The sequence below is a fragment of the Semicossyphus pulcher genome, unplaced genomic scaffold, assembly GCF_022749685.1.
Source record: "Semicossyphus pulcher isolate SPU_LCO1_2020_fin unplaced genomic scaffold, fSemPul1.0.p SCAF_9, whole genome shotgun sequence".
Lineage (NCBI taxonomy): Eukaryota > Metazoa > Chordata > Actinopteri > Labriformes > Labridae > Semicossyphus > Semicossyphus pulcher.
The window spans coordinates 28,049,488-28,626,203 of NW_027211770.1; the positions used below are offsets into that span (position 1 = coordinate 28,049,488).

A 576,716-nucleotide genomic window follows, 5' to 3' on the forward strand; every position below is an offset into this window, starting at 1 on the left:
AACTAGATCAACATGTACGGCACATCTCCGTCCCTGCACATTTAGTGTACTCTGATGTATTGTAGACCCACTGGGCACATTTAGGTTCACGAGGAGAGCGCTGTAATTAGAGCTTGTGAGACCGAAAAGCAGTCAGGATTTCAACGTCTCAGAAGAGTTTAAAATCCTGCACTCAAGTGGATTTTTAGTTTAACTCAAATACAGAGTTTTACTGAAGGAAATGGGACTACTGGGGTTCAATTACGGAAATAAAAATGTACAAAGTAGGCCAAAATGTACTTGTAGGTAAGTACTTAAAATTATTTAGACCTTTTATTCAACAGGAGCACGAACAGTCAGACAATGACGCTCAAATAACTTCAAACTTTGAAAGACAACAAACATTATTTTCAGGTCGGACAAACAAATTCAACTTTCATCTACTGTTTTCATTCTGCACACACACACACGTCTCAAACCGAGGCAAGGTTTAACCTACGAAACCCAAAGGGAATATTATCACTTTTTAGTTAACAAAGACTCAAATCTTTCACTTACTTTAACCAAGGTTGATGAGTTTCCATTAAACATAGTAATGATGCTGTAGTTAGCTGTAGATCCTTCCATCCATTATCGCTTCTCCTGGAAGCGGTATAGTCGCGGGGGGCTGGAGCCTATCCCAGCTGTCATTGGGCGAGAGGCGGGGGGCACCCTGGACTGAACACACAGAGACAGATAACCTTTCACCCTCACATTCACACCTACAGGCAATTTAGAGTCACCAATGAACCTAACGAGCATGTCTTTGGACTGTGGGAGGAAGTGGAGTACCCGGAGGGAACCCACGCATGCACGGGGAGAACATGCGCACTCTATACAGAAAGGCACTTTATGTCAAAACCAGGATTTGAACCAGGAACCTTCCAGAGACCAAACTACATTCATTTTTTTAAGATAGGATAAGATAAGGATAGTGGGTATAGACATGTAATGTGGGGAGAGAGAGTGGGGACAACATGCACCAAGGGGCGAAAGTCAGGGTTTAAAATTCCATTTTTCTGACACCTGGAGACCTGTTCTCAAGTGTGGATGAGTCCAAAACTCTCATTTAACTTTTAATCACCAAGGGGTGTAGACCTTAATACCCCTGGACACAACAACCAATCAGGGCAATGAAACACGTGATGTAGCGGTAGGCTGCTAGGCTAGGTAGCTAGCCCCAACATCTTATTAATGGCTTCTAGCTTGATCTAAAACACACACGGTTGGCATGATGTGATTTAGTAGCAGATGGCAGATTGAGAGTGTTCTACATCAGCAGCAGCCACATTGCTTGTTGTGAAAATGCCTTCACAGCTCTCCTCTGAACAGTAAGTGACAAGTCAACTCACCCATAATAGCTAACCAGTTCTAACCGGCTGGACCTGAATCAAGTCAGATCGAACAGTGTCTGAATGAAGGGGAGCTCGTTGAACTCCAACCAACACAGCGGTTTTCCCGGAGATGAAATTACTTTCTCATCTGCAAGGCGAGGCGGGCCAGAGACGGACAACAACACGGGCCAGCATCGGAACAACATCTTCACAAACAATATTTTCTGTGAAAGTTAAACTGAGAAAATGTGATGTAAATAATAAGCTGGTAGCAGTTTAATATGTACAGTAATCGCTACATTATCACAGTGAAATGATGACTTATTTACTGCCTGTTCACACTCATTACTTTCCTTTCTGCATCACTTCACCAGTTATTTACAGTCTCTGCAGCGGCTCTGTTTATGATTATTTATTTGTGTTGCTGGAGAAATATTTGGTCCAGTCAGTCAGCTCGATGCCCTCTGAATGTAAAGCCGCTCTGATGCACGGAAAGCAAGCGACGCCACGCCAGAAACCTGGACTGTCAATGCCCCGAGTCAAGGCCCCAAGGACGGAGCAGCGAGACACATAAAGCCAGGAGCATTAATTATTCACAGAGGAGACGGTTGTCTGAGGCAGATAAACGTGTTTTACAATTCTACTCTTGCTTTACCCTGCAATTTAGGCTGCAGGGAGGATCAAACGGAGCGCAAATGTCCATTAATATGCACTTCATACCTTCAGATGAACAAACAGCCCAAAACAAATGAAACTCAGTTAGCTGAACGGCAACGAAAGCACAGAGGAGAGCGAGGGAGGGCTTTAAAAGGCTGCGTTAGCTTGTGTGTGAACACTTTCAGGAGAAAACCTTCTAACCCTTACTTTCAGGCTGATTTTCATTATGGCTCAGTTAAACTCAGAGGTGCTCAAGCTTGTGATGAGACTCCAAAACTGGTGAGACACAAAGTTACCCAAAGATCTGGTGAAGCTTTATGAACAAAAATAATATAATTATGATTTAGATTGTGGCATTACATTACAATATAGTTTATATAGTTTGAGTTAATCAAGTATATTACTTTTACTTTTCTTGTTTTATTTTGAAATCGGTCATTTCAGTTCTGCCCCCTCGTGCGTCCCGGTCTCCTGATTACCAGCACCTGTACTCATTACACACCTGCCCCTGATTATGTCATTAGCCACACGGTTCATCTACACCTTTGTTTGCTCTCCTCATTTGACAGATTGTCTTTGTTCATCCCTTATTCATAGTTTTGTTTAACTACAGTTTCCGACTGCCTGTTTTTTGGACTTTTTGCCGATATGTTTCGGACCCACTTTTGTGCATGTAAAGCCTTTTGGAAAGACCCTTTGTGTCCTGTCTCAAAGTTGTCTTGTACCATTACAAACTATTGTGTTTAAATGTGCTACAAATTATATGTCTGAAATTAAGTTTTTCATTCAGGAATATTCTGTCCTTCGGTCTCGATGTCTGTCCCTCTGTCTCGTGAACGCGATATCGCAGCAACGCTGGGAGGGAATCTAATTAATTCTAGTTTATTTTTTTATTTAAATGCGTCTTTGAGAATCACTCCGTCCCCGATCGATAGATGGACAGTGTCTCCTTGCTCTACCCTTCATGTATCTGTTTGTTCTGCTGTCACCTGCTCTGCAGAGAAACACAGGCAGACGTTTGCTCGTGTAAATGTGCAACCTCCCTGTTTGTTGTCGGCCTACTTATGGATCTTTTTTTAAGGGTAATTTATTGTTTGAAACAGTTTCATAATATCCCCCCTGTCGGATGAAAACTGAAACTTGACTGGTTACTTGAGGCCGACAAGCAGACAGCAGTAACTTCATTTTGGTATTAATCTAAAAGAATAAAAGTGACACTAAGAAACTAGTATTATTATATTTGATTAAAGGGGGATTCCTGTGCGTTTAGGGTCTCTAGCAAAGTCATTATTCCAGGTAAGAAACACGACCAACGTGGGTAATTTCAGTGGTTGCATTACAGTAATCATTGGGTGTCGGTTGACATCATTTCAGAAGCAGAATCAGAATTGTGGTTTGATGCTAAGTAGAGTTACACATACAAGGAATTTGACTTGGTGTTGGTGCTTGTTGTCGGCTCTGGCTGCGAGTGTATTTTCGGTATGTTGTTGTACAATATGCCGTTCGCCATAACTCATAGTCTCATGTGGTTTTGTTCTTCGCGCTAGGAGATCTCGTGGCTAAATCTCAAGTTCAACAAGTTGAAGCCCAGTTCGTTAAATCAAACACTGAACCAGATGTTCAGACTCTAAATTTGAAACTGGAAAAAAACATTCATAAGCTGTCTAATTCATAACATTGTTAATATTGTGTTGACTGCTGTGTGTTTGTCGTGTTAAATACAAGGTACATGACGTAAATTCTTATTGTAAGCATGAAACATGTTGAGGTTAGACGTGCACTGATGTTGTTACTGAAACACCCCAGAATGGAAACAGTAGATGAAAGTTGAGTTTGTTTGTCTGACCTGGAAATAATGTTTGTCATTGTCTGACTGTTCATGCTCCTGTTGAATGAAAGGTCCAAACAATACATTTTTATCGCTTCATAAAACCTTTAATTTAGCTTTAAAAGTACTTAATTACCTATAAGTACATTTTTATTTCCTTCACTGAACCCCAGTAGTATCATTTCCTTCTGTAAAAATCTGTATTTGAGTTAAACTAAAAATCACAATTGGTATCAAATCTAATCGAATCGGGACCTTGTGAATTGGAATCTCATTGACTTGAGAAATCCTCATCGATACCCAGCCCTAAAAGAATACGCCATCTTGGATCGAGTTGTCTGTCTCTGTTCTCTCTCCTGTGAGTTTAGTGCAGAACATTTGAGCTCAGAACATGTCCGTGCTGATCCTGTTGAAGAAACCAAAATTAAGGCAGTGTTTATTTGATTTCAGAAAATATTCTGGAGATACAAGGTTTCTCCGTGACAGCAGTGATGTGTCAATTATGCAAGTGTGCTTTTGAATATGTATACGAGCATGTGTATGCCTGTGAGTGTCTGAATGTGTGTGTGAGCTGCCTCGGTTCCTGCGTGGGCATCGAGATCTCGGCATCGCTGTGACAAAATGCTCCACCTAAACGCCTCCACTACTTATCTCCCTCTCGGGGATTACAAAGCATTGCAAATAAATGCCGAGCAGCGTAAGTGACAACAGTCACATTATTGTGGCACGGCTGGCGATAAGGCGCCGCGTGCACCGCTGGGAGGTGTGTGTGTGTGTGTGTGTGTGGCCCGCTCTGCAGCTGTCTCAAAGTGGAACACACACAGATTTCAGGGGGTTTGTGGGAGAATTGTTGCTGTGTGGAATCTCTGTGATCTGAATGTTTCAGAATGAACTCACAGAGAGTTTCTCTGCCAGGAAATCACTGGACCTCCTCAAACAAACAAACAGGCTTCTTTGCTTGAAGGATGTACGACGACGCAAGCTCGACATGCCCTCTGTTAACCCAGGCTTTCTTCTTCTTAGTGGATGCATATAACGCTTCTTTAATGCAAAATAGTGTGCCGTCTTCTTCAGTCAGGCCGTTAAATTGAACAGCACCGATGAATATAAAAAAAGGTATCATATAAAGTAAAAAGTAATATATTTGTACTCTAAGTGCCTCCTGTTTAATTCTACAGTATCTTTAAACATGACACAAATGATGTCAAAGTCAAGATCTGCTTCCAGGTCTGAGGGGGGTCAGATGTCCTGCATCACTGAAGCTTCTTTCACACGGGAAACATTTCCGGACTTGCCTTTCACACACGTCCCACGCAGCGGGAGACTGTCAGTGGATGCACTCTCGCAGAATCCTCTGTTTGGTTCCGGTAATAGGGACTGCTTCTGGGTTAACATCGCTGCCACATGTACAAGGACATTTTCCCAATACAAACAAAAGAGTAGAAAACACAATATTGACAACTGAGGCGAGCGGTGAAGAGTATAAAGCTGGGAAACATCGCTCTCTTGCTCAAGGTGAAAGTTCCAGACTATTAACTGCTGCGTTCACACATCAGCTCATCCCAGCTTCATGCAAACCTCTTAATACAGGGCTGCCAGCAAGACGTCTGCTTAAAGTCACCACATTTACCCTGCACAATGTCGGGACACAGGATTGTCGTGTATGTGTGCAAGGGGTTTTACTGAGTGCATGTAGGTCCCCGAGATGTGATGCAGAGAGTTTGTTCTGTTGTCAGTGCACGGCTTCGCGTTACTAACAAAACGTTACAGTTCCCCAGGTTTCCATGTACAGATTCCTTCCACTGAGAACCTGTATCGCTTAAAAGAGATCATGAGGAAGAGAAACAGCTGAATTTACTCCAAAACTCAGGCTAGGGGTGCAGCATCATTTCCTGTGGGGATCTAACCTGGTTTAAAGAGATCCAGCTCAGTGACATTAAAAACTAAGAGTTTAGACTCAACATATCTGGCTCGACTATTAATCTCACTTCGTAGTATACTCCTCTGATGCTCCTCTTGTCACGTGATACAATGCCCTCACATTTCTTCTTTTTAATTTCACCACAGAAACACAGAATCACCCCCTCTATTCCCTTTATTGCACAGGAACAACTCCACCTCCGGCCAGGATGACGGAGGACGTCCTTACTACAGGCTGTTACGTCACGTTTTCTCTGTCCAGACAAGCCTTACAGGCTCTGGTCCGCAGCAGCAGGGAGTGTATTCACAGAGGATTTTACATGAGCTTAGATGTAATACTTGGGCATGTGCTTGTGTGATAATTAACATTTCCGCACAGCCGAGGGCACTTTATTCTCTCTGTGGGAGGCTTCTTTTTAAGAAGCAAATCTTTGACCTCCTCTCTTTGTCCAGAGCACTTTCAAGTCATATAAAATAACTTTACGAGACGGGTTTAACTTCCAGGACAGCCCAGTAAAAGCAAACTCCAGCGGGTGATGTATGTGGCCTTTTGGCTTCCCCAAAGCGATCTTCAACGGCTCTTAGCTGAAAACTCAGCTGCTTTAAGGAGTCCTTATGTCTGCTGAGTTACCTTACACGGCCGCTGCTGTTGCCGTGGAGAGAGGCAAATAACAGCCAGCTGCTCCAGAGGTGGAGCTGGGCCGCTTCCAGCTGAGAATGTGTGCGATCACATGAATGTGAAGCTGGAAAACAACATGCTCGCTCAGCAAAAGCCTTGGCTGGGTGAGTTAAGGTTGATGAAACCTTGCAGCTTCCCGGAGCAAAGTCATGAAGGAAAGCATGTTCCGTGCTGACGGTTTCTACCAATTATATCAGATTATACGCCTTTGATTTACTGCCCCCAATGTCGGTAAATTGCCTCGGAGCAGTTACAATGCAGTCCTAGTTATCTCAATACAACTCTTAGATGTGATTTTTCTTCTTATTTCATTTCAGCCGATGCATTTGTCATAAAAAAGGGGCCAAACGCGGACAAAAGGTTCACCGAAAGGCTAATTTTATTTGTCAGTGTTTTAAACCCAAAGGGAGAAGTCAGCACTCCTGCTCTCCTTCAGCGGGCAAAGTGGGAGAAACACAGCTGGAGTTTGGTGAGAACAGCAGCAGTCAGGGTTGAAGTTGCTCCCCTCAGCACTTCAAATCTCACAAGACATTATTGGAATTGCTCACAACTGTGAAAGAAATGTCCCCCTTGTTTGATTGAAATGGATTTTCTTCTTTTTTTTTTGCTGTATTATTTCCGCTCAAGTACAGATCTGCTGATGGTTTGTTTTCTTGCTGTGACGCCCGTTCTGACACGAGGGCACAGAGAGACATGAGCTGGCTGAGGACGTGACAGAGCAAGAGCTGAGTGGGAGAAACTTCCAAAGAGAAAATGTGTTTGTGTAAGTCTGGAAACAATCTCAAACTGGAACAATCTCATTGACAAGATGTTAGAATAACGAGGATTTGATTATCCTTGTGTGTGCGTGCGTGTAGATGAGTGTGTTTTAAATATGTGGCTGCTGTCCCCTGCAGGGTGAGCGCAGCACTGCAGCCCACCCTCACCGTGTCCCCGTTTGTTTTCCTCCACCCAGCGAGAGTCAACATCATTAAAAATACATGTGGCTGAAATAGAGCAAACATCTCCTCTGCTGTCATGAATTATGTTTGCATGGATTTCTCTCCGTGAATAACATCCAATGGCTTGTCAATTACAAGTCAGCAAAATCCAGCTGGAAGACGCTGACAGCGGAGAACAGGAAGCGCAGCTTCAGGCCTCGATTAAACGACACATAGGAGCAGAAACAGAGATTCTGATCAATCTGTATGATGGAAAATAAGAAATAAAATCCACATGGAAGATAAAAAGAGTTATATTTGGCTTGCAGCTGCTCCACAGTTGTTTAATGTAGCAGCTCCAGCATTTAAATATGTGTAACTGACTGGAGCAGACAGCTGCTTCTGCTGCTGCTGATGAAACCCGTCTGAATCCACCGTCCTGACAGAAACAAGTTCAAGTTTGACTGTGAATTCAAAACAAAACATTGTTTAATATGCTGATAATATTGCTTTAACTTGAGTGTCAGACAGCAGCACTGCGGCGCTTTGATTGCACCTGATTTTATCACAAATGTTTTATTAAAAGTTTTATTCCAAACTTTTTTATCATGATTCAAAACAACTTCAGAGCGCCTGAATATGAAGCAGATTATGAACTACATCTTATCATCTTTGCCCCCAATTAAAACATGTTTTGATGATGAAATAATTCTCTGCTTTTGAAATGTTGACTGAATGAGTGAAAGGTTTCATTCCTGCCGTCCAAAATTCATCAAACACGTTTATTCAGACGATCTGCCGTTTCATTACGCAGATAAGCCGAATAATTAGCATGTAAAGCCACACAGAGACCTGCTTTTCACTTCTTTTCTTCATTCGTCGTCTCCTTTCAACAACTGATACCAATTATGTTGGAGTTCAAAAGGGGATTCTGATCATGTTGTTGGACTTCAAAGGCTGACGTCAATCTCTCCTCCAGGGATTAATGTGCAAACCCAGCAGCTTCCAGAGATGAATAAACAAACACTTCCCACTTTCTCTCCTGCCAAACATCTTGCTCGGCTACAGAAATAACATCACTTTCAAAGATGCTGAAACAGCTTCTGCTCACCTTCCAGGGCCAGAATGAGCCACAGTGGACCCTGAACAGGGTTTGAATACAAACCCTGAAATATAAAACAGCATCTCCCAAGTTTTGTTACTACATAAAAGATGTTTCCGGGCCTCCTCATCCCACATATTGTTAAAGGACCCAGATCTGCAATTTGTTAGCATTTACTATGAGTCATCCCCAGTTCTCTAAATCTGCAACAGATTACACAGTTATGACTCAAAATCTTTACTAATTCATATCCAAACATATCACAAAAATACTTCAATGTACTACAACTCTTATCAAATATTTGTATACCAGCCAAAATCTCTACTCTTGGTAAGAGAAAAAATTTAAAAAAAAGTTGTTGTTTCCCAAAATTGTATTTTACAATAAGCCTAGAACTGCACCCCCCAGTCTAAAGCTGGGTTTAAAAAATAGATTTTTCCAATTCGAATCGATTCACATTTGAATGACGCAATATCAATTCATAAATCCCAAGATCGATCTTCAAAAATATGTAAAAACGTGTCTGATCACTCACGTTTCTGAACACAGCATGACTCAGCGCATCCCCTCGAAACACGGCAGTGAGGGAGACATGCCCGGACTTGTTTACTGCAGCTACTACGGAGACATCAGTGATCTCCACAGACTCTTTTTATCGTGTGTGCGTCCATGAATATGTAAGTTAGTTTTGCACTGATGTTTATGTTGCTCTCTGTTAGCGTCGGCTTTGACCGCGAGTGTATTTTCAGCATGTTATACAGTATGCCTTTCCCTGTAACTCTTATGTGGCTTTGTTCTATATGCAATGAGATCTTGTGGCCAAATCTCGCGCAAGTTGACGCCCAGTTTGTTTAATCAAAACCACGAGCCAGATGTTCAGACTAAAAATCTGAAACTGGCAAAAAATGTTCATAAGCTGCTTAATTCATGAAATTGTTAATATTGTGTTGACTGCCGTGTGTTTGTCATGTTAAATAAAAAGCACATGATGTAACTTCTTTAGGGTCAATTCTTATTGTAAACATTAAACATGTTGATAATGCACCAGGTTAGAGGAGCACTGATACTGTGACTGAAACACCCCTAACAAAAATCTAATCGGATCGGAAATTGAATCAAATCGGGACCTTGTGAATCGGAATCTTATCGAATTGAGAAATCCTTATCGATACCCAGCCCTATTAATGTGTATTGTAAAAAAAAACTGGTAACAAATCCCCCCAAATTATATACCCCCATTTTTCACAAGCATCTCACAATTGGTTTAAAGTTCGGTATAGAACCCAAAAGTGATTTGTATCACTTAATTTGTTGGAGCGCCCCCCAAACCAAAAATTTGGTCCACAACATGGACGTGATGATCAGATAATGTTACAACAGCAACAACAAACCACAATGATTGCTGAAACCCAAAAGTGATGATGATACTTCAAAACGTACTTGATGATCCGGTCTAGCATTCCCAGATGCTTTCAGACTTTGATGGTAAGGTGCTGTGATGGTAACCACACACTTCACAATGAATGAAACAATACAGGCGTACATTTCTCTGCATCTGTTTGCCAAACAGGTTCAAAGTCTGAGTCTGGGACAATAAACAATGTAGACGACACTAGTTGATAAAACTTACAACATTAATCAATCAAATTTGATTTGTATAGCGTCAAATCATACCCAAAGTTATTTCGAGACACTTTACAAAAAGAGCAGGTCTACACCGTGCTCTTTATGTTATTTAAAGAGAGGCCCAGCATGAATCACCGTGAGTAGCACTCAGCAATATCCGGCACATTGGCAGAAAAACTTCCTTTAAACAGGCAGAAACCTCGAGCAGAACCAGACTCATGTTGAACAGCCGTCCGCCTCGAATGGATGGGCTGAAAAGTGGGATAGAAGGAGATGCAGGACAGAGACAGGCAAAGAGAGCAACAACAACAACACATGTCCTTGCTACATCAACAACAGGTAATACATACTTCTGGTTACAATGCCAATAATAGTGGAATACAAGTGTAAAGATTAGCAAGAACAGCATAGTCCTGATGAAAGGCTGATAATAATAAATAAGCAAGAGAAGCAAAGTAATGATAACAGGCTTATAATAATGACCATATACTTAATCAAGTCTAGGGCTGCAGCTGACAACTATTTGGACAGTCAACGAGTCATCGATTATTGAGACGATTAATCGAATAATGAATGACACATGACTTTATGGCTCTTATTTAGCTATCGGCTAAATTTAGTTGGAGGTCCTGCAACGGGTCGCTTTCTGAAAGCATCTTTCCAGTGCCCCAGAAATTGTTTTATAATTTGAAACAGCCTCCTGAAACCTCAAGGTTTTATTGTTATTCTTATATCTTGAAATGTGGTCCAGCCCTCACCAAACATGTTAGTTATAATCCCATAATTATAGAGCTTCTTCATACTTTCTTTCCAGATAAGACTTTGGGGATTTTTAATCCCGTCATAAAGAGAACACAGGAACTCAAAACAAGTTCACGTTTTCAGCCGGTGTGGGGCCGCCTGCAGGCTGAGGGTTTTATTTAAAGCTATTTGACCATCTGACAAGGAGCTCTGACCGAGTGTGCTGGCCTCTTCAGCAGCCACTTAATTTCTTCTGCCTCAGTAGGACTCTGTCATCTACAGATTATCACAGTTTGTTTAGTGGTGATAAGTCTCCATTACTGTCCGGAGGTCAGAAGCTTAACACGGGGAGAGAAAACAAACTGTAACAGGAACATAAACTATATCGCTGTGACCTGACTTTTCATCACTAAATTCCTCTTACCCTGTTTCCTCACAGTCCCCCTCCTGCCACATTTATCTTCCATTACATGTCCTGTATGTATACAGCAGTGTGTTGCTGGGGACAGCACAGAGATGAACAGCACGGAGGGAATGCAAACAAACCATTAATCTCCTCCTGCCGAGCAGAAAAACATCCCACACCGAGAGCATTTCCTAAATACTTTCTCCTGCTTATTTAGACGACGATGTTAAGGCTCTGAGGATGATGTGAACGATAAGGCCGCAGTGTATTTGCTTTAAAAAGGAGCCGCAAACAAAACAGTTTATTAATATTTTACTGAGGGAAGCAGAGAGAGAGGATGTCTGGAGTTACTGTCTGGATGTTAAGTGGTTTAAAACCTGTGTGTTTGTGTGGAGTATGAATAAATAAGTAGAAATAGCAGCAGCGCTCTGTCTCGCTCTCCCTCTAAATTACGCTCACAGTTTCAGCTTTTATTATTGGCCTGTAAAAACACCTACACCGCCAAACTGTGCATAGGTAAAATAATAAAAAACATGTGCTAGTAAAAGTCAAAAATAAGATTGTGCAAAAAGAAAATGTACAAGTGCTGCGCAACAAGGCACAATGTCTGCGTTTAGTTTGTTCTTTCTCTGAGTCATGGAGGAGAAATGAGGCTCCCACACAGCCATCGAGCTCAGGAACACTCTGGAAACTGACCAACACACACATGATGAGCAATCAGATGTGATTGTGTTGGTAATTGGAGAGGAGTTTAGCGTGGCTCCGTGGTAAAACATGGTTGATTATGTTTGAATAGAAGCTGATTGATTGTAACGCTGCTGTGCACGCCGTCGGTCCTCTAAGGAAAAAGAAACAGAACACACGCACTGAAAATTGTTCTCCAGAAAAAGAGTTATACTCCGGCAGTGACCGACCGCAGAGTTTAAATGACTCTATTGAAGAGTCATTGTAAGAAATACATTTCAAGGGCGGACTTTGTAAGAAAATATGAGCGAGCTGCACGAGGGAAAGCCTCACGCTGTATCAGAAATGACAGAACAAGTCAGTGGAAGTTAACAAATCTGCCTATTAGAGCACCTTTAATAAAGTGAACCAATTGAGTATTTAAAGGCCTATGCCACCATTAGAGCGCTTTTCCATCTATAAAAGCCAAGACACTGGTGTGTTTTTTGGACAGAGAGGAGACCTCTCTCCAGATAACTTAACGGATGAGACCTGGAGCGGGATTCCTGCGGAGCTGACAGGACAGGACACTGGGCTGAGTCACATTTTGGGACCGACCGGGAGGAAAACATGCCGCAGAGAAGTGGAGTGTGTCAAGGAAGCAGTTTAATGACAGCTGAAGAGCAGTTTTAAAGTCTGCTAGAGAGACTGCATAATGGTAAAATCAGATGGGTGAGAGTCGTTGGAACAGCAGACGCTGATCCTTAGCACAGGAAATATGCATGAAGATGTTAAGAGCAAGTATATGAAAAGTTTTCTTTATGGAACTTTTACGAAGCTTTTAAATCCCGTCAGTGGACGGGGTGACGCTATGCGTATCATTATGTGTAACCTATGGCAACCACTTCGGCGATGCGCGAGGCCAGCTGTAACCGCCATCGCAATTTTTGCAAACTCACTACTGACTGCTAACGTTAACGTTACTACTGCTAATTACTACATTTCACGCTAGCTAAGTTTCAACAAGTTTCCACTAAACGACGGCAGAGACGTGTTTTGTTTTCACGACGGAGGGGGCGGTGGCCTCTGCAGATTCAGGAATTTTTAATGAGTGAGGAGGAGGAGATGTCTTGGGAGGATTTTTACAAGGTAATTAAACAGATTTTGCTGAAAAAACACATCAGATACAATTTATTATTTCAAGCAGAGCATTTAATACGTCTTCAAACATGACTGGAGCTGCTCCTTAAAGAAAAACGAATCTTTAAGGCTGGATAGAAGACTAAATTACTGTGAAACGACGGATAATTTTGCAGGACAGGGTCACTGGTTTAAGAGCAACACCCGGCTGCTCCAGTAAAGGTGCTGACTGACCACCAATGCTGGAGAACTCTCAGTGTTGGTTGTGTGTTGGGTTAAAATGAGGCTGCTGATGAAAAAACAGCATGCACGCTCCATAAAAACCTCCTCCCTGGATGCATTAAGGTGAAGAAACACAGAAAACGCATCATTTATTCTGCTAACTGAGCTGCAGGGAGGGTAGGAAAAGTTAAAAACCATATGTGCAAGTTGTGATAATGGAACTCAAACCCCTTAATACCAATAAAGACAGTATTTGCTCATTTCTAGCTGCAATAATGTCTTCAGCTCTGACTCACAGCGAGTTGGATTGAGGCCAGCTCCACTTGAAATGCGAGTTTCACATGATTGACCCTGAAATAGAACAAGACAGACATAAAGAGCTCTCTTATGATAAAGTCTGTTTCACTGGAAAAAGCCTCCAATTTTAGATTTCAGTGTTTTATTCTGAAGGGAAAAAACATCATTTAAGTCACTTCGGGGCCCAGAAATGTCACATGTAGGGATAAAAAGTGAAACAGGCAGCTTTGACAGTGTGAAAGCCAGACGAGGCTTCATTTTTTAACCCCGAGCAAATTACATTTTTCCCCGATATACAGTTTTCATGCTCCTTGCCTCGGCCATTACCTAAGAAGTGTAACCTCTCTTCTCACCCAGCCAAAATCCACTTTCATACCAACTTATAGCCGATTTTAAGGACTCAATACTATCAAAGAAAAGCTATAAAAGTCCTTTAAGACCGAATACCTCTCTGTGACATTTCAGGAGGGCGATTACACCTGGTAAAACAATTTAAAGCCTTGAAGGATCATTGAGCATCAAACGATTCTAGGCCAGGAGTTCATTTTTCCACGCTGAAGGGACTATAAGGGAAGATTTTACGCAGCTCGTCCTCCCCATGCTTCGCTGCAGAGCCCGTCCCTCTTTGAATAGAAAGATGATGGGTTTGAGTGACCTTGGCGTGCGCTGGTTTGTCTCGTCACAGGCCGGCAGTCTAAATCAATGTCTCCCAGTGCTGCCGTCTCTAAGCGGGAGAGGGAAAACAAGACCCAGAGGAATCCACACACCAGCAACTACCCCGGTCACGCCTTCATCACTCCAACGCCGTGACATTAAGGTGACAGCAGCACCAACATGGTGAAAAACTACACAGAGAGATGAGGAACATGAGAAAGGAAAGTCTGGTAATGAGCACAGGTCTCACAGCTCCACCTTGTGTCCGAAGGAGGGAAGTGACACAAACACAGACATCTGAAACAGTGTTCAGGTGGTAAATACACAGCAACACAGATGTGCCATTTCAAAGACTGAGCAGGCTTAAAGAAGCACTCATTCAAACACACAAACTGAAACGTGCTCATTTTATTTTCTCTTTTTATGCAAGTTAGATTTTTGAAAAGTTATTTCATTGTTATTCTTTCTTCCAGTAAAGCATAGTGATTTAAAGTGAGTGTAATTGTAATGTATTTTCACTCTATTAACTCATATTTTTTAGCAGTGCTTGCATTGTAGGTCCATAAGGGCCTGTGTCCACTAACGGCGTTTTTTGCGCTGGCAGTGCCGATTTTCAATACAAGACCAATGCAGGGCAGCGTCCTCAGCGCAAAAATGCTAAGCTCACAGCGCTATCAGCTGAAAAAAGTTCAGTGTCACTTCTCCCTCACCGAACAATCACAATCAAGAAGGGGCGGGACTTCAGATATCAACTTTGTCAACAACAGCGGACAAGAAGCTAATCCTTAAATAAATTTTCTGCTAATGCCACGACACGATTCCTTTCCATTGTTATCATGTTTTCTTTGTAAAATTCCTTTGAATAAAAGCAAATATTCAGCATGCAGAGCGATTTAAAACAGACTTGTTCACTATGGAGGGAAGCGGAAATGCCACCAGACGACTTTTAGTAACCTAGCAACAGCAGGTGCGGGTGGGAAGTGCTTTGAAATTGAGGTCGTGGGCGTTGCCAGCGCAAAAGGCGACACTAGTGGACACAGGCCCTGATGCTAAAAGAAGGCAAATTGCTTGGCCCATCACTTTGATGCAGAGTGAAACATCTCATCAACCACTGGATAAATTGCCATGAAATCTTACAGAGCCATTATCCATCATCTCTTCCTCTGGCACCACCATCAGGTTTAAATTAAAAATAGCGTAAGGTACATTTTGTTTTTAGTGCTAGTTTCCAAATAATATGTTACAAAGCTAATCTAAGCTAAAAATGTACCTGCCTGACATCACCACACATGCACTCTTTTAAGATCGTAAGACTCTTTTATGTACATAAGTTTAAAAAAGGCTCAAAACCTGGCACCTGCATTACCCACAATGCATCTTAACAGATGACTGTTTGGTTGAAGACTTAGGTGCATTTGGTAGGTAGGTAGGTAGGTCAGTGGGTCGGTAGATAAGTGACATCACATGAGGTGATGTATCAGACTTCTCCCAGCTCCCTCTGGAGCCAGAAAAGGTCTGATGTGCCATTGATGGTGTATTGGGAAAGTGTTAGCATGCTAACATTAGCATCTTGGTCAAAGTGTACAGCCTCCCAGAGCTGCTAACATGTCTGTATACACTTACTCTTGTTTTCTCCCCCCTGCTTCTAAAGCAGATCATGTTGTCAGTTTTGAAACGTGCCATTAAACAGTAAACACTGTGTTTAACTGATCACAGCCTGCACACTGCTGAGCAGAGCAGCAGTGACATCATGGTGAATCAGCAGCACAGCAGAACAGATGAATCATGCTTCTGGCGTGAAAAACACAACAGTCAGCCAGCTGACGTGAAACAGATTATCTTTTACATGAATAGTGAAGATGTATGGAGTGTGTACAGCGTTATATATCTGGTTTCTACGCTGATTTTTACGCTTCCTGTGAGCATTACACAGGCTGAGCTCAGAGTAGACTGGGGCGAGATGGTATTTAAGTTTCCCATGCCAGGGGAATGAAGTGCTGGGTGGTCCCAGAACCTTCTTTTTCTGTGCCACTGGAGGACAGTATGAGCCTGATTTTCGCCTGTTGTGCTCCTAAGTGAGTCATCGTGGCACCAAAAGGATCACATTTGATCTAAAATTACAAGCTTGTTTTTTATGTTGGACTCATTTCAGCACATGAATCGATCGCTCATGCACGTTATGACAGATGGATTTCAGTCTCTGTGGGTTTCTCCCTTCCACCCCCTGCAACATCTGTGTCAAATCTAAATAACACAATGTCACCCCACTCAAGCATACTTAACACTTATCCATCCAATCTGCAGGCAGGTCTGACAACAAGGATCTGCCACGGGGACTCACAGCCCATTGCTTCTGGATTGGAGCAGGGGGACCGGGGGGGTACTCGCGAACACGGAGGACCAGGTTTTGAATTGTTCTAGGGGTTAAACTTTATCCACAGGATTTCCATCACAAAAGCCTCCTCAGCAGCGAGCAGACGTGACCTTGGGGCCTGCCAGGGACAAACTGAGGAAGTGAATTCACTGAAGCGTCCCCCATTCACGTGCAGGCCTTTAAGGTCGCTGTCTGTCACACCGAGTACCCGACCCTCGCCCCACCTCCTCCTCCTCCTACACCGGCCAGAGTCCCTTTATTATGCTGATCTAATGACTGTGGAGGGTAATCCAAAAGACCTTCATTAGAATGAGGGTGGCATGTTACGCACTCAGCCCGATCTGAGCTGACACTGTGCACCATACCTGCCAACCAGCGTGAGCTTCAAAGGCAGCAGTGGAAGCAGAGCCTTCTCTCTTTTTATAATGTATCAATTCATGTATTTTGATCTCACGGTGGAAAAATCCTTGAAACACCTCCAGAGACACAAAAAACAATCAATACACTGCCCACACAGACGGAGAGCAGCAGTGGCACACAGGAAGCGTGCTCCACACGGAGATAACATGTTGCTGAAGGCCACTTTGCACAAGATGTTTTTCAGATAAACACGTATAGAAAGGTTGTGTAATAATGCAGATAAGGAGCAGTGCTGTGGTTGTAGAAATATTTGATTATAAAGTCCTTCACAACCAGGGAATGGAAAGAAAAACATCCTTGTTGTATTTTCTTTTGTCCATAATCCTTTAAAATGCAGCTCTGCGTCGCTGACTGCCTTCCAAACACACGTAAGGAGAGTATGTTTCTTTAAAGTGTTTAACCTTGTGAACATCTCGATGTGTCCTACAAGACATATCAAGGACAACATCAGCAGTCGTCTCCACGGCTGGGCCTGTCTGCTTTTAAACTGCAGTGTACCAAGGACAGGCTGAACAACACGTTTTCAGATTGGCACGTTTGAGACGTCACAAACCTAAGGAGCCAATCCCGTTAATGGACGGGGTGACGCTATGCATATCATTATGTGTAACCTATGGCAACCACTTCCGCGATGCGCGAGCCAGCTGTAACCGTCATCGTAATTTTGCAAACTCACTGCTGACTACTAACGTTAACGTTACTAATGCTAATTACTACATTTCAAGCTAGCTAAGTTAACAAGTTGCCACTAAACAACGGCAGAGACGTGTTTTGTTTTTGTGAAGGAGGGAACAGTTGGAAATGTGCATAGTGGGCGGGGCCTATGCAGATTCTGGATTTTTTAATGAGGGAGAAGGAGGAGATGCCTTGGGAGCATTTTTACAAGGTGATTAAACGTATTTTGTAGGAAAAACATATAAGACACAATTCATTAATTCAAGCAGAGCATCTTATATGTCTTAAAACATGACTGGAGCTGCTCTTTAAGACCTGAGATATGCTACAATATTTTCATTCATGCAGAGTTTAAAAGGTTTTCTAAACGGCTACACTCAAAGACAAAAAACTTAAATTGTTCCCAGGCAAAGCAACAGTAACATGTGCTTTGTTTCAAACTGAAATACCATTTAAACTATTCTAATTGTTGCACTGAAATGTACAGATATGGTGGTCCCCAGAGGATAAACCCTCATGACTTGCATTGACTTTTCTTCTCGCTCTGCCGTCAGGTTAAAGTTCTTGATTATTCAGTGAATATTTTATTATCTGCTTGAAAAAATCGCCACAAAACTGTGTATAGACATTCGTGGTGCCCAGATGATGTCGGCTATATTAATTACTTTAGTAATCCTCTGGACTTTCCTCCTGTGCCACCATGAGGTTGTTATTTTGGATTATATTGAATTATGTCAACAACTACTGGACTGATTGCTGTGACATTTGCTGCTGACATTTATGGTCCCCAGAGGAGGAAATGTAATAACTTGTATCCCCTGACCTTTCATCAAGTGCCATCAGGGCAAAAGTTAACCCTGTCCAAGAATGTATGTTCCTACTTTAGCCTCAGCTGACCAATGTTAGAATGCTTACACATAAGTAGGGATATGCAACACTCAACTAAAAACAGCATTATTACTTCACCCCCTCTTGTGTTAATGCAGCCGTGTTTATGGTTTAAAACGAGTCAAGCTCATGACCGAGCGATGTTCACTCACTTTTGCAAACTTTCATGAACATTTTTTCCCCGATTCAAGAGGAGCTCGTCAAAGATCGACACGATGCTGTTCCCGCCATGATTTGCCACCTCCTTCACTGACCACTTGTGTGAGTAAATGAGTTTCTTGTGATGAATCAAGAGATCTTAAGTGGAGGCAAACCTGCAGCGGCGTGGAGAGGCTCTGACTTTCTGAGTTTCCACTCCAAACTCCTTCAAAGTTGTGAAGGAGATTCAAGGCCTTACCTTTTCTATGCTCTCTTCACCCACACTTGATCATTTAACTCAGGCTAGAACCTGAACTCTCCCTGGTCTATTAAGCTGCTAGGCTTTTATTAAGCATTGCACAACGTTATTCTGGCATATTTTCAAGCAAGTTCTCTTGCTGTGAATGTTTAACAATGTCGGGATGAAGGAATAAGATCATACTTTACTGTTCACTCAGCGTGTTTCACTTTAAAAGGTGCCGTTTGCAGAATAAAATGCATGAAATATAACAGCTCATGGACCATTTCCAGCACCGTCTGGATTTAATTTGACTGAAAAAAGTGAAATAAGAAAATGATTATTGTGTTAAAAGGACATAACTTGAACCTGAATTTGAGCCTCGTGTAAAAGACATGAATACACCTTGTAGAGACAGTACAATACAAACACACCTCACGCATGTAAAACCTGTTTTTGCCACACTGTCAAATTCTGGAGCCAAAATGTCACACCTTAAATAAACATGATCGCTCCATAAATCTCTGTGTAAACAAAGCCAGAATAGCACGCTGCAATCTGAGCCTTTATGTGTTTTATTGATCCTTAAACCATCAAACCCACAGGGGGTAAAACCGTGAAGCATATCGGATAATAATGATTTATTATGTTTCTTTGTCTGAGGAAATTCCTGCGAAATATGCACAACTGTAATTAACCGATACTTCACACAGAAACAGATAAGTATCAGATAAAGAGCTGGTTTGGAGCCAGTTATTGAACAATTTATTCCTCATAGTTTACTTCCCCTCGGGCGTTCAGACAGATTTCAGTAGATTGACTCTTAAAAAGGCGGAAAGAAAAGAGCCGAGCTTTCAGTCTATGTGGTTATTAATCCAGACAATAAAGCCTTCAGCACTCAGTGTAGTTTCACATTAACAGTGTGGGCTTTTATCCGACACCCCAGAGAGAGGTACAATGATTGTGTAGGGAAATGGTTTGGTGTAGCATACAACGACAATTTGAGTAGCAGGGGTAACATACAGACGGATGATAATTAAGACTCTTATGCTGCGTTCACATGGATTCAGGCAGACAGCAGACGGACACCTTTTGCACGGCACGGGAAGAGTAAACAAACACTCGCAAGGCAAGACGAAACACGCAAGACGAGATGTTGCTATGGTGATGTTAAATAACCTGATACATATATTTCGTATCATCATTTGATGTAATTATTGCTTCTTTTTTTTTTTATTATTATTTCTTTATTTATAGGACAGCTGAAGATAGACAGGAAATGTTGGGAGTAGAGAGTGGGGGATGACATGCACCAAATGATCAGCAGACCGGGAGTCGAACCTGCGATCAGTGCATCGAGGACTACAGCCTCTGTACATGGGGCGCCTGCTCTACCGACTGAGCTTAGCAGCGCCCCTATTATTTATTATTATTGATATTCTATTGCAAACAAAAAAATACTGTTAGATTTCCCTTAAAACGTTCAGTTAATTCTTTCATGTACAATATGGAGTGAAAGGAGAACTGCACTTTGTGTATCCCTTGAAAAAGAAATGACAAAAACAAAAACGCACGTGAGCAATAAAGTTCGGGGTGCTGTTGAACCAAAATGATCAGCCTCTCGTTGTCAAGATCTGCCATGTTTTGTTGTTGTGATAGGGAGGTAGGTCACATCCGGTTGTAATTTCTGTTGTGGAGGATGGCAAAAAGGTTAAACAATTTTAACTTTGCACGGCAACGGCCAGCATCACCACCTTTTACTGTCCTGCTCTCTTTCACTAAAATGACATCCGTTTTGCGTTCTACCGTCTGCCTGAACCCGTGTGAACGCAGCATTAGTAACATGCTGAAACATCACATACCTTCAGAACAGCTTCAGTGCTCCTTAACATTGACCTTCAAGTCTCTGAAGTAAACAGGAGGGATGAAGAGCAGTCTCCTAAAAGATATTTTCTCACTGAATGTGTCCAAACTCTCACACAGGTGTTCAGGTTGAGATCTGTGAAGGCCATAGCGTACAATTCACATCACTTTCTACTCGTCAGACCATTTAGTGACCTCTTGGGGGCCGTAATCCTAAAGAGACCCCTCACATCAGCTTAAAAATGTTCATGCAACACTTTCTCACTTTCAGTTTGTCAAAGATATCGGTTTGGTCAGTGGTCCTATGCTTTAAAATATCAGGTTCCCCATTAGGGTGAGTTTTTGCACTCACAAGGCTTCATGGAAAAATAAGCAATAAAAATAGGCAGCGCCTCGTTAGACTTTCAAAACAAAAGCATTCATAGCGAATAATGCTTGCCGAGAAACATTTCACATTTCATGAGTTTTGGACGCGCAACAATACTTCATCATTGCCCAAAGGGTCACAGATGCCCCGTCTTAGCACAGAGTGGGCCCCTATAAGATGCAGTCAGACCTGGCACTCATATGGTTGCACTTATCTTGTTTTAGCTGCTTGTATTTAACATAATGACGGCCATCAAATGCCGGTAAAGTGAAGCCACGGCTGGTAGACCCTCCACCGAGGACTTCTCATATGTGACATGATAACAATTACATGTAAATCAGGCCAGCAGGAGCGCTTTAAGTAGAAACAAATGCACCCCATTAGATCAGATGACGCTTTAAGGATGCCTGTGGGGAATCTGGGTCGTTTCACATGCAGAAGTGAGCATCAAAGACAAATACAAGACAACAGGTAGCCTTAACAGCAGAACGGTTTGCTGTGCAAATGCTCTGTATGACAGTAAGAGACGAAAGCAGATTTTAAAGCGTTTGATATTATCATTTCACACTATTATGGCGTCTGTAGCTCACTTACAAATTCATGTGTTCATTAATGTGCACAATCTTCCCCTACGCCCCCCACCAAGAGCTCTGAATGCCTAAATATAAGTAGAAAAGATGCTGCATGCAGATATCATCAGAGACCATTTTTCAGTAGCTCTCCGTGTGAACAGTTAACGGCTTGACGGATACATTAATTAACATTTTCTCATTTCAGCAGCATTATGTTTCTTTCAGAACATCTCTGCTGTTGGAAATCATTCATGTATAAATGGAATTTCTAGGAGAAAGGTTTGGAAAACGTGAGCCTGCATGTAAATACGCACTGTACCCTGTTCACAGAGCGACGTACATGCACTGAATATTCACAGCCGCATGCCTGAACCAGAGTCTATATTTTCAAATATTTATAGACTCTATTCAAATTTACTCATGTTTGAAAATGAGATGGTTAGGAATCTACACAACTGCAAACAGGCAAACAACTCCTTGGACAAAAGCAGGTTTTAAGAAAAGACAAGATATCTTCCCTGCTAGCAGGGCGATATCTTACTGTGCTGCATTCACTGCACAGGAAACGGTCCGAATGCACATCAGACATATTGACAAATTAATTACAGCAAAAAAGAAAAGGATATATTATAAAAATGAGGAATATTACTTAAAGGCATGGGTTGGGGCTGAACAAGTTAAAGGGCCAGTTCCCCGATTTTCAACCTCCGTCCTATCATGCTATCATGGGGAGCTAATGCCATTATGGTAGGAAAAAAATGCAATTTGCTCCAATGGATGCTGGAAAACCTCCGCTAGGCTACGCAAAACAGGTCATCTGGCGGAGGCAAGGGAGCATGTTAAACTACACTTCCTCAATCTAGGACGCCCGCCTCTGATGTCATGTCTCGTTCAAAATCGTCAGGTTTGAAATGTAGACTGCAGACCTGAAGATGTTTTAGACGATCCACCGGTACATTCTCGTCGTATTTCAGATTCTGTACCGCTCTGAGCCGCTGCCTGCAGTGAAACGGTAGTATTTCACTCCAGCGTCTCTCGCTGGGCCGTTCCTTTCAGAGGGAGGGGTGCAATGCAAGCTGGGTGTTGTAGGAATGTAGAATGGGCGAAACCACAAGCTGTTTGTACAACTTTCTCCACAGCTATGGCGCCAATTTCAAATATTATTGCTTCTATCGATTACAGAGAACACCAGCTTTGACTGACAGTGGCTTTTTCCAGGGGAGAATTGCTCCTTTAATGTAACACGATAAAAGAGGAATGGAGGCAAAATAGGCGACTGGGAGAGACGAAAAAGTGTGCATCACCTATTAAAACGTGTTTGATCCTCACATCATACTCAACAGACTTGAACCCTGCAAGAATCACACAATACGTCTAATGATTGAAACCTGTAAACCTTCACATCCCACCTGGAATCACAACATCATTCATCATAACTCTAAGCAACCACATAACACTGATTATATCTTCTATACATTTATGAAATGGAATAAAACCTGACTAAATGATATTTTCATTCATTCACAGATTAAAAGTAGGGAACTATGTGGCCTTGAGTGTCTCCGACAGTCAGTTAACACTGAGGTAACAAAGCTGACACTGAATTTGATAAAAAGAGATATGGCTGGTAGTTGAGTAAAGCGATGTGTGAAGGTCTCTTTGAATCGATATTAGATGACAGACACAGATTTTGTAGTGTAATAATGCACATCACTATACAGCTGGTCCAAGGCTATTAAAAGGCAGCTAATGGCAACAGTAATGTCTGCAAACTGGATCCATTCCCGGTTTCAATGGACCTGAAAGTGCGGACTGAAATGCGGTCTGCCCTGTGAGTTCATGACAAACTGTGGATGGGAACTTGTGTAAAGACATTTTAGTGTTTTGTGGGTGCTCAACTGAACGTACAGCCCGGAGAGTTTGCACAGTTTCCCAGCGAGTGAGATTACTTTAAATATTCCATGAAAGTGCTGCAGTAGCACCGTGTTTGAACTAAGAGACTCGTCGAACAAAGTATTTATTTAATTCATGCATTGACTTTTCCTCTACAGCTAGAAAATCACAGAGCTGTTTCTTGGTTTGTGGATGATCAGCACACCCGCACAATGTCAATAATCCAGTTCTGCCTGGTGGAGAGCCTCAGGTGTGTCACATTTACTCCACCTAAACAGACACATTTATTTTGTTTCATCTGCTGGTATTACTTGATCATGTGGATTAATGGCATTATGTTACAAGCATCTCTGTCACAATAATGCAGAAAACTGTCAGTCACTACCAGACTTCACAGTGTATTACAGCAGTACAATGATATCTTCTGAAAGCTGCACCTTCACATTACTTTTTCAGTTCCATGCTTTTTGTGTGATAACAGTGACTCTGAAAATTACAGCAATTTACAGGCCCGAGAGGAAAATTACACTTTTTCAACATCCTACAAATCATTTTTTTATTAATCACCTCAACAATCAGGTTTTTCAGCTCTTCTTTTTTGGGTGAAAGTGGCTCTGTCATCTACAAAATGTGAGGTGCACATCTTGTCTGTTTTACATGGGTTTTCCCCCATGTGCACTGTGCCTGTTTGCAAAGCAGCTTTTGTGTAGGCCTTTTACTAGAATCACAATTTCAAACATATCTTGACAGAAAGCCAATCTGCCAGACACATCCGAATTTAAGGTGGGTTTTCTAGCTTCTCCCTAGCTTTCAGCGCTTCTCCCCTGCTGCGTAAAATCGTGAATTGAAACCACACTTCTATCAGGGGGCTATTTGTTTCTAGTATGTGCTAATGTTTTAACACGCATCAACAAATAAAACGTATATGTAATGCATATATGGTGCACGCGCAACAAAATATACAACGCAATCACAGGAAATCCGTGCAACACTACAAAACAACACATAAAAGTGCACAACTACAACCACAAACAATCACGATTCCCATCAAAGTCAGTAACACAGAAAGCATCTGTGGATTAACAAAATACTGTGAGCAAAAAACAACTGTAGCACTGCTTCAATTGGATACTGTATAGCAGTAGAGCAGATTAATCTGTTACTAGTTTAACAGCAACACATCGCTCCTGCTTGCTAGCTAGCAGTGGTCTACTAGCTGTAGCTAATGTTAGCCCGAAGTACACTGCACATGAAAGAAGCAGTTTATCATCAGCTTCTGACGCTTACTTACTCTCAGATCGTCCTGACAGTCTCCATCACGTTAGCATCCTCAATCCTGTAATCTGTGACCGTTACCACCAGCATGATCCAGTTGCCTAGCGATAACAAAAGTAAAGCGGTCCATAATCCACTCATATGCTTGTCATCGCGCGAAGTTGTTGTATTTCACTGAATCGATTTGTCACTTGTTTTAACTCCTAGCCTACAAACTGTTACAGTAGGCTTCCATGTTTTTATGTTTTCCCAAAACACGCAAGCAAACGTGACAGTTAAAAACCAACCAATCAAATCACACAACAAGCAGCACGCAGGGTCAACGGCAGGTCAACGGTCATCACTGCGTAACGTCATTATGTAAATTAATTATATGATTATAATTCATGCATGTAAGAAGGCACTAAACTTTCGTGAGTTTTTTTAAATACACTAAACTATCAAACTTATAAATACTAAAAAAAAGGTGGATGTTTTTTTTGTCTCTTTCTCTGTTAATACTTCCTTTATTCCACATTATCATTTTCCTTGTATGAATTTGTATTGAGCTTATTTCTGCAATGTTTGTATAGGCTATTAAAATAGTGTTCAATAAAGCTTGAAAAAATATATGGTTATGGTTAGTTTTTTACATATAGATATCTTTTTTATTCCATACATTTTATCTCACAAATTGAATCCTTTGTGCGACATTTTCCAGTTGAGAAAACATGATAAGTTGCATCTTATGGTGCCCTTCAAGTGGAGTAAATTTGATTTTTAAAAATGGGCTATGGGACCCTGTAGGTTGCCTTAAAATGGAGAAGTAATGCAGTGCCCTTCCAGTGGAGAAAACATGATGCAGTGCCCTCTAAGGTTCCCTGCAAGAAAACCAGTTCCAGTGCACTGATGGGTGCCCTTAAAATGGGTTGTAAATGATTCAGACCACTTTGCTGCCCCTTCAGAGGAGAAAACATGGTGTAGTGCCCTCTAGGGTGGCCTTCGATTTGGGGAAAATGAGATGCAGTGCACTATGGGTTCCCTTAAAATGGAGAAAAGTGGATGCAGTGCTCGTCCAGTGGAGGCAATGAGATTCAGTGCCTTCTAGGGCCTCCTCTAGTGGAGAGAATGCAATGCAGTGTACTTATCTGTGCCTAAACTTCCCTCATTCCTACTAGACTGTCCTTCCAATGGAAAAATATATGATGTGATGCCCTCCATAGGATGCTTTTTCAGAGGGGAAAATGGGAGGCAGTGTCCTCTGGGGTCCCTGTTTATTCAGGATACTGTTATGTATTCCCTACTTGTGTGTTGTGTTTGTGACAACTACATGTGAGAATTGGAGGCAGACACAGAGCTCCAGTTTAACACTGTTTACTGCTGGATGACCAGGTAGCAGACAGGGCAACACACATATCACTACGTGCATGTAAACACCTATCAGGTGTGCTGTAGAACACAAGGGAGGATATAACTCTGCCTAGAAAAGTAAGTCCATACACTACACTATGGGTTACCTTAAAATGGAGAAAAGGGGATAGAGGGTGTTTGTAGTGGAGGAAATAGGTCTATTTCCCTATGGGGCCCTCTTTGATTGGAGAAAAGGTGATGCAGCCACTTGACTGCACTTAAAGTGGAGAAAACTCTAAGCAGTGCAGTAATGGGTGCCCTTATAGTGGATAAAACATAATATACTGCCTCTTTTAATCTGGTTTGGAACAGTGTCCCCATAAATGCATCAGGACGTTCTGTGCACTGGTGCCCCTGTTTTTTTCCACCCCTGCCCCTGAGACAGTCTCTGGCACTGCTCAGGAAAGAGTGATGAAGACACGTTACAGTCAATGTCACTTTACATGACAGGACCAACACTGCTGTCTTTCATTTTCAGTATTTCCAATTAATTCATTAAGCTATAGACCATGGCCTCACGCAGGCCACTTCTCCAACCAATGCAGCCCACGTGCACGAGCAGTGCGCGCCAACGGGAGCGCGCGTGGAGGCGGTCCGGGGCTGCCTCAGTTTTCTGTAATCGCTTTTCTGCTGCTGCTACCTCCAGTTAAATAGCTAGGACACGGGAGCGAGCAGACGGCCGTGTGAGGATATACTTTTTTCGGTACCTTGGGATTACGACGCGGAATTGCAGCATCGACGGCCAGCCGCCAGGTAATGTCGACACACGCATTCAGACGCCCTTTTTAGATTCGCGAAAAGTAAGTAAATGTCCCGTGAAAAGTGTCGTTTTCCAGTGAAGAAGAAGAAGGAGGAGGAGGAGGAAAAGAAGGGGGGAGGTGGATGTGTGGGACGAGCCTCCCTTTGTGCCGAGGCAGGGTCACTGCTCTTCAAACGTACAATGTGGACACTCAAGAAACAGCGAGGATCCGCAGATTTTCCCCCCCGGCAGTTCACCGTCCTCCATCAGCCCCGCCGCCTGCGTCTCTGTCGGACGAGTCCCGACAGAAACGCCTTCTTCTCTGCGTATTTTCATTGACTTTAAAACACCGAGGCCTGGCTTTCTCTTCCTTTTTTCTTTTTTAAGATACCCCTCAGTGGTAACCTAGCGCACCCTACTTTCCACCGCCTCCCCCCGGCCTTGTAATAACGTAATGTAGCGCCCATTAATGTTTATGAACGCTTTTGTAGGACGACTCGGTTTCACTCCCCCAATTCGACCCCTATTGTGTTTTTCAACCCCTCAAATGTTGACCTACTCGGATTGACCAATCAATTAAGTCATTTCTGATAACACTCAGGCATCTTAACTTGTTTGTGTTGTTATTTTTGGGGTCCATTACGTCTTCTCATCGACAACTGCATCTCGGGTATTGAACTGGATTCATTGTAACCGTTGATGTCCCTATCATTACCGTGAAACGCCCCCCCGGGAAAGACGAGCTGTCCGCCACTTCACTCCCTCGTTTTGATTAAGTTCTTTCACATCAGATACCTTATACCTGTCTGTTTTTATTGTATTACACTTCTAGCACAACATAGTCTGTTTAATACGTGTCTTTGTCGTCGGTTGGGGTGAATTAATGTAAAACAAAACCGAGGCAAAGCTCGTCACCACGGATTGTCTCTTCATTTTCAAGTGTCTTCTCTGATCTGTCGTTGAAGAGATGTGGATTACTTTTTGACAAAATGAACCTGCATGACTATGAAGAGTTATTTTATGCATCTATATCGTCATTTTATTGAACCAAACCCGCAATATTATATTCTATAGGTTATAACGATAATAATGTATTTGTCCATCACGTTTCAAGCCTGCTTTCAGACAGCATAAAAACAAACTATAAACATAGACTAAAAGTCAGATGGTTGCACACCAGAGCTGTATTTTGATATCACAGAAAAGGGTAGTAATAAGGTCTGTAGTCTGTTTTACAAATCTAGGACAATAAAGCTAGTCATATTAAGCCTTTCAACAATTAGCCTGCAATACAAACCCTCTACTAGATCATTAGGGTAAATGGCTGATTATGTTCCTTTTAACAAGGGCCCCATGCATCTATAATCCACAGCACTGTAGGCTTTGACAAATGTCTTTTCATCAGCTCAGACATTGCACACTCCCTGCTCTGTTTTAACTCTCCTCCACTTCCAGCTGTACATTCATTAAATTAAACCCATCTAACTGCAGCTTCCCTACAACTACGCACGCTTGCAGAGATGGCAACAGCAAAGCAATTTGACACTACATCATCTTTATTTCCCTCCAGAGTGGAAACTTGCTGAAATCACTCGGCATGTTTTTTTCTTCTTCCTCCAGGGCCCACGATGTCCAGCGAAGTGCAGAGACCGGACGACAGCCCCAGCACCAGCGGGGGAAGCTCTGATATCGAACAAAGGGAATCAGTACCACCTGAACAGGAGCGAGAGCAAGCACAGCCCAAAAAGAAGGAGACCAAGATCTCGAGTAAAACTGCTGCTAAACTTTCAACTAGTGCCAAGAGGTAAGAGGGGAAAGGCAGTTTGAATGTGGCTCTGGAGTGCTGCATTTACACAGGGAGTTGTTTGTTACACCAAAGGCCTCTCCTCCCCTATGTGCCCCCGGGGGTGTGAAGTTATATAAAAAGAACTACAGTCCCACAGGCATTGTCACGTCAAACATCCACGCTATTCAGAGTGACACTAAACCCACAGAAAGGAGGGAGCTTGGCGCTCGAGTGTCATTGCTGTCATTTGAAAGAGATATTCCCATTCCAGCCTGTTTGTTTGAAAAGATTTGCCTCATGCTCTGCAGCACTCTTGTCTCTCCTACACGACCAACACTTTCCTCCACCAGTCTTAGCACTTACTCGCTCCAAAAAAAAAAAAAAGACAGGCGATGACAGAATTATGCAACCACATGAGCAAAGGGTTGGCTCAGGCCGCTGAGTCTTTTTATATCAGCGACTGATGTTATGATCATCTCCCTTTTGTGTGTCTATCCTTCACTTAAACTATGAAGGCCTTCAGTGCAACAAGGAGAGGTTTCACTCACTGTTGTCTGAAGCAGAGTGTTTATATTAATGCGAGTTTAGCTGCAGCGCTTGCACTCGGTTGCCCTTCACAGTCTGAGTCATCTTTTTGCACAGTTATCTGAAAAATTCTTAAAGCAGTCGAGCTTCTCCTCACGCTTGATGTTGTATTTTAATTTTCTTTATGCACCACAGACAAACGACTACAATGACAGAGATACAACTCTTAAGAACTTATATCATATTGAAGGTTGAGCATTTTACTGAGATCTCTGGCTTTGCTTGATTTCCTCCCTGCAGCAAACAGTCATGACACCACTATAAGCCTGCAGGGTGATGATTGCAATACACATATTTGAACGGTTATGTTACTAAGGTTATTCTGATATCGTATTTGTCTTTCTGATACTTATTCCAGTACCTGATTATGCAAATTAGAAACAGCTGTACATTATTCACCCTGTATGGATGGGATCTGATTGCCGTTGTTTAACGGCCTGGCTCATGTTAAACCCTTTATAAAGATGATAACATTGAAACAGAGAATGAAAACTCTTTTGAATTTTCTAGAGATTTTTTTTTGACACATCCCTCTCTTGTGTCCGCCAAAGAGCATCAGAGCAACACATCGTGAAGCTGCTTTAATCTGTCTGTTCATCACTGGTTCTGTTTGTGTTGGAGAAGAGGAGACCTCTGTGGATAATATGGCTCCATATAAAAACCTTGTGATGATGAAAACTGAAGGAATCCTAACCTAAAAACTTTGTCCACTGCTTTATGGTTCACAGGAGATCAGGAGGGGCTGCAAACACTGAGTTAACGTGAGACTGCTTTAGTCAGTGTTTTCACCGCTTCTAATCCCCCAGTATAATCTTTTTTGAGTGGAGGACACCACTGATAGTTCAGCTTTTGTTAAAAACCCTTGCACAAGATGAAAACTGTCTGAAGGAGTCCTAATCTAGAAACAACTTCAGTAGCTGAAGCAAGCCACGCTCATGTTTCCAGATGCTTGCAGTCCTTGTCTTCTATGTAAAACTCACAGAGGCGGAGCGGTGGGGTGAAGTTGTTCCGCCTCCGAGCCGGCATCGAGGTAGTAACAGAGCGAAAAGGCGTCTGTGTAAACAGCAGAGCCGGCAGGCCGGAACAACACCATGTGTGTGTATTTGAAGCACGCGCTGTTTGTTTACATCTCGTGCACATTTTGCTTCCACAACGCCAACGTTGCTTAGTCCAATTTAAAACGGCAAAGGCTGCATGACGGCAGAGCTTCGTTACGGCGCTGAGGCGGAACCGCAGTGTAAAAAGTGTCAGAGAAACAATGATTTTTAGTGTGAAATGGCTTTATTTGCGGTCGTTCTCCGCCATTCTCTTTTGTCTTGCTGCTGTGAAAACACTGTCATTGCATGTTGGCAGCACAGCAGTGCTTCTGTTTTGAGCAGCGAAGAAGAATCAGTTTCTGGGGAAAATTGTAGATTTTTTCCTGTCGCAAGTAAATTATTGTATCAGTGCATTGACTGTATTACTCAACGATACACGATCCTCCATTTAAGGCTACATCAGAGGCGTTTTCCATACTGGTGTCAACTGTATGACCAGTGTTGGATACTGGGTTGATCACAGCTGCAGTTCCACATGGCTGAAAGTGGGATTAGAAGCAGCAACATTTACCTCATCCCACGCTGGAAGCACTGACCTCATACACCACAGACATAGATTTTAACAATAAAATCTCTCTCCATCTCTTCCAGGATTCAGAAGGAGCTTGCAGAAATAACACTAGACCCTCCTCCAAACTGCAGGTAAGAAGATGTAATCTTTTCAAAGCATTTCGTCAGTGACACACGCGCCTGTATGTACAGACGATAGAGCTGTGATGGATGTAGACGGCAGACGTGTGCTGCTTTCAAGGCTCCTTGTCTCTTAAAAAGGAAAAGGCCACGCTGTAATGCGCTCCCTTTTGTCTCTGTTCCCATAATGCTGTTGTGTGTGTGTTTTGTTTGCGATGGTAATCTCAGGTGAATTAAGAGTGACTGTAGCCCGGCATTATTGTTGTTGTTGCTGCATAATGCACGCTGCGTCCTGTGCTGAAAGAGCAGATCACAGTATTATGGTTGTTCTGAGATGGTGGAAAACGAGCGGCGGTGTGACTTTAAAACCTGTTTCAATTCTCATGTGGCCCCCCCCTCGCTCTGCTGGGGATTTACCACAGACAATGGTTATTGTGTGCGGCTGCCGCGGCTCTCAGCCCTTTGAGGAAGAGATACGGTCGCTGGTGAGCGGCACGCCACACGTGCATCAGTCTCTCTTGACATAAAGAGAAAAGGGAAGCCTTTGGGAATGCAGCACAGGAGCCAGATTTTATTAACTTAAATAAAGTGACAGTGATTATGGGGTTTATTACAGCACAATTACTCGTGAATCAGCACGATTGAAGACACTTGTGGGAGCTGCGGATTTTTTCTGACCATTTTGGATATTCTGTCTCAGGCACCTGCTTAAAATGATTAAGGAAAAACAGCTTTGTATGACTCATCTGGCGATTTGGAATTACTACACCCCAGACGGGCTTGTTTATTGCATGAATTAATCACCCCTGCTGGGTCTCATCAGAACCCCGCCATCATTAACGATAAACATTGAGCTAACCTTTTCATTCCAGCTCACAGCCCAGTTTTGTTATTGTACTGGAGGCTAAAAGAGATGTTGTTTTCCTCGAGGACTCTAATCTATTTCAACCCCCTCCCTCCTGCTCCCCCCCAAAAAAAAAAAACTAGGTTGGCTCTCATGCAGGATTTAGCTGGAGGACACGAGTAAGTCATTTGAAAGTAAAATAATCGCTAGCGGAAATTTCACAGTCACCGTCTTCGAGGGGAACTAGTTGCCTGGGAAACAATTAAGCTTCTTTAAGATAATCCTTTTCTATGTGTGTGTTCTCTCGCTGTACACTTAAATGATACCACAGTCTAATAATGTGTTTTCTCTGATGCACCCGAATAGATTAGCCCTCTGCTAACAATGACAGGAGGGGGGAGGGAAGGGGGTCAGACGCATCAAACGTCAAATTTCTCATGCAAACGATCACAGCACCATTTACATTCCCGCCTGATCGAGTGCACACGACGGATGCCAGTGTCATCATTTGTATGCCGCACGCTCCCCGCTCCCGGCCAGGTTAGCCCCTGAAAGGTTATTCATTTCATTCCCCGCCGCGACAAATGGAGTCACAGACTGTTGGCCCCCTTCAGGAGGCAGACAGAGAGTCGTGTTACACAGATTCACTTCACTACATTCAACAAACGCAGCGCTGGGGGGCCGCTTGATGTATGTCACCTCATCAGTTTCTCCGCAGAGGAGCCCCTCGGACTCCCTCGCCCACTTTGTCCTACTCAGGGAGAATTTGCAGCCCTCATCATGTAGTTAAAATCTGCAGTCTCCTTCGTATCACCTACACTCTCTCTAGGGCTGAGGAAGGGATCACGCTGTGTTTTCTCTCTCTGCAAAATGGAGAGCTCTGCTTCGTGTCTCTCTGTGTGGATGTGTGCGAAGAGCCGGTATTCAGCGGTTAAAGCCTTGGAAGTGCTGAGGATCTAATTTAGTGGAACATCTGTGGCAGGAGGTGCCCATTTGATAAGTCTAATGAAACGCCCACGCCTTTTCTTCCAGCATCCATCTGAGGTTTCTGTGTGAACCCTCAGCTGCATTTAATATCACAGACTGTTGTTACAATAAGCCTTCTGTGTTGATAAATCACACACTTTCTAATGTTTCCCAGCTTTCTGCGAGTCTGTAATATTAATGCTTAAGTTGTTTAAAAATCAATTTCCACACAGTGTGAACAAAACTGTCACACTCATACTGCTATGTCACCACTCAGAAAACGATAGCAAGTATTTAAATTGGTCTCCGAGCTTTATCTCACTCTCGGCGTTGTGACAGCTCGCTCGTCACCTTGGCAGTTGTCATGCATCAAACGAACAGGAACACGATGAAGCCCAAGAGGATTTGACATGGCAATTATTCTCACTGTCATACACTGCAAGTAGATTGTACAGGCAGCTTGTGCTCTTACGTGTATTATTGCAAATGAAGCAGCATCTCGAGGAGTCGTGTTTTTTTCTGCCTTCGTGATGCACAAACAATTGCAAGAATCTTTCTGGGAATAAAACTTAGATTGAAGAGGACAATGACAGGCTGTTAGCGCTTACTGGAGAGATTCAAATTCATGTTATTATATTTAGGTGTTTTGCTGCTCAGTAGATGGAGAATCTTGTGACTGAGGCAGTTTTATGAGAGATTTTGTTTCAGTTTTAATGAGCAAGTTGTCCACACTTGCGAATCAAAGCTGTGCAATGCATAGAAAACTCACCTGGGTGCTTTCTAGGCTCATTTTCACTCTTCTTTTGTGGTACACCTGCTGTGGAAAAGCTTTACAGTATATGCCTGACAGTAGGGCTGCAGCTACCAATTAATGTGCAGATTATTCTGAATTATTGGACAATATTTTTTGGTTTATGGTAAAAAAAAAAAGTAAAAGTAAGATCAGAATTTCCTCATCCCCAATTTGACCAAGACCACAGCCCTCCCAGCATTGAGGATATTATTGGGCCGGTACGGGCTCACAGATATGTAAAGGTTTTGGTGTAGGCCTGTATGTTTTCCTCTTTGTAAATGACTGTCTTTATATACTGTTTCCTCGTCTTCCGACCACTCAAAGCGCTTTTACACTACATGTCACATCCACCCTTTCGCACTCAGACACTGTTGGCAAAGGCTGCTCTGCCAATCAGGAGCTTTGGACATTCATGCACCGTAGGGAGCAATTTGGGCTTCTGTGTTTCGCCCAAGGACACTTCGACATGTGGACTGTAGCAGTCGGGGATCATCCCTCAACCGTCTGAGTGAGAAACGAACCACTCTACCACTGAGCCACAGCCGATATATGATTTTGTTTACAGAATTTGTGAGGCAGAAAACAATGCTTCGGGTGAATCATAAAGGGTGTCATCTTGTAGTCTGTAGAGCAAACTACGCTCCACCGACATAGTTTACACACACATTCACACATTCAGCAGAGCATCACAGCTGACATCACTGTAAACATGTTGCATATTTTCTTTATTAAAGCTGGTTGTTTAAGACAACTTTGGTTTTAATGGTGGAAAAACTGTCGACAAGTTCAAGGGGTCTGTTTTCTTTCCAGCCTAAAATTCTAGATTTGCCGCCATACTGGTATCCAGGGATTTTTCCACCTGTAAGATCTGTAGTGTATCGGTCTCAATAATTGCATATCGGTCGGGCTCTGATTTAGACAATTATGAAAATGGAACCTAATGATTTTCTTCAGCCCACAAGACATTATCAGTTGGCTCGAGCTTCATTTGAATTGGTTTAATTGTTGTGTCTTTCCAAGAACAGAGGAACAATGTGGTAAGACTGGAAGCGTCTCTGGCTTTATCTCACATTCCTGCCTTCATCAAAATTCCATCTCGCCCACATCCGATATGCTATATGTTATAAAAATACTCCTTTATCCTCCTCAGTCTGTATTCCACTACCTGTCCAATACTTTTCTTATTGCGCTTCTGTGTCTGTGGTGACTTGTTACTACTCCTCTTTGTCATGTTGGTGCTCTGACGCCGACATTTCAAGCAGAAATCCCAAACAAAGACACTCTGACATTGTTAGAATAACAGCTACCCGTGATGTATCTTGCAGTTGTGGACCACAGTGCTGTTTGATGTGTTTATCTTTTCACAGATACTCTCCTTAAAGCTACAATAGAGTGATAGCAGAACAATGTTCAGCTGCATAAAACACAATAGTAAATGTCAGATTTTGGTGTCAACCCATCCACATTCAAATATTCCGTTTTCAAAGCTGCCATTGTGCGCTGACGTTGAGCAATCACAGCAGAATAATGTGTTGCAGAAGAGGCAGAGATACCAATTTCTCATCCCGCGGCAGCTCAAATAGATTTAATTCAATGCAGCTGCAAACCATGGTGCAGTTTGGGTAACAGGTTCGCCTCCTCCGCCGTCAGGTTGTCACAAGTCGTTCTGGGAAAAAATGAGAACCACCATCTGAAGTGGAAGTCGATGAGGAGAGTTGATACAGCAAAAAGAAGTCGTTTACAAATCACAGAAGCTTCTCTTTAACAAATAGAAAACGCTCTCTAAGTGTGTAAATATACAGAACTCCGTAATTATTTATGCCATCTTGAAAATTCATGATTCATTTTTAAACAATGGAGTCTTTGTTATCGACAACAGCAGCTTCTCATTTCTGGCTGGCAACCGTCGACAAATGGCACGGGCTGATAGAACCAGCTGTAGCGAGCTAAATAAGACAGCATTATTTGGTTTAAAAAGTCGATCAGCTGTTTTTTATATGACAAATAAGACCGAACCTTTTATGGCGCCTTTCTACCCTAACAGATAAAGTGCTTACAATATTTTCAGATGCTGTTACCGACAAACAAAAGTAACCTTTGTCTTGTTAGTGATCAGATAAGATAACCGATCAGTTAACCTTTTTGGATTAAAAAAACTAGTGTGTAATCTATTGTTCAGACACACCTGGGCTTAGGAAATGCTCAGGTGTAGTGCACAACTATGGAGTTACCTTTAGAGTCTCATTCCATCCCCTTTTCTTATAACAGCATCACAATGAAGTCAGCTCATGTTCTGCAGAACAGATTATTCTGGGGCTTCATTTCTTATTTACTGAAGCATCTTTCTCACTATTATGTAAAAAAATACAGTAAGTAAAAATAAGTTATCATATTGTTGCATAAAGCACAACAACTGTGATGGACTAAATAACTAACTTCTAACTTATATAATGCAAATCGTGAGCACTCTCAACACAAAAGGAGCCATGTACATGCAGCCTACCGAACAACATGGCGTTGCATTGTGAGGCTAGTTAGTCCTTGTTCAGTAAACTTCTCTTAATATGACTTCATTTACATTTTAAAGCCAGTAAGGTAGTAAGCAGACATGCTAACGTTAGCTTATGTTAAAGCAAACACAGTTTAATCCAATCTTTATACTCTGCATTTGTGATTTTGAACCACGAACCAAATTCTTTCTCCGACTGCACCTTGTACACTAACTGACAGGTTGTATTGTGAAGCTTTTATTGGACATCACTGTTCTGGATTTAAACGAAGAGTCGGTGCTTATTTTGTGCTGTTTGTCCCCTCATAGGAGCTTTAGCTGAGTGCCTCAAACGTCACCCTTCCTTTAGTACAGATGTGATGTACTGTATGGCCGGTCTCTGGAACAAACAGCCTACTATGGTCCCTGAATTTTCCCCGTGTGATGTAATGCCCCCATGATGCCCAAAACAGAGCTGTCACTCCCTGATGACATCATGCAGGCTGCAGGGAACACATCTTTTTCAAACCACAGCTGTTCACTGCATCACACGCTCGCTGGCTCGCAGCTCTGACATGAATATGTATCTCCATCATCATCAAGTCTCACCGAGAAATGAGGCTGTCTTCATTGAAGGTTCTGACCTCTAATTCTCTCCTCGCTGATGGGATCATCTTCATGCCTGTGAAAGCTGCATATTAGTTTTGTGCCATGCCCCCGGGGAATTATGTGCGAGCGACACACCCAGCATCATTTTTCACAGCGTTACCATTAAGCACAGCGGGGAGGGTTATCAATATTCATGAGGGGGCGGAGGGAAGCGGAGGGAGGCGAAGGAGGAGGGGTGAGCAGCAGGAAAACCGTTCTGCATGTGCTGGTTGATCAGTGTTGTGCGCGGCAACTTCAATGAATTGTCGTTGAATTTTTGCAACGTGCGACTAAACAAGAGACGCTTCCACACGGGAGCTTCATTTCACCTTGAACGAATCAGCCCTAATCGATGTCTTGTTCCATAATCACCACCTTCATAAATATTGATGAATTATAGGCGCCCATCTGTGTCTGACGCTGCCGCGCTCTTGACCTTTCAGTGAAGGTCTTTGTCCATTGACTGCGAAATCTAAGAACCAGTCATGAAGGCACGCTTCAGGATCGTTCACCAAGTAGAATACATAAAAAAGGTTATTCTGGGAGATGCTTGTGCTAAAGCAAAACAAGCATTTGCATAGACAGAGGTAGGTCAGAGACTAATGAGGAGGTTCGGGTAAAGCCGACCTTTAAAGATGATGAGAGTCTGGTGAAACGAAGAATGAGGGAGCAAATGCAAATGGGAACAAATGTTTATAGGATTACATTCATATTTTCTTCTGCTCAGCTGTCATATACAGTAAATGTAAGCAACTTACAATCACGTTACAAAGGGGAAAAAACCCTCTGACTTGGTTCCAGTATCTGCAGAGAACCTACCCTCAACCTGTATCTTCTCTTTTTGCTGTGTGCAGAGTGTCTCTGGGCGTCAACCTCTGCTCGGTGGGTGTATAGCTCCCAGCCAATGACAGCACGCAGGGTGTGAGGACGGGACTCAATAAAAATATTGCAACCAGGTGCCAGAAAGTGAGCACGCACCCAAGAGGAAGCTCTTGGTGCTGTTGAGCTGGGGAGGAGCGGCCTGCTTTGAATGTTGTGGTTACAAACCGTAACCAACAAACTGTTATCATTCTGCCTTTAAGGTTGATTTTTCAATAACAACATATTCCTGAGTGACGTCGTCATATTTCTTTCTTTATCCGACCAAAGTTCAAGTAGGTCGCTAATGAAACTGAAAACACCAACAGTATTTGTTTTACCATAAAACCGAACATGAACGAGTAAAGGGCGGGTTTGTTAAAAATAGAGAAGGGGAGGAAACTGTACACTTCCTCTAAAGGCCTTTGAGTTGAGTTGAGTTTATCACCAACAATCAACCACATAAAATTACATAATAAAAAGAAAATACAAACATAAACAGTTAAATCTTACAGTCAATATAAACACAACAAAAAATAAATAAAGATAAAGACCACACCTCCAGGAGGGACGAGGACAAGAGAGTAAAGTATTGTTGTTACAAACAGAGAAGGGGGGAAACTGCACACTTCGTTCTCAGCAATGGAAAAGACATCAAATCTTCAAGCTGCTGCTAATATTGACACTAAAAATATCTCCGTAAATAAACCTGTGGCAGAAAGAGTCGTACACGCAGGGAGAAGCATGCCGTGTGTACAAAAACAGTCTCACCTGTCGATAAATGAAGATGCAGTCGGGCCGGTACACGTGCAGAGGGATGTTAAAGCACACAGATGGACGATGCCAGACTGCTGATTTGTTGTAGCCACCGTTCTCCACCTATGAAACATCTGCTGAAAATCATTTTCTTCCTGAGCAAAACATCTTTTTTTTTTCTGCTCGCACAAACTTCTCAGAGTGGAGAAGAAATAAATTTGCTCCTATAGAGCGCCGGTAACATATGCTCTCCCTCAGACAGCGGCCTGAGTTTAATTCATCCTTAATGTTTTCCACTGCCGCACTTGTTTGACAGCAAACACGGCCTGCCTTGATTCATGTGTGTCATTGAATTCTCAATGTCCTCATTTGCGAGGTAGTTTTTCTGGCAAACATTGGTCTCCAGAATGTTATTAATGGGTTTGTTGGGAAGCAGAGCATGAAGAGCAGCGCATGGATATTTTGCAGTGGAGTGTTGCCATTACAAAACCAGTTTCACATACGCGTTTTAGGTTATTGAGAGTGACTGAATGGTAATCTGAGGCTGTCAGGAAAGCAAACAGAAGAATCTTTTTGGCACGCGAGCACATAATGTTACGCTGAAGTAAACAATTGCTCTGAGATCCCATTACTCCTGTGACTGCGATCTTAAAGCCTAATAGATTTCCCTTTTCCTCCTGCCTAGAAGATTTAAAATGTCTTGATGAAATATTTGTGGTCTGGGGGGAAGAAATGTTAACACTCTTAACTGCTGTTCTGAGTAGTGAAATGAAATATAACGTCTCAAATGAATGCCCTTTTCTCTGTTTAACCCGCAGCTTAAAAACCTTGTCACATTTCTCCACCTGCAAACCTGGGGGCTTATATGGTGTCAAGGGGAATAGACCGTCGCAGTATCAGGCTGCACAGCAGATCTGGCAGCTCAGCTCATCCTGATCACTGACCTTTTGGTAATAAGTCCATTCCCTCAGCCAGAGAGCCAAATGGCTGCCCAGAGTGCTTTCATGGAGGGAGCAGGCAGGCTGAAGAGACAGTCTCTAATTATGTCTGAATGGACTTTCGATGCAGGGCTGTGAAATTAAAAAAATTAACATCGCACTCTTGACTAATTTAGTTCATAAATTGCAAGAGGCTGCAGTTTCTGTCTTGGAGGCAAATCTGTTTTTCAGGCAGTTTTCTTTCCTGAAGCGCTGCTCCTGTGAATCCCCAGCCAGCAGAGCGATTTGCATGTCAGCACAAATTCTAACTTGTTTTATTCAAGGAAAGCAAATGTTTATAATTACCCCTCGACTGCACACACACACGCATACAGACACACACACTCAACTTTTATATTCACAAAGAATTTAAAGTAGTGTCAACATTAATTCACTATATTTACATGGTGGCCATTTTCTTCTGATGTCACGCTTAGGTTAAGAAGCTAAGGTACTGTTATCATATGGATGTGTTCAATTCATATAAATGGCAGGAATCCAACAAATTGTTATCATTTCACCACTTCTCAGTTGATCAGGATCTGAATTTGATATTTAAAATCTGGGGCTTAAAATTGGGCCTTCACTCAAACATCATATTTATGTAAAACAACATATTTGATAACATAAGTTTCCTTTAGAGAACTAACGTTGGCGATAAACTACTTCCGAGCTGACATGACATTTTTAGCGTAACAAGATACAATAGGAAAGGTGGCGTAGGGTGATGTTTGGTTAAACGCTAACGTCCAGCGTTGTGACTTAGCTGTTCGCCCTGAATGACTTATCAAATACTTTTTAACTTGAAGTGTAACATAAAACGGCTAACATTAGCATTCAACCGATATCTAGCTAATATTTCAGTTAGGTAGATAACAAATCGGTTATGTGATCTTGGCTAACTAGCTTACATTACAGTGGGTTAGTAAGATAACTGTTTTGTTAGCTACCTAGGAATTCTGCGTCTTTCCTATCATATCTTGAACATTAAGCATTATTTAATGCTAAAGCTAGCTGTTGTCAAATGGTAGCTAACAGGTTTTCAAACATGTTCTTTTTACCTGAAATATGGTCTGATGTTTCTTGTCATACTTTCACTGTCCATTGTCTTTTCAGTATCTAATATTTTAAGGTGAAACAACATATTTGATGGCTCATTAGGCGCGAGCTAAGTTGCAACAGCAATAGTAGCGTTCATTTATCTCCTAGCTTACACTACAGTTAGCTAGTTAACATAACAGTTAGGTTATGAGAACTAGCTCAGAATTTTACTTGCCTTTTCTATGGTAAAGTAAGCTGGGAAGCAGCTTAATGCTAAAGCTAGCTGTTGTTTAAAGGTAGCTAATGGGTTTTAAAATATGTTGTTACTAAGTATGGCCTTATGTTTCCTGTCGTAATATCAGTATCCATTGTCTTTTGGTTTGCTAATATTTCAAAGTAAAACAACATATTTGATGTCTAATTAGGTGTAGACTGCTAAATCACAACAGCTAACATTAGCTATCTCCTAGCTAACATCACAGTTAGCTAATTAATGTAACAGGCTCGTTAACTCGATAGGACATTTACACCTTTCCTATAGTGTTTTATAACGCTACACTATGGACCTGTTATGATAGCTAGTAAGTGGTTGAATGCTAAAGGAAGCTGTTGTCAAATGTTAGCTAATGGGTTAGCTAATGCATTGTTTTAAATATGCCCCGATGTCCCTCCAGATTTTCACTATCTATTGTCTTTTCAGTTGCTGATGAAGAGAGAAGCAGTAAAATAATAATGATTTGTTACGTCCCCTAAGTTTAAATAATTTGCACACCGGGACTAAAGCAGTAAAACATCCTCACAGCATCTGACCTTCCAGTCCTCCGTGGGTGAAAGGAAAATGGCCGCTGTGTGAATAGGGTGAATTGTGATTAATATCTCTCACGGTGCTTTCCTCAAGGGTTTTTATTTTCTGCCAAATTGTCTAAGTTTATCTTTTTACTATAAGTTGCTGTTTCATTCTTCACCCTGCGTACACTTCAATGCTTCGTTGGCTAAGTGATATTTTTATGACTCATGATGTTGTGCAGCTTCCTTTATGCAAAGCTTGTGTATTATGGTAATGATATATGCTGTGCATTATTCATTTCTGGCCAGAGGCAAACATTTGCAGTGCATCAGACGCTGGGTACAAGTAGCGGCTCAGATATAGAGGAGAAAAATGCTTACCGCACCAAAATCTCAGTTTTAAGAAGCATCTTTCTAAATGAAAAGGAAGGCTGAGGATAACAAACAGAGCCTCTGCTTAAGGCTTTATTTACAGCATTGTTAACATGACCCCAGTGAGGACAAACTCGCTGAGAGAAAGGCCACTTCTTCTAGACTCTCTTTTAAAATACACTTCACCCTCAGTTCAATACTTACTGCTGCCTGGATTGATTCGGCGCAGCATGCGAGGTTGCCCTCCTGCAGGAATAAAATCATGTTATTCCCTTCGATTTGGAAAGCATACATCCACCTACTCAACCATTCCCCCCCCCGTATCTGGATAAACCGTCCGGTCAGTAATTGCAGTCGTCATTGTGCAGATGAACAATAAAAGGCTTGATTAAAAAACAAACCATGTCATTTGAGACAATAAAGACAAGAGAGCAGAGGAAGGAGGTGTCACCTCGGCCGCTGAGCTGTGCAGTAATTGGTCTTGGGCCTCTTTCACGGTCGGGGGGTTGGGGGAGAAGATTGCTTCATTAAAGTTCCTCTTCTGATAACCGCAGCAGCCACACTGATAGGAAAGAAGATCTTAACAGAATGACGCTGCCATTAGGAAAAAAGTGCCCGAGGGGAATGAGCTGGAATAGAGAATAATGCAGATAATGGCTTTATTTGTGCTCGGGGGTATTCACAAGCTCCACAACACACTGATTCACATTCAATTACTGGTTTACTTTCTGTTTTATTTATCAGCCCCTTGTGCAGGTCTCGGCTCAGACAGATATTTACCTGCTGCTGTAAACAGCTCCCTGTGTGACAGACAGGCTGCTTCAACAACAGTCTGGTTTTGAGCTCAGGGGTTTTGAGTTTCGTGTCTCTGGAAAGCACAGATATGTGTTTGAATGTAAGGATTTTTGAGCTTTATATGTAGTCATGTTTTAGAGACATTTCAAATGTAACTCACACGCTCACTCCCTTAAATTTGAAAGGTGCTACTTTAACAGAGCTCAGGTTAACTTGCCAGAAACAATGAATTCCTCCAGGGACATTTTTTAGGGGGGATTTAAGCCACCAAGCCCCTTAATTTTGGGGGGCAAGGGAATTTTTGTTTGCCCCGATGTAATCTTTTTTAAAACAACACAGACTAGGCAATGTAAGACAACGTTAACATAACACACTACATTTAAGACGGCTTGCCATTATTAGGTGCGAGAAAACCTACACAAACAATCCTCTTCTCTAGATCTGGGCGCAAAAAGAATTCCAGATATCGATCGATTCAATACGACTCGGTTCAACACTACTGCAAAACGTGTTTCTGATGGTTTCCCACTGTGACCACCAAGTTTATACACATCCTTGAAGCCTTCCCCAAGCATTATTACAGTCTCACAAACATCCAGCTCCTTCATGCTGGGATTAGCGAAAGCCGATGCTCAGGCTCTTCAAATGAGGCATTTTGGGATGGGGTCAAAGTTAGACTGCAAACTCATCAGATGTGGCTAAATGTGTACCATTATGTTTGAAAGATATTGATTAGAAAAATAGCTTTTCATTCTGTTATTTGTCTTAATTTATTAACTTGTCACAGTTTAGAAAGATTGGATTAAATTGCCTTTTCTGTGTTTACATAAGTTTACATTTGGGCCACAAAAAAGGTGATTTGTCCACCAAATGTAGTGGCTTGGTAGCATATGAGGGTATGATAAAGGCATCTTTCCCTGAACCATGCCCAACTTGAGTTCCAATATTTTCACTGTAATATGTCTGACTACTCTGCTTTAACAAGGTGTATCTGCGGCCTTTGGAGATATCTGTTGAATTAATATCCGTTTCAGCTGCAAAAAGTGGAAGTAACACTTCTTTGAGAGGGCGTGAATGTTTCTTGACAGTTTTCTAAGAAAAGACGTGCAAGAATGTCACTATAAATCAGCGTTTCGATTTGCGGTTGCCTCATTACGCCAGAAATTTCACACATTTCCCCGATTCCCCAACACCGCCACAACTTCTCCTGCGCCGCTGAGTTACATGTTTTATCTGACCGGACAGTGAGTGAAAAACATGAACATCCTCTGCATTTTCTTGAACCATGGATGATGTGTATTGAGGGTTTCCAGTGCGCACAGTCTGGCTGTAACATAGCAGAAAACCAGTGAGGCACGGCTCGTCTTTGAAGCCTTAACCCTGCACTCTTTGGAGCTGCTTCTTTGACAGTGGACAGACAACTGTACGTTTGTCTGTTAGACTCTGTTGCCTCCACACACTCTTGTTTGGGATCACAAGTCTGTTTCTTTCTCGCGGTTTCCCCTGTAACCGTGGTTCTTAAATTGTGGTTGCTTTTGTCTTAGATGTAAGAGTTGAAGTTAATTCTGCTCTACTCTGCTGAACTCCCAAATTGAAATCAGTCTTGTTATCTAAGATTTAGTGTAACAGCTTCCTCATGAGGAAGTCTGTATTTCCTTTCCTCTGAATATGATCAGCGCAGAGAGAGGCACAGGGTTATCTCTTTCATCATCTAAACCTGAGAGTGTCTGTGGGAATTGGCTCCGGGTGACAGAATAGGTTAGTGATTTTGCTGAGATTATCCCAGCTCTTATGCCGCAAGATAAAGGTTATCTTTTCGCATTGGCACCGATCTGCAGATTGGCCTGTCTATGAAATAAAGCAGTGTGGATGATTAAATGGACACTGTATCAGGGGGAGGAAAGGTCATTCAATATATATGGAAATGATATATGCCGTCTGTGATTGTGGAGCGCGGCTTGGATAGTTTTCAGGAAGTGAGAATGAAAGTAAAAAGTAGGTCTGTGCTGAAGCGTTCCTTTAGATTCTACGAGGGAACCTTCTTCTTAATCCTACTCTCTGTGAGCCGTCCAAGTGTCCAGTCTTCTTTCTCAGCCTCGGTGCAATAACAAGTGTGTTGAATGTTTTCTTTTTGTATTGATCAAGATCCATTTTCATCTTTATTAAATGTAATAATGCTGGGTTCAAAGAGTATCCTGATAAAGACAGACGCCTGAGGAAACTGACAGTTAATTAATTAAACTCTTTAGTTTGTTAACATCTTCTTTTACACATATGTAAGGCTGGATTCAGGATATTTTAAACCAGGAAAACACTTTATAAAGAAGTTTAGTGTGAAAAATAAGCGTTTCTCCAATAGTCATTGGTGGAAAGGATGTCTCGAGGGGCTGCAAGCTGAGCTGCTACTAAAGGTGTAAGCTCAGTTTTAGGTCAGGGTTCTTGAAATGTCCACTGTGACAAGGTTTTTAACCAGGCCAAATTAACCAAAGAGGTCTTCTCATCTCAAAAACAAAGAGGCCAGATGATTTAAACCCTTTAAAACCATTAGAGCAGTTTAATGGTACAAATGTGTGTTTTCTTAGTGCTCCTGAGCGGGCAGGATGACAGGAGCAGAGTCGTTTTTCAGGTATCAGTTCTTTACTTGAGTGTTTATTTTTATGACAACTTTTTACGTTTGCGCCCGACATTTGAACACAAAGATTTGTACTTTCGACTCCTTACATTCTCAAAACAGGCTCGTTACTTTGGTTTGAATGCACGTGAGGGGAATTATCGGTTATTTTTATTATGGTCTCTGCACGCTGCCATCCCAACATCAAGACTGATTTCAAAGCTGTAAAAAATGATCCAGGTGCTCATCTGGGACCTCAGTTTGGTTCTGTCTTTATCATCCTGTCTGAAATCTGGCCTGCAGCAAAATTAGACCGTGTCCAGTGATAATACACGATGAAAATTGTCCTCGTGTGCAGAGGACTTTCTTCGCTTTGCCCAGTTATCAAAATAAGTATTGTGTATCGCTGAAGTTCAAATTTCTGGTGTTGTTACATCTCTAGCACAAAGTTAATGTTCATTATTGGCAGGGTATAGTTTTATTTTATTTTAAGCTAGAATGTTTAAGTTTAATCGTCTTTGAATTATTATTATCATTATTATTATTATTATTGTGAGGTTTAGTTAGCTCACACAGAAGGGGTCGGTAAAATGTCGTTCAGAGGAAAACTTTTTACTTTATTTCAGAGCCTGAACTTACTTTCTTACTTTGACTTGAGTAAAGGAGTTGAATCAGTACTTCTACTTTTACGAAAGTCTTTTTTACAAAGGTATCTGTACATGTAATTAAGTATACAATGTGTGTACTTTTGCCACCTCTGGACAGGAGCGGCTGCAAGCTGAGCTGCCGCTAAAAACGTAAGCTCTTGTTTTGTACTGGACCCAAAATGATCTGCAGAGGTCTCCAGCTCCACAAAACAACCAGACCTGGAAAAAAACTGGAAAAACACTGAATAAAGTAACTTCAGGTTTAAAAGTTCGTACGTCTCCCATGCTCTTTGGTTGTGCTTAAAGGGCCGGGAGCAGAGCTGCTGCTAACTTTAGCTCAGCTTGTTTCTGTCTCAACTTCCAGACATCTGTTGACCAAAATTAATCCTGCTGAATGACCGGGGTCTATTAAGATTGTGTGGAAACTGTCCAACGTGTAACACTCTTATGGGTGTAAATCATGGTCCTGTATTGCCCAGCCGTAGCTGCTTTACTTGCTCCTTTCACAGTTACCACAAACGTCTGGCTTTTCAGTTTTGATGCTACATTCAGTATCTAAACTGTTTTTTCAATCAGAAAAGGGTGAACTGTAAGGAAAGAGGACAAACCTCAAAGGAAGCGAGCGGTGTGAATCTGCTGTTAAACACTATTCCTGCTCTGTGTTGTGGAGGAAGCGGCCCAGCTGTCAGAGCGAGTTCCCACATGAGCGTAATCTCTGAGGACAGGGCAGCGGCGAGACTCTCACGGACACCCGCACCCTAATGTATCCCAGACCCTTGACAACAAATGACCCAAATAGTCAGTGAATCAAGCCATTTGGCTGACGGTGCACTGCAGATGCAGCGTTACTTACAGAGAGGTTATTATTACAGCAGCCTGCAACAAAGCCCATAAGCAGCACTGTTACACCAGCTCACGTCATGTGTTTGTGCGAGCAGATCCGTCTGCTTCAGGAGAAGATTGTTTTTCTTCAGAGAGAAAAAAAAGAAAGGAGAGACGTGTAATATTTGTCAGGCTGTCGCTCCCTGTTCCCGGGCTCTGTGTGTCTGATTATTGTGTGTTTGTTCTTCTTAATGCCTTCACTGACTTCACATTGATTCAAACATCTTTTCAAAGCAGCAGTGAGCAGTGTGCAGCTCGGCTCTGACGTACGAAGCACAGAGCCTGCTGGGTTAAAGTTGCACTTGCAGGATTGAAATGTATATAATATATGCCTTGATTAGCCGATAATTATCGTGAACTGAGCGTGTCATTTGCAGAGCATTATACTCTGCAAAGCTATTAACCAGGGTCAAGGAGTCATCAGCCGTTTAACTGCGCATTAATTAAAGGCTGCTGAATCTCATGCAAACACTCACTGATGCTACAAATCAGCGGATTGACTTTTATATAAATATTCTTTATGTAACTATGTGAAGTCTTTATGGAGGATTTTTGCATAAAACATTCTCCTTCTTCTGAAGTGCCCACTAGAGATTTTTTCTTTTTTACAGGCAAAACTCATAATGCAACCAACGATATGATGAGGTTAAAGTATCGCCTCACAAGGATGAGGAAAAAACAGTTTAATAATAATAATATAAGATTCCTTAAGTAATTCAATAATCCCCAAAACACCCATCCATCATCTATGCCGCTTATCCTGTTCAGGGTCGCGTGGGGCTGGAGCCGACCCCAGCTGTCATTGGGCGAGAGGCGGGGTTACACCTGGACTGATCGGCGGTCAATCACCGCGCTGACACACAGAGACAGACAACCTTTCACGCTCACAAATTTAGAGTCACCAATGATGAGCCTAACGAGCATGTCTTTGGACTGTGGGAGGAAGCTGGAGTACCCGGAGGGAACCCACACATGCACGGGGAGAACAAGCAGACTCCACACAGAAAGGCCCACACTAGGAACCTTCTAGCTGTGAGTCGACAGCGCTTACCGCTGCACCACCGTGCAGCCCAATCCCCCAAAACAGCACCAGAAAAATAACACATTCTTATTTATACTTATAAGTACTGTGTATAATCTCTTTTTTAAGAGCAATCAGGCCAAGAGAACAATTATAATAGTAAAAACACATCGAACAGAAACAGACGGATACTGTCACACGTTAAAACAGAGTGAACATAATGTCCAGTAAGTAATACAAGGGCAGGGACAGAAATCCAAACGAGGTATATTTTTTCTAAATAACCGAGAGATCTGTTTTGATTCTTTAAGAAATTCACTGACCTGAATCCTCTCGCAGTAATCAGCTCTGACAATTTCAGGTCGTTCTGCTCATTATTCAAGGAAGAAGGGGCGGCATGTTAAAACACTGTTTCTGCTCTCATTCTGGGGACAAACGTCTGCACAGGATTGTGAGAGTGCAGGCCATATGGATTATACATTTATGCACACAGAAAAGAAGCAACCAGCTCAAGGAGACTTATGTGTAATAGCAAGCACATGTAACAGTCTGCAGTGGGGCTCGGTGATAAAACAATCTTGATCGTGGATTGCCATCAAATTGAAGTTGATAACTATAGCCCTTTCTTACACTGTGGTTTTCTTACACCTTTATCATTCTTTATTGAACCGACACCTAAAGCCGCCCCGGTGTGTGCTTTTTAAATAGGGTTAAATAGCAAAACATGCGAGAGGTGTAAACAAACAGCGCGCGCTTCACACACACACACTGCGCTGTTCCGCCCTGCCGGCTCAGCTGTTTACACAGACGCCGTTACGCCTCTGTTACCGCCTCAGAGGCGGAACGACTTCGCCCCACCATAGAAGACGGAACGTAACAGAGGGCTAATGATGAGTTTGGACATTTTTGCTTTTATGCTCAAACAGCCGATCACACAGCAGAAACGGAGCACAAATGCAGCTGATCTCTGTGTGTGCTGAAAAGCATCAAAAAAAACATTGATTTAAAACTCGAAACTGTTTTATTCAGTGTTTTTACTGTTTTTAATTACAGTGTCTGCTTGTTTAGGAGAGGGGATACATGTGCGGTAATTCTGTTAGAATTCTGCTCCAAGAAAACAGACACTGATGTCTAACATGGACATTCTTTAGACCATCTACATTTGAAGTAATGAACCGTCTGTTATCAGGTTACGCCTCAAATGAGCAGTATGATCATTTTCGAAAAGAGTAAAATTGATCGATATTGTTTAATGTAGAAAATAGCATCATGATCATCATATTGTTTGCCACATTACCCAGCCCGATTCTGCGGACATACAGAGGAGGCATCTTAGCAGCAGCATTTAGGATACAGTGCTGATCGAGATATCCACAGCCTGTTATAAAACACAAAGCACAATGGGTACAGCATCCAGCTTCTTGAGGCTCCGCTCAGTTAATGTAACTCAACAGGAGCATCTCCCGATCACCTCTCCTTAAACTAATGGCCATGAGAGAGACTGTCAGATCGTGAAAGAGCTGGCCCTCAACCAGCTGCAACAAAGCACCACAGGACCGCCGAGCCGGTGGGGGGAGGAGGTCTCCGAGCAACAGCCAGCGGTGGCATGCTCATTCAGCTATTGACTTAGCCTTTATCCACAGCTCTTGTGTGGTTGTCAGATCCCCTACAGCAGTCTCTGTGCAGAGCGAGGACCTTTCCCCTGCCTGCTCATCTCTATCTCTCCATCATGTCTGAGTTATTACCACGGCTACAAACTCATCAGCCTCGGAGGAAGTGAGAATCTGCTTCTGTTAGAGGTGATCGGAAATGGGGTAGTTGGCTGTCTATTTCGGCACGGTGTCAGCGAGGCTTTTTTCAACAGTGCTGCGGTAATGGAAGCGTTTCCTTGAGGTGTGTGTCGCACTGAAATGTAAGCAATAAGACGAAGAGGGAAGATTGCCTTGAGCGGGAAAAAATAAGCTGGCTGTGTGGTTCTGTCAACAGCAGGAAATGTAGAAAGTAATGTTTGGAGAGCGGTCACAGCAAGTTCAATCATCAGCCGCGTTTGGAAAGATGTTTATGTCAGTCAGTCAGGCAGGTTTACAAGTCTAATCAAAAACCAAACGGGTGGGGAGCTGGTTTAGCTCACTTGGCAGAGTCCCCACCCTATGGCCCCGGGTTTCACTCTTTGGTGCATGTCAGCCCCGCTCTCTCTGTTCCCTATATTTCACTGTCCTGTTAAATAAAGACAAAGGCCAGAAAAACGAGATGTTATCAAATGACCCAAAAGTGCTTGAAATTTAAAAATGATGTCATCCAGCCACGTCTGAAGAGCTTTAAGAGACAGGGTGGAAAACCAGCCGTCAAGGAGAAGGGCGATACTGAAAGTTAAAAGAGAGGGCGCCAACCTTTGGACAATGTTTTACATACTTATTTTGCATAAAAGTGCAAGAAGTGTTTGCGTGAAGGAGAGAGAGAGAAGTTAAACCCCTGCCTGCTTTCTGTTCTCTGCACTGGGGCTGTTCCCACAAGAAGAACCTTATCATTGATACCAGCCACAGTAAACAACCGAAATACTTGTCATAACTGTCCCCTCAGGACTAGCTGACTAGTGTCTTCCTTTTATTGGAGGAAACAGCATGATATTGGTTTGCTGATAGGTCAATACTGGATGCAGTAGATTTAATTTACAGTGAATTAGAAGAGCTAACTCCTCCACTGGTTTGTTGCCCTGAAAGACTGTAAATATTGAACTAGAGCGGGTCACAGTTTTACGATTACTCTTACCCTAATGTTCAAACAAACGCTCAGACATGAAGGGACAGCCTGCCTGCAATGGACGTGCCTCTCTTAGCGGCTGCGTTGGTCGGGTGGTGTTGCTGCTCAGCTCTTATTTGTACTGAGACATGAATTCCTCTGGAAAGTTAGCACAGCAGCAACTCTTTTATTTTTAATCATGACGCTTATGAACATGTTATAAAGTAAGCCACCTGGAATGTGCACATTAAAGCCTTTAAATTGCCACTACAGTATCATGTTAGGCGATGTCGGGTTGGAGCAAAAGTTAAGCCAGGATCAGCGATTCTGTTAGATGGCTTTGAGCTCTGCTGCTGCTGGTGTTCTGTGCATATGCAACCCGACTGTGTTGGTATGATTTACACGTTCAAAAGAACATACTGTGCTCTTTTCCTGCAGAATGCTCTTAACACTGCCTTCAACGTGGCCTTTGATGCCGTTTTCAGGTTTAACATGTGCATGAATAGAAGTCACTTCCCTTTTGACGGCCGCCAGATCTCAAGAGATCTTTTGCATGACTGTGTTCATGTTCAGAGGGACAATAAGAAACAATCAGCAAGTCAAAGAACTCCTGTCACTAATGGTCAAGGACCCTTCAAGTGTGTCTTTGATTGAACAAGGTTTTTTGGCAGCATGACATATTTTGTCAAAACTCATACTGAATTCATTTGCTCTCATTTAACTGATGAATAACAGGCCAGAAGAATGTGGAAACCACCAGTTGTTACAGCGGTTTGCCTTTTCTTCATGTTATGACTCTCTAAGCACAAGTAACTGCTGGCTATCACGTGTCCAATCTGTCTCTGTGAGCCTATAAATCCGGTATTTTTAGGTCATTTCCTGCACTTGGTTCTGGTATTGCTCTCCGTCCGACCAGAGTCCATTAAAGTTTGTTTGGAGGAGAAACAAAACCTGTAATTTCAGGATATTTGGTATCATTTAATCAGAAAGCGGTAGCATTGCTTGAGCCTGGGTAACACATGAGACTAACATTGTTAATACTCTCTAAATAAGCCTCCCGAATATGTTTTAATGTTCCTTAACGTCTGGTTTGTAGCTGCCTCTTTAGTGCAGCAGCGTCTCCCCATGTGTGTGGTGGATGTTATCAATTATTAAGTATGAGATTTAGAAAGACAAATGTATGCACCAACAACGTCCTAATACATTCTCTGCTTTTGTCATTAAATGTTCGCTCGTACAAAAAGTACTCTGAGTTTTTCTTTGTGTCTGAAACAACACAAGTCCAGATTGGCGGAGTCCTTATCGTGTCTGTATTTTGAAGTAATTCCCCAGAGAAGAAGTAATCATAATTAGCTAATTAAAGAAGGCTTAAGCGCGGGGCAGAGTGAAAGAGTGGCAAAGTAGATTAGCGGAAATTTGCATGTGTTGACACTGAAGGAGGAAGGAAATGTCTACTGTCTAATGTCTATTTATGGAGAGTGATCTATTTTCAAGGGCATGCTTGGAGCCATATGCTGCTTTTAACAGTGTGTTGTTTGAGGTTATTACACTGTCAGGAAATCTCTGTCTCACATTATTGCTTTATGTCTGAATAAAAGTGAACAGTGGTACAGTGAAGCCGCCGCCTCCAGTGAACACAAAGCACGCGCGCACACACATTTGTAAGCACATCTGGCGGCAGCTCGGGGTTGGCGTTAAACACCGTCCCTGGTAATTACACGAAATGGGAGGGATTGTTCATTGTGCCGGGCTTTGTGATCTGGACATTGTCCCGGTCTCTTCCTGGCGCTGCTCCAGCTCAGGGTCTTACCACAAACGGCAGCGTGGGGGGAGGGAGACCTTAATATGGAAATGGCATTAATTACAGGGCCTATACAACAGATGTGACCTTCACTCTGCACTCAGCGTAAATACTCATCTCATGAAAACAAACGCGCTCTGATTTGGGATCATTTTGCAGGCTTGACTTATAAATACCTTTTTATACAGTCTCTTTGTAGTTATGTTAAAACAACAACTAGGAAGGCTTTTTGACTGTTTTACACTTTATGGAAATAAAACACAGGCAAATTTAGACTTTTTCCTAAATGTGCTTCACTCTAACATTGTTATTTTGTTAATATTACAAAATACAGAAATAATATTTTTAAGCGGCAACAGTCTAAAATGTGCATTATAGAAGGTGTATCATTTTAGTGTTTCACCCTCCTGCTTAGCAACATTTTTTACCTTAAAGCTCCTGTGAGGAGTTTTTCACTGGTTATGAAACAGACTGAAATTAACTCTGATGTTTCTATATGAGCTGTAAAAGCAAACCAGACCATCAGCGACAAGAGTGATTATTTTTATATAGTTATTTTTAAGGCCCGAAACCGCTCGCGGGGGGGGTAGGTGTCAGACGAAGCGATTAACTGCACGCTGCCTTTGTTTACAATTTCCAGGGCAGAAATTTAAAGTGAGTGATACATGTGACTGTTAAAGAAGCAGGATGAGATTTTTTGTTAAAAACCACCATTTAAGCACGTACAGGACAAAATCAGCAAAGAGATAAGAAGTACGGTTTGTCCACAGGGGGCGCCAAAATCAACACAAACTGAAAGTTCCTCACAGGAGCTAAAAAGCTCAAACGTAGCGCTATTTTTGAATAAGTCGTGGAGGTAATTAACCCCAAAACAACCTGATGCCATGTTTAGGACAGCCTGCTTTTCGTAGTGTTTTTACATTTTAGAACATGACCATTCGCAATAAACACATTGCAAAAGTCTGACTTTATAGCAATAAATAAGAACATTTATTTAATCTAAACAACCCATGCCTTCTCATTAAGCATATCAAACAGTACTGGATGGAGTCCCGGGTATAATGGCCGTGCTTTCACACAGTTTTGATCCGATCAGATGAGCCCCAAGCTAACGATCCAATACCCTCGGCTTAATTTGTGTCAATGAATGAAATGGTGAAAAAAAAATAACGTTTGGATTTATTTTGGATTCAGGAGAGACATGTTGCAAACACACGTATTGTATAAAACATGCTGTACAGCAGGAAGACGTACGAACTACAGGTGTATTTATCGCACTTCATATCGTAAACGTTATCGCACATTGCAGATAATTTCCATATCATGCAGGCTGAGTTTTCATTATAGTTTTTCAGGCAATACTGCTTTCTATTACTTTCTTCTTCCTTTTCAGATAAATAGTTTCGGCCATTTTTGGTTATATATATTTCTTACATGCCCATAAAGGTTTTAGATATGCATTGAAATACATGTTGTTACATGTTTTTATAACAAAATGCACCTTATATCCGAGTAAGAATGAGTAAAATAACAGATAACGTCTAATTTGAACATTCTCACATTCATCAGAATATACATTTTGTGTCCTAGTTATGGACCATTGTCTATCCTTAAACTACGGATCCATTTACTTTTAGATTGTACATTTATTATTTGAAATAATATGCAAATAATGTATGAGCAGTTGACTATTGAATAGGTTTAGAATTCAGGTTAGTTAAGTGTAATCTTTGATTTCCTGCACAATCGCTTGCAAGCTTAAGATTTTATGTGCTCCACTAACTAAACTCCCACTAGCAGGTGATCTAATCCTCTCATCAAAAATGTAAAAGATAATCTAAATCCTTGTAAAATAGCCTTGAACTAAAAACCCTGAAACCTCCACGGCTTCAGCATTCCCCAAATCTCCATCATTAACTTGTCAGAAGCGAACGTTTACCGCCTGAGCTGCTCCAACCCCCAAATCTCTTTCAGGCCGCTGGCAGTTTGAACACCAGGCTGTCTGTTTCCTACGCGCCCCGCTGATTAACATATTAACACGTCTTTTGTTTCAATCTTCCAGCGCTGGCCCCAAAGGAGACAACATCTACGAGTGGAGGTCGACCATCCTGGGACCCCCGGGCTCCGTGTACGAGGGAGGAGTCTTCTTCCTGGACATCGCCTTCACACCAGACTACCCCTTCAAACCCCCCAAGGTCAGCAGCAAGTATTTTGTGTTGAAAATGCTGGAACAACTTCCTGCTTTGGGTCTGGAAAAGTGTGGAGAAGGATCTGGAAAAGTTACGATTGGACAGGTTTTTAACACCACACATTTTCTTAACATAAACGTGCACCGTCGCTTAAATGTAGCAGATTTTGTGCAGAATTATTTGCAGTTAAATGCGACCATGTGGACAGAGCAGCAGATACAGAGCACCTGGTGAAATACTTCAATCTCTCCAAACTCCCCTTTTACCTCCTGAGTCTCTCTAGCTGCTTAATGCTCCACTGTGTTCACCAGCCGGTCACTATTTTGGTCTGCTGCCGTGTTTGTGCTGAACTGTCAGTGTACAGTTGGTTTATCAGAGCTCTCTGGCTGAAAACAGCTGCCTGCTGTGGATGAAAGCGAGCCTGATGAGAGCAGCGAAAGTGAACCAAAACAGTTGAAATGTGGCTGGAAACAAACAAAACAATGAGCTGAACGCTGCTCTCTGCGGCTTCGGGTAATTGTGATCCTTTTGTGAGTATAAAAAACAGATTATAGCTAATTTAACTTTGATTTTAGTCTTTTATACTACAAATATTATGAACTGTTTGACGAGGAGGAACTGGAGCTACAGAAGAACAGTAAGTAGAACAAAAGAACAGTTTTAGGATGTGTTTTTCTGGATACTCAGGAGGCTTTTCAGGAGGCTCCTATTGTCTTACATGATATGAGAAATGGTTCCAGTCACACTGTCCCTGTGTCGACTGAATTAAGCTCCAGCCATGAACTGTTTTTATATTGACAATATCCTTGTGAACTGGGACAACAGTGTCTTACGCCTGGATCCCACAGGATCCGTGTCCGGCACGTTCCGTCTGTGTCGCGGTCCTGGTCCGTCAGACGGCGCGAGCCCTCGCCCACAGGAAGAGTGTCCCAAGCAGCTGGATACGCGAGATCACAGGAACTACGTTATCGTGCGAGAATTGTGTTTGAAGCGGTGTCCGTCAAAAATAGACCCGGCGCGTATCTTTAGAGCTAAAGATGGACCAGAGACGGGCCACGGCGCGTGCTGTGGAATCACAAGCATTGACCTGTGTGGGCACGATTTACTCCGGAGGTCGGGGTGCACACAGGAAGAAAACTTTCAACTAATGAGTAAGACCATAAAAATATTAGGAAAACGTTAACTGAGCTAATAAATCAACTGAGATCATTTCTCATTTGCGTTCAAAGAATTTGACGTCTTTTTGCAACCAGTGTCGCCCCCTGCTGGCCACGAGTATAATGCAGGCACCTCCGAGTGATGGGGGAGATGATGCGCCAATTTCAAGGTTATTCCCACAAAAAAAGTGAAACAGTTTTGTGATTATTATTCAGCTTTTTTGCCAAATCATATCGGAGCCCCATTGCAGATGTTCCATAGCCTAGGACTAGTTCTCAGCAGGGATTGGGCAGTTGAGGTTTGACTTTTATGCATGCAGATGACAGCGACGTGAGAAAAATAAAGCACCAGTTAAAGGGAATTCTGATTCACATTATATCCCACTGGTGTCTGGGTGGAAGGTTTTGGACAGCTTCTTCACAGCGTGGTTTCCACCTTTCTGCACTTTTGTTTTATGAAGAATCGTCGTGATTTGACCCGTTAGGTGCTCAGCGTCTGAAGAGTCCTCTCTTGTCTTACGCTGCGGTGTCTGCAGGGTACTTTAAAGTACGCTGAGTGGATCTCATCATTGAACACACAGACCTTCAGATCTCCCTTTAGTTTGCAGTGCACCCTATTACCCTTTCACTTGGCCTTCATTTTCCCTCCTCTCTCCTCTCTCTCTGTTACGCACCCCCTTTCTCCTCATGCTCTCCCCTTCTTCCTCGCTCTTTGTGCCGTGTAACCACCAGCTCTGTGTTTGACAGCAGACTCAAACAAATCCACAGGCCCCGGCCCAGCTTTCTGTAGCCAGAGGGACTTGAGTGTTTCCGCCCCCTCCGATACCTCCCTACCCCTCTGACACACTGTGATCCGCAGCCAAACCCCCCCCTTGCACACACACACACACACACACACAGACACCGAACCCTTCGGCCTGTAGCTGCCACGCACCTCCCTCACTATAGAAACGCTCCAGTGCAGCTCAGACCTCAGGCTTGGCATTTTTGGACCCAGAACCTGACTCGCTTTGAAGACGCTAAAAGAGAAACAAGAGCAGACAAGTTCACCAGGTGGATGTGTTTCTGTCTCCGATCTCAGGACAGGAGAGGAGCTTTGTGTCTGCAGAGCTGGAGGAGGCGGTTATTTATAACGTCCTGCCCTGTGTGATTTTTGGGAATGCCAAGGCTCATTAGAGGTTTCCTCTGGGGGAGGTGGGGGGGTCGGGGTCAGGAGGGCCAGATGTTGCTGATTGGTCCTGACAATGACACCAGTGTTTGCCCCGCTGCTCCAAACAGATGTCACAGATATACTGGTTGTTTGCGTGTTAACCGTGTTCCAGATGAGCTCAGTTTCAGCATAAATTTAAGGACGTATTATGGGATACTTACCGCGATAAGGAAGTACATTAAAGTATTTCCAGGTGATTGAAGGGTGTCCTTGAAGCCAAAAAACCAACTGCACAGAGAGGGATGCTCCTGGGCTTACTTCAGGCACACCTTCATCGAGCCGGGGATGTGGTCACAATGTCTTAAATGGTTAATATCGCATTAAAAAATCACACCAAGATGGACGGACGTTTCCGACCCTGACCCAGTCTTCATCAGGGCGTGGCTGGAAAATCTACCAGAGTGACAGGTCATGTTTTCTTATATGTGGCCAGGAAGCGAAATGACACTAAAACAGCTAATGTGAGAAACATCCAACATATGTTAAACGTCTTTATTAATCAAATCTACAACAACAATCGGACAATATAACCTCAGTGGCATCAATTAAACAGCAACTCATTAAGCAGCTGGTTGCTCTTGATCTGAGTTAGAGGTTGAGGGAAGAGTGCAAAGCTTTTCATGTTTTTGTTTTAATCAGGAGAGATTTCAACAAGTCTTTATTTACAAGTTTGGAAAGATGAGAAATGTGCAAAGTCTTTGGCTTCACCTTCATGTAGGCGAGGGGGTAGTGAGGCCCAGAGCGGGATAGGATACCCCCCCCCCCCCTCGACGGAGTCTAGACACTGGTGGTGAAAACAGGATGCAGGATGAGCTGAGGAGCTGCACGTGGACACTGTGAGATGGATTGGAGGTGACTGGGGTGGAGGAGGGTCGCAATGATAGAACTGCAACGACACACCGACACAGAGAAGAGAGCCAGGGATGCAAACTCCTCACCTTTTGGCGAAATTCGCCGCTTTGAGATCCAAATAGGTCACCTACAAGATTCTTGTAGATCCGAGGAGACATTTTTATTTAGAGGGGGGAGCACAGAATTACCAGGGCCATTTGAGGTGATCCACAGAATTCTAACTAGGTGGTTTGGAGCCTTCTACTAATGTAAACCTGAGAACTGTCTTGAAGGGCGTCTCGTGCCTGACGGCAGATGTGCCTCCTGTGTGTACGTGTGCAGTGTTATCCAGGTACACATCAAAAGCTTTACGTTATGAATTCATGAGGTTATTTTATCAGCTCTACCTGGAATTACAAACTCAACTCAACTTTATTTATAGAGCACTTTAAAACAACAGAGTTGGCCAAAGTGCTGTACACACACATAAAAACACAAAACAAACAATAGAAGACAACAATAAAAGCCAGCATCTCAAACTGAGTTAAAAGCCAAAGAGAAAAAATGTGTTTTAAGAGAGGATTTAAAAACAGGAAGTGAGTCGACCTGCCTAATGTGCAAAGGCAACTCATTCCAGAGTTTTGGGGCAGCAACTGAAAAGGCTCGGTCCACTCTCGACTTCCTCTTCGTCTTTGGGACGACTAACAAAGACTGATCTGCTGACCTGAGGGAGCGTGAGGGAGCGTGAGGGAGCGTGAGGGAGCGTACGGCCGGAGCAGGTCAGACAGATACTGAGGGGCAAGACCATGAAAACATTTAAAAACAAAGAGAAGAATTTTAAAATCAATCCGGAAACGAACCGGGAGCCAATGACTAGATGCTCAAACCGGGGTGATGTGCTCTCGTTTTTTGGTACCAGTGAAGAGTCGAGCAGCAGCATTTTGAACCAGCTGCAGTCGAGTGAGTGACTTCTGGCTAACACCAACATAAAGTGCATTGCAGTAATCTAAACGAGCTGTGATAAAAGCATGGATTAAAATCTCAAAGTGATGCCGGGACAGAAAAGGCTTAACTTTGGCCAGTTTTCTCAGCTGAAAGAAGCTGGACTTGACCACTGAATTGATCTGCGCGTCAAGTTTAAGATCACTGTCCAGTCTTACACCCAGGTACAAACGAGCAGAGGAGAATGCCCCCCGACCCCTCGTGTTGTGGGAGGTTTTCTCTACCCATGCAAAGTTCTCACCTTCTTTACCCCGTACCTGTTTGCATCCCTGGAGAGGAGAACGGCTTTCACATTTGAGAGCAGCAGGATGATCGGACGACAATAACTCTCTCAAAGGAGCATTTACGGTTCAATTCCCACTTCATTTTCCACTTTCAAAACACTGCCCTTGCCATGATGCAAATCTGGAAATGGCCTGCCATAGGGTAATTAATTTGCACTTGTGTGCTGGAGTCCAGTATTCAAAGTGTCAACAAAACTGTTATTGTCTGTGGTGCTGCTCTGATTCTGCACCATGCTGCCCTCTGTTGGCCAGCGTGAATCACGTTAATGTGGTGTTCTTTCTCTCTGGGTGAGAGGAGTTTAAAAATATGTTTCCCCGTCTACAATAAAGTCTGTGCTTTTAGATACACTGTGTATTTTCCAGCTGCATTCACATCCAGCAGCGGCGACAAATGCTGTTAAACGGTCCTCAGTGGAGCCGTAAGGAGAGCCCATTATAGTGCTGCTGATGCTGATACATCAGCGTTAATGTGAATAAAAGAGAAAAAGGAGGTGAAAGGCCCACAGCTGCTTTTAACTGTCCTCCATGTCTCACCTATTATCACTCCCAGTTATTACAAGCTCCTCAACCTGGCAGACTGCGCTTTAAACAGTGTCTCTTTAAAACTCATCTCCAGGACACATGTAATGCCATCTATATATTTTACTCCCATTTGCTGCTAATGTGCTCGTATTTGAGGTTTAACAGATCACTAATTGGCCTCTTAAAGTCCTTTCTCAGCAGGTCTGTGTTTCTGTGTTCATAGAAGTGTAACAGGGATGTTGTTATGCACTTGAAGAGCAGTGGTTTTGACTTGACTGAAATACATAAATCTGTAAATAAGACATTATATTAGCAATACAATGGATAAATAATAACTGAGGTGTCCTTGATAAAGTGGAAATGATCTCTACTTTACTCCTTCTGTGTGCTACATGGTCACGGTATTCTCTAGAGCAGAAACCAAATGTAGGTGTTTCTAGATGCTTCCACCTGTTTTCATTCTTTAAGCTAATCGCCTTATAACTTTAGCTTCATATTAAACAGACTATGAAAGATCATCTGGTCAGACAATCAGCAAGAAAGCACGTGGGAAGAATTCCCAGCATGCCAAAATGTTCCTAATAATTCCTAATAGATTTTAAGGCACCTTAATAAACAGCTGCTTCCTTTGATTTAAGTGTTTATTGGCGTGTAATATTTATACAGCTGCAAGAGACCACTGCAAAAAATATGTTTTTCTCTGGTTCTTTATTCCTATTCTAGTTAGGTTTGTGTTTGTGTGACATTTGTTTTATTCTATACAACATTTCTCCCTAGTCCCTAAAATATTCTCATTAAGGTCTTATATTAAAGGAAAATGGCGACTGTTTTAGGGCCTGATCAGACAGAACACGCTTTGCAGGCTGTAAAACGCGAGGCGCACCGCACTGCCTTTTTTGTGGAAGTAAACACGATCAGACAGAGCGCGTTTTAGCAGCTGGTGGCGGCTTTTTTTCCCCTACTGTTGTTAAGGCAACCACCGAATCATTAGCTGTCATTAACCTATCCATTACATTGTAAACTGACAGAAGGCTCGCCTCTCCTTTCATCCAATTGGACAATGAGAAAAAACGCCCATGACGTCGGGCGCTTTTCTGCTTTGAGTTGAAGTTTTTTCAACTCGAGGCGCTCGGAGCGTTTCCTCAAAAACGCGAGGCGCACAGAGCGGAAAAAAGCGAGTGAAAGAGCGAAAACAATGACAAAAAAGCCCCCAGCTGCTAAAACGCGTCCTGTCTGATCGGACCCTAAGATAACCAAAAAATATGTTTTTCAAAACTGGAATAATGCAAAGAACACAAGTTCATATTCATTTTTAAACAACAGAATGTTTTAACTCAGGAAGAGTTCACAAATCAGTATTTGGTGGAATAACCTGTTTTTTAATTACAGCTTCCATGCGTCTTGGAAGACCTTCACATTGTTGTTGGGTGACGTTAGGCCACTCTTTGCGCAAAAAGACAAGCAGTCTGGCTTTGTTCGATGGCTTCTTCCTATTGATCACATTCAGGAGGTTCTCAGTGGGGTACAGATCTGGACTGGGTTGTCCATGACGTGTAGAGAGAGCAGCTTATTTTAGAAACATTTGGAGTGCTCTCTTATTTTTTTCCGGAGCTGTACATTGTTCATCGTACATACTTACATTAAAGTCACATTTTCTTCTTCTGGACTCTCCTCGCACAGTTCCTGTGTGTTGTTGACATTTATTTCAGCACTAGAGTCGCTGTTATAAAGTCTTTTTTCTTCTCATTGTAAAAACTGTATTCTTTGTGTTTCTGCAGGTCACTTTTCGTACGAGGATCTATCACTGCAACATCAACAGTCAGGGGGTGATCTGTCTGGACATCCTGAAGGACAACTGGAGCCCCGCCCTCACCATCTCCAAGGTGCTGCTGTCCATCTGCTCCCTGCTCACAGACTGTAACCCAGGTAAGATCTACACCTCAATGCACTGCCTTTTAAAGTTTGTTGTGTTGTTCATTATGAGACTCTTGTGTGAGGTACGTAGGTGCTGGAGTGGCGTAACAGCTGTCTTTATCCACCTCAGAAGGTCGTAGCTTAGAGTTGTTCTTTTCCTTCTTTGTTTCTTGTTATTCAAGGCCAAATATCAAGTTAACACGCAGTCACAATGAATGTTTCCAGACTATTAACGGTGTATTAAGTAAGCCATGACCAATTCAATCCTCCATTGTTTCCCAAGGCCGTCTCACGCTGACAGATCTTTGGCACCGTCGGAGGCCAGATGCTGTAAATAATAGAACCAGATTTGTACGCACAGGGGAGCAAGTGATCTGCGTAAAGAGGACGTCCACAACAAGTGTTTTATGAATAACTTACATTATCATGTAAGATACTACATAATACAACAGTACATAGGATTTCAGCTCCACCTTTTAAAGCACAGTCTGGTAAGAGGTTGAAAGGGGAGTAAGTGCGTGCTGGAACGTGAAAGTAAAAAGCATGACTCCACCTTTGACGATGCAAGATGGCCGTTTTGTGCTGCCTCACATCGAGCAATTCTACACTTACGAAGACCAGGTGAAAATGTAAAGGCCTGTGAAGTAGAGGTCATTATCCAGAAGATGCATCCAGATCCACATCATCTGTTTAAATGTGTCCTGATCCAGGTTATATAGATAAATGTATCAGGATCAGAGCTGCAAGGATTCATCGTCATTTTTCAAGCAAAAATGTCAAACATTTGCTGGTCTCAGCTTTCCAAATGTGTCACTTTGGGCTCTGGGAAGGTTCACAGTTTCACAGTTTCTGACATTTTAATTTTAGACAATTGGTGCAGTGGTTAGCTCTGTCACAGCACCTCACAGCCAGAAGGTTCCCAGTTCTAATCCCGGTTCAGACCTAGGGGTAGTTTGCATGTTCTCCCCGTGGATGCGTGGGTTTCCTCCGGGTACTCCGGCTTCCTCCCACAGTCCAAAGACGTGCTTGTTAGGTTCATTGGTGACTCTGAAATTGCCCGTAGGTGTGAATATGAGCATCAAAGTTTGTCCGTCTCTATGTGTCAGCCCTGTGATTGACTGGTGATCAGTCCAGGGTGTAACCCCGCCCCTCGCCCAATGACAGCTAGGATAGGCTCCAGCCCCTACGTGACCCTGAACCGGATAAGCGGTATAGACAATGGATGGATGGATGGAAAAAATAGGCAGATAAATCGCTAAAGAAAAATATTGTCAGTGGCAGCCCTGGTTCAGATCCAGATCACATTAATAGTAAACGGTTTCTTATATAGATTAAAAAAGATTACAAATGAACCTTGAATTTAATTTTCCAAGCATCAGAGCTGCACTTTAATAATTTCAGGGTGTAGACTAGTGTAATCTACCTTTGTTGACAAATAAATAAGATGTTAAAAATGCTTCTCTTAGAATCCAAATGAAAAATCCTTACTTTTTTTGATGCACCACATCCGCCCTTGCACAGATGTTTACATAATCTGAGCTCGACAGTTGCAATATTTTCACATGTCTGTGTTTGTCTCAGCTGTTCAGTTTGTGGTCCCTATAATTCACATATCCTGTCTCTCTGTGTTTGTGTCTTTCAGCCGACCCTCTGGTGGGAAGCATCGCCACACAGTACCTGACCAACAGAACAGAGCATGACAGAATAGCCAAACAATGGACGAAGAGATACGCCACATAGACTCCCCGCCGAGAGCCCTCCCCTCTTTACCTCCCGCCCTCCTCACTGTACCTCTCTCTACCTCTCGCTCTCACCCTTAGTCTGTCAAAGCACACTCACTAAGTGCAACGGTAAACCTGCCCTCCTATCACCATCCTCCTCCTCCTGTTCCTCCTCCTCCCCGACATTTTATCTACCTTTTCTGTGTTAAAAAAAAAAAAAAAAAATTAAACCAGAAAAAAAATGTCCTTTGTTCCTTGTTGACTTGAAAGCTTCTTTTTTATACAAAGAGTAGATTGGGATTTTTATTTTCCAATATCTGAATGTTGGAAGTATTGTATTGGAGAAAAAACACAGAATATTATAATTATCATGCGAAGTGTCCTCCGGCTATACAGTATGTATTCTCATTTCTTAGTGGCACCTGGAACAAACATGCAGAATATATGCTTTTACTTTGTTTTTTACTTTGTATTTGTCATCGATATGTTATCTGCATGGAACAGGAAGGTTTGCGTCAATGGATCCTTCATGCTTTTTAACTTCCTCTGATTTTGTTTGTACTGTATGTATTTTTTCAAAGGCTTTTGAGGCAGACCACAAAGTATAGGTCTGCCTGTGAAAGAGGCAGGACTTGTATATTTACTGGCTACCCGCCACCTCTGCAATTGCAGAGTGGTTTGTTGTGCACTTGTATTACTGAAGCACCCAATAAAACACACTGTGGTCGGCTTGTGAGAAAAAAATACGCTCGGCTCTGTCTGGGATTTGTGTTTGAGCGCAGCCTCGCAAACATCCACAAATATTCACACCTATTCAGTGATCCTCCATTAACTCCAACTCTCAGCTAACGCCGGCTTTTATGCCTCACACACACACGATAATAAAGCTTTACAGTCGCACATTTCAGCTCAAACACAATAAAGATCGTATCATATATCTGTTGTAGTTCAGTGGGGCTCCTTAGGACTCCTGCTGCAACTTGTAGCTTTTATTACCTCTTAAAGGAGGTGTGAGGTGTGCAGGATACATCAGAAGCTCCTGAATGGATCTCTGTCAAATTGTTTGGATTGAAGAAGTGATTGTGTTTTGGCAACGATCCAGTTTTAAGACGTCTTTTGTTAGTTGAGCTCGCTCACAATTCAGAGGGCATGTTTACCCGATAAAGACTTCAAATCAGGGGGCCGAGCTGAGGTACTCTTGTCAATGTAATGAAAAGCTTTTTAATGTGTGTTCAAGTGCATTTAATGGGAAATATGTTAACAACCAAAGACGTTCAGTGTTCAGTGTTAAAAGGAGGTACAAATGTCCCTTTGGGGGGATTTGGTATTTAAAAAAAGGATATTCCCAGAAAAATATACTTTATACCTGTGATTATACAGAATATTTACTGTATGGTTAAAGTTCTTTTACATAAGTCACTGATGTCAAGACTTGAAAGTCTCAGACTGACACCAAGTTGTTATAATATCCCCTGCAACACGCCCACGTTATACAGCACATATACCTGACTTTATGGTTCGGTTTCACACAGGTTAATCACTCAACATCAATGTACACTACCAGTCAAAAGTTTGGACACACTTTCCCATTCACTTGTATGAGAAAATGTGTCCAAACTTTTGACTGGTAGTGTAGTTATATCTACTTATAAGCTTCAAACAGAATTGAGGATATAATCGAGGAATTTCACACGTGCTTGAATGAGTCTTTTGAAAAAGGAGGTGATCTTGGGTAAAGTTTAATCAAAACAGAGGGAACGGACCTGCTGAATAAAGCCTTGGTTGTTGTACTTGTTCATACTCAAATCTTTGCACACAGCATGTTTTAGCAGTATGCAATTTTGGCATCATAAATTAGTCATACAGCAAAAGCTTTTAAGCAAAGAACAGCGTCAGCTCTCGACTCAGTCCTTTCTGCTCTATCGTTTATTTTTACAGAATTGGTGCTGCGGTTAGGATCCTGTTACAAATATTATAACACTTTAACTACTTTACATTTTAATACAAGTTCTGATTGGTCGTTGGTATGCTTTGACAACAAGATGTTGATTATATCCTGCAAGAAGCCTGAAATGCTTGATGCCTTTATGTCTGCATTAGTGTGTTCTGAAATAACATTGAACTTTTAAGTATGGATCTATTAATGCTCTCCCACAATGCATTGTGCTTCTTGGGTTTGAATGTTTCACTTGTTTAGGAACTGAATCGGAAATGTACAATGCAAACTTTAAAGGGGTTAAAGGTGAGCACGTGTTACTGTTAAAATATTGACACAGCAGTGTTCACAATGTGACAAGATTACCCTATTAACCTTTTAAACACTCAGGCATCCGCCAGCAGGTGAAGGTACATTGTGTACTTCACAGCTCATTTACCTGCTGTAAGGCACTCTTTCCACCTTACAAATCTCTTAATATGTAATTTATTAGTAATGTTAGTTACCCATGATGGGTGCCCTTTAATACTTAACATCCGAATAATGCCCTTTAAACTGCGGAAATATCCTCTTAAAACTGCTGTTTTCAACTTACTGGACCTATGATAATAATAGTCGAGAGTAATTCTTGGATGTGTACACGCAGATGTGATTCATTTAAGTGGTTTTTCAGTTTCTGTGGCCAGTGATGCCGCAGTTGAGTCATTGCTGAAGTACCATTAGAATAACAACCGCCTCAGTATAGTACACAGCACATCACACTTTCCGAATAGTGTTTTTTCATATCTTGGAAATTAACTGGAAATGCGTTTATGGGAAGATTTTAATCCTCAGCTCATAAATGATGGATGTTCCTATGGTTGTCTGTCAAATGTGGAGCCTCACACAAACATGTATCACTGCCTCCCATCTAAACATTTTCACCAACAGTGCACCTTACTTTATTATGTCAACAAATATGGGATGGACAACATGGATGACAACAAATTATCAGTATTTTTTGTACTACAATAAACAACTAAAGTCTTAACTACATATATGAAGTGTTTATCAGAAACGTCAATCATATGAAAAGATTATTAATTTATTTTCTTTTATTTATTTATTAAAATCTGTACTTCATCCATAGATATCAGTGACTGTTTTGGTCATTTTTTCTGTCAATTTTCTTGCTTTTTGTCATATATATCACTTTTTTTTAACGTTATCCCATCAATAAAGATAAGTAAAGCATCTGTTTGTAATATTAATTAATGTATAATCGTAATACTTTGGTTGTTATTAATAGTTTAATCAGGTTAGTCGTCAGATGAAATCCTAAAATAAATGTCTCATCACTCAAAGTTCCCAAGTTCGACCTCCTGTTGCAACAATATGCGTCGTCAAATTATCATCTGACTAAGACTTGTGATCAAAAAAAGTAAGGTTAAATAAATCAAATTAAACGCACAAAGGTGAGTTAATGTGTGTAAAAGTCAGATGATGTAGGTTGTTCTCTTTCCAGAGTAGGACCGGTGCCGCACAGCCCACTGCAGCCGCGGTAGGCTACTTCCGTTCCGCAGAGGGCGACAGGCACCAGCCAGCCAAGACTGTGGCGGAGGTCCAGACACAATAGACTGGGTAAGTTTGATTAGCGAGCAAAATACATGATATAATGGCGATAGTTTACCGTCTGTTGTAAGTATACGAGCAGGTCTGCTGCCTGTGTGTATTTCCAGGTGAAGTCGAAGGTCGGTTTGTCGGTACATAAGCAGAAAAGACAAACAAACAACACGGTCGTGGTTAGTTGGTCGTACGGAAAATGGGCTCCGGCTATGTGCTGGAACAGAGTGGTTCCTGGCTGCTGTCTTTTAATCGAGTCGTTGTCACATTAAGACTTCTAATACATTATGTACGCTTTGTTTTTAATACATATTGCATTCGCATTACGTGTAACAAACAGGACTACCGACGTTTATAGTTTATAATGCGGTTACCGGGTTGTGGGTTCACTTGTAAAGGATGCTTAGCAAGCAGCTTTACAGCACGCTGCTGCAGGAAATAGTCTCATCCCATGAGTCGTTGGGCCTGAGTGTTCGTTGCCAGTTGGAGTTGAGGAGGTGTGGTGGTGAAGGGGGGGCAGCCGTTTGCAGGTAGCACGAGCTTTCTGTATTGGGGGGCGGGGGTCACCAGCACGATAAGCTGGCCAAACATCTACATTTATTAGATTTCAAATACTATGTAGCAGTTTAAGCTTGAGTTAACAGTTGTTAAATGGTTAACTCCAATACGTGCGTGTATGAACAGCGCACTTAGCTAGCTCGTTGGCTAACTGCATTGCGTGAACTGTCAAGGAAACCATAAGTAACGTTAAAGGTGCGCAAATAACAGCGCAGGAGCTGAAAGCATAGTATGCACCTTCCTCCCACACTTGTGCACACTGTAGGGACGACCAGCAGTTACACTGATGTTAAATTTACCTAGGTAATATACTTTTGTGACTTAAATTGTACACCTAATGTTAACTCAGAATTGCCAATATAAAAGAAAAAAAGGGGAAAATATTGCCTTGATAAAAGTATCCCCATATAAGTTCTAATTCTGACACAAAAAGTCCTAATTATGACAAAGTTGTGGTTAAATATCAATATTAAGACATAAAATTCAAAATGATGCAAGTAATATGTCTAAATCTTGTGATATAAAGTCAGAATTGGAAGAGAGAAAGTCAAAAGAATGAGATAAAGAATCAAAATTTGGGTCAAATTGTTGAAAATATGAGATAAAAGTCATAATAATGAGATAAATGTCATAAATATGAGATATAATGTTGATATTATGAGCTAAGTCAAAATGATTATACACTACATTATAATTTTATCTGATAAGTTTGACTCACCATTGTCCATTCATTTTTATCAGTATCCCAAGAATAAAAGCAGTTTAAATACCCAATACAAGGACGATTGTCAGAATGTGTACTAGCTGCTGTGGTGGGTAAAGAGCAGCTGCTTATGAAAACATGCAAATGACTGTTTATAAATAGTGAAAGTGGCTTGTGAATTATGAAACCTTTCAGCTATGGTGGCCACTTGGAAGACAAGTTAGCATCTGCTTCTGTTAGAAATCATTCTGAAACAGCTCCACCTCTTGCAGCTGTGGTGTGACTTGTTTTTTTTTGCTTTCTGCCTCAGGTCCCGGCTCTTCTCAAATCCAAACCGGTATGTCGGATGAGGATTCGCGTGCCAGCACCAGCTCTTCCTCATCGCCGCCTTCCTCCAGCCAAACCAGACAGAGGGACACGCTTTGCAAAAAGAAACGGGAGAGCAAAGCCAGCATGAGCAAGACCTCCAAGCTGCTTTCTACCAGCGCCAAAAGGTAAAAATAGAACCCCAGATTGTGTTGTCATTAATCAGTTTAGAAGTACTCCAGGATACATCTCATTACCAGGAAGTTATTTCTTCCTATATTTGCCTTTAATCTGGATTCTGGTTACTTTAAATGTAGACCGGTAAACCTATTGACTAAAACAGGCTGCAATCAAGTAGGAAAACAGACAAAAATTCTAACGCATCAGTGTTATGTTTCAGAAGAACAGCCTGAGTTTTCCACTACTTCCCCCTTACATCATTGCTTCACGTTAATTTAGGAAGAAATCCACCATAGAAGAGGAACACATGCTAATTTCTCCTCAGACAGTAGCTTCAACAGGCTAAAAGGTTCAGGCAAAAGATCCACTCAAAGCTTCCCTTTTCTCCTCTGTTAACTAATAAAACATCTCACCTTTTTTGACTTGTCATTTATATAGTCAGTCGTTGCACTAACCGGAATTGCATGACTCGCAAACCGATAAAGTAATTAACAGGGAGGCACTGATTCATTGTTTCATATTCACCGTTTGCTATTTTGAAGTGTGATTACAATATGACTTTTATCCGTTGCGTACTTGTGTTTGAATAAAGACAAAAGGAACAACCATACCAAGCTACTGATTCAAAGAGGAAGCCACTGTACACGACTCTGGGAGGATGTAAGACGGCAACAGGAGCAGAGAAAACCTCTGATATGTTTTCAAGTAGATGTGGAAGACACTGTGTCACAGTCCTCGATAGACAAATGCTTCCCATTAAGTAGGTAGTTGTATAGCAGATTTAAAAGCCTTTGAGGGAGTTGTCCTTCAGAAATCAATCTTTTTCATTGTAGAAGAAGTTAATGTCAAAGCTGTTATTCAGAGACAGTGATTTTAACGCAGTTCAGTTATGCTTTGTAATTCAGATTTCTTTGCTTCCTTTGTATAAAAGGAGGAATAAATAACGACTATAGTGGCGATGTTGCTTTGTCAAACAACAGAAAATAAAACTCAAAGTGGATCGTACTCAGGAGCAAACAAATTGTCATGGTCCAGGGCTAAAATATGGTTTATTTTGTATTTATTCAGCTACTGTAAAAATCTGTGTATCAGAGCCACTTTTAATACTTTCCTTTTTTCATCTAAAAAGTGTGCTGCGTCCTACATACTCTTGCGACCAATATACCAGTCTAAAATGCAGAGAGAGGTATTTTATTGTTACGGTATCTTACCCAGACGACGGCGCTATAATCTAGCTAAAGCTTAGTCATGATCGCCAGTGCAGCCGCCATCCTCACAACAGTCAGCGCAACCGCAGGCTGAACTCAACTGCCGCACCAGTAGCTAGCAGGATTGCAAACATGGTAAAAACAGATGGTAGGCTGTCATTTGTGTTTGTGTGTATTGAATGTGATTCAAATGAAAATAAATTGAAATAGTGTTGAAATAAGTTGGCGTTTTTATTATTAAATAGCTATAGAAAACCTTTTGGGATACCCCCAAAGACAGACTGCGTGTTATATTCCGGTACGACCTATATTCCAGATTTTACGGTATTTTGTCTTACAGTCTCCTGGCTCGTCCTGGTAAAAAAAACATTTCTGGTGCCCGCCCATCCTATCTTATCTGCCCAGATATACACGTCACCCGGTGTACTACACATTATATCCAAATAAAAGCCTAAGCAGTGTCAAACTTCTGATATCTTCCTTAAACGAATACATAAATTAATGACTAAATGTGAAGGTGTACATACATTATTTTCTCATGGTTAAAGCTCATCTATGTGAATACTTTCATGGATCTTGTTTTTGTTTGATGTTGTGCGTGTTACTGATATTGAGTCCTTCATTGTGCAGGATTCAGAAAGAGCTGGCTGATATCACACTGGACCCTCCGCCAAACTGCAGGTCAGTTTCATCCTTTGCTAAAAGTCTCAAACCAAATACAGTCAATACTCGAACACAGACACTAAGTGCTTCTCTGAATCCCTCTATACTTACTGACCGTGTGGAAGGCAACATGAGGCTGTAATTCCACATTATTTCTCAACTGTGGGTGGAAACCTCGGCACGCTAAAATAATTTAAGTCTGAGCCATTGTACCATGTAATGTATCACTCGTACTAATGTGCTGGCAAGTGTATAAAGGCTGCTGTATTTCCTTTTAATGCATTAGAACTGTTGAACTAAATGGGCACTAGAGCCTGACTGATTCAGCTTTGAGGCTAATGTCATTACTAATAGCACAAACAAGCATTTTTTATAATAACCTCTTAATTTAGCTATTAAAGATCCCTTTCAGACATGTTTTAAAATATATATAAATATTCTTATCTCATGATTTAAATTAGTTCACCGTTTTATCTTTTCCTTCTCCCTCATTGAAACATCCAGGCAAAGATTTTTCATTCGTTTAACTGCCGGACAAAAGGATGTGTTTATTCCACTTGAACTCTGTTCTGAGTGCATGTTCTCTGGAGGCTTCGTGTTCTCACATATCACAAGTTTCGCACAGAGAAAGTTTCCTCTATCAGCAGATTAATGTGAAAGCAGCCTTCTATGCACCGTCAAGGTCAAACATCCAGTTAAAGGGCCGGTTCGCCGATTTTCAGCCTCCTTCCTATCATGCTATTATGGGGCGCTAACGCCATTATGTTCGGAAAAGAATGTAATTTGGCTCTGTGCCTTTAGAGGACGCTATCCGCTTCTCCAATGGGCCCTGGAAAACCTCCACCAGACTACGTAAAACGTGTCATCTGGCGGAGGCCAGGGAGCTCGCTAAATTACACTTTGTGAATCTAGGACGCCCGCCTCCGATGTCATGTCTTTTTCAAAATCGTCAGGTTTGAAACTTAGACTGCAGACCTGAAGATTTTTTAGACGATGCACCTGTATATTGACGGCGTATTTTGTATTCTGTGCCGCTCTGAGCCGTTGCCTGCGGCGAAACAGTAGTATTTTACTCCACCGTCTCTAGCTTGGCCATTCCTTTCAGAGGGAGGGGTGCAATGCACGCTGGGTGTTGTAGGAATGTAGAATGGGCGAAACCACAAGATGTTTGTACAACTTTCTCCACAGCTATGGCGCCAATTTCAAATATTATTGCGTCTATCGATTACAGAGAACACCAGCTTTGACTGACAGCGGCTTTTTGCAGGGGAGAATTTCTCCTTTGAAGAAACAATAAGTGAAACACACCTTTGATTGGTTTGAGGAACTGAAAACTAGCTATGTACCTAGTAGGCCTATTTTACAAAAGAAAAATTAACATATCCATAATATGAATTGTTTCCTGATAGCCCCAATTACATTTATTACATTTTTTTCATACCAAGCACAGAAATTTCTCGTCTCTTATCTGTCACATATACTTCATTACCAATATTTCTCTGATGTGCTAAAATCAGCTGACGTCGATTGCAGCTGTGTCAAACAGGATGTTTTAACTCTTCTTCATGTCTTAATCATAAGTGCGGATGTTTTGGCTCCAAAATTGTATTTGGGCCTGTGCATATTTTAATTTTGCAGCTCTTAAAGATGCATATAATTACAATACAGTTTTGATTTGACAGGAACTAAGAAACCTCAATAAATTGTCTTAATAAGTCAGTGTGCTTTGCTACTACTCGGGTATTAATAACATTCCAAATGTAGTCCGTTCAGAATTGATTCATTGTCATGGACCTTTAAACTCATCATTCCAGTTGCCAGAATATTAAGAAATAAAACCTTTTAAAACATGATATGTCTTTGTTTAGACTGGATAATCTATATTTAGAAGTTCTCAGGAAAGCATGGCATGGACTAATAATAATAATAATAATGAGAGCAGATTAATTACAACCCCTCTGCAGCTTTACTCTAGTTTTAGGATTTGAAAGGTTATCTTTAAAAGCTGGATGGTTCGGGGTTCATGCTCCCATCGCAGCAGGCGTCCTCCCTCCTGTGGTGCCCTGAGGCGATCCACGGAAGCCCTCTTTGCTGCAGGCGGCTGTGCTGCAGCAGAGCCTGACCTTTGACCTCCCAGTGAAAGGAGAAAAGAAAAACAGCATTCTGACTCAGTAGATCAAACAAGCTACCTCAGGCCACAGAGCGACCTAAAAATCAACACAGTCTGGATGTTTGCTGCTTACTGCAAGAAAAAGTATTTATTCACCGCCACAGAAAACATGCTGTTTTAACTCTGAGTTCTGTTGTCAGCGCTTGCTTCAGACTTTCTCTCATGTATAAAACAACAGCTTCTCTGGCTGATTTTTGGAGGGAAAACTCGCGATTATTTCCCCCTTCCTGCCACCTCGCAGGCTACAGTCTGTCAGTCAGTCTATTTGTAGAGAGCAGGCTGGTAGTGTGCTGTAGGGAAGCACATGGCATGACGTTTAACTTTCACACATAGAACAAAAGTTTTAAATCAGCTGTAGTAGTGGTTCAATTTCTATCGTTAATGTTTGGAAAATTGCAGCAATCTAAGAGAGAACTGTTTTTTATTAGACAGCTGTAACTGTTGGCTGTCATCCAATTTTTTTGATTACTCTAATAAATACTCTAATAAAAGTCATATATATTGATAACATGAATCACACAATATGTATCACTGCTTAGTGGATGTCTGCATGTCGAAGTGTCCTCAGGCAAGACACTGAACCCCTGAAGGCGTAGCTATCAGCGTAGTGTAAAAAGCATGACCAGTTACCTGTTGGAAGATTGCTTATAAACTTCAACAAGACCAGGTGAAATTAAAACCTCGTATGTGGCTGACCGCATCTGGTCAATGTGCACTTTTGTGGGCAATGTGTTACAAGGACTGTCCTTATTAAGCCGATGACGACGTGTGTGAAAGCAGGTGCATGCTGTGGATGTAGGTGGGGACAGCGGACGAGCCGCGGAGGAGCAGCCCCCACCTACTCCCCGCACAAATGATCCATGATCCGCCTTTGCAATGTCGCAACTCTCTGTCTCTACGGCTGTGAAAGTACCGTCACTCACTCAGTCACATACAGACCCGTGTGTAGTGCTGACCCCGGCGGTCAGACAAAAATTGCAGCCATCTGAGAGAAAAGAGAAAAGTTGTAGCTCATATTTATTGATAACTTGACCCTAACCGACAAAATGTTTGTTCTGTTCTTGCAAGAAAGAAAACAGAAACAATAGAAACAGGGAAAGTCATCTAAATGATCAGTAAGCTCTCTTGAAAGCTCAGTAAATTTCCTTCTTAAATCCTGAGAATTTTCAATGAAGTCTTGAGTGACAATAAGAGGAAGATTTGTGTCTCTGACTGTATCATGACTTCAGCGTAATGATCGTGTTCTTGGTTAAATTAACAGCTTAAATAGTGGATTAAAGGTGGATGACTGCAGCTGGAAATGTCTCACAATGAAGGACAAAAGCAGCAGCAGGTTTCAGCTACAGGCGTGTACTAAACTTATAATGGGCTGCCTAATTACAACAGTGAAGTGTGACAGCTTAAAATACAACCTGCCCGGAACATGATGGATTAAAAGCCATGTTTAATTGAGTTCTTTGTGTTATATGATAATGTATTTTATTAATACAAAAATGTTCAGCATGTTAAAGTGCACTCAGGCTTAACTTGTTACTGGAGAAGTTATAGTGCTATTAATGAAACTGAAGTCATGAGTCATTTCTTTGAGTAGCTATAACTTGAATATTTTACAGCTTGTTTTAAATCAACAGTAATTCTTCCCTTGACACTGTTGGTCCTGCATATGTGTGATGCAAATGATTCATTTCTCTTTCGATGTATTTGGTGTTAAATATTATTATTATATATAATATACAGTGTATAATATTAGCCATGGGGATGCTGGTTTAGCTCAGGTCGCACTGATTGCAGGTTCGACTCCCGGTCTGCTGATCATTTGGTCCATGTCATCGCCCACTCTCTTCCCCCCAAATAGGAGTAAAAATAACAACTATTTTCATTATCCAATAATGTGCCAGATATTTTTACAATTATTATAGTTTAGTCAATAAAGACAAAAAAGATTGAAAAATACTTTCCTAGACCCCCGAGTGCAGTCTTAAAATGACTTGTTAGGTCCAACCAAAACACACAGACTCTTCATTTACTGTCGTAAATAACAAAGACAAGCCTCAAACCTTCACATGTATGATGCTGGAACTTAAATATGTGAATATATAAACATTAACCAGACAAAGTTTCAGTTAGGATCAAAACAATGTGATAGTGAAATTTAAAATAATAATTATTTTTTAAGCCCAACGTGACGTATAGAAATCCCCTTTTCTTCTGTTTAAAACCCAGATTTATTCAGTTTACAGTAATTAACAACCGATATAAGCACCAAATGTTCACATTGGAGATGCTGCAGTAAAAAAATAGTCTGTAATTTTGCTGATTAATTCAATTGTAACATCTTTACACGCTTTATGAAACGAATACTTCTCTTTAATTTAGTTACACTTTATGTTAAGCTACACATATTTACCAGTAACCTGCTTGTTGCTGATACCCCTTTCCCATCGAAGACACGCTTACAGATGCCGATTGTCTCTTTTCCCATTGCCAGTGAAGTATACTCCTGTCGGCCGCTTTTCTGCTGCGTCACCATCTGACGTCACAAAATCAGATGTTAGGGTGGTTAGGTGTTAATTGTATCTATTACTCATTCAGTCTCTTTATCAAACTCGGCGCCGACAAATTTGGAACGATGTTCGAGCGCTGGACGGAGGCAGAATTTGTAGCTGAGATGACGAGGAGTCGCAGAAGTTACCGACAAAGCATAGCATGGCACAGGAAAGGGGGCGGAGATTAGAGTGTCGACAGGGGATTTGTGTTCACATCAATGCCGATTGGAGCCGAGGCGATTCTACTGCAGAGTCATTTGACCCGGGTCTGAATGCCGATTGTAACCTTTCCCATTAAGTGAAAAGGCCGGGTGTTAGTGGGGTTTTGGACCAGAGGGAAAAGGGCTTTATAGGCATACATTTAGGTAACATATTGGCTCTTTGTTAGTCATTATAAAGCACTTAATTCTGCTTATATTCTTCGTTCTGCAGCTACTAGGCCTTTTAAGTTTTTCCTCAATACCCTCATACCACTGCATATTGATAGTGAGTCAGGAAGTTGTTCTACATAGATTAAGATCTTCATATGCTCCGCATGTGCCTTACGAGGTGGTAGTAACACTATCCTCTTAGATAATGGCCTAGTCGATGTAGAATGTGGTCATGCAGGGTGAGGCAGAAATACGTGCCAAAGGGCTAATAACATGCTACCAATATGCAATCTAATGCGCAGCGTCTTAATGTTTAATATGTGTGCTGTTAATATCTGCAGCCAGTCTGGAACTTGAAGCTGTTTGACTGTAAAAGTCTTGAATACATTTCTCATGGCTGTTACCCAGCTGCATTTAAACTAAGCACTTTACTGTGAAAGGAGGAGGTCTGTTTGTGCCAGTTTTTGTAACTGTACGTGATGTAGCTCAATTTAGATGAATCCAATTTGATATCAACTTTAACTGATCCTCTTTCAGATTCTTGCGTCCTTTAATGGCCCGTCATAAATGCAGATAAGAGTATTTTGAGGCTGAGAGGGAGTGCGTGTGTTTTGAAGGAATGTGTTCAGATTATTAAAATCAACCTCTGTGAAGTCAAAACCTTTCATGTCCTGGAAGTTTTCATCTGTCATATCTTTTTAACACCCCGTTAATTAGCCCACACGGCTCTCTCTGGATCGATTTTCTCCACCGTGTCGTAGCTGGAACTGAAACTCTGCCAAACGTTCGTGTTAACGCCGATCAAAAAAGCACAACAGAGCGCAACATCTGCCCCCCCAAACCCTCCAAAGTGTTTCCGATCAATACTATTATGTCTCGTATTCATGACCCCAAGGGGTTCAAGACCACATGTTCTGCATGTAAGAGGGATAAAGGCTGGTCTGCTTTGAGGGAAAATCAATACAGATTACAGATCATGACGCATGGGCACATCGCTGGGGGTTTGCTTTGAAGTGAGGCATCTTCTGAATGATGCACAAGGGAAGGGAAACGTTATTCTCTCCACATTTAAAGGGAAATATTAAATTTATTCCGGCTATTAATCTGTAAGTATTTTATTATTGTTTCATATACAAATTCTATTAATCAGGACACAGGAAATATGATGCGTTACATTTGCTTTCATCCATCAAACGCAGTGCAGTCAAAAGATTTCCCATGATGCTTTTCCCTTGATCCCCAGAGCTTCAGAAATAACTGACATGTTTCAGATTTTGGTGGAATTTCCCTTTAATGACACATGTTGCACAGATCTTGGATGGAAGGCGGCATTTTGGTTGAAACACCGCCCACAGTTTCTTTATTTGTGCTGTGATACATCAGGTGTTAAACACGGTAGATGAATGAATGTGACTTTCTTACTGTAGAACACACTGCACCGGTTACTCCACTGATGTGGATCCTGTGTGCTCTGTTTGAAGCAGCAGAAGCAAATCATCCACACTGATATATTAATACTCTTTCTCACTGTGTGGGTGTCTTTTTTCCCTCTGACTTATTCATTGATGCCGTAGTTCATGTTTTTCCCTGCTTGTTCGAAGACGATACTTTGAATGGCCGAGAGTCTGTTTTTCCCTGGTGCTGTTTTTCTTCTTCAGTATTACTGATTAGATGCTGTGACGTAAAGTAGTAAATCCAGGTAAATCCATTTTTATAGTGATGGATTCAGCAGCTGAAAACATCACTCCTGTATGGATGTTGCTCTCCTCCATGTTTCTGTTTTCTCTGAGCTGATGTAAGTGAAAGAAATGCTTCTTCCTGCAGTGCTGGCCCAAAAGGAGACAACATCTATGAGTGGAGGTCGACCATCCTGGGACCCCCGGGCTCCGTGTACGAGGGAGGAGTCTTCTTCCTGGACATCGCCTTCACACCTGACTACCCCTTCAAACCCCCCAAGGTACTGATTTTAGCAATACGTATGTTTAAGTTCGGATAGTAACCTTCGTAACCCAAATCTGTGCCAGTTTTTACCTCTCCCTTAAAGTGAGGCCAAACCCTCTCTATCGCCCCCTGCTGACTGGCTGTGGTATAGGTCATAAAGCCCGCCTCCTCCATGTTGGGACATGGAGGAGACTATAAAATCAAAATACACGTCAACATGGTTTCTGTCATTATAGTTAGTTTGATTTACGTCCAAGTGTTTAGTTATTTAAAGCTACAAAAAAATGATTGACAGCTCTTTTGACAAATCCGGCTCCTGCAGCCGATCTGTTCTGGATTAGCAGATTAGAGGAGGATCGACGAGAGGAAAGGTGACTAAAACAATCACTACAGTCATTGAAACGTCTGCTTCAGACCAACACGAGAAGCTGTAGAAGACGTTTTTTAGAGTAGATGGGGACGCGTCATCCATCTTTATATGCAGTCATTGATATCGACTGAGAGCCAAACCGATATCAATGACTAATTTAGGCCCTGTGGTTTCAGTGTTTAAGTTCTATGTGAAAACCTTTTTTTGAAGTACATATAATGCAGAAAACAATGCCCGAGGTGTTGTTAGACTTAGACTTAGACTTAGACTCAACTTTATTGATCCCTTTGGGATGACTCCCTCTGGGAAATTCAGTCTCCAGCAGCTTATACAGTACAATACAATAGGAAAGAATCGGCACACAGAGGGTAAAAAATAAAGATCAAAATATATATATCTATCGATATATATATATATATATATATATATAAAAAAAGTACAAAATTAGATAACAAAATATATAAAATATACACTCTTAGAAAATGTACAAGTAAACAGTGGGTAATAGTTCAATTAAACTAAATTAGGTTATTGCACTGTGGTATTAGGTTATTGCACTGTGGTGAGAGATTATTGCACATTGACAGATTTTTATTGCACATATGACCCTTTGAGAAATAAATAATATTACTATTGAATAAAAGAAGTTAACTACTAAGTCTAAGTCTAAGTCTAAGTCTGCTGTGATGATTTCCTTTGTGGTGAACGATGCGATAAAAATCTAAACTCTTCCTGCACACTTGGAAGCTTCGCATGTTTATCAGAGATTTCTGTTGAGAATAAATGAACCGTATTACACAGAAATCCTTGAGCAGGATATCAGTAAGCTGCACAATCAGCCTGAATTTGTGACTCATTAAGCTGTATATAAAAACTGAGCTCTGACCTTGGGGTGTTTTTTCTGTGCTGTCACAGATAGTTTTACTATTTTAGCACAGACAGCACTACTTAAAGGTACGACTGCTAGTTGTGTTACCTTGTCTCTGTATCCTTAAGACTATCTGGCTTTTCCACCCCGTCTTTGGAACTTAACCTTTTGTACATTTTAATTGGAAACCAGTGGGTGAGAGTATGAGTGCTCAAAGTGGAGTTAATCAGTGCTTTTGTTTGGGGGCTATTTTAGGCTACAGATATGACTTTAAATCCGGTGAGTATTCAGAGCACATGATGGATGATGGTGAATCTAAGATTGACTCAAAATGACCTGCAGTGCTGGTGTTTATAGTCATTAAAGAACCACGTCACCCAGCCAAACGGTGTGGCTCAGTGACGTGTTTTTAATCATTTGGAAAAACAAAAGAGCTCCAATGCACAGAGGAATAATGATACATTGTTGTTGTCCATGTTTTCAACATGTTCTTGTTCATAAATGTAAATATAGATAGATTTTGTGTGACGTGTTGGAGCAGAAACGAAGCTTACTTTTTAGTCTTTTTAGTAAGGCAACGCTTCAAGCAGAGCCCTGATTAGTCATAACAATAAATGGTGAACATCTTCTGTCGTGGTTTATAAAATGTTATATCAGGTTATACTTCAAAATTCCATAAATGAGTTAATGAAACAAAGAATTAAACAAAGGGATTTACATAATATCCCACCTTACGTAATTACATTTTATTATTTGCTGCCTTTATTTCAAACTTTTACACACAAAGACTCAAAACACTAAAAGCTTTCGGGTCCTCGAGAACAAAAAGTCTTCTTGAGGTTACAGGTAGGATCCCTCCACCTGCTCTGTATTTACAACTTCACACTACAATGCGGGAATACACAAGATCGCGTGAGATTCCAGCCCCGGTTACGTAGCTACAAACAGTGGAAACGGTTCTGCCAAATCTGGCACAGTACATACCGTCACATTGCTCCACCCGAACGTGTGGGTTAAAACACTGTTTTTAGTAAAGCTCATTTCCAGTGGGATGAACAAATTATATCATGGCAATGGTAATAATAGGCTCAAATATTGATTGATAAACAACCATTCAATGTTTATGAGCAATCGCAAACTCACAAAGATCTTAGCTCTAAAACACACATAGTTTTGACAGAGCACCTGTGTGGTCCTGTGTGTGCGTGCGTGTGTGTGTGCGTGTGAGAACGGAAAGTTTGGTTAACTGTGCGAACATCAGCAGGAAATAGTCTTGTGATGTTCGAGAGTCAAAGGTGAATCAGAGACACAAACCACTGCTGTTTGAGAATCAAAGCTGCATGTGAAATGTTGTCTTCACTAAAGGCTGCTGCACCTTTTGATGCTACATGTGCTGCAGACCTACATGAACGCACACAAAACAAACACACTCCAGCTGAGATACGACAGAGTGTTTGATCAGGACATTTACTGTAAATAATCACTTGTTTTCCACACTTGTCGATGTACTCATACCTCGAAGGAAAGGTTTGTAACATTCCTATGAATGCAAATATCACAGCACAGTGAATAGAGTATCTCGTTAAAGATGTTTCCCTATTGAAGTACCTCTTTTCAACCACCAGAGGGCCCTGCAGATCAGTGTGCAGGTGGTGTTTAGTGAAGCAGTGACTGCTGTTAAACACTGTAGTGTTTGTGAAGTCCAGTCTATATATAGTCTTATCTTATCAGTCTTAATATAACAAATAAAAACAACATTCTTAGAACTGATGTCATGTGTGGCAGCTATAATTGACTTGCACATGTTTTTCTTATCTTTATGGTACTGGAAAATTAATATTTAAATTAGTGCTGCACAATAAATATGATCAAAATCGTGATGTGACCCAGTGAATATCCAATTAGCAGGAGCTGAAATGTTTTTAGAAAGATAAATATGTAACAAAAAAGTATTTCATGTTGTGTTGCAGAGATGCCCTGGACTGCAAATCCTATTTTTCTACTATTAAGAAAGCATTTTTGTTTAGTACACACACACACACACACACACACACACACAAAAGCCACATCATCTTGATTTTAATAGGTTTTCAGTAAAAACTGTGATGCAAAAGTGATCATTCCTCTAACCTTGTATCATATTGCAATCTTAAGTGCTGAAGTAAGAACAATATTTACATTAGAGTCACATCTTCTTCCTCTGGTCCCCCCTCGCACACTTCCTGTATGTTATTTTTTTTTAGTCACTGTTATTCATTCATTCAAACCTTTATTTAATCCGCAAAGACCATTGAGGAGGAAGTGGTTTGGTCATCGTCTTGATTTGTCCAAGAGAATTGAGATTGTTCACCTTTAAAAGTGTGTTGGAAATAATCCTATGTTTGGAGCACAACAATTAAAAGTGGCTTTTCCAAGTTCTTAATGCATTAGATAGTTAGTAGAGCGAGTTTATTAAGTCCTATTTTCTGGTATTCGGCTAATGGCAACATTCTGTTTCTGAACATGTAAATGTATAAACTGTATTCTTTGTGTTTCTGCAGGTCACTTTTCGTACGAGGATCTATCACTGCAACATCAACAGTCAGGGGGTGATCTGTCTGGACATCCTGAAGGACAACTGGAGCCCCGCCCTCACCATCTCCAAGGTGCTGCTGTCCATCTGCTCCCTGCTGACAGACTGTAACCCAGGTAAGACTGAGAGCATGGCGAGTGTGATAGAGCACCTGCAGAGATGTTTTGAAACAGCAGGCCGATAAGTTTTTAACCGTCTTAAGTGGACTCCACAAGTTATCCACGAGTTATAAATCTGCCACAGGAAGCAGCTAACATTTATGAGGTGATTGTTAAATTGTTGACTTTTTGGGAAAGGGAATTTAGGCATACGGAAAGGAGCAGCCATGTTTTTAAAGATTTTTTTTTTTTTACCTGGCTCACTCTACTTTTCACTTTTTATGTATATGCCATAAGGAGAGACAAGAACAGAAGGAAAACATCTAGTGTAGGTTGAAGTGCATTTTCAGAACTGACTGTCTGAGCCACCTTTTGGCCTCATTCAACAGCAAGTTTGTGGTTTCACAACACAACAGGCATCTGCAACTCATGATTGTAAATGCTGGTAAATTTAGTCACTGCTGCCCACCTTGACAGTAAACCACACGTCATCTGGACATCCCTTTTTGCTTTGTAAAACATGTTGTGAGAGTGAAAGCAGACGTGGAGTTTTTTTATTTTACCCACTTTTTTTCTTCTGACATCCGACTGCTGTTTTCATTTAAACATTATGAGTCAGCTGTCTTAACGTGAAAACTATTTTTCCACTCAGCCGATCCCCTGGTCGGAAGCATCGCCACCCAGTACACGACTAACAGAGCGGAACATGACCGAACGGCCAAACAGTGGACAAAGCGATACGCCACATAAACCCACAGAGGACGACCGTGGGAGGAAGAGGAGGAGGAGGAGGGTCGGGGGGGCTCTGGGTGGTTTGTGTTGGGGGGTTATTTGTATCTCAGATTTTTAGTACTTTATTGTCTGGTATATTTTTTGCTTCCTGATTAAGTTATCTCCGCAAATATGGTAATAAAGGAACACAATGGAAAGGAAGTTTCGTCTGCCTCCTTTTTATTTTCACATTGTTATTGCAGGATGGATTTTCTGTGTGTGTGTGTGTGTGTGTGTGTGTGTGTGTGTGTGTGTGTGTGTGTGTGTGTGTGTGTGTGTGTGTGTGTGTGTGTGTGTGTGTGTGTGTGTGTGTGTGTGTGTGTGTGTGTGTGTGTGTGTGCTTTCATTAGTGTATGATCACCTGAAGAAGAACAGTGTTTCTAATACCATGGAATGAGGGCACAAGAGGGAGTGTCTCCTCTTCCTCAGAATCCTCATAATTGAACCTTCATGTTGCTACAGTAGCCCAGAATGGACAAACCAAAGACTGGTTCTGTTGTCTGTGAGTTTCACAACCCTCTTAGGTCCTCCTACATGCTGGGAAGGGGAGGGGAGTTATTTCCACACTTGCCAATTGGCAACTGCCCCATTAGATCCTTCGTACAGCTCCTTTCAGCTTTTGCTTCGAACACTCGCACACATTTTAGGAAGAATATTAAACTTTGTGTGGATTTAGTGCAGTTATTATATGCTGGTGACATGTAGGGTAATCCTAAGTATATTTAGGATCTTGGTTGAAAATGTAGTCGCTTACCTTGTAGCCCCCCTCTATGAAGCATTCATAAGCAGTATATAAACATTTATATAAATTACACAACATTGTACAGTAGTTGTAAACTTATAAATAATGAATTTGTCAACAACTACTGTAAAACTCCTCCTGTGGGCCGCTGTGAAAACAGGTAATTCATTTAAATAAAGTAAAAAAAAATTCAGATTTTGTACAGTTTATATTTCTAAACTTTAAAACTTAGTTTCAGTTTTCAGCTCTTAAAATACATTCGATGGCTTTAGAGCGGTGGTTCTCAACTGGTGGATTGGGACCCAAAAGGGGGTCATGGAGCTGATTTCAGTGGGTCACAGATCTGTGCTGCGCTTTTATTTTGAAGGAGATGGGTTTTCAATGATGTGCGTGCAGCATAAGTGTAGTTTATTGACACTTTTATTACGTCTAATCCCAGCTACAGTTACATTCTTGAAACTTGATGAGCCCTGCAGTAGTTGTATTTATGTTGCACTTTTTTTTAGTTAATTTCTGTAGAAAAAAACCTTTAAATTGAATGAATTTCAGAGGAAATATTTTCCTCTTATGCACCCTTGCTCATTTTGGTTGACCATTATACTTCTGTGCTCGTGATGATGACATACTGTGATGTTTTGTTTGGTGTCAGATCCAAACTGCATTTGTAATTTAGAAACAAATTTGAGTGGTTGAAAATGTTAAAAATGCGGGTCACAACTTGTCTTTAAGGAGGAGGCGGTGGGTCCTCAGGTTAGACCAGTTGAGAACCACAGCTTTTAGAGGATGTAATGTCCTGCCAAGAGAGAGCCATTCCACTGAGGCCTGAACCCTGTTCACACAGCTGAATCTGGTAAATACTTACACTCACTATCTACTACAAGTTAGTACTAATAAAAATGTTTAAAATGAAAGATTTCTTGACGTAAAAGGACTTTAACGTGTTCTTTGGATACGATACATGTGGACAAATAGAATCACAAGGAAACTCCTGGGCACGACTTCCAACACGTCTTTGTCAGGCACTCATACCTGTGTTAGTACGACACAGGACTTTTAATCTGACGAAAGGATTTATGGTTCTAAATAATGTTGTAATGTTATTTAATATTAACATTATTTAAGGGTCTTTTTGAAAAACACAAAGCATTTATAGCTCATATATAGGGCACAGGTTTAGCTCGGTGGGTGGAGCAGGTGCCCCATATACAGAGGCTACAGTCCTCAGTGTCTCTCTTCAGCTGTCCTCTCAAAGCTTCAAGCTACGTGTAAAGTTAACTAGGTGAAATTCATGCTGCTGCTTTAAGGTCAACCAGGTGTAATTTTGGATTCTTTGATGTGCACTCAACAAATAAGCGAGTGCAGCTCATATTGTTTGTGTTTGACGGGGCGTTCAATGTAAAGAACATTGTGTTCTTACCACCTGTAATATTAACTGCCAATCAAACTAAAGACAGATTCATGAGACTAGTTTTTATGATGTTTTGATTCAGAACACTAAGGTTGGATGTACACATCTCTGTTGAATATAGGTCAGCTATGTTCAGTGATCATATGTGGGAACATAAACAAAATGACAGCCTATTAAAAATGCATGTGCCAGTTGTGATTGTTTAGTCATCTTTAGGTATTTGCTCAGAGAAGAGTACAGTTCACGTATCTCGTGTCTTAAAGGGCCTTTGATGTAAAGGACATAGTGTTCTATCACCTATGTTATCAACTGCTCATCGGACTAAAAATAGAACAGATCCTGTGATCCGATATGTCTAAGTTTGATTCAGGACACTGCTACCTGAGAAGAATGTAAACATCTTTATAGACGGTTCATATTTAAATATAACTGATGTTTAAGAGACGCTATGACAGAAAGTTAAAATCACGGTAAAAGAAAACATTTGGAAGCTTTAATCCTGTTTGCTTGGGTCGGTTATTCCATTATACCTTTGTGCATGCCAACATGTTCTCTTCTCCTCCTTTGAATGTTACATTTGTATAAGGCACTCGGGCACGTATAAATAAATATCTTATCGAGTGTAATTAGGGCAGACATCATATGAGGACACCTACAGAGTACAGCCGTGGTAGGCTTCTGTGAGGCTGTGCTTAGGCAGAGTACGGCTTTGAGCTAAATGCTAACATCAGCTTGCTAAGCCCAAATTATTAAATAATAAAGAGATCATGAGAATGATCATGAACCATGTCACTTAAAATCACTCAATTGCATTCAATTCAATTCACAGAACTTTATTTAACCGTGTGGATCTTACTTTGTGTCAAATCATTGGTGCATACACAACCCATAACGGACTACAAACACAGAGTAGACAACACACAAGTGCAGTTTAAGAAAATAACAGTTTTAAAATACCAGTAGTAAGAATACGTAAGCCTAAAATAGCCATACATAAATAAATAAATCATAGGGTCAGGCACCCTGCTAACTCAGGCGGCAATGAGGTGGATGGAAGTAAGCACAAAGCTTGACATGACACGCTTGCTCTTGAATGGGTGACCTGTATCTTCGGCCTGAAGGTAAGAGCCTGTATTGGTTGTGTAGTGTGTTAGGTGTCCAAGGCACACACTACACACTAACTACGTCTCACTGGGACTTTGATATAGACCTTCTTATCTCAATTCAACCTACTTTTTCGTCTTGACACCTGTTCGTCTTTTAAAAGAAACCCTTGATTTCAGTTGCAGTTTGGGGACTTCCATTGGGGTCAACAAGCATCAAATTGTTTCACTTTCCCTTCATAGAAACCCGCAAACGGCACTACAACATAAAACACCTTGTTTTTTAGCAAGTATGTAAGGAAGTAAAGCCTAATTTATAACACTTTAAAACTTATAGTGTTTCACAACACACGAGTAAACTTGACAGAGACAAAAATAACAGATCAAATCGCACAAAAACGGCGATGGAGAGTTACAAAAGCGTGTCTAACAGAAGAGTTTTTCAGAAGCAGCTGAAACAGTCCAAAGATTCAGCAGATCTTGTAGCGTGTGAAAGATAATAAAGAGGGTTTTGCCTCAAACAGCACTTTAACCTTTTGTACATATCAGTGCATATCAGTGTCTTCCAAGTCTATAATTCAATAACTCTGCGTAGGTGTCATTTCTAGGCACATGTCAGTACACAAGAGACGTGTCATTAAAGTACAGTGAGATGATACACCCGAGTAGGATGTGAAGTCAGCTTTTGTGGTTGTAAAGGGCCAAAAATGCTTTATCACGTTTATTATAAGACAGACAACTGCACACAAGAGGTGCACTGATAGTGTTTTAAAGCAATCATAAACCCACCCATATGAAACATTAACAACATGCATGTTTTTGTACAAATGTAGGTGACAGGCTAAACATAAAAAGTACATAACCTAAAGTAAACATAGCAAGTCTGTGATCGTTGTATTTGGTTGCAAGTTTGTCAGTTAAATTTAAAAGATCACAGAAAAATGTACCAGAAAAAGAATATTCTCGGTTATGTTGGATATGAGAATTGTTTCATCATTAACAAACATTTTATGGACACGTGCACAATATAATTCAGCCTTGTTCTGATCCATGAGTCTTAAAAAACAGTTTTTATGAAACCTTTGAGCACAGAGAGCCGTTAATTGAAGTCCTTTTTAATCTCTTTGCCATTGTGTTGAGCTGGACTGCATCAATATATGTAAAACTGTTAAAGAAAATATGTTTTGAAGCAGAATCAGCAAGATACTAGTATTACAAATAAAAGCAGAGTGTAAGAGTATGGTCTATATACTGTAAAATCATACTGATACATTAAGCAGCCTTTCAATGTTGCTACTGGTTGAGGTGATGCTACTTTAAGTCTTTTATAGATATTTAATCTATAACAATTTATCATTTTTGTATATTGGAGTAAAAAGTATATTTCCTTCTGAACACAGAAACATACATACTACATGTACCGCAAACCAGCACAATGGAAAATATAGTTACATTCCATGGTGGATGAAGTGATCTTTTACCTAGCCTAAGTAAAAGAAGTACTGCCACAGTGTAAAATTACTCAACTACAAGTAAAAATCTTGCATTCAAAATTAAACTTGAAATTTAACTTAACTATAAAATAATACTTACTTTAAATGTCCATTTTCAGAATATTGGATTACAATTATTAATGTGTATGACAATTTACTGTTGCAGCTGGTGAAGGTGGAGCAAATGAGTGTTTTAAAGTTATTTTAAATTGTAAATATTGCTGGGTGGTTTCCCCCTGGGAGGAATATCTCATTTCATACTAATTGGCCAGTGTTTGTTATTTTGAACCTGAAAAGTTATTAAAAGCCTCATCATATCAAATAAATGCAGTGAACTATATAGTGCAATGTTCTTTCAACGATGTACTGGAGTAGAAGTTTAAAGTACTTCAAATTAGTACTAAAGAACAGTAAATGTTCTCAGTTACTTGACATCTAGGCTCTTTTTACAGTCGGTCTTGGTATTTACACTGGAACTCCATGTGTACTTGCAATGTGAGTATGGCCTGCTGCAGCTTGTTATCTGAATACTGGAAAAAAAAAAAAACATGCTCGTGGCTAAAAACACTCGATGACTTGCTCGTCCGCCGTCGGGACATGTGCGCACGAGGCACAGCCGTACTTTCCTGTTCAGGCTTCAGCCTACAGTTGTGCTGTGCAACGTGACTGCTGTATTACCATTCCACTGTTACGTCGAGAAAACGCGTTTGGCTCCGCCTCGCCGGCGTCCTAAAAGTGTGTCACTGGGTTAAAGTGGCTCGAGCGGCCGGGTTTAGGGGCGGGGCTACTATTCAGAACATTTAGTCCTCCTGACAAACCCGCAGTCACACAACCAACAGGAGTTCCTCGGCTTCAGACGTACATGCTCGACTTGTTCTCTCGAACCTGCAGATTATTTCCTTAAACAGAATGTTTATATGAGTTTCGGTACCGTCCTTAAACTCGTTGTACTCGTATACAACTGGCAAGTTTAGACTCCGCTGTTTTAGAAACAGTGACAGAAGTCGTGACAGACAGTTGAGTTTAGTTAAATATCTGGTGGGAGATTTTCCTTTTCCACGAACGGAGATGCCTGAGGACATTGGTACAGCCAAGCCTGGTAAGAGGACAATGTTTTATATAATAATAATCGCAATGTAATAAGAACTGTTTTACTTTTATGCACTGTGCAGGGACTTTGATGCAATGATGATTTTAGTATAAAGTCAATTATATGTTCTCTATATGGGTTTTACTCATCCTGAGCACTTATTTCACACATATAGCAGCGTTATGTCAAGTTTTTATTACGCCTTCTGTCGTTATTTTTAGTACAAGTGGAGAGGAAACCAACTACAACAAAGAGTTACGAAAATGTTACAAAAGAGTATGTATTGCTTGTATCCACTGAATGTATCGCAATCAGCATTTTTGTATACATCCAAGCAAAAAGAGTCTCTGGAGGGCAGAACACCAATGAATGGCGTCCTAGAGTTGAAACAGATTTTTCTCGCTTGCTGGAATGCAGCATCATTATCGTCGACTTGGTGTCAGAAATTTCGATAAACATGTTTAGAAACGATCTCATGAAGTTTTCGAGTGCTTATACTGAGCTAAAGACGCTGTTCTATCCGTGTAACCGTGTTTTAAATCGGGGTTAGGAGTGCCTGTGCGGCGCTGTTTCGACGCTGCCTTTACATTTGACACAACAGTCGGTGTTTATCTTCTACGGTCCTGCTCACATGGACAGCGTAGCTTGCCATGTGTCTCTGTGTGTACATGAGGTCTGGAACACGTTTCTGATTGGTCGAGGGGCGTTCCTTTACCCGCGCACGCTTTTGCCGAACTCTTTTCTGATTGGCCAGAGCAGGGCCCGTGACGTAGATCATTGCATAATCCACTGTACACAGCTCTCCCTACGCGAGGCTGGCCTGCAAGATCCACGTGAGACGGGGTGAGACAACAGCCACTGACCTAGATTTTTTTCCTCCTCCTCGCGCTTCGCTTTCACAGAAATTCATGACAGGTCCACGTGTGGGTGGGCCGTGAAAGAGAACAGTCATGGTTGAGGTTAGGTAATCATTTGCTGTGGCCTCTAAATTTAGGAGTTTTATTTTATTAATTAAGAAAACACACTTTTGAACAAATATTTAAATACGAACAGACGAGCAGTTCTCTGCGTTCATTTTATTTTTAAATGGAAAGTGACTGAGCATGTTTTTTAAAATCGCCCTGCTCTACTTTTAGAGAACATTTAGACAGGGTCACGCTGACACTGGAGCAGTTTAGCCCTACATACCAGTGCCTTGCTCAAGGGCATTTAGATAAGAAATCACTAAGAATGAGTTAAAATTATTCAAATTCTTGTTACAGAAAAGTCACCGGCACTGATCTATTGACACATATGTTATTACATAACCAATTGGTGGATGTTTTCCCTTTTGCATTCTTTTGTTCCTGCTACTGTTATGTTGCTCCAGTGCTTCAGTGACCCTGTCTGGTCGCGGAGCACACTCCCATAGGGTCCCAGTCATGTTATGTAACATGTTATCCAACCAGCAAGCACTGGGGGTGATAAAGCAGGTCAATCTCAGCAGTGAAAAAAAAACAACCAAGAAACACATGTAGGCGTGTCAGAGGCACCTGTTCCTACTGTACAGCCAAGAGGGATTTAATTTGGCAGTTTCTTTTTTTAACACCACCATTTACACTTTAACAACTGTTATCGTCTCTGGCTACATTTAAGTTGGGCGAGGTTGATGTGTAGTAAAGATAAGAATACATTTGGTTTCCTGGCATTGATGGTGATTGTTTTGTGATCCGTTTCCGAAAAACAGATTTAAAATATGCAGTGTTTGCTTTATGCAGAACAACAGTGGTAGGATGAGTTTACATCAGAACGTGGATGTTGTAATTGTATTTAAAGAGTCATCATAATAAGGGAAAAACTCATTTCCTTCTTAGAAGTAATCTCCCTGCTATAACATGTCACCATCTCTCTCCACAGGAGGCGTCATAGCCTATATTTCTTCTGGCTCCGCCTCCAGCCCAGAGTCCTGTATGACCACCAGCTCCAGCAGCAGCTACCTGTCGACGTCACCCACCCCGCCCCGCCCTTCGTTGCCTAGCAGGGCTGTGGGCATGGTGGTGGACATTTCTCCGCCGGCCAAGAATGGCAACCAGCGCGGCGTGGAGAAGGCTGGTCGCTCCTCCACATCCGCCAAGAGCAGCATCACCAGTAAGTACAACATCAAAGCCTTGCCAATATTTAAATGTGATGCTGCTGAGAAAGAGCGAGAAGGAAGGTGTCTTGTGCACATGACTCACTGCTTATCTTTGTTTTTGCAGAAATCAACGGCATGGTGCTGTTGTGCAAAGTGTGCGGTGATGTGGCTTCGGGCTTCCACTATGGCGTCCATGCCTGTGAGGGCTGCAAGGTAAGACAAGTTCCTACAGTGAAACGTTCCCCCTCTTCAGGTTTGATTCATTTCCTCTTGCTGATGGGTTTGGCTCACATGACTAATGATTCTCTTGTGGTTCCTTAGGGCTTCTTCAGGAGAAGCATCCAGCAGAACATCCAGTATAAGAAGTGTCTTAAGATGGAGAACTGCACCATCATGAGGATCAACAGGAACCGCTGCCAGCAGTGTCGCTTCAAGAAGTGTCTGGCTGTTGGCATGTCCAGAGATGGTGAGCAGCACGTTTACTTTAGTGTCAGCCAGCTGTCTGCCTAGTTTATTTATATACAGTTGGTTGGTGTGTGAACAGAGGCGCTCCTTAGTGACTGTAAGTGTAACGACATTCATTTTCTACCCTCAGCTGTCAGATTTGGCCGCATCCCAAAGCGGGAGAAGCAGAGGATGCTGCTGGAGATGCAGAACGCAATGAACAACATGATGAGCAACAACAGCCAGCTGCACAGCATGCTGCACGGCCACCAGAGCCCGTCGTTGCCCATGGAGGCCATGAACAGCGACGCCAGCTCCTCATCCTCCTCTTCCTCCTCCTCTGCTTCCGATTCCCCCTCGTGCTCCAACCCCTCCTCCCCGCAGTGCCCCCAGGACTCAGAGTCTGTGGTTTCAATGGACACCAACTCCAGTTCTGCCTCCTCCTGCGCATCAGACAGCGGTGAGGACGAGGCTGTCACAGTGAGCAGGCAGCACCAAGATGGCTTCACGTTCAATCAGGAGAGGTCACCCAGGCAGGACCAGGGCTCGCCGTCGTCTGTCGCCCTGGAGGAGCGGCAGGAGAGCTGGAACAGCTGGAACAACAGTGCAGCTGTGGGAGGATTTCAGCACAGCACTTACAGTAACAGCCAACACGTCACCAACACTGCTTACAGGGAGGAGAGTGGAGTTTACCAGCAGCAGCCTCAGCAGCAGCCCCAGCAGCAGACCAGCAGCGCCCCTAGCTGTGAACAATCAGAAGACAGCCAATTTAAAACTCAAACTGCCTCAAGTGGTTACAATGGACCAAGACACTGTGTAAACAGCAGAGCGCACTTGGTGAGTCATACTTTTTTTTCCCCCTTTTCTTGTAAATCATATCTTTTAATCTAGCTTAAACAAAAGATGAATTCAAACCCCCTAATCAAGCTCCTTCATGTGTCTCCAGGTCTGTCCCATGAACACATCACCATACGTGGACCCCCGCAAGCCGAGCCAGGAGATCTGGGAGGAGTTCTCCATGAGCTTCACCCCCGCCGTGCGGGAGGTGGTCGACTTTGCCAAGAGGATCCCGGGCTTCCGCGACCTCCCGGAACACGACCAAGTCAGCCTGCTGAAAGCTGGAACTTTCGAGGTAAGAGTGCGAACAAGCAAAAACATAAACACGCCGTGTTATTCTGTGCTCATGTTGAAGTCAAACACGGCAGCCTCTTCAAACACTGGCTTTCTCAAACAGAGCAGACTGTCTGCTCTGTGTGCCGACTAATATTTGCTCAGATAACAGTTGGAATGGGAATGAAAGAGACTTCACATATTCTCAATAGGTGCAGTGAGACTGTTTGACATTAGGCTCTTCTAGGGAAAGATACACACTATGTAGCCATTTCTGTTCAGATTATTTAAAGTCAAGAACTAAAAGCCCTCTCTCTCTCCCTCTCACAGGTGCTGATGGTCCGATTCGCCTCTCTGTTCAACATGGTCGAGCGGACGGTGACCTTCCTGAGCGGCAAGCGCTACAGCCTCGACTTGCTACGGTCGCTGGGCGCCGGCGAGCTGCTCAACTCCATGTGCGAGTTCAGCGAGAAACTGGCAGCGCTGCGGCTCGACTCAGACGAGATGAGCCTGTTCACGGCCGTGGTGCTTGTTTCAGCCGGTAAGAACACTTAAGAATACATGTTGATGGTTGGCTACAAATAAAACCTGGGGGCACCTAATATCTGACCTATACTGTTTAGATACGCAGCTTAGTGTTGTAAAAGCAACATTTCCTCTAAAGCTAGTTGAAACGTCACTCTCAGGTGAACTAAAGGCACCAGCATTAACCCTTTCCTCCCTTTCTCTCCTGCCTCAGACCGCTCAGGGATCCAGGACCTGAACTCGGTGGAGGCCCTGCAGGACAAACTGATCCGCGCTTTACGAAACCTGGTGATGCAGAACCACGGCGAAGAGTCGTCCACCACCTTCACCAAGCTGCTGCTCAAGCTTCCCGAGCTGCGCTCACTCAACAACATGCACTCAGAGGAACTGCTCTCCTTCAAAGTTCACCCATGAACGCTTCTTGAGGGGTGAACCATCAGTGCCCTCCACCCTAATCCACACACCTCCACCTCCACCAGGACCTGCCTCTTACTGCCCCTTCGTTATTCGACCAACCCGTATTTGTGTGTCTGTTTCTAGAATGTATTAAGAGTTATTTTTTATCTATTTTTGTTAAGTAGACCATGTGGGGTCTGAGGAGAGAAGAATATAAAACGTACTGTATGTATAGATGAGATAGCTTACGCTTGTTGCACACGAAACACACACAAGAACGTGTGTGAGAGTTTCTGAGTTTGACAATGTTGGAGGCGCTTTTCTGTTTGTGAGTGAAACAAGAGTACTTAACTGGCTTCATGAGAACATGGAGAACAAACCAATTAGTCGATCCCACAAGCCATTTAATTCCAAAGTGTATTCTCTGATGAGCGGGTGAACGTGAGAGACAATATGAGGCGTCACCCCGCATGTCTGTTTGGTCCAATATTTTGACAGAGAAAGGCAAGCTATCAGAAAACGTATCTGAATGTGTGACGACCGCTGCTAATGCATGGCTGTACTTAATGCGAACAATTATTACTTGGATCTACTCCCCTTGCCTCAGAAAGCATCAGTTAATTGTTTCCAGCGTGTATAAAGTGTTTTCTTTTTTAATTTAATTTTTTTTTTGTACATGTAACTGCCTGTACACTGCCTGGTGATTTCTGGGGGAGTCGATGACGCCATTTTTCAGCAACACTACATTTGCACGTTTTGGAGCAGAAAAACCAAGTAACATAAAATCTGCAAATAGTGTGACGCCGCATCATGTAAAGGCTACATGTAAACTTAGTCACGCCCGAGTGTTTTTACTGTTTGCCCTCTTTCCAGTTTTTATGACATGTTTTACTTTTTTATCAAACTTTGTGTGCTTTCAGCATAGCACTGAATTTGACACTTGTTTTTTTGTTATCCATTTTGTTGAAATACTTGTCTCTTTGACTGGCAGCAATGCCACATGTAAATAACTATATAAATATATATATATATAAATATCTGATGAACATAGAATATAAATACGATATAGTATGAATAAATACAAATGAAGTATACTCCTTGTGGTTTGTGTTTTTATTCATATCTACTGTGTGAATGAATGAACTGTTCAATGAGCACAGATGAACGTGCACAGTAGCAGTGACTGTTGTTCACCCCTAGGTGGAGCTATTTACCAACAGCATGTTGATGTCTTTGTAAGACCAGTGATCCACGAGAAGCAGAGACTCAACAGTTACTGTGCATGCATTTTCCACTCATTGAGAGTCGTCTGAAAGGTTAATCCATACACCTGAAAATATTTGATCATTTTTTTAAGGGTTCTGACACACAGCACAGTTACATGCATGCGCATTGTTGTGGACAGAGATCCAAAATCAGTCGCAGGTTTCCCTGCTGATCAGGAGCAATTCACAGCACCTGTGATTTTCTCCTTCAGCTGGTGGCAATCAGCCTGGCTGAGAGGCTTTATTAGGAGGTTGGGGTTTCTCTGCTCAGTTGGGTTTTTGTCTCCATGGGGTCAACAGCTTCAGTTGGCTCTCTGTGTTTTCTGTTTTGAATGAAGGTTTGAGTTTCTGTCCCCATTTATATTGTCTTCCCCCTCTCCCGTGACTCCCACTTCTCCTTTGTTTTGGGTTTTTTTGTTTGTCTATCATTTTGACTGTCTATACGACACATATAGCAGGGCTCTCCAACCCTTCTCCTGGAGAGCTACCTTCCTGCATGTTTTAGGTTTCTCTGTGCTCTTGATTCAAATGTTATCAATGCCCTAAGACACGTGGCTGATAACGAGTACATCATTCAAATCAGACCCCTGACATATAGAAATACAACAGTGAGATCTAAGTCTTTATTTCAGTCAGCTTTTATGGACAGTTAATGCTGTATATGTACACATGCATCACGCTGTATTTGGACGTTTGAATGTATGAGTCATGTATCCCATTAATTGAACAGAGCGGTATTAAAAAATTCCTTACCTTAAGCAAGCCTTACAGCGCTCAGATATTAACCAAAAAGCAAAGACATCTTCTCCGTATGAGTTCAATGTTTTAAGAGAACAGATGGTCTTTGTATTCAAAGCTCTCCAAATGTAAATCGTTGTCAAATGTTAACGAGTTTAAAGTCCAACGATCCGTGAGCAGCCTGCACAGACTTTGCTTACAGCCTCCTTCTTTTCAGCAACACAAAATATAAAGAAAAAACACTTTATTATAAATATGCAAATGATAGCCTTAAGTAGTGCTTAGCTCGTGCATTATTCATGATAACTGAATGCATTAATTAATGCCGGATGTATTAATAATTCCTGTCACTCACCAATGAGGTTGATCAGGTGAGGAATGCTAATTGAGAGTTACTTTATACCTTAATTAATATGATATGCAATTACCTGGTTCCACTTTATTTCAACTTCATTTAGATGTAGGTGTTAGATGGAAACAGTTATAAAATAAAAATTAGTCGATGCCAACTGATGAATGTATGAAGCAGCTATGAGTTAACATTCATGAACTGATGATTTTTAAGTTTGAACTTATCACATAAAGTCATGACAACTTGATTATTTTAAAATTATATTCAGTGATAAATCCTGCGTTAACTAATGAGTGCATTAAATCATCTGTATCATGAGTCATGCATTAGTTAAGCAAGTATATTATTTGTATCATTTTAATAAAGTGCGATCCAAAACCTCACTGTCATTACAACCTGTGAGCGGCACTCACACTTTTAGCTTAGGGATTTAGCTCAGTGCAGGTTCAGGTGTGTGTGTGTGTGTGTGTGTCTAATTGCCCCTGATTAAGCCCAGGTGTGGGAAGCCTATTTATACCCCTGGGTTCAGGTGCTCTGTGCTGACTCGTTATCTCACCATCACAGGTAGTGAGAGGTTCTCTCAGTGTGGTCTCTTGTTGTGTAGGGGTGCGTGAACCTGCAGAAGCACCACAAGAACCTGTCTAACGGCCTTTCTAACCCAGCCTTTTGTGTTTGTCTTTTAAGGCCGCAATTCTTGACCGGTGGGTCGGGACCCAAAAGTGGGAGCTGATTTCAGTGGGTCGCGGATATGTGCTGCACTTTTATTTTAAAAGAGAAGGGTTTCCAATGACGTGCGTGCAGCAGTAGTGTAGGGTATTCACACTCTATGTATCCACTGAATGGGTAATCCCAGCTACAGTTACATGCTTGAAACTTGATGAGCCCTACAGTAGTTGCATTTATGTTGCACTTTTTTAGTTAATTTCTGCTGAAAAAAAATGCTTTAAAATGAATTAATTTTAAAGGAAAGATTTTCCTCTTAAACTAAGTTTTGTTATGAGTATTTAAATAAAAGGAAAAGACGCAAAGTTTTGAATATACTCTGTCTTTGTTGATATTTCCATAACATGACAGGTCAATGTTTTGTACATTACACAGAAACAGAAGTTTCACCTTTAGAAGAGAAGAAAGCAGGAAACATTTGATGATCAAAGCATTGTGCACGGGAAAGGACCTGTGCCGTGCATTTCTAAGGTCAGCATAGACTTCTTCCTCACAATAGTTTTCCATGAGGAGATCGTCTTTTGTATGGAAATCTCTTTAAATGTGTTATTCAAATCTTAGCAACCACACAATATAAACATCCACCCAGGTCTGATGAAGATGGAAATGTGGCACTCGAAGAGGAAAAGTGCTGGAAAAATACTATGAATTTCCACACAGATGTTTTATGTCAATAATTTGGAAATTCAGCTTTGATTATCTGGTACCAAGGGCATGTTATTCAACAAAATATGTATTTGCAATACAGTTGTATCAGATGAGCTCTAACCTTTTCTTCAGAAGTCTTAATTAAGAACTTAAATGTGGCACAACAGAAGCTCAAACAAGGCAAATAGGAAACAATAGATTTCTATGATAATAATAATGATAACAATAATGGGCATCTCTGTTGATTGTTTGTTCCCTGAAGGATCATGTTTATTATGTGTCTTATAAGTAAAGTATCTTTGATCCTGTCTGATGTGTCTCAGGTAACTCTTTCTGGAACCTGATCTTGGAAAAGACCATCAGATAAGATACAAACTTCAGGTGCTTTGCATTCAGTGTTTTCAAGATGATTCATTCAAATCTAGCCGACTACATAATGTCAACATCCGCTCAGGTCTGATGATGATGTAAACGAGGCAGTTAAAGAGAAAATCACAGGTACACAAATATCTCCAGGCTGATGTTTTGTGTCATAAATGTGGCGGGGAGTAAAGTTGAACTTTCCACAGACTAAACTCACAAACAAGGACACAAAATACAAATCTAAAAAACTCAAACAAGAGCAGCAGGGAGCAGACAGCTTCTCAAGGTGACTATGGAAAGAATAAAGTAGTATTGTTATGGACAGAGATCCAAAGTCAGTCACAGGCTTCCCTGCTTATTGGTAACATGGTAAATGGACTGTATAGCGCTCTTCTAGTCTTACGACCACTCAAAGCTGCTTTTACACTACATGTCACAATCACCCACACGCTGATGGCAAAGGCCTAATCAGATCTATGCACATTCATACCCCATGGCTATGGCACCGGGGGGAAATTTGGGGTTCAGTGTCTTGCCCAAGGACACTTCGACATGTGACTGTAGCAGCCAGGGATTGAACCCCCAACCTTTCGATTGAGAGAAGACTGCTGAGCCACTGAGCCACAGCCAACCCATTAGGAGCTATTAGCTGCTAACTAAAGCCAACTAATAAAAACACTTTTTTCTTTAGCTTGGCCATGCAGTCCGTATGCTAAGCTAAGCTAACTGGCTGTCTGCTTTGGTGCCATTTTCAGCAAACAGAAATATGAGTGGTATCAGGAGAGATTTTTGAGGTTCATTAGGCTCATGGAATTAGTTTTTTACCATTTTATGTAACATTTACCATCAAAGGCAGAAACGCGTTTTACTTCTAGTTGCCTAAACTAAGAATAACTTGCTTCTGAATTATGTTTTTATTTAGGAACTCATACCCAGAGTATTTGTATTGACTGAGGTAGGTGCCCACTACGCACTGCCAATGAAAGGCGCCTGGTACTCCCATCACAACAGGGCCCTAAGTTGCTAACTAGGCTCTTCTCCTCAGTAGTCCCCCGGTGGTGGAACGAGCTACCAATCTCCATTCGGTCCACAGAGTCCCTTTCACCTTTAAGAAGAAGCTAAAGAGCCAGCTCTTTATGAACACCTCTGACCTTAATGATATTGATGCTACTGATGATGATGACATTGAAGATGTTGTTGATGTTGATTAGGATATTCATGATGCTGATGACGACTACATTGACCTTGTTGATGTTGTTGATGATGATTAACATAAAAAACAAAACAAAAAAACGCCCTGCGCACTGCCTGTCGACACCTGTGTCCGATCACACTGAAGCTGTTTGTCGGCTGTCTGTTCCCTCCTGTCTCGATCGTTGCTTGTGTTGTATTAACTCTCAGATGTACGTCGCTTTGGACAAAAGCGTCAGCTAAATTAAATTGTAACATTGTAACACTGACTTTAACTTGGCCAGACAAACTGAAGCATTTTAAAACATTTATCAGTTATGCACATTTATCCAACAGGTGATCACATTTAAATGATATGAAAGCTCTGAGTACACCTGTTGTTCATACTGTGACCAAGGAAAAGATTGATTAGATTTTTCCCAGTGAGGGCGTGTCACAGTTTACTCCTCCAGCTTACCTTATTCAAAGTGAATCATTCAGCTGTGCATCATACTGTACGGATTTGCATCATTGTTTAAAAACCTCCTCACACACAGCAGCAGTCAGACTCTGCAGATGACGGACAGCTGTTCATGTTCGGCACCGGGGAAAGCTCAAGTTTGGTGAGTGGATATCTTGGGTAAAAAAGCAGCGTCTTATATTTTTCTGTTTCATGTTATTTTCTTTCATTACAAATTAATTTTTCTGTCATTAGAGCAATCTGATGTAATTAGAGAATTTATTCATAGTAAAACTTAAGAGTCTAAACTGAATTTTGATAAGCAGTTTTATGCAGCAAAATGGAGGATACAAAAACTGACTTAAGGGTCATTAATTCACAGTAAAAGATGAGATAAAAAGGGAAATAAGGGAAAAATTAATTAATGGTGTGTCTCATGGGTAACACAGGGTACAAAATATCTCATTTAAGACGCTCAGCTAACACAAAGAAAATTCAGATCCCAAAAGGAACAGTTAGAAGTAAAGGTGGGATCTAAAGGTTTTGTGCAGCAGGAGCTGAAAGCAGCTTAAATTATATTCTGGAAGCAATCAGGAGGAAGATTTTGGGTTAATAATAACAGTGATGTGCTAACTGTCAACAATCAAAGATAATGTCAATCAAACCAGTCAAAATAAAACTCCTAACTTGTTGTTGGATCTTTATTTTGTCCACAGTAAATCAAAATCAACATGGACAACGCTGTGTGTGCTCTTCTCCTGTTGACAGGTGAGATTTATCTATCTATATTAAAAGGTTTGAGTATATTTAAAGATTAAAGATGTGGAACGCACAAAATGTAAAGACCCCCTCCATGTTTAACCTTGTGAACATCTCCATGTGGTGTTCTTCATGTGCTACGAGACATATCAGGGACAACATCAGCAGTCATCTCCATGGCTGGGCCTGTCTGCTTTTAAACTGCAGTGTACCAAGGACAGGCTGAACAACACGTTTTCAGTTTGGCAGGTTTGAGACATCACAAACCTAAGGAGCCAATCCCGTTAATGGACGTGGTGACGTTATGCATATCATTATGTGTAACCTATGGCAACCACTTCGGATATGTGCGAGCCGGCTGTAACCGCCATCGTTATTACTCGCTACCGACAACTAACGTTAACGTTACTACCACTGATAACTACATTTCAGGCAAGCTAAACAAGCTGCCACTAAACGACGGCAGAGACGTGTTTTGTTTTCACGACGGAGGGGGCGGTTGGAAATGTGCATCGTGGGCGCGGACTCTGCAGATTCAGGAATTTTCAGACACAATTTATTATTTCTTCGCTGTCTTAAAACACGACTGGAGCTGGTCTTTAAGTTTGTGGAATGACATTTGGAATATATTAAATGAAAATTAGAATAAAAGGAATAAGTTAAACTTAAAAATGTATGAATTTATATTGAAAGAAAGGTTAAATATATGGAATAAGAGTTTGAATATAAGGACTTAAAGTTTAAATATATTTACTAATGGTTTAAATATATTTAATACAGTTTGAATATATGGAATTTCACTTCTTTCAGGTTTCAGTGTTCCCTCCGCTTCCTTGCCAAACGTCTACTACTTTGTCTCAAAGGAGATGAATTGGGATGACGCACATGATTACTGTGCCTCTGAGCACACTGATCTGGCCCAAATACTTACCAGAGACAACGTGACCACATTGAAGGAGACTCTGAACCAGAAATACACAGGAAAGGCCTGGATAGGTCTGTTCAAGAACATGTCAGATTGGACCTGGCAGAAAGGAGGAAACCCCAGTTATTTCAACTGGGTAAAGAAGGAGCCAGACAACCTTGATGGTGCTGAGTTCTGTGCGGCCATGAGAACTGATGGATTCTGGCACGATTGGAACTGCTCACATTTAAAAGAGTTTGTTTGTTACGGAAGTGAGTATCAGCAAAAATTACTGAAATAAGTACACCTTTTGAGGTTCTGGACATGAGCCATGACCCTTTTTGAAGACAGTCTTATTTGCTACATTTCATGAGAAATGTCCAGTATACCAGACAGCTGAACTTCCCTGCAAAAATTTCACCGCAACATTGCACAAAGTTCTGCGTGAAAAGAGTTGAAATTACCTTTGGATTACACCTAAACCACATTTCAATCAGGTTTAAACATTTAAAACAACTGTTGCACAGACTTCTTGGACAACCTGTTTGCAATAAACCTGGTGAGCCTCAAGTGGCCACTTTTTCTTTCTCATCCCCAGAAGTTGCAGCTCAAAATTACCTTTGAAAACATGAGCCTCGGCTTGAAGAGAGTCATTTTGGCCTTTCATCAACTTATTGTGTAACAATAATTGACAATTGACCCTTCGCTAAGTCCCACCCTCCTTGGTTACTGTTGCTACACACCAGCATGTAAATATTATGGCGTTTTCAGCTATAACAGAGAGATGTTCCAAGGAAATAATAGCACATTTCTGGAAAAATAGTTCCCAAACATCAGAGAGAAGTCAACAGAAAGGACAACAATATGCATTTGAAACATAAACATAATAATATAATTTGTCAGCGGAGTGTTGAAGAGGACATAAAAATTGAGGCAAAAGCTCAGCGATCCCAATGCAAGCGTCAGGCGCCCCACGTCTTGACAGTTCGTGTTAAGGACAAAATAGAGGAACAGCAATGTTCTTGCACAGCAGAGTAAGTCAATATATTGTTTTATTTAAAGCTAATGTTTAGTTATGACTCCCTATAACTTTCATTATCTAATATGTTTTAGCCCATTGCTAGCAAAACTAAATGATCCCACTTTTTCAGTTTGTTTAAAGCGCATCAGGATATCGCTCGCATATCGCTCGCATATCGTGGGCTTGTTCCATACACTGGATCTGAAACAACTTATAATTAATATTCAGCTGTCTTTGTCTGCTTACATCTTAACCTAGCCAAGTTAGTTAGCATCTTTCATTGGAGCAAACAAAGGAGTTCTTGTTGATCTTCGATTGATTAAGCTGTGAGTGAGGTCTTCCACAATTTTTAATCCATGTCCGACATCTCTCCTCTCAAGTTTTTGGCTTTGGAAAATTGAAAAATATGACACCGTCCGCTATACTTTGAGGATATCTGCTGTCGGACTTGCAGATTCCATAAGCACACCTAATCGGCATTTCTCCTTGTTCTGAAAGCTTGACAGGCCTCCAGCGCCTAGTTACAGTTGCTAACGTAAGATTGGATAGAAGCCTTTCAAGGCAGGGGTTTAGCAAAGGGTCAATCTTTTTGTTTTTATCCAACAGCCAAGCCAATACTGGATGTTCATGCATTAGTTTTATTTTTATTTTTTGCCTTTATTTGTTAGGACAGCTGAAGATAGACAGGAAATGTAGGGAGTAGAGAGTGGGGGATGACATGCACCAAATGATCGGTAGACCGAGAGTCAGACTTGCGATCATGTTGTTTAAATACACATTACACCTGTTGTCTAAAGGCATTTACTCATGGTACATTGAAAACCAATGTCTTCCACTTCTTCTTTGTCTCAACAGAAAGTCATTATTACGAAACTATCAGAAAAAATATGACTTGGAATGAGGCTAAAGCCTACTGTGAAAAGCAAAAGTCAACTCTGACGTCTATCTTCAATGAAAAGGAAAATGCTGCGGTCAAGAAAAAGATGAATGTATCTACAGAGGTGTGGATCGGCCTCTACAGGCCTGGAGTCTGGTACTGGTCCGAAACAGGAGAGAAAAACTCTTTCGAACGCTGGGGAAAAGGACAGCCTAACAACCAGGAAGCAGATAGTTGTGCAGCCGTACAGTTGAACGATGGAACATGGAGTGATGACTTGTGCACGGCAAATTACCCTTTCATCTGCTATGGACGTACGTATCGAAACATTCCTCTTGCCAGAATTAACTTGTGCAAAAATATTTTCTTTAAACACAACATGGATGATGATTTCCATCTGGTTGAATTTTAAGTTAGCATTAGCATGATATCAAAAACTGCAGATGTATTAATTACAAGCATCTTCCTTTTCATTCTGGAAATATGTATTGATTTGCATCTGTCAGTTTAATACATTGGAGGCAGTCCTTTAAAAATACTCAGTTTTTATTTTCTCTTAAGGCAGTTTGTTCTTTTTCGGTTATAAGGCGGCTCATGCTGCTAATGCTAGCTTCCAAACAGACCTATACTGCTGTTGGCCATAATCAATGACTGTATATAAAGATGGACGACGTGTCTCCATCTGCTCTCATTGTACAAAATTGAAGCCAAAATACCCCAGTGACAGGCGCAGCCATCTTGTGCTGGTGACGTCATTTGGAGCCAGAGTCTGCGCAGCAGAGATCGGCAGGTGAAGCCACTGGCCACTTCCAGCAAAGATCACCCACTTCGGCGTGTTTAATAACAAAACAGCTTCTTGTGTTGATCTGAAGCAGATATTCACATGTAAAGTTCAATGACTGTAGTGTTAGTGTTACGTCTCCTCTCGCCATTCCTCCTCTTTGCTACACAGGAACAGAATGCTACAGGAGCTGTATTCGTCAATCATCCTTTTGAAAGCCTCAAATAACTAAAAGTAAACTTGACTCAACGGAAACCATGTTTGAGAAAAATGTATTTAGATTTTTATAGTTTGACCCATGTCCCATCTGTTAACCCATCTGGAGGAGGCGGGCTTTATGACCTACACTGCAGCCAGTCAGCAGGGGGCGATAGAGAGGGTTTGCCTTCACTTTTAGGGAGCTGTCATGTCGCCTATCTTAATTTATGGCCAAAACAGGGGCTGCAATTAGTTATTACTTTCTCTATGGTTTCATCTCCTGATAATTTACTTTATAACTTGATACATTATTTTTATCTACAGATTGACAGGAGAACAGTGAAATGTGTGACTGTTTTAAAGCCCATTGTGATGTTCTCAAAGCGTGTCTAGTTTGACTAATAAGAGAGGAATAAAATCCTCACAAAGTTGGACTTTGGGAATGTTTGGAATTAAACACGAAAAAAAAAGTAACATACAGAAAAACTTTGCAAACACTTTGTCTTCTGTTTGTGATCCTGTGCAGCTTACAAGGCCAGGAAAACAATGGTGAGCATGAAGATCCAGTCCAGCGCAAACATGGAAGATCCAGCCATCAGAGCACAGCTGTTGCAGCAGGTACAGTGTGTTTGCTCAACAATTTTGTTTAGATAAAACAGAAAAGAAATATCTTTGTCCTTCGTTAGCTGCGTGCAGGGTTGGCTGATCAGGGAATGAGTGACTTGAAACTGACCTGGAGGCAGGTGCCAGTGAAGACACAAGATGAGATCCGAGTTAAAGGTAATCACAGCACTCCTATACAAATAAACACTCACACATAAAAAACCACAGACTGTATAAAAAGATGGACCACATGACAGCTCCCTGAAAGTGAAGCCAGACCCTCTCTATCGCCCCCTGCTGACTGGCTGCAGTATAGGTCATTAAGCCCGCCTCTTCCATGTTAACAGATGAGTCAAACTATAAAATCAGAATACACGTCAAATAAATTTTTCCCAAACATGGTTTCTGTCATTATAGTTAGTCCTTATTATGCTGATTTATGTCAAAGTGTGTTTTTCTGAACAGTTTACTTTTAATTAGTTATTTGATGCTAATAAAAGGGGGTGGGACCTCATGACTGACAGCTCTGTTGACAAATTAGGCTCCTGCAGCGTTCTGTTCCCGAGTAGCAGAGTAGAGGAGGAACGGCGAGAGGAGACGTAACTAACACTACAGTCATTGAACTTTCCATAGCCGTGAATATGACATGAGGGATGTTTCTTTGGGAAGTTAAATGTGTGTTTTGGATAGAGGAAGGGCTGTGGAGGAAGGTCTGCGGCTCTACCTGCCGGTCTCTGGCTCCAAAAGACGTAGATGGAGACGCGTCGTCCATCTTTTTAGACAGTCATTGATAAAAACACACACACTAATCTCTACTGTCTAAATACCAAAACTCATTTGTCTTTTCGTTTAGATACTTCCCAGGAAGATTCACCAGGACATTGTGCAAAAGATGATTAAATGCATGCAGTTAAGTAAGATGGAATATCAAATAATTAATTCATGTTTAACCCCTTCTGAGTTAAAGACCAGATTGACACACGCTGAGCCTGGGCATGTACGTGATTTATTTTTTGTGTGTTTGTGCGCACCCCGGAGCAGACCCAGAGTTCGCTGGAGGGATTATATATCCCATCTGGCCTGGGAACGCCTCAGAATCCCCCAGGAGGAGCTGGAAAATGTTGCTGGGGAGAGGGACGCCTGAGTTACCTTACTGAGTATGCTGCCACCGCGACCCGGCCCGGATAAGCGGAAGATAATGGATGAATGGATGGATGAATGGATATTGCAGTTTGTTTTGTCCCTAAATAAATCGTAAAGGAATAGGCTCATTAATTTGTCATTTTACAGCACAGGGTTGCATAATGAGATCTTAGTGCCCCTTTCGTGCTAGACACACAGATGACTTATTATAACTTCATTTAGAATTAAATACAATATAAAATGATTTAGAACATGTTTATGTAGTTATATACTATATACTTATTGATTATGAACTATATTCTTTTATTCCTATTTTTACTGTAACTGCTGGAAAATGTCCCTATAGATAAATTAAGTTCTATTATATCTTAAAAGGTATTTAACAGCCTCATGCAGAATAATGTGTAATGTGTGAAAATAAATAATTCTGTAGATTAAATCCATGACTTGGCATTTCTCTGAGAAAACTTCTTTAGACTTTTCAAGTATACCGTACTAGTTATAGCTGCACAATATCAACCCCATCCTGATTTTGGCTTCCCACGATTAAATAAACGGGATTAACGGCAATATTGACGCTCGAAATGTGTGCTCCGCCCGAAGAAAACTCTGCTGCATACCAAATGAAGCGCCCCTCAAACAAACAGCCACTCCCCCAGGGGGCGATGGAGAGGTTTGGGCTTCACTTTTGGGGGCGCTGGCATGTCATGTCATGAGCGCCTACCTTGCAGCGGCAGTTTATTTGGAGATATTTCAGGTTTAGGGCAAGTGATGATAAGCAAGAAAAAATAATATGCAAAGAGTGCATGAAACCTGCATCTGCACCGCAAAGCAACACAACTAACTTGTTCAAGCAGCTGAAAAAACAGCACAGCAGCATGATGAGTGTGTGAAGGCCAAGAGGAATAACGTCGCTACTCCCCGTCCTTGTCCAGCGTCAAGTTAGACATCCATAACAGAGACGCTGTAGGACCCTGATGCAAACCAGAGGGGTCTTGTCTCACCTTGAAGGTGTTCCTCAACTTATTTGAAACTATTATGAACTATCACTACTGCTTGTAACTATTGAGAAATCAAGTCGGCCTATGTCGTGACTAATTAATTACAAAGATATTGTAAGCCAGGTTGGCCTAACAAAGGTAGATGAAGGTTATCAGCAATATTCTTGAAGATACGGACTTAAGTCATTCACATGATTTTCTTTGGTTGACCTCTGTCCCACAAAGCCTCACTACTTGCAGCATCCTTTAGGGTAAATTAATTTGCAAATCAGATTACCATGCACGTGCTTGTATATATTGATAATTCTAGCTTGTATTTAAAGAGACAGAGCAAGGGAAGACATTTGAAGTCACATCTGACAACAACATTTTGGTTTGTTTTGTTAAGGTTGAGGAATATTTACACAATCAAATATTAGCCATGAAGAGCCAGTTTGTCCTTTTCCAGCCAGTAGTGTTCGGCATCATGAAATTGTTTGAATCTGAGGGCAGAATTTACTATTCATAAGCCTATTGGGCAATGGAACTTTTCAAGGATTTCTGAAATAATTTGCTCCCAATAATTGGCATAAAATACAATTCCAATTAAACATTCACTTTTTTTTTTACTCAATAGTTATCAATTAAAGGTATTTTGTGGGTAAAAAGCAGTATAGATTTTTATGTGTTTATCAGTGCAGATTTAATATTTAGGTGATCAAGAATATATATATATTATTGAACAGAATAAATGTCTGTACATGACCTGACGTTGGGTTAAAATCTGTCAATTCAATCTGTTTGTTTGGTGTTTCTTGTATTTAGGTTCAATTGTTTAAATACTAATACAAATTATTAGGTTGAATAGTGTCTTTGAAGTGTATTATGTTTTTTAAAAGTCGGGGCAGTCATGAATGTTAAACTCTGCCTAATCCAGACAGGACAGGGTTACAGTTTAGTTCAAAGAGAAAGAATATAGCTGCCATGTACCAAATATCAAATATATTGGTACCAAAATGTAAGAAAAATAAAGAAAGCAGCAACTGTTCATTAGTTAGCAAGATTGATCTTTAGCTGCTTAATAGGCTTATCCTATAGAAGAATTTTACTTCAAAGAGTGAAACCTCTTTAAAACCTCATCAGTCATGCCATGCCATTGCTGCTTGTGTGAAAGTAAAAATAAAGAGATATATTGTGCTAATAAATAACTCATCAATGCTGCCAGGGTCAGAGTAAAGGTTTACAACTGGTTGTAAAAAAAAAAAAAAAGGAAGGCTGAGAATCTGACAGCTTGTTGCTGCCCCTTGTGGCTCATGGAGTAATGACATCCAATATTACAGGTTACTGTCAGCTTTTTTTGCATCTGCTCAGATATTTAAAGATAGAAGTTATGTCATTGCATCCTGTACAATGTGAGTATTTTATACATTGAACAGAGACTAACATCTAGAACGTACTCACGCACGCCCCAAGGAAGAACAGAAAACTAACCACATATCATTTAATTTGGAGGACTTATTTAACCTCTGACTTTTCATCTAGTTCCATTATTAGGTCAAGGTTTTTGATTTGTCGAATATTTTGTTTATGACTACATGTTCAGTAATTTCCATAAGCCTTAGCTGTATTTAATGTTATTGCTATTAAGCATGCAATAAACTAACAGAGATGGTGAAAATGGTAAACATAACAGCAGCTTAACTTCAGCCCGTTAGCATAGTCATTGTGAGCACAATCGCAGTACTTCAAAGCACAGATATACAGTAAGTACAGCCTCAGAGCTGTTATTAAGCCTGGAGACTCAACATCTTGTTTAATGAGTAGAAGTCAGTATATCCGTGCTGCCTGCCATTAAATATTATTGATAAACGGCTAAATGGATGCACTCCAAGCAGAAAATGAAAAAAAAAAGACTGAATAAATATCAAGATGGAGAGCAAGAAAGAAAATGGGAGCGATGCTTAATGGGACACAGGAAAGAGGAGGACGATGAGGAGCCGGGGGTGGATGGATGAAGGAGGAGAAAGGAGGACAGGGGAAGACTGAGCTGGGAGGGAGGTCCAGCAGGAGCAGCAGGCTACAGGAATGTTTCACATGCCTGTCCTCTGGGTGACCTCGCCTCCCTGGAGTGTGGGAGATGCTGGGAGTAATTAGCCTCCCTTAACATTGGATCTGTGCTGCCTCTACGCCTCAATGGGGTTAGCAGTGGCATTGAAGGAGATCAAGTGTATTTATATTTTCTAACAAAATAGCTTTCATTCTTCTGCACTGGCCGCCTGAATCCCCTTGTCTCTTTTTATTTAATCATTTTCAGATGATGTTTTAAAAGTCTTTGCATATGTGTATTTCTTTTTAGTTTTTTTAATCTTATGGTGGGGCCGTTGTTTTCAGTCATTTCCAGAATGAAAGCTGTAAATTAGGACTATAATTTTGAAGTGGAACAGATTTCCTTCCCCCCACCCATCCACCAGTCTTGCAGCTGACCTACTTTATCTTCCACCAGATTTAATTATGGATCCTCCTAACTGCAAATAATTCTCACTTAAAGTCAAGCATTAAGAATTGAAGACGACGTGAATTAAGAGAAACAGGGGCTAAAAAGTATTGATTTTGTGAAAGGCCAAATGGTTTCAATCATGAAATGCCAATACTGGGGCATCGGTGTTATCTGCTTTGCTTTGATGCCCTTTACTTAAACAGACAAGTGTCCCTTTATGGCAGACCATAAATCCAGGGCTAAAAACCTTCAGATCCAAGCGTTTACAGACCATGTTGACTGAATAGTTTACAAAAGCTCCTCTTCTTTTTATTCTTACAAAATCCTTTTGCAGGTTTTTTTTAAACATGCATTAACTCCTTCTTTAAATAACACAATTTTCTTTAGTTTCATAAAAATATTTGGTTGCTAACATGTTCTTAGTCAATAGTGACCATATGTAAGATTCAGATGAGTTGAGGCAAGGTCTTTTCTGATTAAATTATAGATATATGTAAATAAATATATACACTGCTGAAATAAAAACATAAATAGGAATGGTTGATGACAAAAGCTTTGGATATATAAGTTTATCTTAACTTGTTAAAAATTATTAAATTATCAAAGGGCCAGTTCGCTGATTTTCCGATGGAAAGACGACCGACGCTACCACTGAACCACAGCCGCCCAATGGGCCCTGGAAAACCTCTGCCAGACGATGTAAAACACGTCGAAAACACGCCCCCCTAGCAGGTGCTGCCATTTTGCACAATTCATATGGCGGCAATTTTCCTCAGATGTCACGCTTAGGGTGGGAAGCTCAAAGTCAAACTGTACATGTATAATGTGCTTAAAGGTATAATCTCGAAGATTTTCATTTAAATAAATGTCTGTTAAGTCACTATCTATCGCCGTATGAGGTAACACAATGGTGACTGAGCCTATGTCTATGGCCTACTGATGAAAGCCTTGAAATCTTATCATGTTGTAAGTTGTATAAATGAAGTGAATCTGACAAATTGTTGTTATTTCCCTGTTTCAAGATTTACCAACTGAGAGGACAATGGAAAAGGAAAACAGGAAAATATCTAGAGGGACATTGAGCCAAATTTCAAGTTTAAACAACAAACTAGATGTCTCATTTTCTAGCTTAACATAAGCATTCTATCCCTTCCTGGCTAAATTTACACTTAGAATGGAATTTATGCCTATCAAATCCTATCGTGTCATATAAGCAAACTAGGGATGCATGATATTATCGGCACGTTATCAATATCTGCCAATTATGGCTTGAAAATGACATATCGGCATCGGCCGGTATGTCATTTGTTTGTCGATATTTTCCACCGATAAAATAACGCTTTATTTATAACTAAATGCTTGATGATTCCCTAAAAAAGCTTGACGAATATTAGTTTTATTTGAAAGAAAATGTTTCATACAAATAAAAATGGCATTTTGACATAACCTAAGTTTACGAAGTTTTCTTATATTGCCCAGTGAATGTGTACATTTTAATAAGCAATGTATTATGTTATTTCTGCATCTGCCAGTGGGCCACTACAAACAGTAGACATGATATCAATTCCACTACAGGGGAGACTTGATGTTCTCTGCAATGAATTTGAACAAAACATGTGTATATCAGTATCAGCAAAAAGGTTTGGAAAATATCGGCATATCGTCATAAAATAATAAATCGTGCATCCCTAAAGCAAACAAAAATATAATCTGGGTGGTTGAATGTTAACCTTAGCGAAGTTTTATAGAAAATAATTAAAAAATGAATCATTTCCTAGCTAACATTAATGTTAGCTACATAACTGCTTGCTAACAGTACTGGAGCTAGCTAACACTTTGTTTGCTAGGACTTGGTTCAAATATGCAGTTTAAACTTGAAATATGTCCCAATGTCCGTTGATTTTTGCCGAACTCGGCAGTGAAAGGATAAGAATTTGTTGGATTTCCTACGTTTATTATAAAATTATGAAATATATGTTTACCTCTATTTGACACTCCTCATCTCTTCTCGATGCTAGCTGCTCAACCGCTGCTTTAGCCGCCACGAGCGTAACACACCGGAGTCTCCAACCGTCGACAGTTCGGTCAGTTCACTGTTGCATTGTGGGTAATGTAAGCACAGGCAGGTTTTGGCAAGAAAAATACAATATATCTGGTTCTGTTGCATAAATGTTGCTTTGATTGACACATGCTACTTTACTGCTATCACCATCGAAATCAATAATTTTACTTCAGTGAAGGACTTCAGGTCTTGTTTCCACCGCTGCTGGTGATGTCAGACGGCGGCTGGGTCATAGGGAGGTCAGCAGCGGAGGAGGTTCACGGAGAGTTCAGTCGCATACATTAGGTAACACCATCGGTCGCTCTGACATAACTAGTATGAAGCAGGTTGAGTTGAGACATTCGTCAATAAAGAAGAGATAAGAAGAAGAGGAAGAAGTCTTGGGACAAACTTTGTTATGCAAAACAGCTTCCAGGTCTGGATGTGTTTAACCGCTGTGTCTCTGCAGGCGGACTACAGTCTGCTGCGTGTCAACATGCAAACAATTTCTGAGCGTTTGCGGGAAATATAGGGCTTATTCTGATAGCACACGCCTCCTTGAATGTATTACAGGCATGTTTTCCTGCTAAAAATAAACAATATACCCTGCAAACACAGGGAACCCGCCTTGCTGTGTAGGCTAACCCATGCGGACAACATCTCCAGACTGAAACCGGATCATGTTTGACTATATGGAATTTCAAGCTTTCGGTGCCGGAGAAATCATGGACTTCTACACCACATCCAGCCCTTCGTGCATGCTTCAGAAGCAGGACCAGGATTTGGCAGACTTCTTCCCCGAGTTGATGGAGGCGGACTGGCAGCAGCACCGGTGCTCGCAGTGTAGGTGGAAAATGTTGTTTTGGTTTAAATTTGAAAAAGTGATGTATTGGTGATTCTGTGGCATCGTGCCTTTGGCCTCCATTAGGAAAATATGAAACCATAGGGACATTTGTAGTGGACTTCCTCCATCCTAAAATGCTATATTATTAATTAGGTATTTTAGCAAAACAAAATGTCAGGTGAGTCTACTTACCAAGACTGTAACAAACAAAACAACTTGTATACCTGCATCCACTCATTTTATCAATAATAATATTTAAATTAAAGATTAAAGAAGGTGTTGGAATAACATTTCAAAACATAAGGGTGAACTGTGCACTGTTCACACAGCGTTAAAAGTTGGATAAAGCCACTGCATTGTTGTTCAATAGTCCTGTGGCTTTTCATAGTCTATCAATGTATTTATACTCAAAGGCTTTACAAATCACAAACCGATAATGAAGCCATGTAGATGTAAACAATTCAAGATGTGTTCACAAGAGAAAAAGAAATGCTGAACAAGAATTAACAAAATACTTAAAAAAATGTGTGAAATAAACAAATGTGGGCACGAATGCTATTGATAAGAGGGAATATAATAATAATATAATATTTTAGAGCATGAATACAATCCAATAAGTAGTTAAATATGAATTGATAATGGCCCATGAAATATTATAAATGTGTTTCAGGATGTAAAACAATTTAAGACTAACACACATGAGACATAAAGAAGATGAGAATGAATTAATAAAACAAATCACATAGGTTAAAACCAGGAAGAAATATGAACGATGACAACAAAAGAAATAGATAAGAGGAAAAACAATTTAAACCTCAATTAAGTATTAAAAAATAATAATCATGGCACAGGAGGTGTAAATTTAGTTAGCTTTTTAAAGATATAAATCTTTTCCACGGACAGGTATCTAGTGCTTCAAAGACAAGGAATCTGAAATTAAATTCATTTAAAATAAAATTGACAGGAAACCATGAAATTGCAGACTTCCTACTGTGTGCAATTTATAAAATTAAGCAGTTTTTTATTTTTCACAGGTAATTTGATTCCAATCATAGGTGGAGGACTTAACTTTCCTTATTTATCTTTTTAAAGTTGTACATTAAACTTGTTTTCATTGGATAAGAAAGCAGAAAAATGTTCATTAACCTATTTGTCAACACTTAAAACCCATGTAGTAGAGATAGACCGATATGGTTTTTTCAGGGCCGATACCGATTATTAGTAGTCAAGGAGGCCGAGAACCGATATTTGAAGCCGATATTCATTTGCAGTAAAAGTGAAAATATTGGCATTTCGAATTTTGAATAATACAAACTCCAACACTTAACTTTGTTTAAATGCCTTTAAGCATATGCATCAGAGCCAAAATAACCCAGTTTAAAATTGATCTCTTATCGGCCGTCGGATAAAAAAAAAAAAAAAAGGCAGATGCCGATATGCGTCAAAATGCCGAATATCGGCGCCGATAATCAGTCTATCCCTACCATGTAGGCACGAATAAATCGAGGCTGGTGCTTAAACACATCATGAATGATAATATGCTACAAACAGTTGTGATAACATAAAATATGTCTTCATAGGAGACGTGATATCATTCTAGCAATGCTAAACATTAATATAGACACTTCAGATGTTCTTATAGCTGCATAGGGTTAAAAGGGGGACTCTGAGAAAGAGCAGCAGAAAACTTGGTACTGTATTTGAGCTCAGAGCTGTTCATAACGGTGTGATGGTCTGTGTTTGGGACGAGGCGGCCAGGGCCGGTCAGTTTGGGGTCATCGCGGGTTCACCGGACGGTCACCAGCTCAGGAGGTCAAAGAAGAGCCAGACTGCTACAAGTGTTTGAGGAAGTACTCAGAGATGCTTAAGTAAAAGTACTACAAATGTAAAAATAGGAGTCAAGTTAAATAATTATTAACAAATAATACATCAAGTAAATTATTAACCTTTTAAAATTGTAGTGAATCACTAATAGAAAGTATAGAATAGGAATACTCAAGTAAAGTACAAGTATTTAGCTCAAGTACAAGTATCTGAGTAAATGTACTCCACCACAGACTGTTGTTGCTTTCATCCATATAATCCATATAAACCAAGTTTTCTTCGCAATAGTTTTTATACCCAAAAGAAAATCAAGCTTTTTGTCCCACTTATTTTATTCAAACATTTTCACATGACAGAACTGAAAAAATAACCCAGAGCTACAACAGTTTGTCGATTAAACTGATCAGAAGAAAATAATTGGAAGCTATTTTTAGAATTTATTTTAATATTTCTTATAATCTTTCAAGCAAAAAAGCCAAAAATGTCAAAGTTCTGGCTTCTTAAATGTGATGTTTTGGTGCTCTTCTTTATCTTATATTAAAATTAAAATGTCCATGGTATAGTAGAGACAAGCAATATGAAGATGCCATGTGCGGCTCTGAAAAATGATAAGCATGTTTTAGTCATTTTTTTTAAGTAAGTCATTCAACAGATAAATCAACAATAAGATTAAATATTAGGCTGCAACAGCATATGCTTATATTAAATCATCATTCATGGATGTTGCATTAGTCTGAAGATGGATTATATTAATCCAAAACAAAAGCCAGGGTCCTTTTTTGTATTGTCATGATAACCAAAAATAACATTTAGCAGCATGTAGCTTCAAACACAATGCATTCTCCATACATCAAATAACACCACCTAAATTGGGATGGGGGGCAATCCTCTCCCCCTTCCCCCGTCCAAATCGCCTTCACCGCCCCAGCTCACACACTTTCTGTTTCTTCTCCCTCCCTCTCATCAGTCAGCTGGGCTTGTGGCATGCTTCTGCATTGTTTTGTGTTGGGAGAAAGCTCCGGCTCACAGGCTGATGGGGGGGGGGGGTGTCCTCGTGTGACCCGCTAATTCCAGGTTCAACCGGAGGCCACGGGTTCAAGGGGATGCAGATGAGCAATTTTTCTCGTTTTGTCCCTTTTTCAAAATGTCTTTCTTCGTTTTCTGTCAGCGGTGGAGGTGAACAGAGAGCCGGCGGGGAGGCCGAGCGAGCCCCACAAACTGCAGCGATTCTCCTCTCGAAAGTGGTTCAAAAGTGGGAGGAGTGACTGCTGTTATTAATGGAGTGAAATGATACATTGAACTGGAAAAATGCAGGTTGAAGCCATGCTACAATAGATGCAGCTGCTGTTCATATATAATAGGTAGAGGTAAATTACATGGAGTGCATTTAAAAGAAAAATAGTATAGAGATGTTATAATACAATTTCCTACCCAATAACAATTCTGATACTTCAACTTGAGTATTGTCATACACTGTGTGCTCCTCCGATACTAGTATGATAAAAAAATGATACATAATATTGTGGGAAAATGCTAATTCCTGACATTTTACCAGCTCTGACTAACATTACGCTCTCTGCTAGAACCACAACACAGTTCAAGGTAGTTAAGAGTCAGTTTGGGTTTCACTCTAGTAGTTTGGGTGTCTTAGTTCCTGAAGCACAAGAGCAGATGCGTAGCTCCATGTTTTTATTTGGGCCAATACTGTATGAATATGTGGGGGAGGGGGAGCTTGTCTGCTGCAGCCTCAGAGAGTCTGATAACAGTGTTGATTTACTCGAATTGTTCTGTTGAGGGCTGCATGATATATATTGTTTAACAATTACAATAACCACGTGCACTGTGCAATGATTAATCATACAACATTCTGACATTGTTAGAAATGGTTGATGACATATAATTAACATAACTGCGAGCTGCAGGTTTGGTTTTAAAGCTTATGAAGAAACGTGTCGCTCCACCGTGTCGTTCTCTCTCCTCCTGTTGTCTCTATTTCTCCATGCAGGTGTCAGAGCCGCTGTCCGAGGGCCGAACCCAGTGTGGTAAAAGAAAAGGGATTTTGATTTGAAACAAGAAAATAGACCTAAATACCCAAATAGCCTTTTATTTTAATTGTTTGTTCATAAAAAAACACACTACATTTTTCAGGTATTAGGTCCTGTTTTTTTTTTCACAATATCTATCACAGAAAGACCAAAAAATTGCAATGTCATTTTTTCCCCCAAAATCGTGTAGCCCTAGTTCCAATACAAGGGGTGGGAATGGGAATCACCAGAGACCTGACGATAAAATATAATTACAAACTTTACATATCATAATCATTGTTGCGAGTTTAGATATTTTGCAGTGTGCTGATCATGCGATTACAAAAAATGCGATATATTACCTTTTTTAACTGCATTTTTTACAGCTGCAAAATGAGATTGTTAATAAGACAGACTAACCAGCACTACGATAGAAAAACCTTACCCTAATGCTGCACACACCTGTCAAGCTGAACTTGTATTACAGTCTACATTGTACAACCCAAATGAATGCTGTGTGTACACAAGTATTACAGGAATTTTAGAAACATGCATCTTGTACAAAAAGAAGCAGCCCTTTTGTGTAGGTGCATTATTGCATGTTTTCTTTGCGTGTTTGTTTTTTTGAAGAACATTTATATTTGAAAATAAAATCTGATAATTCTTTATTGATCCTCAGAGGGGAAAGTCGGGTGTTGCAACAGCACAAAGACAAAGTAGCGAAGGAGAATACAAATAGAAATAGGAACAGATCGAATAAATAAAATAATGAGTTCAACAGTTTTACACTTTTAATAGAGCTTTTGATTCACCATAAAACATTCTCACAGCCAGAGCAGATGTATTCAAAAAGCTTGTTTTATTTGGACAACAAAGACCTTTTTACTTTCTATTTACTATCACAAAATTATATTATATTATCAGTTAATTATGGGCTCAGTCAGATTTCTCTTTCAGTGAAACACATGCTTGTAAGTGACACTATGTTACATTCTGTGTAATGTGTTTGTTTTTAATGGGTTCTCTGCTGTTATCTTGTGTGTTTTGCAGCAGTGGGGAGCCAGAGCTCCAGCTCCAGCTCAGACGACCTGTTCGCCAGCCCCCCCTCCCCGCCGCCCCCTCCTCGCACTTACAAGCCCTGTTTTGTGTGTCAAGACAAGTCCTCGGGCTACCACTACGGCGTCAGCGCCTGCGAGGGCTGCAAGGTAAGATTTCAGGCCTGTGTTCCACTTTACAATAAGCTCTTTACACATGAAAAACAACTTCTGTTATGCTCCAATAAAGTGGTGAAGACAGATCCGTATACACTCAGAGGGCTTTGCTTTTATGCAAGCCGCCATTTTGATTATGTGTGTCATGCTGTGTAAGAGGAAGACGTCAGTTTTGGATGAAACCTTTTAAAATGACTGCTAGTTGTTGTGGTTAGAAAAGACAAGCAGGACAACTCGTTATGTTAATAATACGAAGGTAACTTTACTGTTTGTCTCTGAACAAGCCTCCTACACGGGAATATTATAGCATGAGCATATTATATGCCGACAACTACAACAATGCGTCGTAAAAACAGACAACTATCAACTAAGTTATCTCAACAATACAATATTGCATCATGTAACTGTGTGGACCCCAGTGCATGGATATAACACATGGAAAAATGAAAGAATATACACACACACATAAACTATATATCTCACATAAATTGACTGCTGTATTCCTCTACAAAGCCTAAAACCAGCTTATTTTGTCAGCCTGATTCCAGATGAAGCCTTGAAGCTGAGGCAGGATTACTTCCATACTAATTTAAATTATTAACACCGTCTCTCTGCAGGGCTTCTTCCGCCGCAGCGTGCAGAAAAACATGGTGTACACCTGCCATCGGGACAGAAACTGCATCATCAACAAGATCACCAGGAACCGCTGTCAATACTGTCGCCTGCAGAGGTGCTTTGCTGCGGGAATGTCCAAGGAGTGTAAGTGTCTGATCCACTGTGGTAGCAGATCTGTAGCAGCATGAAGTTAGACCCCACAATAAGATTCTATCGACAAAGGTGTTTATTTTCTCTTGTTAATGTGAGATCATTAAGGAAGTTATGATACCTTCAAGGACAGGTAGATAGCAGACACTGGATCGTTCATATCCCTGGTTCAGTGTCATAAATGTTCATTATCAACTCAGGGTTATCATATGTGTTTTTGCACACCTGTTACATAAGTGATTCATAAAAAATCAGTGCAAAAAAATGCACATTTACAGTATAGAGACGATCACTGGTCTGAATACACAGCTTTGATATGTCCTTATATTGGATGTGAATTAACAGGTGCACTTTGATCCATTTAACATTTACACAGGCTGCTTGTGTTTTACTGACAGGAACCTTTTTTTTTTTTGCATAACTACAGTGATTGTGTGTTAGGGCCCCGAGAGGCAACAAACTGCGTCCTGTGTAAACACTGAAACTGCCACTGCTGCTGCTCTAATATTGTACTACCTTTGCTATTTTCAGCTGTGTCGACACAGAGTTAAGAAGTAGTAGCAGCTGGTGTTGATATTTTCTGAAATAACGAAAGAACACTCTCAAAGCTATCATCTGTCGACGATATAGCCTCTGGGATCAACAGTGCACATGTCGGGCATTCTTGTTTAGCCATTGTTTAGCGATAAACAACTTCCAGCCAAGACTTCCTTTTCCGTGTGCTGCATTGATTACAGTTCAATTAGCAACTTGAGAAGCCACCGTGTGTTCAGATCAAAACTGAGGCGAATCCCACCAAAGGAGCGCCCGGTCCTCTGTTTGTGGTGAGTCTCAGTTTCACTGTAAATAGTAAGTTACACAAAGGCTGCACTCTGGCTTACTTTAGCGGTATGAACCCAAAAAAGAGACAGATTTTCTTGAGATTTCCAGCTTCCGTATCATGACGTATTTCCAAGTGAAACAGGACATGCAGGCGGGACATGTCATTAGAGGGATTTGATTTGATCGTTGAGAAGTGGGCGTAGACAGACGTTCTCCACAGCGCAGTAGCTAGCTAACTGACCGAGCGTTCTTGGTGCTCTGCGGCTAAATGTTGCAGATTGATTGGTTGAAATTGTTTGGTGCTAACTTACGTTTGCACGCGTGAAATTTTGTTTTACCGGAAGAAACAATGATCGGATTTTGATATAAGAATACGAAGAAATTGATTTTCTGTATTTTTTTGGCCTTTATTGTCAAATAGATGCACAATATTACCGGGGATGTGATCTAAAAGGATTACAATGACATTTTTCATTTCACCTCGACTTTAATTAACAGGTCTCAATTTTGTCAAAATTTCAGCATCATGATGCAGATTAGTAAAAAGTCAAAATGAAGCTTTGTCAGGTCTGTCCTCAAGAGGAGAAGAGAACTACTTCTAAAATGCTTGTTTATTGAATGGAGGCCGGACCCATCATTTCTGATGCATTCGAGGAAGTCGGGAAATGTAAACGCTGAGCGGCTTTCATGACACCGTGTCATTACAGCGTATTACATTCCGCCTGCTTTTGCTCTCCACACCGACTGTTGTTTCCTGCATACGCTGCAGCCTGCTGATACGTGATTGGTCAATGCAACTTGGACCACAAACGGAAACCAGAATACTTCCCTTACTAAAATCCGGCTGTGCGCCATTTTTATGTAGAATCTGTAAATAGAGATTAGTTTGAGTGCGATGCATGTAAATAAACATGCGTCTAAGTGGTAGATATCTGCTCATATCTGTTTTTAGAGGGTGTTTGTTTTTATTTACTATCTGTAACTTTATAAAGATAATTTTTTTACAGCTTTAATTGTCAATTTAACTAAGTTTCAGAAATCCACTCAAGGGCATAATCCTGCTGCAACTCTCTCACCGCCTACTGTCACATTTTCAGCTTGATTTACTCACTTAAATCTCTTTAAACAATGTGATCTGATCATCTAGCTGCTTAAATCTAGACAATGGTGATGATGTTCATTCACAGCAATAATTTACTGTATAGTCATCAGGTCCTCCTGTGGGACTCTTTCTTCTGATCCAATCCAACTTTGAGAGTTGGAGTGCTTCCACTCTCAAACCCCTGGACTCAGTTTGTCTGCTCTTAGATTCATTACTGGAGATCCCTACAATACTCATCATTGTATTCTGTATAACAAAGCTGGTTGGTCTTCTCTAAAACGGAGGTGTGATAAACACTTGTATCTATTTATGTATAAATTCCTTATTGGACATTCACTGACCTACATATCATCCATGCTGAACTGGAATACTGGAACCTACAAAACTCGCTCTACTGACCATCACATGCTTCAAGTCCCTCGCGTTTACTCTGAACTTGGAAAATCCGCCTTTAGTTTCTGCGCTCCAAACATGTGGCATCACTTACAACACACTCTCGGGATCAACGCTCTAATTTCTCTCAGACAAATGAAGGCGTTGATCTCAAACCGCTTCACCTCAGCTTCTGAATGTTTTTATTAATTACTGTGTTATGATTGCTTTAATTGTGTCTTTTTCTGTATCTCGACATCATGGCAAATAAGGGGAACCTCAATGATTTTCGAGCCTTAAATAAATGTCTGTTAAGCCTTTGCATTTGCAGTATATAGTACTATTATGGACTGGGTGTCTATGGCAACAAAAAAAAAACAGCGGTGCCCAGTTAGTGACGTGTTTTCCATCACCCAGCAGTGGTCGGTCTGCCTGAGAGAGTGGGCGGAGCTACTTCTATTGTTATACTATTAGGCACTGTCTCTTTGCATTTAACCCATATACACTTTATATTCTATATTAAGTTATTGTTTTTGTGTTACTAATATTTTTGTGCTGTAAGTTTGGAGGCAATCTGGCACTAGTTTTTCCTTCAGGATTAATTAAGGTTTAACAATCTTAACAAAACAAATATATTAAACTTTCTATTTTCTAGATTTTTTTGTTTATAGTGTTTATTATTCAGTGTAAGCTCGTTTTGCTTTTGAGTTGTTAAAGGTTTCAAGTTATCCCACTTACACAGCAGAACTGTAACAACCTCAGAGAATCAAGCTATCCACACGCTCAGACAAAACCAGTGTTGAGTTCTCCTGCTGCTCTCTAGCGCCTAGACTGTACGTCAGAAACAAAGTCAAACTCTGTGTTACCCAGAAGTAAAGTGACCTAAATAACAGAGTGTGTGTGTGTTATGTGGAGCGATCTGTAGGGCAGAGATAGGGTTGCAGCGAAGGATCCTCCCATCCACATGTCCCCTTGTTGCTCCTCCGCTCTCAGACACACACCCATTACATAAATACGTCACATGTAGCAGACAGATGGATGCTATGTAACCGCTCACTGGTCGCTTCAGCTGGTGTGTAATATGATCTCAGTAGGAGTGTTTACACAATGACGACTAAATGTAGGGCACCCAGAGAAAGGAGGAGGAAGTGGAGGTGGAGAGGGAGGAGAGTTGTAGTGAGGACAGCAGAGATCAAGGTGTTGCATAATGCTGAACCCGTCTAACATGTGTGTAGCCACCTCGGTCGAGTCAGTGGGACGCACAGAAACGTGTTGACACGGTTACAGAAGTGATTATGAAAGGCTAACCTGGTTAGGCTGCGTTCGCCGGCTTCACATGCTCGCTATAGTGTAACAGATAATCCACCCAGCTCACAGCCGACTCTGTAGACTGTTTTCTACGTCAGATAGAGTCTCACTGAAAACAGCTGACAGAGAGTAGAGCCACTTCCATTCACCTGCACTGCATTAGGAGGCGATCGTGTCTTAACCTAAACTGCTCTTAACCCAGTTTACACACCTTTGCATCTGTTATTTTTGGTCTGGTGCTCTGTAGGTTGCAAAGGTGTCTACTGTGAAACAGTTGTTTCTTTACTCGTCAGGGTTATTTTAGGGAAATATTTAGCAGCGTATGCAACACGTTCTCATTCCATGTAGACAAATACAGACGCTTCCCTCACAGAGGCTTAGTCCTTGGCCCAGCGGCCCCAGGTTCAACTCCAACTCTCGGACCTTTATCCTCACTCTCTTCCCATATTTCCAGCTCTTTCCACTGTCCAATCAATAAAGGCAAAAAGCACTTCAAAAAAATAACCCTTAAAAAATAAAATGTGCTTGTTTTGTGCAGCATTTGTTCATTTATCAAGTTGCAGCTACTTTTTAAGTTTTAATATCAAGTACAATCTTTTGAACTGTCTAATCCCCCTTAGTTATTTATCCAAACATCTCGTAACCTGCATCATCCTCTTCCTCAGCGGTGAGAAACGACAGAAACGGGCGGAAGGGAAAGAAGGAAGCGGTGAAGATGACGATCATGGAGACGTACGAGCTGACAGCGGAGCTCGGACTGATCGTGGAGAAGATCTGCAGAGCGCACAGGGAGACCTTCCCCTCTCTCTGCCAGCTGGGAAAATACACCACAGTGAGTCCCCTCATGAGACCTGACTGAGAAAATAATCTGCAGAGAGGAAAAGATCAAAGCTGTCCTTTCTTTTTAGTGACTCATTTCATTAAGACGTGCATTTCAAAACAGCATTAACTTAAACCAATATTTCCATTGTGGCTGCCAATAGAGGATAAAACACGACAGGAGACACACCAGGAAGTAGCTAAGAGTCCAAACATGTATTTTAAACATTGCTGTATAAGGCGATCTGTTCCCGTACAAAAGAGCAAAAGTTTTGAGGTGCATAGCTTTTCCCCATGCTGCTTTAACCCTGGGATAACATTATTATTGAATATTTATGTAGTTGCTTTTCAAATTGTAAACAGCTAGGCAGATCAATATTCAAATATTAGCAATTTCACATACTATATATTGTTTTTCACCAGAATAAATCAACCCCAATAAGTTACAACTATGCATGAGAAAGTTCAAGAAATCTCAAAGTAAGGGATAATGTCTAGTGAGCAGGTTGTTAAAGGGGAAAGGATCTCCCACAGGGTGAGCAGTCTCACCCTCCTCCCTATTACTCGGCTATTTACTTACGAAATTAATTATTTGACACAATATATTGCTTTGGAAATTATTTTATTAAAGAGTAACTGCACACTTAAACGTGTTTTGTTTTTATTCATGGGTTATTCACGGCATTTCATGGGTTGGAAATGGCTCAAACATGCTATCTACTGTTTTAAATCAGCCCTGGACCTTGCCAGCCAATGGTGACATAGACATGACCGTTTGGGATAAAATTACTTAAAAAAATTAAAATTACTACTTAATTTTAAAAAAGCATGTTGACGCCTGTCAATCACAGGTGGGCGGTACACCCCCCTGGCCCCGTCTTTGAGAGGGAGTCTGTGAAACCGCGCTCATTTTCAAATACATCCTGATCAAGACACGTCATTCACTAGAGTTTACACTATTTTTGCTAGCACACTGTACATTAATCAGAAATAATAACAGTAACAGGCTGCACGCGCGGCCGGCGCATGCGCACTTGCACTGCCTCGGTTCCGAAGGCTGGAGCCAACGGCTCAAACTGATGGGGCTCGGGACCACGGTCCTCCTCCACACTAAAGTGCTCTTCAGGGGACTCTAGAGGGGAGAAGTCCTCCACCTCAAAAGAGCCCTCTGTGGCATATGTGACTTGTGACTCTGTGTCGCTCTCCATTTGTGTCTCTGGCCAGGGGAGGGGACGTCACTGAGCTGCCAGACACACCCACCCCCCTCCACCCCCTCTCAGCCCCTTGCCCACTTTGAGAATTTTTCAAAATTGTGCAGTGGGTGGAGTTACGGTCAGACCTGTGGGTGCAGTTACACTTTAATTTAAAAATTATTATGTTATCGTTTAAAAATACTCCGTTACACTCACAGTAAGAGCTGCGTCCATCGCAATGGTTAACTCTATCCTCCTTAAAATGAGCTAAGCTAGCTGTTTTTACTCACATGAAATGAAAACATTTCCTCTGATGGTGAAGTAACACAAGGTAAACAGGACCGCAGGAATCTCTTCTGTCTCGTCACTGTCAGAGTCTGTTGACATTTTCTGCTCCATTCACCGTCCTTAAAAAACGCTGTATCCCATACTGGGCTCTGTTTAGTGTTTACTTCATGTGCCGTCTTCATGTAGCCTGCAGTTTTTGCACTTTATTGCTTTTTTTTTTTCCCCCTGTAAAGAAACCAACCTCAAATTTACCAGTCTTCTTTTGGTAGATTGATATGATTACAGTTAGTCCTCTAGATTCTGTGAATAGAGCTGCATCCCTAGCAACGGTCTGTTCTTCATAACAACGGTCTGCTATTGAGAAAAAGCCCACCTTGGAATGCCCATATGCTTTAACCTGCTACTTCAAAGAAAGCTCAGTAAAATCTATTTTTAGACATAATTGTTGATGAAATGATGATTGTTCAGTTAGAGGAAAAACACACAGTCTTGTTCATGCATGCTGCAAAGCACATACGTCACAAATACCTGCCCGTCCCTTCATGACAGAAATCAATAACTTCCCTGTGTGACGTAACAGTTATCCAACCTGAACGATGAATCTGGGAGTGCCCTTTCCTAAAATACATTCACGTTTCTCACGTGTTTATGGCTTGACAAGGCAAGAGACCCGTAAGCGATGCCTGGCAGTATGACAAACAGGAAATACAGAAGGAGCAACAAACTGATGACTCATGCATGTTGTGCTTTTTAATAAAAACATAACTTCCTGGTTTGAGAATCATCAGGAAACCTCTGAGTCTTTAAATATTCTGCTCCTAAAAAATATATCTTTACTTTGTGTACAGGTTGTAGTTTTTCTCTATTTTAATGTTTATTTTAATACCTCAAGTTGAATTACATGATGTCTTAAATGTGATTTGCTGAATCCTGCATCTTCCCGGAGACACAAACAAACACCTGACTGATATTTTTAGTCGTTTCTCTCCCGTCCAGAACTCGAGCTCCGACCACAGGATCCAGCTGGACCTCGGGCTGTGGGACAAGTTCAGCGAGCTCGCCACCAAGTGCATCATCAAGGTGGTGGAGTTTGCCAAGCGAGTGCCTGGTTTCACCGGCCTGACCATCGCGGACCAGATCACTCTGCTCAAAACCGCCTGCCTGGACATCCTGGTATGTCTGTGTGTTACTTAAAGATTTATGAAATGACATAAATGACACATAAGTTCACATTAGTTCATGTACGCCTCCTACTGCAGATTTAACCTTCAGTGGATCTAAACACACGGCGACAGCTGACATTTAAAGACACAGTGACAGACAGCAGCCCTCTGGCTGTGTGTCACATGCTTTATTCTCTTTCACCCTCCCTCCGGCTCCTCCGTCATTCACTGCCAGGTCCGCCCATCTCATCGTCACCATCAGGGAGTGATCATTAACTCTGAAAGCACCAGGGGAGTGCCGCTTCCCATCAACAGCTCCTTTGTCTTTAATTTTTGAATTAAATTGAATGATCTACTTGTTATCAACCGACTGAAGCGTCTCCGGGGATTGGTGATGAGCGAAACATTACAATCAGGTGTGTTAGAGTGTGGAGAAACCTAAAACATGCAGGAAGCTGGCCCTGCAGGAGCAGGGTTGGACACCCCTGGTCAAACAGCAGCAATACAAAAGTATCATATTTGAAATACACATGCTGTTCTTTTGCTGCTTTAAGTAATTAAAATATAGAAGCACATGTGGGTACAGATATGAAGTCCAGCTTGATTTAAAAACAATTTTTTTTTACAGCAAAAAAAGGAGTTCATTTAGATAATTTTCCTGCAGCTGCTTCTGTCCCGTCATCATGACCTGATTCTTGATCCAAGTTTAAACACTAATAAAAATCAATTTTTCATCTACCCCCTTTTCCATCGCTCTGTTCTTCTTCTATTCAGATCTTGAGGATCTGCACTCGCTACACTCCTGACCAGGACACCATGACCTTCTCCGACGGGTTGACCCTGACCCGCACTCAGATCCACAACGCTGGATTCGGACCGCTGACTGATCATGTCTTCACGTTTGCCGGCCAGCTGCTGCCGCTGCAGATGGACGACACGGAGAGCGGCCTCCTCAGCGCCATCTGCCTCGTCTCTGGAGGTACTGAAGCTCAGAGGAAAATACAACCTGAAAACAGAAGTTACAGTTTTATAGTTTAGAGTTAAAGACTATACATGTAAGGTTTCATTTACTGTGTGCTAGATATTTATTTCAGGAAAGCATTGCGGAAATGTTTGAATAAGAAGTTTGCTTGTCTGAACAGACAGACAGGACCTGGAGGAGCCGTCCAAGGTGGAGGTGCTGCAGGAGCCGCTGCTGGAGGCGCTGAAGATTTACTCCAGAAAACGTCGGCCCAGCATGCCGCTCATGTTCCCCAAGGCCCTCATGAAGATCACAGACCTGCGCAGCATCAGCGCCAAAGGTCAGAAAGAAACAGACTGCTAGAAGATGTAAAAAGAAAAACTGTAAAGATCTTTATCCATAAAGTTCTTTATTTATCATCCAGTCTTTCAGTCATTTGAAAGATTGGTCACAAAGTGCAGCCTCAGCAGGCTAGGGAGAGCTGGCCAATTATTTTATCATTGAGTTTTTAAGTAGTTTAAAAACAAACTGAAATAAAAAACATGATTGATTGAAAAACGATTAGTCAAAATGACAAGGTCTATTAATGGTTTGTTTCCACAGGAGCTGAGAGGGTGGTGACGCTGAAGATGGAGATCCCGGGCTCCATGCCCCCTCTGATTGAGGAGATGCTGGAGGATCTGCAGAACCTGGAGAAACACCAGAACACACACTCACACACACCCACTCCTCCCAGTTCATGAGGTCCTCTGACTCCTGACTCCTCTTAAGCTGCTCAGTGAACTCTCGGTCCTGTCTTCCCTCGCGGAGAAAACACTAACTACAGGTGTGGCTCAGAGGGTTTCTAGTGTCTTACCTCAGTTGTTGGTTGGAGGACTGCGAGTGAATATTCACAGCTGTGACTAACAGAGATTCAGTTGTTACACTAATGACTACGCTGATGAAAGCAGAGCTGTTTTAGTATAAATTCTGCTTCAAAGGGGGGAAAATAAGAGAATGATGCAGTTACATAATCACTATTTCATTTTTAAACTCCTCCTTCAGGCACCTCATAACCACTCCAACTTTCTGTTGCAGGTTTCTACTGTATTTATATTTGCATGAGATAATACCTGGATTAATTTTTACCTCATTAAATAACAGAACTTTAGCGTTAGTTACGACATGTTTTATGTTTCTTTTTCACTTCTCAAAGTCTGATTTCCATACGTGTAAAAAAGAAGAAAGCTCTCTGGACTAACTGTTGGAACATGTTTAGAGGAATAAGCAGATTTATACGTACAAAAGGGAAATGTAAATGCAAGAAGTTTTTACTCATAAAGGTGAATGTTCATATCTGGTAAAGTTCACTAACATATACGTATATATCTCAGTTCACATAGGAAAAGAAAACTCAAAGTAAAACAGGGTTGCATTTAAAGGAACAGTCGTTCATTTTTGGAAAATGATGAGGCTCAGATCAAAGGATTTATAGAACTCTCATGTCCGTTTAATATAAAGCTTAGTCTAAAGTCACTCATATACAGCTCACTGTATAACAGTATAACAATTTTTATGCTTTGATTTTGTACAAATTAAACAAAAAAAAAAAGAGTTTTGGACACCTTTGAACAAACCATGCTAGCTGTTTCTCTCAGTTTCTAGTATTTGTGCTAAGCTACGCTAACCGGCTGCTAGTTTCAGGTTTATATTGAATGTTCAGACTGTACATAAAGATGGACGACGCGTCTCCATCTGCTCTTATTGTACAAAATTGAACCCAAAATACCCCCCTTGACAGGCGCTGCCATCTTGCGATAGTGACGTCATTTGGAGCCAGAGCTGCACAGTACAGATCGGCAAGTGGAGCCGCCGAGCCACTTCCGCTAACCAATACACACACTTAACTTGCTGAAAAAAAACAGCAAACATCCCGCGTGTTGGCGTATTTAACAGCAGAACAGCTTCTTGTGTTGGTCTGAAGCAGATGTTCACATATATGTAAAGTTCAATGACTGTAGAGATTGTTTTAGTTACGTCTCTTCTCGCCGTTCCGACTCTACTCTGCTACTCCGGAACACTGCAGGAGCCGGATTTGTCAACAGAGCTGTCGATCATCCTTTTGACAGCATCAAATAACTCATTAACAATAAACTTGTCAGAAAAATTAACACATGGACATAAATCAGCATGATAAGAACTAATTATAATGTCAGAAACCATGTTTGGGAAAAATGTATTTGACGTGTATTTTGATTTTATAGTTTGACTCATGTCCCATCTGTTAACATGGAGGAGGCGGGCTTTATGACCTATACTGCAGCCAGTCAGCAGGGGGCGATAGAGAGGGTTTGGCTTCACTTTTAGAGAGCTTTCATGTCGTCCATCTTTTTATACAGTCTATGGTTCAGATACACACGGGGGTGCTATCAATCCGCTCATCCAACTTCAGGCAAATAAGTTTTTCCCAAAACTTTTCCTTTAAGGCCTCGTTGTTCTCGGAGCTGTCAGGGTTCAGAATCAAACTCCTCCCGAAGCAGGTGTTACACATTTAGCTGGAATTCTTATCAATTGTTTTGCAGTATCAAATATATAATAAGAGTTTGTACATTGTAAGCTAAAAACCCAACTTTATTCTTCCGTTCATATTCTCAAAGTTTTATTCCCAGATGGTATATTCACAGTTTATAGTCGGCCTGAAAATGTTTTTGGAATGTTTGAGTTTCAGTTTTGATACTGATGTTTCTCTTTTTGATACCTTATTTTGAAGTTCTCTATAAACATGTTTTCTACAATAAACTTTCAACAAAAACAGTCAGTTTCTGAAAGGCGCTGATGTAAGATACTTTAGTATATATAAATACTATTAATGAATACAAAACAGAATTCTTGTGATGAAAAACCTCTCTGTGCTCTCTAGGAGGAAAAGGATTATCAGAAAATTGGTGTGATGTTTGAGAAAGCTACACATACAGCAGCTTTGTCTCATTGTTGGCAAAGCAAATGTGAATAATTATAAGAAATCAGAAACTTAAATGACATTCGTGCCTAAAGAAACAAACACACACAAAGTAATGAAACATCTGCAGCCTGTTTACTGTAAGAACTCATGTGCCTACTCTTAACGTGCCAAGATCTTCTATATCTGGGTATTTTTCATGTTTTCCAAATGTATCGACCTTGGACAGCTGACATTTCATATGTTTTGTTGGTTTATTAAAGTCTTGTGTACTGGATTGTGTTTTGTTGCTGCTTGTTTCCTTTGTAGCTGCAGACTTTGGTTATTTCTGAGGCGACAGGGAGATAGTGTGTTTCATGAGGCGCTCGCCTTCTCTCAAAAGCATGGCCTGTACTGCCCCCTGTGGCTTCTATCAGCAATTACACCTGCAGTGTCACACTGCATCTACTAAAGTAAATTAAAGACGAGATTATTGTTACAAGATGCTCATTTTAATGTGGCTGTGTTTAAGGCTTCTTCCATATTTCATAATTCATTTAATCTTTGTATGAAAATTAGTAGTAATTTCTACCAGTAGACAGTCCGGACATTCAGTGTCTGCTGAGCAAAAGTAACAGGAAAAAAATGTTATATACATAAAATAATTTATGTGACCAGAAAATGAGGAAAAGGAAAAGTGACTTCTGACTCTTGAGCTTCTTGGAATAGAGGATTAAACTCTTCGCAGTTGAATCTACCGTACTACTAATGGGAGGAAGATAACGTGCACAATTTCAAGTAAAATTATGAAGTACTTTAACTCAATTTCCATATAATGCTACTATTTCCTTCATACGTATTGTACTTTTTGCTTTACTGCTTTTATTGGAAAGCTACAGCTACATTTCACATTAAAATATTACATAAGAAATGTGTAAAAAGCTTATAAAACATTACATTATAACCGCTCTGGGTTTGTCCCCTCTTACAAAGAAGCCGAGTCTCGTTTGAGCCCCTTGAGTTGAGAAAAGTTCTCCGTTAGGTCAAATCATCCATCATGGCACACAAATAAGCAAAGGTTAGAGGAACATCCAAAAAAATGAGAACAGATCTGAGCATCCAAAATATGTTTTTTCTCCTTTCAACGACCCCTCAGATTTATCCCGTTAACCTTTGGAGGAACAAAACTAACTACATATAAAGTAGATATAACTAGCTCCACAATGTGAAGCGACATCCATCCATCCATTCATTATCTATACCAATTATCCTGTTCAGGGTCTCAGGGGGGCTGGAGTCTATCCCAGCTGCCATTGGACGAGAGATGAGAGTCAATCACAGGGCTGACACACAGAGACAGTCTCAATCTTTAACGCTCACACTTCCACCTACGGGACATTTAGAGTCACCAATGAAGCTAACGAGCATGTCTTTGGACTGTGGGAGGAAGCCGGAGTACCCGGAGAGAACCCACGCATGCACGGAGACAATGTGCAACCAGGAACCTTTTAGCTATGAGGCGAAAGCACTAACCACTGCACCATCGTGCAGCCCTGTGCAGCTACAGTAAAATGCTAATTATGCATTGCTGCATTGTATGTGAATGTAGGTATTTTTACACTGTTGTCTTATTGTTGTTATACAGTATGTACATGCATGTTTAATCAAGCTCATTCACTTCTTGTTACGGGTGACTCTCCCAACAGAACAGCATAGTGGGACAAAATGTTTAAACTTCACATTAAAGTGACAGATGATCACAACCGCCTGAATTGAATAGTCTTTATTTAACTTATCATTTATAAACAGCATTCCTCATACAGATGGAACCGACTAATCCCTTTTGGATCAAAGTGCATGAGAAAGCATCCCTTCTGCTGCCCTCTACATTTCAAAAAGCTTATTTCAGATGTTAATTATATTGAAATATTAACAGTAATTCAAAGTGCATGTTGATGAAGTTCAAGTGCAGCAAAAAAGCAGACTGATGACAGCTGAATTTAAACATCTGACCTGGTTTTTACTGTCTGTCAAAGCTGCAGCTCTCTGTTAGCGCAGCAAACGAGGAGATTTGGCTCACATCCATTTAAAACACACGCTGTGATGTGCAGCAGAGTTAAAACAGTCCTGAGAATTTAAAGTGCTAAACTCAGACAAACCTGAAAAAACGAAACGGAAAGCTTCACACGAGCAGAGCAGCTGAACCCCAGAGAGAAACGGCTTTGGGTTGTGGCTGAGGGTAAGTTACTGGTGTTTGTGTTTGCATGCAGGTTTGAGTCAGTTGACGTTGACAGAAATAATAGACATCAACCTTCATTACAATCACATGCACAGACAGCACCGTGAACACGTATTAAATCATCTTTGGAGATCACTCAGTCACATCAAATCTTTATATTACATCAATCCCTGAGAATCAAAATGGTGTGCGGTGTTTAGCTGCAACTTTAAGCTAATTAACTGATTAGTCAATAGATTGAAAAGTAATCTGCAACTACTTTGATAACTCGTTAAGTTCTTCTACTTAAATCAAAGTCCTTCAGTTGTCTCCACCCTGCAGGTGAGTCTGATTGTTAACGAGGTGCACCTGGCCTTGAAACAGTATTAAGGCAGCACTGCAACAGAGCAGAGGCTTCTGGAGTGGAGACTGCTGTGGTTCTGCCTCTCAGCAGGGATTTTCAGTTCACTCAGTTAATGATTTGGTTGTTTGATTATCCTTAAATAAATCTTGTGTATTTGAGTGTTGAAGGTGTTTCACATGGTTATTTCTGGGTCAGATTGTGGATAGTTGTTAGCCCCATAGGGCTGCCTTAGGGTGGGGCATAATCTAACACACCTGATTCAAATGTTTTGGTCATTATCAATCCCCTGAAAAGCTTCAGTAACGAGCAGATCATTTAAATCGAGTGTGTTAGAGTACAGAGGAACGTGATGGGACTTTTTTTTTGTTTTGTGGCATTTTATAAACCAAACATTGATCAGATAAATAAAGGAATAACTGCAAGATGATGAAGAGATGAAAATATAAAGGTAGTTACAGCCTGTAATGTAAGTGTTGTGACTTTAACCTGTCAGCTTTGGTAAAAAAGTTAAAGCAGCCTTATCACTACCATCAGTTACAGAGTTATTAAAAGTTTTAACACAAACACATGTTCTCCTTTGACCTTTCATTTTCACAGTTTTAAATAATTATAAATTAAATATAAAGAGGATTTCATGACGAGTACATTTCAATGTACATACAGTGTTGTGAATATGTGACCATGTGTTTTTCCAGCTTCTCCTTTGACATCTGAGGATGAATATGGACCTTGTTCACTTGTTTTCTTGGTCATTTCTTTTCTCTGAGATTCTGAAATAAACACAAACACACAAAAAATATTATCATCTGAACCACAGCAGGTTTTTTTCAAATTAGAAATTATTAAACTTCGTTTTCAGCATGTTACATGACATAGTGCTGTGTGTATGTGTGTTGTGGTGTGTCTCTCTCCTGTGTGCTCCCAGGGTGCTGCTGTCCCCTTGCTGCAACAGATGATTAAGCTCACCTGTGTTAACTTACCAATTAAGGGAGAGCAGAAGAGAGATCAGGCAGCAGAGCCAGTGGGTCATTCTGCTGAGTGTGTGTTGGACGTCAACTCACTAGTGTTTACTCTCTCTGTGGAGGGCGGGTGTTTCTTTGAGGCCTTAGTGTTTGTTTTTTGTTAGTTGCAGTTTTTGGTTCATAGTATTTTGACTTATATATCAGCTTCTCTTTTGTTTGTTTTTGACAGAAGCTCACTTTGTGTTTAGATTGAAAATCAATTCCTTTAACTTTGCGTATCATTTGTTCCTTTCCTTCTTTGTTACTCCCCTCATCCCCTAACCATCAGAACGTAACATTACTATCTTGTTTACTGTGTCTTTAACAGCTCAAACCTGTGAATCCTGACTCATCTTCAGATGACACATTTCAGCTTTTAAAGATGATTAATGAATGATTAAAGGTGTTACTTTAATGTTTGTCAGAATAGTAAAATGTGCTAATGTCCAGGTCACCTGCTGTTTGTTGCTTCATAGTAGCTGCTCTCCTCCAGCAGCTCCTCTATGATCGCCTGAAAAGGAACGTTTGTACAGAAAATCACTTCACAGGTGGCACTAGGTGTTCAAAATGACCACTGCTCTCATGCCTGCATTGTATATGGAGCTATTGGCAAGAACGGTTAGCTTAGCTTAGCATAAAGACTGGAAACAATGGAAAAAAGCTAGCCTGGTCGGTCCTAAGAGTGAAAGAAATGTCAACTAGCCCATCTTACACTCTCTAATAAAAACTAGTTTGTTAATCTGTACAAAAAATAGGGGTATAAATGACGAGCTGTGGTTTTATAAAGCTGAAAATATGTCTTGTTGAGATGCAGCGTCTAGCTGTTCCCCCCTGCTTCCAGTCTTTGGGTTAAGCTAAGCTAATGGTTTCTGGCTTAATATTTAACAGATGTAAATGGTATCGATCTTAACATCTCAATGTCCGCAAGAAAGCAAATAAGTGTTTTCCCAAAGTGTCAAACTAATCCTGTAATGAATCAATAACTCAAAGTTAGCAGATCACTTGGATCACAGATCTCCCACTCAGAGAAACTTACCTGCATCTGCTGATAGGTGACTCCATCTCTGAGATTCACGTCACCTGTCAGAAGAAAAAAAAGAAAACCAAATGCAGATGAAATGTTGGCATTAAATGTTGAACACGGTGCCCTTTATTCGCTCATCAACGACAATTCACTTGATTACAATCCAGCAAAATTCACCAAATTAAGCTGGTGAATGAGTGAAATTGTGTTTTGTAAACATAAATGTTAAGATTCACAGGTTTAAACTTAATTAAGGATCGAGAACTCTGCTGCCCACCTCCTCACTCACTCCCACTCCCATGAACACATCACCCCCGCCCTCCAGAACCTCCACTGGCTCCCTGTTCCACATCAAAGTCCTTCTTCTCTCCCACAAAGCCCTCCATGATCAGGCCCCTTCATACCTCACAGACCTGCACCACCGCCACACTCCCTCCCGCAGTTTCCGCTCCTCTGATGCAAACCTCCTCTCTCTGCCACTCAGAACCAAGCACCAAACCTGGGGTGACAGACTCTCTCCATAGCTGCCCCCTTCCTCTGGAACTCTCTACCCAAACACATCTGAGACTGTACCGACCTGACCCCCTTCAAATGACTGATCAAGACCCACCTTTTTAGAACTGCTTTTAACCTCTGATGCTGAATTTTTTTCATTGTTTTAACTGTTTGGTTTCCTCTTATTGTGTCTCTTTAGTTGTTTACATACACTGTACACAGGTATCAGGTATTCTAGCTAGTGGGCGCTATTTAGCCAGCTGTCTTGTTGATGAGGAGAGAAATGGAGAGAAGAAGAGAGAGTGGTGCAGGAGAGTCATTTGTTTGACTGCACTAAAGTCATGTGGACAACTCAGAGTGAGACTGTTTTATTCCCTCTCACACATCCACGTCGCGTACACCAGTGCAATGCTAGCTTAGCTCACCTGTGCCGACAGCAGCGTGGGGGTCTGCGGAGAACTGGTGGACAAGAGGCCAAAAGTCTGAACTGATTGAGCCTAACTCCATCAGCTCTGGAGAAGCCTGGAGGAGCTACAGAGAAAAACAGGAAGTGGATTCTCATTTAGCTTCGGGACGTATCATTTAGGGCCTTCTCCTGCCGCCTCACGCTCACCACATCAACCTGCATGACACTAATTATGTGTCAATAAATCTAATCTACGTTTCAGCGCTTAAGCCGTAAAAACATGTTTAATTTTCTTACTTGTGAGGTGATGCTGGTTTTCTTTGACTCATGAGACAATATTCACGTTATCTTTGTTTGTTTTGGGCTGTTTTTCCATAAAAAATTTAACTCAATTTCACTCACACTCACACTAAAGTACTGTAAGTAAAAGGTACAGACCTTGCTGAGCTCCACCTTCAGGTTGCATGGATCGCTCCCACAGTGGAACAGAGACTTCTTAAATCTTTCAATGACCCGTCGCTTGATGTTTTGGTGCGGAGCTGGCGGGAGCTGCAGACAAAAACAAATCAGTCAGCTTTATGTGAGGCTAACACGCAGGTTAATGGCCGTGTAGTTATAAATATTTGATGAATTAGTGAAAGAATTAACGGTCCAAACAGGTGTGAAACACTCTTTACGTGTGATTGACATTATTTAATATGAACTGAACTTAATAAGATCTAATAAAACCTGAGTGATGTAAATGATTTTGTGCAGCTGCACGAGGAGCCTCTGGATGGGATCATCGATCTGCCTGAGCTTCTTCTGGGCGACACAGATCCCTGCTGACACTGAGGGAAGACAAACACCAAACATGCTGCCTGCGTCACATTTCATACAGAACGTCTCTTAGCTTATTGGGTTATTCTTTGGGGTTATTCTTGTAGTATACTCATATTCAATTTAGCGATTTATTCTATCTAATCTTTTTAAGAGATTTGAAGCAGAGGTACCTGGTCTTGGTTTAATCTTCACAGTCGCATTATCCTCACTGAGAAGAAACGTAGATTGAAAAGACAGATGGATAATTTGTGTCAACAATCAATCAATTTAAATAGCTTCAAATCATAACAAAGTTTTCCCCTTTGCTCAGGCAGAAACCTCGTTTGAAAGCAGGCTCACTGGTGATGCCCTCGGACTCTTTACCAATCACCTGAATAAACCAGGTGTAACTATGACTGACTTTTGTTTGATATGCACAAATCTCCTTGATTTCCCTTTATACATATATAACAGCTTTTTTGGAACTGAGTAAAGAACTGACCACACAGAAATAAGTAATGTGACATTTCTCCCTTACCTGGATGCAATTTGGTCAGGTGTAACACACGCTCTGGACTTTAAACCTTTTATGAAACAAAATAAGGCAAAAGATCAGATGTAGTTTCCATCCATCCATTATCTATACCGCTTATCCTGTTCAGGGTCGCGGGGGGGGCGCTGATCCCAGCTGTCATTGGGTGAGAGGGGCGAGGTACACCCTAACCAGTCAATCACAGGACTGACACATAGAGACAGACCTTTCCTGTTCACACTCACACCTATGGGCAATTTTAAGGCCAGTTCAGATCAATGACTCGCAACGCAACAAAACAGTTTAAGAATGTTGCAGAGAAAATTGCAGCGGTGTTTAGAACGTTTACAAGGGAACCTTCAAGCTGTGAGGCAACAGCACTAACCACTGCACCACCGTGCAGCCCCAGAAGACAGGGAATCAAACAGTCTGAGCAATAACAAGAGAAGAATAGTAACTTCTAACCTTAAATAAAATCCCACACTGCCTTCACTTGTTTACAATGAGCAAGAAAATGACTGAAACAGCAACTTTGTTATGTGAAACTTAACAAAGGGAAGTCTTGACTTAACAGCAAAGCCGACAGAAAACTGACCGTATTGTTTTCCTGAGAGGGAAGCAGTGTTGATTTTGGTATCACACGATTCATCATCATCATCGTCTAAGGCATCATCTAAAGACACACACATGTACACATTACAACATATATTGATTTCACCTCTTTCCAAGTCTGTATTAAATTCTGACCTTGACTGATGACCGTTGACTCCTCGCTGTGGTTTGAAGTGGAAGCTGCAGCCGAGCGTGGAGTCGGGGTTTCATTATTCATCAAGGATTGTTCCTGCAAAGTGGGAAGATTATTTAAAAAACCCAACAGGGACATAATAAAATAACAAGTTACATCTAATAACAACATCTTTGTGCAACAAGAAATATAAACAAAATAGTCCTCAAGTATACCCTCTATTCATTTTCAAAGTCCAGTTTACCTGAGACAAGTTTGAGTGACAGCAGTTCTCCCTACTTCTGTGCCTTTCCAGGAAGTACTTCTGCGCTCGTTTCCTGTCTCTCTCTGCTCTCCTTTCCAGTGCATTCTGGGAAGTGAAGAGGCTGTCCATCAGCCTCATCATGAGGTCGGAGATCCTGGAGCTGACGTCGACGATGTCAGGACGCTGGTCTGCATCTGGACTCAAACACCTGAAAGGAGAGCAGGAATATGTTAGAGGGAGGAGTGGCTTTGATATTACATTAATCCATGACAGTAAAAACATAAAAATAATGTGTGATTAAACCTATGTGATATATATATTTCTTATTTTAATAAATTAGTAAACTAAAGTAGAATCAACCTGTGACTTTATATCAAGTAAAGTTAGTAAAATAAAATCAGTCATTTCAAAATAAAAGTCTCACCATCTGATCATGTCTGTGACTCTCTCTGAGAAAGCCCCCTCCTCGATCGGCTCGTAGTCGGCCTTGACAATCTACCAGCAGACAACAAGAAGCAAATAACAAAAACAGTTGGCTGCTAGGAAAAAAAGTCCAGAGTGTGTTTATGTGATTGTGTGTTTTGCGTGTTTTTATGCCACCTTGTTGGCCAGCGACAGCATGTTGCTGCTGTAGAACGGAGGCTGTAAAGCAGCCATCTGGTACAGGATACAGCCCAAAGCCCAGACGTCAGCTTTCTCCCCATACGGCTCGTTCTTCACAACCTCTGGACTAACACACACATTTTTGCACGTCTTAATTTATGAGGAACAAACAACGCATTAGCTAGTATCCAGCTCTACTTAACCTTAATGTAACTAATTCTAAATAGTTACAAAGTGAGAACTTGAAGAAATGCCTTCTCTTTCCAAAAATAACCCTCAAAATTAACAGCTTGTGCTCGTTTAATTTCCTCACCAGGAGTAAAGGATGGTGCCGACCACCGACGTTAGCTTGCTGTTCTCCTGTTTCTGCTTGGCCAGGCCAAAGTCCGCTACAAGCAGAAAAAAGACACAGGTTTAACTTTTATAATAAGATGAGGCCGGGTGAGAGGAAAGCTGTAAGTGTTCACCCACTGATAGTGACTTTGTCCTTTTCCCCCAGCATGATGTTGTTTGGTGTGAGGTCTCGGTGGACTATCCTCTTCTCTTTGTGCAGGTACCTCAGTGCCAAACACATCTGAGGGAACATGGAGAAGATGTATCAATTAGTAATTAAGTTACCAAAATAAGAGACAAAAGTCGTGTAAGTAGATATATTTCCCCACTAAGATCAAGATCAAGAGTTGCTACCTGTATGAAAATAGTCCAGAGTCTGTCCTCTGTGAACTTCTGCTGCTTCTCCTTCAGAGAGTTAAAATGTTCAGCCAGCGGCACTCCCTCGATCAGCTCCATCACGACGTACAGCTTCTCGCCTAAAATCAGCAGTATGTATTGTTCTTGTAATATTCCTTCCTTACAATAGCTGGGGGCTAAAAGGGACAGTGGAGATCATCGTCCTCACCTTCCAAAAATGTCTTGTAATATTTAACGACGTTTGGGTGCGTCATCTAGAAGAGAAGGACAAAGAAACGCATAAACAACCCAAAACATGGCTGTGCTTGTTTAAACAGATTATTACATAGACACTACATGATTCAAGTTGAAACTTTGTGCCTGTTCTTTGATGATGCTGAGCTCAGAGATGATTTTCTCCACGTTACTGTCTCTGGACTTCTTGTCTTTGCCAAACACAGGGTTGTGCAGGTTCACCTCCTTCAGAGCCAGGAGGTTCTGGCCACTCTGCTTTCGGACCTGCAATGGATTTTTATTACGACCCATGTGACAAAGTCTTGAACAAAGTCTTGCAGTTGCTGTCACTTTTGAGGCTGTACCTTAAAGACGCTTCCAAAGGCTCCGGTGCCCAGGTGGTCCAGTATGGAGTAACCACTGATGACTTTAATGGGAGGCCGGTTCTGGTCCACAGCCTCGATGCCCTCTCTCAGGCTGTCAAGTTCCTCTTCCTGCATTATAAAACACACAGAAATCCATCAGTTTGCAAGGTTAAAGAATCCTCCTTCACATCTTCATTATTTTGTTTTATTTCTCCCAAAATACAGAACTATTTCTTTATTATTTCACACCCTAAAACTGAGTCCACTAAGAAGCTGTTCTCTTACAGTGTAGAGTGAAACTTTGGTCTGCAGGCCCTCATAGGCCGCAAGGTCCCGAACATAATGTCCAACATCAATAAACATCTCAAAGAGGTCTGTGGGAAAGAGTCTGACATGGATGAAACATTACATAACGTCAGATTTCTTTCCAAAACACACATCAAACAGTAGCTACGCATGCATGAGCTACAGGTTTTATTTTGAAGATACGAATGTTATGACATCACCTCTTAAACACATGTCGGTTTCTTTCCACGCTGAAGAGAAACCGGAGGGTCCGAAATGCATAGCACTGCCAATATGCAGACAATTAGACATATTTAATGTGTTATTATTTGATGGTTACAGCTGCTTCATTCAGTCTTTTACATGTAATTTAACACATGAATGAATCCATATACCTGTAAAGACGTGACCTTTGATCCTGAGCTGTTTGGTAAAATCAACTTTGCAACTATATAGACCCCATTCTCCTAATAAAAGAATATCAAATTAATGAAGCCATGTTTTAAAATGTTTTATATATAGTTATTTTTTCTTCATCCTCTCGACTGTCCTGCTCTTCGAGTGAGGACTTTTCCTTACCAGCACAATGTGGTGAGCAGATGTGTCGTCCAGACTAAGCTCAGTCAGAACTGTGCAGCAGGCTGGAAAAGGGATTAAAGGAGAAATGACTTAATTAAGAACTCATTCGTGCAATCTGAAAGTCTCAGGCAGTCCAAAAAAACAGATGTGAACATCAACAAAACACTCCCTGAACCAAAGGCTGGATGTTCTAAAGAATTATGTTAGTTTGAGGATGCTTATTTACTTTTCTTTATTTTTAAACAAAAACTAGTTTCTTTTCGTTAGTCTTTTAGAAACAGAAGAATTCCAAGCATTTTCTCCACAATCACAGATACAGTAAGTCAGGTCTCAGAGGTCTGGATTCCCACTACAGGAAATAAACTGTTTACATTCTTAGCGACTGATAAGACTCCTCTGGGGGTAAAATGTAATCTATACATTTTCTGTTTTTTTTTCACCTGGCATTTTAACAACACAAAATTCTATAAGCCGATTATTTAAATATCAAGAAAGCATTAAGAAAATGCAGTATTTTATGTGCAGTGTTTGGTAAGTTGTTTAGTCCCTGACCTGACTGCAGGGCCATCGTGTTGTCTTTCTCCTCCTGCAGGCTCAGCTCCTCTGTGACGTGCTCTCTCTGGATGCGGCCGGCTGCGTTGGCGCTGGAGAGCGTCTCGATGGACGAGCGGTCAGAGACATACTGCCTATCACTGTAAGAGTCACCGTACTCCATCACGTAAATGACAGCACCTCTTTATAATTTATACAGACTCACTCTGACATCTCTCCGTTAATGCAGGTCCATAGGGTCCTGTTTGTGCATGAGTATTTTGGGCCTTTGCCCACACACAAAATTAAATTTCCCCTTGGGGATTAATAAAGTATGTCTTCTTCTTCAAAGTTCTAGAACACAAGTCACATGTCTTGTGAGGCTGGTTACTATGATGCATCCATAGATCCTTCATCAATAGCCGTTAAATTACTGGGAGGGATAACTGGGGGGAGATTGTGTGTCATCGGATGGAGAGTTTTGTTTCTAAAGAGAAAAAAGCCAAAAAAGCTTTGAAGGGCGAACATCATAGCACCTAGTTTTCAATATCAGATTTATTGCACAAAAGTTTTGTGGAGTACGGATGTATTAATCTGAACCTTCTCACCTTAAATATACTCTACCGTACTGCAGCTATTTAGAGTTACACTTCATTAAAGATGGGGGACTCACATGACACAGTTAATCACAGTTAAAAGAAGAAAGAGGTCAAAAATGAAGCCACAGAGTCTGAGATATGCTGATTAATATGCGCTCCCAAATGACTGGATCCTACAATTCCAATAATGCAACATCAATCCAGCAGAACATTTTCATTAGACCTGCCTGATTAACATCTTTCAAAGTTGTTAATTTTGGTTTTCAGCTATAAATCTGTAGACTCCCAAGTTAGGAAAATACTGATCAGGGTCTAGAGCTTGAAGCTTGAAATCAACAAATCTTGGCCTCTGTTGGTTCAGTTTGAATCATTCTTTTTTTAAAAATATGTCTCTTGTGTACGCCTGAACTTTATATAAGAGCAATAATAAATGCTGGAGTAGCCCTTTAAAATCACAAGCGACTTCAATGTGGACAAAAAAGAACCCGCTGTAACTCTGACCAATGGATTTTCAGGCTAGGAAAAGTACTTATGGTTAATGTTAAGATTAATTAAAGACGTTTTGATGTGACTACAATCGTGAAATAAAATTAAATTCATATAATATATTATAAATACGAAATACACTTTAAACACTCAGTGTCACAAACCCGTTGAGCAGTCTCAGAAGTTGCTGCACCCCTCCCCAGCTCCGGATCTCCGTCCTGGTGTCGGGGTCTTCGCAGAGCTGGACCAGGACCCAGGCGACGCTCCACAGCAGCTTCAGGTGCTGGCCATACAGCAGGCTCAGCAGCACCGGCAGACCCTCCAGCTCCCTCACCTGGTCTCTCACCTGCCGCACCGGGGACAGGAGCCTCAGCAGCTCCGCACTCATTCTGGAAGACACACAAGGATCAGGTGACTTGTTTATGTGTATTTAATGCTGTTAAATTATTGTTTTAAATCCTTTAAACTGCTTTCAAGCTGAACTTTCCAAAGTATCCAGAGGGTCATAAATTCAGTGTTTGTGTACTTTCAGATAAGATGGCATAAGAAAAGATGAAATGCAGGTCTTGAATTGTTTATTTGGTTTTTTGTATTTTATTAGCACTCATAAATAAGAACATTTTCTCACAACATGTCCTCTTACAGGGACGAATTGATCAACAACTAACCTCTTTGACAGCAGGTCATATTCCTGCAGTATTACAAGCAAGTTCTCCACTATGGGTAGCTCCCCGATCTCCTCCTTGCACTCTGGGCTGCAGAAGAAAAACAGCTTGCAACACATGAAATCATGACTGTATTAAACGCATTAAAACAAGTATTTGCTTACCTCTCAGCCAAAGTGGTGAGTGCCAGCAGGGCTCCCAGCAGCACACTGCTGTCTGTTGTGGAGAGGAGCTTTGCCAGGGTCTAGAAATAGTGTATTTCATTAGAGACCAAAAATCTATTTTAACAGTGTGTGAGAGAAACTCTCTGGCCATCAAGCTACAGAAAAAGCCTGACTAAATATTGGTTTACAACTCAGAAATATTTGTTTTCTGGCTGTTTAATCTGTTGATTGTTTCTGTTTTATTTTTTAATGTGACTACATTTTCTGTGCTGCAGGACGTAGACCTGCTGTAAACTATCGTCTAAGGACATGGTTCATCCTCTGAGGACTTTTAATGTCCTTGTTAGATTGAATCCGTACATTAAATTGTAATTTCTTGCTGGGGGAAAAGTGCAGAAACTCTAACAATAACTAAAATAAATATAACAACCAAACAATTCAATTTAAACTTCAAAAATCCAAATAAGTACAATCAAATTAAGACAAAAAAATATATATATTATGACCTGATTGCAGCCATAAAAATACACTCAGCCTCGTCTTAAAAGTGGTGAGATACATTCCTTCAGAGCACCAAAGAATGACGTCATGTTATAGCACTGAGTTTGGACATGGATATGATTTTAAAACAAACAGCACATAATCAGAGATAACATTATCAAAGCTTATCACTCACCCTGTGAGCACCGCTCTCGATGACGCAGACTCTTTGATGCTCAGCGGCAGACAGCTTCTGAAACATGTCTGCAGAGCAATCGGCAGAGGAGGCTTTGATGAGAACACACACAGGACTCATATTATCAGTGTTTGATATTGTCTTAAGATCACTCACATGTCATTGTGACCAACCCCTGCACTGCAAACGCCTGCTCACCACAAGATATGTACATGGCAGTGACTGACTCCATATACTGAGAGGGAAATAGAGCAGCAGTGAGTGTGAAGTGATATAAATCATTAAACGCAGCCTGTTGAGGCATGTGAGAAAAATCTTTTACCCTGGCGAGTAAATTGATGCCTTGGAGCCGAATGAGGATTTTCTAAAGGAAAGCAGATAAGAGAAGAATGTTATAAAATTCAAGTGTTCATACAATACATAATAAATACATCAAACAAAAGCTTTTTTCAAGTTGTACCTGGAGGTTCGGATCTCTGATCAATAATCGAAGGCAGATCAGAACTCTGAGGACAGACTCAGGCGGGGCGTGGTCAATCCATTCACTATATAGAAGGAGCAAATATTGTCAGTAATGTATAAACCTTGTGTGAGAAAAGAAGGAATGCACAACAGCATTTCAAGGGTAGTTTACCTGCAGAGTCGGTTCTTAACCAAAGACACAAGGATGTCAGAGAACAGTGCATTCTGCGGGTGGCTGCTGAAACATCTTTGGTCTTTGTATGTGTTGCTGAAAATGACAGTATTTATATTAAGGTCAGAACTGTGCAGACTTAAAGAAAAAAACTAAATTAATTTACATATCCAGAACTTGTCTTAAACGACATCTGCAATATAACACAAGTTGCATCATGGCTGTAGGCAGTCAATATTACTCTCACTCTTGGCTTTGTTCTTGACAATACCATGTGCAGTTGTGTCTATATGTCTTGAAGTTGAATGTGTCTATAGCACATTTTAGAAAAGTGATAATTTAAGGTCTGTCTAGATTCATAATCATGTTTACTTTTTCTCTGATCACATAGTAGCAGATTTAAATGTAATTTTTCTGCTTGTTTAATATTTTAGACCTTTGGCTTCTTTTATTAAGATCAAAAACAATTTATATCAAAGTAAGGTATATAAAAAACTATTGTTTTGTTATGGTAACATGGTGTTATGGTATCACATCTGCATACATTTTGAAGACTTTCATGCTCCATTTTTATATAAAATCTTCAATAAACTCGACAAAATGAGCTTGTAACTATGAAGAGTTGATTATTAATATGGTGTGCAATGGGGTAAATATTAAATCTTTGAAACATGGTACATTTATTTAGTTAAATGCAAACTGATAGGAGAATTGTGGACATTAATAATTAGTTTGAGAAAAAGTTTATTTGCTTCGTGTTCTATGATCTTTAACAGCTAAGTTTAAGATAAAATGGGTAAAAAATGAAATAATTTAGTTTGAAAACCTGAATTTTTCCAGTTCAGAGGCTTCACTGTTGATGTCGCTCTCACTCCTCTGTCTGTAGGAGTCTTTTGTAGGATGCAGGCCTTGAGATCTGCTGGCTCCACTGCTATGTGCTTTACTGTGACTCAGCGCCGCCACCTGCAACACACAGAGTCTCATTCCACAATATATACACAGACCTGAAGAAATATGAGCTGATCTGTATCCTTATCAAAATGTCTAGACACAGGGCCTCAGCGTGGCGTCATTTGTTGTTGTTATTCACCTCTTGTCTGGGGCAGCTTTTGGCAAGCAGGGACTGAAGCCTCCTGAGATCATGAGATGTCCTAGAAAAAAGACTTATCAGGTATTTTTGGCATATTAGGCAAACCAATGTAAAATTGTTAAACAGTCAATTAAAAATACTGTGAGTAGTTGATGACCTAGCTTACTTTTTCTGGATTCCTCTGGATTTCAGGGGCATTTTTTCTCCTGGTCTCACTTTTTTCATTGGATTGGACATTTTCAGCATTCCTATTTGTTTCCATTAGGAGCCTGTGGTTTAACTTCAGATATTTTTTGAAGTAAACAGAGAGCATTTTAAAATGCATATAAGAAAAAAAGCTAGCTAAAAAGCTAGCTAGATTCTGATATGAGAGCTAGCTAGACTATCTATGTTTGGCTAAAGGAAGTTAACCAGCAGTCAGACAACTTAAAAAAGACAAGTCAAACGTCTCTTACCCCTGCTCCAGCATCGTAAACTAGCAGTAGACAGATGTTTTGGCCTTCAAAATACGAATTTTACTTTCGGGAATATCATTAGTCTTAAGTAAAGACGACATAGTTTTAATTCCTGAAACAGCAAGCACCCACTCCAATAACAAATAGGAAAAGACAATGCTCAGTTGCAGCTACATTTTAACCAATCAAGGTAAGCAGTATTAGGGAGTCTTGGTTGCCATGGACACAATAGACGCTATTCGTGTTCCTTCAAAATAGTATTTTGATGGTGGTATGTCGTTGAGCAACCTGGCTAGGCACAAATACGACCATAAACTCTAAATAAATAAAGATATAGAAACAAATTAATAAATAGATAACAAAACACAAAGAAAATATTTCTAAACTTAATGAACTATGTAAAGTCGAGACACACGTCAATTCTTTTAGTTAAAGTCTATCAATTTTCAAACGAAAGCTAAGCTGTCCTCCTTGGTATCATATGAAATTTTAAAAAAAGATATTGATAGTAGGCACAGGATTAAAAATATGTCTATATGTTTATGCACGTTATTGTTTTAAACTGTTTTTTTTATGTGTACACTTTATTGTGTTGTAATTTGTTTTGATGAAATGAAAAGAGATGTCATTCTCAGTGGGCCCTCCCTGCTAAAATAAATGTTTTGTTTTTTTTAATTAAAGCGCATGATCATTCTGACAGATTGGGAAGTGTTTGTTTAAAAAAAATAAAAGAAAGAAAAACTTTCTTTCTTCTTTCAAGGGTAAGTTATCGCGAGAACACGTTCATTCTGAAAAGATTTACATGTTCTCGCGATTGTAGCGCGTTCCTCCCTTTTTGATTCACGTAGAATTTACGTTTGTTTCTCTACGTAGAGCCGTTAAGCACGGAAGAGGTTGCGTGCCTCATAGTGCGTAGTTCCAGCAAAACTAGTGAGAAGGGGAATGTCGGCTTGTGAATGATCGGTTTTTGAGGCGGCAGGGAGCGTCAACGTTATGGGTGAGACTGCTGCAGTGAAATACTCTCACGACTTATTCAGAAACCGGTGTTGTAAAGGCAAACCGTAATAATTTGCGTAGGATTTGTTTCGCTATTTGAACAATGTGCCATTAAGCTTCTGCAGTTGTCTGAGCAACCAACGCCCAGTCGTCCGCCTCCAGTTGGATGGTTTGCTAACTAGCTAGTAAGCTAGTTGTTAGCATTGGCTTCGGCACTAGACTGCATAGCCTAACGGGAGTGTCATTTCCTGCCTTTAGCTCTTTAGCAAAGTAATTCAGTAAACGTTCCTGTGTATATTATAAGCTTACATACTTAACTACATTACCACTGCTTTACAACGAGTCTACCAATACTAGAAATTGTACTTACTGGCTAACTTAGTACCGTACGTTGGATTAAACATTCTAATGCTAACTTCTTTGAACATAAAGGGAAACGACAGTATATAAGCCGTGATGGTTTTGTATTTTACTGTTTGACATGTGTTTACGTGAGATAATAGTCCCACATTGTGCAGACTACAGTCACTAATGCTAACATAACATGTCCCTGAAAACCTGTTTTAAAATGCTGCTCCAAACAGGCAGAACGACCAGTTTTTGTCCTTTGTGTGCCTGGGAGATGGGGGCTGCATTCGTGCATGATCAATAATTTGATTAAACTGCCATGGCTGGAGCATCTAGGTTAGGCAGTCAGAGACAAACAAGTCAGATGTGTTACGGTTAGGTATAAGGAGGTTACTAGGCTGCCGTTTAATCTGGATTAAAGTGGATCTAGTCCCTTACAGGTCTGAAGAGTCTGAGGCCAATGATCTTGAACAGTCAAAACACAGACTGTAAGTCTAAATATCGAACATGCGGTTTGCCTCAAAGTGAATCAACATACTATGGTTTGTTGAGAAAAGTCTTTTTAAAAGATCTGCACAAGGAAACTGTTGCTTCGTCCTCTATCCGCCACCACTTCCTTTTGCAGACTTGTCAGACATTGTATGAAAGGAAACAGACAGCTGTTTGATCATTTTAAAATGACACATCACATTTTTTCTCAGCTTATTAGATTTTAAAATGTAACTGTCTTGTTGTTCGGGCTGGGCAATATGACTATATATCGTCAATATGATATGAAAATGTCTATCGTATGTGTCGTCAGTTTGACACACACATCCAAAAATAGGCTTTACCATGTGGTTATTACATATAAACTTATTATTTGTTAAATTACCAGAACACATGCTATATCGTGATATATATTGTTATCGAGATTTTAAAAAAACCCAACCTATATCGTGATATAGGATTTTGGCCATATCGCCCAGCCCTAGTTGTGGTTTGCTAAGTCACATACCTGCAAGATCCAACATACAGTAGTTCACAAACTGAAGCAGTATGATGCTGCTGAGATTAAATAACGCATCCTGTAGGCAAATCAGCATAAGTCGTCACAGCATCACACATGAGACATGTGGGCTGTTGTTAGTAGGCAGAAGATGCTCTAGCGTAAGTGCCAGAAATTCTCTCCTTGCCACAGGCGAAAAGAAAAAACTGTAACAGTGAATGGGCCTCTGCTTTATGGTGCTTCTGACATTAAAGGAGCAAGTGGAGGGGAATATGTACCACACTGGCCAACTGTCTGTGCTGTTATCGTAGCCCAGATCATGAATCATTTGCCCTCAGGCTTTCCAGCTCAGGAAACTGATTCTGGAGACGAAATGGGTTGTTTGTCAGATGGCCTGAGATTGATTCCCTGTTGCTTTTTTTGTATTTGTGCTCTCTCTCCCCTCACTTGCTGACCTTGGAAACACGGGCACTCCTGGCACTTTGGGACTGCACCATATTGATCTACACACAACAGCTGTAAGTACAGACATTATCTCTATGCCGTTAATAACTTCACTGATATATAAATTAAAGCAACACCTATGATAAGATTTTTTTTTATTAACAGATTGGTACTGCCAACATAATGTATTTTATGGCTTCAGTTGTTATATGTTAGAGAGGAGCAGCAATCACAATCCATACAGAAAACATCATATAACTGGGGAATGCTAGGGATGCCCGGTAAATTCAAAGATTTTAATCATCAATTTAGAAAAGTTGACCCACATTTTGTCAGTCAAATATCTGCACTGCTGTATTGTTTATTTATGCTGTGTCATTGCAAACATAGCATGCAGGAGAAACAGCCTGGCAGGCTGTAAACTTTACATAACCAGTCTCAAAAATTACTCTCCATCATCCAAGGTTTTACTTGGATCTGAATCATCTACAGAGGTCTCCTCCTCCTCAAGACTAATTGACCCTGTATGAAACCGTTTTAAACACTGAATAAAGCAGTCCCTTATTAAAATGTGTTTCTATGATGCTCTTCTGCAGGGCTTCAGGGATCAAAATCTTTAATTTGGTTCATTGATGTAGTCTTAAGTATGTAGTCTGTTGGTGGGACATTAAAATGTTTCCTTCAGTCAATTCTTCTAAAAAATGGATAAACATACATCTTACAGGTAAAACCTGAGAGTGTTGTAGGCTGATATATGACTTTGATGTGAGGCTGAACTGAAAAATGAAAGAATGAATATTGTAGTTTAGCAGAGAACAGCCAAATGTGATCCAGTGGACACAATTCTGTGTCCGGTACTTTCCTAATGATGCACAAACACATATCAAATATTTCCATTTCATATAATGGTTTTGTCTTGATTTTTTTTATTTAAAGATTATTTTTTGGCTGTTGCTTTAAGACGGAACAGCTGAAGAGAGACAGGACATATGGGAAACAAAGAGTGGGGATGACGTGCACCAAAGTGCCTTGTCAATCATGTCAGTTTGTTGAGCAGAAAAAGGTTTGAATCTATATGGGAACAAAAAGACTCAGATGATTAGACGACTGGAAGTGTTGGAACTCTACAGTGTTCAAACTTTTCTTTTAAGCTTTGCAGCTGAAGCAGGGGTGCAAGATCACATTTCTTTGTGGTTTTTGATGTCATTTTTTTACTCTCTTACAGCAGCAAAAGAATCTGGAAGGATATGTTGGCTTTGCAAGCCTCCCAAACCAAGTGTACAGGAAGTCTGTGAAGAGGGGCTTTGAATTCACCCTGATGGTCGTCGGTAAGAACACGCTGCTCAGCCCCTCTGTCTGCTCTTGTTTTATATGAATCATTTCATTGTATTTTTTGCGGTTGGTGTTTTAAAGTCTGTCACTGTGTTGTCTCTTAAGGAGAGGGGCAGATTGTGTGTGTGCAGCCAAAAGAGACATGCCTTTAGCTGTGTAGTGTTAATTGCTGAGTCAAAGAGGAGGGGACCATTGCATTGCTGTTTTTTGTATTAATCTTCATGTCAGATCCTTGACACTATCCCACCAGAACAGAAACACTTGAAATGTATTTATTTAAAGCTGCTCTCAGCAAATTAAAAATGCAGACATTCTTTTAAAAATGCCTGGATGTGGTGTTTGACACCCGGCCAAGATCCTCCTCGGCTGATCTGTCCCTGTTTGGAGGGAAAAAGTCCTCGGGTCAAAGCCATTTCCTGTGGTGGGACCAACAGAGTTTGTAACCAGCATGCCTCTAAGAATAGCGTATCTCCCGTTGTGTTCTCTACATTTCGGTTCTACAGGCTTCTTGCTTCGCGTGCTGCTGATACATTTCACTTAATGTGGAGTCTTTTCATTTCTGTTTAGAGCTGCAATGTTTAATCACCAACTATTTGGTAATCCATTAATCGGTTAAACAAAAATGGCGAAATGTCAGCTTCTACAATGTGTATAGTTCATGATTTCTTCACTCCTTTATGACCGTAAACTGAATATCTTTGGGTTGCTGTTATTAGGTATGTGTATTAGAACATCCTCATGATGAAGCACTTTGGTTTCCTGTTCTTTGCGGTGTCTTTTGTAAAAGCTGCTGGCTGGTAACCAGGTGGTCCTCTGGGGCCTGTAAAAGCTTCAATGTGTTTGTAACAAAAAGCTGCATTTTGGGAATAATTTCAGAAGAGATACAAATGGCGTTGCATCTTACAACAAAGACAGTAGAGGAGGTCCTCTGGGCTTTGTGGTACTTAAATGGCTGCCATTGTTTTTGTGGTATCATCACACACACACACAATATTCAGCTTTTCTTGGCTCCTACGAGCTGTGAGCCCACATGTCCCCGCCGCGAATGCAGTGCGTCACCAGTGTGCTGTGAAAAGAGGAAAGGAGGATGAAAGATAGAGGAAGGGAAGGAGAGAGAGATGGGACGGGTATTGCCAGCAGTGACTGGCACGCCTGCTCTGCCCATTCCTCGTGACACACATGACCCAACAACCTGTTCAGTTAACACATTGCAGAGCAGCTCTTTTAACAGGGCTGTCATCACTTCATACTGCTGTAAAATTAACAAGCACATACCCATAGCGCATAGAGACACGCTGCGTGTAAAGTGTTCAACAAACAAGCTACAATACAAGTTTTACACATTACCCTCTGACTGAAGCTCTGGTGTTAATGGTGGCTTGTTAAATATTGACTTGTGGCTGTCAGCCAAGGCAGGCAGTGTCAGTGGTCATTTCCACTAATGATTCTTTTCATTGGGAGCTTGGAAACTGTGCGCACAATGGCCAACCAAGCTTGAGAAGCCTCCCGGACCACACAGCCAGTCAGCTGCACATAACAAGAGGCATTGTCTGTGTTGTTTCCTTAGCCTTTCAACTGTTAAACCAAATGGATTAATGTGTTGGGCAAATGTCAGTATCATCCTTGGAAAGAGACATGTCCTTTGATTGCCATAAACAATGTCAGCAGTGACCTTTGAATGGGTAAAATACAAGGTGTTGGGTGTCTTGTGCTATAGATGTTGAATATTTTGTAAGTAATGCAGTGCTTTAAAGTCCAAACAATGTTCTTACAATAACAGGAAGAGTACAGATCACACTGTTCCTGAAATACTGATTTGTTTTCTTCTTCTGCTTTTCTCCAGGTGAGTCAGGGTTGGGCAAATCCACGTTGATCAACTCCCTCTTCCTGACAGACCTGTATTCAGCAGAGTATCCTGGACCCTCGCATAGAATCAAAAAGACCGTACAGGTACATTTTGGAAAATAAATTATGAGAGTTAGAGTATAGAGTTGAATTTGGCACAGGTATATTACAGCACTAAGAAGACCGAATATCAGAGTGAAAAATGGTGTTGCACTTTGGCTTGTAAACCTCCCTTAAACCACCAGCAGCTTTGGAAGCTTTCCAAACCATCACTTTAACGTTTTATTTGAAAGTGTGGCAACAAAACCAACAAATACTGAGTCTGTAGCGTCTCATAGTTCATCTGTCGTAATGACATACATGCCTACTTAATTATCGTTTTTTTCCCAGTGTTTTCTCAACAGTCTAGCTCCCACGTAGATTAACTACTCTAAAGTCTTCTAAGATTAATCCAGTAACATTAAAGTTCTTGGCCCAACAGTTAGAGCAGCAACTGGGTCAGTAACATGAAGTATGCGCTGTTTATAAAACATAGTGATTTATAGTACAGTTCCAGAGTAGATTGGAGCATTTACACTTGAGCTTCTGAATATAAATTTAACGTTTCTTATCAAATGATCAGTAAACAAATTTCAGATTATGATTGTAAAACATTTTTTAAATTGTATCCCTTTTAATTTCCTATTTGCACTTTGAATTTAGTTATCACCAAAAATATGATACATAGCCGAGAACCTGGGCTTATTAAAAGAAATACACGTCACCAAACGTCCTGCAAACTGATGAAAAAACAATAGCTGCTCTTAAAGTGGCAGTAAGCAACATGAACGTTCCAGTGAAAAATATTCCACCTCTCTGTATCAGTCTGCTACACCAGACATGCACGCGCATTTTGCAACTAGTGTGTGCCGCGCAGCCGTTGTGTGGTCCGTCTCTCTGCAGCACCAAGCAAAGAGAGAGAGACAGGAGAGATGCTGTTTATTCCAAAAAGTGCACTTTATTGCTGCAAAATCTTCAAGCACTACTAAAGTTTTCATTATAGTTATGATTCTTGTTGTGGAGCTCCTTTTTACCTGTAGGTGTTTGAGCTTAGTGCTACTGTAAGCTGTCAAGAAGGAAGAGGGCAACCTCTGCATCGCTCTTCGGCCACTTACACTCCCATTCGTCTGATCCCTCTTTTTATTTAGGGCTCTCTTTGTCGCTTTTTTTCTCCTCCAAGGTCGTCCTTCTTTTTGCTTCATTAGCAGTATATGCCATTGTCGGCAAAGGAGGTACAGGAAGTTTACCGAACGTTGCCATAGCTCCTGACTGTACAAAATAGCATCATCCGACTTCCACGTGACTGACACAGAGGTTGTGTCAGAGTCGCTGTGATTGGCTTGTTACGTGGAAATCTAACCCTGATTGGTTGTTTGATTCAGACTGGACAAACTTTTTTAACAAACCAAATACAAAAAAAAGACAAAGAAAGTGATTTTTATGTGACTTTCTTGAATTAAATACAGCTCTGTAAAAGCTGACTTGATTTGAAAAAAATAGGTTTTAACAAACTGTGAAGATGTTTGATTGACGCTTTAGAGGTGCAGTATAACCTTAGTTTCTCTGGATGGGTTAAACAGGTCAGACTGTCAGCTGCGGCCATAAATGCCATCCTCCCCAATTACACAACGTTGTTCTAAAACTTAAGTGCCTCAAGTGCTGCACTTTATCTGTCTGGCTCCTGACTGACAGCACTGCTATCTCCAGATGCGTGTGTGCTTCTCTGGTTTCTCAGCATAGCTAGCTAATAGCACAGTGTGTGTCGGCGTGTTGCTACATGCTGCTAGCTTTAAGTGTTTTCTGTGTGAAATATATCATCAGCCTACAGTCATTATGATTTTACAGCCCTCCTTCTATACTATGCTTTCATATGTTTTTATTAATTAATGCTTTGTTTTAAAGGCAGAGTTTGTGACAGAAGTAAACACAGTGTGACCTTCATTCTCTCTCCTGTGTTAGGTGGAGCAGTCTAAAGTTTTAATAAAGGAAGGAGGCGTCCAGCTGCTGCTCACGATAGTTGACACTCCAGGGTTTGGAGATGCTGTCGACAACAGTAACTGGTAAGAGTGGCAAAATATAAGTTGCTCTCTCCCTTTCATAAATCAGTTGGTACTTCTGGGTCTGTTTCTTAACAAAAGCTTAATTTCACTATGCAGCTGGCAGCCAATCATCGACCACATAGACAGCAAGTTTGAAGACTACCTGAACTCAGAGTCCAGGGTGAACAGACGACAGATGCCTGACAGCCGGATCCACTGCTGCCTGTACTTCATCGCCCCCTCGGGACACGGGTTAGTCACTTTTTTATGCCCTTATTTACTTGTATGGTATGGATAGAGCTAGTGAGAATCAAGCTCTTTAATTTCACTTCCTGGACATATAAAATCGATGCATATTTCCACGTAAGAGAGGCCCTTTTCATTACAGCTCAAAGTTTCATTGCATTGGCCGCCATATCAGTAATCAATAGATATTTCCCCTCTGTAATAAGTATTTATATCAGTCTAAAAATCCCATTTTGCACTGGCGCCTGGAAAATCAAGGGAAAGGCAGCCAATAAAGCTCTTCCCTTCTGCTTCTGAAGCAGCTCGGTGGCCGACAGCATGAAGCTGAGGTCATGCGGGGCAGCTCCTGAATGTGTGCAGTAAATATATGTGTGTTGTCTAACTCTATCTCCTGCGACTGCTCCCCCAGGCCATTGCTCTAAATGATCTTGTGTGAACTGAGGCAGCCTGTCTTGCAAAACAGGGGTTAAAACTCTGAGCTTGTAGAAGGGGAAAAATGGGGGAGGACTCAGGCGATGCATTTGAAGACACTGGCAGACAGCCCGGTTTATGATACTGATCGCCAAATGTTTCAAAAAGACATGACGGTGTGGAATTTTAATTCTAATGCTTATTATTCACAAGTCCCCAGATCTTTGTTGACAGCTCAGAAGTGTTCGTCTTGTTTTTCTTTAAGTGAGTGTACGTGTCTGTTTTGTGATGCACAATTCAGTCAAAGAGCAGAAAGAGTGGGAGTATTGAAAGTGAGAAACTTCAGAGGTTATTTCCTGCCATGGAAGAAAAGCTGTTGTTTGGTTCATTGAAATGCATATATGGGTTTAAATTCATGCTAATATGACAGCTTGCATCAAATCAAGGCTCTTAAGGTTCACAAAGGAGCTTGTGCTGTTTATCATTATAGGACAGGATTGTGCTGTGAGGAGCTCACCAATTTGCGTTGATACATTTATTATCCGTGTGCTCGCATGCCCTTAAAGCTGTTGACCGTGACTGACTGTAAACAATGAAGAAGCCTCTTTTATCCTCATGTTTTTTTCCCCCCCTCCTTCCTCGATCTGTCCATCCGTCTGTCCTCTCTGTGAGACATTGTGTTTGTACAAGTCTGTCCTCTGTACGCACACAAGCTGTACTTGAGCCTTGAGGATGGGCAGCGTATGTTCTCTCACAGACACACACACGCGCACACACAGAATGCCCTCATAACAGCAGCCGAGTGCTCTCACTCACAAGCACAATGACCTCCAACACTGAGAGACAATCTGGACATTGAGCTCCCAGCTGAACTCTGGTGACTGGTTTTCTTAAAGTTTTGAGGTCATTGAGGAAAAGATCACACGCTTTAGTCTCTGTTGTTTGTTTTCTGACAAGGTGAACATCAGTTAGTAGAGTTGAAACCATAAGTTAAATAATTGATTCCCATTAGATCGCTCCCTCCAGGTGGGAAATGAGTCTTTGCCTCAAGTGAAGGAGTTCAAGTATCTCGGGGTCTTGTTCACGAGTGAGGGAAAAATGGATTGTGAGATTGACAGATGGATCGGTGCAGCATCAGCAGTAATGCAGGTGTTGTGCCGGACCGTTGGTGTTGAAGAAGTAGCTGAGCCTGAAGGCAAAGCCTTCGATTTACCAGTCAATCTATGTTCCAACCCTCACCTGTGGTCATGACCTTTGGGTAGTGACAGAAAGAATGAGGCTGCGGATACAAGCGGCCAAAATTAGTTTCCCCTGTAGGGTGGCCGGGCTCGGCCTTAGAGATAGGGTAAGAAGCTCGGACATGCGGAGGGGGCTCGCAGTAGAGCCGCTACTCCTGCGTATCGAAAGGAGCCAGTTGAGGTGGTTCAGGCATCAGATTAGGATACCTCCTTGGTACTTCCCTTTGGAGGTTTTCCGGGCACGAGACCCCGGGGCAGACCCAGAGCTCGCTGGAGGGATTATATATCCCGTCTGGCCTAGGAACGCCTCGGAATCCCCCAGGAGGATCTGGAAAATGTGGCTGGGGAGAGGGACGTCTGGGTCAACTCGCTTAGCCTGCTGCCACTGGGACCTGGCCCCGGATAAGCGGAAGAAAATGGATAGATGGATTATTTTGTTCTTTTGACCAAGTGCAGCTATAAAATATTTATAAGCAAACATTTAGTAGTGAATTGTTTGTCAGTTGTCTCATATTTCTGTTAGTTGTTAAGTGCTTGTTGCTTTTTGCACCAGCTATCATTACTTTTCCTTTTCATTTTAAAAGGTTTATAAAAGCCAGTTCATATGCAACAGCATCAATTATGTCCCCTGTTAATGTTGGTAGAAAGATCTTCAGTACAGTTGTTCATAAGACAGAAATGTTTTTCCTTCCTGCTCTTCTTCCACATAATAGAAATTGTGTTATCAGCTGTTGCATCCAGGTTTTTCTAAGCGAGTCGGTGAAGCTCTGAGCTGTAAACTGACCTGCGTGGCTGTTGGCGACGTGACAAACATCCCACTCTCAATACCCTTAATAAAACGGCATCAGATTCCGCTTCAGGGCAGATTGTGACTCAGAGGGAAATGTCCGCTTTGCTGTTAAAGAATCAAAGACGTATTAAATGAAAACAAAATGCAAAGTGAATGCATGGATATAACTAATGGGGAGTGTTATGTTCAGCTCAAAAACTACTGAGAATAGCTAAGCTTTCTCACGACTACAAGGTCATGCTCTGAGACATTACAAACATTACTCAGCGCTCCTTTGCTATATTTAGTTTTGCTCCACTTATCCCTATTTTGCCACAGAAGGAGCTTACCAAGAAAAAATGTAAATCCAAAGCCAGTCAGCCCCGAAATATCTTATTTACTCCTAAAACAACAAAGCATTAAACTCCAGAACAGTTTTATTAATTGAGTTATTCCTCAAATGTGCCTTCTGACTTGAAAATAACAGATATGAGTACTTAAAGTAAAGCGTTATTTGAAATGACTTGTCACAGCTTGCAGTATGCAGTTAAACTACATGTAAATCTGTGTCTTTATCTCTGCAGGCTGAAGCCCTTGGACATCGAGTTCATGAAACGGTTGCATGAGAAAGTCAATGTCATCCCGCTGATCGCCAAAGCAGACACCCTCACCCCGGAGGAATGCCAACAGTTCAAGAAGCAGGTCAGTTGTTTCCACAGCTGCATAAGACTTTGCAGAAAAAGTATCTAACAGCACTTTTTTTATTACTGTGCTCATCGTTAAGATGGTGTAAATGTGCCTCACAAAGCAAAGCCAAATAAAGCAGATCCTCTTTAGTGTGAGGATGTCCTGCACTGTTTGGAAGGTTCTTCTCTAAATCATACATGCACACAAATAAAAAGGAAGGATTGATGTGTTCTTTTTATAAGTTGTAGCATTGCAAACTGTTCCTTCTTGCAATGTGCTGTGATGTGCAACAAGCATAATTATAAATCTCATATAACTTGATATATCTGTGTAAAAGGGCCAGATCGCCGATTTTCAACCTCAGTCCTATCATGCTATCATGGGGAGCTGATGCCATCATGGTAGAAAAAAATGCAATTTCGCTCTGTGCATCAGATGGAGCGTTTTACGTAGTCTGGTTGAAGGCCAGGGAGCTCGTTAAACTACACTTCCTCCGCCTCCAATGGCGTGTCTCGTTCCAAATCGTCAGGTTTGAAATGTAGACTGCAGACCCAAAGAGTTTTTAGGCGATCCACCGGTATATTCTCGTCGTGTTTCAGATTCTGTACCGCTCTGAGACATTGCCTGCAGCGATCAATGTCCTTGACTGGAAAACGATAGTATTTCTCTCAAGCGTCTCTCGCTGGGCCTTTCCTTTCAGAGAGAGGGACACAATGCATGCTGGGTGTTGTAGGAATATAGAATGGGTGAAACCACAAGCTGTTTGTACAACTTTCTCCACAGCTATGGCACCAATTTGAAATATAATTGCTTCTGTCGATTACAGAGAACACAAGCTTTGACTGACAGTGGATTTTTCCTTTAAAATAAATTCATTTTAGTCTCTGCGGGTTCTTTTTTTGTTTTGCTCTTATCAGACGTTACAAAAATCATCTTCTCTCTTCCTTGTAGATCATGCGGGAAATCCAAGAACACAAAATTAAAATCTATGAGTTCCCCGAGACAGATGATGAAGAAGAGAACAGGCTGGTGAAGAAGATCAAGGTACTGTACATCACCTGACAGGTCATATTACATTTGTGTACCTGTATGTTCCACTTGTATTCATTATGCTAAATATTGTTGTTTCATTGTTTTTTTTACACTAGGACAAGTTGCCGCTGGCTGTAGTAGGAAGCAACACCATCATTGAGGTGAACAGCAAAAGGGTCAGAGGGAGACAATACCCCTGGGGGGTTGCAGAAGGTAGGAACGTTTGGTTAGTTCAATATAACCTCTGTGAAAAGTGCTTAAATACTCAGTCAGTTAAAGAAAGTAGGACAAAGTGATGCATCCAAACACATATGAGCAACTGATTAAAACAGTAGGAGACTTAAAAATGATCCAACATTATCCGTATGAAAAGTTCTTCATGACATGACATCTTTCTTAAAAACAGGAACTTAACATTACTAATGTTCCCGTGTTTCACTGCAGTGTTATAAACAAGGTTACATGTTTATTATTGTGATGAATGCATGACTCACTTCTTGTTTTTACTTCTAGTTGAAAACAGTGACCACTGTGACTTCACCATCCTCAGGGACATGCTCATCAGGTACTAAAAATGGTTCTTTCTCCTCTCTGGTTTTTTTTTGTCGTTAATAAACATTTTAAGGCTGTTCAACTTGTTTCTGAGGAGAGCAGGGCAGGTTCTCTCATAGTATACGATCTTGTTTTGCCTCAAAGGATGAATGAATAAAAGATACTGTTGCAGCTGAAAGAGCAGCAAAAGCATTTATCAGAGAGTATTTTGAATTCCTTGTCGTCTATTTGCAGAACTCACATGCAAGACCTGAAGGACGTAACAAACAACGTCCACTATGAAAACTACCGCAGCAGGAAGCTGGCTGCCGTCACCTACAACGGAGTGGACAACAACAGGGCTAAAGGTCAACTGTCCACCAAGTAAGTCCTGCACAAAGTTCAGTAAAGACAATAGCTGTATGTATTAACCAAAGTGGGATACATTTGTTAAACAGGGCATCTTAGAGCCATTATACTGTAAAGTATAACACCACTCAAAAAAGTGGGACGCTGTGTAAATAATAGGTACAATTTGCAGGTTTTTTATTATATTTGTTAATCAGTTTTTGCAGTTGATCCTCATCTAGATCACATGAAACTAATTAATGATGTCCTCAGGTTCTATACCACAGGGAAACACTGACATATTGTGATAGGATTATAAGTAATTCTAGGTCATATTGCCCCTACTTGTTTTCCTTCATACTTTTATACTTAGGAAACAGTCTGTATGTGTCTGTATGTACCAGTATGGTATTAAACATGACTGACTGTCCTGTAGAAAGTGATTGCAGATGACTGAGTTGTCACTTTAATACTTCTATCCGAATGTATTTATGTATTTAGGTTCTGGGTTACTTCAAAAGTTGGGAGAGTCGATTCGTCGTCCATTCACTCTCCGTCTGTGATGTTTGACAAACACTCATTGATTTTGCTTTTCGTCGTGGCCTCTCACTGTACTACTTTGCATAAAATCATGCCACTGATTCTCATCCAAAGCACCACGCTGCTTCCTCATTCATGTTGACACAAGCAAACGGCTAACTCACTCGGCCTAGCAGGCTCACACTGCTGATGCTAACACACAGCTGAACATTTGACAAACTCTGCTAATATATTCAACACCCAGCTAACGAGGCAGACAGTGTTTTATTTCCTGAGCTTTTGTTTTATATTTTGCAGAGAGAAAAAAAGTAGCTGAAATCACAGAACACGTCTAGAAGAGTGTCGTTTTTTTTAAGTGCATGAGCTCATTATTGCATGCTGTGTGTGTGTCTGTGCGTGTGTGCGCGTGTGTTTTGTTGTATGTGTTTTTGTTTTTTAGACTTGACACAGTTGAAGGAATGTAAGTGGTTATTTTTTCTTATTTTTTTAGAACCCTTGTGTCCTCTTCTCTCTCCCGTTGGCTGCATTTAGGTGGTTTCCTTTTCCATGTTGACTTAGGTCTGCCCCCCTCCTGCCCCTCCCTCCACACCCCCACCGACTTCCCTCTGTCAGCAGATTTTTCCAGGAACAGCAGGAGAAAAAATGTGAATTAACACATTTATGAAAGCAGTCGGCTATGAATGTGAAACCCCCCCCCCCCCCCCCCCAAACCTTTAATTCTTTACACTTGTGCATTCATTGCTGGTTCCACCTGCTGCTACCGCTTGGATTAATAAACGAGACCTGCGTATGAGGTGTATGGAGAGGTTAGGAGTGATTATTATATGCACAAAATCAACGTGATATATATATAAGCTACTTGAAGCTACAACTTTATAACATTTCTTAGGCCATGTGTCCACATAGCACCTTTTTCTGCACACGGTTTGTTTCTATGACAACGATAAGTTTAACTTAATACAGAGCGAACAAGAAGCTTACAACGTGTAGGCCGATCAAAGCACAACACTTGTACCAGCAACATTTTGTGTCTGGCCGATCTGCTCCCACAAATTGGCTCTATGCCTTTAATCGAGAGGACATCTGAAGATAGACAGGAAATACGGGGAGTAGAGAGTGGGGGGTGACATGCACCAAATGATCGCTAGACCAGGAGTCGAACCTGCGATCAGTGCGACGAGGACTGTAGCCTCTGTACATGGGGTGCCTGCTCCACCAACTGAGCTAAACCAGAACCCCGGGCTTTTTGGTCTCTATTGTGATACTGATTGTTTGTCATATCGTACCGCTCCGGGTAGACAGAAACGGCCCAAACAAGTTGCTCCACCATGTTTGGTGGTTACCAGGGTGACGAGTGGCGCCCCATCTGATTGGTTGCCTGAAAAAAAGCGGTGACGACATCAGAGCCTTTCTGAAAAGTTCAGGGATTTTCAACTGGAGGTGTTCAAAAAAAAAGGGGTGCAGCTTTTTCTGTCGGCGCATACGCTCTGTGCTCATTGGGAACAACTGAAAAAAGGTGCTATGTGGAAACTTATCGGGGTCACATTGGGTGGAACTCGTCTTCCTTTGAACCTAGAAAACATGCCTTCAGTGAGCTTTCCTCTCTATTGTAATGTCATTAAAATAGCCGGTTCAGAATCAAAATAACTTGATTACTGGCCAGACATACCTCTCCAACACATGCAACCTCTCCAAATGTCTCATGCCAGGTCTCTGTTCACTTCTGCAACAAAACATCCTGGTTTGCTTTACTAACATTTAACCTACAACCTGCACACAGCCGGTGTTCACAGGCTCCCTGCATTATTAGCTCTTTGGTCGTTCCTCCGCCCCTCAGAGATGTTTCATGGTCTGTTCCCTGTTCCTGTCACAGCCTTGTTGGATCCTGTCTTTCCTTAAACCTTACCTCATGTTAAATTTTCCTTCCTGATCCCTGGTATATTGTGTCTCCTGGGAATATGGGCTAATGTTCTCACAGTACTATTTTCTTTATGTACAGGCAGATTTCAGTCTGTTTGATGTCTTTCTGTCAGCTCTTGGAGACAAAACAATGAATATTTTACTTTCAGCTAGTAAGAAAAAACATTAAAAAGCTCCTTCTATTCTCCTCTCTTCATCATCTGTTTCTTATCTGCATGCAGAAACCTGCAAAAGGAGAATAAATATTAAAATAAGATTTCTGTTTGCAGAACAAATTGGGTCAAACAGCTGATACGAATTAGGTTTAAGAAATTAAATTATTATTTTGACAACTCTAGTGCAGGATGATGTTACTGTTCAAAGTGCATCAGCGTACTGCTAGCACTGGTCTTAATCTGTGTGTTTTTTATGTGTGTGCTCTCGCGTGCTCCCCGTGCAGGAGCCCCCTGGCCCAGATGGAGGAGGAGAGGCGAGAGCATGTGACTAAAATGAAGAAGATGGAGATCGAGATGGAGCAGGTGTTCGAGATGAAAGTCAAGGAAAAAGTGCAGAAACTCAAAGACTCTGAAGCAGAGGTAACACACACACACACACACACACACACACACACAGACAGAGAGAGAGGCTGGTTGCAGTTCATGTGAATTTACTCATATCTGTCTCATCTCCTTCCTTCCTCTTGTGCGGATGTGTTTCGGCAGTTAGAAGTGTGAGCGTGCTGTACGGGGGTGTTGCTGATTTGTTTAAATGGATGTTCTGTTTGCTAGTTCCCCTTTTTTGTCTGTGTTTAAAGTATTTGCCTCTGAAAGCAGGTATTAATATAAGGGCAATTTACATGCGTAGACATACAGACGGCAGAGAATCATCGTGTCTGTATTAAACAATATCTGTTGATGATGAAACCATGAGACATCTTTGTAAAATGTTTTCCACGTGTTTTAACTCACCGCAAAGCTTAGTCAAATCAGAGAAACAAGAAAGCCAAAACAACATTGTGCGGTCAACAAATGCAACAGCTGCAGAAATGTTTCGACTTTAACAGGTTTCCCAAAGACAGTTGGCCAGTCATGACTTCCTGTGTGCTTTAAAAGATGTACTGGTTGTAATTTGATGCTGCAAATGAACTGGAATATGAAGTCATAGCCAGGACTGAGCCTTAAAAACAATTAATGGAACTTTTAGTTTTCCTTCTCATGAATGTCGACAGTGAATTATGACTTTTCAGGCATTGGTAAATGTTGTCAGTTAAATTAAGAAAGGTCTCCTGCTTGCGGAGCTGTGCTGGCCGTGCCCAAATGTACCAGTATAGATTGAATGCAAGCGGATGCAGCCTCGACCTCTCTACTCTGCATTTTATACTCAGCCCGAGTATACACGGCTGAATCTCTGTCTGCAAAAACACTGTAAAATGTATCATGGGCATTAGAGTCCTCTGCGCTCTTATTTTGGGATGCTGTTTTAGCATTTAGGAAGTTTGCAATGTAAGCTAAGATGTAAAACTAATAATGGCACTGCAGCTACAGATTTTGCAGACACAGATTATCTGCAATAACAGCAGGCCTTTCTTACATTTCATAACAAAGTTGGATTGCTGCAGGTAAGATTAAAAATCGAAACATAATCCCTTGACGTGATTATTTTCTTTACGTAAATAGAAAAAGATGAAAGGGTTGCATTTGTGTCTAACAAATGTGGTGTGTTTGGCTTTTCCTTGATTCATTTACAATATTAACTTTTACCTCTCAGCCTTCAGTATCACTGAAAAAGGTGTTGCGTTGTGTAAAAAGCTCTGTTGTTTTAATGTCGTCCCGTCTGTAGGCTGGTCTTTTGGGTCCAAATTACATTGACATTGTCCCCTGTCCTCTCTGTAGCTTCAGCGGCGTCACGAGCAGATGAAGAAGAACCTCGAGGCTCAGCACAGAGAGCTGGAGGAGAAGAGGCGCGTGTTTGAGGACGAGAGAGCAAACTGGGAGGCCCAGCAGCGCCTGGAGCAGCAGAAAATGGAGGCCTCCAGGTACAACACACACTCACTGGAACAGAACATTTTTAAGTTCCTATATAATGAACAAAGTCATGCACTGTGGGACTGACACAGATCACAAGTTTTCAGTGGAGGGTATGTGGTGGACAGTAATTGATTAGTTCCAACTTAAGGTCGTATGACCCTGCTACAGAAGGATGCATTGGATTATCTCAAACTGCATCACAAATTGACTGACATAACATCTGTACCTGCTGGTCTGGAGTCCTTTAAAAAGCACTTCTATTTGTTACACATTCAGCTCCTTGTCAGTTACTGTTTTTGTCCACACTTTACGTCAGACTCCGGTCGAGTGGCCATTCAAGTCAAGTAGGAGATGCAGCTTGATCAAGCTACCAGCTGAAAAGATTCTTGATTGCTCAACAGTTTTGTTTCAGTATTTTTCTGCACCCTTAAATATTTGTAATTTAAATATGCAACAATGAAGGTATAATAAGATAGAAAAAAACAACCATTAGTTTTCATATATTAAAAGTTTAACTTCCATCCTACCTCAGATGATCTTCCTGCTCACAACTCTACAGTTTTGTGATTGCACGTTAGATTTTGATCCAAATCCAACATCTCCAACACCTTTTGTCTAACTCAGCCTCCCACTGAAACCAGTAAGAGCACACATAAAATAAATCTTTGGTCAAAACTCACGGACATATTCATCTGGTGACAATGATTTCCAAGTACACGTTGTCTTGTGGTCACAAGCCAAAAATGTTGGCCTCTGCCACAGACAATGTAGTGTACACTAAGGCTGTACTCATACTGCATACTGCGGCTCTAGTCTGATTCTTTTGGGGTCAATGTTTTCGATTTTTAAATGTGACCCTGCTAAGATGTCAGTGTGAACAGAAAGAAACGCGTGAGCAACCAAGAAGACGTCACATCTGCTGACATTCTGTTTCCATAAAACATGGATGGCTCTCGAGCGTTGGGAATTTGGATGTGCATAAACTTTCCATAAGAATCTCCATCACAGACGGGCAAAACGGACAAGAGTGGCAAATTTCTCTTGAAATGAGGCATTTCCCCAAATAGCAATTACTTATGCTATTTCGCCGTCTCTCCACTGCTGCGTGTCGTTGTCCTCCATGGTTAAACGGAAACAGGAAGTCGTCTTCTTCTTCTTCGTTAGAATCACTCCTGGCAATTTATTTATTTATTTAAACAGGAGAAGCCTTTTTTTTACGACAGTGTCCTGGCCAAAAGGCAGCAGCACATTTTAACAAAGTTTCAGACATGCAACACAACAATTACAAAAACAAGTCTACATATTCTGGGTCACATAGCGAGAGCCATTAATCAAAGCATCTACAACCTGATGCATGTTCGTCCAATGCCTTCGATCTACTTTTAAAAAGATTTTAAGAGATCGGCTCCCCCAGACCCAAATCCTCCTGCAGCAGATTCCAAGCAGCGGGAGCAGCGCACCTGAAACACCTTTTCCCCATTTCAAGACGCACTTTGGGGACAGATGGCAAAATGAAGCCTTGCGAGTGGGTCACAGAGCGAAGACTGTAGCTCCCAGCATTCAGAAATGCGCATATTACCAAGGCAACGCGGACCAATTCCGATTTAAGTGTTCAAGTACAAGTCGCATGCAGGTCACATGTTTTGGATTCCAAATTAGGTTCACATATTCAAGTAGCCCAGTCCCGAATTTCAGAAATGCATCTTTCTGCTGTTCACACTGATTTGAAAAAATGAGATCTGTGTCACACAGGGGAAAAGACATCAGAATGAATGCAGTATGAATGCAGCCTTAGGCATACAAAATGTGTTGGCCTGTGTTGGTTCTTTAATGATCTCTTATCTTACAGACATATCTGTCAAAGTGACGTGTGTGTGTTTGTGTTACGAATAGATCTATTCAGTAAAAGGGCTGAAATGTGTTTTTAAATTATAGTCCCTGGTGATACAGTATTGTGTCTGTCTCCTCTTCTGTAGGACTCTGGAGAAAAACAAAAAGAAAGGCAAGATCTTCTAAAGACAGTCGGCAGGACCACCCCAACTCGAGTTTTTTCTGTTTGCCAACGTTGCCGGTCAGGACGCCAGTGTGTGGCACTGACATCACCCACCTCCTCCTCCCTTTTCTCCCCCTCCCTCCCTCCTCTTTACCCTGTCCCTGCTCTGTCTGCCAGCACACCTGCGCTCCTGCTCCCCGCCACCAGAGGGGGTACTAGAGCTGGTATGTGAGGAGGTGGAGGGGGTCGTGTACTCCACATTAGAACTGCCACCACAGAGCCTCCTCGCTGCCTCGGGACTCATTATCATGAATGAATGTGTTTAATGTGCTGACAGAAATAAAACCCCCGTTTTAGAAAGGCCAAACCCACATTATTATTTTAATTATTATTATTATTATTGATGTTATTATTATTATTGTTGTTGTTATAACTGAATACTGTCCCCGCCCCTATTTGCTGCTCTCTTCTTTTCATCCCAAGGTTGCTTTTAAATGACTGATGTGTACAGTTTAGTGGAGAGAACTGCAGACAAAAAAACTTAACCCACGAGTCATGTGTGACTGTTGTACAATCAAGTTCTGGTGAATTGTATTTGTTTACAGGAAATATGAAAGTAACCGTATATGAACATTAACCTGCTCTTCTGTCGTGTATTAAAGTAAGACGAGGACAAGGCATTAACTAATCCTTTTTGTTTTGTTTTGAGTGTATCTGGTAAACCCTTAATAACCCTCTTCCTATGAGTGCGACAGTCTAAAATGAAACCGTGTCAACAAACTGAACTCAAGATTAAACAATAAAAATGCACCTTGGGCCTTTTTATAGATTTAAAAAAAATGGCTACATCTTTTTTCTGAAATGTAACGCTTTCTTTTTATCCTCTGTGTTTAGCTATTTCCACTAGCCTTGGACCACCATTTATAATTCATAAGTGTTATATTTCACTTTAGTTTATTTTTCTATATACCGAGCCAGCTGAAGTAATAACTTCTTTTGTATGTTTAGAAACTCCTCAGAGACTTGAGAGCAGCGTCCACTGTTGAAAAAGAAACACATTTTCACAGTTAACAGTGACCCTGGATGCTTAAAAGATAAAAACAAAATGTTTCAATCACTCTGCGGAAACGGATCAGTGAGAAATGAAGAGTCAACACCGCAATTTGCTTTGGCTATGTACTCCATCTCTGTATTTTTAATTTTATTTTTCATTTGTATTGTACAAAGTCACTTAATAAACCTGTGATGATATTAAGGAGTGGGATGACATTATTCTGAGATGATCCTTGAATTATGACTTCTTTTTCTCAAGTGCTGCATTTAAAGTTTGAGGTGTTGCATTCCAGTGTTTCAACACTAGATGGCGCCGTTAGCCTCAAATGTTTCAGCAATGGCATCCGTTTCAAACTGCTCTGTTAAATGTGACACTTATTTTGTAACATTGACATTCTGGTATGTTCTGACCCTTCAAAATAAGACTTTTTGACAATGAAAAAAACAAACGCAGATCTTGAATCTTGTATGCAGCTCACGGGGCTCCTGCAGGGATGAAATCATCTGTTACCAGGCAGATCCTCGCTGACATTGCCTTCCAGTTTATTGCATATTACTGTAGAATTATTATACCTTGATCCTCAAAGCCCCTTTTACCCATCAGACCCACAAAGGTCTGAAATTTATGCCCTGGACATAAACAAAAGTTGAAATGTTACTTCCATATCGATCTATCTAATCCATATCTTTGATATTTGATGTTGACAGCAAGCAAAATGATGATACTTACGTTTACGTGCTGTCTGCGTTCTTGCTGTTTTGGAAGAAAAAAATATAATTAGACTTAAGTGCAGCTGTCTTAAATATAAATACAGTATAAGCAGGTGTATAACAACATCAAATTACCCTACCGAATTCTTTCTTCCCCATTAGTCCGAGATATTGGCGTGGTCCCAGTTTTCTGGTCATTCTTCCTAAGAAATCTTGAATTCCTTCAGAGTTTGGCCCTTTGTTCTTCCATGAGACAGAAAAATATAAGAGGATTATCTCTTTATCTCCATATAAAAAAAATTATACTTAATTTTTAGCTGCAATTGAGTCAGAAAAATCATTTTCTACGCCTGAAAGAGAACAATCTGCTCTGAGTTTCTCAATTCAACAATCATAATGGAAACTCCGGTATAAAAACCTTAACATTAAAAGTAAAATCTAATTTAACATGTCTTACCTCTTCGAAGCCTTCTCTCCAGTTGTCAACATCCATTTCTTGGCAGAAGACATTTGTGAGAAGCAGCACAACTATGAGAACAAGTTTAAAGAGCTCCATCATCACAAACCGTGCGTAATTTCACCCAAATGCCTCCCAAATAAAAAAGATGAATCCTTTCAGCGTAGATCTAAGATGATTATAGATGTTAGTGTGCAGGACGTCTACAGTTCACTGCTGTATTATTTTAAAAGCTGATAGAGAGCAGAGAACAGTCTTCCCTATTGGTGTCCCATTGCGCCAAGGAGGTCCATTTGCGCACAAGGGCTTTTACGCACTGATGGAGTGGATGATGTCGATCGTTTCTGGCAATTATTCTGTGAGTCACGAGGCGTTATTAAGACATTTGTTATGAAAATATGTTTGTTTTTATACACTGGACCTATGGATAGATAAAAACGGAACTAAGATGATTTAGACTACTGCATACAGCAGGTCACTGGGCTGAACAATGAGTAACATTTTAACTCAAGTGCAAATCTTACTTCATGGCAGTAGGTATAATGTCTGTTTAAAGTCACAAATAAGAAAAAGAAGTCAAAGAAAAGCCCAAACTATGAAATCTATTTATTTTTAAACTAGAAATACAGGAATTGAAGCTGTTGTTTTGATCACTCAGTACAGGCCATAATACAATAGGGATCTTTACAGTATCAAGTAATGAAAGAAGCATTCTATAAATTACCCAATAGTATTGTGCTGTTATTGCTGATGCATATGTAAGTGTAAACAACTATTTTTAAAAGTTGGTTAAAAAGGGGATTCTTGCTTTATAAGGTGGTTGGTTACATCTATAAAGTAGTCTTCTAAGGTGATCATACACTTTATTTATCAAGGTATTTTAATCCGCTGTTATATTATGAGCTATTTGAACTTTATTTAGCCGGCTTGACAATCTAACCTTCTGAATCTGTACCGTAATAAAGAAACGACTGTATACTTCTCAAATAAATGTTGTTAAATCATCCACAATACAGACAGAGGATTAGACAAATAGAGCTAAATCATTGCACATTTTACATATTACATATAAAAAGCTATTGAGAATACCCTTTGACTTGAAACAAAGTAAATATGAATACCTAAATAATTTTACACACAGAACAAGAAGAGTCAGGTACACGCAGACTAGGCCAAAATGTGCATTGTTTTATTCATTTCGGCAAAAAAATCTTTAAATCTCGCGAGAACAGCTATTTTTGTTACGCCAATCAGAAATTAGCATGTATTGTTGCTAAAAGATTTATTTACAACTACATAAACAGGCTATTCCACAGCATAGACTTTGTTATACAAATAGGTTATAATAAATTTCTTTCACTTCTTTATATAATATTTACTCATTTTAGTTTATCTTGTAATACGGTTATTTTTAGCAATCAGCTGAAATCCCGTTTTCTCGCTATTAACGCGATTTGAAGCTTTTTGTCCCTCTAGCTCCGCCATAGACACCAACTCGACCCGCCTACAACTCAAAAATCTCAGACAGATTAGAGTCTGTCAAAACGCCGCTTGAAGGAGTTTAACGGCAGTCTTAGTTTTTAAACCCAGATAAACTCAGGAAAGGAGATGGTCAGACTTGGCTGTTTGTGTTGAGTTCGCGGCCACTCACCGTCAGCGGAAACATGGCGTTTATGCGTTCAAAGTTTTCGATGTTATGTTGCCTTGTTGTTGTGACAGCTCATGTCTTTGAAGGCGCAGGGAAAACGAAACTAACTTTAGATGGCGAGGCCTGTGAGTCCAGAGAAAACATGGTCAGTGTAAGGTCCACTATAGCCTCCGCATCCACCGGGCCGGAGCCAGGAGACCCTGCAGCCGCGTTCACTGTCAAAACACTGGATGGGGAGTTCTCATATCAACCCGGTGCTCTACAGGGACCTCTCATCATCCACGCCTTCACCAACAAGTCAGGGTTTCTGGAGTGTATATGGAGCTCGGAGTCGTCCCTGACGAGCCTGGTTGAGGACCTGCCGAACAGCACACAGGTCCTCTTTCTGTCCCTGGACGACTCTTCGGTCACTGATGCTCTGTGGATGAGGGAGCAGGTGCACCGGGTCGCCCTGCACAGGTGACCCAGAGGAGACACTGCTATAAGTGTTGTGTTGACATGTACTCCAGTTCTAATACAGAAAGAAAACAAGCAATGCAGCTAAATAAATACATATTTAAGCCCTACATTGCAAAAGTTGTATCAGCAAAAATAGTCAAGTATGAAATGTACCAATTCTGCTGAAAATATCCCCTGTAAATGATATAACAGTATATTAGTAGTTCAGTTAGTAGATAGTTCAGAGTAACGGGGCTTGGCAAGGGAACAAAAAGTTTAAAAGACAATCTCCCCTGGAATAAAGTAAAAAATTTGCTTAAATACAGTCCAGATGCTTACTTACAAGATAATGCAAACAGACATTTAGTAAAGAGACAAGAAAGAGTAAACTAAGAGTAACCTCTGCTGCAGAAATGGATCATTTTAAGCTTATAGAGCCAATTATCTGTTCTGGTTCAATTCAGTCTTTATTGTCCCACATGCATGGCTAAAACAGACACATCCATCAGTACAAGCCGAAAGCAAAGAAATGCTGGAAAATAATCAGTAAATCACTGTAAAATGAGTAATTGAATCCTGCACCGAACACAGACAAAAACCACAGTGAAAAACAGGAAGTGTAGCTTCATGTAGAAACTTTTTCAGTAGGGATGTAGAGTACATACTAAATCGAAGGGGCAAACAAATACTCAAATGTGAGTTATTAAGAAAAACCTGTGTAGCAGTGTTTTTGTGCCTCCTGTTATTGAAACATCCCAAGATGTCCCTCATTATTTCTATAAAGTTCCTTAATTCAGCTTTATTTTGTATTTTTCTGTGGCTTTACAAGGAGTCTGCCTGGCATTTAATCACAAACACTAAAATACACTTTGATCTAAAATAGTGGTGTAGTTATTGAGCTGAGATTCTTGGTGACAGCGTTACATTGTAGTTGCTGATAGAAAGTTTAGTATTAACATTAATACTGTCTACATGAATATAACCATAATGCTCAGTTCTCTGCTCTCCTATCTGTTTCAGGGGTAAGAAGGAGGTCCTGTCGCGGCTGCACTTCTCTCCGATGCCGGTCTTCAATTTGGGAAACTGGATACCAAGTGTGTTTTACTACTGGGGCTGCATGGCTCGCAGCTGTGTCCTCGCACAGGCAGTTTTCACCTCAGAGGGTAAGAGTGCTGCCTCCTCTTGAGCCGAATGAGGACAGATTTCATGTGTGATTGTTGCCTGACTCAGCTGTTCAGCAGAGACAACGCTGGTATGGCAGATGTAGAGTATACGTTTTTGTATTTGGGAGACATTTATTAGTACACTTTGGAAAGCATTAAAAAGTTCTTTACAATGGTATAAAAACTCACATTTAAAGTGATAATCTCAAGGATTTTCATTTTATTGTCTGTTAAGTCCCTATCGCCGAATGAGGTAACACAATGGTGATTGAGCCTATGGCCCACTGATGAAAGCCTTTGTATTTGCAGTATTACATCGGCCATACGATGACGCGATCTGTCCACATTTCTGCGCACAGTTAAAGTATAAACTTTGTCTCCACAGGCTGTCATGCTGTGTAGTTCATATATGTCACTGATAAACACAGAGCTGTTGAGGGCCATCATCATTCATGATCAAACAAAGTTTCATATCACGTGATGTGATGCAGAGCCAGGGTTGCCAGGTCTGCAGTTCCAGCTGAGTTGGGATACTTTTGAAGAAACCGGAGAGCAGATCGCTCCCGTTGTGCCGTTACAATTAGCGCTCCGGTGCGATCCTATCCCTTTCAGAAGCTCTGTAATCCAGCCTGAACTGTGGTGTCTTTTTGGAGTAGTGGGCCACGGTCGGCAGGTCGATTTTTTTCTCCCACAATCCCCCCCCACACACACACAGCACATAGGTGCTGTCAGAGAGAATGGAAATGAGATCTTTGAGATTCTAACTTTAAGGCAGTGTTTAGGTTCCAAATGTGCAAAAAAGAGAGAGCACATTTTGTTATGTATTTATTAAGATAAAGTTCCTTGTAAAACATGATTTTTTTAGGTGATGCATTTTGTATACAAGAGCTTATGAAGAATAATCCTCTTGACGTGAGCCAGCCAAGCTGTCTTTACTTCTACTAAAGCTTAAATCCTGCTGGTGTGTCTTTGTGCTTAAGCTAACAAGCAGTAGTATTACAGGTCAAAGGCCATATTGGTGTGTGTTTTGGTGTCAGACTTGAATACAAACTGCCCTCTGAACAGGCACAAACGAGCACTAAGTCAGTTCCATTTTTCCCTCTCACAGGGTGGAACATGCCCGTGGTTATCAAGAGACTAGACGCCAGGTACGACTGGCTCTGGACGCGCTGGGGTCCGAAGTCGCATCAGCTGGTTGATGCAGATGATGGGTGTGATCCCTCCCCCTCGGTGGCTGGTGCTGTGGCCTGGGTGTCTGAAGGCAACTGCTCCTTCTTCACCAAGGTCTGTTCATGTCAGCGGTAATAAAGTGAGCTGCTTCTTGCTTACATTGTTTCTTCCTGATCGTATAAAAGTTTGCTTTACTGCAACACAAGCACACACTCAAGTTTTTTTTTTTTTAATCCAAAGAATAATCAACAACCCGTGCATGCGTGGGTTCCCTCCGGGTACTCCGGCTTCCTCCCACAGTCCACAGACATGCTCATTAGGTTAAACGGTGACTCTAAACTTGCCAGTAGCGTGAATGTGAGCATGAAAGGTTGTCTGTCAGCCCGACTGTTGATCAGTTCAAGGTATAACCCCGCCTCTCGTCCAATGACAGCTGGGATCGGCTCCAACCACTCCGCGACCTTGAACAGGATAAGCAGTAAAGATAATGGATGCATGGATGGAATAATCAACAGAGAAATTGATGATAATGAAATCATTATGATAATGTTACTTAGACATCTTCTGCCTTTTCTCCTTTGTAGCTTATACAGAATGATACAGAATGGTTCCCTATATTCTTTTTGCTTTGAAACACGCTGGCATCATCGACTTTAATCTAATATTAATCAACATTAGAACCTTGTTTCCGTCCTTTCTTCCAGGTGGAGAACATGGCTAAATCCAACGCCTCCGGTGTCCTTGTCTACGCTCTCCCTGGTAACCCGATCCAGGACATGAACTGTGAAGGGGATGATTGCAACACAACGCTGAGCATCCCCGCTTCCATGGTGCATCTGGAGCCTTCAGTCGCTCAGGCGCTTAAGTAAGGATTACAGACTTCCTTGTTTTGACATGTAGTATCCTTTTACATAGATTAACTGATTGATCTCAAAAATCTGTTTGCCTCCTCTTTGGGTACACCTCTGACTTGGTCCGGTCATAAGTCTGTTATGAGCGTAGAATGTAATTTTAAAAGTGCTTTAATCTTTAATCTCTCTATTTCCCCCCGTTGACACCTTTGAATTTGTGTGGTTGGTAGATTAGGACAGGGGTTGTATGTGACCTTCCAGATCACGCCGTCCCCAAACTTCTTCTTCAGTATTGACCAACAGGGGTTGCTGGCTGAGATGGGCTGGTTTCTTTACCCGTCGTTCAGCTTCATCAACTGGCAGGCACAGTGGTAAGAACACAAACATCACAACATGCCTCAAGGGCCTTAACAGTCTGTACAGTATACCATTCACTCTGTCCTTACAACCTTCAATTTTATAGGGGAAAAACTCCTATAAAAACACTTTAATGGGGTAAAATAAAAGAGTATAAAACCTAGTAAAACAATCAGGATGACAAAACTATAGATGAATTGAAAACATATATAACAATTGATCCCTGGGGACAATGTCTTTGCTCACCTTGCCCTCAGAGGGACAAAGTCACTTAACATTTGAACTTTGTGTATGTGCACCGAGAGTAACTTTAAACCAGAGTCAAATTAATTGTATTTATAAAGATAATTTGCTTATAAAGCTGATACTGATTCTGGTTCTACAGTTTGTAAATTCTGTGTTAGGAATAACCCCTTGAGCTGTACCATCTCGTTTTCGAGGGGGGTCTAAACACAATAGTACAATAAAGACTCATTTCAAGCAAATAAAACACAACAAGATGATTAAAACTGTACAAATTGTGACCAAAAAACAGGAGACAGAAACAATAAGAAAATAACGGGAGAAAAAAACAATCATACAACGTCAAGTCAGTCTGTTGGTGTGTAGGCCAGTGACAGCATTGGGTAAGTTACATAACAGAAACATAAGATAATAATTAAAGAAGGAGAAAGAGTCTTGATTATGGTAATGGACAGCTGATATTGTAATAAGATGATGATGTTGGGCAGAAAGTATGGATCAAATAGCTACAGGTAAGTTATTCCAATCAGAAGGAGCTCTAAACATGACACCTACTGATTTATAAACTGCAGGAACAGAAAAAAAGAGATGTAAAGAGTGTCTTAATTGATAATTACAGGAGAAAGGTACCGAAAACTGTTTTAAATAATGAGAGTAATTGAAATGTATACATTTGAAAATAAACTGCAGCCAATGTTTCTTCTTATGGCGGGAGAGGGCCAATTAAGAGTTTCAGACATTGTGCAATGATGAGTTCTGAAAGGACAGCCAAGACCAAATCAGCATCGTGTATTATAGGTTATATTGAGAGGGAGGAGGTCAGTTTTAGTTGCAGCCTGATATATACAACATCAGCATAATCCAAAATTGGTCAAATAAGTTGTAACGCGAGCTTCTTTCTCACGTAAAAGGAAAAACATTTCCTGGATCGCTAACGGGTAGTTGTGGGTATTCTGTGAGAGGAAGTGATGAGGGGATATCCAGAGTATTTGAGCACCTCTAAACATAGAGCTCAGTAATCATACTGGCAAAACAGGAAGTGAAACCTCAGACCACATAGTTACAGATTGTAAAAACAGAAAATATTTTAGCGTTGCAAACTACTGTGACCTTAATGACCTTGAAAGAATCCCCCTCTATCTTCCAAATCTTTAGCATCGTAACAGTTCATGGGTATTTATCTGACGTTTGTCTCCAGGTTTGATTTCTATGCCGATCTGCAGACCAAGCTTCAGAGTCCCGCAAAGGTTGTTCCTGTTCTCGACAGAGTCCTGATGCAGGGGGACAAAGGAGCCCAGGCAACTGTCAACCTGCCGTTAGGTAACTTAATCAACAATTGGTGTCATGTGTTAGTATTTTGTCCCGAGCAGTTATTCCATACCAACAAGTTTCATGCTACTGTTTTGATGCCCAAATTGAAAAGCCCTGAAGCTCTATGTAGACACCAGACAGGCTGATTTATTTCTTCATGTTTGCAGCTTTAAGATAAGATTTTAAATGTCTATAAATGTCTTTTGCTGGTTTTTCAAACTCTTGACTTTGTAGCTGTGGTATGAGTTAATAAGCGCCCATCAGAGAACAATAACACCTAACACTGCTCTGAAAACATCATTAGCATGGAGAGGGGTAAAGGAATTGTGCATTAGAGCATTACTGCAGTATGTGGAGGAAACTAGCTTTTTAATTATGCAAACATTTCTACATTGTGTCTCTTTGCAGGCTGGTTGGACTATGACAAGCTCGAGCTGGACGCGTCCCTGTCGTGTCCCGGCAAGAGAGACTCGACCTGCGCTCACTGGGATCACACGGTGCAGCTGTTTGTCTGCTGCGATCAAGACGGGCCGTACTGCAACACCGAGCTGGGTCGATGGATCACCGCCTTCCGCAGGTAAAACGCTGATGTGAAACACGTGAATGGCACAAATTAGAATGATGAATATTACGTCTCAAATCATCTTTGAGTATTCATGACAAACAAAACTGGAACAGAGTGCATGCACATTAAATATTATATATAACTTAAAACAAATCCCGGCCCCCTTATTCCAGGTAGAATTAGACTATATAAAAAAATAAAGTATGTCAGTAATCTTCTTGGTTGAACTGTAAGAATCCTGTTTTTTATCCGATGTATTTAACATGATTCTATTTGTCTTTTGGCAGAGGTACTGGGCGCTGGCTGACAGATGTGTCTCCCCTGCGCCCCCTGCTGGACAGCAACAAATGCAACTTCACCATGAAAACCGTGCCCTGGGCGATGCCATGGTACGCCTCCCTCAACCTGAGATTCAGTATCAGCAATCAGACAGGTAGAAACTGTGATAATGCTGAAGCTTTTTTTCCATTTTCAGGCGCTAAAATGTGTTGATTTCAAAGTGTGAGGCAAGCCTGTCGTAGGGTGAGACGAAAAGGAGGCACTGAGGGAGAGACGTTAGGCATAGATAATGCTATTATCCCGTTATCACAATAAAACCAGCTTTGCTATCCCGAGACAACGAGAAAAATAAGTTGAGATCTCAAGAAAACAACTGGAAATTACTCATCATCACAGGAAAACGGAGTAAATAAAGTGTATGGATGCATGTCTGCTATGGGCTTCTGTACAATACAGCACAACATATTACATATTTAACACAATTTGAGCAGAATTTGAGCAGCCACAAGGTTTAGCTAAAGCTGTCTGCATCACATTACTGTTATAGCAGCCTTGTTGTCAAAATGACCTGACAAAGCAACGACTCGGAGACAATGTCGTGCTCTGATCTGAGCTCTACCACTGTGAGAATAAGAGAGAGATTAGACTGAAATAAAATCATCCCAGAACATTTTCTCTCTGCAGGAAGGAACTGTCTCTAAATAGTTCCTGGAAAAAGGCCGGATAAAAATGAGACAAAGCTTCTAGTTCCAGGAAATATTTTGACTCCGTGTTTGACACAAAGGATGATGAGCCTGTCGGGCATCAGATGTGCCCTCTTGTGCTTTAGATATAATCTGACAGCACTTGATTTGTTGATCTTGTAATAAGCAAGAAGGATGAGGTCCCTGCCCCACTGAGTCTGTCCAGTAAACACGAGCACAAACACACATACTTTGGTTAAAACATAACCAGAACATACTGCACCAACGTGTCACATAGGCCTGAAGATATTCTGCAGTTTGGGATGATATTGTTTAATATTGGATGGGGATATGACGTGTGATAAATGCACAAATATTATAGCATTGATATTAGCCATATGGTTACAGTTCAGTTTTTTTTCTACAAAGCCACAGGTAATGTCACAGGTGATGAAGCACAGAAGCTGCACCCCTTCACAGTGATGCCTCTGTACAGCGGGGGGACCTTCAACAAAAACTACAACAGGAGATTCAAGCCAATCAAATTCTCCGTCCCGATATCAACCAAAAAGGTAACGCATGTGATCACTGATGCATTTAAAGAGCTTCCTGTCGGTCTGTCCCGTCTCAGCAGCTGTGTGTCTGCCTCCAGGTTGAGATGTACGCCGTCATCACTGCACACGGCAGCGACAACAACCGCTGTGGAGAGTTCTGTGTCACCTCCCATCACTTCCTGTTTAATGCCTTCTATAACAACACGCTCATATTCGACTCTGCAGGTGAGAAATGTCGGCTTATTGATAAACATTTACTAAAGGTAGTTGACAGAACAATCCCACTTCAAAGTCCAAGTTTTATAGCTGTTTAGGAGCCTTTCAATCGCATTACATTCTATAAAGTTGAGTAAATGTGAAGGATTAAAAGTTACAGAAATGGACCTTTTATGCTGGATATTTATTTAGCTTCTGTTTCCAAGATCAAGAATACTTTGTTGAAGTTTTCTAAGTCTTTATTTTAGTTTGAAAATGAAAAACCATCTGTTAAATCTGTTTTGTGTGACAACTTTTACTCATTTTGATGACCTTGCCTGATGTCCTTGTTTTTACACAAGCTGTTTGAATATCTTGCTTTGCCTGACCAACATAATCGGCCATAAAATCAAGAAATCCTCACATTTTAGAAGCTAAAACAAGCAATAGGTTGTCATTTTTGGAAATGACACATTTGCAAGATTCAGTGAAATAATTTGCGCTTTAATCACTGACTCACTGTCCTCTGATTAAAGGCTAATTTGTTTGAACTGACTGTTGTATTTTCATATGTTTTTGTGGACATTGTCCTGAACCCTCAGGATCACCTCTGGGCTGCACCATGCGGGTGAAAGAGGGCGCGGTGCCAAACGAGCACGGCACGTGGCTGTACGGGCGAGGAGGCTGGTGCGACGGACTGCAGGTCGATCCCTGGAGGATCGATATCACTGAACAGGTACAACTGCGTTACCATAAAACTTATCACTTTATCTTAATTTCTTATCGACCTCTTTTTTTCTGTTGTTTAAAGTTGCAGCTGTAGGAGTCGCTGGAATTAACAAGACCAGTGAGCTTCTCTTTTTGGCTGCACACCTCTATAGCCGTTTATTCACACACACCAAAACTAAACTTCTCCCTGACACAGTCAGAACATCCACTTTTTGACAAGATGGCGCGTGTCAGAATTTACTGTGACCTGCCTGACTCCCATAACACCCATTAGTCCCATAACAACAGTCTGTACAAAACATACTTTCTGGGGAATTATACCCTTATGTCCTGTAGGGTCTGCTACATACATCCCCCCAGAATTCACCAGAACCAATGTTTTATAATACCAAAGGATTTATCGTCTACATATAATTAGAAAGATTTTGTTGGTTGTAATGAACTCACAGAAAATTCAACCTCAGCCCACTTGGCAGCTCCCTCCCTTTATGCTATACAGGACCATGATAGTGTCTCTCAGCTCATTGTTTTGGTTTTATAACCAGTTACTCTACTTTTTTGGTTCACTTTTTACTCTCTAATTTGCATCATTTCTTTTCATTTATTTTGCCAATTAGATTAAATTAAAAACTATGAACTCAACATTTTATTTATTTTATATTTTTTGCTTTTATAGCTGACAATATAGAATCTGTAAAATTCCCTTTTATTCACCACACACGCATAATCCTGGTTGTTAAGGACAAGTTTATAGCCGAGTAAACTCTTCTTCCTCCAGTCGCTTCACAAGAATCTTGTCCTGAAATCAAGGTCACACTGAAGTAAAACATTTGAGTGAAGTAAGCCCATTAGAATTAAGAAGCGCTTGATTATTCTGAAGTGAGTTATTGACCTTAAAGGCTCTTGATATAATTGTGTAAAATCCTGACTTGTTCCTCTCATGTTCTCAGGAGTCATGGGCAGCAGTCCTGAGATCAGATTACCTCAGAGATTGAACTGCAACACACGACAACTTGATTAGATTCAGGGTTTTTAGCATTAAGTTACTTTAAGAAAACTAGCTTAGGTTCCCATAATAACCCCTCTGAGTAATGTGTGTTTGTGTGTATTTCCTGCACGTTATGATCTTATTCATCGAACATTTGATGAGATCAAAATGTTACTTTTTTTATGAATACAGCGTGTGGATCCTGGATCATGTTCTGTTCTTTTTCAGCTGGACATCAGCGGCTCAGAGTCCAACACCGTCGTCTACTTCGGCCTGTTCAACGGGACGGATCCCAATCCAACCGAAGAGCCCGGATACATCATCATGTCATCTTTTCTCATCTTCTACAAATGATGCCTCCTTGTGAAACTCTAAAATTTGAATATTGATTTGAAGAATATGACTGAATGTACAATCAAGCCAAAGATTAAATGTCTATTTTCCTACTGCTTCTTCGGCTGTTTCCATTAGTCGTGCTCCTGTTTCATTAGCTTGCATAGACAGGAGGTAACGGTTATCTGTGTAAATGATTGTGATGCAAAATATCACCTGCAATGCTCGCCCAGCACGACCGACCATTTGCATTTTTCTCAAGATGTTACCCTGAAGTCAAGGAGAGGAAGCCTTACAGCTAAAGAGGCACTCCATAAGCTGAAGATGCATTGTTAAGAGAGCAGCCTCTCCTCGCTAATTACAGGTAATCATGTCCAACTAGAAACTTTGGAGTGAAGAAAGTGTTTCTCAGTGAGTCATCTTCCTGCTGGGAGTTGAATGATCTTAACTTCAACAACAGATGATCCGCTTCTTCGTACATTCTTTCTTCATGTGCTGTTAAATCCATTTATTTAGCCAGGATGCAGTTTCGGAAATCATCAGGAGGTTTGTATTTCTGTCACAAACATAACATTACCTTCTTTTTCCTCTGTTGAAACATTTTTTAGGTGCACAAACAACCAGGACTACTTTTCCTTTGTGTGAAAGGCATGTATTTTCCCTGCACCGTGTGTTACCTTACATTCATAGCAGACGCCTTGGTCCAACGTGTCTGACAATAAGTCCATCCAACCTCCAATGCATGAAATTATAAGTCTATTTATTTATTATTTTTTATTAAATGACATTTCACAGTATTAAAAACATAAAAAATGAAGACATTAGGTAGAAATATACACAATTGCATCATACAAAATGGTTACTCTGAATAAAAAGGTTAGTGGTTACAGATTAAACAGTGTGTAAGTCATATCACAGACATGTTTTTTCTCTGCAGTAGCTTTGCTTGGTTCACATTATTAATACATAAGTCCCCCTGGCCAACAGGAAAAAACATTTAAAAATAATTAGCTAGAACAATTTTAAATCTTTAATACAATTGTATGCTCATTTGATCTAATGATGCCTCTTTTATAACATACTTTTATCTTTCCTATCCATGTCAAATAGTTACAAGTAAAATACTAAGGCACTGAAGATGAAGTTGACTTAATAGTAAAGTCATGTGAAGTCACACAAAATGTTTTATGTATATTACAAGCGTAGGAGTGTGCATGTTAGGCCTTGACGCAGGATTCTCTGCAGCTCTTCTCGGTCTCAAACTGGTTGCTGTTTCCTTGGCAACCTCCGAACCAGAACTGAGCGCAGGAGTTAGCCGTGGCGTCGTAGTACCACTTCACCACGTAGTCCCGACAAGGTCCTGGATCAAGAACGAGGCCGCAGCGCTCTGCTGGAGAAAATGAAAACAAGTGTCAAACTAAAAGCTGACACGACATCCACCCATCTGTCAAACTTTAAGCCGCACAGAGGTATGATTTGTTAGCTAGCTAGCAACAGATTGCTGTGTTTTCAGGTGTTGGCCTACTTTTCAACAATCAAAAAAAAAATTCCTCCCAACTTTATTTCTCGATTGTGAATCCTGTTTTACATGGCTAAATATTTCAGCTCAAGCTTATCAGCTATGCTTGCATCCCACTTGACTTTGGCACGGTTGCACTTTAAGCTAGCATAGCATGCTAACACTCAAATTACACAGATGTTACGGACTTTTGGCATGTTACAAATGTTAGGATACTAACTTTTGCTATATAGCAATGAACAAAACATTGGAAAAATTTTGGAAATAAATACATGCTAAACGCGTTACCTTAATTTAGCGTATTGTTTATATGTTTATCTCCAGATTTGTTTTACCTCTCGATGAAATATCAGTGAAGGTCTAACATTTCCACTACATAGCCTGAAAAATTATGAGGCTTTGACTTCATAGTCTCAACATTTCCTCATAAGAATAGATGTAGTTCAAGTTATAATATATTTAGTAAATATTTATTAAACCCTTATCAAGACTTGACTCGACTTGACTTCTCCATATTACAATCTCTCCTGTCTCAGCAGTCACCTGATACTTTGGCGTCAGAATGCAGCAGTGGAGGAGTTGGGGGCCATGGTGGAGGCGTCTTCTCATCAGGTGGGGCCTTCAGACTGGGACCTGATGGCCCGATGGCTCCCGTCATTACCAAATTGTTGTTGGGGTCCTTCATGTCAAACTGTGGTCCGAACTCTGTTACAGGTCTGAAGGGCTCCCAGTCGAAGAATGGAAACCTCTGAGTTTCTGAGGAAGACCTGTCGTCAGTCTTTGGCCTCTGTGGAGCGATGGGTTCTTTGTTGGGTTGTGGAGCTGGAGAGCCGGGCTGTAACAGAGCAAAAAGTAATTTTATCTACTGTACCTTTTTTAATCCAGGTAAGAAAATTTCAAGAATTAACCAAAACATTGTAGAATGAATGATTTGTTTTCCTCACCCCTGTCTGAAGGCGCCTGAAGTCTCCTGTGAAGGTGGGTGTGTCTGTATCCGTCCTGTAGGGAGGTTCTCGAACGTTACTGGAGGCCTCGGGGATCCCTGGAGGAAGTCTGGAGCTCGGAATGGAGCTGAACAAACGTCTTTCTCCGTCCTCACAGATACGACTCAGCAGTTTCCTCTCTAGAGCTGCAAAAAAAGTTGTCAATAACAGTAAATACAAAGCTATATATATATAAGACTGTGTATGGTTTGATCTCTTTTTAGCCAGGGAACATTTTCTGGGAACCAATGTATGTATCTACACAGCCTGTTCTCTAGCTGTACTGTCATGTTAGTAGCATAATACAGATTTTATGTCTTGCTCCAGAGCATCACGATAGCAAACGTTGTGATGAATGTGAAGATTCATTTTCCTCCCCTGACATCCAAGCTATGTGCTTGGATTTATGTCCCGAGTGTGTAGAGGATAAAGCAGTATCTAATCTAACCTTTGCTCTTTGTTGCCACCAAGTGTCAGCACAAAAAATGTTATAACATTTTCCTCAAATCAAATATTCCAAAAACCAAAATCATCCAAAAAAACAATCTATAATGGGGTTAAGCTAATTATCCTGCAGGGTGGTTTGTACGGAAGAACCTAAGCAGACATGCTTCCATACATTTTATTTACTCTGTTTTCCTGTGATAATTTCTGATTGTTTTCTCGAGATCTCGACTTATTTATCTCACTGCACCGCCGTAACTTCAGTTGATCATGACTCATATTCCCAGGGTGGGAAAACAAACACAGAAACAGACTTAACTGACCTCATTAGTGTGGGCAATGGCAGCATGACACGTTATGGTCTTTAATATCACAGTGATCAGCCTGTTGTTTTGTTTTCTAGATCGCCAGAAAATTATCCCGATATCACGAGAAAACCAGTGTTTTTATCTCGAGATAAATATGTCAAAATCCTAAGATATCTGCATGTCTAGATACCACTAGTGAGAAGTAGAAAAAAAGTTTGGTTATTTGTGTGAACTAACCCTTTAATATGTCAACATGTGACCCTCAAACTCACCTGGGAGTGTTTTGAATTCCTCGATCAGGTACACGTGTTCGCTGTCGGGGTCAGAGGCCATGAGACTGAGCTCCTTTTTGAACTCCTCGTACAGAGGGTCACTCTCGTTCACCACCCCAATCACGAACATCTCCACGTTACTCCCCTGAGCCTCTGACACGGCGCTCTCCAGACTCACCGCGTCCCTCTTATCCGCCTGCCCGTCCGTGATGATGATGGCCACCTTCCTCACACCTGCCCGCGCCGCCTTGAACACCTGGTTGGCCTGTTGGATGGCGCTGCCTGTGAACGTACCCTCTCCCAGGTAGGTCATGGAGCGTACCGCAGACTTGATCTCGTCTCGAGTGGCTTCCTGTCTGAGGCTGACCACCACCATGTTGATGTGGCTGTAGAGGACCACGCCCACCCGCGTGGTGTCACGGCTGACGGAGGCGCGGTCGATCAGGGCGTTCACAAAGTCTTTGATCACGTTGAAGTTGTCGGGGCCGACGCTCTCAGAGCTGTCAATCACAAAAACAAGCTCCAAGGGGGTTTGGCGGCATGTTATTCCACAACCTGGAGAAACAGCACGAAACAGAGACATGTTATCGACGTAAAGGATAAATTAAAAATAAATAATGTGGGTTCTGAGTTGGTGAGTACTTACTGCAAATGGATCTCACTATTTTGATGATTTCTTCCCTCTGTAAAAAATAGAAAATGCAATACTTTATGACTGATTTATCATGAGGCTACAGTTCTCTAAGACATGTAAGTGTAAACGTTAAATGCTCAGGGTATTAAAATCAAAATCAGTTGATTTGACGTCGTAAACAGGACTTGAAGCACTTTTTATACAGATCCCTCAAATTAAGAATACAAAAATCACAAGCAGCGCCCAGTTAGTGACGCGTTTTCCATCAGCCAGCAGTGGTTGGTCTGCCAGAGAGGGTAGGCGGAGCTAAGCGGCTGCTTTTCCGCTCTCTGCAAGTGTTGCGAGTAAACAGTAATCTACTATGGCTGAACAAACAAAGAAAAGATGGATGACTAGATACAACTTCAAAAAATACAGAGCCTACATATTGTCATCAAGTGTAATGAGTGATGCGTTTCACTTACTGTAAGTCCAGGCTCTCCCTTTTGTCCCACTCTCCCCTGTGGATTGAAACAGATCATCATTAATTAGCTGTTATGAGATTGCCTTGAGGATATTTCAATCTCTCTATTAAACTAAATCTAGTACCAAAGGTCCGATGGCTCCGGCCTCTCCATGTTCTCCTCTGTCTCCTTTTATGCCTTTTTCACCTCTGAACCCTCGTCCACCCTGCAAGGAGAAAGACCCACACATGATCAGCTAAGTACAGTCGAGCGATACTCCAATGGCCTGTATGTTAACAACCAGATGAGTTGGTTATTCTAAACATGCTGGTGCAGTTTTGTGGCGTCAGGTTTCTTACTTATTTTTTTCCCTGCAATTTCTTTGTTTTGTAAGGTTGACTGTCACTTTATATTTCATATATGATACATATTTACCTTTTAGACATTTTAACCATACCTTGTCCCCCTGCAGTCCCTGTCCTGGAGGACCTCTTGGGCCGGAGATCCCCTGAAATCCAGGCTCCCCCTGTAAACATCAAACACAGTCCTTTAAACCAAAAGAGTGTCTACACCTAAACAGGACAGTAACATTTAAACAACTCGTTATGTAAAACAACAGCTAACATATGTCTCTGACATTGGCAGAGTCATGGGGATAAGAGTCAGGAAGCTTAAAGGTATAATCTCGAAGTTCTCAGTTTCGTTCTATTTGGCAGCACCTAATGCCGATAAAAGGCAACTGCGGGAGCATACGTCCCAGATAACCAGACGTCCACGGTTGGCTCCGGTTGTAACTCTTGATTTTCCTGGCTGACGGTCGCTTTCCTTTTCAGACTGTTTGCTTCATCTGAGCGTCGAGTTTGTTTCTTTTTCTTTGGATTTTCACTTCTTGTTGAAGTTGTATCTGTAGTCATCCATCTTTTCTTTGTTTGTTCAGCCATAGTAGATTACTGTTTACTCGCAACACTTGCAGAGAGCGGAAAAGCAGCCGCTTAGCTCCGCCTACCCTCTCTGGCAGACCAACCACTGCTGGCTGATGGAAAACGCGTCACTAACTGGGCGCCGCTTGTGATTTTTTTCATGAATGTCGCCACAGACACCCAGTCTGTAATATTGCAAATGCAAAGGCTTTCATCAGTGGGCCATAGGCTCAATCACCATTGTGTTACCTCATTCGGCGAAAGATAGAGACTTAACAGACATTTATTTAAATTAAAATCTTCGAGATTATACCTTTAACTTGCTGAATTTAAAGAAATCTTACAATACTAGTCTTTCTTCTCTATCTTTGATTTCATCTCATCTCCCCTTAATAGTCAGCACCTAACGACTAACAGCTGTACCTTCTGTCCCTGGATGCCCTCTCCAGGTAACCCCTGTGGACCAGGTGGTCCCGTTCGGCCCACTGAACCCTGCAGAAAAATAAAACTGCGTGTCTTTTTGGATATCAACTGTAATTTCAAGGCATTTACAGGCAATACAACAAGAGTTTCCAAAACAAACGTGCACACTAGTGTTATGAAAAAGACGGATTACCTTTGAACCAATCAGGCCGATCCCTGGTGGCCCCGCAGGTCCTGGAGGTCCAGCTAAACCTCGGTCCCCCTTAACAGGAAGCAAATTAGAGACTTTTATCAATACCAGACAGCTGACCACAATAACCCGAGGAGTGGAAGTAACTTTTACAACAGTTTTATTTTTTACAACAATTTTATTGAAGATACTGTCCGTGGTTTGTGTTTTTCCCCTTGATTAACTTTTACCTTTGGTCCAGGTAAACCGACACCATCTGCTCCAGTCTCTCCTTGCAGACCAGGAGGCCCCAGAAGTCCCTAAAACACAGTGTGAAATTATACAACATGGCAGCAGCAGGAAGTGGATCATAATGAGGGAGGTTATAATGCACGCTGATACTCACTGGAGGACCTGAGTAACCGTCACCTTTAAGTCCAGGTGACCCAGCAGGTCCTGGTGAGCCTCTGTCTCCCTGTAAACCAAAACATGTCACTTTTCATGTCATCGTCTTCACATAATCAGTATTCTGAACTCACCTTGGGTCCAGTTAAACCGATCCCCGGCTCTCCCACTGTTCCAGCAGCACCCCGTGGACCTGGTTCTCCCTGTGAAAAAGACAAAAGTAGATCACTTGGGCTGTTCACGATGACAACTCGTTTGCACCACACATGCTTACCTTTGCCCCTGCTATACCCCGCCCTGGTGGTCCCTTTAGTCCCGGTACCCCAATAATCCCTGGTTCCCCCTGGAAGAGAAGACACACTTCAGGTTAATGCTACACAAGGATAAGGTGGGTCTTGAACATTTCATTGTAAATAAATAATCGTACCTCATAATCGTAACACCGACTGAGAATATACTAACAGCCATTTGCACTCTTCGATGCCATTGGAACTATTTGTATTGTATTTTAATTTGAATCATGTTAATACCACTTGAATACTTTAAAACAGAGGCTCATTTTATTCAAACTGCTTTTGGACTCAACTACAGAATTTATACTTTTCAACTAATTGATCTTAAACGCTTTCAGAAAATTAACAGCAGCAAGACGGCCGCAGGAATGAAGGTGAGTTAATGAGTGAGTTGAGTGATTCTCGACATGTTGACGTGATGTGTAACAATCATGTCAGTTTCTATTGGTCCAAAGCGAACGTGGGTGGGAGTGATGGACGCAACATGCTTGTTTCATTGGTGCAAATGGTCGTCATCTGTAGACATGCAGTTTTTAATGATACAGCACAATTTTATAATTTATTATACATTTATTATAATTATTTTGCGGACCCCCAGGCTATGGTTCGCGGTGGTCTTCAGTATGTGTTTATTAAGATGAGGATAAAGTTATTGTGTGTGATATGAATAAAGAAATTCTATTACACTAAACTTTAAATGGCTGCATTTTATATAAATCCTAATTTATTTAAAGCCACAATTAGTTATTTACAAATGATTTAATTTCCAGCTAAGTTTACTGTTCAAACTGCACTATTATTGTCACTTCTGATAAAAGATTTAAGCGTCTTGCATCAGTATCATCTCTGTCATAATTCTTCAATAACCAGTTTTGATGGATCACAAGGTCAAAGCATTTTTTTCCCCACAAGATCGTTTTCTTACGTGCATCTTGTTAAAATAATTTGAGTCAAATGTGTGAAGTACAGAGACCCTAAAGTCCTGATAAAATGACTTTCTTGTTACAATAAATTGCGTCTGTTTTTTACACATACCTTTGGCCCCATTGGCCCGACAGGACCGACTGCACCTGGTGGGCCTCTGGTGCCTCTGTCCCCTCTGTCTCCCTGCAAAAGCAACACAAAGCTGCTGCTCATATTCCTCTAAAATAAAATCGGAATAACTTTGAGATAAGCTTTTACTGATACTGCATGATCTGTATATCACAATACATCTTTATATATATGCATCATCTGTGACAAATGTCTGTTACCTTCCCCCCAGGTACACCTTTACCAGGAGCACCGTCAGGTCCCCTGGGGCCGGGTAATCCAACGTCACCCTGCAGTCGAAAACAGTCGAAGCAGCAGAATGGTGAGAAATGTTTTACATAAATTCATAAAGATAAAAACTTGTTTTGTATCATTTAGTCACCTTTTGCCCCGGAGCTCCGTCCTCTCCTGGCTGACCTGGTATTCCTATTAACCCCTCAGACCCCGGGTCACCCTGAGAGAGGACAATACTGTGTAAGAGCATCAGCAGATTTGCAATTAACCACTTAATTATTTTCCACACTGCATTGTGATACGTGAGTAGTGCAGTAGCATTTAGAGGACTTACTTTGGGTCCGGGTTGTCCAACACCTCTCTCACCTGTCGATCCAGGATCACCTGTAAGTCCCTGACTCCCCTGAAAGCAACAAGAATCTCTGAAATTCACCAATTCAACCCAAAGCCACTGTGACATAAATACTTCTCAGATTATAAACAATCCACCAACAGCAGCCTCTCTCCTTCCTCCATGATTGAGACTCAGACAGATTCAAACAGACGTCTGATTGACAGGTCAGCTCTGTGTTTCAGGAGTGTTTGTGTGATAAAATATGCAAAACAATTTACAAGCGATCAGACAGGGAACAAGCTGACTGTCAATCACAATTAGTACCTGAGTTTCTGAGACAAACATCCTGTTAGTTAATGTGTCCTGTCTCACCTTTGGTCCAGTTATTCCAATGCCTGGAGCTCCTCTGGGGCCTGCAGGTCCGACTGGACCCAGATCGCCCTGTCAGAAAGAAACAGTTAAGAGACCTGAAACAAAGTGAGCAGGTGGTAACTGTCTGTATAAAGCTATTTTGTGGTTCTTTTTCTGACCTGATCTTTCTCAGTCTGATACACCTGAATGCAGCTTTTACCTTTTCTCCCTGAAATCCTAAACCAGGAGCCCCAACTGGACCTGAAATCCCAGGTGGTCCAAGATTTCCCTGAGAACAGATGTTTTCAAAAGGCATGTAATAGTACATCAACCACATGCCAAGCTCTGTTTATAAGACGAGGTTTAAAACTCACAAAGTAGAACGTGTTGCAGAATTTGTGGACAATTCTGAGCGGTGGAATTTATCTATGTACATTTTCTGTAAGTGTGGCACTTTGTATTGTATTTTCATTTCATGCAACCTTTTACTTCTAGTACACTACATCCTGGAGGCAAATGTTGTTCGTTATACTCTGCTTCATTTAAATATTGTTACATACTTCACATATACTAATTGTTCTTCCCCTCCCTGTCCAGAGAATACCATGTGTGTCCAAATTTGGTTAATATGAATGGATGAGCTGCTTTGTCACAAAGCATACGAGGGTTGTTTGTCTGAGCTTTCTATGGATACGTGGGTCTCACAAGACAGCGGCGCTACAAACATATAATGATCTCATGACATGATTCAATGCTGCGGCAAGAAACCTGCTGTAGCTGCAGTAACCTGAGACATATACATAATAAATACGACATACTCATTAATACAGCAGATTAATTACTACTTTTATTTAGGTAAAAGATCTGAATACTTATAATGTCTCCATTTACCTTGTCACCTTTAACCCCAACACCAGGAGGTCCGCGATTGCCCCTGGGACCCTCATATCCTCGATCACCCTAAACAAAATGTGTGACACACAGATGTGAATTCCTGAATAAAGCATTTTAGTTACTATTTAAATGAATCTGTCGGCTGTGCTCTGCACCTGCAGTGAAAATTATTCAGTGCATCTGTTCAGGAGTGATATACATTAGGTTTGGCTCTATAAGGAAAAGCTCCATTAGCTCCACTGTCAATATACAGACTCTACTATCTACTTCAACCCCTCTTATTCACGCAAATATACATTTAATAATTATTTAAAGGGGACAGTAACATAACATGCACCAATGCCACGTATCACATTTATGGCCCAAGCTAGTTGTGCAACTTTCTTCCCAATAAGGGCTTTTATATAAACATATTGAGAACAACATTTCCATATTACAATGTTACGATTTCATTTCGCAGACGCATGATTTAGACTCTTTTAGTCAACACATGGTTAAAAACTTGACCCACCTTCGGCCCTGGAAACCCCTCTCCAGTTGGTCCAGGGTTTCCTTGTGCCCCAGGTAGTCCTGGGGGACCCTGGAAAAAATACACAATATGAAATAAAGTAAATAGTAAAGAGGCAGCTAAAGATGGGACAGAATAAAGGGGAAATATTGAGTACGTTTGCATTTTGGTGCTGCAGGTGGCAGCAGTGGTTTGCCTGCAGTGGGATCAGAGTATCAAGCACACGTGATGTATCTTCTGTATATGTTCACTCATCACTCCTAAATGCATTTAGCTACAAGGTTGAATGCACATCTTCATTTACCTTGCCAGTAGAACCTCGTCTGAAATTATACTTTTAAGACTCTGTCACATAAAGAATGGACTTAAGAGAAACATCAATATGATCTTGTTTTATTTCCACACTCACTGGTAGTCCTGGTTCTCCTATCCCGACAGGACCTGTGGGGCCTGGTCTTCCCTGAATGCCTTTTTCACCCTGTGAGCGTCACATAAAAGCAGTCAACAACTTTAATGAAAAATAATATAATGTTCTATTTATGGACCGTATTAGGGGTTTGTTAATATCTCACAATCAGATAGAAACATCTTATTTGTTAAGGGGGTTACCTGCACAAACCATCTTTTTAGTTTCAAAAAGGTTTGAGTTAATTTGACTCCACGAACTTTCAGAAATCACTCAAATGTTGGAATACAGATAAATAATCATACATCTTCACCCTCTCGGTGATATTTTCAGCCGTACATGTTTTAAAAGGGTCAGTGTTTAAAAAATAACTTACTTTGCCTCCTGGGAATCCTATACCGATGTCCCCTGGGGTTCCAGGAGCCCCGTTTGGCCCTCTGTCTCCCTGTTGCAAGTAAAACAAGTTTAGCGGTTTGCATGTGATGTGATGGCAGTGCAAACAGTTCAACACAATAAGAAAATTATAAAAGGAATAGTGACCAAATGCATCCAGTTATGTCCCCTTTTATACTTTATACAGTAACACATGTATACATGGTGCATGCTTATTTCTCTGCCTAAATTTAGTCTTCATTTCAGCCCGTAATTCATGAAAACTACATCAAATAATTGAAGGAAAATTGAAATAAATCTTTTCCCTCCTGGCAGATGTGCACATATGCAGATGACACTGCCCTTAAACTGTCTTCTATAAATGCAGATTACGATTGTATAGTGCACACAGAGAGACTCAAAACTTGATCATGAATATACACATAACAACAGCCACCCATTACTACCCATTTTATATCCTTAAGTTACACTAATAAATAAATGTTAAGACTGGGTCACTCAGTTATACCAGTTAAATTGTCATTTGCATCCCGAGTGTTTTACATGTAATGTCAAGGTCTAGATTTCAGAGCATAGACTGTATAAAAAGATGGACGACATGACAGCTCCCCAAAAGTGAAGCCAAACCCTCTCTATCGCCCCCTGCTGACTGGCTGCAGTATAGCTCATAAAGCCCGCCTCCTCCATGTTAACAGATGGTACATGAGTCAAACTATAAAATCAGAATACACGTCAAATACATTTTTCTCAAACATGGTTTCTGACATTATAGTTAGTTCTTATCATGCTGATTTGATTGAATGCTCTGTTGACAAATCGGGCTCCTGCAGCGTTCTGTTCCCGAGTAGCAGAGTAGAGGAGGAACGGTGAAAGGAGACGTAACTAACACTAACACTACAGTCATTGAACTTTCCATAGCTGTGAAAATCTGCTTCAGACCGGCACAAGAAGCTATTCTGATGTTAAACACACCGGCTTTCGGGATCTTTGTCGGGGGGTTTTTCCAAGTAAGTTAAGTGTGTTTTAGTTAGCGGAAGTGGCTACAGCGGCTACACCCGCCGATCTCTACTGCAAAGACACTCGCTCCGAATGATGTCACTAGTGCAAGATGGCAGCGCCTATCACAGGGCGATTTTGTACAATGAGAGCAGATGGAGACTTCATAGACAATTTGTTTCGGATGCATGGGACACTTCCCCCTCACACACCCTAATACCCCCATAATAAAATAAGGCAGAGGACTTTTATTTTTATGAAACCCTAGAAAATTACTTCAAGAAACGGATGCAGATAAGGCACAAAATAGTGCATTAAAATTCACCAGAATGCAGGAACGGCTCCACATTCCCTTCTGTAACAGCTTCCTAAATGCTGTGAAATCTGTCTTTGATATATCAGATGAAAAATACTATTAAAATACATCGTTTTCTCTTATTGAAGCTAAATGACATGTCGTGTTTCAAACTGTCATGGCATTTAGAAAAAAAGACCAGCCCTTTTTTCCTGCTGTAAAACCTTCTCTTGATTGATGTCTGGACTTTTTCCTCGATGTGCCCTAAATCACTGAATATCTCCTCTCTATAAAGACATCTTTGTTACAAAGCTGCAGGACAGCTCTGTGGTGATGGAGGAATCAGCATCTTATTAGCCCTGGGCACACATTTTAAAGGTCATTTTTATGTAACTGTCTTGTTCACTACAACTGCTATTTAACAGTACTAATGCTGTGTGGGAACGTTTCTGGGGAGCACCGAGTGGGAATGAAGAACTATTCCTTCATAGTGTGGAAAAATATCCCAAAGTGTCCACCATCCTAAATTGCTTAATTCTTTGTTCCACCATATAATCATAATTTACTCTCTCAATGTTGAAGGAAGTCGAAGGAAGGAAGTGAAATAAAAATATTGCATTGACATTAAAGATTGAAAATTTAAAGGAAAATCGACATTTTTTTAAATGTTGCTAAAGAGTTGTCAGAATTGGAAATGTTCAAATTCAAGGCCATGTTGTGATGTTATACACGTGAGAACATTTCAAAGTACATGTGGGACAGAATATCGATACGTCAATATATCGTTGTCCTGACTCGTGCAATAAAATTATCAATAGGCTGGCGGCAAATATAGATATTTTATTTAACAGTTTTTTATTTTAATATATGGCGATCTAAACAGAATTCCCGGGCATTTTGACTTGCCGTGTCAGTACTTCATGACTCCGGGGGCGCTTATGACATGAATGAGGGTAACGTGAATGGAAATAATATTGGCCAAAGAAGAATTTGACAGCAGGATAAAAGAACAAGAAGAAGAAGGCAGAAGGATAAAAGAACAAGAAGAAGAAGGCAGCCGGATAAAAGAACAAGAAGAAGAAGGCAGAAGGATAAAAGAACAAGAAGAAGAAGGCAGCCGGATAAAAGAACAAGAAGAAGAAGGCAGCAGGATAAAAAGAACAAGAAGAAGAAGGCAGCCGGATAAAAGAACAAGAAGAAGAAGGCAGCCGGATAAAAGAACAAGAAGAAGAAGGCAGCAGGATAAAAGAACAACAAGAAGAAGGCAGAAGGATAAAAGAACAAGAAGAAGAAGGCAGAAGGATAAAAGAACAAGAAGAAGAAGGCAGCCGGATAAAAGAACAAGAAGAAGAAGGCAGAAGGATAAAAGAACAAGAAGAAGAAGGCAGCCGGATAAAAGAACAAGAAGAAGAAGGCAGAAGGATAAAAGAACAAGAAGAAGAAGGCAGAAGGATAAAAGAACAAGAAGAAGAAGGCAGCCGGATAAAAGAACAAGAAGAAGAAGGCAGCAGGATAAAAGAACAAGAAGAAGAAGGCAGCAGGATAACAAGAAGAAGAAGGCAGCAGGATAAAAGAACTGGGAAGAAGAAGGCAGCAGGATAAAAGAACAAGAAGAAGAAGGCAGAAGGATAAAAGAACAAGAAGAAGAAGGCAGCCGGATAAAAGAACAAGAAGAAGAAGGCAGCCGGATAAAAGAACAAGAAGGAGAAGGCAGCAGGATAAAAAGAACAAGAAGAAAAAGCCAGCAGGATAAAAGAACAAGAAGAAGAAGGCAGCAGGATAACAAGAAGAAGAAGGCAGAAGGCAGAAAGATAAAAGAACAAGAAGAAGAAGGCAGCCGGATAAAAAGAACAAGAAGAAGAAGGCAGCAGGATAAAAAGAACAAGAAGAAGAAGGCAGCAGGATAAAAAGAACAAGAAGAAGAAGGCAGCAGGATAATAAAAGAACAAGAAGAAGAAGGCAGCAGGATAAAAGAACAAGAAGAAGAAGGCAGCCGGATAAAAGAACAAGAAGAAGAAGGCAGCAGGATAAAAAGAACAAGAAGAAAAAGCCAGCAGGATAAAAGAACAAGAAGAAGAAGGCAGCAGGATGACAAGAAGAAGAAGGCAGAAGGCAGAAGGATAAAAGAACAAGAAGAAGAAGGCAGCCGGATAAAAGAACAAGAAGAAGAAGGCAGCAGGATAAAAAGAACAAGAAGAAGAAGGCAGCAGGATAAAAAGAACAAGAAGAAGAAGGCAGCAGGATAATAAAAGAACAAGAAGAAGAAGGCAGAAGGATAAAAGAACAAGAAGAAGAAGGCAGCATGATAAAAAGAACAAGAAGAAGAAGGCAGAAGGATAAAAAGAACAAGAAGAAGAAGGCAGCCGGATAAAAGAACAAGAAGAAGAAGGCAGCAGGATAAAAGAACAAGAAGAAGAAGGCAGCATGATAAAAAGAACAAGAAGAAGAAGGCAGAAGGATAAAAAGAACAAGAAGAAGAAGGCAGCAGGATAAAAGAACAAGAAGAAGAAGGCAGAAGGATAAAAGAACAAGAAGAAGAAGGCAGCATGATAAAAAGAACAAGAAGAAGAAGGCAGAAGGATAAAAAGAACAAGAAGAAGAAGGCATCCGGATAAAAGAACAAGAAGAAGAAGGCAGCAGGATAAAAGAAGAAGAAGAAGAAGGCAGCATGATAAAAAGAACAAGAAGAAGAAGGCAGAAGGATAAAAAGAACAAGAAGAAGAAGGCAGCAGGATAAAAGAACAAGAAGAAGAAGGCAGAAGGATAAAAGAACAAGAAGAAGAAGGCAGCATGATAAAAAGAACAAGAAGAAGAAGGCAGCAGGATAAAAAGAACAAGAAGAAGAAGGCAGCATGATAAAAAGAACAAGAAGAAGAAGGCAGAAGGATAAAAAGAACAAGAAGAAGGATAATGTTGGACAGCGGTGAAAAGAAGTTAGGGGTTGTGGCGGCCACTTTCAAATCCTAATTTGTTTTTACAGTTGTTCTATAGTTCTGTAAATTGTGTTTACACACTGAAAACATGTTCATCGTTTCATCTCAGTTTGTGTCAAATTCTGTGAAACTGACACCAAATTGCAGTGAAAAAATACATTAATCCTGCACTTGACCTTTTTAGAGGCATTTTGTATTCTTCAGTTAATCAGATATTGTGATCTTGCAATATATCAATGATCACAGAATCACTCTATTGTGATTTTATTGTTATTGTGGGCCACGTATTACGTATCGTAAGTTACCCTGTGATTCTCACCCCCATTTCAAAATGTGGGAAACTTACTTTAGGTCCTGATGGGCCCTCACCACCCATGTCTCCTGGTGGTCCTAATGCACCCTGCAAAACAAGTTACATTTAAAATCTTATACAGTCCCTAAATGCAAGATTTGAGTTTGCTTTAACCTCGTCCATAACTCGCTGAGCAGTAATGTTGGACCCAAACAACTGGAGTGATATTTGTGACACAATGTTTAAATCCAGCAGGACTGAAATCTTCATACATGAGCCCCCATGTTGTTAGACCAGACTGCAGGTCAAGACCAACCCACCACCACTGAATGAAAAATACAACAGCATTAAAGTCAACATTCACGGCTTTCATGTCCCTTAATTCTCATGCCAAGCTCAAAAAAAATAACAAGGTTATACTGACACTGTGCCAGTAGCACAGAGGAGGAAGAGTGGTGCTGGGCTGCACTAATCCCACCTCACAAAGTCTGTTCCTGCAAAAGAATAATATCCTGCAAGCCTGGATTCCCGTCTTTGCACAGCCACATTAGTATCAGGATTAGCCATAATCCAATATTCACATTCCATTAGTGCAGGGATGAATACGAGACAAATTCCACTTCCATTTTTCATATTGGGGAGCGAAGGGACAGCGTGTGTCAATACAAACAGGCGGCTAACTGTATGTTCACAAAAACATCAAAAATTACATTTAAATTTGTGAAAACTGGACAAGATGACAAATAGTGAAGTGATTGTATGAATCCAATGATAAGTTGATAAAACATAATGATCTGTGAAGCTGTTTGGTCAATCTGTGTGTAAATGTCTTAAACAGAACGGCCTCAGGATGCAACATCAATTTATAGAATGCTGTTTTTTCACTATCTTAGTTTATAGCATGCTAACATGCAGGAATGAGCACTTATTACAAAGAACATTTGAGGCTGGTGTGAATGTTAGTTTTGCAGGTGTCTGGTCATAAACCGAAGTAACTGATTAACTTTTTTAAATTAGCAGGTGGTGCAGTGGTTAGCGCTGTTGCCTCACAGCTAGAAGGTTTGAACCCTGGTTCAGGCAATGCGGGTCTTTCTGTGAGGGTTTGCATGTTCTCCCTGTGCATGTGTGGGTTCCCTCCAGGTACTCCAGCTTCCTCCCACAGTCCAAAGACATGCTCGCTAGGATCACTGGTGACTCTAAATTGCCCGTAGGTGTGAGAGTGAAAGGTTGTCTGTCTCTATGTGTCAGCCCTATGATTGACTGGTGACCAATCCAGGGTGTAACCCTGTCTCTCGCCCAATGACAGCTGGGATAGGCTCCAGCCCCCCGCGACCCTGAACAGGATGAGCAGTGTAGATAATGGATGGATGGATAGCAGGTAACCCAGAAATTATACTGTATCTAAAGGACCTAAACAGTCAGGAGATCCTTTTTCTCATATTCAGATCGGCTTGTAAACGTACTTTTTGCAGGATTAAACATAAATAAATAAAGACTAACTGTTATCATTGGAATAAATACAAAATCTGTGCTCTACCTGTTCTCCTTTTGGTCCTCGCTGGCCCGGCGGTCCCTCGGGTCCCTGCAGAACGACACTTCATTCATTATGAGGACAAAGTCTGTGTTACGGATCAAAATAATGTAGCTAAGATCGTTCATACAATGTCACCCTTTTCCCCGGGAGTGCCACAGTCTCCTCTCTCGCCCTGAAAGAACAGTCACATGATCATCAGACGCTACGCCTTCTCAGGGTGAGGACACTGAATCTGGCTGAAGCTGAATGTCACCCACCTTGTTGCCCTTATAACCAGGACGGCCCTGTAAAGCAAAAGCACAGTTTTAAAATCTGCATTTACTCTGATAAAAAGTAACTTAAAGACCTTTTTGTTTTTACCTCTGGTCCATCACTGCCGGGTCGACCGTTCGAGCCAGACTCCCCCTATGGTTCAACAAACCAATTTACAATGAGCTGCAAGAAATCAGAAAGTTTGCTTCTCAGTGTTATGACTTACCCTCGCTCCTTTTAGTCCCTGCGCACCCCTGAAGCCTGCGTCCCCTTTTCTTCCCTGAAATTAATTATATTTTACTGTAAGATGCTGAAAAACAAAGTGATGCAAGTCATGTTAAAAAAAACAGCTTTCTGATGGAACTCACTGGACTTCCTTGCGGGCCCCTCTCTCCTCTCTCACACAAACACACTTGAGCCTGTGGACACTAACAGAGATAAAAAAAAATACAGTGTCATTCCAAATATTCATACCATAGACGGTATATAAGAAGTGGACTTATGGCGACTGTAATGTAAGCCATTGGTTGTCGACTGTTGTCTCGATGTCTCATTTTTGCTGTCGCTATCTTAGTTTCAAGCCAGAAGTGACCTTGTTTAGATTATCGGGTGGAGTTAGTAATAATGCTAAGTTATCAGCTAACACTAGTTCTAGTTTCTCCCCCGGCGATCAATAAAGGATTATCTTAGCAAGGGGCATCTATAATTCACGGTAACTGTGAGGTTAATTGAGATGCAGAAAAAAAAAAAACATGTTCTAGACACAGAAAAAAGAACAGATATCTCCTCAGAGTCTCTTTTCGCCCAATCGAAAGCGTAAAGAAGCCATTTTTCAGTTCACCCAGGTAGAGACTTGTCAATCACAGGTAGTCACGCTCTAAAGCTGACCCTGATTTATCATCTGTTTTACCATAAATGGAACCATCATTTTCAAAATTCACATCACACTGTATTGAAAAAGACTTCAGCCTAGTGATTGAGACCATAATCTAACAAGAAGAACATTTACACAGCTTATAACCTCTGTAAATCGAGTTCGAAGTGGGAACATTTTGTCAATGATTTTCATACAATCTGACTTCTTTGTTTGCAACCAGTGGAGTTGCCCCCTGCTGGCCATTAGAAAGACTGCAGGTTAAAGGCACAATGTCTTCATTTCTCAGACTTTGTAGCAACGTCCACTTCTTATATACAGTATACATAAATAAATCACACTTAGATAATATTAATATTAGAAGTAAACTGCTAAAGACTTACCCCTTCAGTCGCGACTACACCCTGAAAACAAAATATGAGAACAAAAATGTCAATAGGTCAGGTTGATTACTTCTTCATTACCTCACAGAAATACACAGGTGTTAGTTGTGGTAAAGTCTTGGTACTTTCATGTTAGATATATTGTCTTGTCTATCTGGATGCAATGTGCTGTTCTTGCAAGCTACAAATGTGAATGAATAATATCACACATTTCTGGACAGCAGAACAAGCAGTGCCACTCTGTCAGACAGGCCGTGACCCCGACATTTCTGTGAGTGTGGAAAATGCAAAGCAGGCGGGAAAGCCCCTCGTGCAGACACCACTCTGTCCCTGAGACGTGACCCTGACGTGAGGACAGAAAGTGCAGAAAAAAGTTGCATGCTGCTGGCTGCACAAGCTGCTGGATGTGCAGTAGAACATTTGTGCAATGGTTTCAATCCAAACAAACACAACAACAGCTGATGTCAGGGAGTTTTGCACCTTCAAGCAAACAACTGAAAGAGGATACATCACATCAGATTGTGTAATGGCGGTGATTATTAAAGGCTGCAGACTCTGGAGCATCGGTGGCACATAGTTGGGAATCACTGAAGCATCTTCTAGCAGACAGTCTACCACAGCGGCTGCAGCCATTTACTGAACCGTTGTGCATTTGGAGGCTGGCCCAGATCTGTTTGCCTTATCCAGGCTAGATGTTATTGTAGATTAAGTTTGGATCCGCTATGTGCAAGCTATGTCTGCTTGTGAACCCTTATTATTTGTATCAATTAAAAAAAATTCTAATGTTTTAGTTTTTAACTGTTATTATGATGAAACTAATGTCACACAAGAAACACACGGCTCTGCTGTATGTTTTTTGCTGCCACCAGTCCGACAAGTCCGAACACATAGGGCCTTTAATGATTCTGGCCTTTAGTTAGAGGCATACTTTAATACATTTGTTCACCTACAAAACCGAATGCAAAGAAACTGTTTGTTGGAGTTTGTGAAAATGTACCAGTAACACAATGATAATATTCATACCTAAAAGTCTTGCTTTTAAAGGGGACATATTTGAGATATGCAATCAATTTTCTATGATTCTGATGAGTTTTTGAATCACGTTGGTAAAGTTTGTTTCGTTTTAAAAATTGTATAAATATTTTAATTTCATTATTTTCCGGAGCCTCTCCTTGCTCCTGAAACGAACAAGCCGTTTGGCCATTCAAAGATTAGACCTTAGCCACGATTGGCTGACAGTATTCAGAGTGACCGCGTAGCCCCTCCCACACGTGTGCGGTAGAAGACGTCTCTTCCCGTTCGCCAGATTGACCACGCCACCTTTTGGGTGAAAACAGGCGCTGTTAAATAATGCTGGCGGTAGATTAGAAATCACTTGCAGCCCGACTGCCTTTAAGCTTCTGCATCGAATTTTGTGTCTCAGACGGGGAAAAAACGATTTAAGCTTTTTTTTTACTTCCACAAACAGCAGAGGGTAAAAGAAGTGAGCTCTGTGGCTTCAGGCTGCCTGGAAGTGGTGTACTGTGGGACCCGGTGTTGTGTTTCCTACTGGTTTTCGAACTGGTATGCCTAAACCAGCGATCGTTGTGTTTACAGCTGCAGGAGCTGTGCCTCTGTCACCAGATTCTTCACACACTCGCAAACGTAATTCTGCCGATTTTCATATCGCATCTTATATAAAATGAAAATCATTGTATAACTGAGCACTTCACCAAAGCCTCTTACGAAAACAAAATGAAAGAACTTGGTTACTGGTTACACAGAGATTATGTACGGAAACACTTGATAATGTTATCATTTTTATCCCCTATTATTACCACTACTGCAGCCTATTACTACACTACACATTATGACAAATAAAAACTTTTTACCAGTGATGATCTAACTCAGGTAACACGTATGTGATGCCAGTTTATGACACCTCCTCTCAAAAGATGGGGACGTTCATCATTTAGGATGCACAGCAGACATGAGAGGACACTCATGTCACCTTCTAACCTTGATTATTTTAATGTCACGCCGATCGTTGATCAGAAAAGTCATAATACAGCTGTTTGCCTGACTGGCTATCAGATTTGGGCACTTAATAGCGTTGAAACTGTACGGAGTTCTTATTAACTAACTTACGAAGTTGTTAAATCGTCAGAGACCCCAGGATTCCTATTTGCCGCCATTCATATTAGAGGGACTGCGTTCACCCAAAAGGGGGCGTGGCCACTACTTTTGGGCAAAGTACCCGAATGGTCTCATCTATCCCACGTTGGGGAGCGGCCACACTGCACTGTCACTCCAAAGTTGTAGAAAACATGGCTGCTCTGGGCTCGGTTATTCTGCCTTATATGTACGAGCCAGAATCGCCAGGAGGTATCGGAATGATAAGCTGAAATCTTGACAACGACTTGACTACAAGCTCGTGCAAGAAGGCAGCCTGAGGTGAATGACGGGGAATGACGAAGGTTGATTTCAGTGAAAGCGAGGTTCTACGTAGAAACCTGCAGCTGTTCTGAACAACCCGTTTCAGAGGCGACCTTTTTAAGCATGTCATTCTGGAAAAAAGAATTATGCAGTTTTCACTGTGAACAATAAACACCCAAAAATGTTAATATGAGAATATCCATTCAAAAGATACGGCCCCTTTAAAACTCACTTATGGCCTAAAGAACACGCCCACTGACCCTGTTGTTTCTCTTGTCAATAAAGGTGCCATCTTAACTGAGGTCATCTGACTTGAAGGAATCACTCACCATCTCTTTGAGCAGCTTCTCCTCTAGCTGAGGGTTGAGGAGACTCTGGACAAACTGCTGAGCAGGTGTGCTGGCGATGGCCCGCAGCTTGGCGTTATTCTGGCTCTGCTGGGCGATGTCGGATAAACCCACAGCAAAGAACTTGATGCCGTGACCTTTGGCCTCTGCTGCCGCTGATATCACATCAGGGTTTCGGGGATGGTCGACCCCGTCCGTCATCAGCACTGCAACCCTGACGCCGTCCGCCGGCGTCTCCTGCACCAGCAGCTGTGAGGCGTTGGTGATGGCGTAGGTGGTGTAGGTGCCATGGCCGATGTAGTTCATGGTGCTGACTCGACCATGAAATGAGTCGAGGTCTTTCCAGTCTGAGAATCGGTGCTCTATAGACACGGAGCTGCTGTACTGAAGAGCAGCCATTCGCACTTTCAGCGTCCAGCCGGCCACCTGCAGCATGGCAAGGCGGGTGCTGAAGCTCAATACGAAGGCCTTCTGTTTCTCAAACAGGAAGATTTTTGCACTCTCTGAGCTGTCGAGGATGAACGCCACCTCCAGAGAACATAACAGACCTGAGGGGATAGCAACAAAACCTCAGGCTAACATTCACAATACTGCAAAAGAATGACAGAGAATCTGGAAAGGTCTCTACTGCAATGTCCTCTTAGAAGATACGCCTGCAAAGAACTGCAAGTGTGTAATATTTGGGTGTTATTCATATACCAGTCTCCTACTTATAGTCTGGACTCGGGTTATCTGGCAGGTTATGAGAATACTCGGCAACAAAGGGCTAAAGGAGGAGACAATTTTGCATCTACAGATAGGACAGAACTTTTAGAGCCCAGAGGTGAGACTGCTGCATGTGTAATGTTATATTGAGAATAATAAATGGCCTATTTAATGAACATAGCACCTTTATCCTAAATGCTTTACAATGTCCCTCTTATACCCACAAACACAGACTCACTGATGGTGGTGAGCTATCATGCAAAGTGCTGGCCTGCCCATGAGGAGCATTTCTGGTTCAGTGTCACACAGACCAAAGACTTACAGATAGGTGGACAGGTGAAGCACAGAAGGATCTGGGGATTGAAGCAGCTCCAACCTTGTGATCATTGGACAACCCGCCGATCTGCAGCCCTGTTCCCTCTGTGACCTCCTGCACAGCTGGTCATCATCCCATGTTTATCAATTATGGATCTAGTTTGTGTACCTGATGGATACTCCTCAACTTATTTGTATGTTGCTTCACTTATGTCGCCCACACACACTCTTCTATGAATGTTGATACAGGTGATTTTAATCCTCACTGTTATCCTGCATGTCAAGATCTGCGGATGTGCTTTGGGGGAAGTCTGATCCTCCTACCTTGAGTCTGTAACACCCACAGAAGGCTCCAGGGCCTGGCCTTCACCACCAACATGTGGATACCTCATAAAAAAGAATTACCATTTCCTCCGTCGTCATGCAGTCTGTAGTTGTTCCTGCGTCCTGTGTTTCTTCTCTGGCCTGTAGCCTCGTGTCTAAGAGCCAACAGCAGAAGGCAGAGCGCCACTCCTCTCCTCAGGTTTCCCCTCAGCAACATTTCCATCCTAGCAGAGAAAACAGTTATTAGGTGGCAACACAATGAAGTACTTTAACTTATAGTAGTACATGCAAAGCATAACTTTTAGCCAGCATAGGATTCGCGTTTTAAATGTTATTATCATGCACCTCACAGTGCTAACCACACCCAAACAGGGAGCTGTGAAGCTGCAGTTTAGGCAGTGAAAATACCTTAATTAATTCTGTGAATACTATTCCTGATGATGTGCTTTATAAAATGCTTGCATTAACAGTGCCAAAATAAGTAAATGTATGTAAAGCCAGAATAATCCGTGCAAATTCTAATCTTTACAATCTAAAACATTGCAGCCTTTAAATAATCTGTCATGTAACTGTTCATGTACAATGAACAAGCATGTCTAAATGTACGGAACATTCTGCTCTATTTTACTAACATGAGTCTGATGAATTGTCTAAATGTTGTACACACTTTAAAGTTGCCATTCAAACTGTAACATGACACCACGAGTAATTAATAAAAGACTGCACACTGTATTAGGCATGCAAAAAAGAAATATAGTCAGTCTTTTACCTAGAATCTCATTTAGCTGCAGGCTGTGCTCGTAGTCCCGTCAGATGTGGCTCTTTGGGGGGCATTTCGCCGCGGAATTTGCTCCTGTAAACCGGGCTATGATAAACTGAGGACCATCAGATCATGGGCTGATGTGCTGTGTGTGTAGCCGGGGGCTCTGGGGCCGCTCCAACATTTCAGCGCGAGTCCAGTTCAGAGCTTCATCAGTGACCGAGAGGACTTTTATTTTCCCAAATCTCCTGCTCACTGACACAATTAGCTTCTGCTGTAATATTATTCGACTATTAAAGTAGTGTTAATAGCATGTTCATTGCAGTTATATAATAAAATGCGTTCACCATAGTTAATTAGCATATCAAAATAGCTGGCAAAATAAACTTAGCAAGACACTTTAATACAAATATTAAAGTAGCATTACAGTGTGTGTTTTTTTCGTCAAAGGCAGCCCATTGCATTTTATTCTCACGGACAGACCACCTGTGTCTCTTTTCACAGACACTGAAAGGGTTAATATGCTGCTATTTTTATTTTGCCTCTCTGCTTTGTGTTTTGGGCTGTTGCGCATGGAGACTGTTTGGATGCGTGTGCGTAAAGTCCCAAATGTGATTATTTTACTTTTCCACTCTCGCCCACTAATGCAAAAACCAGATGATTCCCATGTACAGCAACATTTCTTGTTATTATTTGAAGCCGTATCGGCACACTTTTAAACGACTACGTGTCTACACTGATTATTTTATCTACCACATTTTATTCAGTTTTGTGAAATATTATAATGATCTGGTTGACATTAGAGAGATTAAAATTCCTTGCTTTCCTCTGTGTATTTTCTTTGGTTACGGCGCCCTCTGGTGGTTAACTGCGTGGAAGCGTTGAGGAGAACTTAATTCAAAGCGCGGAACTTTCAATAGCCAACACGAATTACATCCCGGAGGTGTTTTGATGTAACACACAACATTCAGTTGGGGCTTGAAGTGTCCCTTACCGACATGTGTATGCCAAAACAGAATTCAGCTGCTCACTTAAGCATCCTGTATGTTTGTAAGTATTTTAAAATCGTTTATATTGTAAAGAATTAGCAAATGATACCGACTTAATCTGCGCTAGCTAAAAGCTAAAGTTTTAGCTTGTCCGTCCTTCACTTGTTAGCATTAGCTTAGATAAGTTAGCATGTCAACAAACTTGGGACATTAGTTTTAATTACTGTTACACGTTGGCATGTGGCGAATTATCTACATTTTATACTTCTAATGAATGTATTTTGCCAAACATAATGTTGCTAATGAGCTAGTTGGCGTTATAAAGTTAATTTATACATGCATAAGGCGTTAGAGTCAACACCATTACCGCTTGGTTAACGTTAAGATCTAAGTTTAATTACACGTGAACGTTACATTAACATATCGATTAGATTTCTCGGTGCTGTATTGGCTAACCTGCATCCATTTCAGCCAGGTGAGTTGTTTAATAGTTGGGGCTTCACTAGTATTTATTTATGTGCACATTTTTTGTTTCATTGTATCAAATATACAGGTAATAGAAGACGGATTTCTTGAGATCCTATTCTACTAGCTGCTTCTGAATCATGAGTGGCTCCAAACCGGACATCCTGTGGTCTCCGCACCAACCGGACCGCTATGTCATCTGTGACTCTGAACTGGGACTGTACCGTATTGGTCCTGTTGGTAGTGCAGAGACTAAGGCTGGCACTCTCCCGCTTTCTGAAGAAACTGCTGCTACTTTACTTGCCATTAACTCTGACACCCCTTATATGAAATGTGTGGCCTGGTATCCAAAGTATGAGCCTGAGTGTTTGCTCGCTGTGGGCCAAGCTAACGGCAGAGTGGTGCTCACTAGCCTGGGTCAGAGCCACAACTCGACTTGTAAAGAGCTGGTGGGGAAAGAGTTTGTTCCCAAGCACGCCCGTCAATGCAACACTTTAGCCTGGAACCCAGTGGACAGCAACCTGCTGGCCGCCGGGTTGGACAAGCACAGGGCAGACTTCTCTGTTCTCATATGGGACATTAGCAGTAAGTTCTCCCCAGAGGCCAGTGTCACTGCAGAGAAGATTCGTCTCTCCTCTGTGGATTTAGACTCGAGCTCAGTAGTAACTAAACCATTATATGAGTTAGGCCAGAACGATGCTTGCTTGTCCCTCTGCTGGCTGCTCCGTGACCCAAAGCTGCTGTTGGCCGGCATGCACAGGAACCTTGCAATATTTGACCTCAGAAACACCAGCCAGAAAACATTTGTCAACACCAAGGCCATCCAGGGTGTGACGGTGGACCCGCACTTCCATGACCGTGTGGCCTCTTTCTTTGAGGGCCAGGTGGCCATCTGGGATCTGAGGAAGTTTGAGAAGCCCGTGCTCACGCTCACTGAGCAGCCAAAGCCACTCACTAAGGTATGATGCAGTTTTTTTTGAGCAAATGAGCAGATGTCTTTTTGTTGTTCTGTTTATTTAGGATAAAAAGTGTGTTTTACACTCATTTTTTGGATGATGCAGATAAAGTTTGCTGGTTAAATATTAAAAATAGTCTTTTTTTCTCACAGTCAGTTCGCAGATAAGACCATGATGCATTCCTTTTCATTTTAGGTGGCTTGGTGTCCAACCCGTACTGGCCTGCTTGCCACACTGACACGTGACAGCAACATCATCCGCCTGTACGACATGCAACACACTCCCACACCCATCGGCGATGAGACGGAGCCCACCATCATTGAGCGAAGTGTGCAGCCCTGTGAAAGCCAGATTGGCAGCTTCGCCTGGCACCCGTCCTCTCAGAACCGCATGGTGGTGGTGTCGGCAGCCAACAGGGTCATGACCGACTTCACCGTGTTTGAACGCATCTCTCTGGCCTGGAGCTCCACCACCTCTCTCATGTGGGCATGTGGCAGACACCTGTATGACTGCGTGGAGGATGGGGCTGATGGAGTGGAGAGTGTAATAGAGAAAGATATCGCCACCAAGATGAGGCAGAGGGCTCAGTCCAGGTACGGGCACGATACAGTCCAGGTGTGGAGGAACCACCAGCTGGCAGGAGGGAAAGATCCTCAGCTCAAGTCTTTGTGGTATGATCTGTTCTATATCCTTTTTAATGATGAAGTGATGAAGTGAAAAATATCTGCTTAGTGTTGCAGTGTTACTGTTTTCTTAATTATGTTGTTATAACCGTCTTTAAGCCAGTAATTAACAGAAGATATAGCCTAGATTTTATTATTGTTCATGATATATTATAGGATGTTGCATACAGGTTATTATAAAGTCATTTTAGAGATTGTTATTAAAATAATTGTCTAGTCTTCTGAATTAAGCATCATTACCTTCATTTAATGGTTTGGTAATTAGTTTGTGTCGTGATGACAGTTGGAGATGGTGATAACGTAGTGTTCTCCTCCAAGCAGTTTTGTTATCAGCTGTGGCACAGAATTATAAAGAAAGAAAGTTTTAGTTTTATCTTATGGATATAGTTTTATTTTCAAAGCAGAAATACTGTAGGTTATTAAGGAACCTAAAATTAGGCTTCATATATCCCAGAATTTAGTCTCTAACTTCCAGTTCTAGCTCTTTTATTCATGGTACAGTTTGAATTAGATTAAGGTGATAAAGATCTGTAGTTAGTTCAGTTTGAGTGCATCTCTACCTGTCCTGGTTTGTGGAATTTGTATGTTGTTTGAGCTGAATTTGAGTTACAATTCCTATGTAAGTATCACATATGAAGCAGTGTGCAGAGGATATGGAGCTGAAACTACAGGGGAACAAACAGTCTGTGGTCTACTCTGGTATCAAGAACATTGTAAAGACCAGCTCAGGTAAGTTACTCACACATTGATATATTGAACCACATGAAAATGAAATGATAACAATAACTATTATAAAATGTCCGTTTTCTGTCTTCCTGGTTTCTTCAGGCACCACAGAGAGCCGCAGGTGCTGGAGCGGTTCAGACCGGCAGACGGATGTACCGCGCTACCTCAGTGAGGAGCGCTTCCTCGCCTTGCGGCTCTGCGGCTGGATCAGCCGGGGTCCCGACATCGACGTGGAGATATTCCTGCGATCGCTGGAGCAGGAGCGGGAGTGGGAACGGGCAGCTGCCGTGGCTCTGTTCAACCTGGACATCCGCCGGGCCATCCAGATCCTCAACAAGGGAGCCTCTGCTGAGAAGGGTGAGTGTTGCAACACAGAAAATACACAGAAATTCGGGAGGAATAACACTGGGGAGGGTAATGGTTGAGCGGGGGAATAGGAAGCAAGAGTGTCTTTAAAGTTAGGGCTCACACTAAATACACTATTCACATTTAATACTGGAAAATGTATGATATTTTAGTCCTCAGTTTTGTTCTCTTTGGCGGCACCTGGAGACAAACAGTAATTGCAGGAGCACACTTCCCAGACATCCAGACAGTGTTGCATGTGTGACGTCCACTGTTGGCTTCGGTCGCTTTCCTTTTCAGACTGTTTGCTTCATCTGAGCGTCCAAGTTGTTTCTTTTTCTTTGGATTTTCACTTATTTTTGAAGTTGTATCTGTAGTCATCGATCTTTTCTTTGTTCAGCCATAGTAGATTACTGTTTACTCACAACACTTGCAGAGCGGAAAAGCAGCTGCTTAGCTCCGCCTACCCTCTCTGGCAGACCAACCACTGCTGGCTGATGGAAAACGCGTCACTAACTGGGCGCCGCTTGTGACTTTTTCCCACGAAAGTCGCCACAGACACCCAGTCTGTAATACTGCATATGCAAAGGCTTTCATCAGTGGGCCATAGGCTCAATCACCATTGTGTTACCTCATTCGGTGATAGATAGAGACTTAACAGACATTCATTTAAATGAAAATCTTTGAGATTATTACTTTGAGACTGGAAAATGTATGAAATTTTAATCCTTTTAAATTCAAGTTATATAAAGTGATTTATGTGCAGCAAGTGATTATTTTATTATTTGTTAATCTGCAGATAATTGTATTGTATTTAATGAAATGTTTTGCTTTTTTTCTGAAAAAAACTTGCAGATACAATTTTAATGAATAATCGGTCTTGTGTTTTGGCTAAATTATTAAAACAGCTGTTATCAAAGTGAACCAGAAACAGTGAAAATTCCAGGACATTATTAATCACACATTTTTAAACCACTTTTTTTCTGTCTCACTGAGAAAAACCTGGTACAAATATAGATAACTGTCTTATCCTGATAAACACGAGGTGCTTGTTTTTCCCTTCAGACTCTTTTACCAAATGAATCTAAGTTCTTCAGGAATTCCAAACATGTAACAGCAGGAGAACCTTGTTTTTCACACAACACTCGTTTAGTATCGGCTGCAGCACTTTTCACACTGAGCGTTAATGAAAATGGAGAGAGAACGCTGTTGTTTACACACGTCTTGACAAAGAAAAATTCCACCAATGTAGGTCAAACGTTTTTCTGCTGTGTGTTCTAATGAGTGTTTCCTGAGCATGACTGATGGGGTGAGTCATTTAGATAAGGTGTGTCAACAGAACCATCTCCACAGCTACAGTGTTTTTCTCTCAAACTCTTTGGCCTTAGAAAACCTTTATAAACAATATATAAACAGAAAATAAGTTAGGTACCGCTGACAGGAAAGGGATTTAAAGCACTCTTCAACTCTATTCAAGCCTTTTCATTGTTTGTTTTTAATGCTACTTCCTGATGATAAATGCTGCAGCTTTATCAAGGAGTGATAGAGTTGTTTTTTTTGTCAGCTAACCCTAGAAAAATGGCTTTCCTGTGTCACAAAGCCACAGAGCTTGCTCAACTTTCCCAAAAACAGACGTCTGTGTTGCCCTTACAGTAACAACTTTGCAGATCGTGAATAAACCTGCTTGTCTGACTTCTTCTTCATTCTCTCAGGTGATCTGAACCTGAATGTAGTTGCCATGGCTCTGTCAGGCTACACCGACGAGAAGTCCTCTCTGTGGAGGGAGATGTGCAGCTCTCTCAGGCTGCAGCTGAAGAACCCCTACCTGTGTGTCATGTTTGCCTTTCTCACCAGTGAGCCTGGAGCCTACGATGGCGTGCTGGTACTGGATCTCTTACTAAAATGTTATTTCTTGGCTCTGTTGCAAACACAAGGAAAGCTTGTGGAAAGAAAATTCATGTATTCTTAACACAGTGATTGACGGCTTCTTGATACTCTCACCTGATAGCTGTTCAGGTGCAAAGGAAGGGATGTGTTTATTTACACTTTTTTTCCGAGTCCATAATAGGAATATTTAGTCAGTCATTTTAGTTGTGTTTCCCCCCGAAGTACAATAACTTTTAGTCCTGGGAACTAATTTTCAAGGACGATTCAATGAGCCTGTTGTGGCCTGTGTTTCCATTGAGGATTAGGCAAATTGGTCTGCTGACTTATGAAAATGCTACCACTGACTTTACACGTCTATGTGCCTGATTACACAACAACAATGATGCCATATAAAGCGTCTGACAGGCATCATTATTCGTAGTTAGCGTGTATCTTATCTTAATCATATATGCTCATTTGGGGAACTTCAGTCCAGTAGCTTTCTACTATAACTCTATTGCTGTATGTCGGCATAATGAAAAATAATAAATAAAAATAATAAAAATTACTGGCTGAAACATGATGCTGCAAGTATGTGACCTAGTGTTGGGAATTACACCTCTTTGAAGGGAGCCAGATCTTATGGCTCCATTCCTTTCCGAGAGCCGTTCAAAAGAACTGCACTGTATTTTCTTGTGCGCATATTTAAAATTCTGCGCTTTTAAAATGTAAAAGGAAACGGCAGAATAATGTCGGAACAATTAATCATCATTAGTCATTGATTTGCCCAATTATTGGCAATTTGGGCACAGCTATAAAAAGAACGGCTCTCACCTACGTTCAAAAGAATTGGATCAGTGGCAAACGTCACATCATAATGTGACCAAAGTTTTAGCTCTGTAAGCACCTCACCCCCAAAGTTCCAGGACCTCTGCAAAGTACTACCTCCCAAGCAAGGACCTTTTGGGGGGTAAAATAATGTTCGTAGAACTTAATTTAAAGCCCCTGTCCTGCAGAGGAGTTTCTCACAAGTTCCTTCTCCCTAGGAAACGTGCTGAGGTGGAAACACAGCTTTTAACCTAGAGAATTAGGTATTCTTGCAAAACTGTGTCACAGAGCAGAAAAACATAGCCTTACAAACAGACAAATATGTAAGGAGCTCATTGAAATCGTACCTCTTTCCCCCAAATTGTAATGCAGGTGTATTTATTAATGAAATGACAAGAGAAGATACATTGCTTTGTCTGTATTTCAGTATGAGAGCAGTGTTGCTGTGCGGGACCGGGTTGCCTTTGCCTGTATGTTTCTCAGCGACGCCCAGGTAACCATACAATGCCCATCTTTCAACAGCAGATTATGTGCTAATGTTATCATACTGTTCTTATGCATATGTCATATCCTGTAACAGCAGTTCCTATTGAAGCTCTTTAGAAGTGCATGATCATGAATGATTATGCTGCTTTTCTCTTTTTATCTCTGGGCGTGTTTGGCTGCAGCTGCCTCGATACATCGACAAACTAACCAATGAGATGAAGGAGGCGGGAAACCTGGAGGGCATCCTGCTGACGGGGTTGACTAAAGATGGAGTAGACCTTATGGAGAGCTATGTTGACCGCACAGGGGATGTCCAGACTGCCAGCTTCTGCATGCTGAAGGTACACAACACTGACAACGTGTGCTTAGTTATAATTTTGTACCGTCAGGCCACATTAACTTGAGTTGTCGGAATCAGCTGCTGATACTGCCTAAAATGTATCGGTGAGTAATTCTAATAAACCCCAAGATTAATAATCAAATACTCTTAATTTTAATTAAACAACTTTTTACAACTAAAAAGAAGAGAGGTTTCTTGTGAAAGCTCCCTACGTTTATCACTTCCCTTCTTAAATTACACAGCACTGCTTATCATGCTACATCTCAGCCCTGTTAAAATCCAATTCAGTAGTTTAAAACTTGAAAGTCTCATCCAGCGGGTTTCCACAGATTAATATAAATAACATGCTTATTAGGGATGCTAGAATTTTTTCTGACTGATAACCGAACCCTGTTAATGGTCATTAACCGTTTACTGATAAAAATTAAATACCATTTATAGAACAAACAGCCCTGTCCAGTGTCTATTACGCACGCACTGGAGAATACAGTCATGTGATCCAGCAGCAAAAATAAACAAACATTTACAGCCGACCTGACTTTGATGGTAACTTTAATAAACATAAGATCCTGTCCGATCCTGACGGCGTGTCTGGAGATTTAAATAATTAATGAGTTACGCGGCTGTGCCTCGTGCATAAACATTTTAATTTAATTAACAACAGGCTATGGAAGCTTAAAACAAAAAGGCCAGGCCTACAGCAGTCCTTATTATGTAGGAGACACTTTGTCTGATTTGGTGAAGAAAGAGCAACATGTAGACATGCTGTCGGGTTAGTCTGTTGCGCAGTCTGTTGACAGCTGCGGAGAATACCTGCTCAGGCGGGTACCGATGTTCCAGGACGCAGAGATATGTAACAAAGTTTTTTTTTTTTTTAAACTGTTAAACACATTGTATTAATTGGTAAACATTCTTATTGTCGGTTAACGGTTAATTATTAACATCCCCAATGCTGATAGCATTATCTTTTAAGGCACCACTATACTTATACTAGTTATAGATTGAAGATGATTTATCAATTATACTATATTTATCAGACTGTGTTCGTGCAACATAGAAATTGCATTCCATTATTTGAGTAAATTTCTTGCCAAATAAGTTTTACTGTAACTTCATATGATAATAAATGAATGGAAAAATTAGATCTGGTTTTGGATAAAATCCTAACAGTTCAGAATTGAATTAAAAAGATAGTTAAACAAACATAGAACATTAAACCCATGCATACCTGCATCTCCTCCAGATGTGCAAAACTACACTGTCCTACCTGTTCTGATCTGGTAAATTGCAGGAGGGGAGATGCCACTGTGCCATGCAAACTGTAGACTGGGTCCTTATGGTTTAAAGGGTAGAGAAAAGCTGCAACAGGTGAAAGCTAGTAACCTCGGAGTACAAGGTTTAAAGAGTAACCTGTATGTAAAACACATAAAACTGAAACGAGATGAGCTGTCAGTCTGATTGCACCCTTGCAAAGATCAAGGCACATGCTAAAACCTGCGAAAAAAGAGGTCACAGCATAATTACCACCTCCTGTAACAATATGAAGCAAGCCTCGTTGGAGTCGTTTGCTCTCATTCTCTTGTTTCTTTAAAGACGTACTAAAGCAAATACAGTTGTTGAACAGGTCTGTAACTTTTTAACGTGCTGTTGAACAACTCCCTAGCTTTGCTTTGTTTTTTTTCCCTGTTCTAACCTGCTCTTGAGTATATAACTGCAGTGAACATGGCATTCACCACATGTGCAGCCATTGCATATACCTCGTATATATTTATATATACTGAACTCTGTACATGCACTGGAGGCATGGTTGCAGGCAGAGTTCAGAGACACTTTTACTATTAGTGTTTGCGACCTGTCTCATCCCTAGTATGTTCAAACTGAAGTGATCATGTGTAATAAGGCTAGGTTAAAATAATTCTTCCATCAGGGCTCCCCAGGAGACGTGTTGAAAGACCCTCGAGTCCAATGCTGGATTGAAAACTACCGCAACCTTTTGGATGCGTGGAGATTCTGGCACAAGCGGGCCGAGTTCGACATCCACAGAGGAAAGCTGGACCCAAGCTCCAAACCACTGGCCCAGGTAACAGACAGCAGGGACGTCACAATGGAGCTCTCTCTCCCTCTCTCTCTGTATGTCTATATGTATATATATATATATATATATATATATATATTGATTTGTATGTTCTTTGATATGTGACGAAATGAAAACTTATTTTACAGCAGATATAATTCAAAAAGCAACGCTCCGAGTGATTTAGAAATGGTGTCATCACGTAGTTGACAGAGCAGAATACTCTCCATTTGAACTCCCTCCATGTATTAGAATGGGTCACTGAACGTTCCTCGCTACAAACCGCTTGTACTGTTTATTACAGCACAGGTAGTTTTGTGCCAAGCGATCTGAGTGTAAGCCAAGCTCATAACACTCACAGTTCTTGTCATAAAACCCATGTTCTCCTCAGTAATCTCTGTTGTTTTCTCCTCTTACATTGGATAGATCTGTTCCACACGGTGCGCATAATGTACTTTGATCGGCCCTTTTAGTAGGCCTTATAGTAAATTTGTTTTTGATTCTTAATACACTGGTAATGAAAGCTTAACAAACTGTGCATCCTTGAGATTCCAGTATTAACAGCTAAGCAAGTTTGGATTATTGCTGTATTATCTGATTCTTATCTCCCTCTCACCTCAGAGTGAAAATCTGACAGCTGCTGAGCGTGTGATCGTTGGGTTTTTACCTTCATGTTTACCGGTCCTTATCAACCGACCTTTGTGTTTGTTCTTGTGTGACAGGTGTTTGTGAGCTGCAACTTCTGTGGGAAGTCCATCTCCTACAGCTGCTCGGCGATGCCCCACCAGGGCCGCGGCTTCAGCCAGTACGGTGTCAGCGGCTCGCCCACCAAGTCAAAAGTCACCAGTTGCCCCGGCTGCAGGAAACCGCTGCCCCGCTGCGCTCTATGCCTCATGAACATGGGCACACCTGTTTCTAATTGCCCAGGTGAAGTATACAGTCAGATGATATTGCTAGATGCATCTCGGTGTCTATAATACTTAACTTAGCTTCTGCAGAGGAAACGATGCAGACTTTGATTTAGGGGCAGTTGCACCTATGAGTTTAGTGGCCAATCAAGTTTTCTTATTGCTGTGATGTCACACACACAAACGTTGATACAAATTTTATTGAGTGTTAATATTGACTTATGGATTAATCTCTTCGGGCAGGAACAGGGAAGTCGGATGAGAAGGTGGACCTGACAAGGGAGAACAAACTCGCTCAGTTCAACAACTGGTTCACCTGGTGTCACAACTGTCGACACGGCGGCCACGCTGGCCACATGCTCAGCTGGTTCAGGTGGGACTCTGATTGGATGCTGTACATGTACAGATACTTTCAGACATATGTGAAAAGTGAATAGAATTCTTCTACCATTACTTTTAATGAAGGTTTCTGCAGATCTTCCTGTGGTCAACGCTAATCCTGTCATTATTAGAGGCCCTGTTTTAAACATGCTGTGCATAAAATTAGTCTCTTGTCTCTCTCTGTGATTATCATGGAAGGTTAAGTGATTCTACTGATCTATAAAAAGTCATTTAAGCTCTTAAGTAGCAGTAAGTGGTATGTTGTCCATGCTGGGATCCTGCTTAAGAAGCATGACTCTCTTTTCTGTCCTCTTTGAGGGAAAAGCTAATTCTCTGGTTTCCCTTAAACGTAGCCTTTAGCCTTAACTGAAAAAGCAATTTGGGGTACAAATAATTCACCTTTGCTCAAACCCTCTTTGATTGCTTTATTTTAATTCCTGGTGACCGAAGCAGAAGTGTAAAAAATGGCAATGGAAAATAAGCCATAGCCAATAGCCATAAGGTTGTGGGGAGGACTGAAAACCCCTCCACGCAGTCAATATATGAGCAGTCTGTTCTCCGGCAGGCTCAGAGAGTTCTGTCTGCCCCGTCTCACATCCTCCACTCTGAATATGAACTCTTACCATCCGGCAGACGATACAAAGCCCCCAAATGCAAACTAAACCGTTTTTAAAAAACCCGGGTCAAATGATAATAACAATAATCAATCAATGCCAGGGTCTACTGCAGAGACCCGGGTCATTATCGCCTTGGCTCCGATCGGCATAGATGGGAACACAAAAACCAGGTCGACGAGCTAATCTCCGCCCTCTTTCTAGCGTGACGCTATGAAGCACATAGCTTCGGCCGCCATCGTGTAAATACAAAAGAACAACATACAACGGCGAATTTGTTCTTAGTTTCGCGCAAGATGCGAGGTGAGAGAGCTTCTTCTGATCCGAGGGGAACAAGAAGTAAGGCGACAGGTTTCCGGCGCGTTTGTGACATCAGACGTTGACAAAGCAGAAAAAAGACCGAAAGGAGTATACTCCACTGTCAATGGGAAAAGGGACAAACGGCTTTTATTAGCGGGTCTTACCCGGGTCTGAAAAAACGGCGTCAACGTGCTAATTTTGGTGGGAAAAGGGTAAATGTTATCTTTAAGGGCAAACGCTCCTGATCGCAGTACGTCCACAAAAGTCCTTGTTTTTGCAGGTGACAGGCTAAGATTGTTATTGTAACTGTCTAACATCCCACAGAGACATTCCTACAGACGTAGACCGTTTTTGTTAGGGTAAGATGCTTTACATTGCTCTCTTCAACGCCACCAGATTCCATTGACAAAAACAGTAATATTACCTGCAGAACATGTAAGTTGCCTCGACCGGTTGGTTAATTTGTGTAGTTGTGTGTGACTTTGGGGTGTAAAGTTTAAATTCAAGTCCATACAACAATACATACAAACTATCCTGTCATGGTCGCTTCAGAAAGGCAACTCGTGTGTTCTTCGAGGATAAATTACTTCTTTTCTCAATGTCATCTGGCGACTTCTAAGAGAGGAAAGTAACAGCTGTTTCTGGTAACAAGAAAGGGATCCTACCTTAACAAAAAGGTCTATCCCTATAGTGATTCTTTCTGTCTATGGTGAAAACTGGCCCTGAGAAATTATGTTCACGCCCATCATTCCAGCTCGTCTTGCAGCTTATGGTTTAAGTGATCCAAAACTTTTTGTACTGCTTTGTCATTTACGCCAAAATATGTGTAAAAATAGGGACAAGATTAAAAGTACTGGAATTCCCCCTTTTTATAATTACTCATATTTCTGGGCAATACAATAACTTTCCCAAAGTTCCTTATTTTGACAATCTGTTAAATGAATAGAAAGTACACTGACCTGCGTTGCCCTTCTGTGTTCTTGTGGCCAGAACATACATACTTCTGTTTTATCTCCTTTCCATGTTTCTTCTTGTCTACATGTTGTTTTTTTAATTGACTGACTATCTGTGTGTCCATTACAGAGACCACACAGAGTGCCCAGTGTCGGCTTGCACGTGTAAATGCATGCAGCTGGACACCACAGGGAACCTGGTGCCTTCAGACAGCAGCTAAACAGGAGACGCCTGTCGGAAACTGAAGCCAAACACCAGCACGAAGCCAATCAGCGCAGGTTCACTGCTGCACCCGCTGCACCGACAACTGGCCAAGGGACAAAGGGTGCCAGCAGCGTCCTCCTCTGCAGCGGCTGCTTGAATAGAATGACATACTGTTAAGTTATAGTCTAGTGAATGTAACGTTTGTAACAGAGCCCTATATGAAGAAGGGAGGCAGTGTGTGTTACTGATCTAACTAACTGAATCAATGACAGAAAGGGAGCAAATGCAAACTCACTGCTCTGCTAATGAGAATCCTACTCAGGAGAAATACAAGAGGCTCTGCTGTAATCAGCCTCTTCCAATCTAACCTGAATCAGGCTTATGGTTTTATTGTAGTCTGTTAGAGAAGAAATCAAATGTTCACTCACACATCAGGTTGTAAAGATGTGGTCACAGGTGCCAATATGTCTATTTTGTGGCTTGTGTTTTAATATTTAACGTCTTGCGTTTGTCTTACGAAAGGATCTTCACATACCTCATGAAAGCGTTGATCGGGGGGTGAAGGACGGTCACCCTGGGTGACTGAGCGGAGTGTTGCGCACAATAACAACACTCTCTTGCTCTCTTCATGTTCCTCTGTGCCACTCTTCATCTGGCATTGTGCAGGGAGGGCGTCCAGCGTGAGGGGTGGTTTTTGGGGGGCAAGGAGGATGAGGGATTGGAGAAGGTAGGGGTGTAGGGCGAGGAGGGCGGGAGGGTGCGTCTGTATTCACCAGCCCACTCCAGGCCTGTGGTCCATGAAAGAAGCTCGCCAGAAAACAGCAGCTGCTCGGCACTCTGACAAGACCCTCCAGATTGTTCCCCTCATAAAGAACCTCAGCTGCCGGAACACTATTGACTCAAAGAGAGGGCGAGAGAACAGACAGCCTGAGCCCTGTACCCCCCTACTCCCCTCCCTTCCTTACACCCTCTGACATACACAGACTTGCCCTCTCTTTCTTTCTCCTTCTCTCCGGTGCCCAAATTGCACCCAAAAACTATGCATACCACACATCAATCCAAGGATGGGCGCCGTCTGTGGGGGGACGGCCATGTGTAAGCCGCATTGTAAATGGGTTTTCTCTCTTTATCTGCCACCCTCCCCGCTCTGTCACCAACCTAGGGAGGCATTGTAAGTGAGAGGCGGCCTGCACCAGAGCTGGCTAAATCACTTAGTCATGGAGTAGGGAGGAGGAGGTGAGGAGGAGGAGAGGGGAGGGAAGGAGGGGGGCACAGGAGCTACTGTATGCCACTTTCACCAGGATCTCTTCCCGGTGTGGGAGGTTTTACAGGCCTGCGTGCCCTTTTGTGAACTATTTTGGAGTGGAGCTGACAAATTGGCGAGCCGTGTAGCGTCCCCAAAAACAGGGTGGCTGGAATTTCATCCTTTCTCTGTTTCTTGTTGTGTTTGCCTTTTAAATAAATTCCGGCTGACAAATTGAAGCACTGCTGAATGGGGTGTTTTCCATACGTTTACATGGTTTATTTTTACATTATCATGTTTCGTAGACATAGATGGCGTGGGTTTTGGGTCATGTGCATTCTTTATCTTTGCTTAATAGCATTGAGTCACACATTATTCTGCCATGGGAACTCCCACAGTATCAAAGACCATCAGTGGAGGCAGTAATATGGACATCAGGGAAAAACAACACATTTTGGACTTTATCAGTGTTAGAAAAAATCTGCTTCTCAGCCCTGTATGAGATTTAAAGTTCATTGGTCTCACACAAAAAGAAATCAGTAGCTGCTGCTGTTGTTTTAATCACATCACAGTCTTCCTCAGCAGATGCCAAGTTTTCTTGGAATAGAAGATTCTCTTGTCCTTCATGTTTGCTTAAAAGTTGAGACTGAAATTCACTGTTGGCCTTGGAAAACAGCCATGTTAGCTTTCTCAACCCAAAAAGTAGTTAAAAAAATAAATAAGGAAGATACTCATAGACGTAAAGCTTAGTTAATGACGAGGCTAAACTAATAAAGACAAACACAAACATGTGACTGTTGGGGACAGGTAGGCATGGAAAAATATAATGACAGAGGTGGTTCTATGTACCGGTTAAATTGCTACTGTAAGCTATTGTATAAATAATGAAAGATCCATTAGTGGGCCTTGTAGTGGGAATTGAACATCTACATTTCCACCATGACCACTTGTCGAGCTCCATGTGCTGAGGAAAATCCTGTCATAACGATCAAAAATTCAAGAATGGATAGGAGATAGTGTCTACTCCTCAAATGTAATATTTATTCCATGATGTAGTTATACTGTAGTATATATTTAACGCCATACCCGCGAAATTCATGACTAGCACTTTGGCGAAGTATATTTTTTACTTCTTAATTTTCTCAAAAAACTTTACCCATACTAATATCACGCTTAACCTGATTGGATGAAAGTACAATCCATATACACATTTGAACCAATCAGTGACGTTACTGTACGGCACAACTATCCAATCACAAGCTCAGTAGCGAAGAGCGTAACCCGCCCACACGCATCAGCCAGTAGTCTGGCCGAAACAACTGTCATTTAGAGTGAGTGGACATGATGGGGAAGCTACAGCTAGAGCTGGAAAACACGAATTAAACGTTTCAAGAAGTATAAAAAACAACTTTAAAAGTTACTTGTGTGACGGTTACAGCTTACGCCGGCATGTATTAGTATCCTACAGGTAAGTTATCAGCACATACTGCGTGTGGAAGGGTTTTTTGCCCCTCGAGCGCATGAGTAGAAATTATAAAAAAGGAAGCTAACGTTTTTTCTTTTTGCTAACAAGCTAATGTTTATCTTACCGTTCACCCCCACCACCTCCTCTTCCAGAGAAGCAGCAGCTTTGGCAGTACGTCTTTCTTACTGCGATAGGAATTACAGCCAGTTTCGGAGGATGTCAGCCCCCAGCAACTCGCTTCAACAGCCGAGGGTGAGACGCAGCAATGCTGGCTCCCCTGGCTCGTTCAACAACAGCAGCAGCTGCCGTTTGCACCCCATCCGTGCCACCGTGCCCTACCAGCTCCTGCGTGCGGGTCAGAGCAGCCCGACGCGGGCACAGACCCTCTACGGAGCAACCACGAACAGCCGGGGCTCGAGTCCCCCTTCCAGCCCGACACTCAGTCCAGGAAGTGCAAATGCTAAGCAAAGACTGTCCCCAGAAAATAAGGACTCATCCTGTCCCCCAGACTCTCCAGTTTCCAGAGGTAAAAACGCCTTTTCAACTATTTGTATTACAAAGTCCAAGAATTGCCATATCAAGGTGCTGTTGTCAGCTGTTATCTTGTCATTGTAACTTTTTTTGTTACATTAATTGGTGTACGGTTATATTTCCCTTGTGCAGAAAAATAGGTCATATATCATATTTTAGAAATGTTTCTGTTATTCGGGAACAGGTTGATTGCAGAAGGTTGGTGCATTAACTATTTAGCCCATTGTCCATTTACACAATTAAGCACTCATAATGTGGATGGAGTGCACTTCAGGCCGGTAGCAGTATCTCTTTTAAGGCCAGAACTGATTTAGCTTCTTCTCTGTAAACCCTCTGTTTTTATGTACAAAACACACACCTAACCACACACTATCGGGCGACTGAGACAAGAAATGCCATGTCACAACATGTTGTTGTCCATTCTTGCCTTTCCATTATACCTTTTCTAGTAGCACTAACTGGTATACAGTTATACGATTACATTTGAAATATGCAGAAAATAGTTCAAATGTCATATTTGAGGTGGTACTCTTTAAGTCTGTAACAAGGCTGGCTCTTCATTTGCAGAAGGTTGCTGCATTAACTAGTTAGCCCATTGTCCAATCACACAATTAGGCACTCATAAAGGGAATAGAGTGCACTATTGGCTCTCTTATTTCCTATGGACTTTTGACAGGAGAGAGGGGGAGGAGAGAATTGGCAGAAAGACATGCTTTCAGTTGTAAAAGCGGCCACGTCAGTCCCAGTAGAGCAGTGCTGAGCTAATGTGGTCAGGTGTTGCCTATTCAGACATCGCTCCATACATACAGCATAGAGCACTCAGCATATTCAGACCATATGCTGAGCCTCACCATGTTGCCCTGCACATGGCTACCAGAGGCAAGTGCTACGTCGTTTCATGCCAGGCTCAGCTGCTCCCTGGAAGCGTTTTGAAGGAGGACATGAAAGCCCACGCAGCCCTGAGTGCGTATTTTGCAGTATTTCGGTAAATCTTCTTTATGTGACAGCTTCTCCTGCCAAATATCGACACTGCGGAAGGTTTTTAAGACCGGTAGCAGTATTCTTTGGTAGGCCAGAACTGCATTTTTTGCATTTTCTTCCCTTAACCCTGTGTTTTTATGTACAAAACACACACATAACCACACACTGTCTTGCAAGTGTTTGAGGCACATTGTGATATGGATGTGTCTGAATACAGCCTGTCTTTCCAGTATCTGGAAACAAAAACAGACTCTAGTTCTGCTAACCTCCGTGAGTATTTCTGCCTCTGCATCAGTTCCCATGAGAAGCACTAGGTGTTCTCACCACGATACTGTTCTGTACTTAATGAGATTAAGTCACGTATTGCCACATGCTACACAACTGCATCAATTCTACCTTCATCAGTCACCTTTAATTGCTTCTCCCTGTTACCAAAATGGCAGCTCTCTTGTCTCAGTGAAGCATGGTGGTTATTGTGGAGTTGTGTGTGGAATTTTATGTTAGTGACGTGCTTCACATTCCTCAGTTCTTTGAATGAGATGACCTCCAACCTTGACCAGTGTACCATGCAAGGCAGGAAACGAAGTCTGTTCCACAACAACTGAGCATGCAGACTTACCAGGCACAACGAATTTTATCCGTGTTTGGCTAGCCGATGGTGTTCATTTCCCACCCCGGTGGCATGCCACGCATACCTCAGTCCTCTGAAAGAGACTAACCTCTAACCCAGACCAGTGTCCCATGTCAGTGGTGATGATGGAGACTTGAACCTCCTTCATTGTGTGACTTCACAGTCCAAACATGCATGAGAGGCCTCATGACGACTATGATCATATCAGTGTGGGGTTGGCAGCTACTAGCAAAAAATGCTGATTGTCATAAATCTCTTCAGGAGAAAACAACAATGCAAGCACAATTCAGCCATCTTTTTAGTGCAGCCCAGCTTGATGTGACTGAAGTAGTAGGCTTTGCACTTTGTAATTTCACATTCATTGTAGTACTTTGAACCCACTCACCGACATAATGCCTGCCATTTGGTGGGAAATTCATTCCAAAGTGCCTTACAGTACCATTAATGTTCAAGCCAGACAAATCCACAGGAATGGACTGCACTGGTGTTCAAACACCAGTTAAGATCATAGTCTGGTTATAAAGCACAGCATCAATAGTATTATATTCGACATTATGACCTTTTAGGTTCACCAGCATGACATAATTCATTTACCACACTGTCCTAACAATGAAAGTCCCACTCACTGTCAAAGTGCCAGCTGTGCTGAAACAGGCCTGATTCATTGTCTCCCATTCAAACTGCAGAGTAGGACCAAATGTGAAAATGAGTGTGTTGTCCAAATAAGTAGACTCTGATGGATATGTGCTGTTTTTTCTGTTGTTTTTACCAGCCTGCATGTACATAGCTGTCAGTGTATCAACTTGTATTACACTGTTACATTTGCTCATTGTTCCCTTCTGATTTATACAATTAGGAGTTGTTATCACTTAAAGCATACCTCCTTCATCCATGGACATACATTCAAATTAGACTAAGCTAGCTTGTGGTGGGAGGAACCCACTGGACTGGTTGAGTGATGCTAATAATGCTAACACCCCATTTCCTGACCAGCTGAGGGACAGATGCTGTAACTCATAACATTTAAAGAGCATGACCCGGATTTAATGTCATCATTCATCATTTATATGGTATGAAAAACAGACCCCGCTGAAATTACGGCTTGCAATTCTCACAGTTATGAGCTTGAGCACTAATGTGGAACATTATTGGAAAAAGAACTGCAGGGTGGCCTTTGGTTAAAGAGATTCCCCCATAACTGTGCAATCAGTGAATGATATGTTATATAAACGCACAGTATCATAAGTATTTACATAATCAATAATCATACCGGTTATATTAGTAATAAATACCCATACTTTGGCATGTTATAAGTAGTATTCTAAGTCATTTCAGGATGCAGAATTCAGGAGTACTACCGCACCTCTTATTTACAATGACTAAGCTTTCACAGTCTTCAGAGTGAAGTCGACTGATATAGAATTTTTGACCGTTACAGTACCGATGTTAGACGAGAAAAAATCTGTTATTACGATTGATATAGTGAATATTTCAGTTGGAAAGAAAAAATAAATTTTCTAAGGGGATTGCTTATAGATTTTGCAAAGTTATGACTGTGCAAAGGTCAGAATTTTGCTTTTTTAACCTAATTATGCAGCATTACTATACACTGGCAACAATTCCTGTGCAAAACACCATCTGTTCAGCTGTGAAACTATGAAAAACGTTGTTTTTTGCATTATATGCCCTGTAAATACAGTCCTCGTAACAGCACAAACAAAAAAATATATATACTGCAGTAACAAAATATCGGGCCTGTTATCGGCCTGTATTGGTCTATAAAATTGGCAGACTAATATATTGATCTCACTATACTTAAAGGGGGGGTATTATGCTATTTTCAAGCTTCATATTTCACTCTGTGATACCTGTGGAGTAGCTTAGCATAATTCACAGTTAAATAAACTCATCATTTTTTTCCACACTGGTGCTCTGTGCAGGCCCTCATACAGCCTCTGCCTGAAACGACTCAGTCAGCTCTGTCCCTTTAAGAAACCCCGCCCCTACAAGCCCACTTTCTTCTGATTGGCCAGCTCTCCGAAGCCTGCTGAGGCTGTGATGTCACAAAGTGCAGCATGTAGAAAAAAAACAATTCTGAAACCTGGCGTTCACAGCAGCCTGAGCTCTTTAAGAGTAGGCATTTCCATGAGTTGCATTTTTACCGTCATTGTGTGAGAAATTTGGGCAGTTACAGTGAAGTTGAATTTAATTAACTATGTCCAAATCCATGCGCAGTATAGTCAGTACAGTATAGTTGTTTTACACTATATATCTTTTAAGTGACACTTAAGCCTCACCAGGCTCAGCATTAGCATAAACAAAAAATCTAGTTCCGTTTTCTTGGACTTTTCTGAGACTAAAGCTAAATTATTGTGATTTCCCTTTCAGCCTTGTGGAAACCTACAGGAAACCCTTCTGCTATGGTTTACTTATTCGGACCACATGTTTGTTTTCACATTTGCCCCTGCTCCACAGTTAATAAACCACCCATTTATCCCTTGACATGAGAGAGAGACTTTTCACGGCCTGATGACCGTCCAGCAAAGGAAAGTTCTTATTAATACCTGAAAATATTCCATTTAAATATCACATATACCACTCACTTGCCCCAGAAATCAGCAGATGGGACTGCTTTGATGTCTTGGCTTCTTTCACACTGTTTCTTTTTTTCTCATCAGGAGATTATTGTAGTCTGGCTAGTGGGGGAGACGATGGAAAATAACCACAATCCCGGTTCTGAGAGCACTGGCTTTGGCCTATATCAATATTGATGGAAATTTAGCCTGCTTCCTTTGTCTACAATGCTTCAGGGAATTTTACTGTAGCCCAGTAAGCTTACTTAGGCAATACCTTTGGGTGGGTAGGCTTGTGTATTCTACGGACAAAGAACAACAATGAATGGCTGTGTAGTTCTGCTAGGAGAGGGGTGCCTCATGTCGATAGTTTAGTCTGTGTGTGTTAGTTTGTGTGTTCATGTTGGAAAGGCCTCACTCTTGGCCTACGCAGACATGGAAAAGAGTAAATGAGCATGTTTCCTGACTATCATGCTATTCCTTTATTCTCTTTTTTATGGTAATAAAGAGGCTTTCATTTGCTGTAAGTAATCACACAAAGTGTAATTGAGTCTTTTAAAAAATGTAACCCAGATCTTCCTACAGTATCATGCTATTCTCAAGCTAATGTACTTTTTTTTGTTTTATTTTTCTCTCTTTCTTTTGCTTTACTGCGTGTCACTGCAGGAATGTTGAGTGGATGCAGGCAGTATTGATGTGCATTGTGTTGTGGTTGTTTATGAGTTCTTATGTGGGTGGTGTGTGCTTAACTGCACTGGCTCACAGCAGACTGCTCTCATAACATCAGATACTCCTGCTCAGTCATTTACATTTGCTTCAGGCCTCTGCACTCAAGCCTGCTGTTTGCCCTGCACCAATACTTATAAGATTAGAAAAATAGTGCACGCTCAGAAAACAAGAAGAGATTGCATGCAAGGTCTTGTCTCAGTAAAACACTGTTAATGTCAGTAGTTAACCGAGATGAGGGTTGATTATAATTTTCTGAGATCTGTCTGTCTTTTTTTAACCAGGGACCTGAGCAACAACTCATTCTGTAACTGACTGAAATATATTCCATCCAGTTCCTTTTTGAACTGTAAGACTTTGATTGCGCAATTGTTATTTGTTTCAGGTGAAATATGTAAACCATTAAGAGTTGTGTACCACTCAAAATATGCCCCCAGTCCTTGGCTACGCATTTGCACTGAGAGATCTATTACACACTGACATTTTAGAGCTGTATTTTGAACCAGTGTTATTGAAACAATCAGGAAAGTTGGCACATTGAATGTCAAAGATGCCTCAGGGGGTCGGGGAGTATTGCTCACTAATTACTTGTTGTGACGCCTTCATGGGTGTGTGTGTTTTTTTGTGTGCCTCATCCTATTTCTTTACTCTGTCCCAATTCACAGCAGAAAGGTCCAAGTTACAAGTTCGGACTTCCAGTGCCATCCGGCGGACATCTTCTCTGGACGCCATCACAGGTCCATACCTCACAGGCCAGTGGCCTCGGGACTTCCATGGACCATACCCTTCCTGTATGAAAGACAAAGCCACACAGGTACGTACCTTTCAGAATAATGGCAGAAAAATAAAACGCAGTTTCGCTCAGTGCCTTTTGGAGGACGCTGGCCGCTTCTCACATGGGCCCTGGAGGGAGCTTGCTAAACTATATTTCCTCAAACTAGGACGCCCGCCTCCGATGTCATGTCTCCTTCAAAATGGTCAGGTTTGAAATGTAGACTGCAGACCTGAAGATTTTTTAGACGATCCTCGTCGTGTTTTGGATATTGTATTGCCTGCAGCGAAACGGTAGTATTTTACTCCATCGTCTCTCGCTGAGCCGTTCCTTTCAGAGGGAGGGGCGCAATGCATGCTGGGTGTTGTAAGAATGTAGAATGGGCAAAACCACGAGCTGTTCGTACAACTTTCTCCACAGATATGGCGCCAATTTCAAATATGATTGCTTCTATTGATTACAGAGAACACCAGCTTTGACTGACAGTGGCTTTTACCAGGGTCAAATTTCTCCTTTAATGTTCCGTAACATAGAAACACGGGATTCCCCCAGATAATGTAATTTGTATTTTGACCTCCCATTTTTAATTATTTTAGCTTCGTTTTTCAGCTTCATTTTTGTCTTTTTGGAGTGGTGGATGGGTCTTAATACTATAATATCCATTAGCCTCGGCTGCTCAAGATTTGATAAGGCACCACTAGTTTTTTTATGAATGCATCAGACCTGTTTTTGTGCTACATATTACGGACCCGACGCAGTACATGTCCAGGAGTAAAAAGACCCGTCCGAGCCGCCATGATTGTTTAATGACAAACCTTGAAATTAAAATTGAAATGTTTCCTGCCAAAATGCCAAATGGAAGTCATAGTGAGCTGCTACCCTGACATTGTATATACAGGGAATATATAAATGAACCACATGTTTTCCACTGCAGGCGTTTGTCTTGTACTGATGATGAACTTAGCCTAAGAAGTGCTCCAACTGTGAGTCACGTGGCATTGTCTATAGAAAGAAATGAATGGGTTTTTTACTTCTCTGAACAAAATGACCCTTTAAACATTTTTACAACACACATATTCAGTACATCATGATTATGTGCAGCAGCAACAGATGGCTAAAAGCGGCTGTTTCTAAAAATTTAACTACAGTCTTGTGTAGATGGCTTGATAACACTAATCTTCAAAGACATGGGGGTTCCCTGGAAGCCTAGTGGTTTAGGTGCATACCGTAACTGCAGCATGCACAGTAAAAAAACAAAACAAAACGAAATTAAACATCTCAGAGGTAACAGGAAGAGGTGCTACATCACATACCAAACACAAAGCGCAGAATGTCATCTCCTTGTGACCAAGTTAAACTCAAGACGACATGTCACAGCTATCTGATTCAGCTCAGCAGATGAATATGGTTGATTGATAATCAGAGAAGCATGTTGCAACGTCAGGGGACAAAGGAAAATCTTAGGAGTTTTACAAGTTGGGAAAAGTGGTTGCATGGCTTTTTCACTCGTATTAAGGAAGTGATGTGTGACAAAAATCTCACTGCAATAGAAAAAAGCAGGCTTTTAAAATAATGGGATGCAAATGTTTTAACCAACATGACTCACACTGAGTTGAAGTTAGTTTTAAAGTTTGACAAAAGCAAAAATACCTTAAAATATGGTTGTATTATTTAAAGGCTGTATTGCCCACAATGAGGCCAGAAAGAATGGGGAAATGCCTAAATTCAACACCCACTTTAACATTTTTTCTACAAAGGAATTCTAAATAATTATTGGTTTCTGTCATAGTGGTTAGTAAAGGAGACAAATTTACAAGCTGTGGCCAAAGATTTTGTAGTAGTAACGTGGTGGCTGTCCGGGAGTGTGTTGCCAATACAGGCCTAAAAGCCTTTGCTGTAAACATTCAGAAATTCCCTCACGGCACTGCTTTCTTTTATTCATTCTAACACTTCATTAGACGTATGCATGGATTTCACGTCGAGCCATAATAGCGGTCACACATGATCACCCATTAATCTTGCCATGTGACTGATAGCCATATGCTGTTTTCTCTAAATTTTTCATTTTGAGTGATTTGGGTTCGTGCTAAGAAAGAATATTGACTATGTATGATCATGACGAGGGCTGCTCCCTCTTTGCTTACTGAAGCCTTTCATGTTTCTGAATGAAGACCGCCAAGCCTCATTTACATGGGCTTCATCCCTTTAACCCCTCATTTGCCTCGCAATGCTTTGTGTGTAGGCTGAGGAAGTGGTGAGAGGGCTCTGCAAGAATTCTTCAAGTGGCTGTATGCAGAGTAAACACCTCTAATTGCAGGGTTCCTGTGCAGCCCTGGAAAAACTGGACGAGTATGGAAAATCAATTTTGATAATAATCAGGTCTTGAAAAATGTTATTGCAAAAGAAATGTCTAGGCACGTATACACTGTATCTTTTAGACCTAATGTGTTTTTGGCCACATGGTGATATTTGCCTGTGCTACACAGTGACATGGCCTCGACTACATTTCCTAGACATTATAAGGAAAGTTCTGATTGAAGGCAGACTAAAATGAAAATCCAGTTTAGAGATTTATGTCTGTCAGTGCTGTGGAAATTCTAGATGGAAAACATTTGGCTGTGTCGTAATGATGTGGGAGAGAGTGACACACTTGACAGTCCTTGAGCGATTAAATGCACAAACTCCCCCAAGGATAGTCAGAGACCACTTCCTGTTAACAAGCTATGCCTGGGCCCAGCTCTTTTTATAAGACAACAACAGCAGAGAGCAGCAGACAAAAGGTCCTTGGCCTCTTTTGTTGTGCTTTGCACAAGTTCAAGACAGCCTCTCCTTTGAGCTGTAATATAGCCTCGCATGGAGGTGAAGTTGTTTGCACCTGTCCCCCAGGCTAAGGCTGAGGCGGGGAGAAATCCCACTGCTTACCACCTGGCCCTCGTGGCTGCACGGCCCGCCTGCTCTTTGTGTGGGAGTTGAGGAGCAGAGGGCCCATACATATGCTAATCACTGTTCCGGGATAGGTCTGTGTGCCCTAGGCCCTGTGGTTACAGAACACAGAGAACGTCTGTATGAAGATTAGGGCCCTGACACACCAAGCCGACCTCAAAGAACGAGCACCGACAAAGGCAGTCCGATCAAACAGTTTGCGTCGCCTCACGTCTTCTGCTAGAAGTTGAACACAACACAAAGATTACAGGCGATGTGAAGCTGATCCCTGTGCATAGCATGTACACATGTGGCTGAGTTACAGGAAATAGCTAATCAGCAGTTTGTATTTGTAATCTGGAAAACAAAACAACAACTAGCCTACTGTTTTTCACACCACTGTTAATCTACTTAAACACATTACAGGCCACAAATATGAATTGAGAATAGGTCAGTTCAGAACTAACACTGGCATTTTTAACTTTGCTTTGCCAGCAGCTGGCAATTTAACCAGTGTTGCCAAACAGAGGTTGCCCACAAATGCCAGGGATCCAACTTTTGGTTTGTGTGCTAAAGTCTTTAAGTAACCACACCACTATTCCTACTTTAGTGCTGTATGATATAGTATGTGGTGCACCGTCTTGCTTTCTATACGCCTAATGTAATGTGTATGTTGTAGATTACAGGTTCCCAAACTTTTCAGATCATGCACCATTATGCACCAAACCAAATTTAACAAGCAACACTTCCCACCAAAGATATGACAATGAGCCAACTCACTTGAAATATTGATAATAGTAAAAAAAAAAAAAGCAGTTTTAGTGTTTAGTTTTAGTGAGCTCATCAAAATCATTTAAACATATTTTTACATTATTGCAGTGTATGCTAATATTTAAGCAATATCACATGAAAGGGTGTGATGTTATACTGAATATCATCCCGACTGTGATTTGGTCGTAGGCCACGAGGCCGCAGATAATCTCAGCCGTGATGATATTCAGTATAACATCATGACCTCGAGTGTGATATTGCTTTTATACAACAGTTAAACAAGTGGCAAATAGTATTTTTATACAACAGTTATAATCAACAACAGATTGTTTTTTGCTCCAAAAACTCAACTAGTTCCACAACTTAACTGAAAAGGGACTGTTGTTGCCAAGCAACCCAAACATTCTCCTGCGTTCTGTGTCTACAGGTTACCACAGATCACCTATGTTGTATGATGTATATTTATATGTCTGATGTAATTTATAAAGCAACCAGTGAAAGAAGAGTCTGCTGTGTGATTCAGAGGTACTAGCTTGATTAATGCAGACATACACGATCTGCTGTATTGTTATTAACAGTATTCAGAACACCTGGCTGAGGCGGAGTGATACACGCAGTGAAAAGTCCCACTGATGTTGTTCTCTATATCGCCACTCATGGAATGCCTCAGATTACTGTTGTATAAAACATTATTGCATTTGTCTGTAATATAATTGAATGAAACTATATTTTTCTCTTTTATGGGTGAGACATGTGGTACATATATTACAGTTTATTAGTTCACTTGAATGAAGTTTGAAGCAAGAACAAATAACAATCATCTTGAAGATACTTATCTGCTTTCTGGAATGCTCTGAGTTTCAGACACGCATGTGATAACAGATACACAAGTCAACTACCAAATCAAAATGTATGTTCTCCTCATCTCTAAACCACACCAAATGATAGCAGTGCCACTCCGCTCACATGTCTCGGCATGCAATCTAAACAAACCAGCACAAATTCCACTGCAGTTCTATTGAAGCCCAGTCATTATTTCCTGCTTTGGAACAGAGCTGGATTCTTGAGGATGTTGTCTGCATGTAACCCTTTGGGTGGGAATCATAATGGGAAGCAAGCTGCAGGCTAGTTTTATCTTCACATTATCAGGCTTAACACCTGGCACACAAGTCTGAAAAGCACACAGCTCAGGCCGGAAGTTCAAGAGCTAGCATGATAAAAGGGCCTCTGAGGTAAATAAAGGTGGGTGTTCTTGTTTACAGACAATTTGTGCAAGGGGGGACAGAGTCAATCAAGACAGATAGCCTGCAGTAATTTTTAACTGTCTTGGGACAGTGGGAGTATCCACAGACATACCTGGGGGAGTTTTATAGAGTTTTAACGAAGATGGCCAGCGGGTTCCCTGCATGACACCTGTGACCTGCTGATACCTGTAATTAAAGTAATTCGATTTCTTTAGCGTTTGGGAATAAATTTATAAAACCACAGGATGATATTTGTTGAAATGCCGGCTATATGCAAAAAAAATAGTGTTCTAGCTGCAGGCTGAATTCTCACCTCAGTTGTCCTTGTAAACTGTTTAACATCTTTTTTTGCATGTGTACTGAAAGTTGTTGTCACTGAAACTCAATAAGGAAAATATCAAGTGTATTATATACTTGTAAAATAACTGAATTGAATAGCACTGAAATATAAAACCACTTTGTTTCTATTCCAATTTATTTTCTTTTGAGACTAAAATAAAATGATTGTGCTTTTTTATTGTCACCAAAAATGCACGACTTAAATCCTATACATATCACTCACTGCCAAATTAAAGCGTTTCACATTTCACTGAGGTACAGGCAGCGAGTAGCATTCCCTTCTTGACGTCATGAAACATCTGTGAGAACTTAGTTTTTCCTCCACAGCTAAGTCCACAACTCCGTAAAGCCTCTCTGGCCTTTTAGAGGAAACTGCGTTCTGTATGAAGAGATTAGGGCTACAGCATCGAGTCTCTCAATGTTTGGCAGAGGCATCAAACAGCACAAGCCAGTCCATAGGCCATGCACGAAATGTTAATGCTAAAAGCTAGCTACACATCTGCCATCCAGCGTGGCCAAGCACAGTGGTCCCTTTTATTAGAGCACAAGCACCCATTTAATTGGCTGTCCTTTTCTGGGGGGAAACCAGCGCCAGCAATCCAGCGCAAACGGCTTCACGGGTGTTCCTCATTATTCACACTGTGATATTCCATATCATAGGGCAAGGCTTGTGCGATTGCTGGAGAGCCATAGAGGTTTTTCTGTTTGTGTGGGGTCAGGCATAAGGCAGTGTGTGGACACTGACATTTAAGATGTTTCGCACCACTGTGCTGACCATAAAACGTCAGATGTTTGAGGATTTGTTAGAGGACCAGAGGCACTGTTGATATGCATAATCAGGGGGAAGTATGTGGTTTCAGACGACCCTATGAAACATCCTCAGTCTGTTTCTGTTTTTGCATATATTTACATAACTTAACCGTTTCCTGGTTGATGCAGCAGAGGTCTAAAAGACATGCTTAGTGAAACAGAACTGCCTCTATGCTCTCTGCAAGGGAGTGTTTTGTATTTCAGATGTTTTCTCACTGGAGTACTAACAACATAAAATTTCTCTGTAGACCCATTGACCTGGTAAAGGCCAACTATGGGGTTGAATATATTGCACTTAAACACAGTAGTGTATATAGGCTAAGTAGGGAAACTAGGGGGAAACAGTTGCTAGTTAAGTTCTTGTAAATGTCACCTGTGGCTGACAAGGATGTCTTCTTGGCAGGAAACCGTTTATTATTTGGTAGTCCTGTAATTATTTCCTCGAACTGTTTGGCTTGGTATATGGGTATAAAGTTTTAAGTCCTGCCAGAGATGTATTTATCTTAACCCGTCTTACTAATGGAAGCAATCAAACATGCTATGACTTTTTGCATTTCCTGTTGAATGTAGTTCTTTCCTCGGGGATGGTGTCTCATGACTGTTCTCCTCATTTTCATTGATTCCAGATTTCCAGCTTTACTTTCGAGCACACGGCACTCATTACAGCTCGCACCCCCATCTTTCTCAACTGCCTCCCCAAACATTTTACGTTTTAGGGAATTTAGTTTACGCTCACATCCTGAGTGTCTTAACAATGAGCTGGCTCATCTGCTGTTCAGCGGCTTTATCAAGGAGATCTCATGAGGTTTTAAAAAAAGGCTTCTTCTGCTGCTTTTGTTTGATTTGAATTCATGTATATGTGGGTGTTTGTTGATACAAGTGTGATTACATGTATTGTGTTAATATTGTGTACATATCATTTATAAGAACTTATTTTTATGGGCAAAAAAATAATTCAACAGATACATATAACATATATACTTTTTATAAACAAATCTTGATGGGCATATATTCAAAAAAGCGTCTGTCAATTATCTGATGTGTAACTATCAGGCCACCCTGTCACATAAACTAATCCCAGAAGCTTTAGATGCTGGTGATGGGTCTGTGAACGCCAGGTTTCAGAGAGTTCTTTCTACACACTGCACTTGGTGACGTCACAAAGTGCAGCCTCAGCAGGCTTCGGAGAGCTGGCCAATCAGAAGAAAGCGGGCTTGTGGGGCCGGGGTTTCTTAAAGGGACAGAGCTGACTGAGTTGTTTCAGGCACAGGCTGTATGAGGCACCGAGCACCAGCGTGAGAAAAATGAGGAGTTTAATCTGTAAAATATGCTAAGCTACTCCACAGGTATCACAGAGTGAAATATGAAGAAATTAGCATTTAGCATACCCTTTAATCTTATGCTTTGGGGATGATGTAATAGAAACTTGCACGTATCAATAGCATGACTTGTGTGTTTGTGTGAGATGAAATGATGTGTAACATGTGTTTATGTGTCGGCATATATTTCTGTGTTTCAGACTCCAGGTCTCTGGATTGATGAGGGAGCAGAACAGGGAAGTCCTCACCAGCGGTCGGCCTCCTGGGGAAGCGCAGACCACCTTAAAGAGGTAATTTCACCTGTCTTAACCTCAGCTCTTCAAAGTCACAGGTTATTCTGACAACAGACACACCAGAGAGTTGATTCACATATGTAGTGTGCCGGTGTTCATTTATTTAATTTTAAAATTTAGCTTACGTCTTAGTTGCTTTTGAATATTGTAGCTGGTTTAAACTTGCAGACTCTGGAGATTGAATTTTAGTCAGTGTTATATCGTCACTTTCAGTTTCAAGACACTGTGATTGTTTCTTCGCTTAAATGTTTTTCTCCTAGATGTAAATATGTGTTTATTTCTTGATAAAAACAGATGTTTTTTGTACTACTAAAGTCTTCTTCCCAATTCGGCTTCATGTTTCACTCACTAACATTAGAACTAGATGTTACAAAAATGTGTCGTTAAGGCACACAAGGATTACCAGGGGAACATCTTGTTCATTCCCTTTCTATACAGCGGAATTAGTAAGTGTCTGTTTGTCCATCATAAAATGTCATGAATTATCTTTAAAAGGTGTACATAATCACCTTAGGCTTGGCTCTGTTGATTTTACAATGTTAACTTAATGGAGCAAAGAAAGCTTGTCGCTAACGTGCCCTGAATCCACAAAGAACTTTAACATCAAATTTACTCTTAAAGGAAATTAATATATATACCTATAATTGAATCAATCAACTCACATAATTGGTGTTTACCTTAGGCAGACACTGCTTGAAGAAAGGTGTCTTTTTAAGTCAGCAAGAGTTAAGTGAGAAATATGCTTTGAGGCAGTGAGAGTTTATACTTGCAAAAGCAGGAAATCAAGTTTTTGAGATAGCTACTGTGATCAAACTTACGATGTGCGCCTTAACAGTTTTTTCTGGTCTTTACTTTTCAGGGCAAAATGAACAGAGATTATGCCATAATTGTAGTTGTATATATTTTTTGATATACGTTATCAGGGTTGTAAGACAATATTAAAACACTTGAGCTTAAAGATATTTTGTTTTTGAAATGCGAATAGTTTCATGTTTATTATAGTAAGACAGTTTTCCTGAATATATTGCCTTGCTAACATCTTAACCCCTGTATTGTGATATGTATCGTATCACTGGATTCTTGCCAATACACAGCCTTAGTCGTTTTCATTTCGTCATGATAAGAGCAGTGTTAATTTCCTTAACGAAAATAATGACGAAAATTGTTCATCAACAATTTTTTAAGATGAGACGTTGACAAGCTAAAAATAGATCGTTGTTAATAAAAACTCTGACGACATGTATGTTTTATTTTTGTTCACGAGACGAGACGGGACTAAAATGTTGTGGTGAGCAGCCGGACATTCAAACTGCATATTTTCCCCCACTGTGCGTCTAATCTGTCTGTCAAAATTCAGGCAATTCATTCATGTAACTGGGTATCCCGGTTGGAGATAATGAGTATCACAAACGTGGTTGTGACCTTTCGCTGTTAACCCAGGCTTTCTGCTTGAGGCTCTGTGCACGCTCACAGAAAAAGGGGTGTTCTACACCTCTCTTGACGCTTATTATAGAGGCATTTTCGTCTGAAGACTACGGCTAAATTTAAAATAGCTGCCAAAATTAACACTGGATAAGAGGATGTCAACAAGTATATTTTTTGGGACGAAATTGGCCTATATTGGACATAGTGTTGATACCAGTACCAGACTGTCCTCAAATATTCTACAGCCAGTTCATGTTTCAAATCAAACTGTGTGTTTTATTCGTCAGGGTCTGAGGTCGGCCTAAATATTATGCTCCTTAGGGTTGGTTTCCACTCCTGTCTATCTGCTGGGTTTGGTGGCCAACCATCCGACCACATGGAGCTATTAGGTCTCCAAACTCTCCAAACCTCAGTCTAAATTTAACCTCATTCTCCCCTCTGTTTCCCATTCAGCTGCACACTTACATCTCATTATGGCCTGTTGTTTTTGAGAGACAGCGCAGGAGTTTAAGGGTGAAACAGCCATATTGTTCCCTCTTTAGTTTTCACTGAGTGAACTGATTCATCGTAGCTCGAGTTACTTAAGAGCCTTACAGCACAATAGACGTTCATATTTTTCTGTTATGGCAACAAGATCTGCGTGCCATCAATATTAAGTTCCAAAATAATAATGGCACGCAGATGTCTTCGTTTTGTTGTTAGTGTTGACCTGAAAAGACTTTAATTCAGAGCCTTTCTCCAAAGAGGTACTTTTAGGAAACTATTTCAACCTGATACCATACCATAAATAACTTACTTCACAGGTATGGAAGGCCAATACTGTAATGTATTGTGGATGGAACAAGGTTGCTTTGTTGAGCATGTGTTATGTGGTCAGGCCTTAACAATTTCTGATAGTGCTAGTTGCATAAAGTACTACAGAGTATTAGGGCCGTGGTAAAGCAAAAAAGAAAATGGAGATAATGAGAAAAAAGTCGTAATATTACCCAAATAATAAACATGCAATTTAGGCTATGGTTAGCCTACATGCTATTTTGAAGGGGAATATCAGAAGAGCAGCCGCCTGCACTAAAATGACTAAAATCACAAGTCATTTTCAAATAAAACCCCTTTCAGTGATAGTTATGACTATGTCAATACTTTTGATGTGCCGAAAGATCAAGTATTTCGGCACATCAAAAGTATTGACATATAGCTGTTTAGTGTGCTTGCGCATTACAACGTAAGAGATATTCTCGCTAGGTGTATGCTGTGCTTCCATGCTCCCGTGTGTGTTCAATAAATGCAGCTCCAGCTAAAGGTATATTAAGCCTCCAGTGCAATCATTTAGATGCTCATGATGAAGTCATACTTCACACGGTCAATAGGCTAAAATAACAACTTTATTCTCATAAAATAACAACTTAATTTTCATAGTATAACGACTTTATTGTCTTACGATTTGATTCTCTTAAAATTTCGACTTTATTCTCGTAATCTCATATTTCTTTTCCTTTAATGTGGCCCTGATACTCTGTCGTAATAAAGACACAGGATGCAAGAATTTAAGCTTTTGTTCTGAATGTAATTGGGCATAGTCTGGATGTAAACTAGGAATATCAAAATTTGGATTTTAATTGAAATTTGATCATCGAAATCAAAAGAAGGATCAGCTATTCTCTCGGTATTGTCTCCGCTCTTGCTTCAACCAGTGTTTCAACCAAAAATACAACAAATTGTGACCTTTTGAAATTGAAAGTCCAATGAAATCATAGATTTGCACAATCTCTACACCCCCATTGTGGTCGCATTGCACACAAACAATGCTAAGATTTGTAGAGAGGAAACAGGAAAAGACTGATTTAAATAAATATAGCCAAAAGAGCTGCACAACACATATTTTCAGGCAACCCCAGAGTCTTGGCCTGTACAATCAATAGCACTGCATAGCACAGAAGACCTCTATTTCTCATCCTCTGAGATTACATCGGGACATTGCCTGGACATGTCATTATGGACTGCTGTGGCCAGTCACTAAATGAACGTAGTGAACTGCATTTCACCTCCCTTAACCTCTGCAATTCCATGTGTGGGAGGACATCCACGAAAAGAGCAAGTCTCTTTGTTGACTGTGTTGCCAGGATTACAAGATCAGCACTGAAGACCACACCTTTGTCTGCATAGTACAACTGCGTCTGTTTGGCTCACAAAGGGTATCCTGTTTTTAGGCTGATACTGGGCCACATGCAGAAACACCCATTGGCCTTACTTGTTTTATCAACATACATGCATGGCTGATTATATGCACTCTACTAGCCTGCTGTCATGTTTAAATCAAGTCAGTCTTAATGGGTTCACACAGTAGTGCATGTTTTTGTGATAAAAGTGCCATATTGATTAAATTAGAACCTTCCAGAAACATAAACAGAATTGTTGGTCAGTGTTTCCCAAAGCCCACGAAGACATCTTCAGATGGCTTGTGCCATCCACATCCCAAAGAAATTAAATTTACTGACATATAAACCAGAACATATTTACATTTAAGGAGCTGAAATCGAAGGATACAACGATTCAAACCGATGAATCGCTTATCCATTAGTTTGGGATTAATTAAATATCTTGTTACATAATCCCTAACTATTCTTTACTTAAGAATTGCTTTAAAAGAAAAATATTCACTGATGGATGAAAAACCTGTTTTCCATGACGTGAAATTTTCAACAGCCACAGGCAACATGCCTTCTGTGTTTGGCAGCTGTCAGGTGCTAATGTCATCCCCTCTCTTCCTTGGGAGCCAATATGCTAATCACCTTGTAGCTTAATTCTTCTCACTGATGGTGCAAAAAACAATGTAAAAATTCACATTGACAGACATTTACAACTTGTCTGTGAGCTGTCGTTTGCTGAGGTGATGTTCCTTTTCCTCCAGCAGATTGCTAAACTGAGACTGCAGCTGCAGCGCAGCAAACAGGTCAGCCGGCAGAGCAAAGACAGGGAGCACAGCTCACTGCAGCTGTCCCAACAGGCGCAGCATGGCATTGCATGCCAACCACAGGTAAGTTATTCATGTCAATAGTCAACGGCAATGCTTTGCCAACTGAATCACCAACATGCTCTTTAAACTGAAAACATTAACCAACTCTGACTTTGGTGAAGCAAGATTTTAACCTGAAAGCAATGGCACGATAAGATAGCTTAGCAGCCAAGCAAAAATATACAAATAAAACAGGCGGTTACCAAACCATACCACAGCTGCTGAAGATAAGAGAACTGGGTATGAGTATAGCAGGGTTAAGCAAGGTGGCATTTTACATTACTCTAGTAACAGAATCAAGGAAGTTACCAGAATACTCTTTATAGTAGGTGTAGTGCATAAATGCCTGTGTATCTTTATACTTTATACATTTTATGTATTTTAGGCTTGTTTATGGTATATGTCTCACTGTATTTGGTCAAGAAGGATAGTTAGAGTCCCTACTCTGACTAGTTATGTAAAAATATGAGAGGAGAATGGGAATGTGTCTGGGCATGCCCAGTTCTCTCCTTGTTTGCTGTTCATTCATTAACAAATGCCCAGCAACGATTCAAATCAGCCACTGTGGGAAAACGATATAAACAGTGATATGCTATGCTTTTTACCAGCCTGTGCTAGATCACAATCATAGCAGTGTTTTTGTTCCCTAGAACATTTAATCCCACTTCTGTAACATGTATTTAAACTGAACGCCTCCACCCATAAGAATCTCATGAAACTGGATCAGTGACAATTCAATACAGCAAGCAGATCTTCGTGTAACACAGTATAAAGCAAATGCAGTGTTATGTGTTTTATTGCACGATTGACCCAGATTTCTTTTGTGTGTATTTCAATATCAAATACTTGACATTTACATGAGATTTTTATGTTGTTTTTCCAGTATAAGGGAACTTCGTCAGCCCTGTCAGCAATCCCAGTGCCAAAGTCCCTCATATGCAGAGTGCCGAGCAGTGTGGAGGGTATCAACCACGAGCTAGAAAACGTGTTTATCAAAGAGGACTGGGAGCAGGGGATACAGGTACGGATGTGTTCACTAACACCAGCAAAGGCTAAAAATCTGTAAATATATTTCACGTGATAAAAGTTAATTATACCTAGTTAGGTTAAATGTCAGATTCATGGTTTATTGGTCGAGCCATATGTGGAAGATTGTTATTGGCAGCCTTGTAATTGTAATTATGAGGTAACCATGTTGCAATATTGTGTCAATCAGGAGGCATACTCATTCTTCCATTCTGCTGACTTGGCATGAATGCAGTTAAAACCACAATCTGTGATCCAAGTGTAAACAAAAGCGCATCACGTTCAAAACCAAAACAGCATTGGAACCTGCCATCACTCCTAAACTGATTGACCGTCTTTAATACAGACTGAAGGGCAGCACACACAGGCAGTGCATGACGCACACCAAACACCCACACCCAAACACATTCTGCAGTGTGTCAGCTCTCCAGAGAAAGAGCACTCTTATCAAACTTGCTGTAGGTAAAATACTCCTGAAGGATTGATGGCGTTGTATAACAGTTGCTGATCATTTCTGAATCTATAAAAACATTGTTAACATAGGCAACGTGTTGATAAAGGTGGTAATGTTTGGGTGTAAAGGAGAGAAACAACTGTAAGTTCTGTCACTAAATATTGATTTATTTTTCCTTTTATATCCGTCAAGCTAATTGTACATATGCAAGAATATGCCTTGGGTTAAAAATAGCTCTTCAGGCTGTGCTCGAAATGTATTACATACACAAGAACACAGTCTTGTAAAGTCACTTACAGTATTGTGCGCGGTACAGTTCAACAGCATATATTCTCACTCACGTTGAATTAAACCACCTCGAGGCGAGGGGGACTGTAAATCTTGTCTGATGTGGGGTAGTAAACCTTGGCAGGTCTGTAAAGCTCCCTTCTTAGAAAGTCAGACACACACTCTCAGTTTAAACACACGTTCAAACACATGCACCTCTACAGATTTACAGACTGCTGTGCACCAAGCCTGTTTTTTTTTTTTAATCAGCTGTGCCCAAAGCAGAACGCTTTGCACTGCTCATCTACTGTCAAGTATTACCATCTGGCGTGGTGTTTGCTTCTCCAATTGCCCTTTAAACAGACAGACAAACACACCAGAGGTATTTTGCCTCCAGTCATTCTTAGATTTAGGATGTTATATCTGATGCTCATAACTCAGAGCGACATCATGCAGTGAGTGAGCAGGTAGCTGTTGAAAGAATTGTACAGGAATGCTTCAGTGGTTCATCTGAGTTTTCAAGGACACAAAGTGACACATGCATGATTGAATTTGACCTCTGAGTTATGATTGTCTCTAGGACACACTAGGACCATCACTGTGCCATTTAAAGCTCCTGTGAGGAAGTTTTGGTTTGTGTAGTTTTTGGCGCCCCCTGTTGACAAAGCTGTACCCCTTATCTCTTTGCTGATTTTGTCCTGTACATCTGCGGTTCCCAACCTTTCTGACTGGGAAGGGGTTCGACACGCATGCGCCTAAATCACGGTCAAACACACAGAAATACAGACGAGCCGACGAGAGGGACGGCACGATCCATATGATCCATAGTGTGATCGTAGCAGTTTATCTGAATTTATAATGTGATCCAGCAGTGAGCAGTTTCTAACCATGCAGCGCAGTGACGTGTCTTTAGAGGCACAAGGCCCTGTGTGGTTGCACACTTCACACAGCCCATTCGATGGTTCTGACTCTGCGAATGTTTGGAATGTCACAGACACCTATTGGGTTTCGCAGCCCGGTGCTGAACAACCTACGGCCCGGTACCGGACCCTGCTGTACATGCTTAAGTGGTGATTTGTAATAAAACTAATCATATCCAGCTTTCTTTAACAGTCACATGTATCACTCACTTGGAAAATGTAAACAAAGGCAGCGTGCAGTTAATCACTTCATCCGACACCCATCCCCCGCCAGCAGTTTCAGGCATTAAAAATAACTATATAGGAATAATCAGTCTCGTCGCTGATGGTCTGTTTGCTTTTGTAGGTCATACAGAGTAATCAGAATTAATTTCAGTCTGTTTCATAACCAGCAAAAAATTCCTCAAAGGAGCTTTAAGGATATGTCCACACTTGACCTCTCACCACCTCCTCCATGCTCTGACCTCACAGGCCATGGATGTGGTCGATGGACGCCGTGCTCCCTTCCCTCCGCATCACTACAGCAGCAGCGGGGAGACACGTGACACGGACACACAGGCACCTTCGAGTGGTGACTCCAGCCCGTTGCCCCGCCCCTTCAGCTCTGACCACCTCCACTCCCCTGATGGAAGCCCCTGTTCTGCCGAGGACATTGACAAAGGTGCATATTTTTTTGATAGAAACAGCCCTAGTGTTCACTTCATGAAAGTCCTCTGATTGTACACGTCAATGTTTGTTTTGGAAGTCTTGTTGATTGTATGCTTGCAAAGAGTTGTGTGAAGGTATCTGCACATGATCTGGTATATATCGCCTCAAGTGATGTAACTGGAGAGCATTACTTAAGGCTAGAGACTACAAGTTTTGAAAATGTGATAAAATTGTCAAAGCCTCAAGAAAAAGCAAGCTTCTATAGCCGCTCCTGATCTTTGCTTGAGGCTACATTAGTCAGTACTAGCATTACACACCTGAATACCTGCAATAATGCTGCCTTCCAGATAACTCTAACTCGATAACTGGGATCTCGAGAACTTACAAGTGCCAGTACAAATTTCCGGCTTCCGAACTTCCAGGGGCACAATGCCAAACGTAAATAAAAAACATGGCCGACTGTGACGAACTGATGTTTCTTTGGCAAGTCTTCCAGAATAACTTTTGTGGAGCAAAGATAACTTTCAGAGATAATTTACAGTAACCATATTATATCGGCAACAGTTGATAGATAGTTGTTTATCAATAAATGCAGGCAAATATACTGTATATAAGGTTGCTTTTCAGTTGACAGTTTACCTTTGACAATGTGCCTCTCTATGGGTGCGGCCATTGTTGCGTGAAACTCGTGAAGTCATCTGCCCTGATTTCACAAGTCGGAACTCCAAAGCAATTTTTCTAGTCGGAGGTCGGACAACTTTCCAGTTGTCTGGAACGCAGCATAAATGTGTGTGGTTGAGTTGCATTGTGGGTAATGTAGGCGAAGGTTTGGAAAATTAAGAAACATGTGTTGAGAGATAATATTCCTGATTGTGATGCATCAGTTTTGTCTGTTTTTAATTGGAAAGCAATTCTAAATATGTTGAGTACTCTATACTCACAGCAATGGCATGTATTGATGTCAATGCTACGAACAACTGTTATGTGAACTTGATTGTTTTTCCGGTAAATTGCTATCTTTGCTACGAGTATGCTTGATTTGAATCGTAATTTTGTTGGTTTAGATGTATTATATCGAGGTAAAGTTGGATGTAGTGTCGGTACAGAAACAGGTGAATCTTTCAAATGATGCATTGATCAATAACCAATGTTTTTCTTATGTTTGTCTTATTTAAACTTCAAAATCCAAACAAATATCTCCTGTTCTTCACTGTATTTCCAGATGGTGTGTGCAGTTCTCCTCTCCCCAAGTTTGCCACCTCTCCCAAACCTAACAACAGCTACATGTTCAAACGGGAGCCTCCCGAGGGCTGTGAGAAGGTCAAGGTGTTCGAGGAGATGGTGTAAGTATTTTTTCTTGTCTTTAATTTAATTTTCATCACGACCTGTTTATTTATCAAATGCACACTCACAATTGACACTTTGCCACTGCACTACTGTGCTTCTGTCTGATCATTAAAGGAAATACAATAGGCCCAGTAGTTTTTTCATGAACTCTGGAACTTGTCAGATGATAGAGCAACAAAGCTTACAGGCTTATTTGCATTGTGGGTGGCAGGGTTGAGGGCATAATGGCCGTGTTGGATAAACAACTTGCTTTATCAGAAGAGTCGCATAAATAGAAAATATCACACAATAATAGCTCAACTTCTTTTGTGTTCAGGTCTGGCAAATCAAAAGGCTTCCCTCTCTTCTCGTGCCCTGACAAAAACAAGGTGAACTTCATTCCCAGGGGCTCTGCCTTCTGCCCCGTCAAACTCCTCTGCTCCTCCCTCTTCTCCCCCGTCTCTCCCTCATCCTGCGCCTCCGCCAACCCTGGTGTCCATGGCAACGACAGCCCAGGGCCTCAGGTGACCCCGACTCTGCCCACTGCACCACTAGTTACCTTCCCAGCCTCCGCTGACTGGAGCACCGACACAAGCACAGGCGTAAACACAAACAACAGCACAGACAGCCAGAGCCCCGACACAGACGTGGGGAAAGACGGCTCAGCACAAGTACTCCTCACCAGCTAGTTTTCTCAGGTATTCATTACCAAACCACCTGCAGCTGAAAAAGTTCAGCTAGCCACGTGGTTTGGTTATAAAAGAAAAAAAAAACATAGAAAAACAGCAAAAATAATCCTTGCACTCCGTTAATCCTAACGTTAGCCAGCAGGGAGTGCCCAAGGTCTAGACAAAAAACACACAGAAGCATGATGGTACCAGAATTTCTGCCTGGTCCCGGTGTTTGTCCCACTTTGATCACTGTCATCCAGACTGAAAAGAGTGCTGACCTTGGGCACAACTTCCCTTTACCCACAACTAACCAACCCTTTCCTCTGTACCGTGACAACACCGTAACAAAAATAGCTTTGCTTCCTTTTGCAAAAAATAGAAAATACTGCTCAAGATATTGTGTTACGTAGTGCCTGCAGTTTAATCAAGATTAAATTAAAAAGGAGAAAACCTAAAATTTCACAAGAGACAACCCTGAGGCATCAGAGAAACATATTCTACTCATGTTATCTAACCAGCTTATTAGCTGTTCAGTGTTCAGCGAGCTAACAACTTAAGTATGTATACATAAGCTTTTTGAACGGACGAGAAATGCTCGATTCATATTTTAACCATATCAGGATGTCTTACAGCCAGAATACTTTGCCCCACATTAACCACAATGTTTGCACTTGTTAAGACCTGGCTCAGAATGATACAAGCCATGGCCTATTTTCTTTTTGTTTATTTTGAAGTGTTTGTAGCACAGTGTCTATGTGAAACCAGCAGTTGCTTGAGTGCAGGCTACACCCGACAGGCATACAAGCTGAGGCCTAGATCTGCTTTTCTAGTCTGGTCACTATTAAAAACTTGATTAGCTCAACACAAAATGCATCAGCTGTTTGTCAGTGACCAAATAACCAATCACAAAGCACACAACTCCCCCATTACCTTGTTTTATTGCCCCTCTCTACACAGAACAGTAACTCAGGTTATGTGGAATGTACTTGCTTGGACTATGTTGCCTTTCAAAGTGTTTGACTTTCCTCTACAGAAAGACATTCCAGTCTTTTGCAGAAATGTTTTATTTTTATTTTTTCCCTGGAGAGGGACGTTATTACGAACTGAATCGACTGATTGATGTCACAGCTTGTGACCGATGACTTTTGAATTAACCTGTTCAGGTTAGAGTTTCAGGTGCTATGACACATTCCAGAGATCGCCGTTGCATTGGTCAGCTGCGAGAACTCGAGTAAACACAAATGGCTACATAAGCTACACCCTCCTGAATTGAGAAGTTGACAAATATGTCGTTTGTTTCACCCCCTTTGTTAAATATGTACCAAAGCAATTTAAAAAATAATCAATGGAAGGCCTGTCATGTTTAAGGGACAAATGAGGCCCATATTTTTGCGCCAGATGCAGAAAGTTTATGTGCACTTTGCTTTGTTTTTAAACAGTTCAGCGACATTTAAACACTGGTTTATAGTGTTTCTAACACAGGCGATAATCGTTAGACCAACGCCGAAGCACTTACTTACTTTGGAAGTGAGATGATAATCACTATTTTTATTTTAGACCAATTTGTAAAGTAAACAATCAGAACTTGAGTGTGCAATTGATTTTGTTTGAAGTAAAGCTACACTAACAATTTTTGTGTAACACAGTTTGGCTCAGTAATATACAGATCCAACTCGAATGTTTCCTGCACAAGTTGTATCACCACGACGTAATGGAGAAAAAAAAAAAGACTGATTTAGTGAACTAGTAAATGTTTCATTCCAAAACTTTGGTCATCAAGCCCACGTGCACACACAAACACAAATACGAATAATATGCAACACATTCCACACAATTAAGTTGAATTACTCTCTTTCTGCTCACAGCTACAGGAGTTTCAATCATACTAATACTGATTTTATTCACACGCTCATTGTGCAGCGCAGATAAGAAAAGGTTGCCTTGTTCGGCAATGATGATTCAGTTCTCCTGTGTATTACGCATTTTTATGTAGATCTTGTGTGTGTTTTTCAATAAAGAAAACAAAAAAAAGCACTGGTATGTAATCTTTTCAAAGGCAGACACATCGACGTATGATATTCAGAAGCATGGCATTAATATACAAATATGAGGTCAAGGTAAGGCAATCAATGTATTTGGTTATGATTAAATACTGACAAATATCACATGGCTTTAACATAAATACACAAAGATCCACCAAATCAATTCACAATTAATGGTAATATAACCGATAAGGAATCAAATATTAATCATGATGAGGTTCTATTTTGTAAGATTGTGATTAGATTAAGGCATTTAATTTGATATAGATTTAATGTATGCAGCATTGCAGTCATTATCAGTACAATATGACTGTCTTTTTTTTTCCTAATCAATCTTTCCAGTTAGTTTTGCTCTCACTAAAAACTGCAAACAGTGTCCATCAAAGCCAACAACTAAGCTAAATAAATAGTGCAAATGATAAAATCTATACTAATGCAAAATCTTACATTAATATAAACACATTGTTCAGTCAAACACACTTTTCCTGATGACATAAAACAAGGCATGCAACATGCATTGATAAAAATGATTGATATGTGTATTCTTGGTTCTGGAGTCGTCAAAAGGGATAAAATAAAAACAGCATGAAGCAAACAGATTTAAAACAGACTTTCTTCTCTGTGTAAAGAAAGAAAAACAGCAGAATCAGGAAGTAACCAGTTCACCTTTCCTGCATGGAGTGTGTCAATAGCTCATAGATTCATTTAATTTTCTGTTCCTGCATTCAACGTATTTAGTTTCTTTTTAAACCCATGAATCATTGCACTGTGATCTTTGTCTTGTTTGCTTTCTCTGCTGTTTGTATTTCACATCGCATTAAAGCATGAGTGCTACTAGAGACTACAGGTTTCCAAGGCAGCTGAAGTCAAAGGCGTTTTGTTCCAAACTCATACAGAGGTATCTAAACACTTAATGTTTAACCCAGTGAAGCAGCCAACAGGCTTTAATAAGGTCGTCTTGTAAATGTTTCTATTCTTTCACAATGGAAAGGACTGCAGCTGGTAGTTATTGTGGGGACACTTTCTGCAGCATAATACTGCCACCAAGAGAAAAATCTGATCAGTGTCAGGAAATGTTGCTTGAAATTAGATGTTTGTCTCATTATAATAAAACACCTAACTGCATTTTATACTTTACATGAATTATACTTTACATGAAATGTTACTATAACAAAGAACCAGCCTTATTTGTTTTACATTTCAGAGTAATTTCTTTTATAATAAACTTGCCTTTTTCACAGTATCCTGTAATTTGATATGGGACCTTTTGTGTATATATTGTTATAACAAGGAGAAGTATTTTCATTGTTACATAATCGGCCGATTCAATTACTAAATTATTCATATTTTAAGCAAATATTTGGCTTTTTTTGGCCTGAAAAAAAAACAATAAATGACCAAAATAACCGATGGTACAGAGTACTAATACTTCTTTTTTGCTACTTTGTACTTAGACTCCGTAGTATATCAATGAAATCAAATTGGACACACCTTTTCAGACTGTAGCATTAAAGGTATTAACACATTAAAGCATTAATAACTTTATTAACTTTTACTTTATTGAAATTTGAATGCTTCTACTTTTAGTATTTTAACACGATGATGTTGCGACTTTTACTCAAGTTAAAGTTCTGTGGGCACCTCTTCCACCACTGGAAATAACTGATTGATTGCATAAACAGGCGTTGATTCATCTTTTGATTAACTGACTCATTGTTTCAGTGTGTGTGTGTGGTTGATCAGATTTTCCTCTAGTCTTGGTGGCACCTATATTCTGCTGTACCCACCAACAAAATCACACTTACATGCACTCCTCAGGGACTAGAGACTTTTGGAAGAACTAAAGGCATTTCCTCAGCCCAAAAGATCCTACTCTGGGTAGTGCTATTAATTTGTTCTGTAATTTTGGAGCAAACTGGCTCCAAAATGTCCTTCAGGATTAATAAAGTTCTATCTTATCTTGTCTTAAAAGAGCAGGGACAATTGGGTGGGCCTGGCAGCGCTGAACATTTCTGATTGCATGAGTACAAGTGACTTTTTCACATGTCAGCAGACTTATTTGCCTTATCTTCACAGGTCATTAGACCTCGATGGAAACGCATTAAACAATGACCATGAGTAACCTTTTAGTCCTTTTGAAAATCAGCTCCTGGGACTGTTGAACGAGGCTAAAGGTATCCATTTTAGATCACCATGAAGCGGAGGAAGAGCTATGCGTTGTGAAGTTCGTGGTCTGTGTCAGTTTTGCCGACCGCATCGGGATTGGAGAGGGGGTCCAAGTCAGCAAACAGGTTGAACCACGCTGAAAGGTCTTTGGACGTCCCTGCTGTGTCTGTAAAACGAGTTAACAAAGGTCACTCAGACACACTGCTGCACATTCACTAAAGCCATGGAAATAAAAACACCTCCCTTTGTTCTGTAATAGAACCACACCTGGCTGAAATCCAAAATTATGAATGGAAACCAACCACAACCAACCCATAAACACAGGTTACACTTGGACACAAGTCCTTTCATATGCTTTACTCATTCGTCCCGCTCATACCTTTCACTGCTGGCTTAAGAGGGTTCTGATTGGCTCCAGATGAGTGCTCGGCTGCCTGGGCGACGGGCTGCGGAGCGGTCCCGGCCCAATCTGAAACAGAGAGGCAGATTTAGGTTCATCAACAGGGGACGGCTAACGTTCCAAAGGATGATTCAACAAATAAATCATCACACTCCCTCGCTGATCGCGTTGGTCGGATTTGTAATAAGCACACAAACAGCAATAATCAAAACATTTATCACAGCAGAAATTACATCTGACATCATTAGTGGCTTATTAAACACAGGTCAAATGTTGCATTTACAACCATGAGGTCTTGTTTCAGGCTCATTTATTTTTCTTTCATCCTTTGTGTAGTCAGAAAACACATTTGGCCGTGTTGCAACACTTAATACCACCAGGGAGGACACTGGAATGTGTTGTTGTTATATTCTGTACCAAACAATCTTTACTCCGAATACAAGCAGTTCAGCAGACTTTAAACACCAAATAACCCTTTGAATCCTTCGTAGGTTTTTGTGTATTATTGCATTTTGGTATTTCAGCTCTCGCATCCTCTTCTTGTGTTACCTCTTGACTTGGTGAAATATTCAGGAAGTCCTGATGAGGAAGCTTTTGAATAAAACATTTTTCTGAGTTACAAGGGGGATTTGTGGATTTTATTTCCTTGGAGATTTGTCATCGCTTTGTTTCACATTCTTGGTCTAAAGCCAAGGGCTGTACAGTCAAGATCTATCAAGTTATTAAAACTCTCTGAACCTGTTTTTTTTTTTGGCAGGATTTTTTCTGCTTTTCGGCTTCAATCTTCAGGTCAAATTGAGGTCATGAGCTTTGGTCTCTGCGGCCATGTGCTGCTTCTTGCACGAGTGGCTTCTTTGACCTCTCTGCTGTATCACCAAAATATGAGAAGCGCTACACCTACGCTTCGTTCTTGCAAGATCTTTGGTAACAGCTGAAAAGCCTCTGGTCCTTAAGTTCTCAAGATCAACCTCTCGTTCCTGCTTTGTCACCCAGATTAGTTTCATAAACAGCTCTGCCTTTTTTCCCCATTTCATAAAGGATTGACTGCAGAATTAATTTGGGTGCAAAGAAGTAAATGCAAGACTAGTTTAAAGACCAAAGACAAAGACATTCAATGAGTTTTGGGCATGCCCCTGATGCTTGGCATGCTAGCTTTTCCTTGCATGCTGTCAAAAGTTTTCCTACACTTACAAGTCAGTCCCTGCCTGTGTGCTCTCCTGTCTACACTTGCAGAGCGGTTACAGCTTGAATTACCTTTAAGCTTTAAAGTCTTTCTATACTTTTAACCAAGCTCCATGTGTTCATGCAGCTCTTATTGAATTCTGTTGACAGATCCTCGGACTGTTTCTGTTCTGTGGTCCAGTTATTTTTGTAATTTGAGCTGTAATGGCAGCAACATGTGGAAAAACTCCAGCAGATTAAAAATGTTTTGACAGAGATTGTTTAGGTCAAAGTTGAGCTGGACTCTCGGCCTCCCTTTCAAAACGCATCGCCATGTTGCCTTCCTCGGATCCCATTGACCACATCCTCCTTTCTCCTCATCCTGTTCTAATGTACTTGAGTTGCAAAAACCCTCAGACACTTATTATTCGAGCACTTTCCTGACAGATGATCATTGGGGAGTACAGGAATATTGCTAAGGCACCATGCTGTGAATCTGCACCATGCAGGAAATATAGTTCACTCCCACACTTACTCACCACAAGCTTATTAGCTCAAATCTGAATAGTGTCGGGCATTTTATATACCACGCCGAAAACCACTGAAAAGTTGGCTTTATAAATTCACCCAAACATACTGTTGATTTTCATGTCTTTATGGCTCTATATACGGGCTTCTGTGCTCACCGCCCTCCCAGCTGGAAACGGACAAAACCGAACCAACAAAACCAGACGAGGTGCTCGCAGTGAGTGCCAGGGCCCAGATGAAATGGAAAGTTGTTGGCAATTACCTACGCGTAAGAAACTCTAATTGCCGTGCTATAATCGCCTCCTTCTACGACTTTGACAGACGTGGGTTTGAGAAATCATTTTAAAGCCTGTGTGGAAATAGTTACAATGCCACAGTGGGGAAAAAGCAGCTAATTTTAGCCATGCATTTGTTAATGCACTCATTCATGGAAAAACTATAAATGATACTTCAGTTTGAGGGATATTTGTTTCACCTAAGTACTTCATTAAATTAGGATAATGGCGGCCAATTTAGATGTTTATGCATGGTTTGCTAAGAGAGAACCTAATGATGGAAACCTCAAGAGCGTTTTGCTTCCATGTAACCCTTCTCTTCTTCATTAAAGCACATATGCACACACTGAGTGATTGTGTTCTGACCTGAGATGGAAGACTGCAGATTACTCAAGCTCTGGTCCAACAGCTGAGATGGTAAAAAGAAGGAGTCTTCTTCATGCTCTTCCCCCGCTGGTCTACTCGACGCCGAGCCCGTTCCCTCCTCGGCGTCTCCGAACACTTCCGTCCACTCTCGTGAGAAGTCGCCCTCGTCCACGGACATGCTGCCCAGGATCTCATTCAGTAAGGCCATGCTGTCCCTCTCCTCTCCCTCCAACTCTGGATAGGCGGAGAGAGGATCTTCATTCCCTAAGAATGATCAGAGCAGTAACAGATACTTTTATGATAATAACACAGTTGTGCATCTAATACGGCTGTCATTTGGCCACTTATGTTAGTATCTTTGTAGCATTTTCCCAAAGAGTGTTATTCTGCATTGTGTTGCTCTTACACACTGGAGGCACATTTTAGATGTGGATTCAAGAGGAATCATGATATAGGTCGATTGGCTTGATAATCAATTAGTAGTTTTCTAAGCTAGTATGCCAAAACTTTACTTGATTCCATCCATCCATCCATCATCTATACCACTTATCCTGTTCATGGTCGCGGGTGGCTGGAGTCTATCCCAGCTCTCTTTGGGCGAGAGGCGGGGTACATCCTGGACTGATCGCCAGTCAATCAGAGGGCTGACACATAGAGACAGACGACCTTTCAGGCTCACATTCACACCTACGGGCAGTTTAGAGTCACCAATGAACCTAACGAGCATGTCTTTGGACTGTGGGAGGAAGCCGGAGTACCCGGAGGGAACCCACACATGCACGGGGAGAACATGCAAACTCCACACAGAAAGGCCCACTTTGTCCGAACCGGGATTTCGAAATGGGAACCTTCTAGCTGTGAGGCGACAGCGCAAAACACTACACCGTGCAGCCCTTCCTTGATTTCAACTTCCCAAAAGTTATTGTTTGCTTTACTTCAAGATGTCACCATTGGCTCTGGAAAATGGATTTTTGACAGATCAATTAATAAAGACGATGAACCATCTTAATTCTGGTAGTATATATTACTACAATATAAATTAAGATAGATTTAAGTATTGTCTGTTACCTTTTCTGGTCGTATCGCTGGTGTTTTCACTCTCTAGTGAGATGAGTCTATAAATATAAGAAACACAAGATCATGTTAGAACATTTTACACATTCATAAGGCAGCAGGTGTGTAGAAATGCTGCATTCATGTTCAGTCCAAACAGGTTCAGTTCTCACTGCTGGCAAGCCTGTGTCTGGTCTACCTGCGGGAGCACAGATCAAGATAAGATAACTCACTGGCCGTCTGTGCTCTCGGATTTCTTTCCATCTTCTTTCTCGGCTCTGATTTTCTTCTTCCCCTTTTTCTTAGCCTGCTTGTCCTTTGAGTCCTGAAAGAATAACCACGTCACTGATTGTAATCACTGGTGTAATTCTCCAGAGTTTATAATCTCATCTGCGCAGGTCTGTGCTCTCTCACCTTCAGTGCGGAGAGCTCATAATGCTGACAGCCCTTGAAGCTCTCGTGTATGGCTGCCATAGTGTGAGACGTCTTCTCCCAGAAGTGCAATAGTGTTGTCTGAAACGGCAAAACAAGCCAAGGTCACACGTTCAGCTGGCTGTGTTTTAATTGACATCAGTTTACTTATCAGGTGTCGAGTTAAAGGTGGAACCATTGAAACCCCCCTGTGCACCCTTCTTGAACATCAATGGAGTGTATGTGAACAACCAGGATGTGTGGTGTACCTGGTATGTGGTTAGAACGTGAGAGAGGAGGTTGCAGCGACTGGCTCCCAGCAGGTCCACTTTCTGGCAGACATCATTCTTCAGTTTGTCAAAGCCTGTTTTGGTAGTGCGCACCTGGGCCTGAACCTGGGAGATAAAAGATAACAAAATGTCCCAACTGAAGATAAACAAGCCAGCACTGTGTATCACACAGGTCTGAACTGTAAAAACAAACAGAGGAGTTCAAGTGTGTGCACGTACACAAAGGTTTCAATCAAAGGACAACCATCTGATGGAGTGTTGCGCCCTCTAGTGGCATTATTTTGTAACCATTTTTTCCCCCTGATTTGAGCTGTTGCAGCTGTTGCAATAAATTGGTGAGAAGGAAGATATATGTGCTCTGGAAGTTTGTGATGGAATTTTTCCCACTGACATTTATTCAAAAATTAATAAATGACAAAAATGTTGTAGTTCAGAGCCAAGTATTGCAAGCTGAGAAATAGCTTAAACATTCATCCATTATCTAAAGCACTTATCCTGCTCAGGGTCCGGAGGGGCTGGAGCCTATCCCAGCTGTCATTGGGCGCGAGGCGGGGACAGCCTGGACTGATCGCCAGTCAATCACAGGGCTGACACATAGAGACAGACAATCCTCTACGGGAAATTTTAGAGTCACCAATAAACCTAACGAGCATGTCTTAGGAATGTGGGAGGAAGCTGGAGTATCCATGCATGCACCGAGAGAACATGCAAACACCACACAGAAAGGCCCACTTTGTCCTAAACCTTCTAGCTATGAGGCAACAGCGCTAACCACTGCCCCTCTGTGCAACCCTATAGCTTAAACAATTTAAATACATGTAATTAAAGCACATATATTTGCAGACTTGTGTGTTATAAGGTGAAAAAAAAAAATTTGTTGTTGCCAGTGTACAGGCTGTTTAACATTTTTTACAGAGGATATATTGACTTGTTGTAGTGCAAAAAACATACTATAACTTTGTTTTTCAAAGCCCTGTAACAGGCAAAACTATGTGGAATACAGTGATTGTTTATATTGGTTACAGCTGCTCTTTGTTATAAACTGTTATAAAAGAGGCCGGTCTGTCTGACCTTTTGATTCTGCCTTCTGTACCGTGTGTCAGACTAACCTTGCGGAATTTCTCCATCTGTTTATGAGTGTCTGGATCGAGCTCCTGAGAAACGTCCTTCATCCAAAGCAGCGCTCCTCGGTATTCAGTCCTGGACTGCTCCATTCGATTCACCGTCAGCCACGTGTCTGAGATCGCTCGATAGCGAAACGTTTCCACCTCCTGGTACAAACGGCACAGAGGGTTCCTCAGAGCCATTCTGCCGGATGGTGAGATAAATAATAGATTGAGATGCTGCAGGTTTGATTTTCATCAGCATTACTACATTAGGTGTAGACAGGAGACTTTTAAACACAAACATTAGAACTTAATTTGGCCTTTAAAGAGCATAACGCAGTCTGCTGAATGAACTGCAGTGATAAAGGACAGGACAAAAGCATGAGAGTCAATCAAAGGCCCCTTGGAGATTCAGTTCAGCCACTGAGTAATAGTAAATATTGTGTCATAATTTCAAAGCAAAGTCACCAGCAGGACACAGAGGTTAACAGTCCTCTCTGCGATCGTCCCATTTGTTGACTTTTCCTTTGTTTGCAATAATTCAGCAGTAACCTACGGCTAACACTGTTACTGTAACATCATAATTATGAAACACTTAGTAATCATTAGGAGTGGTTGTTTGACTTATTGTGACGCATTAAATCCAATAAATTTAAACCTGTCTCTCTGCTCTTTAGCAAACTTGTGTCCATACTTTACTCTAGGATTACATTTGGACAAATAAGACGCCTCTCCCTGTTCCTTTTTGGGGATTTCAGCCACTGACCTTAAACGGCTCTCAAATGCACCTGTAATCTTTATGTGGATTATCTCGACGTTTAAAAAGATTGTGGCATACATCCGTAAGAGACACACAGGTGACCTTTTTGTCTGTTGCTCACCTCTGTTGGGAGGAGAAGCAGAGTGCTTTCCCAGTCGCCTGCATGATCTTTCCAGCCCTGGTTTTATCCTGCGAGCCCTGCGAGCGCAGGAAACGACCCAGCTCGTTCTCCTCTTGGGACAGAACTGCAGATGGGAAAGACTCAATGTCGTTTCAACTTAGTAAACTTCATTTGCTAATTTTGACAATTAAAGATTACTTTTATTATCAAATGCAGTAAATGTCATCTCATAAATAGCCCTGTAGTTGAATGCATCCTCTGCAAACCAACTCCATCAACAGGTCACATTTCCATTATTTATTTAGAGTTTCGATTTCCACCAATGAATCGTGCTGTTTATTGAACTTACAGCAGATCCTCCTCTGGTACTGCTCGATGACCTTTAGCAGCTCCATGCATGTTCTCTGGATGGAGTGGAAGACCTGCAGAGCCGGAGACAATGAGCGTAAACACAAATTGAAAGGCCTGATCATTGTGTAAGTTATTACTAGCTAAGTAAAATATGTGTCGGACACTGCCGGAATTAGCTGGGGGTTATTTTTAAGACGACAAACCACGGATATACGAGCACGTCTCGGACACTTTATCGATTAAAGAGCTATGTCTACACACTGGATGTGATGTAACACGGATGCCGTTTTGATGTAAAAAAGAAGCGTTGAAATTTCACATCAAAGCTTTAAAAATGAGCTCTGATCTCGCATGCAGATCTTAGATTTGAAGCGGTTGCTTATCGAGGACGTGACCCAATTTAAGGATGGATATTCCAGCTTATAAGAGGTATTGATTTCAGCCATTAAATTCACTTCCCTCCTGAAATGGAGGCATAGATGATGCAGGCTGGAGAGAGGCAGGCTAATGTAAGATCTTTGCCTCGAGCACATACTGTCACCGTGTGAATCAAAAAGCCATTTAAGTCTCTGCAGAGTCCACCTGAGGGAGAGTGTCTCCAGTGTTTCTTAATGTCTCTGTGATGTGACCGAGACCTAACCAGCCTGACCGTCAGATCCCTGAGTCACTAAACAGTTTCACGCCTTCCTCCTCACCTCCAGCTTGGCGTCCAGATCTGCATCTGACGCCACCACGTGTTCGTCCTCTTTCTTCCCGGTCACCTTGATGAGCGTCTGTTTGGTTTTCCAGTATTTCTGCTGGAACTTGTTCACCACGGACGAGTCCTGGCTCTGGATGAAGCGGTCGAGATAGTCTCGGGAGTAGCCACTGCAATGACACAGGGGTTGGACCAGTGTTTCTAGGAAAAACTCAATGATTGGTGTGAAACTGAGTGCAAAAAAAGAGGTATACTCACAAATGTCCTCCCTCCATCTTTCACGATTACCTGAGGAAAGAAACGTAACAGAAACTTAGATTCCTAATTGCTAGTTTGAAACAGGTAGCAGGGCTGTCATACAATTGTTGCGTACATGATGTTTAGATACTTCTGCACACTACTTTACTTCTGCACATCTTCTCTGTATGTACGAATGTGCTTTACAGAACCTTTTCTTTAGGTGAAATCACTGTTTTTGTCAACATTTTTACATCCAAGCAGTTGTGTGTGAGGTTAGTTCTGGTTTTCCCAGTTAAAGGTTTTTTTAGATCGATGTTAGCCTATATGAATAAAATCGACTCGACTTGACCTTGCAAATATTACATCTAATTTGGCAGCTATACATTTTTTATTTCTCAGTATCACATTTGGTGGTTAGCGCTGCCCCCTCACAGCTAGAAGGTTCCTAGTTCGAATCCAGGATCAGACATAGTGGGTCTTTCTGTGTGTGCATGTTCTCCCCGTGCATGCGTGGGTTCCCTCCGGGTACTCTGGCTTCCTCCCAAAGTCCAAAGACTCTGTTAGGTTCACTGGTGACTCTAAATTGCCCGTAGGTGTGAGTTTGAGCACTAAAAGTTGTCTGTCTCTGTGTCAGCCCTGTGACTGGCTGGTGATCAGTCCAGGGTGGACCCCGCCTCTCGCCCAATGATAGCTGGGATAGGCTCCAGCCCTCCGCAACACATAGACACAGACAACCATTCACACCTACAGCAATTAAGAGTCACCAATGAACCTAATAAACAAACACTAGCTTTTTATTCACTGGTTGTTCCAAAAGCAAAAAGGCCAAGTGTTTTCCTGCTTTTCTTGGGAGAACACCTTTGAGTTTTGTTATGTCAAAAAACAAACACTTTCATCACTAAACGCCTTCAGTATGAGGCGGCACAGACTTGTAAGATTCTGGAGCATATTTAAGGTGTGATGACTGACCTCTGCTACTTTTTCCCTGCAGCTTTACGTCACAATAAGGTGTTATTTGTATTTCTACTACCCTACCTGCTGCGTTCAAACATAAACCACAGCAGATTTAAGCTTAAAATGTCAACTGAACCTCCACTTGTCTCTCATAAGGAGAATCTCATGCTGTCCATCAGCTGCGGGGAGGAAATTAATAAATAATGAGCACATTTTACGTACAGCTCGCGCGTCACGACTCATTTTGATGAGATGAAGCGTTGTGCTAAACGGGCCACCGTAACTACAAAGAAGAATTACATTGTGGCAGATCATATGGCCTACACTTATCTTGAAATTACAAGCGACGTAATATATGAATAGTCTACAATGCACCCGCACCGCACCAGAATAAACACACCACCTGACTCACTGCACCGAAGCAGCTGTATCTCCTTCTTTCTCTTATTATGACACAAATATCAGCATATAAACACGCAAATATCAAAATAAAAGCCCCGGAAGATGCACACGTACCTCGTCGTGTTGATAACATGTAGAAACGGCTCCTTATTTTCCTCCCACCGTGTCTCTGGATGTACGCAGGCCCTGCTGTACTGTCAGTGTACACACAGCTGCTCAATCAGTCCACCCTGCTGCACGAAACAATGACGTCATTCAGGGTGCGCTCCCCCAGTGCCTCGCGCATCATGCTCAAATGTTTGTCTCGTGCAAACATATCATACAGTATATAAGCACCTATTGTCTCGTGGAGAGCTCAGTGTTTGTGCACGCAGAGTGGTTTGATGTTGATGAAACAGAAATGAAGACAAGCCATTATAAATGAAGTAAAACACACAGTAATGTTTCTGTTTTTTAGCCTACTGTAAAATGTTAGATTTTTCATATGCAAGTTTTTAGATTAACAAGCGGATCATAAAATAAGATTAGCTTTTATACACAGAGATTCCGTTGAAGAATCAGCAGCAGCACTAGCTCAAAAAACAGATATAAAACAGGAAGTATAGGGACATTAATAAATAATTATATATGGTTGTAAAATTAAAATTAAAATAAAGACAATTTTACGACATTTAAGGTAAAAGTGACTGCGTGTGATCAAGTTTATGCACATAATTTATGTGAACTGCGCACTGTGGACTGATGTATATTATAATTCATGATTCTTAGTGTTTGTCTCAATTAATATAGAAATATAATCACATTAGTGAACTTATGAAACGTTAGACTCTATTAATATAATAGTATAGCTACATTTATGTACAGTATAATAATAGTGTAACATATACATATCATAGCACAACAACAACAAAGGCTTATCTTTAGAATATATAAAGTAGCCATGCAAGTACCTACACCTCATTTGGGATGCCAGAAAAAGAAGGAGAAGGATAAAAAAGGGAGCAGGCTTTTTACCTGAACAGAAATGTAACGACCAACTTTTTAAAGTCAGCTCAGAAAGCTGCTGCTAGCCAGGCTTAAGAGACAAACTAGAGCCAGGAGGCTAACGCTAATCTGACTGACCAGGAAGTAGCTAGCGCTCGTGAAGGCACCACCACTACCATGTCTTCCTCTGAGAAGGAAGATTAAGTTGATCATAGCAAAGACTCATTTTACTTTGACTCTACAATTTGAACCCACTGTGACTTCTGTGAATTGTAATGATGCACCTGCCTGTGCATGTTAGCAAGTCCCCCTCAGTTTTTATGTGATACAGGAGAGAGCATGTCGACATACAGTGGTATGTGCACTCATTGATATAAATACAAATACAAATTACACTTAGAGTGAGTTTTATATTTTGCTTTTTGGGGGTTAATTCTGGACCGCTGGCTGTGTGCTTGAAGCATGCTAACTGTCATTATCCAGGTGGTTTTAACCTGCTGCAGCTGTTTGTAAAGGCAGCCTGCCTGTGTTTGGTTTTCCACTGTGTTTCCCTCCTGACACATTTTGTTTAGCACTTAAGACTGACGGCTCTTCTGTCAGAGATAATTAGACCTCTTTTTAATTATGTTCCTTTGAAAATTTGCATAAAAAAATCATCATAATGCATTTTTGTTGTTGACGTGGAGCTGATTTTAACTCTTGTATACATGCCGTTGAACTGCTCGGCTTTACAAAGTTAAAGGTCCAGATCACTGTCACCTTATGTTACTCCCATTCACCTTAAGTCACCTTATATATTAAGATTTTTGCATGAAATCACAAACAATAGAAGAGCTTATTAATATGGTTTATTATAAATGAAACTATCCAGATGTTTATGCAGGGACAGCTAAAATGATTAATTTAATTAATCAGTTAATTGGATGGACAGAAAACCAATTAGCTCCTATTGAGATAAGAGTTAAAATCATTTGGGGTTCTTGGTCGCTGTGGCTGCATTTTTCTCTATTTTAGGAACAATTAAATTAAAAAATGAAGCAAATAATAAGCAAATTAATCCTTGATAATCAAATTTAGCTTCAACTCTATTAATTATAACAGTAAAATTCTGTTTTACACAATCGTATCAAAGTCACAGGGAACATTTTCTGCATTAATTGATTTTTCTTTTCTTTATTTCAGCACATTTTCCTGCTTAAAGCTGCAAACCACTTTCAGTGCAGGTTACCTGTAATAGAGAAGTATTAAAGTGTGGTATTAGTACTTAAGTAAAACATATAAATACCTCCTCTGACACTGTGTAAACTACCTAATATTTGTGTTCATGGTCTGCCGCCTCTCTACAGTCTCTCTGCAGACCATCCCTCTGCACATGAAACCTCCTCCAGTGTTCAGTTCCTCTTGTGTCCAAAGGATGGCAGTGTAACATAAAAGACGGGCCGTGCACCTTTAATAGTCTTCCCTCTCCTGGTTTGGGGCCCCGAGCTTTCATCTGTTGGCTTCAATTTATTTCATCACACTATAGCGCAGCTGATCTAATAGCATGTACATTTTGTTGTCACCTAAAGGGAATTTCTTGTCATGCTCCAAATTGATGTACCTGTTTGCTGCCTTGGACAGTATTCGTGCAGCACACTCGCAGGGTGTGTGTGTGTGTGTGTGTGTGTGTGTGTGTGTGTGTGTGTGTGTGTGTGTGTGTGTGTGTGTGTGCCGCATACCGCTCAGACAACGTTACAGATCAGCACACAGACGAACGTTTAACCACTACATCATGGATTTATATTTGGATGAAGTGTTTCATCTACAGCTTTGCAGACGTAATTAGATTATCACCAAAGGAACGATGCACCTTTTGATCCTGGAGCACCCTGAGGTCACTCCCTGCACATAAACAGCACCTTTCATCCTCTATGCTATATGGAAACAAGCAGGTTGTGTTTATTAGGTTATTTTGCATCTTTATAGGCATGAAGCGGTGTGACATCCCAAAGGAAGTTCTCCAGCGTGCCTCGGCGCCCTTCCAAACCCTGACCTCTGACATCATCTCAAGGCTCTTCTTACGAGCAGATAGACCTCTTAAGGAGAGGATACAATCTCCATAAAGACGGGTGTCCTTCATCCCATCTGATCCTCCTCCTGCACTTACCTTATCTTCTGGCCGAGATGGTATCGCAGCAATTTGACTTCACTTAAAGAAGACAGGAGAACAATCAGGCCTTAAATTAAGTGATGCTGTTGGGGGTTTAATTCAATCAGTCAGAGAAATTCCTTTCGATATTGATCGTTGTGTCGCTGCTAATTTTCTCCGACATTTCCTGTCTCTGCTCGTGAGCTCATTGAGATTTTCTTCTTATTTCTGAGACACTTCTTTCATGCTCTGCCGTCTTCATCTGCGCGCCAGCTGACCAACACATGTCGCCCTGTTTTCTGGGACACAGTCTAAACCAGTCTTGAGCGTGCCCTCATTATGAAGGTTTGCAGCCCCCCGAGAGCGCCCGACCTGACCCCAAAAATTGCTCAATTGACTTTTTCCATCAGCAGTTATGTGTGCTGATGGGGAACCATGACATTTACATTCGCACCACTCCAATATGATCCCTTGCTCGGCGCGAGTTTTCGACACAGACTATAGCTCAAAACAGGTCACAGGATCAAAAGTGTCTCTTGCCTGGAGGAGCCACTGAGTCGATCCTTTCCATTTCTGCACCAAATGGTGTTTTCTCTCTCTCTCTCTCTCTTTCTCTCCCTCTCTCTCTCTCTCTCTCTCTCTCGCTCTCTCTCTCTCTCTCTCTCTCCAGTAACTTGCTGGAACACATTTAGATCCTGAGTAGAACTCCTCAGTGCCCACTCATCACTCTGCGTGCTGTTTGAAGATTACTACGCTCAGAGACATCCTCACTGGGCATCCAGGCAGCTTAGAGGCCAAAATCCATAATCCCTTACCCTTCATGGGAATTCTCCATGCACTTCAACATGCTGAAATACAGCCCCGCTGCAGCAGCCACTCATGGTCGAGGAACTACTGCAGCCGGAGGCCCAGATAGATGGATGACATGTCTCAATGAATGTGAGAGAAGTGGAGGAAGTTAGATTTAAAAATAAGTTATATACCGCAGATAGCTTCTGCCCAGAAATCTCATCTAAAGGGATGTTTCTTGCAAGGTATTTTTTGCTGCACACTAGTCCACATGCACCGCTACCTATTTAATGTTTACCATAGCAGCCCAGAGGGCATTATTTACTGAGAATATGGGCACTTTCATGGGTCTACCAGTCCTCTCAATAAAACGAACTTCCTCTGAGGCTTTAGTGCCTTATTAAAAAGCGTAAATTAGTGCAGTACCTTGATTTAGTAATCTACATAAACTAGTAATATGTAAAGTTCAGCTGTTGTAGCTGAAGCGCCGGTGGGGTTTAATTCTTCCTGCTCGAGGCTACACTCTAATGCTTTCCTCGTCGGCTCTGCTGAAACACTTGTAATAGCTCGAGGTTTGTCTCGCAGCAAACAAGAATAATAAAAGTCATCTCGTATTCATATTTCCCATTATGGATGCTTTTTTTTTTACCCCAAAAACGTTGCATTCTTCTCATTCGACATATAAGCAAAATTACAAGGGAGACAAAGAGAAAGGTCAGACTCGGTTTTTAGTTGAACATCAGGTAGGAGGGTTATAACTTTTCTGATGCAGTTCACAAGGACGTCCCTATCTTCAACATGTTGAGCTCCAACTTGTTTGTGCTCTTGCTCTCCCCCGCACCAGTGGCCTAACCTGCACCAGAGCAACTGGTGGGGTTTAATTCTTCCTGTTCGAGGCTACACTCCAACGCTTTGTTCGTCAGCTCTGCTTAAAGCCGTGTAATAGCTCTGAGACTATAAGCTTGTTTTTTACTCTAATTTCTTAATGTGACATATAAGCCAAATTACAATAGAGACCGAGAGGAAAGGTCAGAGCAGGGTTAAACATCAGGTACAGAGTTGCTTATGTTGAAGCAGTGGTTTGTTGCTCTGCAGCATTTTTGCACACATCTTTTGATCAGTTTTTTTGATGCAGTTTGCAAGGACATCCCCGTCTTTTCCTCTTTTATAACATGTTGAGCTCTTACTTTAATATCAGTGTTTGTGCTCTTGTTCAGCGAGGATCTGGACCCTCTCCCCTGCACCAGCAGCCTGCCTGTACCTGGTGGGGTTTGATTCTTCCTTCTCAAGGCTACACTCTATTTCTTTCTTAGTCAGCTCTGCAGCTCGGGGAGTTTGGCGTCTTGCAGCAAACAAGAATAGCGAAAGTAGTCGAGTATTCACAAATCTCATTATGAGGGCGCTTTTTTTACTCTCATTTCTTTAATTTGATATCCAAGCAAAATTACAAGAGAGGCCGAGAGGAAAGGTCAGAGCAGGTTTTTAGTTAAACATCAGCTGCAGAGTCACTTGTGTTGAAGCCGTGGTTTGTTGCTCTGCAGCATCTGTGCACACGCTCAGAGTGATTTACACAGATTTCTTTTATACTTTTGTCGACTTTTCTGAGGCAGTTTGCAAGGACATCCCCGTCCCTCAGACCACATTCATACACCGACAAGATGTTGAGCTCTAACTCGGACAAAATATCAGTGTTTGAGCCCACCTTATGGGCTTTAACTCTTTCTTCTCAAGGCTACACTCTATTTCTTTCTTAGCTCTGCGTGTAACAGCTCGGGGAGTTTGCAGCAAACGAGGATAATAAAAGTAATCTAGTATTCACACATCTCATTATGAGTGTATTTTTTACTCTAATATAAGCAAAAACTCTCTGCTTATACGTCTAATTTGACAAGGAGAAGCAAAAGTACAAGAGAGAGGGAGAGGAAAGGTCAGAGCAGGTTTTTAGTTAAACATCAGGTGCAGAGTCTCATGCTGAAGCAGTGCTTTCTTGCTCTGCAGCATCTGTGCACACTTTTTTTGACCAGTCCAACTGATTTACACAGATGGGAACTTTTCCACTCCAGTTTGCAAGGACATCCCCGTCCCTCAGACTACATTAATACATCTACAACATGTTGAGCTCTAACTTGGACTAAATATCAGTGTGAGTGCCCTTGGTCAGCGAGGATGCGGACCCTCTCCTAACCTGTACCAGAGCGTTACAGCCCCGTCTCCCCGCTGCTTGGCATGCTCCGTGGCACCGAGCGCCGAGGGCAGAGCGTGTCACCGAGCTGGCACCGGCCTGAACTCGCTCAAGGTTACTCTTTGATTTAATGGTGATGCATTTTTTAAAACCGCATCATCCCTCTCTCTCTTGCCACCGCGCCTAGTCCATCTCTGTCACAAACACTGGCGGTGCGTCTCACCTTTAGCAGTGGAAGCACCAGGAGAGGTTGTTTAAGATATAAATCAATGGCAAACGAAGCACCCGGCCTGGCCCCTGATTGTTTTAGCTGCCCGCCCGCTTCAGAGGCAGGACGGTGAAGGAAAAGTGTACTATATATTTAGACTATGACATGGGAAAATGGTCCACTCATCATGTAGACAGCTTTTTGTACAGGACTACAAAGCGCTGAAACGTACCCAGGTGTTGTGGTGGATTTTGATGCCTTTGTGATTTTCCCCTGCCCCTTTCTGAAGATGTAAATGACGGAGGAAAGTATCGCTGTTATTTGTCTTGTATAAATAGAATCACCTAGCTCTGTATTTTTTGACAAGGTGGTATTCAGTCATCATCACCTCCCCCTGCTGCTGTTTCACTAAACGTTCACCGACAGCGTCATGGAAACAGAAACTCAACCAGTTGCTCCCTCTCTCTGTGAACCAGCCTAATTGTTGAGCGGTTAGCGCCAACACACACAAACACACACACAAACACACACACAAACACACACCATCATATTCAGACGACATTCAACTTTTCTCCCTCTCTTAACTGAAATTAAATCTGAGCTGTTCAGGCTGGAGAACGGCATCCTTTGTGTGGTGCGGCGGCCTGTTATGGATGAAGATGAGGATTTCTGATAGCAGAAAAAAAGTGATAAATCAGAGGATAGAGACGGCCGTATTCATGAGCCATGTAATCCTCTTATATCTCGTGTCATTTCTGAAAAGCAAACACATCTTTGACATCAATGCTTGTGTCTGGTTTGATAAAGCTTCCTCTCCTTAGAATGAGGAAGCTGCGATGAATTAACAAGTTAGTGGCTGCAGTCAACAGACCATTAAAACGTCCTAATCAACAAATTACTTTAAGTTTCTTCTCTCAGAGGCAGAAAATTTCTGCATTTATGTCTTCTTAACGTTCATGCTGCTGTCTGAAGTATGAACCACAGATATGTACATAAAACTGTAGCGCGTTATGGCCCCTATCTCCTCCTTTACAGTAAAATCTAATTTATTTAAGGCTGGATTTAATTATTATTTTAATAAGCAATTAATTTTCTAATTATGATTTGATTTATTGTTTGGTGCATGAAAGGTCAGAGTACTGAACAAAGCCTCCCGGGACATAAACACCACTCACTGCTCCTTTAAGATATTCAATTTAGGACGATATGAAACAGTGAGAAGCAACACATGTTCATACGTGAGAAGCTCAAACTTAACAACAAAACCTCGTATGTGGCTGACCACAGCAGGTCAATGTGCGCTTTTGTGGGCAATGTGTTACAAGGCCTGTCCTCATGAGGCCGATGACAACGTGTATGAAAGCAGGTGCACGCTGCGGACGTAGGTGAGGACAGCGGAGGAGCAGCCCTGCTTACTCCCCAAGCAAAGTATCCAGAGCCGTATAGACAGAGGGTCGCGTCGGTGGAGGTCCAATATGCTCCATGATCCGCCATTGCAGTGTCGCAACTCTCTCTCTCTACGGCTGTGAAAGTACCGTCACTCACTCACTCACTCACTCACTCACTCACTCACCCTGACCCCGGCGGTCAGCCAAAAATGTTTCCCACTTTTGTTAGATTTTTTTTTTATGTACATTTATTTTGCATGATCCGTGATGAGTCCGTTTCCCCAGAGGAAGAGGGATCTCTCCTCTGCTGCACGTCCTGAATTAAAGGTTTGAGGACAGAGGTTTTGTATGCTGAACTGACTGAGAAGCTTTCGATGCAAATTTGTAAACTTGGACTTTATAAACCAAACTGACAAGATTTGGCTCGAAACCGGTCGGCGTTTCCTCCTGTAATCTTGATGTTTCTTACGAGAGATGCTCCTGATTCAATAAAGACGTTTTAAACTAAATCCTCGGGTCGGTGCGAGTGTGCCCGAAGAAAGCCCAGTGGCTTCCCTCCCTTGACAGTTAACTTTTCAGCCTTCATGAGCACCTGGCATTCACCTGGAGTTTAACAACTTGCTACCGTGAGCACCTAGTACCTCTCTTTTTCTTTACAATTTATAGTTTGTTCTGTTGTGTCTTGGTTCGTGCTCTAATCGTGATCGTGGTCGTGACATCTGAAGACAGAGGCTTCTGGAGCGGGGGCTGCTGTGGTTCTGCCTCTCAGCAGGGAGTTGTGTTGTTGATTGTGTTGGTCTTCAGGTAATTATTTGGTTGCTTGATTATCCTTGAATAAATCCCGTGTATGGGAATAGCTGTTAGCCCCATAGGGCCGCCTTACGGTGGGGCGTAATAGTTTTTAACTTTTTATAACCGATTCAGTCGTGTAAAAAAGCCAAACATTCAGTAGTCTCAGCTTCCGACAATCTTCTGCTATCCACCTCGGGCTCTGACAACTTGTAAACTCATTTTTCCCAATTAGATTCTGGAATTAGATTCTGATTCAGACTAAACAATTAATTAACAACAAATGAAGTCCTAATGAAAATACAAGTTTGTTTCAGCGTCATTAAAGAAACTGATGATCAAACACCTTCTTTCAGTCTGTCAACAGGTTAATGAACATCATGTTTAAACGCATTTAATGACAAATATATGCTACATCATGCGCTTTGGTCAATAGTTTATTGCAACAATTACTAGATTAATTGTTTAGTCAATCGGAGAAATTTGTTTGCCTGCTACTTCAATCAATTAATAGTTTAAAACGTGTTTTTTAAGCTCCTTAAAAGCCAGGATTAGCTGCACGACATTATCAATTGTTAAAGTAAATGAAGCGTCTTTGGGTGTTTTACTGTTGGTTGGACAACAGAGGAAGTTTATAGCCCAGCTCCAGTCATGCTTTAAGACGTATAAAATGCTCGGCTTGAAATAATAAATTGTGTCTGATATATTTTTTCTGTAAAAATCCTCCCAAGGCATCTCCTCCCTCTCCCTCATTAACAATTCCCGATTCTGCATAGGCCCCGCCCACTATGCAAATTTCCAACCGCCCCCTCCGTCACAAAAACAAAACTTTTCTCTGCCATCATTTGGTGGCAACTTGTTAACTTAACTAGCTTGAAATGTAGTAATCAGTAGTAGTAACGTTAACGTTAGCAGTCAGTAGTGAGTTTGCAGAAAAGACAATGACGGTTACAGCTGGCTCGCACATCACCGAAGTGGTTGCCATAGGTTACACATGATTATATGCATGGCTTCACCCCGTCCATTAACAGGATTGGCTCCTTAGGTTTGTGACGTCTCAAACCTGCCAATCTGAAAACGTGTTGTTCAGCCTGTCCTTGGTACACTGCAGTTTAAAAGCAGACAGGCCCAGCCGTGGAGATGACTGCTGATGTTGTCCCTGATATGTCTCGTACCACATGAAGAACACCACATGGAGATGTTTACAAGGTTAAACATTCACTGGAGGGGGCTTTAAAGACGTCACTTAGGGCTCTGGGAAATTGTTACGGGCACGCAATAATAGGCAGATTAATCAATGATGAAATAATCTTAAATTGCAGCTGGAGTCACTGCAGAGCTGATGAAATACTAGGATAACTTTAGAGAGTTCCCAGAATACAACTGTTTGTTTACATTTGTACATACTGTGGGGTTATGTACCTAAACTAAAATAAGCTTTCACTTCAAAACTGACACAAATTAATTCGAGTGTAACATTTCTTTTGTGAATAACCAGCAGTAATATAGAAAGAATCAAAGAAGACGGGGACACAGTAATCCATTGTCTTGGTTTTATTGATGACACAATGGTTTTCTACCCACAGGCAAAGCTAACCCGATACTCTGTGTGCACGATAGTGCCCCAATCATGGAGGATTTAGAGTGAAGGAATGCAGCAGACAGACACAACAGTTTGAGCTGCAGCGTCGTCTGCATCTCAAACTGTTGCTTTCTCTTCTCTTATTTTCCCTGTTGTGATTCTGTAAGATCAACAATTTAAGTTATGTCTCTGTTAAATTCAGTGTAATTAGATAACAGTGTTCCTCATTCTCCGCATTGACGAGTGTCAGATCCTCTGCGTCTGTGGAGAAATGGGGCTTAGCAGCCTGATAGGAAGTGAAAACGCCTCTTGTCTTCACACAATGTGGTGAAGAGCCAAGACGCGTGCGCCTGGTGTTGAAAGCAGCCGAGACATCCAGCTGACACATATTTGAGAGCGGCCTAATTTCCTTCAGATTCATGATGAGCCGAGGAGCACTAGATCAGAGATGTGCTAACAGCAGAAACGGGAGAATTAGACAGTTGCTGCTGTCAGCCGTTATCCGCTGACGGCGTTACGATGCTAACACCGATTAGAGCAATTAGCTGCACACACAGGTGCCCTGCAGTTCAGACCTTTTATTAAAGCCTCCAAATATTCCTAATTTCCAGAAGCTTCCAAAGAAAAAATGTGTGTAACAAATGTAATATAAGCAGCGGGACGGAGTTAAATAGAGCGTAAACTTAATTTCATGTTTCCACAATTCACTCGATTCATGTGGGCTTAATAGTATTGTTCATTTTCCTGCATATTTAGAGTGAAGTGTTCGTACCTGGTTATGTCTGGGGGGCATTAAGTCTGACTAATGAAATGACTCTATCCTCTGTGGCGTTTTAATCTATTCACTGGGAAAGTAATTGACAAGCCCACAGTATGTGCATTAGGATAGCACCGGCACCAAAGGACAGCTGTCACTAAAGCAATTAAAATGACAAAGGTTAATTAATTCTCTCCAGTTTTTACCTGATATGAGACATTCACAATGAGTGAGTTTTCATTTCCGGAGGAGTAATGGTGTTTTGAGGAGAGTAATTTATTTGTGATTTTAAAAAAAAAACACAGAAAAAACACAGCAGCCATTGTCTGATACAGCCTTTAATATGTCAATACCTCACACAACACTGTGCCCCAGGAACACTTCCACATCTGAAATGAAGTCTGCAGCAGCTCCGTGGTCTGAAATAACAAGTGGTTGTTGCTTCTTTTTTTCAAAATAAGACACCTTTTTTCCTCCTGTAGCAAATACAATGTGATTTGTTTATGAATGAGGTTGCAGAGACATTTTATTCAAACAAACGTCTTTAAGTGGGAAAAATAAGGCTCTACGTTTCGCTGCGGTTGGGGGTCAAGCAGAAGAAAAACCAAGACGCAAATAATTACTATGCCAACCACCTCTGACACCACGAGAGCAGAACCCGAGAACTTTCTAATCCACCTAAATGTCAAAGCTACGTTCGCAGCCCTCCCTCCGTGTGAATCTCCACAGGCTGCCAAAAGGCCAGTGGTTAGTCATCTGTTTACTCCTGCAGCTGCTGGGTGTCATTGGGACTCTGAAGGAGAAATCCCATGATTCTCTCTGCCATTTCTGACAGCTCCCGCCCAGACCACATTAATCAGGGATTGTGGGCGAGCTAGGGGAAAGACGGCAAGCATGGATGGCTCCGGCCCAGGACAACTGAACCGAGGGAGGAGATCTGCGCCCAAAGATAACTTAGACGTCCAAACACTGCCGGGGTGCAATGCAGCCGGTTTCATTCACCCGCACAGAGCTCGTTAAACGGACGCTCTCTCTGAGGAAACGGCGAGTTTTTCATGTTGCCGGGTGAAATTGTGCTTTGAAATTAGCATAATTTAAGAAGTGTTGGCTTTTAAGAGGAGTTAAAAGAACCCCCCATCTTCAGCGTGTGCAAATTAGTTTCCAGGAAACAGATTTGCTGCTGAATTTTAGTTATTAGATTGGCGAGATTGGGTTGAATTTAATTCCTGAAAAAGCTATTTTCCCGACATTTTAATTATAAAACTGTACTTTCTACGTCTCCTATGTTTAATCACTTCATTAAGTTTTGTTAAAGGTATAATCAGTGAGCTGAAAGTTAACAGAAGATTAGCTCTCGTGCTGCAAGAAGGAAAACATGACCTTAAAACCGCTGCCATTCCCCAAAACGCTGGAAGATGTTTTAATAAAGGGACTAATACCAGACTTAACTGCTAAGTTATTAATATTTCCACATGCTAAAGATTTTAAAACAGTAATGTTCTTTATTACTTTGTAAAAAGGTGAAATATTTGCACGAATATTTAGATTTTAAATGCATTGATTTGTTCGGAAACAGGCCGTAAACACAACACTGACAAATATAGGGCTCATAACGTCAGTATGGCGTATGTCTTTTTTATTTACACTTCCAGTAGACACAAAGAAATGTGTCTACAGTATTTATTCGGCGCCACCAGCTGAATAATAGTTAAATGTTCGTGCTGACTTGCTTCCTACCAACTCCTGAGGGAAGCATTTTTCTCTTTAGCTGCTAAACGCTCTCCAGGTGGTCTCTAACCGAGTCTGTCTGCTGTTTGGGGCTGAGCAGGGAGCGTGCGGCGGATTTATCTGACGTTTCTTCTGTGGAAAGAATTCAGCCTGTTCCTACTGCTGGTAACGATTCTGATGAGAGCAAATCAAAACGGAAGAGTCGACGCAAGTTAAACCGAAACAAAGAGCTGGAAGACGTTAAAACGTTACGTAGAGGAGAGACTGTGCGGGACGCTGACGGCTCATTCAGGGGCATTTCCTTTATCTGTCTCACATGGATTTAGTCACTGCCCCGACCCCTTGACCCCACCATCACAAACATTGAACCCCTTTTTTTCACAAGGTCACATATCTTACAACATTTTGTCCCAAATCAGGAGAAAATTTGTTCAAACTCGTCTCCTGTCACACTCTCGCTAACACACATATCAGCTTTTTCTGTTGGTGCTGCTGATGTCTCCTCCCAACATAATTTTAAAAGGACTTAAAACCACGAATCAGGTTTATAAAGTGTGTTTTGTTGCTTAAAATACTGATATTGTTGCCACTATTCGACTGTATTGATGGGGGAAAAGATGCCATGCCTACTTAGGAGACAGGAAGTGTTTACCCTTACATCTGCGTATCTTCTAATGGGTCATCTTTGTTATAGAGGATCTTTGAAATAAACACAACAAGCAAAATACATCTGCAGCTTTGAGTTAGATTACTGAACAGAGATGTAATTCATATGGTCACTGTTGATTTGGCCTTAATCAGCACACAGAATAACACACTGCATCGCCCCCCAGACGACATCAGTCAGGGCGCAGCTCCATCTCTCCGCGGCTCTCACACCAAACACTTGTGTGCCAGACTGTTTACACTTGTAAGATTACGTGCATAATGAGGCTGCATTGTCTCGGCAGAGTGCTGCTTTAATTCTTTGATGCTGAACAAACTGTCCCTGGCACATTTGGGTAGGGGTGGAGAGATATCAAAGTCACTTTATTGAGATGAAAGAACTGGCCCAAACAGCAATCTGAGACATTAGTCATTCCTTCTTCTCGCTGACAGAAACATGCTCTCAATTTACGAGTCAGGTGCTCGCAGTGATTTCTGCCAGCCTTGTTCCTCCACATCATAAATTCCTCTTTATGCTCACTCATCCCACAGGCGGACCTCTATTCTTTGGCCTGCCTTGTCACAAAACACACCCCATGTTGGCATATTGGATGTCGTCCAGGCTGCCATTAGCAGTTACTGTGTCGCGTATACCGACGCAAACTGCACTGAATTTAAATAGACAGCAGTGATTGCGCCCCAAGGTGCACATTTGTGCTTTTTTTTTTTACAGGTTTCCATCAGCACTTTAATTCATTCTTTCTATGGTGTTGACTCTGCAGAGCTCCCACTTACACTGTGTTCATTTCCTCTAAATGCTTCACATGCAGCCACTGGCTCCCAATTTGTGTAATGAAGGTTTAATAGCCAATTGGAACATCCAATATCATTAACAGCCAGAGTTAGTCTCATCCAGGATTTTTATTTTTTATTTCTTTTGACAACCAGAGGTGTGAACGCTTCATAGGTGGAAAGTGTGATTAGCACCTGCTGTTTAATGTATGTCCTGTCTTTCCTGGAGCAGGAATCCACATATTACAACATCTCACATTACACCGCGGTGTTTGTTCTGTCTCAGCCTTTGAAGCCATCCTCACTTCCTCTCTTCTGCGTCTTCTAATATCTATTTTTTAAACACTTTCATACACTTTTGACCTTGTTTTGTTTCTCATTATCAAGCACTTTTCTGTACAACTGATTATTCCGGTGTTATTTTTGGAAACTGCGGGGGCACTGTGGCTCTGACACTTTTTACTAAAGGCTGCTTGTCATGTAAGCGATGCTGGGGTTGAAAGTTAATGTACTGATGTTGTTGTAAGTCATAAAAACTGGAGATAAAATGGAAATGCGGGACTGAGACAACAGCCGAATTAAAGCACAGACAGGTACGTTTGATTGTTTTTTAAAGGAGCTGTGCAGAAATGATCCTCGGCAAGTTTTATTCATTTTTTGCCCACAGACTTGCTCATATGTGATCTGATGGGAGCCCCCCACTGGTGCCGATTACTGCGCAGCACCTATGGCCCTAAAACTGCAAACACACAACACAAGTACTTTTTTTTTTTCTTCTTCTGGGGCTTGATGGAGATTATTTCTGACAGCCGCAATAACACAAAAATATAGATGGACGTTATTCAGTTGTTTACCACATTCGGTTCATGCACGGACATGGACGAGATCCCAACGACGACATCAGAGAGGTATATTCACTCTAACAATCACACTGCAGAAAACAACACCACTCAAAATATGTTTGCGTTTCCCATTATGCCCTCTAATGCATACTGACAGATTCTTCTTATTTGCATTGACATTTACGTGGTTGCCATGATTACCAGAGACTGATTGGAAGAGACAGAAAGCATGATTGAGACGGAAACACACTATCAACGTAAACAACTAAATTAGCAGGAGAAAACATTAATAAAATTGTTTTCTGGTCTTTGTGTAGAATCCATAATATTTACATAAATACAATCAGCATATTTTTACGGTTGGCTTGAGAATTTCCTTTCGATGTAAGCAGGCAGGCAGCTATGCATATAATATGAGGATTGCAGGCCTATAAATGCTTCCCTAAATGCTCTCATAACGACCTCAGGGTAGGTCTGTTCGTTGGAGCAATTTCAGTCTTGCGTTAAGGAAATGTTAGCTGTAATAATGCCTGTCAACATCTCAAGTCTGAAGTGTCCTGACTCCATTTTCATTCAAATAATCTGACCCCGCTCAGGACCCGAACGCTCGTCTCTGCGTCCCTTTTTTTCCCCCCACTTCCTCGTCTGGTCACGTGATCACCCGGTGGGGAGGTAGGGGGTGTCGCTGTGGTAGTTGTAGTCTGGACACACCTTCTGCACCAGCTTGTAGTCGGTGCTGTAGAAGGTGATGAAGATGCAGATGACTTTGAAGGGCTTGGAGCACAGCCAAGACACGTGGCTCTGCGTCTGCTCCTGCGGGCAGCTCTGCGAGGGGTCGTGGGCACACAGCGAGTTCCTGGTGCCCTTCTCCACCTTCTCGTACTCCACCCTGCAGTTGAACAGCTTGGTGTCCTTCGTCTCCAGAGCCGTCTGCTGCTGCTGGTGGTGATGGTGATGGAACTGCTGGTGCGGCTGGTGGACTTGAAACTCCACGGCTTTCGTCGGCGGCACGAGTCCCACGGACACGTTGCCCTGACCGGTGGAGTTGTGGCGGAAGTAGACGCTGAACGTCCCGTTCCCGTGATCCACGATTTTCCCAGTGATGAGAAGGTTGAGCTTCACCGTCTTGATGTTGGAGTGGAAGTCGCCCCAGCCGAACATCTTCTTGAACTTACCGGTCTTGACGATGGGCCTCCGTTTTGTCCTGGATCGAGGGTCGCGGGGGTTCGAAGCGTTGTAAAGCCAGCTCCACTGCTCCCGCTTAGAGAACGAGTCCGTGTCGTCGTAGTTCAGATCCAGAGACGTGAAGTTCTCCTTGTCGTAGAGGGTCTGAGACAGCAGGCGGCTGATGGACAAGGCCTTGCTGCTTTCACTCCAGTAGGTTTTCACTTTGGCCTTGGAGCTCTCTCTCACGTCTGAATTTCCTGAACTTGGTGAATCCGCACTCGTAACCTGCGAGAACACAGAAAAAATAAAGCAATTCAATCACGGGGTTCGTACCTCCAATCAGGCTGCATAAAATATCTCTACATTATCTCTAATCTGCTCCGGTATCTAGAACTGCATCAAATTGTTCTAAAAGACATGAGAACACACAAATTGTGTTTGGGAATATTACAGCTTTAATGAGGAGATATGCAAAGTGACTTATGTCCCTTTAAATCAACCTCTCCTCCAAAGACAGCTTCAGTTGTTTCACCAAACGCCCAACAACACATTTATTTGTTTCGATGACAAAGTGGCCGTGGGAATTACGACTTAACATACAACGTCTTCTTACCAAAACACGCCCAACATAGGAATGCAGGAACGACTGAAGAACGATTGCATGCATTGATTTGTTCTGCAGCGTCTCACTGGAGATCCTAGCACAATGTAGGCACACGCTGCAGCCTGCGTGTTGCTGCTACGTGTGATAAAGCATGAAGAAAGAAGACTTCTGTTTAGGTTCAGGTCATGTTGATAAAACAGCAGCTAAGGGTGAACTCCCTACCAGCTCCGGAAAACATGACCTCTGCCAAAATCTGTTTTTCTCTGGTTCTACTTTTTATAGGTTTGTGTTTGTGTAAAATGAACTTTTGTTTTATTGTAAACACGATTCGGCTTCTTCCAAATCAAATATTCTCATTGAGGTCTTTGACTTGCAGAAACTGACGACTGGTTAAGAAACCAAAAGATGCTAAATGTTTTTCAGAGCCTGACTAATGCAAAGAAACATGTTGATGTTTAAACAACAGAATACTAATGTTTTAACTCAGGAAGAGTTCACAGATCAATATCTGGTACAATAACCTTGTTTTTAATCACAGCTTTCATGCCTCTCTGCATGCTCTCCTCCAGTCTGTCTCAGTGCTGCTGGGTGACGTTCGGCCGCTCTCAGAGCAGCTCAGCTTTGTTCGATGGCTTGTGACCGTCCATCTCCCTCTTGGAGGTTTTCAGTGTGGTTCACATCTGGACTGGGCTGAACCGTGACGTGAAGAGAGAGATGCTGATTTAAGGAACATTTAGATCGGCCTGTGCATTTTATTCAGAGCTGTATGTGTGTTTGAAGTTAGAATGTTGTTGCAATCGGACAAAGGTTTAGAGAGTTGTCGGTTAATCTCGAATAAATCTTGGATGCAAGCACATCTGGTAAAACACCAGGTGAGTTATAATTGACAAACTATTTTTAGATGGATATTTGAGGGGCTATTATTGAAAGCATTTTCTGTAATCAAAACTAATTCTAGGAACTTCTTCTAAATCAAAGACTCCAGAAAATCAGAGGATTGTGCTTTCTTGGACCATTGTTCCTTGGAATTACTTTATCTTCACTTCTCTTGCCAGTGTTCAGTGCCAAAGCAGGAGTCAACATTGTCCTTATCCAGGAAGGTAGAAAGTGTGCGGACATGAGGTGTTAGATTATTTGTCGGCTAATTGGCTGGAACTACAAACGAACTTACTGTCATGCAAAGATATTGTAAAAAAGCATTGAACAGGATAGTCCAATGTCATCGCTCTGCGTGGCTTTAGCCTTGGTTAGACCCATGCTGCGTCTGAGTGCAAATCTGTTGATGGTGTGTGTCATCCTACAAGCAGAAAATACTCAAACAGGAAGAAAAGAGAGGATTTATCCACACACCTGGATGTCAGCACCTTTAACAAACGGTGTTAACGATGTAACCGACTCGTACAGTGTGTGAAACGTCGTGCGCGGCGCGTCTTAATCAAGATTAAGGGTATTCCTGCCATACATCGAGATGAATGAAGCGCTGCTCGGGTGCAGACGTGATGCAACAGCAGACTATTACCTGCTGAATGTGGCCTGAATGGATGATTGATGATTCATTTTGTGTCTCTCCTCTAACAATCACACAGATGAGAGAGCGAAGATTCCCCGCGCGCCCCACGGAGGCCGGTGACAGTGACGTCCAAACCCGGGCCGAGGAACGTGACAGCAGATCTATCTGGTCGAAGCGTTTACATTTCGTACCTTCACCCCGCGATCGATACTCTGAAAATAAGGTCCTCTCTCATTCAGAAAGTCCACTGAATGACATTGTGCCACTGAAACCCAGAGAGTGTGGAGCTCTCTCTGTTTAAAGCGTTTGGGGAGTTGTGATCTCTCTCTGAAGCATGCGTTCCTTTTATGAACTTCAGAGTGAAGGACTTTGAAAAGATGGCCTCCAGTTGTTTTGAAGAGGCCTCGATGATGAATGACCTGATGCGGATGAACCGTTAGTGGCATTGTGGAGACTTTGGCTGAGTGGCTGTTACATCTCTCTCGCTCTCCGGATAAAGGAACATCGCCCGAGCGTTTTCTAAATGCAACATGAAACGTGGAGTCAAATCAAAGCCGTTTCTATTTACAGGAAACATTTGGAAGAAGCCAAATCTTTACTGCCTGTAAAGATAAAAAGGAAGTAGGATGTTTGCAGTGACGAGGTGAAGCGAAATATGAATTAATGCAGCTTCCGTGCGCGGCGGGGCAGTTAAACTGTATTAATGAACACCTCCTTTTGTCTTTCATCGCTGGAAACAAAAGTCTGTCATGTTGCCTCGCTGGTGATGAATTGTGAAAAGATAAAGTGAGGGTGAGGATGAGGGAGGCTTCCTGTGCAGGATTTATTGGCACCATTATAGTCCAGCATAAAGCTCCTTAGGATGTAAAAGGAGCAGTGAAACAGCATCTTATAGACTGCCGGCCAGGCAGCCGTAAAGACCATTATGACTTTATGGTTCAGTCTTTACACTTTGGTTTAATGATGTTTAAGGTTAAAGCTTGTTTCAGTGGCTTATGTCTGTTTAAAACGGTAAAAATAACTGCGTTTTATAGGATAATACAGCAGCTATTTTAAGAAGTAGATTTACAAGGTCAAAATGTATGCTCAAGAAAGAAAAGATACTAGACTTCCTTTCAACACGTACAGGATTTGCTCACATAGATTTCTGACACTTTCTCTCTTAAAAATCTATATGTTAAATAAAAATAAATATATAACTTGTCTCTACATGACCTTTGACCTGTAATCCAAACTGTAATCCGCACTTATTTTCATGAATTTTCCCATTCTGAGTTGTGATAAGGCTCCACTCTCTAATGATCATGTGGAGTATGATTTTCTTGCGCAGTAATTACTGAAGCCTCTCTGTAACCGAGTTTCAGTCTCAATGGAGTCCTGAACCAGATCAAGGGATATTAGGAAACCGCTTTGAGCCGGTTTAAGTGACTGTCAGGCTAATTAGTGACTGTGTGTGTGTGGATTCTACATTTTTAGTTGTAGACGGAGAGTATTTCCTGAACAATGCAGATCCCGGCAGGTTCAGGACACGGCTGGTTCAAGTTTTATCATTTTGTCAGCCAGGAAATTAGATTTCCTTCTACAGTGTGTTTTGAAAAGCACCTTAATTTTCTGCAACTTCCTGTTATGAATACTTTTGTTGGAGGAGGTGTCGCTGGAATCAATTTTTTTTTTTCCAAAAGGGATTTCTTCACCATTTCCCTCCGAGATTATCAAAATTACACAGCGTGCCCAGTCATCACCAGACCCGAGTCCTTGTTGTGCGAACTGGCTCTGTTGTCACCGCCGTTATTTATGGTCCCCAAACTGTGACACGCAATTAGCTTTCATCTAAAGCACCTGACAGTCTCTGGATTAGAGCACTCCGAGGCACATTCACAGAGACCCCACTTCACGGATTAGAAGCCCAACCTGTAATCCAGCCCGGGGAGATTAGGCAGATCAGAGGCAGTCCTGACTAAAGCAACGTTTATATCCAGAACACCCCGACTGACTGCACCAACACTCGGAGGGCCAAGATTTACCTCTCGCCGGCTTCACAAACATGCAAGCAGGCACAAAGAGTGTTTGTGTGTGTGTGTGTGAGTGCGAGTGTGTGTGTGTGTAAGATGCATGAATGTGCCCGAAAGAGATACTGCAGAGAGAAAAGTGCTGTCGGATAAAGGGCGGGAGGAAAACAAACATGGCAGCGTAAAGGTCAACAGTCACACTTTGATAACTTTGGGCTTAACAGATATTGGTTTGTCAATATTAGGTTTTATTACACCTCACCTAAAGAAGGAACTTTATTGCCCACAACAAAAACATGACATTTATTCTGCACGTTATAGGCTCTATTTATTTGTACTGTTATTGTATTAATTTAATTTCAGCACTGCAGCAGTGTTCCCATCTTATTTTGCGTGTGACCCCTCAGTCAGGTTGGATTTGGTTATGATCTGTGAGCGGATCAGTCTAAGAGCGATCTACTAATCTAAACAGATTATTTGAATTAAATATTTTTCAGAGACGACAAATAAATAAAACTATTCAGAATTTTACAAGAAAAAAGCAAAAATTCAAGAAAAATTGTGGAAAAAACGGAATAAAAATGTATCCAATCTTTTTCTTTATACCACTTTAAAGGACCACAATCCAGTCAGGCATTATGTGTAGCTGAAACAATTATTTGTTAATCAATTAGTCTAAAAATAATTTATTTTGATGATCCATTAATTGTTAAAAATAAACTGTGAGGGGACGCTGCATTTTCTTTGACCTCTGTGATAACAGGTTACATTTAACCGACATCTTTTGAAGCCTCAACTTGAGCTTTAGGAAATTAGAAACGTTGCACAATTTTCCTGCATTTTATCGACCACACCATTTAAATATTAATCAAGGAAACGATCTGCTGCTTAATTTAAGATGAAATAAGTTAGTTTCTGCCCAAATACGGACATTTAGATTTAATATAGACAGCAGTCAGGACAGTGTTGCGACCTGCACGACGTCTCGCTCCCCATGTTTGTGGAGAACCTGGTGCTAAATCACTTGTAGCCGACACAATTCTGGAATTGCGAAGCAGCTCCATCGCTTCTGCTGGCCGTGGACGTAGGCCGCACCGACCTCCCTCTGGTGCTCCATCAGAGTCCCAGGGGCGCGAAGGAGCAGAGTTTACTGTTCGACTCTGCTATCAACTGAACTAGGAAGAGGGTCACTGTATAATTCTGTGTGTTACACCACAGGGAGTTAACGTTTATAATATTTACAACAGATAGAAGCTCCTTTATTAAATCTAGTATATAGAAAACGTCATCCTGCAGCTGTGTTTGAGATATTTTACCAGACATCTATTAGTTTTCTAATCTGTACAATATAAAAGTCTATTATCAGACTCATGAAGAATAAATCTGCTGATGTTCTGTAGTTTATTTAATGTCAACAAAAACCATAAAAAGACGAGTACACCTTATAAGACTGTATATCTTACTCCTTTATGCCCCAGCACTTAAATTGTGTCCAAAAACAAAGAGACATCAACACTTTCACCATTTTCTCAAACAGTGTTTTTCTTTTGAGTCAGTCCTCAAAAAAGTGTCTTAATCCACCGCTAAAAGTAGTCCCTAACAAATGAATAATTTAGTCCTGTTTGAGGCACGTTTGATAAAAAGTACAGTGACCAGCTATTTTTAGGAAATGACTCAGCCTTTAAAGAACAAATAAAAGCATGTTTTAGTGATTGGCTTTTAAAGATTCATGTCTTCAGTAGGAGCTCAAGGTTAAGTACGACAAACACAGCAGACCTGAGGAGGTGTGTGGGTTTGATCTTTTCCTGGAGTTGGTTGACAATAAGAAATATTTAGCTTTTTGTCTGCCTTATCTTTTCAGACTCACTTTTGTTCAAGAGTCTGCCTTATTGGGAAAATATGGCGGCCTGTCCGGAAATCTAAAACTTTTTGGAGGATGTATAATCGCACTTTAAACATTCAGAGTGTATTTTTGATGTGCAAAGGGGATCGCTGGTATGGAAAGAAACATGGTGCAAGAAAAAGCAGGAACAGAGGAATGAGATAAGAAACCAACATTTGAATCAAAATGTGATGTCAGTCGTTCGGATGTTCGCTCACGCTGCCGATCCACTGTCCATAAAATCTCTAAAATTTTTGAACGTTAAAAGAATTAACTCTGATTGTTGCACTTTTAGGCATATGTTCTGTCACCATGAAATACTTTTACAAGCTTTAAAGAAATTACAAAAAAGTTAAAGATGTCGCTTTAGAATTACACTTCATAAGAGACAAACAATTAGAGATGAACGAATGGAAACGTCCATCAGTGGACGTGTAGAGACTGTACCGCTAAGAGACTTTAAACTGTGTACATAAAAACATATCAAAGTCCGGATGTGTTTAACTGTCTATTTACTAAAATATAACAAAAGATTCTAATATGAAAAAGGAAAACCTCGTCGTGACATGACGACAGAAAATATCAGAGCCCTTCTCCCCCCGCTTTGTCTGAAGCCAGCCAAACAACTGAACAGGTATATGAGCGAAACCACACCCAGGAAGTGAGACATAAACCATAAAAGGAGTGCAATAATGCTGATTATAGCTCCTACAGGAGGCCAAAATATACGCCTTTTTTTGTCCTTGGCATCAGTGTAGCAGCTATATATCCTGTCGGTATATTTAGACCCTGCCTTCTCTGTGAATGTCTTTCTAATTCTGCTCATAGAAATCGTTGGAGTATTATTCCAGGAAAACTAACAGGAAGTTAGTTTAGTTAGTTAGTTTTCCTCCCTAAAGTTGTCAGAAAAATTAAATTAGAATAAAATTTAAATATTAAACTCCAGTCAAAGGTATTCGAACGTTTCTCTCAATCAGATGTAGAAGGCTCAGAATTTGTAAACTTCCTGCCCTGCAGTGTGTAAGTAGGAGTCTCCCTCCCTGCAAACCCCATTAAACTGTGTGTTAATATTATTCCCAGGTTGGGTGTATGAGGCAGAATCCCTCGACAAGATAACACAAACAGCATCAGCATGCACAAGTCCTTTAGGAAACGACTCTCAGATTGCCAGATGCAGCGTATATGCAGGCTGTTGGACAAACATAAATGCTATCTACTCTTGGCGAGGCTGTGATAAGGCGCAGGCGTCCGCTCTTTGAAACAGGAAGATAAACAACCCCCGGCTTCCCTCGGGAGCTCGGAGGATATTCTATGGGCCGGACCCCCGAACAGCCAACAAATTCCACCTTTAATGGAACCACCGGAGGAGCCGGATGACTCGGCGGTGGGCTGTACACAAAAAAACCTTGCGAGGAAGAATAAGAGTGTGTGTCAGTTTTCATTTACCTGAATGCTGCGGCTGCTCTGACTGCTGTGTGGGGAGGATTTGTGAGTGCGACAGTTCAGGTTTAACAGAGCTGGAATAGAGAGGGAGCTGACGGCTGATTTGCAATCTTCACTGGATGCTCAGAGTATTCAGAGATTCGTAAATTAGTTGTCCTTTTAATGTTTTAAAAGTTTTTTAATATGTAAGGTATTAAAGTGATGCTCTTCAGAGAGGCTTAAAGTGTGAGGAGCTGTAAGGGGTGAGAGTTTGTCTCAAGGACATGTCGTGGGATCAAACCTGTGACCTTTCTGGTGTGAGATCTGACGTCTCGCTCCACCACTCCCAGCAGAAAGCTTATTTTAATCTAATTTAGGACTTTGAGATGCCATGAATCACAAGCATTTCTACCACAAGACGCTCAAGAAGATGTTCAAGAAATGTCTTCAACTCAGAGCCAGTAAAAAGGAAATATTCCTCCACGCAGGAAGCCAGTTTAAGACTCTTTAGTGTGTTGATGCCGTCTTTTAGAGAATTTTCCTACTGGGCTCTTGGGGAATGATTGTCGTCATAGTCGTTTACAGTGAATTTAACTTGTCTCGCCTTATGAAGTCCCCCCGTCGCTGAGCTGATGGATCAACTTAGGGCATTTGACGCCCACTAAGAGTTTAGGTCTATATTCTCCCACTGATATCAAAGTGTTACCTGAGGGGGGTCAGAGATGATGACAAATCACAAAGTGTGTCAAGACATCACAGGCGGCTGAGGATGGAGCCGAGTCCTATCACTGCTGCAGCGCTTTGAGGGGCCAGGGCACAATTATCACCATGACTTCTGAGGAGGATAAATACTGTACGCGGACAGACTGCGGGATATTAGAGCCGGGCAGTTTGAAGAAGAAGAAGAAGACGAGGGAGGAGGAGGTGGTGGTGGAGGAGAGTGGGGGGAGGAAGAAGAAAAAAAAACGTAGCCACCAGTTCTTCAACTTACCCAGAGGAAAAATGCATAATCATATTATTTCACACACGACTTGGTTCAAAGGCGGCCAAAATAAGTTTGTGAGGTTCCCATGGGTCTGTCAATCTGTTGAAGGAGCTGCAGGCGAAAGCTTAGGATGCACCGAGTACGAAACAATTATGATCATCCCATTAAAGCATAGCGAAGCAATTTGGCAGCCCAGTCTGGAAAAAAACACACTCCCATCTAGTGATGCTGCGAGATCAGCTCGCACTAACATAATGCTATTGGACATATAAGGCCCATACTGAATGATTAATGCCTGTCTTTATTTGTGACAATAAGAGAGTCCGTGTTAGTTAATGTTATTGCTGCTGAAATCGAAGAATCCTTGTTTTCCTTCTGAGGCCCCGTAAAGTAAAAAAAAGAGCGGAGGGGGGGTGAAATGATTAGTGCGCTTAGTCAGCTGTGAAATTGAGTTTATGGTTTTCAAGACGGTGAATTCAATTCGATAATGGGTATTAAGTTGTAGAGAATAATTAATAGTAATTGACTTCTTTCCATCACTATGCAAATTAAACACAGATAACACCACGGGAGCTTTTTAAGGCCAGTCAAGTTTGCAGGGATTAAGTTTATGGAATTTTTGTTGCAGAGAGGAGTGGCTCCTGTTCGCCTTTGATTGCTTTGTTGACAGATTTATCAGCGGGTGAGGGGTTACTGTCTATCCGAGGATTAAAGGAATTGGGTTGTCACAAACTGTCAAGGCATTGAGTTAGGAGCATTCTGGTGTGTTTGTCATAATGGGCTCAGGCTGCTGTGCGACCGCTCTGTCAAATATATCCTCATTGAACTGCGTCTGTAAATGTGGAGAAAGGAGGGGAGATGCAAAAGGTTGAATGGGGGGAGATATTTCAGCGGGACTGTTTGCGGCGTGGATTTGTCAAGATGCAGATTTGGATTTGGAGACGCTTGTGTTCACACTTACATTTGTTGATTTGTGAAGTGCTGGTGCATACAGCGGTTACAAATCTGGCTCGTGAAGGTGAGATTTCTCATTACAGGACTGGAATTGAATGACAACACCTTTAAAAACAGCCTCTAACTCTTTTCAAACACGTGAAGAATGAGTCTGAAAAATAACAAACCAACATTGGCGCACTTTTACAGCATCAGCCTGCAGTTTGCATGAATTTGCAGCAACAATTCTGACTTAAATTTACAATGCTGTCCCTGCATCACCAGAAACTATTAAATATTTCTGTCTGTAAACATTCCCAGATATTCCTTCCACCAGACGAACATTGATCACACGTGTTGCAGAGATGTTAAATGATCGGAACGTCAAACAAAAGGTCACATCAAAATGACATTTAACTCACCAGAGAGATGAGTGACAGCAGCAGAGCAGCAGCCCGCAGACATGTGGTCTTCATGCCTCTTCTTTGTGGAGCGTCTCCTCTCATGTCAAGCCGTCCTTGATCTTCTCAGCCGGGAGAAAAAGAAACCTCCTTCTGACTGAGCCGCTATCAGCTGCCGGACTTGAGGAGAAATAAAGAGTGAGGCAGGCGGTCCTGAGGCGAGAAAGCAGAGATGAGTCTTCTCAGGCTCATTCAGGAGGGTCAGGCAGGATGTTCAGACGAGTCTTAATGTGGGATGGCTGCTTTTCTGAGGTTTGGAGGTGCTGTGCTGGGAACCGAGGTGTTTGTACATCTGAGTGTCAGTGTGGAGGGACGTTTTATATAGCGCGCTCTGAGGTTCAGAGAGAGAGAACGAGTGGGGGGAGGGATGGAGAGACAAATAGAGTGAGTGAGGAAGGGGGAGGAGAAGGGGGAGCGGAGAAAGAGGTTCACATTATAGAGTTTTTGAGGAGCAACTTTTCTTCCAGCATCGTCAGGGGCTGACATCTAGTGGCTGATGCCCTCCTCTACATCAGCTGTACAAACAGTCAGGTGCACAAAGCTGCCATGTTGGGAAGGTGCCGACGAAAACCTGCTTTTAACTACAAAACAAAAACATTTAGTCTTGTTTAGGCGCTTTTTGTTGGCATGTAGTTTACGCTTTAAGCTTTCAAGTGTTAAATCAATGTATTAGAAGGCTGGTAGTATTAGTTTCAGCTTTCAGTGGCGGCATTTGAGTACATCCTGCCAAGGCTCTTCCAGACCCAGGGAAGACGTTTAAAAGCTCTTTACGGGCTGAGAGCTGAACTAATCATACATACTCAATTGGCATGACAAGAAGGGGTGAGTAGTTTGCACATCCATCCACAGTCTGCTACAGGTGCAGGACAAAAAAAAAAACAGCAACAAAGAAAGGCAGAAATGCAGAGGCTGTCCTCAGTCTGACATCTTTGCAACACTTTAGGTGCAGCCTTTAAGATCTTTGACAGGGAGATTTCAGACATCCTCCTTTCCTTATTCGCTGCACTGACACTGATAGGTAAAACGGAGTGGCCCTTTAAAAAGCAGCTTTTAGCAAAAATAAAAATACACCTTAAAGCTCCTGTGAGGAGTTTTTTTTGGTTATGAAACAGACGGAAATTAATTCTGATGTGAGCTACAGAATCAAACCAGACCATCAGAGACAAGAGTGGTTATTTCTATATAGTTATTTTTAATGCCTGAAGCCACTGACAGGGTTAGACGAAGGGAAAATCACCATTTAAAGGGCCAGTACGCTGATTTTCAACCTAAGTCCTGTCATGCTATTACGGGGAGCTAATGCCATTATGGTAGAAAAACAATGCTATTTTGCTCTGTGCCCTTTGGAAGACGCAGCAGCAAAATCCAGCACTTTAACTGGACGTATGCTGCTCCAATGGGCCCTGGAAAACCTCCACCAGACTACGTAACACGCATCATCTGGCGGAGGCCAGGGAGCTCGCTAAACTACACTTCCTCAATCTAGGACGCACGCATCTGATGTCATGTCTCGTTCAAAATCGTCAGCTTTAAAATGTAGACTGCAGACCTGAAGATTTTTTAGACGATCCACATTTGTATTCTCGTCATATTTCAGATTCTGTACTGCTCTGAGGCCATTGCCTGCAGCGAAACAGTAGTATTTCACTCCAGCGTCTCTCGCTGGGCCGTTCCTTTCAGAGGCACGGGCGCAATGCATGCTGGGTGTTGTAGGAATGTAAAATGGGCGAAACCACAAGCTGTTTGGACAAGTTTCTCCACAGCTATGGAGCCAATTTCAAATATTATTGCTTCTATCGATTACAGTGAACACCAGCTTTGACTGACAGCGGCTTTTTCCAGGGGGGCAAATTTCTCCTTTAAGAAAAAAAATCAGCAAAGAGATGAGGTACGGCTTTGTCCACAGGGGGCGCCAAAATCACACAAAAAACTAAAGTTGCTCTTAAAAGAAAACACTAAAAAACAGATCTTTTTTGTAAACCTAGTGGGCTTAAATAACTCTTAAAAGTATTAGTGTAAGAGCAGACTGGGATGCACTTTGTAATGATGAAATCATGCTTCTTATTTTTCTGTTGTTTGCAAACATGTGAAAGTAACAAAAACGGCTCCATAACTTAGTTTGTGTGTTTACAACCGTGTCCTTATTTATTTTCAGTAATTCTTCCCATACATATAAACATCCTGTACAAAAACATCTGCGCCTTTTTTCTTCCTCTTTTTTTCGTTCCCTTTTTTTTCCACAACATACAGCTTGCATCATGGTAACAACAATCAGCAATATCACACACCCGACTTTGCAATATTCAAACTAAACATTTTCTGTGCGATACAAAATAAATGTACACATACTTTTGATATTTTTTTTTCTTCAAAAAAATAAAAAAATCGCTGTTATTTACAAATCCCACAACAGAAAAAGTAAACATTCTCCACACCAGTTTGCTTAAATGTCGAACTCAGCAGAAACGTGTTCTCGTATTATTCACATGTTGTTTGTACACTTTGTTTTTTTAACCTTATTTCACTTCATGTAGTGCGAGTGAAAACCAACAGAGCACCTATGATACAGATAACTACATGAGAAAGTTTAAAAAGAAGTCTCTGCTCAGTACCTCAAAGAAAAGACAATTTAATGCCTACGTTTAGTTTATATGAATACTGTGTGCCCCGTTCAGGTAGTACAAACTGTTACAGGACTGTTAGTGTTTAATATCGTCAGTAAGGCAGAAATGACATTTGCATGACATGAGTGATTAAATTTATTGGCCTTTGTTTTTCTTTCATCACTGCTAAAAAAAACAGCTTTTCTACAATATGTTAAAAAAGGAAATAATCAGAATTATATTAAAATTTTTATGGTTAAAAACAACTTTAAATCAGGCGAGTCGTTAAAAGAAGTCACCTGCCGATATCATAGTTGAATCTGTAATTGCATTTGGGCAGAAATAAAGTGATAAACACCAGACGAAATCTACAAACCACAAAATGTACTTTACTACAACCAAAAAAATCAGTTGTGAGAAATAAAAGCTATACATATATTTACTGGAGGTTCACACCTGTTTGTGTTTTACGCGACACATCTAAACACGGTTTCCTGTTGCCCTTTTTGAACGTTCTCGTGTTGACCTTTACTGTAGCTGTTCCTCTGCGTTGTAGATGTGTCTGTCTGTGGAAGAGGCAGTGTTTTTATGGCAATAGAAGGTAGAAGTCACATGTGCATATCATGCTGCACTAATATAGTGCAATGTAGAGCCTGAAACGCAGAAAAGGGTGGAGGCAGGCAGGCAGTAGTTTCCATGAACAAATGATTGCAGGCTACTTCTCCATCAGCATCGTGCAGATCACTTTATCCCACAAACACAGGCCTGTGTGCCTCTAAATCAAGCGAGAAAAAAAAAAGAGAGAGAGAAGAAATGCCTCCCTTTTGTTCAAGACTGTAAAAGAGATTTGAGTCAAAACCCAGTTGAGGATTGAGAAAAAAGGAATCCAAACCTTTTTATGGAGATTTTCCTCTCCCTCCTCCTCCTCCTCTTCCCTGCGGTGACTTTTGGCAACGTACGAACCGTCAGAGCATCCTAAGCCTCCAGCTACTCAGCATTTTTAGGGACAAGCAGAAAAGCGCGGGGGAAGAGTTGGAGCTTGTGCTGCCATGTTCAGAGACAGCAGGAGAGCCTTTTCTGTCTCTGAAATGAGTCCTTTTCTTTACAGAAGAGCGAAGGAGGGCCAAAAAAAGGCATTTCTTTGAACACGGTGGAGGTCATGAAGGCTCTAGCAAAAGAAAATACTTAAAAAAACAAACCGGGGAGTGAATGGAGCTCTACTTGAAATGGTTAAACCCCACCACTGTCTCCGCTAAGAGGATTTTCTGTAATTTCTCCGCTCTGTGACGTGTCCATTCACGCTGCAAACATCCATGTCCCTCACTGCATTGGCTGTGATGAAGTGGGTCTCTATGACAGGTGAAGTGCTCGGTGAAGCGTCTCCCGGAGGACTACATGTCCGTGTCCCCGTCGTAGGCGAGAGTCAGAGGTTTTAGTCGGTTGTTTTGTTGCCTCTGTCTCTGAGGTCTCTTTGGCTTTTTGCTGTGAGGAAAGATTAAAACAGAGTCAGAGGGCCACTTGGAATATTTCCCTTTGAGCTAACTGCAGTGTAACCTAGCACACGTACCCTGTAAACAGCACATGAGGCTGTGTGTTTCAGGTTAACATGGTTGTCATAATGAAACACAAAATCAGGAGTCACTTGAGATACGAGACAACAGCACAGGGAGACCTACTCTCAATCATTTGTTCCCAATTCTGTTAAACTCTGCTTAAATTTAAGATAAGATAATCCTTTGTTGATCCCCAGGGGGGAAATTCAGGGAAGATGAAAAAGACGACTATCCCAGTTTAAAGTTGAGCATGTTTGTACCTCCTAATCTACAGGAAAATAATGAACTTTAAAAGATTTATAAAGCTGTCATTATTCTTGTCAACAGACCTCATGAACAGACAGACTGTTTGTGTCAAACGTCTGTTTTTCAGTGAGTTAAATAAAAGGCTGTGGCCACTAACGTCCAGCAGGGGGCGACGCCACATTGCCCATTCTTCTGCTGTCCTGCATTACAGCAACGTATATGTGGGAATAACTGGAAATATGTTAGTGCTCGATTTTATGGTAATGAAGGAGCGTGTCACCGCGAGCCACACAGTGGCTCACTGTTATTCATAGTTTTTGGACAAAATTGGAGCTCTTTGGCACAAAGGAACGAAATTTATCAGGAAATACTTGTTAGTGATTTCATTTTATTGTTGCTTTTGGTCTTTTCCAGGGATTTGTTGAATATCCGCAGCCCTTTCCTTTACTGTAAGTCTTTGCAAGCCCATGCAAAATCCAATTTTCCACATGTGCTCCATATTTTTCATGTTATTCTTTGCATGATCTGAAGAATCTGAAGTATTTCATAATCAAAGAATGAACAGCCGACTGTTTGAGAAACTTCTACTGTTGTACTTTAACCTACGGCGTATGATTAAAAAGAACTACACATAGACTGAGAGTATGGGAGTAAAAGATCTGCTTATTAACAGGGTTTCAGACAGACATGCGCAGATCGAAAAACATAAGAAGTATTAGTAAGTTAATTTGCATGCACATGCCACACATTTGCTGCGTCCCTCCAGGGTAGAAAAGAAGCACATTTAGAGGACGGCAGTGTGACTTCTACCTTTTGAAGTGTCAGTCCTGCCTTAGATAAACAACACCTCACGTCTCAAAAGGAACAGGATGTATTATGTAAGACAATCGCAGAAATATAGTTTTTTATCTCCTCTAGAGAGGCTGTGAGAGAAAGACAAGCTGATAGGAAGTTGTGCTCGCTTCTGAATTGTCAAATTTCAGCTATTAAAATAATGAATCTTCAGTTTCAGCCACTTGTGCTGCGTTCACATGGATTCAGGTAGACGGTAGATGGCAGACAACACCTTTTCCGAGGCTTGGGAAAAGCAATCAAACACTCCGACGGAATGGCAGGACGGCAAAACGCAACACGCATAACGAGATGTTGCTATGGTGATTTCGTCCCATCGTTTTATGTTAGTATTCTGATATTTGTTGCTATTAAAGCAGCTTTCTCTTGATATTCTATCGCAAACATAAAATCATTGTTAGATTTCCCTCTAAATGTCATTAATTTCCAACATGGAGAGTGAAAGGAGAACTGCACTTGGTGTGTCCCTTGTTTATCTGCGTCTGACAAAGAGACAACAAAAACAAAAGCGCATATAGTGATAAATATAGTGTATATAAAATGAGATGCTTCTTGTTGTCCAGATCGTCCATGTTTCCTTGTTGTGTGAGGGAAGTACGTAACATCTGGTTGTAAATTCTGTTGCGGAGGACGGCAAGAAGTTTTACCGTCTTGCTCTCATCCACTAAAATGATTCCGGTTTTCCTGAATCCACGTGAACGCAGAATAATTGATGTAGGACAGTCCAATTAATACGTCCATACATTAAAAACTTTTTCCCAAACTTTCTCCCAAAGCCACACGACAGACACGTGTGATGTGATGGTCTCTGGAGTTTAGGGATGCTTCAAAGAGAATCTTCTGGAGAGTTGGTAAAGACAATCAGCAGAGCACTCTGGGGACTCTCCTTTGAACAGTTTCTGTGATGAGGAGCTGACAGCATCACTACAGAGTAAACATGAAAACGTCAGCAGACGTCAGCAGACGTGTTCTGCTGCTACAGAAATCATCCTGGATCTGTTCCCCGTGGGTTTGGCAAAGTTTGTAATGTTCACAAATACTGATTGGAATACTACGAGGGCTCCAACTATTGATCGGTTTTACTAAATCAGAAGCAGATTTTCTTTTTTATAATTTTTTTATCCTTAAATTGACTAAATAAATACTTTAACATGCCTGTGATAAAGTGAGGGCTGACAGTGAGATAATGTAGCACTTGTTCTGTGTGGTCCAAAACGCCACATTACTCCGTTTAAGATCAGACAACCCAAAGAAAAGCAGCAAGTTGTCTCACTTGAGAAGCTAGAACTTCCAAATTTTCATCATATTTGGGTTGAAAATGACTCAATTATAAAATAGTCGCTGATTAATGATGATTTACAAATAATTTCAGCTCTGTGATCCAAGTTTAAGCACTAATGTTCTTCAAAGCTGAATACAGAGTAATAACATCAATATATTTAAAAGGGATAATGAGCTCTTGATTTGGCAGGAAATGAACTGGGAGTGGAATAAAGGGGAAGTGGGATGCCCTACTTCCCCTTTTAGCCACCAGAGGGCAGTGTGGCATCGCGCTGGAGAGAGTCAACCGAGGAGACTTCATTGTTTGTAGATTTAGATTTGATTTGTGGCACAGAAGCGAGTTCCTGCAGTAATCTTCGAGTCTGCTTTATCTCATCATCTCTGTGATGAGTCGTGTGGTGGTGTCAGGAGATCTGTGCTTTCAGTACAGCTTTAACAAATCTATATCACCCAATGGAAAGATGCCACACAAACACGCTCATGGGGATGAAACAACACAGTGCAAATAATTATTTTTGGATCAACACTGTGTCATTTCATCATGGTATAAATACACAGAGTGATGTGGCTGTCATAAGTTTAACAGGTGGACGCTTCTAGTAACGACAGCAGAATTAAGGGACACTATAATTAATCTGTTTATACTTTCTTTTCAAAAGGACCCGATACTGATTTTTTTCAGACTAAATGTATCAAATTTTTCCACCTTAAAATGTTGTGACACTACGGCTGATATGATACCAAAACAATGCTCTTAAGTTTAGCATAAAAACAGAAGGTTTTAACACACAGGATGTTAATAAGCGAACTGTTTATAGTTATATTTATATACATTTTAAACTTTGCACAGAGCCAGGCTTCATATTTCCTCCTGCTTTTAGTCTTCATGCTAAGCTACGCTAACCATCTCCTGTAATTAGCTTCATATTTAAAGCTGTATTCTCGAAGAGCTCAGTTTCTCGTTTTTGTTCTCTTTGGCGCCACCTATGGTGATAAATGGTAATTATGGGAGCACACTTCTCAGGTATCCAGACAGTGTTGCATGTGTGACGTCCACGGTTGGCTCGGGTTGTAACTCTTGATTTTCCTGGCTGACGGTCACTTTCCTTTTTAGACTGTTTGCTTCATCTGAGCGTCGGGTTTGTTTCTTTTTCTTTGGATTATTTTTGTAGTCATCCATCTTTTCTTTGTTTGTTCAGCCATAGTAGATCACTGTTTACTCGCAACACTTGCAGAGAGCGGAAAAGCAGCCGCTTAGCTCCGCCTACCCTCTCTGGCAGACCAACCACTGCTGGCTGATGGAAAACACATTGCCACAAACACCCAGTCTGTAATACTGCAAATGCAAAGGCTTTCATCAGAGGGCCATAGGCTCAATCATCATTGTGTTACCTCATTCGGCGATAGATAGTGACTTAACTTATGACATTTATTTAAATGAAAATCTTCGAGATTATTACTTTAAAATGCTAACATGAGAATTGTTTTGATATTCTGATCCGGCTTCTGCGAGGTGATTAAGGACGTTTAACTTAAGTATTCCTTTAAGTTAAATATCTCAGTACAGTTTACACTCCAGAAGGTATTTCTACTTCCTGTTTGCATTCAATTATGATACTTAACTGGCTGTATGGGCTTCCTTTTACAGCTCTATTTTGTGTACATTTGTGGCGTGTTTTGAGCTTAAATTAAAAAGCACAATCAGATATTGGTCACTTTGAAAATGAGGTACAAACAAGTGGTAAAAACGTATAAGACTTTTATCTAAACGGGTAAACTCAGCAGCCTCTATGCGGCCTACGGGCTCTAATCTAAAGGGACTAAAAAAAGATTCCTGGATGGTTTGTCCTCACCTTCACCAGCACCTTCACTCAGCTAGTCAGGCAGGACGTGTGACTTTTTACAGAGGTCACGGGGAAAGGTTAAGGACTGCAGGTGCTTATACTGGAGGCTGCGTTTGGGGTTGGGCGCGAACCCTCCACATCCTCATTAGCTGCTGCTGCTGCTTTGAGCCAGCTCTTGGCAATCAGGACAGGTGTAAGTCATCTCATGTGCATTTTGGCCCACCCAGATCACCGTCCCATTGGCGTCAGACTCTTGGGCTTTAAGAGAGCGATGCACTTTGGCACAGTAGCTGCTGCTCTCACAAGAGGACGGCATGAAGGAAGCAAAAAGGATAAAATAAAGACAAACACAAACGTTGATGTGAGGGGGTGCTGGACGACAGGGGGGGGTTGATTACACCCAAAGCACGAGGGGTTAAAATTAGGGTTTGGTTTAATGAATGAGGATGATGATAGATAGGGGGAATTAAACTTGTCAACTCACCAAGCTAGGTATATCATAGACACTATGAATATGAGGAGCACAAAGGCTCCGGCTGCTACACCATACACCCACATCTTCAGCTTCCCATCTGTGGAGGAGGAGGCTCGTCAGTTTGTCTGTTTACACGTCAACACAACAACAGCAGCCGCTCAAAGCTGCTGCAATAAATACTGTGAAAGTTTCACAAACTATCACAAATTGATCATTCTTCTTTTTTTACACTTAAAGATATAATAAGTAGGATTTTCCTAGAAAAATAAAATATAGATGTGCAGACCCTTGTGAGACCCTTCCCTCTGCATCTATTCTGTTGTTTTGCTTTGCTTTGAGTTTTCAGGAGGGGCGCTGTTGTGGTTCCCTGAGCCAATCACAGCGTACAGGTGCGTGTGGGAGTGGTTCAAATTAGCAACTGGGCCCCACTCAGACCGGCGAACATGGCGAAAGAGTGATGCAGAGTTGGCCTTCTTCCTGTTGGACAGGTAGGTGCCTCAAACCAGGTAGGATAAGCTAACCGGCGGTTTGCATGCTAGGGCAACGGTAACTGGCGGTTAGCATCCTAGCAAAGGTAACCGTGATGCTGCTCGGCGGGGTGGGCGTGTTCTCGCACGAGAGAGTGAGAGTGAGCTTCTGGTGAGGAAGAGGGGCCCAGTTTGAATGTGTTGGTGACAAAATGCAAGAAAGAATCCTACTTATTATACCTTTAATGATAATATTATCCATGAATATCAGTGTAAATCCACTGTATGTATGAATCAGGTAGCAATAAGATGCGTAGTGGTGCTTAAATGCAGGAAGAAAACAAGAGCACAGGGAACAAAGGAGGAACAACAAGGAGAAATCACCAGTATCTTTTTTAATGCTTGGTACCAGTGCTGGGATGCAAAGTACTGTTCTTAAGTACAATATTGAGTCACTTGTATACAACCAGAGTGTCTCCACTTTTTGGTGCATAATACTTCCTTTCACACCACACTATTAATTGATGATGTTTAAACAGTGCAGTATAAAGTAAGTATACAAAGTACAAGTATAAAGTTTAATCACTCCTGGGCACCTGCCACCATAGTACTATCTATTTGTATTCAATCTTACATTTAATGTTGTTGTTATATTGTATTTGACAAACAATATAATTTCCTTTTATTTTAAACTGTTGCACTGTTTTATGTCTTAAGCTCTCCTTTTACATGTGTTTTATATTTTGGGGAGTCTGAGACTACTTATCAATAGTAAGTGCCCTACATACAGTGGATAACAGTCAGCATGGCCCCTGTTAGGAGAAGCTAAGCTTTGCACCGCTGCAGACGGGGTCAGGAGTACCACGTACTTTAGCCACCTACAATAGTCCTACATGTAAACAAACATTTCAGTTGAGGTGTACGCTCAATGCTCTTGTGTCTTTGGAGTTCAAGTATCTCGGGAGCTTGTTCAAGAGTGAGGGAAAAACGGATCGTGAGATTGACAGACGGGTTGGTGCAGCGTCAGCAGTGCGGGCGTTGTACCGGACTGACGTGGTGAAGAGGGAGCTGAGCCTGAAGGCAAAGCTTTTGATTTACCAGTCGATCTACGTTCCAACCCTCACCTGTGGTCCTGAGCTTTGGGTAGTGACCAAAAGAATGAGGCCTTGGATACAAGCAGCCAAAGTGAGTTTCCTCCGAAGGGTGTCTGGGCTCACCCTTAGAGATAGGGTAAGGTGCTCAGACATCCGGAGGGGGCTCGGAGTAGAGCTGCTACTTCTTCGCTTCGAAAGGAGCCAGTAGAGGTGGTTTGGGTATCTGATTAGGATGCCTCCAGGGTGCTTTTTGTTGGAGGTTTTCCAGGCATGTCCAACTGGGAGGAGACCCCGGGGCAGACCCAGAGCTCGCTGCAGGGATTATACATCCCATCTGGCCTGGGAACGCCTCGGAATCCCCCAGGAGGAGCTGGAAAACGTGGCTGGGGAGAGGGACGCCTGGGTCAACTTGCTTAGCCCGCTGCTACCACGACCCGGAACAGCGACAGCAGACGAAAATGGATGGATGGATGCTCAATGCATGCGTAGGTATACAGGGCCATTGTGCAGAGTGAGACATAATGCTGAGGGAAAGGGCTGCCTGACGTCAATGTGAAGACAACAAACTAAAATACAGCGTACACTTAAACTGAAATGTTTGTTTACATGTAGGACTCTGGCTTAAGTACGTGATACTCCTGACCCCGTCTGCAGCGGTGCTTAGCGTAGTTTCTGTGTAGGAACTCCGGCCGACTTCTCCTAACGGGCCGCGCTGACTGTTATCCACCGTACGTAGGACACTTACTGGTGATAAATACATCATACAACTCCACTTCAAAAAATCCAAACTATCCCTTTAAGAATGTGATTTCCAATGACTGCAACTGTTGTGCAGAAGACATCAAAGATTTGGATGTTTGTATCCCAGAAGCAGACAGTGTTAACAAAAATAAGTATTTCTCTGTTCTCAAAAACGTCCAATTGTTCCTCTCTTGTTCCCAGAGTCTTGTTTTCCCTACATTTAAGTACCAGCACAAACTGTTCAGAATTTATTTTTTCCCTGACTCTATAAAGGAAACAAAAATGTAAACTGTGTAAGTCTAACCCTCTTCATCTTTTTCAAAAGGCAAAAACATGTCTAAGATGTGACTGTATAAAAGCAAGTAGTGCACGGCAAAAACAAGCAAACATTTGGAAGATAAACGATACAAGAGTAACGCTCTGTGATGTCGTGTGAATGTGGAAGTAGCTGCTCCTGACAGACGTTAACTCAATCTGTTCTGCACTCTTGCATCCTAAATGTTCCTGTTGTTGTCATGCACCATCAGTCGCAACGCTCCGTGCAGCTGCAGTTCTCAAATGTTAATGTACACCAGCAGTTTCAGATAAGGTAGCAAAGTTTACACATGCATCAGAGCAGACAGGAAATATGTCCGATGCATATCTCTGCTTTTGATGTGTCGAGTTTTATGTCATGCACGGCTGCAGGTACAAATATGTGATGTTAATTAGACAGCGTCAAGACTGAATCTGACAAACTAAAAGCAAAGTACATTCTGTCGCTGACATGTAAGCTGCTCAGCTGAAGGATTACATGGTGCTCTGCAGGTTAGAGAAAATTGGGCAAAAGCCGTTCTCTTTAAGACCTTTTAGATTAACTTAAAGAGCAAAAACGTGAACTAAAAACAAGAAGTGGAGGCTGGTATACAGTTTGAAAGATTTTAAATTCCTCACTTAAAACTTACAAAACAGTAACAGCCTTCTAGATCATGATGTGTTTTGATTTATGGACCTTTATTTTGGAAGGATAACTGTTTACTGCATTGACAGTAAACAAATACAGTCCATATTTTAAGCTGTCATTGTGCGGATGTTTTTTATTTCCACTTTTTAGCTGTTGTGAAAGATTAATTACACTGTCAAAGTCACATTTCCCAAAATATAAACCAACCGCGTCTGCATCCTTCCGCCTCCCGCCGCATTTCTGACTCAGAAGCATTTTTGTGAGGTGGTTTTTATAATTACGACTTGACAACTGGAAAATAGGAGCCTCTGAAGAGTGCATTAAGGCAGGGTTAGTTTCCAGAGACATGACAGTTTAGAGATTAAAGGTTTTCACTTGACAGCACATAAACACTTCTTTAGCAGTGCTTTACGGCTCAATGTGTTTCTTGTTTCTTTCCTAATTTTTTTATTTTAGTGTGAGGAGAAGTTGTGTGCCTCGTGTTCTGACCTGGTCCGTAGGGCTGCAGGTACCAGGTCCGCCCGGTGCGTCCGGGCAGGATGGTGCTGGGCAGGGTGGGGTTTATGGCACGACTGGTCTTCACATCCCCTCTCTTGTCCCCCGCTGTGGGGATCTCCAGGATGGGGATGGGGGCGCACTGGTCCAGCTGGCCAGTGGGTGACAGAATCTCTGTGAATCCCTCCTCGCATGTGCAGATGTTGGCCTGCAGGGGGCAGCAAAGAGTCATGTTTGGTTTGAGCCGCAGGTACCGTGCATCGATGGAGCATGGAAGTGAATTAATCTAGAGGGGAATGTGCATGTTGGAATGGGTGGTCGCTGACCTGTGATTGTTTGTTCACAAGGTCAGCGTGTGTGTCTCTAACTCATTCATTCATTCTAGATAAAAGCACTACATCCAGAGAAGAGCAATATCTCAGAGCAGAGACAGATTTTATGAACTATATTAGAGAGCTGTCCGTTAGTTTCATTGATAGAAACGGAGTCTTAGAAACACCTATTAGTTATTACACACTATAATTTAACAGCACCACATACTGCAGCCAGCAAACTTTAATCACTCTCTATAATAGTTTCAACAAAAGGTCAACATTAAAACCTTTATGAAGGCAGGATTTAAATCATGCATCAGTGAATCAGTGTTAGCTAGGTGTAATTAAAGAGGAGTTATAGTACAGTATCTTCTGCATATTTAATAACTTAAAGCGATCAAAAGTTTCGCCTCATAAGGCAGCAATCAAACAGGCTACAATGATAATGACTGCAACATAACTCTTGAAGGCAAAGGTGGGTCACATTACGTCATCTGGACTTCGCCTGGCTCACAACTTGTTTGGATCTTATGTCGGTGTAAAAACACAATTCATACAACCCGCAAACATCTTTACCTAAGTCCTAATTGTGCTGGAAATGATACGCACCTCCTCACAAACTCTGCTTGAGCAAGAGCTGTACTGCTCGTTAAAGTGCTAATCTCAGAGATCTCAGTTTCGTTCTCTTTGGCGGCACCTATGGCGATAAACGGTAATTGCGGGAGCACACTTCCCAGATATCCAGACAGTGCTGCATGTGTGACGTCCACGGTTGGCTCCGGTTGTAACTCTTGATTTTCCTGGCTGACGGTCGCTTTCCTTTTCAGACTGTTTGCTTCATCTGAGCGTCGAGTTTGTTTCTTTTTCTTTGGATTTTCACTTCTTGTTGAAGTTGTATCTGTAGTCATCCATCTTTTCTTTGTTTGTTCAGCCATAGTAGATTACTGTTTACTCGCAACACTTGCAGAGACCGGAAAAGCAGCCGCTAAGCTCCGCCTACCCTCTCTGGCAGGCCAACCACTGCTGGGTGATGGAAAACGCGTCACTAACTGGGCGCCGCTTGTGATTTTTTCCACTAAAGTCGCCACAGACACCCAGTCCCTAATAATACTATATACTGCGAATGCAAAGGCTTTCATCAGTGGCCCATCGGCTCAATCACCATTGTGTTACCTCATTCAGCGATCAATTGTGACTCAACAGACATTTAAATGAAAATCTTCGGGATTATTACCTTAAAGAAAAAGGATCTAACTTCCTACCAAAGTGTGTATACTGTTTCTCCATCACTAAGAATAACAATCTGAGCCTGTCAGAGGCTAAACAAGCTCTTTTAGTGGACTCAACACCCATCACAGTGTGATTCCACCTGCCAGCTGAGGCAATCTATTAAAGCAAGTCCAACATTATTGCACCTATTCTTTTTTAGATGCTAAAATATGTATCAATAGTGCAGAATAACCCTTTAATAAAGTGGCAGCTCAATGTAGGATTGTCGTGCTTGTTTGGGGATTGAACCTGTGACCTCAGAAGTGCTAAGCTCACTTCTCATCGGATCACTCTGACCTGCTTATTCTGTGCTGATAAATGTGTGGGCTGTGCCTACACATACAGCACACATCCACCTTGATGTTTTTACAGATACATGATATTAAACTCTGAGCTTCACCAGCTGCTGTAACAGGTGCACTTATTTGACTGATGTCAGTAAATCACAGTTGAGTGACACTGCAGAAAAATGGGTTTTAACATCTTCATGTTTGTCTTATTTCATACTCCGCTGCGTTCAAATTCAATTGTGTCAGCAGTGTTTCACAGTGTTTACAGAGACTGAGGACCTGTGCCTGAAGGTGCATGTTTTTATTGGTTTTTATTGTGCATCTTTGTCTGTAAAGCTAATATTTCTCAATGAGATTTACTTTTGTATCTTTTTTATAGTTAAATTGTTGATATGAGAACTAAGAGCTGCTCACCTCACTGCAGAATGACTTTGGCATGAGACAGGGAGGGTCACAGGAGCTGTTGTCCAATGGAAAGTTCATCGGAGGACAGCCGCCTGTGGAAAGACAAAAAATGATGTTTTAAAAGAGACAAAAGACACGAACATCATCCGTGTGTACTGGTAGATACATGGCCCATTTGTGTGTTACTGGCTGAAATAAAAGTATGATAGCAAAGGAGCCACTACGATCGGACATTCAGTCAGTCCTCTTTCCCAAAGGCCCACTTTTTTAGAGTAACCTGCCATCAGGAACAAAAACATCAACCTGTACCCCTTTCCCACAAAAATTAGCGCATTGACGCGGGTTTGTCAGACCCGGGAAGCCCCGCTAATAAATGCAGATGTTCTCTGTTCCCATTGCCAGTGGAGTATACGCCTTTCGGTCTCTTTTCTGCTGACGTCACAAACGTGCCGGAAACAGGGACGAACAACTAACTTCCCCTCGGGTCAGAAGAAGCTCTCTCACCTCGCTGTCTTGCCGGTGTTGCTGCATCTTTCACGAAACAAAGAACACATTCGCTGTTGTTCTTCTGTAGTTACCATCAGGGGCCGGAACTTCAATGCGCGTCATAGCACTGGCTGTTGTATTAGCGTGTCGACTCGGGTTTTGTGTTCCCATCATTGCCGATCGGAGCCGAAGCGATAATTACCCGGGTCTACTGCAGAGTCATTTGACCCGGGTCTGAATGCTGATTGTAGCCTTTCCCACTAAGCAAATAAGCCGGGTGTTAGCGGGTTTTTTGACCAATGGGACAGTGGCTTTGGAGTTGCACAAAAGTATCTGCACGTCATCATATCCGCCTATAAATGCTTTACAATTAAATATCTGTATCGGCTGCATAATAATATAATAAAATGTTGTTATGATTCCACTCCAGACAGAGACTTGATGGTCTGAAGAAAGGCAATTAGGTGGAGAAAAATATGTGCGTATATAATTGTCAACATTGCAGTTGGCAAAAATGAGTTGGAGGACGTGAGCCAAATTCCAACAGTGGGAATCATCACATTTACTGATTTTAAAGCTATTAATAATATGACATACCTTCAGCTTAAACAAATCCAAGAACACTGAGATTCATGTGAACTTTCTTTACCTTTGTGTTGTTCTTTATCATCTCTATAACAATTCTTTTTTACTGTCATTCATAGTTATTGTTGTAATAATTAATTTTAGTGTTTGTTTGTCTTATGTCTGTTTTAATGTTTGTCTTTATGTCTGTATTAAAATCATGTATTAAGTGTTTTATCACGTAAAAGCTAAACTAGGGACAACAAATGCAAATTAGCTACAGCTAGAAGTTTTATATACACTGCATAAGTTGCTTTTATATGATATGTATAAAACATAAACGTGACATTTTCATGTTTAAAAAGTAATCTGTTATTTTACTGTCTGTACTTTGAAAAACAACCTGTACCCATAAGTCTTTGCAGCGGATGTAGCCGGGTTTATTTTTGAAGCTGCTCTATGCGAGCGACCACATGTTCTTGTGTTCTACACGGCTGAATAGCTGTACAGGCTGCCATCGCCCACCACCTCTCCCTTCCTATAGAAATGAATCTCTCGGAGCAAGGTGCTACATTTCTGACATTCCTGGTGTCAGTTTTAAGTCCTGCATAAAAGAGACGCTCAATGATATGGACCTGCAGTGTGGCTCGAGAGCTCCTGCAACATCTCAAATCAATACATGTAGCTTTACTAAACATCATTCTGTGTGTTTTCTACAATATTTGACCCTGTAAATAAACAGCTCATCATGTTCGTCTTCATTATGTTCACAGACTTTCTTTCTCCTGTTTAGAGCTGAAACAATAAGTCACATAGTTGCTTGGATACTGAAGCGTGTTGCATTCACCTGCGTTCATCCTGTGATTAGCTCTCATTACACGAAAGATTGATTTTATGAAAGCAAGCATGTCCCGCCTGTTGACTTTTAATCCTGCTTTATTTTGGTTCGGGCTTGAGACACAGCGAGATACTCGTGTCTTTAAGTAATACAGATGGTATTATTGTTAGTCAGGCTGATCAGCAGCAGAGACCTGAGTGTGCGCACATCAGAGCCTCTCGCAGGGTTTGGAAGTGTCTCATTAATTCAGAAAAACTGCAGTCTTCTCTCGTAATTCGGAGATAATTAACTTGTTAATTTGGAAGTTTCTCAAGTGAATGAAGTATGCTTCTGTAAATGAATCCAACTCCAACAACTTGAGTCAATTTTTAATGAAAAAATACTTCTGGTTGTAGCCTCTCAAAAGCCAATGTTTGCAAGAAGCCTTGGTATTTGATTATATCAAATTGAATATTTGGGTTTTCGTGTTGTTGCTCGGAGAAAGATAAGCAATTAGAAAAGCACTATTTAAAAAAAAATATACCAAACCAAATAAATAGCACAAATATGGACGAGTATTTCGATAATGAAAATAGATATTTGTGCCATCCAAAAGGTACAAACATCAAGCAATCAAGGGTTACATCGATTTAAATCTACGTTTGTGTGGCAGAAAGATTACTTTTTAATTATCTTAAAACAAAGTTAATATAGTCCGGGCCTGACCTCATGTTGGGAACCATTGGTGTGTGATAAAGGGAGAATTAGGGTTTATTCATACATAACCCTCATCATCCATCCATCCATCATCTATTCTGCTTATCCTGTTCATGGTCGCGGGCGGGCTAACCCAGCTGTCATTGGGCGAGAGGCGGGGTACACCCTGGACTGATCGCCAGTCAATCACAGGGCTGAAACAACAAAGAAACAACCTTTCATGCTCACATTAAAGCTCCTGTGAGGAACTTTTGGTTTGTGTTGGTTTTGGCGCCCCCTGTGGACAAAGCTGTACCTTATCTCTTTGCTGATTCTCGTACGTGCTTAAGTGGTAGTTAATTAACAAAAAATCTCATCCTGCTTCTTTAACAGTCATATGTGTCACTCACTTTAAATTTCTGCTCTAGAAAATGTAAACAAGGGCAGCGTGCAGTTAATCACTCCATTTGACACCTACACCTAGTTTCAGGCATTAAAAATAACTACATAGAAATAATCAAGTTGTCACTGATGGTCTGGTTTGCTTTATAGGTCATATAGAGTCATCAGAATTAATTTCAGTCTGTTTCATGACCAGTGAAAAACTCTATTTTCTCTATAAACATTATAAGTTGTGTATTTTATGTCATCTTGAGGGCAAAAAGGAGATTATTTTAGGAAAGTAACAGTTAATATGCACATTTCGTAAATACAGAAATGTGTATAAAACTTGTTGCAATCTGTGTCTGACTCCTTCAAAATGTCCCTTCTGATGCGTGGTGCTTTAAATGAGTTCCCCTGGCAAACATGAACACAATAAATGGTTCCATCCAAAAAAAACAAACAAACTGCACAGGAGGAATTTAATACTTTGACTGAAGTCCCCTGGGAGCCATTTACATTTGTATAAAGCACCTATTTAAATAGGAAAAGAAAACAATGATATGAAGTCATTTGGAACAAATTGATGTTAGAGTGAATCACCTATGAGATACAACAAAAATTATTCCTCTGGGGTCTGTGAGTAGAAAGCAGAGTCTCTATGAATCTGTTATTGTACTTTCATGCCAGCTCTATCATGAGAGTTCCTTACCTGTGACATTGAGTCCATCGGAGCGCTGACACCAGATTAACGGGCGGCTGGAGTTCGTGCTGCTGAACCATTTGTACTCGTAGCACTCGCCCCCTGAGAGCAAAATAAAAAACAATCAAACATCTAGAAAGTCTGGACGGTGGGAGTCTGCAGAGAAGACGCTTAATCACATGAGTGACAGATTAATAAAGCAGCTGCTAAATTATGATTGTATAATAGGCTGCTGTCATATAATATCACTATCTTCACAGAAAGGTCCGGTTCAATGTTTTAATCTCCAGTAAGAGCTTTTGCTTAATGACTTTCTATCAATGCTATTATGACTTTATCAATATCTCCATCAGTGCAGTAAATGACCATATTTCCCTACGGAGTCTTGTGTAACCAATCATCAGCCCGGCCCATTTGGCGAGCGTAAATGAACAATTTAACCTTGGACAAAGAGAAGATCTATTCTCCTCGGGCTCTGGTACAGTATCACTGCTCCGGTCGATGGCACAGCTCTATCTGCAGCTTTCACGGGACGATTTGTCTGAGCCTGAGACAACTTCACCCTTTGTGCGCTCTACTTTTCTCATTTCTCCCCTTTCTCTCTCTCTGTGGTACAGCTGAGGCCCCCTTTTCTTTTAAAAATATGACCAGCTATCATTGAATTAGCTACTTCACCCGGAAACTTCCCACCATCTTTAACGAGCAGATTGGACTTTTACAACCACAGAGATGTATTCAGAGGAAGAGCTGGAAGCAGAAATAATTCAGTGGTTATATTAGCCCTCCCAAAAAAAGATCATTAAAAACATTACTGAGAGTGTTTAAGAGCTGAGAGAGGAGACGGCTGATTTTAAAGCCTATTAACTTTCAAAAGCTTCATTATTATCACATTGTTATAAATGGCCTGCCCTAACACACTGAGAGACTTAGAGAGGCTAATATCAGACTAGTGTGAACCGGTCATGCTCATGAAATGACCCTCATGTGCAAAAGAACAACAAACTAAGACTACACACGTTCATACAGAGGGAAACATGGAGGCCACTTGAGTCGGCGTTTACAGCTCATATGTGAGTTGATGTGCAGGAGGAGGCAGAGAATTTGTGAGCATGATAACAGGGATGAGGAGAAAGAGAGCCAGGGGCTTTTTTAAGGTGAAATGGCTGCTAGCTCTGTAAGGAGGTGTGCGTGGATGCAGAGTCAGAGCCAGCAGTGATGTGAATGAATTCACAGGAACAGACTTCATCCAAAAATTCAGGATGTCAGGAGCTACTTTTAACTACATGTGTCGATGCCTCTCCACCAGCGCAAATGTTGAGGAGTGAAGTAAAAGTAGCTTTAATTCTTCTCTGACTGTTCGGACTGATGTCGCATTAAAAAAAAAACAAGCCTGTGTCTGATTCTAATAAAAGTGTCCACATAGGAAGTCAGAAAATAATGTGATTTGTTTGTTCACAGACAAAAAACAGATCTGAGTCACTTGAGCGAGACAAATAAAGTAATGGTTTACAGTTCGTCTATCACACACATTTACACAGCGAGGTTCAGCTGCCACAGAAGGCACTGGCTGTACCTTCCAGTTTTCATGAATCCATGGTTACTCATGGTTACTCAAATTTCAATGGAGTATAACTAAATGTTTTACCTTTCAAAGGTTTCACTCAAGAAGCTGATCTTATCGGTAAAGATCAACTGTATACAGAGCACTGGCCTTATGTTTCATTTAATTAAAATAATTCTCACTGGTGATTCTGAACTTGCATCATATCAGGGCCTGTGTCCATTAACTGTGTTTTCTTGCTATCCTAAACCAATGCAGTTCAGAGTGTTCAGCATTAAAACACCCTCAGCTTCAGCTTTTCAACCTTTAGAACACCGCCTCGCTCGTCAGTGTCACTTCTCTCCCACTGGACAATCAAAACTGTTTTTGCAGCCGTTATATTCTTTGGAGATAAGTTGGAAAGGTACTTGCCCATACAATATTACAGTATGATTAATATGGATAAATTAAATTATAATATAATGTTATGTGTGTTAAAAGTGTTGTTCTTGAGAGTATTATGTGTTTGATGCACAAACACTTAAAGAGGATTTACTAAGTTCAGAATAAACCTGCTCCATAAAATAATTAAAAATTTTACTTTAATTAAGATGCAGAAACAAATAAAGGGAGGTAGATACTTTCAGTTAGAGAAAAAATGCTACATTATTAACTAGAGCTGACACTAACTTCAGACTAACATCACACGGGCCTACAGCATGAGCTACTAGTTGAATGTGAATATGTGGTAAAATAAAGCCCTGATAGAGATACCAGGACTGTGCTCCTCTGCATGTGGCAAAAGAAACCTTTATGACCGATGGAGTGAAAGAAAAAGCCAGCAGAGACGGACAGAAACGTGGGCTGGGAGATGTTCGGGAATCAAAGCAGTCATGTGGTATGTGCCTTAACCATTAGGGCTACCAGAGCGCCCCCACAGAAGTCACTTTTAAAGAAACTATTTGATCTCTCTTCCTCTGTCCCTAGCCTGCCTTTCTCCGTCACCACCCTCCCTCACTCTCTCTTCCTCCTCCGCCTTCACCGCTCTTGGCTGGGCCTCTCCTCCCCCCCTCTTTTCCTCGAGTGATGCTGTGAAACCAGGTCAGGCTGGTGAAGACGGCTGTGGGGCTGTGTACAGTAGCCAAGGAGGGAGGAGAGGAAGGGTGGGAGGCGAGGGAGGAGGGGATGGGTGTGTGGGTGGGTGGCGGGTGTGGCGGCTGCTCTATACACTGAGCCGATGGCGACTAAATACATAGAGCTTTGGTGGTGGTGATTCACAGCCTAGCTTGCACCTAATGGGTGAGTAACGTGCCTGGGGAGCCGCAGATATCACAACAGTGAATGAGCGTGGGTTTTTTCGTTGTTTGGATATCTGAGTCAAGGAATCCCATCTGGGAGAGCGCCAATTGACCCAGTGACACAGGGAATCACAACCGAGTAGATGTTTGTGCTCTGGTTTTTTTCAGTGATGTTTGGTGCTGGGTAAACACAGCTCAGTCCATAATCCCCTCTCCACAAATACAAGATCTCTGCGGGTTTCTGCTGGTGTTCCAGTTTCCTTTGATGGTCCAACAGGCGAGTTCAGATGGATGGAAGACCAAACAGCCTGCAGGTATGACCCTGAGTGTAAGTGTCTTTCTGTGTTATCCCTCTGATGCGCTGACAAGCTCTACATCGTGCCTCCCACCCAAGCAGAGGCCGACTTCAGTCCTACACGATCATGCGGATCAGGAATTTGTGGGCGAAGAAAATTCAGTCGGAGATTTAAAGCAGCAGTCGAGGCCCAGAGCCGACAAACATGTTGCCGGTCTAATATTTGCACCTTTGATTTTTAACTGTGTTATTTCACCAAAAGCAATGCAGGAGCATCAGACTAACAGGCTGTTAGTTGACCAAAACAAAATGACCCTTTCATGTTCTTTGTTTAGACGTTTTCACCTGTAGTCCAATCACCCAACAACAGGAAGGGAACAGGTGATAAATCGTTGAACGAAGCCGTTTCATCTTTAACATCAGTGAGTCTCTGAAGCTCTTCAGCGGTCACAAAATGTCAGGAGGGGCTGCGACTTCTTTTCAGAGTGCTCAGCTGGTTTTTAAGTTCCTTTTGTGTCACAAGGTTTTTAGCGGGGGTCGAATAATCCTCAGAGGTCTCCTCTTCTCAAATCAAAAGGACCCTTTGATTTAAACGTGTTAAACCTCTGAACAAAGTAGTTTCCCATTAAAAATCAGAGTTCCTGCAGTGCTCTTTGGCAGTGACTGGGGCGCTGAGAGCCAAGCTGCCCCTATCCTAGCTCACTAGCTGACTAAACTCCTGCATCCACTTAAATGATGTGGTTTAAAACGATGGCGAGGTGAAACTAGTCCTCTTACAATGTTTAAATTTCCAGAAAACTTGGATTAATGTGCATCTTAAAGGTAAAACACAGACTCTTGCAGGCTAACGCAGGAGTTTTGTGTTGCACTGAAATGAAAAAAGGAACTAATAGTTTATCTCCTTATCAAACAGCGAAAGAGGATTCAACAGACAAAATTAAGAGTGGGAAACAACCCACTAGCTAATGAGTGGGTTGCTGCAATTAAGTATTGTTTGTAACATTCTGGTCGTGCGCAGGTTGAAGCTACCAATCATTTCAAGTATTCCCACCTGTGCAGGGCTGGGACTCCCAGGCCTGGTCCGGACAGAGCAGCAGGTTTTCCGGCTCCTGGGCCAACACGGCTCGGGAGCGAACCTGAACCGAACCGAAGTCCACGCCGGCCCCCTTCACGCAGATGTTCACACACGAGCTCCAGTCCGACCACTCCATCAGGTAGCATTCACCTGCAGGGACAGAGAGGTAAAACACTCCAGTGTGAGGATTTGTTGCTGAACTAAATATCTTTGAATTTTGGACTGTTGGTCGTCTTCCTTTGATACATTTTCTAAATTACAAAACAACAAAAGAACACATTTAATCTGAACAGCATCACCATCACAGGACATGCTCATGTTGTAATTAACCATAACAGCGCCTCGGAGATGTTCCGCTTTGTCTAAATGAGCGAAATCAAATTAAATCCTAACAAATCAAACTCCACCTCTCTGGCATCTCCTCACTGTTACCTGGTCAGTGGGGAAGTTTTGAAATCACTGCCAGATGACCTGAGAGAAATTGTCTGGCCTTGAGCTATATCACAGATCTTTTAATTTCCTGTAAGACAGAGAGCAGCCTAAAGACTGAAAGGTGAACAGATTTTCCATCATGCTTCCGAAAGATTCACAAGATTGGATGCATTTATATCATCGGCACTATTAACTCACTTGTATTGCAAGTCTCTTGTTTCTGCTCATTTTTATTGCTTATATTTGACTTTTAAAGAGACGTTTGAGCTCTTTAAAAATATCTGCACTACATCTTCAGTGTGGATGTCCTGGTGGAAATCAGATCCTTAACTTTGGCAGAACTGAAGCAATATTTTCCCTATTAATCTATGGATGAGAACGGTTTAATCTGGGGGAGATGTTAAGGTACGCCGCAGAGATACGGAGCATGTATTTACATATCGTATCAAGATGGTTCAGAAGCTTTGAAGAGTTTCAGGAGGAGGGAGGAGGAGGATCGAGATGCAGGGCAGGTGGGTTTTTGATCACAGCTGACAACTGCAGCTCATCAAACAGCAGGGGGAATCGAACACGGGTCAAGAGTGGCAGTGCATGAAAGTGTGTGTGTTAATGTGTGTGCGTGTGTCAGGATGCCAGAATTCTCAAGCTGTCCCGGGTCCTGCGCAAACAGCCGTTCGTATTTTCCTCCCAAATCACACTACAGTACCTCTCTGCACAGACAGCAGTCTGTGCTTCTGATTGCCGTTTGATACTTCAGTGCTCCTGCAGTTTGGCAAAAGGGGGCTGGACTGACTTTTTATCTAGGGCAGCATTTCTCTCTGTTTTCCATCTCAGGGACCAGCAGACATCTGATGAGTTTTTTTCTTCCCAAAATAAGAAATCTGCCAGAGGAAACACATTTCATGAGCTCCGGAAATATAAAATGAAATGTGGTTCAAACCCTGGGTTGAAATAACGGCTAACACTTTTTTCTGCTCTATAATTTAGAGAGATTTAAAGATGAACGATCATTTATGAACCAAAATAGACACAGAGCCGTTTGGAGACGAACTCCACGTTTGTATTTTGTCTTTTTGCAGAAGACAGTGACAATGATTCTCGCTTCAGGGAGCGCTGACACTGGAAATATATTAAAGCTGCACTGTGTGAACATACGCTACTTTTATCAGGCGCAATCACAAATTGGGGGTTCAGTTTCCATCTTTCCTAATTGAAATGTTGTAGATTTGGCCTATTTACCCAAAGAGGGAAATGTTCGCTCTATGTGCAGCACGGTGCGGAGGCTTCAGCATGAGAATATGACGCCTTCTGTGGTTGTAAGACGGGCAGGAAGGCGTTGGAGCTGCAGACCTGATGGACGGAGTCCAGCAGCTGATGTGGAGAGCTCACCTGTCTGCTCTGCTCAACAAAGCTCCATCACATCCAGCAGCTGACAAGCCTCCATCACAAAACCTGACAACAACTCATCAGACCCGACCTTTGAAGTGATAATCCCAGCTCTGAGATTCTCTCTCCTATTTTTTCAGCGGGGGGTTTGGGGTTGTCATCCTCGGTGCCGAGCTGATATTTTGGTTTTTCCACAGCAGTGCTGAGAAATCAACAGCTACTCAAACTGTGGTCAAAGGCCTTGTATCGTGTTTTGATTACATCTTCAGTAAACACAATAGTTACCGCTGCTACTGCTAGATACCCACTTCTTGTATTTACTGTGGAGAAAATGTTTTACTGCTGCTGAAGAGGATTTGTCACCATTAAGAGCCCAAAACTGGCTTAAAGAACACGTCACAAAAGTTTCCGTGAGCTGTGTAGGGCCTTAATCAGGGCTCACTACTTGCTAGACTGTTATAAAGCCCTCCCACACTGGAGTTATTGTTGTAACCAGCCCGCTCGTATCTTTACAGCCTCTGGAAACTTGTCCTGAAACAGTAAAAATGCTTTTATGAAATCAAAGTTGAGAGTCTGACTGAGCATCCAAGGGAAAATAAACATTCATAACTATTAGAAAACATGGATCAGAAACAGGTCATTTTAGGCTGGATAATTTGTCAAGACTGTGTAGACAGGGCAAATGACAATTTGATTGACATTTCCTCGTTCTGATTGACATCTGCCTAGCTGTGCACCCAGCGACGGTGCGTGTGACAATCAGCATTGTGCAGCCCTAAACAGTATGTTTGAGCCGTCTGATTTAGAATCAGAGCAGGAAGTCGAAGCCCTGAGAGTTTTTCAGTTTTTATATCCGTGTCATAGTTAGCAGTTAGCATATACATGCAACGTTAGCTGAGACGCCCCTTACTTCTTCTCAAAGCTATGAATGCAATGCTTTAGCGGCGGCTGTGCCTTAGTGGTAGAGTTGGTCGTCTTTCAATTGGAAGGTTAGGGGCTCGACCCCTGACTGCTACAGGCTCTGTCCACACGTACATGTTTTTCAAATCGTAGCTTTTTCTCTGCGTTTTGGCCTTTCGTCTTTTGAAAAACTCTGGCCAGGGTGAAGACTTTTATAAACTCCGTCTTTATGGAGACGTGTCGACGGGTTAACAGCGTTTTTGGTTGTTATCTTCTTTTGTGAGGCGTCACAGATGAGGAGACATTCCTAGCAAAATGACGGAGGGGACAAAAACAGTGATGCTTCTAACCGTGCTAACAGGACTTTTTATATGTTTACACATACATGTACTGTTACTCGTCCACTATATTGATATATCGCCCCCACCTTCCTCGATGCGCCCTTGCAACCCGCCAGGTAGTCTTCCAGTAATAGATTCTTTCAGACTTTTGATTGGCTGCGATTTTCTCTTTCCTCTTTGCATGACTGGGTGATATCGCCGCCTGTTGGTGTGGCATTCTCATGACAGCGTTTGTGTTTTGTTTTTGCGTTTTCGTTTGGATGAGGATTTTTTGGAAACGAAGGAAGAAATTTTTTTTTTTTTAAAATAGCCATGTACGTGTGGACATGGCCACAGTCACATGTCGAAGTGTCCTTGGGCAAGACAATGAATCCCAAATTGCTGTCGAAGACATAGCCATCGCTGAATGAATGTGCATAGAGCTGATTGGACATTGGCACGTAGGTCATTGCCATCAGTGTGTGAAAGGGTGAATGTGACATGAAGTGTAAAAGCGCAAGAGTAGTGCCCTTTAAGTTGCTGGAGGAGGTTTCATTTGAAACAACTCCACAGGAAGTGTTGACTTTGCTGTTTTTCCATCATGTGAGCAACTGACAAAGTAAACTGACTGATATTTATCATTAAGAGAACATGTCTGCTGTGTATTATACATTGTACTAATTAAATTAGTGCTTTGGAAATGTACGTCATCCTGAAAAGATCAAGGCAGCAAGTAAAAGCTGAGTTTGTACTAACACCAAATAGCATCTGTTTAACAGAGACTTGCTTTAATGAAAGGAAATCTAGTTGTAAGAAGGGGGAGTCGGGAAATTAAAGCCTGATTATGTCTGCAGCTGGGTTACATGAAGAATTAACAGTTAGTTTAATCACTGTCATGTTATATTAATCAGTGGCACAGAGCAGCGAAAATGTCTTAACAGGGGAATGCAGCAGGTTGAGACTTTAAAAATCAGGAGCTGTCCACAAAGAGGCAGCGAGCTCAGCGGTCTCCTGAGTGTTCAGAGTGATGTTTTTGAAGGTGGAGTCAGTGTGTGAAGACGACCGTGAAGGACGGAGGGAGAAGACGCCTGGCAGCCGCTGAAGGAAGAGTCAGATCTGCTTCTGATTCAAAGATATTTATTTTATACATAGAAAGTTAAATTAGACTGAAACTGCAAGCTGTGCTGGGTGTTCTGCTGACGTGACGGCAATAAACCACTTACTTACTTACTTAATGAAACTATACATCTGTGTGCTGTATAATATTTCACAGCTTTTGCTTTGGAGGGTCGTTCATCATGTAAATCACAGCAGATGTCCAGCTCAGCATAAAGACGGTGGTCGAGACCTAACCACTCACCGAACATAAGACAGTCATCCTGTGCAGGTCGATCGAGCCCCAACACTGCCAGGTTTGAGGGTTTCTTTCCTGCTGGGGCTACTCATGCTGAAAATGTGTGCACACATGGCACACTAACAAGATTTGGGTGGAGGCAACGACCAAATGGCACACGGCTTCAGTCTGGTTTTTGTTCTGTAGTTTAGCAGGGTCTTCTTGACAGCTATGCATTTAGAGCTGCAACAATCAATTAGTGTTCCATTTTAATGACTGACCTGAGCTGCTTCCAGCTTCACACATGAAAGTAAATGAGGAGTTTGAACTGCTAAACAGACAAAAGAAGCAAGTCGAAGACATCACTTTGGGCTTTGCTAAATTGTGACCATTATATTTTTTATACACATGGAATTTTTTATTGGTATAAACAATAAATTGTGTAAATAATCAGCAGACCAATCTCTTAATCGAGAAATGAATCCTTAGCTGCAGGTCTGTGTGCATGGAAAGTGTCGATGGCACATATCACACACTTAACAAATGTTAAAGTGGACATATTTAAGATCTGCTATCAATTTTCTATTCTAATGTGTTTTTGAATCACGTTGGTAAAGTTTGTTTCGTTTTTAAAATTGTAAACATACTTTAATTATTTTTCAGAGCCTCTCCTTCCTCCGGAAACGAACAACCCGTTTAGCCATTCAAAGATTGGACCTTAGCCACGATTGGCTGACAGTATTGGGAGTGACCACATGTGCGATCCCACGTGGGGGGGCGGCCGCACTGTGCTGTCACTCCAAAGCTGTAGAAAAAATGACTGCTCTAGGTTCGGTTACTCTGCCTTATATGTACGAGCCAGAATCAGCAGGAGGTATCGGAATGGTAAGTTGAAATCTTGAACGACTTGACGACAAGCTAGAGCGAGAAGGCAGCCTGAGGTGAACGACGGTGAATGACGACGGCCGATTTCAGCGAAAGTGAGGTTCTAAGTAGAAACCTGCAGCTGTTCTGAGCGGCCCATTTCAGAGGCGACCTTTTTAAACATGTCATTCTGGAAAAACACGGAATTATACAGTTTTCACTTTTTCACTGTGAACGATCAAACACCCAAAAATGTGAAACCCATGAAAATATGAGAATATACATTCAAAAGACACGGCCCCGTTAAACCTTTTTCACATCTTAGAGCAGTAGTCACAAACACACACAGGCTTAAATGCAAAGAATGTTTTGCGCTATTATACCTGCTTTATCATAACCTGCAATTATTAGCATATTCAGCCAACCAGCATTGAGACGTTGAAATTTACAGTCCAGCAACACCAGCCAACATTACAAGTTACATTTGTAAAACACCTTATTTCTCATCCTTAACGCCTTAATTGTTTGAAAATAGAAAATATTATGTAAGCAACAAAATGTCACAACAAAATTCTGAATTTGACTAAAGGGAACAGTCGCCAGTGAAATAAAAATTGTGCCTAAATCTGGTCTTTTTCATTGCCTTTTATGTAATATGTAAATCCCTTTGAATTGCCTTCATGTATGAAATCTGCTGCATTAACCGCCTTGCTGTCTGTACACCAGGCATGGAGCTGCATTCCATTTCACACAAGCCATACCTATAATCAGCGTAGAGAACACTTCTTCAATCTGTTCTCCTCTCAATCAGCATCTCCATTCATCTGCGAGCTGAATAAATGCATAGAATCCACTCTTTATTGTCATGTACAACATGGCAGATTGATATTCAGGGAGGTTGAAGCTCAGCTTGCCATTCTGTCTTTTCATAAGCCCTCTGGGTTTTTGTTATCTCGCCCACACAGATTATTGATTGCACCTTTTTTTTCTGTTATTTTATCTGTCAGTGTGATTTAATCACTCTGCCTCGATGTTTCCTCACTGTACAAATGGAATAAATTGAATTGAAGGGGTCGCAGCTTTCATTTAGATTGGCTTTTTCAGTCTATTTCACCGGCAGAGCAGGTGGTCTAAATAGTTTGTGTCCACCACATAAAAGAGAAAATAGTTCCTGACAGCAGTGCCTCCGGCTCGGCCAGGCACTTCACCAAGCACAACTAACAGCTTTCACGGGTGGGAGGCCTGTGCGGGATCATTTTTTGACCACTACACGATTTTTTTACACTCTAGGTGTGAAATTTCTCACTGTGAGGTGAAAAGAAGTAGATGTCGAATTGTATCTCTACTCCAACACGGCTGAAACTGGGGATGGACATGAAGTAAACACGGGGAAATCAGGAAGTAAACACCAGAGCTAAATATGCATGTAGAGCACGATGGAGACTTCCTGACTTGGCAGAGCTCGCTGAGTAGCTACAGGCAATGAAGTAGAGTAACCTACCAGTAAATTTAACTCACATAAAACTGCACAGCTACACAAAGCATCTACTATAATGTAGTCCATTTATTCTGCCTTCAGGTAAGCTCTGAATCTAGAGGTCATGATAGACACTGAGTGCTATTGGTTAGAGAAATCTACCCTGTAACAAAAGTATTTTTAGTGGCTGCCTTGTGATATAAATCAAACTGGGGAGAAGTGTTGACTGTGTTATGCATTGCAGAGTGACTTCAGTGGTCTGCTGGCTGAGCCCGAGAGCAGCTCTGCAATGCAAATAAAATCAGAATAAGACCTTTGTTTCGAGCCGCAAACAAACACTGCTTCAATATGTAAGATTTGACTTATAAAATCTGTCCTACGCTCGTATGTTCACGGCTCCACTGAACCCCAAATCTCTACAGTGATGATGGAGAGTTCAATATTATTAATATTTAGACCGGAGTGTAAAGATAAATCAATATGTTTGTGAAAACATAAACATAAGTCAGAAAATTAAGTACAAATACACTAACTCAACCAAAAGCAAAGTGTTACCAGCGTGGACATGCAGACATACAGCTTAGCTGAAACCAGAGTTACTGTCTGGTGTTCACATGTCTCTGCTAACCGGTCATGTTGCATCTGTGTTACAGAATTCTTTAAGTTAACCAACAAACAGATTAAAATTCCTTATACGTTTTCACATGCCAATAAATCTGATTCTAAAGGAGCATTGATAGAAAGTTGTTGCCATGACAGTAGACAATGATTCAAATCAGGATGTTGCAAAGACGCTAATATTTCTGAAACTGCTCTACAAACATGTTCGACCTAGCAGCACAGATCTATACAGTCGCAACCGTGATAGGCACACAAATGTCTTATTATATATAAATGAAATTTTGTAATAATTTGTACAGCCTGACCAATTTATCGGTCCTTGTTATTGTAGAAAATATATATTTTCATTCCTGCTAAAAAATTTGGGGGGAAAAGTCACCTCTAAAATCCTTATCGGTCTCGAAAAATCCCTCATCATTGGGGTGCAGGTTTAGCCCAGCAGTCAAGGCGTGCGCCGCACTTACAGAGGCTTGGTCTTTGATGCAGCGTCCTGGGGACCGACCCTCGGCCCCTTGCTGCATGTCAACCCCACTCTCTTCCCATGTTTCCACTGCTCTATCAGTAAAGGCAAGGGCCAAAAAAAGAATCTGAAAATAAATAAAAATTAAAAAAAACCTTAATTAATTACGTTAGCGTTTTGGACATTTGTGCCCAAACTGAAGATATTCAGTTAATGTGTCTTCAGATTTTGTTAAAGACCAGTCATGTTTAAAGACATAAAATGCTCTGCGTGAAATAATAAATTGTGTCTGATATGTTTTTACTGCAAAATATGTTTAATTAGGAATTAGTTTCAGAAGAAGAGGAGCAAATTCGACAGGGTGGCATACAAGTAATGTATTTTGTGGATCGCTCTCTAACTTGTTCCAACATTACCGTTAGAAACACAACGGCACGACTACATTATCAGTCAGCAAGTAATGTGTTCAAGTAAGCAGTCAGGAGTGAGTTTACGATGACGGTTACAGCTGGCTCGCGCATCGCCGAAGTGGTTGCCATAGGTTACACATAATGATATGCGTAGAGTCACCCCGTCCATTAACGGGATTGGCTCCTTAGGTTTCTGACCTCTCAAACCTGCCAATGTGAAAGCGTGTTGTTCAGCCTGTCCTTGGTACACTGCAGTTTAAAAGCAGACAGGCCCAGCCATGGAGATGATGCTGATGTTGTCCCAGATATGTCTTGTAGCACATGAAGAACACCACATGGAGATGTTTACAAGGTTAAACTAGATTTTCACTGGAGGGGGTCTTTAATGAGGATGGGACTGACATACATCCTGAAAACACAATGCCTCCCACCACAGCTGATGCCTGAGCAGAGACATAAACACTGCCCCAGGAACTCAGGTAATAATATATAAAGAGTGGAAATTTCATGAAAATACTTCTTCTACTCTCTCCTGTGTTTGGACAAGACTCTGCAAGGCTGCTCATGCAGCACAGGAAGCTCAGAATCACCATATTTCTAACAGCCTTATTACCTGGGCAGGGAAGCGTGCAGGCCTCTTTCAGTGTGATCTGCTTGTCTCCGTCGATGGCGAGCTCCAGGCTGCTGCACAGCTCCTCGTCCACCAAGCCTTCGCCTTCAGTGGAGCCGTCAGACACGAAGCAGGACAGGTTCCTGTAGCGCATGCCGTGTCCACACACCACACTCTGACAGGACAGGAACACCGCAGAAGAAGAAGGAGGAGGAGGAGGCGGATGAGTAACCACAGTGAGAGAGCAGACTAACATGAACCTTAGCTACAGTTTAATGCGATTAAATCATAGATACAGTATGACTGATTTTTTTCCCTTATGAATTTTAATTGAAAACTTAAAGTAATATTAAGGTTAAAATAAGGTTAAAAGTCACTATCCCTGATATATTTACATAATTAAATCAATACCAATCGCGGAGGCAGCGATGTAGGCGAAGTAGATAAATCAGGGGAAGGTTGTTTTTCAGAGTGATTTAAACTGGAGCAAAACAAGAGGCACTTTTTTTTATTAATTAGCTGATGCACAGAGAGCTTTATGAACAGACAAAATCAAAGACAAAAATCCACTCGTACATATGTAATTCAAATCAGCACAAAGATGTTGATTAATTTTCCTGCCTTGGCACAATTTCATTCGGCTCATCAGCAGAAAAAAGAATAATCTGCTATCTCTTTTGTTGACATAATCACTACTGAAGATACATCAATGGTTTGTGTTTGATGCTTAAAAAGAACATTTTGTTGCTGTGCTCATTTTCTCTAGTAGGTCGTGTTTGGTTCTTTTCTCCCCTTTAAACAGACATCAGAGTATGCATATGGTGAAAAACAGTTTTTATTGAACCTGTTTGGTGACAAATCAACCACACAAGTCTAAAATGAACACTTTACAAACTTACGATTACAGTCCTTAGAGTTGAATGAAATAAAACCCAGTTTTTGATACTTGTGGTTGCTTTGTGTGAAAAGTCATTTCATTTATTTATATTCTGTAATAATCTCTCTATGAAATGGTTTTCATGTTAGTGGCGGAGTCTGTCATGCCAGATCCATGTAATAACCCAGAGTCACTGTTTTGGACTAGACTTTAGATGTCATTGATATCAGAATCACTTTATAGTCCATAAACAGCATCAAAGGTGCATTAAGTCAGTGCTACTACAAACCCAACGACTGCTTCCTGTTTGAAGTATTAAACTGATGAAACACCAATGACTGTATGAAAAGATGGACGACGCGTCTCCATCTGCTCTCATTAAATTGAAGCCAAAATACCCCCGGTGACGGGCGCTGCCATCTTGGGCTGGTGACGTCATTTAGAGCCAGAGCTGCGCAGTAGGGATCAGCAGGTGGAGCCACCATGGCCACGTCTGCTAACCAAAACACACTTAACTTACCAAAAACACCCCCGCAAAGATCTCGCACGTCGGCATATTTAACAACAGAACAGCTTCTTGTGTCGGTCTGAAGCAGACATTCACAGATAAGGAAATTTCAATGACTGTAGTGTTAGTGTTAGCTACATCTCCTCACGCCGTTCCTCCTCTACTCTGCTACTCGGGAACAGAACGCTGCAAGAGCCGGATTTGTCAACAGAGCTGTCAATCATAAGGTCACACCCCCTTTACAGCATCTAATAACTAATTAAAAGTAAATTGTCAGACCACTTGGACATAAATCAGCATGATAAGAACTAACTATAATGTCAGAAACCATGTTTGAGAAAAATTTATTTGACGTGTATTTTGATTTTATAGTTTGACTCATGTCCCATCTGTTAACATGGAGGAGGCGGGCTTTATGGCCTATACTGCAGCCAGTCAGCAGGGGGCGATAGAGATAGGTTGGCTTCACTTTTAGGGAGCTGTCATGTCGTCCATCTTTTTTACAGTCCATGTGAAACATGTGAATGGTTGCTTGTATTGTTAAGCAACCACAGGAGGTGCAATCCAGAGTTTTACATTTTCAAACGGGAGTAATGGAACCAGATGGAACATCAACAGTAAACTGATAGATGAAAAGAAACTTTGTGGTGGTGATGCAACATTTACTTGGGAAGGTAATTAAACTACTTGAGAATTCAAATCACAGTTGCAATAATGATGGACTGACTTCTTCATCAGTTAAACATGAGTTAGTTTGGATGCACTGTAAACAGATACTATAGAGTCTATTCTGTTGTATTTCTGACAAAGGAGCTGCTCAATGTGTTTCCTGTGCTACACTGTTATCAAAAAATACCACAGGTGTCACCGAATCGACCAGCACCTTTAAGACCTGCAGACATCCTGTATGGTAATTATATCTCAATAATGAAAGAGGAAGGGAGATGAAAGGATCATGTGCGACCTTAGACGACAGGAAGTGTGGTTAGAAAGTGTTGTATCTCTCTCCGCCTCTATTTCTCTCCCGTTAGAGGAGGGCTGAGATTATTGGACACTTGACAGAGTTAACTGAGGGGAACAAATTACCCAAATAAGTGATCGGAGGTGTCGCTCCGTGTGCCCATAAAACTACACAAATGCCGGGTAAGTTTTGTTTGATGTCATTAAGCGCTGCGGCAGACTACTTTAATATTCTGACCTGGTGGCACGTTGATGCAAAATGAAGAGCAATGGCTGCCAAATATCTTGGCAGCGGTGTTGGTTTACAGTAATGTATCAGCATTACAAGTGCATTAGATTGATTTTTACTGTCCGTCTCACAAAATAACTGCACAAGCAGGGATTTCATAGGGTTGTTCATCAATACTAAAGGGTTCATTACTTTTTCCAAGGTGCTGAGATTTCTGTCTTCTGGGATCTACTTTTTTGGCTGAAACTCGTGTATTGATCTCATCTGAGCCGGGAACCTATCAAAGCTGCGTTTCTTGTAGCTGACAGAGATCAATTTAATCATTAATAATTAGTGTCCCTGGATTATGGTATAATGTTATGATTTATTGACGTACCTCCACCCGACACTCGGACCAGGGGCTGTACTGCCAGCGGTAGCAGGGTCGGACCGGGCAGGGCTTCCACTGCTCCATCTGAGAGGGGCAGGGCCGGCCGTCGCCCTGAGAGGCCTGAACCACCGACCGCCGCCGCCACATCTTACCTGGAGAAAGACACAGGAAGTCACATTATTTCAGTCAGAGAACTCAGGTTGTGATGCAGCAGCAGAAGAGAGCTTGTGTTTGGCGTCTAGGCTCCGACCTCGAGTGAGTGATAAGATAATATCTTAAAACTCCCTGAGCCGGAGCCTGCAGGTGGATGCTGGGGTGGTGGTGGGGCTGAAAGTATGAGCGCAGTACTGGTAATCTCTGCACTTATGATTTTTTACATGCGTCATTTTACACATAGCATTGCAATGGCAGGCTGTAAACTATACAAACTGAGCCACCAAATGATGTTCATCATTTGTTGCGTGTCGTGTGTGTTTTGTTGTGTTGGTGTTCTCTCTCTTTCTCCTGTGTGCTCCTCAGGTGCTGCACTCCACTTGTTGCAGCAGTTAATTGAGCTCACCTGTGCCGATTTTCAAATCAAGGCCCAGGTGAGGAATATAAAGAGCAGGAGAGAGGAGGCAGCCAGCGCCAGTGCACCGTTCGGCTGTGTGTGTGTGTCAGATGTCAACTCGCTAGTGTCTACTCCCTCTGTGGAAGGAGGGTGTTCTCCTTGCAACTTAAAGTTTCTTTGTTGTTCTGATTTTAGTTATAATAATATACTTAAAGATCAGCTTCTCTTTTGTTTGTTTTGATAGAAGCTAGCTTTAAATTCCTAAAGTTTCCTTAAGTTTGTTCATAAATCCTTTACATGTGCCTCTTTTTCCTGGGTTTTACTTCACTCATACTACATACTACACTACTTTACTCATCCCGCTAACCATCTTCGGGGAACATAACAAGATTTTTACTGTAATTATTTGTGGAGGTCTCTTGGTCTCTATAACAAATGGATCCATTAATAAAAACCAGTAAAAACTCTAAATAAAGCAGTTTCACGCTTTCTCTTCTGTCTTCGGCAGCGTCATGAGAAGCTACCGCTAATTTCTGCTGACAAAGTTAAAAACAACAGTAAAATCTTTTTAAACAGTAAGAAAGAAGTCGACTGAGATGTTTTAATGTCCTCCTGTTAGCTTAAAAACTTAAAAACAGCTGAATAAAAACAGAACAAATAGTTGGACATTCGTATTGAGCAGCCAAACCGGATACGAGTGACAAAATTATGAGTTTGGTTTCCTCTTAATTTCTGTTGGTAGGATTTGTAATGGCATGGTTGCACTGCCTGACTGTTTGAAATTATACTGCTAAATAAAGCAATTATCACTGAGAAGAAGAAAACTAAGTATCACCCAAGCTAGAGGAAACACACCAGCAACAGGATCCTCTGTGACTAATTCTGTGTCCCAGTAATTTAAACCTGGGTCTTGTGGTTTCCCAGCATGATGGAAGATAAATGTCCTGTGCTTCCTTTCTAAAATAATACAGTTATACGGAGTGTTAAGTGGCTGTTTTCCGCACAATAAACTCTGCAGTGAACAGCTGAAGCAAACAGATTTGGCACATGCAGTGACCATTGTGGTTTGCCACGCAGCAGTCATCCATTTCCTGCGTAAACAGCTCATTCTGAGAGCGTGTGTGTGTGTTTGTTTTGAATGCATTAAATTAATGTTACTGTGCACACGAGCACTTCACTTAAGCGAGCCTGAAATGCTGCATTTTTTCTCTGCCGTCTTGATTGGCTGTTGGTCCACTTGAGTAAAATGTTTTTCTTCCACATCAATCAGCAAAAACTCTTTAATAAATCTAATATATTATCGCAGCGAACACCTCAGAGGCTGTTTGATTTGAGTGCAGAAATGCTGCTATGAATTACCTAGAAACCTCAACACAGGAACCCTGCACGCGCTTTTTAAAATGCGACCTTCGCGTCTCCCTGCTTGAAACCACCCACTCTCAACTCTCAGAACCCTTCATTTGCTGCACATCCCTCTTTTATTTTCACGCTGCCGAGCCAGCAATCTGCTCACCTCAGAGCAAACCTCTGCAAACCTACGACACCTTTCAACACACAAAACACAAATCAGCCTTCCCACGCACTCACACAAATTGTACAACCTCATTCTGCATTCCAACAAGAGAGCACCCCCCCTCCTCACACGCACAGAAATACATCAAATAAGGTCCCCTCTTGCTCCCTTAGCCTTTCTTAAACTTTTATCTTATTCCTTGTGATTTAGCAACCATCGCTGTAGTGCCTCTTCTTCAAAGCGCTCCCTGAAGCCCTGAGGAGCAGGAAGATGTAATGGGACAGAATCAATTTTTGTGAACCGCCGGAACAACAACCAGGCAACAGGAGGAACACATTTCCACAGCTCATTTGGGAAGACTGTAACGTCTCTAAAATAAACACTTCCTCTCTTTTATTTCTGTGAGTTTTCTGGCCAAATGCCTCCAGTGGGAGCAGGAAGCGTCTGATAAAGGACTTTTTTAGTTTCGCTGAGCATGCATCTTTTTACTTTCATGCACAGGAGGCTGTTGATGGAAGAAAACCTTGGGCAAATGGTTCTGTGTGTAACAATGCTTTCTAAACATGTATGTACACGGGCTCCTGTGTGTTTTCACCTTCCCACCAATTACAAGCGCAGTCCTCCAGTGCTGGATCATAAAGTCAAGTGTTACACTGTGTTTCTTTAATTCTTTCAACTTTCAGCACAAGCAGCCCCGGGACTGTCAACAAAAAGTCACACCTGTTTCCCAGATGAACTGTTGCGCACAAAATGTGTGTATTTGTGCGAGAAACGAGATAAACAATAAAAATATCTATTTAAAGATGCATCGCTGCGTCAGTACGCCAGGTGGATTATAATGAGAATCATGATAATAACCCTCCAGTCTGCCTCTTCACATTATCACACCACATTAACAATGTTATTATCACCCACTTGATGACATTATTATATTTATTCTGAGCACACCATCACTGATTCACTTGTGTGTTGTGCCTGTGTGTTTAATGGAGTTGTGATCATGCCAACCTAATTCATAATCCATCAGGCTACTGTGTGTTGTGAACCTTTCAACCCACAACATACAGTTCTCCCATAATGTAGCTCTGTAGGTAATCTGTGGCTTTAATGCTGTCTATTTACAGTCATTTATTTTGTTAGTCTCATAAATACATGCACAGAAGGTTGAAGGTAAACGGACACCTACTGGACGGGATCCATGTTTTGTCTACTGTCAGGCTGAATCCACGTATATAGAACCTACACCATTCAGCCATAACATTCTGACCATTTGACCATTATTTTGTAGGTCCTCCTATTGCCGCCAAAACAGCCCTGACCCGTCGAGGCATGGACTCCACTAGACGTCTGATTGGATTGAGATCTGGAGAATTTGGAGGCCAAGTCAACACCTTGAACTTGTTGTCGTGTTCAAGAAACCATTCCTGAACCATGTATGCAGTGTGGTCTGCAACAATGTTTAGGTAGGTGGTACGTGTCAAAGTATCCCACGAATGGCAGGTTTCCCAGCAGAACATTGCCCAAAGCATCACACTGCCTCCGCCGGCTTGCCTTCTTCCCACAGTGCATCCCGGTGCCATGTCTTCCCCAGGTAAGAGACGCACACGCACCCGACCATCCACATAATGTAAAAGAAAACGTGATTCATCAGACCGGGCCTCCTTCTTCCATTGCTTTGTGGTCTAGTTGTGATGCTCACATGCCCATCGTAGGCACTTTCGGAGGTGGGCAGGGGTCAGCAAACTGCGATGCTCTGTCAACCAGCATTAACTTTTTACAGCAGTTTGAGCTACAGTAGCTCTTCTGTTGGATGGACCACACAGCTCAGCCTTCACTCATCATGAGCATCATTGAGCCTTGGCCGCCCATGACCCTGTCGCTGGTTCACTGGTTTTTCCTTCCTTGGACCACTCTTAGAAGGTACTGACCTCTGCAGAGCGGGAACATCCAACAAGAGCTGCAGTTCTGGAGATGCTCTGATTGTAGTCATCTAGCCATCACAATTTGTCCCGTGTCAAAGTCGCTCACATCCTTACGCTTGCCCATTTTTCCTGCTTCCAACACCACCGCCTCACATATTTCCCCCACTGACAGGGGCTGTTGTTACGAGATGATCAATGTTATTCACTCGACCTGTCAGTGGTCATAATGTCACGTCTGATCGGTGTATGTCCTCCAATTGACTTCACACTATTCAACTGACCAACAAGTGGGCAGAGCATGGCGATATAGGCAAAGAGTATGAAAATAGAACAATATCATCTTGCTTCACACTAAGTGTCTAATTGTTGTAACTCTACATTAAAGCTTCATTAAAATATTCTAACTTGATTATTTTAATGGCTGCACTCTTCTATCAAATGGAGACTTTCCTGATGTATTCTGAACACATTTATCAACAATACATTTTCTATTACTGTGACTCAGAGTGGGCAATGTTTGTCTGCACGGCAGGACTTTGTAATAACCAGCTGCAGACTAGTGAGGTTTAAGAGATTAACCCCGTTTGAGCTGAGTCACTGGGCCCTGTTGTCTGTTGCAAATGCAACAACTGGATGTGTTTGGCCATTTGCCATAATGACTGCCAAGCTCAGTCTGACTAGTTCAGCATTATCATTTATATCATGTCTTCAATAACATATTGACTATATTTTATAGACTAGCTTTAATGTAAGTGTGTTTTATTATCCTCATGCCAGTACCAGCATGCATTGCACGCAAGCAGCAGCAGCAGCCTCGACCTCAGTCTGCTGCATTTCATCGGCCGTCTACGCTGGCTGGAATGAAAACAGCTGAATATCCAAGTAAGCAAAGACACTGTAAAATGTATCATCGACCATGAAATCTGCTGCACTCACACTTTTGATGTCATTTTTCTGTTGGAAATGTAGCTAGTTTGCACCACAAGCAAAGGCGAAGACTAAAACTCCAAGATGAAATTGCCTGTAGTTCTCCAAGGCCACCAACTGCGTCAAATGACGGCACAAGTGGGCGGAAGAGTTTTGCAGCTACTCGCCAGAGGCTCAGAGAACCTCTGCAACAACTGCAGACATTTCTCATTTCTGCTGTTTACTCAGATAGATACAGATTTAAAGGTTTAAAACAGTTAATGACTTTATAATAAAAAGGTGCGTTCAGAGAAGGTGTCTTGTTAGTAAAAGGTGACATGTTTTTGTTCCTGCTGCCAGTTCTTTGGTCACACAGACTATTTTCAGGATAAAGATGTCAACTAAATGTCAACAACAGTTTATATTGATCACAGTGTTGAGCAGAATGTCCTGTCTGTTATGATTCTTACCTTCTAGTCCGCATGTCTGCGAACACTCAGACCAGACCGACCACTCCGACAGCTGACAGTTGACGGGACACTCCACCACACAGGAGACGTTCATCTGCCACTTCTTCTCCAAATTCAGCTGCAGGACACGTAGGAAGTAATGGGGTTACTTCGTGACACATCATCAAATCATTCAGAATAAAGCCGAGCAGTCACCGCGGAGCCAACTCAATCTGTCACGGCCAGACAGCTGCTTGACCTCTTTGCACTACAATTCCCAGAAGCCTTTGTTCTGGCAGGAGGGACAGACTGTGCTGAGCAGCATCGGGCCGGCAGAGTTGGACCATGAAGCTTCTGTGAAAGCTTTTCTGACACAATGTGTTTTTGTGAACGAGCCAGATGATGAAGTGGGTCGAGGGTTAAATAGCTGTGGGGACGGCTCTGCCGCAGCCCGCCGGCTACAATTACAGCGAGCCCAGACACATTACGAATGAATTAAACTCTCAGCCTGAAGCCACGACAACAATCTTAGCGAGGGAACACATCTGAATATTTCATGTTCCTGTGGGCCTAATAGTAATGCAAGGGTACGACAATGTGTTGTAACGACTGATGTCAGTGAGTCATTAAGAGGAATTAAGGTGACAAGAAGGCAAAAGCAAAACGCAGAAGGAGGAGCAGAAGGAGGAGCAGGGGGTTGTGCAGCGCTCACCTCCTCACAGTATTTGATGTCCACTGATTTGCCGTCGCTGCGAACACAGTCGAGCATCCGGGTCTTGATGCCGCTCCCACAGACGGCGTTAGGACTCAGCTGACATGTACTCCAGTCTGAGGACAAACACAACGCTGTAACATTTAGAAACGGGCAACATAAAGTTAACTTAGAGTGTATGATAATCAATAATGCAAAGGCTGACTGATGCTCTGCGGAGATACAAACAGCACAGATAATCTCCTTCAAGTTTGTATCGATCATTTTGTTTATAAGGTAAGTAAATAAAAATAATGATGCACAGTACAACCACCACTTATTAAGCTACTGGACATCATAAAGTTAACTCTGTTGTATTTCCTGTTTAGAACTATCAGCAAAATCACATGGAGGAAAAAGATAATTGTACGTGGAAGAGACTTCATTCTGGCCAAACATTTGCTAAAAACTGGTTGAACAAGGTTTTCTGAGCTACATCAGCTCTCACCGTCAGGACAACGAGTAACACAACATTATATAAAGTGGGAAACGACTCCCTGTGTGAACTTGACGTGCATGGCCCTGCTCATTGACATGCATGCCCGCTATCTTCGCACACCTGCTCAGCCACCACATCTCTGGAAGTGTTGACAAATGTATCCAGTGATCCTCGCAGTAACTTCCTTTTTTTTTTAAAACTATCTTCCTTTTCTCAGCACCGGACTTGTGTTTACAAAATCTGTCACTCTCGTACAGCCGACATTGTTTCCCGTTCTTCATCCTAGCAGTGAGCAGCGAGATGGAGCAGGACTCAAAGCTAGGGTTGCCAGGTCTGCGGTTTTCCCGCGGAATTGGGCTACTTTTGTGTTGCTGTGGACCCTGTGCAAGTTACAAGACCTCATAAGCACATTCTATATACTGTTCTGTCTTTAAAGATAATGCTTTAAATCAGTGGTTCTTAAGGCGTGATCCTGGGACCCCCAGGAGTTCTTAAGTAGATTCCAGGAACTCAAACAACTTATTTTAACAATAATTCAATCTATAAGTAACACTTTGTCTGAATGCAGGACAATTTTGGTCATGAATTTTATACACTTTCTGTAAATAAACTTCCAAAGACAAACCCCCATGAGATGGGGGAACCTGTGACAGAATCGTATCAAATGTGGTCTAATTTGTATCAGTAAAGGAGTCATTGATGGTTAGGTTTAAGGCCCACTGCTTTAAATGGCAACACATTCACACGTCTCTGTTACAGACGCGTTCTTATTAACACTACAATATCGAATGTGTCAGTGATTGTCAAGGCCTCCCTGTCACATTTACTTTAACTTGTTTTTGCCTCCCATTCCCAAGTAAGTTTCAGGGGCTCAAGCCTCAATGCAGTCAAATCAAAGACAGGTCTTTATTGTTGTGACTTCTGCTAGGTGATTTATAACTATGATGGCTAACAGAAGCAGGTGATGCACATGGGCTGGCACTACTTTTAATGTTTAGCTCCTTTAAGGAGAGGCGAATGCAGATTGAATCATATTTGGACACTTGGAGGCAACAGAAAAAGCACACTACCTTCCCCTATCATGAACTTTACAGTTGAACTTATTAGCAAACATCCAACAGACATGGAGCAACATTATGACTCATTTGGACCTGAGACTGTTTCCACCTGCTGACTGAAAGACCGATACACGCTCATTTTAGTTCTGTCTTCCTGTCCACCAACTCCAGAAGGAAATATCTGGCCTTTTAGCTGCTAAATGCTCCTCTCTGTTCAGCAGCTAGTTGTTACCTTAGTCAATCTGAGCAGGTAGTGTGTGGGGGGCATTTGGAGCTTTTTCGCTTGAAACGGCCCCCTGCTGGGCGTGATTATGATGCTGAGGAGAGCGGTGAGAGAGTAAACAGTAAAGTTGCAGGCAGGAAAACAAAAAAGAACTGAAAGACACCGAATCTCTCATCAGAGCAAAGTGTGCGTCACTAACTTGCATGCACCTGCAAGATGAAGGACAAAGAGGGATGCCTGTATAAATCCTCTCACCAGCATGATGCATGGGAATGGAAGAGACACATTTGTACAGGATGAGTGTTAAAACCTTTTAATCTACTGTCCCAACTTCTTCCACATTTTACACCAGAGTTACACCCTCACATCATGACTGTTAGCTGTCAAGAGCAAACAACTTTACCACATATAGCAAATGTTTACCCGTCAGCCGCTTACTACTTTTGTTTTTACGCACTTGGTGCGATGCAGGTGAAAGGGGGAGAAAGGAGAGGAGCGTGTATTCAAGTCAGAAGAAACCAGCCTTTTACTCGGGTTCTTCTGTAGTAGGATGTATTTTTCAGAGGGAGCAGGATGATGTGTTGGGACAAAACACAAGGAGACGCTGTTAAAAAGCGTTCAAATGCGTCAGCTGTCGAAAAAATTCTTTACACTTCAGAATGAATAAATTCCAGACAGAGAGAAAAGAGTGTAGCGTGTCTCACCATTTTAAGGGTGAACACACAGAAAAGCTCTGTCGCACCGTGTCACCTCATGTTACTTTGAAAGTTGTTTAGCTTAAGCTTTTATATGTGGATATACAGGGCGTGTCAGGACGCCACAGTGCTGTGATTTTACAGCAAAATTTCAATTAAGATAAAGATTTCTGATATCATGTATTGACACAACGCTATCAGAAATAATTAAAGTTATGTTGCTGACATACACAAAAATTCTCATTCCTTCACTGCACTGCATCTGATAGATCTTTTCGGATGCACGTGCCCTGCATACAGATGAACCACTTTGGGCTCCAAGATGAGTCAGCAGAATGGCGAGCACAGCTTGAGCATGCCATACTGTAAGTTTGCATCAGTTTTACCTGTGTTGCGTGACACATTTCCTCTCTCTCTCTCTCTCTCAGCTAAAAGCCTTAAAATAATCACTGTGTGTGTTTTTTGTTGTGTTTGAAGTCAGACTCTAAATAGCTTCTGGCTGTCAAAGATCGCTGTCGATAACAGATGATTATTTTGTCAGCAAAGGGGTCATTGAAGGTTTGTAACAGCTCACTTAAATCCAATAAATCTGGCTGCCATCAGTTTTCTTTCATGCAGCATCATAAGCGAGCTGTGTGGCCAGACTTAAGAGTTAAATAACCAGGATTTAAAAGCAACATCAACGCAAGTTTTCCCCAATAAATCTCACCAGAAAAATCCAGCACTGACAGGCTGATTCTCGCCCCCCGAAAAAAATATCCCTGTGAAGTGGAAAGACAACATTTTGTGCAGACTTAGACTTGCGGTGCATTTTAAAACCACAGTGTGCATGCTGTTGTTAAAAAACACTCTGCAACATCAGGGAGGCTGAGGTATCACTCATGAAGTGTGCCGTCGCTGACAAAGATGAGTGGCTGTTTTTAGCTGCACTGAGCTCGTTTGCAAGCTCGACTCGGGGAATTGTGTCTGCTTCCGCTGAAGAACTTTGTGGCACTCTGGGGACTGGAAAAGGGGAGATTGCAACAAGAAAGAGCAACAGTACAAGACTGAGAGAGAGACAGACAGACAGACAGAGAGAGAGAGAGAGAGAGAGAGAGGGAGGGAGAAAGGGAGTAAACTGTGAAGGAAGAGAGGAGAAGACGCTTGGATGGCTTCAGCATCAACAACAAAAAAAGCACTTTACCTAATAATAATCTCTGCTCGTATATTATGTACACACACCCTAGGATGCCTGTACGCCACTGTGAACCCAGCAGTGGGGATTATATGTCACGTCTCCCGGTGTAACAATGCAGAGCAGAGACAGAGAGAGGAGGGTGGGCTGGTTGGGAATGTGGGGCAGCAGCAACGCAGGCAACAAAACAAATCCAAATAAAATGTAAGAACACTGCCAGTCAATGTTTTTTCATGGTTACTGAAAAAGTTTGCTACAGTTTCCAATGAAATGTGGAGGTGTAACCTGTGTGACATTTGATACAGAGACAGAAGAGCTTTGAGTAGTTTTGGAAACCTTTCTGTGTGAAGCACTTAATACTGATATTCTTATAATACCATCGTAGCTGGAGACGTCTGCACACTGGCCTCTGAGCTCGACAGTGTTGATATTTAGACCTTCATAAGGTTGTTTTTGGCGACCTAGAGTCTTGCAAAAGTTCTGCTCTTTGATAATGTATCAACTGATAATGTAAAAACACAGTTACAATGTAAAGGATACCTTATCACCAGAATCTGCAGCTCATTCCGTCTGATCTGTCTGACCCACAACAGGAAGCTTAATTATTAAATATTATTAATATATATGAAATATTCTTAAGTTATTTCCTCAAATTTTTCATGAAGTGAAATATCCGACCTAACTGCAGTGCCTGACTTTACAGCTGAAACAGTGTGTATCATTGTTAAAGTTTAAGAGAGTTTAAGAGAGAATGGGAGGCACTGAGGGCGTTTTGTGTGCTTAATACATTAATTTACATATTAACCCTTTTACTTTTTGCAGCAGTCCTCTCTCGCCTTATTTGCAGCAGCAGTGTAATGACTTTTCATCATCGCTCCTTTTTGTGCGGAAGAAGCGTCAGAATTCTGACAGCGTGCACAGAGTCTGAATCTCATAACCACCTTCCTGATACCCGTTATCTCTCACTGGTGCTTGAGGCTTTAAAATATGAATACATCATGGATTTTGAATGTCCCACAGCCCACCACTGACATCGTCTCGTTAAACGAAGACAAAACATTTTTATTGTCAAATAAGTATTTTTAGCTCGCCAAGGTCTCGTCTTCGTCACGGAAAAAAGGATCATTTATCGGCATAATTCTCGTTAACGAAATAAACACTGGTCTGCTTGACCAAGTAACGGTCTGTTAACAGGTTCACCATATGAGCAAGGCACTTAACTCATAACAGCCAACAGTGAAAAGTTGTCTCGCTCTTTGTACAGTGACTGTATAAAAGCACGTAGACTGTGAAATGAAACCAATCCGAAAGTGCTTTAAAGGTGCATTCTTTCTAATGGCCAGCAGGGGGCGACTTCAGAGTCTGCATTCTGTGAAAAAAATGAGCCAACTTTTCAATAGATTTATAAACTTAATGAACATTTCCTAATAAGTTCATGGTCTCAGTTGCAGAATGGAAGCGTAGGGATATAGTATACCAACCCTCTCTTCCACATAAGGTATGTTAAAAAATCCAAAATTGTCCCCTATAAAAGTCCCCTTATATACAGCCTATGACTTGGATTCCTCAAAGCTTTAATGATTGTAACTGAAGGGATTTTAAAAAACACGTAATGTGAGCCTTTCCTTGAAAAGTGAAGCTAAACTAAAATACATCTAAACAACACACAGTACAAAATGAGCCTGTGATCAGAGAGGAGCTGTACAACGTCCAGCTGAGAAAGACTGAAAATCATCGTTATACAACAAACAGACTGAATAACAGGCTTTTGAGAAAAGAGGCCTTTTATACAATCAAGCAAATTTCTTACCAGGAAATAAAAGTGATTAGGCTGTTAAAAAATAGATGAGTCAGTGAATCGATCGCCTCTCTTGCTTCAGAGACTGAGTTCATTCTGACACAGAGGCTGTGTTAGCTTCTGTGTTCACTAAAAGATGCAAAGCCCTTCTTTCAAAGAGCAGTTCTCAAGCCTGTGATTTGGTTAAAGTTGAGAAACATTCATCCTGACACATCCATGGCAGCGGCCCAAAAAACATCTGATCCCTCCAAAATAACAAGGCGAGTACAGTACTGTCAACAAACTGCTTAATTGACCCTAAAGAGAATGAAGAGGGACTGAGCCTGAAACTCAGCCGCTCTCTTTGACGTGTCCGTTACCTGTGATGTTGTAGAAGTAGTTGAAGCAGTTGAGGTTCAGGCTGCAGGGCTCCCTGTCCGTCGTGTCTGGACACTGCCTCCCCGGGGTGGGCGACCGCAGCGTGTACGCCATCCTCACTCGACTTTTGGTTCTGGTACACGGCTGAAACAGAGACTCCACATTAAAACCGAAGCCTACAAAGATGCATCTAAAAGACATAAATAACTAATCAGTTCATGTGGCAGAGAGTGAAAATAACTGAATACAGACATGTCCCTGAATTGAACTAAGCTATAACGCTCCCGCTACACTGATGTCTGCATCTACTGAACATTAAAGACTAAAACTGTGTGATTTTGCTACTTCTGGATTCTTTGCATAGGCTGTGTCCCTGCAGGGAAGTTTTTTCATTGTGATTCTATAAATATATAAATAAGATCCTTTCTCTGCTCCCTCTCCTTGTATTCCCACAATGTGGAATGTTTTTTTCCAGCAGGAAATGACAGGAAACAGATATTCTGCTTGAATGGTAAACCACCAGATTCTACACAGTCATTGCTCGGGAAGAAGAGTTGGGAGAGAAAATGACAGCCCTTTGAATAACTCCATCGCTGGTACCATGAATAAAACATGTGAGGGGCCCCGCTGGTGCCACTGCAGACTCCAATTCGAGATTGGAATTGTGGGAAGTCGGTGTGTCGAGCTCTTTGGGAGAGAATGGGGTGTGATTAACAATGGCCAGCGCGCTGCTGTGAGAACAGCAGGTGAAGCGAGAGCTGTTAAAATGGCTTTTTACAGAGATGTCAGAGGTGGAGAGGCCGAACAGGATGTCCTGACATCTTACATGCTTTTGCAAAAGAGACATCTTAGATTGTGTTCGTGATGTAGCATTTAGGTGTGTGCTCTGCTGCTGGAATGAAATCAGGGGTCAGTGTCTCTTTACAAAACTCAATGTGCAGTCTTCTTACTTTACAGTGAGTTTGAAATGGACTCTCAGATCTTGATGTAGAGGCAGATAAATAAATGTTTAGTTTACCATCAACTTCTAGGCTAAAATTAAGAGTTAAAGTAATAAATTCTCAGCAGCATTGAGCATCTTAATGCAGGATGACCACCACTCCACCCCGCTACATCTTTGCTGAGCTGCTGGAGGCATCAGTGACTCCAAACTGATATCAGAGATATCTGCACACTAAGAGCTAAGTAGTGTTTCACCTTCATGCAAGCAGAACATGATAACGACGATGGACAGGCAGGTAAAAATAACAAATCCATAACCATTGACAGCAGGGATGCACGATATTATCGGCACGTTATCGGTATCTGCAGATTATGGCTTGAAAATGACATTTTTCTGACGATATTTTCCGCCGATAAAACAACGCTTTAATTCTGCCTAGATGCTCCATGACTCCCTAAAAAAGCTTGACGTATCACTACATCTAAGGTCAAACCACATTCTCTGTAAATACTACAACCATCTGCTTCTTGGACATAACAACCTGATTCACAACCATATTTATCTCTGCACCTTTGCACTCTCTATTGCACCATTGCACCATCGTCCTGTCCTCCTCCTGTCTAGCTCTGTATTTAGGAGTTTTAGATTTAGTTTTTAGTGTCTAAGTGTCACCTTGTGTTACCTTGTCTAACCTGTCCTTGTTTCTAAGTTTAGTGTCTGTTTAGTATGCGTGTCTGTACAGCACAGACAACCCGGAGTCAAATTCCTTGTATTAGCCCACTCACACACACTTGGCCAATGAAGCTGATTCTGAGTCTGGTAATGCTTCGACATTAACTGGGCGTGAATTTGCCCTAGTTGTGGCTATCGTCAGGATTGTCTCAGGGAGAGCATCATCAGAGCTGGTCAAAGTTGAATGAATATTACAGTTTTATTTAAAAGAAAATGTTACAAACAAATAAATATGGCATTTTGTAAATCACCTCAGTTTAAGCACTTTTCTTATATTGCCCAGTGAATGTGTTCATTTTAAAAAGCACTGTATTGTGTTATTTCTGCATCTGCCAGTGGACCATGACAATAAGAGTAAGCATGATATCAATTCCACTGCAGGGGAGACTTGATGTTCTCTGCAATGAGGTGGAAAAAAACATGTGCGCATCGAAATCAGCAATCGGCAAAAAGGGTTGGAAAATATCGGCATATCAGATATCGGCAAAAGATCCAATATCGTGCATCCCTAATTGACAGCATGCAATACACATCCTGGAAGTAGAAGCTCCACCTCTTCAGTGCACTGAACAGAGCACTGTGAGGCATAAAAATCACATTTTGCTTAAAAATACAAAATCAGAAAGAAGTGAAAACAGTGAACACAGTAAGCATACAGATATCTCTTCAGCCTTTAGCATCTAACCAAACGATTATGGCTGTACCAAACTCCTTTATCAGCCAACATGAGTCTGGCGTTTTACCTGTAAGACTCAAACTTTACATCACTTACAGCTGACTAATATCTAAGTGTTTCAAAACCAATAATGCCATTTTTAACGATATTATTTAACAGGATGAATCGTCACAGTCAGCTAGTGATGTTATTGGCAGCTCAGCTCGCAGCTCCCAAAGCCTCCGAAAGAATGTTGGAAGATGTTAGACTCTGACTTTTAACTTGAACTGCTGTAAAAACACTTCTTTCAGGGTTTTACAAGTTTTAATCATCGGCTCAGTTTGTCTTGGAGAGGAGGAGACCTCTGTTGTTAATTCTGCTGTTAATTCTGCTATTAATGCTGAAGGAATGCTAACCTTACCAGCTGGACACCTACCGACAAGCTAGTTCCAGCTCATCTCTCAGTCCCACCTGAACTTCTGTATCTTCCAAAGTGCGTCACCAGTTTGAATAACTGTCAGGTGGTTTTGGAGAGAAGGAGACCTCTGTGGATGATTTAGCTGAACATGAACACTAAAGGGTCATTTGAGACGAGGTTTTTAAAGTTTACAGCCAGCCAGTTACTTCTGCATTGCTCCGTGTTCAATCAATGACACAGGTCGATTCAGGGCATTTTCAAATGATGATTTAAATTGTCGACTTTTAGGGGGCAGCCTATAATAAATATCACAGTTTGTGTTTGTCTGTCAAGTGATTACAAAGCTTGGGGTAATATTTGGAAGCTTTATGTTTGCCAATACATCACTGCTGATGTGGAGACGGCTGTGTGTGTGTTTTTGTCAGAAGATGTAAATCTGGAAGCCCTGCTCTGCTGTCTTTATCATAAATCACCTTCCTTCCCTGCTGAACGCACAGTGAGTACAGTGTAATATGGGTGATATACAAGCTATTTTTCTCCTGCTTCCACAGTTCATACATCCTTTTTATTCCTCTGTGGTAGACAAGAAATAACCTGTTGACAAAGACTCACACTCTGCTCACAAATATACAGTGTAGCTATTTCTTGTGCCTCAGAGAAAATATTTCTGACAGGAAAAAGATATCAAGATAAATCTCAGCGGGCTTCACAGAAATCTGACGTTCCCATATCTGCTCTGTGCCAGACGGCTGAGCTGAGCTGCTTTCTGATCTGAGTCCAGCTCTCACCAGGCCGCAGCGGCTCCAGGGGCCCCAATCGTTCAGGACGCAGTCTTCAGGGCAGGGCAGCCGGCTCTCTCTGGCCCCCAAGGGCATCTCCTCTGGGTCACAGAGGTAGTCCTCCACCGGCTCTGACGGCCCGTCTATCGTGTTCAGCATGCACCTGTGGGAGTGGTGGAAAAGCTGAATTTGACCTTATTTTAGCAACGCTGCTGCTCCAGAGAACAACAGAGTCAGACGTCATGTTTTTAACTGGACATGGAGTTGGCAGGTAAATGAAGGAGCTACAGGATGTGTTTCTCTAGCAGTGGGATACGTCCGCCGGGGTTTAGGGAGGTCAATTTAAAAACAAAAACATCTGTTGTACGACTCTGTTAAAATCCACCGGCTGAGGACTGTAAAAACACAGAAGAGGGATGAACGTGGACGGCTGAATTTAAATACCTGAATGTAAGCTATACCATTCCTTACACTTTCATTTAAAGAGGGGGTATTATGCTGTTTCACATTTTAAGACATATATATAATGTTACAATGTTGGATGTTCAAACTAAACGTGGGTGAAGTTTCAAATCTGTAGGTAAAAGCATTTTGGAGTAATCCCCAAGCATCTCAGCTCAGTCTGCAGGCTGCTGTGAACGCCAGGTTTCACACAGTTTTTTCGTGCCCCGGCAGACTTCGGAGAGCTAGCCAATCAGAAGAAAGCGGGCTTGTAGGGGCGGGGTTTCTTAAAGGGACAGAGCTGACTGAGTCGTTTTAGGCAGAGGCTGTATGAGGGCCTGCACAGAGCACCAGTGTGAGAAAAATGAAGAGTTTTTTTAACTGTAAATTATGCTAAGCTACTTCACAGGTATCACAGAGTGAAATACGAAGCTTGATATTAGCACAGTCGTCAGGTGCCCCTGCCCCCCTTTAATGTTTTAAACAAGCCAATGCATTGAAAATACTGTAACATATAATATATATATATAATATATAATAATAATAGAAACAGCAGCAGTATTTTTTGCATGAGGATGTTTGGTGTCTGTATGCCTAAAAACCATCTAATTACCGTCTTATGAGTCTCATGTAATCTAATTACAGTGTCTGCCTGGCATGTGCAGAACATAAATCCGAAAGTGTAAGTTCCACCAGAAAGGATTTGGCAGCTCGTTGCTTGTTGAGTGTCAGCTCAACCATGTGAGGCAGAATATGTCAGCCAAAGCGAGATCTGTTTTTTTTCTCGAAGGAACATGAGAACTCGACATGGTAGTCATAATCATTTGAAAAACAAATGAGCTTGAGTCAGCTTTTAAAGACTTCTGCTAGAATAATGATAATTTTTATAATGATAAAACTTACAAAGCACATATATACAAAACTTTAAGGCGATGTCTTTAAATTTCCTGTTCCGAGTGATCAAGAATCCAAAGTCCAAAACACTTTTTTGACATTTCTGCTCAGAAATTACCAGAGCAATTGATTCATCTTTTGGTCTGCAACTAGCAATTATGTTCATGAATATCTGATGAATCATTCAGGCTAAAAATGTCAAAATATTATAAAAAATGCTAATCACAATTTCAGAACATTATGTCTGCAATTTCCTTCTTTGTCCAAAAGCAAAAGACCCTGATGAACTATTTAACTAACTGGCATGTCATATCAGTATTAACATTTAAAGCCCAGCTCCAGTCGTGTTTTAAGACATATAAAATGCTCTGCTTGAAATAATAAATTGTGTCTGACATGTTTTTTCTGCAAAATTAGTTTAATTACCTTGAAAAAATCCTCCCACGACATCTCCTCCTTCTCCCTCATTAACAATTCCAGAATCTACAGAGGCCCCGCCCACTATGCAAATTTCCAACCGCCCCCTCCATCGCAAAAACAAAACACGTCTCTGCCATCATTTAGTGGCAACTTGTTGAAACTCAGCTAGCTTGAAATGTAGTAATCAGTAGTAGTAACGTTAACGTTAGTAGTCAGTAGTGAGTTTGATTACGATGACGGTTACAGCTGGCTCGCACATCGCAGAAGTGGTTGCCATAGGTTACACATAATGATATGCATAGCATCACCCCGTCAATTAACGGGATTGGCTCCTTAGGTTTGTGACGTCTCAAACCTGCCAATCTGAAAACGTGTTGTTCAGCCTGTCCTTGGTACACTGCAGTTTAAAAGCAGACAGGCCCAGCCATGGAGATGACTGCTGATGTTGTCCCTGATATGTCTTGTAGCACATGAAGAACACCACACGGGTCTTTAATAGTTATGTATCTAATAGCACAGCTTGATACATACCTGACTTTCCGGGTCTGGACGCCTTCGCCGCAGTTCTCTTTTAAGTCCACATTGCTGACTTTCCAAACACTCCACGGCTCGGCCACCCACACGTACTGATTACAGTCGCTCTGACACGGCACCACCTCATACACCTGAGGACAGAATGAACACATTAAAATTCTTGGCATGTTCTTCATGTGATTTAAAGTAGATGCAGCAGCAAGTCAAATATAGCACAGTCATAGTTTTACTTCTAAATGATTTTACTCAGAGAAGCCTCTGTGGATTTGGCAAAATAGAGATAATAATCTTCCTTGTCATGAAGAAAACGGAGAAAAAAGCCTCTCCGTTCTTATTCTTATAAATGTTTCATCTCAGCCAAGTTTTGTCAGTTAAGTTTTGCCTAATGCACAGTGATTTTTTGGCTGAGCTCTCTGAGGTTTAACTCAGCCAACGAGATTATTTCTGCCCTCAGAGCAGCTCTGGCAGTGAGAAATGTCTGTCTAAATAAAACTCCAATCTGACAGCGTTTTGTTTATTTACAGATACTGTGACTTTATACATCCATCTGTCAGTGACCCACTGACATCAGTGACACTTAACATGTGCGACTACATTAGAAACGGCTGAGGAGAGCAGCTCTTACCTGGGCCTGCAGCGGTGAGTCATATCCAGCGAGCATTGGGGTGGATTAAAAAGAGACAGATGGATTAATGAGAGCATGCCAACTGTTCATATAGTGCAGAACCTATGATTAATGCAACATCCAGAGGACATAATCAGAAAAGCCTCTAGCACAAATACCTGCATGAACGTAGCACACACACACACACACACACACGCACACACACACACACACACACACACACACTCACACACACACACACAGGAATAGATCAACACAACCGTAATCTGTATCTGCTGGAAAGCATTTCTTTTTTGCAAATCAGAGAAACCTTAAGGAATCAATTGGCACACGTCGGGCATTAATATGGTGGATGGGATCCATTTATAGCACACACTGCTTTTTGCACTGTAGCTGCTCAGCAAAAAATGAGTGCAGCAATAATGAGGGGAAGGTAAAGCTCTGCAGATTCAAGCTCATCAGTTATTAATAATTAATTTCTTTCTCTCTCGCCAGAGTTGGATTCCTCGTAAAGTGAATCACACGGTTTGAGTGAGTCTAAAGATACTGTAGCGCAGGTCTTAGATATTTAAGAATCAATGGTGAGCACAAAACATCAATCTCCTCCTCAGCTACCATATACCATTTAACTGTTCATTATCATGTGCAATATCACTTCCAATAACAGGGGACTGTATGGTTATACTTATAGAACACATAATCATGTGCAATACTTCTGCACCATGTGCAAAATTACTTTTACTTTTAGTACCAGCAGCAATTCAACCTTTTCTTAATTATTATGTAAAATTACATTATATATCATAGTATTTTTTTGAATTCATAATCTTGTGTGATATAAGTTTTTGCTTCTGTATAACTGTCAATAATACTGTCAATTTAATTGGCACCATTACTTTCTGCTTATATTTGTAGATAACTTATTGTTATTTTGTGCTATTAGGGAATCTATCTCTTCCGCATCAACCAATACACTTCCTATTTTCAGATATTTGAGTTGTTTTTGTACATTTCTCTAATTTGTACTGGATCAATCTGGCACTGACATTTCCTTTGGGATGAATACAGTTCCAGCTTATCTTATCACATCTTAAACAGCGGCCATTTTCCTCTGACTCATGCTCAGGGTTTGGGAGCTCAAATGCTTTCATAATGTTGTACTGCTGTAATGCGGGTGTGCAAATTGTATAAACATTGTTAATCCGGCCTCTAGTTATCATTTCAACACCTTCCACTTGACTGTAAACACAACGGGTAGTTAAAATCCAAAGGGACATAGAGACGGTATTTAAGTTAAAGGTATAATAAGGAGGATTTTTTCTTGCATTTTGTCAATAACACATTTAAACTGGGCCCCTCCTCCTGGGCTCTTCCTCACCTGAAGCTCACTCTCACTCTCTCGTCGAGAACACGCCCACCCCGCCGAGCTAACACCAGCAGCATCATGGTTACCTTTGCGCTACCTGGTTCGAGGCACCTACCTGTCCAACAGAAAGAAGGCCAACTCTGCATCGCTCTTTCGCCATGTTCGCCGGTCTTAATGGGGCCCAGGTGCTAATTTGAACCACTCCCACACTCACCAACACACGTGTATAGAGGCCCAGAAGTGATGATTTATATTATATTATATTTATAAAAGTATTTTATTTTTCTAGGAATATCCTACTTATTATACCTTTAAACCCAAATGTAATAACCCATTAGCTACGGTTAAACAACATCTAATGTTAGCATTAGCCCACTTTTTCGCTAACATGACTGTTTGACAGTTGTACAAGATATAATAGGAAAGGTGTAGATTCCTAAGTAACAGTAAGGTTAACAAGCTAACAGACATGCTAGCTAGGAATTGGTTTAAAGTTAACATTAGCTGTTGTCTCATGGTAGCAATTGGGTTATTAAATACAATATTTTGTTTTGTGTAATGGAATAAAATCCTGCAAAACACTAAACTCTGTATACAACACAGAACAATAGAGAACATGCCACAGATATTTTTGACGTGATTTTAGAAGACACTATTCTGAGTTTCCTATATGGAAGGGGTCAAGCAAACTATTTCTGACAACTAGTCACAGAAGGATTTGTGTCAGACAAGAAGTGATGTACGACTTACAGAGTCAGTGTAAGTCTGGGGACTATGTACAAAAGGCAGACTCAAGAAAGCTTCTGTGCGCATTCAGCCAGAGCACTGCTTGTGCCTGGTTGGTGTGCCCTCTTGCAAGTGTAATTAAACCAAGAAAAACCCTCTCTCCTGTTGCCTGTTGTCAATCTGCTGTTGCTTGTGACGTTTGTTGTACAGAAATGACCACATGTTGCTTCTTATATTGTATCATGTCCTTCCAGAGTTTCACAATCCATTATTTTTCTGTCACTGATCAATCAATGAGTGGAAAAACGATACCAATTTGTCTGTGTCTTGTCAGTGATAAGACTTGCAACTGAGAAGCAGTACCAAAACATCCTTTCCCAGCATTTGAGCTTCCGTCATGAGCCTGCAGTCACAGGAAAAAGTATGATGAATTCAGACTTCTAGACTCTCAGTTTCAGCGTCTGTACCTGGTTGATGTGGTCCAGTTTGGGACACGGCCGGCCACCGTTGTAAGGTTTCTCTCTGAGCCACTTGGAGCGAACTTTGACTCCGCTGCCGCACGACTTGCTACAGCGTGACCAGTTGGACCATTCACTGAGTTTACAGTCTGAGGGACAGGGGATGATGCACGCCTCCTCGATGTAACCTGAAAGGAGCACAAGAAAGGAGGCGTTTTGCAGGAATGAAACTCAATTTTATGGCGGTGGTTTTGCTTTTTGGCTGGTGACCCTGAAAGTGAAAAAAGTGAGTATTTGTGAGCCATGAGGTGCAGAGACGAATCAGAAAAAGAACTGAACACAGAACAATGATTTACTACTTTTCAGGCTGTTTCAATAAATCAGCAGACAGCGTACTGCACTCTGTTATTAACTACTTCAGACGGAAAAGGCATCCACCAGAAAATGTATTCCTAAGACATTAGCTTTTAAATAAAACCTCCCACCAGCAGGATCTCAGTCTCCAGGTTGAGGATGACTGTTAGAGAGAAATTGCCTTGGCCAGAGTCTCTTAGAACAACCTTGCTTTCTTTATCTAATATGAAACATTTGTCCAAATTCCCAAAGGTTATTCTTTTCTTCTCGACATAACAAACAAACACTAAAGTTCAAGAGCAGCTTAAAAGCTACATGGACGAAAATACCCAGCTGTAAGAGGACTGCAAACTATTTACTGATACTTCACAAAATAATCTAAATCCACCTATTGATTTTTCGGCCCAGTGGAATGAAAACAGGGTCCACGTTCAAAGGCCCAATTTTATGGTCTGTTATATAAAAGTCTAAAAGTCTACCCAGGCAGCGGTGCAGCCGGGCTGCCGGCTTCATTATTTCAATCTATTTTTCCTCAGCTCACGGGGTCATGACACATTTAGCAGGGCTGGTTTTAAGCTTCTCACACTGCTTGTTATTCGGGTTTCTCACCGTATCTGGGCGGTGATTTCCTCTTTTTTTTGACAGCACTCACAGGCCATGGTTCAGTCAAATTTATTGAAAGAGATTTCTTCTGAACCTTTGGCCTCGTGCGATACTACATCTGTATTTTTCAAAGATTTTTACTGTTTAGAGAACGAGTTCAGAGAGCTCCTAATACATTTTCAGGTTTATGTAACAGCACTGTAAATCCATTTAGCCTTTGATTAAGGAAATCGATAAGGTGAATGAGGCGAGAAAGTGGAGTGTCTTACTGGGTGCCTTAACACTTCCTCCTTCTGATTATGGCTCTTTCAGACTGCTCTGCACACAAGCTGTGCACCATTGACTGACAGCTTAGCCAAAAGCACACTACTCACGATTTTAGATAACAAGCTTCGGAGGATTCCCGCAGAGGCTGGTCAGTCCTTGCAAATCAATTTTCTCAAGGTGTATGAGAGGATTGTTCTCAATTTTTGTTACCTGGGCAAAATCTTACAGGGCCAATATCATCTTCTGCAGCAGAATTGTTTTTCACACTGACACACTGAGCTGCCCGGTAAAACAAGTTATCCACTTCTGGCCACTGAGCTTCAGCGTGTCTGAATTTGTCCCACAATTGTTTTGACCAGCTGATGTCCCATTCTCAAGGCCTGGTCGTGTTAGGCCAGATTCTGACCATGAATAGCACTGCAACATTAACAGTAATAAAAATGTTACATTAATGCTTTTGGCTGCGCTGGTGTAGCTGAGGTGTAGCATGAAACACAACCCAGCAAGTGCAGTTTGTGTACACACCCAAGCATTTTAAGGGTCATCAGACACCAAGACACTGCAAAACAGCTAATTATACAATTAGACAGGATGTCACAGCTCTGGAGGATTATCACAGGGGCTATCAGTTTATCCTTGATGACTGCAGGTAAACAGCAGAATTATGCTGTTCATGCTGCAAAGTAATGAGAGCTGAGAAAGGTCTGAGATTCTAATCATAAGTCCAGATAACCAAGAGTCGAACCTGCATTTTTTCAGTTGATTATCTGCACCTTTCGTCTTTAAGCTGTGTCATTGTACACACAGAGATGCAGGAGCAACACAGCAGGCTGTACGTGTTACAAGTAGAGTTTAGGGAGCTGAGAGATGATCTGCCACTTCAGTTCAATCAGCTTGTTTTGAGGCGCTTAGCTTGTTTTTATAGGCAAGGATTCATTCAATGTTTCTTTTCCACAGGGTTTTTACCGGGAACCAAATTATCCGGAAAAGTTCTCTACTCCCCAAAATTACAGACGGAATTATTAAAACAGGTTAAAACAGAATGAGTGTCTATACAGTGTAACGTTAAACATCAGTGTCTCTCTGACACTCTCCAACAGGGCTGTGGGAGTTGTGAGCCAAGCCGAAGCTAACTTTAGACCTTGTTTGGTATCAACAAACAGGGTCGTGATCGGATCACAAGTGGACGGCCTTAACTAAAGGTCTGGACCCACGCAGGACGGATTGAGGACGCATTCAGATGTGATTTCTCAGGCCGTATTATGGAGGAGGTCTTTCTCCACATACGTCTGGCAGTGGGTACGCACATTAAGCTGAAAATGATGGTGATGTCTCTTGAAAAACTGAGAAAGACTTGGTAGGAAATGTTTTAATATCTGGCTGTCATTGGGCGCTTGGCTTGGAAAACTCTGATAACTTAGAGGTAAAACATGAGATTCATGTAGGCAGATTGAGTACTCAATCTTTGTATTTAACTGCCATATCTAATTAAGCTAACAAAGTCATCTACCAGAAATGCACTTGTCGGTTTGTGGAGGTGTCTAAGCGGTAAAAGTCAATCTAGTTTTGACGGTTTGTCTGGATATTTTTTTCTGGCGACCAAAACTAAATAAAGTACACTTAAAGATCAGCTCCAGTCATGTTTTAAGATATACAAAATGCTCTGCCTGAAATAGTAAATTGTGTCTGACGTCACCCCGTCCATTAACGGGAGTATCCTAAGTTCTGTGACGACCCTGATATGTCTTGTAGCACATGTAAAACACCACACGGAGATGTTTACAAGGTTAAAGTGGAGTTTCACTGGAGGGGGTCTTTAAAATCAGAATAATCTCACGTCCTTATGAGCCTCTTTATTTTTCTTCTCCGTCACTGCCTCGCTGCATTGCTTCAGTGCACTGCTGCCAAAGGTGCTGGCCTCTCTTTCTCAAAAACACAACTATGCAATAAGGATGATTGGAGCTTAAACATCGGGGTTTAAACTTGGCTCAGCAGAAAAGGACAGTTGAAGGATGATCTTGCAGTCCACTCTACTGTCCCAGAACTGAGCAGTTAGTCTTTAAGCTAATATGATTAAAAAACATAAAAGTCTACTTAATCCAGTCAGGAAAAGAGTCCTGGCACGCTTGGGCAGCGAGTAATGCACAGTGACATAATGATCCGACGCGTGCACAAGCCTGCTCACACGCACACTTCTGCCTGACCTGGTTACACTCTGTCGCCTCCTGAGTTCAGATCAGCATCACTACACCGACACCTTGCTGAGTTCAGCTTGGCCTCTGAAAGCTGTGGCTCCATGACCTTTGACCTCCCAGTGTAGGCTTGAAGTTTAAGTCCAGTCATTCCAAATCCCTCTCACTGTCACTTTAAGCTCACTCAAAGTGCAAAAGCTGCAGCACCTCAGCCCGCAGTTCACTTGCAGTTCAACTGATATAAACTCTTAAGGTGCCAAGCCCTGAGAGAGGCTTTTGGATTAAGTCCAAGGTGGAGATCACTTCTGTTGCCTTTATAAGTCAACTTGTAACCTGGCACAAGCTGCGTCTCCAGATCCCGAGGCTCCTGTCACAGCCATTACAAAGCTTTCCAAACTCCTAACTGCCAAATTTAAACGAAATGTTAACCATGTCACTGCCCAACCAGCTCGTGTACCTCCCAACGATGACTTGGATATGCACTGAAATGCCTCTGGAAACAGGCTTTCTAACAATTAACATGATGCTGGCATAAACAGGCATAAATATGTTAGCTTATCCTGTACTTTACTATGATTCTTCTTTGACCCTACAGGAACCAGCTAGTAGTCACAGTACGTTGGCACAAGACTTAAGACTTAAAAAGCTTCAAAGGGACGCAGACAGAACCGAAATAGAACACGCTCACATAATATGGCAACTATAAAAAGAGCAGACTAAGATTGATCGCCTGCTGCACAGGGATCCATTTGCTGAGTTCTGTGTCTTAGAAGCTGTTTAGAATATTAAGATAGTAAATGTTTTCTTATAATTGGCTGGTTTAAAGGCCCCATATTTGTTACTTTCCTGCCATTTTATTTGTTTTGATATCTTAAAGTAGAAAGGTTTGTTGTTCTGAGAACCAAAAACATCTTAATAAACTTTATTCTGTCCTCTCTCGTGCTTCTCCCTTTAACTCTAGCACAAACAGTTCATTTTGTTTGATCAGCAGCGTCTTTAAGAAACCTAAATTGTATTGTTCCCTAATTGAAGAAACGTTCAGTGCTGAAGTTAGCTACACAGATCATTTCAAACTCAAAAGATCTGATATTTCAGAACAACTAAAAAGCATGTCCTCTACATTTTTCTGTCTTGTAACTTGTAACTTTCTAGCTCAGAGGCAGAATGACTGATTGGTGTTGTATTGTAACAGATGGTGTTGTATATGGCGGCTGTGGCTCAGTTGGAGAGTCGGTCGTCTCTCAATCGGAAGGTTGGGGGTTCGATCCCTGACTGCTACAGTCACATGTCGAAGTGTCCTCGGGAAAGACACTGAACCCCAAATAGTTCCTGAATCGGGTATGAATGGGCACATATCCTGAGTGGAGATTGGCACTTTACCATCAATGTGTGAATGGGTGAATGTGACGTGTCGTGTACAAGCGCTTTGAGTGGTCAGAAGACTAGATAAGGGCTGTATAAGTACAGTCCATTTACCATTTAATACAGACGAGGGAATCTCATGAGACAAAGCAGAGTAGTACTCTTGATGTTTGTATGAAAGACAAGTACAATGCTTGGATTAACTACCTTTGGTAGGACTAATATTACCAAAGAAAAGAGAGAATAGTTTTTTATTAAATACAGTACCAGTGGAAATGCTCTCAAGGTTATATAACTCTTGCTGCTTGTACCTGCATTAGTAAATAATGAGACTTTCCCAAACATGTGTTATTCTCATTCTGCACTCACAGACTTATTAGCATGCTGAGCCCAGCGATGACACCCTGGTGCTTGATCCAGACACCATTTATTTTTGTCCATCCAGCCAGGAATAAAGTCCGGCTGAGCCACCGTAGACCAAATGTATTCCTCTCGGCAGGTGTTTGGCCCCTGAAGCTTTCTGTGAACCTTTTGGCTCCAGGAATCCCCAGCCTGATTTCTGACCTGTTACACCTCCTGCATCCCAATCTGCTCCCAGGCGATGGGGACGGTCTAATCCCTGGGTGCTCTAATAAACAACTATGGAGGCTCTATGATAAGGATGGAGTGACGGACCCTTTGATGTACTTAACTAGCCTTAACAGACACTGACCTTGGCAGCAAACTGTCTACATGTTGTGACACTGAAAACAGCTTAATCTTGGAACAGGCTCTCAGTGTGTTTCTCTTATTATCACTAATATGGGCCGTCATGCACCAACAAATCTGGTCACTGCAGCACTGCTCAAGTTCACAGGTCCTCAGCAAGATATTTGCCCTTAAGCTTTCCCCTTTATGGCTTCCCAGAGACGCTGCTTTCCCTCCTCCTTCACCACATACTGCTAAGATGAGGCCGAGGCCCCCTGAGCCACCCTGTGATATTAAGTCATGGTAAAGGTCAGCGCATCAGAGGTCCCTTATAGGCATAAATATAGGGACTATATGAGTAATGTCATATATATAGGGCATAGCAGGGGACTTATTGAGAGATTTCCCCTGGCTGCGCCATGACCTTTGGCACAGTGTTGGTGGGAGTAGCAGTAAAAGAAATTACAGTGTTGTGTTGATTAGGGCTGTCCCAGGTTGAAGATTTTCCTTGTCGACTTACTTGTCGTTATTTGAAACCATTGACCGACTAGCTGCTGCATGTTTAAGCTGCATGTTATTGGGCTTTGTAATATGGTTTTAGTTCAAGGGCTGAAAAATAATGTTATAAGAAGAATTGCTCATTAGGTCATGTTTTTGTTTTCTTCACAATAATGTTGCTATTTCCTGTTTTATTTTGAAACTTACCCCTGTCTCTTGCTGTGTTCGAAATCAGATACTATATACTAGATACTGCATACTGCGTTCGGCGGTAGTATGTAGTACGGAGCCATTTTTTATTGCAATTTATTTGTAGTATGCAACACCAGGCGCCAGTTTCCAGTTTTGGAAAGCGGAAGTAAACAACAGCCTGCCAGTAGCAAAAAGCTGCTTCTTTAGCGATAGCGCCCCCTTCTGCTCTTCTGCTGGGGTCTGCCATTTCAACTGCCGTTGTGACGTTCCAGCGCTTTGCATTGTGGGACACAGTAGGCGAGGCAGACTGGTTCGTTACATACTGGAGATTTTTATCGAATCAGTACGACATTCGGGTATTTCTGGCATACTGCACATTTTGCTTTTGTTTGCATACTGCATACTACATTATAGCCAAATCAGTACGTACTGCTAGTATAGTATTGCATTTCGAACACAGCACTTGTTCCCAGTGTCTCCTGCCTCATGTGTCACCCCGCCCTAATTAGTACCGCCTGTGTCTTGTTACCCCTGATTACCTGTGCATATATACCTCGTGTCTCTTGCTGCCAGCTCGTGGTGTGATCCTCTGTGTCACCTCGTCCCAGCCTTTTTTCCCAGTGGTCCTGAGTTTGTTTAGTGTTCCGACCTAAGCCTGTTTTATATTTCTGCCTCTGCCTGCTGCTTTGGATTTGTTTGCCTTTTTTGGATTGATTGACTGTGTACCGAACCTTGGATCGTTCATTAAATACTCTGCCATGCTTTTTAAATAACCTCTCTGTGTTGAGTTGTAAATTTGAGTCCTTGCCAGTATAATTGTGAACATCTTGCGTTGTTACAAAGAAATATTGAACCTTAATATTTAGGCTTTTAAATATAAATTGTACAAGCGCACACACAAGCAAGCCTCCTGTGAACAAAAGGCAAGAGCAGTATTGATTCTTAATGTGTCAGAAAAACAAGCCTCCCCTGCTTCAGTCCTCCAAACTGTAGTTGGACGAGCTCTGGTTTATTCAGTTGTCACCTGGCACGAAACTGCTAACTAGTTCAGTACCTAACTACCGAAAGATGTTTGCTGGACATCGTGGTAATGCTGCATAGAACGGACGCTTTAATCGCTTAGCTCAGTGAACAAAATACACTGCACTTTTAACAACAGCTGCACTTGAACGGAGCTTATCTGGACAGTTTTTGCTCACTACTGTAACTCAACAATACATGGACAGCATGTGCTTCACTGTGTAGGTGGGGCATCCTTACGATTACAACAGGCCTACTTTACATGCACACATACCTAAAAGGCCATCTTCCTTTAAGGAAAAGGCTCAGACGGTAACGTAACACAATGCTCTATGACAGGGGTATCTTGGAGCCCCCCCTGCTTGTATCTAAGAAAGGCTGAGCCCCCGCACACAAGTACACCAAAACAACGATTCATTCCAAATCTTAACACCAATCAGCCTATAGATCTTTGTCGTTTAAGTTTATCAAAGCTATCTTTAGTTATTATATAACACCCCTTTTAGTTAAATTAAAATATATGGATTTAAGCATTTCTGCATGCATGTATGAATGTTGGGAACAACTGCTCTATCAGACGCACAGACAACAGAAAATTCCTTCCAAATAACCGACCAGTGAAAACTTGTTTTACTAAGTTTCCTTTTATCCGCCAACAGCTGTGAGGGGGCAGCGCTCGCGTTGAAACCGTTTAAACACTTGTGTGATGGGATTGAAAACGCTTGATGTCAAATTAGACAATCTTTATGATGGCAGATCTACACAATTCCAGCCACTCTCTTCGCCCCCTCACACTCAGTCGTGATTATATTGGACATGACAACACACTAATTAGATCCTCTTGTGACTGACTGCAATAATTGCAGGGAACTAATAGAATCAGGAGTTTGTCAGTTGGATGTTACTTGCTTGTTGTTCTGCTTTCTGTCTTCCATGCAAACAACCTCGACTTAAATCATTTAAATGATATGTAATGTAAAAACGTTTTAGATCTTTTCTTGATACATTATTCTCTGTAGTTCACAATCCTTTAATTGTGACATGCTGCAGCTGTGAAAAACAGAACTCATTAAGTAAGAAGTGTTCAGATCAGCGCTCAAATATTCTGCATAATCTTCCCTCGGAACATTCGTTAAACGATGAAAGAGGCAATCTAAAAAATTAGCAGTACCAAAAAAAGCTCGGATCAACAAGCACTTTTAATGATGATCCCATTTTTCTGATGATGTCGGTGGATTACAGAGATAGCAGTGGCACAGTTTGCCTGATCTCCATCATAGCCGAGGGCATTGTGTCAGCTGCCGAGTCGTGGAAGGACCCCGTCTCCTCCTTGATCGAGATTAAAAGTGATGATGGCTGAGATGGCACAGAAAATGAAGGAGGGAGTGGCAGAGGGAACACGAGGATAAAGGAGAGATTTAATGATATCTTTCAGAATCCCATGTACCAACACCAAGCTGCATGAATGTGCTTTTTTGTTTTTGTGTGCACCTCAAGGAACATTTCTTTTTCCGAGCTCAATGACGCTTGAAGATGAATGCTTCGATGCGCGCACACACGCACAAACACACACTCACATAGGTGTAAAAATACATACCAACACACAACCCCATCCTTACGGCGTGCTCTTGTCACACCCACACTCAGATTAACTGACGCATATCTGAATCTGTGACTCACACACAGAGACTAACACCATGTTTATATATGCACAACACTGATGTATTCATTTGAACATCTCCGCATTCTATTTCACAGCAATTTCACAACGAGTTTCTGAGCCCGGATTTCTTTGCTTGAAGTATTTTGGATCTAAGATAAGACCTTACAACGAGGAGACAAATGATTCTGACAGGAGTGAGCTTCCTTATGTGAAAGTCAGTCTGAAGAAAGAGTCTCTGGCCTGCATGGGAGGAGCTTTCATACGTGCACAAACAAATCCTTCGCTTCAGATGAATATTTAACAGAACAAAAAGTTATTCTTGCATCTACAGTACCCCGATGTGCTACAGTATAGTTCTCACTTGAAGCTAAGAAGTCAAGTCTGGAGAGGGAACTCATCTGATTTTCTACATTATGTAAAACACCTCCAGGTTTGTGCACCTCTGAGCTTTGATGCAGATTCCTGTCAGAGCTGCTTTCAACATCAGGGGTCAAAGGTCACACTGGAAAACATTGAGTTTTGTTCAAATTGTGAATAAATAGACTTTTCTCACTCGCCTCTAGTGTTTCGGTTCTATACGTAATGTGTGTGATGTGTGGGTGTGTTTGAAACAGTGAGTGCTACAGCTCCTCATAACCAAGCAGAGTTCATGAGAAGTGAAGGACATTCTTGATCTAATTAGATTTTCTTTTTACAGTTAAAGACATGTCTGAATGGGTTTCTAACTAATGAATATGTCAAAGAAAAATCCACTTAAAATAGGTGAGGTACAGTGTGTCAGGTACTCAGATAGAGAGGAGTATTATCAGGTTTTTATTGATATAACTACTGCTATTGATACTCTCTATTGGTTCTGTGTTTTGTCAATACTGTACCAGGTTCTTTTCCATTACAAAATAATTGCTCTTTCAAACATATTCTATTTGAGCAGAAGAATCGACTCTATATTAAATATGTTGTTTCAAGGGCAGGAAAGTCCCGATGTCAGTTGAAAGAAACCTAAAATGAATACTACTTCTGACATCATAACACTGAGACACACAGACATCAGTCAGCAGTGTTAACTCGTTACAAAGTAATCCGTGAGAGTACTCCAGAGTATTTCTCTTTTCCTTTTGTCGCCACAAAATAAGAAAATCCCCAAAGCACTGCTTCTGTTTCTCTCCTCCTTCTTAGCAAGTAGCTGCGTACCAGCAGAAGGTAAACACAGCTGTGTCAGTGTGCATGCGTTCCGAGCTAATTCAGCTAGCGAGCTGTCAGAGAGGACAGCGTTCACTTTGTGGAAATATTCTCATTATTCTGAATGTGTGGGTGAAAGGGACGAGAACAACATGACGGTGAAATGTAAGCTGTGTCTGGAGGCTAAGTGCTCGTCAGCTGTGAAGAGCTCGACTTCAAATGTGAAGAAGCATCTGCAGCTAAACACAGCTCCACAACACTGGTGGGACTAAGAGCCTGTGATGTTGTCATGGAAACAGCTGTGTCTAATACTGTATACCTCTGCCCACTTCACTGTCAGATTGTTAGCATAATAAAGAGCTGTAAAGGTTATACTGCATCTGTCATTACTGTTAGTAGGCTGCAGAGTTACAGATTATGGGCTGTAAACGAGGCTGTGCAATGACGGGAGAGTCGATACATTCAAAGGTAGACGTGAAGCAGGCCACACGCCGCCCTGACAATAGAACACACGTGTGTAACGAGTCGCAAAGGGGGGTTAATTTTTTGTTAACACAAAAGAAATCTAACACGTTACTTTTCCCAGTCGGTAACGCAGTAATGTAACGAGTTACTTTTAAAAGTAACGTTACCCAACACTGTCTGTCAGTATCAGTCCTTCACCCTGTCCTCTCCTCTCCTCCCTCTGCTGATGTGATTCACTGCCTGCAGGGAAGCTGGTTCGTCTCAGCCAGCAACCAAGTTTACAAGAATGGACCAAATTTTAAGCTAAAAAGTTTTACTGCATACAAACTTTTTCACTTTTGCTTTTTGGTAAAAAAATCTTATAAACTGAGCAGAGTGAAATCTCCTTTTTCTGCATGTTTATACCGTAATGAGTGTTGTTGTTGTCAACTCGACTACTCTTTGATTCATCTTCACCTGGCTCGCTTCACTGTCTCCAGCGTGGCCTCTCTGCTCTGCTGTTCACTGATTTCACTCTGTGTGAAGTGAGCACAGAGAGCTGGGGAGAGGCTGCAGTGTGATAATAAATGACACCAAAATGTTAGAAAATACTGATAAAAGAGGCGTCAATGTCGCAGCTTATTAATAAGACAAACTTTGATCATCTGGTCCCTGGGCCCTTCCAATACTTGATTTCTGTCCATCCCTATCCAAAGGCTTATTTAATGAAACAATGTTAACTTTGTGACAGTTTTATGGCGATAATAATGTGAGATAATTTTACACAGGTATAACTATCTCTAAATATTCAGAGCATGTCAGCAAAAGGTCATTTTTGCAATTCCAGTTAAATCCCCAAAACAAAGAGACAAAGAGTCAAACTCAAACAATTACCATACTAGTACCAATGTAGTTGCAATTCCCTTAATACAGCACTGACATGTCAAAACTGCAACGATCCACACAGCTGTTATTATACAGAAATATGTTTATGTAATTTTAGCCGAACCAACACAAAGCAGCAAACTAGGCAGCCGCAGTAAAAGACACACACACACACGACCTCACCATGACTGTTGCAGCGTAGTGTCTCCACCAGCCTGTTGTCCTGGTCGTAGCACACCATGGCCTGGTAGCGGTAGCCCTGTCCACATTCCTTGATGTCTCCCTGGACCTTCAGCCCCAGGACGCTCTCCACTCTGCCTCCCTCGGGCAGGATGCAGTCTGACCAGTTCCCCACCGGCTGGGCATTGTACTTGTCACAGGGGCAGTACTGGGTCTCACTCAGAGGGTACATTTGGGTGTTCTTGCACTTGTCTTTCTTCTTGCTCCTCCCTGAGGACAGCAGAGGGACAGAGATGAGCAGACTTGCCGAGGGAGAGGTGACTCCACATGGTGTTTGTGGATTTCTGTCTCTGTTCGGCTGGAGCAGCTTTCAATCTGAACATACTCAAGGCTACTGTCAGGGCCTTGTTTGGGATGGGATAGTGTACTCACTAAAAAAAGAGGCTGAATGACAGAGTTGCTGCCCCGACTCCCACATGCGCCAGGCGACAGCAACTCCTGATGATGATAACGCTGGCAAAATAGTTTCCAGCAGAGGACTCGTTTCCTGAAACAGCTTGATGTTTTTTATCCTCAGACATGCCAGGCATCGTTAATCATAGATCACTGTGCATACAACTTTTTTCATTAGGAGTTGCTTCCCATGAAAATAAGTAGGCATATCTTTGATAGCTCTCGTCTTGACCTGTAGTTGCCTGTGTGTGCATCAAGCTGGTCTGTCTGCAAATGCTGTTTGTTTTGCATTTGAATAATTCAGTTAAGTTTTGCCAAAGTTTAATCAACAGACCGCAGCTGCTTGTTGCTAATTGCATTTAAGCAACAAACTGTGACCAACAGGCTGCAGCAAAGTATACGTTTTGCTCAACATAATGATACACTTTACTTCCCACTTTAATGAATCTGCATGTGTGTTGTTTTGGTGTCAGGGTTTAAATACTTTTCCCATTTCACAACTCACATTTACAGACTTTTCAGACCATATTGACATCAGAGTACAAGAAGCTTGAAGTTTATTATGTTAAAGTGATAATCTTGAAGATTTTCATTTAAATAAATGTCTGTTAAGTCTCGATCTATCGCCAAATGTAGTAACACAATGGTGATTGAGCCTATGGTCCACTGATAGAAGCCTTTGCATTTGCAGTATATAGTATTATTATGGACTGGGTGTCTGCTGCGACTTCACAAGCAGCGCCCCGTTAGTGACACGTTTGGTCTGCCAGAGAGGGTAGGCGGAGCTAAGCGGCTGCTTTTCCGCTCTCTGCAAGTGTTGCGAGTAAACAGTAATCTACTATGGCTGAACAAACAAAGAAAAGATGGATGACTACAGATACAACTTCAACAAGAAGTGAAAATCCAAAGAAAAAGAAACTAATTTGAAGAGACTGACCAAAGAGAACAAAACTGTCGAGATTATAACTTCCATAAATGGTGTTTAAATCAAACTGTTAAATAATGTGTGTTATAAAATGCTACCCGGCTTTATATTTGGGATTGTCAAGCCAGCCCTTCAAAACTTGCATTTACCTTTTCAAGATACTGAGTGCGCACTTCTAATTAGAAGTCAAATGCTCACTGTTCGAAGCCCAAGGAAGAGGTGAACTCACCTGTGCTTCCTATAATTGTATAATTTTCTCTTTAATTCTGGGAATTCTAAAAACTAGGGAAGAAATAAAACTGACAAATCATAATTAAAGACTTCAGCATGAAAGTTGTTTGCATTCAGTGGTTTAGAAGGAAAAAGGTTTAGAAAAGGTAGTTCTGAGAACACAACAAAGTCAGCATATACTGTTGTAGTGTTCTGACCGGACCTGAACTTATATCGAAATATATTTTGCTTTTTTTTCCCTGTTTTCGCTGTTTATATTTTATCTTCACTTTGCTTTTTAATGTCCTGTTTTATAATGTGTTTCTTTGCTTTTGTTGCCTTGTGTAAAGCACTTTGTGTGCTGTATAAATAAACTTGCTTGCCTTTAAATATTGAATAAACACAATCATATAATTGTTTGTGAGTCTCTTTTATCAAAAAGAAACTGAAATCAGTTTTAATTTAAAGTCTGATGTGCAGCCGTGTTTTTACACAGTGTGCATTGAAAGACGATGAAAGCAGCCATAAAAAAAAGAGAGCCTGTTTACTTTCCTGACAACTACATCACTGCATGACTCATAAAAGCTCAGACAAGATTAATATTTGCTTATTTAAGATGCTTTGAATATATTCTGTTGTAAAGAAGACAGAATTGAGGCAACGGTCTGAAAACACAAATACTCATCCATACGCTGTTCTTTTTTCTTTACTTATTCAGACCTGAAAATGACTTTAATCAAACTCTAATCTTTTCCATACTGCGGAGGAACCCTGTGGTATTGTTGTCTGATTGAGAAGACAAATAGGACGACGCTACGGAACACATAAAAAGAAAGTTAGGGCAAAACTTGAAAATCAGGTCCCTCTCCACCACAATTAAAGCTAAGAACGATTACACCACCTCTTCGAACAGTGTTTGTCTGCACTGCACAAACTCTGGGGTTTCACATCTACTATCTGGTCGGTAAAAGTTGACTTTCCCCCACTAGTAACCTCTTAATGCATCGCACCACTCTTGTTTGTCATTTTGCTTTTATGGCTGTGATGCACAGGGCGGCTCTCTGGGGACTCTCTGATGGATAACAAAGGCTGAGGAGTTATTTCAGATTTGTTGCTTCAATCCCACTGGAGCATTTAGCTGGCAAGAACTATCTGAGCAGATTTACGACCTGTTGTTTCTTTTTACTGCTTGTGTCTTGGAGCGTTACCATCAACATTACGCCCTAAATTGCCTGATACTTCACCAACACTTTAACTACAGTGTAAGGAAGCTCACCAGAAACAGCAGCCCATTGTCCGTGCTGCGCCGCTCTCTGTGCTCACCTATCAATGCTCTCTTTCTGGTGCGGACCCCCACACAGTCAGCTGTGCAGGACGAGAACTTGGACCAGTTGGTCAGCTGGCAGTCATCCTGGCAGGGGAGCTGACAGTGCTGAGTGATGGTGGGCATGGCCTTGGCGAATCTGAGGCACTCGCTGATGTCGGCCTGCGTCCCGTCCAGCTGGCGACAGGACACAGCTGGAAGGATTAGAGGAAGAGGGGTCAGAAAGGCCTCATTAAGACGTGAATGTGTTTTTTATTGTTTCAACTGACTGATAGGTTGTCAAAGTGAGTATGGGTGCATGTAATGGATTTTATTCAGCGGATACCCATAACTACGTGCTTCGCATGGCTGATACTGCAACTACTACATACATTCCCATTGTGATACTCGAAAACTTGTCGTTTAACACAACTGAGAGTAAGAAATGCTTAAATAAAGTGAGCAAAGACGTTACATTTAATATTCCACATCCATCTGAACCTTTGTGAAACTTTAATTGACAATTGCAATTATGTTGTCCTCCTGTGAAACTGCAAACAAAGTCCCTTGTTGTCACAGTATTCTTTCCAATTAAGTCAGAGCGCACTTTGCAGGACAGATTATCTGACAGCTTAGTTTCTTATTTACTGAAGGATTTTTTTTTTGCTCTATCCTCTGCAAAATATAGAGCAGACGATACAGCTGCATATCAGACAGCATAAAGAAGGTGGGATAGGGTGGGTCAGGTGGGTGGGAAAGGCTGGGTCAGGTGGGTGGGTATGGTGTGTGGGTATGGTGGGGGGTATGGTGGGTGGGTATGGTGGGTGAGATAGGGTGGGTAAGGTGGGTGGGATAGGGTGGGCCGTGGAGAAAGTTGTACAAACAGCTTGTGGTTTCGCCCATTCTACATTCCTACAACACCCAGCATGCATTGCGCCCCTCCCTCTGAAAGGAACGGCCCAGCAAGAGACGCTGGAGTAAAATACTACCGTTTTGCTGCAGGCGATGACGCGAATATACCGGTGGATTGCCTAAAAGAAATCTTCAGGTCTGCAGTCTACATTTCAAACCTGACGATTTTGAACGAGACATGACATCGGAGGCGGGCGTCCTAGATTTTCCGTAGTCTGGCAGAGGTTTTCCAGGGTCCACTGGAGAAGCGTAAAGCGTCCTCCAAAGGCACAGAGCCAAAGTGCATTTTTTTTCCTACCATAATGGCAATAGCTCCCCATAATAGCATGATAGGACCAAGGTTAAAAATCGGCGAACTGGCCCTTTAAGCAATAGATCCATATACTTCTCCCCTCACTGGTAAGCAACATTACATCACATGAAGTTTTAAACAGGGGTTCTAAATAGTTAATGAAGAATATATCGTAACTGCATTATTCAGATCAGACCTCATGGGGGCTAAAGAACAATTCCAAGCAGAGCAGACACTGAAGTGCGTCCCTACCTCAGTTGGTTTGAAGTCCACAACTCAATTTGTGTTGGCTTACATCATCCCACTCTTTGTTCTTTCAATAAAGCGTATTACTTGTGTTGCTGCAATATTTCATTTTCCTGTGATGCAGACGTTCTGCAGGGCTGTACCTACAGAGAAATCAATCTCTCAGCACATTTCTGCTGAACCCCCGTGGGCACTGCTATTGGTTTGGAAAGCCTCCGTCTGCCGGTGTGTGAGGTCAGGTCTTATCTTGTGTGTGTGTGTGTTTGCAATGGGCGAGAAAGAGAGAGAGGCACATGCTCTCAGTTGTTCCATGTGTTTAATAGTGCTTTCAGAGTGTTTTCCCTCTTAAAGTGGAGCCTCTGTCCATGTAAAGAATACAAAACACCGTCAGAAAACACAGAGCAGAGAAGACAGTGAGTCTTATTTGGTTTAAGTCACTCACGAACAGATTTCTGCCATTTAGAGGCGTCAGAGGGGAGGAGAGGAGCGCAGGAGGGCCTGGACTTCAGGTGTCACATTGTATCAAGTCAGAGAAAAGCTGCACAGAATGTGGAACAGTACGGTGAGCAAGCCTAAAGTGGACCTCAAAGCATTTTCATGAATAAATTGATTCTTCCGTCCATTACTGTAAGCTATTGGAGAAGAAACAGAAATATAAGCACTAATAATGGCCTTCTATAGGCGCAGGAACATAATGAAATTGATCATTCTGCGTGACCCCCTGAAATTGGATTTTTATGAAAGCCTCCCAGGACTACATGGTACATCCATCCTCTATAAAAAGGCAAGAGGAAATATGCACTAAAGAGGGAGAGTCACAACTCCAATAAAATACTTGTCACTTGTGCGTGGAGACCATACGAAGAGGAAGCTGCGCTGTCATAAGCTATAGGCAAGGTGCAGCATCTCCTCCTAAATTTCAACAAGAGACATTCGATTAAAATTGCATGACAAGAGCCTGAGGTGAAAAAAAGCCAGCAGTGAAACAATCCAAACTGTCAAACAAGTCTCCAGAGGCTCACGGTGAGTTGTGAACACATTTCCTTCCCAAACTCAGGAGGATTATAAAAAAAAAAGAAACCTAAAAAAATAAAGAAAAAAAGACTGTTGTTTATGTTTTTAGGGGTGTCAGCTTCAGTTTGTGTCACGTCTCTTTTAAGTGGGATGATTCGATGTTAGCTCTGAGAAAATTGGGTCTTTTCTTTAAAGCTTGGCACATCCTCCTGCTGGCTCACGGCCGGGCTCCAGATGCACCGCAATGAGCAAAGATTTAATTCACGGCGATTAGGAATGGTTCAATTAAGATGCAGGGGGAAGGGAGATGCAGAGATCAGTTTCCATACCTCTGGTTTGAAGTCCAGGTCCACAGGTCTCCTGCGCTCCGACACTGTTCTGCCTGAGAAACCAGGGGACCAGCTGGCACTTCCTCCACTTGTGGGTTTTCCATCTGGAATACATTAGGACAGTGTAGCCATTTTATAGTTTTATAATACACCATTATTGCACTGTCATAAAAGACAGTTAGTAGAGTGCTATAGACACTATTTAAACTATCTGAGGATAATATATAATGGTGATTTTTCAGACCAATATTGCGATTTAAATTGCAGTTCTATTCTATAAAGTAGCTGAACTGTTTGTGTATTTTGCAAAGTAATAAATAAGATTTAATTGTGGGTATCATTATCACAAGCTTATCTTCTTACTACATCAATAGATCGAGATGAAATGATGCGGTTGCTTATCGTTAATCATTTCCAACTTGGAAGTCAGTCAGTGGAAAACTGTTTTTAGACATTTTGACGAAATTCTCTCGAATCTGAGGTGCTGGTTTAGCTCAGTCCGTAGAGCAGGCGCCCCGATGTACAGAGGCTACAGTCGAAGGCTCGACTCCCGGTCTGACGATCATTTGGTGCATGTCATCCCCCACTCTCTTCACCCCACATTTCCTGTCTCTCTTTAGCTGTCCTATAAATAAAGGCAAAAGCCCAAAAAATATCATCTTTAAAAAAAAGAAATTAGACATATACTTATTATTAGTATACTGGCCTCTACACGACAGTGGTGCTACAAACTTAAAATAGCCTTTTGACTTAGAGGTTGATTCTGAAACAACATTTGAACCTCAGTTGAGTCACCATATAGCTACAGTAGGTATGACTTACAACAGCTCTATAATACAAAGCAAATGAGTTAAATGATGCAGTAAGTATTTTCTTTGTTATCAAAACACCATACTGTATATTATTCACTGTTATATCACTAAATTAATTAGCCCAACAGCCTTTGTAGATTGTACTGATTGTCATGCTTGTCAACAACAGAGAGAACAACAGCGCATGTATTAATGCAAAAACACATATAGCAGATAACAAGTAATTCAACATAAAACAAGCACTTGTTGTGATAGAAAAGATGAGTTTAGGGATTCATTTTTCTTTTTGGGAGTGCGATGGAGAGCCATCCAGGCAACACAGGCGACAAATCTAGGAAGACAAGGTCTGAGCCAAAGAAACAGATATAACTTAAGTAGAGGTGTACAGCTGTAGTTGTTTATGTCTAATCGTGTCTATGTGGTTTATACCAGAAGTCATAGTAAATCTGGGAAATGTTGTATTCCAATCATCAGCAACGTTTAGTTGAGAGATATTGTTCTTCAAACGTGTAATTTGGGCCTCCATTAATATACATATATATATGTTTTTTAGGATTATTTTGGGCTTTTTGCCTTTATTATAAAGGCAAAAAGCCGACAGCTGAAGAGAGTGGGGGATAACATGCAGCAAATGATTGTCAGACTGAGCCTGCGATCAGTGTGTTGACTCTACCAACTGAGCTAAACCAGCGCTCCTCCTAAAAAAGACATTTTTAAGCCTATAAAAAAAAAAACTCAAGTTCCTGAAACTTAGTCAACACAAGCTATAAAAAAACACAGCATAGGCAAAGTTGTGCAAAACCTCCTTCTGACATCAGCATTAAAGATCCTGGCAGAACTTTTACCTGAATCCTGGACAGACTTTGGGGAGCTCACAGTCCTGCTCCTCCTCCAGCACCTCCGGACAGTCCTGTCCTCCGTTGGACGGCTGCTGGATGATCAGACGTTTCCTTGATTGCTTTCTCTTCACGGCGTTACCAGCTGAACAGACACAGACAATGATTGAATTAGAATAAGAAATGTCTGCATGGGAAAGTGATGAGGAACATGTCAAAGCGATAAGCTAGGCTGCTCTGCTAATAGTCCTTGAAGAATGGACTTGGAGAGCACTACTGCCAAATGTAATTGGACAGCTATCGTAGGACAAGACGCACGTCTGATTGCTGATATCAAGCCCACAACGATGACGTGAAATATCCCATTAGACCTTGGAAATGACCCAGGTTAAATGTACGGTATTTACATGTGTGGAGATGCCCTCGAGTAGTTCATTAGGATGAAACGAGCCTCCGGATAGTCCTGCTTTAAACCTCTGTGTGTGGGCGGTGTTTGTCATTCTCTGCACAAGGTGAACATATCAACAGCATCAGAATTAAAATGCACTGCCATCGGTACGGCACGCGCAGAGTGAGGTGATTTATGCTGCCGAGTCACATGAAGAGGTCATCAAAATATGGACGGTAATGATTTTCAGTCATAAATCAATTTAATGTGTGTGTGTGCGCCGCTTCTCGACAGCTCGGGCAACGGCTGCCTGACAGAGGTGACCTCATCTGAACAATGTTTTTCTTTCACTGCACGAAAACAACAACAACAACAACAACAAGCGATGAACTTCCCCGACACCTGTAGTCACGGGCGAATCGGCCTGCCGGGTCGGCCCAAAAGGTTGTCTTACACGCCAATCTGTCAAATTAATTATGTGAAACGCGACGTGAGAGCATGTCTGCAGTGCATGTGGTGGTTAATGCTTGTGCTTCGGTGCAGAGGCTCCCACCTCTGTAGTTTTTCCACACGGTTAATTTAAGATTGCTTCTGTGTAGACTTCTAGGCTGGATTAGAATCATAGCAATACTTACTACCTGATTTTATTGTTTATTATCATGTTATGATTTATCATGTTATGATTTGCTATTGTAGCCTACAACCACGTCTACAACTGCAATGCCAAAAAGGGTTAAAAACATGTGTAAAAAGCTTTTTGTTAAAAGTATAATCTCAAAGATTGTCATTTAAAGAAATGTCTGTTAAGTCTCTATCTATCGCCGTATGAGGTAAGACAATGGTGATTGAGCCTGTGGCCCACTGATGAAAGCCTTTGCATTTGCAGTATTACAGACTGGGTGTCTGGTGTGACTTTCGCGAGTTAGTGACGCGTTTTCCATCAGCCAGCAGTGGTTGGTCTGCCAGAGAGGGTAGGCGGAGCTAAGCGGCTGCTTTTCCGGTCTCTGCAAGTGTTGCGAGTAAACAGTAATCTACTATGGCTGAACAAACAAAGAAAAGATGGATGACTACAGATACAACTTCAACAAGAAGTGAAAATCCAAAGAAAAAGAAACAAATTTGACACTTAGATGAAGCAAACAGTCTAAAAAGGAAAGCGACCGTCAGCCAGGAAAATCAAGAGTTACAACCGGAGCCAACCGTGAACATCACACATGCAACACTGTCTGGATATCTGGGAAGTGTGCTCCCGCAATTACCGTTTATCACCACAGGTGACGCCAAAGAGAATGAAAGTGAGATCTTCGAGATTAGCACTTTAAAGTAAGTATTGTAAAACTACATAAGCAAGATTGAAAAGACATTCAATCAAAGTAGATCTGAAATCAATTTGCTCAAAGATCAAATCAATTAAAAACCCAAGTGTCAAAGAAGCTGTTAGCAGGCGGTTTATATTTTCTTACTTTACCTGGGTCACAAGAAACAGGACATGTCGTCCAGTCGCTGAAAGGGGTCATGATACAGTCTTTCTTGCAGGGAAGCTGACATGGTCGCACTGTGCTGGGACGAGGACCGTCGGGACACCTATAGAACAAACACACACACACACACAGCTGAGCTGTAGAGTAATACTGCTGAGAACTCTTTACACATTCAACATAACACATCAGCGAGCGGTATGAAACCTGAAAGGCAAAAAGAGTTATGCTGATGTTTAACAGGAGATTGTTTCTTAATGGATTTCTGGGGGACACTCGCCCCTCATTCTGAGTGTGACTCCTGGTAAAAACCTGTTAAGGTAAGTATCAGGCTAAAAGAAAATTGCTTTTCTTAAATCAGCAGGTGCTGAACAAAAACACTGGTTACACGCCCGAACTCATTGTGGTTCAAAATGGTCTAAGAGCCAGATAAAACCTGAACACAGGGTTTGGATTTCTGCTCATTTTAAAGCTGCACAATCATCCAAAGTCACACTCTCGTGTAACGGAGCGATGTGAGTAATGTTGTCCTGTATGCCCAAATTCAATTCTGTTGCTGTTTATAGGCACTTTACCTCCTACAGAAGCGACAATCTAAGCACAGCGGGAGCTGTAGAGCAAGAAGTGCTGGTCACAAAGTGTTTATATAAGTCACTGAACACTGAGCATAAAAATATACAGTTTGATCAATGATCTTTTATTCGAATGTTAAGAGCAATACCCACTTCCACTGATATCTTTCACAACCTCGGCCGTGGCAAATGGTCCAATCTTAGACTTTAAAAAACGGCATTTCTTACACCCCTGCTGCGTTCATTTCAGCAGTGATGTTTGTGGTGGCTGACAACACTGTTCACATTGCCATTGATCCAGTCAAAAGTTCTACAGGTTTCTCCTTGATCCATGCTACAAACTTTCACTAACTTTCAAAAAAAGAAGGACCAATATTTTCTGTAATGCTGCTGAGAAACAAAACATAAAGTCTGGAAAGCGGAACCTCTTGGCGGAGGTAATAAAAGATCATCGAACATATATCTGTGGGCTGAATGCAAGGGTGTAGAGTTGGGTAGAGACAGTAGGGACATGTCCCGACCAATAATTTTGTCCAAATTACACTTGTAGCACATTCAACCTGCGGAGGAGTCGTTTATATGAGAGAGCCGTCACTCTGACTGTCAGTGTAAACAAGGACTCCAGGCTACAGTTCAAACACTATAAAGCAGAACAACATGTCTCATAATCAAATGACCAGTTTTTGCGTCGCTTCCACTCTGTCCACATGCATGCGCACTCTCTCTCCTTCTCTCTGTCCCCGGGTGAGTGCAGTTCTTTTAAATATCATAAATATTAATTATCATCGCTGCCCTTGCGTCTTTGGTCACAGCGTAACTACTGAAATGGAAACACCTCATGTCATGAAAGCGTGCGGTAACCAAAGTTACAACCTGAGACGTGTCACCTTGAGAAGAGAACAGAGGAAGAAACAGAGATCAGATACTTCAGAACTTTCTTCTTTTTAGTCTCGAGCAGAGATGGAACCATAATCGCCTGATTGTAGTCATTTGTTTGTGAATTCATAAATCCTTCATAAAGCAGGGAGAGTGCAGTCGTCGTCCCCACCAATGTTACAATGAAAACGACGCCCTTGGCTGAATGTTCAGGCACAACTTAACTTCTTCTTTCTTGCAGGAACCTAAAAATTAAGATTTTACTTTCACACAATCCTGTTTCATGAAACCACATTTTCAGAGCTCTGAAATGCATCCTGTATTTATCCAGGTCGAGCCTCATTTAGGTTAAAATCTCTCTTTAAAGCTGGCTGAGAGAGTAGCATAAACACTGCTACGACAAAAACACAAACACAACTGTCACACACTAAAACCCAGTCAACCAAACATCCAGTTGGTTTTCAACACAAGGGCAGGGACAAAATGCCATGTATGATGCAAAAGCAGGTGCAATTTGCAGAAACAATTTTAGTGCAGAACATATCTGAAGCAATCCCAGTGACCATTGCTCCTCACTATTTGTAGCAATCAACAGGACTGCAGCGATAACTGAAATATAGATGTTTTCCCCAGCTTGTAAAACATCAAACAGGAACCTGACGACTTTCACACGTGTAGAGAGAGAGGGAATTCAACAGACATGTAGAATAGTGGCTCTTAGAAATATAAACCCTGATTTAAAGCTTTAATAAATCTCACTGTAGAGGTATGGCACACCAACCATCTGTGTATAGCTTGAGTACTGAATGTAATTATTCTCAGCACAATGTAGGGCAATAAAAACTGATGGAAAACCCTGGTAATCACATCCAGTTTATGACTGATGTATGCCATCTGGCTGACGGGACTTGAAGGATATAGAGAAGGGATGGTCATATGTCCCAGCAGGCATCACAGGAAATGTTTAGTTTAGTCAACATGAGAGTGTTTAAAAAGGATTTCTGTCTGCCGAGGAAACTGTAACACACGGAGCTCTTTACGGCTAAAGCCAGCAGACTATCCGAGCGACCTCAGGGCAGAGACTCCCTTGTTTTAACTGGATTCTGCTATCAGTGAGTGATAATCCTTTTGATGGCACAGAATACAGGGTCAGGCTGAGGTTTTTTGAACAAGGGTTATGTTTAATCTTCAGTCATTTAAGTACCTAAAGTCCCCCGTGCATGCCACTAGGCTGGGATAAATAGGTCGAGATAGACCTGCTAGAAGACATCTTGTAATCTGATCTCTGCAACACTGCGTCCCCTGTCTCGCAGCGGGATGTTGCCGCTCTGTTTCCTCATCCTATGGCTGACACAGCGATCATCTGGGTCAGGTTTAATGTTGCCAGGAATGAGCGTTCTCCTCTGGGCGTTCCACACTCGTTAGCACGGTGTTATCAGGGACGTGATAGGGATCCTCACAGGGAAAATGTAATAATGTAACAGCGACACAAGGAGAGATTTATTTTTAATACCAATAGACAGCGCTAAATCCCTCTCGAGCAGAACAAATCCTCTGGTGTCTTCACACAACTCAATGGTCCCGGGGAAAAAAACAGCTGCCTGATGGAGCAGAGGGGGGGGCGGGGTACATTTACATTTTCAGCCTTCAGCTGATGCTCACGCTCGTAAAGACGTGAATGAACAGGTGTGTAGCTGGAGGACACGCCAACAAATCCAGCTCATGAACCTGAGATTGCAGAATAACAGGAACACTTAATTTTATATACTGTACAGTGTAAAGCCACTTTAATGTGTAGAGACTGTAGAGATCAAGAGGCTCTTTATCAAGAGAAGCTGGCAGAGAAAACCGTGTGAAGACAGAAATAAACAGCGTGCAGAAATCTGCAGGATCTAAATACAACCAAAGAAAATACAGGACAGATGGAAACAGTTTGATTACAAACCCATAAAGCAGGAGGTAGATATCACACCTCCACACCTTCATGAACCACATTACTGAAGTCTCAAAACAAAATAAACACACCTTGTCATTTAGGTTTGCATCAAGTTCATTGTCTAACAGCTTGGATTTATATTGCGTGGATCATAAGTACCATGCATTGAGTTCCACAGAGAGCAGACAGTCGAGTGCATTCATCCATCCGTCCATTAACTATGCCGCTTATCCTGTTCAGGGTTGCAGGGGGGCAGGGGCCTATCCCAGCTGTCATTGGGCGAGAGGCGGGGTACACCCTGGACTGATCACCAGTCACTCACAGGGCTGACACATAGAGACAGACAACCTTTGTACCTAAGGGCAATTTAGAGTCACCAATGAACTTAACAGAGCATGTCTTTGGACTGTGGGAGGAAGCCGGAGTACCTGGAGGGAACCCACGCATGCACGGTGGAGAACATGCAAACGTCTGAAAACATCTCTCCACATCAGAGCACCGAGGCAGTATTCACAGAGGTGATTGACTCCAAGAGCTCCTTGACAAAGACGGGATTAAACCTTTGACCTGCCTCTGCCTGCTACTGAAAAGTAATGAATATCTGAGGATGAGAAACAATTTTCCGTCCGTGTCAGGTGTTGAAAGAACACGAGAGATAAACGACACAGTTCTAAAACACTTTTGCCTTTGATCCAGGCGGAACACGGTCTGAATCCTGCCTTTAGATTTCACCTTTTAGAGTCCATAAAATAATGTCCTTCCTGAGCAATATAACTTTCCTTTTTATTATGCACTATTACATTCTACCTACATCATGCCCTATCTTTAAATTGTGCAATATAAGTTTCTACTACTTTATAAATGTCAGTACTACTGTCAATTTATTTGCCACCATTACCTTTTGCTTACTTTTGTTGATAACATATTGTAATATTATTATTCTATTAGGCACAGTCTCCTTTGCATTAACCCTTATACTTTGTATTTTATATTTCACATATATTTGAGTTGTTTTTTGTAGTTCTCTAATATTATTTTATTATTATAACATTTTCTTTATCTTGACAGAAGACTAGTTGCACACATTGTTGGTTCAAATGACTAAAACAACCTGTGTTTAGATTGGGTGGGAATTGACTTCTTATGATCAAGTGAATTATGGTACATCTCTGAGCAGGGAAGGTAAAAGCAGTGGTGGACTCAGGCTGTGAGCTGGGGCAAAATAATCTAAAGGGGCACCAGCTGCATGTGGTGGGGCAACAGCATGCAGAAAGTTGTGATGCATTTAAGGCCAGACAGCTCCAAAACTGTAATTGTAATTGTTTCATCATGTGACTCAGATATATTACCTGTATCCCAATCCAGGGGCTCCATCCTTTGAAGGACGCAGTCTACGGAGGAGGCGGCATTCACAGCCTGCGTAGACCGCCAAATTAAAATGAGACGGTCTGGTCTACGGAGGATTTCCTGTTTGCGTCACCAGCTGTTCCCGCACTTACCCTTGCATCACCAAAAGCCGCTCACGTTGAAACCAGAAACTTTTACATTTTAAAGCGTATTCCTCAGCTGCCGTCTCGTTTGAATTGGCGCGAATCTTGGGAAAAGGAGGACTCATTTGCCTGCCGCATCTGAAGGAGCCTTCGAATTGGGACAGCCTTCGATGTGCCGCTGTGACGCAATCAGCCTTCAAATACGGCCTTTGAAGGCTGCAGCCCCTGGATTGGGACACAGCTAATGTGTTACCGCTACACTGTCACAAAAACATATAAGGATCTCTTGACTATTCATCATTACAGGCATGTCAGGCCAACTTATTTGCTAGCGTGTGGCAGTTTGAGAGACTGTATCATGTTTCATCTGCAACAGGGAGATCCAAGAGGCCCAGGGGAGTTGAAATAAAATCAACTGGTGCTAAAAATGACTGGACGGGGGGTCACTTCATATCTGACACCTACATTTTGATTAGCGATAGGTTTTTTTCTCTTCTCTTAACTCAAAAATCTTTCACTCTTGATTTTGTTTGCAGTAATCCCCTTTGTTGCCAACCTGTGACTTCTAAGTGCTTTAGACTTAGGGTGATGTGTTGACTCGCAGCAGGTTTCCCTCGGCAGAGAGAACCATCCCTTTTGTTCCCCTTTTAGTCTAATTATATTGTAGCTGCACTAATGATGGGTATTATCCAAATTTAGATGATTAAAATTCAATTAAATTCCAGTTTACAGGGAAAACAGGCCACGTTTGTTGCCAGTATTCTGACAGCACAATGCTTGGCTGAAAGACTCTGTCCGTGGGGGTGTAAAAGCTACTTGTAATATTGTTTTTATGCCTTTCTTATTACGTATACAGCTATTATATTGTCTTTGCTTTTTATTTTGTGGTTTGCGAGCAGAGAAAATGTTAATTTGCATGGCTATAATAGCCATACACATTTTTCTACGATATATTTTCCTCTATCTAGATCTAAAACAGTTTACTAGTGTGTTTGGCACTGTATAAATATACTAGAATCAAATCAATGAAGCCATTCAGTAATAGAATCTGTGGTTTTAACTGGCTCGCTGGTTCCAGTCAGTGTCACAATCTCATAATGATCTTTAAATGTCATGATTTGTGGCGAAGCGAGGACACGAACAACACGGCGCCGGGAGCTCGTCCCAAAGCGCTACATTAAAACGAGCAGCCAGGCTAATGCTCGTGTTTTGCTTGCTGCTATTAGCGCGTTGACTAATCTGTTCAGCGAAAGGCTGCTTTCGAAAAAGGAGCAGATGGTTGAGCAGGATGAAGAGGGGAGTTTCAAAGCAAACGAACTGTCAGTAGCTTTAAGAGAGCATACAAACACAAAAAAACATGGTCTGGTGGGAAAAGATAAGGCCTAATTAATTTCATTATCAAAATTATGGGCTACAAAACAAGAACATCATTTGTTTAATTTAGCATAAAACAGCTGCAGTTCTTCAAGGACCCTTTCAGTGGTGTCTTTGGCCTCCTTCTCGAGAGCTTTTATCGATCTATCACAGTCCCAAAAAAAAAGCAGCGAGTAAACACAGCCTCCATTAGAAAACACGGCAGGGAGATGATTGAATGGGTTTAATACTGTCGAACATCATAAACCATGAATCATTCAGTTTAGTTTCCCACAAATTCCTCTGCATCGATGTGATTACACAAACACACATTTGGTAGCAGTCAGCACACAGACTGTCGGAATCAATAAGCAGACGTTGTTGTTTTTTACCTCAAACCACAACAGCTTTCTCGATAGGATGATAGCAGCCCCAGCCTGAGGCACTGACATATTTGTCTCAGTTTTGTCCCTTGTTTCTATTGGGCTGTGACAGCCAGCGTTTATCTGTGTGTGTGTGGTTTGATTGCATGTGTGCGTCTGCGTGCCATGCACCCTGTGTGGTTCACTGCCTCAGGCTTCAGGAGGAAGACAGCTCAGATCCATCAATGAATGAGACAGGGCACATCTGCATACGCAGGGCGCAGGCGGCCATGTTTGTTTGTTCTGCCAGGATCCCTTGGGTGCACTGATCAAGAATACCTGCCAGTTGGATCGTGCCAGATGAAGACGTGCAGAGCAGAAAACAAACAACGATATCAAGTCATTTCTGGGTGTGCAGGTAAGGGAAGGCTGCCTCGGAGCAACAGATGGCCAGGAAACCAAAGCTGTTGCATCTCTATGCTTTTACTTTGGTCAAGAAAGGACCAAACTAATGGCTTCAGAAAACAGTTCTTACATAGCAGAAAGTCAGGTGGTCTGTCAGATCTACAGGGGAAACACAACACACGCTGAGAAGAAAGAAGGACTATAATCTGTACACTTTCCCACAAACAGGTGACTCATTTAGCAAGACCTCAACGGGTCAAATACAGCAGCTTGGTCATTGCTCCGATGCTTAAATATAAATCGTTCTAGATACCCCTCTTGTTCTATTTCTAGATGCTCGTCTGCTTTAATTTTTTGATGTGCCATTGACGGAACCAAGTGAGGGACTGGGAGAATCTAAAAAGGAGCACTGAGGCTGTTGTGGAGGATCTTGATGTGAAAATCATGGCTGCTTCTAAGCCTAAAAGTTTCTCACAGCAGATGTTTTCAAGTTGCTAATTGCGCTTGCTCAAAGGCCAGGATGTAAAGATACATTAGGCTTATGATCGTACGCGACAGAACATGATTGATTGTTCTTGCAGGCTAAAATGAGGGGATTTTTCTTTCTTTGAGGAGTGGCTAATGTGATTTATTGACTCACTGATTGATTTTCTGCCAAACAACTAATTGAAAAGCCTCTGTTCTACAGTTCTATATTTTTGGTCTTTTTGTTAATTTGTTAATTTGTAAAACTACCAAACAATTATGAAATGTCGATGTTTCATCTTGTAAAGGTGGGTTAGTCAGAAACATGAGTCCACCTCGTGTTTTCTTAAATGTTTTGGAGGAAAATCAATGTAGATGTAGAGAAAAGAGAGCTGCAGATTGTTTGTGTTTGGTAAACACTGTCTTTATATGTTCTTGGTTTTCCCTTCGCTTTACAAGTTGAGTCGAGATGACTCGGCCACTTCTGAGTTATGGTAATTTAAGCATTTACAGGAGCAGAGGGGTGATTGCATCAGCTTCTTTTCATTTGCATCCTGCAGGCTGAGACACATACCATTCTGGTCTGTCAAATTTACTCAGTCGGACCAAATAAACAGAACTAAAGACTGTTTTTCTTTTTACAACAGCATTACCACTACAAACACGGCAGCTAATGCGTGTCCTATTAAACCAACAAGCCCTCCAAAGCACACAATAAAATGTGTTATGTGTCCGTGCCCTCTAGACTGACACATTAAAGAGCTCTCTGATCTGACGCCGCTATCTGCAGAGCGTCATTTGTTGGCAACTTCCAAAACCATTACAGATCAGAAATGGCAAATTAATCAGTTTTATGATGTGTGACAACTCGACAGGGAAGGTTAAGTTTAGGCACAAAAACAGTTTAGGGATGGATCGGAGTTAATGGGGTTGATGACATCAGTGCACAGGCCTTCTGACATCACCAGACTTTATGGGCATGTTAAAATAAAACTGCAGATGACAGCAGCTGTTTGGGTTAAATCATACTTTCAACTCAACCTACTCAGACTTTCTGGCTCTATAACCAACTTCCTTCTTACTCAGTCCTTCTTACTATGGCTGCTAGAGGCCTTTTATCCACTTAAATATAAGTCGCTTTGGGGAACTTGCAAAAACGACGGCTGCTGTGCTTCTTCCCTGGAGGACAAACTTAGCATACCAATAAGATGCATTTTCAACCCCCTATATGTTGCAAATGTCCATCATATCCTTGTTGGTAACAACTTATCACTAATGTGTTTGTGCTGCGTTGTCATTAAAATAAATACGTTTCATTAGTATTTCTGTAGATCCATACTCATGCATGTTAAGTAGTGATGATTTGGCCTCTCTCTGCTCTTTTAATTGTCTCATGTTGCTTTGAAAACTTGCTTATCAAATGCCTGATTGCCAGACCTCTTTTATAGCACACAAATGCGGCTAATTGGCAATCAACCTAATAGGACCCATCTTGGTGGCAGTGTTTGTCATTGCGAGTTAAAGAGTCAAAGTCATTTCCCAGTGAGGGGTTATTTTATGTCCTGTGTGTGTGTGTGTGTGTGTTAGAGAGATTAGGGTGATAGTTCTGGCAACAACTGAAACTTTTATGTGTTCTCGGATGAAATAAAAGAGCAGTGCTCGGCACCCTGAGAACTTATTTCTGTTGTAGTCGATGAAATAGTACGCGCTGGCATCCAGCCTGTTGCTGGACACCTGCCATAAACACTGGCCTGAGGAAAATCCACCTCCACACTTTAAACAACATGTTTAAAGGATCCAACACTCAGAAAACCTACAAAAGGACATAATAATGGACACTGAGGCATAGCTGGGGTTGTGTACAGGCAGAGTCAGAATGAGGGAAATTTTTCAGCACCATGGAGAGCGCCACTGACCCATGCAGGCAGGTGAAAAGAAGCCTTGAAGTCTTTGAAAGTCTGTCATTTTAGCCTTTTGCCTTCCAGCAGAATGAAACTGAGACTGTGACGATACTCACAGATGTTCTATCGTCCATGCGAGTGGAAAAGTGGAAAACTCAGCGTTGCTGCGTTTGATTTATGTCTTCTCACATAACTCATTTACAAGCAATCAGAGTCTGTAAACAAAATGTCTCAAGGGCTCATTTACAGAGAAGAAATATTAACCTTCTTCAGGAGGGGAGGTTGGGTTTTGAATACCTGAAAAGCTGGGTACTAAGATCCTGTTATTTCACGGATATTTCAGCTCAAAGTTTGTTGCCGACCTTATAAAACACGACTATTGAGGGAGCCAGAGAGACAGAAGAAGGCAGGTTGAGGCATTGTGTGCATGCAGGTAGATCTAGGTGTGCAGAAAACAGGTACATTCTGTGGGAAACACTGGAAACAATCCTTTAATGCTGCAGTTTTCCCTTCATGTGGTGAACAAAGTGAGTATTTGTTTTTATGATAGTCTGACTATTTGTGTTTGTTCGGTCTAATAGACTCCATTTTGAAGTCTGTTGCCACATAGATCTTAGCAATACTAAATCGATTCCTCCATTACAAGCAACAAATGAAAAAATAACAGCAACACAAAAGCCATTAAAGATGTCTTAAAGCCAGATAGTTTAACTACAAAAACTATTCCCATTAAACGGCTCACAGGCTCTAAATGTCAAACAGCTCCTGTTTTTTTTTCCAAATGACCTTCATTACAAAACAAACCTCAAAGTGACTCAGCGAAGGTCAATAACAACAACCACCTACTGAGTGGGTGAGTAGGTGCATGATGGGAGTCCACTCTGGTTAAATATCTTATTTTCATCCTCATTAGCGATGCTGTTACACGGTGTTCTTTTGCCCTTATTACAGATGATTCCTGATTATATAAAGTTATCGACCAGCGAAAAACAAAAGATAATGGAGGCAAATCGACTGAGACCTTTTTCCGTCGTTTATTCAATGACACCTCCACCCCTCCTACACTCCATCCCGCTGGGCTTATGTTTGCCTCCTGCTCCTGCGTTTGCCAGTGTGGATTGAAAAGGAAAATCCCAGCGATAAAAGACATCCTGGACTTCGACCTCTCCTCTGCAGCCTGGTAAGTGCCGCTGCAGAGTCTGGGTCAGCTGCTCAAACAGCCCCCATTGAACCGGACATTAATCTTCATTTGATCATGTGACGCTCTCGATGAATCACATTTACCTTGTAGTACACAACAGACTCGTGACCCTTTAAATAATTTATATACCCTTCCTCCTCTCACTGATAACGACTCTTGGGAGGTGTAAGACAAGAGGAGAAAGAATTTACTGGTCTGGAATTAGAGCGAGAAACTAAATCCAACCTGGAGGACACATAAGGAGACCTTTCTCTTCTCTCTCTGCAGGGACTAAATCAGTCTACTAACTGTTTCTTATCTACAAGTCTGGACACGTATGGCAAGCAAATCTAACATTCAATCAGTATCTGTAATAGCGATTGTAGATCTCAGCAATAGTTTTCGACAAGAAAGCAATGTCAAAATGTCAATGATGAAATTTTGAAAAGCAGAATGAAGATGGCGCTGGTTTATCTCAGTGGATAGAGCAGGCACCCATATACCGAGGCTATAGTTCTCAACACGGTGGCTGCAGGCTTGCCTCTCGCCCTCGGCCCTTTGCTGCATGTCATTCCCCACTCTCCTCTCCCCACACTTCCTGTCTGTCTTCAGCTGTCTTATTGAATAAAGACAAAATGTCCCGAAAAATATCTAAAACAAAGTTGTATATATGTATGTTAATTGCATACGTCTGCAGTTTACTACTTTATCACTTCTGTTCAAACTCTGTTCAACAGATTCAACAGAGAAATTCTTGCTTATTAAATCTGCAACTGGATTATCACTTACTGCAAAGTTAATTATTGTTAAACCATTTAATCCTTATTCCTTATCATCGATGTAGGTTTCTACAAATGTGAAGTGAATAAATTATGAATGTTATTTAAGATACTGTGTCTATAATTGCATTTCAGATACCTGCAATACAAATGTGACCAGTAAAAGTTATGTTTGTCCTGGTAACAAATACAACTGTGATCGCTACAACTTGTAAATAGCCAGACTTTCATTTCAGACAAATCTGGATTGTAGAAACATATTTTAAATGTTGTTTTAGGCTTCTTTGTTGATATGTTGAATTTATCCGAAATGCAAATGCTGCTATCTGAAATGTGAAATTATTATTTGCACAAGTCCTAATCCGTTTGTCCTTTTGTCCTAAGTTAGAATTCAGTAGAAGATACCTTAAACTCTGTTTGACTGGTTGAAGTGTAATTCAAACATACATTTGCAGCCTGTCAAACGGCCAAACGTGTTTCACAGATATAAAGAATTTAGATTTTAACAAGTCAAACATGACATTTGATATGTTGAAATGTCATTTCCACTATTGAAACTAAATGGCTTCTCGTCAGTCCTGCTGATAAATGTTCAAAGGGCTTGCCGTAGGACAAAAGAGGATCTACTCCTTTATCTGCTCTTGTCGAGCGAATCAGTCGAGGCTGCAGCTGAACTTTCTTACAGACATTAAAGTAAAGTCGGCGTGTATTCTGAATCCTCCTCACGCAGTGTGGTCTTCGAAAGCTAACCACAAACATCTCGTCTCTCATCTGCCTCATGATTAAATTGCCTTAAAGTATCAATCCCATTTAATTACTGTCATTATCATCAATGAGAAATTACCAGCGCCCAAAACGGCAGGGTTAATTAGGCTTTCAGGGACGAAGAGATTATTTATTTATCTGTGGTCGCCTGCGAAGGGAAGATATGAATTGGGTGTTAACTTCACGTAGAGTCTTCTCTGCTTACTTAAACAGCTCTGTGTTTATGTTTCCAGCCGCTGCCGCTTCTCTCATGTGTCTGCTGACTCCTCCCGACTCCTCTTTTGTTTTTTAATGTCGCTTTAGTTTCAATGTCACACACACACATCTGCATGTTACCTCTCAATCTTATTATGGAAAGTTTGCCACTGATGTCCTACCAAATAAACAAGCACAAATGAATCCGTGCCTTCTCTATTCTGCAGCTTATCCTGACAGATGCTCACAGATCACTGTTGGACTGGGCGAGGAATGAAAGGCGTTTTCCATTTCTGCTTGAAGAATGGCTCTAACCTTTTTCTGTGTTCATCAAGCGACAACCCAAACAAAAGAGGTTCTTCAACAAATGATTTCACACATCAAAAGGCAACTGAAGCTCTCTCGGTCCTCTATTCTTTGAAATGCAGCTCGAGATTTTACTGATTAGCGTCTTCATTTTGGATGAAGGTGTCCAAATCAGTAAAATCAGCTGCTGAAGAGATTTCTTTGAAAAGAAAATGTCCCTACTCTTTGATCATGATAGCACATGATTGAGAAATACCTCAAAGCCAGTGCTTTAGTTCTGAGAGGTGAATAATTTTCATTTCAACATCACATTCATGGAGCTGATTTCACAGTTATGAGCACCTACAAATCAGCCATGCAGGAAATAACCTCTAAAGTTAGTGAAAATACAAACAAACATTCAAAGCAAACAAAAAAAGCTTACTTCTTCGGTGGCACCTGTCCCACGTTGACGCGGACGCAGATGACCTTGCGAGTCTGCATCCCCATGGAGCAGGGACCCGGACGGTTGCGGACAGCCGTGGAGATGTTCAGGGAGGAGGCAGAAGGGTCGTCGGTGCAAGGGCCCCAGGGCCCCGTCTGCCAGTGGTAAACTGTGCAGGCGTGTTCGTTACAGTTCCGTACCTCCTGAAGGGCGCTGCTGTTTGGGCACAGGGCTCCACCTGAAAGTACCAAACACAGCAAAGAGAGAAGGGTGTCAATATGTACGGGAGACTCTAAAGCAGCAACAATGGATTAAAAAACCTGATTAAATGTTTGTTTTACAGCTGCAACTGTTTTGGCAACTGTGGAGTCAATATTGGACTTAACATTCATTGACAAGTTAGAAACACAAGCCAAAATGAATACTTAAGTTGCTCTGTGTCTGCGAGGTGTGTGCAAACATTTGCTAACAAATTTAGAATAATCACATTATGATGTGAGAGTGTTATAATTTTGTGTTTACTGCTTTCTATGCCATCCCAAGCAGAAATCAATCAGTACTGCAGTTATATCAAATAGAGTACATCATTGCTAACAAGACACGAGATTAACGTCATGGCCTATAGGTGAGTCTACAGTCATCTACTATTCAGAGTCAGGACTAAAACACATTTTCCCCCCTTCATGTTTCACGAAGGAGCTTCTTGAAATCCAGCACACCTGTCTGACAACACTTGTTTATTTTCTCCCTAAAACTCCCTTTAACAGCCTTCAAACGTTAAATGAATCTGTTGAAAGTGCCGAGGAAAAGTACAATAGCTGCGTTTGCCGGATCACACTAGGATTATATTTGAGCGAGCTAAAACTGCCATATAAAGTTCCAACCTGGGCAGAGATATCTTTTTTGACAGTTTAATAACATGATATAACCATCTTCCTGTGACAGCCTAATAATCATACTGAATTTTATCTGAAAGAAAATCACATTAATATGAACAGAGATGGCAACTGTTGAAGGAAAACTTTGAGGAGACTGTTAATGAGATAGTTTTAAGTTTTAGAACCATGACATGTGAGACTTTCATTCCTTTACGAAACACGACAGCTGTACTCTTAGTTGGAGAAGTATGCTATGGTATGGTAGTGGGCGGGGCTTATGAATTAACCCGGTTCTTCGGGTGTACAAAGTTTTCTGGGTAACAGCGTCCAGGGAGAAGTTTCATGATGATTGAGACCCGACTCCAGAGCACCTTTTGTTTTGTGCCTTGATAATGGACCAGAGGCCTACTATCTCCAGTTTGTTATTTCTTTTGGACCAACCACCAACAATACAACTTGAACAAGAAACGTCGACTGACGCCGCCTGGGCTGGCCGCTCGTGGGGAGCTCTCAGTTTGAGCTAGCCACTGCTGCTGACCGGAGGAAAGCCCCACGCCAACCACTGCCAGCAGGCCTACTCTCTCCTATATGCACTTTGTGTTAGAGAATGAACCAGGAGACAAACGCCCGGTCATTCTTGTAACAAAATACAGACATTTAAGTATGCACCAAAGCTCCCCACCCAAAGATATAAGAGATGCAAACTCTATGACCCATTCATTGCCTTTAAATAGCCGACGCTCTTCTTTTGTTTGACTATTTTTCCACATTTGATAGTTTTTATGCATCGCTTTGTTTTCACATCTTTTAACACATTCTGTTAATGTCAGCATGCACCCTCTCTTGATATTTGTGCCTGTTTTGTTTGTTATTTATCTGATTGTTTGGCTTTATTGCGCAGTAGATGCACTTAAAATGTTTTGATTCATTCTCCAGTTCCTTCACGTTATTGTGAAGCACTGTGAGCTACTCTCCCTGAATGAAAGGTGCAACATAAATAAAAAGTTTGCTTGTTGTTATATTTTCTAGGTGTGTTCACATTCTGCATGACTGAGCTCTTTTTATGCAGGTATTTTGGTTTGCTATGCTTGTGAGAGGAGTTGTTGACTCCAACTGCAAGTGGCAGGTCAGACTTTCACTGCCCTGTTTCAGTGTGTACAACCTCTGTTTGTTGTTGCTCCCTTCCCCTGTATAACCCTCATGTCTGTGCCTTTCTGTCGCTATCTCATTTCTCTTGTGAGGCAGCGTGCAGTCAGTCAGTCATTCAGTTGTCGGGTCGATGGACTGAGAGAGCCCTCTCGGTTTAGAGTAACTGCAGACACTTAGGGGCTTTCAGCAGAGATGGAGAGGCAATGCGGGACAGTGAGTCCTCCACACCTGTATTTCTCTACCCGAGTTGACAGAGAGCCAGCTCCATAATGAGCAGCCGTGTACACACACTTGGGCCTGAATCACAGACTGCCAACTCAGACAAATCTCAACTTAATGGTTACTGAGAATGACTTCCTCTCTTGCTGACTGTGCCATGCCGGCACAGCCGACTAACAACACTAGCATGACACAGGGCCTCAAATGAGCTGCTGCAGAACAATGACCTAGAAACACCGTGTGTGGACAATGGGGACAATGAGAAGAAGCTTACAGGAAACACAAACCACATGATGGGGAAACAAACAAACCCGGCACATATTTAAATGTGTTTTAGTTTGCAGGCTCATTTACAAAGAGCTGGAGGAAGGGCCGCTTAGCACAGATTTGTTTCTAAAGCAAAATCAGTGTTGGTATCCACATCCAAAACAGCCTGAAATGCAGTCTTATACCATCATTTTTAGCAGTGTTCATGAAAGTTATGACAAAAATGTTTCTTTTTTCCATGACGAAGGCGAGAAAAATAGATCTCTGATAATAAAAACTCTGATGACACATATGTTAACAAGACAAGACTAAAATGTTAGTGTTGGGCTGTCAGACATCCAAAATCCCTGATATTTTTAAGCCTTAATCACCAGTTAGAGATAACGAGTATCACAAAGGTGCTTATGAACTTTCTCTGTTAACTGGCTGTCAGGCTTCTGCTTCAGGCTCTGAGCGCGCTCACAGATAAAAGAGGTAAAGTATAGCGACAATCAGCTCTCTGCTTCAGTCAGACGGTTTAAATGAGAAGCGATGATGAAAAGGAATCTTTAGCTGCTGTGTGCTCATCGTTCTTTAACTGTTTCGATGATCTGCTGAAATTTAAAGCACTAATTTGACCTGAAGCAAACAGGTGAAAAGGAGGGACACAGAGGGGGTCATATTTTGCCAAGAGAGAAAACGTTTTGACTCAAAGTAATCAAATGTTTTGAGTTGTTGGCAACTAAAACTAGATTAAAACTTTAAAGGGTAAAAATGACTAAAATGTTTCTAAAACTAACCCGCTTTTTCGTCTTTCGACTAAGACTGAATCTAAAATAGCTGCCAAAAAGAACACTGATTTTAGGCCCCCCAAAGAATCCACTCGTTTCAGGCAGATGATCACGTGGCGATAACAACAGTGTGGTGCTAACAGAGAGCGTAAAAGCAGGCAAAATGTCACCAATTAGTGTCTCCAACCAATCGTATTTATATTTCTGAATCACACTGGTATCATAGAGGTACCTGGTGTGGGCCAATACTGAAGTATCAATATTGGAAAGAAAAAAAAATGGTATTGGAAAATCTCCAACTTAGCATTCAGTCTGGATATCATACATCTGATGGGTGTCATTTAGAGAGAGGCACTTGGTCCCCACAATAATCACCATGGAAGTAAATGCTAAATAGGTAATTAATTAAGCATAATAATGTATTCATTAGCACGTTAATCCATGCCAACATTTTGTTGGATGCCTTTTAATATCAACCCTGTGTCTTAAAGCTTCGTGTACTTCCTGTAGTTCTCCTCACTTTATTAATATGCAACACAGGAGATGCAAACTCTGCCAAGGAGCTCTAAATCTAATCAGATAATCTACTCTGCAGGGGGAACCTGTGGTGAAGATACAAAGCTTCAGTCAGGCATTGTTCTTGAGTATGTGTGTTCAAAAATAAACAGACTGGAGTTTGATACGGTTTTCTAAAGCTAACACGAGAACAGCTACTTTTATTTCTAATCTAAGTCAAAGATTTACCAAAAAGTTCCGGAAACTTTGGCACCCGAGAAAGACCTTTGATAAATACAGATACAAAATGTGTTAATGTGACAGGTGAGGTAAGCAGAACATGAGCTAACACTACAGCAGAGCAGCTAAAAACAACTAACACAATCAAGCTACTTCACACATGGCCAACAAGCCCTGACTCTATTACAACAGGCTGAATATGCTCTAAATCAATTACAAGTCACCCTGAAGCTGTTATGATAATGCACTTTTTAGAAGTCAAAACAAGCTAACAGTTCATTTTAAAACGTGTAGACACATAGCTAGAGGTTTGAAAGAGCTACCAGCAAGCTTTAATTACAAATGTTACCCTCCATCACTGTGATCCAGGCCACAACCATCGCAGTGACTGTGAGGAAAACACACTCAGATAAGACAGAGGGAAATGTTTGGAGACATGACAGAGAAGACAGACTGACACACACACACACACACACACACACACTCACACGGGGATTTACACCAGAGAGAACAAGCATATGCAGAGAGACGATGTGAGAAACAGATAAAAAGTGAGTGTCAGGCGAGGAGACAGACCGACTGAAATAATCACCAGGACAGATAAGCAGACTGTTGGAGATAAGGACAAATGCACATGCAGACAAGTGTGAAATCCACACATTCACTGAGTGACAGCAAAGGACGAACTTGAAAGGCCATGACTAAGCCAATATCCAGGCCTCATCTGCATACATTTCCATACACGATGGTGCAGGAGGCTGTCTGGCAGGTGGAGACTCACCTTCCCCAGCATTATAGGCCAGAATGGAGCGGGTCCTCATCTGCTTCCCCTCGATGGTCTTACTGGAGCAGGTCTGTGAGCAAGTAGACCAGGGCGTCCAATCACTGAGCACACAGTCCCTCGAGCAAGGCACCTCGCAGGGCACAGGATCTGGCACAGGGGAGGCCGAGCAGAGGCTTCGGTCCATCTCCTCTCCTGAGGAAAACAGTGAAGGAAAAATAATGATCAATTTTCAGGTATTCAGACTGAGACCGCTTTTAACCTCGTACCAGTCCTGTAAAATTAGCCAAAAATGCATATCCAATACAGAAAGATCAGCTTTCAATATACTTTGGGCCGGCTGTGCCTCAGTGGTCGAGGCAGTCGTCTCTCAATCGGAAGGTTGGTGGTTCGATCCCTGACTGCTACAGTCACATGTCAAAGTGCCCTTGGGCAAGACACTGAACCCCAGATTGCTCCCGGTGGCATAGCCATCGGGTATGAGAGGGCAAAGATCTGTTTGGAGATTGGCACTCAGGCCTTTGCCATCAGTGTGTGAATGAATGGGTGAATGTGACATGTAGCGTAAAAGCAGCTTTGAGTGGTCACAAAGCCAAGAAAAGCACACCTTTCAGTCCATTAACCATGAGCTTGAATAATTTGTGTACTTTTGAAAGATTAAACTCTGCAACAGTCAGAATGTAACTGCTACTGGTACCAACTAATAAAAGTTTGAACACACTGAAGTTGAAGGCTTTTATTTCTGCCTCAAATTCTTGATGCAAACAGATGCCTGAAGAGGTTTAAGGAAAACACACCAATGTTATCCATTTACACTGCAGTACAGGAGCGTTATAGAAAGACAACAATGGGGTATTATTTGCTTTAAACAGAGCAGCAGTGGGGTTTAAACGTTTGTTATAAGGTAACAATGGGGGGAAAGCACTACAGTGAAGGCTGTAACACCTGCTGATTATTTAAGTCTATAACATGTTAAAAAAAAGTTATTTTCCTCGAAATGACTGAAATGATTCAGCGATAATGAATAAAGTTGGTGATCACTGTCTTCCAATCAACTCATTGATGAACTAACTAATCATTGCAGCTCCAGGGGGAAAAAACAATTGAATCTGCTCATAATAATAACAATAAACTCTTAATTCCAATGAATTGGTAAAGCTTAAAATATCAAATTTGACAAACAGGCTGTATGCTACTGATAGGACAGTGTTATGTACAAAGCTGATTGTGTTTTATTTCTTTGACTCATCAGCTCCTGGTCACTGGCACCTGTGGGCTGGCTTATAAGGGACTTTGCCAAGCTCCTCCCTCTCTCTCACATCGCAGCCAAGATCAGCCGCATGGCATCAGCCACCATTGTCTTTTGCTTTGTCCATGTGTCTATATTATTGTCAATAAACCATCTTTTAGGTGAATAATGGTTTGAATCCTCGATGTTGCTTCCCCTGAGCCAGGGTCGTAACAACAGTAATGTTATCTGTTTAACGCTAATGCGTTTATGTCAGTGTAATACAATCAAATTCTAACATTTCCAGAAATGTACAACTAAAATTAAAAAATCTACGCCCAAAAGGTGGTGTGGGTTTTAATTCCCAGCAAAGATTAACAGTTATCCCAAATAAAGCAGCGTCTGTGTTCCCGGGACATGTCTCTGAGCCGTGTTCCGGGCCTAAATTCTCATGTCGGTTTTGTTTTTCCAGCCTTCATTGAAGGTAATTCCTTTTGGAACGAGCATCTGTGTTTCCCAGTGGTGACTCTGGGCTTGGGTGTTAGGTATGAATCAAACTGCCAGATATGTAAAATAATTATGTTGAAAGCAAAAACATCTGGTTTTAATCCACGTTTATTACTTTCATAATTCCATTTGTGTTTTCAGGTTAAACGTTGTTAGTCAAACATTACCGTCTGTGCTTCAATGGAAGTAAATCAAACATCAACAACGATCCTTAACATTTTTCATGGTTTGACATAAAAAGCAAAGAAGGAATGTTTTACAAATGAGGCAGGAGGAAGTTTAGTCCAACTCTCAGGCAACTTTTGCACGTGATAGTAAAGATACTGCACAGAACTCATATCACCATTTCAAACCCTAATATTACCAAGATACCAACATTAATCTAACCTATGTATCGTTACAAAAGCATTTCACCTTAATCCCTCTGTCCCCCAAGTTAAAGTTGTGCTTTGAAGTTTTGTGCACCGCCTTGTCTCCTTCTTGCAGCTGAAACCAAAACTCCAATGATGGAGAACTTATAAAGATGCTTAACGTTCATAAAGAGAATAAATCAGCCTGATGCAGCGCTGATTGAAACTCCTTGACTGGGTTGTAACCTGGGTAATGAGAACACACTCGAGGGCTCATAGATTCTTTGCTTCCAACTACACTTCAGTATAGAGACGGCTGGAGCAGCTGGGAACATGAACAGCTGGGTGTCTTAATTGGTGGCGCGATGTCAAACACACAGACCATCTCAGATTGTAGAGACGTGCTTGTTTTCATAAGACGTCTGTTTTCACTAAGACGACTTGGGAAAGATATTCTCCAAACTGGCGCGGGTACCAACTTGGCATCCTCTGATGGACTCATGTGGCTGGTGCAGAAACTAGAGGGATGAAATCTGCTAACATGAAGTGAGGATTTGAAACAGGCTGTAAAATACTCAATACAAACAAGAAGAAGAGAGACATTCTTCCAGAGACTGGTCTTTTGACTTCCTGTTCCTTTGACATCGTTGGATATAAAGCGACGATGAAGCAGGGCATGTTTGCAAACACGACGACGGACTTCAGGAGGATGGAGGCGGAGCTGGCCGACATCTCATTTAAACATTTATGCGCAACATCGGAGTAATTTAATAAATGATAAGGTTATTTCTTGTGGTCTGTTGGATTCTCCGGGTTGTTCAGTTGCCCTGTGCAGCTTTTAGTCCAGATGTAACTGCATACAGACTTATTGAGAACACAGACTGCATCAATGAATCTTGTAAAGAGCAGCTTGCAGGTTGGAGACCCCGGTGAATCAATGTGTAGGAAAATGATTTAGTTATTATATTTTCAATTAAACATATGAATTATTACACTACAGCCGCTTCTGGAGTCATTTTTGTACGTTTTCTTTTATTTCCGCATCAAAACAGACGACCGGATGTGACGTAACAGAAAGGAGTCCCGCCGATCGATGACGGGTTTAACATGAATAAATATGGATCTAGACGCCAGTCCTGTCATTGAAGATGAAGAAATTGTTCATTCATATGCATACGACGAACCACAGGCAGAATAATGAGCCTGTTAGGCGTCAAAGAGACCAGAAACAGGAGAGACATTGAGCTGTAGTGCCACTGGGCAGGTGTCGTGATGAGTGACCGGCGTTAGCTAGCGATCTAACGTCACATCACAACATAAAGTTTATTCCAAAGGCTATATAACAAATCATGAGTAGTAGCAAGTGGGAGCGTTAATAATTACCCATTACAGTTACTAATGGGTGAGTGTCAGCTTGTATCAGTCTTATTTCGTATTGCCGTCTATAACAGTAAATTTGTTCTAAGTTTTACGGCGTCGCAGCGGTGTGTGAGAGAGAGACAGAGGGAGAGCGATGACTGGTTACTGGTACTTTGTTTGATAGGTGCTTGTGTGTCTCCGTCCCGAAGTCCCGTCTCTTCACCTGCACAGAACGCACGCAGGCAGGAAAGCTAGCTCCGTTCCTCTTCCTGTCAGCCGAACGGTGGGCTCAAAGTCCCATCAAGCTAGGATTTGTGCAACTGGCACTAATGCAAAAATGAACCATCAAAAGAACTGATGCAATGCGAAATAATATCTACACAATATGATAAGACCACTCAGATCACTACCACCTACTTCTGCACGCTGAGCTAAGGCAGAGTCGGACACCGCGAGTCCCTCTTGTTAGGTTATATGACTCCATGTTGAAAATAAAAGCCTATTTTAGCAGCTTTACAGAAAACGGCCACTTTTTCCTCTAAATTTGAGCCACAGCCATTTTCAGAGAGATTGGGAGAGATTCAAGATTGGATATTAATATAATAAAAAATTTTACCTGCAAGTTGCTCTTTAAGCATCAAAAATCGCTGAACTGAGAAACATTTTTTTCTAAAGAAATCTAATATAGACTGCTGAGCTTCAGCACAGACATAATCAGATTTCTCAGATGTTTTCCATCCTGACATGACAGTGGTTTAGGACCATTTTATGGATTAGCAGTAGATTATTCATACAGATGCACTCTTGACTCTGGCTATCTCCATAATAAAGTGGCACTGAACATGTAGAGAGCAAACTCACATGGGGTCCCCACGTTTTTACGCTATCGTCCATGATTTATAAATGAGCTCCTTGCATCAGCCATAAGTGGATTATATTAACCCACATACCCGTCTGTGTTGCTTCATGTGCTGCTCTCCAAGCAGAGAACATTTTCCCTCACGTTAGCGACGCATACGCCCAGGAAAATGTAAACCTCTCAATGGTTGAATGGAAATCTGAAGCAGGAGGAGAATCGCTGGAGCTTCAGAAGTCGGACCGGGCCTGACTTTGCATTAAGATGTCACTTTGACAGATATTCAGTGAAGCAGTCATGACTGAGCTGAGAAGGCATGAAAATAAGAAGTGACAAGGGACCCCAGCAGTTTTCAGGCTCTCACACAGAAAACATGAATGAATAGAACGCCCACTATGAAAGCAAAGCCTCCTTGCTCAGTGTGCAGGAAAGGAGCGGCTCTCTGCCTAAGTAGGCAGGCAGTCAGCACGGGGAATATCAATAGCCAGTTTCAATAACATTTGTATCGACCTCCGCCTGTTGTCTGGGGCCCGGCTGTGTGGCCTTTTCTTTTACGGCTGGGACACACACTCGGAGAAAATATACAGCTGACATAGCAGTGAAAAAGCTCTGAGGCGAGAAGCGGAGTGAAAATCCAAACAGAACAAATCAATTTTCATCAGATGAGGGAGTGAGCGTGGTGGGGGAGGATCAATCAACCAAAGTCAGGTGAGAAAGAACAGTGCAGAGTCTTTGTTACTCCAGCAGCGCAGGCGGAGTATGCACAGAATCAAGAGGTTCGCTAAATACCTCCAGTTGATGCACGAACTGTGATTTGTGGGAGGCTTCAGAAGGACAAATCAAGCTCTCTTGTGGGGGAAACATGAACAAAGTCACCGCATGGGGTCATAAATTGAGGATTTACTGAGTACATTTGGCGGTGAATGAGATTTCTGAGCTGCAGCATTTTCTCACTTGACATTCTGACTAAATAAAAATAGGATGTAATCTACACCTCGCCAGAAAAAGCGACGAATAAAAATCAATAATGTGTTGTTCTTATTTTGTCCACAACCTGAAGGCAGGAGGAAGTCTGGAGAGCATGTCTGTGCCCCCGCCTCTTATATTAAAGATTTACAGTAATAAAGAGTAGCAGTAAAAATCAGGAGCTGCAAAAGGGCACGAGATAGTCCAGGACCCGGGGCCACGGAGGATTGATTTGATTTAGTGCGAGTAAGGTTTAATTGTGCGTGCAGAGAGGAAGACAGTAATGAGAGAGACAGCGGGAGAGAGGAGAGGTGGCTACGCTGAATCAGGCGAGCGTTAAAGTAGGAGCAAGTTGAACAGTGGGAGAGAGGGGAAGGAGGGGGGGAGAGTCTGGAGAGAACTCTGCACAAAGTTGTCGAATGGCAACCAGAAGTCAAGTGAAGAATATCTCCCCGGGTACAGCGCTGTGCAGCGAGGGTCAATAGGGAGGTGACTTTGAAGAATATAGGATTTTCACACAAGGTCAGAGCTGCACTTTGACTGCAAATGAGAGTCAACCGACAAGTACGTAAGAGGATGCTTGATGATGTCAATCAGTATTAAAGTCTATAAAGACTATAAATAAAGGAATCTATCTGTCGGTACTTTGTATATCTCGAGAACTGTTCATCCGACAGCAACATTTGCAAACCAGGATGGAAAAGGAACTGTTTCTAAGTGTTTATGTTTCAGAGTTTTGCAATAGCTCATCCTCAGTGTGTTCAAAGCTTTGCTTGCTTTACTTATATCACAAAAATGGCACATCAAGACAAAAGCATTCGAGCAATTGTAACTAGATTTGTGTAGGTATGATGTCTAAGTGACCACGACAAATTTGGTGGCATTTGGCCAAAAGGTGGGGCTTTAGAAGAATCATGTAAATATGAAGAAAGAATCTCTGTCTGTATTTATATATGTATGTATGACTGTCCTTTGCATACGTTGAAATGATCAACCTTGGATCCCATCGTCTTAGTCTGATGACAATAAAGCCTCTGGGGACAACGGTGAACATGTCGGGCGTGTCCGGTTTAGCCAGCGGTTAGTGATAAACGGCTTCCAGTAAAGACAGAAAATGAAACTGGGTCTTAAATTGTTCAATTTCAACATCATGATGCAGATTAGTAAAAAGTAAAAATGAAGCTTTGTCGGGTCTGTCCTCAAGAGGAGAAGAGAACTACTTTTAAAATGCTCGTTTGTTCAACTGCGGTCGGATCGATCATTTCTGATGCATTCGAGGAAGTCAGGGAAAGCTAAACGCTGAACAGCTTTCGTGACACCGCATCAAGGGAATTTATCTCAAGTTCAGTTTTAGATCTAGAACAGATTGTTAGCTGTTAGCATTCAGAGATTAATAAGAAGCTAAATCGTTGTCAGATGACTGCCGATGGGAGCCGGGATGTCATTAAGGTGGATTACGTTCCGCCTGCTTTTGCTCTCAACACGGGCTGTTATTCCTGCATACGCTGCGGCCTTGTGAAGTACAAGCGGAAACCAGAACACTTGCCATCGCTAAAATCCACGTCCCTGCCTACAGATTCCACATTTCTATGCAGTGTAAATAGAGATTGAGAAATTATTAATCAGATTGACATTAGCATACATATAAGCAGTTTATGAAAATGCTGCAACACAAGCAAGCAAGCAATCTGCCTATTCTTAATAGACACTGCACTAGGATGTTTAAATTTAACAAGTGAATCACAGAATTCTAAACTGTGTGTGAGGCAGCAACAACAGCTGCACCACTCATCGATATTATCATGCAAATTCTACTTGAACAATGAGGCTCTCCTCTCTCACCGTTGCTGTTGACACACAGGACCTGTGCGAGCTGAGTGCCGGGGCCACACGGCTTCTCATCGTCAGGAATACACTGATCCAAACTGATCAGCTGCCAGTCGTAACAAGTGGGCTCCTCACACGGCACCGCCTCCACCAGGTGCGGGCAGTTCCCAGGACCTCCCGTGGGCTTGTTTGTGATCCGTCGTTTCCTCAGTTTGAAACCTGCAGCAGCGCACAGAGGATAATGATTTAATGACTTTAATGTTCTACAATTAGAGTCACACTAAATCCTACAATGAAACAATATATTTACAGAACACTTTCTCCTTATAGAAAATAACTATCATCAACTGCTAGTAACTTTTCCTGTACATTTTATGATACACTTCTACCAAACTGCATTTCAGAATAAAACATTGGGGATATATATAATGTTACAATGTTGGATGTCCAGACTAAACGTGGGTGAAGTTTCAAATCTGTAGGTAAAAGTATGTCGGAGTAAACGCCAGCTTTCACACAGTTTTTTCCACACGCTGCACTCTGTGACGTCACAAAGTGCAGCCTCAGCAGGCTTTGGAGAGCTGGCCAATCAGAAGAAAGCAGGCTTGAAGGGGCGGGGTGTCTTAAAGGGACAGAGATGACTAAGTCGTCTCAGGCAGAGGCTGTATGAGGGCCTGCACAGAGCACCAATGTGAGAAAAATGAGGAGTCTTTAACTGTAAATTATGCTAAGCTACTCAATTGAAATTAGCATAATAACCTCCCTTAACCTCATTAGAAGCATCTAATTTATAATTTTATTCTAAAGTCCTGCAACAAGGACTACAACCCATCATGGCACCCATTAAAAGACTACAAAGCCCAGGGAGAGCAGGGCTGTGAGAACAATGGTTGCTGCCCAGCTGAAGCTTATGAACTGATTACCCTAGTGAAGGGAGAGAGGAAGACTGAGATGGAGAAGAAGGGACATGGGTTTTTTCAGTTTAACAAGTTACCAGAATATAACTTTGAGTTAAATCCCTGTTTTTGATTTTTGTATGCCAGCTTTAGGTTTACCTGTACGAAAAGGTTTAATACAGGATCTTTATGTTGGAAAGCAACGCTTCGCTGTCTTCATTTCCTGCACCCACACCTCCAAAGCTACAGGAGAAAAGCTCCCGTCCTCTCAAGACATCACACTGTATACAAAGTAGTTAGAGACTACACTGCATGTTGGCACCAGTGTCGCACTTGAAGCTGTTTTTTTGGCACTTACTGACTTCGTTCCCTCCTGTCTTGCTTGTGTTGTATTAACTCTCAGATGTACGTCGCTTTGGACAAAAGCGTCTGCTAAATTATCTTGTAACATTGTAACATTGTCGCTCCATATCAAGCGGCGTCAATGGTAAAATGCTGCTTAAGATGTTCAGATACATCAATAACGTGGAGGGGAGAATAAGTTCTTTAACTTTTGATATTATTCCTATATTTTGAAGGGTACTTTTCTGTGAGTACAGCTTCCCTCTCTGATGATCGATGTCCTTGCTTAGCTTGGTTTGGTTTGGTTTGATGGCTGACCTGCTGAGACAGCTCATTAATACTAACTTTAACAGGAGAAAAACCTTGATGATTTCCCCACATGGACCGAGCTGAAAGCAGGCAGAAGTCCCCCTGCCCATCTCGATCCATTAGGAAGTGAGTTTTTACATAATGCACATGTGACCAATGGACCAACTCATGCAGAAGGCAGCCTGTGACATTTTTTTTAGCTTCAGTGAACACAACGTTAAAGACTTGATTGCTCTTTATATATGGTGTTAGATTTATGTTTAATTGTGCATGTTTTTTACCTTTCCCCCAGACTATGAATGCAGTGCTTTAAAAATGATACAAAGGTTATGATGATATGTCATAATAATGTAGCTGCAGAAATATCTATATCTATGTTGTCCTGCTACTACTAGAGACCTCTAATCATTAACTATTCAGTTTTATGCTCTGAAGCTTTACTGTAATGTTACAGCTGGTATAAAAATTATGATAATATTATGTAGTAAAACTTTAATTAAGACTGCAGGTTCATAAATATTTATAGAGTATAGTAATTCTGTTATCTTTAAAAAATGATGTTATAAAGTTTTCGATTGAGGGAAGGGAGCATTTACTACACTGTAAAATTGAAACACCAAATATTTCTCAAACAGTCAAACATAGAGTGTGGAGATAATGTTAATGAAATTCTGGTTATTTCCACACCCATTTTAAATAAACTGGTTTAATTACTGGATAAGAAAACGAGGAATAAAGGAAGAGAGCACTGCTGAGTGAAACTGTCAGGATTTATCTCAGAGCCAGACGGAGCAGGGGATGACAGATGACAAACAAATTACTTTCAATATCTTATTTAATAGAGCCGAAGAAGAAATGAACACATGCAAAGAGGGGAAGAAATGTGTGTTTATGTAGAATAGCATCAAACATTTAAATATGGCTGCAACCCTAAACCCCAGTGAGTCAAATCATTTGAGAAGACCAAGAGTTGACGTGCTTTGTGTCAATCAAATGTCTCCACATTTTGACTCTGGTTAGCTGTGACAATGAACACACAGCAATGCAGAAGCAACACAATGGCAGGCTGTAAACCAGCCTCAAAATGACTTCAGTGTTTATCTTTCAAAAAGTTTTGCTGCAACACAAAAAATCAGATCCCTTTCTTTCCAAAACAAACAAAATGTGCTGATTACAACTGGTCTCTTCGACGCTCCACATGGTGCTTCAGGAGTGCAAAGCAAGCCGTTGCTAACTTTAGCTCAACTAGCAGACTAAAATCCTTCATCCTGTTAAAATTCTGACGTGACTGGGGCGCTGGTTTAGCTCAGTTGGTAGAGCTGGCGCCCCATGTAAAGAGGCTACAGTCCTCAACACACTGATTGCAGCATCGACTCCCAGTCTGCCGATCTATGTAGTGATCATCACCCACTCTCTCCTCCCCACATTTCCTGTCTCTCTTCAGCTATCCAATGTTATAAAGGCAAAAAGCCAAAGAGCCAAAAAATCTTAAAAAAACCCCCAAACATTCTGACGTGCCTTGAACATTAAGAAATGAATCGTCTGCAAATGTTTAATATACGGCACATAGCCGGCGCATAAGGAAAGTGATGTGCGCTGTGCAGGTGAAACAAAGAAAAACTTAAAGTCAAAGCTTTAAATTGAAGAGCCACTTCTGATTTGACTGACGGTATTACTGAATCCTGCAAGCCTTACATTTAAGCTGGCCTGAGATAATGGACATGTGTTACGCCAATGTAGCATAACAAGTCATATAAAATGCCTTCAAAGTTGCACGTAGCACCTTCTTCCTATGACTGTGCCTTCCTATGATCGTACCTTTCTTTGCGGCCTGGTCGTTGCAGTTCTCGAAGGTGCAGGGCCCCCATGCGCCCCACGGCGACACCTCACAGTCGATGGGACAGGGGATTTGGCACAGCTGGGACCTGTTGGGGATCGGACCCTCGCACAGCCTGTTCTCCACTGGGCGGGAAGCTGTGCAGAGGAGAAAAAAGGAATACGAAATGAGCAGCAGATAAAATGGACCTGCTTCACTTTGATGCTATTCTGGTTTTGTCTTGATGGGAGGAATTTTTATCATCACTACAATCAACTGGAACAAGGGACACAAAAATGCTTGTTTACTTTTATTCCTGGCTATAGAGTCCCAATGGAGAGCAGACGAGAACCACAGAGTAGAAGAAAAAAAAACAGGCCTGTGAAGTAGACACTATTATCCCTTTGTTTTGTTTATCGCCTCCCTGTTAGCATGTCAGGATGATAAATTAGCAATGATTATCTCGAGCAGCGCCTTGCTAGAAACATAAAACATGGTGGAGCCCTGCCCACCGGCTCTCGACGGAGACAAGAGAGACGATGCAACACTACAGCGCTAAAGGTGTAAGAGAACAGACATTATCTTGGCTCATGTTTATTCCATGAGGTGTAATTTACCACATACATTCCCCGGTCGTGCCATGTTGGATTTAGGAAGCCCTCTTTATGATGCAACTGTTTAATGCATGCATGTCTGAACTCCCAGTGAGGAACTTTGTGGAAATAAAAAGGAGAGATGTTATTACCACGCAAGGCTCAGCTCTGTGACGACTCTGCAGAATACATTTCTACACGTCTGCTGAACTGCAGAGTTTCTGAAGTCACATAGTTTATGCATTTATGCGTGTAGATAAAGTATGTTGGTGAGTGTCAATTCAAAGTAGTGCCACTAAACTGTGTGTCCACTTTTCTTTTAGAGTATTTCCCCCCCTGTTTTAATCTTACTGGATACTAGAAGGTGTAAAAATATTAAAAGTATCAGAAGGAGAGAGAAGAAGAAAGGGGACTTTTAAGAATAGCCCCTCTATACAGTATTATATGGATCTTACAGGAAGCAAGCAGTTGGTTAGCTTAGCTTAGCATACAGGCTTGAAAAAGGAGGAAACCAGACACCAAAATGTCTTGTCATCCCTGTAAGATAGAGCTGGGCCATTTGGCATCTGAAAAGTACACCACATTTACCTGCTTTTAAGCTTTTAAGGCTCTCACTGTCTTGTGCATCTGACAGTGGCACACACATCTGAAATTACTTTGCTGTGCTGCTGCTGCTTTTGGTTGCCACAGATTTTATTTTACGATGCAAAACCAAAACACTTCCAAAAAACTGAACAGCCATTTTTTTTTTAAAGAGCAGCTCCAGTCATGTTTTTTTTTCTGCAAAATATGTTTAATTACCTTGTAAAAATCATCCCAAAGCATCTCCTCCTTCTCCCTCATTAAAAGTTGCAGAATCTGCATAAGCCCCGCCCACTATGAATATTTCCAACCGCCCCCTCCGCCGCGCGCCTGTAGCTCACCTTTGACTCTGCTACGTTACCTTCTGTACACTACACAACTGCAAGTGGTTATATAGGGGTAATTCAGCCATACGTGTTCGAACTGGAAAGCGATTCAGAAGACGAAAAAAGCAAATTGGACAGGGTCACATACAAGTTGACGTATCAGAATGGTAATGTATTTTATGTATCGCTTCTTTGTAAAATGAAGAGAGATAGGAAAGTTGCATTTATTGTTTCATCTCACTTTTGGTTAGAAAGCCAATTCCCCGAAATCCTGTGCAGGTGTTAACAACATTAATGGATAAACTGTTAAAAACTGCATAAGGATGTAGAAATATTTTATGATATGAATACCCTTTAATCTTTAACTAACTTTAGTTTGTCTTTGGTAAGTCCAGACTATTATCTTCTTTCATCTTGTCGTATTTCAAAAAGGAGACATCAACCACGAGAATAATGAAAGCGAAATAGTGATTATCGTCATCAATTGAGCCCTACTTTACAACATATTGTATAAGACAATATAAAGTCTGATTTATCTAATTGTTCGAGTTTTTATCAATATTTTTGGAGATTCTCCTTCACATTTATCTCTCCTGTATCATGTCGGTTTGTCGTATGTCTCTGTGATTTGTGTACAAAAAGCAGCTCCAAACAAATGGCCTCCAGTGGGATTAATAAAGCTGTTTGTGAATGAATTGTTTTGTCAAATATCAGGTAAATTTGTCAAAAAACAATATCAGCTCTCTCGGGTAGGTGTCTCCTGTTGTTTTCATCTTCATCAATCAGCCCATGACACCTCAGTGCTCCAACAGCAGCTGTTGGGAAAAGCAGACTGAATTGGTTCCATCTGTTGCAGTTTCTGTTTCTGATATTAAAAGTTTCTTCCCCCAAAAACAAGGGAATCCACCTTTTGAGAAAACTGCAGCTCACTCTCAAGACATCAGCGGTGGTGTAAGAGCTCAAAAGAACTCCATTTATAAGACTATAAAGTATAAGGATGAATTGATTCAACTTTTACAAGTAGCGAGTGATGAATTTCAAATAGGGGTATTTAGTGATTCACAACAGAAATCTCTTCACATGTTCAACCTGAGGCACTTTATTTCCTGTATTCCAACTGTTCCTACAAGACATCTGAGAGCTTAAAGCCTCAAATAGTCGGGAGAGCTGAATCATAATTCCCTTACAACTGTACAGGGGAAGGCAAGTGGGGCTTTTGAAATGCAAAATGGTTAATTCCTCTTACAAATACACTGAAAGTCAAATACTCAGTTTGCTGAGCCACTGTTAATCCACGTCTTATTGGGGGAACTACACTGACTTCAATCTTTCAACATCAATCCATTTGGGAATACAAGAGTGAGGACCAACAGAGAGTTTTGGTCTCTGTGTGATAGAGAAAAAATGCTGTCTCTATATCCTGCTGCTCTATTAGTCCATTTCATGGTGCGCTCTCCAGTGAGCTCTTTTTCTATTGTGCTGAACTGACAACGGAGGGAAAAATCCCTCATGCAAGTGTGGCTTACTGTCTGCAGCGGTGGGAAACGTCTCATTTCTCACTATCCTTATTCTGTTTGCGGAGGAACAAAGTTTTTCTTACAGTCCCTTCAAAGCCTCAACTCTTCAGCCCGGATTTTTATGGGAGAGTACAGAACTTTGGTGTAATACTACTTGTCCCTTTGTTGGATTTAGCTGCAACACTGAACAGTCTGGATAAAGAGCAGCGGAGGCAGCTTGTTGAAATGTGAATTGTGTGTACTTAGCTGCATCAAAAAATCCAAATAGAAGCTGCAAAGACTTGTTAAAATGAACGTTTTAAATTATTGTCACAGGATTTATTTCCAAAAGATAAGGGGGAAGGAGAGGTGAGGTATCACTGAGAGGGGAGAGGGCAGGTTTAGACAAGAATTGACAAGAGCATTGAGGAAAAGAGAGGACAGTAAGGGGTAAGAGGAGATGAGAATAAAACAGGAGAAATTAGGAGAAGGGGCAAGGATAGAGGAGAGGGAAAGGAGACATCAAGGAGAGGAGAGAAGTTAAAAGCAAAATAGGAGTAGAGAAGAAAAAAGGACAGAGAGAAACAGACAGAAACGAGAATAGAGAAGAGAAGAGGCCATGAGAATACACAAGAAGGGAGAAGAGGAGAAATAAAAGGGATAGAGGAGAGGGAACAAGGAAAGAGGGAAGGAGAGAAGATGAGAATAAAAAAGCAAGGATCAGAGGAAACATGGAGAGAGGATGAAGAGGAAAGGACAAGAGAAAAGAAAAGAGACAGGAGATGAGACAAGGATACAAGTGAGGTGGGGAAATGGAAAGAAAGAAGGAGGAGGATGAGAGGAGAGAAACGAAACTATTGAACAGAAAGGTGAAATAAAGAGAGGATAGAGATAAGGAGGCGTTAGGAAAGGGGAGAAGAGGAGAGGAGAAAATATCCAGCTTAGGAGAGACAATGACAAGACAGAAGAAGAGGGCATTTATCTTCTTTTAGGGAATAGGAGAGGAAAAATTAGGAGAGGAAAGGAGAAGAAAGTAGAGAAAAGGAGAGGTCCAGTTCTGGACGAAAAGAGAGACAGAGAACAAGAGAAAGAAAAAGGAGAAGGGAAGGACAGAGCAGAGGGGGCAAGGATATATCTCTTAAGGATATAAAAGGATAGAGGAGGATGGAAGGAGAGGAAACAAGAACAGAGGGAGCGATCAGTAGAGATACAGAGAAGAGAGTTGAGAAGGGGAGAAAAGAGGAAAAGAGGTGAGGAGAGGAGAGGGAATCAGGAAAGAGAAGAAGCTAGGATGAGGAAGGCAGAGGAGAGGAAACATAAGGGAAGGACAGAGCAGAGGAGGTTAGGGTGGAGGAGAGGAGAGTGACAGCGGGACTGGGAGAGGAGAACAGGGGAATAACGGGAAATAAAGGGGCCCTGGGAGTCGGAAAGCCGAGGGAGCATCTGGGGCTTCGTTATCAGCGTGACTAAAAACACCTACCTGTGATCTGGAAGGTGACGGAGAGGAGAGGGGGGACACTAGGCTTCTGCTGTCTTTGGGTCTGACCTGCTGCAATTACAGGGGAGATAGCGCTATTAGCTACGCACACAGCGGGGACACTGAGGCACTATCAAACAAACACAGAGAGTGACGGGAAACAGCACAGAGAGACAGGCGGAGGCTAATGCAACTAAGAGAAGGAAGAGCCACAGAGAAGAGGCTTTTTACAATTATGCCTCAAGAACATCTGGTTTTATTATCTTTGGTCTGAGCGATACAGGAAGACGAGCTTCCTTTTTGGTGCATTATTCTGAAATGGACGGATGATTGATGATCAAAATGGACTTTTGGTGACCATTTAATCTCATCAGTTTGGAGGTTTTGGTGTTTGGGGCTCAACGGAAATCTGATTAAATTCCTTTTAACTTCCGAGCAACGGCCTTATCGGAGCTCTTTGCCATAATTTAACTTGTTGCCGTTAATAGCAGCTAATTAACTCATCTGAATGCAAGTGTCAGTCCAGATTGGGCGCTGTCATTTGTCAAGGCTTTCCAGGCATTTATAGGAATAGTTCAACTTCATATGCTCTATCGCTCCGTATTTGATTGAGGTCTTAAAGAGGACCAATTATGCTCGTTTACAGCTCTTTATTCTAATTCTAGGAAAGAGCAAGAGCTTTGCATTATAAAAAGTAAAAGTGGAGGTCACAGTGCCCATTGGTTTAACTTCCGCCTGAAAAGAGCCATTTTATCCATCTCTTATTTAGCCATCTTTGTTTCTTTCAAGTAATAATCTCTGAGATTTTCATTTAAATAAATGTTACGTCACTATCTATCGCAGACTGAGGTAACACAATAGTGATTGAGCCTATGGCCCACTGATGAAAGCCTTTACATTTGCAGTATTACAGGCTGGGTGTAATCCCAAGTGGTGCCCAGTTAGTGACGCGTTTTCCATCAGCCAGCAGTGGTTGGTCTGCCAGAGAGGGTAGGCGGAGCTAAGCGGCCGCTTTTCCGCTCTCTGCAAGTGTTGCGAGTAAACAGTAATCTACTATGGCTGAACAAACAAAGAAAAGATGGATGACTACAGATACAACTTCAACAAGAAGTGAAAATCGACGCTCAGATGAAGCAAACAGTCTGAAAAGGAAAGCGACCGTCAGCCAGGAAAATCAAGAGTTAAAACCGGAGCCAACCGTGGACGTCACACATGCAGCACTGTCTGGATATCTGGGAAGTGTGCTCCCGCAGTTATCATTTGTCGCCAGGTGCTGCCAAAGAGAACGAAACTGAGATTAACACTTTTAAGCCCCCCTCCCTAAATTCCAATTTTCTTCTCTCAAGATGTTGGTTGGCATTTTATTCAACTTTGGACAGAGCAAGACTAGCTGTTTCCTCTTGCTTTCAGTGTTTATGCTAAGCTAGGCTAATCGGCTGCTGGCTGTAGCATTGTGTAAGCATACAGATATTAGTGAGGCACTGACTTTCTCATACAACTCTAACGAAAGACAGTAACACACATATTTCCTAAAAGATTAAACAATTTGTCTGCTACAGAACAAATTTAATTCAAATTAGCAACCATCAACCATGCTACCTTTGAAGCTAACCATGCCCTGACTCCTGCTACTCGCAGACACAGGGTTAATATTAACTAACTCTCCCAGCTAAATATGTTGAGCTTTTCCTTCAGTATCTTCCGTCTCTTCAGTTTTTCAGCATCTCCTCGTGACTTTGAATTTAGCCACCTGCATTTAAAAGGCATTATACTAATTTGCAGCGATCTTGCAGTAACCTCTCCTGATACTGTCAATGTCATTGTACCTTTAAAGTACTTTAAAGTCAATTGTCTTTTCAAGTTCTGGGAAAAGGTGACCAAAATGTCAACCTCCACAAGACTGGGAGAGGTGCTTTAGGGATCTGTGTGCTACAGCTGCGGAGCAGGGCCTTACTGACTGCTACAGGGCCTCAGCTGTGAAAGTGCTGGATGATGTTACTTAGGCTGCGATACTGATCCGGGGTCAGTTCGGCGCTTCTTCTCCGTAAAGATTAAGGTTGAGATTTAGGAGGTGGTAAGCTGATTCCGGATCTTGGCCTCAGGGTATCTTCCGCCCCTTTGCATGGTGATATTTATGCATGAGAGCGAGCAGAAAGAGAGCGCTGGATGCAGCAAACTTCACTGAACCACTCTCTGCCTCTACATCTCAGTGGTGTGCTGGGAGATTACCCCCCAACGGAGGGGAGAGAAATCCTGCGCCAAGAAGATAAGAACTTTGTGCATGTGTCTGTGTGTTTGTGCAGCACTCACATACACAAGTCACGCACATGTCTGCACAGCCGGCCCTGGCAACACTACTCTCAACGACATGCTTGTTTATATGAATCTTTAACTGTATCTTAAGGAAGGTTATAGGCCCCTAAACATGAAAGATGGCTCCAGTTTCAATGCAGCCACATGTACTCTCTGCTCTTACTTTCCCTATAGTCCCTGCGCTTCAGCTGGAGGACAGAAAGAAGGCAACAGTCAGAGTGAAGACACATTTACAAGGTACACATTTCTTTTATGATACAAGGTGTTTTGTCTAAACAGTGTTTGTCCATGGATCTTATCTTGGCTTCCAGGCTCATTATTCTTTCATTAGTGCTGATTCACAGAGAACCAAAGAACCTGAAGATCAATTCAAACTCTGAGAAACGATGCTTTAGCAAAGCGAGCGCACCGCCAGCTTTTCCTTCTCAAGTCATTCATCATGAATTCATTCACCATCACATGAGATAGTTTTAAATTATTATTAGAGCCTGTAAGAAATATTAAAAAGAGTAGGATTATTTTAAAACTTTTTCACAGGTAGTAGTCCTGTGTGAGTTCAGTAGTAGGAATAAACCAGGGATTATAAAGAATGTAATATGAGTAGGGGTCTCTGTGTTGTATATTTTAATGTTAAGCACGTTAAGTTTACCTGTAAGTGATGCGTGCTGCACAAATAAAAATGAGATTAATTTGAAATATTATTCCATCATTACAGTATTTGGCAGCCCAGTTGAACTTCAGGCTATTTCAGCTGGGATTTGGAGTCTCTCCCCTCACTTGTACAACTACAAAACAACACTACAGCCGTGTCTCAATTCTAGGGAAGATGAGTCATTCGTAGCCTGCGTAGATGCTCAGACCGAACTGAAATGAGACGATATGGTCTTACGGAGGATTTCCTGTTCGCGTCACCAGCTGTTCCCGCCCTTAACCTTGCATCACCAAACATGGCTCCTGTCGCCTAGTAACAGGTAGATAGCGTACAAACTAGATAGCATAACTAACGTCACATAACTTAACCTATTATTTAAAGAATGAGGCCCCTTTCTTTTTTTAAACATTTATATTTCTAGCTCTTCGATTGAGTTAAAACATTTAAACCGTATTGCTCGGCTGTTTAAGAGTCCGCCATCTCGTTTGAATTGGTGCGCATGAATCTCGGGATACATTGACCTGTGAAGGATGCACCTGATGGATCCTACGTGGACCAGGCTGCAGCCCCTGAATTGGGACACAGCTAATAAACTGCGGATATGAAATAGCAAACTATGATTAAGAGGATATATCGGAGGATAGATTTGACATAGTTTTGGCGGACTAAATATTCAGCATTTTTCTTAACTCTTGCTGAGTATACGAGGCTGCAGCTGCTCTTGTGAAATGCATTATGGAACATGTAGGCACTGCAGACATGGCTTTATGAGCTGAACTGAGAAATGTATTGCCTCAGTTGAAAAATTTTACCATATACAACGACTGAACATCCAAACAGAACAGAACCTACAGCTGATACCTCCATACAAACAAACACCACCAGCATGTACAGCCTGCACTGCCTGCTCCAAGTTTGCGTGAGCAGAGCATCCTCACCTCCTCTTAGACTCTGCTACTCTCTCTCTCTCACGCGATCAGCATGGTGGTTCTCCATAAGCTTAGCCTCGACCTAATGTCTTTAACACCCTATTTAAGAGGGCAGCTTTGACTCTAAGCTGGCCTGACAAGTGTCAAAAAAGGAGGCCTTTGCACTTGCGACCACTGACAGGTCACAGCTGGGAACACCAGCAGACAAATCCCAGATTTAAAAGAGTCTTGATTCAGCCTTAAAGAAGAAAATTACAGAGGGCAACAGGCGGTTTCAATGTTCAAACAGAACGCTCGAAGCTGAAATGTAGTCGCAGGGGGATTTTTGAAGAGAAGACAAAAACACACTCTGCAGTGACTATTAATGCAAATGTAATATTGTAAGTCATTGTCTATTTGGACATAAATTGAGTCAACATGTAGGCTTATTTCTGTTGCAAGCATTTGATATGCAATTATCTGCTACAGCTCCACCTGGGGACTGCAGCTCTAATGCAGTGCGTGGGGGGATGGAGGATGTAAGTTGTCATGTAACCGTGCTTGATCAAATTTATTGGAGTTACACTTGAGAGTTCAGCTGATTTGTTTCAGGCTACGCCGTGCGCTGCTGTAGGATCTGATGTATGCAGCTGTGGCGTTGACTTTGGTTACAGTGTTGATGGAACAAGGTTGACAGCCTCCTGAGATCAATACAGCTAAAATGTGCAAATGACAGAAAAGGGGATTCCAACGACAAATTAATGATGTAACAATCACAGAGGATGGTGGGGGTAAAGGAGGGAGCAGCAGACACCAATAAGAGAGTAAAACACACCTGCAAACACTGAAAGAAAGAAGCAGTGGATAAACATTTTCATTAGTTGTGTCAACCTGAAGCAACATTTTGAAGAAGGAGTAGAAATCGGATCCAGTGACCTTCCACACACGAGTAACTTTTTAAGATCGAATACCCATTCAAAACCTTATATAAAATCTGAACCCTGCAGCAACAAGCAGCTGCTGCCTGAAAGTGCCTCCTTACACATAAATAATACATATGTTAAAATATATTCAATAACGCCTGAAAACCAGCTTTTTACCATGAGCGATACGGAGCAATTCTTAAGATCTGAAGCCAAGTTTTCAGGGGCTTTAACACTGCGCTAGTGGTCCATATGGTGGATTAATGCTACCTCCAAATGTGTGTTCAAGGCATATTTTATATGCGGTGTGATTGCATATTAAGTCAATGGAAAAAAGCGAGTGGGTGAGAGAAGATGCAAATGAGCTCTGGAGGACGCAAATTGCGGTGAAGAGGTTTTTTTTCAGTACAAGTTGAACATGAAGAAAAAACTTGAGCTTCTCACATTAATGAGTGTACAGAAATATAGTGAGAACACAGAGTAGAGGTGTCTGCAGGAAAGTAAACAAAGCTTCTGGTTTGTGAGAAGAACCTAGCACATGCACACTCTGCACATGCACAGCCATAGGTTGCTTGCTAACAGCTAATGTCTGTACAGCTGCTACTGCAAAAACACTCCAGCTGTCAGTTTGGTGCAGATAACGTGAAGCAAAATTCACTTAACAAGAACTTTATTAATGACTGTTTTTGCCTCAAAGAAAAAAACATCCCAGGGCTAACAGTGGAGTTTTAAATGGAGTTCTTACAGGAAATGTTCTATTTAGGGATGAACCAATCTGATTTTTCTCTCTCTCGTAACTAATCTTCAATTTAGAGCACCTGCCAATACCAGGGCTCACTTCTTACCCAGTTTAAAATAAGTATGCCTGACTGCTCAGTCATTGGGATCATCAATGTTAGGTAACATGAGAGCACTAAAACTGGGTCGCCGGCTCACTTTCACTGAATGAATAATAAAATGACATTGTATTTAATCGCCAGCATCCTCTCAGCATAAAAACATATTGTTATACATTTGAGTGTCTAAATGTAGCATCTATTAAGTGACTTGATAACACTTAAAAGATCCAATTGTTGACCTTCCAAACTGCACAAGAAACGGCTGTGAAACAGATTTTACAGAAACATCTTCAGGGCATTAATGTTACACAACAACTTTTTATTTTTCTTACCATTTTTATCTTTTTCTCTGAGGTCGTTGAGGTATTTTAGAAGCTCAGCGTTTGCCTGGACGCAGTAAACTTCTCTGGTCTGCAGGCCTCCCCCACAGAGCCCTGTTATGTTGCTACGTCGACGGTCCTGTTGGCTTAGCAATGAGTCCACCCGGCAGTCGCTCCACTCTGTGGTTCTCCAGGTGTAACTACAGAAAAAGAGACACGGATGGAGGAGAGATGTAGGGTTCTGTGTGGGTGTAATATTGTGTCAAAGAACAAAACTATTACAAACATGCAGACCTAACTTTAATGAGGAACCGCATGTGGAGTGTGCAAGTACTTACAAGGATGGGGACAGATCAACTTTAGTTTGCCCACCAGTATAAAGCCCAGCTCCAGTCATGTTTAAAGACGTATAAAATGTTCTGCTTGAAATAATAAATTGTGTCTGACATGTTTTTTTCAGCAAAATACATTTAATTACCTTACCAAAAATCCTCCCACGACATCTCCTCCTTCTCCCTCATTACAAATTCCAATATCTGCATAGGCCCCGCCCACTATGCAAATTTCCACCCGCCCCCTCCGCCGTGAAAACGAAACACGTCTCTGCCATCGTTTAGTGGCAACTTGTTGAAATTTAGCTAGCTTGAAATTTAGTAATTAGCAGCAGTAACGTTAACTTTAGTAGTCAGGAGTGAGTTTGCAAAAATGACGATGGCGGTTACAGCTGGCTCGCACACCACTGAAGTGGTTGCCATAGGTTACACATAATGATATGCATAGTGTCACCCCGCCCATTAACAGGATTGGCTCCTTAGGTTTGTGACACCTCAAACCTGCCAATCTGAAAGCGTGTTGTTCAGCCTGTCCTTGGTACACTGCAGTTTAAAAGCACACAGGCCCAGCCATGGAGATGACCGCTGATGTTGTCCCTGATATGTCTTGTAGCACGTGAAGAACACCACATGGAGACGTATACAAGGCTAAACACTGGATGTTCACTGGAGGGGGTCTTTAACCATTTATTAACCCATTTATTAATTTTTGGCAATGAGAACAGGAGGATCGGCATGTGTGTTTTTCACAGTCCCTGTAACATTACAGCAATAAAACAATATAAGAAAAATCAATGATAAAGAAAAATAAAAAAGTAACAACATGTGCATGTAAACTATTAATTAAAATCAATACAGTGTTTTTGAGATTAAATGCAATACAAAATAATCACAAAACTGAGATATTCCCTATATTACCCCTAAGTGTATTCCTTACCCCTAATTCCTTACCTCTCTTACAAGTCACATAAGTAAGACTACTTGATTGATAATCACAATCTAGAGGCCTGTAACAACAGCTGGCAGTAAAGTCATAATTTGGTTGGACGGTAAGATAGTGTCAGGAGAAAAAAGGGCAAAAAACAGAAACAAAGTGGGCCAGGCTGAGAGAAAATCAAAAACTCTCCAGAATAAGAGTGTGCATAAGTACTTTAGCGATATCTGTTTAGCGATGATATAGGATGAATCTGTGGGAATAAAAGCCATCTGTGAGCCAATGTCTTGAATCTTTGTGTGTGTGTGTGTGTGTGTGTGTGTGTGTGTGTGTGTGTGTGAGTTTGTGGGACTCAGATATCCTCGCTGTCTCCCTCCATTTGTGTCTACTTTGTGTCTGGCACCAGCCCAAGCACTTTTACGGATCTGTCTCCGTATGCTGTCTCCTCCAAACACACACACACACACACACAGTTGCACACACACCAGGGCCACCCAGGAGAACAAATTAGCTTAGTGATAAGAGTGAAGGGAAGTCAACAGGAAGCGTGTGCAGCCTCAGCCAGGTTGAATACCAAACACTTTGATTGTACTGTATTTTTGCCTGAGGTTTAATGGTATACAGAAAGAATCTCTGCAGTGTGTGCTGATGCAGGGTCCTTCACACACATACACACACATGGCTGTAATCAAGGAGGAGGGTATCATAACAACCAAACATGCAATTGTAACCCTGGGAACATGTCGAGTGCTACGCTATGAATAAACACATCTACACTCTGATTCAAAAAGCCCCTGCTGACATCCCCCTGCCTCCCTGCTGTGATCCCCGCATCCCTCCCCTGTCATAAGGGGGAACTCACGTGAAGCAGGGCGGCACTCCTTCACCCGGAGGTTCACAGGACTCGGACTCCTCCAGCGATGAGCACTCCGCCCCTTCGCCCACAGGGAACTGGAGCACCTGTCTCATCCTGGTGCGATTGCCTCTGGGAGACTCGGGGTCCACGCAGGTTTTAGAGCAGGGGCCCCACTCGGTCCAGTCGGTCACCTGGCAGTCCTTGGGAAGGACGCAGGACTGGATGGTCAGCGGCAGGTCCCTAGCTGCGCACAGGCTGGGATAAAGAGGAAAAGGTGCAAGTGTTATCACACTTGTAATGGGGACATTGCTCAGTAGACTCCATGAAGTCTTTGCTTCCAGCCAAGACAAACTCTGGCTCATAACCCCTGTACACAATTTCTTGTCGTTTGTAAATTATCTTTTTTGTACAGATGAAATAAACAGGAAATAACATATCCCAGTATTTATGCCAAGCTAAGCTTATTGTCTTCTGGCTGTAGTGTTGCAACTGGCACACAAATATAAGAGAGATTTCAACCTTGGCATTTAACTGTTGGGTAGAAGACAAACAAGCTTTTTTTTCTCCAACATTTCTTTTAGTTACAGAAAAAGAATGTCGTCCTCTGTAGCTGTTCGGCCATCTACCACATCCAACAAACCTCGTCCTGCTGGAGGAGAAACAAGCAGGACATGCTAACACGAACAAGCCAAAACCTGAAAGTGTTTGGCAGTTTTTCTTAATAAGTGATCTGTCAGTAACTTAATATACTAAGTGGTTAACTGCTTAACAGCATTGTTGCTGATTACCCTTCTGTGGATTCACCTGCTCTAAAGCCGCTTTCCTGCACAGCGTGGGTTTGGCTCCACTTTAGTCTACTTGTTTGGAAGTGGTACTTAGACTTTGTCTTCTTTGTTTTTCGCTACAGATAGTCCCTCCTCACTATCAGCAGGGCTGTTAGCTGAGATTCAAAGGGAGGCTGTGTGAAGCCCCGGTGCATTGCCTGTGTTTGTGTCTTCATCGTGACAAAAACATAACCAGGAACTTTATGTTGTTTTATATACTGAATATTTGCCTTCACATCATCTTGCACGACCTGCACATCTGTACAGCTCTTTACTTACACCTGTTGTACGTATTTTGTATTATATTGCTTTTTATTATTATTATCTATTTTTATCTTATTCTATTTAAGGTCCCTGACAGTAAGAGTACCACTGTTTAATAGGTTTTTACTTATGTCTATTCTACTTCATTGTTTTTGTCACATTCCTTGTATGTACTATAAACCTACTTGGCAATAAACTTGCTTCTGATTCTGAATGAAATATTATTACGTTCAGTATGTTTAGTTATTTGAACGTGTCCGCTTTGGATGTGTATTTCGGATGTTTCACTCATGGAGAAGTTCATGCAGAACAACACTCAACCGAGCTATCGAGTGGTGGAAGAGGTTGTGCAGAGCATCATGGGTTGTTTGAGTGATGATCCTCTTTCACCAACGAGCGGTGCGTGCAGTGTTTTAACGAAGCTTTTTAGTATCATCTCGCTTTGAACCTTGGCAGAGGTGATACCAAAAAAAAGTACCAGGTACTAGCCACAGATTATGTCGATAGAAAACTAAAAGAGAACAGTTCCGAGCAAGATGAGCCGAGCCGTAACGTGTAGTGGACGTGAGGCACAAGTGATCAAGCCTTACAAGTCTAACGTTGTTTCTGTATGTTTTCCTCCAGCATCAGCTGGTCTTAGCACCAGTATGGTAAAGAGACGCCTCATTACTGTGACTTTAAATCTTTAAGTTACCTTTCACTGTAATTTTAATGTCAACATGCCAGTATGCTTTGAAGCCACAGTTTATGCTCTTTGAACACGTCAGAGCAACAGATATTTGACAGTAAAATTGGCGCTCGGCGTTTCACTTTTAACTCTCTCCCCATGACTGCTGCTACATTGTGTCATTAGCTCCTCTCATTAGCATACACACAGCATAAACAGTTTCACATTAGGACTGAAACAAGAGTGGTGTGGCCTGGCCTGTGTGCCCCTAAGTCTCAAGTGTTAAAACAACCAAAACAACCTCTGATCAATGGCTAACACAGATCTTTTGATCATCTAAATAGCATTTAGATTTAATGACTAACCAGTCCTTGTTTGGTCCCTACTGAATCATTAGAAATTTGTTCTAACTAAAGCCGACTGCTTTCTGCTCCTCAGTCTGGAAGTCTTTCCCCTTGAGGCGTTGCAGCTGACGAGCTATTAGTGCTAATTACAGCTCTGCTTCATTTAGAAACCTCTCATTTAGACGCTGCCACCACACTTCACCTCCAGCAACTCAGAGTTCTGGTATAAGTGAGCAAATGTATGAGCCGAGTGTGAGCTGTGTTTTTTTCTCTTTCTTTTAACTCCTGTGTTTTTCAGATTAAAACACCTCTGCAGTCTTTGAAGTGCTACTGAAGTGACACTGTGAAAAATCTTGGTGTTATGTTGGTGCCAACGCGTTTGGTGTGCCGGCTCATTTTGCATGGGAGGACAACAAAGAGGAATTTAAACAGCGAATGTGACGCACCGGGGTTGATGGCTTGATTTCACTGTCTCAGATGGAACTTCTTGTGTTACAAAAAAGCCCCTAATGCAGCCAATGACCCATTTTCTAAGCAACTGGATCCTTTGAGTCTTTTGCCGTTTGTTGTGTGCATGCCCGAGCATTTTTGTGGAGATTTCAAAGTTGCAAAAAGAAGTCATTATTTCTTCATCTCAGTCATTCAGACAGAATGAGGACACAATCATTCGGTATTTAAATAAGTAAGATGATGTCTGGAAAATGTTCATTTCTAAGCCTGTAGGTTTTACGCAGCAGCTCGCAACAATGGACTCCAAGGGTTTTGAGACAAAATAAAAGCAGGCAGGAAGTCTCCATATTTTAAAACTTGTAAGCTCATTACTTGAGCTGCATCCATCACAACAGTACGCTGCTGAAATGGACTCAAAACATAACTCTATGTAGGTCAAGTGATTAAAGAAGCCCGTTTCCAATTTTAAAGCCTTCAAGACTTTTTTTTAATGACAATTTATTTTTCAAAACTAGAAACAACGCCTTTGGGTTTATGCGTCCGCCCACCAGTCAACTCTCAGTTTACAGCCACTGAAAAACAGTGTAACTGTGGCCAGGATGGAGGATATACGTCTATACATTCCTACATTTTAAACATATTTGTTACATTACATAACCCGACAAACAAAACACAGGCATGCATTGAATAAGAGAGCTCATACAGGAATCATTTAAAACACAATCACTGGAATGGGACTGGAACAATTGCCTAAAAACTGTCACAATGGATGTGAATTTTTGTAACAGACAATAGTGACCTTTGACTTCTAATATTTTATCAATTAATTCTTGAATCCAAGCTGAAATTTTAAGATAGAACTTAGTGGTGTTTCTGAGATCTCGCATTCACCAGAAAAAGCAGACGTCCAGACGCACATGCGGCCCGACAGCGGAAAACAAAATGCCTCCAGCCATGCATTTCCATCTGTACATCTTTAACACTCAGGTTTCCTCGTCAAGCTCTTCTATCTCTGTGTATAAACACTAACTAGACTCAAATTTCATGCAAGTGAAAACATACTTAAAGCTGATTCTGAAAATGACGGCACCTTGTGAAACCCTCAGCGTTGAATGCAATGATGTAATGTGTGACACCCCCTCAGTGACACAGCAAAAACTCTCATGCTTGGAGCTTGATTAATGGGACACGAGCAGAAGACGGAGTTATGCAGCCTCTTTGGGAAGCGTGGAGGACTAAGGAGGAGGTAAAGGCTCAATGACAGATGTTCATCAAACAAAATTGGAAATGAAGGGAGCACTGTGTGCAGAGCGCGTCTGGCTGGGATGTGACTGGGATATTGCTTCAATAGGAAGTTTGCTCCACTTTTCCAAAAGTGGCAAAAACAACTATAAATATTTCAGAACAAGAAATAAACAAGTCAAGGATTAATATTTATGCTCCTAAGGGCATGTGAGTTGTTTTCACGGTTCCTTTGAAATATTTGATCCCAGTCGCTGCTGAGAGCTGAGCGCCGACAAAGCATTAATGAACAGACTTAGTGCATAATTGATCAAATGTAAGAGTACAGTGGCATGTGACACATATGTGATATGAATGGAGGCTTGCTCTACCGACACTGTCACTGATTCTTTCCTGGAGATCAGATCACTTAAAAATCACAGAATCAAAGTCTCTAGGGAACAGCAGAGATATTTTAGGTTCCTATCAGCCCACGAACCCAAAAACAGATGATGAATGCAGTCCCTGATGACCTTACAGGCATATAACATAGTTAAATAATGTCATCAACAACCTCAACAGCCAAAGATTTGCAAGATCCATGAGAACACTAACTTGTCAAATGTACATCAGATGGTTAGCAGTTGTTATATTTATGTGGTCAGACTGTTTCTTTGAGGGTCAAGTTGGGCAAAGATAAAAGATACAGCCAATCAGTGAGAAACATAGCAAACAGGCAGTCACTGCATGACTCACACCCTACAGAACTATGGTTTTTGAAAAGTTTTCCAGTAACATGATTCGAATTCTCTCCTAATGGGGTTTAGGAGCAGAAGAAAGGGCGAGACGGAATCGAACCTGCTCCAATGCAGTGAGGACTTTTATCCCCTATACATGGATGCATGCTTTAACAGGTGGGATCCAAAGTCCAATTATTAGCTGTACTAGAGAATAAACATCACAAATGTGATAACATTTGTCTTGGTTTTTCCTGGAGTACATGCAAAGCAGAGTAAGTTTTACTAGTCTTCAAAGGCTCTCGCTTCCTCCGCACCGAGCCCCATACAGACTACTCTTATCCACCTACACGATTCAGAAAAACCCTGGACTATCATTCTACGTCTTCCAGCATGACCACATGCGTTGAAATAGCTGGAGCCGCTTTCTTCCTTCCTGGTGACTAATTTCGGCTGCAATTCGAACATGGAGCAGAAAAAAAGACTGTATCTCCATGCCTGCTGGCGTCATTATACCTGGGAGAATAATTACGAAAGAGGAGAGAGATGATGGAGAGATGATGGCAGATAAATATTTTCAAATTCTGGGTAGGATGTGTGCTAAACCAGTGCTTGAGTGGCCTAAAACAAAACTACCTCTTATGCTACTGGGCTGCATTTACACTTAGGGGGGGGGGATTCACTACGAATGAATTGCGGTCGCTGATAGCTCCATCATTTGCCCCTGCTATCTGCCCCGTCTCAAGGTCCGATTCTCAAAGCAAATTGCACTGATGATATTCAAGCGCAGACACGCCCATGAAGGTCGCAGATCCGTGCAGTCTGCTCTTGTTGTGTGTCTGATTGTGGAGAGAAGCTGTCTGCTCCTCCACTCTCTGCTGTTCAGTGCTGCACTCTCAGGCATCACTTGAGCGCACAATGACGGATCTCCACTCCATCGACAGATCGGTGATGAGCAGGGAGAGGAGGGAGCAGCTCTTTTCACAGGTTATTGTAAAGTCCAGACTCGACAGGTGTTTACTAGTTTAATCGTCTGTAACGCAGCTTCATTTTCCAGGGTTGAGCCTCGCACAGCCAACGAGGCCACGAGGCTCATTTGCATAGAAAGGGGCCAAATTTCCCCCGAATGCCTGCATAATGACTCATTTAAATACGTGCAAACGGCACCGGAGCGCAGAGACGCTGTTGGCTCTGCAGCGCACTTTGGGGTGTATTCAACCCTCTGCGTGTGCTTGGAGAATGAGCTGTTTAAGTCATTTGCACAGGTTTAGCCGGCACAAAAGCTGTGCAATCCTTAAGTGAATTCCCTCTTCGCTTTTTTAATATAACTAACTACAATAACTGTCTAATCCCTCCAATTTACATAAAGTGATTACTTGTAAACGAGTATAAATGGGTAAAATAATTGACAATTAACCACCTAGTGAGACTTTATTTTGTCTGACTGATTATGTGGGAGGGGTTTTATATTAATGAATTAATACATAGGTGTATGTCGATGATCCCTTTCTATTCAAGCTGTTTGAGGCAGATTCATTTCAGTCAGAGCTTTGTTGCTCACAGCGATGATAATATCAGGGCCAGAGGTGAGTTCACCAACACTATGAATGGAAGCACTCCTACACTGTAGTTACAGCATGTGTTTTGTGTAACAGTTCCTCGTATAGTAACGATACATTAAAGTAAAGATTCAGAGATGGATTTCCATTTTGACACATATAAGGAAACTGTTCAAGTTCACCAACTTGTTTTATCTCTCATTCTGCTTCAGCTGCTCCTTTAAGCCAGTTTCTTTGCCGTTACATTTTCAGCTTTACCTTAAACACTTTATTATTAAATCAGAGAAATATAACTTTACTAACCAAACCAATTCTAAAGCCATGGAGACGGTCTGGGTTTTGAGAACTTCCATTTCTTTCTTGTCACATAAACTGATATCTGCACAGCTTGGTGTTAGAAAAAAACGTTAAAGAGAGAAAAAATAAGAAAATATATCTAGTTATGTTCGGTCAATACAAGAGAAAGGCAATTTAAAAATGTTTATGAGCAGTTCCGGAGTATTTTTGCCGGGCACAGATCACTGGTCTGGAGAGAACACAGCTATCTCTCTATAACGTTTCTGTTTCAGCTGGCTGCTCAGGCACAGGAGAAAACACGATCTGAAAGAAGTTATCCTTTCAGATCCCTCAAAGTTGTAACCATAACTATAAAATACAGAAAACAAACCTTCCAATTACTGTTCAAGATTTATGCAGCAATCTGACTTTATGGCTGCGAAAGAACAACTTTTTGCTGGTGACATTTTGAGTGAAATGAATGTGTTCGCTTTGCAAAACGAGGCAGTTTTCTGGGTTTTGTTCTCTGGTTTTGAGCATATGTCTAACAATGTATATGGCAGAGACGGATCTCATGTTATAAATTCAGTTGCTTTGCCACTTCCATCCTCGGAAGTACGCATCAAATACACTGTGGTAGTTGTGCCTCATCGCTCTGACAGCGCCGCAGTGACAAAGACAGAGCCGATAAACATCCTCCCCTGCGTGTCACCTCCTGACAGGGTGAGGGAAACTTTCAGGAGGACATCTCTGGCATCGTGTCTGGCTGTTAGAAATGACTTAAGAGCGAGCACACCTAAATGTGGATGTATGAGAAGATGGAACCTACCACTGATATAAGCCTATAATGACGTAGATAATTGCTTTTGAAATGAGATGAGAAATAAAAGATTTAATGCTGACAGATTTATCACCATACCCTAAGCATGAAAATGAAATGGCCATATAAATCTACAGAGGGAAAAAAACATGTGAATTTTACTGTCAGATTAACATAAAAATGTAACCACTCACTTGCGTCCCACAGCGCTCCCGTTCCTGTGTATGCAGGTCACCTCTCGACTCTGGTAGCCCACCTGGATGTCCCAGAACGGACTCTCTTGCCTGTTGAGACGATTCCTGGTTCGTTTCTTCTGGATAAGCTCTCTGGTCTCTGGATCTTTGACTCCTGCTCTCTCCCTGAGCCCCTGGCCTTTACCTTTCCTGCGCTTAACTTGCCGTTCTGTCCGAGTCTGTGGGAGGGTGCAAGGGCTCCACGGTCCCACCCTGAGACTGTACATGCCCTCCGGACCTGTGCAAGGCCCCGTTTTACAAGACTGGAACTCAGTTAGGTTTTGACACATCGCACCTCCAAAAAGTGGAGGAACCAGGACACTCCGGACCCTGTTCCTGAGGCCTGTTCCACACGTTTTGGAGCAGGAAGTCCATGGCGAATACTCGGACACCACACAATCCTGAGGGCAAGGGATCAAACATGCCTGCTCCAGGCGAGGCTTGGGCTCAAAGTACTCACAGATGGCATCCTCTGCTGGAGACCCGTCTGAGTTGAGCATGCAGCCCACCTCCCGGGTCTGAATGCCCTCTTCGCCTCCACTGCATGTGAAAGGCCGCAGGGCCCCAAAGGTCCTTGCTGAAACTGGCACACACTCATTCCAAGCGCCCAGTTTCCAGTCATAAAGGTCCTTGTGCCAGTCGCACACACGGAAACAGTTTCTCTGGTTGGAAGGACGCTGGATCTGGTCACAGTTGGTGTGGAGCGTCGTCCAGCCGTCCACATGGGCACACCAGACTGCCCGGCTTTGGCTGCCACCTGGGCCACAGTCGCTGCCCATGCACCTTCCCCATGGACCTGGGAGATGGATGAACAAGCAGAAATTACAATACAAAAAAACATCGAGCTCCTAGAAAGACAGAAGGATGTACAGGGAGAAACACCTGAGGTAGATTGCTTTATCTCATAAGACACAGAGATCCGGCTCAGATAAAGGGGAAACATTTAGTTCTAATCTCATCAGGATGCTGATTGGAAGTCGAGAGATTGCATCAAGGTGAACTGTTATGGATCATTTAGAAATAATTAGCCAGACTGTGAATTGATCTGGAAGTGTTGGACTAACAAACATGAGTAACTACCCACGGCGATCAATGACTCCATGTGTAAACTCTTCTGTGCCTCTAAAACAGAAATCCATAATGTGGAAGCATCTTTTATTCAAACAGAAGACTGGAGAGTTTACTTTAGCTTGTTGTCAAGTGAGGAAAAGCATATAATGCATCTTCAAGGATGACACAGTCGATTCACAGACTCCTCTAATGTTGTCCTTGATGTAAAATGTGTTGAAAAGCTGTTGGCAACCCACAGCAGATGATGTGTGAGTGCAGAAAATGTGCCATATTCAATAAAAATAACCTGTCACCTTTTTTTGTGCTGCACTCGAGTCAGACACAACTCTCAGTGCATGGAAGAAACCGTCTGAGTGCTACAGGGCTGGGGAGGGATTAATAAGCAACACACACACAAAGTGATCAAAATAGTGTCTGAAAGCCAATTTACAGTAATCTGTGGCGTTTATCAAACTCTATTGGCAGCCAGCAGGAATCGCCACACACATCAATAAATCTTATTTGTCTGAACACAAGTCTCTGGCACAGCCTGCCCTTATCCTCTCTTGCTAATTGCAGTAGAGATCCAGCAAACAGTCCTCCTACAAGAGTAAGTCTGCTCATAAAATCGTCCATCATCATATGTAACCGAACACTTGTTTTAATTCAAACTAAAGAATATTAATACCTGGTATGAGTCTGGATTATTACAGTAGCCTTAAAGGATGAGGCTGGAGATGTGTTATATTTTGTAGCTGTCAACAAAACCAACAATGATTTCTTCCTACAACAGAGAGTTGTGTTGTGTGTGTTGCCTGACGTAGATTCTTCTGAGCCATAGAGCTCCACTGTGGTCCCAAAAACGATTAATAACTCGATGGGCCACATAGCTGGGAGACGTGTTCTGTCACTGTGATGAATATGAGCTCTGTGGTTTACTATGAATAAAACTCATGCACTGCTGCATGAATGTACACTAATCCACTGCTGTAAACTGTCTCAAACAGAAGCAACATTCGCTGCAGTTTGAGTAGTGTTTGCTAAAAAACAACTGTGCCCATCTGTAAGGTAATCACATGACGTTTTTAAATATTAACACTTTAAATTTGTGAACCACTTCAAAGAATTTAATCTCCATTAAGAACCAACAGACTTTTGGCTGAGACTGGGTACGGGAGAAAAATGTTTCCTTCTGTTGTCTTAAAGATATAATCTCCAAGTTCTCAGCTTTGCTCTATTTGGCGACACCTAATGGCTATAAAAGGCATTGCAGGTGCATACGTCCCAGATAACCAGACGCTCACGCTTGGCTCCCTTTGTTACGGTTGTAACTCTTGATTTTCCTGGCTGACGGTCGCTTTCCTTTTCAGACTGTTTGCTTCATCTGAGCGTCGAGTTTGTTTCTTTTTCTTTGGATTTTCACTTCTTGTTGAAGTTGTATCTGTAGTCATCCATCTTTCCTTTGTTTGTTCAGTCATAGTAGATTACTGTTTACTCGCAACACTCGCAGAGAGCGGAAAAGCAGCTGCTTAGCTCCGCCTACCCTCTCTGGCAGACCAACCACTGCTGGCTGATGGAAAACGCGTCACTAACTGGGCGCTGCTTGTGATTTTTACTGCGAATGTTGCACCAGACACCCAGTCTGTAATACTGCAAATGTAAAGGCTTTCATCAGTGGGCCATAGGCTCAATCACCATTCATACCTCGATCTGCAACAGATAGTCACTTAACAGACATTTATTTACATGAAAATCTTCAAGATTATTACTTTAACAGTCAAAAATGACACACCGCCATGTTAAACAGCAGAGAAGAGCCCTTAAATATCTTTTTAACATGTATTTAATCGCTTTTCCTTCTTTTACTCCAACACAATAAAAAGTGAAACATTGCTGTTGTTAACATTTTCATGAAAGTTGTAAACAACCACGGTACAAAGAATGTCTAAGGGCCATTTTCTAACCCCACTGTTGAAATTTACACAACACAAAAACCACAAAGACACTCACACTTAATGATGACAGGCGTGCTGCATTAAAAAAACAAGTGGTATCGACTGATAAAACATCATCTTTCCACACTTGGAAAACAAGTTGTTTAAGTCTGTCATTAATTACAGGTTGTGTCTTTATGCTTACTCGTAATGGTAATGTCATCGATTTGGGGTATACAGAATAATAAGACCATACAAGCATTCACAAAAATGATTTTTAGACTTCATTGTTGAAAATAAGAAATATTGAAAACACCAGTTTGATCATAAAGCAGTTTGAATGTTTTGTGATACTGGTCGTTTGTTTACAGCATCATCCCCATATCCTTTATAGTTATATTTATCATCCACCCTATCAAGGCTCTGCAGATTTACAGTATTATGTTTGTTCTGTGATTATTCATACCTTCTTTATGTGCACCTTTGGGATATTACAAACGAGAAGGCTCACACATCTGCCCTGCTCACTGGCTCAAAAACTGTTACTTAGAAACAAGAAACAGCTCCAACACATTATTCTGCACACAGTTCTTTCATATTTTACGTTTTGGTCACACTCCTTCTGGTCGCCCTGAATAACTCTGCAATTTCAGCCTGAAAGCCTGCGTGGGATCTATTTTTGTGTCCCTCCACAAAGAAAACTCGACACCATGAAAGCTGTCTTCACCCAGTCAGCGGGTGATCCCAGCAAGTTAAAAACCACTAATTAACGCAGGGTGCCCGAGCTCAGACTGTGTTATCCAAAGGCTTATTGATACTGCAAGTGAGAAGGAATCAAAGTAATTGGGCAGCTTCACTTCTCACCTCACATTAAACTCCTGGGTAATTGATTATATTAGCGTGTGGCCTGAGGCTGATTGGACCCTTAGTGGGCAATGGGCGGTCGGTAGGAGGGCAGCTCATGTTGACCCACGTCTTTGCAGAGCTAAAAATCATGCCTGGCAGGAAATAAGGAGCAGATTTCCGGCGATGATTGCCTCTGATGAGGCCGCTTGTTGCCTCGTCTGTGATCTCAGCTGCTGATAAATCTGACAGGATCTATCTTCAGTCAACATGACGCTGCGTTCACAGGAGGCTCAAAGACGACTCTAAATGGTTTACTTTGGTTTGCTGGGCTATCTTTAGCTCCAGATCACATTATGCTACTGAACATTTACTACTTTTGAGACACTGTGGTATTAAGAACAAGACTCAAAGAGGAAAATACATTTCGCTGTCCCCAGACCAATCCTCTCTGGAGTCCGTCTGAGTCCATAAGATCTATGTGATGTTTTTTTTAATCCGATGATAGAAAAAGGCGAGTTGGAAGTTCTGCCTTCAAAATACAAACTGATAAAGTCAGTGCATGTTATCTCCACAGTGGATATAGAGTTTTCAGGTGCAGGGGAGGATTTTTCATCCAAAACCTAAAACGCAGTAGAATCAGACAGATGCTCGGGTACTAAAATAAAACACCTTCCGCCCAAATCTAATCCAGTCTGTGAGAGCTTCTCCTCTCAAAGAAAGTTCTCTGGCTCCAGCTCCCACAATCAAACTCCTCCAGCTCAGGATGTGGAATAAAACAGGCTCTTAACGAATAAAGATCACAAAGCCTGGCCGCACGAAACCTGCCAGGGCTTAACATGCAAAGTAAGAGTCCGGTGTCTTCTGTCTCTCTCTTCTGACAGAATGAACCTTTTCTGTTTCTCAGATTCTGTATGACATGTTTTACAAGTCAGATCTTTGCAACGCACAAAACTGAAACTCGGTCTTTCTTCTCTAAATGTAAATCGATGCACAGCCCCTGCAGCCTACAGCGAGCTTTTCAATATTGCATGAAGCCTGACAGCGCCATTTGACATTCTGGAAACAAACTGTGTTTCACCTCCATTTATCACGTGTTTAGCAGAAAGTAATCACAGAGTTATCAATAACTGTCACGCTGCTGTGCATCAGGGGGCTGCATTACAGAAACATCCTGCTTTAAGTCAGACATATCTTACATAAGGTTAGGATCCTTCCCAATTTGGTTTTACCGAAGCAAATCCTGACTTACTGTAGGACTCCTCTTATCTCAGGTAATAAAGTCAGTCAGACCTTAAACTTTATGTCTCATCTCACCAAGCTAAATCATTTGTAGCAGATTTTTTTGTCATTAAAATGTACAAATTATGAAGCAATGACGGCGATTTTCACGTAACTTCACGACAGACGAGTAAGAGGGGCTAAAAACATCTGTAGAGAAATCTGTCGCTGTTTGTTTTCAGAAACTTTTTGCTAACTTAGGTGATAAAAGAAGAAAAAATGACAGAAGACGGTGAGTTGGGTGAGAGAGGAGCTGTTGAAACATGTAAGCTGATAGTGGAGAAGTGAAAGTGAGGACAGCTTAGCGCTTACCTGCGCAACAGGAGAGTTTAAAGCCACTTTCCCACTGGTCAAAAAACCCACTAACACCCACCCGGCTTTTTTGCTTAGTGGGAAAGGTTACAATCGGCATTCAGACCCGGGTCAAATGTCTCTGCAGTAGACCCGGGTAACTATCGCCTCGGCTCCGATCAGCATTGATGGAAACGCAAAACCTGTGTCGACACGCTAATCTCCACCCCCTCCCAGCACGATTCCGCCCGTCTCCGTCCATGCAGCGCTCGAGCATTGTTCCAAATTTTGTCGGCGCCGAGTTTGATAATAGACTGAATGAGTAATAGACACAATAAAGACCTAACCAGGGTCTGAGAAACACACGTCAACGCGCTAATTTTGGTGGGAAAGGGGTATACGATTTTGGGATGTTAGGATGCTCAGCTTCTCATCTGAAGCTAGGATAGGAACAATGACTCAAGAAGTGTTGATCTATATTTCCCTTCCCTAAATCAGGTCCTAACCAGGATTAAGCATGTTGGTCTGTTTTTCTGCCCCAGGCTTTTTGAACAAATCTTATGTAATAATCCTCTAGTATATTGTTTGACTTCAAAACAGTTGAAGAAAAGTTCTGATGATGATTCAGTTCCCACTCTTAAGCCTGTACCTTTATCGTTTGCATTCATCTGTAATTCTGTGGATAAAATCAAACCTACAAAGTAAACAAGCTTACATTATTCCAGAGCATCAATATGGAAGTCTGCATAGGCTGCACGCACGAAGTTCTGGCCCGTGCAATCTAAATGTAAATTCAGTTTCATCATTCAGCAACAAAAAGACTTAGTTTTGTGTCTGTTCATTATAACAGCAGATAGTTTATTTACTGATAAACGGAGAGAATATATATTCATGTCTGATTTCATGCAAAACAGGCTGCAGGTTCACATCAGTGCGGCGATCAGTCAATCAACAGTGAGCGAGGTAAGCAAATATTATTTAGCCAAATATATGCACAGAGACAAAAACACATCAGTGTGAAGGATATCTATTAATGTAGTATTTGAGATAATAAAGAATTCCTTTGTAGACAAGCAGCCCATGGAGGGTGCTCCTTGTTTATAATAAATCTGCTGAAGGTGTATTGATCAGTGCATCTCAATCGATGTCAAGAAACTGTAGCCATTACACAGCCCTGGTTCAGTTTAATATGATAATGAACAGAGAAATGCAGGAAATCTTCTTTTTTAAGGGGCTAAAAACACAATTTCCTGTCATCTATTGCAGTGATATCTTAATTGACTAATCAATTAGCAATACAGTTGGCGATTAGTGGGCTAATTGTTGCAGCTCAAAGGACTGTATGTTTCTGTATGTTTTTATCTCCAACATAAATCTCCAATTAAAACTCATCGGACTTGATTTTCCAACATGATTTTTTTTTCATTTATTCATGACTTTGAAACAAACCATGAGTCACACTCATCCATGTGACTTGTGATGACTTGGAGAGTTCCACTGCAGCAATCAAAACGCCTCTGGTTCCTGATTTCTCCCTGTGATTGGAAATCCTCGTCATTAGTCGGATAGTATGACGGCTCTGACAGTACATCAGATAATCCACTTTAAAGTGAGAATCCGGAACACTGAATACAGTGAGTCTCTGCGAGCTGGAACTTCTCTGCAGTTGGAATATTTTCTCAGAAAAAGGCAAATTAAAAATTCATGCATGTCTGGAGCAGCATCCTGTCAACAAGCTTGTGTGAGTGCTGTGTTTCCTGTCACCATGGCGTAGTAAGAGAAGAGCAGTGGTGTTCATATAGACGTTATAGTCTCACTTCTTACAGTCATCTTTATTTTTATCTTATGCAGGTTGTTTTTTCCATCCTGTTATTCATTCTATTTTATCTTTATTTTGTCTTATTCTTACTATAATTATTGTGCCTTTGACTTATTGCCTGAGCTGCATTTCTTGTCCTAAAGCTTCTTTAAAAAACATAATTTATAATCATCATCATCATTATCTTAATGATGAGCTGGCTTTACTTATATCAGCAGAAATAGAGAAGAATCAAAACGGATTTCCTTTTAAAATGAATGCAGAACCGGGGAACATTAAAGTGCTAATGATGATTTAAGATCTTAAAGGTGGCTAAAACAGAAAGAAAAGTTTTCACTTTAAGCTAACTTCACTAAAATAACAATAACATTAGCTACTCTTCGGTTTCAGCGGGGTCCTCAACAGGTCTCCGGGGAGTTTCCCGGCCTCTCAAACCCCCTGTCGCTTTGCTTTGAACAATATACGTGGAGTGTGATATCCTCACTGTCGGGGCGAGAGTCTGATCTCTGACTGGGCCTCGAGTGTCTATTTAATGAACAGCGTCTTTGTCCCTGCAGGGTCAGCTTCACTAATGAATGGGTCACTGTGTCGCACTCTCTCTCCCGCTCTCTCCTCTTGTTTGTTTGTTATTTCTCAAATCGACAGCATCTATCTCTCTCTCTCTCTGTCGCGCACTCAATGATGGGACCTTCTTTTCTCTGCTGGGTCAGGGATCATCTGGGTTGTCTGGCTGGCAATTCGCCGCGATCCTAAAGCCACTTCAAATCAGACAGTCTGGCTGCAATTTCTATGAAAAAGGTTGAACGCAGTACAAGCTGGATGGGCACATAAGTAAAAAAAATTAAGTTTTTGCAAAGCACAGCGGGGTCAGTGGACTGTATAGAAAAGTTTGTAAAACTCTTTTAACCTTATGGAGAATCGTCTGCAGCTGAACGCAGTCAAAACCCCCACAGTATTTTGACAGTGTCTCTATGTACATATCTATTCTATAGAGTAATAAGAAGCAGCAGTCTGACAGGAAAAAGTGAGCTAATGTATATATCGTGTAAGCCTCAGGTCTCAATGGATTTGCTCTCCCACACAGTTCCACTAAATGAGAATAGGTTCGGTCAACTTGTCAGATTAAATCAAAGCTTAGAGGGATGATTTTACACAGGTTTGATTTTACGGATGGCTATATTTATTTTATGGAGAGGCCTCACAAACAAACCATCTTTGAGTGGTTTTGATAGAATTTAAAGGTCCATAAAAGCCTCAATGACTCATCCAAACGCTTTAGTGAAGCTTTTTTCATGATTTACCAAACGTGAATGGTTTTAAATCTGCCTGAAAATTGATCCATCAGTTCCACATCAACACCGCAAGATGCCAGTTTGACTGTTAGTAACCTCTCCTGCTTTTAACAGCCCACCACGGTGTTTCCAATCCTCTCTAATCCGGCTGTTTGAGGTAGAGACTTCACATTGTGTTTCTGAGTGTTCACCGATCCATGCAGCTTCACAGTTTGGACAGAATTAATCACATGTAGCACAACACCATGATTGCGTGTTTGCATAGCCTTTGGGAGAACGATGTATTACCGCATTGAACTCGCCGTGTTGAGTCACATTAAGCTCAGCAGAGAATTTGTTCGCCAAGAGCTGCAAAACAAATGTGGTGTGAATGAGGAAAGGGCCAACTGTGAGTTGTTTTTGTGTTAAAAGAGCACAGACAGCTTTAAATACTGTTCCCAGACGGACAACGTTGCCATTCATATCATGCTTTTCCTTATTCGGCACGGTCAAAGATCACGCTTCAGCACCATATGGACATTAGCCTTTTGTTCCTAATGGGCCGCAGTATGCATCAGGGGTTAGCGTGGAAAATAGCACAAGTTAAAGGAGAAAGGAAAAAGACCAGAGGCTAATACTTAACATCTGAAGGAATACTTTGAGCAGCTTAGCATTCATGGCTGATTGTTAACCTCGGCCTGCATTCAGTGTGATCAGTGCCCTGGGCTGCACAACGCTAAGCCACATTGACTCAGGCTCCCCGCTCGCACTTGATCTAAATTACATTAGCTGTAATACCGTGATTGTCCTCGCCTGGCTTGAAGGAGCCTCTTTGATGACTCTTTATTCATCACGTCCAGCACATAACAGCGAGACAGACGTTTCAACAAGTTGCACAATGTTAAAGAGTCTTCTCCAATTTGATCTGTCTGCTCCTCTCTACGTGCAGAACGGTTTCTTCCCTATAAAAACGTTTTAACTGTGTGACTCAAGAACGGAATAAAGTCATTTTGCCTTTGTTAAAGTGTGTGGATCTTTTGAATTAAATATCGATTATTATAAATGTGAGGCTTGTTTAATCGAACTGGTTCAGTGCATTCTTTTTCAAGCATCATACTCATGTTGATAATCATCTTTCATCTTTACAGGACTCGCATGCTCAGCGTCAGTTTAAGAAGGAAGACTGTTTGTACTCATTCATTCATTAGCCATCATTCATCATGTCACATTCTCTCTCTCCCTCTCTGTCCTTCCTGTCTGGTGATCAGCTGATTATGGGCGTATACTGTTCAAGAACCAAACAAACCAGAGTTAGCCTCGACGTCTGTCGACCAATCATCCCTCTGCTGTCACATTTTAAATCTGTTCTCCTCCTCTTCCGCAGACAGTTTGTCAGCTCGATCATTGCGACCCTCCTCCACCCCGTTCACCTCCAATCCATCTCATCAGTCCAGCTCCTCAGCTCAACCTTACTTCACCATCATCACCACCTCCAGTGTCCAGACTCCATCGGGGGGGTATCCTATCCTGCTCTCGGCCTCTCTTCCCCTTCATGAAGACATCACGATGGAGTCGCCAAAGACTTTGCACATTTCATTCTTTCCAAGCTTGTAAATAAATAATTGTTCAATCTTAATGAAGTTTCTCCTGATTGAAATAAATCTAGTTGACATTTTCAGACCGAAGGAACTTTTACATATGTTCATCATGTTACATCTTAGAACTATGAAACCCTCTTGTTGTTTTTGCACTACAAGAAATGTCAACAAACAGTCTTAGGGACTATTTTAGCTCCGACTGAAGAGTAGATACTCTACCGACATAAGAGGAACCTTTTCAACTGTATGTGAGCTGATTTGTCAGAGACATGTGTACGTTTATTGGTTGAACACATCCACCAATATTCTTAGAAAATGGCCCAAAACACAGACAAATGGATTGAACATGAAGCCTCCTTTCCAATTCTATTATCCTCATGAAACCCTCGACAAACAACAAACACACAGCTCCAACATCAGCGTCCTCCACCTTGTTGTCTTTGCTTCACCAACCACCAGCCGGCTGCTGTCACAGCAGCTCTATTGGCAGTGCAAATGCAAACAGAAAAAAAAGCCTTGAAGGTATGTAGTTCTCAGGGGAGCTCCCCGAGGACACTTCCTCTTTGGGAGTCCCCAGAATTCAGAAAGAATGTCTTTTGGGTTTTTATCCTCCTGTCCATTCTGAGAGTGAAAAGATCGCTTTCCGAATGCTTTTAAATCAAAGCGACATTCAAAGGCCTCTTTATGTGTGCACAAGTTCCACCTAAGACCAAGGCCAACTTCCGCAGTGAAAGTCTGTGTAGTACAAAATTCATATTTAAGTGAGGGTAAACAGCATCATTATGTGTCTAAGCTCTTGGAATTGAAGCTGAACCAGAAAGACATGACAAGCACAGTAAGAAGCCAAGAGAACCTGGAAGACTAGCTAGCTTGTTGTTCTGTTGTTTACAGATAGGTTGTGTTTTTTTTCTTCTAGCTCGTAAACACCCCCAGAGGATGGAGGAGTGTCAAGATAAATTAGAGAGAACGCGCTCCAATCCAACAGCACCCACATGCTCAGAAGTCATAATATTGCTTTTGGCAACATGAAAGAAATTTAAATTCTGAGTGGAAGGGTCAGGACTGGGCGGCGAGCCAGATACCTGTTCTACTGCTCCTCTGTTTGTCACCAGCACATCACTGTCTGTCTGTTTGACAGGGAAGAGTCTGACAGCTGAGCCTGGGTGACACATCAGATGCTGTATAATTCAGCAGAAAATCTATTAAGTTCATAATTTTCCAATATGTACTTTCATCTTCAGTATTAGCCTGATAAATGACAAACTGCTGTATCTACGTGAAAACCAGCATCAAGTTAAATCAGCATGAAAACAGTGACAAAGCAATGCACTGCACCAGCTACTGAACATGCTTCAGTAAAGACGCCTTCCAAAACAAACCAGATGACCTTGACATCTCTGCAATCAAATAAAACTACTACGCTTCTCTTGTGAATGAGGAAGAGGCGTGTGAGGGAGGGGTCGACCCACCGGGAGCACTGGTGTGGAGTAAAATAGTCTCACCCTCGTAGCCACCATGCAAAAGAGTTTGAATAATTTACAAATGTTTTAACAGGACAGTCTTCTTCAGGGTATTACTCTTTTGCCCTACTTTGTAAGATCCAGGAGAGGCTACAGCCACGAGTACAACTGGCTTCATTGTCCACACAGTGCCAGTATTAGTAGGAAGAGTCACAGATATTGCTCCCATCGAGTTAAACTTTGTGCTGGTGCTTTACATCCACTGTTCCTTTAATGATGGACACAGTGAAGGTTGAATACAAACTGTTTTGGTACCACGTGCAAGCAAAGAAAAGAGGACTTTGTGTAAGGCCTGTAAAGTCAGGAAGACAACCTGATATGGACAATATGAAATTATAAGTTAGGGTAGACGGTAGCTCAGCCTGAAGGGACTTGGCTTGGGAACTGGAGGGCTGTTGGTTGAAGTCTTGTACGTACGTCCAACAATGGAATTTGGGCTGGTAGCTGGAGAGGTGCCAGGTCCTATCCTGTACACTGTCGAGGTGCCCTTAAGCAAGGCACCGACTCTCCCAACTGCTCGGGGCGCATATCCATGTGCAGCCCCCTCACTCTGTCATCTCTCCATTGATGCATGTGTGTATTTCGGGCCTGTGTTTGTGCAGCACGTACTAACAGAGTGAAAACATTCGTACGTCTTCTTCTTTTAAATTGTCATGTCACAATTATCTCAGCCAAACTATGTGCTATTAATAATATAGAGGTAAACACCATATATGCCCAGAGCTGTTGAAACGTTGACAGGAAACAAATATATTGAATGCATCACAGATACGATGCAGGATCTACTTTTAGTAATCAAGCAATCTTTAACAAGGCAAATAATATGGGACTGTATGTTTGTGAGCTGGACAGTTTTCTCACGTTGCTCCTGATGATGGAAATTCAGCATCAGCCACCTCTGTTGAATGTTTTTCACTGCAATTTGCAAAATAAAAAGTGTGTCCTTTTCCGAATGGGTCCGGCTCAAACACACAGGCTGTGTTTTGAACGTCTGCGCTGGTGTTTTTCCTCACACATCTCCATCTGATTGTGAGTGATGGATCCAACTGTTTCTACTTTTCATAATTTGTGAAAGTAGTCGTTGTTTATCTTTTCTTTCCCTGACATTGAACTGAGCTCTCTCGGTTTATTACTCAAAAGGTGACGGATCAATTAATCCATCAATCATCTTCACCCGCTGAGCTGAATCAGACAGATTATGACTCATAACTCATCTTGTGCTTAATTAAGTTACAGCATGACAGCGCTAACAAAGAGCATTTACTGTGTAAAAAGAAAACTTATCTGAAAAAGAGGGCACAGCAGAGAGTTTGGCAACCATTCGCGTACACATCCCTCTCAGGTACACATTGCTTTGTTCTTCTAGGCTGAAAACCAGCTTTGTAAAACACACATTTACATAACCTCCTGAAAATGGAGCAAACTGTGACAGAAATAAATAGTAGTCATATTTCTAGGAATACCAACGACGATGCAGAGGGATGACAGGCCTAAATACACTATTTCGCATCACTGGCATCAGTGTAAGGTTATTTACACAAATATTGTACCTGCCTTGTTGTCTAACAATATGGCAAACGTCCAATGTATGGTATCGAAAATCACGTTAGGTGGTAAAATTGATGTTAAATGCAATGTGGTGAGTGTGCTTGCATCAGACAAATCTTTAAGCTGGTTAATCAGTTAGTTGGTTGAGACGATCAAAAGATAATCGGTTAATAGTTTCAATAAGCAAAAAGGAGTAATTGAGATATCTATTGGGGGGTTTTGGACTGCAGGTCAAAAGTACGACATTTGATGGTGTAGCTTTGCATTCTTGGATATTGTGACGGAAACTTTTCTCAGACCAAATGAATAACTAATTAATAAGAAAAACAATCAGCCGATTCATATTCAGTAGAAATATATGTCAGTTACTGCTCTAATGGAAGAATGTATTTTCAAACCAAGGCTGCAACCAGAGCAAGCAAGAGCAGCGGTGGTCAAGTGAGAGGGGAGCCGTGTTAGTGAGAATAAAGGGAGCAATAACACAATATTTACTGACGTTTGGGTTCATCAGGATGAATAAACATGCCCACATCTCTGTAATAACTTGCAACAAGGTGCAGGATATGTTCTGAATGCATGTGCCTAACTATTAAAAAACAAAGGGGAAACACTGTTTGGAGCAGGAGTGAAAAGATACTTTGCTGCATGTTAATGTCATTGAGCGATATTGTTAAGCGCACCCATTGCCCAATTTGTTCCCATTTATTGTATACATGTTGACGGTTGCGATACATGTTTGGTCGTTTTTTGTTGATTTTCTTCCATCTTTGTGTCGTTTTTATAATGTATTTAGGTTTTGCTCTTAAAAGCTGATGGGGATTAAAATTACTTCCTGCGTGGAGTCCAAGAACATACGCCGCAGTTAATGTGGAGCCTAATAGGAATGGAAAACAAACTGGTGTTTGGCAAATAAAAGGAGCTTCTCATGCTGTGCTGCTGTGCTCCACAATCCAAGTTTGTTTTATGAAAACGATGCCTCGCCGTCCTCGACAGCGGCAGCCCTGGTGTTTGTCACCATTTAAAGAAGTGGCCAGGCTCACTAATGAGGGACTATTTTTCTTCTTAAGAAGCCGGGTGGTGCAAACAAAATTTTTGATGATAATTTTACAGGGAGCATCAATGGAAAGAGTTTTCTTGATCTTTTTGGAGCAACTGTCAGCATACTGTTTTTCAAAAATGTTGCCTCTATCATAATTAATCCTCCAGAAACATAAACATTCACTAGATTGGGAGTAATGAAGCGAGTTTTTCAGGTCATGTTCGTGGGGGTTAAAATAAGAGAAGCTGAACATTATTGTAAAAAATCGAAGAGAAGGTACAGAGAATAGTAAACTGAATAAATAACAGCGGCCGTACCCATCACTTTCAAGGTAAAAATAAATATGTTCTGCACTGCGGCGAGCTGTTATATCTTTATTTACCAAGGGATGAATGCTACTGTTCTGCAGGAAGGTGATACAAGCATTAAAAACACAAAAAGCAGTCCAGCACAACCTGAGTCCTCCAACTGTGGCCACCAAGAAGCCGCACATGTCTGCTTTTGTTGATTCGTTGACTCAAATCAGAGCTGACAGGCTCATGCACGTTCCCTAAAGGGGTGTGATAGTTTGGCAAAGGGTATTGGTGTAGGAGGATGGGGGGTGTAGGGAGTCTTGGGCCGTCTGAGGCTCAGTGACTCTGCCCCTGTGGATGAAAGCCTCTGGCCTGTGAGACGTCACACTGGCAGGTTTTACAAGAGCAGCAGTGACACAGACTGTTCAAGGCGTTTTACTGTAAGCAGGAAAACCAGAGAAAGAACGAGAAGCAGACACGGCGGGGACGATATGTTGTCCCAGTGGATGGCTTTCTTCGAGTCACGGTGTGGTATTTCATCTCCATCTTAGCCCCACAAACATACAATATGTATGCGACTGGTTGCAGCTATTTGAGGACAGACACAACAACAAAAGACATGATGACATGTTTTATCACGGAGCTCAAACGAGGCGTCAGCGTGGCAAGCCTTCTTTTAACCTAGACTTCCAATCTGACATCTATTTCATCTGCAGTTTATGATATCTTGTCCACCCCTGGTGTGCAGGGGGAGGACGCAATACCGTGCAAGTCTGCACCATATAATGGAATCCAAAACAATATCCCTGGAAAAAATATTACCTTTGTGGAGCTGTGATGTATGAGTTTTGGTGAGGCTGAGTGGGAGAGGCATGCATTTAAATATACAGTTATTTTTGAGGCTTCTGTTTGTGATGTTCGACTGAATTTCTACTATATTGGTTTTCATATTTCATACTTCATGTATATGAAGCAGTTTTTTCACAGTTCCAGTACAGCTCACTTTAACCGCACAATCTCCTGCATCAACTCAAAGCCTTTACTTCTGCAAAACAGATGGCTCAACACGTGTGGCTTTGATTCTGATGCTAGAGAAAGACTTCTTTCTAAAAGTCTCTCAGTACTTTTGCAACTTCCAACTGAATCTCTGTGGTTTTAAATTTAGCTCACTCCTACGCTCCTGCTCAGATATATCTCTTATCTAATGTTTACTTATCGCTCGTTATTGGAGATCTTTCTCAGTCTCCTTAATTAATTCTAAAGCGATCCTAGCTGCTACTGCTTCTCTTTAATTATGCTAAGTTACCGAAGGTGAAAGAGGAAGACTTTTATGTGGGAGCAACTAAAAATAAATTGTATTCGTTTGTGTTGCATAAAAAATGATCTATGAGCAAATTATGGACATTTTCTGCACTATTACATTAGTGGTTCACATTTAAATGTGGCAGGGAGGAATATTAAAAGACAACAGCCTCGGTGAATTGATTATATGAAGAAGTGCAGCTGACAGGCTGTTACTGAGATTTGTGTGAATCAGCACACCTCCAACACACCATGACCTGCAATTATATAGCGCCTTTTTTAGTCTTCGTGTCACTCAATGCGCTTTACAATACACGCCACGTTTTCCAATGCACACACACACGTTGACACACTCATGCCGGTGGATTAAATGTGAAATGCCAACCTGCCGATGAGGATCTAATCGAGGTATCCATACACATGTTCACGGCCCAAAATATGTGGATCAGCAGCGTGCCCAAGAAACCATTTGATCTCTGCCAGCAGGGCTTGAAAAGTTAAGGTTGTGGAAATGACCATCAAGTTCAATGGACAGCAAATAAGTTTACGTCTATATAGTGTGCAGCTATTCTGTGAGTTCTTGCTTGTTTTCAAGTAAAGCGTAGGTGGAATAAGTTTCTCAGAGTTGTGAAAAATGTCATTTAAAAAATTCAGCAGGAATACGTCCTCCCAGACATAATCCACAAACCTCACTGTCAACAGATTTCACTGGATGTACTTTCAGAGTTTGTAAGAGAACTGCTGGCAGAGGAACAGGGACGCTCTTTCTGGAGAGCAACATTGTTGAATTTTTAAATGAAACTGTTCAGTGCTGTCAAAAAGGCATGCATCACCATTTCTACTGCTGTGAATGCAAAAAAAGAAAAGAAAATCAGAGACAGATCTGTGGAAACCAAGTTAAACCAACCATTCAAGTATCAGCATGAATGGAAACCACTGGAAATAAAGCCGATTTGTTAGTAATTTCAGGGTTACTGAATCAAACTCTGCAGGTGTTGACGTTATTGTGTCCAACCACTGTATTTAAGTCTCCATATAATGTGCATCTGCATGTTCTCATCTGCTCTTACAAATCCCCCTTTGACAGTAATATCCAGCAGTGTGCATGCAGTAGTTGGATAATCTTTTGTATTCTGTGGATTAAGCTCCTGCTGTGTGGATTTTCTTGATGGGGGGATGAAAACAGAGCGACAATCTGTGAATGAATTTACACAAGGTTGGAAGCGACACATGGCTGCAGGCTTTAATATCACTGTATTACAGCTGTGGGATGGTAGGAATCATGTGTTACAGGTGTGCTTCTCCGTGTTCCCGTGCATGGATGCCACAGTGTATCTGCATGTGTTGTTCAGTTCAGGTGTTGCTCCGAGGGTCGGGGTTTGGGGGAGGGCTGATGATGTAGCTGTCACTTTATTAAGATAAATTTTCCAATCACATGGTGAGATCTCCCACCCTCAGGAGTGCCAGCCAGCATCGGGGATTAGATTACCACTTCCCACAATGCATCACCCTTTACATCACAATCCAATAGAAGAGTAAGACTAGAATAGGAGACTCTGCTTGGGTTTAAAATTAGCTCAGGGGACGAGTAGTAAATCACAACAATGGGAATCTTTGTGAAAACTCACGGTTATCAGCTGGTCTGTAAATGCAGAATGTCGGGCTGGCTCTGACGACATATCGCTGTGAAAGTTGTTGTGTTCCTGAACTTAAATGATGGGAAAATAAAATCATTACAGAAAATTGTTATTGGCTTCATGCTTTGATTTGGACTGATATAAAATTCATCAGTCTCAGTTCTGTGTTAATAAAACATTAAAACTGTTCAGATGGAATATAAAGCTACAAAATGAGAAAATAATGAAATTTGGCGATCCGAAAGAGCTCATGGGATATGCAGAGGAACGTGACATCAGTGGTAATTATTATTAAGAAAAGCTTATACAAACTGCTGTTAAGAAAGTCTTCCAGAAATGTCATTATTTCACTGCTACGCTCAAATACAACGAGATTCAAGTATTCCCAGACAGGCAGTTCAAGTGTTTGGACTGGAAGGTTTTCATGTTTCTGCTTCGACAAAGCTTCGAATTAAAGAAAGACAATAACAATCATCTTTTAATCCTGTAACAATCACTAATAGTGCCATAAAAGACGGCTGGAGTACATGGGAATGATGCCAAAGAGGTATTCCCTACATATACTGATACATGAAAACACATCGACCAGACATGCTGTCCCACTTCATTGTTGTGTGTAAAAACATTTCAAGCCAGCTTAATACCCTCTAGCTACCTGTTCAAATAATTGATAACCAACTAATATAAGTGCAGATGAAGTAGCTATTATGGACAGCAGCTGCACAGAACTACCATTCCACTCAAAGTGGAAAAGATGTGAAAGATGTTGGTTGGTGCTGTCAGCCTAAAGGCTAGCGAGGTGCTGACAAAAGCAATGTGACTGAGTGATAGCGCACACATAACAAGGTTAACCAGAGGCTTGACAATGTTTTACTAATATTAGTCAAGGCTAGACTAATATTAGTCTAGCATTGTAGACCGATATTAGCTCGTCTTGTCTGGAAGAAGTAGACAAACCGTGACAAACATGCTTACATTTGCTCGGTAGCACTGAGCAGAATGTACAGCTCAGGCAGATGGTCATTATTTTTGCAGTTATTTGGACCAAAGCGTCATGACACGAGATAAAAAGGCAGGACATTCTATAATTGTATCATTCCTAAGGGTAGAATGTCTGTACCAAATTTCAAGCAATCCAACAAAAAATTATTGAGACATTTAACTAAGATAAACCAAATATGTAGGAGTGCACGATGCATCGGCTGAACAGTGGAATCAGCCGATATCGACTGTGTTAAAAGACATCGGCAAATAAGGTGGCATGTGCCGATGTTTTCAGTAGTATTTATTTAGTATTTATGTTTTCAGAAAGACTTTTGTTAGGCTACGTAAGCACTGAAAAATATTTGTACAAGACCAGGTGATTCTAAAACAGGCTAAAGAGGCTTTTCAGGCAGTTATTTTTTTATGTAAAAGTTTAAATAAAAAGATGTATTGGGAATTTGAAAGATTGAATTCATGCTTTCTCAAAGACTGTGATGAAGGCCTGAATAGTTTTTTTAAAATATAATTAAAGTTAAAAGACTAGTTGAAAGTTGAAAAAAACATCGGTATCGGTCATCGGCTGAATTGTTGTTTTAAACATCAGTATCTGTATTTCTCAATCGGTGCATCCCAGCAAATATGTCAACCTCATGGTGCCGCTAAACAGGGAATGATGAAGGGCAGTAGGATTCATCCTGTGGGGATGAACGTCTGTAAATTACATCCCAATACATCCAATAGTTTGTGGGATATTTAATGTGGTGGAAAGACATCGTTGTCCGCTAAGCTTTGCTGCTAACATGGCTATGAGCACATCAATCTTTTCAGTCCAAATCCCAAAGTTTTGAAGTTATCTGGAAGGTTGTCCTATAAAGACGTTGTAGAATCACCTAATTTATATACATGAGAATTGTGGTTGACACCTCTTCACTCAAAGGAAGAGATAAAGAGCAAAGAGAAGGTGTTTCATTAGCAGCAGTACAGAGAGCAGTTCAGAGAAGGTTTAACAGCATGTCTCATGTAGCTGCCTGTCTTCACCATGTTGCTCTTTCTTTATCCTACTGCATCACAGTCCAGCCAAGCTGCTAAACGTGAATGCTGTTATGTGAATATCCTAAACAAGACATTTTTGTGTTCCATTGTTTTTGAAAACCATGGAGGCGTAGGAGTGGGAAGGTGGCAATGACATGTTAAAGACTTTCTTGATGAAACTGAACTGAATTTACATAAATTGACAAAGTTATCTGCAACAGTGAGTCTTTGAAAGTTTGTTATTTATTAAAATTCTACAAACGGAGTCTGCAACATTCTTTTGTTTCAGTTAATTAAAGCCCTCGTGATGCAACAGTGATGGGAAATTAGCGCCTGTCAGGTTGTTAATTCAAGTAGCAGCGGGGTTTCGTGTTTCACCAATCAGCATACTGGAGGGAAGAAAGCAGCACTTCTAGGCCAGTTGCTGCTAAACTTATTGAGGCGCAGGCCCACTTTCCAGGGCCTACGGGGGATCCTTCTTGGACTAAGATTCAGCAGCAGTATGGAGGTGGGAGGTGTTGGACAGGGAACGTGGAGTTTAGAGCCAAGCATTCATGATTCAAAGCACACACACACATATGCATGCATGCACACACATACACATGCACACAGCAGGCCAAAGCAGACAGACTGTGATCGTCCCACCACATCGACCCACCGCCTTCTGTTAGCTCTTTTCATGCCTGCCTTCATTTCATGTCAGTGTATGATGAAAACAGAGAATGAGAAGGTGAAATCAGGGCGAACCCTTTGAATTCCTAATCATGCCTCCAAATTGCAATCAGAAAAATTCTGTTCTGTTTCATCTCTGTTGTTTTCGTCTTTGTTGTCCATTCACTCTGTAAGAAATGTTTCTTTTTGTGAATACATTTAACCGTGCTCGGCTTAAATTCCTCACGAGTAAAATGGGTCAGATGCAGCAGACGGATTAAGTAAAGGATAACTAAAACAGTAATCTGACGAACCCTGCACACCTGCACATTTTTACAGCTTACGGACCACACCAGACCACAGATGCCTTTGCATGTGCACAGATAAGAGTGAACCTTACACGACCCTACTCACCTATTCTTTCTGCAGAAGGTGTGATTTATTCATCTGGGAGACTAAGGTGAGGTAGAGGTAGCAGTTAATCCCGAGGGTTTTTCTTTACTAATGACTTTTTTAGGCAGGACAGCTCACACAGAGCTATCTGTGAGAGTTTCTGCTGCTTATCGGGAGAGTAATGAGACATTTCCAGCCGTCTCAGCTACCAAATTGACAGCGTCACTGACTGGCCGTCCACTGGGAGGTCTTGTTAGGATGTCGAGCTATAATTGCAAAACATGTTGGCAGGGGGGACATAAAGAGAAAGGGCAGTATGAATACATTTTAGCATTTTGTGGCTTGGTTGCCGATACTTCCGGTATCTTCTGCCAATGTTAAAGCAGGTGACAATTGATATTTTGTCAGGGCATGGACAGATATTTCTTTTTAATCCTTTGAAGAGTCACAACTCTCGCCTCTCTTTGATACCTCCGAATAATAGCTCCCTTTCATTTCTCTGTGTCGTCGCTCATATCAAATTGTGTAACAGCCGTGGGACAAATGATTGATTACTACAGAACCTGTCAGGTTCCCTCGCTCCCCCAGTTGTGTGAAGCCTCGCAGAGCCAAGAATAGATCTAAAGACTGACAGCTGCCTCTCCCAAAGGACACCAGCCTCTCGCTTGTGCTAATTTGTGCCAATGCCTACGCATGTGGAGGTGTGAGCGTATAATACCAGAGAGGTTTGGGCACACTTGTCAGAATCAGTGGGCCTGCCTTGATTGAGTGAAAAGAATAGGTTTCTGGTGCAGCTGCTGTTCATACACTTCCTTGTTTACTATGCAGCATGTGTGCATCTCTGCATCGTGTTTGATATAGCGTACAGTATAGAAGCCTTTGATCCGATGCCACGTTTTGCATACAGAATTTCACTATAAAACGCTGCCCTCTCTATCTTACAGAATACAGTAGTGCTTTCTCTGTGGGGGATCCCATAGATAAAGAAATGACACAACTAGCTCAATGTCAGCTCTGCAACTCGAAGAAAACTGTTGAATAATTCATGTGAGCTATTGCAAGCATCCATATGTGCCAAGGAACAGGAGCGGTACTCCTACCCTGGCATCCCTGCGAGATAAAAGAAGCACGGGATATAGAGCATTGACATTATTGTCTGCCTTTCAGAGAAGTGGTGAATAACTGTCAAACTGTGGAGGCACATGAAGGCCCTCTCCAAGATGGGGCTGAATTTGATCCGGCGAGTACCTGAACGATTGTGCCAGATGAAGGCGGATCCAACAATCCGACTGTGTGAACATTAGCGTTCAGCAGGAAGCCCTCTCAGGAAATTCAATTTGGTTCATTTAAGGAAAGTCGAGCTGTGTCCTTGCTCGCTACATTTCAAGCGTATGAAGTCGTTAACCTTGCTGGAGAAGTTATTTGTATCAATGCACAAACACTGAGGCTGAAACAGCTTATCGGCAGGCAGGTGGCCAGAGCTCAGTGGCTTTCCTTTCCACGCGACACCGAACTGACGAGTTACACCTAATCAAATCAAGAGGCAGAAATTAACACTGAGAGAAGGGTGCAACCTTGGTGTGCCTGGGTGTCGAGTTAAAGTGATGACGCTGTGATCTGTGTCTAAAGTACGAAGCCTTGATCCAGGTCTCTGCTCCTCTGACCCCCCTCTCACACCAAACCTACTTGTTAATTGGCTAGATAGGGGAGATTATAGAGCCCCTGGGAGACGGTTGCTAGGAAATTGATGGCCTTCAGAGGATGGACATGGCTCTGGACATTTCTTGCCTCTCTTTGGTGTAAAGGTCTCTTGATTCGATTTTTCTGAGGGACATTGATGGCTTGTTTTTTTTTCATTTTTCTGTCAACAGCTTTAAATTTATCGACGTGTCAAGACGTTATTAAATATCAGGTGGAAAAAGCAACAGCTGAATAATTACACACATCAATTTGATCAACTTAAAACTTCATTTTGCTGAAATGTGATCCATAATTAACTTCAAACTTCAAACTTCAAACGACCTTTTAACAAATCATCCTGTTGCTTATGTAAAACACAGCGAATGATCATGTTCCCCGAAGGATCCCTGAAGACATCATTTACTCCAGGTAACGGATTGTCCAGAGGGCAAATCAATAACGGCAAGTGACTGTTTGTACACTTCCTTAGAGGCATAAATCTCTGTCCAACAACATGAAGTGCCAACGCACAGTCACACAGCCGCAGCAGGTTTTTAGTGGCTTCTGAGCTACTCAACTCCACGAGTGTTGGGGAAGCTGCCATCGCCTCCATATGGCAGCTACAACCATGTGCTTGGACACATATGCTTACTGTAAGCCGGGGCAGGGTGGATTGGCTGTGAATTTGTACGACTAATGTTTACTGTAAGCATGAATAAAAGAAACGCTGCCAAGAGAAGGTCAACCAAACAGCAGAGGGATTTGAAGCACCTAAATCAGCAGAGGAAAAAAAGCAGAGAATGCTTACAGTTTATACAGAGCAGGCAAATATGCAGAATGTTTTAGGATTAAAGCTTCTCCTCGGGCTTTATTTTGTTGCCTTAATAATTCATGTGTTGTATTTGTGCTGTTAAGGACTTTTTTACATTCCAGTAACTTTAAACTTGTTGATGTCTTAATTAAACTTCCTCTCCTGTGGATACAAGCTGAAACAGGTGGGATATTTAAGATATTATTGACTCATACTTCAACCACAAAATACATTGTTATATATAGTGGGGTTGCTGCACAAGGTCTTGTTCAAGAGTTGCTGAGGTTTCTAGCTCTCTAAAACTTATTCTCAGCACATTCTCTGTTTTAGGGCGAATTTTCATTAAAAATGTGACTTTTTGCTGTTTTTTTGTTGTAACAGAGAGAGCTGCAGGACGGTGCAAAGAACACGCTTCCAGCAAGACTTTTATTCTCCAGAGAAAGAACTCGGTTATTTTTACTTCACTGTATTTTATATTCTGTTATTTCCTGTTTCTTCTCACAGCAACAACATTTTAGACATTGTTGAAGTGTTTTTTTACGTGGCCATTAAAAAGAGGTCAGGAGAATAAGTAGGATTTTTTCTTGCATTTTGTCAACAACACATTCAAACTGGGCCCCTCCTCCTGGGCTCTTCATCACCAGAAGCTCACTCTCACTCTCTCGTGCGAGAACACGCCCACCCCACCGATCTAACACTGACAGCATCACGGTTACCTTTTGCGCTAGCATGCAAACCGCTGGTTACCATTGCGCTAGCATGCTAACAGCCAGTTAGCTTTGTGCTAGCATGCTAATCGCCGGTTAGCTTGTCCTACCCGGTTTGAGGCACCTACCTGTCCATCAGAAAGAAGGCCCACTCTGCACCGCTCTTTCCCTGTGTTCGCCGGTCTGAATGGGGCCCAGTTGCTAATTTGAACCACTTCCACACTATACTATACGCTGTGATTGGATCAGGGAACCACAACAGCGCCCCTCCTGAAAACGTCCCGTGCAAAGCAAAACAACAGAATGGATACAGACGGAAGGGTCTCACAAGGGTCTGCACACACACTCACCAACACACATGTATAGCGGCCCGTAAGTGATGATTTATATTATATTTGTAAAAGTCTATATTTTATTTTTCTAGGAAAATCCTACTTATCAGACGTTTAAAGGATGGAGCCCCAAAATTGTCAATTTCAAAAACTTGAACACAATACGACTGTAGAAATAAAGTGTGTAGAATACATAAATTAAATAACAAGTAACGATCAGCTAGCTAATCTGACTTAAACTGGTTATGAAACAGACTGAAATTAATTCTGATGACTGTATCTGAGCTACAAAAGCAAACCAGACCATCAGCGACAAGACTGATTATCTTTATATAGTTATTTTTAATGCCTGAAATTGCTGGCGGGGGGGGTGGTGTTAGGTGTCAGGCGACGCGATTAACTGCACGCTGCCTTTGTTTACATTTTCCAGGGCAGAAATTTAAAGTGATACATATGACTGTTAAAGAAAGCAGGATGAGACTTTTCACTAAAGCATGTGCAGGAAAAAATCAGCAAAGAGATAAGAGGTACGGCTTTGTCCACAGCGGACAGCAAAATCGTCACAAACCGAAAGGTTCTCACGCAAGCTTTAAGTAAGCCCATTAATTGACTATGTTGGAATTGTTAGCTAGATGCTGTTGGCTTGAAGAACTACACTGAAAGTTATTCTTTTTGAGTTGTGTCTTTCTTCAAGAAACGTCTCTGAATTTACCAGCTGCTGCTGCTGCTAACACTCTCTTCACTTTAAAGCTGAGGAACAAAACAAGCTCACAACTGTAGCCTGCAAGTTGGAGCCAAATTAATAAAGTATGATTATTTGACATTTATCATGACATTATTATGACATTTTATGTGAGGGTTATTGTTTAATACTTAACACTTTGTAACTCCACATGACAGAAAAGCAAATAAATAACAGAACAGTATAACAGCACACGTGTGTGTATCTAACTCATCTGTGATTGTGGTTTCTATCAAAGGACTCGCCACATATCCATCTGCTCCCTTAAAAATGAATCTTTATCACATTAGAAAAAATGTGTTCTGAGCCCACATTGGCTGTTTGTTAGATACAGAGGAACTAAACAGACACAGGTGTGTCATTAAAAATAGACATATTACTAAGAGTGTGTGTACGACCAGCTGGTGAGGTGCACATCTCCAGGCCTTACTCAGAATACATCACCAGCACATTACAAACCAACGTGGTCTGTGAAGTGAATCATTAAGAGCCATTTAAAAAACACAACAAATAGATTGAAAATTAATCAAATTTCAACTTTTATTTAATCCTATTCAACGAAAAGCCAATGTCAGTTACAAGCCTCTGAATAAGTCTATGAAAAGCAACGTTGCTACATGTTCATCCACCTACCTAACCTCTAAACCATAGCTTTACATTCAGCTGTGCACAGACTGCCTGTTTGACATTGTGCATTGGTGATGGAAAAAGGATTTAGGTTTGGAATCGTCATGTATGCTTGTATTTACGTGAGAAACTAGGCTGAAAAACACAAACACATAAGAACACCAGCAACTGCAAAAAAAAGGAATCAAATCTGAAAAACTACAACTGGTGCCGCCAACAACAGGATACATTTTGAAAGATGTCTTAAAGGAGCAATTCACCCCTAGAAAAAGCCACCGACAGTCAAAGCTGGTGTTCGCTGTAATCAATGGAAGCAATCATATTTGAAATTGGCGCCATAGCTGTGGAGAAAGTTGTACAAACAGCTCGTGGTTTCGCCCATTCTACATTCCTACAACACCCAGCGTGCATTGCGCCCCTCCCTCTGAAAGGAGCGACCTTGAAATGAGTGTGAAATACTACCGTTTCGCTGCAGGCAGTGGCTCAGAGCGGTGCAGAACACAAAATATGGCAAAATTATACAAGTGGATCATCTAAAACATCTTCAGGTCTGCAGTCTACATTTCAAACCTGACGACTTTGAACGAGACATGACATCGGAGGCGGGCGTCCTACATTGAGGAAGTGTAGTTTCCCTCCCTGATGTTTCAGGGCCCATTGAAGAAGCGGTTAGCGTCCTTTTCTACCATAATAGCATTAGCTCCCCATAATAGCATGATAGGACTGAGGTTGAAAATAGGCGAACTGGCCCTTTAACAAATCCCAAAAAAGGAGCTCATAACCGAGAATACTGCTAGAACTACTTAAAAGGAGAAGTTGGAAGACTGAGAATTTGTTAAAAATAATTCCAAGGGACATGCTGTCTGAAACGTTTCGATAAACTCAGAACAATTAAGATGTTGCGCTGGATGCTTCAGGTCAAGTGATCTCTTTGTGTATACATTTACAGGCTGGGAATCGCTATACCTGCACAGGACATGGATTTCCTCACATGGCTTTCATCTGATCCTCATGCATACCCTGTCCTCTCTGTCAGAAATAAGATAACAAGAAGTGACATCACAAGGAATATCATTATGTATAAATGAGACACCCACTGCCTCAGTTTCCTCCATAAATTAGCAGGCGAAAAAGAACAAAGCTTTGGAGCCACAGCGACACGATATTAAAATCCTTCCTGCTCACTGCGATGTGAGAGGAGCTAATGGACTGCTCATAGTGAGCGGCGAGAAGGATATCACTGTCGGATAGATCAGGTAGAGCAGGAGGTCCAAGGTGAGGGAGAACACACACGCGTTCACACACACCCACACACACGCTGAGTGCTATGATCGCACCGGGGGGTGTGAGCTGTAAAAACTGCCACCCTCCATGTGAAGGCGCTGAGATAAATGAGCACACAACTCTCTGTTTCTGCCCTTTGATTTCACTGCTGCGGCGCTCCAGGTAAACATGAGAGGAGAAGGAGACGATATGGGGCCACTGAGCATGTGATCTTAACCACACATGCAGACTGAAAACTACACACACACAGGCAAGGACAGAAGGGAGATGGAAGAACATATCCTCTTCCATACACATGCTTTCTCTTCTTGTGTGAGCCTCTGATGTTTTGTTTTCTTATGTGCATCCAAATGTAGAGAAAACAATAAAGAAAAACACCTGAACCTGTTCTGTATTTGCAGCTTGACAGGCAATCATCGTCAATAAACACATAAATCTCTCTCCTTGTCCCTCGTCAATCCTCAGTTGGCGACAGCAGAGCGATCAAACACTTCTCTTCAGAATCCTTGTAAGGGAAGACAACACAATCGGATTAAACACACACGAGATAATAGCTTCTCTGTAGCTGTGATTGAACAAGCCGCCCCGGGGAGCCAATCAATTCTCTCGACTCTAACCGGAAAACTCTGTGCTTCGACTCTTCTAAACACCTTTCTCCTCTTCCTCGATCCAGTCATGACATCTGGATTGTGACACACCGGAGGTTTAATCAGGGGTAAGCATCAGGACAGGAGGGGAGAGTGTGTGGAATCCATTAAAAATGGATTAACGTGATAATCGCCGGAGAATAGGACAGGAGGGCAGAGGGGCGAGGGAGTGTAGCCATGAGGGCGAGTGGTGCTACATGAACCACAACATGGGGGAAAAGAGCAGGAGAGATAGAGTCAGAATGGGTGTGGCACGATGCCCTTAGCATACAGACTTAGTGTTAGCATTAAGAAGGCTATATGCTAACTTTTGGCACCATCTGTTTAAGAGCAACCAAGGGAGCGAGGGAGCGGGCGAATGGGACTGTAAGCAGCATCTGAGCAGCTGATAGCAGCAGGAACCAGAGGCTGTTTGGGATTTGTTTGTTTGTGTCTGTACATGTTGCCCACGGAGGGCATTGGCTGTGACAACACTGTGCAATCTGGGAATAAATGTGGGCTAATGATGCCGCACGCCAGATGTGAATCACTCACATGTTGGACGTTATGCAGATGCTTCAGAAACTGAATGGTTACACCATGGCTGCATATTTTCACACTGACTGTTTAATGTGTGATTCCCATCCATAAAAAAACAGGACCAGTAAGTGATTCAGCGTTTTTACATCAGTTCAGTGGTGCTGACTCAAAAACTGTGAAGCAAATGTGTATTTTAGTGAAAATGCATCAAACGATGCATAAAAACAATTCCCCCACGGATTTGTAGTTTGCTTATCTGACTGCTGAATATATGGAAATCTCTTCTGTTACGTTACCAGATAGTCTTCATCATTGTGTGTGTGTGTGTGTGTGTGTGTGTGTGTGTGTGTGTGTGTGTGTGTGGGGGGAGCCAAACCAAAACAAAAACCAAAGACATAAATCAGCCCACAGTCATATTGCTTTTAATGCAATACAGACGGATATCTTCACAATTCAGAGCTCAGTCAACCTTCTTGAAATACTCAGAAAAATAAAAACTAAATTTAATACGAGAGAGAGTTTAGGATTTGGCGCAGAGTGTCCAGTGTGCACGGCTTTGAGCACAGTCCTCAGCAGAGTTGTATTTCCTAGATGAGACCCTTGACAGGAAGTTCTTCACTCTAAAGAGTCGCCTTCAAAGGCTCCCCAGTAGGCTCATGATCAAAGCTGCTGAATAGCCGCCCTGGACCGTCATCATAAAAACCGGGGTTTTTGAGGAATCAAAAACAGCACTGTGAAACGTCCTGTTTACTCAACAATGAGGCTGAGCAGAGACATTCTAAAGCGTGATTGGGCGATGTGAGGTTCAGCTTTGATGCAGGATTTGGAGGGAACATAAAGTAAAGCTATGTTTCGAGTAAAGATAAGGGTAAAAACGTCACTTTGAACTACTGCTGCTCGTATTCTTCGGCTGATGTTGCTGTATTTACTCAGCCTGATATCTACAGTGGAAATAAAATTCCAGATCTAATATATCCCAGACTGAATCGACAGAGACGATCACACTTGACTGGTATGAAACAGTATCGCTCAAAGGCCAACATGGTGTCTTTGAAGGATGTTTGATGGTGGCAGCTTAAAAGTCAGCCCGTTTCTTTTGACGAGCACACTTTGACAGACGTATCAGGGTATTCCGCCAATAAAGCGGATAAATTGAACCTGACAGATGGAAATAAATTTCCCAATGAAATTGAAGAGTGCTCTTCCCTCTCATCCTTAAAGTGGTGTAGGAAGACCCTGCTGCTGGCTGTATAAGATCAGCGTTAATAAAGAGAGGAGCTCTGACTTGATCAATCATAGCATTTGGCTGCAGAGTACACCAAAGGGAAGTCTTATTATTTCTCTCCCTCGAGTATGCTGCTCCATCCTGAGAGGATGCATTCATTTTCACAGTGGGTCTCTGTTGTCTCTGCTGCTCTCTTCCTGTTTCACACCCATTCAATCATCTCTATTCTCTTAGGCTCTCCCTCTAGTTCGCTCTAATACTCCTTCCACTTTCCCTTTATAAATAACAGTGTCCCATTGGGGTCAGCTCATACGTGAGGCGCATTAAGGAATCTACTCCAATACTGTAGAGCCCCACTAAAGGTTAATACTGTCAATTTCCATGCAGGTCTTCTGTGATAGCCTCTTCCTTTTATCGAGATGTTTTGGTCGTGCTGTTTAGAGAAATAGATGTCACCAGGAGTGGCATGCCTAGTCTGAATCTTCCTCTCTGTTTTTGTCCTCGTCATCCTCAAGCATTTTCAGTTTCTCTCTTCTCGTTGCTCTTTTTTTTTAAGGAGTTATTAACTCTGGTTTCTTGCAGCTATGAGGATGAAAGTGCTTTGCCAGAGAACATTGTGAGAAAACCGTTAAAATAACTAATTAGGGTGCTAAAATAAAATAAAAATGGAGGGGGTGTGAATCAAGTTTGGAGAGGTGATAATGCTCTGTGCTCAGCGGCACTGTATGTCCCTTATGCCATTTTCAACCACATTAAAATGTAATCTCTCCCTCCTTCTTATTATTTTTTTGTGTTACCTATTTTTCAGCGTGTGTGGCCTGTGTTCTTATCCTCTGTCGCTTGTGTGCTTATGCAGTCTGTCCTCTGTCCAGGCCTCCATGATGGAGAGAACGTCCTGTGTTGATGGTCCATCGGTAGTTTTTATAGGGGTGTCATCACAACATTCATCAAAATACGATATTATATTGATTCTTTGCACTGCAATAGGATTTTTTATGATATCACAAAATCTGCCACATTACCATTTTTATTCATATGGTGGCCAGACAATGTCATATGACCATTTAACACAATCAGTTACACTGAAACCCACTCATAAATTGCAATTAAAATACTATTTCTAATAAATCTCACTAAATCTCATGAGCAGGTGGCAGCTGACATGTTGAACCTAGCACGATGTTCAATGCTGTGTTTCTTTTTAAAGTGATAATCTTGAAGATTTTCATGTAAATAAATGTCTGTTAAGTTTCTATCTATCACCGAATGCGGTAACACAATGGTGATTGAGCCTATGGCCCACTGATGAAAGCCTTTGCATTTGCAGTATCACAGACTGGGTGTCCGTGGCGACTTTCATGGAAAGAATCACAAGCGACACCAAGTTAGTGACGTGTTTTCCATCAGCCAGCAGTGGTTGGTCTGCCAGAGAGGGTAGGCGGAGCTAAGCGGCTGCTTTTCCGCTCTCTGCAAGTGTTGCGAGTAAACAGTAATCTACTATGGTTGAACAAACAAAGAAAAGATGGATGACTACAGATACAACTTCAACAATAAGTGAAAATCCAAAGAAGAAGAAACAAACTCGACGCTCAGATGAAGCAAACAGTCTAAAAAGGAAAGCGACCGTCAGCCAGGAAAATCAAGAGTTACAACCGGAGCCAACCGTGGACGTCACACATGCGACACTCTCTGGATATCTGGGAAGTGTGCTCCTGCAAACACCGTAGTGCCATAGGTGCCGCCAAAAAGAACAGATCGAGATTAGAGCTTTGAGGTTCTTGGTTTTTCCTGAGTATTTAATCGTCTTCTTCTTGGCTGCTTGACTGTATCTCCCTTGTGCGAGGAGATGCAGACACAGATGTGCCATGGGAATTTCAAAATAAAGGCATATCTTGAAGATGATATGGATGAATATTTTCACATTGCATAGGTGACATTGAGAGGTTGTTTATTGAATCGATGCATCAATCAAGATGTTTGTATTTTTACACCCTTGTCTATTCCGTTCATGGCACATCCACATGTCTATTCCTCCTCTGTTGTCTGGTGTTATTATTGTTTCTCATCTTAATGGAGGGTCAAGAGAAAGAGTGTCACATGCTGTACAGATTGTTGAGCCCCTTGAGGCAAAATTTGTGAATCAGACCTGTGTAAATAAAAGTGACTTGACCTGACTTGACTATTTTGCTCTTGCTCTTCATTTTCTTCATGTCCATCATGCCCGAGCCAATGAAACTGGCAGCACAGACAGGACAGGAATAGAAGCATAAGATGCAGGGGTAATTCATCCTTCACTGACATGAAAACACAAACAGAAAAACAAGTTTCTCTGGATGTTTAGAGAAACAATACAAGATGATGAGGTCAAGGTACACTACCTGAAATAAATCTCACTGATTAAGCCAAAGAATGAAAACTGTCAATTTGTAAATGTCAAGTCTGAACACTCGGCCTACGTTGAATCTCTCAGTTAAGTGCAACTGCATTTTATCTCATTAGAATAGAAACTTTTTCTGTCAGCTGTTCTACAAGGAAACAGCAGATGGAGGTTTTTTTACCATAATGTTAATGTCATGAGTCATTCTAGTTTAGTTATGTTGTTGATTTGTATTTTGGTGTTTTGATATATTTTCCTTTTTTCCTCGGTCACTTTGTCTCTTGTTGTCATGCGTTCTTGTTTAGTTTGTATATTCTGTTCCTGTCTTGCTTTAGTCTGGTTTAGTTTTGATCATTTAGAGAATTTCCTGTTTTACTTCGTAGTCCTGTCAGTCCTGAGTTTGGTTCCTGGTGTTTCCTGTTTTATTTTGTAGTTCTTGCCCCTTGCATGTCATGGCTGTTTCTCAAGTCTCTTAAATTGCATCCGTGTTTCCTTCACTTGCGTCTTTTACTTGCGTCTTAGTCCCTCCCACCAGAGATGCATGGATAGACGCGAGGAAACCAAGAGAGGAGAGAGGAAACGAGGGAATGTTTTTTAAGAGACATGAGACGTCCTTTCCAATGAAGCGTCACGTGCAGCGACCGCGTCAGCTGATCGCAGCTGGATCAGCTGTCAGTCTGCTTTAACAGCTGTTTGTGTCTGCACACATGTGCACTGTATTAATTCTAATAAAACACACAGTAACAGTGTTTCCTCTCTGTAACCTGTTACCTGTGTAACAACACCTGCACATGAAGAAGAGGCTGCAGTCTGTGTTCCTGCATATGGACATATTACCAGCACTATGTCTTTATATTATTTGTTCATTATTTACATTTTTGATCACTGATCATCTGATCTAAATTAATTATTTAATAAGCCAAAATACTGTCTGTTCATGAACTATGAAAATGATTTATTAGGCTCAAAGTTTCAGGATAAATATAAATCACGTCACGCTGATCAAACCCGACCTCACTGATGATCACTCTCACACGTAAAAAGCGTTACCCGCCTTGAATAAAAGTCTCTGGAGCAACAAAACTATCACGCTAAAATTCTGTCCTCCATTTTGAACTCTTTAGCCGTCAATTTAAAGGTCTGCTTCCATGGCTAGCAGTGCAAATAAGCATGCAAAAGTTCAGAAAGTTGAACTCAACATGGAAATAAACAGAGTTTCCTTCTTTGAGCTGTTTAACAGACCGTGGAATAAACTTAATGAAAAAAGCTGCTGTGACTGGAACTTCAGTCTGTCTCTTAGGATTATTTAATTGTAAGACGCAGGATGTAAAACGAATACATGCTGAAGGTCATCATTTGCAACTGTAGGTTCATAATGCATCTTTATCATTCAAGCAGTTCATGTTTACAGCAGAGAGCAGTGAATGAGTCTGCGCATATCCTTCCTGCGTTAGCACTGTTTGAAATTCTGTCCTCGACATTATTCAGAACAATAAAAGCCCAGCAAGCTGCTGCAACACAGCCAGGAGACACCCTCGATATACACTGACCTCGCACAAACCTTCAGTGTCAATGCAAGCAGCAGTGTGACATATAAATAGAGTGCAGTGAAACATAAAAGATGTGGAGGTCATGGTGGTGGATGTGAGGAGATGAGATGTCTTTGACACCGGGGGCCTCAGTTTGTGTCCTTGCTTCCCAGACTCATAGTCGGTATAGGCGTGAGACATTGTGACTCAACACTGTGTTAAAGAATAGGTTCAGCTTTGAGTCGATCTTAATGTAATCCTTCCTGAAAGAGTTATTGTCGCTGTAATCATTCCTCCTCTCTATACAAACTTCTAAGTGACCCCATATGACTCCATCGTAAGAAAAGGAGGCAAATTCAGACATCTTTTTTTCTGTTTGACAAGTTCAGCTGAAGTTAATATAACTTTGTTTCCTTGTTGAGCTGCATACAGGGACAGTATCACAATAGACTGTTGATCTAATTTGAACTAAAAAGATTGTAACTCCAGCAAATCCCCAATTGATTTGGCTGATTCAGGCTGCTGGAGCGTCACTGAAGCTTTGGCTTCGACACAGAAAAAGTGTGGATTGTGCAACATCCGCTTTAAGAAGCAATGACTTCATGGTAAGTATTGATGGATGTACCAATTCTCTCAACATATACATGTGAATTTGAACAAGTCTGATGATTTTCTATAGATTTCTAAGTGTCAAAAACACTAAAACGAACTCTGAGATGTTATTCCTCCTTGTTATTCCTTCCTGTGCAATAGAGCTCATTTTCCCCCAAAAATTATATACACAACATAAAAAAAATCGAACTGTCGAGTCGAGTCGAACTGTTGCACTTCCAAAAACACTTGCAGTGTTATACTCAATCCTAGTGCGCAGTCTTTTTGCAATAAGACTCATTAGTGCAATGCATGTGTATAAATACACAGCAGAAAGTAGTTCCCAATAAACTATGAGCTCCTGTTTGAGTAACTTTTACAAAAACTACAGTGCCTAGATGTTTCTTGAAAGCATGCACAGCTTTTTAAAAAACAATCAACTACGTTCTCATTAACTGCTTTAAAGATTTCGGTCTTTAGTAGGAACCAGTGGGCTTTGGGCTGAGAGCTAAAGACAGGTTAGGAGGCTGAAGTACTGAGAGGCGGACGAGCTCAGGGGACTTGTTGACAATAATAAAAATATAAAAAATGCAATCTTTTAAAATATATCTGAAATTATTCTTTTAACAAATGGTCAAAGAATTTAACATAACTAACAAATGTTTGTGGAAGATGAGGCCGCCCTTGTCAGCACAGGAAGAACAGGAGCAGGAGAATTGTTGATGGAGTCAAAGTGCAGCAGCAGTGTCTGAGCCTGAGGTAACGAGAGATTTACGTCTGTAGTGGTACATATATGATAAGTGCAGACGATTTATTAAACCCAAGAAGAACTAATCTCCCTCATTCCTCCCACTGCTTCTCTCCCTCTGTTTATTCACCCATCATTCCTTTCTTGCTCTTCTGCAGTCTGCAATCACGTAAACAGAAAAGCGCTGCAGGGTCTGTGGGCTTCAGTTTTACTCACTTGGGACCCGACAGTCAACGAGAAAGGCCGTGAGCACAGAGAGCAAGCTTTAATGATTTTAATCCTCAGTAAATTAACAGTGGACTGAGGGAAGATCTCATCAGAAACGAGGAGAGCTGACCCGTTGTTGCTGCTGGTGCTGCTCACACAGCTCCCACGCCTGCGCTTCCTGCTGTGATTTAGATGTCTTATTGATGTGTTGCAGTATATTTCTCCCGAAGGTAACTTAAGTGAAACGTAAAACAAAGCAGATGTGGAGGATCAATGGAAGGGAGGGTCCACCCAAAAAACGCGCGCCCATGTTCGGGTGCACACATGCCAGTTTAGATTGTCCACAGTCTGACTGCAGGGTTCACCAGCAGGCTACAACAGCAGGACTGACCTACATTTCATACTCATGCACACAAAGACAGAAACACACACACACACATAGCAGTGTTTCCTCCACAGTTTTATTCTTGTCAGAGAGGAAACGTCTCAGAAGCAACATCTGCATGAACACTGGACGCTGAAATCCCTGACCAAAGTCAAAGCAAAGAGAATTTGCTCAGGGATGTTGACGCGTACAGGCAGAGTGACCAACTTCCTCATACTGCTGGATACACACACTTTCACACATGCACACATTTAAAGTAAAGAGAGCACAATTAAAAGCAAATAAAGCCCAGTGCAGTAGAGACCAGAGACAGGAAGGTCACTCGAGTATTCGTCTCTCTGGAGATAAGGATCTTACATTAAACACGAGAGGAGCGCACTATTGCGGGACAGAATTGGGTATCTCCAGGAGGTCAGCTGTTCAAAGAAAACGGATTTGGGATTCTTTTGGAGGGAAAATGGAGTGGAAAATGTGGCAGAACATGTTACCCGTCAGCTGACCTGAAAACATGAAAATCCCTTCATGAAGAAATGTTCAAAAATGTATGATCACAAAGACCTGTTGGCTCTGGTAGAAAGGATTAAGTAGAATTATGTTTCATGTTACTGACGGACGTCAAAAACGTAGTTCATGTTAAAAGCATGTAGGACTACACATTTTTGTGTGTGTCCATATCGGTCGACCACTGCTATTCAGTGTCCTCTCTCTCAATAAAGTCATAGTGGAAACTAAATGACTAGGGGCAGCTGCAGACTGGGTAGTGAAGTATTGTTGTTTTTTGTCATTATTATGACCCCCAGAAATCCTGACAAAGGTACAAAATAATACACCACAACCCGAAGGTTTTTCAATGGCCGATATATAGAGAGCAGGGCAGCTGATGGCCGATATAAGAGGCTGATATCATGTTGTTGCTTATTTTTCAGTTAATAACATGAAAAAAAAAAGAGACACAAAATTGCTGTCATTCATTGGCCTTCGGTCTGTCACTACTGAATAGTTTCGGAAACAGAGGTAGAGAGAGTGGGGACGACACGCGGCAAATGGCCGAGGGTGGGAGTCGACGACTGAGCCTGATACGGCCGATTTAACCGCTGAACTAAACCCGCCCGAATTTCCACTACATCCACTATACAAGTTTGTACCTTTATTTTCAAATGTTCACAGGTTAAGGAAAACTCTTTTCAGAATGTATAAGATGTAATTGTTTATGTTAGCAAAAAACAAACGCTCTATCCACCGTGACAGTGTGGCTCAATGACTTGTTTAAACACATTTTTGGACAACATTGACATTTACAGTAGACATAATTGATCCCCGAAAAACATGCAACACACACAAAGGCCCGAAATACACACATGAACAAACAGGATCCTATGGACATTAATGGAGAGCGAGGGGGCAGTGCATGTACACTGTGTATATGAGCAGTTGGGGGATTCAGTGCCTTGCTCAAGGACACCTCAACAGAGCCAGCTCCAGCTAGCAGCCCCAAATCCATGCTTGGTCTGTACTGGGACTTAAACCGGCCACCCTCTGCTTCCCAAGCCAAGTCCCTACAGACTGAGCTCTGTCTGCCCACGGGGCTCCATGACGCAGAATCATGACATAATGCTTGGCTGTACTACCTGTACATGGGATCAATTCGGAGGTTTTTGTGTGTGTGTGTGTGTTTTTCTGGGATATCTTTGCAGTAACAGACTTTCACATTTTCTACTACACAACTACTAACCTCCAAAACTAAACGGCCTGTGGTGCTTTTGCTATGACTTCTTCTATATTCGCTAATATAAAGAATAAAACCTCCATGTCTGTTCTGCTGCAACAATAGGAGAAAATATCATGATATAAGAAATGATAAAAAATAATGAGATTTCACCAATAATCACTTCCTGTTTTGACGCACCATAAATAAACAACTATGACGAACAGCCACATATTTAACTGCAGCATTTGTTTAACATGCTCTCATTAAATAGATATCAAGTGTGGGAGACAGGTACGGTCACAGGTAGCGGGGCAGAGGCTCTGACATATACACAGTCATCATATTATCTCTGTTTCCATGACTACAGCTGTCAGCAGCTCACAGATGTGGGGGTTGAGGGGTGGGAGGGCGATGTGTGGAGGTGGAGGGAGCAGCTTGAGTTTTGATGGACGGCTATGACAGCTATATAATCCTGTTGGTCGTGCTTCCAGTAGACACACACACACACACACACAATCTTTGCTGAGGCAGGTGTGTGCGGCTGGAGGAGGGCGGGGTCGGCCTCTTCGCTCTGCGGCCGCTGACAGCTGACGAGAACTCCTCATGACACACGGCGTCACAGCGCTGAGGGTCCTCGCACAGAGGGATGCAGGTTGTGTTATTTCTTTTATTCGTATTTCAGGAGGAGGGAGACAAAAGCCTGATAAATGTGTGATGTATGGTCCAATAAATGGCGAGGATTGGCTGCTCACTGAATTCCAACTCGCTAAGTGACGGAGGATTCGAATAATATGCCAGGATAAAATATAAGCTGGTACAGTCCCACAGGGTGCGTTTAGCCTTCCTTCATTTATTGCTCAGTCACTGCGAGCCTTATCTTCCTCCTTTCTGCAGGTTAAAGGAAATTAATCCAATAAAATGAGGGCGATGTTTTTGTCTCGTCACTTTTAATAATAGATAACTGTAGAGTTGACTTAAATGAAACGCACACTGGCAGGTCGGTTAATAAATTAGAAATCCTATTCATATAAATATTTCTTCAGAAACCATTTCCCACTGATCAAACACAATGAAAACCATTTATCCACCAATAGTAGCCTCTGTACACCACTAAAAATTGCATGGTCTCTTTGGTTTTCAGTCAAGGCTGGGACTTTTATAAACTATAAAAACTCTGCTCTGTTATCATTTCACTCCAACTCATACACAGCAGAAGAACTCCGTCCTTTGGGGGTCGTTGAGAGTCACAAAGTGAGGAGGAAGGAAACGATGGGAGCAGGGAACCCGGGAAACTGAATTACAAAGCTCAATCACAAACAAATAAATAAATAAATAACACCTCCACAGATTGATGATACCGAACAGCAATGAGATCATCAAAGGTTGAGTTTTTCATTTAAAAGAAAGGAAGTCTGGAGCACACTGCCGCGTGCCCTTTCAAGAACTTCTGGCTCGGCTGTAATTCCACAGAACTTAGTTTTCATCCTGAGTGCGAGAGCGTGCCAGAAAATGGCTGAATGTGTGTGGAAAACGGGCAATTTTTCACTGCTTGCAGGAGGAAGCGACCCTATTCTTCTCCTTTCCTCTGTGTGACCACTGGGTTTTCAATAAGGGCCCTTTCAGGAAAAATGAACTGGGAGAATGTAAACATGGAGGTGATGGATGACATTTTCCGAGGCATTGTCTTGCAATTAGTTGTGGTTCAAGAGCTCCGGGCCCTTCAACAGCCTACGGAGGATTTTCCTTTGATGACAAAGACTTCCTGCTGTGAAGTTTCCGGATTAGTTTTGTTGAGCTACACACACAGGTAGAAAAAAGAAAAAAAGTATCTCCAGAATTATTAATGCAGCTCACATTCTTACCAAGATCAAAGTGCCAAAACATGTTTGAATAAAGAAGCTGCTTTGAGACAATATGACGGGGTTGTCCATCAGCGAAAGCTTCATGTAAACTGTTTAATAAGCTTCATTCATGGGAAGGAAGAAGAGGATTAAGGTTGAAATTAGGCTACTTTCTTTTAAAAACAATTAAAAATGAGCGCCTGTAAAGCACAGAGCACATGGTCATTCCTTCACTCCGGGCATGACTGAGTAAACAAGCACTCCTTTTCTCACTCAAAACTGTTAATAGCCGCCTCCAGCCAACCCTATCTTCTTGAAATTACGTTTGTATATTACGAAACTGCTCGACTAATAACCTCACGTTGGAGACGTAATTGCTCCCTGGATCATGTTCACAGAAAATACATTTGCTGGACTGACATGGCCGGGTCTCGGTTTGCAGCTACACTCCAGTCTGTGGTCAGGTTCAGGCAACAAAAGCACTTTGTGAGGGAAAGATCGGAGTTTTAAAAAATGTCCCAACTCACTGCTGACTTTTTTTGAATTAAAAATAACCTTACATTTACATTATATGATTTTCTTTCTTTCTTTCTTTTTTTAATTTTTTTTTTGGCATTTTCCTTTATTGGATCGGACAGCTGAAGAGAGACAGGAAATGTTGTGAGTAGAGAGTCGGGATGACATGCACCAAATGATCGGCAGACCGGGAGTCGAGCCTGCGATCAGTGCGATGAGGACAGTAGCCTCTGCACCTGCTCTACCAACGGAGCTAAACCAGCAGCCCACATTATAGAAATTTCAAGGCTGCCTTTTTTAGGCTGAAAAACAATTAAATATATCATGAGTACAGAGTATACTGATACGATCAATAACAACATTTTTGTGACTTGGTAACAACAACTATAACATTCTGTAAATACAAAATTCTGTCAACATTGTTCTTCAGAACAAGTTTGCTGTTGCAAATTAGTTGCATATGAACATAATGTTTAGGAGACAGGGCTCCTCCACATAAAACAATAGTAGCTTTTTAAATGCAGAATTGAAGTGCACAGCAGCAGCTGGCATAAACAACAACACCAGCAACAGCAGAATCCACTGCGAGTCAAGGTGTTTCTTTTCTTCAGGTCAAAGTTCACATGATTGGGGCGTTAGAAATCAAGGAAGCACACATTGAGACCAAATTAGAAAGTGAATGTCGGTGTCTGTATTTCCAAAATCTCCGTTTCTACCCGGACACACTAGTCCATTCGGAATTCTGATTCAAAATCAACGATATTTAAACATATAGCATTTCCAAAAGTCACAGATTTAAGGTTTAAAAATGCTCCAGATGTGTGGACCGAAGGTGTAAACATAGCAAAGGTTATGTGTTATAGCAAAAGTCAAATGTTAAAGTGACCATGCAAAACAGTGGTGTGAAAGAACTGTGGGATACGGCCAATAGAAACATGTGCCTGCAGGAAAGGCAGGGGTCAATGTAAACATGCCACATTTTATCACGCAATATCTCTCGTGACATGTGATGACGTCATTAATACGCTGACTGGCTTGCTTCTGGCATTGGGTCAGAGGTGATGTATAAAAAGAGCAGCATGTTTATTCTTAATGTGATGCTTCTGCTGTGATATCTATTCAATAACGCAACATAAGCTAGGAGGCACAACAGCAGACATATGAAAATAAAAGGAATGTAAACACAGGATCATGACGGTGCAATTGAATATTTTAAGCCTTAAATATTCTAATGCAGTAAAGACGGTGTGACATTCCTGTGTGTCTATAGAGGATAGAGAAGGGCACAGTGAGAACAGCCAGTGGCACTGAGGAGAGAGGTCACACGTGCCATGATGAATTACAGTATCCAGGCTTGTCTTGGCTACTTGTTCATTAATGAGTCCTCTTAGGGGAGTACGCAGCAACAACACAAAAGGACACATCGACGCAACATCAATTCTCATCTGCTCTTCACACTGTGTGTGCGCAGTGTGGCTGCTTGTTTTGGATCTAATGGTGTGCTCTCATAATCGAGTACAGCTCGCCTAATCTTTAACTGACAAAAGCTCATTTGCATATTTTATGGTCGCACTCTAATTTGATCACAACACTTAGGAGTGGGAGGCAGCTGACACACACATTAGAGGCTTTATAGAAGAGTGCATTACTTTAGTTTGAAATTAGACTTGATTACGATTCAAGCACCTAGCCCACGACAACTAAAATACCTTAATGCACTAAATCAACCACTCAGTTTGTGATGATGAAATGGTGGCTGAGAACACTTCATATAGTGCAATGCAATATTAGACTGCATATCTCTTGAATTCATATGGGCTGGCTGTATATAAATGTGCAATATAGGGGTCAAACGTAAAACATACATTTGAATAAATATTTGATACATTAATGCAAAATAATTCAGTACAGCGCGCATATTATCCGCCCACCAACTTGACCATAACAAACACTTTGACTCGTCCTTAAGTGCTCGGCTACACCCAGTGTGTTTACATAAATAAAACTAGAGAGTTAAGGTCTTAGGATCTGACCTATGACCTTAATCTGGCCAGGACACATTTACTCTCAGTCTACTTGTATCGGCTTGTTTTACAGTCAAAGGTCTGAGATTATTCTTTGTGATTTTATTCATATATATGAAACTGGTTGTGTGTATCAACCAATGTATGTTTATTTATACGGTTTAAGTGCACATTAGTTTTCAGTAAATGTACCGTTTTTGCTTCAGGGACTCACTAAAAACAAAGAATGTTCCAGAGGGCCAATGCCTGCTTAACACATATTAGCATTTGTTGTTGTCTTGCATTGCAATTAGCAAGCACAATCATAACATGACTAGTTGTTTATCAACCTTATCTTGGACCTAACCCCAAGATAAAATGACAGAAGACCTCACGCTGAATTGTTTCTTCAAAAGGAGATGTTCCTCGTTTGGAATTTTTAGCTTTACTGCCGGCCAACTGCAGCCTCACAAGATATTGAAATGCCTCTTATATGACTGTTAATATACAAATTGACAATCGTAAAAGTTATACTGTGAAGTAAAACTTTTTAAAACCTCAACAAGTATTTTAGGTAGATAAAGATATTTTTTTTCTTTTGGTTTGGGCTAAAATAATACATGTTGTTGGTTTAACATGGGACATAGTGGTTTTCGGTCACAGCTGTTGCCAATGGCAAACTCATCTGGTTGAAATACTTTGTTTTTTAGGAGTCCCTGTTGGCTACAGATTGATTGGGTTTGTTGGAGCAGGAGGTGGACTTTCATTTGTCCTTATAAAGAATATCAACAAGTGATTTTTGGAATTGGGTTTTGCCTTTAAACTCGTCTTTAGAGGACATTCTCATTAAAACACGAGATGCAGCTGATCTCGCTGGTGTTTTCCATCTATTAGGTTCTGTTAATTGGATTGACTTAATTATCACTTCCAGAACGCAGAGTCCTCTTTATTAGACACTGAACATTATTGGTCAAATCTGCACCATTTGATATAGCTTTGATGGGGCACTCTACACTGATGACGCCTAATGTTTTCATTAAAGCACATGAAACAGCTTTACACTGTATTCACATGGTAATGATTCCAGATAACTAATGACGCCTGAACTCAGAAATGACTAATTCATTATCACTCACAAATAAACCCCAACCCACCTGGTGACGATGACTAACTTCCTCACAGACATTTAATTAGATAAGAAAGGATAAGAAACAGCCTCTCTCACAATCTGTCACATGCCAGCACTGAGCTACATATAACTGGAGGTGTGACCACTGAAAGATGCTCTTCCCTGACTGTAAGCGCTAAAACATGTAAAAAGCTGCCTGGTTATCCACACTGTGTTAGAGGGAAATGCCAACTTCTCTCTATGGATTACAAGTGTGGCTTATTGGGATTTACTGTGTGTGACTGTGCGTGTATTTGGTGTAAGCGTTTGCCAGCGCTGAGTGTGTTAAGTGAGACCCATGAGTGCAGGCCCACGCTATACACCCACAGCACAATGGGTAGTGAGAGTAAAAAGCTAATGGACGAGCGGATGAATAAAGGCATTTGAATCAATGGATGGATAAAGAGTTGGATGGCGTTCAACATAGTAGATTTAGTTGTGCAACCATTTAAGAGCAGCTGATGTAACCTGAATGGTTAAGCATCAAAGTGCAAGCAAAAAAAAAAACGTAAATACTGTGAATTAGATTTTACCTGTGGGGATTCGACTTTGATCTGCTCTCAGGACATTCAAACTGCATTTCAAATAGGACGGTATTGTTGCTCACCTTGAAAGCCACCTGAAAGTGTCTGCGTTTGAAGATGTCATCCTGACCTGAATAGTGGACTGACACAAAGGGGAATGTGACCTCTTTTTGCTGGAAGGGCAAGAAGGCCTGTGGAGCTTGTACTGTCACATTTACTGTATGTCCCTTTGGGAGAGTTTCTGTGAAGGTAACTGTGACGGGGTCAGCACTGCTGCTCATTGCTGTTTGATTTATTTGGATCTCTTCTAACTTATTTGATCATTTTACCAAGGCCACTTTAAAGCAGATATTATTTGATATCCATATAATGATGCATCAAATGAAAATAAAATCAATGCTGAATCTGTGGCTCCTTTTGTTTTTATGGAGCTTCATAGCAAGTTTCACTTCATTGTTTAGCTCTCCGGCTCTAAACTTGAATGTTTTGGTTCACGCTTAAAACCCTCTGCTCACCCCCAGGTAGACATTAAATTGCAGACAGTATATGGTAGCAAATAACTGCTGAAACAATGGAGCATTTAGCAACTAAAGAAGTTCATCGCCCTCAAGAGTTGGTAGAGGCCAAAGCAGAGCTAAAAAAAAAGGAGCTACTATTGGACAGAGAACCTGCTGAATGTTTTTAAGCAAATGTTTTATAACAAGTTCAGCATATTATCTGAACAGGTGATAAACTTGTTTCTCTATAAATATATTAACTGAGCGTCAGCCCTAAATATCTTGTTAATCTCTGAAGTAGCACAGTTATTCATAGGGCCGTGTGTCGTGTTGAGTGCTACAGAAGAATAAATCTCTGGTTAATGTAAAGGGTCATCTCTCCATCTGTGTTGTTATCAGCAGCTAGAACACAGAGGCGCAAACTGGGGCTAAAAACAGAAGAAAATCACTTGCATTAACATGCCAACAAGACTCGATGCATTCATGTCTAAAGCAACCAAATAAAGTTCCTCGTTAAATTAATTAACTTTAACAGATAATGTTCATAAAGTTCATACAGTGCTGCTAATCTAAAATCACTGGCCTTAATTTGTTTTTGATCTTCTTCTTGATAAACACTTTTTTAAAGCGCTAATCTTGAATGTTTAATGTGGAGCAGCGTTAAACTTATTACTTCACTGTAATCAGCACTTTCACTGTACTCAACATAAATAATCTGATTCCATCTCATTTCTACCAACGATTTTTATGCTTTCTTAATTGATTTTACGCAAGCTTTTACTGCTTATTATTTTAAATGTCATTGTTGTGGCTGCCTTTGCCTTTGTGAAACACACACTGAAGTGCCTCTGTGTTTGAAATGTGAGATATAAATAAAGCTGCCTTGCAATAAAGCTGCCATGACTAATCTGGATGTAAATGTGCTGTTGAACAAAGTCCAGTTGTATTTAATAATGTTTATTCTACAAACAGAATTTCCTCTGTTGTGCTGCTTTGTCAGAAAGGCAACTGCAATATTCTTTTATGTGCAGATTCATAGACAGAGTACCTGGTCGAGGCCTCTGCCATCCTGCCAACAGTAGTAACTATTGAACAAAGAGTACAGTTATGTAACATCTTTAAAGAAATTAAAGCTAGCTAAAGTAGCTAGCACTCTAAATGCAGTGTCTGTTGATTTGGGAAATGATTGGTTGATTTATCTATAAGTCAATCAAAAGGGAATAACTTGGGAACAATGGTGATAATGAATTATAAGTACGGTGAAGAACAAAGCCGAGACGCCAAACACTTTTTGGTTCAGGCATCGCTAACTAAAGTTTTGCTGCCTTTATCTTTGTTGCATCCTTACAAATTAAAGGGCCAGCAGAGAATTAAGTGGCATCTAGCCAGGAGGTTAAAGGTGGCAACAAGCTGAACAGTGATCCCCTCACCCTCTCCTTCCAAGCAAAAAGGAGAACCTACGCTGGCAGCATAAAAAAAGTGCTAAACTCCCACTCCAAAGACAGTGTTTGGTTTGTCCATTCTGGGCTGCTGTAAAGCACACCTGTGCAACAGAGGACATGCTCCCTTTGTACATATAAAGAGCTCATTTGAGGCTAATGAAAACACAACCACTATAATTTTCAGGTGATTATACTATAATGAATAATGTATTACATTTTTGCCATTAAATTTGCCAAACAATGGATCATCCTATTATACACATTAGACCTTTAATATCAAAAGATTGAGAGATAGTTGGTCTGAAAAAACATGGAGGAACTGAAGTTATTAATTGATAAAAAAGATCGTCTCTAAGAGAAAGATTTAGTCTAAAGAACATCACGTTGTTACAAAATGTAGGCTTATCAAGTGAGATCGTTTTCAGTCTTCAGTGATATTTCCCCGTTTATCTTACTCGTCTTCTTTGTATTTTAATAAATGTGTGGGCGGGAACTGACCACCAAAACACTGACTAATATTCTCCACGCACCGTGCCTGTCTGCTGAAGGCATGAGGAGCCTGCGAGCCGCTTCAGCCGAGTATATTCATACACGGTCAGCCCGGCCCTGCCTGGGGCCATCTGCTGCCCTCCCTCTAATCCAGGGGCTTGTCACTGGTGATTAGCTGGCTACTCTTTCACTCCCTCTCTCCCTCTACCATTTGATATATCTGCTTTATGATGTTGATACGAGTGTTAAAGCACGGTGTGGTGTTCTATTTCTGCCTCGACTCCTTTGTATGGATTTCTGAAAGCTACAAATCCTCTATGCCTCCCCTCGTTATCTCTCTCTCTCTCTTCCTCCTTTATTATGTATTTCAGGCGTATTATGCTGATGATAGGGATTATACTGAAGACTTCTTTCTCACACTTTTTTTTTTCTCTGTGCACTTTAAAGCCCACAAATTAACCACCTTTTTCCAATTTCCGTTGACATGTGCAGCTTTTATGGGGCTTTGCAGCAGTTTCAAGAATACAGCAGATGATGAATAAAAGCCTGAATGCAAATGAGGTCAATATTATTAATCAAGAGGACAATCAACAGATTAACTACCAACTTGACTTTAAATATCTGTTTGAGATATTAATCTCTCGGACTGCAGGATTTATAAGTACGACTGCAAGTGAAGGTTAGCTCTTTGTAGAAAGCTGGGTAATAGAGAATGATAAAATACATGATTAGTAAGTACAAAGAAAAAGACATCTTGATATCCTCAGTGATATCTTGCACTGTCAATTAAGCTTGTGCTTAAATGTGCAAAAACGTATGTTGTTTTCTGCCGATGTATACAGCAATGCTAGCTGCGTGGTTCTACAGACTCAAATGTCTGTGGGTTGGTTATGATGATGGTTACCATCTAGTCCAGCCTTCTAGATGTTTGGATTGCCATTAAACTTTTTGGACATTTATGAAGTCCTGAGGATGATCGTCAATGATCCCCTCACTTTTCTTCTCACAATACCATAAAGTTGGTGCGTGTGGTTTTGAGTTATCTCATGTAGAAATTTATTGGATTATCGTTAAATTTGGCACAAATTCTAAACAAAAGACTTTTTTCGATCCTTTACTTCTCATATAGAGGCATCTTCTGTAAAAAACAATGTCTTAATACTCGTCAAATACTTTGGTTTCCTGTCAGCCTGTTAGTGCTCATTAGCTAGGTTTAGCACGCTAACTTATGCTTTTTAAGTGTAAATGGTATCTGCTAAACATCTGCATGCTAGCACTATCATTCTGTGCTTTCACATCTAGTATTAACATGCGGTCTGAGTGATCCAATCCTAAGTGGAAAGCAGCATTAGAATCTATCCCCACATCTGTCTCAAATGACCACTTGTGATCAGATCACTTACCTGCTATATGTGCAAATAAACATGTACAAAATTTCCAAGTGCATGATTTGAAGACGGAAGCCAAAATGGAAATCAGACAGCATGTTGCATATGTGCTACATCCACCAGTGGCTTGTTGACTTGTTTAGTACTTTAAGATGAAGTTGTAGGAGCACAAATGAGTACATATATCTCTCATGCAGAGGTCATATGTGTAGGTAGTCCTTTAATGTGGCGCAGGATACACTGCCATACACTCCATTAGCATCAGCATGTGTCCATTAGCACCCCAGACCCCCAGTGAATGTTGACACCTGTACTTAGAGCTGTCCACCAGATCTACCAAGACGCATGTTGAAGCCAGGTGAAAACAGGGCCTCTGAGGTGGTTAATGTGCTGATGTTAGCAATATTCTACAGACCAACACCATCAAAACAGGGATTAGCAACTACTGACACTAACAATTACCTAAATCCACTGTCCTGTCACAGTTGCTTAGGGTACTACGAGGAATTACTGCACCAATTCTGCTCGATGAACCAAGAATAAAGATGTGGTTAGCCTACATAAGAGTAAAACCACCAGCAGCTCAATATCCTAATGTAATGTTCCTATGATATCCAGATGGAACTACTAGTTCTGATATATGATTCCATAACCACAGTAGATTATAGCAGTCCGTGTTTACAGTTCATCACAAGACCTAAAGATGAATTCATCTTCCTGCACAGCAACAATGAGCCCTTTTTCAGTTCTACGTCCGCTCCCACACAACACAGCAAAGCAACAACAGCCAAACTACTGTGAAGAAACAATAAGCTTATTTGTTCTTAAAATATGCCCATGACAACCCCACAGCTGAGCAGAAACAATTGATAGCCAGTAGAAGAGATGGAGGATTAACAACAAATGGCTGCTGAATGGAAGAGAAGATATTTACTCCCGAGCCTCCGCCATCTCCACAGCTTTATTAGAGTGGCATCGGAGGAAGCAGCGCAGCCACTAAATGTCACTGCTTTCTTCGATGACGCCTCAATTCCTCTCAGCCCGCTGAAGCCGCCTTGTTACCTCTCGTGGGAGTAAAGGGCCTGTTTTGAATGCCACTCCCTGACCATGAGAAGGGCTTGGTTTCCCCCCGATATGGGCACCATTTGTTTTTGTTTCAACTCAAGGCCAAACGTAGACTGAGGGAGCGAGGAGACACCGCAGGGACATGACCGGTGTGAAAAACAAGAAAACACAAACCCTCTGTTCATTTTAGAGAACACTCCTGAGAAAAACAAGTTGGCAAAGCAAGGGAATCTTAGGTGTTAATGTTTTCTGGATTGATTTGAGTGACAGCACTAGGAGTCCTTGGGAAAGGCACCTCACTTTCCACTTTTGCCCATTTAAAGTAGATTACAAGTCGGGTCATTCCTGAAAGCCGACTATTCAAATCGTCAGTCAAGAAGACCCTGAATGGACTCTCATTTTGTCAGGCATTTTTTTTAGATGTTTTGTTTTACAAAGAGCGATGCAGGAGTAATAACATGTCAGGATATAAACTTTACTAAACAAGTCTCAAAAGACTCGTAAGCTCAAACTATCGACAGACGTCTCCACCTCTCCAACACAAACTTCCCGGTGATTTAAACCAGTAAAAACAATGAATGAAACAGTGCTATGTTAAAAAATAATTGTTTCTTTGATCTTCTGCGTCCACAGGACGTCAGGAGAGGCTGCAAGCTGAGCTGCCACTACTGCTTATATCTAGGTGCTCAACTTGATTCATTCACTGTTCAACGTTCACAATGTTTTTCAGCGAGTAAATTTATCCGCAGAGGTCTCATCCTCTCAAAGATATACCGAAGAAAGTAGTTGTCTTTCCAATGCACTTCGGTGGATTTCCAGGGACAGTGAGCTGAGCTGCCGCAAACTTTAGTTCAGTAGCCGACTAGAATCCCTCATCTACTACTGCCATACTGTTCATGTGTAAATAACTCTTATGTATAGAACTTTTTTGCATCGTAACTCTTCTGGGATTCATATTTAAATCACCACAGATCCACTTCTCAGCATTTAATCTTTATCTCTTATTTTACTGTAGATATAATGCACATATTTGACATTTTTTCTCACTTCTATTTTATGACATATATTTCTCTATGCTGTGTCAGAGCAACTGTAGCGCTCGAATTCACCCTCCTGGGGATTAATAAAGTATTTCTGAAATGATCATACAACTAGATGAATGTGGAAAAATGTGTCTGACAGGTAAAATAGGAGCCATTTACACAAGTTAAGTGTGGTGCTAAACTGAGAAGACTATATAGAATAATGGAAGGTTCTAAATTGAATTGATTTGCAAAGCTGCTAAAATGGAGCATATACTAACCTTTTTAAAGGAACACCTGCAAATGTGATATCCCAGCTTATAATGAGAGAAAAACATCCCGACATTAACATAAATCTATCCCTGATCTGCTTACTCGCAACATGACCGTCCACAAAGTACACTGGTAGGGAAAGCCAAATGACATAGTGCCCCATCTAAAATATGTTATGATCCATCTAAATGTGGTGAAATAAGGCGCTGAGAATCCTCTTATGTCACTCTAAATAAACTTTTTTGGATGAGGTATAATCTCTAATCCTTCCGTACCTCCTGTGTCAGTAATAGCCAAATCTAAGTGTAAGCTCTGCCATTTAGATTAAACAAACTCCAGCATCCCTTTGGCATTTTTCTTCACTGGATGGATTGGCTATTTCAACAAACGCAGCAGTCATGAGAGGAGAGTGGTGGGGTAATATTTCTAAAGCCTCAAAACGGATCAATCTGGGTCAATTGTGACGTATTGTGCCGCAAATGCTTTTAAAATCAAGTGCAATGTCACGGTGCGCTGTCGGCTAGCTCTGCATCAATTCTGCAGGGGCAACACTGAACCGCAGACCTCTTCAGTCACAATGATTCTTTTCCCAGAGTAACTTTGAAAAATAGCTTCCTTCCTCTTGCAGAAAGAGAGATGCTGAGGCCACATGGCTATTGCTGTTGCTGCCATTCCAGAGAAAGACTCCGCAGGCTGCTGAGTGCTCATTTTCAGATGGTTGGAGGGCCAAACACACACAGTAACACACATACACACAACTGAGACAATTAGCCTCCATTTCCACTCCAACTGAACTAAAAATGAAAACAAAAACACAGGCATACGGAATTAAAATAAAACCCATTGGCATACTGTGTAATGAAAAATGAAAAATCCCAAGGAAATTCTCTTAATTTATATGCATGGCCTAAATTTGTTGCCTGTTGCTGAGGAATTTAAGCAGTGCCTGGCCAATTACCTACCAGAGTCTTGTTTGCCCTCAGGTGCTATGCTAATTAGGGTCACAGAGGGTCACGTTGTGTTGCACTAGCAAAAGCGAGGCAGGAATCTCCGAGGGCCATTCTCATTTGGGACAATGCCAGTCTCATTCCTGCCACTATCAAAGCTACAGCCACTTACTCAGACGTGTGTTTGTTTCTGGCTCAATTTAACTGTCAGACATAATGCAGGTTTTGCAGGTATTAGCACACGGCTATTTTAGGCAATGGATTTTCAAGGCGTAGAGACACAGAAGATTCTACTTTAAACCTGAGGCAATGAGGTAAGATGAGGACATGAATCCTCAAGTATGCAGGCACAAAGTCCTTTAATAGAATGATAAATTGTAAATGAGAATATTAAGCCAGTCATTAAACATCAAATCAGATCATCAGGCAAAACTAACCGATCCTCAGAGTCCTGAGGTGGTTCTTTAGCAGGAAACAAGGAAACAGAAGCAACTTTTGTTTAATCAGTCCGAGGCACCTGCAAGAAATCAATACAGCACTTAAGTTTCTTTCTCTCTCAAGGCTCTGCTTTTAAACTCATCTTGTCTCTGCTACAATCAGTTTGGCTGAAGGCGTTTTGCCATATTAATAACCTTGGCTTCCTGTATTGAACTTGTGAACCCGTCACACCCGTTCTCCCTCAATTTCCTGGATGGCCTCTTCAGTGGGTCCGCCATAATAGCAGGTGATTGTAGGAGAGCCACTAACAACCCTCAGCGAGGGTGACATCCTTCACTGCCAGGGCGTCTCGTGAAGACAGGAATGTGTTCGGCTAACAATGGCCTGTCAGTGCGAGCCGTCCTGTCCCCCGTGCGTTGAAAGGTGACATCAGCATGACGTGGTGACACACAGCAACGTGTTCAGACCACTGAAAGCTGCAGTGGTCCTCATTGTATGACACTGTGTAGGACTAAAACTCTATTGTTACTGTAGAGTGGCAGGTCATTAGGGATGCAGGCTGACAGAAGTGCACGCACATACAGACACATACACCCACTCAGGATTCATAATAGTGTGGTAAAATTACCTGGAATTAGCTCATCTGCTTAAACTGAACTAAAAAAATGCCAGGAAAGAATAATTTTAAACTTAAACATACTTATCTGAAATCTATCTGGCTGACTGACAGCGTCATCAGTCATGAATACAATCGCTCAAGTTTATGACACAAGATCTGGTCAGTTAATCCTCCAGAAAGCAATTAAATACAGTTAAAACTGCTTATTGTAGATAAAATATTAATAATATAATAATATTAAGCCCATCAGAAGCCTGTTACAGAGCTATTAGTTTGCTTTTATCTGTTTAAACTTCTTCAGGTGGAGGGTTGAAAATCCTTACCTGCCACTGTTGTGGCCTAAACTTGTGGATTTAAACATTTAACAGATTTCACCTGCACTTGGGCTTTAATTGCCTGATATCAGACAGCACTTTCTCACACTCAGTTTCCATCATCAGGCTGACATTGCTTGCACTCAATTGTTCACTTGGCCTTACAAATCACTAAAGGCCAATGTATCTGCCTAAGTCAAAAGTCAAGTCAAAGCTGACGCATGGTCATGCCAAGATGCTGGTTTTATCTGTGCTTAAGAGCGTAAACAGAGTAAAAATGAACTACAGTGTTATCATATTTGGATACCGTCGACAGAAAACAAATGCTCTTGTCTGTAAGTCGCCATTGTTGTTATTTTTCCACCAAGGTTGTGGCACACCGCTTGCCAACTGCTTGGCAACAGTGTTAGCCACACCCGTGATGCTGATTGGCTAACCCCCCACTCAGCTCATTGGATCAGTGAGCTAATCATGCCAGACGGATCAGTCAACTCGGTGCACTGGATGGATTCAAGGGTCTGGAATCAGGCCTGGGTGTTGAGCCCATGACACACCACTCAAACATTTCCCAACAACAGGAATCATTCGAATGGAGTCTTCGAATGGTTTACTTATGATGTATCAGAATTTCTTTCTGATCAAACAAATCCTAACAAAAAGTTTAAACTTAACTCAACAGTTGAATTAAAAAAGAGGATATCTGAAAAGGATATCTACAGTATTTGTTTGAAGTAATTGTACCATTGTATTTAGAAGTGGCAAGATGTTTTTGAACCCACCAAAAATATTAGAAGAAAATCTGGAGCAAGAAGAGTTAAGAAGAATTAAGTTATAATCCTCTCTCCAGTCACAACTGAGCAGAACTGCAGGCAGTTGGAAAAGCTTAGACCAAGGTTAAGGTGGAAATTTGTGGAAATGCTAATCGTCAGGACTGCATCTTTATCATGCTTGTTGCGACAGGTGAGCAGAAATAAGAAATCAGAAATGTTAAAACTCTGCCATACGGGTAACTGTGTCTGTTTAAAAGCATGGAAACAGACAAACACAGATTGATGTCAAGTCTGACCAAACATCTCCTGACAAGGTCAACCAGACCAAACCAGACCAAACCAGACCAAACCAGACCAAACCAAACCAAACCAGACCAACAAACATCTGTCTTTCTTGGAGAATGTTTGATTGACCTGCCATGACCGACAGATACAGCATGCTTGTGTAGAACAACCCACATACGTGGCAAGTTAATTGATAAATTAGAGTAATTGGTCGGATTGCCGGTTCATGACTCAGGAGGCCTACGGCATGGGGACACGTGTGGGGAAGTGATAAAATGGGATTGGCTTTATCAGTGGACGTAGGAGGCTCTTGTGTAATCTAAATGATAGGTTATCTGGATCCCTGTACAGATTACAGTCCCATTATTTACCAGTGATCAGAACAGGATCTCAAGTGAGACTCAAATATGACTTGCCAAAAAAACATGTTGATTTTCTTTCTCTCTGGTTCGATTTCTTTTCAAAACCCCTGAAAAATGTCACCTGTATCATCATCTAACTGCACAAGGCACACTTACAGTCATAAACACAGAGAATGCTGAGATGATCGAGATGTTACTGTACGTGTTTACTTGAATATACCATCACCTGCTGCAGCACTTGTAATTGCTTTGTCCTCAGGCAGACATGTGAATCCTGACAGCTCAAACCTGGCAACCTTGTCGCTCCAACAACAGAATCTAATGAAGCTCGCACACAGTACCAGGATGGGAAGGATGCACCTGCTGTGTGTGTGTACATAAGTGTGTGTGTTTGCTTCTGCGTGTGGCAGTTTTTATAAATACAGCAGAATTTTTAATGTGAAGATTATGCCTCCTTACTTTTGGCAGCAGATAAGGTTGCTGTGAAATTTCACTCAATTTTATTGTTGCAAAGGATAGAGACCTTTATTTTTAATCCATGCTCCACAGGCTGTCAAGCCCCTGAATATGGTGGCAAGTACTTTTTCTGGGGCCAAAATATAAACTTGTGTAAAAGCAGTACAGAAATTGAATAGCGTTTGTTTTTTAATAGTGAACAGTGTATGACAAGGTGCTTTTCAAATAACATATCTAAGGATTTTAAAAATGTCTGAATTCAATTCAATTCGATGTGGCAACGTCATCACATCATGTAAAGAAAAAGAAGAGAGGACTATCCTTTTTGTCCACTGCTAAAAGCCCAAAGGCAATAGCGAAATAGCAACATTACAAGAGGATTATGTGTCCAGCTGCTGTACAAGTGTGTCTGCTACACCTGCTAAGTCTATCGCTGCTGCAGCATTAGCATTTGCTAGCTCAAAGGGACGGGATGTTTGTGGAACTGTAACAATGGTTTAGCAAAAAGGCTGGACGATGGGGATAAACCTTTGTGGCCACTGGGGGCCATTCAGATGTTATATTTGGACTTTTTTTGGCGACATTCAAACAGGCCATGGTTAATTTCCAACCATGGCTGTATAGATTGGGAAAAGCTAAAGATCTAAGAGCAGAACTGCAAAGTATAGACTCAATGCCAGACAGGGCAACAATAGAGTTGCAAAGGAAGAAGTGCATAGGGAGTGCACAACTGAGAGGAAGCAACACAAGAAAAAAAGGTGTGAAAATAGCATCTGAGAGGCACACAAACACGCTGCAATCTCTCAGAGGCCCCATGGAAATTGTGGCAAGCCATTATCACCACCATCATCATCGTCGTCACCAACCTCGTCCTCATGGTGGCCATAATCACCCGGGTTTTTTCTTCAGTTATCCTCACAGCCACCTTCAGAGATATCACTTGCACTTGTCTGGCGGAGGCTGTTGTCTCCATCGGCCTCATTTAAATAGAACTCTTAGAGCAAAAAAATAGCGCTGAACTGTCTCACCTTCCAAAACAGATACATCATATTTTCAGAGGAGGCAATAAAAGCAATGCAGGCCCAATTCCCCACAGTTTCGAAGACAGGGGCTGTATTTCAGCTAGACTCATCAATATGCAAAACATCAGAGCATTGCTTGCCACAAGAATATTCCCTCCACTGCACACTCTGCAAATGTGCACAAACATCATCACATTTCGTGTTTTTTTTTTTTTAAACGAGCTTCGATTGGCAAGAAAAAAGTATGCAAATCTTGTGCAAACATAATCAGGTTTTGATGAAAAGCACTGGGTTTCAAAGCCCTAAATTGCCCTATGTGATTTTAATACTCTACAGGCAATTGTCTAAACCAAAGAGACATAAAAAAGAAGACTCCAGGGTTGAAATCAATGCGCTACCTTTTTTTATTTGGGAAGAAGCGAACAAACTCCAAGCGCTGGATTACATTTCAAAGCAGAGAGCCTAGAGCTTTTCCCGTCCAGGAGCATGTATAGTGTGGGAGAAAGGTGCTGTAGCGTGGGAGAGAGGCGTAATCACGATGACCTACAGTAGGGTAGATGTAGGTTAAGTTAGTCCCTCTCTCTTATTGCCTGCAGTGCTCGCTCTGCCTTTCTCTTTCTCAAGTCTCTTCCCTGGGCTGTCTTTCCTGGGTTGTTAAATCCCTGCTTCTTTAATCTCCTTACTCAGCTACATCCTCTTTAAAGATGCAGAGGAACAGGAGAGACGTTGGATACGTCAACTAGGGACTGGTGCCGGGGCGAGGGGGGGTGGGACAAGTGGAGTCGGGGGTGGGGAGGGGTGTTGGAGTTAGGGTAAGACAGAGAAGTTGTGCTGTTTGCAGTAAAAATGTGTTTATGTAAAGGAAGAGCACGCCTTAATCTCTTGAGCTTTCCTGTCTAATTGAGGATTAAATCAGGCTGGTCATTTAATTTATGCCTTACAGGACTTCCTAAATGTTTTAACCAGGCTGCAGAGAGTCATTTTCTCAGTGTCCATTGGAAATCCTCACAGTAATAATCACTGCAACATCTGCAGCTCAAGAACCTTAAATTAGGGCTCAGCCTCCATGTTTGGTAGTGGGCTTCCAATGCATTCAACAGTGATGATATAATTGATTGGATCCCACTGTGACAGTTAATTGACTTCATGCAACTCCTTTTTTGATGCAGATTAACAAGGCCAAGCATGTGTTCGACTAGAAATACAGTATCACTCTACAACATCTACTACACGTATGAAATAGTAACACACACTGATGCACACAACCCTTGCTCTTTTAACGCTGGTGCTCTATCAATACCATCAAAAACCATTCCACTCCACTTCCCGCACCAAGCACTATTGTGCAGCAATGCCTATCAATCATCCGCCTGCTGTAACACACGGCAGCAGCAGCAGCAACGTTTCAATAATGGTGCATCACCTGAGACTCAGGGAGATGAAAGTAATCCATTCAAAAATGGATCACCGCCGTTCTGTGTTGCCACATGCTATTCAGTGGGAGGAGAAAAGCTGTACTGTAGCTTTCTGGGTCATCTTTCAAGTGTATGTATCTTTGAAGTTCTGCAGCGTAGAGTCGTATACCTCAAATACCACATTTATGAGACAAGCAAAGTGTGTCACCTGGAAGCACTGTGGACCCGTGAGAGTTAATGAAGCATGAGAATACGTCTGTGTCTGTGCAAGATCCAAGAATCCTTTATTTTCACGAATGAAAGGCAACTCAGTCCGATGCACTGATTTGAAATCATGCTTCAAATCTGAAAGTTATCAGATCATTCAGAACACATTTTACACAAATGGCTCTTGAGTGTGGGAGGTCACATACCAAAGCAGCATGAAACAACACGACTTCACCCACCTACCATCATAAACACTCCATATGTTAAACAAGGGATCAAATATAAGCTCTAATTAGTGGTTTAGCAGTACCTGTTTCCCAGAAGTACATAGCCTTCCCATCGTCTGTCTGCGTGTGAGCCTTCCAGAAACCGCACAACAGCAGCAATGTCACCAAAAGGTGCCAGCTCCCCTCTGTCCTTATTCGGAGGGTCCCTGCTGCACCCCTCCACCCTAGCCCCATGGTCCGCCACAGGATAAAAGTAAATCCACTCAGCTCGGAAGGTCAGCGTAGGCAGCGAAGAAAAAAAGAAAAAACTAGTCCAAAAGGCAACAAGAAGAAGTTCAGTTTGAGAGAGTGAGGTGTGAGTAAGTAAGTGTAAGAGAGGGAAAATAGTGAATGTGTGTGTGTGGTGTGTGTTGTCAGTCCTGCAGGAGTTTGAGGTCCAGTTCTTGATCTTGTGAAGGACAGAGAGATTTGTTTTCTCCGTTTTGCTCCTAACTTGGCAGGCTGGTCCCAGAGGGAAGCTGTCAGTGACAGGGACTGAGCCGCAGACGGACGGTACGGTCTTCCTCCTCCATCGTATCTGCTCCCTCTGCTGCCGTTGCTGCCTCTGTCCTCTGGCGGTGGAGCAGTGACAGTGGGCGAGTGTCTGCAGTGTTGTTCGCTTCCCTCCCTCTCGTTTGCTCTCGCTCACTCTCTCTCCCTCTGTCTCCTATTCGCTCTCTCATTTGCTCTTCTCCCTGTGCCACCCTGCTCCCGCTCTCTCCTCTTCCACTCCTAGGTTTTGTCTATTTTTCTTTCCTGCCCTCATCTTCCCTTGTTTCTCTCATTTTCCCTTTTTTATCACACTCTCTGCATCTCCAACATGCTCACTTTCTCTCCCTCTATCTTTCCTTTTCCTCCCCTGTTATCCTCTCTCCCCCTCCTCCTCCACTCTTCCTCCACTTGCAAGTGCTGGGAAGGCGACTGGAGACCAGCAGTGCTCGCACTGGTCTCAGAAGCTCCCATAAGCACTGCTCCCAGGATCAGAGAGGCAGAGAGACAAGCAGGGCTTAATGCAGAGCGGGAGAAAGTGGAAGGAAGGAGGGGGGGTTGATGGGGGAAGCAAGGAGGAGCAAAACAGGAAAGCAGAGAGAGAGCGCGAGAAAGAGATGAGGGAGAGGGGGTGTTTATGACTGTGAGAAAAGGGTGTGAAAGTGAATAATGGAACATAAGAAGTGACAATAAGGACTTACTGTAATCATTTTATATTTCCAAATAAAAAAAACATTAATGTGATGCCATTCTCTATAACCCATTCTGAAAACAACATTGTGAGCCACCCTGTAGCGAGTACATGCTGAGAGAAATGAGTAGAAGCGATGAGACACTGTATCAGAATGCTGGCTGAATGCCATTTGCATCGCGGCATGGGCATTATGTGTTTGGCTTTAGGGAGGGCAGCTGATATCTTGTTCCAGCACAAATCTTTAAAGTCGAGGTGAAATGAAAAATGTCATTGTAATCCTTTTAGATCACAGCCCCGGAAATATTGTGCATCTATTTGACAATATAGGCCAAAAAAAATACAGAAAATTTTCTGAAACATTTCTTCTTATTCTTATATCAAAATCCGATCATTTTTTCTTCTGGTAAAACTACATTTCACGCGTGCTTACGTAAGTTAGAACCAACCAATTTCAACCAATCAATCTGCAACATTTAGCCGCAGAGCACCAAGAACGCTCGGTCAGTTAGCTAGCTACTGCGCTGTGGAGAACGTCTGTCTACGCCCACTTCTCAACGATCAAATCAAATCCCTCTAATGATATGTCCCGCCTGCACGTCCTGTTTCACTCAGAAATACGTCACGATACGGAAGCTAGATACTCTCGGAATGCCGTTTCAGCTCGACTTTAACACACAGTGATGCATGTATTGTAAAATCCTGTGGCGTGCACACTGCGAGGCATTTCAGATCACAGTGGAAAGTTCTGAAAAATAAATCCCTGCTTATACAGAAAAAAACAGCAGGATATTTGGCATGAACAGAGATAACCACTATCTGAACAGACAAAGAAAAGAGTGCCACCGATAGGAACGTCATCAACAACAAATCCAAGAACATATCTCTTAGTTAACTCTTTGATTTTTTTAAATCGAGCAATATCGCTTCAGGAGCAGCTGCATTATGCCAAACAGGTAAATGGATCTCAAAGGTTATGGCTTAAAGTTCTTATAAAGTTATAATTTATATTTAATTTTTAAATCACACAATTGCAATTAATGTTCGCATTAAGTCTGCCTTAGCATTGGTTTTTTGTTACCGTTTTCTTTTACAGAAAACTCCACCATACCCTGCCTCTGTCACTCAAACCCCAACCCAAAAATGGATCTCAAATACATCCAAAAGTGTATTAATTTAATTTAAGAGCTGAGCACAGTAGTTTTCAGCAAACGTAACTGAAACAGGAGTATTCAGTGCACCTGTTTGGGACTATTTTTATATAGATTAACACGCATGTGGAACCCTAATGAGAATTTGCAGGTAGGATGGACAACACGGCACAGAAGCAGAAAGAAAATACCGGTTGCTACATACTACAGTTAAGTCATTGGATTTGTTGGCAATTCTACAAAATACAGAAACTCACTATTGCTATCGCTAGTACCAATCTAAATCAGATATGCTCTCTTTCGCAGCAGCTATAGTGATAGGCGGTCCTTGAATGTACGTTTTTTGACCTCACTCTAATGTATGTAACATGGATCTAACAGATCCAATGGGGGTTATTTGCACTTGTTTAATACGTTACATATTAAGACATTGAGACATTTTTAGCTGAAAATCTGCGAGAGTTTGCCCTCGAGCTATTTTAATTTTAGTTGTAATTTTGGGTGTAATGCAAGTCAACAGAAGAGAGATTACAACAACTTAGTGGGTGACAGTAAGAAGCCAACGTATCAGCTGTAAGCTTAGAGTGACGCCAAATGGCATAGTATGTGAATGGGATTGTCTTTAAACCTCGTGCATGGCCAGCACACAAGCGTCAATCAAAGAGACAGCCAGATTAGAGAGTCGGATGGGCGGGGTGAGGGGTAATGCAGGTAGAATTCATTTGGCTGAGTTTCATGTTCCTGTGCTGCCTCGACTGCTCTCCTGACAGATTCACCAGGCTAAGGTCGTGTCAGGACATCTGACTGGCAGGTTTTCAGTTTAGCAGAGTCAGCCTGTCATACCTTGTTTTTGCTTGGATTCACGTGGACAAGGCAGTCGAAGGGATGCACAAGACTGGTTAGGGCCAGGTTTAGAAAACAAATTAAGGAAGCCAATATTTCTGTTATTGATTTGAAATTGCTTTTTGAAGGAAAAGGGGTACTAAATTGAATTTGACGAAAAACAAGACTTAATTTGAAAGCCAATGTCCCTCAAAGTTATGATCTCCACGATTTCAGGTTGAATAAATGTTGAATAAGTCACTTTGTTAAATGAGTGTACACAATAAAGTGATTGAAACAATGTCCAACTGATTGCATTTACAATATTCCTTGGAATGAAGAAGGATGTGGAGTTTACGTCACAAGCGTCCATCACCCAGCTGTGGCTGGTCTGCAGGACAGAGTGGGTGAAATAGAGTAGTGTTTACCAAAGTCTCTGCTGAGTTGGGAGGAAACAGTAGGACCGCAAACAAAGAAAAGATTGATGACTGCTGACTATGGAGCTTCAACAACAAGTGCAAATCCATATAAATAGAAGTGAATTGGACATTTCATACTAACAGTCAAAACTCTCTGTGAGACCGCAAAAGAGGACTAAACTGAGATATTAGAGATTGCATCTTTAAAGTAATAACAAGAATATTTATATTTAAACAAATGCCAGTAACTAACTTACTAAGAGTTAACACATTGATTATGGAGCCTAATGCCAACAGATTAAAGCCCTGCACTTACACTTTTAGAAACGAAGCGTCGGTGGAGGCATTCAAGTGCTGCACATATAGTTAGGCTTTTTCTGTCTCCCTACAGTCTGTGCTAATCTTGCTGACTGCACAGTTACAATAGCCAAGGTCTTAATACGATCCTGAAATTACTGCTTATTACCATAGTGGCCGCCAAAGAAAACGGAACAGGGATGCTGCCTAAAAATAAAGTGTATGTATCAATGCGACTGAAAAGACACCAAACATCTTAAATGCCATAAATTGCATTTTTCCAACAGGAAATGGGGACATACTTCTTTGAAGATGCATCTTGGCAGTATGGTGGAAAATTAGAGTTTCACTTGTAGGAAGACTAAAGAGAGGCCTGCTTCGGTTTTTGGTTACTTGAGGCTATCTGACTGGTTGCCGCTTGCTCTTCTAAAATTAAGCTAGTGATAATCACAAATTCCCCTTTGTAGCCCAATAGTTACCTCAATAACACAGCATCTACATAGCCACACTATCAATTCAAAGACAGCCTCATCAGGTTAATGCAGCTCATAGTCTATCAGCCCAGAGCGCCTGTAACGCCTTATGTAACACATTTTTCGCTCTGCAGTTATAAACAAGTATTGGTTGTTAATATGTTTTACTTGCATAAGCCTTTCTAGGAAAGCTTACACAAGGCGCTGACCGACTTTTGCGTCACACATTTAGCAAAGAAGGTGCAGATTCCATCCTGGTCGTGGGAAAGTTTCTAGATGTTCTTGCATTCAAAGAGTGTTTTCTTTGGGTTTTGGGATTCAGCCTGTGATGCTCATGGACCTGATGAAAAGGAACAGACAAGCAGTAGCCGGCCAATAGTGTGATTATGTGTTCTTCCCCAAACTATGGCCTCCAGAGCTCAGTGGGGCTGCTGGTTGGGATGATTGCCAGAGCCTCTAAATCTGAGTCCATTGTAGACTGCTGGGAAATGGTGAACAGCTGTCTTGGTTTGATTGAAGGAAAGTTGCTGCTCCGGTTGAGGAGTTCAAGCATCTCAAGTTCTTGTTCACAAGTGAGCGTAAAATGGAGCGTGATATTGACAGACTGATCGGTGCAGAATCTGCCATGAAGTGAAATAATGAAGCCCTTATAAATGGAGTGTCATGGTGAAGAGAGAGCTATAGCAGGAAGGTGAAGCTCTCACTCTGCCAGCTGTTTTATATCCTTATCCTCGACTGTGACTCGGCAATGACCGATAGAAGGACTGAATGTATACAAATGGCTGAAGTTAAATTCCTTCGCAGGATATCGAGGAAGATTCTGACATCCAGAAGAAGCTTGGAATCCACTGGTTTCTCTTCCCCAGTAATACGTTAGTTGTCTTACCTGTTGATTACTATTCCTGGCACAGCCAACTTGGAGGAGATTTAGTTTAGTTGAGGGATGTGTAAATATTAAAACTTTGTTAAGCACAAACTCCTAAGCTGAAGGACCAACGCTGGAGCAAACTTTTGTCTGGTTTTCTTGTTGAATAACTCCACAGGAACATTTCACAACCCACAAATATTCACCCTTCAGGGCTAGTGGTTGTACTCCTTAACGCTAGAGCTCATTTAGTTTGAATTTAAGTACCAACAACAGGTGGAAGCAAGAAACAGATGCGTATTTTCATAACTTACCATATTGTCCAATGGTTTTGCCCACTTTTCTCCGTGCCCAGCCAGGTCTGTAAGCAAGACGAGACAAGCTGGCGTTGGAAAAATTCTACGTGAATGACATAAATTAGCATATTTGCATTGCAGTATTTGCCTCATTAGCACAGAAGGTGCACAGAACTGTCTCAATAAGCTTACCGGTCTAAATAAAAGATACGTTTTTCCTTTTTAAACGGACCAACTCAACTGCTATCAGTTGGTCTAAACCTCATCTGAACTGATCCTGTATGCAGTAAAAAGTGCCGTGACTTTCAATGTATTCAACTTATTCTAAAAGACATAGAAAGTCCTCCATGTTTCTTTCAGTTTGTATGTCTTGACAGCGTAACAATGGTGTTTAAGTGTCAGCTAATGACTGAGTGTCTGGATGTCGCTGTCTTTGACATTAAATGTCATCTGTGAGCAGTGCGCTGGATTCAGGCAGACAGACTGAAGCAGAAAAATAGATTAGATGGGGCAGATGTGGGCGGAACTGGCAGGATAAAAAGTCAACACCAGCCACCACCAGACTTGTGACAGGCTAATCTTTCTCAGTAGATGACAAATGAGTCCTCCTAACAAAAAATCCACCTTACCTTTTATATAATTAAAAATCTTTACAACAGAAATCTAAGATAAAAATAGTGACAGGGACAGCTACTATCTTGAATGGACTTGCTTAGAGAGGAATCACCCACACTGTGAAGACAGCAGCCTAGCACAGTGACAACACCTATCTCTTATCTGTATCAAAACACAATCAACACTTGGCATCAGTGAGCTGACAAGAACGGATGTTGACTGAAATTTGAAAAAAAAATGTCAGACCATTATCTGGCTGCCAACTTGATGTGGAGCCTGCAGAAGCTCCCCATTCATCAACACTGGTTGTCAATCTTTTGTTACATGATTGACTTCCATTCAGAAACTCATTGTGTGTCCTCAGTTTATTTTTATATGATAGGATTCATAGTGAGAAGAACCGGCAATAAGATGTCAATATGTGTTTGTCTACTCTCGTAGAGTTTGAGTGGTCGTATTTGTAGCTGTAGCTTTCTTTTCACAAGTGTAACTACTTTGAAGATAATTCATACAGCACAAAAGTGGCACCTTTATAAGATTGTTCTACACTCGAGTGTATTAAAAATATATATTACCTATTGTTTCTTTACTTAAAAGTTTGTGCAGAAAGATGTCTGTGCAGAGTTTGACACTAGAAGGCTGTTCATCAGCTCAAGTGGAAAGATTAAAGCCACGTGCCTATGAGCAAACTCTGCCACATTGCAATGGTCAAAGGTCATTCATCCACTGTCAGATTGTTTTGAGTGATAGTTTGTTAAAAAGGGGACCTTTCGGAACACGCTGAACAGGTGTAAGAGTAGCGTAAAACACTAATGCAGGTAGGTATTGCAGAGGTTTGATCCATTTATATGAACATTTTGACATTTTTCATTTATTATTGGCACTGACATACAGTAATTCAACATGACCTGAGTGTCTGTTGCCCTCTAATTACAGCAATTATAGATCTGGAAGGCATCATTTGCACTGTCGTGTGATGGATTTTAAAATAGCCCTCCCCTGTAGGATCACCTATGGTATAACTTGTAACCAGAGTGAAGTTGTGAAGCAATTTAAGTGTTGTAATGTCTGTGTACTGCACAGCTGCAAAGCATTATCAGCATAAAATCATTCTTTATTTTACAATGTTATGTTTACAATTTGGTCTTAATACTTCAATAAACAATATAATTCCATTAGGCGCATTTACGTCTGTGGTGAAAGCTTTAACAGCATGTATTGGCAGGGTGTATCTACATAATGCACGCCCACGCACCACAATGACTGTGCGTAAACATGACCATCTGTAAGCTTGTAAGTATAGATGCATATTTTAACACTTTGTTGAAATTCACACATCAGCTGCTGTCATTGGTATACTGTATACATATTGCAACTTTTAATGATGGTTCAAACAATTCATCCTGTACATGTATAGATTTATTCTTTAAGTGTTCTTTATCAGTTACCAATAAATGCAGTTCTGCAGGCCAGTCTGTGCCTCATGCTTTGGTTGGTTTTGTTTTATTTTGTTGCATTAGATAATTTTGTCTCTTGAATAATTACGTTTTAAGTCAGCCTGCACAGTCCCTCGAGACTCGGGAGGAAGGTTCATACGGAACAATTCCCTTAAATCCATACGTGTAAATAATTCAGACTCTGCCTAACAGGACACGCAGGCCATGTGGTGTTAATGTTAATGATGAGGGTTTCTTTTTGCTGCGCTGAACTACTTTTCCCCTGGGCATCATTCATTCGCCTTATCTCATGCGGTGTGCGTTACTGCTGTACTCGTCATTAACCCATAGTTTGTTAGGGGTTATGTTTAATTATTCCAAAGTGTTGCTCTCTGTTACTATGCTCCTTCTAGTGGTTGCTTATCAGGGATTTGGGGTTTGTTGACTAATAATTAAGAAAAAGCAGGATAATCTCACTGCAGGCCTGATGCACTGAGGCAACATTATCGTGTCTCTGTGAGTGTGTGTTGTGTGAGTGATTGTAAATACTCTTTAAAACCTTAAATGCAAGTCTTAGTGTAATGTTATATTGTATTGGTATGCCATGTAAATGGAACGCAAGAACACTTTTGTCTAAAATATTTTGAGGAACGAATTTTCCTGATGTGTGCTAGTGATATCTTTTCAAAAATATCGCTTTTATTGCAGCTATAACGACTCATTCTATCAACTCATTTTCTGAATATTTATAAAACTAAACTTTCCCAAAGGTACGATACTGATAAATCTGCTCTTCCACTGTGCAGTTACATCATTAACTCCATGCGGAGAAAAGAGATGATTGACACAATGAAAGACAAAAAACAATTACTCCGATTAAAACTATTAAATTTGATTAAACAAACAAAACAAATCAACAAAAACATCATCTCACTCCTTGGAGTGAATTATAAGGAGTCCCTGCTGCATGTTGGTAATCAGAGCAGAGCAACACTAAGATCAGGTTTCTAATAACAGCGTGAAAGCTCTTTTATCACTCAGGCCGTTAAAGTACTAAATTTAAATGTCGACCCTGTAGATTAACCATTTCCTGTTCACTAACTATTTATGTTCTTTTCATTGTTGTTTTAATGATGGTTTTGTTTACTCCTTTGTCACTTGATGTATTCTTAATGAATTCTTATGTGTTTTAATGTTTTTCGTAACCGAGTCTATGTGTCTGTGCTTTCTAAATGTTTTTTGTGTTACTTGGCTGCAAAACAAATTTTCCCTCGGGGACAATAAAGTTAAAGTTGAAGTCCAGCTATCCTCAAATCTGTCTGTAGCTGTTGTAGGAAGCTATAAGTCATGCAAACATTTCAGATTGTCATCCTAAGAAAATAAATACATAAAGCCTTCATTTCTATTAAAACCTCATTCAGTAGTGACTTTCTTTCATACATTCATTCATTACATTTTAATTCACCATTTGAAAAACCCCAAAAGGCCATGCTCTGAAAATGCCAAAGATGGCTTTATCAGACTATAAGTCTCAATATTAATTGCATCATCAAACAAATGTGAGCAAATTGTCTAAATTGAGAAGCTGAATAAGACAGGAATGATAAATTGATTGTCAAAGTGGATGGTGATTAACATTTAAAAGCCCACGATTGTAGGTATCAAAACCTTGAGTGATTGTTTTATGTCAAAAATCTGACACTTGAGAAGTCAGACGATGTCACACTTAGGAAAGATTGATGGCCAAAAAATGACAACAAATTATGGTCCTTTTAAAATAACAGCAGATGAAAGGCAACACCCTTTGCTGTCAGAACTGTGAGACTTCTAAAGATTGAGTCTTTGTTGTCTTACAGACAGTGAATGACAAAGATGTCACGAGTTGATAGTAGAGATATTAATACAACCTTCTGATAAGGTTCTATAATAAGTAGGCTTCTTGATCTGATGATTAAAGCTGATACTCGAGCTGGAGAGCATGAAGGTTACTGCGTTTATTACACATACTCTGCAGGTGTGCAGATGATTGACAGCAGAACATTATTATTGTGAATTTAGGTGTGTTTGTACGCACAGACAGGATATGGTTATTTGCTGACATAAAAAATCGTATTCAGGTTATGCAAAAAGTCTCCCTGCTTCAGAGAAGAGTTCACAGTATGTCTCTGAGTTGTGAAAGAAGCAAAAACCAAAGAGCACAGAAAAAGGGGTTTCCAAAAAATATGGTAATTACTGCTCATCTTCATGTTTTTTCTGCACATTAGGTTTAAATATGGTTTCTCTTAGCTGCACATCGTCTAATGAACCTAAACCCAGTTAGAGTCCTTTCACTTTCACTTAGAGTTTTAATTAATGTATTGATTAGTTACTTAAATGCAGAGCCATAATAATCAGCAACCTTGGATACAACCAGTAGTTTTTTGTGAACCACTTCTCTGCTAGTTATTTTCTCCATTAATCAATTAATTGTTTTGTTAATGTCAGAAAAATAGAGAAATTCAATTTCATCGAGCACAAGGTGCCGTCTTTAAATCCCTTATTTAATTTGGTCGTTGGTCCAAAACACAACAAAATAAAAAGATTTGCAATGAACAAGTTGAAATTTGCAAGTCTGCAAGTTTTGACAGCTGCAAGTTTATAACAATGTAACAAGATGAGGCGTTGCATCATTTAAATTGTAAGCAATCTGTGCTGATATTCAAACTGCCGGCTTTGCCGGCTTTTTTTGTCGCTTTAAATAAAATATGACTTACATTATGAATGAGGATAGTCATTACAAGTTACTTGCTACAGTTTCATTGACACAGCTGGTACCACAGTGGTACTTGCCAATCACAGCACAGCAAGACGGGACGAGACTGTACTGTATGGGAATAATAAATAATGAGTAAAGTACAGGGAAAACCAGGTTAGGCACGGCCACGTCTGTAGCAGAATTCTGACTGTAATGAAAGACAAAATATTACCCATAATGCACCAAGGACGTTTGCACTTCAGGTGTGAACACATAACAAACCTGTCATGCTCATGTGTGCCATTTCATACAACCAGTATGAGACCTAATTGCTCTGTCATAGAGTTAATTAAGTGTCTGAACCAGCGCCACATGTTTGAAGTCTCTTCTGCTGTATCACAGGATCAGAGAGGCAAAATGAGAGCGACTGGCTGCCAGCCCTGTGCCAGGTGTAACAGCCGCACTCTGCTCTATTGATTAGCGCTGCAGAACGAAGTCATCACAGTAATCTCACACACGGCCAAACACCATTTCAAGGTAAACTGACCATAATCACTTTGCTAGGAAAGAAATATACAACTTGTTTCTCGCACAACAAACAGACGTACTGTGAAGGTTGAAATGTCCTGTGAGAGCAGACCTCCAGAGTTGGATCAACATTTGCTAAAGTTCTGTTATTAGGCACAATTTTCAAGTGCTTTACTTATGGTGTGCTAATTTTTGTAACTTTTACTGCGCTACATCTCAGAGGGCAATATTGTACTTTTTAATTTGCTACATTTATGACATGTTTACTTACTTGTTAAGTCTCCTCTCCTCTGTAGTCATTCCACCACCCGGGGACTACAGAATAGAAGAGTGTAGTTAGCGACTTAGGGCCCTGTTATGATGGGAGTACCAGGCGCCTTTCATTGGCAGTGCGTAGTGGGCGGGAGGGAGTGTAGACCTGGATGAGGGCGTTCAGGTAGCAAGCAACAGGGTTTTGAATTTGAAGCGAGCTGCAACTGGGAGCTGGTGGAGGGATATGAACAGTGGAGTGACGTGTGCTGTTTTGGGTTGATTGAAGACCAGACACGCTGCTGAGTTCTAGATCATCTGCAGAGGTTTGTATGTGCATGCAGGAAGGCCTGCCAGTAGGGAGTTGCAGTAGTCAATGCTTGATATTACGAGAGCCTGTACCAGCAGTTGCGTTGCATGCTCTGAAAGGTAGGGCCTGACCTTCCTGATGTTGTACAGGGCAAACAGCCAAGATGGCTTCTCTTGATGTGTAATGCTGTGAAAACCACTACTACTATCACATTACATACAACTGGTGAATGTCATGGCAAATATCTTTTTATTATGTTGAACAAGGAACTGTTTGAATTTGATGTTGGAACAAGGTACCTAGCCTAGCTGCTGACTGAAGTCACACACTTATTGCTCTGACTGGCTGTAAGTCAATCCAATTGTGTCCACAGGATGCCGGTTGATAACCCGCAATTGGAAAATAAATGGATAGGTCCAAGTCTAATTCACATTTGCTAATCAGTCTGTCGTTCTCAGAGGTTTTAACAGTTTTTATCTCTGCCTGCTGGGGCTGAAAACAACACTCTGACAGCTGTGAGAGTGAAACCAGACAGTAAAGTTGTGGGCTGGAAAGTTAAACAATGAGTTGAAACTCATTATAAATCTCCTTATAGCTTAGGGGAGCTCAAGATTCAGGTAGGCTTAATTCACAAACTATTAATGTGTTTGCAATAGTAAACTTAACCTGTTTTTTAAATGCTACAATACAAATACTCATTATTGTTATTATTATCGTGTATTTGAGGTCAGGGTTGATGTCCTCCGGGTAACAGCATGACTCACAAAGCAAAGGACAGTGACAGTGACGTCAGTGCTCAAGTCAAACAGACGACAAGTCCAGGGTTGTCGTGAAACTGGGTCTCTGGAGGATGACTCATGTGTTGGGGAGGGGCATACGATGCTATAACAGCACTTTGATCCTCAAGTCAAAACACACCCTCACACTCGCACTTTACCGAATTGGTGACCGTGTTCCAATGTGTGCAGGGCATGAATGCACCTCTTGTGACACAATGAGAACAATGTGTTTCACCCCAGTACAACAGAACACAGAGCTCTGGGATTCAGATTCCTGAGGACTATTTTTAACATAGTTTGTTTTTTAGCTGATTTACTTTGCACGGTGATAAGACACTGATGCGAAACGATACAAATGTATTAATAAAATACAATAACAAACTTTGACAGTTCTATCACACAGCACCTCTGGCAGAGTGCTACAAACCGCCACTGTATTGTTATTATTGAAACTCGCTGCAGTATGATTAAAAGCTGAACGAGCTCGTCTCTCTTGGCAAGATTAAACTAATAATAATTCTTATGGCAGATGCAATAAAAACCATCTTTGCTTTGTTTACTCAAGATTTAATAGAGCTTATGAATGTGCTGGTTTTGGTAGAAGTGTATGTATTTACTATTCATTATTTTATTTTATTTTGTTCTCATTAGAATGCATGTTTCACTTGCAATGATCTCTCTTCTAATCTGAGGTTGTCCGGGGTCAGAGTCACGTCCCCACAGATAGGTTCTTAGTTCAAGTCCAAGTTTCAAAAAAGTAAAATTCTAGACAACAAAACACATTTTACATATAATTATTTATTATGGTAATAGATGGGGTGAGGTCATATTCACTGGAGAGTTTTTTTTTACTTTATCTAATCACACTGGAGTTAGTTCTCAAAGAATAGATTGCAGAAAATCTAAATGTGACTTAATGCCCTTATAATAACAGATCTGCTGTTACTGCCAGCCCTCTGATGATGCAAATCCTTTCACTCTAACTTTGTGTGGGTGTTCGGGCTGCTGTTGGTGGATTCAACCTTCTTTTTTAGCAATGAGGCCTAATTGCATAAAGAGGGGACAATTTCGCCACAATATATCTGCATAGCTGATTTAGTGCAAAAAGTACCATATGATGAATATGTTATTTGCTTGGAGTAAAGGTCGCATTTAAACTTTTGCGAGGCATTTGAAATTACAAATTAGTTTCTGTTGACGTATTTGTGTAGGTTAGGCAGCTGCAAAAGACTGATTAAAGTGCTAATCTCGAAGATCTCAGTTTCGTTCTCTTTGGCGGCACCTATAGAGATAAATGATAATTGCGGGAGCGCACTTCCCAGATATCCAGACAGTGCTGCATGTGTGACGTCCACGGTTGGCTCCGGTTGTAACTCTTGATTTTCCTGGCTGACGGTTGCTTTCCTTTTCAGACTGTTTGCTTTATCTGAGCGTCGAGTTTGTTTCTTTTTCTTTGGATTTTCACTTCTTGTTGAAGTTGTATCTGTAGTCATCCATCTTTTCTTTGTTTGTTCAGCCATAGTAGATTACTGTTTACTCGCAGCACTTGCAGAGAGCGGAAAAGCAGCCGCTTAGCTCCGCCTACCCTCTCTGGCAGACCAACCACTGCCGGGTGAGTGAAAATGCGTCACTAACTGGGCGCCGCTTGTGATTATTTCCGTGAAAGATATGCATTGCTACACCTTGGTGGTGACTTCTTCTCTTTTATGTAAGAGCTTATTTGTTTTCAGGGTACGCTATGGAAGAAATCAGTCCATAATATGTTTAAGAAACCATTACACTAATTACAAACATAGTCCTCCCGCGAAGCCACCAAATGCAGTACGTAGGTTGGTATAATCCCACTTGTGTTTGTCGACTAAAGTTTCTTATCTAAGATTCAAACCACGCAGGCCGAGGAACAACAACTGAGCAGAGTTGAACAACAATTAAATTCGGAAACAATACCACAGAGACTTAATTTCAGGATTGCTGCAAGTGAGTGCTTCACAATACAACTTGTAATTCATTCAGGCTGCCTGGAGCTCTGTTCCCAACGTGAGCTTGACCCCTACAACAACAGGAATATGAATACATGGTTAGATAATACTACACTTCATTTAAACAGTCCATTTTTAATATAGCCGATAAAGTTAGAAAGCAAATTAAGATGAACTCACAAGACCACCTTTGTACATTCAGTATTGTAAGTCCAAACATAGTGGACATAAAGTTTACAGAATAGTACAAGAAAGGGCCTCCAACAAAAATGAATCTTAAAATATAATAAATTAGTCACAAATATGATTTGTCTTTGTTTTTTCTTGATCAGTCTCTTTCAGTTACAGAAAAGAGATTTTGACCAAGCTTAAAGTTACACACACCAAACGGATGTAATACTGCAGTGCTCCCCCTGCAGCCAAAGGAAGGAGCAGAGCAGTGTTTCAGTCGTTGAATGGCCACAATGTTATGGAATTGATTAAATGCTGCATTCTGTGAAATGGTCCCCATAGGCCTTCCCTTTCACACAAAGCAGCTGTAGTGATTGCCTGCGGTGAAAGGACGCACCAAAGTCACTGGGGACAGTTCCACAGTAAAGTATCCCACATTTAGATTAGCACAAACTGCTGTGTCATCCAATGAGCCAGCGGTGATTCGGCAAAGCAGGGCAGAGTCATATTTGCAAATAGAGCATCATGTTGTGTGCTGCAGGGAACATGGATGATGGATTTGCCACTAAAGATGGAAAGGAATGAGAACAAGATTAGTCTGTGAAAAATCTGAAATAGTTGTAGCTGTATTGTTTTGATCTTCGAGGTACTCTATACCATGTTTTCTTAGAGTGGTATTTAATGTACTTAACCCCCCCGATCAAGCCCAGTTTGCAAAGGACTTGACAGAAATACACTTCATTTTATCTTATCAACTGTATCCATGTTTGTGTTACTTAAGCTGAGATCTAATTACAAACATTTGGAAGTCAAACTCTCTCTGCAGACCTCATGAAAGTAATCCAATCTCTGAGTTTGTGACCTGTAATCCATCGTAAAGAATCTTTAGTGAAGGGCAAGGCAGGTAATGTCGTTATGAGATCAACTATGAGGTCAGAGAACTTCTTAGTCTTTACAAGAGTCTTCAGCAACACGGATCAGAGGTCCTGGCGTGTCAACAGGGAGGAAACTGCAGACATTCATCCGAATATTTGACTTAAAGCCATCCGGCAAGATAAATATTTACCCGGAGTTCAAACGGATGTATACAGCAACCATCAGCATCTGATAGAATATGCATGCTCAGCAATGATGTGAAAATGTATTCCCTCTCAATCTCTGAATGCAAAATGTTTGCATGCTACAGCAGCAAATGTCTATCCATCCGTCTCTCACACACACTCACAGACACATGACAGTCTGGGAGTTTCCGTGTGACCTAACACTTCAAGTGCAGTTTGCACACACACGGTCACACACACTCTCACACCATTCTGATCCTACTTAAGGACAAACCCAGTCCAGTCTGTGTGTGTGTGTGTGTGTGTGTGTGTGTGGGTGACCTTTCCCTTTCGTCTGTAATGAAGCTCAGTGAAACACACACTCGCAGACAACAACCTGATGTTCTTAGAGCAGCAGGGTGAGTGAATGTTTTTACCCATTTGAAAGCATTTTGAGAAATGGAGTTGCTCCAAAGTCAGGCTGCCCCAAAACACAAATGTCAACCTAGATGGAAAGTTGGGGAATAATCAAAGTCATTCGGATTCACTATCAATGAACCATTAATATGTGGAACAAATTTCATTGAAGTCCATCCAAAAGTTGTTGAGAGATGTCACTCTCGGCCAAATTGGATCAACGGACTGGCATTGCCATCAAAAAAGGCCACCATCAAAGAGGTTGCAATGTCCAAAACACTGGATCCAACACTTCCCCATAAAATCAAAACAAATATCAAAGATCGTAACAAAAAAGGATCCTTTACAAGCTACACCAAAGAAGAGAGGTTGTGGTCTCTTTTTTTCCCCCTCAAACTAAATAACAGTAACGATAAAAGTATTAGTGAGCAAAGAAACACAAGTTTTACTTTGGTTTTTGATTTTAAATTTCTTGGCTTCATTTTCTCAGACTTAACAAAGCTCCCTCTAAAGTCTCAGAGGACTTTAAACAGACTGGCTGTGTTGTGCTCTTAATATGAATCAATGACTGTATATATAGATGGACGACGCATCTCCATCTGCTCCCATTGTATGAAAGTGATGCCAGAATAACCCCGTGATAGGCGCTGCCATGGATGGTGACGTCACATGGAGCAGTAGCCACTTCCGCTAACCCAAACACACACTTAACTTACCGAAAAAACAGCAAGGATCTCGCTCGCCGTCGTGTTTAACAGCAGAACAGCTTCTTTGTGTTGGTCTGAGGTTAACGTTCACAGGTATGGAAACTTCAATGACTGTAGTGATTGTTTTTGTTACGTTTCCTCTCGCCGTTCATCCACCACACACGGCAGGAGAGCTGTCAATCATCATTTTGACAGCATCAAATAACGAATTAACAATAAACTTGTCAGAAAAATGAACACTTGTACATAAATCAGCATGATAAGAACTAACTATAATGACAGAAACCATGTCTGAGAAAAATGTATTTGTCGTGTATTTTGATTTTATAGTTTGACTCATGTCCCATCTGTTAACATGGAGGAGGCGGGCTCTATGACCTATACTGCAGCCAGTCAGCAGGGGGCGATAGAGAGGGTTTGGCTTCACTTTCAGGGAGCTGTCATGTCGTCCATCTTTTTATACAGTCTATGATATGAATAGGACTGACCAGTATACATTTCCCTTAAATATTGGGAGGGTGTTTAGTTCCAGTTCCCCAAAACATGCATAGAGCAGCAGATATAATTTACACTTGTTTGTGTTGTTTTAAATATTAATGCGTGCATGAATTTAACATTGTGTTTCCTGAAAGCATCTTAAGTGTAGCGACTGTTCTGTGCACACACAGTAGACCAGCTGTGTTCCCATTAAAGTATTTCTAACTCTGGTTCGACAGGTGTGTATTCACACCAGAAAAATGACACAATGAGGTGTACAGAATGAAAACGCTTGCATAAAATCATCTGACTCATTGAAGTGCATGCTGATGGACACCGTGAACCTAAAATACAACCAACACTGGAAAGGGAGATATTTATGGTTGTAAAAATGTCCCCAAAAAAGATGGTTGGAAATAATAAATCCTTGGGAAAATTTTTTACTACTTATAGTCACATTTTCAAATTGGCAGTAGAGCTTCCTGTTTTAGTTTTGACATAAAATATATATAATTTCATCAAAGTAGAAAGTTCCTTCTATACGGACAGGCAGGGAAGTACAAAGTTGGCAACGGTACATATACAGTATTATATACTTTGCAATATGGGTTAGTGTGAAATCAGGACATGAGACCAGACCAGTAAAGGAAGGAAATCCATAATAGGAAGGGTTTTTCTCTTTCCACTTGACCATTCCCAGTGGACCTCATCCGGCATTCACCAGCCAAATCCAATTAGCCTGATGACACACACACGAACACTATCCATTAGCATCACTGGGTTTACTTGGAAAGAAAGTCTCCCGCTTTATTTAGTTCACCACTGATTAATTGTAGTCTTCGACTCAGACTTGACTTTCACCCTCCACGATGGGACACAAGCAATTTAATCAATTGATGAACTCTTTGATTAATATGTTAGAATTTGTAGTACAGCCTCTCTGGGAATAAATACAATCTATCTAAAGGAATTCACTTTCACTGTTTTTTGTAAACCAAACAAATTAATTTGTATGGATTAAAGTGGATGTAACCTCGAGGAGGAAAGGATCAAACTGTTTTATCTGTTCACATATAATTTCCAAAGAAAGAGACCGTGAGTTCATTAAATATACCTATACACACAATCTGTCTCTGCCAGTCAAGTGGGTGTGCATTTGTACCGGGGCAGAGTGGACTCTAGGCCACCCCTATGATACCTAAGCTTTCCACAAAAACATAGACTATTAATATTCTGTGTTTCTATAAATATAGACAGATGCCTCGAATGGTATTTGGGAAAAAATACCCTCTGTAGGTAAATTGTGCTTCATGCAGCTTGCTGATGTTAGTTACCTGACTTAGAAGTATAAGTATGCTTAAAGGACAGTACAAATATGAATTAGGTGATCAAGTGTAAAACCATCTGGACTCGCATACTTGCATACATACTCGAATTACCACCTGGTTGTTGTATGCATCCACCAAGCCAAGTTGTAGTTTATATCCATTTTGTGTTTTCCAAAGGATGACAGTATAGCTTCAGCTGGGATGGGAGCAGGGGGATATATTTGTATATTAAAAGTTCTAAAACAACACATTACTCTAATAACTAAACAACAGCATAAATTAGGCCTTCATTAAACAGGAGAGCAGGGATAGATTGTCCATTAATTGATTAATGATGGCGTCGTTTTGTCAGTCAGATTATATCTTAAAAATAAACCAAATGTAATAAAATTCCCTGTAGTGGTTCCTGGGATATCAAGTTTACAAGAATGAGGACTGACCTAAGGCCACCGTGACCTTGACCTTTGACAACAAGAGATTCCCTTCAGGCGATGCTGAGATACTGAGATACTGTGTTTCACGAATGGGATGGGAATATTGGCCATTATCACGTTACAGTGAAGCTGACCTTTGACCTTTTGGGTCAAAATTTCATTGGGATTTTCATTCTATCATTATTATTTACAGTACAATAGTGTGGAATTGTGTCATAATTAGTGCATAAACATTTTTCTGAAAGATCACCCTGACCTTTGACCTTTGAGCACAAATTCTTCTGTTAATCTGTTCATCCTGAGTCCAGGTGAACATTTGTGCCATTTGGAAGATTTTCCCTCCAGGCGTTCCTGAGACACGGCGTTCACAGGAACGGTACTGACGGATGGATGGACAACCCAAAAACAAACTGCCTCTGGTTGTGGCAGTCGCCGGCTCAGAGGTAAAACAAAATGCTAAATCTGGTTGCAATGTTTGGTTGTAAAGTCGCAGCTACACAGAACCGTTGTTTCAACTGCATATCAAAGAGTAGTAAGGACCTGCTACAGACGGAATAATGGTTCAATTAAGAAGCAGTTTAGTTGACAAAATGATTAAAAATGAACTAGTCGTCTAAAATACAAAGTCAGTTTTGTTCCCCTTTTTTAAAATGTGATGTGTGATGTTAAAGGGAGAGAGAGATAGGAGGAAGAAAAGAAAGGAAAGCAACATGAGAAAACAATTTCTTTGATGTGCAAAGTAAACTATGTTGTTATTGATTGGATTAAATGGATGTGTGTTTGTTTATGCATGTTAATAGTGTTGATATGCCTGTGTGTGAGGAGGATGCATATTACAATGTCGAGCTGTGCTGCACAACATAAAAAAAGAATCCTTGATGCTAGAAAATCATTGACGATGTGATTTATCTCAGGATCAGAAACACAGACTTTTCTCAAAAGGAAAAAAATAATTAAATGTTCGTACGTGTGGAATATTTCCTGCAATTAATTTGATGACATTTAGAGATTTTTCATTAAAGCTTTATTATGGTGTGTCAATATAGTACGTTTGATTTTCCGATACTCTAAACCTGCTTCATGTGGGTGTAAAATAAACACACACCTCCTGCCAGCGAGCACACTACTGTCTCAGATAATCACACAGCACAGCAAATCAATTTGAACAGTTACCTGCCTTGCAGAATCGCACCAGGCAAACTGTTAACTTTTCCCCATTCCTCTCGTCAAATGATCTGCAAGAGCTTGACATCAATTTCCTTGTTTTGAAGTATTTAGCATTAATCTGCCTGTTTTGCTCTAACAAGGTGTTTTTGTAAGTAGTGATGTTAAAAAAAAGCCTCAAGAATGTGAAATTAGAAATATGTTGTGTTAAATGAGGTAAGAGGTTCATGAACCCCACATTTTTTCTACGTAACTAAGTGCTCTTATCTTGTATTATTGGGTATGTATTGGTGCGGCTGTGGCTCAGTGGTAGAATCGGTCATCTTTCAATTGAAAGGTTGGTGGTTCGATCCCCAGCTCCCTCAGTCTACATGTCAAAGTGTCATTGGGCAAAACACTGAACCCCAAAATTGCTCCCCAAATGTGATGACTGATTGACAGTTGTGCACTTTACGTAGCAGCCTTTGCATCACTTTATGAATGTGTGTGTGTGAATGGGAGAATGTGACGTAGTGTAAAAAGCGCTTTGAATGGAGACTAGAAAAGCGCCATACAAGTACAGTCCATTTACAGACCATTTATTATCTACGGATTAAAACAATTTACTTTGCGAGCGAAAGAATAAAAAAATGTTTTCAGGTGTTGGGTTGTTCCAAAATAAAAAATGTGAGGGTCAGTACACCCAAAAAAATTGTAACACTAGATCAGCAGAAGTATTTTATCCCATTCATATCAAACTTCAGATGTGGACCCCTCCTTTGAACCGTTTTGTTTTCAACCAATGGAAGACTCAAGGAATCAAAAGTGTGGGCGACCTATACTTTAAGGGGACTTTTCTGTCTTTCCAAGAACTGCAGAAGAAATGTGGTTTGAATAATAACAATATTTTCAGATACCTTCAAGTTAGGGACTATGTGAAAACATACGTGCAGGACTACAGCAACACGAGTCCAGATAAACTACAGAGAAGTTGATATCTCACATTTACAATGTATTACAAAGCATTAATGCCCCTGCATCGGAGGTTTACAAATGAGCATGGGAGGAAGAGATGGGTCAACAAGTCTCCAATGACTCATGGGATGAAGGATTACAATATATCAATACCTGTTCTATAAATGCCCGACATGGCTTGATATAATTTAAAGTGTTGCATAGGTTATATTACTCAAAATCCAAACTAACAGAAATATTTCCCAATGTTTCCCCTCTCTGTGACTAATGTCAGTTCCAAGAAGCCACTTTAATCCACAGTTTTGTACATTGCCCCAAACTAATTCATTTTTGGACTGAAACATTCTGTGTCTTCTGTGATATACTGAAAATCCCACTAGAGCCAGACTCACAACTGATTATAATATCAGAGGCACTCAGTAAATTATCTGTGCCCCAACAAAGCTTCATCTCCTATGGCCTAATCTCCGCATAAAGATGTTTCCTTAAAATCTGAAAAAAAGCTCAAGTCCCTCCGACGACACTGTGGATCACAGAGCTAACTGACACGTTGCATCTAGAGAGGATTAGATCTGAACAATAAACTTCAATTGTTTTTGAAAAGATGCCCCCCTTTTATTACTTGTCTCCAACAACTCACAAATTGAGCACAAACTTAAAAAGTACACAGAGTGCTGGGTGGGTGGTTCCCCCCTTCCCTTGTGTTTTGTTCACTTGTTTATTTTCCTCCCTGTGTTTCTTCTTTTCTTTTATAATTATCATTCTATAAAAAATGTGAAAATTTGTGTCAAAAATCATCTGCAGAAATGCTTCTTTTATAAACATTGAACCTAAACTTTAGATGAAGCTATTTCTTTATTAGAATCAGAATCAGTCAGAATTACTTTATTGATCTAAAAGGAAAATAAAGAATACATGTGGGCAGTTTCTTCTTCCGTCTCTTCTCTCAGTTATCTCTGGATAATTTAGATTAAAAGTTACGTTTGATGACAAACAAACTTGTTTGCGTCCTAAACAGAACCATCCATGTATAGCCACAGCAAATATGGGTCAGTGTCATCATGTGAAGCCACTGAAAAGGGGCTGAAGCAGAACGAGGTCAGATAGGGCTGCTTTTTTAGTGGCCACTCTGCCAAGCCAGTGCAAATACAGCGAGGGGGGATCACTCGACCCACATGCCAAATCTCCGCTCCAACGTCACACCAGCGTACACAGCTCTGATAGAAAAGCTTCTCCAGCTCAGTCGGGATCACACCTAATGTGCAAAACAGAGTGACAGCCCAGGAGGAGGGCTTTTACGCTAGTAGGTTAAAGGTTAACAGCAGAACCTTCCAGCAACCTGGGATTTGGGAACATTGTTTACGGGATCGTGCCAACAGGAAGCGCACCATTCCTGTGTTTTTATTATACTTGTTTAATAGGATTTTCTATTTCCGACTCTTCACGCTCACTTTTGTAAACAACTTGTGCTTCCAGGGTATGACAGAAATCTTGGCACACTGCAGACAAAAAATGACTTTGTGTTTTGGCTATAACATTACTGTCAAACTTTGGCCTAGATGCATTTTTGTCATGTTATTACAATTGAGGATTCCTGAGGAGACTCCAGAATACATGTGACATCAGAAAGGTATTGCAAACTATTGATTTGGACTTGATTAGAGACAAAAGTAAAGGATTAGCATGTGTGTTGCTGTTGTTATGCCAGTGCGACTTCCTGATCATAATTTTAAAAGAGCCCTACCAATACAGGATTATTCAGACCAGTTACAAAACTGACTACAGAGAGGACACATTCCCAGTTTACCTATAAGGTGGCCGATGCAAAACATTTTTCTGTTCTGGAATGAAATAAGGCGTTAGAGTATGCTACGTATGCAGCAATTTTGTAATAATATGACTATGCAAAAGTAGCCAGAGGGCTGCTTGCCTAAACTAATGAGCACTGGTGAAGCTCAATTGGTAGAGCAGGCGCTCCATAGACAGAGGCAAAGTCCTCAAAGCAATGGCCGCTGGTTCCACTCTAACCTTTGCCCCCTCTCCTTCCCACATTCATATCTTTACTATCCTATCCAATAAAGGCAAAGGCAAAAAAATGTATATACTATCAGATATTGTCTACTACAGATACTGTCTGAAATGGTAAATGTCTGTTAAGTCACTATCTGTCGCCGAATGAGGAAACACAATGGTGACTGAGCCTATGGCCATCTGATGAAAGCCTTTGCAGTATTACAGACTGGGTGTCTGTGGTGACTTTCGAAAAAATTCCAAGCGGCGCCCAGTTAGTGACACGTTTTCCATCAGCCAGCAGTGGTTGGTCTGCCAGAGAGGGTAGGCGGAGCTAAGCGGCTGCTTTTCCGCTCTCTGCAAGTGTTGCGAGTAAACAGTAATCTACTATGGCTGAACAAACAAAGAAAAGATGGATGACTACAGATACAACTTCAACAAGAAGTGAAAATCCAAAGAAAAAGAAACAAATTTGACGCTCAGATGAAGACAAACAGTCTAAATAGGAAAGCAACCGTCAGCGAGGAAAATCAAGAGTTACAACCATGATGACTAAGGGAGCCAACCGCAGACGTCTGGTAAATTGGGACTTATGCGCCCGCAATTCCTTTTTATCACTATAGGTGCCGCCAAAACATAGAACTTCAAGATTATAATTCAATAATTAAAATTTATACAAACACAATCAGCTGTAGGAACAGGGAATGGGATACAGCAGAGAAACAATAGTTAGTTAAGTTAATTTATGTTTTTTTGTAAATTGAATATGATGGCTAAATGCCTACATAAAACATGAAATTATATCTGTTTACAATCAGGATGACCTAACAACAATTAACAAGATCAGCTAGATAACCTCCCTGGGAAGTATTCTAAGAATAAACAGTAGTCTGAGGCTTTTTCCAGTAGCGTCATTGGAAAGATGTGTAGGCCTAAAAGGGTTTTGACCCCTTTAAACGATGATAAATTGCAGTCATTTCATATATATTAAAGGCTCTTCATGCATATCTGACTCACACTCTTACATTACATTAAACACAGCAGCAGGGTGCAATCTCTCGCAGTTACACCAATCTTACTGCTACAGCCTGTTGTTGGAGGCGCCTGTAGGAACGGCCCACAGACAGCCATTTTTCTCCTTCCGCTGCCATAGCAACTAGCTCTAAAAAGCAGCCTGACCTGATGTTAATATGATTTGACAGGCAAGAATGTGCATGTGTGTGAGTGGGTGGCTGTTTTTTATTGAGAGTATATACTTTTCTTGTGTATGCATGTTCTCTGCGGCAGTCTGTGTGTGTGTGTGTGTGTGTGTGTGTGCGTGTGATAGTGTGCATATGTGTGTGTGTGTGTTTGTATGTAAAGCTCATTAACTCCTCAATGTGCCGTTGCAATGCTTCTTAGCTGAGACTCAAACCAAAATGAGAGTGGAGACAGCCCTCAGTCCCACGGACTCACCCTGAAGGTTATAAGGTTTGTGCGTGTGTGACACTTCAGTTAATCTCTGCTTTCGAGGAAAGAACTCATCCCTGCAACTCAGGACATTTTAGTACTTTTAAACTGTATGAAGGAATATAATCCCGTCCCGAAGCATAAAGTGATCCTAATACATCTGTTGGGGGTTTGATAGGTATGTTGATCAATAATTACACAGTAATAATATGTCTACCATTTGATCCTAGATAACCTGTTAAGAAGCTATTTATTAAACTATTCTAGTATTTTTAAATTCACACATGAATGACAAACAGGTACAAAGCAATTCTTCAGCCAGCAGCTGCGAAGCACACGGTCAAAGTACGTCCACTGAAAGTGCTCGTTTTGTCACCAACAGACTCAGACTGTTACTCAAAGGGTCTGACAACATTATAGAAAAGATCTTCTGCTTTCTTTTGGACCACAAATAGCTGTTTCATCGCTCTCTTCAAAGCCACCAGAATCTATTTGCTCCATTTATTTAAACATATGCCGTATTTCACTTTAAGTTAGACAGTTGTTTTTCTAAAATCTTACATACAATAACCATTGCTGCGAGTCCTGATCCTCCTCTGACCTCCCAGCCACCTCTGCATCTATGCTGTGTCCTGTTCTGTCCTCGCCCTGCCCTCTCTTGTTTCCTGATCAAGCTGCAATTTGGTAAATTAAAAGGTGATCAGGGAGATTAGAGAAGGTGCTTACTGTCACAGGCGAATTGCCACCAAAATAGCCTCGCAGACAGAATAAAGAGCCTTTTATTGAGTGACTGAAGCGACTGTCAGCAGCAGTATTTAAAGATCAGAACCTCTTACTGCTTGATCTAAAAGGTTTTATATATTCTCTGGATCTTAATACTGCACATTAATTTTGACATATATTTTTATTCTGAATACAGCTGCTGTTAAAACTACAGTGATATCCAGACCTTACGCAATACATCTGGTTTTTCATCAAGTTTTAAAGTGGCAACCTGCATGTTTTTTTAAAAACTAAAACAAAAGCAACAAAAATAGTTTTAAAAGTTGTTCTTTCACATAAAACGAAGAGAAAAGGAGAAGATGCTTTCTTAAAGGAGCAGTTTGCCGCTGGAAAAAGCCACTGTCAGTCAAAGCTGCAGAAGCAATAATATTTGAAATTGGCGCCATAGCTGCGGAGTAAGTCGTACAAACCCTAACCCTAACCCTCCTCCCTGCACGGCATGATAACTCTGAACTACGTGTGAATCACCTCCGGCTCATCTCATTCACAGCGTGTGAAGACGCATTTTATGCTTTATAAAGGGTTTTCACAGAAATACGGGACAGATCGCAACCCTAAGTCAGGGGCAGAGCCTGAGAAAGACACACAGATCGGTGTCCTCACTGCGCTGCATGATTATAAACTGCTGAATCACATTATAAATTCAGATAAACTGCTAGGATCACATTTTGGGTCATCGGTCTCTGACCCGCGCCGCCCCTCTCGTCAGCTCATGCTGATTTAAAAACTTCGATGCGGTCTGCACACTGAATAAATAGACACAATCTGTCTATAGTTCTGTGCATGTTTCTGTGATTTATGTGCATGCATGTCAATGAGCAGAGGTGATTCCCAAGGATCGGGAAGAATACCGAGGACTTGCCTCAAGATATTGATTTGTTGACAAACTACCCCCCCGCGGAGGTTTTCCAGGGCCCATTGGAGAAGTGGATTGCATCCTCCAAAGGCACAGAGCGACCACCAAACATAATGTCATTAGCTCCCCGTAATAGCATGATAGGACTGACGTTAAAAATCGGTGAACTAGCCCTTTAAGTTTGGATTATTTAGCGTTATCTCATGACAAACAAAGGCAAATTGGTACATGCGTATGTATTCTAAAACTGTTTATGGTAACGTTTGCAAGGCAATGTTTGGGCTACCTAAGGCATCCTATTATCATCTATACTCCTTTACATTACAGGTATTATTTGTCTGAGCAGTTTTATGACCCGGCTAACACTTTGTGTGCTCATTATGATTTCTCCTGACAGCAGTAAGTTTGGAGTGTAAGGCAACACTTTCCTCTCATCAGTCTTCCTGTGGAAAGTGTGGTTTCCAATGCTCCAGAGCAGGATTAATTCGATGTACTCTGGATGATTGCAGAGGTAATTGACCTTGACCTGCGCAGGAGCCCAATTAGACCACCAGTCTGCACACCACTGAGAGTCTCAGAATTCAGGACAGTGAGTTTCCAAATGCACTGGAAAAAATAGGAAGTATCTGTTTGCCAGAACATCCTCAACAAACTTCTAGCTGTAAATAAAACAACTCTGTATCCACTAACAAATTTTTGCACTACTTTTTTGCACGAATATTAACTATTCACCCTGGCTAGAGCATTATATTGCAGACATGAATAGACAGTTGAACACTTCATCCATCTTCCCCTTCCTTATCTCTCATCTAACCCTCTTTGTAAATCCCCCTGGTATTTTTTTTGCTGCGTTCCAACCAGAGTGTTCTCCTTTTTAAATAGAGCATCAGATTGGATTCCAGCAGGAGGTAATCAGAAATGTTGCATGGTGTTTCGAAGATGACATGCTTCATAAGCGGGGTGGAAAATAACCGTCAGCCTCCAGATTAAACACTGGCAAAGTTTGACAGAAACTTGTGCTTGCTTCAACCAGCCACCCTGGCAGGCACCCAACTATTATTACATCGATTTCTGATTCCATGAAGTCCTAAACAGTGAAAGTGGGCAACTATATTAGTAGTCAAGAAATCTGAAGCTACTGCCAAACGCAGCGTGATGTTTCCCTTCGAATTTGTGCGATATTTGCCAGGGTCGGACAGATGTGAACGCTGCTGGCCGAGCAGACCAGAGTTGAATCACAGGTCAGCTGCACGAGACGACAGCATCTAAAGGATACTGCGACCTGCTCGAGCATGAAAGATCTGCTTGGAATTATTTCACAGACTTCCCGCTGGGGTCTATCCGGTCCCCAAAGTGTCATAGTACTGCCAGTGACGGGTGTTGGTTAAGTGCCTGGAAGCATACAGTAGCCCTGTTGGCTCCCATCCCTCTGATTCTTCTCTAAAGCTGCTGCCATACAATGTGTTCTCATGCTGTCACATAATCAAGAACAGATTCAGTGAAATAAGAAAATACTGAATGTTGTTGTACGAGCTCTTGTTATCAGCACCACTGTGAATTGATGGTTTTTGTTTGTGCGCAAAGAAAGAGACTTCTTCCATCTGATGATACATAATTGAAAAATAACAAAAGCGAAGGCATCAACAGTGCTGAGCTGGAGCTAATTGATTGCAGCATATGTCGTGGTAAATGTAGTCTCATAAAAAGAATGCTCTTTCAAGTTTTCCAATTAGGCCTGTAACAATTTCCGAACATGTAAACAGTCGATGTTTTTGTATTTGATGTCACCATGAAACGGAACGAAAAAAAGAAAAAGCTCTCAAATTCCTTAAAACTCCATAAATTGGATCCATGCTTATCACGATTTCTGCTAATTTCATTCACTTACAGCAAACATCACTCATTTTGCAAAACTGGGGATTCAATTTGTTCTACATATTCAGCAGAATCAAACATCATGTACAGTCGCATGGTCGATTTTTTTATCCTCTTCTCAACGCTCGCTTCTTCTCCACGCTGTGTAAGATTTCGGTGCAAAATAAATCCTTCAGCTGCTCGGTCAGACCATGGTGAATCCCTCTTCAATTTTGTTCAATATGCTATTTTTCCATGCTGCAGCGTTTTGTTTTTATGCGGTCTCTATTGTATGCGTAGCATTCCTTATTGAGGATCCACTTCAAAACAGCAGGATTTTGTGTTGAATAATCCTGCTTTATGATAATTGTTGGGATGATTCAACTCTGGTTTAAATTTGAATCAAGAAAAAGACCCGGGGTGAAAAATAATAATTCTGCTACTCGCCTGTGCAAATTGAATCTATCTATATAAGTCATTATTTTCTATGAAATCAGAAAATGATTCAAACTAGTTTCACCTCAGTCTTTAAAATCAATTCCCTGAAGAGGTGGTTAATACTGTGTTTAAGAGCTCAGTCATTGCTGTTTATTTTTACTGTTAGTGCTTAGCTTATGACAAGAAGTCATAGGTGTACACCTCTCAAAGGAGCTCTGTAATTTCCCATTAAATCAGACAGTCTTGCTGTTATAAGCTATCATATGTTTGATCATGTCTAATAACTCAAGTGGCCTTGCCCTGCAAAGCTGTAAATTACTGTAATACACCACAAGAGGCTTTTCAATTAAATGTAAAGTGTGCTTTCCCTACAGGAGCAAAACAGGAGCAGAAAGCTTCCGTGTGCAGAAATCCAATGAGTCACCACTCCGAGGATTCATTTTTCTTTTTTTTCCAGGTTAAGAACAAGTTGACACCAGACATCAAATACTATGAACATGGAATATCCTCCACTTCACCTCTGCAATATGGAGTTTTTACACATTCCCTGTGAAGCTGTGCTTCTGGTTTGAAGTGCTGACACCTGAAGTAGGCTGACGTGTCCTCACCACTCACTCCCTCTTATCGGGGACACACAGGCAGCTTCCTCACACAGCAGACCGGACCAGCGCTGCCGCTTTTAACCTGCCTCCTCAGACTGCTGCTGCCGAGGTGTTTTCATATGCCTCACGGTGATTCAGAACGAATTAGTCGTCCCTGTGTAGTACACGACTGTATTGGTGCTTTGATAGGCAGCGACAGGAGAAGATTCTGATATTAGGGGAGGAATCGCAACACATTTAACCCTTTGCAAGCATTGGGTTTAAAACAAGCTGACGGCACATTTTCTTCTTTTGTTAAATTGTCGATCTTGATACCTTGTAACCACCTAAGTGTGGTTTGTTAGGAATCCACCCCTGTGCATCAATTTGCATTCCTTTGTACTTACACTTGCTATTTTGAGTGTATAAGTCCGCTCACACTGACGTTTTGGCAAGAAGCCCTGCACTAACAGGACCCAGATGGTGCGCTCATGAGGGTGAAAAAGTTGAGTGTGTAATGCTGGACATGCTGGACACTTCTCACCTTTAACAGTAGCCATTCTTGCTATGTAGCAGAAGCGCAGGACACATCATCGGCACAAATTGCATGAAACAAGAGGGCACAGGCAAGCAACGCAAAGTTACAGCTCTTTCAATTTAGGTAGATATTCCTAACTAACGGAAATGATGGATTGTTAACTGTAATATCAGAACTGGTTGAATGCTAACTAGCTAGTGTCTAACAGTTGCTAATGTCCCTCCAGATTGTCACCATTGTCTTTTCATAGTTACTGATAAATCAAGAAGCGGTGAAATGATACCACTTGTTAGATTCCATACATTTATATGAGTTGGAATTCAGCTGTATGACATGATATCAGCATCTGAGCTTCCCACCCTGAGTGTGAGTCAAAGAAAAATGGCCACCATGTGGATATGGTGAATTGCAGTCAAATGTTTGTGCTAAAAACTGCTTTCAAATGTTGGGGATAATGCTCCTGTGCTAAAAGAAGAAGTGGGGGAAGAAGAAGAAGTGGTAAAAGTTGCATAGTCCTTTATGGTAAGTACATAACCGCTTACATTTAAGACAGAACTACCCTTTTGCTATTTAGGCACTAAGCAAGAAAGTAGCCTATACTATAAGGCAGTGCACGAATAAAAGTATCCTTATTGAGTCGGAGCAACAACGTGATGCGAACACAACACACTCCTGTCATGACATTATGTCGAGGAAGACTATCAGCAGAAAGCCACAATTCTTATACTTGGAAAGCATCAATAAATAAACAGAAAAGTACAGTCTTCTCTGAGTCTTTCAACTAGCTCATAGTTGGAATGAACATCAGAGAAAGTAGGAGTACAATCTTGGCTTAAGCATCAGGGAATGCAAATCAAAAATTCACAATCTCTAACCTGCTGGGATGAAAGATTACAAAACCAGAAGACTTCCCACGAAGGTTCAGATCAGGGAAAACAATCTGCAGCGATCGCCTCCTTTAGATGCAACTGGAGCTCTGAACAATGGCTGGTTTCCTGCCAAAGTGCCTTGTGAGTTGACAAACCCACCACCACCTACTGATACATAGCAGGTGGTAATTCCAACCCAGTTAATGAGGAAGTATTCTCATCCCAAACACTTGTATCAGCAGAGGCGGATCTGTATTATAAATCTTTCTCCAGTTTACATATTCCTGTGCTACAAGTTCAACAACAAGTTAATGTTCTCGCTGGAAAATCACTGTTTAACTCACGCTATAGTTGGTTCATAAAACCTTTAACAAATACTGGGAATGCACATCATGAAAAACACATTTCCTCTAAAGAAGAAAATCCGTACTTAAGGGGATATTCAGGGACGCAGTTGATGCTGATTTCTGTCATTTAGCACTGGCTTTATGACAAACTGGGTGATGATGCCAACTAGGTCATTGTAAAAGCCAACCTGTGTCACACAGCATTTACTTCCTATTTTTAGCACATTCTAGTGTTAATACCAGATGGTTCCTGCATACAGCACTGTACAATGACTGTCACTGAGTTAAACCATCATATGAAAGTGGGGAACAAATGAAAAACTGTATTGCCCTTAATCATCTAACCCCTCCTGTACTCAAAACTAATCGATGTTTGCAAATGTTAACCTGACCCAGGTCAGTGTTCTGCACAGTGCAAAAGCAGTACAGGTTATTATTTCTATTAGCTATTTTCCATGTGTGCTTTTCCCTCAGCACGCCAGGTTATACATTATTGAAAGTGGTTCCTATGAAATTCTCCTATGAGAGATTAAATAGATTAAAAGTAATCTATTATGACGATAATTTGATGTTTGCTCACAGGCATTAAAGACAGTGTTGTTGTTGACAAGAGGATTCATCTACTTAGTGCTGCTGAGTCACGCATTCACACATGGCAGCACACTGCCATCATCTGGCTGCAGGAGAGTACATCCACACACTGGTTTTAGTGAGCTGACATGTCTCATAGCCCATTCTTAGACGTCTTCAGGAGTTAAATCTTAGTCCTACACACAGTTTATAACTAGTTATTTATACAATTTATGATAAAATACAGTAATTATAGACATAACTTAATTTGATCTCATTAAACACTTTTGTGTAGTTAGTCCGCCACGAGGAAAATGAAATAATCTTTAATAGGATGTTTAATCTTCCTAAACCATTTAAATGCAGTTAGTATTTAATCTTCTTTTAGGGATTTATGCTAGAAAAGTGCACTGCTGCAACCTCAGTAAAGACAAAACAAACAAAACAATTGTCAACATTAAACATTTACTTTACTTTCGCAACTAAAATCTGAAAAAATCAAACTATATTAATGTTTTCCTCTTCATTATCAAACCTCTTGACGTCTGTTTTTAAATCTGTAATAAAGTTTCCACTGAGTTACATCTGTTTTCGGTAGCCTAATGGATTAACGTGGTGACTTGTGGCTGATTAAGAGTGACAATGGTGGTGGTTGTGGAAAACTTTGCTCCCACTGGGAACCTCTTTGACATGTTTCTGTCAGCTGACAAGATATTCCAGGAACTGCAGCCGTCGTACATCCATGATGCTGACTGGTTCATCTTATATGAGACAAAGTTTCAAAATGCTGGCCGTGATGCGTCTTAGTGTGAGGCTAATTATTAACTCTATAGTGTGAGAACAGTATACATGAGGTTGGATCATTGATTTTTCAGTCAAAAAACAAGAACACAATTACCTACTGTGTGGCATAGCAGGTCAGTTTGTGTTCTCGTTTTTAACTGATACTGATCTCAGTTGAGCCTGACGGGTTTCCCTACTGACACATGATTGCAAAACATTCGTTGGGTCTGTTTCATTATCAAACTGTCAAACTTCCATTTTGTTCTACTTTATATTCAAACTTACTGCATTTCAGAGGCAAATATTGTACTTTTCATTCTGCTACATTTAATGTACAGCCTTGATTACTAATAAGTTAGCAGGTATAGATTTCACATATCAAACATATGACAAACATGTTATGAAAACTACCAAACAGTATATAAAGTATTCACCTAACTCGCTGCAATATTTTAATGTTGATTAAAAGATAAAGACACTAATTATTATAATATTCCAATAATATAATACATATACCTGTATTATATCAAAGTTGAAATGTAACTTTTTAAATGTATACAAATGCTTGGGTCCAAAATTGGCCTCAATACAACCATATACAATTAAATATTAAAATGTTGTTATTGATAGCAAGGTAACATCAAAACACTTTATACCTGTATATTGATGCAATCCTCTAAAGGAGGTTGTGCTGACTTTCAAATATGCTTCTTCGAGGTTTTAATTATTAAAGTAAGTTCCATTTCTTTTACTGTATTTTAAATATTTAAAGCACCTGAACTTTTACCTACCTTTAGACAAATGTATAGGCCTATATGGTTACTTTAACTTTAATAAGAAGGTTAGAGTTATAACTGGTATTTCCGTGGAAATTATTGCAAAGTAGCGTGTTGTACTTTATTTTATACCAGAGTTTGTGTCACTAGTGACCTTGCAATGCCTCCACAGAGTCTGTGTTGCTGTTCTGTCACAGTAATTTACGGTCCATCTGCGTTGTTTTGGTCGACCTGCACGGTGGAAACTGATATGTCCCACAACATGACTCTGTCCAATGAGAAGAGGAGGGGGGCGTTCCCGTCGGCTTCATTCTTCTCACTGCTGTGACCACAACAAATAGCGACGACACAGCGAATGGCAGAGAAGTCAGAATAAAACAAAAAAATAGGTAAGAAACGGAAAAATGGTGTGCAATTTATCGATTGTAAAATATTCAGCGATAAGACACTGGTGATGTTTGTTTCGTGTGCATCGCGGAACGTTCTGCAGAGCGACCGTTGATCAGTGTAATTGAACTAAATGTCCGAATAACGTGACGTAATGGAATTAAATTTGTCCGATTGTGTTAAAAATAATAGTTTAAATGTTTAATATCGCTTTACGTAAGATGGATAAGGGTGTTACATCAGTTTTCCTCCGGCCGGTACGTTGTGTTCTTGGCTGAGGCTCAGCAGCATGGCGGCCTGGGTGTGCTGAAAATATATGTTGACACAAAAGGCATCGTGTCAGAGGGACAACCTGCGTGACATTTTTTTTTTACTGTTGGTCTCTTTAGTTGTCTTTGCTTATCCAATATGACGTTAAAAATTTTAGACATCTCCAGTGTCCAAAGATATAGTGGATAATCTTGTTATTCTCACTAACATGACTGTGATACATCTAGCACAGACCTACCCAACAGCAATGGAGGATCGTAACTACATGTACATTTACTCAAGTAATATTCTTGAGTACAACGTGTAGTTGTACTTTACAGAGTGTTTGCATTTTCTGCTACTTTAAACTCAGATTCCCTTACATTTTAGAGGGAAGTATTGTACTATTACTTCTGTACACTTGTTTAATACCTTTAGTCTAGTTACTGTGCAGATAGAAATTAATAGAAGAAAGCATAATAAACAACTAATTCCTTTGTAGGCTCTTATTGGTTAATTTAAGACTTAGGTCATCTCTGGGGGAAAGTCACAAGCTACTTAGCAATACATAAATTAGAATTAGCCATACTTTAACAGCTCCAACAAGTGATATGCATAATAATGCATCAATTAGTCAAATCTAATAATCTAACACATCTTATTTTGATATGGTCAATTCTAAATAATGACTATTTTACCTTCAGGATGTAAGTATATGTTGATGCTTGAACTTTAGTACTTTTATTTAAGCAAGCTTTTAAATGCAGACCTTTCTTGTAACAGTATTTCTGCACTGTTGTACTACTACTTTGCTTACCATAATCTAGACATACAGTAATATTTTGTTAGAAAAACTAAATACTGTTGTTTTATGTAACTATAGCTTTCTACATTAAAAGTAGGCAATTGCAATTGGATGATTTTTAACATAAGGTTCTCATGAATTAAACCTACTAATATTGGGTTATAAAAGAATATCATCACACCCTAGGTGATACAAAAGAGTCTCAAACCTCGTGTTCACTGATGTCAACTAAATTATTTCTGTTTTATAAGTTATATTTCATCATGGACAGTGCTCTTGTCGCAGCGTGTTCTCCTGGGAAATATTCCTTGGACTCCTTCCAGAACCAATTTCACATTCAAACGCCTGTGTGGCATGTGGTTAGTCAGCGCATCCTGCTGCACCATCTGTAAATGGCAGTTCCTCTCTCTCCTCATGCTATCTTTTTGTGTTGTGTACAGACATCTGCAGCTATGGGCAAGTCCCAGTCACACTTAGGCAAGCACAAAGACGAAAGCCAGGACGCACTGACGGCTGCTGGCGACAGTCAGACAGAGGAGGATGGAAAGAACGGAGATGTTTCTCAGTTTCCCTACGTGGAGTTCACCGGACGAGACAGTGTCACATGCCCCACGTGTCAGGGCACCGGCAGAATCCCAAGAGGTAAAACTTTGTACATGTCAGTTATCACTACCAATGACCATTAAAGGTTTACATTGTAAGTTTGTATGAAGTGTAGTGCCCCTAAAAAGTTAGTCTCAAAATTAAGGTTGTTCTCAATAACATTGACTTTACCAACAAGACCAGTGTGCAATGCTTCACAATAAACATATTCGAAGAGCAAACACAGCTAATATAAACACAGTTTATATTTCAGCCAGGTAGAGGTTTGAGTTGAACAAGTGTACACGCCTTTAACCAGGATGTGTTTGTGGCAAACGGGAAACCATTTATACAAAACAGGACCTTTGTCTATCTGTTCACCTTACTTTACGTCAAGCTGTACATTAAAACAAATCATGTGGCAGTGGAAACAATTGAAGGTTTCTAGCTTCATGCATTAAATACGTCCATATAGCCTGCTAATATATGCTTACAAGACACAAATCTCCAAAAGTTCTCATATAAAAATGCAATGCCCATAAAGATATGAAACTTGTATTCATACAGTGTTTGCAGACTCGATCCATAGGCCATATTGCCTTCTTTTCCAGGATTTAAAGACAAAGTTAGCTAACTGAAAGACATTACAATACAACATCCCTTAACATTTTCAACTATGTTAACCCCAGAGTATTAAGGATTGTGTAAACAGGTTAAATTAAAGATGATGCTCCTAAATATGTGCAGTTTGTGCAATTCGTGCCTTTTTCTCAGATGACACATCTGCTGCTGCTGCTGCAGTGTAACAAACCAGGAATGTGGTCACGATTGCTACACACACTAATTATAGCCAAGGAACTAAGTCATGAATGCATAGAATTGTATTCCGTTTTTTATTCTGTCATTTATTTTTGTGCATTAAGAACTAGCCATCAGGAAAAAGTCAACTTTGAGATACGGCTGAGATGCTTCTTGGGAGTTGTACAGCAGTGTTGAATAGTGCAAATCTTACTACATACAGCATCCAACAGTAAAATAATACTGATTTCCTTTCTGTCCTTGAATTATTCAACAGGTCAAGAGAATCAGCTCGTGGCTCTGATTCCATACAGCGACCAAAGGCTCAGGCCGAGCAGGACGTAAGTCTGCACAGAGTGTAAAGATTAACTGTGTTAGCTCTGTGTGTGATGAAATTCAATGAACGCACGGACACAATGGCAGGGAAGACTTTGAAGTTATCAGCTGGTTTCAGGGTCTCACTTCTCTTTTCTTTGTCCCTGCAGAAAGCTGTATGTCACGATATCAGTGGCCCTGTGCCTGCTGCTGTCTGGCCTGGCTGTGTTCTTTCTGTTCCCTCGCTCTATTGATGTGTCCTACGTGGGAGTGAAGTCGGCCTACGTCTCCTATGATCTGGACAAACGAATCGTCTATCTCAACATTACTGTAAGGCTGTATAGCTGTTCTCCCCTCATTTAAAATGAGCTTGGAAAAAAAAAACATGTAGGATAGTTAAATATTTGGCTTTTGTTAATATCTAACATTTTGACCAAACCTCAAGATTACTTTAATCAATACTTCTACACTGGATATACAGACCTTAATTGTGTCTTTCAGCTTATTTTGTTGGTTTTCTGGACCACTACTTTTTGTTCCCCCAGTTTTCTGCTGCATTATGCAGGTATTTTTCAGCCAAAAAGCTTTATAAACCACTCAGTACTTCACTGTTTTAACACCAAACAGCAGAGTTAGCAACTAGATGAAAACTGTCGAGCATTTCGCAGTTAAAGACTTTTTTCCTTGAGGTTTGGTGTGGACTCAAAATCAATCTAAAAAGAGTGAATATTGGACAGAAACCCACTTGATGGCAAAAAAACAAACATGCCTCTAAATAAATGAGTGTTGCAACTTGTCAGCTGGACATGTAAATGAGCAACCTGTTGCAAAATATTTCAACATATCAACTTCAAATGTGATAATATGTCAGTGTTTTGTGTACAGCTTCCTTCCACTGCACCTAAGTAACCAAAACTTAACTGCAGGTTTTAAATGCTTTACATTTATACATTTGTAATTACAACAATGAGACCGTCTTGCCAGATTCTCACACCTTTTTTCTTCTTCCATGCAGAGCACTCTGAATATCACCAATAATAACTACTACGCCGTGTCTGTGACCAACATCACAGCCCAAGTGCAGTTTTCTAAGACGGTGATAGGCAAGACCAAGTTCAACAACAGCTCAGTGATCATACCGCTGGATGAGCGGCAGGTAGGCCGGAATACATTTTACTCCATATGCACAAAAAACTACATTTAAAAGGTCTTTACATCTACAAAGTAATGACTGCTAAGAAAATGTATTCATGAGTACAGGATACAGAAAACCGAAATTCTGATGCACCTTAGTAACGACTGCAACTCGTACAGCGTACACAACAGCTACATGATACAGCCATATAGCAAAAAATACAGAGGAACCTCATTAAACTTGACTCACAGACTTGTCACATGATTGCTTGAAAAACAATATCAATCTTGTTTCTGCAGAAATCCAGACTTCAAACATGTTTTAAGCACCGTTTAAGTCTCATTGTCTCAGAGTCTTGTGACATTACAAATCTTGGTACCACTGCTCAATAATGGACCACTGGCAACTGATCAAACAGAATTAAGAACAAAACCAGACAAGATTACATTCCTTTGTATGAATAAATGTGCACTATGTTGATATATAATGTTGATTTTCTTCTCAAATGCTTCATAAATTGTGTTTATTGCAGATTGACTACACAGTTCCCACCACCATTGCTGATGAGATGAGTTACATGTTGTAAGTATCTTGCTAGAAGTCATAGAAATGTTTACACTTCGATTATGTTCAATAATAAATCCCTTCTTTTCTTACAGCGACTACTGCACCTTGTCAGCCATTAAAGTTCACAACATAGTGGTCATGATGCAGTGAGTATTTTAAATGTACTTTTCATTCACATCAAACTTTCTGATGTTTTCCTTTCTATAATAACTTCCACTATTTGATTTATTGTCATTATTTGGTGTGATTTTTCTTTCATACTTCCACATCAATCCTGTGAACTCTACTTCACACTCACATAGTTCCACCCACACATACTGCATGGCTGCCCAGAAACAACACAGCCCTCTGTTGTGAAGAACTGCTCAGACAAACAGGGGACAAATGGGTATTTGAGAGCATTGCTCACTTATACCGAAATGTCGACATTTCAACAGATTGTGAATTTAGCAGCAAACTTTTCTCCAAAGCAGAAATAGTCTTTATTAGTTAACTTAATTCCCTGTAGTCAAAGCCAAAGAACACATTTCTCGGCGAGTAATATTAGGCTGAGTCCCAGTGTGAATTGGAAAGAGAAGAAGCAGCTATTACCATAAAGCCAACTCTTGCACTTCAGTTGTTTTACTGCCAGACTATAATGACTTAAACGCCACTTGTGTTTGCTGCAGGCTTCAGTTTGATGCATTTAGAAATTTAGAAAACAATGTGATAAAAACTAATACAGGTTAGATATTTATTCACCACCTGTGGATCAACTAAATTGGATTCAGTGGACCAAAAAGTTCTGCCCCTGAAATCTACTTAATTTACTTAAACTAAAGTCTTTTGATGTTAAAACTGTTCAGACCAAAAGTTAATTTTTGTTGACTTTGACCTCCAGGAAATTTTTCAATAAACACAACCAGCGAACATTCTCTCTTCAAGGTTGGTTGGAAAACCAAATGCCATCTAGCCAACATTATCTGGAGGTGCACACAGCTCAGTAAATGTTACTGCCTTCTCAAGGGACTGTGTCTGGATTTATTCTTCCTTCTAGTAACTTCCAGCTACTTGAGGTCAGCCTTTGCCCAATATGACCTGTTGGCAAGGTCAGGTTCTGCTAAGCTAGGCTCAGAACCAGGATCTGTTGGATCTAGCAAATCAAACATTGGCTGAAATCTGGCTTACAGCTTTATGTACCCAAAATAAACAGAAATTCACGTCATTAAATTGAAATAACTGGGTCAAAATAATGCAGAAATAACATTTTGCAGGTTTGTAAAAAGTCCGAATTCAGGCTTTAGGTCTGAAGCAAAGATTTGTAATGCAATGTCAGGTTTTTATGACAGCATCACACAAATTTTGAATTCCTCGCAGACCTGTTCAACTCTTGCCGTTATGCCAATAACACAAATTTACCCAACCTCTTTTTAATGGTCTTTTTAAAATGTGCCTCTCTTTTGGTCTGAACACCTTTTAAGAAGAGCAGTTTCCCACCAGACACACATCAGTGAAGGATTAAAAATGGACAGTCTTTCTTACCTTGATATCTGATGTACAGCACTTGACTCTGTGGTAAATCTCCAGGGTCACGGTGACGACATCATACTTTGGCCACGCAGAGCAGGTCTCCCAGGAGATGTACCAGTACGTGGACTGTGGGGGCAACACCACCTCCTTGCATGAGCACATTCAGGTCTACCAATAAGGCAAGGCAAGAAGAAGAGCGCAGACAGGCGTCACGTACTGCTGTGGCTGAGGTTCTCACATTGATGACTGGGCGGACCTCAATATAGGAAATCTTTGCTCAGTGACAATGGCATAATGGGTGGGGTCATAACCTTTCTTTTGTTAGTCACATGGCTCATCCATTCTTAAATCCCCAACCACTTTCTTCCTTTTATAAGTCAGTTGTGATCTTAAGAGGTATTGGTTGGTAGCTTGTAATACAGTGCTGGTAAAAGAAGAAAAATCTTACCTGCCAGAGCCAAAGTTTTGCAGGATTTACCTCGAGGTTTGTTGTCATTTTTCACCCTGGTGCCAACAAAATACAGATATAATTTAATATTCACGTTATTGGTTGACATTCCCATCATGTTTACACTTTCACTCCTCCATAGTTGAATCAAAGGAAGGTAGTTTCAGATATGATGCACTTTAAACTGGCTCCTACATAAAGATATGAATATGAATGGTGAATGAGTGGAAAGGGAAAGCCTCCTAATATTCTTTACCACTTTTGATAAAAAAAATACAACCCTTTTTAGACAGTGAAAACCACTGAGCTGTTCCATACTTCTTCTTTTAGAGTATTGTTTCATTCCTTCATACAGCAGCCGTTCTTTTTATTTTAACTAAAAGTGGAATACATGATGTTGTGTAGTGCAATATAGATGACTTATTATCCTTTGTCATTTGTTTTTGTGTTTATTTTGGCTCAGAGTTCTTATTTTCTGCTTGAGTAAAGGTAGTATAAGTCTTCTTTACGCATCATTTACCTGGTTGATTGAAACTCAAACGCGACTACTGTGAAGACTGTAACATAGTGCAAGTCACTTAGAAAATAACTTTGTAAAAGGGAAATCATTTTTAGTTTCATAGCAAATGCGGGAGCTTAGCTGGCTTTAAAATGCACAAACGTGTAAATGTCAATGTAAAATATGAACTTTTCCTTCTGGCTTGCTTCAAAATGTGTTTTTATGAAGAATAATTTCTGATGAGGGAGCACCTTTCTTCCCTTAAATGAGATTTTGTGTGGGCTGTGGTGTCATTCGCAATAATGTTTTTACTATTTTGATCCTCTCTGCTTCTAAAACATGACTTGACTGCTATTCTTGAGTTGATTCTTGAATTATTACGACTTCCCTTTATCCTTTTACTACAGGGTATGATTTTAAATTGGCTTATGATTATCAGAAGTCAATAATTAATCATGTTTAAATATTTTAATATATTATGAAATGTACTGAAGTGGACGCCCATAACAAAAAAATGTTTTAAACATTTATTTTAAATTTCAAACTTTGTCACATAAAATGCCGCAAGTTTTACTGACAGTTAATCACATGTCTACACAGTCCTCATAAGAAAATTAAGAATCCAACTTGCTTGATATTTGCTGATGGACAGTGTGTAAGTATCGCTCTGTTGCAACCTCCTTTCCATTTTTTTCTGATGCATGAAGCTGAAATAAAGTCATGACTTATTTTGAAAGTTTCTGCAGTTTTTTTTGGGGTGTGCCTGCAGTATTTTCTGTACACACTAGGTGGCACTGAGTGGTCAATTAATCGACAGCAACTCTGCTGAAGATCCCAAAGCTGTTTTTTCATTGTTACCTAATAGCATACTTTCATATTGATTCACTGTATTTAGAAGACATTTTGGGTACTTTATACTTGTAGTCATCTCAGAGACAAATATTGTACTGTTTAACTACAGTGCATTTTTCTGACAGCATTAGTAACTTCACAAATTGCAATTTTTTCACACCCGTCCTGTCCAGTCAAACCCCCATTATCTCCAAATCCAATCTGTTAAATTTGAATGTTTTTGATAATCTGAAGGAATGAAGTGTTTCTTTATGTGTTAAGAAATTCCCCCCACTTCTTAAGCTAAATACAGTTTTTAAACCCTCCTAGAATTACCTGGAAAATGCATTGTCACAAACAGAAAAGGGGCCGTTTTTAGGGTCATCTTAAGTGGATTTACTAGAAGGTATTAAAGAAGGTATTGCTGATAACACATGATGATGATCTGTTAAAATTTGATGCACTGCTTTTCGCTGTAAAATACAACATGCATACTAATGCTCTAGTAATATTAACCCAAAAACATCAAAACCATACAATGGCATACAAAGACAATGTGGCCAGTTGTTGTCCAGGCTGCTCTTGGAACAAACTGTTGAATGGACAGAGCAGCTGTTGGTCTCACCACTAGAGGGCATTAAGCAATGCTTTGAAATACAGTAGCAACAATCCACTTATGTGTTTGAGGAGAATCCAAACAATCAACTACTAAATAAAGCTTTATCTGTTATATTTGGTCTTGATTTAATCTTCTAATTTATATTTTTCAAGTAAAACTTGTGCAGATAACACCTTCAATGTTGTATGTCATTGTATTACTTAGTACAGGTTCTCATATACTCATTGCTTGCGTTACAGCAGAAGCATAAGATGTCTCCAGTGTATCACAGTATGTTCACATCTGTTGCACTCATTCACACACTAATTCACTTCCTGTCTGAGATCCAGGTCAGTGGTTTGGACCAGAGCTTCACTGGAATATGCACACATACACAAACAGTAGGCACTATCAGATTTCCCTCTGTCTAGGCTTATACTGTTAGCTGACAGTCTGTTAATTTCCTAAAGTGTATGTTATGGAGGATAAATTGATATTCAACATAACCTATGTGTTGGCAGAAATCAAAGTGATTTCATAAGTACCAATTCTGAATATTCTGTGTAAATAAATTCCAATTTATTTTATCTTGAAAGTTTTATTCTTTCTTATATTTTACTGCCACTGCCAGAAGTTAAACTGCAAAATAAATATTCTGCCACAACACATCTAACTCCTTTTTGCCAGACATGTTTTTTATTTAATATATAGATACTGAATAATACCTGGTGTAACAATAGTTTTAGTAATATGTCCAGAATTTGTCATTTATGTAAGTGTTTCTATGATGTATATGCTGTTAAATTCTTGTATAGTATATTCTCTCTTCTTGGATATAAAAATAAGGTTTACAAGTAAACATGTTATGATGATGGACAATGCCAGGAATTAAAACATCCTATTCTTTACAGATGAGAATAATATGCTTGTCAGGCACAGTAGATTAATGTATCACAGTGTTTTAAAAAAAGGTAAGTTGATAGTCAGATAATCATCAAAAACTATATTTGTTCATCAAAACTAAATAACATGATAAAAAAAATGTTCAATTAATTACTCAAAATGTCTGATTTTACAACAAGCAACATTTAGGTAATCTAATAATATAAGTTTATGACTCAATGGAAGAGGCTACTGCCTGTAGAAAAACTTTTTTGCAGCATGAAATTCAACCATATGGAAAGCTACTTTCCTGTTAGCTTTCAGTCATCAGATTTCACTGTCCAGAGACCCTGCGAAGAGGAGCCACAACCACTACTGACTTGGATATGTTATTGCCATTACAGCGAACCTTCCTCTCACCCCATAGCTCATACTGGCTCAGCACTTCCTCTCACCAGGTAAAAAGGAAATGGCTTTTCCACATGTGTACTACATGAACTCACAGCATGCAACAGGTCTGGCTTTTTGCAAATAAGAACCCAGTTGGCTCCACACTGAAACTTTCTTAAAGCTTGGAACACTGGTTATATTTTTCCTTTACAAGATAAGATCTTTTAAGTCATCTTAACTCACATAATGCTTAATATAATGTTGTCCTGCTCTTGATTGCAGCTATATGTTGAGAAACATTCAAACTCAAGCCTTCTTGTTGTTATGGCTGCATAAATTATTCCCTTGTGTCTGATATATTTGGTATGTCATTATTAAAAACTTCAGTGATAACTGGGATTGTCACTTAAGTTTAATATAAAAGTTCTGACTTTACAAGTATTGATACAATGAGTGGTACACATTGTTATTTTGTAAGTACTGTCTGACCCATCAGTGAGGTTTTAAATTTATAGGCAGATGCATTTATTCTGAAAGTGTACAATCCCGTTTGTTGTTCAGACGGGGTCAATGACGATATCTAGCTAATGTTAGCTAACTATCTAGCTAAGTGTACTTTGTGTGATTGAGCCACGTTAAAAACACGACAGTGCTTTATTTAAACTAGAAAACAATGGCATAATTTGATTTTTAGTTCAATCCGCAAACTTTCGTTTGAGCTGGCAGCATTCTTTTTTTTCTAATTTCCAGTTAGCTAGTTAATGCCCCAACATGAATAAAACGTTAGCTTACGTTAGTAGCTAGCCAGATGACTAACGGCAACTTTAACTTAACCTAGCTTCCGTTAGCTACCTAGCTAATAGCTAAAGTAACCGTTGGGCTTCAGGACGTTGCTTTCGGAAAAGTTGTTTGGCCAATTATATTGTATATAGTCTTAATCCAATTTATGTTAAAGTATCTTTTGGCCAATTTGATTATTTACCACACACCCTTTTATGTTCAAATCGGCAAGCCCCCACCCCAGGACACACTCCCCGCCCCACTCCGTGTGCTCCCCCCGTCTCGAACCTGATTGTACTTTCCCTGTTAGCAACAGCGGGGGCGACGTGGAGAGGTCTCAGTTCTTGTTGGGGACCTTCTCCTCTCCTCCATCTTCGTCCTTCACAGTTGAGAGGAGTAACGACAGACAAACATGGGTTTTGAGAGTCTCGGTTCAGCAGTCCTCTTGGCATCCTTGTTGGCTGTTCTCGGCGTTGTCTCTGCGGGTTCGGACGCGCCCCGGGGTGTCGCGGTCGGGTTCGTTTTTGACCCCAAAGCGAAGTGTGAACCGCCGTGCCAACACGCAGGAATCTGCATCCGCAACAACACATGCTTCTGCTCCAGGGGCTATGAAGGAGAGACCTGCCAGTATGGTGATGTTACAAACTTTTTTTACTTTTGTATTTAAATGCATACGATGTGTAAAACTAGTTGAGGATTTCATTCATTCATGTTTTGTTTCAACCTGTCAGTGCAATTTTTAGTGCAGGTTAAAGTATTCTCCTGCAGAAAAACAAACTCGTAGATTATTTATGTGTAATATAATTGCTTAGTGAAAACTACAAAATCTAAGATGAATGGTATAAAATGACCAAAATTTGAGTATTATAACAGTAATGTCAAAATGGTATGTGTCCTTGTGTGAATGCAGCCAACTGTTATCCGAAATGTAAGAATGGAGGAGTGTGTCTTCGTCCAGGAAAATGCAGATGTCCTCCAGGATATGGAGGAAGATACTGTCACAAAGGTGAGCAGGTTTATTTGCAGTGACTTCTAAGTTAAACTTCTATTTGTTCCAATAGTTATTGTGAATTTGTTGGCAGATTTTTTGTAAGGAGACTCTGAAAGCTGTGAGAATGTTTGCAAGAAAGTTCATGCAGCATTTCTCAGTGTGGAAATCTGTGTTACTCTGCTCCATCCTGTATTTTCTGCTTGCATCCTGTATTGTATTTCATTCATCCATGTGATCCAGCAGAACTATATCCAACACACAGCTGTCCCTCTTTTACCAGACATGCACCGAATTCCTTCCTGTCAGAAAGTTGAGCTGCTAGATTTTTCCCCAGAAATAAATTGATGCAGCAGTAGTTCAGTAAGGATGCAGTAAACATTTAATTAACTGCTGCTCATCCATTATGTGCTGTAGATTATCATATAAATATGCCTTAAGATGAAGGTCTCAATATTAGTGCTACAGAGGTCATCCACAGAAAGGTAAAATCTCCAAATTCCCTGAATATTATACGGAGGACATGAGCTTGTTGTACAATTGCAGTCATTTTGCAGGTGGATTGCGCCTTGGAGAACTAGGAATTCACAATGTAAATATGCTCAGTGCAGCGTAGGTAAAGCTATTTCATAACAACATTACTGATTCCTCTGATCTGTATCCATCTGTTGGCAGTGACGTGTGAAGGAGGATGTTGGAACGGAGGAGAATGCAGCGCTGTCAACGGAGTGGCCAAGTGCATCTGCCCCTCAAGCTGGAGCGGCTCAAAATGCCAAGAGGGTCCGTTTATAGCCGCATCTAATTACCCCATTAACACCACGGGTCAAAGTCACCAAATGGAGCCGCTCCCTCAGCTGGAGCTATTTATCAGCAAACGCCTACTAAAAACATTTTAAATGCTATTCCAGTTCCAAGTTGCTGTCAAGACAGGAAGCAACGTTTAGTCCGCCCCCGCAGCAGTTGGTTATGGATGATGTTTACAGACTGTGTATGATGATAGAGACATTCTTAGCAGTAGATTGAAAGTTGGGCCCAGCAAAAAGTAGAATTTTAACTTTTAAATGAAGAAGCAAAAGAACATTTTAACCCCTTTTACTGTTAAACTGAATTCTTCAAACAAATCAAGTCTCTGCAGATTGTTGTCTTATATTTTGTACAGATTGTTAAACACTTTTGGTAAACAATTTAGCCTTCCAATCGTGTATCAGATGTCTGTGTATCCATCCTGGTGTTGTTAAGGAGTCTGGCTCGTTAGCTAGCTTGTTGACCTCCCAACATCATGGATGGACAGCATAGATGTGACTGGTTCTACTAAAAAGTACCTTTCATACAAATTTGAGTTTCTTGGGAATGCATTTTTTGTTATATCTAACTTTACGCCATTCTTCACTTATTTTGAGATATGTTAATTTTTTCGCCAAGAGTTAGAAGAGAAGATTATTTCCCCTCTTTTGTCTGTACAACATATGAAACTATAGCAAGCAGCAAGTAAGCTTAACCTAGTTTGGCACATAACCTCGTCAAACCCCAGATTGTCGTGTTCATGCTTTGTATTTTGAATAGATTAATTTACAAGCTGTCTAACATGGTAGGCCAGTTGATTCCCCATGTATCCAGTTTTTAAGCAAAGCAAATTGGCAGCAGTCTGTCTTAATATTTAGCATGCAGATGTGGGAGATGTATTGATCTTCCTACCTAACTCCTTGCCAGACCACACAAAAGGAATTTTTCCCAAAATGTCAACTCTTCAAAATTTACTTATTTCTGCAGCTAGCTCAAGTATCTCTTTCTATGGTTCTTTCCCTGTGCAGCGACCTGTCCTCAGGGCTGCAGGAACGGGGGAATCTGCGTTGCTCCAGGAATCTGCAGCTGTCCGGAGGGATGGCTGGGAGGCGCCTGCCATACTGGTGAGTTCAAACTGGTCTAACAGACCAAGAAGTTTCTTATGCATCAATGCACTTTACAAGCATGATTTCTTTTGTCTCTCTTCTTCCTCTCCTGCTCAGCCTTCTGTTCAGTTTAGGCCGTGTATTCTCTGACTAAATCTTAAACTGAATTACATCATTCTTGGCTGTTCTCATATAAGTTGTATATTTTTGTCTGCTAAAGGAAAGTTTTCTGCAGCTCAGTGTTTTTCCAGATGTGAGAAAACTCAGACATTGAAACACTTTAGGACACACAAAACAACAGTTGCTAGATTTGTGGTGTTAAGATTTACAGGCTCGTCACAGTCATTAAATGTTTCTCAGGTTTCATGAATGATTAACAGTTTTTTGTTGTTTTTTTGTCTGTTTTTGTCTCGGCTGTAGCTGTGTGCACTAAGCCCTGCCTGAATGGAGGGAAGTGCATTTCTCCAGACAAATGCCGCTGTCGCCCCCCTTTCTTTGGCCCTCGCTGTGAAGAGAGGAAAAAGTCCCACTAGTGTGACCCTGCCGGGGTCAAAGGTCAATGAGGCCTAATAAAATTGGTAGTTTTTTCCTTTTTTACTAAATGTGTAATTCTTTTTTAAACATTGAACATGTTCCATGCTCTCATTTTACTGTATTAACATTCAATGTACTGTATTTGTGTCATTAAAGAATAAAAGAGTTAATTGCGTGTGTTCTCAAGCTCATTTCACAAAACCAAAGCACAGAAAATGTATATTTTTCTTTATTTTGTCGCATGTAATTTGTACCATAGTGTAATCTGGTGTTGACTTTAATACATACATTAAGTATCAGTGTAAATGGATAACAGTCCATAACTTAAAAGGGGGAAAATAAAATATATTATGAAAGCACATAAAAAATGCAAACAAATGTATTTTTTTTTATATATCACAACATATTTATATCAAGGTGTTCAGTCTAAAACAAGTTACTGATGTGTACCATCTAAATTAGGTTTAATTAATAAAGCATACTCACATTTACTTTTCTCATAACTAATAAAACAAACAGTGCACATCAGGTTGGTAACAGTTAAACCAGGCTATAATTATTGGCTAAATTGTGTAAAACCTTGAACTAAAAGCTTGCTGGCGATAACCTAGAGCGTATGAATGAATCATCAGCGACACTGATTCATTTGTCATTTACTTATTTTTACATAATACTGTGCAGTAACACTCAGATCTGTATAAAGTCTCAGCTGATACATTTAACAGATGTGTGTCACTTTCAGCCTTGAGGTAGTGATTTACAGGGACCAACAGACAAGTGCAATACATCATGTCCCTCTGCTGGTCTTCAAATGTGCACAGAGACACACATCCAAGCCAATATCCACAACTCACACACACACACACACACACACACACACACACCCATTCACACACAACAACTCATGGTGCTCTCTTCCTGCTTTGTGCATTTCGTAGCTTCATTTCTCACCCATCATACCTGTGGTGCCTGAAAAAGTACAAACATAACAATCATTAAAAATAGGTTTGACATATTTTTTTCTATATAAATCCAAGATGGTGGATGTCTTTAAAATAATAATAATTACAGTAGCTTGAGTGCATATTTGTTGCATAGAGAGCTTAGTCAAAAATACAATCTTTTAGAGAGAAATACAGCTTTTAAACCTTGATTATTAAAGTGCTTCTTGTTTTTTCCCAACTGTTGTACAAAGAGAAATGTGCAGTACATGAAGCTTGTTTCCAATGCTGACCTTTAATGCGCAGGTCAGACCCTTGTAGCCTCTCCGACAGTGGCAGTAGTCAGGCAGGACACACCTCCCTCCGTTCAGGCACCGCTGTTTACAGACCGCTGAGGAGGGAATCAATATTATAGGACATTCTTACAGAATAAACACTTGCCACTGCATAAATAAATCATAATCATATAGTCTGATAAAAAAAATCTCTGATTATCCAAACAATAAAACTGCAAAATGGTAAAATATAGTTCAGAGAGAACGGGAGGCGAGGTAACTACTGCGGTGTACTGTCTGTCCTTCATGTTTCATCATGAATAAACTCACGTGTTTGACACTGGAGACCTTCCCAGCCGCTGGCACAGTGGCAGGTGTTTGGGCCCAAACACTCACCGCCATTTTTACACTTTTGCAGACAGACAGCTACAGTGAGAACAGAGAGGAAGGTGTGAACACTGTCTACCAAAAACGTGGATAAATAACAAAATTTACAGAATGCAAAAAAGTTGATGGATAATAATTTCACATTGTTTATAAAGTCTAGACTCACGTAGGTAAAAATACTGTATTTTTTCTTATTATAATGGCAAAAAATATAAGCTTGACATGACAACAACCTGTGATATCAGTGGATACCTAACATAAATAACTTGCAGCCCTACTTATTATCACACTCAATTTCATGATGTGTGATTTCTCGGCAGCCTGGAAGGATGGTCTGCCTGGGAGGCTGCAATCATAGCAAAGAAAATCCCTTTCAGCAAGAAGTGTCCCCTTCATTTGATGTATTTACTATTTAACCATGATTGTCTTTTTTTGACAGGAAAGCGCGCTTACCTCCCTTGCAGAAACCTACATGACACCAAAGCATACTAATGCATATACTACTACATGATTCATTCATACTCCGTGTCTACATCACAGGTAGTAACTCACGTATGTTACACCTCTTCCCTCTCCATCCTGATGCACAGGAGCATGTGTTGGGTCCCACACACTTGCCTTTGTTCATGCACATTGGCTCACATACACCTGGAACACATGTTTACATTAGAGTATCATTTGCAATCAGGAGCCACCAGTGTGCTAACATTACTCCAGTCAGGGATTGTACTTACTTTTTTGACATCGTTTTCCTGTGTAGCCTTCAGGGCAGGAGCACACGTTGTTCCTCATGCACTGACCTCCATTCTTACAAGGAGGATTGCATACAGCTGAAGATATCAATACAATGATATGAATCAGATATCAGGAGGAAAAGGTGCACATTGCTGATAGAAATATAAATTACATATATAAACACCGACCCATTTATCTTTCTTATATCGTAACCTGTTGTATTCAAATAGATGAAAATTAAAATGGTAGCAGTATTGCTATGAGAGCAGTATTAAAATTTCTGTAGTAGTAGCAGCAGTGAGGTCAAACAGACAAAAAACAGTCTCACCAATTTGACACTGAGAACCATAGAAGCCACTCGGACAGGAGCAGATGTTGGGCCTGATGCAGGTTCCTCCATTCAGACAGAAAGGGTTACAAAGAGCTGTGCACGACACAAGACGCCACATTTAAATCAACACTGACATAATAGTTGTGTTTCAAGTTTTCTTAAGCATGTAAGGCAGAGAAAACCCTGTGCATGATACCAGAATTGACTGTATTGCCATTGCAACGGTGACTATTTGAGAGTTCAAAAGCAATTCATATGCCCTCAAGATCCAAATTATGCCATCTTGCAATGTGGCCTATAAAATATCAGATCTGTTTTACAGCAGGAAAAACTTCAGTAGAAACAGTTTGTGGCTGTAGAGTGAATGCACACACGTTTACAGATGTTATGTTGTACCTGAGTTACATGTTGGGCCGTACCAGCCGGGTTTGCATTTGCAGACGTCAGGAGAAACACATTCGCCTCCATTTTCACAATGCCTGTTACACACCACTGAAACAGATGAATAATTATTAGGTTAACTTCTCTGTGTATCCTTAAAACGTAACCTGCAGAACCTGAACTGAACTGTGGTGGACCATATTTTCCCAAAATGTTAAAATAATTCTTTAGGTATGCACTTACACGTCACAGTCATTGTTTAACTTCCATTAAAATGTGGTTTAGTCAATACAACAAAAAATGTGCCACTGTCCTACTAATTTTAGACTAAATTATTACAAATTGTAAGCATATCACAAAATCATGTATTTAAGTAAGATCTCACTGATTTCACATCTGGGTCCCACGTAGCCGTAGGGGCAGGTACACAGGTTTCTGGCCAGGCAAGTGCCCCCATGTTGACAAGGCGGCTCGCAGCTCGCTAAACACCGGCAAAGGTTTGTGGACAACAAATAACACTCATCAGTTTTCACTTAGCAGAGCATGTATGTTTGTTTGCATGTTACACAGATGTGATTATGACTTCAGGTTACCTTCCTCACAGGCGGGCCCACTGTAGCCTGCAGGACACTCACACACATTCGGTTTCACACACTTCCCCTGGTTCTTGCAGTCAGGTCGACACACCGCTGAGAGGGAAGAAAAGTCAGACACTGAGATGAATGAGTCGAATCCTCAGAGGTGATTTAACAGTAATTGGCCATGACTCCGAGGTTTAATGTAATAAACAGTTAGAGCTGCAGATGATACAATTTAATGAACTTGTTTCCAGCACACGCATAAAGAAGTAAAATTCTCTCACCAATATGACAGTTGTATCCGGTGTAGCCTTCCTTGCAGGTGCAGGTGTTTGGCAGAGAGCACTCCATGTTTCTCCCACACAGATACCTGCACACAGCTGGAATCAAATCACAAGTTTACCTGAAGAAAATCCACATATTCTGAGAGAACATATCATTGCACTGCATAATAATAATGCAGGGAATAATCCTGGGCGGAGAGTCTTTAAAACCCCTTGGCTTACCTCACTTTAGTGTATTTGAAGCATTATCTTATCGCCCTGTCATATAGACAGAAAAGTAAAACATGTTCTGCTGCATATATTCAGTTTTAAAGCCTATATTGGTTGATACTGATGATGTGTTCATATTATTGTGCATCCCTAGTGGTCTTCTCTAAAACAGTTACCAGTCTAAGACCCCTTTAGGTACCTTTACATGTGACTCCATCTCCGGTGTATCCGTACGGGCAGCGTCCACACCTGAAGGACCCAGAAACGGTCGGCTCGCAGGGAACACCAGGGAAGCAGGGAGAGTCAGCGCAGGTCACATATTGGGATGTAGACCCCCATCGGATCCCTGTGGTGAGGTCGGGGTTCAGCTCCACCCTGCTGGGCTGACCTCTGTGGACAGAGGGGGCAAACACTCTGGTCGCAGTCTGATTCTGTGGCGTCGCTGTCGTCCTTCTGTCACCAGAAGACGTTCTCCTGATGCTTGTGATGGTGGCTTCCGGTCTTGTCCTGCCAGGAGGTCGTCTGGGGGAGGTGGGTGATGATGAAGAGGAGGAGGTGGGGGATGTTTCCCTGCTGGAATTTGATTTGACGATGTGACTTTGACCATCTGCTCCGTTGGTGACTGACCCCTGACCTGTAAAATACTGGAAGTTAGAGGATATGACTTAAAATCTAACACAAATACAGCTTTGGTTTATCAACAGTTAATCATCAAATTCACTTAACCCTGAGTAAAAGAATTTATAGCTTCACAGTTACCTGTTGTGGTGCATGTCCGTCCATTTCCATGGAGGCCGGGAGGACATGGTCCACAGACGTAACCCACTGAGATGTGCATGCTCTCAAAACACTGAACCCCGGGATAACACGGCCGCCTGGAGCACGGCGACGGGCCCGAGAGTTTGGGCCTAAGTGGAACCTGTGGTGGTCGTGCTTGTGTGGTTGCTGGTTTGAACAGAGAGTCTTGGTTACCTTGAGAAGAAAAAAGTTAAAAACAAACTTAAAATAGACAGATATGGTCTAATTTATGCCAGAATTTGAGATTTGAGGTACAACGGCTTACGTGTGCAGAGTTTCCCGTCTCCACTGTATCCTTGTGGGCAGACTCCACAGAGGAATGAGCCCAACGTGTTGTTACAGCTCACTCCAGGTGAACACGGCTGAGAGACGCACTCGTCTATGTCTTCTCTACAAGTATGGCCTGAAAGCAAATGAAACACCGGGAGATATAATCTAGAACTGAAGTTGTTGATTCAAACAATGGACAACAATTTTCCTGTAGATAACATTTTTTCTCACAAATGTTGTTTATCTTGAACCATGTCTTAGTTTTGGCCATTGATGTTACAGGTGATGATAACAGTGACATTCTAATCCTCGATTTTCAAACAAAACACGTGTTGTCTCTTCTGGGTGCTTTTGTCTTGAATATCACCATCTCCTTCTCTCCCTATTTTCTTCTTATCTCTCTAATGACGACTTACAAAAAGGTACAAAATGCACAAAAAATCTAAAATCTAATCTAAATATAACTTTTCTAACCTTTTAACCTTTCTAATCATTGCACTTGGAGACTTATGTCATAAATCTAAATGGAATAAATGTCACAGGTTGTTAAAACTGAAATCCTTTGAAGGGTTGCAGCATAATAGTTATTTAGCAATGACTTCAGTAGAAGAATAAATGTTTTAGTAATCCATCTTTTCATCAATAAAGGTAAAAAAAGCTCACAGAACACTTCAAAGTGTAGCCATGTAGAAAAGTAATCCACTGTGTAAACACTCAAAGCCCTTTGCTCTGTTACTTGTGCTGGTTCGAAGGAAACTTTAGGGTGATCCTTACCTGTCATTCCAGGTGGGCAGATACAGGAGAAGGAGTTGGGTCCATCGATACAGCGGCCCAGTCTGCAGGGGTTGGGCTTACAGTCATCAATGTCCACCTCGCACCTTTCACCTCGAAATCCATCCAGACACACACAGCGGTACTCCCCGCTGCCAGGAGGGAGGTGGACGTTTGTCACACAGGAACCTCCATTCAGACATTCACAGGAGCGCACAGACACCTGACAGATAGAGACAAAACAGCTGCTTTATTCACACATCTGTCTGATTCAGCATCTGCACTACAGTAGCACAGGCATGCAATCCGAAAACAATGCTTTAGAAGATGATGTATATGATATGTCTAGAGCTCTTTGGACTTCCTTTATTCTACAGTTACTCACTGAGTAGGTAAATGGTACAAGTCACACAAGTAAAGCAAAAGAAACAGAATTAAACGAAGTGGACAGCAGCACTTGTTGTAAACCAATATAATAACAAATAGTTAAAGATGATCAAATAAGCTCAACTCAATTATCATTTCTTATAATATGATCCATCCACAAAAATATGATCGAGCATATTTGGAATCATTTATTCTTTATTCTTACTTTTGTTCCTTTTTCAGTGCAAACACACAAAAAACACAGAGCCACTCTGTAATGTGGAGTTGAGACACACTGACATTACATGAGCTTACGACTGCAGAACATTAGCGCCCTCCAGTGGGAAAAAGTAACAAATAATTACATTTGGAGAAGCTGTTTTTGGACCCTTTTTATTTCCCGACCAACAGTCCAGAATGACCTCCCTCAATCTAAACTCTTGAGTTTGTGCTAAGTGTGTATTAAACTGTAACGTATGGACTGTTCAAGAACAACTAACACAGCATTACCTGTAAGGAAGATCTGGTCTCAGCGTTACAGTCATCCGTCACAGTAAACCGGAAAGTATGTGCGTCTGCAGTTTCAGCTGTGGCCTTCCATATCAGCAGACCTGCCGGAGACAGAGATGCACCCTCAGGACCTGATACCAGGGTGAAGAGCACCGCAGAGCCCTCAGGGTCCTGAGCTTGTAGCTGGTAGATGAAATTCTCCCCCTGGAAGGACTGGAGACGGAACGGTGACGACTGGAGCGCCGGAGGCTCGTTCTCTGACGGGAAACACAAAAGAAGCAATAAGTAAGAGACCCATAGGTGAGTCACATATTTAATCAGAGTCTTATTTTTCTTATCTTAACTATAGTGTGTATTCATGGTTTATTTGTTCTTGTAGTTTTATTTTAGGGGGAAATTTTGCAATTATTCAAAGGGGCCAACAGAGAGCATACAGAAAATGTTTTCAATAGGAATATTCATTTTGTATGTGTCTTATGAACATGTCATCAAGGACAGCCTGCTTAGTAATACTTATTTAATTTCCAATGATGTTATATGCTACTAAAATAAGATATTTGCTCTTGTTGTCATGTGTCCTGATGTTTCAACTTCAGGACACAAAAAACTCCACGATCGATCAGGCTTTAGCTTTTAATATATTGATGAATAATTCATTAAATGCATGCCTGAACAAATGATCTTGATCTGAAGGTAGACTGAATCGAAATGGCCAAATCTTTAATCCACACCGTGCACTGCTATCGTTATCTTTGAGATCAGTGTTTTAACCTTTCAGTGCTACACTTTCTGTCGTTTCTTCTAAATGCAGCAGAGCACCGTTTGACCTACTTTAAGTTGAAGAAGCAGAGTTGGTCTGAAAGTGTAACAATGAGGTAAGCTGTCCTCATATCAGCGCCTGAGGATTGAACGACTTCAATGACTCCAATCTGCACAGAGCTGCTGACAAATTATCACAACAGCCCTGAGCGAGTAAAGAAACCTCAGTGATGGCTATCCAACCTGAGCTCACCGAGGAGAAGAGAGAAGTGACAGATGGAAAACTTTTACATTCTGTGAAGTTGAGTCTAGACCACTTCTGTTTGTGACATTATGAACGAGCTATGAAACAAACCAGATGAGTAACAATTACATTTCCATGTACGTACTCTCTGCTATGGACCATGTGTGTTTGGACGAATCCGGGCGGCATGTGAGGCAAGGGCTGCTGGGATTGGACTCCCCCTCACTGTAACACAGGCTGTCAATGTTGCAGGTTTTCTCCTGGGATAAAAAGACAATAAATAATGACATGCTGTTTGATGGACCTCCCTAACCTACCTCAGTGAGCTACACAGGTTTATGTAAAACAGGGAGAACATGGCAGCAGGAGAACAAGACTCCTCATTGTTTCCTGTGTTTAAGGAAACCTCACAAATTCAGCATCACTTAATTATAAGCAGGTCAGTGGTTGTATTGTTACAATTAATAGTTGCATGATGACTGTTTACTCCCCTGCAGAAAATATGGTTTAAGTTGCAAATAAAGTTGGTCCTCACACACATAAAAAACACTTTAAAATTTGAATGCAAAAAACTGTTAATGATCTTTGCAGGGGGGCTAACCTTTTATTTCATGTATATCTGCATCAAGTTGAATATCCTGCAAAAAACTCTGATAACCCTCCCTGTCAGTGAGCATTTCTGATAAAACTCAAACTGCTTCTATTCTATTGTCTCTTTTTCTGCAGGGCATGTTCGCTCTTAAAGGTTGTCTGTCTCTATGTGTCAGCCCTGTTATTGACTGATGATCAGTCCAGGGTGTACCCCACCTCTCACCCAAGGACAGCTGGGATAGGCTCCAGCCCCCCGCGACCCTGAACAGGATAAGCGATATAAATAATGGCTGGATGGATGGACGTTTGCTCTTTTTCAGTATCTTTAACTGCTTGAAACTAACATTCACTTAAAATGTGAGCTCTGACCAAGACTTTGCACTATTTCTTCAGCAGTCTCCAATGTTAAGTAAGGGATAATGTAGAGTGAGCAAGTTGTTATCGCAGAATGTAACCCTGACAGGGTGAGCAGGACTTGTCTTGGTCTTGTCTCACCTTGAAGCAGTTCCTCCATGATAACAACCTGCTCACTATAGATTATCCCGCTTGTTAAACAGCTTTTTACTTATGAAATCAATAATTTGACACAAAATATTGTCTTGGAAATTGTTTTATTAATTTAAAAATGATTATCTTTCGATTTAAAAATAGTCCATTACACTCACAGTGAGAGCTGCGTCCATAGCAACGATATTCTGTAGCCTTCTTAAAATGAGCTAACCTTGCTGTTTTTACTCACATTAAATGGAAACGTGCTGTCTTCAGCTTTGTAGAGCTCTCTGTTTTGTCTCTTTTATTTTTTTCTCTCTGTAAACAACCAACGTCAAATTTACTTCTTTCGGCGGATTGATATGATTACAGTTAGTCCTCCGGATTGTGTGATTAGAGCCGCATCCCGAGCAACAGTCTGTTCTTCATAGCAACCGTCTGTTTATCGACAATTAGCTGACCTCGGAATGCCATAATTAACCAATCGGAATCAGAAGTATTTAATACTGCCATGTAATAAAGTTGTTGTTGATGTTAACACTACATCTACACAATTTAAACACCAGCAGACACCACCAACATTTCCCCCAGCACAGAGGGAAGTAGAGCTGTAAAACCTGATGAAGAGTTTTGACACTGACAGTCTGGATGAAGATGTGACAGTTAAAGGATGAAGGAGAGCAGCCTGCTGAGAGGAATTTTTATCTTTGAAGATATCTCTTCTTTTTTGATGCATGCATTAAATTGATATCGCTATCCAGAAAGACGTCTCACCCTCAGGGTACAGAGCACTTCAGTGTCGAGGCTGCAGATCTGGCAGGCTCCATCATACAGAGTCAGTATCTTGGCGTTACTGTAGCTGTAGCCATCGTTGGAAACCTGCCATCAGCAGAAGCTTGATTACTGTGGAGCACTGGGAGAAGGCATCAAGTAAACTGAACAGTGGTTGCTCACATTTTAAACAACTCAAATATTACGGTACAGTGTGTTGTAAAATCTGGGAATAATGTGTCAATGGACATCAAAGGTTGACAGTAGAAACAATTTAAACTGCAGGCAGGTGCTGTAATGCAGCAGAGGCCCTCCTGAGTAATGTTGCTCTCGTGTTTACCAAATCTAACTGCTGTGAAACATGTTCCCACACTTTCCTGTGTTTCATGCACTTGGCAGCAAAGTAAAACAATCAGTATCCAGTGTTTCACACTGTTGAGTCCCTGTGAAAACGTACAGCTGTGGACTCTTTCCACAACTGCAGCCAGAAAAAACACCTTCACATCTGTCTGCTTTTGAACAATTAAGTACAGATTTGAGGTCTAATTTCACTGCGGGAAATATCTTACAAAAAGGTTGTGATTGAATAGATGAAAATGAGAGCAGGATAAAGTAAAGAGGAGTAAAAGGTGAAACAAAGAAACCTAGAAGAAGGACAGCAGTCAACAAGGAAGGACAGAGACGACAAATTATATTGTGGACATTACTAACTTTGATTTGCCAGCGGGCCAGGGGTCTGTTTTGGACCGTTTCCAGGTCCAGGTCTGCAGGAGCCCAGCTGTCCTGCAGGGGGAGCTGGCACTCCAGACCTGTCACATCCAGAAAGACTGCACGGGTAAACTGGGGCTCATCCAGAACCCAATCCCCATCCACAAACTTGATGAGAGACACAGAGGGAGAGAGCGAGAACGCAGGGAGGGGTAGGAGGTGCAGAGAAGAGGGACATAAGAGGACAGGGAGGCAAAGGGTTACAGTAGCAAAACAGAGGAAGTCTGATTAATATTGTTTAAGAAACCTTTGCAAAGGGTTAACAGGACTCAAACCATCTACGCTGTATGTTTTCATTCAGTTAAGTCATAGATTTTATCACGCCTCTGCAGGAACGTTGTATACACACTTTCATTTTATTGGTGATGCAGGGAGACTGTGCGCTATGCATGTACCTGAACTGGACTTACATTCAAGTAGGTATATAGGTATATTGTTGTTGATCATGGACGGTCTCCCCCAGTTCTACCCTTGTTTTGTAAAAGCAGCTGGTTAGTGCAAATGTCATTCCATAGTCCTGGTATAACGAATGCTGCCACCAGTCACACAAAAACATGGAAATAGCTTGTTTCTTCAGCTGTCACAGAAGAACAAGAAGACACAAAAAGCAGAAAATAAAAGTACCTTTTCTTTAACAAACTCACACTTGAGCTTGTAGGACTCCTTGAAGCCCTGACCGTAGACCTGGACGGTGGAGCAATCTCCCTGCCGGACGTCACACAGACCCTCCTTTTCCAGCTCAGTGATCTCTGGGATCTGGTCTTCACAACATCAAGAACAAAGAACAGGAGCAGACGAGCATCGACTGTCAGACCTCAGAATTTACGGCACAAGATGGTCATCATAGGCAGAGACACGTGGAAAGACAGACGTGTGCTAAATGTATTACAGATGTATTAGTTTGGATGTGGGTCAATTTAATAACATTTTAAGTACTTTTGGCTTGCTGTTACTTTGTAAATGTACTATGAGTTGTAGCTGCAGTCTGGCCAAGGTACCTTGAGAAACAGCTGGATGTTAGTTTTGTTCTTTGGTTATCAAGCCAGCCGCAATATTCAGCTAAACAACAAGTTAAAAAGTTAAAAACCGACTTGAATAAAGACTGCTTCAGCAGCCAGAACTTCTATAAAGTCTAGTTTCTATTTGTGAGCAGATTAAAACAACTCAAATAAACACTAAAACTCACAAAATAAATCAGTGTTAAATGAGTTAATTATGTTTATCTTTTGATATTCTTTAGACATCAACTGCTTTTCTTAAGACTGTTTTCTTGGTGTGTCTGTGTCAGTGTGTGTTCAGTATGTTACCAGCCAGCACACTGCAGTCATATGATCCAAATCCTGGGAAGCAGACACATCCCCACTCTGAGCACTGGCCGTTCCAGTTGCACAGGTTGGGACACTTGAGGACAGACAGAACATCCTGGAACTCTTCCTCCCTCCTCCTCGCCTCCATCAGCCTCATCTCACACTCGTTCTCCAGCAGCGGTAACGTTGCGTTCAGCCATGACAGCTCATCTTTCAGCTGCAGGTCGGTCACACACATAGCCACTGCACGGCTTATTACTGACTTTGTTAACAGGCGCTTGCAGCCCGATGCTATGCTAGAGTTTGCCACAGCTTGCTGGCACTGAGTCCTAGCCTGCTGCTCCATCAGGCCAGAAGGTGTGGGCCAGGTTGGGGAGTCTGGATGAACTACAGCTTCATGGTCCTCTGGGAAAAAGTAGGTGAAGCCTTCTAGATCAGACTGACTGAGGCTTTGGTGAGGAGAGTTAGAAACAAAGCGGTGGGTCTGCCGCCTGCCTCTGCGTCGCTGCTGATGAGCTGACATTAAAGCTTCATCCCTGGTGGCTCTCAGGGTGAAGTTTCTTTCAAGTGGCTGAGCATCACTCCCTCCAGCCTGGGTGTTTTGGCTGGTTTGGCCTGGAGGAAGCGGCTGTCTGTCATTTCCATCACCTCTGAGTAGTTCCACAGAGCCGATATACTCAGCTGTGACGTCCAAAGTGGGGATGACACCAGAGAGTTGCACGTTGCTATGATGAGAGCAGGTGGAGTCGGAGGAGGTGACTTGTTGAGATCGGGCTCTGGGGGATGTAAGGCGGGGTTCTGCCTGACAGTTACAGAACCTGCGGGGGCTCAGGGGACTCAGATGGGAGGGCATGGTGTCAAACAGGCTGCTGCCTGGAGGGAGTCTACGAGGAGAGGAGAAGACTTTAGTGAGGAGGCAACAAGGTTTGACAGGAGGGGCTTTGCAGGGATTCATTAACCTCCTCCTGTACTTGAATGTGTGATTAGCTGAGAAAATTCCAAAAGAAACGCAAGTAATCAAATTACATACATCCAAACACTGAACATTTGTGGCCATGATGAAGGTAAGCAGTTTTTGAGATGGTGTATACAAGAACAAAAGCTTTGAAGAAAGCAGTCACGCCTGCTTTTCAGACTAGCTAGTCAAAAACGCATGGATGAGACTGATGCAGCTCTACAGTTGTAAGTCAACTTACAGACATGCCAAGTCTTTAAGTGACATTTGTCTGTGTAAAATAAAGCTCCCTGCAGCCACCTGTGAAAAAAAGAAGGGTACGTCACACTGACCTCCATGCAGAGATAAACGTGTGCAGATCCTGTACTATGGCGCCCCCTGTAGAGTGGAAGTCGTTATCTAATTGTCCATCATAGGTCCCACACAGGCCCTCAGTGTGGCTCCAGTCTGAACCAGGAGCTCTCAGCGTCAGACTCATTCCCCAGTTCGACACGTCTGCTCGAACAAACGCTCCTGATGAGAATGTCATCTATGAAACAATCAAAGGATGTACTCAGAGCAGTAACATGTTCATGATATCCTAACCAACAAGCAGCTGTGGGTCAGGTAGTGTATTCTGTGTTATAAATATACATTTGTCTTACAACTTATTTAAATGTTGGTCAAGATATGATCAAGTTAAAAATATATGTGTTGCTGTCTGCTCTAAATATTATGATTTATTATCTAATTCTAACTATGTATTAAAAGTATACCAGATTACAACAGACAGCTTATTGAAGTATCTGACGTGTCTTCACTCACAGTGACTTTGCGTCCCTGGTAGGACTCTGTGATGCGAATGCCGCTCTTGCTGAGGTCTCTGTTCTTCACAGACAGGTGAGGTTTGGTTTCGCCCATCTCTCCGCTGCACATGTCAAAGGCGACGACATCACCGCCGTCCCTCACGACAAAGCCGCACACACAGGAGGCAGCGTGTACAACACTGCCGCACTCCCACTGACGAACATGCACCTCAAACGGCCAGAAACGGCTCTTATAGAGAACAAAGGTGCCTATTTGGTAGTTCTCATAGTGCCTGTAAATATAGAAAAACAAACAAAAGAGTGAACAAAAGACAGAAGAGCACATATTTCAAAATATCAAGACAACTGCAATTAAAGATAGAACAGTTTATGATACATAGAACACATGTTTTCAGATTAGCTTAGTAACAGACTGAAGTACCTGCCATCAAATGTGATGATGTGAGGATCAGTGAAGGAGTAGCAGTAGGCTGAGGGGACATCTTTCACTGTTATCTGACATGAGAGATAAATTCAAATACTCAGGACACATGATTTCATTAGTTTACATTTGGTTTTCAGCAGCACATTGAAAAACAGGGTCACATCATAAAAGTGGTTTGAAAAATTATCACAAAATATAATCTCAGGACAATTTCCTCTTTTTTACCTCCACTGGTTCTGGTGAGTATCCGTTCCACAGAAAGTTCTGTGTGACGATGGATTTAACGGAGATCTGAGTTGTCCTGTTGTCGTCTTTGACAAAGTCAGTGATGGGGCTGAAGTGGATCAGAGCTCTGCTACAAACCCCGTCCCTACAGGGGCCCGGGGTCAGATGCACCACACAGGAGGACAGAGACAGATCTGCACCCAAAAAAGCCTCATCTAAAAGAACAACAAGGTATGAAGTTTGGGTTTATTTGCATGATGATAAAACAGACAATCAAAAATAGTGAAGGTAAAATGAATAGCACCAGTGGAGTTAAAGTTTTAAGGAGGAAATCTTAGAAGTAAGTCCTCACCTTGGCTGCTTGTGCTGAGCTTCAGAGACAAAGTGCACTGTTCCGTAGATGAGGACGAATCTTCCAGACATGGGACAGGAACTGTGCTCTCAACCACCACCTCATACAGCCTCCCATCCTCAGATACACTGCTCACCTCTGGTCTCAGCTGCACAAAACAGAACAAAACACCACAACAAAACTGGTCAGCCTTTTCATACAAAGAAACATAATCATCAACACATGAAGATCAACGGGAGTTTGTTTAGGATATTGTGTGTTAAATGTTTTGTGTCTAGTAAACAGCAAACCAGTTATCCTGTAACTTTTGGTCCGTTTCATATCACATAAATCATCTGCAGCAACATGACAAACTTCTCACAGACCAATGCTGGTTCATGCACAAACAATCACATTTTTAAAAAAGTTGTAACACTCCGTCCAAAATAGACTATGTAATAGATACAAGTTCAGATCACAGTGGTATACCATAATCCCAGCAAAGAACTCCTGACTTTCCACTGAAGCACCGTGGCTGTCGGGAGTGTCCAAGAAGAAACTCGAGCAGGAGCAGTAAATCTGAGAAAAAGAGAGACAGAGATGTATCATCGTAAATCGTATGCCTGTATTGTGAAGAAATGGAGAGATAGAGAGAAAGAGAGGGGGAACAGAAGCACAGAAAATAAAAGGGAAAGAATCCTGGATGTATCAAAGTTTTTATAGTTTTTACCAAGTCACACACATGACCTGCAAACCGACATGTTGACAGGCTTTAAAAATGACTCCACTCAATGTGGGCTTAAAGTACATCAACTTATGTTGTAAAATACGGTTTGGTTTAATGTTTTTTAACTATTATCCATCTTTGAACATTTGCAAGACTGGACTGGAACTTGGCATCATTTTTAACAGAGATCCGGTTAAGCCCGTGCATCAGACCTTGTCCCCGAGACGGAGGTTGAAGCCGTCCAGCTCGATAAAGGCGGAGGTCTGGATGGTGGTCTCTTGTTTAAGCTCCTCCTTCCTGCCCTCAGGTGAGAGGCGGGACCAGGCCACCACATAACCCAGAGAAGCGCTTGAGCTGCTCTCAAAGCTGCACTTCAGGTAGACGGTGTTTGCTGTCACCTCTGAGACGATCACCGGTACAGACGGAGTGGGAGGCTGCTTTGCTGACAGGAGAGATAAGAAAGAAATGACATTTACGCAAAATGTAATGAAAAGGGAAGACAGAACAGCTTCTTGATCCTATTTTAGGGCTAAGAAACTAAGTTGTATGTGTTGAAAGTTAAAATACCAGTGATTTATGTCAAAATAAAGTCTGCACACTATATAGCCAAAAATAAATGGAAAGCCTGTCTACATACATCCTGTGCTCTGGGGCTGTTTTTAAGTTTCAGCTAGTCAAGGGATATCCTTAGGTTACAGCACACAATAACATTTTAGACAATATTTAGCCTATAATAATGTGTCAACAGTATGGCCCTGTGAACAAAGTCAGGTCCATAATGAAACAGTTTCCCCAGTTTGGTGTGGAAGAGCTTGACTCTCCTCAACAAGGGAAAGACTTCTTAGAAGAATGGAGGATGTTATAGTATCATATAAAAGCCTTTGGTTGTAGAATGAGATGTTCAGCTATTCATATAGTCTTGGTACAAATACTAGTAACAGTGACGCCCGAATTCCCCCCCGGGGATAAATAAAGTATTTCTGATTCTGATTTAAGAGTGGAAGTGATTATTTGTTTAGCTGTAAACTGTTATACTGACTGCCAACTAATTAATAAAACTCTTAATTGTAAAAATTCTCTGATTCCAGCTTCTTCAACGTGAATATTTTCTTGATTCTTTACTCCTTACTGACAGTTAAGGATCTTTGGGTAGTCAAAAGAACAAGGTATTTGACATCATCTTGGTCTTTGGGACACCCTGAGCAACATCTTTCACTTATTGTGACTTTGTAAAGATGAAATAAACTCATTTTTAGTTGCAGCCCCCTTTCTTGCTTTCTGCTGCTGAAAGATAAACATTTACTCATATATCATTAACATTTGGCCAGAAACTGGAACTAATTTCCATTCCAGGTGGATTCAATATGTAAAAAAGAAAACTTAGTTTAAACTGACAAATGCAGAATAATTTTTTGCAGAGGAGTAAAGCTGAAGATAAAGAAGATGAATTCATGTATGTAAGCCAGAAAATATTCAGTAAGGTCTGCTCCCTGAATTCAAAAGCAGGAAAGTGATCTTTGGAATCACAGCAACCTGGATTATATCATCATTTCAATAACCTTAATGAACATGTTCCGTGATATTTCATCTCTAATTAAACCTCCTTTATTCCACCTCTGCCAGCTTCCTGAAACCTGCCTTGGCGTAATTCACGACCTGGCTGAGGGCCGTCTCTATGGAGACAGGGCCCAGCGGACGCCGGGGGACACATGCTCAGCTCATTAAGAGGAGCGGCGAGGGGGCCGACGGTGCATTCCTGACCGCATGGCAACTCCCTGACCTCCTGATTGTTTTGGTGTTTGACCTAACACGAGGAGACAAGCGTAGGCCGTAAACACAGCAGCAGGATCCTCACTTTTACATGTTCCATCGACGTCAACCTCATCGGGGCCACAGGTCAACAATGTGGGTGAAGAGTCTGACATCTCTATTAGATAGATAGGAGATGGAAAACAGCACCAATTATAACATTAATTACCAGAATACTTAATACAAGATGACAGAGAAGAGATTGTGAACACACTTTGTTTCTAACATGGTTTATACACACATTATTCAGCTGCAGTGTTGTAGTAAATATCTATCTTTTGGCATATTGAGTTCTTCAGGATAAAGTTGTAACCCTGAATCTGTCTGGCCACTCTGATACGTTTGCATGACAGTAATACATCCCCATATTTACATAAAGCAGATGCGAGCTCTCTCAAAAATGTTGGCAAGCAATAATCACACTCTCAGTTTGTTATTGGTAACGTAACGAGGCCAAGGAAAACTGTCAGTTTTAAAAGGCTCTGTAAGTGTTGTGTAACAAGTTCGGAAAGACTGTTTCAATACGTTTCTAAATTAGTGCAAAAGGTTTATTAAGCTTCAAGGTAACTTTAGCAACGATTTCTGCTTTGTGCTGGACCACTTTTGAACTCTCAGGAGTTCCAAAAACTTCCAAAAAACAGATGACAATTTAAGTACAGATCTTTTATAACTGTGCTATATGGCCGTGCTATGAGCTTAATACTGTACTCTGAAGAGCCCTAATATAGAAGGTAATGGACTTGGCAGACTTCACTCTGGTTAATCTGTCAGACATGCAGAACGTCTCACACGAGATGAATGACTGAAAACTGCTGTAAGAACTTCTTACCTTTACTACAAAATCTTTGGAGGTCTTTACAATTATAACAATCACATTTACATTGCTGTAAGACTGCTGTTACAGGCCACCATAATGCATTATAAATGTTTAAAGCGACCTTTGTGATGCATCATTCGTGTTTCATAATTCCTCTTTTGAACTTTTTCAAAGATGCACAAGTGCTCTGATACAAAAACAGTTTACAAGCAGTCCAGCTCTATGACAAATCTCAGGCACACAGCAGAGTATTTCGGACCATAAAGAACTTTAAGGTGCTGGTCAAAGCTACAAAGTTAAATGTGGGTAACAGCATGTTAAGTACAAAACATTTTTTAAGATACAAACACATTTGAGCTTGTGCTTCTTGTCAATTTTCCAATTAGTATGATATAATTATATGAGGATAATTATAAATGTAGATCTTTCGTTCAGACATACCCTGTGCGCAGTATGCCATGCATCCCTGTGTCGGCTGGAGCAGGTAAACATAGAAGTCCCCACAGTTGCGGACGGTGACCGGGATGCGGAACATGCAGCAGTCTTTGCTGGTGCTTGGGAAGGGCTGCCAGGCAGCGCAGGCGGTCAGCTGTCTGACCTCCAGAGGACCCGGCAGGGACTCGCCCTCACCCAGGGACAGCCACACAGGAGCCTGGGTCCCACAGTGGTTCACCTGGATGTTCAGAAAGATACCAATACAGTTTGATGATTTCAAAGTTTAAACTGAAATGAAAGACGACTGAAAGCCGATACATTTCTGTGATATCTTTTTGTTTCAAACAAATAGAAACAGGTACTATGAAAAAACTATTAGCATGGAATATATGTTAATGTTATGTCCATTTACAGCTAAAGAAACCAGTTTATTAATTAAATAAATATAATAAATAAATTATTTTATAGAAAAAATAATAATGATAACAGAAGAAAAAACCTAAAACCACCGGCCATTTTAAACCCAAGATGTCACCAACATACAAAAGCACTTTTTGATGAATATTTGAATTTAAAAATGTAAAGAATCTGGACATGTATCCATGAAAAAGTCCTGCTGGCCTGACAAATCTAGACACTTCTTCGCCACCATCATAAAGACGTCGCCTTATCATGTAACACATGTTCACAGCGTTCCTCTCTTCCTTCCTCCACCCACTCCCGTGGAGATCCATCACCCAGGGAGAGCAGCAATGCCCTGGGAAGGCAGAGCGAGGCTGACACTTCAGATGGATCCTGCAGGCTCCTCACAGCAGGCCGCCGCAGGAAATGAGACACATTCCAGCTCTCCTTGCACTCTCCTTCATCATGTGCACAAGACACACACAAATAACTGTGTGTGTCCACCAGTGCATATTTGTTAATGCTTGCACACTTCATCTTCTCACTCAGGTGAGGGCTGAGAGACCACCTCAGAGTCTCTTCACAGGAGGTCATAGATGTGGTCCGGGAGATCTTAGAGAGTGATGCATTGACATTTCTAATAAAAAATACTAAATCAAACCTTCAAAATTAATCAGCACTTCTATATATTGATCCTGGACCACACCACATGCTTCTGACTGAGAAACAACAATGGAAATCACAAAAGTGATTGACATGATAAAATTAAAATTCTCGCAATGTCAGTGAGGGTCATGAGAATTTTATGACCTTCAACTCAGGTCACAGCCACGGTTAAGAAAAACTGGGATACCTGAAGTCCAAGTTTATTGATATGGAATTTTTGGAGACTATTCCATTTTCTGAATAAGGCTTCTACATATGATCTTCTATCCATGATGTCTCTACTTATGGATGTATGTACTGATAGATGGGCAAACAAATTACATGCAGTGTTTAAGGATCAAGCAGTTGTACGACAAAGATAAATAATGCATGTAGTCTGATTTCAAAGTTTAATCCTCCTGTCTTTGTCTTTGTGTGATGTTAAACAAAAAGTGATTATTTACCTCCACACACTGGGTGGGCATGCTCGCCGGCTTGTCAAAAATCTGAAACTGGTACCATCCTGGAGTGAGGGAGTGGTCGCAGATGAAGTCCTGCAGGGCTGACTGCTGCAGCCAGCTGGAGCTGAAGGTGGTGCTGCGGTAGGGGTTCTGGAGGATGGAGTGGCCGCCCGGTGCGCACTCTGGAGGGAGCACTGCAAGAACAGCCAGAAGGACATCATAGGAAATGGATGCACACCAAGACAGCCAATACAAATGATCAAATATAAAGAAGGCTTTCTGCAGCAATGAAGTTACAGCAATGAATAATATGATACAGAGTATATATAGAAATAACAAGCAATATATTATTTACAACTTAGTGACACATCACAGAAGTACGAAGTACAGAAGAGACCTCAGAGAGGTTCTGCATTAAATACCTTAAGTAAAAGTTAAGTACTAGCATCAAAGTTTACTCTGGTGTATATCAACAGACAAACTAATGAGATATAAAAGTGAGTTATTCCAAAAATACAGCCTATGGTTTTACTTGAGATCATCATCAGGACCGAGTAGAGGAGACAGGAGCTAATCCTTTTCTCAACAACTGTTCAAAGAGGTAAAATGTCCCAGCATTTACTTTGATCAATCATTTCTTTTACCATATGAGGGAAAATGTAACAGATGTACAGACAAGTGACCACGTCAAATGTATGGACGTCCTGATGGGCGCCTCTGTCCAAGGGTTTGTTGTTCATTCACACTGGAGACAGTGAAGTAAACAAAGGAAAAAAGCCACATGAAACTTGGTGCTAAGGAAGATATAGCTAGATTAGAGATGTCTGACTTCCAAAATGCATGGAGGAGAGAAAGTCTGAAGAGGTCTGAACTCCAGCAACACTTTAATGTGAGACCAACTCAGTTAGGTTTGTTGCCTTCATTACGGTCATCTATGGCCTTCATCAGTGAGTTTTAGACTTCTAAAAGCCATCTGGCCAAACTGAAGACGTCACTATCTCATGAAACCCTTAATCGCTTTGAGAAGGTCAAGAAAGTTGTGATGGGGCTCCTCCACAAAACAACTGCCATCATCTCCTGAGCCTCCTCCTGACTTAAACAGAAAAGTGATTTGTGTCTTAAAGAATTCTCCACAACTTTTTACATGATGCTGAAGGGGAGGAAGTACTCAATATTCATCTTATTCATTCCCATGTTAGATATCATACCAGTCATTTTGAGGTCAATTGTGAATTAAAAGCTGGATTGTAACTGCTTATTTTGATAACGACAGACTAAGTAAATCCTGATTTTATTTTACCAAAATAAAATCTTAATAAAAGACAACCTCATTTAGTCTTCACTGAGTGGAAGTAAGTCCTAAAACTGCTACAGAGAGAGGGAAGGTCAGCAGGTTAAAGGTTAAAGGAGGACTCTTAAACACACAGTGTGAGTGCTTTGGGATCATTAGAGCAGCCAATAAAATACAACAAGGTCATCGTACATCTGAGTACAAAAGGTTTACCAAGGAAGACGTCAAGACAGCCTCTGGATAGGACTCGATGTTTTGTTGTGACCATATGAGCTAGTTCCAAGTATCAAAATGAAAAAGGACAATGGGTAAAAGAATCTCTAAGAGGATCTAGACTTTAAGATGTCTTCATGGCCCGAACTAACCAGCTGGGTCCTCATAACCAACCTGGTTCCAGACCTCAAGATCTCCACTTTCATTTCGGATTTCTTGAGCCATTTAAAGAGGTCTGATGTGCTTATTAACGACTGTTTCCACTGGTTGGGATTGGGATATCATCTTCCTACATAGCTAGCTGACAAGCTACTTTAGCTACAGAACAGTGAATACAAGCATAGAGATTAACGCCGCAGAGGTTCATGCAATGCTATGCTACAATACAACCTAAAACAGGTTTACTATGCTAGTTTGAACAGAAGGTCTTAAAACTAGATTTTGAGTAGAGTAGGACCTACTTTAACATTCTTGTCATGTTAGCTGATACATCCTTTGGTGCTGCCATACAAGGACCACAAAGGTGACACAAAAAGGCACAAATTAGCCTGTTTAGTATTTCAGCTAATCAATGTATAATTTCTGAATTGGAGGATCAGAGTTTCTCATTTTTCTGGCTGAAATCAATGGGAGTATTAGCTCCCCTAAACACAGTCAGCGTAATTTGCAACACCACCAGTCTCTTTCAGCCATGTCTAATTTGTCATGTATGTTTAGGCTGAAGAAGCAAAGCCAGACAATTTCAGGCTTTTCAAGTGTTTGTTATTGTAGAAAGTGAAACACTAGATCTTAGATTTTCCAGCAAGTAAAGAAGTCAGCTGATTTCAAGCAAGAAAAATGAAATCCAGCCTATAATGCTAGTGGAATATGTCTGCCAGTGATGGTATTTTAAACTGCAGGAAATGAAGACAGGTGACTGAAGCAGTTAAAAAGGTAGTGAGGGGCTTGAGGTTTATAGAGTGTAACCTCAACAGTTTAACCGTGACCAAAGGAGCACAAAGACCTAAGTTGCAAGCAGGAAAACGAAGCTTCTGTATCGGTGCACCGCAGCCAAATTTTCTGGCCCTGACCTGAAAGGTCAAGTGAAAGGTGATAGCCTGACTGAGTCTGCTACAGCGGTGACAGGCAGACGAGCTGCTGAAGGAGACGACAAGAGCTGTCAGAGCTGCATATAGACATCCTTCATACTCAACACCTGGTCACGTCAGTCCTCATGAGCTGGACAGGAACTCAGGGAAGTCCACATCCCCTGAGACGGTCAGAGGGGGTGAAAAGACAAGATAGGGAACTGCTATGTCTGTTGTCCATGACATCACAACACATCTACACCATGACCATGAGACTTGGAGGTATGTGGCCTTGGATGACAGTTAATGATGAATGAAAGATGTCAGCCTCTTGGTGACATAAGGACAAAGAATTGAGGAACAAAGAGGAATCTGAAGACTTAGAGCTCTTCAAGTGATACAATTTTATTTTTTATCCTATTTTGGGGGTTTTATAATGTTGATTTTACTTACTGAAAATGGGAAGTCATCACCATCGTCAGAGAACAGTTTAACAAGATGCGTCAAACAGTGCGCACAGTACTCCTGTACCGAGTTAATGCAGCAGCAAGTTAGAGTATCGGAAAGAAAGAGAGGTGATCTTACCTGTTTGAGCGAGCATTGCGTTTGGAAGTAAAAATACAACGCACTGCAGAAGTTTTAAAACTGTTCCAAGTCTCATCGTCCTGCAGCGTCCAGCGCGCGACTTCGAAACTAAACAGCGCAAGTACTGAGCGCGAGCACTGGCACCGTTTTACAGAGTCCTCTCTAGAACAACAGGAGCGCAGCCGTCGTTTTCTTTATCCGAAACAAACAAGTAAAGCGAGATTTAATCCTTGCAGGAGGCACTTTGGGTTTGGTAAAGTCAGGTCTGGTTGGAGGACAGTTGAGGCTGTCGGCTGATCGGAGACACCGGAGTGCAGCGGCTGACCACAGACTGCTGCAGGCTGCAGCATCACAGTGTGTTAGGAGGGGCATCAGCGGTACACCTTCTCATGACCCAGACCTCCACATATCTGCCTCTGAGCTGCAGGGGTGTAAAGGACGAGATGTTTTGTCAGCAAAATTAAATTACTTCATTTCGTTGTGTGAGCTCTTAAACACGAGGAAGTGAAAACATTTAGATATTGACATCATTTTCCCCCAGAACCAGTGATGGAATATAACTAAGTGCATTCATTAAAGTGCTGCAGTTAAGTACAATTTTCCCATACTTACTCTGGGTTAAATACTATATTTTTGGAGGAAATATTGACCTTTTTATAAGGCAATATTTCAATGAAACAGCTACTTTTTACATAGAAAAAAAAGATTTAACCATTACTTAAAAAATTCAAATAATCAGTTGTTTTAGCTTAAAACAACAGGAAACTGAACTACTACAAAGCAAATCTGATAACTTTAATTTGATTACCATAATGCCACTAAAAAAGTTGAAAAGTAAATGGACAAAAACAAAAAAGCATCAATTTTGGTCATCTTGATGTCAGTGGGAAAAGGTGAAACTTAAGCAAAAGGCATCTTAAAACTACTAAAATGCAAAACTTAAATTACAAATTTATAACATTCGATATGCAATGAGATCAGTCTGGGTAATTTCTTTATGCTGTAGGCTTCAGTTTTCTGTAATGCCTTTGCTATCCAAACATTAAAGATATCTACTTTTTCTGTATAAGTTCCAACACATTTTTCAGATGAATTAAAATAAAATAAAATAATTTGAATAACATGTAACCCTGTAAAACTTTCTGCACCAAAGATTGTTTTTCCTCTGTCTTCAAAAAGCAGACTGATGGTCTAATCATGGAAGTTCACTTCTGGCCAGCCACTGATATTTCATTAGTCACCACTCCAAACCACTAAAACAGATGGCCCACATGCTGCATTTTTCAGGGAAACGGTGTCAGCCAAAGAGTGGGATTTTGGATAAGCCAAATATCACATTCACAGTCTTTTCCAAACGGCTCTTTTCCATTTTTTAACTGCAGCAGTGCTACACGGATATCGAGTTTCACTGGCGGGAGCTGAGGAGCTGCAGCTGATTGTTCTGTCAAAGACCTGAAGCTGATCTCTTAGAGGAAATGAGATACTGAGGTAGTGACAGCTCAGTATTAATTGTACCAAAGTAAATTTGTTTTGCAGCGGCTAGTTCATTTACTAGTACATTGCGTTACTTGGGTCAGTTATAAGCTAACTTAAAAGGCTAGTGCTAATGGGAAAGCTACAAGATAGATTCTAATTCTCCTATATATGCAGAAATATACAGCAAATTATAAACAGGAATCCAGTTTTTATTTCAGCTACAGCTAACAAATATTCTCTCATCTGCCAATCAACTGATTGTTTTCTCCTTACAATATGAGAAACTCATTAAACCAGTTTCCTAGAGCCAAAAGTGACATCTTTAAATGTCTAATTTTGTCCACCCAAGAGTTCCAAACAGTTTTTTCCCCGTTGACAGTGATACAAAAGTAGATAAAGGCTGGGTGTACTCATGTTTTAGAAGCTGGAACCATCAAATGTTTGGCACTTTTGCTTGGAAGTGACTGAAATGATTAATCATTTATAAATATAGTTGCCAATTAGTTTCATAATTGTTCTAAGAGCAGCTTAAGCGGATTTTGCTTGTCGAAAAGGGGCAAGTAGCCTCACTAAGGCAGAAGAGACTCTGCAAAATCATCGGTCTGACTAATGACACAACAGCAAAGTATCAGGAGGAAGAATATTTTTGAAATAAAGTGGACAGCTTAAGAAAACAGTGCAGTTTTAATAAAATCAGTAAGGCAGTATTTTGTGATTAATGATGAATAAACCTTTTGCCCGGTCAAGATGGAGCCAATGAGAAGCTGACAGCTGTGCAGGTCGTAGACTGCTCCTCCTGTCTTCTCCCACTGCAACATGGAGGTGCCTGAGTGTCTTGTCGAGAGGCTCGTGTGTTTGACTCCCGGGCGGAGGAGGGATATAACCCCTCCCTCATAAATCTCCTGGACCATCAACCTGCTAAGAGCCTGGAATAGCCATCAGGTAAAAACCCACTTTCTTCCTGTGCTCATGCTTTCTCTTACACAAACAGCAATTATATCTCAATGGGACTCGTGGTTGGAAAACATGAATCTATGTCAAGCAAACATATCTGTACAGGACATCTGTTAGTTTGTAGCTTTCAAGTTACAGCCAGGGAGCAAAATAAGTGGTAAAAACTAAGATAATTGCTTTATGTTACTACTTAAATCTACACACAAGCTCATTGTGTGCAGTTTTCTTGCAGTATAATCAGGTCTGTAGATGTGGGAAATGGCAGCACGACAGTGTCCTCTGGGAAATGTGAAATCAGCTAAATGATGCAGAGAAAGCAAACTGCATATAATGACCTTCACCTCTGCAGCTTACAGAAAAACATATCGTACAGCTTTAAACACTTCACGTGTGCAGGAGGAGAACACCAGCAGAGCAGAAAAGCACAGGAAAGTGATTCGAGCACTGATAAGTCAGCCCTTAGCCCCGGTCAAAGATCATGCTCGAGGTCTAAACATGAACATTACATTTTATAGCGTACCTCTTTGTCTTCATGGCTGTTGTTTCACCTGCATGAAAAATAATAAACATCAGCTGAAACGAATAATTTAGCACCTGCACAGATCTTTACCGCCCACTTATGGCTGCCCGCTTCCAATAAATGGTAAAAGTGCTTATTTAGTACATTGGGATGATGTTGCTTCCCCTTTTTTCCCCGTCCCCTGGGGGAAAAGATTTGAGCATCAACTTGTAAAGGTTTGTGAGGTTGTATTTTGGCTAATACGATGATGAAGTTTTGCATAGAACCTGTATGTGATGGTCTGATGTATATGCTGCTTTTTAACAGCTAGACAAGTTACACAGGTCAGGGAATTACCTTAGTCATTAAAATTTGTCATCTGGGGACGATCAATATCTGTCAAAATCGAATGCCGATTAATTGAAGTTGTGAGAATACCGACCAGGTAGACTGGCATTCTTGGACTACGGCTAGCATAGCTAAAAAGTCATAATAAAAGAAAGAAGGAAGAAATAATAGAATAAAATAAAGATGGAGAAGCGTTTGAAGACAGATTCAAAGATTGATTGTATGAGCACTTTTTTGGAATTTGAATGATCTGGTCCTGGTACTGAATGAAATGTGCCAAAAAAGTCTTTAAAAAAATGACTCGAAATACATGCTATAAAAGTAAAATGACTTGTGTTGCTTTCCTTTCCACATCTGGAGAGTACAAACACATTTGAACAGCTGGATGCATGTTTGTTCTGTGCTTGGTCTCTGCCGTAGAACGAGCTGCTTTCTGTTTAGCTACTGTAGAAGACAAATGTGACCTCAGAGCAGCTGGGTCATGACACAAGCTATTCCTGCCTCCACCCCTGACATCCAGCCTCCGATCACATACCCCGGCCCAGACTGACCACTCAACACCATCCACCAACAATGCAAACAATGTCTATACAGTCTCTGACCAAGAAACAGACAGAATCCCCCAAGTCCTGTCAGAGACTGTAACAACAGTCATAATATACCTTATAGGTGAATCATGAAATATTGTAACATTTAAGCATCTTTTAAGTTGCAGAAACTAAAACAGGGACGATAAACACAAGGTATTGGTGTCAAACTTTTTTCAGGGTTTACCTATTTTACCTGATTTTCAGAAAGTACACACATATGTACTCCTAAGAGAATATGAAGAGATATCAATTTGCAAACATGCAAGGAACTGCAGCATCAAGAGACATGAATGCATGTCTTGTTTCTTTACAGATTATGAGTTGCATCACAAATATCAAAAAATGATTGCAACCAAACATCTGTTTTGTATGAATGCAATTAAGGCATGTGAAAACGTACTGTTCTTTAACATCAAGGGTTAATATATTCATGAAGATGTGACAATCAAAGTTACATTTCATTAAAAAATATTATAAATAAGTAACAAATACATTTAGGTGTTATCTATTAATAGTTGAACCGTAAATAATGTAGCTAATTTACCTCAGTATTAACTGAATTGGATGTATGTTTACACTGGGGTACATGGTAGCTCAGTCCGTAGGGATTGGTCTGATTGGTTGTAGGTCTATCCAATTGCGTCCATAGGCATTTCGCTCTGTGCCCATTAATAGAGCAGCTTGGATTTTAAAAATGGACTGAGAGGGTTCGTGTCAGTCTGCAAAACAGTTCTAAAGTAAAGTATGTTTTCACAGCCTTTAAATTCTGTCAGAGGGGCAGTTAACATTTTTCAACTAAAACTAGATGTAATGTACAATGACTTGTGCCACTTTTAGTTTTATAATGCTTTTGTTTATCTGGGACCATTTTGCTGTTTGGGGGACTGTGATTTCCTACTCTTTGGAAATAGGGAATCACCAACAGAAGCTGAAGCAAATGTGGAAGATAAAGAAAAAAGTTTGGGCTCTTAATCATTACATAAAACACAAAACAAAAACAACCATAAAAGTAGTGATTTATCCACATATATGGCTTTTCATTATTAATCACATCATACGTATGTTTACAGTGTGTGCCCTCTTCTGTCTGACCTGAAACGAAAGTAGAGAGGAAAAGGAAGGAAGAGCTTTTGATCTGAAAATCTTGAAGATCCGCTCTTGCCTCAGTGACTTTGCTCAAACAAGAGTAAAAACAGATGGAGGTCCTGACACACAGTCAGACATTGGACAGGACTACAAGAAAGTCCAAAAATGAGGCCAGCAGCTTCCCCATCTTAGTCTTGGATACTCTGTTTCAGTTGGTTTCAGTTTCCTTCAGCAGTTGCGTAGCCATGATTTACAAGCTTCTGTGTTCCAGCATGATTTATGTGAGGTACTTTTTCTCTTAGTGGTCAAACAACAATGCAATTAGGCTCCATCATGTCGTCAGAGTGACATGGAGGTGACTCTGAGGCCACTAAAAGGGCAACTTCAGCATCTCAGGCTGTCCCGTCTGACTAAAGGCTCCTGTAATTGTTTCAGCCAAACTACTGATTGCACAGTGGCTGTAAATGTCACTGGACACAATGGTCGGAGTTTTTCAGACACAGAGCTGAGGGGCCAGAGGTCGAGAGGAGCCTCTGAAGGTGGCAGCTCATGGTTTAACAGGGGCAGAGAGGTCAGCTCCTTCACAGGCACTGTTTGGTCTCGGCTCGAGTTTCCTGTTGCCTTTGCTCCCTTGTGTCAGCTGTCCGAGTCGGTACGAACAAAGTGACTGCAGCAACAACTGTCTGGAAAAACCCTGCTGCCAACAGATCAGTGTTTACATAAGGGGAGCTCCTCTGCTTACTGTGTGGCTGTAAATCACAGCTTTGACCTCTGATGTTACTGTTTTTCTAATGTAATGGCCTCTCATAACACATGTGGTCCAATACGATCACTAAGGGAGACTAAATTCTAAAATGAATTTTTAGTTTTAACAATAAGTAAAATAACAAAAAGGTTTAGCATAGTAAAAACTATGGCTTACTTTTGGCTACATCCTAATTTACAGACTGTTTTCTTTACTTTTCAAGCAGGTTTCATCAGTAGTAAAAATGTCTTATGTAGCAATGGCTGACATTAAACAGCTTTCTCTTCCAGGGCGATTGCAGCATTTATCTGGAAGAAGCATCATCTCTGTATGCCAAGTTTTGGCCTGCCTTTTGAGATTACTGTAAGCTTTCATGAGGCAGATGTAATACATTGAGTTGGGGACAGTTTATTTCAAACAGTACTTTCAAATTTCAAAGTAAAGTGTCAAACTCTTAACCTTTTTTCATTCCAATTTACAGCAGCCTTTACGCCTCTCAAAGTGGGCTAAATCCTTTTTTATTTTCAGTATTTTATTTTCTCAGTCTGAACTTTACAAGTCAAGTAAAGTAAACAACAACAGGTAGAAAAGTGTCTGCTTCTGTTAAAAAACTTAAAGTAACAATAAATGGGATCCATGTTTGAGCTCTGACTCCTAACATCTGAAAGTTATGCTGCCATCTAGTGGAAGTATCCTGACATTACAATTTTTTGAACTGAGGATATCATACACATCAACAGGGGTGGATACTAACTGTGTATATTTACTCAAGTGCTTTTCTTAAGTACACATTTGAGGTCCTATTACTTTAGTTGAGTCTATTTAACTTTTCAATTCCACAACATTTTAGAGGGAGATATTGTATTTACTTGTAAGCTTTAATTGCTAGTTACTCAAGAGTATGATTTGCATCAAAGTACATATTAGGAGATTATAAAACCAGATGCATAGTTAAATGTTAAACAAGTGGTGTTCAGTATATTTGCAGAGTTAAGTACTTAATTATAGTCTTTAGTAGGTCCCTTTACTTCTTTCAGATGATCGTGAGTTCTAAGTTGTTCCCATAAAGAGAGAAGTCACCTCTAAACTCGGTAATTTCTGTAAACGTAATAATATTGTCTTCAATAGGAAAATAAATACTCCACATACACGTATCTGTAAACAAATATTCAACTTGCACCAGTTTCTTTGAATGGATTGTTACAGTGCAAAGATATTAGCCATGATTGTATTTAGAGGGCACTTTGTTTGTGCTGTTGCTTAGTTCCTGCTTTTGTTGAATGTCCTACTGAGCTCAGCCCACTAAACTTAATTCTTTTTGTTAAGAAGGCTAAAGGCGCTCGTTACCAAGCAGCTCTTTTTATGTGTTGTGTCTGTAATCAGTTCTTGTCTATCTGTCTGCTGCTTTGCCGTTTAACCTCAACCTGTGGATCTAAACTTGTAAGTCTCTAGAAGTGAAAGGACAGGAGATGGCTTCAGGAGTAGCAGACACCTTACTTGTCAAAATGGCTTCATACAATCTGATGCGTCCACTGACCTCCATCCGCTTTGAAGATAAAGTTCAATTCCCTGCAAGTCAGGATCTTTCTTTTGCAAGAAGCAAATGGTTCACTCTCCCCGAGACTGAGAGCCGACACGACGTCTGGAGCATCAAGCCACCGGATTTCTCTCTTAAACTCTACAGATCTCTTTTAGTTCCTCAAAAAAAAGAGAGAAAGACGCATTCACATCCAGCTTTAAGTCAACCTGGTGAAACAAAGAGAAGAACTAGAATATTTCTACCAAATCTTTTACATGAGAATTACCAGAGGAAAGAGCCTCCACAGTTCATCACAAAGTACAGGCCTCCAGGAGCTCTGGAGTCTGAGCTGATGTTTGTCAGGACCGGGAAGTTACCTTCTGAGCCGTACAAGAACCCAAAACCACATGACTTCAGACCGGTGAGTGTACCTGCGAAGACAAATATAATTTATACCTTCTTCTGTTGAACACAAAATGAGATAACGAGCTAACTGTACACAACAGAGCTGTAAAATGATCCTAGTATGAGGAAGTACTATTACGTTTCATACTTTAAGTACATTTTACTGATACAACTTATATACTTCACTGAGGTAAAGTTTTCAATGCAGCACTTTTACATTTAGGTGTGTATTTTGTCAGTGTTATAGAAGTAATTCAACTTCAGTAAAGGATTTAAATTCTTCTTACACCATCTGCAACCTGTAATGATTAGTTTGACCACAAGATGGTGATAAACACAAAAGTAAAAAAATGAAATAAATACATTTTGCTTTTCATCACATATTTCAGCTTGATGAGGACCTACCCGACATGCTGACGACCTATGAGAAAGATCCTGGTAACCTGAAACTGAAATTAAAGCACTTAGACATTAGTAAGTTAATGTCTTTCTTTAACATTTATTGAAACAAATGCAGTTTGCGTCAATGTTTGCACTAAAAAAATTAAGACCTGCACTTAAACAAAATTTGTTTCCGTAAATTGAAAACTTTACCATTGATTTAAATATATTTTCTTTCCCAGTTCGGACAACTAGATGTGAGTCAGACTGCAGTTCAAAGGATGCCAGAACGAGGATGGACACCTTTAAACCAGCAGAACCCCGATGGGATGCGGGGCTCATACTGCCTCAGACGCCCTGGCCTCCAAAATCAGCTTCCTTTACTGTAAGTGCAGCAGCGTTTCAGCATCTACTTTACAGAATATAGCCTACCTCTAGTTATAGAAAAAGATGATAATTACAATTGACAACAGTTTCAACACTTGGAGCAAAGTACTGTATATTTCAAACTGACATTGAATGTCGTTTTCACAGAGACACAGAAGAAGAAGAGGAGCGTACAGCGCGTTCTTGGACCGTGTGGAGGAGAAGCTTTCAAGATCATGGGAAAATAGATCATAACTTTATTTTAAACTCACTTTAATTACATGTGCATATTGGGCTTTCTTTAAATAGTGTAGTCTAATCAAGTAAAGATGCAAAGAAGTGTAAAAAATGAACTGGACATATTCAAAGATTCTGTTAGCTTAAGTTTATGGCACTAAAGACTCAGACTTTAGGTTCATGAAGGTCACCGCAGCACATTATAAAGCCCACTGCCTCACTGACAGCTGCTCATTCGGTGCCCCAAGAACGATAAACACGTGAAGCCCGCACATGTTAGAAGCATATCTGAAATAGCTGCACATGTGTGTATAATGAGTCATGTGTGACTTTGTGCATATCTTGCAGTCTAAATATAAAATGAAAAGAATTTCAGTCACTGCATTAAACCACATGAGCCACAGGATGCCATTTTTTTTCCGATGTTGATCTCATCTTACCCTCTCCTTTTTGTGATAAGAAGGGTACAACTGTATAGAATTGGTCTAACATTGCAAAAAAAAACAAAAATAATTTGAAGCTTTTAATGTTTTTGTAACTTTTAATCATATAATTTCTGTAATTTTAAAGACAATGACTTAAAATGGATCATGTTACCTGTTTTAGAATCTAAATAGCATACACTGGAACTATTGGACTAAACAACCTAACTGTAGCCTATATGATGGGCTAATTTGCAAATGACAAAATTTCATTGCGACGTGAATGTGAAGAATGTCATTATTGTCATAATTTTTTTTTAAAATTTCACTACAGTCCTTTATTATAATGTTGTTTTGTCACACATATTACCTTCATCAAAGAATAGCAGGTTCTGCGATTTGGATATTACATTCTTGGCCACATTGTAATTCAATAATCTGTTGAATTATTCTGCAGCCAGGTATGTACATGTACAAGGAATTTGACTCCGGTTAAACTTTGCTCTCTATGTACACTTAAACATTAAATTAAACGATTAAACTAATATGTGTAAGCCTACATTCAACATTAAATATTAAACTACTATCTACAAGCCTGCGACAGACAATAGTGCAAATATGAGGGGTGCAACGACGCTGAAATATATATGATGAAAATATGTAATTATGTAACGGATGGGTTAATTTACATGAGGTAGATAATTTCCAGTATTTCCAGTAAAAAAAAAACTGTGCATAGATTCATGCCAGAAGGGTAATAAAGAATCAACTGCAACTGGAGCAGTTACAACAGTAAAATCCATATTACACATGAATGCATCAGCATAAACAATTATTTAATGTCATATATCAGTAACTGGGGAAATTTTGCTGCCCTTTATGCACACTTTGTGGTCATACTTTTGTTGTTTTCCTATAAATAGCTAACATTTACATGTAATTTCATATCATATCATGGTTTAAAATTGTAGTTTTACTTAAGTGAAGGTAAGGTAAGTACTTTATTCACCACTGACCAATGTTGTGTTATATTCCCTCTCTCAGTGTTAAAATAATCGTTCAGAAACCGTTCAGAAACAGAGGCAGCTTATGTAAGCCGGTGGCTGGGAGGCCGTTTACTGTTTGTTATCCTTCATGCATGATGGGCTTCTGCAGTCAGCGTGGTGCTTTTCCTGCCCCCTGACCAATCATTTCAAACAAAAACACGCGGATGGATGGGGCGGTGCTGTTGCAGCAGTGGAGCCCCACACACTCACAGAGAGAGAGAGAGAGAGAGAGGGAGAAAAAAGCGAAAACACGCTGCCTTCACGCGCTGAATCAACGGTAAGTTTGAATTTTACTTTTAACCGTTTCGAACGTTTACTGTTACTCCGATGCGGCTGATAGCATGTCCAACGATTATTCCCAAGGGTTTTCTATGCAATTTGGATGTCCGTTTACTGTTTAATATGGGCAACAAAACACCTCGGGGGATAATGAAGCCTCAGGTTGTGCACTAGCTGGTCTGGTTGTAATTTAAACGGCATTTACAAGTATGTTTTAGGCTTTTCAAAAGTCCTGTATCTGCAACTCGGTGGTCTAATACACGTCTTACAAACGTCAAGAAAACGTTAAAGTGTAATTTCTGGACAGTTTAAAACACACACACATAGACATACACACATAAACAACGTTTTAACTGAAATATACCTTTGTTGCCTGTCCAGTCGTAATAGAAAGGAAACTAACTTTAAACACATCGGCTACTATCTGTTTGCGGCTCAAAAACGTTTAAATATTCAGTCAAAAGTAAAATGGTGTGACAGACAGACTGAGCAACAGGTGATCCTGGTTCCCGGGCAGACGCGTGATTGACAGCCGTTTAAGCCAATCAGCTGACAGAGAAGGGAGCCCATGCACCAATCGCATGCGTCCGCAGTGTTCGTGTGGGCGTGGAGCCAGCCTGACAGCAGTGCCATCAGTGGCAGATTCACACACTGGGACGCCGAGGACAGAGCAGGGAGTGTTTCTGTTTCTGGGAAGGATTTTCCGTCGTCTGTGCCGACATATACGAGGTGGATATCCAAAGTGAGTTGAATTTAAGGCTGTGTAGGCGCTGAAAAGGAACGCGTTTGTGTTCAGAGAGGATACGATTGAATGTTTTCTCTGCTGACTGGTAGGTAGGTAACCAATTTCAGAGAGGACATAAAAATGCATCTGTTCACCTGCTTGTCAGTCCTCTGTAAATGCAGTGCAATCTCATACAGATAAAATACTAACACATAGACACTGAATCTATTTCTTATACAGTTTAATTTTATATTTTACAGATATTAAAACATTTCAAGCAACCAGGCCCTTATAGGAACGCTACAGTTGCACCATATGAAATGATTGGATTCAACTTACATTATGTTGGCTATAAGCACACAATTCTGAACTTCTAAATCTTATTTGGCAATAAAATGTGTATTGTGTGACTTGATATTATAAAAAATGATTAATTAAAAGTAATTTTCGGTCAGTATTCTTTAGATAATGCTTTGGCTCTGCTACAGCTGGGTAATTTGCTGGGTTGGCTATTTGATATCAGACCAGATATAGTATACGGCTCTTTTCCTGGTTTTCAAAGACGTTTTATGATACGTGATGTGCTACTGTGGACTTTGACTGAGTAAAAAGATCAGTGACAACCGCCATTTGACTGCTCATCACATACGTCAACACCCATTTCTCAGAAAATTGTTGCATGAGAAAGTCATTTAAAGCACATTAACCATAATTATTTGATTTAATGTTATTGTAAATAAATGCTGCTTTAAAGAGAGACTTTGTAACTTTCAAAAGAGAACATAACACAAGCGATAACATGCACTTCTGTTCAAATCAGTACACCTAGTGTTTTGCTGCCAAAGCCCCACCTGGTCTGGTATGACCAGAAGCTTAAGGTGGCTTAAGTTGTCAAACTTTTGATAGATATTGTTATGTAAGTTACATTACTCAGTTTGTTGACTTTTCTCTACCTGTTCTACTTCTTGGCGAACATTTTCGGTCATACAGTTCAACTAATGATGATAATGATGATTTAAAACAGGATGAAGACAATCTTGGGAAATTTAATGTGCGATTATTCTATAATTGACGCTTGTGGCTTCAGTGGCTGTTCAATCAAAGTTACATAGTCTTGCATTTAATGCTACTGCGCCATTAAGCTTGTGTTCCACCAAAAATAACATGTGAAATATGGTTTTAGGTCATCGCTGCAGACATTCTGGAATATTATCAGCTCTGAGGATTATTGCCGAACAACTGGACCAAATCTCCTAAATCACCAATCCTTCCTCATGAGGAAAGATGGGGAACGGATTGTCAGAGCAACCTAGCCTTCTCTCGAACATCCCGTTCTTCCAGTCGTTCCACATCGCCATCCTCGGCCTGGACTCTGCCGGGAAGACCACCGTTCTGTACAGACTGCAGTTTAATGAGTTTGTGAACACGGTGCCCACCAAAGGTTTCAATGCGGAGAAAGTGAAGCTCTCTCTGGGCGGCCACAGGTCCGGGACTTTCCACTTCTGGGATGTAGGCGGACAGGAGAAGCTTCGCCCCCTGTGGAAGTCGTACACACGATGCACGGACGGCATCATATTCGTGGTGGACTCTGTGGACGCGGAGCGCATGGAGGAGGCTAAGACAGAGCTCCATAAAATCGCCAAGACGTCTGAGAACCAGGGGGTGCCTCTGCTTGTGGTAGCTAACAAACAGGACTTGAGGCACTCTTTGGGACTCGCTGAAATTGAGAAATTGTTGGCTCTGAAAGAACTGGGTCCTGCAACCCCCTGGCACCTGCAGCCAGCCTGTGCTATCATAGGAGACGGACTAAGGGAGGGCCTGGAGAGACTCCATGACATGATCCTCAAAAGGAGAAAGGTTCTCCGGCAGCAGAAGAAAAAGAGATAAAGTTTTCACGAGAAAGACTTGTGACTGCTGTTTTTATGTGAAGGAAACAAAGGATACTCTCCTGGGTGCAGGTCCAGGTTCATCATGCTGAGTTTTATCAGTCCAAAAATTGAGATGTAGGATTCCCAGCCTTGGTCTTGTGATGATGCTGATGATCAGGAAGTGACGCATAAAAAGGAATACAGTATGAAGATGAGAAAGTTTCAGACATGTGTGGATATGTTTATAAAGAGTTTTTATATGGATTCTAAAGCACTGAGGGTCTGGGGGCTGGAAGGGTGATAGAAGTTAAGGATGCTGTATGTTTCATGAATGGCTGTTCCAAACATTAATACCAAAAATTATTTAAGAGAAGGCTTTGACTAGTTGAAGGATAAATTTGGTAAATGAATAAACAATATTTCACCAGAGGGGCAATGAGATATACATCAGATTTATTTCACTGTTTTATACATTGTTATAATTTGTAATTTTTTTACACTGGACTTTCTTTGTTAAAGAAAAGTATTATCATGCAATATTATCGATTTGTTTGCAGGCTTATATCTCTGATTTTTTAAAGGCACTTTAGATTATCACTTCGTATGAAGTTTACAGTTTTTGAATAGAGCATATGTGTTGGATTAAAAAAAAAATGTTTGAGCAAAATACAACAGATGCTACTGTAGTTGGTCCACAGTGACCACATTGTCATTAGACAGGTTATGCATTATGTTTTGCTTAATAAAACATATTTAGAGCAATGTTGACATTGGAGGGTATTATTATGTCTACTTTGTTTTTCAAGAGCTTGGATTTCGAAAGCCTGCACTTAAAGATGTTCAGGATTATAACCTTCAATTCATATGCATGATAGCATACTTGAGCTTTAAGGAGCATGTTTGAGTCTGTCGCGATGCTTATTGGGACAAGCACTATGTAAAAACATCTGTCAGTATGCCCTTAAAGCGGCCACTAAACCACAAGTTCTCCCAGTGGAGCTGCTAAACAGCTGACATTACAGGATTTGTTTCTCTGACACGTGCACGTGATGCAAGGTGTGTCTGAAAACAAATACATTGTCAGCCAACCTCCCTTTTTAAATGATCACGTCAGAAAGGCCTTCCATGGTTACATTTTTAGCTGCTGCGTAATGTTTGTGTTGAGTCAGGAACACACCTTAGACCTGAAGGTCCATTTAAATGATTGTGTGCAGCTGTATTGTCAGGGAACTAAAAACTAGGACATTCCTTTGTCATAGTCTTTGCTTCTCTGTAAATCGACTGCAAATTCTGAGCTGCATTAGAAGTAGTTTTTTAACTAAGATCACTGAACACTTCTACTGGACGTTCAGTGGTTTTGTTTGTCACTTTTGAAACGTATGGAGAATAATTTAAAGCTGTAAACATTCACTCATGACCGATATAAAAGATACATTATATATTTCATTTCCACTGTATATTCGTGATGTAAGAAATGCTTTAGAACAAAAGCATTTAATAATAGAAGTGAAACGTATCTGCCATGTTGACAGGTGACCTGAATCTTTACCTACCACAGCAACCATTTACCTTGTATTTGGCAGATGGCGGCCACCAATTTAATTTCCTGGTTGCAGTATTTGCATGATGTGTAGGGGCTGACTATTTACACACAGAGGTAAAAATATTTCTAATATCCAAAAATACCAAAGCCCGACAGTGAACATTATTGAAGCCTAATATGACCGTCCAGAAACAATCCAGATGTCTGCAAAGTAAAACAAATCTTAAAAGTCTTCCCTCTGTAATCTGTTGGAGTGCAAAGGGTTAATTGAGGCACTGATGCGTTGCGGAGCACACAGGCGCTCCTCAGGGCTCGAAAATGTTGTCAGGCCAGTCTGGAGGCCAAACCCAGAACAACAGGCCGGGGCAGGAGACCGTGCAGCCGGGGCCATCACGGAGTATTTTAGGACTCCGCTGGGTGGATGTGCAGCAGCCACGTGCATTAACACCATTTGCTCGGCCATTCCTTTGAAACAATTATTGACTGTTATCCCAACAGGCCAGTGTGGCAGCTGGCTGTCTAAAATAAACTGTGTGATGCAGATTGGTAATTTTGTTTTGCTCACAGGCTGAATCGCCAAACATCCTCCCCACATAAATATCCGTTCCAGTTAAAATGTGATAATTATGACCTTGCTGTGGGGTTTTGGTGCCGTGTCTCAGGGGGGTTATTGCATTTAAAAATAGAAAAGACGTGTCCTCAGCGCTGCTTTCACACATTTGTAGGACTTAAAGGCTACAGCAGAATGCACTTGACTTTCTGATACATTTACCCCCATTTTTTAAGGCATTATCAGACATTTAAAAGCAGAGAGGAGGAAAGAGAGCGAGGACGAGTGACTCTCAAGTGTCCTGGCTGAGTTTGAACGTTGAGTGTTGGTTGGCAGCTTCCCAGAATGCCCCAGTTTTGTCACATGTTGATGAATCATGTGTTTGTGTTCGGAAACCCAGGTGCCTCTTTCTTACTTGTTTGCCAAGGAAGGAAACTCAAAGGGCAAAGGTATATTCACACTTTTCCTGATTCTGCTTCCTTTTCTTTGCAAGCCAGGTCAGCTTTCAGTGAGGAAATCAATTCAAATGTCCTGTCCTGCTTTCCCTGCTTGTAGTGCACTTCAGGTCATTTCTTTTGATCTGCTGAAGCCAAAATAATTCTACAAGTTATTGGTCCTGTAATTCAAAAATCCTATTACCTGTCTTCAGCAATATTTTTTATAATTCCTTTTAATACATCTAAATCCATGTGGAAAGACTAAAACTGCCATAATCGCTTTACTTAGTCACTTTTCTCGCATGTCTCGGTCTTATCTGCTCCTGTTCTTGTAAAGTCTTCAGTGAAAGTTGGATTAGGGTGAATAAATCTCTCGGGGGCCATCCATTAACCCATTAACCTCACATGGTGTGCTTGGCACACAAACGCTCAAACCAACTCAAAATAAAAGTAGAGCGCTTCATGCAGCATGTCTTGTTTGGAGTAGCTCATGCGTACCAGGATTCCCACTCATTAATGCTTTTATACCGTCCTGGAGCTGCTCTCGCCTCAGGCAGGATCCAGTTTGTCAGTTATTTTCCAGGTTGGGCGGCTGCAGCTGAATACTGTACAAACTGTCCTGCTGTGTGAACATGTGTGAGATACTTCGACAACATATGACAGAGCTGCGAGTGGGGAGGAGCCGCTGGTTGCAGAAGGATTTCTCCACACTGTAAATTCCCATGACAGAGTTTTCTTATAATGATATCCTCAGAGTTCCTCCAAGACACTCCCTATAAACACTCAACATGGGAACACAAGTGATCAAGGAGTCTCATGGATGATTTAAATTCTATGTTGGGTTCTTCAGTCTGAAGGATTTCAACTTTTTGCCACAGTTTGATGTAACAAATGGCTCTACCCATACTAGAATACCATACTACAATACCCATGAGCCTCAGTCACTGTTGCTATGGGAGCAGTAGCCGTAGCAACTTCAGAACGCTGTGGTGATTGGGGGCCCAGAATTTGTACTTTTAAGCTTCCACTTTCTGATGACAATGCATGCAAAAGAATTTGCCTTGTTTGATTAGATATTTCTGCAGTGCTTCCTGGGAGTTGTAGTTGACTTGTCAACTGTAGTTTTTAGGCAAAGTGTTGTACTGGTGAGTCAACCGAGGGAGGGCCTCAAGTCTCTAGTTTCTCAAACTGCCAATTATAATAATAATAATAATAATAACTTTATTTATATAGCACCTTTAAAAACAGAATGTTTACAAAGTGCTTTGACAGACAAAGCAAAGGCAGGAACTCAGGAGGATTACGGAGCACAAAACAGATTTAAGGAACTTTCAACAATGAGGCCAAACCGAGGGTGTTCAAAAGAACAAAAATTGACAAAACAGGAACAGAGGCATTTCGAGCAATAAGCAATGCAAATTAAGAGAAAAATAAATGAAATAATTAAATAAAAATAAAAGCAATGATAGCAATTAGCCTATGTTGTAAGTAGGTAAAAAGTAGGGCTGCCCCCTGAAAGTCGATGAGTCGAATCTCTGTCTGTGACCCCTCAGTCGAAGTGAAATTCTTCAAGTTGAACCTTAGTTTTTTGTTTTGTTTTTCTCTGTGACATGCTCTGTTGGTTGACCGAAGAGAGAGCACACATCTGTGTGTGTTTTTCACAGTGTTGTGACCAAGTCATCTTTGCTCAAGTCCCAAGTAAGTCTCAAGTCATTTTTTCTTGGGGAAGTCAAGTCAAGTCAAGTCACAGATTATATCAAGTCAAGTCAAGTCGAGTCCTTAGTTAAGGCAAGTCAAGTCCCAAGTCAAGTCACTTTTTTTTCTACCCAAGATCCAGCACTCTTACCTGTAGTATCCGGTCTTTATGAAGAGTAAAGACAAGGTGTTAGTAGCCCGTCTAATATTGATATCATTGGCCAATTTATATAACCTGTTCAAAGAGTATGACACTGAATTGTATCTGTATTATCTTGGCACGGACGCAGCCATGATGATGGTCTGCTCTGAGACAGCATTGAGTAGTAACAAGTGCGACTGATGAGTCGTAATCCGAAAGGCAAAAAGAGACGTCCAGTTGCCTTTTGGATTAAGCTTTGAATCACTTTTATTTCATTTATAGCAGTGATGAGGAAGCCATCTTGAACAGAACCAGCCACTAATGTGGCGTAAAGGTTGAACAATAGAGATGTCCAGTCTCAAGTTGCCAAAACATAATGGTGCCCCATTTTCTTTCCCCTGGTCCGCAATTATTTTACTTTTTCTATCATTGCTTTTTATCAACAGCTGCTCTAGTTGTTTACTGTCAGTATTGAAAGATTATCTAAAATGACACATTCAGAGAGATGATTAGATCTCACAATATTGAGCAGAAACTCATTTATCTTTAATTATGGACAAAAACTGTCTCATTTTTACTCAAAGATAAAATAGTTATTCATTTGTTAGCATTCAACAACAACATATCCCATGAGTCTTAACCACAATAGTAACAAAGAGCTAGAGTTGAGTTTTTTTATTGGTGTTCTTTTGGGAAAGAGTAAAAAAACTGATAGTGAGAACTTAAATTCAGCAATGAAAGAAAGCTAATCTGGTGGAACGGTGGGACTTTGGTTCCCAGTGAGATTCATTAAAGTGAAATTTGAATAACGCTCGGAAAGGAGGTGAGACTAAGTGTGGGATAAAAGGGAAACAGGAAGTGCATGCATATGGGATCATGTGTGTGAGACAATGTAGAAATGCCTTTTTTCACCTTGAACTTTGGGGACACTGTTGACAGCCTCTCACAGCAGACACAAACAAAACATGGATACACTGTATGTAAAGCTGCTGGTAGAAGGAGATAGATTTAAAAATGCATACATAAAGCTCCTTTTCTGCACGGCCATGACACTTTAATATTAAATTTCCCATAACTTCACCCCCAGAGATCTTTTTTTCTGCTGAGTTTTAAGATTTATCCCATTGTGTACATAAAAAGGGGCCATTGCAATGTATGCATCCTCCCGGCCTGCTTATTATGCAAGGTTATCATGACGGGATTCATTTTTCTTCCCCCAGTCTATTGAGAGCGAGTAGCCTATTTACATGTGAATTCCTCCGTAGCCCTGAAGCCTCGCTCAAAGTAGCGAACGGGGCCACCTGCAAGGGGAGAGGGGGGAGGAAGAGGGGGAGACGCTGTTTGAGGAGCTAGAGAAGTGCACTCCTGTTTTCTTTGGAGCAGGGAAGAGAAGCTGGTTTCATTAATCCTCAGGATCCATGGAGACAGGGAGGGAGCTGTGGCAAAACCAACAGGCACAACAGAACCATGTTTTTTTATCACCTGAAAAACAATTTTCAGTGGTTTGTTTGTGGTTTGTGTTTGATATTTGTTTATTTCAGTATTCAGGCAATAATATAACATCAACACTAATAGATAATGTCAGAGTTCTGTATCTGTTTAGTCAAACGATTTGCAGGAAGCTTTGATTATATTAAAGGCCTTAGCTTTTTTGAACATCTGAAACTCCCTTTTAAGGTTTCTTTTGATTTGGGGACGCCGTGTCTGACATTTTTTAACTTTCGTTTTATCGTTTTAAGAAACGATAATGGGTGTGTGCGAATGAATGTAACCTGCTGGATGCCTTTGAAAGAGGCTGTGCACCGTTAAGGTGTGTGCTTCAAACGAGCCTCCACTAACCACATCTGAAGGCTGAAGTCTTTGTTGCTGTTCTGAACGGACACACTAAAAGATTAGGTGATGCAATAGTCCTTCATGCGCGAATCCATCTTTCCTCCAAGTATTCATTGGCAATCTGATACCCTTACACAGCACAAAGGTCAAAGGGAGGAGGTCGGAGTGGGTGGCTGGGTGTACAAAGAACAGAACATTGACACCAGAGACCCTGCGTCCTGCATCCCATGTGTTGTTTGGTTTAAGTTACTAATGACCTCATCAGTATCTACCCAGCTTATTTAATGCATTGAGTCTGCATGAACTTGCATGGAGATATAGGACTGAAATGACAGTCAGTCTGCATGCTCGGGATGTGTTCTTGCAATGTGTGTTGCAGTACCAGAGTTGATTGAAAATATTGCCAGAAATTGTGATATTATGAGCAACATGTTGTTGCACTTGTGTTCTTTGTGTTTAAGTTTATATTTGTACGTTGGAGTGAAAGAGTCAAATCACTGAAGATACTGTAGTTTACAACTCTATCTACCAGACAGGGATTTGCACGTGAACTCCATCCATCCATCCATTCTCTATACCGCTTATCCTGTTCAGGGTCGCGGGGATGCAGGAGCCAATCCCAGCTGTCATTGGGCGAGGACTGATCGACAGTCAATCACAGGGCTGACACATAGAGACAGACAACCTTTCACGCTCACACTCACACCTACGGGCAATTTTAGAGTCACCAATGAACCTGACGAGCATGTCTTTGAACTGTGGGAGGAAGCAGGGGAACATGCAAACTCTACACAGAAAGACCCCCTACGTCTGAGTCAGGATTCGAACCATGAACCTTCTAGCTGTGAGGCGACAGCGCTAACCACTGCACCACATAAACTATTCATTGAATTTGAAGCTCAATCCAAAAGGCTTTGAAGCTTACTGTGTTTTCACACCGAATGCAAATCTGTGGCAAGATTCCACACAAAGTCAATGCATTGACGCGAGTAGACATGAATTTGCGTGAGTTGAAAAAAATTAACTTCCTTGACAAATTTGCATCATGTAGTGCAGTGAAAGCCCATCAACATCGAGATTCTCCTGATGGCGTTGGTAAACCATGGAGATAAGCCCTGCTTCCTCTCCTCGATTCCGGGAGCGAAGGACGAATATTGGCCTGTTATGTAAACGGGAATTTTTATCCGGCGGTCAAATTCCAAGTGAGTAATGCAAGGCGAATATTTAATATTTATACTAAACGCTTTGCGTTTGGTATGAATGCACAGTTAGAATTACCATGACCTGGATGATTGAGAACCTTCACAGACTATTCATTAAAACTCTACATAGTTTGTTTAAGAATCAAAACATTTGATGCAGTGTTGAAGCAACATTTTCTTTACCTCTATACATGTTTTCACCACCCTTGTTAAAATATCTGTACATACATTTTAAACCTGCTTTGATTTTTGTTGGAGGAAAAGTTCCCCGCCTGTTGAATCAGCCTTTAACCTACGCAGAGGACATTAACAGGTGCTTGTCTTTGCTCGATCATAAAAATGAACTCTCTTTAGAACTGATTGGATACATGCATCACTTTTACTTTTACTTCATGTTTGTAAACTTTAAAACATCAAAATGTACTTGAACTATCCAACTCATGAAAGGACAGCAGTGTGTGTGCTTATTGAAAATACAATGTTTCATTCATGGACCTTCATTAGACATCACATTAAACGTTTTTGCTCTCTTACACCATCCATAAAGATTGTGGGGTTTGTACAGGCCAAACAGTTGCTCATTCAAGCTTACTTTTTAACCTTCAAACTTTTGGATTATGTTGCAAAAACCAGTTTAGTGTATCACTGGCTATTTGATGCACTTTAAATGTAAAATGAATAATTGAAAAGTTGTGTCAAGGACAGGGTCAAATGGTGTTATTATACAAATGTGTATCTACTTGAAATGTGCAACACTGTTTAAAATGTAGGCCTGTACAAATTGTGACAAACTGTAGCGTTTGGCCTTCAAGCTAAAACACTGATTAGGATGCACAGATAAATGTAATTTCATGAGAACAGTACAGTCCTTGCTTGTGTGTTGCAACAGTGTTTTTCCCCATGGACGGTCACAGTGTTCATGCAGTGACATTCCTCGGCTCAGCCTGTGTGAAAGCCTCATTGTGGAAGTGATGATTGCTCTTTCACCTCTCCGTCTGTCTGAGAGAGCGTGACTGTCGGCAGCTGGAACGTGAACAGGACAAATCTGTATGTGTGTGAGTGCGCGCACAGAATGATGGGCAAATTACTTTTTCATTCTTCCGACCATTTTGACCTTGAACTTTGGGAGACACAGTTCCACCCACTCAACATCCATAACGCAGCCAAGTCCAGACACAAATCGGCTCCACAAAGAGCCGCGTCCCCTCCAGTCTGGGCATTGTGAGGCACAAGCCTGTGAAATCTGTCTGTGGTCTTGTTTGGGCATGAGGGATTACGCTGGGTTTAGGCTGCGCTCCCCAAAGCACTGACTGATGGGGAAATTCATGGCGAGCTGTGAACTCAGAGTTGTTGGGCGTAGTTTCATCATTCGACAGCTGAGAGGCCTCGAAAAAGTTAGAGATTCAAGTGTTTCAGTGTTTTGTGCAAGTGGAATTCTTTTTTGTTGAGTTTTTAAACTCAGAAAAACACATACGGAGGAAAAGGAGGCACTTTTCTTATCCACAGGAACACACATTAGCAGAAACACTCTAATGTTTAAGCCATTAAAGGTTTAGTAAACACAAATGTTTAATGGCTAAAAAAACTTCATATTATTGTTAGGGAATTTATTTCCTCTGTTTCCGTCTTTCTTTTCTACCTCCCTTTTCTACCAACATGAGGAGACCAAACTAGGAGTTCATTACATGCAAAGAAATGTACAGCGAAAATAAAAACAGGGAAAAAGAGGAGGGAGTGAATAAAAGGACAGTAGAGAAGAAAGACGGAAACTAGGATAGAAGGAATAAAAAGAGGAAAACAAAAGACAAACTTAAAATCTTACTCTGAAAATCACCACTTGCAATATGCAGGCCTAGTACAAAACTACCTCTGAATGGTGTGATTTAAAACATTGCAGAAAGTCTTGCAAGTCAAACAAAATAGTCAACTAGGAGTGCATAACTGCAAAAGAAAAGAAGGGAATGACTGAATAAAAAAGGGGGCAAACAGAGGAGAGAGTTGGTAGAAAAGAAAGAGGGAAACAAATATAGAAGAAACAAAAAGAGGGGAAGGAAAGAAATGCTTAAAATCTTACTCTGAAAATGAACTAGATGCCATACGTAGTGAAATACTACCTCTAAACGGTGTGTAATAAACATGAAGAGTCTGGAAAAGTCTAACAACGTAGAAATAGTTTAAGACAAATATATGCATGCAATTCAAAGTATAAACCTACTCAGTTACATTCAATCTTTAATAAAAACGGTCACATCAGATCGATTGTTCAAATATGGGAACATCAACATCGCACAGAAACGAGAGTAGTCTCTGCTTATAACCACATTTTCAAAATAAAGTGCAGGTCAAGATTTGAAGTTAAAACGTCCCCATAGTCTCCTAAATTATTTAATGCATCTGCTGCAGGTTGATACACTTGTCAGAAGCCTTTCTGTGGATAAAGACGTAGGACAGTTGTTTTGTCTAGACACTCTGCCCTCTGTGTGATAATTGAAATTCAAATCAGACACTGTCTGTGATTCACCTAAACGCCTCTCAGTGATGTCAGGCCTGAAATGAATTCCCTGGCCAAAGAAAGAAGCGTTCAGAAGGGTTCACACGGAGGTCATACACGTCGTCCCTCTTAGATTATTTAAATAGCATTTCTGCCTCATGAGATAGTGTACGGTCAGGAGGGGGAGAGAAAATAAATGCAGCCGAGGTCATAAGTGGAATTCAAACGTTTGAAAAGCACATGAGCCTTTTAGCCTGCTGAGTCATTTGAAACCTTCAGGATTCTGCTGCACAAGCTATACATAGTTCCATCTCTAGCGTGTGTGCAGAGTTTCTAATGATTACAAGCTTGTTTGAAACGAGTGATTAACTTAATCTGGTGCCACTATTAATTCTTAAAAATGTCTTGCAAGCAAAGACTTCAGGCATCAAAAGCTGCAAAATTGCAAGGATGGAGATATATATATGTACAGTAGTATTTATGCAGTTCATAATGAGTGGGAAAAATCCAATGATACTGCTGATGTATGTCATTTGCTTCTTAAGTCTGAAATTATAGAAATAAATCTTGCAATTTGAGACATTGTGGTGCTTTGCAAAAATTACGCAAACATACTAAATCAGGCTGCACCATTAAAACTTCACAACATGTCTCAGCTTATGACGTTATGACATAACTTTCAAAAATAACAGTTTAGGTCGGGGTCAGACGACCAGCATCAGCCCGACCAGACAGATGTAGGGCAACAATGGAAGTCAGGCTTGACAGTTGATCGACGACGCAGCGTCAGACGGACTAGCATGTTAGACTTTCATTGCCTTGCATTGCATATTTCGTGACAACTGTGTCATTGACTGTTAGCAGCACAGATTCCTTCTGCTATGCACATTTGTAAACATGGCACTGGGAGAGAGGAATGATGTTGTTGCTAGAGCTCTAAGAATATTTCTTCTGTTTCCTCGAGGTGCTACTCAAGTTTACCCATGACATCATGCTAATAGTTAAAGTGATAATCTTCAAGATTTTCTTGTAGATAAATGTCTGTTAACTCACTTTGTATTGCCAAATGAGGCAATGGTGATTGAGCCTATGGCCAACTGATGAAAGCCTTTGCATTTGCAGTATATAGTATTATTACAGATTGGGTGTCTGGTGCGACTTTCGTGAAAAAAATCACAAGCGGCGCCCAGTTAGCGACGAACCTTCCGTCAACCAGCAGTGGTTGGTCGGCCGGAGAGGGTAGGCGCAGCTAAGTGGCTGCTTTTCCGCTCTCTGCAAGTGTTGCGAGTAAACAGTAATCTACTATGGCTGAACAAACAAAGACAAGATGGATGACTACAGATACAACTTCACAAATAAGTGCAGTTTACACAGTGCCGAAATATGTAGTTATGCTAACCAAATTTCTATTGGTATAAAGTTTTTTTAATCTGAGACGTTATTATGTTCAGTGTCATTAAAAATCTGCTGAGGTCACATCGTGAATTAAACAGTATTGTCCAAGTATCAGATCAGATGTGTTGACTGTATAATCCAAATCAAAAACAGTTTGTTCGTTCGTCTTGTTTGGTTAAGGGTGGTTTAGCTAACAGTTGTTGAGCTAACAGTTGTTTAGCTAATGATTATATAGCGAACGGCGCTAGCTAATGGTTACAACTGACAGAGGGTTTAAATAATCAATCTCATATTCTCTGTGTGATGCAATGTGATTTAATTGAGTGACTTTAAATCTCCACTTAAAAAACACTCGTATAACTAAGTTTGAACTTGTGAGTCTCAATTTGGTCTAATGATTAGATTTCTTGTCCTGTCCTTTTAAGCCTTTTGAAACACCAAATAAAGCTGCTCTCAGCAACCCACTCCACTTTACCTCCAAATCTAATTGTTCTTATTGGTATCACATTGGGCCGTAATCTAATCTGCAGTGAAACACCATTTTATTCCACCTCTAAGTGAGACGAGTTGATGTCTAAACTGGCGTGTTGTTTTTCCCCTCTCCTCGTGTAATGAAGCACTCCTGCGCTGACCTCCTCTCGGTGTAAACAGCATGACTCCCCTGATATTGGCAATAACACTGACAGAGGTATTTAAGCAGCTATAACACCAGGAGACTCAACTAGGAGTTCATTAACTGCAAAGAAAGGCTGAATAATGAACTGGGCCCTTTTTAGCCGGGGCGAGGAAGGGGCGGGGGTTGTTATATTGATGTTCCTGAATGATTAACACTCCCGACTCGCCGGTCCAGAGCTTCTAAATCTGCCTCGATTTCTATGGCAATCAGATGTGGCCCTTCACCGCAGGAGCCTTTTAAAGCTGAAGTTTTCTGCCTGGTTACACTGATTAGAGATATTTTGAAGGGTGGTGGGCTCGTGGACCATCTGCCCCACAGCTGAGCAGAAGTTACAGATAAGGGAGGATGGATTCGTTTTTTACGGAGTCTGGGTTTCTGGGCCGTCTGTCTGTTAGCAGACGTGCTTCTTATCTGGATCTCAGTCCCTGGGATGCCTCGGGGTACCTGTCTCAACTCTGAAGATGGAGAGGCTACACTTTGTCTCGTCAGCTAAAAGGTGTCAGAACTTGTGACCTAGATTACCCCAAAAAAAAGTCAACATCAGAAATCTTATCTGCTCCCCTGCTGCTGTATCAGACTGGAACAATCAGGTTGCAGGTTTTCTATAAGAACCAGACTTCTTACTCCTACATGCTGTGAAACCTCTGAGGGAGGGGGAGGGGAAAGGGGGTGCTGAGCTGGGCTGGGTTACGTCCCCTGGCCCTCAGAGCCATAAATCAAAATAAATTAAAGTCAGGCTCCCTCAGCACATATGGTGCCCTCAGTAACAAGACTTCTAGAGACCAGGACTGAGTTGCACCAGCTTTTCATAAATGCCTTACAAGGATTGTATGTTAAATAGCTCCTATGTTGTAATATGTACCATAGCTACCTTCAAACCAAATGCCAATACTGAATACCATTAAAACCTGAGGAATCGCTTAGCTTGTAAACCTTACAGGCTTTCTGAATGTGTAAATTGGTTGCTTAGAAACATCTGTAGTGACACCCAATCAGAAGGAATAACATGTAGGCCTACTCAAAATCAATGTAGCATCAAGAACTTTAACATACCTTTAAAACAGTTTTAGGGTTTAAAACAATACATTAAATGTCAATCTCTGTAAGTATAAGTAACTTTATGAAATCTGTCTCATTAGTGATAATGTTATTTGGTTATGTTATGTTATATACAATAATGCTAACTCTACCAATGTCATTTAGTTTAACATTATGAGTAGCTAAGCCTTAATTGTGTTCTTTGTAAAATGCAATTTAATGTATTATTAAACACCAGCATCAAGTGTCATTATGTACAAGTGATATCTGTCCACCTCTAGAAACAGCATAGATTATCAAGATAAGGGTTAATATTAGCTAACTCAGTTAGCAAGCTAGGGTTAATGTTAGCGAACTCAGTTGGCAAGCTAGGGTTAATATTAGCTAACTCAGCTAGCAAGCTAGGGTTAATGTTAGCGAACTCAGTTAGCAAGCTAGGGTTAATATTAGATTACTCAGTTATCAAGCTAGGGTTAATGTGAGCTAACTCGGTTATCAAGCTAGGGTTAATATTAGCTTACTCAGTTATCAAGCTAGGGTTAATGTTAGCTTACTCAGTTAGCAAGCTAGGGTCAATGTTAGCTTACTCAGTTAGCAAGCTAGGGTTAATATTAGCTTACTCAGTTATCAAGCTAGGGTTAATGTTAGCTTACTCAGTTAGCAAGCTAGGGTTAATATTAGCTAACTCAGTTATCAAGCTAGGGTTAATGTTAGCTTACTCAGTTATCAAGCTAGGGTTAATGTTAGCTTACTCAGTTATCAAGCTAGTGTTAAAATGTCTTTGTGCACACATTTAGTACAGCAGTTGTTATACTACTTTGTGCATATTAAGTCCTGTATAACTTCCTTTTTTAACAAAACAGGAATACGGCTAATGCTAATGGAGCCAATGTTGAAACGTTTCCATTGTATGCACAACTTCTGAGATTTAAGATTAGTGTTGAAATGAATAATATTGATTTTAGAAAGGAGCATAAACATTTGAATTCCTCTATAAAAGGTAGGCCTACCCTCCATCTATTGGAGAAGCAGGAACATTAAGTGATTGTAATATTATATAGCTTTCTCTGAAATAATTTACAGCTGAGGGTAAAGGTAAAGTAAGAAGTCCCCCCACGACCAGCACCTCCTCCTCTTCTTTTTCTTCTCTGTTCCATATGGCAGTAAATTCACTGTACACAGCCCGCTCTGTCACTGAGCCAAGTTAAGCCTCTTATCACTTTCTCTCCCACAGTGCTCTTTTGTTCCTGTTCCTTTCACTCTCAGTAAAACCTTGAATGTCAGATGTTCTGATTAACTGTCCTGCTTGAAGGGAATGCAGCGTTTTCATTTTATCAGCATATAGGAGTACTGTCTACAAAGCATGGTAAATATTGTCGGGTGTGTTTTTTCTCTCACATTTGAGCCATTTTGTTTGTCTCAAAATGTCTTCTTTGCTGGAGTAAAGAACCTAAACTCCTGTTTGTGCGTTCCACCATCAAACTGTGAGCCCTCAGCAAATGTGTGGCTTAGCTGAAGGCTTTTTCTTGTTAATTCATGTGATCTTCTTAGAAAAAGCTGACAGTCCAGTTAAAGCGTATTATCCTTCACATGTAATTAGCTCTGTCCTTCATACAGCTGAGAGACCCTCATGGTCGCTGACAACCATAATAATCGTCTGTGATCGCTCTGTGTCGGCCACTCTTAAAACACTTCGTAACACTGGTAACAGATATGGTTTGCAGATAAATATGTCCGTCACTTCTGTAAACACATCTCTATATGAATGAAGAATCTGTAGGCAACATACAGGAGGTTTTGTGTCCTATGTTTGCAGTCCTTTTGTCTGAGAGGTATATATGGATTAATCACAAGGCAGAACACATCGGCAGAAATGTAATCTTTGAACCAACCTGCTATTGTCTGATTGCTATTTAGCTTTTTAATAATCTCTATAAACAAATATCAGCCTATGATTGTAGATAATTTTCCTAAGATGTCGTCTCTCAATCCCAACTATAATTTGCTTGTCGGACATACAAAGTCCTCGAATGGAAAAGGAAGTCCTGACACCAATATTTGTAACCAGTGATCAAGGCCGAGACTTTTTCAAATCGTCCTCAGACAATAGACGATGGAGCCGAAGATTGATATGTAACTACACAAGCCATGGGGTTGGGAATAGAGAGCTTGTATCGTTTTACATTTTTGTAACTGGCCCTTTAAGAGACATGCATTTTGTTTCTGCGTATGAATTTGGTGCGTGGATTGACTGTTCTTTCATCGACATTGCCAGTTTCAGATGCATAAATATACATTTGTTGTAAGTGGAAATACTGGGGTTGAGTTTGTGCTAAAATTGTGTCCAAGCTTTAGGAATGACGGAGACACAGCAAAATGAAATCATTCTGCAAAAACAATTAATACAATACAGTTCTCACAGTGCCAAGCATGTCCTGCAGGCTGGTTTAAGAATACAACATTTCTGATGCCAAAGTCATTGTCAAAGAATATTTATAGTTTTCCTGATTTCACCTTTTATGCTTCATTTAATCACAAAAGATGAAGAATATTTTCTTGCATTTAAAATTGTTGAATGTGGTAAAAAAAAAAAGTCAAACATGTGACGGCTTTATTCTCGGAAAACAACTAGATTGTGCAACGTGCTGATGACACAGCGATGTTAACACATGTGGTTAAATGGTTTAGGGGTTTAATCTGTTGAACAGCATGTTACAGATTTTAGGATAACATCTCTACATTTCTTTTATTACATTTTTGTCCTTACACCCGTCTTTAAGCACACGCACATGCTGTTCAATACACATGCATGTGACAAATAAACCTATAAAAATAGATCAACTGCAGTTAAATCAGTCATGTGATCATCATGTAGAAGGTAAAACACTCTTAATACAGATCTAATCAATAAAGATAGGTCCGGAGAATAAACTGGCTGACTGTCAGTTAGTATACTGCAGCATTGTTGTAGTGTTTGTGTCGTATTGCTCATGTATTCACATCATCGTGTTCACCTCTTGTAATGTGCACCGACTGTTTTGTCTCAGAAAGTCTTTGTGAAGAGACGGATCACATTCAGGCAACAATAAAAACCTGTTTGTCCCCTCTGTCTGCAGTTAAAGACACATTTCCTCTCACATTAAACCCATTGTTTCTTCTCTTACAAACCTTTACCCCTTTGTAGGTGGACAGGTTTCGCTGGTGATTTTTGCCCTGCAAACATATTTAACTGCACACCTTCAAATCTATATATAGACCAAATGAAACCTCAGCATCCATCTTTAACCAATTAATAAAGCTGCTTATCACCTTCTGAGGTCCCATATTTGACTCCCAGTAAATCAACTGGCATGCGCACCCCAATATAATTGTAAAACATAATGAAATAAAAGTTAATAAAAGACATTTTTATGTTTTAAAGATTTAAAGATTAGAGTTTTGTCTGTGGGAATATTTTTGCAGTAATGTGCAAAACAAAGGCAGCTGTTTTCTTAAGATAAAATTCAACACTGATGCGTTTTTTTCCGCTTTAAATATATTCCGAGAAACCATAAAAGCAGCCACAAAGAGGTTTAAAAATCCCTTTGAGCCGTACTTGAGTTGCAGAAACGAGAGCGGACTGATAAAGTCTCCTTTTTTTCTGCAATGTGAGCTGAAACCCGAGACAAGAGTCCCAAAGTCAGATCTGAGCTTCGAGACTGGAGCCTCATTAGCAATCTATCTTTGTGGCCATGAAAAAAAAAACACAAAGTAGCTTTGTCTTTAGGCGGCGTTTGATATGCTGCAGCGGGGCCCCTGAGCTCCGAGACACAGCGAGGACTGAAAGCAGAGACTTCAAAAGTAGCCAGTGTCCACCTCCACCTGCCTCTGAAACCACAGGACACAGATGATGCCTTGTTCTGCATCGTGAGCAGTCACATCTCAGTGGCGCCCGAAAATCACTGATAACCCTGAGCAGCTAAAGGCGCATTATTTGGAGAGTCAAATTTTCATGTTACGACTGGCATGAGTTCTTGTCAAACGTCTTACAGGAACTTGAGCGCGGGGATTTCAGGGGATGTTTTTCCAGCTGTGTTTTCAGTGCATGTCATGTGTATTTACATAGGACAAATGTGAATGGAAGGAACAGTGAATGACGCAGAAACAGGAAGTTAGAAGGAGGAAAAAAGAGCTTGCTAAGTGATCAAGATAGATAGGTGTTTTGCATTACACTTCCTTATCTTCAGTACTGTTACATAAGCATGAATTTATCTTTAAAGTTGTTGCATTTTTCGCAACAATATGTTGTGCATGGCAGCCCCAACCTTACACCACAAACACTGATATGATTACTTCTCAGAATATCACCAGATCGAGATAAAGCCCTGCTGTTCAGTGCTTTAAAAAGATCTGTTGTTGGGGAAGTACTGTTTCCCCTAGCTGGTAGGGAGTAAGAGTAACGACATGAAATAGATGCAGCTGTAAAAGTTGTAACAGTCATAACAATTCTTAAATCAACATATGCCTTTGATCAGTGTCAAAGTTAACTGCTCTTAAAAACTGCTACTGGCATCAGCAGGATGGATATGTCATAGTCTGACTCCCTTCGAAGAGAAGTGACTAAGATGAAGACAATGGCCCTGTTTACACCTGACATTAAAATGCGTCCGGACTGGTCCAATCACAAGCGGACAGCACTAAGTGCAGGTGTGAATGCTGCACCCAAAGCAAATTGAGGACGCATTGAGATCTGATTGCTCAGACCATACGAACAGGTGGTCTGGGTCAGATACGGTCACATTCTTTTGGTGTGTGTTTGTTCTGGGCCATATTGACGAAATGCCTTTTGAATCAGGAACTCTGAGTGCAGCAATAGTGTCGTATTTAAGACAAAAACAACACGACAAAGCTGCAAGAGCAGGGCCATGTTTGACCTGAATATAACCTCTTGCTCTCGTTTCCATGATGTGAAACGTTTTCCCCTGATACAGAGTGAAATGACGTGCAACAACCTGTGAGTTATGTTTTTTCTCATTAGGTGGGTGTGTCCGAGGTTTGACCCAATTACCAGTGACATGTAGATAAACCCTGCAATGTTAAAAAGGCAGTGCACTTGCATAACGGAACATACACAACAGGATGTTCAACTTACCATCATTATGTTTTTGCTACGTTTCTCAGGTCTGAATGCGCACACAAAATACATAATCTGATTTCCCATTTGGCCAGTAGTTAAAGATATAATCTTGATGTTCTCAGTTTGTTCTATTTGGCGGCACCTTATGGCGATAAAAGGCAATTGCAGGCGCATACGTCCCAGATAACCAGACGTCTACTCTCCCTTTGTTACGGTTGTAACTCTTGATTTTCCTGGCTGACGGTCGCTTTCCTTTTCAGACTGTTTGCTTCATCTGAGCGTCGAGTTTGTTTCTTTTTCTTTGGATTTTCACTTCTTGTTGAAGTTGTAACTGTAGTCATCCATCTTTTCTTTGTTTGTTCAGCCATAGTAGATTACTGTTTACTCGCAACACTTGCAGAGAACGGAAAAGCAGCCGCTTAGCTCCGCCTACCCTCTCTGGCAGACCAACCACTGCTGGGTGATGGAAAACGCGTCACTAACTGGGCGCTGCTTGTGATTTGTTTTGCAAATGTCGCCACAGACACCCAGTCTGTAATACTGCATGCAAAGGCTTTCATCAGGGCCATAGGCTCAATCACCATTGTGTTACCTCATTCGGCGATAGATAGTGACTTTGGTTTTTGCAATTAGAAATGACGTACGTGTTTATTTGCATATAAAACGAAGAAGTTACACAAGACACATTTTAACGCACGATGTAAACAGGCCCAATATTTTGTACTAATTATACTATGTTTTTTGGCATGATGTGACCCAGTAGCATACTGACAGAGGCTGCCAATCTATGTAGCGTTAGTCTGATTTTTAATATGAATCATGCCAGAACTTTAATGATCATTTTAAGAGAAGGTGATGCATATTTTTCCTTAACTGTAAAGCTGTGGGAGCAAAATGCTTGGACGCAAACACTGAAATATTTATTATAAATGCAAATCTGAATTAAGATGGGAAATAAATTCCATAAAATAAAATAATTTTGTTAAAGGCAAAACCAGAGAAAGGGCATTCATCTGCACAGACTGAACACATATCAGAATAAAGGTTCTGCTTCTTGTGTAGTAGTGATCTGTCTTTGTATGAGAGCCATGTGTTGCAGAAGAATAAACATTACAACAAAACAGAGCAGCATGTGACGGTGTTTCTTGACACCTGAATAGTGTTCTACAAGTTCAGCAGCTTTCGGCACAATAGGCTCCCCCCACAGGGAGCAGCAGCGACATGTTTGGCCCGATGCAGACCTGTTCAGCTTGAGCAGGTGTATCCTCGTCCTGCAGGAAGCCTGTGCTGCAGGCCTGCACGCTCGCTGACACACAAACACGTGGGCAGAGTGATTCTGGGAAGGAAAGCGTAGCAGCAAACAATCCCTCATCAGCTATTGTCAACATCTGCATTTCAGTGGGGTTTTTTGTACTAATGTTGGCTCGCTGATGCTGCCTGGAGGATTTCACGCGACATGTCTTAGCATGACACATAATGTGACATTTTTAGGGCTTTCTCTGTAATCCCAAAGCGCTTTAAAACCCAATCTGGGAATGCTGACAGAATATGTTTTTATTCAGTCTGTCTTGCAGCATGTTGCCGTTTCTATGAATGGTGGAGCTGATAAGACTATTTTAAATTCAGAGTAAAGCTTTATTTTTACATCTACGTTTTGGACCTGACATGTTTTTTTTTAAAACACCCAAAGGAGATGTGGTGCCTGACATGATAACCTGATAAGAGCAAGTTAATAGAAGCCCAGGAGGATATTCAGTCTTTAGCAGCAGCGCAGAAAAAAATAACAGGTTGTAAAACAGAGTTTAAAGGTAACAAAGGCTATAAATGTCTCCAGGATGTAAACAGATCACTGCCTGATGGCTACAAGGCACCAAGATGATAGAAAACAAGAAACTGTATAATAAGCTCCTTGTTTACAGCTTCACACATTTAAATGTCTTACACTCACACACACTTTTAAAGTAAGACTCTGTGCTCAAATGCTGAATTTTCCACCCCGACTTTATGCAGACTTTTTCCTGCCGGCCTCCTGTTGAAGTGTGAACACAGCAGATACTACCAAGCTACATTAACCGCGAGCGAGTGGGCGGGGGTGATGACGTTTATATCAAGATAAGCGAGCATAAGAGCGACACATAACAGGATGATTAAAAACATCTGAGGTAGAAGAAGAAGGATCGTTTGCAAGACGACAACAGCGAAGGCGTCTGCAAAGTGGAGAGATGAAGAGATTCGGGGGCTGTGACATCCTAAAGTCTTTGCCAGTTGCGAGGACCGCCGCATACTTTTTACATCTTTTGTCATCCTGTGTAAAAGGACAACTCTGGAAAATGTCAGGGGCAGAATGTCTCAAAAATAGAATCTGACACGGTGAAAGCGAGGACATGTAGTAGTTTGTATTTAAAGCTGCTGTGAGGAACTTTCTGTTTGTGTTGATTTTGGCGCCCCCTGTGGACAAAGCTGTACCTCTTATCTTTTTGCTGATTTTGTCCTGTACATGCTTAAGTGGTGGTTTTTAACAAATAATCTCATCCTGCTTTCTCTAACAGTTTTATGCATAACTCACTTTAAATTTTTGCCCTGGAAAATGTAAACAAAGGCAGCGTGCAGTTAATCGCTTCGTATGACACCTGCCGTGTTTGTTGCTACTTTATAAATGCACCAATATTCCAATTTCAATATCAAATTTTATTTGTAGAGCGCTAAATCATAACCAAGGTTATCTCAAGACATTTTACAAAAAGAGCAGGTCTAGACCGTACACTTTATGTTATTTAGAGAGAGACCCGACATGAATCAACTTGATGAATGAACTTAGAAACATTTGGCACAATGGAAAGGAACAATGGTATTGCAAGAATTGGTATTTTTGGGATCCTGCTCCCTTTTAGCTTCTGAGTACAATGCAAATGAGTCGAAGCCAGTCTAAGGGCGCATTCACACCTAAAGTCTGTTTTTGTCCGAATCAACGACCAAATTGTTACAAAGTTGCATTTTGCCTCGAGTTTGGTTTGTGTTCGCTCGGCAGCTTTTACCAGCGGACCAAAAGTTTTGATGCACGCGGAAACTGCTCTCTGATTGGTCAGAATTTCCACGTGGGAAAACTCCCTGAAGTAAACAAAGCGAGAGAACACACTGATCAATCACACTCAACATGATCGCCGATGTTTTGTTGTCAGATTGTTTTAATTTAACCGAACAGTTTGGACACCTCCGTGTTCTCGTGCGTTCACACAAGCATTTGTGAAATTGCTTGATTAGCTCATATTTCTGTTTCCTCATTGGTCTCCCACGTCTGTCCTCTACTCATCTCGCAAATGTCAGCACCCGTTAACACTACAATGCACAGTTTTATGGTTTGTTTCCTCTATTTGGTCCTACTTTAAGTCCGTTTATTCTCACCAGAATCAAACCGGGCCATGGTTCGTTTGGAATCCGACCAAGACCCACCTTTTCTAATGGACCCTGGTCCTGTTGTTTGGGCCGCATTCCGCCGTTCACACCACTGAAACCAACCGCATCAAGGGGGCAAACGCTCTGGGGTTTGGTCCAATCGGACTAAACAAGGCCCGTGTGAAACCACCAAGTTCTGCCTTTTGGTCTCTTCTTCATTTCTCTGTCAACCTTATCTTTGGCCTCTTGACCTCCGCCATGATGTTATACAGTAAATACTGAGCTAAGACCGCTAACAGGAAGTGTTTGCTTTCAGGTTTTTCTGCCAGAAAGCCAAAAAGCTTTACACCCTTTTCCTGGGAGATGAAGCTCGCTGAAACAAAGTTACACAGTTCAAAAACAGGAGTTCTGGGAGCCGTGTGGGAATGACAGAGGGGGCATTCTCGCTATTTTAAGTCAGTGTGCCATCCTGTGATGTTGAAGATGTTATTTTATGGTAAAATAGTTGCATAATATTGCTTTAAGCTCTGTTTTTGTCTGTTCAGATCCCTGAAAGTCCCGAAAGACAACATAACTACATGAAAGAAACATTTTTTATCGAGGTTTGAAACAGCAAACTTCATAAAAAAGTCCCAAAAGACGAGATATTTTTTATCAGAGCTCTTTTTACAGAAAACAGCTGCCTGCTGCGACTGAACACACGGCTGATGAGAGCAATGAGATAAATAAGGGTTTAAAAACTCGCTGCAGAGAGAAAAGCTAAGACTGATTTGATTCATTGTTATTATCTGAGATTAATTCAACGATTAATAAAGGCTTTAGCTAATAGTTTAGATGGTTATTCTGCAATTGGATGTCACATTTACTTTCCCGATTTATCATACAGTATTTTCACAAGTTATTTTCACTTGAATTGTTCTCTCTTTTGAACTTGTGATTGCTCGTAAAGTGAGAAGAATTGCAGCAGCATCTCGCCTGTTAGCTCCAGTTGCTGCGCGTGCCTTCATGGATGCTGCTGTTCTATTTCTGCAGAGGGAGCAGTGAGAATATGCCGGTTTGTTTTGCAGATGCCCTCAGCTGTCCCATCACTCAGCAGGGGAGGGGAGCATACCCCAGTTCCTCCCTTTTTTCCCCTCCCCTCTCCTCCACCCCCAGTTTTCTCTTTCACTCACAGTCGCTCTCGGAGACGAGCGCTGGCTAGACGAAGCAACTAGGTCAACCTCCAGCTATTAAAGTCCTGTGTCCCTGTTGAGACAGCGGGACAAATGGGTCCTACTTCAACTCAGACACAAACAAAGGCCTTCACATCCATCAGAGACCTCAGTCCCACTTGCATCCTAATGAGGCGAGAGTGGAGGGAAGCATGCTCGCTGACCAGGAAACACAATGGGTTACACAATCATTTCATAGGATCCTGGTTGTGATAAGGATGGGAGACACTTTAATCAGGGTGTTTGTGGGTTGGTACTCTCTGTAACCTGTTAGCAGACATGGCGTACATGTTCACAGCACGCGCACACACACACACACACACACACACACACACACACACACACCAGTCAAATCAAATGAAGTTTCCAGAAATTTGCATTTCATAATGGGGATGTCCCTTCCCTCCTGTTACTGATTGATTGCGAGTGGTCTCCTCAAATGAAAGCCTGAATTATTCAAGCACAATATGGCAGGTCGGACTGTGTTCATTTCCTGTTCAATCAGACAGTTTGACGGGTATTTAGGAACCGCTGAATATATCAGTAAAGAGTAATGGGAAACTATCTTTGAGAAGTATAACACTAAAAATAGTCAGCTATATCTTTAAGAGAAAAGGGCCAGTAGACCTAAAATGTAGTAGACCAGTAGACCTTTTGTTCTTTAAACAAAGACTAAGAGTAAGGTGGCACTCAGGGAGCGTGTGCTAAAAGCTAACTGCAAAGACTAGCATGCTAGCAGGCTGACAACAATGCTAAAATTGTGATGTTAGGCAGGCTAAATGTTGACCAAGTTGTGTCTCTTCATCTTAGTTTGTCATGTTAACTTAGATAGGCTGCTGGACAATTTCCATTTTCACAACGCCCACAATTACAATGCTAATGTGCTGTTGTTTAGCTAGCATAATGTTAACCATGTTGTGTGTATTCTTAGATTATCTCATTAGCATGCAAGCATTTAAAAGTACTACTGAAACTTAGTTCACCAAAGTACTGTTTTTTAATATGTTTCACGTACTGGCAATGTAGGGGTTTCCATTTTATGCTACTTTATACCTGCACTACACTAAAGCCCTTTTTACACTGCCAGTTCAATGTTTACGTTCCGTCTTCTATGTAGAACGCTCGGAGGCTGGATGGTGGGGCGAAGTCGTTCCGCCTCTGAACCGGCATCGGAGGTAGTAACACAGGCGAAACGGCGTCTGTGTAAACAGCGGAGGCGGCAGGGCGGAACAGCGCAGTGTGTGTGTATTTGAAGCACTGTTTGTTTACACTGCAGGCACGTTTTGCCGGAACGCTATTTAAAAACACACACTGGGGCGGCTTTACGCTGGCGTTGTGTGTTCCAATGTAGAATGACAAAGGTGGTATGAGGACTGAGCTTCGTTACGGCGCTGAGGCAGAACCGCAGTGTAAAAAGGGCTTATAATTCAGAGGCAAATGTACTTATTAACTCCACTATAAAGCTATTTGCTAGCTAGTAAATTGTGATGCTAATCATTTGAACATTTACTCAAGAGAATTTTGAGAATTTTGAATGCAGACTTGACTTTTCCTTGTAACTAAGTATTTCTATACTGTAGTATTTGTACTTTTACAAACTTAAAAGCTCTGAGAACTTCTTCCACAGCTAACGGTTGCTAATTAGCACTAAACAGTAGCCTGTAGGCTAGCTGTGGCTCATTGACATATCATTAGTTTTGCAGTGATTTGGTCATTAACTAAAATATTGGACAATGAATTTTGTCACCTGATGATTGGGTTAGAGTAAAAGTGAATTCATCCTTAGGTGAACATAAATGTCTCAACCTACTTTCTTCACAATCCAACCGTTTGTTGACGTTTGACTTTGAATGTCAAACGTGAACAGTTGGGACTTTTCCAAATTGATTATGGTCCGTCCTATGAGCACCATGTGTCTATAAAGTATTTAATCCTTTCCATAGCTGTAAATAAGGCTTTAAAAGCTACAGATATCAAACTCATGGTGGTGTTAGAGGGGAAAAGAAAGATGATCACCAAAGTCTTTCAGGTTCATCTTCTGGGGAGAATGAATTTCATAACCAGACATTCAGTCAAACGCAGGTCAGTGAAGTCAAGCTACAATCCACAAAAGCCAGCCTTGTTTCTTTCTGCTGACGTGCTCGATACACCCTCTCAGCAAACAAACCTCCATTACTCACTTGTTAACACACCATGACGTCACTGAGCAAACAGTAACAAAAGTCAGCAGGCTAATAATAAAGAAACTTCCTGCTCCACAGTCTGTTGATGCTCTCCAAAGCAGGTGCAGTGAGCTCAGTCTGCGGGGACAAAAGTGTAACTCAAAACCCGAAATTATGGTCTGCGAAGTCAAGCAACAACAAGCATTAGCGCTCTGTTTGTCTGCCGGCCTGTTGGAAAGAGGAAAATGCATTATGTATGTTCATTGTGTTTGTTTTTACCACGGGTGAGAGAGCACAAGTGAAAATAAGGTCACTGCAGAAACACAAACATTCTAATGCCTTTAATTTGATCTTTTGGTCTCTTTAATGTAAAAAGTAACAACTGCAACTCAAGTGAGCTTTTGTAATAAACTTCTTTTCCCTGGGATGTTATTTATAAGCCTCATAATTCAACTGAATTGCCATTATAGAGGTCTGAAAATGCCTGATGTTTTCAGTAAAGACAAAACACACAAGACACTTTTGTATTCAGTATTCAGGTTAGTTTTGTCCTTGTATGCTCCTTTATATGCAGAATCCTCAGTGAATACTCTCTTATTTCCTTGCTTATGTTAAATGCTGTACTTGTGTTGAAAAGTTCCAAACAAATAAAACTGCCTGTAAATAACATGGATATAAAAGTCCTTCTACATGTTTGTTTTTATTTTTATTAAGTCCTATAAACTTAACCAAATAGATTATTGCTTGTATCTACCCTCGAATCAAACACATGTCAGTGCCTTAATAAACCACTACATACATTATACCTGTTTAAAATGATTCATATTCATTGTGCCCTGATGTCACCCTGCTAGGATGAACGCTTGATTAAGAAAAGCACCTAGTTAGGTTTGTTAAAGGTCGTGAAAATAACAGGAAATAAGCCTTTCCTGTATCAAAGTCATAAACTTTTTGATCAAACCATTTCTGATGTTTTATGGCTCTAAAACAACATAAAGGAAAAGAAGTCTGCACACATTCTTAATGCCACAAAAGTACAACGTTTCAACACACTGGTCTTCATCAGATTTTTTTTAAATGTGGGCCACACCCTTATATATAGAAGTGCACACCAACAGGCTGATGAGCGCTATGATGGCAGGTGTACGGCGGTTAACAGGGGCAATCGCGCAGCAATGGTAGGAACGGTTTCCATTAGAAGAAACAGGCGGCAAATTCAAACACACAACCGCAAGTCCTAAACAAATGCAACGACGGTAACGTGCTGAAAAAGGCCGAAACAAAAGCATTAACATCAAACACGCACGTTTCTGTCGTCGCATGTGCTTTTGAGTTGTTTCTGAATTTGCAGCCTGTTTCTCCTCATGAAAATGTCATGGTCTGGGCTGTGCCTCTCCCTCATTCCTAGTGTTTCAGCTGTTTTTTCCCCTCCTTGTGTGTGTTGTTCCTATGTGTGTTTTCTCTCTGTCTGTGTGTGTGGGCGTGGCTATCAATTACCCTCCTGCTGCCAATCCACCTGCACACCTGGGATCCATTCACTCATCAACTCCTGCAGTATATATACCCCGGCTCTTCACTCCAGTCTTCAGCAGATTGTTCAGTTTGCGTCAGTGGTACTGTGCTGCGGCCAAACTTATTTCTTGATCTGTGGATCTTTTTTTGTGTTTTTGACTCTTGAATAACTCTTGGTTTACCTGTGTCACAGATTCATCAGCCACCCAGGATCTCTGTCTGCCTGTCTCAATTCTCGATGCTCTCGGCTTCAGCTGCTGCTGCCACCGCTCCCACATAACTCCAGACCAACTTCTCATCAACCTCAATTGCAAGTTAAATAAACAACTTTGAACTTTCTCCTTCTGTCTCTGCTTTTGGGTCCAACTACTACACACCTTGACAGAAAACTGTTTGGGCTGTTGCAGTGCAATTGCCCTTGACTGCCACCACCCTACAGGTGTGGTCGAACATGCAAAGCACCCACGGTGAAAAACGTCTATAAAAACATTATTCCACACAACAACAGGAAATATGCAAATAAAAACCTTAGTATCACACAAGTCATCTTTCAACATCAAAGACAGATCCAAACCAAACATCCCTCATGTTGTCAACAACAATGTTGTCATCAACTCCACTATTGATGATTATTTAATAACTTCTTAAAGAGAAAATTTTTAATCTCATACTCTTGATTTAGGCCTTTAGGGGTTAAAGTCTGTAGAATAGATATAAAAACACTCTCTTTGGAGTCTTTAAAGCTCCCTAAACACTAGAGGTCACTTTAGGTGAGGCTGTTCTTGACTCCATTATTGAACACCGTTCTGATATCATGAACTTGAACCAGTCTCACACAAGTTTTGAGCTATACATTTTGTTTATTCAACTTTTTTCTTTACTAGATGTCTGATAATATCTAAGAAAATCATTCCACACATTCATTTCTCTTCTAACGAGCAATACAAAGAATCAAAGAGGCAATGACCGATTTAAAACTGGGTTGTTGCGGTTTCATGACACAGTTTGCATCTTAAGCCCTTAGGTGACAGCAATGACCCAGATCACACCTGTTTGTTGTTGATATGGAATCAGAGTCGGCTCTATAGGCCAGGTGTCTGTTCACATACAAGGAATGTGACTCCAGGATTTCCTCTTCAGAGACGTGTCAGCTTCAATACTTTCAGGTAGATCGTTCTAATTTATAATTCCAACATGTGTGTATCATACGACCTGTTAGCAGTCTTTGGACTCCGGTGCACCTGATTTTTAACGTGACTTTGCACGTCCTCGGGCATCTTTATTTTGCTCCCTGCTGTTAATGGTCCCCCTGTGGTTTGAAGATAGCACACTGCACGCTCAGCAAACTTTCCCTGAATAAATAAAAGCTCGCTGAGAAAAACGTCCTACAACAACACTCTGACCTGTTGGCAGAAAATGTTAAATATGTTCCACTGTGATCAGCAGTCACCACCAGGTGCTACTCTGTTGAACGGTAATGTGCTGCCTCAGTAGTTTAATATGAAAGCTAGGATCAGAAAACTTCATCTCCACTGAATACTTTTTAAACGCTGCTGTTGTCTCACAGGCCAAAACAGTCGTTGTGCATCATTACACATGACTGAGCAGTAATGCTTAATGATAGCAATTACTGTAAGGCAGGGCTGCAGGGTCAGTGTGAAAAGTAGATCAGTTCCTATTTTCACTAAAGACTAACATAGGTACTGTATATGCACACTTGTAAGAAAATAAAAGACAAGGCCTCCAAGAGATTATTAAAGTATCTGGACGTATTCATTTTCCGTGTGGGTATTTTAGAAGCAAGGCTACAGTTTAAAGTTTCATGTTTGTTTTATTGACCTTAGTGGACATTACATGCAGCTTGTGATGAAGCAATAACAAGAACATAAGAAAAACACCAACTATTGGTCCTTTTCACGTTCCAGTCAGAAGATGTTAGAAATTGTCTGTGTTCATTTGCAGAATCATAAATGTGTCAAAACTGTCACATTACAAACATTTGTTCTATTCATTGCTATGATTAAACGTTTGTTTAGCAGAGTTTAAACAGCAAGTTAGTATAACATGTTTTTGTAGGTTGTAAATTTAGTCTTATACATGAGTAAATAATTATTTTCAGGCATATACAGAACAAGACTTAAAGTCTACAGCCTGCCGGGTATTCTGTGAGACACTGGGGTTTCTGAGCTCTATGCTAATACCAACATGCAACAATGACAATGTTAACATTAGCTGTGTCTCGATCAAGGGGCTGCATCCTTCAAAGCATGCAAGCTACGGAGGATGAGTCATTCGTACCTTGTGTCGACGCTGAAGCCGAACTGAAATGAGACTGAGTCTGGTCTGCGGAGGACTTCCTGTTTGCGTCACCAGCTGTTCCCGCCCTTACCCTTGCATCACCAAACGCCGCTGCTGTGGCCTAGCAAAAGGTAGCTAGCTGGCTAACTAGCTAGCATAACTAACGTCACGTAACTTAAGCTATTATTTTAAAGATAATTTAAAGTTTCAAGACCCCTTTTCGTTTTTTTGAATATGTGTAACACTAGCTATTCGATTGAGTGTGAGTGTGAACACTGTATACCGAACTCGAGCACAGTTTGATGAAAAGGCGGTCTCGAGTACGGTTCATGTGTACTCAGGCACGGTACGCATCAGATGTGAAAGCTAACCGTACCAAACCACAGAAGTGGACTGCTTTTTATAACTCCTCTCCTCCGAAATCCGCGTATGCACGCAGCACCGCCGCTCTCGTCCTTTGAACTGCACGGTCATGGCTGATACGGTAGGAATGTAGGTGAGAGGATCGTTCTTGAGATTATCTCCAAAACATGAATAATAGCAGTGCGAAGGTCGGCTCCATTGTATGGACTCAACACTGGAACCACAACATAAACAATGTTATGTAGTTGATGATACTCTTCTTCTCCTTGTTTTTGAGGTGCATTACCACCTCCTTCTCCTACAGCAAGTGTACAGAACAAATTTATTAATGTGAAAGCTGACGGGCGGGGGAGAGGAGAGAGGGGGGCAACGGTACTTGGGTACGGTACAAAGCAATCGTATCTAATGTGAAAAGTGATTAAAGTTCACGGTGAGGCGAACTAATCTGTCACTTTCATCTTTTTCTTTTTACATTTAAACCTTTAAAAGAAAGACTTCTTTGAGGTTAATGTAACTGAATGTGTGTGATCAATCCAAGTCATGCGGCTGACATACTTCACAGCAGAGCTCTCCCACTGTAACGTAAAGTCCTAACATGACCGCTGCAAATGAAGCTAATCCTGAAGATACCATCACGTGCTTTTCTCTAATGTCAGTGTGGCACTCGCTCCAAACACACCGTCCTGCCCATTTAGCTTTTTTATAAGTATAATTAACGCAGGAGGTGTTTCTTATTAAACCTGTGTGAGCACAAAGACACATATACTGTACATGTAGCGGCTCAATATTTTATTTTTGTGCAAAGGTTTTTAATCAGTGGTCCTTTGCTTCGTTAAACAGACACTTTGTTTGTACCCATTTCCCTCATTTATCACGCTCTATTTATTATCTCCTCCTGCTTTTGTTATCTGTAAATAGAATTTATAATCCCTTGTTTTGTGTTTCATCTGCACATAGTTGTCTTTCAGTGTTGCAGCGTTGCATTTTATTACTTTTGCACTTTATCACCATTAACCTAAGATGCAGGTTTTGTCCTTCCTTTGTTAAATAAATGAGTCCACTGACTCCGCTCTCTCCCTGCGTGACTCAGGGGCTCTTTAACAGAGAAGAGTCTGATAAACTTGTGATCGGTCAAACGTGAGGACCTCCCATGACCTCCTGAGCAATTGGCTTAACTGTAAATCTGCAAGCGGTGGCGAGCTCATCCCCCACTTTCACTGGGAGAGAGAGAAAGACAGAGAGAGGTGGGGAGGGTGGACGGTAACACGCTGTGTCTGGTACAGTAACACCAGCAGTCAGGTGGGACTGAAACTTACTGTAAGAGGAGCACTGAGAAAACTGTGACCTTTGTTCTAATCTACCTCACAGGCCGGTATTCTAACAGCTTTAAAGCTTTAGTTTCTCTTTTGCTTTTCAAAATAAAACGTCTGACTGGAAATATTTTGTTTTGCTTTCATTGCTGAAATGTTGGAGAGTGGAAAATGGAGTTCTTTTTGTTATCTTGTTATCTTTTTCTGCTTCAAGAAGGACACAAATTATTATTGGTGTAGTTTTAAAAACAGACAAGCCAACTTAAGCCCCTTTCCCACGGTCAAAAAACTCTCTCACACCCGGCTTTTTTACTTTGTGGGAAAGGTTACAATCGACGTTCAGAACCGGTTCAAAGCAGTAGACATGGGTAACTACTGCCTAGGCTCCGATCGGCATTGATGGGAACACAAAACCCGGGTCGACACGCCCCCTTTCCCGTGCGACGCTACGACGCGCATTGACGTTCCGGCCGCTGTCGCGTAAAAGAACAACATACAACAGCAAATTTGTTCTTTGTTTCGTGCAAGATGCAGCAACTCCGGCAAGACAGCGAGGTGAGAGAGCTTCTTCTGATCCGAGGGGAAGAAGAAATGAGGCGACAGGTTTCTTGCGTGTTTGTGACGTCAGACAGAAGCAGCAGGAAACAGACGCTCGAACATCGTTCTTCATTTGTCGGCGCCGAGTTTGATAAACGGACTGAATGAGTAATAGATACAATAAAGACCTAACCACCGTAACACTGTTTATGAGCCCTGTTTCGGGTTCGTTTGTGAAGTCACATGATGACGCAGCAGAAAAGAGACCGAAAGCAGTTACTTCCCTGGCAATGGGAAAAGAGAAAATCTGCATTTATTAGCGGGTCTTCAAGTGTTGACAACCTGCGCCAAAATGGTAATTTTGGTGGGAAAGGGGTATTATACTTTAAGGATTTAAGCACTTCCTGTTTTTTATAAGGCTATTTAATAAACTTTACAGAGAGATGTTACAGACAGTTAAAGAAGAAGCCATGCAGTCGGTTTTCGTAGTTCACACATGAAATTAACGTCAGTGCAGGCACACAGCAGACCAGTGATTTAATCAGGGACTAAATTTCATTTAACTGAACAGTCGTCTGACATGCAGAAGCTATTGAAGCTGGTAGCTAACCAACGTTCTCTAACCACATTTACTGTCAGCTGATAGCAGCCTGCACGTCAAACAGACATGGAGCAACTTTAGCTCTTATTTGGAGTTGACTTAAAGGTGACCTGATGATAGTAAGTCCAATGTTTGCTCTCTTTCAGCTTTGTTTAAGTCTACCACATAAGTTTGGGAACATCTGGAAAGATTATTTTTGGATCATTTTACCTTTATTTATAGGACAGTCGAAGAGAGACAGGAAACATTGGGAAAAGAGAGTGATGGATGACATGCAGCAAAAGGCCGAGTGACGGCCTGTTCAACAGCAGAACAGCTTCTTGTGTTGGTCTGAGGTTAACGTTCACAGATATGGAAACTTCAATGACTGTAGTGATTGTTTTAGTTACGTCTCCTCTCGCCGTTCCTCCTCTACTCTGCTAATCCGGAACTGATCGGCTGCAGGAGCCGTATTTGTCAACAGAGCTGTCAATCATCATTTTGACAGCATCAAATAAGTAATTAAAAATAAACTTGTCAGAAAAATGAACACTTGGACGTAAATCAGCATGATAATAACTAACTATAATGCCAGAAACCATGTTTGAGAAAAATGTATTTGTTGTGTATTTTGATTTTGAAGTTTGACTCATGTCCCATCTGTTAAAATGGAGGAGGCGGGCTTTATGACCTATATGGCAGCCAGCCAGCAGGGGGTGACAGAGAGGGTGTGGCTTCACTTTTAGGGAGCTGTCATGTCCTCCATATTTTTATACAGTCTTTGGACAAAGCACATATAAGGAAAATGTTCTCTGTGGTAATAAATAGAGTGAGAAGTAGGTTAATTCTCCCACAGAGTTCAATACAAATGGCCTTTGCAACCAGTGAAGTCGCCCCCTGCAGGCCATTAGAAACGATGCAGGTTCGACATTTTCCCACACGGGCGTCAAACCTGGAGGCTACGTCCACGTCAGTGTTAAAATCAATCATTAGTTACAAAATGGTTTTATTTAAACAGGTGATCACCTCACATCATCTGTGTTCATCATGTAATCCTTAACAAGCCTCTTTCTCAACACTGCGTTCATGTCAGGACTCATGGTAAGTGCAGAATAAACTGAGCCAAGTAGGGCGCTCCGGGTGCCACCCACACTTAGGATGTAAGCACACGGTGTACTCTGGAATTATCTTGACGTAAGAAATGACGATAAAGCATGATGTCTTTATGAGCCAGGTCTCAGAATGAAATGTAATTAAGACCCTTAAAACTCGACCTGTGATCAGAGCAGGGCTCAGCTCAGGGAACAGCTTTTTCTCCCATCAGCCTCAGCTAATATGCCATGTTGTTATGAGCCAAATATATTTTTTAACAGCTCAGGAGGACTTCCAATAATCGTTGGCTTCCTGCCAACTTGGCTGCTAAAGTAGAAAACCTCGTCACAGCAGATATTTAACAGTTAGTATTTAGGTTGTGGTTTTATCCTCCACCCTGCCTGTGACACTAAAATGAGTGTTCTGCAAACATGCACGTGTCTGCATGTCTGGATGTGTGTTTGCTTCTTAATCTAGCAGTCTTAAGGTTGAATTAATGGTCTTAACCGCTTTCTCTGCAGCTGTATAACTGCCGTCTGGCTGGATGAAGCTACAGTTTTACCCTTAATGAATCTGAAAGAAAGTCTAATCAGAAACAGCATGATTTAATTTGCCAAGTGCAGAAAATGTGTAAAACTTAATCACATGTGCAGGAACGCCTCAACTTTTAAGCGCGTTTTTGACACATAAAAGTGTGAAAAGAAAATGTCACACTCCCTCCTCTTACTTAATGATCACTAGGATACGGTAATATAACCACATAGGATTTATAATGAATACATTTACAGATCAAATGTATATTTATATATATGATTATGGGTGATTTTCACGGCTGATTCCCCGCAGAGTTTTTCAAACCCTCACAGTTTCCACATCAGCAGGGGCCACAAACCCCGACCATTAAGTTCATGCATAATTTATCGCTCTGTAAAAAGGACCCAATTATAATGTGTGTTTCACCACACTGAGGGCTGCAGGACTCACATTAAACTGTGGTTTTTCACCAAAAGGCTACAAATAGAGGCCTTTGAAATCAAAACACTGGGGAATCAGAGATGGCAAAGTCAACAGTGCCACAGTGTGTAGGAATTTATAATCCGCCAATTACAGCCCGTGCATACGTTCAACTCCCCGGCTGTTTAAAACACGAGTGTCTGCAGGGAATTCTCATAATGTGAGAAATGAGAGGAACAGAGCTGCACGTCTCTCTGTGAGTTTACTTAAATGTGTGTGGAGGGAGGAGGGTTAGATTAAGAGTAGTAGCTCCTGGTCCTCAGAGGAATCAGCACTGGGGGGGTTCTGATAGTAAAGACATTTGTTTTGGTGAGTGCCGGAGCAGAAAGACGCTGCCTCAAATGTCTCACTGAGTCTCAGAGCTGTTGTCCTCAAAGCACCCCGCGCAGAGAGAAGCTGACTGCTTAATTTATGCAGAAGCGGAGAAAACTGGAGGCATCTGTGGGGATTATCTTACAACGAATGCATCTGTAACTGACGGTTTGTACTGGCTGCGTCCGAGCTGATCAATATTTTTACATTAACGAGACTGTTGTAGCATCTTTTTCCTCGTTCTATTGGTTTTACCGCCCTCAGCTTTTGTGGTTCCTTTTCACTGCTCTCATAAAGCCACAGAAGGCAGTAACATTCCCAAACAATGGAGCATTTAACTGCTACAGATCATACACTGTAGAAAAAGATGGACGACATGACAGCTCCCTGAAAGTGAAGCCAAACCCTCTCTATCGCCCCCTGCTGACTGGCTGCAGTATAGGTCATAAAGCCCACCTCCGGCATGTTAACAGATGGGACATGAGTCAAACTATAAAATCAAAATACATGTCAAATACATTTTTCTCAAACATCGTTTATGTCATTATAGTTAGTTCTTATGTAACCGGTGGTGTTTAGCGTGCGTTGTGGACCAGGATATCTTTGGAGGCGATCTCTGTTTAGTCTGATAAAAAAACCCAATCCTCCGGTCAGTCAGGATAAATACAACGAGCCCCAACACAAATCAGATATTACAGAAACAGAACGTAACTTTAAGCTAGCAAATTCGCAGTGTTGTGACCCAGTGAAGTCATCTTTGCTCAAGTCTCAAGCAAGTCTCAAGTCATTTTTTCTCAAGTCAAGTCAAGTCGAGTCGAGTCCTTAGTTAAGGCAAGTCAAGTCCCAAGTCAAGTCTTTTTTTCCACCCAAGATCCAGTACTCTTACCTTGAGTATCCAGATTTTATAAAGAGAAAACACAAGGTGTTAGCAGCTCGTCTAATAATGATATTATTGGCCAATTTATATAACCTGTTCAAAAAGTATGACAATGGATTGTATCTGTATTATCTTGGCACAGACGCAGCCATGATGATGGTCTGCTCTGAGACAGTATTGAGTAGTAACGAGTACGACTGATGAGGCTTCTCTTTGGGGGCTTTGATGTTACGTGTTGCCAT

General features: G+C 41.3%; 19 protein-coding genes across 27 annotated transcripts; 12 read left to right on the forward strand and 7 right to left on the reverse strand.

Moving 5' to 3' along the window:
- Positions 1 to 26,925: 26,925 nt before the first annotated feature.
- On the forward strand, positions 26,926 to 63,729 carry LOC138583908 (ubiquitin-conjugating enzyme E2 E2). Its single transcript, XM_069655972.1, has 6 exons — positions 26,926 to 27,052; positions 28,659 to 28,842; positions 31,098 to 31,148; positions 54,224 to 54,356; positions 61,135 to 61,282; positions 62,913 to 63,729. Exons 2-6 carry the CDS (start codon positions 28,667 to 28,669, stop codon positions 63,008 to 63,010), a joined length of 606 nt encoding a protein of 201 aa, XP_069512073.1. The 5' UTR covers positions 26,926 to 27,052; positions 28,659 to 28,666; the 3' UTR covers positions 63,011 to 63,729.
- Positions 63,730 to 66,473: 2,744 nt separating this feature from the next.
- Positions 66,474 to 82,012, forward strand: LOC138583639 (ubiquitin-conjugating enzyme E2 E1). Its single transcript, XM_069655568.1, has 6 exons — positions 66,474 to 66,547; positions 68,101 to 68,284; positions 70,115 to 70,165; positions 77,059 to 77,191; positions 80,954 to 81,101; positions 81,736 to 82,012. Exons 2-6 carry the CDS (start codon positions 68,130 to 68,132, stop codon positions 81,831 to 81,833), a joined length of 585 nt encoding a protein of 194 aa, XP_069511669.1. The 5' UTR covers positions 66,474 to 66,547; positions 68,101 to 68,129; the 3' UTR covers positions 81,834 to 82,012.
- Positions 82,013 to 87,443: 5,431 nt separating this feature from the next.
- nr1d2a (nuclear receptor subfamily 1, group D, member 2a) lies at positions 87,444 to 93,356 on the forward strand. Its single transcript, XM_069656710.1, has 8 exons — positions 87,444 to 87,699; positions 89,587 to 89,817; positions 89,928 to 90,016; positions 90,125 to 90,269; positions 90,399 to 91,084; positions 91,194 to 91,379; positions 91,688 to 91,898; positions 92,097 to 93,356. Exons 1-8 carry the CDS (start codon positions 87,669 to 87,671, stop codon positions 92,294 to 92,296), a joined length of 1,779 nt encoding a protein of 592 aa, XP_069512811.1. The 5' UTR covers positions 87,444 to 87,668; the 3' UTR covers positions 92,297 to 93,356.
- A 17,125-nt stretch (positions 93,357 to 110,481) lies between these two features.
- On the forward strand, positions 110,482 to 125,240 carry LOC138584235 (retinoic acid receptor beta-like). Its single transcript, XM_069656412.1, has 8 exons — positions 110,482 to 110,644; positions 115,544 to 115,698; positions 116,322 to 116,463; positions 120,739 to 120,905; positions 123,370 to 123,546; positions 124,311 to 124,515; positions 124,679 to 124,837; positions 125,101 to 125,240. Exons 1-8 carry the CDS (start codon positions 110,482 to 110,484, stop codon positions 125,238 to 125,240), a joined length of 1,308 nt encoding a protein of 435 aa, XP_069512513.1.
- Positions 125,241 to 129,354: 4,114 nt separating this feature from the next.
- On the reverse strand, positions 129,355 to 143,070 carry nek10 (NIMA-related kinase 10). Its single transcript, XM_069656414.1, has 33 exons — positions 142,991 to 143,070; positions 142,825 to 142,885; positions 142,561 to 142,697; positions 141,735 to 141,830; positions 141,561 to 141,645; positions 141,423 to 141,464; positions 141,257 to 141,335; positions 141,101 to 141,168; positions 140,425 to 140,504; positions 140,264 to 140,350; positions 139,760 to 139,984; positions 138,532 to 138,671; positions 137,980 to 138,041; positions 137,796 to 137,867; positions 137,622 to 137,686; positions 137,401 to 137,503; positions 137,116 to 137,244; positions 136,898 to 137,035; positions 136,746 to 136,791; positions 136,535 to 136,656; positions 136,319 to 136,421; positions 136,161 to 136,236; positions 135,845 to 135,974; positions 135,669 to 135,739; positions 135,245 to 135,452; positions 135,003 to 135,096; positions 134,851 to 134,928; positions 133,652 to 133,752; positions 133,361 to 133,471; positions 132,942 to 133,047; positions 132,034 to 132,077; positions 131,453 to 131,508; positions 129,355 to 130,766 (listed from the first exon to the last, which is right to left on the reverse strand). The coding sequence occupies exons 1-33, from the start codon at positions 143,068 to 143,070 to the stop codon at positions 130,730 to 130,732; spliced, it is 3,132 nt and encodes a 1,043-aa protein (XP_069512515.1). The 3' UTR covers positions 129,355 to 130,729.
- A 3,010-nt stretch (positions 143,071 to 146,080) lies between these two features.
- On the forward strand, positions 146,081 to 164,282 carry septin7b (septin 7b). Of its 3 annotated transcripts, XM_069656531.1 has the most exons (14): positions 146,081 to 146,129; positions 147,281 to 147,383; positions 149,231 to 149,337; positions 151,231 to 151,331; positions 151,428 to 151,562; positions 154,559 to 154,676; positions 155,613 to 155,705; positions 155,810 to 155,906; positions 156,207 to 156,258; positions 156,480 to 156,608; positions 157,552 to 157,572; positions 159,472 to 159,607; positions 160,904 to 161,046; positions 163,015 to 164,282. In XM_069656531.1, the coding sequence occupies exons 2-14, from the start codon at positions 147,374 to 147,376 to the stop codon at positions 163,052 to 163,054; spliced, it is 1,182 nt and encodes a 393-aa protein (XP_069512632.1). In that variant the 5' UTR covers positions 146,081 to 146,129; positions 147,281 to 147,373; the 3' UTR covers positions 163,055 to 164,282. The 3 variants fall into 3 exon arrangements, with proteins under 3 accessions (XP_069512632.1, XP_069512633.1, XP_069512631.1); XM_069656532.1 differs by lacking the exon at positions 157,552 to 157,572 and having other exon boundaries at positions 146,085 to 146,129; XM_069656530.1 differs by lacking the exons at positions 146,081 to 146,129; positions 157,552 to 157,572 and having other exon boundaries at positions 147,291 to 147,383.
- LOC138584330 (protachykinin) lies at positions 164,276 to 165,351 on the reverse strand. Its single transcript, XM_069656533.1, has 5 exons — positions 165,253 to 165,351; positions 164,936 to 165,038; positions 164,815 to 164,838; positions 164,658 to 164,714; positions 164,276 to 164,570 (listed from the first exon to the last, which is right to left on the reverse strand). The coding sequence occupies exons 1-5, from the start codon at positions 165,349 to 165,351 to the stop codon at positions 164,560 to 164,562; spliced, it is 294 nt and encodes a 97-aa protein (XP_069512634.1). The 3' UTR covers positions 164,276 to 164,559.
- Positions 165,352 to 166,700: 1,349 nt separating this feature from the next.
- Positions 166,701 to 176,850, forward strand: LOC138584496 (uncharacterized). The gene is made up of 12 exons (XM_069656745.1): positions 166,701 to 167,359; positions 168,359 to 168,501; positions 169,610 to 169,785; positions 170,376 to 170,536; positions 170,753 to 170,893; positions 172,321 to 172,442; positions 172,842 to 173,010; positions 173,286 to 173,431; positions 174,390 to 174,532; positions 174,613 to 174,739; positions 175,312 to 175,445; positions 176,655 to 176,850. Exons 1-12 carry the CDS (start codon positions 166,917 to 166,919, stop codon positions 176,778 to 176,780), a joined length of 2,031 nt encoding a protein of 676 aa, XP_069512846.1. The 5' UTR covers positions 166,701 to 166,916; the 3' UTR covers positions 176,781 to 176,850.
- A 722-nt stretch (positions 176,851 to 177,572) lies between these two features.
- On the reverse strand, positions 177,573 to 200,218 carry col28a1b (collagen, type XXVIII, alpha 1b). Its single transcript, XM_069655721.1, has 35 exons — positions 200,159 to 200,218; positions 199,471 to 199,613; positions 198,028 to 198,593; positions 195,284 to 195,304; positions 194,395 to 194,454; positions 194,253 to 194,306; positions 194,135 to 194,179; positions 194,032 to 194,058; positions 193,902 to 193,946; positions 193,778 to 193,822; positions 192,295 to 192,348; positions 187,708 to 187,776; positions 187,335 to 187,403; positions 186,929 to 186,997; positions 186,415 to 186,483; positions 185,744 to 185,812; positions 185,545 to 185,613; positions 185,173 to 185,241; positions 184,987 to 185,058; positions 184,826 to 184,894; positions 184,608 to 184,679; positions 183,554 to 183,622; positions 183,414 to 183,482; positions 183,281 to 183,349; positions 183,126 to 183,194; positions 182,899 to 182,967; positions 182,706 to 182,774; positions 181,820 to 181,888; positions 181,508 to 181,588; positions 181,384 to 181,419; positions 180,932 to 180,968; positions 180,286 to 180,840; positions 179,223 to 179,407; positions 178,822 to 179,113; positions 177,573 to 178,149 (listed from the first exon to the last, which is right to left on the reverse strand). Exons 2-35 carry the CDS (start codon positions 199,610 to 199,612, stop codon positions 177,977 to 177,979), a joined length of 3,597 nt encoding a protein of 1,198 aa, XP_069511822.1. The 5' UTR covers position 199,613; positions 200,159 to 200,218; the 3' UTR covers positions 177,573 to 177,976.
- Positions 200,219 to 201,128: 910 nt separating this feature from the next.
- Positions 201,129 to 213,960, forward strand: mios (missing oocyte, meiosis regulator, homolog (Drosophila)). The gene is made up of 12 exons (XM_069656316.1): positions 201,129 to 201,199; positions 201,692 to 202,562; positions 202,755 to 203,244; positions 203,873 to 203,971; positions 204,071 to 204,325; positions 206,026 to 206,195; positions 207,435 to 207,500; positions 207,676 to 207,834; positions 209,761 to 209,913; positions 210,630 to 210,834; positions 211,059 to 211,188; positions 213,194 to 213,960. Exons 2-12 carry the CDS (start codon positions 201,744 to 201,746, stop codon positions 213,282 to 213,284), a joined length of 2,637 nt encoding a protein of 878 aa, XP_069512417.1. The 5' UTR covers positions 201,129 to 201,199; positions 201,692 to 201,743; the 3' UTR covers positions 213,285 to 213,960.
- A 1,894-nt stretch (positions 213,961 to 215,854) lies between these two features.
- LOC138583834 (glucocorticoid-induced transcript 1 protein) lies at positions 215,855 to 241,680 on the forward strand. Of its 3 annotated transcripts, none has more exons than XM_069655842.1 (9): positions 215,855 to 215,979; positions 216,129 to 216,502; positions 222,084 to 222,232; positions 229,796 to 229,885; positions 234,222 to 234,347; positions 235,210 to 235,347; positions 237,465 to 237,654; positions 238,864 to 238,984; positions 239,305 to 241,680. In XM_069655842.1, exons 2-9 carry the CDS (start codon positions 216,193 to 216,195, stop codon positions 239,654 to 239,656), a joined length of 1,476 nt encoding a protein of 491 aa, XP_069511943.1. In that variant the 5' UTR covers positions 215,855 to 215,979; positions 216,129 to 216,192; the 3' UTR covers positions 239,657 to 241,680. The 3 variants fall into 3 exon arrangements, with proteins under 3 accessions (XP_069511943.1, XP_069511944.1, XP_069511945.1); XM_069655843.1 differs by having other exon boundaries at positions 234,225 to 234,347; XM_069655844.1 differs by having other exon boundaries at positions 222,087 to 222,232.
- On the reverse strand, positions 240,422 to 253,163 carry ica1 (islet cell autoantigen 1). 2 transcript variants are annotated; one of them, XM_069655847.1, is made up of 13 exons: positions 253,076 to 253,163; positions 251,624 to 251,653; positions 251,364 to 251,535; positions 250,667 to 250,739; positions 250,318 to 250,441; positions 249,440 to 249,638; positions 248,310 to 248,435; positions 248,044 to 248,142; positions 247,863 to 247,954; positions 247,645 to 247,691; positions 246,577 to 246,810; positions 244,226 to 244,315; positions 240,422 to 244,012 (listed from the first exon to the last, which is right to left on the reverse strand). In XM_069655847.1, exons 2-13 carry the CDS (start codon positions 251,638 to 251,640, stop codon positions 243,891 to 243,893), a joined length of 1,395 nt encoding a protein of 464 aa, XP_069511948.1. In that variant the 5' UTR covers positions 251,641 to 251,653; positions 253,076 to 253,163; the 3' UTR covers positions 240,422 to 243,890. The 2 variants fall into 2 exon arrangements, with proteins under 2 accessions (XP_069511948.1, XP_069511947.1); XM_069655846.1 differs by having other exon boundaries at positions 246,577 to 246,840.
- A 15,269-nt stretch (positions 253,164 to 268,432) lies between these two features.
- Positions 268,433 to 278,793, reverse strand: LOC138584510 (neurexophilin-1). The gene is made up of 2 exons (XM_069656765.1): positions 278,710 to 278,793; positions 268,433 to 269,227 (listed from the first exon to the last, which is right to left on the reverse strand). The coding sequence occupies exons 1-2, from the start codon at positions 278,791 to 278,793 to the stop codon at positions 268,433 to 268,435; spliced, it is 879 nt and encodes a 292-aa protein (XP_069512866.1).
- A 2,055-nt stretch (positions 278,794 to 280,848) lies between these two features.
- On the reverse strand, positions 280,849 to 459,736 carry thsd7ab (thrombospondin, type I, domain containing 7Ab). The gene is made up of 28 exons (XM_069656696.1): positions 458,971 to 459,736; positions 402,954 to 403,788; positions 395,604 to 395,852; positions 393,488 to 393,675; positions 387,524 to 387,592; positions 383,049 to 383,204; positions 379,699 to 379,902; positions 372,591 to 372,785; positions 367,792 to 368,029; positions 354,773 to 354,888; positions 352,926 to 353,061; positions 351,269 to 351,372; positions 348,496 to 348,690; positions 345,588 to 345,854; positions 334,068 to 334,246; positions 330,881 to 331,014; positions 328,604 to 328,757; positions 325,070 to 325,211; positions 319,285 to 319,400; positions 318,594 to 318,711; positions 313,239 to 313,384; positions 310,292 to 310,463; positions 301,452 to 301,625; positions 297,277 to 297,369; positions 293,630 to 293,712; positions 291,337 to 291,550; positions 287,612 to 287,699; positions 280,849 to 282,833 (listed from the first exon to the last, which is right to left on the reverse strand). Exons 1-28 carry the CDS (start codon positions 459,119 to 459,121, stop codon positions 282,743 to 282,745), a joined length of 5,007 nt encoding a protein of 1,668 aa, XP_069512797.1. The 5' UTR covers positions 459,122 to 459,736; the 3' UTR covers positions 280,849 to 282,742.
- Positions 459,737 to 491,933: 32,197 nt separating this feature from the next.
- Positions 491,934 to 499,635, forward strand: tmem106ba (transmembrane protein 106Ba). Its single transcript, XM_069656077.1, has 8 exons — positions 491,934 to 491,994; positions 493,487 to 493,688; positions 494,704 to 494,767; positions 494,912 to 495,071; positions 495,757 to 495,897; positions 496,409 to 496,458; positions 496,536 to 496,589; positions 498,010 to 499,635. The coding sequence occupies exons 2-8, from the start codon at positions 493,499 to 493,501 to the stop codon at positions 498,128 to 498,130; spliced, it is 780 nt and encodes a 259-aa protein (XP_069512178.1). The 5' UTR covers positions 491,934 to 491,994; positions 493,487 to 493,498; the 3' UTR covers positions 498,131 to 499,635.
- A 3,064-nt stretch (positions 499,636 to 502,699) lies between these two features.
- seraf (Schwann cell-specific EGF-like repeat autocrine factor) lies at positions 502,700 to 505,966 on the forward strand. Its single transcript, XM_069655854.1, has 5 exons — positions 502,700 to 503,012; positions 503,291 to 503,386; positions 504,044 to 504,148; positions 505,180 to 505,275; positions 505,678 to 505,966. The coding sequence occupies exons 1-5, from the start codon at positions 502,793 to 502,795 to the stop codon at positions 505,788 to 505,790; spliced, it is 630 nt and encodes a 209-aa protein (XP_069511955.1). The 5' UTR covers positions 502,700 to 502,792; the 3' UTR covers positions 505,791 to 505,966.
- A 58-nt stretch (positions 505,967 to 506,024) lies between these two features.
- On the reverse strand, positions 506,025 to 528,826 carry vwde (von Willebrand factor D and EGF domains). Its single transcript, XM_069655852.1, is given in 31 exon segments — positions 506,025 to 506,760; positions 507,026 to 507,123; positions 507,338 to 507,433; positions 507,947 to 508,042; positions 508,129 to 508,224; positions 508,458 to 508,553; positions 508,857 to 508,952; positions 509,227 to 509,322; positions 509,435 to 509,530; positions 509,704 to 509,799; positions 510,113 to 510,547; positions 510,673 to 510,912; positions 510,977 to 511,114; positions 511,756 to 511,975; positions 512,629 to 512,885; positions 513,777 to 513,891; positions 515,486 to 515,590; positions 516,194 to 516,358; positions 516,875 to 517,011; positions 517,558 to 518,441; positions 518,845 to 519,041; positions 519,317 to 519,590; positions 519,740 to 519,813; positions 519,968 to 520,182; positions 520,320 to 520,467; positions 520,788 to 520,877; positions 521,238 to 521,467; positions 522,881 to 522,952; positions 524,093 to 524,324; positions 525,598 to 525,788; positions 528,751 to 528,826. Coding segments are annotated over 31 exon segments (5,376 nt in total). The 3' UTR covers positions 506,025 to 506,745.
- A 7,127-nt stretch (positions 528,827 to 535,953) lies between these two features.
- On the forward strand, positions 535,954 to 537,374 carry cunh7orf78 (chromosome unknown C7orf78 homolog). Its single transcript, XM_069656415.1, has 4 exons — positions 535,954 to 536,388; positions 536,762 to 536,846; positions 537,020 to 537,138; positions 537,288 to 537,374. The coding sequence occupies exons 1-4, from the start codon at positions 535,954 to 535,956 to the stop codon at positions 537,372 to 537,374; spliced, it is 726 nt and encodes a 241-aa protein (XP_069512516.1).
- Positions 537,375 to 539,035: 1,661 nt separating this feature from the next.
- arl4aa (ADP-ribosylation factor-like 4aa) lies at positions 539,036 to 542,449 on the forward strand. 4 transcript variants are annotated; one of them, XM_069655779.1, is made up of 2 exons: positions 539,036 to 539,101; positions 541,011 to 542,449. In XM_069655779.1, the coding sequence occupies exon 2, from the start codon at positions 541,112 to 541,114 to the stop codon at positions 541,712 to 541,714; it is 603 nt and encodes a 200-aa protein (XP_069511880.1). In that variant the 5' UTR covers positions 539,036 to 539,101; positions 541,011 to 541,111; the 3' UTR covers positions 541,715 to 542,449. The 4 variants fall into 4 exon arrangements, with proteins under 4 accessions (XP_069511880.1, XP_069511877.1, XP_069511879.1 ...); XM_069655776.1 differs by lacking the exon at positions 539,036 to 539,101 and adding an exon at positions 539,763 to 539,845; XM_069655778.1 differs by lacking the exon at positions 539,036 to 539,101 and adding an exon at positions 539,769 to 539,937.
- Positions 542,450 to 576,716: the final 34,267 nt, after the last annotated feature.

Coding starts and splice junctions, on each gene's coding strand:
- nr1d2a (XM_069656710.1), top strand. CDS start 87,669: ATGCCTGAGGACATTGGTACAGCCAAGCCTG. Junction 87,700..89,586: donor CATTGGTACAGCCAAGCCTG/GTAAGAGGACAA, acceptor CTCTCTCCACAG/GAGGCGTCATAGCCTATATT. Junction 91,380..91,687: donor TGAAAGCTGGAACTTTCGAG/GTAAGAGTGCGA, acceptor TCCCTCTCACAG/GTGCTGATGGTCCGATTCGC.
- arl4aa (XM_069655779.1), top strand. CDS start 541,112: ATGGGGAACGGATTGTCAGAGCAACCTAGCCTTCTCTCGAACATCCCG.
- LOC138583908 (XM_069655972.1), top strand. CDS start 28,667: ATGTCCAGCGAAGTGCAGAGACCGGACGACAGCCCCAGCACCAGCGGG. Junction 28,843..31,097: donor CTTTCAACTAGTGCCAAGAG/GTAAGAGGGGAA, acceptor CATCTCTTCCAG/GATTCAGAAGGAGCTTGCAG. Junction 54,357..61,134: donor ACCCCTTCAAACCCCCCAAG/GTCAGCAGCAAG, acceptor GTGTTTCTGCAG/GTCACTTTTCGTACGAGGAT.
- cunh7orf78 (XM_069656415.1), top strand. CDS start 535,954: ATGGCTTCATACAATCTGATGCGTCCACTGACCTCCATCCGCTTTGAA. Junction 536,847..537,019: donor ATTAAAGCACTTAGACATTA/GTAAGTTAATGT, acceptor GATGTGAGTCAG/ACTGCAGTTCAAAGGATGCC. Junction 537,139..537,287: donor CAAAATCAGCTTCCTTTACT/GTAAGTGCAGCA, acceptor TCGTTTTCACAG/AGACACAGAAGAAGAAGAGG.
- LOC138583834 (XM_069655842.1), top strand. CDS start 216,193: ATGTCAGCCCCCAGCAACTCGCTTCAACAGCCGAGGGTGAGACGCAGC. Junction 237,655..238,863: donor TGCCGAGGACATTGACAAAG/GTGCATATTTTT, acceptor CTGTATTTCCAG/ATGGTGTGTGCAGTTCTCCT. Junction 238,985..239,304: donor AAGGTGTTCGAGGAGATGGT/GTAAGTATTTTT, acceptor TTTTGTGTTCAG/GTCTGGCAAATCAAAAGGCT.
- LOC138583639 (XM_069655568.1), top strand. CDS start 68,130: ATGTCGGATGAGGATTCGCGTGCCAGCACCAGCTCTTCCTCATCGCCG. Junction 70,166..77,058: donor GACCCTCCGCCAAACTGCAG/GTCAGTTTCATC, acceptor TTCTTCCTGCAG/TGCTGGCCCAAAAGGAGACA. Junction 81,102..81,735: donor GCTGACAGACTGTAACCCAG/GTAAGACTGAGA, acceptor TTTTCCACTCAG/CCGATCCCCTGGTCGGAAGC.
- ica1 (XM_069655846.1), bottom strand. Junction 249,639..250,317: donor TGCTTCTCCTCCCAACAGAG/GTGAGCAACAGA, acceptor ACCATCCGGCAG/AATGGCTCTGAGGAACCCTC. Junction 248,143..248,309: donor ACGTTCTAACCACATACCAG/GTACACCACACA, acceptor TTGCCGTTTCAG/ACAACACTATTGCACTTCTG.
- LOC138584235 (XM_069656412.1), top strand. CDS start 110,482: ATGTTTGACTATATGGAATTTCAAGCTTTCGGTGCCGGAGAAATCATG. Junction 115,699..116,321: donor GCGCCTGCGAGGGCTGCAAG/GTAAGATTTCAG, acceptor GTCTCTCTGCAG/GGCTTCTTCCGCCGCAGCGT. Junction 120,906..123,369: donor AGCTGGGAAAATACACCACA/GTGAGTCCCCTC, acceptor TCTCCCGTCCAG/AACTCGAGCTCCGACCACAG.
- col28a1b (XM_069655721.1), bottom strand. CDS start 199,612: ATGGAAATGTTGCTGAGGGGAAACCTGAGGAGAGGAGTGGCGCTCTGC. Junction 198,594..199,470: donor GCATGACGACGGAGGAAATG/GTAATTCTTTTT, acceptor CTATCCCCTCAG/GTCTGTTATGTTCTCTGGAG. Junction 193,823..193,901: donor CCGGGGAAAAGGGTGACATT/GTATGAACGATC, acceptor GTCGTTCTGCAG/GGACCCGAGGGACCGCCGGG.
- mios (XM_069656316.1), top strand. CDS start 201,744: ATGAGTGGCTCCAAACCGGACATCCTGTGGTCTCCGCACCAACCGGAC. Junction 209,914..210,629: donor GCTCCAAACCACTGGCCCAG/GTAACAGACAGC, acceptor CTTGTGTGACAG/GTGTTTGTGAGCTGCAACTT. Junction 211,189..213,193: donor CACATGCTCAGCTGGTTCAG/GTGGGACTCTGA, acceptor TGTCCATTACAG/AGACCACACAGAGTGCCCAG.
- nek10 (XM_069656414.1), bottom strand. CDS start 143,070: ATGCTGAAAATGTCCAATCCAATGAAAAAAGTGAGACCAGGAGAAAAA. Junction 141,465..141,560: donor TCAGAGATCCGAACCTCCAG/GTACAACTTGAA, acceptor GCTTTCCTTTAG/AAAATCCTCATTCGGCTCCA. Junction 141,169..141,256: donor GGGGTTGGTCACAATGACAT/GTGAGTGATCTT, acceptor ATTGCTCTGCAG/ACATGTTTCAGAAGCTGTCT.
- tmem106ba (XM_069656077.1), top strand. CDS start 493,499: ATGGGCAAGTCCCAGTCACACTTAGGCAAGCACAAAGACGAAAGCCAG. Junction 493,689..494,703: donor CACCGGCAGAATCCCAAGAG/GTAAAACTTTGT, acceptor ATTATTCAACAG/GTCAAGAGAATCAGCTCGTG. Junction 494,768..494,911: donor AGGCTCAGGCCGAGCAGGAC/GTAAGTCTGCAC, acceptor TTGTCCCTGCAG/AAAGCTGTATGTCACGATAT.
- thsd7ab (XM_069656696.1), bottom strand. CDS start 459,121: ATGGGGCTAGGGTGGAGGGGTGCAGCAGGGACCCTCCGAATAAGGACA. Junction 319,401..325,069: donor CTACTTCTACAACATCACAG/GTAACGGACACG, acceptor GTTTGTCCTCAG/ACTGGAGTACATGTCAGCTG. Junction 293,713..297,276: donor CGATGGACTCAATGTCACAG/GTAAGGAACTCT, acceptor GTCTTTCCACAG/GCGGCTGTCCTCCGATGAAC.
- LOC138584510 (XM_069656765.1), bottom strand. CDS start 278,793: ATGAGAGGAGACGCTCCACAAAGAAGAGGCATGAAGACCACATGTCTG. Junction 269,228..278,709: donor TGCTGTCACTCATCTCTCTG/GTGAGTTAAATG, acceptor GTGTTCTCGCAG/GTTACGAGTGCGGATTCACC.
- LOC138584330 (XM_069656533.1), bottom strand. CDS start 165,351: ATGGAGCTCTTTAAACTTGTTCTCATAGTTGTGCTGCTTCTCACAAAT. Junction 165,039..165,252: donor GGAGAGAAGGCTTCGAAGAG/GTAAGACATGTT, acceptor GTCTCATGGAAG/AACAAAGGGCCAAACTCTGA. Junction 164,715..164,814: donor AACGCAGACAGCACGTAAAC/GTAAGTATCATC, acceptor GTTTATGTCCAG/GGCATAAATTTCAGACCTTT.
- seraf (XM_069655854.1), top strand. CDS start 502,793: ATGGGTTTTGAGAGTCTCGGTTCAGCAGTCCTCTTGGCATCCTTGTTG. Junction 504,149..505,179: donor CGGCTCAAAATGCCAAGAGG/GTCCGTTTATAG, acceptor TTCCCTGTGCAG/CGACCTGTCCTCAGGGCTGC. Junction 505,276..505,677: donor GGGAGGCGCCTGCCATACTG/GTGAGTTCAAAC, acceptor TCTCGGCTGTAG/CTGTGTGCACTAAGCCCTGC.
- LOC138584496 (XM_069656745.1), top strand. CDS start 166,917: ATGGCGTTTATGCGTTCAAAGTTTTCGATGTTATGTTGCCTTGTTGTT. Junction 170,894..172,320: donor ATCAACTGGCAGGCACAGTG/GTAAGAACACAA, acceptor GTTTGTCTCCAG/GTTTGATTTCTATGCCGATC. Junction 175,446..176,654: donor GGATCGATATCACTGAACAG/GTACAACTGCGT, acceptor GTTCTTTTTCAG/CTGGACATCAGCGGCTCAGA.
- septin7b (XM_069656531.1), top strand. Junction 151,332..151,427: donor GCTGTCGACAACAGTAACTG/GTAAGAGTGGCA, acceptor TTCACTATGCAG/CTGGCAGCCAATCATCGACC. Junction 156,259..156,479: donor CTCAGGGACATGCTCATCAG/GTACTAAAAATG, acceptor GTCTATTTGCAG/AACTCACATGCAAGACCTGA.